Below are 576,716 nucleotides of genomic sequence, written 5' to 3'. Positions count from 1 at the left end.
ATAGGGACAGTCTGGTTTGGCCAATGTACATGGTAGAGGGACATTGCTGGCACATGATGGCATATATAACATTATTAGACATGCAGGTGAATGAGCCCCTGATGGTGTGGCTGATGGGGTTGGGTCCTCTGATGGTGTCACTAGAGTAGATATGGGGACAGAGTAGGCAACGAGGTTTGTTTCAAGGATTGCTTCCTGGGTTAGCGTTTCTGTGGTGTGATGCATAGTTCTTGGTGAGTATTTGCTTCAGGTTCGGGGACTGTCTGTAAGCGAGGACTGGTCTGTCTCCCAAGGTCTGTAAGAGTCTAAGTTTTCCAGAATAGGTTGTAGATTGTAGATAATGTGTTTGAGAGGTGTTAGCTGGGGGCTGTATGTGATGGCCAGTGGTGTTCTGTTATTTTCCTTGTTGGGCCTGTCCTGTAGTAGGCACCATGCTCTGTCAATCGGTTTCCTCACTTCCCCACGTGCGTACTGTAGTTGTAAGAATGCTTGATAAAGATCTTGTAGGTGTTTGTCTCTGTCTGAGGGATTGGAGCAAATTTGGTTGCATCTTAGGGCTTGGCTGTAGACGATGCATCGTGTGATGTGTCCTGGATGGAAGCTGGACACATGTAGGTAGGAATAGCGGTCAGTAGGTTTCTGGTATAGGGTGGTGTTTATGTGACCATCACTTATTTGCACTGTAGTGTCCAGGAAGTGGATCTCTTGTGTGGACTGGTCCAGGCTGAGGTTGATGTTGGGGTGGAAATTGTTGAAATCCAGGTGGAATTCTTCAAGGGCCTCCGGCCCGTGGGTCCATATGATGGTTCATATGATAGGTCCATAGATTAAAACCTGTATCCTTGAAGCCTCCTTGGCAAAAGGGACCCACTGTCAGGGTTCTAATTGTCAGGACACTATGATCTGGACTATGATCACTTCCTGGGCTGAAGGAGAGGAAACCTCCGCAGGCCTCTTTTCACTAACCATTACTGGACTGACAACTATGTTTTTGTCAATCCAGTTTCAGCCATCATGCACCAAGATCAATCTTCAAATAAACTCCCCACTCATTCCATAATGGGAGTGCAAAATAGAACACAGGACTAGGGTACATGCATGTGCACAGCCAACTCAATTACATTAAGTATCAGTTGCTGCATGATTTTCACCTATTTAGTTAGTGTTATCTTTCATTAACAGCAGGAGCTCTCAGTAAGTCGGATTGTTCCCGTTGCCTTTTTTGACATTCCTTTGTTTGAATGCCATAAAAGCTTTGTTGGGCACAAAGGGGAGAGAAGGCAGAACTACAAATGCTAATTATTGGAAATCTTTGGCTCAGTTAGACAGATTTTTCACTTGCCATTTATGTGATGCAAAGTCACTACCCATTAGTTAACGCTCATGGTTGTTTTTGTTTTTTTAATATATTTCTTACGGATACTCCCTACACGTGGGAAGAGGGAAAGCCGGCTCCCCTGAACAGCACGGCTAGAAGAATCACCAGAGTCATCCTGAAGAGAAGACTAAGGGCTGGCATGTCATTGGCTAAAATGAGAAGAGCCTGAGAAAACACATTTGAGATAACCTAAGAATCATCAAGCTTCACTTACATTGAGGTCTTATATGGCTCCATTTGCAAAATGGTACCAGACTCCTAGGGAAGCACATTCCCAGCTCACTAGAACCAAGGAAAGAAAGGATTGCCTCACTGTATCCCATTTACCTCCCATTGCCACCTCTAGCTAGGTTTTACTATAGAAAATATTTGTACTATTGTAGCACCTAGGAGCCCTAGTGATGGACCAGAGCCGAGCCCAGCCACATACACAGAACAGAAAGACACTTCTCATCCCAAAGCACCTACTGGTACCTTGGTCTGTTATTTTTTTCCAGTATATGTGACAGAAGGATTTGAAGACACCTTTCGACACCGAAGCCACATTAAACTCTGCTAAAAAGCTAATACTGTTGAAAAAAGGAAGAGTATCAGGATGTTGCTTCTTTAAAGCATCTCTTTTAAAATAAAGACACCAGCACACACCGTTATGCCTTTTTAGATCTGAGAGAAGGCTGAGAAGTGACTTAATCATGGTCTGCAAGTACCTACGGGTGAAAGATTTCTGATAGTAAATGGCTCTATCATATAAGGGCATAATGAGCTCAAATGCTTGGAAGCTAAGCTAGACAACTTCAGAATAGAAATAAGGAATAATTTTATTTTATTTTTTAAACGAGCGCCTGTTGGAAACATGGGAACAACTTACCAAGGGATGTGATGGATTCTCCATCACTTGAAGATCTTTAAACCAAGACTCTCATTCTAAAAGATATGCTCAGACAGAAAGGCTTGAGGAATAAGTGAGGTTCTCTGACCCCCTGTGCTACGCAGAAGGTCACAATGGATCATTACAATGGTCCCTTCTGGCTTTACAATTTGCTAATCGCTCAGAGATTTTTAATTTCATTGGAAGTTAACAGCCAATGAATACTTTCTATTTAAAAATGGGAGTTCTCTCCAATTAAGTGTTTACTGATACTAACATGACACCACAAGTAAGTGTTCCTATTAACATACAAAATAAAACTTTTCCAGATGAAATCTAACTTTCTCCCAAGTATGCCTTTTATTAGATTTCTGTAGAGGTCAGATAAGCTATTGGCACCAAGTATTTAAAAACCTAATGACAGTCAATGTATCATGCTCAAATAAAATCTACAGAGACTTCTTGCAAAATTATATAAATAAGTGTGAATGACAAAAGTTTATTAAACGTATTTTTAAAAAATTATATCTTTCTTAAATAAGGATTTCTCAGTAAGGATTTCATTGTAAAACAGTTTTGAAGCAATTCATAAGTTACTTTATTTAATAACAGGTTGCTCAATAAAAAAAAGTCATTTACTTATATACTGTAGTCTTCAAACCAGCCATATTTAAACAAAGTACACTGCATGTACTTATGGTATTGTCCATCACACACTAGTTAATGTCAATGCAGCATAGCTGGATAAAAATAGCTCCATTTTGTAGCTGTAAACATTTAGATTAAGTGGCAGGCAAGATGTTGTATCAGTTCTTAGATCTTTCCCGCCCCCCCAAAAGCTTGCCGTTTAGTGCACGTTTTATTCAGGACATAGTATTCCATATTTTTTTAAAAGTCTAGAAAAAAGTTTTACAAACAATACACTAAAACAATGCATGAGAAGATTTAGTCATGGCAATTTCACTGGAGCTTTATTGCCTCTATTGGTAATGAGAGGGATTTGTAAGAAATTACATTGAACTTACAGAGATATGCAGATGATGTTCTTTACTAAATATAATCTTGATCTTAAGTGTTTTATATCAGGGCACGTCTAATCTTGTACATTTTTAATGTATAAAAACATAGATTACAAATTTTAAGTGTTTAACCCTTTTTTTGACATTTGGCAAAATGAAACTGATCCATTAAGGGGAAATCATTATCAAATTGAGGACTTAAGCACTTATGAATTAAAGCAATCCAAGTAGGTAACTGTTTGAATTCTTTAAAAAAAACAAAACAAAACAAAACACACCCCACACGCATATATAAAGGAAGAACACATGGCCACATGTCTGAGCACTTTTCAATACAAAATATTTCCTGTAACCAGGCATTCATCCTTAGAATAACCACACCGTTAAAATCAAGCTTGTTTCCAACTAGAGTCATTTGTTTCGTTAAATTCTAAGATGCCATTACAGCATGAATAACCTTAACTTTTCTGCTACATAATTATCCAAAGCTTTATGTAAATGTATTTTTGTTTTATAATTACACAGTAATTATAAGTGTGTAGTACCAAACTGATGACAACACTATTTTGTTGAAAAGGTCTCGCATTCATAAGGAACATTCTTTAAAAACAGCATGGCATTATGCCACTAACCAATATCAGATTTTTGTGAAGGTCATATCTGTATTGGGATAAAAGCTAATTAGAGCTCATCTCAAAACACAGCATACTTGAACTAATCAATCTGAAACTGTACCAAAACCCTTAAGACAGAAAACAGCACGCATATATACCTTGTAAAGTTTTCATAATTCAAGTCCCCCATTGATATTTACACAAAATTGAAAAAGGAAATACTGAAAGCAGCAAAACAAAAATCACACACATTTTTGGCATAGCCAATTCCAGCAGCTGGAGTAGAAATTTGCAATGCATTTTGTAGAACTGTATTCTTGAAATAAATGCATGACCGGACTTTGTTAAAAGGGCACTGCTATGAGGGAAAGCCTGCCTTTTAGTCAACTTCAAAGCACACAGGGTAAAAGTTTTAGCAGTTTAATACTTAAATTCTTCCTAAAATCTTTTTAGCATCTGCATAAAAGTGTACTGCTGTTTTAGTGCAAGTTCCACTTACTAATTTCAACAGTAATTACGACCTTAACATGGGACTGGCTGGAGTATTCAAGTAAGTACCCTATTCCTAATAATTACTATAATTTTTTTTTTTTAAAGACATCCTCGTTTGACATTTTCTGGCTTGTTTTACAGAAGTTTTTATTTCAAGAAAACAATAACCTCTTCTTCATAAGTCAGCAACTGAAGAGTGAAAAAGCATTTTCAGGATGAAAGCAGTTCAAGGGCTCCTGTAATGTTAAAAAGCACACAACAAGATAAAATCCTGCTTTGAAGTGAAATCAGTTCTAATTTAGTTATGTGCAGTGAGACAAATTGAAGTAGTAGTGATCAACAAAATAACGTAAGGAAACAAAAGAAGCCAGGGTAGTATTTTGCATCTGATCTATGCTTGTTTTAGAAAGCTTTACTTTTAATATCTGTAATTGGCAACCACAATGACCTGTGAAAATCCCAACAAAGTAAGTAATTGAGAAAATGGGCTTTGTCCATAAAGGCAGTACCTATATGTTGTAAAAATGTAACTTAAATGGCCCATGATAATCACTTCAAAACTCAAATTCATATCAGATTTGCCACCCTCTTATAAAGCAGGTTCATTTGTTATTTCATACCGCAACCATCAAAACCCATGTCTGAATTTAAAATACTGTATTGTGTACAAAACATAAGACACAAATTCAGTATATTGTTCAAGTTTTAGATTTCCACACAAATGAAAACACCTTCCTGGACAGACAGACAAGCATTTCAAAACTGTAATGAAATCTGATTAGATAATAATCTAGAGACTATTAGATTCTGTTATGCACGTAGCGTGTCTCAATGAAGCTCACTGGAGGCTGACTATAATATTAAACCAGGAGTGCTATAAGTGCACAGTAGTTGTGTAGTACTTCAACTCTTTTCAAAGACAGTTGACATACAATAAAACCTTTCATATAGGCACCTAGATTTCCCAGTATCAACATTCTTGTTTTTGTTGGTTGTTTCTACAATTGTTTTAATCAGATACTCAAAACTCACTTAGACAATACCTGTAACTGCCATGAAAGAAAAAAAAAAAATCGGACCCAGTACACTTAAATATATCACTCTTATAGGAAGTGCTATCAGTATAGTCTTTGCAACTAGCCCAAAGTGTATATTTAAGGAGTTTAAAAAAAACAAAACAAAAAAAAAAACATTTGTGATGTTGATCTGTATAATGCAGATGCCAAACCACAGTTGTCTCATGAAGACAGCATTGTGCTTTATGCGAAACCAGAAATCTCAAAATAATCATCATAAAGCTTCTAAGACTTATGGGAAAGTAAACAAAGGTGGTCCACAAAAATATGATGAAATCCACTATGCTGGAATTATAACTGGCAAAAGTGGTTCAGACTAGAAGAGAAGCCCAAACCACCATTAGATGAATGAATGATATGGTCCAAGATGTATCCTTAAAGGTTTGTCTCAACCCTCAACCCTTATAGTGAGGATTGATCTTCAGTTCAGTCCAGCCAGCAGAAATTGACTGTGCAATTTTCCGTTGTATTTATTTGTACAGTCTATGTACATTCTAGAAGGGTCCTTTAGTGCTACACTGTCGTACTTTTTGTCCCAGCAATTTGAGGGCGTGCAAATTCCACAAAGTCATCAATAAGAACCGGCCATGCCCCTGAAAGCAAAGAACAAGCAAGAGCACATAAGAAATCAGATCAACAAATCCCCCTTCTCCCCCCCCCCCCCCAGCTTCCCCCCAACGTAGAGCTATACAGTTTAAAAAAACCTCTTTAAATCAAAATAGATTCTTCACATATTATCTTTCCTGTTTAAAGTTTTAAATGAATAATCCTCATTTGATTCTGTTTCTTGAGATTTAAGATCTGATTAATATTTTTTTCATCAACTGAGACCTCCCCCATGCCAACACACAATTTAAACATACCAAATTTTTCAGGTACCATGACATAACAATCATCTTTTTTTTTAAAACCGAGAAAAACTGGACAAAAACTCCTTTCAGAGCCAATCAACATGATAATTGGCCTGAGGGGGCGGAGAGTAGACAGCACAATCTCCACAGCACTCATCTCACCTGGCTGACCAAAATGGGAACCAAAACTCAAATCTGGGTCTCCAGAATGGCAGCAAGTGTGAAGGAATTCTAATAACCGTGACTGCACGCACCGCCCTAACAGCACAAGAGCAGCAAAATAATTAGCGCTCACAACAGGGTTCCACATTACTGTCATGTTCAGATGCTGACATCAGCATGCGTCACCACATTTCAAACAAAAAATTTGCTGCTACTGCAGATACCTTAGGTGGCCGGTCTTGAAGAAACCCTTGCAGATTAGAGGAATGTACCGGATGAAAATATGGTGCACTCAGTGATTATCCAATTCTAAATACTACCCCCTTCATAGGCCTTTCATTCTGTGTGCGTTCCCACCTTCATTTAAATAGAAGGTCGGAAATGCTGACAAATCATAACTGGTGGCTAAAGAACAAAAAAAACCTGTTCCTCTGCTGAGGAACAGCAGAAGCAGAGAAGCCATGCAAGGATATGGGGGGGGGGGGCACGAGGGGGAGGAAAAGAGAAGCACCATTAGTTGATTTGTTGGAGGAAGCAAGAACTGGGAAGGTAAATTTATTTTTATTTATGTGTGGTAGAGTTGGAGACAATTTGTTTTATGCGGGGAAGAGCTGATTTTGGGGGGGCAGGAGAGTGAAGATGTTAAAAATAAAAACAAAAAAGTAATCTCCTGGCTTTGGGGAAGGGGCAGCACAAGTATTTTTTATCTGTGCTAGTAGGCTTAGTCCTCATCAGCTACGTGGCAGAGAACTGCTTCGAACCCCAGGAAAAGTCACATACTGTTTCGCAGATGTTCTGTTTGCGAGTTATTAGACAGATTTGCTACCCCAGAGACACACTGCTAAATATCCACAAAAACACACACACACACAGAAACTGATGCAACAAAATGTAAATACTACCTTCCTCATCATAATTAGACATATCATCTGCTATCATTGTACTGAAGTCTAAAAGAAGGTTCCAGGTATCCTTAGGTATTGATCTTTTATGATGTTCCTATTTGGGGAAAAAAAATCTGAGTTTAAAAACCATGAACAAAATTAATTTTAAAGTCTGAATGAATATTCAATATTAAATCCCTGAGTATATGCAAGTCACCCTCAACTAAATTTTTTACAGTATTTGCCAAAACTTTCAACATCTATGCATCACAAAAGAATGCTCTGTCAAAATAAGTTATGTGATCTCTTCAAAGACTTTAATACACATGGATTCATCTTCCACAATAAAAAAAAACCAAAAACTTATTGCAGCCCAATTTATATTATATAATAAGGTTTAAACTTACCAATAAAAATTTGTTCCACAAGTCTAGGAATTTAAATCTTCCATTAAGTACTAAATTCCAGTAGGCTATAGCCATTTCTAAATCTGTAATATTAAAAATATGTTACTTCTATAGATATATTTGAAATATACATTTTCTCCAAGCCTGATTGGACTATAAACTAAACTAAACTAATGAAGGTGAAATAAAATTCACTCTCAATGCAAGAATACTCTTAGGTTCTTTCAAAAATGTTTTAAAAAGGTAATGAAAACTGAGGAAACTGGTGGGTTTGTTACAGATGAACTAACCCTCAGATTTAGGTATGACCCTGGGGCATACAAGACCTGAAAACGTATTTAAATTGTCCAGGTTAATAATTACTCTGCCCAAAGCATACAACAGATTTTTCAACTTCTTTTTACTGTAACTTAGCAACTCAGTCCCAACTTTGCTCTACACAAAAAGAGATACCATTGACTTCAATAAGAGTTCCACATCATTTGCTGGATTAGGCTCCTTTAATCATATTTAATCAAATGCAATTCCCATAACCTAGTTTGCTATAATTTTATTTTTAAAGCAACTTTGTTACAGGTTTTAGAGTTGCAAAATGGTCTTGTCAAATTTTCAAATCGATAAACAGATTTCCTTTAGGACAAGTATCCCAGGAAAGACTATGTGGTTGTCTTTACGATGGCCAATGTGGATTCCTGCCCGTTTTAAGTCTTTTTTCAGGGTAACTTTCAATCTCTCTCTATTTTGAGTGGGCCTGTATTTCTCAAAGCCAGGAACAAATCAGGACTACTGAAGTATGTGCATGTACCCCAAAACAACTTTATTTTATATCATCAATTAAGAGAGAATAAACTCTTCAAATGAACATTCAAAAATCTCAATACCACCCAGAGAGAGAATCACTGTCAGCCTAACTGGATCCACCTTCAAAGTGTCCGCATCCAGAAAGTCTTACATCTTCTGGAGTGTACCAATTTGTTTTGTCCATAATCAATCCATACTTTAAGAAGTAAAAAGCACAGGCACACTGTTAGATTACTCTTTCAGACAAACCAATGAATTTTTTAGAGTAATATTAAAGACATTAGATTAAATATGTTTTTCTGCCAATATGAGAACCTATGCTGGTCACATCTGAAAATTCTTACTGACTTATTTCCTGTGCTGAAAGTCTCTCCCCCTTTCCCAATAACTTTAACAGTGCTCCTCTAACAAGTCTAATAGAGCAATCCACCTCATCATAGCCCCTCCAGACAAATACAGAGTGAAATCTTGGCCCCACTGAAGTCAATGGGAGTTTTTCCAGTGACTTCATTTGGGTCAGGATTTCACACAAAAGATGTAAGTTGAAGGCTTCCGGAGGCAGATCAAAATTTTGATCTGATGTGTTTTACTGATGGACACGATATGCCATTATAGTTGAAAATACCAAGACTGCACTAAAACTTAAGAAATCTTATTAGGCTCTTAGCGGTCAGAAATTTGAGTCTATCCCCACTTACTGGAGGAAGTTTCAGATATTAAACTGATGCTACACTTAAATCTTAGTTAAAAAGCTACTGGTGCCTTTCCAAGAAATACACACTTTATGTTTGGCTGGTCACACTACTTGAGGGTAAGAAGTTAGAAAAAGTAAGTATTATGATTTATAAAACGTAGTAGGCATACCAGATAGGTAAAAGCTGTCAAATTCCACGCACATTCTAGTGCTCTACAAACAAACAGTAATAATGAGCTACGCATTTCAATTTGCCTCCACGAGAACCATATGTTATATTCCTGTGGCCAATCAAGGACCTTAAAACATAATTCTAATGGAACAAGCAGCTTTCATTATTCTTAAACCCAAAGCGGAAAAAAAGCACAACCAACCAAACTTTTCCTAAGATAAAGGTTAGGACATGCATAAGTAACTTCACGGGAAGGAAGACATTTTAGGAAAATAATGGAAAGGACAACTGTTTAAAAAAAAAAAAAAGAAGAAGAAAAAAAAAGTCAGGAAATTCAGATTTAGGAGTACATTTTTAAAACCCACAACAAAGAGTATGGAAACAGAGGTAAGGTCTCCCTAATAATCATCAACATCACAGAACAACAATACCAATGAACATTCCTATCTTCAGACTGTGTGCTTCATGTGTCAATTGTTGCATTCCCTGTTGTGATGGTGTAACAGATTAGTTCAGTGGTTCTCAAACTTTTTTCCCCCGCAGACCACTTGAAAATTGCTGAGGGTCTCGGCAGACCACTTAATGATCTTTCCAAATGTTGTTTGTACTGTTAGCTAACTATTGTAAAGTGCTTTGGATAAAAACTCGATATAAAAAACCCTTAATAATGAACATTTTTTTGTTCTACAAATAAAAGCACACAACAACTCATATTTTAGTATCAGTAGTCTTACCTTCCTAATGCAATGGATGTGCCCTCTTTCCCCCGCCCTGGCAGCCCCTGAGCTGGGGCTGGGAAGGAGGGGGTCTCTCCCTCTCTTCCCCAAAACAGCAGCCCCCAAGCTGGGGCTGGGAAGGAGGGGGGGTCGCTCCCTCGCCACAGCAGCCACAGAGCTAAGACTGGGAAGGATAGCCGTCTCTCCCCAGCAGCCACAACCCTGGAGCTGGGGCAAGTCACCTTTTTATCTGGCCATCGCAGCCCTGCACATCCCAAAGTGCTCCCACCCCCTCTTCTCACCGCCCCCTGCCACCTACCCCTTATGCCCCGCAAGGCCACCACCTCACCTTACATGTGTGTCTTCTCCAGGGTCCAGGCATCTACTTAGTGGAGCCACGGTTGTGTGGCTCGACTAATTAGGTGGGTGGCCCTTCATTCTCTTGTGTGCAGCTGCCCAGGCCCGCACCTTAGAGAGAACTATCTGTAGACCACCTGAATGGAGCTTGCAGACTACTGGTGGTCCACAGACCACAATATGAGAACCTCTGGATTAGTTTAAATGCTGCAGGAGTGTACAATCGAAGTGTCACCTATAGCACTCCAATAAGTAACTCCTTTCTTATGACCTTATTTTATCCCTGAAAGCAAAAAAAAATGTACAGGCTTTTACATCTCTTTATCAAAAGTGTCCACACTCAGGACAATTCACAGAAGTATACCGTGACCAGATGCAGAAGTGTCATATGTGAGACTGACTCCATATCTGAAGCTACAAACCACTTAACGGGGGTGTTTAAAAAAAAAACCAAAACACCCTACTTAAAGTCTTTTATCAAATATCTCTGTCTCGCATGCAAGTTATGACAAATATAAAGGCATGCAACACAAAAAGGAATAGGAGTTGAAAGCTCATGGAACTACTGTATTGAAGAACAAATTTAATCCTCGGGGCATCCATGTGAGGTATTCCCATTTTACAGATATGGAAACAGAGTTTACATGAGCTGCCTAGGAAGCATCTACACTCTGTGTCTCATTTTACCCATCTATAACCTGAGAATATGAAAGATTGAACATGTTGACAGGCACATGCATGTAGGTAATTATCCCCATATTACTGCACAGATGGGTAACTTACAGCATGAGGGGCAGAGGTGCACTAGTATATTAGACATGTGCCTAGAAATCAGATGTGGGTTCTCAGCCTAGAACATCAGCTTCCTGTGTAAAGTTGGACACATCAATTAACCACTCTGTGCTCGGGATTTTCTCATCTGTCATATAGAGATACTTGACATTTGCCTACCTCACAGGATGTTTTGAGGCACAATTAAACACAATAAAGTGCAAAGTATTAAGACCAGTAAATGGTACGAGTAGAACTAGAATTCTGCAACACCTTAATCCTGGCACTTCTATCAATCTACTTAACCATGTGTTTTGGATTTTTCAAAGGGGACAGCAATGAAGACCACCACTGGCTGATTTTTATACATCTGTACCAGCTTGGTGGTAGCATCTCAAATCATGTGTAAGTACAGGAACTCCTTAGGAACTTAAGTTGTTTAGGAGGCATGTAGACAGATTAAACATTTCCAGACGTGTACACATGCAGTGTCAGGAAACCTAGAAGCTGATAATGTAAACGAAAATAATGGCTACATAATTTTGCAATCTAATAACCCGGTATTTATTGGACAATACATTAAAACAAATTAGAAGTTTCTACAGGAAGCCATTTAAGTTGGATATTCCAAAAATAAAGTGTCCAAGAAGTGGAGTCCTTATTTAAGGAACCCCACAGGCTCCTTGCCCCAGCCTGCTCTGCGCTCTCCCAGTTCTTGTCTCCTCTGCATTTGAATCAGGCAGCTTCCTCCTCCATATTGTCTATCCCAATTGGAGGGCCTATCTCAACAAGAGCACAGGAGCGAGTCTCCCTGCTCTCAGTTCAGAGAGCACATCTGGACCAGCACAGCCCACAGCAGCTCAGGGCTGCAATTACAGGGAAAGTCCTGCTCAGCTCTTGGCAGCACATGTCCAGTGTGGATGGATTCCTTGGGAAATTAAGCTGCAAAAATATAGGAAGTCTCTACTGAGCATATAGAAACTAATTTTTTAAAAGCTTATAACTAAGGCTACATTTTAGTCACACGTATTTTTAGTAAAAAAGTCATGGACAGGTCGTGGGCAGCAAACAAAAATTCACAGCCCATGACTTGTACTATATATCCCTGACTAAATGCTGGGTGCTTGGGGGGGACGCGGCCCAGGACCCCTGCTGTTGCTGGGGGAAGGGGAGTTGGTGGCCTGGCTCCATGCGGCTCCCTGGAAGCAGCAACATGTCCCTCAGCTCCTAGGCAAAGGGATGGCCATAGGGGCTCCGCATGCTGCCCCCGCCCCAACCACCGGCTCCACACCTCCCATTGGCCAGGAACCGCGGCCAGTGGGAGCTGCAGGGGCAGCGCCTGCGGGCAGAGGCAGCATACAGAGCTGCCTGGCCTCTCCTCCGCCCAGGAACTGAGGGACGTCCCTGCTTCCAGGGAGCCCCCCTGAACACTGCCCGGAGCCCTGAGCCCCCTCCCACGCCCCAACCCCCTGCCCCAGCCCTGAGCCCCCTCCCACACACAAACTCCTGCTGCTGCTGAGGGGAGGGGTGGGGGGGGAGGGAGGCCCACAGTGGCCTGAGACTGCCGCAGCAACAGCCGGTGCAGCTGGCCCACTGCAGAAGTCCTGGAGGTCCCGGAAAGTCATAGAATCCATTAATTCCGTGACAGATTCATAGCTTTACTTATAAAGTAGTCAAATTTAGGCAGATTTTCACTGGGATGGCCAGAGGCATACTCCTGACACAAAGGACAACCACCCTTGCCAAATGTTGAGTCCCTGCTCCAAAGCACAGGGGCACTAAAGCTTTTCAAAGAAAAGGTCACCAAATTTTAAACACGGGGGAAACAATGTATTTTTTCCTAGCCCTGTTCTCAGAAACAATTGAATTGTTTTGGGCTGAAATTTTCCAAAAATATTCAGTCTGAGCCCCACCCCTACCATAAAACATTTTAGCCAACAGTTAACTTTGGCAAAGTTATAAGCAACTTACAGTAGTATCTTATACATGGGAAAATTAATACTAAGCAGTGCCACCAGCCCTGCCTATAGTAAGAGGATGAAAATGAACAATAAAGAGTTTTAGATTTTACTGGCATGAGCATTTAAAATGGTTGCAACACTCATGAATTTTGAAGCCACAAACAAATAATGCAAGTCAGTCCAAATAAGTGCAAATAATCAAACCTTTATACCACACTCCCATGTATTTTGTTTATGCCACTAATTTAACTAAAAGCTTTTAGAAATATTATATATTTGTGGCATAAACTGAATACATGAGGGGAGAGTTTTACTGGCACTCATTTGGAGTGACTTGCATAATACACATCATGCAACACCTCAGAAAAATTGTTGGAAATAAATTAGATGCAATCAACAGCTAATCTAGGTTCCATGACAAACAGCTAGCTCGAGCAGCAGTTTATCAAAACACTTCACAACATATTTTAAGTTTCCTAAAGGGATTCCACTAGATATGTATTTACCTTTAAGGAAGGTAAATTTGGAGGGCCAAACATATTGAAAGTGTCATTCAAGGACACGGAACCTATTAGAAAGCAATGTTTCAGACACTGAATTTCTATAGCAGCAATCAGTAACAGTTGATGGGTCTCTTCTATTCCTCCATACTACACACATTTATAGATTTTGTTTTAAGATAGTAAACTCCAATTTTTCTCCCAATGCATACAATCAAAGCAAAGAGATTCAAACCCCTTCCAGACATGTCTGCCATACCCTGGTTAGAAAACTAAAAGCTTTAGAAGCTTTAGAAGCATGTGTCTGTTCATGTATCACTTTACCTCTAGTAAACAGTTACCATGAAATCTTTTTAATGGGAGGATTATAACTCCCAATACAGTGAGCAGGAAAAGGGAAAACATGCTGAGACTGCATTTTAATCAAAAGGCTTTCCCCCATAGCCTGATCTTCAGAGCTATTTATTACATAGAGAACTACTGTAATACAAATAAATAATTACTACAGGTATTAACATACAAATCTAAAAGTTATATTTTTCTATATCTTCTTATGTCATTCTTAGAGGCTGGCCTCCCTGAAGAAGCTATAAGAAGGCTGAAGGAAAATGAAAAAAGATTATTTTTCTTGCTTAATCATTTTCACTGAGGTCTCAAAAACAAATTATCTATCGTTCCTGGGATGTTTAATTGATTGTTCTGTATATTCTCAGTACTATATGGAAATAAGCCAAAAAGAAAAGAAACTACAGAGGAAATCAGAGCTGTGGTTTAAGCACAAAACTGGAAGTCACGAACTCCTATGATACACCCCCAGCTCTGACATGTGTGTTCTGAAGCTTTGAGAAAAATCACTTGACTTCTATGGCTCCGTTTCAAAATTATTTATATAAGGCAATAACTATCTCACAAGGATGTTACGGAGTATTAACTAGTTAACATTTGAAAAGCTATTTGAAAACTGAAACTATTATATAAATACTAAACATCACCATGGTAATCAGAAGCTATTGTTATGGTTGAGGTTGCAAAACTATTTCCATATTATCTCTCTCACACACACTTATACTCTTCTGTAAATTCACTGTTAAGGTTGAAACTTTCCATGTACAACCCCAATTCTGCAAGGGACTCCACATGGCAGTAAGACTCAGCCTATACATCTATACAACCGTGTTACTTACATCAACAGGTCTGTGTGTAGTGAAAACCACTTACCCCACTCTAACTTAAAATACCCAGCCAGGCCTACTGAGAGTACAGGAGAAGTTTGAAGATTGACACAGAAAGTATCCTCATGGAGAACAGACATTGCTAATTTATTAATATTTGGTTTTGATCTAACGAAGATTGGTCCAGGTGCAAACTGCAGATTTTATCACATATACAGTAGAACGTAAACATAGTTTCACCATGCACAAATATAAAGTACTGTGCACATTCGTGGGTTCAAGAAACTTTCTCTGGTGAAATTAATAAAAGTTTGCAAGCAGCAAATAAAATAGCTACAGATTTTTCATTGCCCTAATTCCCCCATTAAATGAAAAAAAATTTTTTTTCCCATTGTTTAACATTAAACAGTTCAAATTAAAGAAAATCAAGAAATATGAGTTGCTTTTGGAACCTTAACTGCACTGTACATATGGCCTATTTCTATTCCAGACTTTCTGATTAAATGAGTAGCTACATTGCAATGGCATAAATGCATATAATAAAACATACAGGATGTCCATCCTGGCCCAGTTAATACTGCTGTTAGAATCTAGCTTTTGCATTCCCTTAACTATTCATGCAGAATCATAAAAGTATTTCATTTAATTATTAGTAACAAACTACACCTTTTTCCCCCCTCCAATGACTTTTTCCTAGTGAGTAGTTCTTCCCCTTCACTCGGACACTCAATGCAATGACTATCAAGGGGGAAGCAATGAAATAAAATTATAGAAATCATAATTTGTGTGTGTCATTGGGTTTTATATTCTGGAATTTGTCGTCATTTTGCAATCTTTCTCCAAAGAGAAAAACTATAGATCCAGCAGGCCCTGAATTGTGCTTAAGATCTTGACTGTAGATGCAATGAGATGAAAATCTAATCATGCCTGATATGTGGAAATTACTTGGCGATACCTGAATTGTAGTTTGTAAAGGGATTTACATGTTTTTTTGGTGGTATGAGAGACTTTGTGCAAGTCTGTACCTATATGCAAACACACACTTACAAGTGAAAGTTAGGCTTTATATTTTTTCTCCTATTGCTCATGGTTGCAAATTCTAAAAGTTTTAATTATATTTTTAGTATGAAATCATAATGTGTTAACTTTAATAGAAATTTTGCACATACTGTACTCTGAAGGGAAGAATGCACCCTCACATGTTAAATTGAAACATTCAGTTCATAAGGCCGCAGAAAATCTCTATGAATTTGAAAATCTGGCACTGACCTTCAACTTAGTCCTGATATTTATCTTTTACCACAGTGAAGTATATTTTTATCCCATGGCTAGTCTAACTGGATCATAATAATAGTTTCACTTACTACGGTAAGTATTAGAGACAGTTACTAGTAACTATATCAGAAGTGTTTACAATTAAGAATACATACCTAAACCTTTCTGTCCAGGATTCTTTGCAAAGTTGAAAGTAAACTGATAAAAATCCTTAAATCTTCCTGGCTCTTTTAATTCTTGTTCCATTTTAGGAATCTGGGCCTTTAGTTTTTCTATGCTGTCACATCTGTATTTTAAAAAGCAAGTTTTTCTGTGTATTATTCATTTTGTCAACATAACATGCTAAATTTATTTTTAAAACCTTATCTACTATGGACAATCCTTAGTTGCTTTAATACAGAAGGATTATGTAAACTAATTTCAGCAAGTCTGTAACTAGTCTATTTATGTAACAATTTCAGCTGCTTTTTTAAAAAAATGTTTCTTCACATTGGCATGTGAAGAAGCTGGTTGATAATCAGATATATATATATATATATATATATATATATATATATATATATATATATATATATATATATATAATCTAGAATAATTAAAGGTCTGTCACAATGTTCCTAGAAAACAAAAACTAGAGCTCTCATGTAGGGCAAATAAATTACATTCTTAGATAAACGGCCCTAAACATTTTGGCCTTTGGGCCAAATCCTTCTTTTACTCACTCGTTTTGTTGTAGCCAATGGGACTATTCGCATGTTTAAAGCGAGCAGCATTTTGCCCTTTATTTGGGTTTGCTTATAACTTCTGCCAAATTTATAGAAGATGTATTTCTATATTCATAGAAGGCAGATACTAGACAAATTTTGAGAAGACATAATTCAGTTCTGAATTGCTAAAAGCAGACATTTTTTTCTTTTCGTTCCAGCTTTCTCCAGTGTGTTACACTGCTAAATTTCTTTTACCTGTTGCATACTTACCCTAATTCTGTCATCCCATCCATAAATTCCAGCTTTGAGAACTCACACTGTGTTGCAGCTCTGAATTTCCATGCAATGATCAGTACGCTAATACTGGCTGGGTCAAGTGCTAGGTCATCACAAAATTGCTGTATACCATCTATGCCAATTTTATTTTCATCTTGAGGATCTTTGGAATACAATCATAAAGATTAAAAACAAACATTAAATCTTCCATGATTTTGAAGTAATTTCCTTCACACATGAACAAACAAACACAAACATGCACAAAATCACCTCTGGAATAAGCCACATTAAAAGAGGATATTTAACCACTTTTTAAAAATATATACTTCAGATTCAATTTGTAAGAAAACATTAAGGCTTGTGGCAGTTATTGGAATGAATGCTCTGTACAGTGAAATCTTCTCTCTGTATCCACTGAACGGATAGTGTTCTGCATTTTCATTAATTTTCACTGATAAATTACTACTTTTTTTAATTAAAGGAGTTCAGTTTTTACTGATTTACACCCATTTATTAATCCATTCAGTCTTTTTTCAGGTACTTATTTTTGTTAAACACAAAAGCTTTATATGATTGCTCTGTCCTTCAACTCTGAGACTGAAGCAGTTCCACAGTGTAAAAAAAACAGAACACACACACAGTGGAAGTTGAAAAAAATCAAGCAATGTTAATATAGCACCACGACTGGCTCACAAGGACCTGCGGCCCGCCTATTTCTTTATATCCATTTAGTGTGGCACTGACTTAAGCAATCAATCCTCCACAGAAAGATATATAATGCCCCCTATCCACCTGGATACCGCCTTTAGTGCCAATCTCCTTACAGGTTTGGATAAATGGGCCTGGGTTCTTCCAGATCCCCACATAGTCAGTCATGCCCTTGCTGTGGCTAGCTCCAAAATAGCTTTTTTCCCCTCCAGGGGGCTCCCGGGGACAGCATCTCACACCCTATTGGTCAGGCTAGCTCTTCTTCTCAGGCCTTCCTTTGTCAATCATTTCACTCTGCCCCTTCCTCTGAGCAGGCACATCTGCAATCCTTCCACAAACCAACAGGGCCTCCTTTTCTAAATAGTGTCTCTCCTCTCTCCCTCTTGGTTCCCTAGCAGACTCCGCGTCTGCCCTTAGTTCCCCCTTCCTACCAGGAACAGTGTGCCTCTCCCTGAACTACCAGCATACAGAACCACAGGAACCCAGACAAGCTCCTTGGGGATTACAGATAGGTAAGGTAAAAAGGTAAATATGGGGCAAAAATGCAAATCTATGCCTGAAAACCAACAAGAAAACCAATGCTTAGAAATGTTCAATAAAAGTAAAGACGGGAGCAAAGAGGATGCATTGCACTACAAGTACTGCAGCACTGAGGTCAGTGCTCGCACTGATAGACTAAAGGAGCATGTTGAAAGCAAGCGACACAAGAAGCTTAAAGAATAAAGTGAGCTTCGGGATAAACAGTTAATATCAGGAGCTTTCATCTGAGCTTTAATGAAAGAGAGGACATAGGATGATTGTGTCGATGAATTTGTGTGTGCTCTTTGTTTTGCCGGACAATCACTGTTAATAGCAGAGGGGCCTATTGGTGACTTTGCATGACAATACAGTCCAGCTGCAAAACCCCTTCCTAATGCAGACAACCTCACTTGTAAGTATCTGAAAGAACATGATGATGCTTTAGTATCTAAACTGTTTGAATGAATTGATGGAAACGGGGTGACTAGTCTGATTTTTTACAAGTCTCCTGATGCTTTGGATCACATGCTTCTTGGCCTTTTGGTTTTCATTTTTTTATTTCAGAGCAAATAAACTTGCATTGTTTTGTGCTGATGTGACATTCATCCCCTCTGCTGCCAGCTATTTTGTCAACATGTTTGAGATGTACCAACTAATTTGGGAAAATGTGGCCACAACTAACACAGATTCTACTTCCTACTTGGCTAAGTCTGCATGGGAGATTAAACTCAATCAGAAACAAGAGTTGCTATGTATTACCTGTCCTGCTCATCTGATTAATGTTGCATTGTCAGCAGCTACTGCTACAGAAGAAGTGAAAGACATTAAATCTTGCATCACTGGATTCGGGGCTGTTTTCAAGTACGTGAACAAGTTGAAGGATTTGTTTTATGCAGTGCGAGATGAGTGCGAAGCCGGCTGCCCATTATCTACCCTTGTTGTGCCACATTGGTGGATGAGCTTGTGTTTTGCTGCCTGTCATGTAACTAATGTGAGGACTGTGCTAATGTGTCTCCTAGAACATCTTGATTTTGTTGGCTCTAAAGCAGAAACTCTGAAGAGACTGGCAAATAACCCAAACAACCGCCAGATTCTGCACACAAAGTTTTCAGTAATGTTCATTGCTGAAAACTTGGAATCACTGTCACACAGAAAACATTGGAGTTTTCTCTGACTACTGCTAACACGTTTGCCAATACAGATGTTTACCAGATCCTGACAACTAAAATCTCATCTGAACTGAGCACAAAAGCTGCAGGAGACACATACGATGAGAAAACCCAGCTATTTCTGGAAATCCTTCCCATCCCAGAATACAAGAAATAAAATACATTCAAAATCTTCAACACAACACTCATCGAGAAATGGGAGACGACTGTGGTCCGTAATCTGAATCCTGAAGGGTTTGGTGCTCAAGATTCTTCTTGGAATGTCAGCCAGGTATTGCACCCCGTCCTCAAGGTGAATTTTGTAGCAGACTATAACCCTTATATCAAAAAGTGTTTCAACCATTTGCCACTAAAGATGAAATTTCAAATCTGAAAAGGGAATTTACTACTTACATGAACTTGCCTAACCCTGACAACATGAAACTCAGTGTGCTGGCTTTTTGGAACAATCAAGACACACTTCCTAACTTCAGCAAAGTGCCATGGTAAGCTTTGAGTGCACCCCCTGGATCTATTGAGGCAGAGCACTTATTTTCAAAGTTGGATTACCTCCAAGACAACAACAAGAGGCTCAACATGAGTGAGGATACTTTGAAGAAAATTATGCGAGCGTACACAAACCAGGATTTCTGGAAAAACTACTAGCTCAGAGAGACAAAATATACCTTTGTTTGTTTAAAAAAAAGTTTCAATTATACTGTAGTAAAATGTGTATGCTACAAGTTTTTTTGTTTTTCTTTTTCCCCTCCCTATTTTTAACCCAATTTCATCCCGGTTTTGATGTTGGAAAATAAACACTGAAAAATTCCCAGATTTTTTTTTTTTTTAAACAAATAAAAACTGAAAATGTGGAACACTAAGCATAGGCAAGAGCAGTGCAAGTGCCCTGTGGACGTGCGCGCTCACCTCTAGGGTGCCCACCTATTGCCCAGACACAGAGTTGCAGGGGACTTTGTCTCTTTCCCTCCCTCTGTTGGCTACTTTTCAGCTGCATTGATCACTCCCAACTCCTCCTTGGGGTATTTTGTGGCTTGACCCTCTGACCAAGCCAGGTTAAAGTCTAGACGTCTTCTGGAGTAGCAAGAATAAATCCAAATAAAGATTCAAATAAGTCTTCAAATTAACAGCCCCTCCACCCCCTTCAGGGTTCCTTACAGGTCCCTTGTTGTATCTGTCCTGTTAAGCCCTACTCCAGGGTATCTCTCCATCAGAGAGATCTGCCTTCTCTGGAGTCTCTCCAAAAAAAAAAAAAATGAGCTCCCTCAGTGTACTTGTATGGCTTAACTCTGCCTCCACTATCCAGGAGGCAATTAGTTACTCCCAAGATTCAAAGCATAACTAGTTGGATGCCTTCCCTTGCCTGGCTGGTGATGGGACTTAACCCCTATCACCTACCCACTCCCCGCCCCGAGGCAGTACCTGTCCAGGTATTCTGTCCGTGTTACTGTATTTGGCCTTGCAATCATTCCAGCTCTTCTTCCAAGTCATGCATCCAGATGAACAAAGTGTTTTGGTCATCTAGCACATCTTGATAACACTCCTTCCAGTATTCTTTATCTTGCACATGTATTTGCAAGGCTTCTTCAGCAGTGGCTAATCTACCTTGGAATTACTGGAACTGTATTCTTTCCATGCTGCTCCGGCATCCTGTATTGCCTGTGATGTGGCAGATCAGAGTCCATGACCAGGGCAGCTTCTCCCGTCTCCTCACTCAGAACATCCGATTCCCACAAATTTGCCCAATTTGATCTCTCCCTTGCATGGTCTTGCTCTTGACTCCCAGAGATTGAGGCCCCACTGTCACATGCTTCCATGATATACAGTACAGCTAGTTCTTTTCATATGCCAGTCTTGTCCAAACCAGTTCTCGCTCTTGTTTTACAGCCTTCTCTATTATTCTCTGTCATGATGCTTCCAGTTTGCCTCATAACTGTGTTGCCAGGGCTTGTAATTGACTTGATGTCTCCTCTCAGAGTCTTGATTTCTCCTCTCAGCTCCCCACAGCCCATCGACTCCTCACCCTTGCCGCTGGGCCGTGCAGCCCAATACCCTACATCTAGGTGACGGTCATATTACAGTCAACAGATCCAAGCAGTATTCTTTCGCGTAATAGGGCTGGGAGATTAAGCCAGTCTCTACCCTCAATTATGGACCAGGAGAGGTGGAAGGTTGGACATATGACCAGGGAAGAGTATAAAAATATTGCTCGGGCATGTAGGAATGAAATTAGGAGGGCCAAATCGCACCTGGAGCTGCAGCTAGCGAGAGATGTTAAGAGTAACGAGAAGGGTTTCTTCAGGTATGTTGGCAACAAGAAGAAAGCCAAGGAAAGTGTGGGCCCCTTAATGAATGAGGGAGGCAACCTAGTGACAGAGGATGTGGAAAAAGCTAATGTACTCAAAGCTTTTTTTGCCTCTGTCTTCACGAACAAGGTCAGCTCCCAGACTGCTGTGCTGGGCATCACAACATGGGGAACAGATGGCCAGCCCTCTGTGGAGAAAGAGGTGGTTAGGGACTATTTAGAAAAGCTGGACGTGCACAAGTCCGTGGAGCTGGACGAGTTGCATCCGAGAGTGCTAAAGGAACTGGCGGCTGTGATTGCAGAGCCATTGGCCATTATCTTTGAAAACTCGTGGCGAACGGGGGAAGTCCCAGATGACTGGAAGAAGGTTAATGTAGTGCCAATCTTTAAAAAAGGGAAGAAGGAGGATCCTGGGAACTACAGGCCAGTGAGCCTCACTTCAGTCCCCGGAAAAATCATGGAGCAGGTCCTCAAAGAATCAATCCTGAAGCACTTACATGAGAGGAAAGTGATCAGGAACACTCAGCATGGATTCACCAAGGGAAGGTCATGCCTGACTAATCTAATCGCCTTCTGTGATGAGATTACTGGTTCTGTGGATGAAGGGAAAGCAGTGGATGTATTGTATCTTGACTTTAGCAAAGCTTTTGACACTGTCTCCCACGGTATTCTTGTCAGCAAGTTAAAGAAGTATCGGCTGGATGAATGCACCATAAAGTAGGTAGAAAGTTGGCTAGATTTTCGGGTTCAACGGGTAGTGATCAATGGCTCCATGTCTAGTTGGCAGCCGGTGTCAAGTGGAGTGCCCCAGGGGTCGGTCCTGGGGCCGATTTTGTTCAATATCTTCATAAATGATCTGGAGGATGGTGTGGATTGCACTCTCAGCAAATTTGCGGATGATACTAAACTGGGAGGAGTGGTAGATACGCTGGAGGGCAGAGATACAGAGGGACCTAGACAAATTGGAGGATTGGGCCAAAAGAAATCTGATGAGGTTCAATAAGGATAAGTGCAGGGTCCTGCACTTAGGACGGAAGAACCCAATGCACAGCTACAGACTAGGGACCGAATGGCTAGGCAGCAGTTCTGCGGAAAAGGACCTGGGGTGACAGTGGACGAGAAGCTGGATATGAATCAGCAGTGTGCCCTTGTTGCCAAGAAGGTCAATGGCATTTTGGGATGTATAAGTAGGGGCATAGCGAGCAGATCAAGGGACGTGATCGTCCCCCTCTATTCGACATTGGTGAGGCCTCATCTGGAGTACTGTGTCCAGTTTTGGGCCCCACACTACAAGAAGGATGTGGATAAATTGGAGAGAGTCCAGCGAAGGGCAACAAAAATGATTAGGGGTCTGGAACACCTGACTTATGAGGAGAGGCTGAGGGAACTGGGATTGTTTAGTCTGCGGAAGAGAAGAATGAGGGGGGATTTGATAGCTGCTTTCAACTACCTGAGAGGTGGTTCCAGAGAGGATGGTTCTAGACTATTCTCAGTGGTGGAAGAGGACAGGACAAGGAGTAATGGTCTCAAGTTGCAGTGGCGGAGGTTTAGGTTGGATATTAGGAAAAACTTTTTCACTAGGAGGGTGGTGAAACGCTGGAATGTGTTACCTAGGGAGGTGGTGGAATCTCCTTCCTTAGAGGTTTTTAAGGTCAGGCATGACAAAGCCCTGGCTGGGATGATTTAATTGGGGATGGGTCCTGCTTTTGAGCAGGGGGTTGGACTAGATGACCTCCTGAGGTCCCTTCCAACCCTGATATTCTATGATTCTATGATCTTACAATGCTGACACTCAGCTTACTCCTCCAACCTTGTAGTTCTGTCTATCGTCAGGTAGACCCATGTCTTCCAGGTACACATGAAACTTTCACTGACAAACGCCCATCTATTCTCACTATGAGGAGACTATTCTTCTCTGTCTGCACCCAGACTCAATCAGTCCTCATTTCCTGTCCAGCCACTTCAGCAGTTACCTGGGAGGCTGAAGTGTGCCCCCTACTGAGGGAACATCTCAAGCCGCCTTCCGTATATCAGCCAGTTGGCCACACCAGAAACACAAAACTGGATTCTTCTGAGTGCTGCTACCTCCTCCAGTTTCTTAAGTACAGAATTGTCTACGAATTTCTCTCTCCATGCATCTCCCATGCCATCCTAGAGTCAGGGTTCTCTCACATGGCTTCCATCAGAACAGTCCCTTTGACATATGCCTTTTTTCAGATGGTTCAGCATTATCACCTACCACATAGGTCTCTGGACTCACCATGGCCTCATTAGCAGAAGTTGGCCGAAACTTTTGGAGTCAACTATGGGCCCCCGCAGACAAGATCCTTAGGAACTCTTCTACAAGTACAGGGTCCATCACTTTGTCTAATGAGTTTGTATCAGGATGCAACTAATGTGTTGCGTAAATATGCTGCCACTCTAGGGTGCACCCTCAGGGGAGAGGCTCTGTCCTAAACATGTTGTGGTACACTTCTGGGCCCAGACCCAGTTTATCCAGAATATCTTTTACTATTTTGTATGACTGTACCTGCTGTCAAACAAAGCTTAGTAGGCCGCCTGAGCTTCTCCTGAGAAGAATGGGGCTACCAAAGAGGGACTATCTGCTGCGGTCGCTACCCTCTCAAATGTGTGCAAAAATCCCTCCAGGTCAACATCTGGGCCCAACTTTGCCAGGCCTAGTACCAGTCTGGCAGAATTCTCTTCTCCCCAAACCATTCATGTCCCGGGGTCTGCTTTTCTAGGCATTGCAGGAAATGTTCTTGCTGAGCCTGACCAGCCTCTTGCTGTTGTTGCTGCCCTTATAGTAGGTACAACAAAAGAGCATGCATCTGCTCCTATTGGGTCGCCAGCATGCGGACTATATACTCCATTGTCCCGAAAAAGAAAAAGACTCTTCGTCTGTTCCTCTACACTTTGCCTTAAAAGGAAGTTGGTATCTCCTGCTTTTTTCAGATAGTGGGGTTCCAAATCCTTCTTCTGGAATCTCATGTAAACATGTGTCCTCACCTCTAGAGCACCCCCTCGTGTCCGGACATGGCATTGCAGGGAACTTTAGCTCTTGTACCCCCTCTCTGCTGGCTACTTGCTTGTCCATGATGAGCACTTCTGACACCCCCTTAGGGTATTCTGTGGCTTGAGTCTCTGGCTAAGTCAGGTAAAAATCTAGACCCCTTCTGGGGTAGTATAAAAAAGTCCGAATAAAGATTCAAACAAGACCTCAAATTAATAACCCTTCCACACCCTCAGGCTTCACTATAGTTTCCTGGTTGTATCCAGCCTGTTAAGCCCTAGTCCAAGACTTCTGTCAGAGATACTTGTCTCCTGTGTTCCCTGTAACCTCTGCGCTTGGGCGGCCACCCAGGAGAGATTTAAATGCTGCCCAGCTGATTAGCAGAGCGCACACAGCCGGCAGCATGTATTCAGGTGCTCCTCTTCCCATGCTGCTGTCCTGCAGCTGCTCCTGGGACCCTCCTGCTGGCTGTGCAAAGCGGGGAGTGGCTGTGGGTGCTGATGTCAGGTGTCCTCCCCCCAAACCTCTGTATCCCATCTCCGCAGAGTGGGGGCTGGGACACGGCCTGGTTCAGGACTCAGAGCTGCTGTGGTGAACGGTGAGTGACTGAGTGCCTTTCTTAAAGAGACAGTGCTGAGATGTCTCCAGCAGTGAGCTCACACAGTATGCGTGCATGTGTCTCTCTCTCACACACACACACACACACACACACACCCTCCTCCCCCCACTCCTGCCCCATGCCCATGCATCCCATCTCTGCAGAGCAGGGGAGGGAAGACAACAGGGCTCAGGACAGAGCAGGAGAGCCTTCAGCGAGTGTCTTAAAAAGACAGCACACAGCATCTCTCAGAAACTTCCCCAGCAGCCAGCACACACACACACACAGAGTCTATATCTCACTCACCTCCCAACACACACATATTATTGTTGTTGTTACTTCTTGGTACTTCTGGCAGTGCACATACATTCTCTGTAATTTTATTCTTTCAAAGTGTGTTATTTTAGTGTTTTGACTGGTCTATGCACAATTTTTATTTCTCTTACACTTAGATTTAATTCTTTGGCTAGTGAGTTCTAAAATGCTTAACCTGTCCTGGCTGGAGTAATTATCCCTATGGTAACTTTTAAAAAATATATATATTATATCTAGGTTTTTTGTTTCTACTGGTGGCGCACATCTGCACATACTTCAGTGCACATAAAAAAATTCATTCTGCACTTGGATGAAAAAAATTAGAGGGAACATTGCCTGTCTCCTCTTCAGTCTCTCCACAACTGAGCTCCCTCAGTCTACTAATACAACTTAGCTCAACCTCCTCTATCCGGGAGGCAATTAGTCACCCTCCAGGTTAATGTAGACAGGCTCTAACTCTAGGAAAATGAAGGTAGTTAACTCCTCAATGCATGCTCAAGTTCTTGACTAAGATTGCCAATGTGGGTGCCACTTCCAATGATGGATTTTGAGACAACCAAATTGGTTTCCCCATAAAACTACTAAACTTGACATCAATCAGCTATAATTTTGGCCATTCACCACTTGAGCTGAATTGGATATAGTAACCTCGAAGAAAAAGACTTTGTTGCCTCATTAACAACCCCAAATCATCCAGCCTCATGTCCTCTCTACCCCCACAGTTCATAAGAAGTCAGTAGCTGGACTAGAAGAGAGGTCCTCACATTTCAAAAGGAGGTGTATTACACAATGTTTATGCAAAGAGCACACATCTTAAAACTAATAGAAAATGTAAAGATGACTATGCAAATTATATTTTTTAAACTAAAACATGAAGTTTTTTTTTATTGCAGAATCTAATCTATTGCTGCAAACCCCCTCTGCCTTTGTTCGTTGTTCAGCCAAACATTCAACTGATGACATTTTCAAGTAGACCACAGTGGGTGTTACCATCTCTTTCCTGCCCTCTCTGTAGTGGTCTCATAAAACTACAGGGCTGCTTTTAAAGTGACTCCCCATCCTCACTCCACCTTTTTGATTGAGTGACCAATCTATATGCGATTTTATTTGGTCAAGGATTAAGTCTGGAGTAATATGTTACCCACAAAAGAACCAATCAATCTAAAGAAGCCTGGATATCAAGGGGTCACATGAGTAACACTACATGAAGTTCCAAGTTTAAGCCCCAATCTTGCAAAGACTTACACACATGCTTAAGTCAATAGTTCATGAAGTTAAGTATGTGTGTGTTTGCAGTACTGGGGCTTTACATAAATGGTATCTCTGCTTTTCTAGACTGGGCTTGTATTATTAGTTACACAAAAGTTAGTGTGTACAGATCAGTTTAAATTTAAGTAGAGTAGCCCAGTTATAAACATACGATGCATGTGGAATCTACAAATTAGCGGCTGCAAATAAAATAATCTATAAAGCATAATTGTTAGAACTCACTGCACTCACCTTTGTATCTGTTATATAGCTGTTCTAACTTCTTTCTGTCCAATGATCCTTTAACGCTCTCTCGTATATAAAGTTCAGGATTTTGGAAAAAATTGTCTGTTGCAACATCTAACTTCCAGTCATTTTGAGATAGACAACTCACTGCAGTCTTTTCACTAGATTGAGTGAAGATCATAAACTGACGAACTTTATCTTTCTGTGACGATTTCAACTTGTTCTAGGAAAGTTAGAAAAAAGACAATACTGAGACGAACACTGGTTACTGGAAAAAAGTACAAGTACCTCCAAATTCCATTAAACCTTCACAATATATTAAACTCTCCCTAACAAAAATTAAAACAGTCAGACTGCAACTTATGCTCTTTATACTTAATACATACCTTGTTTTTCTTACAATCGGTTATATGAAAAGATGCTTTTTTTAAAAAAAATTACACGTGGACATATTTTTTAGGCAAATTATAATATATACAACTGGACAGGTATAAATAGATACTTTCCTATAAAACATTGTGGCTGCTTTCCTACGAGTGCACATCAACAACACTGTGTGCCCGTAATCTTTACTTGAAGAAGTTAGCAGTGTCCTCAGTATTCTCAACCCCTTGTGGCTGCACAATGGAAGGGTACCTCGTACTCCATGTATACCATGTAATGGCAAAACTATCACGTATTCCATGTAATGGCAAAACTATCAACTAAATCATCACACAAACCATCCAGAAAATGTTAAAATTTACAATATCATCTCAATATGCAATAAGCTGTAGTGATGATGGCATAATACGTGCACATGCAGTTCCTATTTAAAAGGCTGATCTTTTAAAACCTATCTTGCCTAGAAGATATCAAGTTCTCTGCTTAAAGCAAGAGCAATTTTGAATGTTATGTGTGCCAAAGAAAGGTAACTGAAATGCATAAAATTTAAAGTCTCCTGTAATTTGGGAAACTCATATTCCTCATGCAAAAAACCCCCCACCAGATGTTGACAGACTAATCTGCAACTTTAATTCAGATAATACTAGCATTTAAAAATAGTGAAAGCTGAAAATTGAAAAATGAAACATCTTCAAACATTTATAGAGTGCTTTTTGTTTTCAAAGACCTTAACAATAACTATATAATCCCCACAACAGTTCCATGAAGTAGGTATTGTCTCTATTTTATAGAAGCAGAAACAGACTCAAAAAAAACTTAAGCAACTTGCCTAAACCAATACAGCGATACAGTTACAAAACTTAAAAAAGACCTGCAGCAGTGAATCTCAGAACCCAGGTCAAAATGGAGCTCATGGGGCTTGGGCTAAGGGGCTAAAAATAGCAGTACAGACATTTGGGCATGGGTTGGAGCCTGAATGTCTACACTTCTATTTTTAGCCATGCAACATAAGCCCTGCCAGCTTAAGTTGACACGGGCTCGGAGACTTGCTGTAGTGGTTTTGTTTTTTGGGTGTTTGGTTTTTTTTTTTACACTGTGTAGACATACCAGGGTCAGTGTGAAAGGTTTAAAAAGGTTTCAGAGTAGCAGCCGTGTTAGTGTGTATCTGCAAAACGAACAGGAGTACTTGTGGCACCTTAGAGACTAGCAAATTTATTAGAGCATAAGCTTTCGTGGGCTACAGCCCACTTCATCGGATGCAAAGAATGGAACATATAGTAAAATGATATATACAGACAGACACACACACACACAAACACGTACAGAGAAGGTGGAAGTTGCCATACAAACTGTAAGAGGCTAATTAATTAAGCTGAGCTATTATGAGCAGAAGAAAAAAAACTTTTGTAGTGATAATCAAGATGGCCCATTTAGACAGTTGACAAGAAGGTGTGAGGATACTTAACATAGGGAAATAGATTCAATGTGTGTCTTTTACTGAGAGGCCAAAGAGGTTGAAGTGTTCTCCTGCTAGTTTTTGAATGTTATGGATTCCTGATGTCAGATTTGTGTCCATTTATTCTTTTGCGTAGAGATTGTCCCGTTTGGCTAATGTACATGGCAGAGGGGCATTGCTGGCACAAGATGGCATATATCACATTGGTAGATGTGCAGGTGAACAAGCCCCTGATGGCGTGGCAAATGTGATTAGGTCCTATGATGGTGTCACTTGAATAAACATGTGGACAGAGTTGGCATCGGGCTTTGTTGCAAGGATAGGTTCCTGGGTTAGTGTTTTTGTTGTGTGGTTGCTGGTGAGTATTTGCTTCAGGTTGGGGGGCTGTCTGTAAGCGAAGACTGGTCTGTCTCCCAAGATCTGTGAGAGTGAGGGATCATTTTTCAGGATAGGTTGTACATCTTTGAGGATGCGCTGGAAAGGTTTTAGTTGGGGGCTGAAGTGCAGCTAGTGGCGTTCTGTTATTTTCTTTCTTGGGCCTGTCCTATAGTAGGTAACTTCTGGGTACTCTTCTGGCTCTGTCAATCTGTTTTTTCACTTCAGCAGGTGGGTATTGTAGTTTTAAGAATGCTTGATAGAGATCTTGTAGGTGTTTGTCTGAGGGACTGGAGTAAATGCGGTTGTATCTTAGAGCTTGGCTGTAGACAATGGATCGTGTTGTGCGTCCTGGATGGAAGCTGGAGGCATGTAGGTAAGTATAGAGGTCAGCAGGTTTCCAGTATAGGGTGGTGTTTATGTAACCATCGCTTATTAGCACAGTAGTGTCCAGGAAATGGACCACTTGTGTGGATTGGTCTAGGCTGAGGTTGATGGTGAAATGGAAATTGTTGAAATCACAGTGGAATTCCTCAAAGGCTTCTTTTCCATGGGTCCAGATGATGAAGATGTCATCAGTGTAGTGCAAGTAGAGTAGGGGCATTAGGGGATGAGAGCTAAAGAAGTGTTGTTCTAAGTCAGCCATAAAAGTGTTGGCATACTGTGGGGCCATGTGGGTACCCATAGCAGTGCTGCTGACTTGAACGTATATATTGTCCCCAAATGTGAAATAGTTGTGGGTGAGTACAAAGTCACAAAGGTCAGCCACCACGTTTGCTGTGACCTTATCAGAGATACTGTTCCCAATAGCTTGTAGTCCATCTTTGTGTGGAATGTTGGTGTAGAGGGCTTCTACATCCATAGTGGCTAGGATGGTGTTTTCTGGAAGATCACCGATGGATTGTAGTTTCCTCAGGGAGTCAGTGGTGTCTCGACGATAGCTAGGAGTGCTGGTAGCATAGGGCCTGAGGAGGGAGTCTACATAGCCAGACAATCCTGCTGTCAGGGTACCAATGCTTGAGATGATGTGGTGTCCAGGATTTCCAGGTTTATGGATCTTGGGTAGCAAACAGAATACCCCTGCTTGGGGTTCTAGGCATGTGTCTGCACAGATCTGTTCCTATGCTTTTTCAAGGATTTTCTTGAGCAGATAGTGTAGTTTCTTTTGGTAATCCTCAGTGGGATCAGAGGATAATGGCCTGTAGAATGTGGAGTTAGAGAGCTGCCTAGCAGCCTCTTGTTCATATTCCAACTTATTCATGACTATGACAGCACCTCCTTTGTCAGCTTTAACTTCGGTTTGAACAGAGACTGGGAGTGGCTGGATCATTGCATTTATTTCCCCATATTAAGTATCCTCACACTTTCTTGTCATCTATCTAAATGGGCCATCTTGATCATCACTACAGAAGTTTTTTTCTCCTGCTGATAATAGCTCATCTTAATTAATTAGCCTCTCACAGTTTGTATGGCAACTTCCACCTTCTCTGTATGTGTTTTTTATCTTCTTACTATATGTTTCATTCTATGCATCCGATGAAGTGGGCTGTAGCCCACAAAAGCTTATGCTCTAATAAATTTGTTGGTCTCTAAGGTGCCACAAGTACTCCTGTTCACTTTTTAAAAGTATTTTGAGAACCTGAGTTTCAAGAGACTTCTTTTAAAATGCTCAAGACAGAGGCTACGGAACCCTATAGCCTTTCCTGTATTTAACTAGAGACAGATAGAGTACTTGCTACCCCAATTCAGGTTAGCTAACATGCCTCTACCACAACTTGAAGGGAACATTCTAGTAACATGAAGTCAGTTAAACAAAAGTCTATCTGCTATCATTGTTGAAATAAAAAAAGACAATGAAAAGTGAAACAAATGAATAGACTGAATGTTCTAATAAATTCTATCAGCCTCTGGATAAGGAGAAAAGTACAAACTCAGATCTTTGCAGACCATTCCCTTTGATCAAAAATTTATGTGATGAGCATGATATAAGAACCTAGATAGATGTTTATGCATAACACTGACCATTCTGAAACAAATCTCTTGTGGACTGTTTGACACCCCTATTCTAGACAATTCACCTATTCGCCCCAATTCTTGACACCCCTATTCACCCCAATTCTTGACACCCCTATTCAAGTTTCATGTGGCGCCAAGAACCCTGTTCTTCAGCTTGCAACTTCCTCTGAAATGAAAGGCGATCTAGCCTAGAGGGAGCCACTAAGGAGGAAACTCATGCCTGACCACACAGATGCCTGTGCAAACTGCCACTGCTTGGGAGGAGCAGGAGGGCACAGGTAACACCACAAAGCCTGGCACAGAGAAGTTCTTTTTTAGCCTCGCCTTCCTTTTCTCTATCCATCTCTCTCAGACCTTAGCATTGGGCTCAGGGACATGGCATCTTCTCCACTTCACTCCCTAGTACCTCCTGCCTCCAAAGAACAGGATGAAGAAGAGGATTTCCTAAAAGAGGGTAGGAAAAGAGAGAAATTCCCCCAGAGGAAAGGGGGAAGAATGAAAAAAAGTCTTATTTATGAATTCTAAGTGAACACATTTTCTTTAAACACAGTATTTAACTTCACTAATGAGACACATTATGCAATTGCACAAGACTGCAAAATTTGCTTATCAGTGAATTTTTGCTCCTGCTCCCAACAAAAAATTAGTTTGACACCCCCGGTCTAGTTGGACAGAGTCTCTGACAGTGGCCAATACTATACTGCTTCAGAGAAAGATATAAAAGCTCCATAATACATTTAATTGGGCAATATTCTCTAATTATTCCTCTTCTCTGGCCCCTTGACATGATCAGCCTCACCAATCCTTATATAACAAAGCTGCTAAGATCAATTTGCCCATTCTGACCATGTCACTGCTCTCCCTTTGAATCCCTCCAACCGCTCTCTACTTTCAACCACATCAAATTCAAACTTCTTATCCTCACTAGGTTTTGACTTCCAAATATGGCCACAGTCTTGAAAGGCTTTGAAGGTGAGGACAATAGGAAGGCACACAAATTCTGGCAAGTTAAGCATAAAAGTATAAGAATGCAAACCAAGAAAGAAGTTGAGAAGTAACATGCTAAAGACGCAAAAGCTGACAGTAAGAATTTTTTTTAGTACTTAAGAAGTAGGAAGCTTTCCAAACAAGCAGTGGGGCCATTAGACAACTAAGGAAGCACTCAAGGAAAACAAGGACATTGCAGAGAAGCTAAATGAATTTTTTGCATTGGTCTTCACTGCAGAGGATGTGGGGGAGATATCCACATCAGACCTATTCTTTTAAGGCAACAAATCTGAAGTACACACATGAACAGGTTAGTAGAAGAGGTTTTAGAACAAATTGATAAATTAAACTGTAAAAGTTACCATGATCAGATGGTATTCACACAAGAGTTCTGAAGGAACTCAAATACGAAACTGAAGAACTACTAACTGTATCAGAGAGGTAGCCGTGTTAGTCTGGATCTGTAAAAGCGGCAGAGTCCTGTGGCACCTTATAAACTAATAGACATTGGAGCATGAGCTTTCGTGGGTGAATACATCCAATATGCCACAGGACTCTCTGCCACTTTTACTAACTGTAGTATAACATAACCGATCACTGAAACAAGCCTCTGTACCAGATGACTGGAAAGTAATTCCAATTTTTAAAAAGGGCTCCAAAGGTAACCCTGATAATTACAAGCCAGTGAGCTTAACTTCAGTACTGGGGAAATTGGTAGAAACTACAGTAAAAAGCAGAATCATCAGACACAGATGTACACAATTGTTGGGGGAAGAGTCAACATTGCTTTTGTAAAGGGAAGTCATGCCTCACCGATCTATTAACATTTTTTGAGGGTGCTAAACACATGTGGATAAGGGTAATCCAGTCAAGATAGCATACTTGGATTTTCCAAAAGCCTTTGATAAGGTCCCATACCAAAGACTTTTAAGGAAACTAAATAGTCATGGGATAACAAGGAAGGTCCTCTAATGGATCAGTAACCGGTTAAAATATAGGAAACGAAGGGTAAAAATAAATGGTCAGTTTTCATAATGAAGAGAGCTAAGCAGCAGGGGCCCCAAAGATCTGTACGGGACCTGTGCTGTTCAACATTCATTAATGATCTGGAGAAGGGAGTGAACAGTGAAGTGGCAAAGTTTCCAGGCAATACAAAGTTATTCAAGATAGTTAAATCCAAAGCTGACTGCAAAGAGTTAAAGGGGGATATTATAAAACTGGGTCACCAGGCAACAAAATGGCTGATGAAATTCAACATTGAGAAGTACAAAATAATGCACATTAAGAAAAAATAATCCAAACTACAATGGTAATTAGCCATTACCATTCAAGAAAGATCTTGGAATCATTGTGGATAGCTCTGGAAACTCCAGCTCAATGCGCAGCAGCAGTCAAAAAGGCTGGCAATAATATTTGCAAACTCATGGAAGATAGCAGAGGTCCTGGAAGACTGGAGAAGGGCTAACATAGTGCCCATCTTTGAAAAGGAGGAGCCAGGGAATTACAGACCAGTCAGCCTGACCTCGATATCTGGGAAGCTACTAGAGCAATGTATAAAACATCCAATTTACAAGTACCTGGAGCATGAAAGGGTAATCACAAGCAGCCAGCATGGATTTACTAAGGACAAATCATGCCAAACTAGCTTGATTTCCTTCTTTGACAAAGTATCTGGTTTGGTGGATATGAGGAATGCAGTGGACAGAATATACCTGGACTTCAGCAAGGCTTTTGATACAGTCCCATAGGATATTCTATTAAGTAAGCTGGAGAAATATGGGCTCTGCGGAACTACCATTAAGTGGATATACAATTGGTTAAACAAGTGCAATCAAAAAAGTAACTATTAATGGAATGACAGGTTTCAGAGTAACAGCCGTGTTAGTCTGTATTCGCAAAAAGAAAAGGAGTCCTTGTGGCACCTTAGAGACTAACCAATTTATTTGAGCATAAGCTTTCGTGAGCTACAGCTCACTTCATCGGATGCAGTGATGTGATGAAGTGAGCTGTTGCTCACGAAAGCTTATGCTCAAATAAATTGGTTAGTCTCTAAGGTGCCACAAGGACTCCTTTTCTTTTTATTAATGGAATGATGTCAGATTGGAGGGAGGTCTCGACTGGGGTTCCACAGGGACCTGTTCTGGGTCCAGTGTTATTTAGCATCTTTATTAAAGATCTGGATGTAAGAATAAAGAGCATACTAATCAAATCTGCAGATAGCACAAAGCTAGGGATGTTTGCCAATACTTTGGAGGCTAAAGCTAAAATTCAAAGGGATTTTGATAAATTGGAGAACTGGGCGACAGACAACAAAATGAAATTCAACAAAAACAAATGTAAGGTGCTACACGTAGGGAAGAAAAACTAAATGCAAAAATACAGCATGGGGGATAACTGGCTTGACAGCAGTGATGTTGGGAAGGATCTGTGAGTTGTGGTGCATCACAACCTCAACAAGAGTCAACAATGTGATGCTGTTGGGAAAAAAAAAATCAAATGCAATTTTAGGTTGCATTAACAACACAAATCATGGGAGGTGATAGTACCTCTCTACTCGGCCTCAGCTGGAGTACAGTCTCCAATTTTGAAAGGATGTAGAGAAACTGGAAAGGATCCAGACGCAAGGTGACAAAGATGATCAAAGGGATGGAATGCAAGCCATATGAACAAAGGCTGAAGGAGCTGGGTAAGTTTAGTTTGGAAAAGAGGAGATTAAGGGGGGACATGATAGCAGTCTTCAAATACTTGAAAGGCTGCCATAAAAAAAGATGGAGAAAAGTTGTTCTCTCTTGCCACAAGAGGGCAGGACAAGAGGCAATGAGTACAAACTACAGCATAGCAGATTTAGATTAAATATCAGGAAAAAATTCTTAACAATAGGACAATGAAACAGACTGCCTAGGGAGGCTGTGGAAGCTCCTTCACTGGAAGTTTTCAAAAAGAGGCTGGACAGCCATCTGTCTTGGACAGTTTAAATACGACAAATCCTGCATCTTGCCAGGGAGTTAGACTAGATGTCCCTTGCGGTCTCTTCTAACTCTATGGTTCTAAGATTAGGGCTGCTCATCTTAGAAAAGAGACAATTAAGGGAGATATGACAGAAGCCTATAAAATCAAAAATGCTGTGGAAAAAGTGAATAGAGAAGTGTTATTTAACTTTTCCCACAATACAAAAGGTCACCTGATTAAATTAACAGACAGCAGGTTTAATACAAACAAGAGAAAGTACTTTTTTTACACATAATTCAATTAACCTGTGGAATTCATTGCCATGGTATGCTGTGATGGCAAAAAGTATAACTAAGTTGGAAAAACTAGATAAGTTCATGTAGGATAGGTCCATCAATGGCTATTAGCCAAGATGGTCAGGGATGTAACCTCATGCTCAGGGTGACCCTAAATCTCTGACTTCCAGAAGCCAAGAGGGGAAGACAGGGGTGGATCTATCCAAAACTGTCCTGTGCTGTACGTGTCCCCCAAAGCTCTGGTACTGGCCACTGTCAGAGAAAGGATACTGGGCTAGATGGACCATTGGTCTGACCCTGTATGGCAGTTCTTATCTTCATCCTTTATCAACTCATTTCTTGTCATGTGACTCCGCTTCCCTCTCCTTCCTCCCCCACACTGAAACAAAGCACACAGATCATGTCTTCTTGCGTGTTTATATAGCTCTTTGAACGATAGAAACTTAGATCTTAGTTGTTGCTTTGGGGAACTATGGCAATACAAATAATTTTTTAAAAATAGTTCCCACAGCCACCAACTCACCATCACCCTCGTATATCGGACTTAAACATTTGCCAAACACATAATAGCTAGATCACTAAATAAAGATGGGGGCCCTGCTGTCCAAGATTAACATCCATGTGAGAAGTCAACACCCCTCCTTCCATGCTGCTTAGAAACGGAAACATGGACTTCTTTCCAGTACGCTGCCCCTGGAACTTCCCCAGAGGTTGTGTGTAGTCTCCAGCTATTTGGCATCTGATCAATTTGAAGAATCCCCACCCCAAATCCCTCTGGCTTCCAGAAGGTAGAGAGTATTTGTTCGATTACCATCTCCACCAAACCAATATTCTGGCCCATGTGTGATGGGAGTCTCTGCTATTCTACTCTTCCGAGTGTCACATTTTGGATGCCTACCTCTTCTTGTCAGTTTCACAACTACCCATAGGGGTCCCAATAGCAGCAATGAACACTCATAAAACTCCAGCCAGTTGTCAATCTGCAGTTTAGAAAAGCTCATAGCAACCGAGGCACTGGAACTTATTTAGAGGTTACATCTTTAACTATAATATTTGTATACCTTTATTAGGCCTCTTAAATTAGGGTCTAAAAAACTCACATAGATGCGATGCATAGGAATCTTTTCCAAGTAAGGAGCATCAACTTCTGCAGAATCTTGGCTTGCATTTTAGAAAAAGATCAGTTCTTATGTTAAGGATACATAAACTGCCTGTAAACCCTACAGAGTAATCTGCATGCAGGAGAGGCCCTTACACTCATATAGAACTCCAGTCAGTGACTTCACGTCAAACGCTGAATAACCTGAAGGCACTGTATGCAGACATTAGCGTCTGCAGGTATGATCACCTTTCAGCTCTGGGGTCCTGATTTGTGAAGTGTTCGTGTGCACATTAATGGGAGTATTCTTATGGTCATAAGAGCATTTCTTCACTTTTCTTTAGAATCAAAAGCATTCAGGGTTGTGCTACAGCCATCAAAAGAATGCATCAGACACTTGCAAATAACCATAAGTGTTCTTGTTTGTGTTTATTAATATATACAACTGGTAAAACATAAAAAGCAAAATCTGATCAAGGTGTATTTTATTCTTCATATTTGTTGAGAGCATAAAAACTGATCACAGAAGTATTTATTACCACAACAAGCTATGCATTTACTGAGGGATAATTTATGCATCTAATGCCATGGCATATGGGTGCATGGCAAATCAAAAACAAATGCAAAGTCCAAGTTGAAGGGTAGCACTACCAAAAATCAATCCCCACAGCATTTTCTGTATATAGTCATATCTTGCTAGTCAATAATAATAATCATATCCTGATAACCTCCTTCTCTTCTCAGGTGTTTGGGGAAAGGAAGATAAAAGGAAGAGAGCAAGGACACATTTTCTTTTCTTTTTTTTAAATTGTATTTTAAGCTGAAATAAGATCCACTCATTTTCAAGTCAGCAACACAAAAATTAAACATTCAAAAGGTCCAGCAACATAAACCACTCAAAGAAAGGGTGCGAACACCACTAGGGTTATCTTGAAGTTTGCTGACATTCCTTGATTTGTTTTACAAATTTAAGGTTATTTCAATTAATGTGTGTGTGTAATTGAATAATCTTTCATTGTAATTTATACAATTCTTACCTAGCTAACCAAGAGAATGTAATAGCTCTGAGAGTCACTGAGGTAATTCCGATTTAGGGCACGTCTTCACTAGCAACGTTAAAGCACTGCTGCGGCAGTGCTTTAATGGGGCTGTTTAGTCACGGCACAGCACTGGGAGAGAGCTCTCTCAGCGCTGTAAAAAAACCAAACAAACGAAACAACCAACCAACCAGCTGTAGCACTGTCTACAATGCCACATTACAGCACCGAAACTTGCAGCACTCAGGGTGGTGTTTTTTCACACCCCTGAGCGAGAAAGTTGCAGCGCTGTGAAGTGCCAATGTAGACAAGCCCTTAATCTGGCAGGCAGAGTAAGTGCTGAATTCAGGCCTTTTTCACTTCTGCCCTAAAAGCTGGTGCACAACAACATTATAATATTTGCACCCATAATTCTGGTCCAGCCTAGAAGCATCTATACAGCCCCTATATAGCTGCTTCCATAGGACACACTTCCACACCGCAAGAATGTGGTCAGAGAATCAAGGGCTACACACTAAATCACACAATGCTCTGACAGTAGCCCCTATTCCTGAACAATCTTAAGATAGTTCTGGTGAAAAGAAACTACATAAACATGAATCCAATGGACTCTTTGGAAAGCTGGGAAAGGACACAAAGTTGTATATCCTTTGGCCATCTCTTTTTAAAGATGCAGATGAAGTGGCCTGAATTGATCCTAAATGCAGTCGCTCAATCTACAAATGTTACTTTAGGAAAATGAGCTGGTTTTGAATTTGATGTGCAAACAAACTATTTTAAACACAAATATTCACCACATAGGTACCAAATAGCTGTATGAAACAATCATCTTACAACGTTCAGGGTGATATTAAACTATAAAATGATGCCATGAGCTGAAACAAGATAGTACAGAAGATAATGTCAAACACTAAGAATTTCAAGTTGTACAAGAATTTCCGTTTCTTGTTACTGCAAGAAGTTTGTCATAAGCAACTGTATATTTACCATTTTATCACAAGAGAAGTTTTTCTTAGAGAACATGTGCAGATACACAAGACAGTAAACAAAGTAAGTTGCTGAATAAAGATTATAAAATTAGTCTGTAGGCTTCAGTGCTGCAAATACTTAGGCATGTAATTAACTTTAGTATTGTGAACAGCCCATTGATTTAAAAACAAGCGCATGCGTAAGTGTTTGCAGAATCGAAGCCTTTGTACCCAAGTAGTATAACAAGAAATCCTAACCATTTCATAATGAGGATGTGTTTTCACTTTGAAGTTCATGGTGACATAAACAAACCATTGGAACTTAATTGTAGAATCAAACAAGTTGGAAAAGACGTATTTGTAGAGTGCCTAACACAACAAGGCCATGGTCCATGACTGAGGTGCCCAGGTATTACTAGAATACAAATTAATACAATAATAAACCTATTAGATTACCCAGTCCATCTGTGTCAATACAGCATTGTTCCATACAGAATGTTTTCTAGTCTTCTGTTCAGTGTAGTTTCAAAAGACCAAAGTAAATAGGCATCCGCCACTTCCCCCAGGAGACTATCCACAGCATAATACATCTCATTGCCCCTCTCTTGTATTTAAATTGTACGAATGCTTGATTAAATTACAATTTCTAATCATAAAGCCGGGTGTTGATATATGCATACACAGCCAACACATCTGATGTGTGGTTATATGGCATATCCAGGTTGTGTTGTGAGGCATGAGGCCTAAAGCCAAGTGCCTTCAAAGACCTAAGCAGTACAGGTATCTAGTTTAACTGTACTTCCTGAGGCCTTAACAAGATTCTTTTTATAAAATGAAAAGGAGTACCTGTGGCACCTTAGAGACTAACCAATTTATTTGAGCGTAAGCTTTCGTGAGCTACAGCTCACTTCATCGGACGTTACCTCAGCAGTGTTGTGCAACAATTAGCTAGTGCAGTGGCTTTCAACTGAGTGGCTGACGATGTCTGAAGGATCAGCAAAAGATTGTCATTACCACAAAACAGTAGTTTTCAACCTGTTGTCCGCAGACCCCTAGGGGTTCGTAGACTATGTCTAAGTTTTCAAAGGAGTCTGCACTTCCATTTTAAAAATTTTAAGGGTCCACAAATGAAAGTGGTTGAAAACCATTGACCAAGTGAGTTCCAAAAAGCATGTTGTTATACTAAGACTCGTGAACAACCTCACCACCCTTCAACAGTAAGATCTCTCTTAAAAAACCTGTTTCACACAAAAAGAAACTTCATCCAACTGCTCAGTATAAGGTTTCAATTTTTATTAAGGATTTCTAATGACAACAAAAAAGTGAAGTGCAAGAGGTCTAAATGCCACACCAACAATCTATGTCCTGGAATACCACAGGGTTTTACGCAAGTCTATGTCGGTGTGATTTTTTTTTTTTAAATGATAGTTATGCCAGTACAACCCCTAGTGTGGATGCAGTTATAGCACTGTAAAGGTGCCTTATACCTTTATAGCTTATTCCCCTTCCCACATATTTATAACAATAAATCTACGTCCTTACTAGGAGCAGTGTACCACTTTAACTATGCCAATATTGTTAAAGTGGTACAACTTTTGTGTGCAGATGAGGCCTTAGAAAAAAGTATGACACTAAAACATGTTCACTTGGGTACACAAAAATATGTGTGAGAGACAGTCAATATCAAGATACTCTCATATTTAAAAAAATAATAATAATTAAAACAGCACACTGTATACCAGAAATCATTAGCTATTACCAAATAAATCAGATTAAAAAGTGTGAATGGATAGAACGTCCTTCGTGATGCTGATGTGAAAGGGATCAATCCCCAATCTATGAAGTAAATGCCCACAAATTCTCCAGGAAGGCTCCAGTTTGATGAACCTCAAAAACCTCCATATCATCAGTGAAGTTGCTTTGCTACAATGGGCATTGAGCCCCAGGAAAGCATCCCCATTAGCTCCTCATGTATGCTGGGATCTGAATCCACCCAATCCAACAAGGACACAAAAAACTGAACCTCCCTAAAATGCCCATGAAGCTAGTAACCCCTGACCCTCTATACAAAGGGACCTGAATCCACCCCAAAAAGTACAGGGATTCCCCCCCACCCCACCCCACCCCCACCCCGGACTCCTTCCTAAGGAGCGGCCTGGAATACTCCCTACCAAACCCTCCCTGAGATGCTGGGTCCCAAAGTCCCCCCAGGAACTCACAGACCCCCTCCCCTAGCCCTGAGGTGCAGTTCCTGCTCCCTCCCCACAGAGCCCTAGTTACCGCTTCCCCGCAGCACTGAAGTGAAGGGTCCTGAGCCACCCTCCCCACAAAGGAGCCAGTGAGCCCAACAGCACCCTCCCCTGCATATGCCATTCCAGGGGACCAGTGTGCCCCCCCCCCACACACACCCCAGCTCCTGAGCTGAAGGGGGTCTGAGCCCCCCCCCCCACACACACCCCAGCTCCTGAGCTGAAGGGGGTCTGAGCCCCCCCCCCACACACACCCCAGCTCCTGAGCTGAAGGGGGTCTGAGCCCCCCCCCACACACACCCCAGCTCCTGAGCTGAAGGGGGTCTGAGCCCCCCCCCCACACACACACCCCAGCTCCTGAGCTGAAGGGGGTCTGAGCCCCCCCCCCACACACACACCCCAGCTCCTGAGCTGAAGGGGGTCTGAGCCCCCCCCCCACACACACACCCCAGCTCCTGAGCTGAAGGGGGTCTGAGCCCCCCCCCCACACACACACCCCAGCTCCTGAGCTGAAGGGGGTCTGAGCCCCCCCCCCCACACACACACCCCAGCTCCTGAGCTGAAGGGGGTCTGAGCCCCCCCCCCCCACACACACCCCAGCTCCTGAGCTGAAGGGGGTCTGAGCCCCCCCCCCACACACACCCCAGCTCCTGAGCTGAAGGGGGTCTGAGCCCCCCCCCCCCACACACACCCCAGCTCCTGAGCTGAAGGGGGTCTGAGCCCCCCCCCCACACACACACCCCAGCTCCTGAGCTGAAGGGGGTCTGAGCCCCCCCCCCCACACACACACCCCAGCTCCTGAGCTGAAGGGGGTCTGAGCCCCCCCCCCCCCACACACCCCAGCTCCTGAGCTGAAGGGGGTCTGAGCCCCCCCCCCCCCACACACCCCAGCTCCTGAGCTGAAGGGGGTCTGAGCCCCCCCCCCCCCACACACCCCAGCTCCTGAGCTGAAGGGGGTCTGAGCCCCCCTCCGCACACACACACACACCAGCTCCTGAGCTGAAGGGGGTCTGAGCCCCCCCCCGCACACACACACACACCAGCTCCTGAGCTGAAGGGGGTCTGAGCCCCCCCCCCGCACACACACACACACCAGCTCCTGAGCTGAAGGGGGTCTGAGCCCCCCCCCCGCACACACACACACACCAGCTCCTGAGCTGAAGGGGGTCTGAGCCCCCCCCCCCCACACACACACACACACCAGCTCCTGAGCTGAAGGGGGTCTGAGCCCCCCCCCCACACACACACACACACCAGCTCCTGAGCTGAAGGGGGTCTGAGCCCCCCCCCCCCCACACACACACACACCAGCTCCTGAGCTGAAGGGGGTCTGAGCCCCCCCCCGCACACACACACACACCAGCTCCTGAGCTGAAGGGGGTCTGAGCCCCCCCCCCGCACACACACACACACCAGCTCCTGAGCTGAAGGGGGTCTGAGCCCCCCCCCCCACACCAGCTCCTGAGCTGAAGGGGGTCTGAGCCCCCCCAGCTCCTGAGCTGAAGGGGGTCTGAGCGCCCCCGCCCCACCTCCCGCCTGAGCCGAGCCGAGGCCCCGCAGCGACCCCCAGCCTTCCTTGCTCTGTCCGGCCGGGCTGGAGGCTCCGCCTGTGCGGCGCTGCCCCCTGGTACTTTCTCCCCCCCTCCCCGGCGCCACCACGACTAGGCCCCGGCTCCCGCATAGCGGCGCTGCGCGGCGGCGGGTGCCCGGGGGCCGGCGCGCGGCCCGACCCAGGAGGCTGCCCCCGGCGCTCACCATGTTGGGGGCTGTGCAGGCCTCTCCCCTCCCGGCTCAGGCGGAGACTGAGGGCGGCGACGGCGGCTGCTTCCTCCGGAGGCGGCAGCGGCTCCTCCAGCTCCGAGTCCGGCTCCTCACGGGCCCTTCCGCCGCCTCCCGCTCATGCGCAGTGCGGCGGCCCGGCACCGGGTCCCCGACTCCCTGAGGCGCCCCCCGCTGCGTCTGCCCCGGGCGCTCCCCGCCCCTCAGGGGGACACCCCGGCTCCCAGCGTTGGGCACCGGCTGGCTGTTGGGGAGGGGCCCCCTGTCCCCTAGCAACCATTGGGCTGTAGGGGACTAGGAAGGGGGCGCCCCTGCCTCCCATCGAGATTATTGGGGTGCACAGGGTCGCCCCCAGTGCCACAGTTTCCATGGGGTGGGGAGGGAATAAGAGGGACACCTGCTGAACCCCCCCTGGTGGTTATTGGAGTGCAGGGCGAAAAGGGGAGCCTCCCCCAGTCCTCCTAACTCAGTTCTCAACCTTTCCAGACTGCTGGACCCCAGCGTGGAGTCTGATTTGTCTTGCGTACCCCCACCTCATTGAAACAACGTCTTCCTTCCCAAATCAGACATGACAACCCCACAGTGGTCCGGCGCACTCTTACTGAAACGTTGCTTCCTTTCTCCTTTGTACCAGACCATTCTAAAATAAAGTAGATCGGAATATAAATACTGTACTTACATTTCAGTGTGACGCAATGTTTTTCACTTGTGAGCCTTTTCTGAAGCCTGAGCCCCGGGGCGGCGGGGCTGAAGCATGTAACCTAGATTCTTGGGGTCCCCGGTGGCATGGGGTTCCAGGCAATTGCCCTGCTTGCCTCCCCCCTAATGCTGGCCCTGCACTTGTGACCCCCCCCCAACCTGTTCTGGGACCCCCCTCAAGGCTGCAAACCCCAGGTTGAGAAACACTGATCTAGATGAGATGAGTACCTCTTGGAAGACCTGTAAGGTATGGGTACCCCTGGTCGAGAAACACTGCTCTGAATCATAGAATCATCATAGGAGATTAAAGTTGGAAGACATCTCAGGAGGTCATCTTGTCCAACACCCTGCTCAAAGCAGGACCAACCCCAACTAAATAGTCCCAGCCAGGGCTTTGTCAAGCCGGGTGTTAAAAACCTGTAAGGATGGAGAGTCCACCACCTCCCTAGTTAACCCAGTCTAGCTCTTCACCACCCTCCTAGTGAAATAGTTTTTCCTAATACCCAACCTTGACCTCCTGATTGATTACTTGATTACTGGTGCTGGGAAATGGAAGATTAGTTATTATTGGGATGTAATGGGAACAGAGGGACCCTCTGAATACCCTAAAATGATTGTTGACTGCAGCAGAAAGGACATCCCCTAGAATGAGGGGGCTGGGTGACAAATATCTCTTGTCTCCCAGAATGGCTACTGTGGTGCAGGGAATAGATTAGGGTCACTTCATTCCTGGCATTGTACTGGGGTACAGTGGGAATGGGAGAGGAACATCTGTTAGGATACAAGGATAGGGAGGGACCCTCCAGGGAGCCTCTCCTCCCAGTAGTAGTGGTTACATGCACATGAGTTGAAGCGGACATCCACTTCTCCTTTGATGTGAACTTGGGGTACATATACTCAGAAACGCTAATCAAAGTCATGGCTGCCATTTCCCAGTTCTCGGAGCCATGGCTGCTTTATCCATCTGCACTTTCTGGCAAACCTAAGAGAATGAGGCTGTCATTTAACTGGTTCTGCAAAAACTTATTTTATTTTTAATAAATTATTAAAATAAAACATTTACAACTGTTGCTTGAGGACATGGGTGGGGGAAGTAACTGCAATCTCAGACATCCTTCCATTCACAAGAATATTTCTTAATATTTATTGAGGGCTGACAGTTTGCTTTGCTCTGTACAGAAGGAGAACCTGTCCCGAGGTGCTTACCATTTTTAATGCTTGAATTTACAGAGAGGTTAGTGGGAAATGTGATCAAATAAAAATGGCACCTTCTCTCCCAACATATGTATTCACTGTGTGTATTCAGAGTCAGAGCTCCTTACATTATTGACAGAAATAAGTTTGCACTACTTTATGCTACTGTTAGCTCTGCAGACTCAACATTCATAAAGAAGAATGAGCTGAATTATCTTGTAACGTTCTTATGATCAACAGAATTGTTAAATAAGTTTCAACAGCAGACTTTTTATTATTGGTGATAATGCATGACCCAGAAAGAAAGCAGATTGACTTTTGGATCTCAGGGTGAGTTTGCAAATCAGGCTGGACACATTTGCTCTGGAAACAGACAGAATGAAGATGGAACCCCATGTTACCATTTTTACGGTCACTTTTTAGCTTACACCTGAAGGGCACAGTGAGATTAGAGATCTGTTTTTCTGATCCCTGTCCTTCCCTCCAAACTATACAAATGCTAAACAGACAGAGACATTGGAATGAGCTGCTGAAGGGAGTTTGATAACCCAATATTGGGGAAAGGGTAACATCCCAGAGTTGGGAACTAAGTTAAAGAAATATAAAGGAAACCTGTAAGGATCATGTAGTTGGACACTACAATCTAAAATATTGCACAGAATATATAGGCTCTTACCAAACTCAAGAAAGTTTGTCTTTTGCTATCAATGTATCTTGAATATCCAGAGATGCTACATGTCCTTTGCACATATAGCATCCTCTCACAAAATAATTTAGGGGGACCTCTAGTGGAATCATTGGAGTTAAACTGATGTGGTGGAGAGGAGAATCAGACCCTACGGTGGGAAGTGTAGTGTTCTGGAACAGTACAATTGAGGGTCAGTTTGATATTACAAGTGGACATAGAGTTGAGCCTGAAGTCAGTTATCCTGGGAGACACTAGTTGCCTGGATACCTTGAAACCTTTTGAGAAGCTTGTTTGTGAGACCAGTAATTGCTGCTAAGAGACTAACTCTCTCATAATGCAAACAGCCCTGTACACAGCACAAGAGTAAAGTACATGTGAGCAGTAACTTGGAAGCTAACTTTGAAAAATTACTTCCTCACATTAGCTAATCACCATCATTATAAAGTCAGGTGGCAGCCCTTATGCAGTCTGGAGACATATAAATTAGGCTTCCTTGAGCATTACTGCAACAGGTAACATAATCTGACAGATGAGTTCTAACTGTGATGTGTCCTTTAGGACAGAGACAGGATTTGGGGTGATTGTTAGGCATTTTCTCCTCTTCCATTAGTGGGCTGTTGTTTCTCCTTGATGCCCATGACTCTTCTTTGTATTTAATAGTTCTTTGTTATTTTGTTTGTTTTTCTGTTTGTTTCCTCTTAATTAGTAGATTGGGGAAACAGAGGGGTAATCCTGAAGTTATGTAATACAAATATTCAAAAATATAGGGCTGTCAAGCGATTAAAAAAATTAATCATGATTAATGGCACTGTTAAACAATAATAGAATACCATTTATTTAAATATTTTTGGATGTTTTCTACATTTTCAAATATATCTATTTTTGATTACAAGTATTTGCACTGTAAAAAACCAAAATAAATAGTATTTTTCAATTCACCTCATACAAGTACTGTAGTGCAATCTCTTTATCATGAAAGTTGAACTTACAAATGTAGAATTATGTATAAGAAAAAACTGCATTCAAAAATAAAACAATATACAATTTTAGAGCCTGCAAGTCCACTCAGTCCTACTTCTTGTTCAGCCAATTGCTCAGACAAACAAGTTTGTTTACATTTGCAGGAGATAATGCTGCCCGCTTCTTGTTTACAATTGAAAGTGAGAACAGGCATTATCATGGCACTGTTGTAGCTGGCATTGCAAGATATTTATGTGCCAGATGCACTAAAGATTCATATATCCCTTCATGCTTCTACCACCTGTCTGTAAAGTGCTTTGTACACTTAATGTGCTGAACGAAAATAAATATAATTCTGTTAAGCAAAGGACATCACGAGATGGAAGGCCGATTAGACAGAGCATCTCTGGAAGACAGGTGTATAAGTTCAAAATGTATTGTCTAAATTGAATTGACTGTCTATTATACTGCTATATGGCTTCAAACAATACATCAAACGGATTCAGACGTGACACAGAACTATGCCATTTGCAAACAGGATGTGCACATCAGAGGTATACACAGTACGTAAATAGTGCATTGTGCAATCTGTCCACCATATACTCATAATGACCATTGCAATATTATGACTTCTCTTGCCTAAGATGCAGCTGACACTTCGACACTCATTGTTTACTACCTGACCCAGTCTTGTTTTTATCATTTTATATGAAAGCCAATTGAGGTTACACCAGAACCAGTTTAAGTGATTTTCAAATAAAAGTGAGTGTGGCTAGTGACAAATAGATAGCCCTGAATAGGGCATGGACCATCCGTGCTTCCCTACGTTGACTGACCTGGAATTTTTACTTCAAGGGGTGACAGGGTAGTTTGGAACATAGGAACGGTCATGCTAGATCAGCCCAGTGGTCCATCTAGCCCAGTTTCCTCTCTCTCACAGTGTCCACTCCCAGATGCTCCAGAGAAAAATGCATGAAGTCCCATAATGTACAATAACCTATCCTAGAAGCTTTTTCCTAACCCCCATCAGTTAGTGCATGGTTTATACCTTGAAGCATGAGAGTTCATAACCAGGTCCAGGGCCTAGTCAGTTCTTGATCTCTCTATTAAAGAAGCCAGTTAGTTGTGTGTGTGATGTGACTACCTGACCACTAGAAAGTGAATTGAAACTACCAGTTCATTTTATATAGGGCAAAGAGCCATAAGACCTAATGACTTTGTCACCCATCTTGCAGACACTTGCCACATGCTTAACTTTAACTTAACCTGAGAGCACAAGGCCCTATGGACTGTCCTCCAGAGAGAACGCTGTTCTGCAGCAGAGGCCTCAAGGTACCTGATTCCCCAATGTTCATAGAGAGACCCAGCTGGCCTGCTCCCCCAACCCCACTCCTACTCAACTGACATTGTTAGAGCGGCCCTTTTGGATCCCATAGCTGTTGTTTTAATGAAAACGTCTTGGAAGGTTATAGGACAAGTGAGGAGGAAGAAGACAGTCTGATTTCTCTGTTGGAGGAGTCTGTGTGATTTTACAAGGAGATTGGCTATAGCCCATATCTGAAGGTTGTAATTAGTACGTCACATACAAGGGTGTTCACTCTTTATTAGGTTCCTCATCATCTCTGCATGACATAAGAGCTTGGCATAATTTATTATAACCAGTTTGTGGCATTGTTCGGAAGCTAATATTATCAGTAGATTCCATATGACAGTGTCACTGGGAGAGAGCAAAACAGATCAGAATGAAGTAGTGACAGAAATCAGGTCAGTGAGTCTAAGGAGATGTTTGAAAGCCTCTTGTCATACAGCTAACTCCTCATCAATTTGAGGTGACTTTACAGAGGATGTGAATAAATCCAGTCTTTCTATGGCAATATTCTTAATACTTTTTAGCACTGGTTAGCCCCTCTGAAGTGAAAAATGTATCTGAAAATCAAGGCACTTCAAGTGGCTAGGTAAATTGCGAGGGGTTAAAGAATTTGCTATGACAGTGATAAATCCTCAGAGATGTTATCTGAAGTAAACAGATCTGAGCTTTTTCTACTTTAGTTCAGAATTCTTGTAAACAAACTGTATCTAAAGGAATGATCACAAATCTGGGAGCCAGAATTTCCTGAGGTATACTTCTGGCTCTGCCTTCCCACCTATGATTGTTTTCTGTGTACTATACATTTAAAATGTAGACAGTCTTTCTTCTGCTCTGCCAGGGGAGTAGGCTTGGGATGGGAGAGAATCTTATAGATTGAGAGACAGTCTGTTTTCCCTGTCACGGAAGTTTTAAACTTGTACTTTCTTTTGTTAAGTATCAGAGGGGTAGCTGTGTTAGTCTGGATCTGTAAAAGCGGCAAAGAGTCCTGTGGCACCTTATAGACTAACAGACATATTGGAGCATAAGCTTTCGTGGGTTAATACCCACTTCATCAGACGCATGTTTCTTTTGTTGTTTTCCTTACTCTAAAATAAATCACCCATACTAAAAGTGCATATTTTTCTCTTTGTGTATAGGAAATATAGCAATTTCATTGGGAGTAATAACTCTAGGCTGAAGATGTGTATTCAGGATTCTGTTAATCCTGTAAGAGTTGAGTAACACAGACACTCAGAGCAGCAGAGGGCCAGAATAGCTCCCAGCACATTCATCAGCTCCTGCCTGGGTGAAACAGAACCCACACCTGTTTTGGCAGGAAAATGACCAGAGAGTTAAGGTATGCCAAAATGGATACTTACACTCCTAAGCTATCCCCTCCAAAAAATGGGTCTTTATTTGCACTTATCTCCTTTAGCTGTGTGAATGTGCACACACATAATTTAACATTAAATAAGAACAGCATATACACAAAAACAAAAATACATTTAATTGATTTATTAATATATTTATAGTATCTAACAAAACATTCTCTTACATAAGTATACTCTTTTGTTTCTAGCAACAAAGGTTGATACAGACAGAGCACATCATTATTTATAGAAAGAAAAGGAGTACTTGTGGCACCTTAGAGACTAACGAATTTATTTGAGCATGAGCTTTCGTGAGCTACAGCTCACTGATGAAGTGAGCTGTAGCTCACGAAAGCTCATGCTCAAATAAATTCGTTAGTCTCTAAGGTGCCACAAGTACTCCTTTTCTTTCTGCGAATACAGACTAACACGGCTGTTACTCTGAAACCTATCATTATTTATATTTCTTAAACTTCCATAATGGGTGCCGTGCTCCACAAAACTAAAATATATGCTTTCTGTTCTAATGAGTTTACAATCTAGAACCCTGAATCTGCCACGCTTATCCTTTTTGAGTAGAACTTTATTATGAAAGTAATCCTATTGATTTCAGATAAAGTTGCAGATGACAAAGGTTAGTAGAGTGGTAAATAATGAGGAGGACAGGGCAGTTAGATACGGTGGTCTTGATTGCTTGGTAAGCTGGGCCTATTCAAACAAATGAGTTTTAATATAGCCAAATGCAAGACCATACATCTAGGAACAAAGAATGTAGGCCATAGCTACACAATGGGGGATTGTATCCTGGAAAGGATTTAGGAGTCATAGTGGACATGTAACTCAACATGAGCTCCCAGAGTAAGGTTTTGGCAAAAAGGGCTAATGCAATTCTTGGATGTATAAACAGCATAGTATTACTTGCGGCACCTTAACAAATTTAACAAAGACTAACAAATTTATTTGGGCATAAGCTTTCATGGGCTAAAACCCACTTCATCGGATGCATGCAGTGGAAAATACAGTAGGAAGATATATATACACAGGGAACATGAAAAAATGGGTGTTGCCATACCAACCATAAAGAGACTAATCAGTTAAGGTGGGCTCTTTATTAGCAGGAGAAAAAAAAACTTTTGTCATGGTAATCAGGATGGCCCATTTCAAACAGTTGACAAAAAGGTGTGAGTAACAGTAGGGGGAAATTAGCATGGGGAAATAGTTTTTAACTTTGTGTAATGACCCACCCACTCCCAGTCTTTATTCAAGCCTAATATAATGGTGTCCAGCTTGCAAATTAATTCCAGTTCTGCAGTTTCTCGTTGGAGTCTGGTTTTGAAGTTTTTTTGTTGGAGAATTGCGACTTTTAGGTCTGAAATTGAGTGACCAGGGAGGTTGAAGTGTTCTCCGATTGGTTTTTGAATGTTATAATTCTTGACGTCTGATTTGTGTCCATTTATTCTTTTGCATAGAGATTGTCCAGTTTGGCCAATGTACATGGCAGAGGGGCATTGCTAGCACATGATGGTATATGGGAGGCAGTGACCATGAGATGATTGAGTTCAGAATCCTGACAAAAGGAAGAAAGGAAAGCAGCAGAATACGGACCCTGGACTTCAGAAAAGCAGACTTTGACTCCCTCAGGGAACTGATGGGCAAGATCCCCTGGGAGAATAACATGAGGGGGAAAGGAGTCCAGGAGAGCTGGCTGTATTTTAAAGAATCCTTATTGAGGTTACAGGGACAAACCATCCCAATGTGTAGAAAAAATAGTAAATATGGCAGGCGAAACAGTGAAATCCTTGCTGATCTTAAATACAAAAAAGAAGCTTACAAGAAGTGGAAGATTGGACAAATGACCAGGGATGAGTATAAAAATATTGCTCGGGCATGCAGGAAATCAGGAAATTGCTCGGGCATGGAGTGAAATCAGGAAGGCCAAATCACACCTGGAGTTGCAGCTAGCAAGAGATGTTAAGAGTAACAAGAAGGGTTTCTTCAGGTATGTTAGCAACAAGAAGAAAGTCAAGGAAAGTGTGGGCCCCTTACTGAATGAGGGAAGCAACCTAGTGACAGAGGATATGGAAAAAGCAAATGTACTCAATGCTTTTTTTGCCTCTGTCTTCACAAACAAGGTCAGCTCCCAGACTACTGCACTGGGCAGCACAGCATGGGGAGGAGGTGACCAGCCCTCTGTGGAGAAAGAAGTGGTTCGGGACTATTTAGAAAAGCTGGACGTGCACAAGTCCATGGGGCCAGATGCATTGCATCCGAGAGTGCTAAAGGAGTTCGCGGATGTGATTACAGAACCATTGGCCATTATCTTTGAAAACTCATGGTGATCGGGGAAAGTCCTAGACGACTGGAAAAAGGCTAATGTAGTGCCCATCTTTAAAAAAGGGAAGGAGGAGGATCCTGGGAACTACAGGCCAGTCAGCCTCACCTCAGTCCCTGGAAAAATCATGGAGCAGGTCCTCAAGGAATCAATTCTGAAGCACTTAGAGGAGAGGAAAGTGATCAGGAACAGTCAGCATGGATTCACCAAGGGCAAGTCATGCCTGACTAATCTAATTGCCTTCTATGACAAGATAACTGGTTCTGTGGATGAAGGGAAAGCAGTGGATGTGTTGTTCCTTGACTTTAGCAAAGCTTTTGACACAGTCTCCCACAGTACTGTTGCCAGCAAGTTAAAGAAGTATGGGCTGGATGAAGGGACTATAAGGTGGATAGAAAGCTGGCTAGATTGTCGGGCTCAACGGGTAGTGATCAATGGCTCCAGGTCTAGCTGGCAGCTGGTATCAAGTGGAGTGCCCCAAGGGTCGGTCCTGGGGCCGGTTTTGTTCAATATCTTCATAAATGCTCTGGAGGATGGTGTGGATTGTACCCTCAGCAAGTTTGCAGATGACACTAAACTGGGAGGAGTGGTAGATAAACTGGAGGGTAGGGATAGGATACAGAGGGCCCTAGACAAATTGGAGGATTGGGCCAAAAGAAATCTGATGAGGTTCAACAAGGACAAGTGCAGAGTCCTGCACTTAGGACGGAAGAATCCCATGCACTGCTACAGACTGGGGACCGAATGGCTAGTTCTGCAGAAAAGGACCTAGGTGTTACAGTGGATGAGAAGCTGGATATGAGTCAACAGTGTGCCGGCCAATGGCATTTTGGGATGTATAAGTAGGGGCATTGCCAGCAGATCGAGGGACGTGATCGTTCCCCTCTATTTGACACTGGGGAGGCCTCATCTGGAGTACTGTGTCCAGTTTTGGGCCCCACACTACAAGAAGGATGTGGAAAAATTGGAAAGCGTCCAGCAGAGGGCAACAAAAATGATTAGGGGACTGGAACACATGACTGATGAGGAGAGGCTGAGGGAACTGGGGATGTTTAGTTTATGGAAGAGAAGAATGAGGGGGATTTGATAGCTGCTTTCAACTACCTGAAAGGGGGTTCCAAAGAGGATGGATCTAGACTGTTCTCAGTGGTAGCAGATGACAGAACAAGGAGTAATGGTCTCAAGTGGCAGTGGGGGAGATTTAGGTTGAATATTAGGAAAAACTTTTTTACTAGGAGGGTGGTGAAACACTAGAATGCGTTACCTAGGGAGGTGGTGGAATCTCCTTCCTTAGAAGTTTTTAAGGTCAGGCTTGACAAAGCCCTGGCTGGGGATGATTTAATTGGGGATCGGTCCTGCTTTGAGCAGGGGGTTGGACTAGATGACCTCCTGAGGTCCCTTCCAACCCTGATATTCTATGATCTATGATATATCACATTGGTAGATGTGCAGGTGAACGAGCCTCTTCAAAAACAGACTTCAACTGTGGTCAAAAGCTGAATCAAATTAACCATCAGAAAGGTCTTGGCCCTGGAAGTGCTGATAAAGAAATTAAGCAACATTCATGTGTTGGAGTGATCGTTTGATTTTTTTCCATTATACTATTTTGCCTATTATCTTTTTATCTTCAGCTTTTGGAAGTAGACTGTGTTCTGTATTCTCACAAGTATGTTTCTTAATGTTCAGGAACTCATTCTTGACATCAAACAATGTATAATTATCATTGTTCATATTCTGAATGGTCTGAGCTACTAATTCAAGAAGTGAAATTAATTCTGAGCTTCATATCCAAAAGACATCAAAAATGTCAGTGCGAATTACTCAGGGACAATGCCCAACCACCCCTTCTTCAATAGCAGCTCATTGAAGAGCCTTCTTGCATATTTGAAGCTCTTTGAGATATTTAATAAAAGATGCCCATCTACTATGACAAGGCATACTCAGTGTGGATGAAACTGACTGAGGTACTTAACTGACTCTGAAAAATGGCAGCTGGTATGTTTGTTTCTGAAAAACTTGACAATGCTTTTCACTTTTGACACATGTGATGAGAAAGTTGTCAGATCTTTAACATCACCGGTGAAAAGTCTCATTGTATGGACAGCAAGTCCATAACACAGGAGGTGTGGATGCTCATTTATCAACAAAGCCTAAGCAGCTTTCATATTAGCCGTGTTGTTGGTCACAACCGTAATAACTTTCCATGGAGCCAATTCATTGATTATATTTTCAAACTAGTCAGTTGTATATTGGGCTAGGTGGTGATGCTCAGTTGTGCACTGAAATGAGTAAAGCACTGGTTGTGGAGTTGTTACCATGACACTGACGACACCCTCATTGTGAATTTTTCTCCACCCATCACACACTAGAAGCATGTGAAAAGCTTCCACAATATGGACACCAACTTATTTTTCACATCGTCCACTTTGCCATTCAGAACTCTTCCTGCAAGCAGTTTCCTACTTAGTACTTAAACTGGATGCAACTTATGACAAAATTCTAGCATATAAGGATATGACTATATAACATGGTGTATGGCTGGCATAAATCCCTCTAGCAAACATATGATCAGGTTCATTATTCTGATCATGGGACATGCTATCCAAAAACCTAATACCAATATGATGAACATCTGAAGACTTTCCAGGAGTGGGAGTTTTCGGGGCTGATGCAGATGGAGTGGAAAAATTATGATTAGAAGATGAAGAAATGGAATTAGCTTCACTTTCATTGTCACTCATATCACTATCTTCATCAAGAGATTCTGTGCTTCATGATGCTGCTGCTGAAGATGAAGGAGAATGCACAGAAGAAAAAATTTGGTGCAGACCAGTTTTCCCTTTCTTGCTGTTTGACTCCAATAATCTATCTTTGACAACAGCTGGACACGTCACAAGAATCCAACACATGTTTCTTCATTCTATCTTCATGTGTCACATACTCACAAGAACAGAACTTGCACTTATCTTTTAACAGTTTTTCTATGTTCCTGGCTAGTAAAAATTTCCATACAAATGATTTTGGCTTTCCCTGACTCTGTATAATTTATTATGTCACTGTTATTAATATCTTACTGCTTCTGGAATGGTCTCTAGATTATGAAGTATCTCTTGTATTTCAATCAACCAGTAGCCATTCATTCACTTTTATTTCTAACTGCTGCTGTTCCAGAAGATTTCAGCCAATCATGTTTTTGGGTTTGCTGCCTCCTTCCTCCCAGGACCCTTTCAAACTCCCAGATCCCATGCAGAGTGAGGGCAGAGGTAGTCCCTCCTCCCTTCAGCAAACTCAGTGGACTCATAAGCAACACCAGGAGAAAGAACAGTGCAGGAAGGGAGAAGCCACAACAGAGATGTGATGTCACACACCCCTCATTAGCAGAGACATTTTCATATCATCATCAAGGTTTGGCTGGGGATATGTATTTGTGAGGGGCTATGAAGGGGGGTTTTGTACAGAAGGGGAGGCATGTTTATTAAGGGAGAGGCTTAATGGCTGTGCATCTTTTCTATTTGTACTGGGGAGAAAGTTTCTCCTCTCCCTCCCCAACTCCCTTCTGAGTTAATTTCTGTATGTTTATCTAGTCAGTTTAGATTGTAAACTCTTCAGAGCAGAGACTGTGGCTGGTATTTTGTAAACCACCATGTTCACTGATGACCTAGTATATAAATAGATATATACATACATAAAATGTTTGTTCTAGAAGATTCAAGCCATTCAAGATGCTCAGCTTTCAATTAGTTCATCTTTTCCCCCTGAAAGATGTCATTAGCATGTAGTAAAGTGAGTGATTGACACATTTAAGTAGGCTTACTAACAGATGGGACCATGAGGCAATCAAAAAGCTAGACTACTGTCTACATCAGGGTACTCTCTTGCTGGAATATTTGACAATATTTGACCATTGTGAAATAATAGGTGATCAGTTGACCTGCTTACCAAGTCTAAGCTGGTATTGCCCAAATCACTAAGGTTTGATAAAAGAAGTCCATTCTTTTCTCAGATACAGAAATGAAATCTCATTCATGCCAATGAAAACATCTACAAGAGGAAAATGATTATCCTGAAAAATAGACACAGCTATTGTAGTAACACTGCTACAAGAAGAGTAAACAAAAAAGCCTTACATTTGCTGCTGAGGAAAATTTTCAATTAATTTAAGAACATATGGTTGTATCTATTAGACGTGTTTTTTTTTAAATTTACTGTAACGTTTAAGAAGAGTTAAAATTCCATGAAAGACAGTAGAAAGATAAGGTGGGGGAGGTAATATCTTCTATTGGACCAACTTCTGTTGGTGAGAGAGACAAGCTTTTACACAATAAGCTCCAATAAAAGCTATTATTTCACCCACCTTGTGTCTCTAATATCCTGGGACTGACATGGCTACAACATTATATACATGAAAGATCGTAGTCAAATATAGTACAGAGGTAATCTAGAGTATAAACGTAGCCATAGTAGAGCATCTGAACTATTCAGTTTGGTTCTATATATTTATATTAGAATGCCATTCAAAGACACAAAAAGCAGCAGTAAATTTAGAGTTTCATGAAGTCCAAACAAGACTGCTCTCATCTGGAGATAAATCTACCATCAGATAACGACCTGAAGTAAAAAGTCCAAGAAGTGATGGAAATGAGTATACACTCCCACAAAATCATAAAAACAGCATCTAGATTCTACACCTATAGGCAGATGCAGGGCCGGGTCCAGGGTGCAGTGGTCAAGAGGCAAGGAGCGGGGTGAGGCCGTGGAAGGGAGGTTGGGGCAATGAGCAGGGGAGGCACCGCGGGTGGGGAGCCCAGGGAGGCAGCAGGGCCCAGGAGCAATGAATCATAGAATATCAGGGTTGGAAGGGACCTCAGGAGGTCATCTAGTCCAACCCCCTGCTCAAAGCAGGACCAATCCCCAACTAGATCATCCCAGCCAGGGCTTTGTCAAACCTGACAAAGGTCAAACCTAACCTTAAAAATATCTAAGGAAGGAGACTCCACCACCTCCCTAGGTAACGCATTCTAGTGTTTCACCACCCTCCTAGTGAAAAAGTTTTTCCTAATATCCAACCTAAACCTCCCCCACTGCAACTTGAGACCATTACTCCTTGTTCTGTCATCAGCTACCACTGAGAACAGTCTAGATCCATCCTCTTCGGAACCCCCTTTCAGGTAGTTGAAAGCAGCTATCAAATCCCCCCTCTTTCTTCTCTTTCACAGACTAAACAATCCCAGTTCCCTCAGCCTCTCCTCAAAAGTCATGCGTTCCAGTCCCCTAATCATTTTTGTTGCCCTCCGCTGGATGCTTTCCAATTTTTCCACATCCTTCTTGTAGTGTGGGGCCCAAAACTGGACACAGTACTCCAGATGAGGCCTCATCAATGTCGAATAGAGGGGAATGATCACGTCCCTCGATCTGCTGGCAATGCCCCTACTTATACATCCCAAAATGCCATTGGCCTTCTTGGCAACAAGGGCACACTGCTGACTCATATCCAGCTTCTCGTCTGCTGTAACCCCTAGGTCCTTTTCCGCAGAACTGCTGCCGAGCCATTCGGTCCCTAGACTGTAGCGGTGCATGGGGTTCTTCCATCCTAAGTGCAGGACTCTGCATTTGTCCTTGTTGAACCTCATCAGATTTCTTTTGGCCCAATCCTCTAATTTGTCTAGGGCCCTCTGTATCCTATCCCTACCCTCCAACGTATCTACCTCTCCTCCCAGTTTAGTGCCATCTGCAAATTTGCTGAGGGTACAATCCACACCATCCTCCAGATCATTTATGAAGATATTGAACAAAACCGGCCTGATGGCCGACCCTTGGGGCACTCCACTTGATACCGGCTGCCAACTAGCCATGGAGCCGTTGATCACTACCCCTTGAGCCCGACAATCTAGTCAGCTTTCTATCCACCTTATAGTCCCTTCATCCAGCCCATACTTCTTTAACTTGCTGGCAAGAATACTGAGAGAGACCATGTCAAAAGCTTTGCTAAAGTCAAGAAACAACACATCCACCGCTTTCCCCTCATCCACAGAGCCAGTTATCTCGTCATAGAAGGCAATTAGATTAGTCAGGCATGACTTGCCCTTGGTGAATCCATGCTGACTGTTCCTGATCACTTTCCTCTCCTCTAAGTGCTTCAGAATTGATTCCTTGAGGACCTGCTCCATGATATTTCCAGGGACTGAGGTGAGGCTGACTGGCCTGTAGTTCCCAGGATCCTCCTCCTTCCCTTTTTTAAAGATGGGCACTACATTAGTCTTTTTCCAGTCATCTGGAACTTCCCCGGATCGCCATGAGTTTTCAAAGATAATGGCCAATGGCTCTGCAATCACATCCGCCAACTCCTTTAGCACTCTTGGATGCAGCGCATCCGGACCCATGGACTTGTGCTTGTCCAGCCTTTCTAAATAGTCCCAAATCACTTCTTTCTCCATAGAGGGCTGGTCACCTCCTCCCCATGCTGTGCTGCCCAGTGCAGTAGTCTGGGAGCTGACCTTGTTTGTGAAGACAGAGGCAAAAAAAGCATTGAGTACATTCGCTTTTTCCACATCCTCTGTCACTAGGTTGCCTCCCTCATTCAGTAAGGGGCCCACACTTTCCTTGACTTTCTTCTTGTTGCTAACATACCTGAAGAAACCCTTCTTGTTACTCTTAACATCTCTTGCTAGCTGCAACTCCAGGTGTGATTTGGCCTTCCTGATTTCACTCCTGCATGCCCGAGCAATATTTTTATACTCATCCCTGGTCATTTGTCCAATCTTCCACTTCTTGTAAGCTTCTTTTTTGTGTTCAAGATCAGCAAGGATTTCACTGTTAAGCCAAGCTGGTCGCCTGCCATATTTACTATTCTTTCTACACATCGGGATGGTTTTTCCCTGTAACCTCAATAAGGATTCTTTAAAATACAGCCAGCTCTTCTGGACTGCTTTCCCCCTCATGTTATTCTCCCATGGGATCCTGCCCATCAGTTCCCGGAGGGAGTCAACGTCTGCTTTTCTGAAGTCCAGGGTCCGTATTCTGCTGCTCTCCTTTCTTCCCTGTGTCAGGATCCTGAACTCGACTATCTCATGGTCACTGCCTCCCAAGTTCCCATCCACTTTAGCTTCCCCTACTAATTCTTCCCGGCTTGTGAACAGCAGGTCAAGAAGAGCTCTGCCCCTAGTTGGTTCCTCCAGCACTTGCACCAGGAAATTGTCCCCTACCCTTTCCAAAAACTTCCTGGATTGCCTGTGCACCGCTGTATTGCTTTCCCAGCAGATATCAGGGTGACTGAAGTCTCCCATGAGAACCAGGGCCTGCGATCTAGTAACTTCTGTGAGTTGCCGGAAGAAAGCCTCGTCCACCTCATTCCCCTGGTCCGGTGGTCTATAGCAGATTCCTACCACGACATCACCCTTGTTGCTCACACTTCTAAATTTAATCCAGAGACACTCAGGTTTTTCTGCAGTTTCATACTTGAGCTCTGAGCAGTCAAACTGCTCCCTTACATACAGTGCAACTCCCCCACCTTTTCTACCCTGCCTGTCCTTCCTGAACAGTTTATAACCATCCATGACAGTACTCCAGTCATGTGAGTTATTCCACCAAGTCTCTGTTATTCCAATCACATCATAATTCCTTGACTGAATTCCCTTGAATTCCAAAGGCGAGCCCAAGGTGTCCATGGGCACCAAAATACAAGTTAGCCCAGCGTGCCATTTTTCCTAAGGGCCGGCCCTGGATAGATGGTCAAATCTAGCCACTTGTGAAATCTAACATGTTAAGGAATACAAACCAAACTGTTTAGATTCAAATATTTAAAGGACATACCAGAAATGGAAAGAGGTTATGACACACACACCTTCCTTCTGTTCCACAAATTGTTGGATATGTTGGGTGGTGGGTATTTTAGGTTATGCAGCATAAATAAACCAAGGCCTGATTGTCCTCTCACTTAGGGTCTGAGCCACAGCTCACTGCAACCAGTAGGTCTTTTTACTGATTTCAGTGGGCTTTGGATCTGACTAAAATGGAGTTATTTGGGATTTACACCATTGTATGTGAAATCACAAGTTCTTTGGGGGGGGGGGGGGGGAACACTGTCTTCTTGTTCTGGGTTTGTACAGGTTCCAACACAATGGAGTCCTGGTTAATGACTGGGGCTTGTAGGCACTACAATAACAGAAATAAACAAAATTAATAAGTTTGCCCTGAGACTTATTGAAGGCTGCATGTGTGTGGTGGGATAGTAGGGATGGGAAAAGAAGTTTGCAAAAGTTTGCCACTAGAGAGAGCACCACATTTGCCAGGAAAAATTTTAAAGAATGTAACTTACTCACAGAGGACATAAATAAATAAATAAATAAAAATAAAAATTAACCTTTAATGTGAGGGTTATCAAGTTCCAATATGGTGCATTCTGGAATGCTTTCAAAACTCTACATTCATGCAAAGTGTCATAGAATACAGGCTTGGTTTTGGACATTGGCTTGAGAGGATGACTTAAAGTCTAAGCATCAGGTTTCAAATGCTATACATAGATTCCTTGGTCCTACATGTTTAAATCCCAATAGGGCTATCTTAGATCTTCATCTTTCTTGATTACCGTGCACTTTACTTTGTGGGTGGGCCCTTTGGTCTCACATGCTTTGCATGAGCTCTGATGATCATCCGGCAATTTCTGGAAGAATGGGATTTTCCCCCATATCTTTGGCCAACCTTCCCCCTCCTTTCATATTGTCAAGCAGCAACCTGTTTTGGGGAGTAGGTCCATACAATATCACAAAGAATAGTACCCAGTTTTTTGGTATAATCATGGCAAATAGTAACCTACCTTTCCTGGATACGACACGGTAAAGGTACCGAGCCTGTAAAGAGTTAACACGTTCCACTGGTCACATGACTGCTTGGGGCAGTGTACAAAAGGAAAGAGAAAGCAAGGTCAAAGGAGGAGGATGTCCTCTCCACTCTTGGCTGGCTAAAGTGAGGAAATCCTCTGGAGTATATTGCCCGGTGTTCTTCGTTAATTTGCTTTTGTCTCTACAACAAAGGGGTGGCAATTAAGAATGCCCCATTATAAGACTGATTCTGATCCCCAAGAGTGGCCTCTCCAACACATCCTCCTGTCTTCAGAGGGTCAGGAAGAGGGAAGCAGTCGTCATCATCATCAGCCTCTCCCCACAAACACTCCCTGGAATTTTGCCTTTTAGCGCATACCACCTCCTGCTTTTCTTACTTCCCATGTGAGCAAGTCGGCTGTCATTTACAAATAAAGCAATTACATTTCAAAAGTAACTTTTGGCAAATACTGCTTATCTGGAAGACAGATTAAAGATAAATTCAACTATCATTATCACTTCAAAAACCCAGTTGGGCATGAGACATACAAATGTGCTCTAGTTAATTATTAAATGCTATAGTAAAAAAAATGGGGCATTCAATCAAAACACCGTTTAGTTTAGCGTAGATTTCTCATATAACAAACAGCGTTACCCTGAACACGTGTCCGAAAAAAGCACTGTATTTTTTTTTAAATAAAGCTTTTATTTCATAAAATATAAATAGTCCAAATAAAACTGAATATAGTGGTCTCCATTAAGCAATTATTCTTCATTGCTGCCTTAAAAAAACAAACAACAAAACAGAAGTGACACAAGCCAACATTAGTTCAGCTAAGCAACTGCATTCAACTTCATCATACTCAAGGACAAAACCTCTGTGGCATTCGACATTGCTTTGCAAATAGAACCCTTATTGCAGAAAGCTGTCCCAGTGTCATAAAAATGTCATCTAGCATCTGCCTGCATATCATGTGCACCCATCCATAATACACACACAATTTACTTTATACAAGCAGCTTAGACATCTATTAAGAACGTAACATATTTGAAAGCTACATGCTCAAACCTTATACGATTGCTATAAAATGCTCCAGCAAACATATTATGCAGAACTCTGTCTGTCTCTTTACAAAAAGTAACAGAATCACAGTAAAATAATTCTTGACAGTCAGAGTCTAGAGAAAAATAATCAACAGATACCAGTACAGCTGTAGTAAGTACATTGGTAGGTCTTCCCTGTAAAATGGACATGTTTTGCTTAGAGTATTAAACTTCATGCTTTTATAAAGGAAGATGAGACTCTGCTCAGGTACAACCCCCTCCTCCCCACTGTTGGTTGAGCTTTAAAAGTCCCTAACAAAAACACTCAGGGTTCACTTTTTAATACTCTTGATGCAGGGAGCTGGGATTTACTGGCAACTGGATGACTCTGACCATTACAGCCAAGGAGTTAATAAATCTAAAAAAGGGAATTTATAATTCACTTGCTTAGATTTTTCCCCTAAATAAAATGCAAAAGCTTAAACTCTACAAATAATGATGAAGCCTGCATCTAAAATTACAATTTTACCAGCATGCATGCAAAATAAGTACTTAGGCACTTATATAAACACATTTCTCTAACAATCTCAATGCGTTAAGTATCATTATCCCCATTATATATGAGGAAGTTGAGGCAAACATAGTTTACATGACTTACCCAAGGTCACACAGTGAATCACAGTGGGTGAAGTGGGAATAGAATCCAGCTTTCCTGCCTTCCACTCCCATGCCCTATTTGCTAGACCAGTGTGTTTTCTGCTACCGCCTTGTGTAGGAGTAGGCACTACGGGGCAAATTGTTAGCTGGTATAAAGTGACTGCTCCACTGAATGGAGCTATGACAATTTACACCAGCTGCGAATCTGTCCCTCTGTGTATATGCGAACATGTTGCCCCCTGCTGGCCAGCTGCAGCTTACCAAAGGTTTTTCTATAGCTGACAAGTACAGATCTTCGTTTAGCTCAGGTACAAGAATCTCATGTTTATAAAGCTAGATGGCCTGTCTTCCAGCCCTGTCTCTGCAGCTGGGTTTCTACTGCAAAGAGGTGGCAATTAAAGTTGCAACTATGTTCCCATAAGATTGATTTTGATCTTCATAACAGCAAGGAAAAATCCTCATGCTTTCAAATTTTTTAATGTCAGCTAGAATATTTTCTGAAAACGTTGATTAAGTATGGCTCATTTGTGACTTTTTTTTGCAAGTGTTTCTCTACCTGCCTAATTAAATCACATTACAGTACAACGTTGGAAATATGGGTAGATTTTTGACATTGGCTCATACAGGAGGCAGTTTTAAAGGGCAGAAATAATAAAATGTTTAAGAAATTGCCATCATTTGAAAACTAGATGAGATTCTCTGTCAATAAGAAAAGGAGTACTTGTGGCACCTTAGAGACTAACAAATTTATTTGAGCATAAGCTTTCGTGAGCTACAGCTCACTTCATCGGATGCATACTGTGGAAAGTTTAGAAGATCTTATTATATACACACAAAGCATGAAAAAATACCTCCTCCCACTCCACTCTCCTGCTGGTAATAGCTTATCTAAAGTGATCACTCTCCTTACAATAAGAAAAGGAGTACTTGTGGCACCTTAGAGACTAACCAGTTTATTTGAGCATGAGCTTTCGTGAGCTACAGCTCACTTCATCAGATACATACCGTGGAAACTGCAGCAGACTTTATATATACACAGAGAATATGAAACAATACCTCCTCCCACCCCACTGTCCTGCTGGTAATAGCTTATCTAAAGTAATCGTCAGGTTAGGCCATTTCCAGCACAAATCCAGGTTTTCTCACCCTCCACCCCCCCACACAAATTCACTCTCCTGCTGGTGATAGCCCATCCAAAGTGACAACTCTTTACACAATGTGCATGATAATGAAGTTAGGCCATTTCCTGCACAAATCCAGGTTCTCTCACTCCCTCACCCCCCTCCAAAAACCCACCCCCATACACACACAGACTCACTCTCCTGCTGGTAATAGCTCGTCCAAACTGACCACTCTCCAAGTTTAAATCCAAGTTAAACCAGAACATCTGGGGGGGGGGGGGGAGGAAAAAACAAGAGGAAATAGGCTACCTTGCATAATGACTTAGCCACTCCCAGTCTCTATTTAAGCCTAAATTAATAGTATCCAATTTGCAAATGAATTCCAATTCAGCAGTTTCTCGCTGGAGTCTGGATTTGAAGTTTTTTTGTTTTAAGATAGCGACCTTCATGTCTGTGATTGCGTGACCAGAGAGATTGAAGTGTTCTCCGACTGGTTTATGAATGTTATAATTCTTGACATCTGATTTGTGTCCATTTATTCTTTTACGTAGAGACTGTCCAGTTTGACCAATGTACATGGCAGAGGGGCATTGCTGGCACATGATGGCATAAATCACATTGGTGGATGTGCAGGTGAACGAGCCTCTGATAGTGTGGCTGATGTTATTAGGCCCTGTGATGGTGTCCCCTGAATAGATATGTGGGCACAATTGGCAACGGGCTTTGTTGCAAGGATAAGTTCCTGGGTTAGTGGTTCTGTTGTGTGGTATGTGGTTGTTGGTGAGTATTTGCTTCAGGTTGCGGGGCTGTCTGTAGGCAAGGACTGGCCTGTCTCCCAAGATTTGTGAGAGTGTTGGGTCATCCTTTAGGATAGGTTGTAGATCCTTAATAATGCGTTGGAGGGGTCCACCAATGTGATTTATGCCATCATGTGCCAGCAATGCCCCTCTGCCATGTACATTGGTCAAACTGGACAGTCTCTACGTAAAAGAATAAATGGACACAAATCAGATGTCAAGAATTATAACATTCATAAACCAGTCGGAGAACACTTCAATCTCTCTGGTCACGCAATCACAGACATGAAGGTCGCTATCTTAAAACAAAAAAACTTCAAATCCAGACTCCAGCGAGAAACTGCTGAATTGGAATTCATTTGCAAATTGGATACTATTAATTTAGGCTTAAATAGAGACTGGGAGTGGCTAAGTCATTATGCAAGGTAGCCTATTTCCTCTTGTTTTTTCCTCCCCCCCCCCCCCCCCAGATGTTCTGGTTTAACTTGGATTTAAACTTGGAGAGTGGTCAGTTTGGACGAGCTATTACCAGCAGGAGAGTGAGTCTGTGTGTGTATGGGGGTGGGTTTTTGGAGGGGGGTGAGGGAGTGAGAGAACCTGGATTTGTGCAGGAAATGGCCTAACTTCATTATCATGCACATTGTGTAAAGAGTTGTCACTTTGGATGGGCTATCACCAGCAGGAGAGTGAATTTGTGTGGGGGGGTGGAGGGTGAGAAAACCTGGATTTGTGCTGGAAATGGCCTAACCTGACGATTACTTTAGATAAGCTATTACCAGCAGGACAGTGGGGTGGGAGGAGGTATTGTTTCATATTCTCTGTGTATATATAAAGTCTGCTGCAGTTTCCACGGTATGTATCTGATGAAGTGAGCTGTAGCTCACGAAAGCTCATGCTCAAATAAACTGGTTAGTCTCTAAGGTGCCACAAGTACTCCTTTTCTTTTTGCGAATACAGACTAACACGGCTGTTACTCTGAAACCTCTCCTTACAATGTGTATGATAATCAAGTTGGGCCATTTCCAGCACAAATCCAGGTTTTCTCACCCCCCCCCACAAACTCACTCTCCTGCTGGTAATAGCTTATCTAAAGTGACCACTCTGTCAATGAAGCTTCTGGAGAAAAAAAAACATAGCAACAGAGAACATTTTTGCTGCTAGCTTCCAAGAATCAGACAGGGATAATTTTCAGAAGCAAGAGAAAACTGGATCTCATAAAAGACTTGTCCTTCATTCCCCACTCAAATGCCCCTTTGGTCTATGAAAAATGTGCACTTACCAATCCACCAAATGGAGTAACTGAGGAACGGAGAGCTTGAGTAAACTGTGCAAAGTGAATTAGTCAGACAGGAGAAGCTGGCTCAGAGAGTTTAAATGACTTGGTAAAGATTCATATAAGAGGTTTAAACGCAGAGACAGGAACAGAATCCTGGCGTACAAGGTGGAAGAAAGACCCATATCTTACTCACTAAACCACAAAGCCTCTTATAGAAATTACTTCAAATTTCTGTATCTAGAGTCCAATCCTATGGAATCCCATTTAAGGCACTGAAGACACCTAACTGGAAGTAAACAGGACTGCCTACACACCACCAGGCCAACATACAACTGTCTAAAAGTCTGTGTTCTAACGTTTTTCGTCTGCATTGTGGGCAGGTCAGCAGTCATAGAATCATATTAACAAACTCATCATGAGGTAGTGTAGTGGTTCTCAAACTTTTGTACTGGTGACCCCTTTCACACAGCAAGCCTATGAGTGCGATCCTCTTATACATTAAAAACACATTTTTATATTTAACACTATTATAAATGCTGGAAGCAAAGCAGGATTTGGGGATGGAGGCTGACAGCTCGCAATCCCCCATGTAATAACCTTGTGACCTCCTGAGGTGTCATGACCCCCAGTTTGAAGACTCCTGAGGTAATGGCTTGAGCCCACAATGACTTCAGAGAGGCTCCACACAGGTACAAAGACCATCTGCACAGAGCTTGTCAGGATTGAGCACCTTCAGATGAATGAGCCTGAGGACTAGCCAGGCTGATTAATGAGCTCAGCTGGATTGCGGTCAGACCACCTGATTGGCTGAAGAGAGCCAGCAGGCCTGCTTTTAGCTCACCAGCAGGTCACTGGTTGCTCAATGCTAGGCCTGCTGCTGTGATTGCTCAGGATCCAGCCTTGCTCCAGCTTACATCCCCTTCCTTTGTCCTGACTCCATCTCTGAGTCTGGCTCTGGTTCCTGACTCCTGATTCTGGCTCTGGTCCCTGGCTCCTGACTTTGACTCCAACCCTTGGCCCCCAGTTACAGTTCCTGCTCCCATAGTCCAGTTTTAAACAGGGAACCAGACGGCCAGCACCTGGACCCCTGAGAAATCTCTGCAGGATTAGAGCCATCACGTGTATGGTGATTCTCTAACACGGTTCTATAACAACTATATTGTCCTGTCCACAGTTCAAATCATGCCAGATAACCACAATGGGCACTTACACAGTATCCTGAAAGTTCATATGACAAAAAGCACTTCACATTGTATAAATCGTGAAAGGAATTTGAAAGGTTTTAATAATTAAAATGGGCATTTTTATTAATAAAGTGTCCTTTCCCTTTCCCTAAGCATTTGGGGTTCAGCATCAACAAGTTAAAAATAAATAGCCAGTATGTAGTATTCCCTCACTTATACGGCATTTGTGTATAAAAGAACCACACATTTTTCTTCATGAAAAAAATGTACACATGAAAGTAGCAATCAGTATTGTCATCAGTCTGACATTTCATATCTTTATAATGATCTTGGGAACAACACATTCTGGCAAACGAACAACATATAAGGTTTGCAGACAAACATGAAGAGATATGGGAAAAGTAATCTGAATTTTAAAATACATATTTTATTATGGCACAAACATTTTAATATTAAATACATGTACAGTCTTTCTGTATTACAATCTGAGCTTTCAAGATAAAATAATCCATCCTGAAAACAGATTCAGTTTTGATTAATATAGAAATAATATTTCTTTTCCCTTCTACAACACCTTTCATCAGAGATTTTCAAAGTATTTTACAATAATTATGGAAATTCAGTCTCCCTCACACACCCCACCCGAGTGACATAACTTAGCACGCTTATTCCCGTTTACAAATGGATAAACAAGAGGCACCAAGAGATAAAGTGTCCTAGCTAAGAGTATATGTGATGGGACCAATCCTGCATGCAAAACTCAGGCCATTTATGGGAGTTTTGCCTTAGTAAGGATGATATTATTATTATGCACCCATTTAAACTTGCCTATCACTGTCAGCTTTCAAATTGCCTTACAAGGAGTCTGAAATGTAGGAAAGTTTAAGGGGAAAAATATGGCAGCTCATAACGACAAAGTAGGCAAGAAGCAATACTTTGGAAGCTGGTCTCCAATCACTACAAAAACACCTGTAAATACCAATTTAAGGTCAGATCCTGCAGTCATTAATCGGGCAAATGTAGTGTAAAATTCCTATTGAGCAATTAAGGATTGCAGGTTCAGACCCTTAGCTGTTTAACTTTTATTACAATTCAGTAATGCTCCGTTTTTAGGGGAAGTGGATATAATCTGCAATGTAACTATGTCCATGGAATGCTGAACAAAATATAAAGACACCTTCTTCTTGGAGAAAACCAAGAAAGCAAAAAATAGCACCTTCCTTGGCGTTCATTTTGATTCCATGTCTTCATCCACAAACTCAACTAGTGGAGCATGTCTGCTGGCCTGAGAGCCTTCCTGGTAATTAACCTTCTTTATTATTCCTGCCTTTGGAGCCCTTATGGTATGCTGCATAAAAACAAGTGCATAGATAAATCATTAGAATATTTTAAAAATTTCTTTCTTGTTTTAACAACAACTCCATCTTAGTACAATCAACCATATAAATACTGAGCAGAGGTGAGATTAGATCAAATCAACATTTGCCACTTCTTTTGATACATTTCATTCTTTTAAAATGTTATTTTTGTTCTTGAAAGAACCTCATTTTCAAGTTACTTTGGTCTTTCCTCTTCAATATTTAACTGGAGAAGAAAACAAAACACTATTTGGGGTTACATTTTGAAGCACAGCTATTTCCATCTTGTTTTGCTTCATTGTTCCTTTCTAAAAATAAATTAGATATCTGTTAAAAGAACTCAATTTTAGTCCAACAATGTTAACCATTTAACAGGTCAGTTCCTTTGAAAGGACTCTGCTGATGTATTTAATATATTTTCGTTTGGTGGATAGGAAATGTTTTTATTTAAGAGATCTTAGGTTATCTTAAGATGTGATTACCAACTGCTTACACACCAAGTCCAAATTTGGTTCATATTATTATATCATGTTAATTTTCCATTGTATCTTTTGTTGCACTGATAGTTTCTAAATAGGATTAGTCTAATAATCCAAACAACAAATAATTTTTTATATCTTAGCAAGGATTCCTTTAAATTAACTTTTTATTTTTAAAAAAGAAAAGGAGTACTTGTGGCACCTTAGAGACTAACAAATTTATTTGAGCATAAGCTTTCGTGAGCTACAGCTCGCTTCACTGGAGGCATTCAGTTTTTTCCATTGAATGCATCCGATGAAGTGAGCTGTAGCTCACAAAAGCTTATGCTCAAATAAATTTGTTAGTCTCTAAGGTGCCACAAGTACTCCTTTTCTTTTTGCAAATACAGACTAACATGGCTGCTACTCTGAATCCTCTTTCTATTTTTGTAATTTACCTTTTTATTTTAAATAGGACCACAAAAATGTGGTAAATTGTCAATGAAAGACACAGAGAGCCACATATGTAACACAGATACCAATGTTACAACCACCTAGAGATACACAATCACCAAAATAAGTTTTAATAATTTTAAATATGAATTAATTTTCTCAGTATGCAGGATTTTACACAATGTTATCAAAATTTATAAATTATTTTAAACACTAGCTTAAATCTGTTACATTATTTAGTTCAGCTCCTATACACTGCACTGTAAAAATAAATCCAAACCCAACCAGCTCAAACTACAGAAACTGGGATAGTGCCGGCAATTTTAGCCAATGCCAAGAAATGTAACAAAACATGATAGAACATCCCACATACTGCTACATTTCATGTTGACTCTTACAAAGAATCTTTAGTCTACTCTCTGTAAAGCTTTATGTAAACAATAATCAACAGGATTACACACAAGAAAACGCTCAGTATATATTTAGAGAGAGAATCACTGCTTGCTGAATTTCAGCATAAAGCAACTGTAGGTAATAATATCATGTGTTTAAATCACGGTGAGAGAAAAAGTAAAACATCCAGATTATGAAAGACGGTTTTGTATTGAAAATAATGGATGATTGATTTCTGAGGCATTTAAAGAGCTAACAAAATTTACAAAAATTACAGCTAAAAATATTCTTTGATAATAATAGTAAACATAATTCTCTGAAATCCAGTCACATAATATATTAGTTTTTCAATATTTCAAGTGGTGTTGATGACGAAACAAGACTGAATTGTACAATATTCCAATAAACCAACCCTGGATTCATTTCAGGACCACTGGAGTTTGTTCGTTTTTCTTTTCAGTAATTAAACCCTTTTAATGTCACTCACCTCCATTTTCATAGCTATCATAATCATTAGTGGGTCTCCAGCTTGTACCTTGTCCCCTGCTTTCACAAATATCTACAAATTCAAAGCAAGCAAGGATTGAAAAATCATGTATGTCCATACAATCAAAATCACTTGGACAGGATTTCTACCTGGATATCTGGCTAGCAAAAGAGGTGAAAGTTTCCTTCAGAGAAAAGCTAGAGGAGAGCTGAATAATAAAGGCATCTTCTGGACTGATCCTTTTCAGTAGGCTTATCTGCCATGAGGGAATAGATCAGAGAGCCTCTAAGGTTTCAGCTGTAGGGACATGTAGCTAAAAAGCCATATTAAAAGGAAGAAATTTAATTAAAAATGGCAAGTTTAGCCAAATACTTAGAATTTTAAAAGCGTTCTTCCTGTGTTCGGTAGAAACAAGACCAGGAAGTCTAGAAAACATCTGTACAGGTGAACAAACCGAGGAATTTTCCCCAACTGGAAGGAGTCAGGGCAGCCTCAGGACTGACATGCTTCCCCTACCGCAGAACCTATTAGAATCTGGCTATGTAGGAGACGTTCAAAAAGGTTTCCTTTTCCCTCCCCATCCCACATTTGTAACAATCACCTTTTCAATTGTCCCAGTCATAGGTGCTACAGCACCTCCTTGAGTTCCTGTTGCACTCGCTCCAGATAAGTATTTAGGTATTGGAAGCCCAATTTGTGCACTGCCTTTCTACAGAAAAGTAAATAAATCAAGATTGAGTTAATGTCATAACACATTACAATTGGTACAAACCTTGATTTATGTTTATAGTGATAGAAGTTAATAAATTTGTTACTAAGTAATTAAGTAGTTTGTTTATTCATGTGGATTTCACATGACATTTATCACAAAGTAATTTTAATTTCCTTTAATGACTTTTACTGGAAAAAACGGACCAGCTTTACCATGGAAGCTGGGACATTTCTTCTTCATAAGTACTACTGCTAATGCAATGCAGAGAATGCCAAGGTAAATTGTCATGTTAATCTGAATTTATTTTTCAAGGCTAAATTGGAGTTCTCCTCCTCCAGCTCCATCTTGATTACTTTTATTTTTCATTATTTATTTTAAAAATTAAGTATATTAAAATTATAAATTAATGATAATTAATTATAGTTATAAATCTAGCAAGGATCTGAAGACTGTGGGTTGCTATAAAAATTTGAAATAGTGACACATCTCACCCCCTAAATTTAAGATCACCTGTCTAAGTCCACAACACTCCATTTCAGACTCCTGCTTACCCCCCTCAGCTGGGACTTTAAATCTCAGATGATGAAAAAGAAACTTTACCAGTGAGAAGAGGCAAATAGTGTTGTCCAAAATGACCAGCTTAGATTTACAAACACTCCCGTTTACTGTACATCTCAGGTAAGTCGAATCTCCCTCATTAGAAATGTCTCCAGAAACATGGAAAGCTTTATCTTTTATCTGAAAAACAGTTGTTCCTGTTAAAAGATGTTATAGGCACAGAGCCTAACTGTAATTTTGTAACCAATCAGTGGCACAATTACCTTAATGGGTTACAAGCAACATAGTTCAATTTGTGTCCGCAAAGGAGTTTTTCTCCCATTCTCAGTTTGTGCGGCTATACCTACTATGCTGCATAACTGGGTTTGTATCAGTGCATTGTGGAAAATGGGGGAAGCTATCTCCATTGGGTTTCAGCAGTGGAAAATGCCCAGTGCTTCAGTACTCAGGGCTAAGAAGAAAGAATGGCCAAACTGATTATACAGGCAGGATAAGGCCGTTCTGTCTGTATTGTATGACACAGTAAGCCTAAATGCTATTCTGTAGTCATAAAAAGGAGCATTTATAGTCATAGAAATTAAACGTTACAGTATTAGCAAATATCTAAACCCTGTTGCTGCTGATTGAATATAACACTGCATTCTCTCTTTAGAATAGTATTTCCAGGACAAAAATCATTGTTATAAATGGACATGATAGTAAACATTTGCATTCAGGTGTTAACATACATATTTAAATGTCCTTAGTCACACCAGTGTGATGTGGATAATATTCAGTTATATTCTACCATGTAGTTTTTTCCCTGTGTTTTGTTTTGATTTTTAAGGGTTTTCCTCACAGTAAGCACAGATTAATTTCTTCAGTAACTCTAGAGAACCTAAGCGCCCATGACCCTATTATCTCCCAGGTGACATAAAGGGACAAAGGCTTGCTTAACATATACATGGTTAATTTCTTGGGAAAAAAAGTTTCACAAGAAATTGCTAGAAAGAAATCCTAGTTTAGGAAGAATGATTTGTATACTGAATGAACTACCCTTGGGAAGGCATACAAGTTACTCTCCACAGTAAGTACCATTTGTCGTTGTCGTTCCCCCTTCTCCTGCCCATGCTGATGGGTGGCTCTGCCAAAGTTAGATAAGCAAGAAGACAAAAACGAAGGTTGCACTTGAAGGAGGAATACTGATAATGGAGGTTCTGAGGAGAACTTCTGGATTAGGGAAAGTTTCACAGACAAAACTTCCAAACAAATTTACGGAAGCACTGTAGAATCAGACTCTAAAATTGGATAATTTATGCCTAGAAGTCTTTGGTCATTAATGACAATCCAGCCAAGGTTGATAGTAACCCAAAGTAGTTACCATATGATGGCTGTTTGATATTCCACGTGAGTAAGATGATGGTCTCAGCCCAATTCCAAATGGACAGGTGTCCAGATTAAATAAACCTCCATTCCTATAGGAAATAACTAGCGCCACTGCTGGGAATCGCAGCAAAAAGGTTAGAGATTGGTTCAGTCTCCACAGCCTGTTCAGTCTGGTGCCCCTCCTCTTCCTAAGTGATCGTTCCACAACAGGGTTGAGACAGCATAGGGAATCTTACAGTACTTCTAGCATGCTATCCCTGTTCTGTACATAGAGGATTTCACTTTTCAGAGATGCTAATCCTGTACTTTTCCAGTATGCTAAAGATGAAAAATTGTATACATGAAAATATTTATTGGTTAACAATAGTTTCTCTCAGTCTTGTTCTTATGTTAATTGCATTAAAATTAACTTCTTGAGCCAAGAGATCACACTTGTTCAAGACCTAGATGTGCAGAGGTATTGGAAATGGACATAAAAATGAGTATCTACTGTTCTCATTCCATAGGTTTCACTTTCTTTAAATCCTTAACCTGGACTCAGCAATTTGCTGTTCTAATATTAGGTTATTAATTATTCAAGGAACATGGCTTAGCTGCCTCCATTTGTATTAAAGATGATGCTAGAGAACAGAAACAGTCTGTAAGATGTTCCACGAGCCTTGAGAATCTATCATGTCTAAAGAGTGAAAAAGAGAACACACGCTTGTTTCAGTGTTCGCTTGTGATAAAACCGTGTAAGAATGGCTTAAATTTTGCCTCAATTTACTGCCTTGATTTGTATGCCCCAAATCATGTCGTAGACCTGAGACCTGAACAACACTCCCCGTCCCCCCATACCCCTCCATATTAAACCAGCCTTGGGTAAAACTCAGGGAGTTCACCACTAAAATTGAAAAAAAAAACAACAAAAAAACAATGTTCTGCTGCTAATAAAGCACTCCCACCTCAGGAATGTCCCTAACGAGAGTTATAACCATCAAGGTTTCAAAGTAGACATACCCAGCACTGGAAATTAGGAAGGATACAGAAAGAGACTCAATAAACGGTAAAACAAGCTCTAACCAGTGTTTTTATGCTGTCTGCATAAACAGAGAAGGTCACAACTAAGTTACAATTTGGGCATGAAAGATACAAATGTAAAAAACTTGGGCAGCAAGGAGGACACGTAGGTGCCAGTATGTAATTGGTTAAATATTTTGTTATTTAGGAGTGTGGGATAATGTGGTAGGATTAGTAAATTTGAAGAAGGTACCGACTTTTACCTATATAATGTATATAAAGAACAATGCTCTTTGGGAACCATTTCTGGACAGCAGTTCAACATCAAGCTGCTGGAACTCTGACCTCTGCATGACCTGGAACTGGGAACCCCCAGATGAATGGATCCTGACTGGCTATCGGGTGAAATTTGCCTGTATATTGGGAATGGTGACCATTTGCGATTTGCTTGATATACGTAATCTGTGTGTGTTGCTAATAAATAGGTATTTAGAGCACAACTGTGCAAGGCTCTTTCACTGGGAAAAGCGTCCACAGACCCGTAGAGCCCTGAGCCCTGTGGGCAGGGGCAGGTACTTAAATTGACCAGGTTTCTTCCTGAGCCCCATGGGTAAGGATAAGTACCTTACACCCTGAGCCCTTGGAAGGGAAAGGGTGGGGGTGCCTAAATTGACTAGGTCACATCTCGAGCCCTCGGTAGAGTATAGGTGGTGTGCCCTAAAGAGAGCAGTAACAATGTGAACTCTTCTTAATTATGAGGGGTGGTGGTGAGGGAGGGGTAAAATGTTGGCATTTCAAAATACTCAACAATGAGAGAGTATTATCACGTGAATTCTTAAAATGTGTGGTCTTGAGATACAGAATCCACTAAATAACCCTTCTGTGCACCCTAAAATAAGGTTGACCGAGTGGCTACCCCACTATGATTATGAACTTGAAGACTATGTCATACAGCATATGCAAAAGGGCCAAATTAAGTTTGCACAAGCAACCTTAATAATGGCATTTCCTAACTTTTGAATGCTTTGCAACCTTAATAATGTTCTTTAACAGCACAGGAATGGTGAGACTCAGGAATCTTGGATTACATTCCAGACTCTAGAGATGATTTTGCTCTAGTGGGCACTGACTCTTCTGCCCCATTTTCTCTAATCTTTCCTTGTCCCACTTCCTTAACCCAGCTCCTTGTCCTATTCTCCTTGCCAACCCTGTCCCAGTCTCCAGTTATCATGTTTCTCATCGCAGTCCCAGTCTCCTTCGCTGAACGTCCTTCTCTGGGCTCCCTGTCCTACTCTCCTCTCCTCCAACCATTTTTGTCCAGCCATTCCTAGTTCCCCTCTGCCCCTCATCAAATCTGTCTCTCTCCTGCACCCTTCCAGTCTCACCCACTCATGTTCTCCACCCCCCACTGATTTGATTCCCAGGCCCAATCTCTCTGCCACTCTCCTCATCCAATCTCAGCGTCCACTCCCCAGATCCTTGTCCCAATCTCTTTTCCCAGCCAGTCCCAGTTTCAAAGATCATAAAGCCAGAAAGGACCATAGTGGTTATCTCGTCTGATCTCCCTGAATTAATTGCTATTTGAACTAGAGCATATTTTTTAGAAAAACATCCAATCTTGATTTTAAAATTTCCAGTGATGGAGAATGCATCACAACCTTTGGTAACTTGTTCCAATGGTTAATTATCCTCACTGTTAAAAATTTGAGTCTTATTTCTCATCTGAATTTGCCTAGCTTCAAGTTCCAGCCATTGGATCTCGTTATATATTTGTGTGATCGACTGAAGAGCCCTGTGACTGTGATCAAATCCTCCTTAATCTTCTCTTTGATAAACTAAATAGAGTGAGCTTCTTGAGCCTTTTACTGAGGCACGTTTTCTAAACCTTTATTTATTCTCATGGCTTCTCTCCCACCACGTCCCAGCTTCCTGTCAAAACTGTCTCCGCTTCCCTCTATCTTCCTCCCTCCCACCCCACTGGTTCTCAGTCAAAGTTTCCTTGCTCAGCCAGTCCCAATCTCCCTCTCGGCCCCCCTCTGATTTAAGCATACACCTACAGGCTCCCAGTACGCACTCCCCATTTCCCTTCCTTGCTCCTAGTCTCAGTCTCCTTCCTCAGCCAGTCCCAGTTTCCCTCTCCCATCCATCAGCCTCCAGTCGCAGTCTTCCCCGACCCCACAACACCAGGCTCCTTGTTCCCATTTTCTCTCCACCAGTTCAGCTCTTGCTCCCTGTGCATTCAAATGAGGCAGCTTCCTCCCGCACACTGCTTGGGCCCAGCAGAGGAGGTCACTGAAAGCACAGGACAGACAGGTTCCTTGCTTTCTATTCAGCTGCCTGGACCTGCCATTGCAGGGAAAATGCTACTCAGCCCTAGACAGAAACTTCAGGGAATTTAGTTGCGAAAACATAAGAAGTCTCTACTGAGCATGTGCTATCCAAAGGTTTTTCAAAGGTTTATAATTTGGCCAAATTCGTTTGGATTTTTGTTAGGATGGCAAAAGGTACATTCCTGACACAGGCCTCCCCTCCGCCACATATCAAGTCCCTGCTACAAAGCATGGGGGAGTGAGAGTATTCAAAGATAAGACTGACAGACAACGTGTTTTTCCTTAGCCTCATCCTCAGAAATCACAATCATTTTGGCTGAAACTTAAAAAAAAAAAAATATAAGCATGAGGCAGACACCCGACATGGAAAATTTCAGACCAAATATATAAGTTTGGCACAGTTAAAAGCAACTGAAAAAAGGATCTTATAATGAAAAGTGTTGGGCAACATTAATAATAGGTGATGCAGCCAGCCTATATCTAATAAGAGACATACAGTAAATTAATTTTACTCATCATTATGATGAGATCAGTTACTAAAGAGTATGAGAAAACAGAACTTTACCTGCATGTTATATGAACCGTCATGATTGTAATCTATAGTTACGTCCACATCTGTTTAATAAAGTATTTAAAAAAAAAACAAGATTTACTTGACTTAGAGAAAAATTAAACTTAAAAACAGAGTTCAGAGCATCTTTTTCAACATAAATATAAATTTCCAAATGAGAAGGCCAACCAAAACTGTTAGACTAGCTCAGCAAACCTTGTAGAAGGTTGTCCCGACATTTAGAGCAAAATTTTCAAAGCTGGGTGCCTAACCCCAGGTTCCTAAATCCATATTTAGATACCTGAATAAACTGACTAGCGTTTCAAAGGTGCTGACCATCCATAACCCAGTGAAGTCAGTGGGAGTTGCAGGTGCTTAAGTCCTATGAAAATTCGATCCTTTACTGAGGTGTCTAAATATGGATTTAGAATCCTAAATTTAGGGACACTTTTAAAAAAATCTGGCCAGTGTCTCCAGGACTCTGAGTGTGGAATTAACCATTATCTTTAAAAATGCTGACTGGAGTATGTGATCTTTATGGGTTTCCCCTCCCCAATCAATCTTAAATAAACTTTTTTCCTACATCTGTTTGCTCTTCCCTCTTCCAAATCTTTACAACTTTGTGTGTGCGTGCATGTTGAAATAAGCAGGTTACCCACAGCTAGTCACTTACTGTTTTCACCATCTAGGAGAGTCAGTTTTCTGGTGTAGGATATATTTATTCTTCTGCCACTGCTGGATGCAAACGGTGAGAATTTATCTAGAAGGCCAAGTACACAAACAGTTGATGCTGCATTTACTGTATTACAAATAAAGCACATAACAACGCTTAGCACTTACATAGTGTTTTATATCTTCAAATCACTTTATTAACATTTATTATTAATTATGATGATGATGTTGTTATTGTTATTAAATATTTATGTTGCACCAAAAGGCCTGAAGCAGGCTGGGGCTCCATTGTCAGTTACTGTACAAATATATAGTAAATGACAGTCCCTGGTCCAATTAGCTTACAATCTGTAAGATAAGACATAATAAATGGATGAGGGACAGAAGTAGACTTGAGGGTAGGAGGTGGTGATTTAACAAAAAATGGTGGCATAGCACACACTAGGTGCATGTGCAATTCTTAGTCAATCATCAAACAGCAATCACAATTTGCTACCTGTCTAGCCATTATCAGCCATTTTAATCCTCTAATGTGTAACTGTAAATATTCTTCTCTTCTTAGAGAGATGAAAACAGACTTCAGAAGTCACTTAAGTCAATGGAAGTCCTTCCATTGATTTCGGTGGGTGTTAGATAAGCTGTAAGTGACTTTAAAAATTCTCATGGTCACAATGGAAGAGCGAGGAATACAGTGCAGGAGTTCTTAGCTTCTAGTGCCATGCTCAATCCACTAAACCATTTTGCCTCTCCATATCCTGTCTGGGATCCAGTTAGTGTTTTAATCTGAAAATCCTAGGGTTGGGTGAAGAAACAGTATTGCTGGACATTGAAAAGACTCTGAGCTAGCCCTCCTCACTGGAGAGAAATCTGCAGAAATTTTGAAGATGACAGGAACGAAGTGGAAACAACACACAAATGCAAATGGAGAGTTGTGTGTTTCTATCTGAAATACATTAGAACATTCCCTTTTTACCTAGTGAAGAACACATGCATCACAATAGTGTTATATTTAACCTCTGTCACCTAAAGAAAGCTATCTCCTGCCCTTTCAGTGGATGGTAGTAACCAGATGTCAGGAGATTAAACCATGAAACAGTGCGGCAAAAAGCGAGTGCAAAATTAATGAAATGGACAAACGCTCCGATTTCTGTCTCATCCCCTCAAAGAAAAAATAAACTAAAGGAAAGGGAAAAAATGATCTTACCACCAGACTGAACTCTAAAAGCATCGGTTATCATTTTCTCTCTCAGTATGAGTCCCAGAGCAGCCTGACACAAAATTTCATTTGGGGTGGCCTGTTTGGCTGGAAACAGTTCATCATGGTATTGAGAAATGAAATTGGTGTGCACGTTTCCAGCCTCAAACTGTGGGTGTCCTGACAGGCTTAGTAAGAAATCAATATTGGTGCTTAGTCCTACAATCTGTCAAGAAAAAGAAAGACAAGGTGGGTGAGATAATATCTTTTGTTGGACCAACTTCTGTTGGTGAAAGAGACAAGCTTTCGAGCTCCATAAAGCTTTTCTTCAGGTCTGTAGAGCTTGAAAGCCTGTCTCTTTCTCCAACAGAAGTTGGTCCATTTAAAGATATTACCTCACTCACCTTGTGTGTCTCATATCCTCGGACCAACAGAGCTACAACAACACTGCGCAAAAAAACAAAACAAAAAAAAGCCTCCCCCCACCCCATTCCCAAATGAAAATGAAGAGCTGCTAGTGGACCTACAGCTGTCTGCTCCACTGATACCGAAAATGTCTTCTTAAAACGTTTCAGAGTAACAGCCGTGTTAGTCTGTATTCGCAAAAAGAAAAGGAGTCCTTGTGGCACCTTAGAGACTAACCAATTTATTTGAGCATAAGCTTTCGTGAGCTACAGCTCACTTCATCCGATGCATCCGATGAAGTGAGCTGTAGCTCACGAAAGCTTATGCTCAAATAAATTGGTTAGTCTCTAAGGTGCCACAAGTACTCCTTTTCTTAAAAAGTGACATCAGTGCAGTACAGCCCTGACAAGAGAAAGAGTAAACATTCCAACTGGTATATATCCCATTCTTTAAGAAACTATCACCTTGGAAGAACAAAGGTAGGATTTTCACTTTTGGCCTAATTCTTCCTTCACTGAAGTCAACAGGAGTTTAACCTCTCATGTTAATGGGAGCAGACCGAGGTCAGGGCTGAATGCTTTTGGAAACCCTACCTCAAGTGTTTAACAAGACACAGTCAACTTGAAATGCAGTCAATTAAAGAGTTAAAAATCTTTCAGGTGCTACACCTGCACCCGACTCCCACCATTTTTAAAATAATTATTAGATTCTCTCTCTTCTGTTGCTGTGCAAAAGACCCACACAAACAACAGAAGAAACTGATTAGTCAGGGGAAATTACTGAAGCTGATTTGTTACAATGTGCTGTCAAATGTATAGATTAGATGAACTTAGAAAACAAAACAAAAAACCAAACAAACTTAGAAAAATGTATTTCTCTGATCTCTGTCAGTTATAATAATCTTCTGTGTTACTTCTAACAATAGCAGACAAAACATTTTCAGATGCATGATTTTTAAGTTGATTGTGTCCCTTATCATTTTTATATCAGTCAATGTAAATAAACTACGCACTGCAACTGGCTTCACTTCAAGGCAAACCTTTTGCATTAGAAATGTTATCTGCATTCTTCACTCTGGTTTGTTTTGCTATGTTAAATAAGCAATAGTAAAATTTTAAATACTGAACAATCCTTTATAATTTAAGGAGTTACTACTAGACAAGGGCCTGAACTAGATGACAATAGCCAAACTTTTTGAATTTTGAAAATGTGCAGACTGGAGTTTAAAACACTACAGTTTGGGCTCACTTCTTCAATGGACCCAAACTGGAACATCATAAGAGCGGCCATACTGGGTCAGACCAAAGGTCCATCTAGCCCAGTATCTTGTCTTCCAACAATTGCCAATGCCAGAGGCCCCAGAGGGAATGAACAGAACAGGTAATCATCAAGTGATCCATCCCCTGTCGCTCATTCCCAGCTTCTGGCAAACAGAGGCTAAGAACACCATCCCTGCCCATCCTGGCTAATAGCCATTGATGGATCTATCCTCCATGAATTTATCTAGTTCTTCTTTGAACCCTGTTATAGTCTTGGCCTTGACAACATCCTCTGGCAAGGGGCTCCACAGGTTGACTGTGCGTTGTGTGAAAAAATACTTCCTTTTGTTTATTTTAAACTTGCTGCCTATTAATTTCATTTGGTGACTCCTAATTCTTGTGTTATGAGGAGGAGGAAATAACACTTCCTTATTTGCTTTCTCCACACTAGTCATGATTTTAGAGACCTCAATCATATCCCCCCTTAGTTGTCTCTTTTCCAAGCTGAAAAGTCCCAGTCTTATTAATCTCTCCTTATACCAGCCATTCCACACCCCTAATCATTTTTGTTGCCCTTTTCTGAACCTTTTCTGATTCCAATATATCTTTCTTGAGATGGGGCGACCACATCTGCATGCAGTATTCAAGATGTGGGTGTACTATGAATTTATATAGAGGCAATATGATATTTCTGTCTTATTATCTATGCCTTTCTTAATGATGCCCAACATTCTGTTCACTTTTTTGACTGCCACTGCACATTGAATGGATGTTTTCAGAGAATTATCCACAATGACTCCAAGATCTCTTTCTTGAGTGGTAACAGCTAATTTAGATCCCATCATTTTATATGTATAGCTGGGATTAGATTTTCCAATATGCATCACTTTGCATTTATCAACATTGAATTTCATCTGCCATTTTGTTGCCCAGTCACTCAGTTTTGAGAGATCCTTCTGTAGCTTTTCACAGTCTGCCTGGGACTTAACTATCTTGAGTAGTTTTGTATCATCTGCAAATTTTGCCACCTCACTGTTTACCCCTTTTCCCAGATCATTTATGAATATGTTAAATACGACTGGTCCCATTACAGACCCCTGGCGGACACCATTATTTACCTCTCTCCATTCTGAAAACTAACCATTTATTCCTACCATTTGTTTCCTATCTTTTAACCAGTTACCAATCCACGAGAGGACCTTCCCCCTTATACCATGACTGTTTATTTTGCTTAAGAGCTTTTGGTGAGGGACCTTGCAAAAGGCTTTCTGAAAATTTAAGTATACTCTATGCACTGAATCCCCCTTGTCTACATGCTTGTTGACCCCCACAGAGAATTCTAGTATATTGTTCAGACATGCTTTCCCTTTACAAAAAACATGTTGACTCTTCCCCGACAAATTATGTTTATCTCTGTGTCTGACAATTTTGTTCTTTACTATAGTTTCAACCAGTTGGCCTGGTACCGAAATCAAGCTTACCAGCCTGTAATTGCCAGGGTCACCTTTGTAGCCCTTTTTAAAAATTGCCATCACATTAGTTATCCTCCAATCATTTGGTACAGAAGCTGATTTAAATGATAGGTTACAGACTACAGTTAGTAGTCCTGCAGTTTTACATTTCAGTTCCTTCCGAACTCTTGGGTGAATACCATCTGGTCCTGGTGACTTCTTATTGTTTAATTTATCAATTTGTTCCAAAACCTCCTCTAATGACACCTCAGTCTGGGACAGTTCCTCAGATTTGTCATCTAAAAAGAATGGCTCAGGTTTGGGAATCTCCCTCTTATCCTCAGCCATGAAGAACGATGCAAAGAGGTCATTTAGTTTCTCTGCAATGGCATTATTGTCCTTGAGTGGACCTTTAGCATCTTGATTGTCCAGTGGCCCCACTGGTTGTTTAGCAGGCTTCCTGCTTCTGATGTACTTAAAAATTTTTTTGCTATTACTTTTTGTGTCTTTGGCTAGCTGGTCTTCAAAATTCTTTTTTGACCTTCCTAAGTATATTTTTACATGTCATTTGCCAGAGTTTATGTTCCATTCTATTTTCCTCACTAGGATTTAACTTCTACTTTTTAAAGGGTACCTTTTTGTCTCTCACTGCTTTTATTACTTTGTTGTTTAGTCATGGTGGCTCTTTTTTGGTTCTCCTACTATGTTTTTTAATTTGGGGTGTACATTTAAGCTGAGCATCTATTATGGTGTCTCTAAAAAGTTTCCATGCAGCTTCCAGGGATTTTACTTTTGATGCTGTACCTTTTCTGTTTAACTAACCTCCTCATTTTTGTGTAGTTCCCCTCTCTGAAATTAAATGCTAGAGTGTTGGGCCTCTGTGGTGTTTTCCCCACCACAGGGATGTTAAATTTAATTATATTATGGTCACTATTACCAAGCAGTCCAGCTATATTCACCTCTTGTATCTGATCCTGTGCTCCACTTAGGACTAAATCAAAAATTGCCTCTCTTCTTGTGGGTTCCAGGACTAGCTGTTCCAAGAAGCAGTCATTTAAGGTGTCGAGAAACTGTATCAACTGTATCTCCGTCCTGAGGTGACATGTACCCAGTCAATATGGGGATAGTTGAAATCCCCCATTATTGTTTGGTTCATTTAAGATTTTTACTTCATTTGATTCTATGCTTTATTTCACATATAGTGCCACACCCCCACCAGCATGACCTGTTCTGTCCTTCCAATATATTTTGTGCCCTGGTATTACTGTGTCCCATTGATTATCCTCATTCCACCAAGATTCGATCAGAACAAAGACACCACCAAATCTAAGGAAAGTTCAGATCCAAAACAGAACTTCACAGCTCAGGCCTGTCTTTGCTTACTACACTGATATAAATGGTGTAGCAAATTAGGAAAAATATAGCTATCAGTGTACAAAGTAATTAAGTAAAGAAATACATTGAAACAGAATTGGCTGTAGCTACGTTAAACCCTTTCAAAAACAGCCATTTTTGCTTCTGTAATAGCATTTTGCTACTATAGTAATAGGAGCAGTGTAAACAGCTTATGTAGAGACTTGGAATCATACTGGGGTTCCTTATATTATTAATTGTATTTCTGTCACAGCCAGGATCCCATTGTGCTAGGCACTGAACAAACACAGAACAAAAGGATACTTACATTGTACTGATGAAGGCTGTACCGCAACTTTCTCAGTGCTGCTTGGCGATCCTCAGCCCAAACAACTAACTTCGCAATCATTGGATCATAATGCACAGAAACCTCATCACCTAAAGTATAAATATATAGGAAATGATTTCTAAGGACACTGACACACACCTTCACATAGATATGTCTGATGCTATGCTTTATATGGTGATACTATCACTATAGTAGCAACATCCACTGACAGACCCAGTGGCCAGTGCTCTGCAATGGCCATGTAGGAGACAAGTTTGATTTATGGACCAGTCTCTCAATTCCAAGGGCAGCCTGAGTTTGAAATGTTACAGAGGTGTCACTATTCAACATCAACCTTCTTTGCTGAATTAAGGTATAGTATTGACAAACTTTGAAAGAAATCCAATCTGCCTATCCCGTAAGGGTAATAACTGGAGTGGGAAGATGATGATGAGATATTTAGGGATCCAATTGAGATATGGTGGAATCCTCAGGGAGAGGAATTCTGTACTGTTTTATAATTATGACAATATCCTCTGGTCTCAAGCTAAGCACAAGATTAAAAAAACGCAGCCAGAGGGAACTTGCTTGAGAGCACATTTGTAATGAGCTGTTCTTTTAAACAGACATTTTCAATTAATACTGTCTTCAAATTTTACCTTGTCTGACCCCGGTTTCTATCCTGGTAAAACTGTCAGGTGGTGGTGTAGACAAGTGGAGTAAAGGTCCAGCCCCTGGCATGAAGTTATTATTAGGATCTTCAGCATATATCCTGGCTTCAAATGCATGGCCACTGAGTTCAATTTCTTCCTGCATTAGGGGAATTTTCTCTCCTGCTGCAACCTGTAAGTAGTACAGTAATTTTCCATTCACCTGGGAGCAACCCGAACAGGTTGGATCAGAGCACTAGCACATGGATGCAGATATCTTGTGTGTACAGACACACAAACTTTTGATTGTAGCGAATAACAGATGGAAACTAAATAAGATATAAAGTTATACATATACAATCTGCACAAAGGCAAGGTACTGTTCACAACCATACAATAAGAACAACTGTCAACTTCATCGTAAGACAATAGGTCACGGAGCTACAAAAAACACCAAGTTAAGTGGTTTGGCTGTCCTGGCTCTTGAATAAACATGGCTGAGAAAGGATTGCAATACATGGATCATTTTTGCCTTGTTTCAGGCCTACGTTTTTTCCATGGCCAATATATCTTACACTTTGATGTATCAGTTGTCCAACCAAGGAATACAATGGCTGCAATATCAAGTAAGAAGAGACTTTTACATTGCAACCAACTTAAAAAACATTCATACACAAAACAATGTCGTTCACTAGCCATTTTCTGTATTTCCTATTTCAAATGTGTGTATTTGGATAACAATTTATTCCTGCAACTCAGCTGCTTGTTGATCCAGAGAGAACGTCATAATCCTATGTTTGTGATATCAGTCTATTGTCCAGGAATGAGAGCAATGCCACAAATTTTATATTGTTATCTGACAGCAGGATCAAAGAGAAGGAGAAGATGGACTGGGGAAGAAGGAGGACCCTTCTTCTGAACACAAATAACCTCACAACTGATGAGAAACAAGTGATGGGTGAATAGATTTATGTTTAATTCTGATAAATGTTGAAGTTATTCCCTCCTCTCTCTCCAGGAAGAAAGTCACAATTTAAAGGATTTTGAAAGACAATTATTTCCAAAGTTCTATAACTGTAAGATGATCTTACAACATTCCACAAAACTGAAGCACAATGAAAAATGCTTTTTCTTCCTCTTACTGCAATGGTTCAATTAAAAAAAAGCTGAGCCTATAAAGCACTGAACAATAAAAGCCTGCTCATCTGGAAAACAAGATTTTATTAGGGAGAAGAAAATCCTTCTAAGTGGCTGGAAAAATTTGCTAGTTGCCACCATTGCTAGAATCTAGTCAATCGTTCCCTTCGTTCATATACTCTACTCTGTACACAAGAAACCTTAAGGAAAGGTTTCACAGGAGGCGTTTCTAATTACACATGATTTTTAAACTAATCGGTCAACAGGGACCATGTTATTCCCTCAAAAGAAATCAGGATAGAAAGCTAGAAAAGTAAGGGAAAATACACTAGTTTCAGGGTAAATCCAGGAAACATTTTAAGGGTAAAATGCCATGGAGAAATCTGTAGCAGGGTCATAGTAACCAGCCAGCAAGGACAACCACAATCAGACCCCTCTCCCCACACTGGTCTCAAAAGCACACACAATTTCAACCCACAAGGGGGAAGTAAAAGCCTGACGATCCAAGTTGTAGGTATTTACTCCCCCTAAGAGGAGAACAGAGATTTGCGCCCTACTCTGCCTCCCACTATTGAACTCTGTGGAGAGGACTTTTTACTGTGAGGAGGACTGTGTGGGGATTCTACTGAAAGCCTTTCCACAATGCTCCTTTATTAAATGGGGAGGGAGGGAGGGAGGGTGCTGTGGAGCAACAGGAATCATTCCCAACCATGGAAGTGAGAGATCAGAATTCTGCACACAATAATGGCGAGCATTACCGCACTAGACCACTAGATAGACACCATCCATCCCTGCTACCCTTACAATTAAAATTAGTTATCCCTTACCCTAAGCTGCCACTCCACCAAGTCAGTCCCTGTGATCATCTCAGTAACTGGGTGCTCCACTTGCAGCCTGGTGTTCATCTCCATAAAGTAGAAATTATGTTGAGAGTCCATAATAAATTCCACGGTTCCTGAAGTATTTAATAAGCAGACATTTCACTGAGACAGGAAGGCTTTCTACTGGGTGGCCATCTAAAGACATTTATCAGAGTAACAGCCGTGTTAGTCTGTATTCGCAAAAAGAAAAGGAGTACTTGTGGCACCTTAGAGACTAACCAATTTATTTGAGCATGAGCTTTCGTGAGCTACAGCTCACTTCATCGGATGCATACTGTGGAAACTGCAGCAGACATTATATACACACAGAGATCATGAAACAATACCTCCTCCCACCCCACTCTCCTGCTGGTAATAGCTTATCTAAAGTGATCATCAAGTTGGGCCATTTCCAGCACAAATCCAGGTTTTCTCACCCTCCGCCCCCCCACACACAAACTCACTCTCCTGCAAAGTGACAACTCTCTTCACAATGAGTATGATAATGTGTATGAAATGGCCCACCTTGATTATCATACACATTGTGAAGAGAGTTGTCACTTTGGATGGGCTATTACCAGCAGGAGAGTGAGTTTGTGTGTGTGTGGGGGGGGGGGGGTGGAGGGTGAGAAAACCAGGATTTGTGCTGGAAATGGCCCAACTTGATGATCACTTTAGATTAGCTATTACCAGCAGGACAGTGGGGTGGGAGGAGGTATTGTTTCATGATCTCTGTGTGTATATAATGTCTGCTGCAGTTTCCACGGTATGCATCCGATGAAGTGAGCTGTAGCTCACGAAAGCTTATGCTCAAATAAATTGGTTAGTCTCTAAGGTGCCACAAGTCCTCCTTTTCTTTTTAAAGACATTTAGTGATTTGCAGCTGGACAAAAATGTTTTGACAAAACTGGAGAGGTGTGTTAATGTCTGGGCATCAGGTCTGAAACATCTAAATTGCCTGAAACCACTGGATCAAATCTCAGCACACTTTTATTATCCCAAGACATTCTGTGCTGGTGCACTGCTCCTCTTCTCTCCAGAAGCAGCTGCATTTCAGTGTTGTGTTTATGATATTTATAAAGTACTTCAGGACGAACTGTCCTATGCTAATTTAAAAGACTTCCCTTCCAAAGAATATCTTAAAAAGAATCAGAGGTGTTAATATTTTTCTAAACTGATTTTCATCTAGTAAATATACTAGAAAATACAGCTGTTTTCCATGGGATTATTTTTAGAGAAGGCCCAGAAGTTTGAACACTGACATTTTGTTGTTTGCAAGGTGAATGATAAAACACTTTGCCCACGTAATCTGATGTGCATTCATAATATTCACCTTCAAATATTAAACTATTTGGCTCACTTATTCACTTTCAGACTTCTTAGCTTTTCCTCTTTTGTAGTCCTATACCACTCTGGACAGGGGGTTCATACTAAGTTTTGCTATCTTGGAACTTATTTACTATGTGACAACTACATGAAAGTTAAAAAAAAAAAAGCTACAAGTGTGTATCATGCTCCAGAACAAGAAAATGTCATTTGACTTGAGGCTCAAGGCTCTATTAACTTAAGAGGCAAGCACGAGGAGGAAGTTAAACCTGACGTACCTGCTCCCACGTAGTTCACAGCTTTAGCTGCTTTGACAGCAGCTTCTCCAAGTTTTCTTCTCACTTCAGGCTCAATTTCTGGCTGTGAATGTAATGATAAAAAGAGATTACACATTACTGAGAGCCTCACAGATATCATGCCTACTGTATGCGCATACTATGCCATCTTTAAAAAACTGCAGTAAAATCCTGAACCATATTATATTTAAAATCTTTGCTTCCTGACCCAAGGAGCAATCAGCTTATGTCCTAAAACTTGAAGGTAGAAAATCTTTGATAAATTGACAGAAATAAATATAACATGCAAAATGTTGGACAATTATAGGTTAAGTGGGAGTTTTTCCCTTCTTCTGAAGCATCAAGTACCGGCCACTTCCCAAAGTAGGATACCAAGCTAGATGGCACAATGGTTTAATTCACTAGAGTAAAATCCTACGTTCTAACCTTTGGTTTTGTCTCTGGAGCTCAAAAACCAAATAAAATAAAATGCAAAAAGGTTCTGAGATTTATTTATTTAAGTAGCAGAATGGACACTGATGTAGAAAGCAGACAGATGTGTACAAAAATTCAAAATCGTATTACTTTATCAACTCCATTTAGGAACCCTGCACTTACCCCAGGAGCTTCTTCAATGATTTTCTGGTGTCTTCTCTGCACACTGCAATCTCTTTCAAACAAATAGACTGCATTGCCATGCTGGTCACCAAACACCTGGACTTCAACATGCCTGTTTCACAGTAACAAATGTTTCAATGCATTTTACTAAAGATCGCTAAGGCCTCAATTTTGCAATCCGTTTCACTGAGGCAGACACTTGCATAGCACGCCATTGACTTCAATAGGGTTCCATACAGCTATATGGGCCTGCCCTCTTGGATCCAGTTGCAGATCAGCATGATTCTGTTAACTGATTCAGTGAAACATATTATACCTCCTAAAGCCACAAGTTCAAATGAGATTTTGAACTTTATGATCATTGTATTGAAACTTCATGAGTTTGAGAAAAAAATATTTAGAGTCCACTACTTCTGTATTAGTTTTTGGTCAGTCTAATCTCCTGGTACCTTCAGCTGAAAGTATTTATATGTACCTATCTACTACGTGTTCAACAAGGTGTATGCCAAGAATACTACTGCTTTGCAATCTATAACACCTTGTATCTGTATATGTCAAAAGAGCTTTATGAAAGTTAATGAGCTCAGTTTACAGCATAAATGGAAATGAAGTATTATCATCCCCATTGTACAGACTGAGGCGAGAGATTAAGTGACTTGTCCGAGTACATAAAGGACATCTGAGGTAGATTATGGTTCTCTTTCTGACTCCTATTTCTGTGCCTTAAGCACTACTACACATTGTTTCCTTTAGACCTAAAAGAATGGTAATGTCAAAAGGCTGATGTACCAACTAGGCATGTCATTGCCATAACATATACAGTATATGATATCTAGGTCTCTCTCCACACCACCACCATTAGGATGCTGCAAATATGTCACCAAGACAGCCAGATTTGTTATAAATTATCATTCAAAGTCACTGTCATCCACTTCACACTTTGTAAAATTAATAATTCTGCCCTATTTTTATGCAAGTGCAGAAAGTGTGCAATACTGTATAAGACACAAATTATCCCATTTTGCATAAAAACGTTGTACTGTTTTTTAAAAATATTTTTAGTATTAAAAATATAATCCACTTCTCTCACCTTGGATTGTCTACAAATTTTTCTATCAGCACGGCATCATCATTGAAAGACTTCTTTGCTTCTCTCCTGGCTGATTCTAGTTGGTCCAGGAACTCCTTTTCTGACTGAGCAATTCTCATACCCTAAGATACAACATAAGGTTGTCTAAATATCTACTAAAGAACAAGTAAATCACAGTTAAAAAAAAATCTCCACCAGTGGGAAATCTGGCGAATGATTAAAAACAAAATTAAAATATGTGTTTACCAATAAAAGAATTCTATTCCTTCTTATGAATCAATAGAATTATTTACTAACTTCCAAGCAGTTAATCTTTGCAAATCCCACAGAAAATAAAAGTGTCACTAAAGCTATAACTGAAAGATAATGTTGTTGCCCTGGTGTAAAGTACAGAACTCAATTTGACTTTTGGATCTCATGCTGAGATTTCATAGCTGACAGAGAGAAAACACTATTTTTCTTAACAAAATATGTACATTTGTTATGGAAATCATTGAGAGAAACCTGGAGCTCCACCATGAAACTTTTATGCAGGTTCTTTTCGCGTTTCATCAGGGAGGTCATCAGGTAATAAATAATAGCTACACACTGAAGGTATCCAGGTAGTTCTAAGAATCTATTTATGCAACATTCACAAACTTAAAACCACCATTAAAAAAAATAATCACAACAGAGGCTGTCATTAAACAATGACTGACTCTCATACAACTTCACCTGTACAACACAATCGGCCAAATGTTTTGCTAGTGTATATTGCTGGAGCTCCATTTCAGTCAATGGAGCTGTACCAGTTTATACAAGCAATTTGGCCCGATTGACTGAATAAAAGGAAAGCACAATGAAAGAATTCACATTGCTATGCTGGACATTATTTTATTAACTTCAAATTAAAATAACTTGCTTCCAGTTACCTTACTGATAAGATTCCTTCTATAGAATTCAGTTACACAAAACAGAAGGTAGGCTGTAGTAGTGGTGGTACGTGTATTAGTAACATAACTTCAGTCAGGTAACACGAGTTTGCATGAGTTTTCCTTACCTTTCCTCCACCTCCACGAACTGCTTTAATCATTACTGGATACCCAATTCTCCGGGCATGTTCCTTTAGACATTCATCAGACTGATCTTCACCATGATAACCTTCAATGACAGGAACCCCAGCAGCAGACATTATAGCCTTGGAGGTGCTTCAAAAAAATATTTTTTTATATTTAAAATGGCAATGATAATAGCTGTTTCTTACAAGAGGCCTCTGATCTGTAAACACTGCACGCATGCTTAACTTTATGCACGTGACTACTTCCATTTACCTCAGTGGGACTACTCAGATAAATAAAGTTATGCTGGTGCATAAATGTCTTTCGGATAGGGACCCTAATTTGGTGTAGTTCAGCATGCACATAATTTTTTTTTATTCTTAGGAGCATAAGAGGAACAGGAATAGAAAATATTCACATAACACTAATTAAATCACACAGCACATTAATACACATTGTAAAATGAACCTCTATGCAGGTACCAAATTAATTCAGATAATGTGTTTTATACTTGATTAATAATGTTGATTTATTTGTCAAAGGGTTAGTGATTAAGCAGCCCTTAATTTCCATCATTCTATTTATATCTCATGCTCTGGCAAATTTTTCTTTGGCCCAAGAATGTGGCATAGGCTTCTCTTCCCATCAACACCATTCAAGAACAGCTACAAGTCACTGCAGAATCACAAGATGCTTCCTTCCACCACCATTGAGAGACTATGAGTAGAGCTCCCACAGTGCTTCCAACCCTTTTTGACCCAAAGTGTAAAGATCTGGGTATTGAACCTAGGTCCTTCTGTAGGAATATGCAAAGCACTAATCCTAGAGGATCCTAGACCAGCCTATGCATGTAATTATTAAAATCTTACTAACTGAAGAATCTTGATTGTTCCTATATTTATATTCATCCCAGAACTATGAAAAGTTTGAAGCATTGTACAATAGGTTATATAGAAAAATCAACAAAAATGTAAGGAGCAAAACAGCTAAGTAAAAAATCTTCATTAATAATGAAGACAAATTCACTAAACTGTAAGTTACACATTGAAATGAGTAAAAAATCAGAAACAGATACCTCTTAATACCCATATCTCTGATAGCAGATGAAGGAGGGCCTACGAAGATGATTCCCTCTTGTTTGCACAGCTCGGCAAACTCTGTGTTTTCTGAGAGGAAACCATACCCTGGATGAATAGCCTAAAACAGAAAGAAGGTTACCAGCCTACTTTACACCATGTAACCCATATCACCCTAAAACTACAGGTTTATATAGGAGGCTTTGTGGGGGGAGGGAGGGAAACATGGGATGGAACATACGATGGATAAAAAACATCAGTAACCAGGAATACAATTAAGAAAAACTGAAGGGTGGGTAGGTAGGTCAGTCGAGCAATTAAGTAATGGGTGATCAGTAATAATAACAAGACTAGCAATTAATGGTTAATTTGAAGGAAACTTTTTATGTTGCTTCGTTCCTCTGTGGCTTTGTGCATGCTGTCTATTTAGCACTTGATCCTGCAAACAGTTACATCCATGAGTATAGTTAGGCCAGGCAGAATTTGATTTTTTAAAAATTATTTTAATGGATAATATCAATGTTTATTTTTAAGCATGTTTTCCTGTTTTATCAATTTAAATGTTCACAGTTGCAAGAAATTATAGAGGGGTGTCATGCAATAGGGTGAGTCATACCACTTTTTAATGATCGTAGACGTTGATTTCAAAAAGTTGAAATTTATAACCATTAAAACAAATTGTCAACATGACATCAAAATAAATAAATATCAGTAAATAACAGCAAATATCCTTAAATCAAATTCTAATAGGTTCTCAAGCAGCATTTTTCTTACTTTGCCTATCTATAAATTTCAATTATTATTGACGGAAAAAAATTTTTTTTGTCAGTTTTTATGTGTTTGGTGAAATTGATGTTTACTGACATTTACCGATAAAAATCTGATCCCTCCAAGCCTAAGTATAGTTAGTCCTATGCAGAGTCCCCCTGATGTCAGTGGAACTCTGCTCAGAAGTAAATTTATCTGCAGGAATAATTAAATTGTGGGACCAAACCTTTAGATTATAATTTCAGCAATCTGGAACAGGGAGTGGTTTTATTACTTGGGCCCAATCCTGCAACTATTTCCATAGGAGAGTAATATTACTTATGTAAGTAGCCCCATTGAGTAAAGCAAACTAGGTATGTTTTGAGCTTCAAGTCCTATGTAAAGGGCCTACAACACTTTATGCTGCTTGGATAACATTTTCAAAAGTGCCTGATTGACCAAGGAGCCTAAGTCTCATTTTCAAAAACGACTTCAGGATTTAGGAGCCCAAGTCTTATTGATGTCACTTTTGAAAGTAAAACATCAGTATTTTTGAAGGTGTTACCTTATATAAATAAAATAATATCTCATGCATATAAGTTTTGATCAAAGCAGACAACCTTTAATTTAAAATGTCATTATTTTAACTATAAAAAGAAAGCATCTTAAACCTACATTGTGAGGTGAAAGATACAATAAACTGAGAACAGACACAAAGAGAATAATACTACAGCATGTGTTGTTTAGAACAAAACAACCTGCACCTTACATAAGAACGGCCATACTGGGTCAGAAAAAAGGTCCAACTAGCCCAGTATCCTGTCTGCCGACAGTGGCCAAGGCCAGGTGCTTCAGAGGGAATGAACAGAACAGGTAATCATCAGGTGATCCACCTCCTGTCACCCATTCCCAGCTTCTGGCAAACAGAGGCTAAGGACACCTTATGTGAATAAACATTTAGGGCACTTTCCTCAGCAATTTTATCTTTACTTTTTAACTCAAACCCAAAGATTAAATTAGAAATTGAATTTTCCCATGTACTCAGAGGAACCCTTTAACTGTTCTTAAAAGAAGAAATACAGTTTTTCATAGGGAAGCCACAGTATAAGGCAGGCCTAATCAAAGTGCATAATTTAGGAGGGCAGCATAGTTATATTTACCTGTGCTGTTGATATTTTGGCCACTCGTATTATTTTTTCCATAGCTAAGTAGCTCTGCTGAGAGGCAGCTGGACCAATGAAATATGCTTCATCTGCCTATTGTAAAAGAAATATACATTACTATCTATCTATCTATCTATATACATATCATTACAACTGAAAAACAAATTTAAACCTTAATTCGGGGGCCCATTTTATCATTTATAAAAATGCTAACAAACAACTTAAAACTGTTTGCTCTTCAGAAAGGAACTCAACTGGATGAACTTAATTTTGTCATTTTTTATACAAGTTGAGACAACTGGCCACTAACCTGGACCTTTCTTGATTTTAGAAAGCGAAATTCTCTGCTGTTTTTGTGATGTATTCAGAGGCCTGGAATAAAACTCAACATATTTTTCTTTGTGATTCACGCAGAATTTGAATCTAGGTCTTCAGAAGTGAAAATCTACTGCACTAGTCCACTGACACCTCTTTTGGTATTGATACCATTTAAGAAAACTCTTCCCCATACAATTTCATTTTCATTTAATAATTAAAGGCCTGATCCTGCAAACTTATGCATGCAAGTAACTTTATTCATCTAAGCAGCCTCATTTAAGTCAATGGAACTACTCATATGAATAAAATTAATTGTGTGCATAAGCGTTTGCAGGATTGGGCCTTACATTTTTAACTAGTATACTTCACCATTGCGACATGCATGGAATTCTTGTCTGCATCACTGTAAACTGCTACAGACTTCACACCCATCTTTCTGGCCGTCCGCATCACCCTGCATGCAATTTCTCCTCGGTTTGCAATGAGGACCTTCTCTATGTTTCTTCTTTCTATTTAATGTAGCAAAGTCAGGTTTTACACATATATGACCAATCTATACCTTTCCATGTTACATGATATGAAAATACTGTCACAGTTTAAATTATATTACAAACTTCTATTACAATCTTTAGTATATTATTTAAATACTTCATTGTTATTTTTTTTAAAAAATGACTGGCTATTACATGGATTTTGTACCTTTGTATCTAAAAGAGTCTCTGAGGAAAGAAAATTACAAACATAAATATGACTAAAGGCAAATGAAATTCCTTAAAATCTTCATGACATTTCCAGGTGCTTCTCATTAGATCTAATATATGGAGTATTTCTTGGGAAATTTACTCAATTGAGCACTTATAAAATAAACTCTGACTTTCTAATTTTGCCTATAACTGATGTTCTTGAGTTAATTTCAATGCTACTAATGTTATTAACATATTTACAGCATATATGGATAAAGAAAATAGCGTAATACCTGTTGTTGAAGCAAATTTCAGGCATCTTTGTCCCCAAATCAATTTTCTGCACAAAATAGCAAACAAATAGAATTATAATAAAGAAAAAACATTAAAGTAGGGTATAACTGCGCTATTTCTATTCTTGGGTGCAGCAAGGTTACTACTAATACAGTTTTGAATTTTTTGATCACTTAGTATTTATATAGTACTGTCAGCATATATGAAGTTGTATGCCAAACATAAAACAAGTCCCTCCTCAAATGAAGTTACATGCACAATAGATCACAATCCAATCAAAACAGAAACAGAGTGCTAAGAGGCATTAAGACTGGAATACTCTGAGGAATAGATTTTTTTAAAAGCTTTTAAAGGACAGTATGGTCAAAATGTGGTTAATAAACAGGAGGTGTTTCAAGGTACACAGCACCATGTTCAAGAATGTATGAAGTCCACAGAAAAACAGTTAGGTGGAAAGTGGTGGTAGACTCAAGAGAGATGTTGCCAAGAGTGAAGAAAGAAATACAAGCAGGATAGAGTTATGAGAACTTTGGATCAAATTCAGAAGTAGTTAGCAAGGCAAATTAGAGATATTTAGGTAGAGAATGTTATATGGGCAGAGAGACATTTTAAGTAGTACACTTAAGTGTTTTAATTAGCACATAAATTAAAATTTAGATTGGATCACTGGCAACAAAGTGAAAGAGACACACTTGGAACAGATTACTAGATCCTGGTGGTTCAACTTGGGCAGTGAGTTTAAGACATAACTTTGGTTAATAATCCATGCATTTGCTAAACCACACCAGCTAAGGGAAATGAACAAAATTTTGGCAATCCCCTCTGCATGTAATCAGAAACAGTGCAGAAAAGATATTCAGCCTCCAATCACAGACTCATAGAATCACAGACTTTAAGGTCAGACGGGACCATTATGATCATCGAGTCTGACCTCCTGCACAACGCAGGCCACAGAATCTCACCCACCCACTCCTGTAACAAACCCCTAATCTACGTCCCTAATCTATTGAAGTCCTCAACTCATGGTTTAAAGACTTCAAGGTGCAGAGAATCCTCCAGCAAGCGACCCGTGCCCCACGCTACAGAGGAAGGCGAAAAACCCCAAGGGCCTCTGCCAATCTGCCCTGAAGGAAAATTCCTTCCCAACCCCAAATATGGCGATCAGCTAAACCCTGAGTATGTGGGCAAGACTCACCAGCCAGACATTCAGAAAAGAATTCTCTGTAGTAACTCAGATTCCACCCCATCTAACATCCCATCACAGGCCAATGGGCATATTTACCGCTAATAGTCAAAGATCAGTTAATTGCCAAAATTAGGCTATCCCATCATATCATATGTCCTCCATAAATTTATCAAGCTTTGTCTTGAAGCCAGATATGTCTTTTGCCCCCTCTGCTCCCCTTGGAAGGCTGTTCCAGAACTCAACCCCTCTGATGGTTAGAAACCTTCATCTAATTTCAAGTTTAAAGTTCCTGATGGCCAGTTTATATCCATTTGATCTCGTGTCCACATTGGTACTGAGCTTAAATAATTCCTCTCCCTCCCTGGTATTTATCCCTCTGATATATTTATAGAGAGGAATCATATCTCCCCTCAGCCTTCTTTTGGTTAGGCTAAACAAGCCAAGCTCTTTGAGTCTCCTTTCCTAAGACAGGTTTTCCATTCCTCGGATCATCCTAGTAGCCCTTCTCTGTACCTGTTCCAGTTAGAGTTCATCCTTCTTAAACATGGAAGACCAGAACTGCATGCAATATTCCAGATGAGGTCTTACCAGTGCCTTGTATAACGGTACTAACATCTCCTTATCTCTACTGGAAATACCTCGCCTGACGCATCCCAAGACCGCATTAGCTTTTTTCATGGCCAAATCACATTGGCGGCTGTGATCAACCAATATTCTGAGGTCCTTCTCCTCCTCTGTTACTTCCAAGAAAGGCGTCCCCAGCTTATAACAAAAATTCTTGTTATTAATCCCTAAATGCATGACCTTTCACTTTTCACTGTTAAATTTCATCCTATTACTATTATTATTACTCCAGTTTACAAGGTTATCCAGATCTTCCTGTATGATAGTCCTTCTCTGAACTGGCAATACATCCCAGCTTTGTGTCATCTGCAAACTTTATTAGCACATTCCCACTTTTGTGCCAAGGTCAGTCATAAAAAGATTAAATAAGATTGGTCCCAAAACCGATCCCTGAGGAACTCCACTGGTAACCTCCCTCCAGCCTGACAGTTCACCTTTCAATGTGACCCGTTGTAGTCTCCCTTTTAAGCAGTTCCTTATCCACCTTTCAATTTTCATGTTGATTCCCATCTTTTCCAATTTACCTAATAATTCCCCATGTGGAACCATATCAAATGCCTTACTGAAACGGAGGTAAATTAGATCCACTGCATTTCCTTTATCTAAAAAATCTGTTACCTTCTCAAAGAAAGAAAAGGAGTACTTGTGGCACCTTAGAGACTAACAAATTTATCTGAGCATAAGCTTTTGTGAGCTACAGCTCACTTCATCGGATGCATGCAGTGGAAAATACAGTAGGGAGATTTTATATACACAGAGAACATGAAACAATTGGTGTTACCATACACACTGTAATGAGAGTGCTCAGGTAAGGTGAGCTATTACCAGCAGGAGGGCGGGGGGGAAACGAAAAAACCCCACCTTTTGTAGTGATAATCAAGGTGGGCCATTTCCAGCAGTTGACAAGTATGTGTGAGGAACAGTGCGGGGGGAATAAACATGGGGAAATAGTTTTACTTTGTTTAATGACACATCCACTCCCAGTCTTTATTCAAGCCTAATTTAATGGTGTCCAGTTTGCAAATTAATTCCAAATCAGCAGTCTCTTGTTGGAGTCTGTTTTTGAAGTTTTTTTGTTGTAGTATTGTGACTTTTAGGTCTATAATCGAGTGACCAGAGAGATTGAAGTGTTCTCCGACTGGTTTTTGAATGTTATAATTCTTGACGTCTGATTTGTGTCCATTTATTCTTTTACATAGAGACTGTTCAGTTTGGCCAATGTACATGGCAGAGGGACATTGCTGGCACATGATGGCATATATCACATTGGTAGATGTGCAGGTGAACGAGCCTCTGATAGCGTGGCTAATGTGATTAGGCCCTATGATGGTGTCCCCTGAATAAATATGTGGACACAGTTGGCAACGGGCTTTGTTGCAAGGACAGGTTCCTGGGTTAGTGTTTTTGTTGTGCGGTGTGTGGTTGCTGGTGAGTATTTGCTTCAGGTTGGGGGGCTGTCTGTAAGACAGGACTGGCCTGTCTCCCAAGATCTGTGAGAGTGATGGGTTGTCCTTCAGGATAGGTTGTAGATCCTTGATGATGCGTTGGAGAGGTTTTAGTTGGGGGCTGAAGGTCACGGCTAGTGGTCTTCTGTTATTTTCTTTGTTGGGCCCGTCCTGTAGCAGGTAACTTCTGGGTACTCTTCTGGCTCTGTCAATCCGTTTCTTCACTTCAGCAGATGGGTACTGTAGTTGTAAGAACGCTTGATAGAGCTCTCGTAGGTGTTTGTCTCTGTCTGAGGGGTTGGAGCAAATGCGTTTGTATCGTAGAGCTTGGCTGTAGACAATGGATCATGTGGTGTGGTCTGGATGAAAGCTGGAGGCATGTAGGTAAGTATAGCGGTCAGTAGGTTTCCGGTATAGGGCAGTGTTTATGTGACCATTGCTTATTAGCAACCTGGTCCAGGCTGAGGTTGATGGTGGGATGGAAATTGTTGAAATCACGGTGGAATTCCTTAAGGGCTTCTTTTCCATGGGTCCAGATGATGAAGATGTCATCAATGTAGTTCAAGTAGAGTAGGGGCATTAGGCGATGAGAACTGAGGAAGCGTTGTTCTAAGTCAGCCATAAAAATGTTGGCATACTGTGGGGCCATGCGGGTAACCATAGCGGTGCCGCTGATTTGAAGGTATACATTGTCCCCAAATGTGAAACAGTTATGGGTGAGGACAAAGTCATAAAGTTCACCTACCAGGTTTGCCGTGACATTATCGGGGATGCTGTTCCTGATGGCTTGTAGTCCATCTTTGTGTGGAATGTTGGTGTAAAGGGCTTCTACATCCACAGTGGCTAGAATGGTGTTTTCAGGAAGCTCACCGATGGATTGTAGTTTCCTCAGGAAGTCAGTGGTGTCTCGAAGATAGCTAGGAGTGCTGGTAGCGTAGGGCCTGAGGAGGGAGTCTTCATAGCCAGACAATCCTGCTGTCAGGGTGCCAGTGCTTGAGATGATGTGGTGTCCAGGATTTCCAGACTTATGGGTCTTGGGTAGCAGATAGAATACCCCTGCTCAGGGTTCTAGGGGTGTGTCTGTGTGGATTTGCTATTGTGCTTTTTTAGGGAGTTTCTTGAGCAGATGGTGTAGTTTCTTTTGGTAACCCTCAGTGGGATCAGAGGGTAATGGCTTGTAGAATGTGGTGTTGGAGAGCTGCCTAGCAGCCCCTTGTTCATATTCCGACCTATTCATGACGACGAGGGCACCTCCTTTGTCAGCCTTTTTGATTATGATGTCAGAGTTGTTTCTGAGGCTGTGGATGGCACTGTGTTCTGCATGGCTGAGGTTATGGGGCAAGTGATGCTGCTTGTCCACAATTTCACCCCGTGCATGTCGGCGGAAGCACCCTATGTAGAGGTCCAGTCTATTGTTTCGACATTCAGGAGGAGTCCACCCAGAATCCTTCTTTCTGTAGTGTTGGGAGGAAGGTCTCTGTGGGTTAGTATGCTGTTCAGAGATGTGTTGGAAATATTCCTTGAGTCGGAGACATCGAAAACAGGATTCTAGGTCACCACAGAACTGTATCATCATCGGGGGTGGAGGGGCAGAAGGAAAGGCCCTGAGATAGGACGGATTCTTCTGCTGGGCTAAGAGTATAGCTGGATAGATTAACAATATTGCTGGGTGGGTTAAGGGAACCACTGTTGTGGCCCCTTGTGACATGTAGTAGTTTAGATAGTTTAGTGTCCTTTTTCTTTTGTAGAGAAGCAAAGTGTGTGCTGTAAATGGCTTGTCTACTTTTTGTAAAGTCCAGCCACGAGGAAGTTTGTGTCGAAAGTTGTTTTTTTATGAGAGTATCCAGTTTTGAGAGCTCATTCTTAATCTTTCCCTGTTTGCTGTAGAGGATGTTGATCAGGTGGTTCCGCAGTTTCTTTGAGTGTGTGGCACAATCTGTCAGCATAGTCTGTGTGGTATGTAGATTGTAACCCATTGTTTCATGTTCTCTGTGTATATAAAATCTCCCTACTGTATTTTCCACTGCATGCATCCGATGAAGTGAGCTGTAGCTTACGAAAGCTTATGCTCAAATAAAATTGTTAGTCTCTAAGGTGCCACAGTACGCCCTTTCTTTTTGCGGATACAGACTAACACGGCTGCTACTCTGAAACTTCTCAAAGCAGATCAGGTTGGTTTGGCGTGATTTACCTTTTGTCCCAATTACCACTGATCTCAATATCCTTGACTACTTTCTCCTTCAAAATTTTTTCCAAGACCTTGCATACTACAGTGCTTTGTCAAACTAACAGGCCTGTAGTTATCCGGATCACTTTTTTTTCCCTTTCTTAAAAATAGTAACTATGTTAGCAATTCTCCAGTCATATGGTACAACCCCTGAGTTACAGATTCATTAAAAATTCTTGCTAATGGCGCTTGTAATTTCGTGTGCCAGTTCCTTTAATATTCTTGGATTAAGAGTATCTCGGCCCCTCAATTTAGTCCCGTTAAGCTGTTCGAGTTTGGCTTCTATCTTGGACATGGTAATATCTACCACCATATCCTCATTCCCATTTGTCATCCTACCATTATCCCTAAGATCCTCATTAAAGACTGAAGCAAAGCATTTGTTTAGATATTGGGCCATGCCTAGATTATCCTTAACCTCCACTCCATCCTCACTGTTTAGCAGTCCCACTTCTTCTTTCTTTGTTTTCTTATTTATATGACTACAGAACCTTTTACTATTGGTTTTAATTCCCTTTGCAAGGTCCAACTCTACTTGGCTTTTGGCCTTTCCCACTTTATCCCTACATGTTCTGACCTCAATAAGGTATCTTTCCTTGCTAATCCCTCCCATCTTCCACTCCTTGTAGGCTTTCTGCTTTTTCTTTATCACCTCTCTGAGATGCTTGCTCATCCAGCTTGGTCTACAACTCCTGCCTATGAATTTTTTCCCATTTCTTGGTATGCAGGCTTCTGATAGTTTCTGCAACTTTGACTTGACGTAATTCCAGGCCTCCTCCGCCTTTAGATCCACAAGTTCTTCAGTCCAATCCACTTAACTAATTTCCTTGATTTTTAAAGTTAGCCCTTTTGAAATCAAAAACCCTAGTCACAGATCTATTTTTATTCTTCCATTTAGTTTTAACTGAATTAGCTCATGATCACTCGAACCAAGGTTGTCCCCTACAACCATTTCTTCTATCTGGTCCTCACTACTCGCCAAAACCAAATCTAAAATGGCATCCCCTCTTGTTGGTTCAATGGTTGAGTCTGGATGAGATGGATAGAAACCATTGCTTAGAATATGTCTACACAGCAACTATACACCCGTGGCTGGCCCATGCCCAGACTCAGGCTCACAGAACTCAGGTTGTGGGCTATTTCATTGCTGTGTAGATGTCTGGGCTCAGGCCTGGGCTCTAGGACCTGGTGAGATGGGAGAGACCCAGAGCTCAGGCTCCAGCCTGAGCCTGGAAGTCTGTAAAGCAATGCAACAGTCCCGTAGCCCAAGCCCTAGTTGGCTGGCACAAGCCAGTCGCAGGTTTTTATTTGCTGTGTAGACATACCCTTAAGGAACCACTATGAAATACGTCTTAGTAATAACCCAAAAGAGATACAAAACTAATCACTGGGGGTGGGTTCTAAAACTAAGCTTGATGTTTTATGTTTTCCTTTATGTGACCTGTTAAACTGTACCTAGAGGATGAACTGTACTGAGTTTTTAACACAGGGTTTGGAAAAAATATCCTTGGTGAGGGGATTATTTGTCTTCACCGAAGAGAGCAAATATTAATGTTTTATTGAAATGTATCGTCTGTGGGCCTAATGGGCACATTACATACATTCAAAAAATAAAATACTTCTCTATATGAAACCCCCAATTTAATCAGTGTTCCATTTTATCAGCTGAAGAAAGTGAGAACGGAAAGACGCTAACAAGAACTCACTACACCACCGCCAACGTATGTGCTAGAACAACATGGTCACATGAACTGCCTTCAATTTTCTTCATGCACCTCCCTTTCCACAGTCAAACACACTTTTTAATGCAAAAGTCTGTTTTATTACCCTGTTATTCCCGTGTCCTGTGTACACGACAGTTGGAAGGCCTACATTCCAGTTCTAGGAGACATCTTCAGGCTAGCTTGGGTCAAACTAGGGCACTAAAAATAGAAGTTTCAGAGTAGCAGCCCTGTTAGTCTGCATTCGCAAAAAGAAAAGGAGTCCTTGTGGCACCTTAGAGACTAACACATTTATCTGAGCATAAGCTTTCGTGAGCTACAGCTCACTTGAAGTGTAGCCCTGCTGAAGGCAGCAGCAGGAGCTAGCCAGCCCGCCAATGGAGTCTGATGCCATCCAAGACCCTAGGTACGTACTCAGGGTGGCTGGTCCCTCCTGACCCTGCAGCTACGCTTCCATTTTCAGCCCACGAGTTTGATCAGAGCTGGCCTGGGTAGGTCTCCTCCAGGTGGAACTTACACCCGCGACTACTTGCCCCTGCAGCCCCGAGCACCACCGGGCCCTGGCTCTTTAATGGGTTTCTTGGGCGCGACCACATAACGCAGCCGCACAGACCTTCTCACTGACCGGGTCTGCGCCGCTGCCGGGGTCATGCCCGGGGGGCCCGACCCCACATCGATACCGGGGTCAGGGGGGCGCTGTAGGGCCAGGCCCTGGCCGCAGCCGCCGCGCGGCGCCCGCCACCTGTCCGGAGCGCTCGGCAAGCACCCAGCGGCGGGGAGGCCTCCCCCGAGGGGACGCGGACAGCTCTGGCCCGTTCAGCTCTGGCCCGGCGGGCTGGGGGCGGGCCGCCCACCTGCCTTGTGGGTCCCGAGCCACGGTTGGGGGAGAGCGAGGGCAAAGGGCAGCCCCCGGGCACCACGCTGCTCCGAGGGGCTCCGGGCCGGGGCCGGGGCCGAGACCCAGGGGCCATCCCCCGCGCCCCGCACTCACTGGTGCTGCAGCGCCCACAGGCACCGGCGGCCCCGCTCGGTCACCAGCACCGTGGCCGCCATGTCTGCGCGGGGACGGGAGCCGAGCGGGGTCAGACGAGAGCAGTTGGCACGCGGAGCGGGCGCGGGGGCGGGCCCGTGTCTGTCAGTGCCGGGGGCGGGGCGCACAGGGCCGCTGGCCAGTGGCTGAGCGTGGGGAGTGGGCGGGGCCTTCGAGTAGCTGGGGGCCAGGCCTGGGCAGGGAGAGCAGAGGGGGCCCCCTGGTTTCCAAGTCCCATGGAGCCTGAGGTGGCTCAGTTTGATGCATCCCAGAGCCATGCATTGCTCCCCAGGGGCCCAGCCCCCCCAGCTCCAGGCACCCCCAGGCTGGCAGCTGGAGTCGGAACGAGGGACTGAACTCCAGGGCTGGCCTTGATGGGTGGAAACCCAGCCAGCCCCAGTACCTGAGAGCCCAGAGAGCCGCTGACCCATGCTAAGGGCTGGGTTCCCCAAAGAGATCAGTGCTCCATTAGGAACCAAACTACGTGGGTGGTGGGAGCTGAGCCATTTGGAAAATCTGGCTGTGGGTGCTGAGCCCTGGAAACCTGCCCCTGCTCAGTCACCTTTTTCTGCAGAAAAGGACCTGGGGATAACAGGGGACAAGAAGCTGGATATGAGTCAGCAGTGTGCCCTTGTTGCCACGAAGACTAATGGCATATTGGGCTGCATTAGTAGGAGCACTGCCAGCAGATCGAAGGAAGTGATTTCCCCCCTCTGTTCGGCACTGGTGAGGTCACATCTGGAGTATTGCGTCCAGTTTTGGGTCCCCCCACTACAGAAAGGATGTGGACAAATTGGAGAGATTCCAGCGGAGGGCAACAAAAATGATTAGGGGGCTGGGGCACATTACTTATGAGGAGAGGCTGAGGGAAGTGGGCTTGTTTAGTCTGCAGAAGAGAAAAGTGAGGGGGGATTTGATAGCTGCTTTCAGCTACCTGAAGGGGGCTTCCAAAGAGGATGGAGTTAGGCTGTTCTCAGTGGTGGCAGATGACAGGACAAGGAGCAATGGTCTCAGGTTGCAGTGGGGAGGTCTTGGTTGGATATTAGGAAACACTATTTCACTAGGAGGGTGGTGAAGCACTGGAATGGGTTACTAGGGAGGTGGTGGAATCTCCATCCTTAGAGGTTTTTAACGCCTGGCTTGACAAAGCCCTGGCTGGGATGATTTAGTTGGGGTTGGTCCTGCTTTGAGCAGGGGATTGGACTAGATGACCTCCTGAGGTCTCTTTCAACCCTAATCGTCTATGATTCGAATGCTTTCAGATTTGGAGAGAGTTCAGACCCATTCTTGATCCAAATTGCAGCCCTGACCCCGTTTCTCTATTAAACACTAGATTTTCTGCAGCGAAAACTAGGCCTTGGTGCCAGGCTGTAAAGGATCTCTGTACCATTTGGCTCTTCTGAGTGCCATCAGACAGATCAGCATTAAATACTCTGCCACCTCTAAGGTAATTTTTTCCCACACCATAAAGAGCAAATTTGTTTTTCTCAGTTACTTGCTGTGGGTAATTCACCTGTAGTTTCCATGAGCATCTGAAATACATCCAAAATCTCTACCTTCCTAGTATTTATTTATATTGCAGTAGTGCTCAAAATACATTAGGTGCTCTCCAAACACAGAGGAAGATGGACCCTGACCCAAAGAGCATACCTGCCATTAACTAACTTCTGATTATTTTTAAACCAGACATAATGACACTAAAACACCTAGTTGTTCAGGTTTCTGCTGTAATAATTTGCATTGTGGGTGATCCAGGGAAGCTGCATCAGCTTTGGGAATTTTTATGGTCCCTCAGACAGGCCCCAAAAGGAGGACCAGAGCACTGGCTATTTAGCTGGGATTATTTAACCAATCTATCTGTCAAGGCTGTTAATTTGAGCATACATTTATTTTATTCTCTTTAAAACACAGTGCTTTGTACTACACTATATTGCCTTAGAAAATCCTAAAACAGATCTTTCAACATGTTTTTAATTTGCTTCTGAACACCAGAGGGCAGCATTTTATGAAGTTTACCATAAGTGGGTTTTATCCCATGAAAGTTTATGCCCAAATAAATTGGTTAGTCTCTAAGGTGCCACAAGGACTCCTCCTTGTTTTTTCCTGATATAGACTAACATGGTTACCACTCTGAAACAAGTTAAATATGTATTACAAAGCCCAAGTTATAGGTGAGTGAAGTACGGTATATATTTTTAATCATAAAAATAATGTTAATGGCAGGCTAGTTTATTTTGCATTTGTTTGCTGCATGGTTTACTTAATGCATCATCACAGCATGTGTTTAAGTTATAACAAAATCAAGTGAGACCAAGTATTATGGGGCATGGCTGCTCCATGACAACCCCAGCTGGCACTGCTTGCCTCAGTTTCCTTCCCTGAGGTTGATCTTCTCCGTTTTCCAGAAACTGGTTTGTGCTGCAGATGTGGCTTAGCCCTCTGGCCAAGGGATAAACTTCTAGGGAAGCAAAAGTCCATCTAAAGAGTCCCAGGCAAACAAAAATGGTTCCTCTGCCCTTCAGGGCTTTTCTTCAGCCTGCCTTCTGTGCCCTGTTCCCAGCCCCTGTTTGGCTACCTTGAAAGTCTTTTTCCCTGTTCTGGTATAGAACCCTGGATCCCCAGGCATAACTGACCTCCTGTAGACCCTGCCACGGAGCCTTCCATTGGAGGCTACCTACTCCCTGTAGTTCCACACCCAGACTGATCTTTCTCAGTTCTTTTATGAGGCCCAAATAAGAACATAAGAATGGCCATACTCGGTCAGACCAGTGGTCCATCCCACTTAGCATCCTGTCTTCCAACAGTGGCCGGTGCCAGATGCTTCAGATGGAGTGAACAGAACAGGGCAGTTTATCAAGTGAGCCACCCCTTTCTCATCTAGTCCCAACTTCTACCAGACAGAAGTTTAGGGACCGCTAGAGCATGGGGTTGTGTGCCTGACCATTTTGGCTAATAGCCATTGATGGACCTACCCTCCATGAACTTCTCATTCTTTTTTTAACCTAGTTATACTTTTGGCCTTCACAACATCCCCTGGCAATGAGTTCCACAGGTTGGCTGTGCATTGGGTGAAGAGGTACTTCCGTATGTTTGTTTTAAATGTGCTGCCTATTAATTTCACTGAGTGAGCCCCGCTTCTTGTGTTATGTGAAGGGGTAAACACTTTTTCCACGCCATTCAAAATTTTATAGGACTCTATCATATCTCCCCTCAGTCATCTCTTTCCCAAGTGAACAGTCCCAGTCTTTTTAATTTCTCCTCATATGGGAGTTGTTTCATACCCCTAATCATTTCTGTTGCCCTTCTCCGTACTTATTTCCATTTCTAATACATCTTTTTGAGATAGGGTGACCAGAATTGCATGCAGTATTCAAGGTGTAGGCACAGTGTGGATTTATAAGTGCAGTGGTTCCCAAACTTGGTTTGCGGCTTGTTCAGGGTAAGCCCCTGGTGGGCCACGAGATGCTTTGTTTACCTTGAACGTCCGCAGGTACAGCCGCTTGCAGTTCCCAGTGGCCGCAGTTCGCCATTCCCGGCCAATGGGAGCTGCAGGAAGCAGCGCGGACCAGGCCACCGCTTCCCGCAGCCCCCATTGGCCAGGAACGGCGAACTGCAGCCGCTGCGAGCAGCTGTACCTGTGGACGCTCCAGGTAAACAAAGCGTCTCGCGACCCGCCAGAGGCTTACCCTGAACAAGCCAGGAACCAAGTTTGGGAACCACTGATACAATGGATATTTTCTGTCTTATTATCTATCCCTTTCCTTATGATTCCTAACATTCTGTAAGCTTTTTTGACTGCCGCTGCACATTGAGCAGATGTTTTCAGAGAACTATCCATGATGATTCCAAGATCCCTTTCTGGAGTGGTAACAGCTAATTTAGACCCCCTCATTTTTTATGTATAGTTGGGATTATGTTTTCCTCTGTGCATTACTTTGCATTTATCAACATTCAATTTCATCTACCATTTTGTTGCCCAGTCAACCAGTTTTGTGAGATTCCTTTGTTACTCTTCACAGTCAACGTAACTCTGTTGAATAGTTTTGTATGATTCGCAAACTTTGCTACCCTTCTGTTTCCCCCCTTTTCAAGCTCATTTATGAATATGTTGAACAGAACTAGTCCCAGTACAGATCTTTGGGGGAACCCTGCTATTTTCCTCTCTCCACTGTGAAAACAGACTGTTTATTCCCATCCTTTGTTTCCTATATTTTAACCAGTAATTGAGCCATGAAAGAACCTTTCCTCTTATCCCATGACTCCTTCCTTCCTTAAGAGCAGCTGGTGTGGGACCTTGCCAAAGGCTTTCTGAAAGTCCAGGTACACTATATCCACTGGATCACCTTTGTTCTCGTGTTTGTTGGTAACCTCAATTCTAATAGAATTCTAATAGAGTGGTGAAGCATGATTTCCCTTTACAAAAGCCATGTGGACTCTTTCCCAACATATCGTGTTCATCTATATGTCTGATAATTCTGTTCTTTAATATAGTTTCAACCAATTTGCCTGGTACTGACGTTGGGCTTACCGGCCTGTAATTGAGACGATTGCTTCGGGAGCCGTTTACAATTGACACATCAGTTTGGGACAATTCCTCAGATTTATCATCTACAAAGAATGCCTCAGGTGTGGCAATCTCCCTCACAGCCTCTGCAGTGAAGACCAATGAAAAGCATTCATTTAGCGTCTCTGCAACAGTCCTAAGTGCTCCTTAAGCAACTTGATCATCCAATGGCCACAGTCATTGTTTGACAGGCTTCCTGCCTCTGATGTACTTTAAAAAAAATTCCTATTAGTTAGCGTGTCTTTTGCTAGTTGCTCTTCAAATTCGTTTTTGGCCTGCTTAATTATACTTTTATACCTGACTTGCCAGAGTTATGTTCCTTTCGCTTTTCCTCAGTAGGATTGGCCTTCCAATTTTTAAAGGATGGCTTTTTGTCTCTGTCTCTTTTACACTGTTGTTTCGCCATTGATGCTGTTTTTTTGGACCTCTTCCTGTTTTGTTTTTTTTATTTGCAGTATACATATGAGTTTGAGCCTTTGTTATGGTGTTTTTAGAAAGTTTCCATACAGCTGGCAAGAAATTCGCTCTTGTGATGTTTGTTCTTTTAATTTCCATTTAAAAGCATCCCCATTTTTGTGTTGTTCCCCTTTTAAAAGTTAAATGCTACTGTGGTCGGTCTCTTTGGTATTTCCCTCCCTACAAGGATGTTAAATGTAATTACATTATGGTCACTATTACTGAGCGGTTCAGCTATATTCACCTCTTGGACCAGCTCTTATGTGTCACTTAGGACTAAATCAAGAATTGTCTCTCCCTTGGTGGGTTCCAGGACTAGCACCTGGCACTGGCTACTGTCGGAAGACAGATTACTGGGCTAGATGGACCTTTGGTCTGACCCAGTATGGCTGTTCTTATGTTCTTATGCTCCAAGCAGAAGTCATTAATAGCTTAAAGTCTCAGTTAAGCTGTCACCTGACCCTCCTTAGTCCTGCCCCATGAGGCTGGAAGCAGCTAATTAATTATGGCACAGGTGTGGCTGGCCCCAGCTCCCCTTAAAGGAGGCAGTCTCCCTGAGACCCCAAGAAATTGTGCATGTACTGAAGTTGAAAGTGGAAAATAGTAAAATTACAGTACATTGTAAATAATTTTTAAACCCGCACAGTGTGCTTACCACTGTATATGACACAGATAAGGACATAGTTGCAGAACCAAGGGCTTTACAATCTAGATAGATTGGGAGAATTAAGAGGGGAAAAAAAGTCTGGCATATTTAGAGAGTTGGATAAGATTAAAGATAAGGAAAGTCCAAATACTAGTCCCCTCTTTCCACACTCACATTAATATGTGTAGACTGTGAGCAGCATAGTCCATTTGAACTTTGAATACATTTTCCTTAAGAAGGGGGAGAGATACTAAAACTTGTCATGTCATGACAGAGTGGACAGCATTAGAACTATTAAAATATTGGTCAGCCCCATATGCATTATACGTTAGAAATTAAAGGGAAATAGGAAAGTCCCTGCAAAGATGTGTGCCAAAACCACATTTCTGTGTCCCTGATCTGTATGGACTTTGATTTTTATGTTAAAAGCTTCCTGTTTTTCCACAACCTTATAGCGTTCTTTGTGAATGTCAGGAGAGTAAAATGCAACCTATTCATTTTTATTTTTATTTTTTAAATAAACAGTGAAGTTAGCATCTGAACAGATGAGACAAAAACATGTTTTAGAATGCGCAGGTGTGAGGATTAGGAAGTTACATGGGGTATGGTGAAGGAAGGGGCCAGTAGAGAAAGGGAAGTGTGGGCTCTTGGGTGTTTTGTGGCTGGCTGGGAAAGTACTGCTACCAACAAAGTTGTTCCTGTGGCTCAACATGCCTGCAGCAAAAGTACGTCGCTGCATCATTGACAATGATCTGCAGAGACTGCTGACCAGAGGAAGGCTGAGAGTAAGAAAGTGGGGACTCAAGAAATCCTTTATGTAATCTCTTTTGGCATAGACCATATTTCTTGTATATTAGCATAATGATTTTTTGTTATATGATTAAATACAAATCCATTCTTCAAGTATTCATCTGTGTGGATCCCACTGTATGTATGCATGCATGCCACGTGCATGAGATTGAAATCTTTGCACAGCTGTGTCCATTGGACCTGTCTCCCCTCCCCAACCGTGGGCTTAAACCATGCATCAGTACCCTGTCCCTGCCCATGGCAGCAAGAAAGAACCAGGCTGTGTCTGCTTGCTACCCTTCACACATTCACCAAACCTAGTTTTATCTAGCTAGGTAAAACACTAGATTCCCTCCCTCCCCTTCTCCCCCCCCGGCCACCTCTTTAGCAAAAAACCCCCAAACCCTTATTTTTCTCTCAGTACTCTGCACCAAAACCACTTACCTGACAGATGTGAAACATTTGGGCTTCAATCCTGTCTGTTTTTTGACAGCCTCATTCTTCTTACAGGTGATCATAACCCTTGTTTAGTTGCCTCAGCGAGAGCCATGTGCCTGACTGTTGCTCCATCTGCCATTTGTTCTCCTTAAAATAAGGAAAATCTAGAGACATCCGGCTAACATATTATTTGGAGCAACCTAAAAGGACTACTTCAGACTCAGAAGAACAGGCAGCAAACTCCCAGATGGGAGCTTCTACCTCTAAATCCCAGTTTGTCAGCATCCTCGGCTGCTGAGAAGTGACTCCAAAGACCAGGAGCGGTAAGAAGTTTGATCTGGCACCTACAGGCCATGAAGCAGCCACCAAAGACAGCTCAGCACTGATAGTTGCCCAAAGACAAGGTAGATCAGAGCACTAGATCATATATGGTTACTGGCACCAATCTTCCTTCCCTAAAAATGGGAAATTCGAGAGGCTTAAGAAGAACTATTCACCTTCACTTTCCTTCAGAGAACTGAGCACAAAGCCCTCTCTTACTACAGGGATAAGTACTACTAGTCCAACTTCTGGCTCAGCACTGAAGGGCCCGAAGAATATCCTGGGCCCTGCGTCCAGTACAGATTTGTCAACCCTGAAAATGGCAGTTTGGACACTCGGGCTGGCACCAACAATCAAGCACTAATGGTTCTGGCTGACTTATTGCTGTTGGAAGTTACCTCCCCTAGTACCTTCATCCAGCACTGACTCCAACAACTAAGTTTATAGTACTCACATTACCTCACAGATCGGTACTGCCATTAGAGGAGATCTATTCCTCCTCCCACTCTCCTGACCAAATCATCTCCCCTTATGGCCATGGCTCAGCAGTCTGTCTTGGGATGGCCTTGCCAGGCAATCTGAAGGCCTAGAGGTCAAATTACAGTCTACCATCCCCTAATGCTCCCCAGGTTCCCCTGGTCAGGCAGAGCTGCAGAGGAAAAGGGGTAGGGGCATCCCAGCCCAGGATCCTAGGGGAAAGGGGGAAAGGGAATCGCTAGCTGGTACAACTGCCCAGCTTCCCCTGTGCCACTTCCTCCCCAGCCCATTCTCCCCTGAGTTTGGGGCATAGTCATGGCACTCAGATTCCCTCTCAGCAGAGGATCAGCCTTCAGCCTCAATATTTAAAACAGTCAGTTGGGTCTTCCCAGCTCTCTTTCCAGTGTCCACTTGCTCCCCCTTAGAAGGGATGAAGAAAAAGGGGGTCAGGCATTGGCTGCCCAGTTGGGACTTACCCAGTCCAGGGTCTTCCCCTGTAAATTCCTCTGTCCTAGAGGCTTCAACTAGCCTATCCTTCCCACTCCTCCTGCTTGCCTCTCAGACTCTCCTTTTAAGTAGGCCCACCATTTGGAGCATGCTTTGCAGCTGCTGAGGGGCAGGGCCTTCTTGGCCCAGTACTGCCCCATTACTCTTTGAGTCTTAGTGAGGGGTCTATAAACCCCATCACAATGTAACACAGCACTCAACAGATACAACAAATTCACAAAACACACATATTTAAAATGGCTGAAAACAATCTTTATTACAGAAACTCCAACAGTAGAAAAGTACAGCACATACATGATTTTTATAACTAGGTAATTATGTTGGGACCCATTGATAATGGCAGGATAACAGTTAAGGAGATAAGTCAATTAGCTAATGGTGTCTATATTCTCAAGAAGTGCATTTAAATCTCCCACCCCTCTCCTTGCAGCTATTTGCAGCCAATTTTTATATTGGGCTTTATTTGCCCTTTGTGAAGGAAATAAAGCTTTGCATTATTATCTTATTGGCTTTTTGGCTAAGAACAAGTATGAGCTTGGTATAATATGTGATATGCCCTTTCTTGTTAGGTTGTATCTTGCATTTGCAGTAGGATGTAGTACATGATCTAGACTGTGATTTTTAGTTGGAGCCTAAGGGAGTTAGGGATTTTAGCAGGGTGGTTTTGTATTTAGTTTCTATGATCCAACATTGTGTGCGAGATGTTGGAGAAGAGGTGGACTTTGGCAAGGAACAACTATGGCAAGGAGAAGCGGGGCCACTCGGTTAGGTAGCATTGTCAGCACCGATGATCCGTTCAGATGAGAAAAAGCAAATAGTAGAAGAAACGGATGGGGTTAAGAGTGGTATTAGTGTGACAGCATGTCCAATATACAGAATATTATATGGTCAATTCTTAAAAATCTCACTGCATGTTACTCCTGTGCAACCTGTACTTTGTATGGAATGTTTCCTCAAACAATACATTTAGCAACAAAACCCTGCAACCAAGAGCCACTAAATCTGTAGATTTCCCCCCACTGAAGCTGGAAGCTCCTAAGAACAGCATATGAACAATTTCTCAGAAGATAAGCCACGCACCAAATATTAAGCTAAATTCTGGCAGGAAATGAGCATAAGTGCCTGCCAAAAAATTGCATGCAGCAGCTCAAACAGCAAGTTTGCTGCCTACTCTTACTTCCCATAACACTCAAGGCAACACTTCCTGACCAAGCTATTGCCCCTACTTACATCTCTACTGCCATTTGTTCGTGCTTCTTGAAAACATCTGTTCCTGGGATTGAGTAGATTGGGTGTTACTGATTGTCAGAGAATGGGTTCACATTGAGGGCCAGATCCTCAGCAACTGTAAAGCAGTGAAGGTCCATTGACTCCTCAGCTGGTGTAAAAATCACTGTATCTGCACTGGCTTTTTAGTTTGTATAAATGGCCATGGCGTCAATGGCTTCAATGACTCTTTGCTGATTTACACCAGCTATGGATCTGGCCCTATGGCTGCATTTGCATTGTACACTGCATCAGTGCCAGTTGGTACAAATCTATCATTTTACTCATTGCAAGGAAAAGGATTGCATTTAACTTTTTTTTTTAAATAAAAAAGACCCTTCCCCCCCCAACACGGAAAAAAAAACAAGATAAACATAAACTCAAACATTATTCGCCACTAACAGTTTGATTTATAACTCTAGTCCAAAGTATGCAATAGAATGTATTTATTTTGCATCATCCATAAAAATGGCACAGGGCACTGCACAATGAAACACAGTTAAATTATCAGTAATCAAGACTAGTTAAAGCAAGAGTAAATAGGTCTCTCTTCGACTGGGTATCAAATGTTAAAAGACTGAATAGTAACAGAGTTTCCCAGGCAAGGAACATAACAAGAAAATGCTCTGGTTCCCATTGATACAAGATTAAAAACAGGACAGACGAGGAAACCCAACATTTGAGATTCTAACAAATGGCTAGGAACATACAAGAAAGGAGATCAGTTAAGTATACTGGGCTGCAGCTATTCATGGCTTTAATTGTGAATAAAACAAACACATTTTATACATGAAAAGAAAAGGAGTACTTGTGGCACCTTAGAGACTAACCAATTTATTTGAGCATGAGCTTTCGTGAGCTACAGCTCACTTCATTGGATGCATACTGTGGAAACTGCAGAAGACATTATATACACAGAGACCATGAAACAATACCTCCTCCCACCCCACTCTCCTGCTGGTAATAGCTTATCTAAAGTGATCATCAAGTTGGGCCATTTCCAGCACAAATCCAGGTTTTCTCACCCTCCACCCTCCCCCCCCCCCCCCGCCACACACAAACTCACTCTCCTGCTGGTAATAGCCCATCCAAAGTGACCACTCTCTTTAAAATGTGTATGATAATCAAGGTGGGCCATTTCCAGGTTTTTGAAGGGGGGTGGGGGGGTGAGAAAACCTGGATTTGTGCTGGAAATGGCCCACCTTGATTATCATACACATTTTAAAGAGAGTGGTCACTTTGGATGGGCTATTACCAGCAGGAGAGTGAGTTTGTGTGGGGGGGGGGAGGGCGGAGGGTGAGAAAACCTGGATTTGTGCTGGAAATGGCCCAACTTGATGATCACTTTAGATAAGCTATTACCAGCAGGAGAGTGGGGTGGGAGGAGGTATTGTTTCATGGTCTCTGTGTATATAATGTCTTCTGCAGTTTCCACAGTATGCATCCGATGAAGTGAGCTGTAGCTCACGAAAGCTCATGCTCAGATAAATTGGTTAGTCTCTAAGGTGCCACAAGTACTCCTTTTCTTTTTGCGAATACAGACTAACACGGCTGTTACTCTGAAACCTGACATTTTATACATGCATAACTTTACAAGGACCCAGTCAGAAAGGTTTACAGCCTGATCCTGTGAGCTGCTGTGCTCCTTCAGCAGCCCTCAGGATTATGCCCTTAAAATGCCAGTAACATGCTGGGAGAGTAATGGTTACATTGCATGTTCTTTGTAAATTCAGTTTTCAAATTTATGCTCTTCCGTATAGTAACCCATTTCCTACGTATGATCCATAAACTGTGTTGTAAAAACAGCAGTTGAATTTAAATAGGCCACTGAAAATCCTCTTTCTGAACACAAGTGAACTGTATTAAACCTGTTCCCCTTCTTCTCAGTTGCAGGTAGCTCAATAAACTGACCAGGTACTTGATTTCATAACTAGATACACATACTCTGGCGTTTTACGTTGTTCTAACAGTGTTATTAGAAGGAAAATTATGGCAGACTTGAAATTCTAAAATCTTTTCATGAAATGATTCTCATTATTTATATGAAATTATTTTGATCCACTAGATTCTCTGGTACGCAGATGATTTACGCTTAAGGCAGACCGCATAGAGGATGAGTGCCAGGATGCTGGCGATAAAGATCACAAAGAAGCCAATCGCAGGAAAAATGATGTTGAAGTCAGCTGCACACTCCTCCACTAGAAGGGGAAAAAATATGTTAGGTAAAATTTAGTGATGCTGACACTGACTGAATCTGTCAGCCCTTCATGAAGTGATCTTTGAATACTGGAACATTAGAATCATTTGATCAGTTGTAGTCGTTTGAAAGGACCATATCTCTTCTGCTTATTACGCTACTTTACAGTGATATCCAAGTACCTCTCCTTTTGCTGACTGGTTTAAATTTAGTTTGATGCTTTTGTGGACTTAAAGGTGCTGCGAAATGGTCTTTCATTTTTACAGGCAAACGAGAGAACATTTCTGGTAATGAACAGTTACTTTCATAGACAGATTTTAAGGTCAGAATGAATCATGATGATCGTCTAGTCTGACCTCCTGCACAACACAGGCCAGCCCCACATCACAGCATCCATGTGGAGGGAATTTTTCTCCCTTAATGTGTAAGTGAGTAAGCAATTAATGGTTTAACTAAGCAGTAGTAAAATATCAAAACAACTTTTAAACTTTAAACAAAATGGGCCAGATAGTGATTTGAATTACCCTGGTGCAAATCCAGAGTGAGTCCACTGCAGTAAATGAAGTTACTCCAGATTTATGCTATTACTTAACTGATATAAAATTTTGGCCCAATGTTATCTATTTATTATTGCATTTTTTTCAAACTAAACTAAGTGATCAGGAATTCCTTATACAGCACGTTTTTCTAGACTCCCATCCTGCAGTCCTTATCCAGGTAAAACTCCCACTCGCAGCAGAACGTAGTTCATTACCGTTATTAATAGGGAGGGTTTTCACTGTTCTCTTATTTTATACTGCTCTCTCATTTTAAAATATTTTCATATTTAATTTCTCCTCACTTTGATCTGTTTTGTCACAATGGGTTAGGTTTTTTGGTTTTTGTATATTTGTCTTTTTAACTTTGTAAATCTTTTGTAAGATGAAGATTTAAATCAACCAAAACCCCTCACTTTAAAATCATCTCAAAATCAATTACTGTATATTTCTCTCAATCACAGGATTAGTAGGAAACAGAGACCAAAGCATTCCATACAGCATGCTTTAAAATTAAGCCAAATTATTTCCATGTGCAGATCCAGCACCTCAGTTTACAAGCATGAGATTCATCCTTGTGCAGAGGGCCTACACACCATTTAAGTCCCACAAGAACCTTCAAAATGTAGCTTAAGCGGGTCTTCATTTGTTCATAGACCTTTGTGGGCCTTCTGCAGTCGACACCATTTAATATTAAATATTCACCGATGGTGTGTTTTTAATAACCCGAGTGTCTTCCTATACTTAGAATAGGAGAAAGCACAGTATCATCATTACCTCAGCATGGCAATTGTTGAGTTTTATGGCAATCACTGTAACTATTCTGAATAGGAAGTGATTTTATTCAGGAGCTCCCAAGAGAAAACGTCTTAAATATTGGTCTCATTGGATCCCCGAGTCCACCTGAACTCACCCCTGCCTTAACCTACACATACACAGTAGAGTCTCATGACACTACCCCATGTTTTCTGCCCTTCTGTATTAGATCTCTCTATGCTGTATTGTGACATGGGGTTAATACTGACATGCTTTTTATAGCCACAGATGGCTCATTCTATCCCCCTGGAGCCGACATTTTAAAAGAAATCCACTGTCTTAGATATATTTCTTTTTCCTTTTTATGTTTTTTTAAAAAATGGAAATAAAGCTCCCAAGAAAAGAGAAAATTATCCAGCATTTAAAATCTGCCTCTGGAGTGTGCATCAAAGCAGCCCGATCTGTCTGTGAAAGTGCTACAGCACTAATATGTATCTCACATTGCCACAGCAGGACCTGTTTAGCCAATGGAATTAGTAGGAAAGAGCAGAGACTAATATAATACTAGCCCTAATGCTCATAGGGTGAGTGTGCACATTTTTGTGGAGGGGAGCAGAGGCAACCTGTCCAGCCATGATGATTCTTGTAATAGAATCACTGAATATCAGGGTTGGAAGGGGTCCTCAGGAGTGCATCTAGTCCAAGCCCCTGCTCAAAGCAGGACCAATCCCCCTTTTGCATACGTGGCTTCCCATAAGAGCATCACTGAGCACTGGTTCTACAGAATCTCCTGTGAATATAGACTTAGTCCTGTGAGAGAGTGTCTTACATGCCCAATAGTTGACCATCTCCTTAGACCCTAACAGCATATCCCTAAACTCATCCATTTATCATTTGTTCTGTCTTCTAAGCACCCACAATTTTGTTGGCTCTTTTTCAGGAACACAATAGATCTTAAGTGTTACCTCTTCAACATATTGCATGCTAGCTTTAAACACATGGCCTCATCTCATTTAAAAATATAGCTCTTTGACTATAGATTTGACAACTGGAAGCCAAGATTCCCAAGGCCTCTATACTTGCTACGCACATTTTGAAGTGTGTGGGCAATTCAGATGCGTTCATATCCTCTATTTGGCTTTCTTCTGGAAATTAGCCCGAAGGCAAGTACAATGACAAACAATCCCAGAATGCTCAGGCCCAATGCAATAGGGATTGTTCTCCTGTTTCTGTCAAGAGAGCATTCTTCCTCTGCAATCAAAGTTAGAATATAGAGTATGCATTAGATCAAAACAACACACTCCTAGAATATATGCCGATGTAGATACTTTCAAGAACATAGCTACCGGGGACAACCCAGAACTCTATGTCATTGCTGAACTCAGTAGGTTTTTCTTTATGGAGGGATCACATCTCACAAAAACATACTTGCCTACTTGGAAATAGCTATATTTTTTGTGGAGAATCTGTTCTGCTTTATCACATACACACACACAAAAAAAATCTGATACACATTTAGGGCTTGAACCTGTGGAGTACTCCATGCATACAGTGCCAGATTAAAAATAATGAGCAAGACTGGTATCTGACATGAAGGAGAACCTCTGCTGTGCAGCTTTCGGTTACTCCTGCCTAATAGTCTGCCTGGTGCAAAGGTTGCGGATCTCTCGAGACATCTAGATAGACTTACGTAGTGCTAGGGAGGAGCTGGTGGTCATGGTACATGTAGGTACCAATGACATAGGGAGGGATAGGAGAGAGGTCCTGAAGGCCTAATTTAGGCTGCTAGGTAAGAGATTGAAGTCCAGGACCTCCATGGTAGCATTCTCTGAAATGCTTCCTGTTCCACGTGCATGGCCAGTTAGACAGGCAGAACTGCAGGGTCTCGATGCGTGGATGAGACGATGGTGTATGGAGGAGGGGTTTAGATTCATTAGGAACTGGGGAAACTTTGGGGAAAGGGGGAGCCTATACAGGAAGGATGGGCTCCGCCTAAAGCAAAATGGAACCAGATTGCTGGCGCTTAACTTTAAAAAGGTCCTAGAGCAGTTTTTAAACTAAGGGCTGGGGGAAAGCCGACAGGTGCGGAGGAGCACATGGTTTGGACAGAGACATCCCTTAGGGAGGATCTATTAATGGAGATTCTCTATGTCCTAGAAGGAGGAGAGGATGGAAGATGATAAAATACAGGTAGGATCTGATGAGAAACAGTCAAATGAAAAAAAGTCCCATTCAATTACATCATGTAATGGCAGACAGCTAAAAAGTAGCAAGTTTTAAAAGTGCTTATATAGCAATGCTAGAAGTCTAAATAATAAGATGAATGAACTAGAGTGCCTCATATTAAATTAGGATATTGATATAATAGGCATCACAGAAACTTGGTAGAATGAGGATAATCAATGGGACACAGTAATACCAGGGTACAAAATATATTGGAAGGTCAGAACAGGTCGTGCTGGTGGGGGAGTGGCACTATATGTGAAAGAAAGCATAGAATCAAATGAAGTAAAAATCTTAAATGAACCAAACTGTACCATAGAATCTCTATGGATAGTAATTCCATGGTCTAATCATAAGAATATAGCAGGAGGAATACATACAGACCACCTGACCAGGATAGTGATAGTGACTGAAGTGCTCTGGGAGATTAGAGAAGCTATTAAAATAAAAAACTCAGTAACAATGGGGGATTTCAACTATCCCCATATTGACTAGGTACATGTCACTTCAGGACGGGATGCAGAGATACAGTTTCTCGACACCTTAAATGGCTGCTTATTGGAACAGCTAGTCCTGGAACCCACAAGAGGAGAGGCAGTTCTTGATTTAGTCCTAAGTGGAGCACAGGATCTGGTCCAAGAGGTGAGTATAGCTGGACCACTTGGTAATAGTGACCATAATATAATTAACTTTAACATCCCTGTGGCGGGGAAAACACCACAGCAGTCCAACACTGTAGCATTTAATTTCAGAAAGGGGAACTACACAAAGATGAGGAGGTTAGTTAAACAGAAATTAAAAGGTACAGCGCCAAAGGTGAAATCCCTGCAAGCTGCATGGAAACTTTTTAATAGAGGGTCAACTTAATAGAGTTAAGTATATAACTTAACTCACCGTAGAGGGTCAACTTAAATGTATACCCCAAATTAAAAAACATAGTAAGAAAACAAAAAAAAGTGCCACCGTGGCTAAACAACAAAGTAAAAGAAGCAGTGAGTGGCAAAAAGGCATCCTTTAAAAAGTGGAAGTTAAATCCTAGTGAGGAAAATAGAAAGGAGCATGAACTTTGGCAAATGAAGTGTAAAAATATAATTAGGAAGACCAAAAAAGAATTTGAAGAACAACTAGCCAAAGACTCAAAAAATAATAGCAAAATTTTTTTTAGTACATCAGAAGCAGGAAGCCTGCTAAACAGCCAGTGGGGCCACTGGACGATCGAGATGCTAAAGGAGCACTCAAGGACGGTAAGGCCATTGCGGAGAAACTCAATTAATTCTTTACATCGGTCTTCACAGCTGAGTATATGAGGGAGATTCCCAAACCTGAGCCATTCTTTTTAGGTGACAAATCTGAGGAACTGTCCCAGATTGAGGTGTCATTAGAGGAGGTTTTGGAACAAATTGATAAAATAAACAGTAATAAGTCACCAGGACCAGATGGTATTCACCCAAGAGTTCTGAAGGAACTGAAAAGTGAAACTGCGGAACTACTAACTTTACTCTGTAAACTATCATTTAAATCAGCTTCTGGACCAAATGAGTGGAGGATAGCTAATATGACACCAATTTTTAAAATGGGCCCCAGAGGTGATCCCGGCAATTACAGGGTGGAAAACTTGACTTCATACCAGGCAAACTTGTTGAAACTATAGTAAAGAACAAAATTGTCTGACACATGGATCTACATAATTTGTTGGGGAAGAGTCAAAATGTTTTTTGTAAAGGGAAAGCATACCTCAGCAATCTATGAGAATTCTTTGAGCGGGTCAACAAGCATGTGGACAAGGGGGATCCAGTGGATATAATGTATTTAAATTTTCAGAAAGCCTTTGAGAAGGTCCCTCACCAAAGGCTCTTAAGCAAAGTAAGCTGTCATGGAATAAGAGGGAAGGTCCTGTCATGGATTGGTAACTGGTTAAAAGATAGGAAACAAAGGGGAGGAATAAATGGTCAGTTTTCAGAATGGTAAATAGTGGTGTCCACCAGGTAAATAGTGGTGTCCACCAGGGGTCTGTACTGGGACCAGTCCTATTCAACATATTCCTAAATGATCTGGGAAAAGGGATAAACAGCGAGGTGGCAAAATGTGCAAATGACACAAAACTACTCAATAAGAAAAGGAGTACTTGTGGCACCTTAGAGACTAACCAATTTATTTGAGCATGAGCTTTCGTGAGCTACAGCTCACTTCATCAGATGCATATTATGCATCTGATGAAGTGAGCTGTAGCTCACGAAAGCTCATGCTCAAATAAATTGGTTAGTCTCTAAGGTGCCACAAGTACTCCTTTTCTTTTTGCAAATACAGACTAACACGGCTGTTACTCTGAAAACTACTCAATATAATTTAGTCCCAGGCAGATTGCAAAAAGCTACAGAAGGATCTCTCAAAACTGGGTGACTGGGCAACAAAATGGCAGATGAAATTCAATGTTGATAAATGCAAAGTAATGCACATTGAAAAACATAATGTCAACTATACATATAAACTAATGGGGTCTAAATTAGCTGTTACCACTCAAAAAAGAGATCTTGGAGTCATTGTGGATAGTTCTCTGAAAACATTTATTCAATGTGCAGTGGCAGTCAAAAAAGCGAGCAGAATGTTGGGCATCATTAAGAAAGGCATAGATAATAAGACAGAAATATCGTATTGCCTCTATATAAATTCATAGTACACCCACATCTTGAATACTGCGTGCAGATGAGGTCGCCCCCCTCTCAAAAAAGATATATTGGAATTGGAAAAGGTTCAGAAAAGGGCAACAAAAATGATTAGGGTATGGAACGGCTTCCATGTGAGGAGAGATCAATAAGACTGGGATTTTTCAGCTTGGAAAAGAGACAGCTAAGGCGGTATATGATAGTGGTCTATAAAATTATGACTGGTGTGGAGAAAGCAAATAAGGAAGTGCTATTTACTCCTTCTCATAACACAAGAATTAGGAGTCACCAAATGAAATTAATAGGCAGCAGGTTTAAAACAAACAAAAGGAAGTATTTCTTTACACAACGCACAGTCAACCTGTGGAACTCTTTGCCAGAAGATGTTGTGAAGGCCAAGACTATAACATTGTTCAAAAAAGAACTAGATAAATTCATGGAGGATAGGTCCATCAATGGCTATTAGCCAGGATGGACGGGATGGTATCCCTAGCCTCTGTTTGCCAGAAGCTGGGAATGAGCAACAGGGAATGGATCACTTGATGATTACCTGTTCTGTTCATTCCCTCTGGGTCATCTGGCAATTGGCCACTGTCAGAAGGCCTCTTATGTGATGCTTTGAGTACAGTAGTTTCCTCTGATCAATTAAATCCTTTACATATGATCACAAATCATCACAGCTCAGCAGCCAATCCAGTTTACACCCAAAATATGCTAGTGTCCAAGTAACTTTCTTCCACTGTGAATTATGCCTAGTACCTTGGGCACAGCAGGAAGGAAAGATGTTGACTGTCCTCCAAGAAAGATAAAAGTCTCTCCATGTCTATGACATACAATACTAAATCACAGAGTGTTAGTATAACTGTATGATTCTTTTTCCTGCTGTTAATCTTAACTTCAATTCTTTTTAACCTCCTGGTAATAGTGTCTGCATTGCTACAGGCTTTGGTGAGCTGTGGCTTGGTTTAATCTTCTCAGCAGAGGGGAATCTTTACACCAGCAACATGTAACTAATCTGGAGCATATGCTGGAGTATAAAATGACATCTATAATTCCAGAACTACCACACTGCTTATCCCCCCACTCCTGATCCAGTTCTTACCTGATCCTATTGGTGGACTAGCTCAGTGGTTTCATCTGGTGCTGGGTGCCACTTTTTTTAAAAGTAAGCCTTTGGTGAATTCAGGACTGTATTAAAGCTACGCAGCTGCTGTAATCTACATTCAAACTCTACACAAGTCTGCGGATGTCTGGATCAGGGATGTCGGTTTGGGGGCAGCTCTGGGTTGTGAGCACTGAGAACTATTTCCAGTATATGGAAGTGTGATTCAAAAGTAACTTTTAGGGGTTTCCAAACAAACCAGAACAGGCCAAACTCCTTCCTAATGTAACTCCATTGTGGCTTATACAAAATCATAAGTATCTTGAAACCCACTGTCACTCCTGCTGGTGTTTTCTTTCTTCCTTTTTTTTTTTTTTTTTTTAAAGATAAGCAAATCTGGTGCAATGGAAGTGAAACTGCACTGTCTCAGAGATGTGACGTAAGAAGGCAATTTGTGTGGCTGCTTTATAGAGCCAGCTTTCACTGGGGATTTTTCATGCATCATCTGCATATAGAACAGTATGTAACTTTCTCATAACTGTTTCTTAGCCATTGGGGGAATTCTTTTAACCAAAGCTACCTGCCTTCTGGCCTTTTGGCTAAGATCCAAACATCATTTTGGAGATGTCCTTGATTAGCAGGCTATCTCCTGTTATAGGGAGACAGACTATATGATCTAATAGGCCTTTTCCATGTGTTACCATACCAAAATCCCAGGTCTGAATAAACCTCTTTATTCTTTTGGGTAGTTCAGATCTGAATTTGGAGACCAACTATGATCCACATCAGCTCAGTTTTGTTGTATGGAAAAAACCTTTGTCAGAATGAGTTTACGTTAAAACAAATGCCAACTAAATCTTGCAAATTCAGCTTTAATTTTAAGAACTTTTAAAAATACGTTGGGGGGGGGGAAACGTGAAGAAGATGATGTCATAGGGAACTGCAGGGGGTCCATGGAGAACCCAGTATAGTAAATGTAGTGAAGGTCCTCCATAGTCTACAGAGCCAGGAAGCAGTAGTAGAGAAAAACACACAGTTTCCCACTGTATTACCTTCTATGCATAATGAGAAGTACTAGCCTGCCTGGAGGAGGAGGAGGAGGAGCTGAAATGCTGAACTAACAAAGGAAGAACAACAATTTCGTTTTAACAGAGTCAAAAGAGAAAATTAGACAGGGAAGGGGAATCAAGGAAATGATCTTTTGAAAGCAAGTAGAACATCAGAGTGCAAAGGAAGAGCTATGCGCCTTTTCTTTTAATGTGTGTAAATGGCAGGAGAAATGAGAAATCTGCTTGACTGCTTAGGTTTGGGTATGGTGCCATTATCATAGAATATTAGCACCTTATATGAATTAAAAGCAAAAGACAATAGTGATCATCCTTTCTCTTTCTTCTGAGTGGGTAGCACTAAGCTACTCGACTGGTTTGTGTTTGCATGTCTGTATACAAGAGGAGCTTGTTCAAGGAAAGCCAACTTGAAGAGATGAGCTTTGCATTTAGTGTTGAATATAGGCAGGCTGGTGGTCATTCTTGCTGGGCCTTTTCTGATAGTGAGTTCCATAGTCTCTAGGTCAAGACCTACTAAAAGTTCCATCTCCTGCATGCCACAGGTGTTCCCTACTGGATGGCAGTTTCATCATTCCACTGAAGTGGAGCTGTTGTGGGAAATCTTGGTTCTAAAGGGATAGATGTTCTCCAAGGTAGCTAGTCCCAGAGACAGCTTTGACAACAGAGACCTTGAAATGGACTCTGTATACAATGGGTAGGAGGACAGGAAGCCAATGCAATGGTTGTAAATACATTTCTAGTAGCATTGGGAAAGCAAGAGGAGGTGGGGTATAGAACAGTCTCTGAGAGACAGGTAGGGTCAAGGATGGTAAATTTTTAAGGATGAAGGGAAATAGAGCATGTTTATAGGCAGAGGGAAAGGAGCCAAAAGTCAAAGAGAGGCTTTCTGCTTCATGCCCTGGCCTGAAGTATGAGTGGGAGAGACCGATGATACCAACAGCTGGCAGGTGGAAGCACTGGGGAAGCAGTTTGCCTTGGAGAGCCATTACTTTACATTGATTTTCCACATATTTAACAGAGCCACCATATCTCCAGCCTGCCAGCCCACAGTGAGAAAAGCCTCCTGGCTACATTAATAACATTGAAATGCTATCCAGTTGCAAATCTTTAGCTCCTGGAGCCACAAAATAAGCCTGAATGAGCTAACTCTCTAACATACCTTTCCCAAACTGGTTACCAACAATGGCAAAGGCTTGGAGTTGGGTGTTAACAGTGAGCAGCTGGAAGTTGTCTGCCAGGTTCACCATCTGTTTGCTGAGACACTTAAATGAATTCCCCATCGTAGCTGTAAACAGCTGCTTGCTTGTAACATTATGCCATGAACCTGGAGGCCACAAAGAGAGAGAGAGAGACAAATTGGAAGAGACAATAACTCTATGGAACATTTCTGAGGATGAGTGGTGGCTGATTCTAAAGAGCCTTGGTTCCACAACGCTTTGGGAGGGCAGTAGCCACTTCTGTGGGTGCATATTGGAACAGTCTTTGTGTCACAATGTTTATCAGCCCCAAAGATGTTTTTTAATGGCTGCTTTAATGAGCAGACCTTGGAAAGATGAGAGTTTGGGATGGGTTTGGAAAAGCACACAACAATTCACATGCTTCTTCAAACCTTACCTGAAATTCTCTGTGAAAATTGGCACTGAGGGTAGCCCTAGATAGGCATGTCCTTTGGGCCTGCTCCTTCTTTCCCTTTTGGTGTTATTAATCAGAAGTAGCTCCATTAAAGTCAATGGAATTCTCATACGTGAGAAGAGAATCGAGCACATCAGCTCAGATCCTGAAAGGCATGTAGGCACCTAACTCCCATTTAAATAAATTCCTTTGAGGATCTGGGCCATAGTCTCCAGCGCTATCAGGACACCCCTGCTTGAATGATTACTTTAGTTTCATTCTTTTTCTGTTGGCCAGAGAATAACAAGCATGAATCACAAGACTAATGAATAACATGTGGGTCAAAACATATGTAAAATTAATAATAAGGAAAATATATAATGATGGCGCAGGATTCATCACTTTGACTAAATAGCATTCTCTCTAGAATTGTTTTCCACGAGTTAGCACCTCAGATGTCACTCATTTATGGTAAAGCTGTCAGCACCAGGCCTGTGTGAGAAAGAGAAAAACTTGGGTCTGTTGTGAAGATGGGTCAGAGACAAAATTACAGATCTTGACACCAAGAGTTATTAAAAAAGAGACTGGGTTAGGATCCAAATTTTACAATTGGTTCTTATATTTACACTGGGCCAAACCAACATGCCTGACATGACCACTCCTACACGTTGGGGTATTTGGAAGCTGTATCCAGATCTGAATTTCTGTGGTGTGTGTGCTTGTTTCTGGTTTATAAGTCACAACATTTCTGGTTTACAAGTGACAAAGTTTATAAGTCACAAAGTTTCTCTCTGGGTGCAGATACAAAACTTTCCCAAAGCTGAGTGGTATTTGGGTTTGGACCCTTCTCCAGTCTATATCAAGGACAGTTGAGAGGTATAGGAATGAGTTGGAGACACAAGTAGGAAAAAATAATTGTGATGAGTTAACTGCAACTTACTAACATCTTTTTGATTTTTAAACCATAAAAGTTTAGGTAGAGGCTAACTTGAAAGAGTGACTAAAATACAGTCACCTATCAGCAAAATCATGGCTCTTAAGCTAAGGCAGCCTAAATCCACCCTCAGATATGTAGACCCCAGATATGTAGAAAACTGAAAATAACTGATAAGAAAAAAATCGCAACAAAATTAAATCAAGAATGGTTTGGAAATGAAATTAACACTGCGAATATAAAATACACAAACACTTACCCACGGAGGGTATCTTTAAGCTGGCCTCAACTGTACTGATGTAATAGATTCTATCTTTCTGCAAAATAACAAATGAATATCATTAGCTGCCATTGCGCCTTAATGTTTGTGAAATATAATACACCGTATACTGCAGAACAGGGAAGACAAACCCAGCAAAATGGACTCACGGAGGATATGAGAAGAAATAGTTATTGTCTTGCTAAACAAAGCAGGTGTTTTGTGTTTTGTGGAATGTTAAATTCCATTGCCCTGTGGTGCTTCGAGATTATTATTAATTTTCCAGATGCTTTACAAAAGCAAAAAGTCACAGGGCCAGGTTATCATCTGGTGTAATTTCAGTTCTATTGATTTCAATGGAGCTGTGCTGATTTATAGTGATTGAGAGTCTGGCTAACAGTCCCGGCCCTGAAGAGTTTAGATTCAAATTTGACACAACCCATGAGGGTCATTAAAAATAAACCAAGGGTGAACAAGGAAAAACGGGCTAAGGTAGCAATGACGAGATCACACAATTATTCAAGATGGGAACATATCAAAAAAATCCTCCCATCAGATCCTGAGACTCAACTCCCTCAGCCATAGGGACTTTATTTTAACATTCTGGTGCCGAAGTCTGGTACAAGCACCCTGCCATATACACTGCAGCTAATGCTCAGTTCAGTTTAAGTGGATCATGTGGGTGTGATTTGCAGGTGTTGTATGTGAGTATAAGCCATATATTTTCATATGCAGTGTTGTTGTAACTGTGTTGGGCTCAGGATATTAGAGACAGGATAGGTGAGGTAATATTTTTTATTGGACCAACTTTCGTTGGTAAGAGAGACAAGCTTTAGAGCTTACACAGAGCTGGCCTGAAGAAGAGCTGTGTAAGCACCAAAGCTCGTCTCTCCCACCAACAGAAGTTGGTCCAATAAAAGATATTACCTCACTCACTTTGTGTCTACACATTCCCCTGTCATTTGTGGTAATCGCATGTAGGTGAGGGTTCAGCAAGTTTTTCTGTTACACAAGTTAATAGGCACACAATGAGACCTTTTATTTTTCTACCCAGGTTCTGCTTTTATACTTGGAGGGAGAATCTCCACACTGCTGTCTTTAGTTGAATTTATGTATGACTTACACAGAGCTAAATGGTGGCTTTAAATCAGTCTCACGGCAGCAACTCCTGGATTCAAGGTGCTTGGGACAGGAAGATGTCTGCAACAATTTGTGCATTTCCACTGTGAGTAGAGATCTCCTCTTTCCAGTTTGGGTTTTGCTTACCTTCCATTCAGTGTAACAACAATTTCAGATAGAAGCACATCGCAAAACAAGAGAGGAAACTGTAACAGGAATGTTCCTTTCTATAACTTCTGTAATTGCTCACACCTCCCACAAGGCCAGCTTGATTTCACAGGCTTGCAGCTTTGTGGAGTGGAAAACACCTGATATTGTGACAGCTGACTGTGGTATTTTCAGCTGACCATCCTGCATGGGTATTGCACTAAAGCCTGGTGGAGTGTGATTGATTGCTCTGCCCTGGAATCCTCACGGAAATGAGAGTTGTATCTTATGAGGCTATTCCCAAGGAGCAATATTTTAAATGATAGAAACACAAGTTTCAGGTTTAGAATTTGGACCTCCTCTTGCAGCCCTGCTGCGAGGCTGAATTACTAGTGGCTTCAGCTACAGCTCTGTATGGAAGGACTGGAGGGTTAGACTGCTGGATAATTGCCAGCTGGCAACTATTCTCCTCTTGTGCTTTTCCTTCTCGAAGTAAGGAGAGTCTTAAGGCTCACAGGTTTCACCAACAATAATAGAAAATGTGTGAAACTCCATAGTCAGAAAAAGAGGAAAAATTATACCATGGCTCTTTCTATAGCACTGAAGATTTCAAGCCCTTTACAAATGCCATTTACACCTCATAACACCTTTGTGAGGGAAATATTAGAATGCCTATTTTACAGATGGTTAAACCAAGGTATAAGAGGGCTAATGATTTGCACAAGATCACACAGCGAACCTAGGAATGTTGACTCCTAGTGTTCCACTCTAATCACTATACTCCAGTGAGAAGCAGTTGTCAGTGAAGTTCCTGACAGACAAGTGTCCATATCACAAATAAGTTGCCATCTCCATTAGCAACCTTGCATTCTGTCCAGACATGGGACCAATTCTACTCTGAGGAATAAAACATCTGTTCTTACTGAGCATATGGTTGGAACATTACAGGCCTTCCTGTTTTCAAACCCTGTGCAAGGACACCTGCATGTGGGTTCATAGAAGCAGCTACTCATTTATCTGTCATCACATTTCAGCACTGCAGACATGTGACTTGAGGGTTTAATTCTGCTCTCGGTTACACACTGATGCAAATCAGGAGTGACTGGAGCTATACAAGCATAAAATAGGGTGACCAAACAGCAAGTGTGAAAAATCGGGATGGGGTGGGGGGTAATAGGAGCCTATATAAGAAAAAGACCCAAAAATCAGGACTGTCCCAATAAAATCGGGACATCTGATCACCCTAGCATAAAACCAGTTTGCCTGTGACCAGAATCAGTCCTTGAGAGTCTGAAGGGTGACTGTACCAGACTGAAACTGTAGCAAACTGAGTTCTGAACAGCTCATATTTCAAAGCCCTGACACCCTTGTGAAAGCTTATCTTTAAGTGAAGGATAGATTGTGCAATGCTGTGCCATTAATCTCATTGTTCTGGGGGTGAGAGCATGCACTACTCCCAAGGTTTCATATCAGTATCCTTAGTGCTGCTGCTCCAGCTGACGCTTATATGTACTTGAATCACAGGACTTGGTCTAAGGATCCTTGCAGGGTAGGAATGCAGCTCTCTGAGTGCAAGGAGAACACATCCAAAACAAACACTTAAAATATTAACCGATCCTTTATTTTCAAACATTTACTTTGTATATTTTCCTTTGCCTCACATTTATTCCTCTTTCCTCTGCAGTTTTAGAAATCTGTCTCCAGTCAACCAAGGGAGAGGGTTATTCACCAGAATCTAATATCGTCACATTAGCCAAATATTAACAACTTTGGGCAAGACCCGTAGATGGTATAAACTGGCATTGCTCACTCCAATGTCTCCAACAGACCTATGCCAATTTACACCAGTTGAGGATCTGGCCCTTTGTCCAAAGGTGAATTGTGAATGTTGGATGATTAACCATTTGCATGTTCCCTAACACAGCTGTTGCTAACGAGGGCCTAGGATGATTTCCCTGACCAGTGTGGAGGACAGAGATATTCTGTCCTGGAAGACTGATTGAATCAAAATCAAAGTTTTGGTTTCACCCATTTAATAGGTAAGGTTCAGCTATGAAGCTCAGACCCAAACCCAAATGTTTCCAAAGTTCAGGTGTGTTCAGATTTGGGCCCCTCTTCGTGTAACAATCTTGTGGGTTTGTGAAATTAAATCACAGAGGCAGTTGATGATGTTTCAGTTTTATTACAGTCTCTTTTCCATTTTAAAGACCTTTTGTCGACTGCCTTGTCCATTGCATTCATAGTACAAACTTCTCTTTGTAGCACTTCTGGTGTCACGGCACAATCCCTGTTGGCCATCATAGAATCTATTCCCTCTGCACACCAAAACCCTAGGCATGGGTGTCCCATATAAACCAGAGTCCCTTGTCTCTTTAATTGAGGGCCCAGTGCCAGATTCCTGACATGCACACAGATGTATTTATTCAGAATAACATGGTCACTGACATGCCATACTGTATTCTACATAGATGTTTGGAATAGAGATGGCCCCAAACTAAACCCCGGACCCAAACACCTCTGAAGTTTGGTGGAAATCTGAATTTGCAAATGTCTCCTCTCTTTATAATGGGCCAAACCAAAAATTCATGTATAAAAAGCCCCATATTTTGAGCTGTGTGAAATCCACATCCAGGTTTTGAGTGATACCCTGTTGTAATATCAATACTTCGCCTTTCTCTAGTGCCTTCAACCAAAGGATCTCAGAGCACTTTACTGACAATAATTTATTGAGCATCAGAACACCCTGTGAAGTCTTTGCAGATGGAGAAAATGAGGAACAGGGAGATGAAATGACTTGCCCATGATCATGCAATGAGTCATTGAGTGTGCTGGCTATAGAACCGAGGAATTGAATCCCAATTCCCCAGCTCTGACATCTGCCTTGCTGTAAAAAATTAGAGTGCAACAATTACCTTTACAAAGGTGAAGCTTATAAAGCCTCCGTTAAAAGTTAAGTTCAGATTTGATTGCAGATTTCCACAGCTTCCAGATGTTTGTGTGATGCTGGGATCAATATTGAAGTATCCCTTCTTCTGCTGTGGAGACAAAAAAAATTCCAGTATAGCTCAGTTAGAGACAAAACAAACTAAAAAAAGAAATACACAGACACTTAAGAGCTTTCTGAAATCGAATCGATAAGTCTGGATCAGTAGCCTTGCGGTTGACTACGATGCAAGAGACCTTGGGCTGCATTATCCAGTCTGATCTCGTACTTCCAGGGACTTAGCACTGCAGATTGCTCTGCGTGTCCCTAACATCATTTCTGCAGACCTGAACTCTAATCTGATTTGGGTCCCTTTAAGGCTGAGAACACTTCAATCTAACCCTCTGTGGACCTTTCTCACATAATAAAACAATGCATTGCCATCTGGTAAGGAGATACCCTGGAGCAGAATAGGTCTGCAGGTTAGAAACAGGGTCCTTTAGTGGTGTGAGGTGCTATGCTTAGCTTTGGACCATAGTGAGTAACATATACTTTCACCTGCACTTAGCAGTCATCACATTTAAACAACATTTAGAATCAAAATGAAAAGGTTTACAATAGTAAGGATTAAAAACACAAAACAAGAAACCATTTGCTTTGGAAAGGATATAAATTCCAATGCTTCATGGTATAATCCAAACCTCTACCTAATGGAAATTAGGACAACCTTTTCCATATGGGCAGGTTATTCTGTAACCAACTAGTATGGGGTTTCTTGCATCTTCTTCTGAAGCATATGGCCCTGGTCACTGCCTGAACCGTTGGTCTGATCCTCCTGGCAATTCCTATGATTCTACAATATCAAAGAGCCCAAATCAAAGACTTCCATCTTCGAAACACTAATTGATAATTTCTCATCTCTCTTATGAGTCTCCAGTTTAAACATCTTTTTAAAACAACTCAGATTGTAACTCACTTACAATTCTGGGAAACAGGTACACTTCTTACACTGATGTCTAATTTTGCGGCATGTGATAATTGATGGGAATTGCTTTGAAGGAGGCAGGATAAACTCAAACTAATGAAGAAAGATTGGTACAAGCCTCAGATCATGTATCTCTTTAATGCTAATTAATATTGCATCTCACCGTCTTAGAATTTTGAACAATCAGCTCCAATCCCATTGATGCTTTAATGCAGTTCACACTTCCATTGGAAACATTGTAGGCTCCAGTAGTGGGTGATGATGTATTAGGTGCAAGGGTGGGCTCCACAATGGCTGTCGTAGCGGGTCTGGTTGTTTGATTCCCTGGATGAATGGTTGTCATGTTGGTTCTGGCTGTAGTTTTTGCTGCTGTATGAGTTGTTTGTTTAGTTGGCTGCGTGGTGGTCTTTACAGCTGTCTTCTTGGTTGTTGCTGTAGTTGTTACTGCTAGGGTTGTAGTTTGATTGGTTGGTGATGTGGGCTTTGCAGTTGTCTTCTTAGCTGCAGCTGTAGTTGCTACCCTTGAGTGGGTTGTTTGGTTGGTTGGCAGTATGGTTTTCTCAGTTCTCTGGATGGTTGTCTTGTTAGATGTTTGTCCTGTAGTTGTTACTCTTACATGGGTTGTAGTTTCATTGGTTGGCAGTGGGGGCTTTGCAGTTGTTTTCTTACCTGCTACTGTAGTTGTTAATATTAGATGGGTCACCTTGCTGGTCAGCTGGGTGCTGTTTTCTCTTGCTTGCGTTGTCATGTTAGGGGCCGATGCTGTTGTTACTGGATTATGGTGTGTTGTTTGGGTGGCAGTGACTACAGATGTTCTTTGGCTTAATGGGGTAGTTATAATATTACTTGTCCTGCTGGAGAAAAGTGTGGTGACTGCATGGCTGGAAGAAGTTATCTGATATGGGGAAACTGACTGAGCAGAAGTAGTTCTCTGTAGGAACAAAGTAGATTGTGGGGTTGATTTGAGCTCCATCTCGTAATTCCCCACATCAGCATGGCAGGATAAAAATGCTGCAAAGGAGTAAACAGGTCATTAGACTAGTAACCTTCATTGCTTATAACCTGTTGATATCTACAGTATCCCTCTGGTTTTGTAATAAGAAGTCTGATATATTTTGATTCCTCCTGTCACCCCATTTATAATGCAAGAAACAGAGCTGCCGTTCTGTAGAACAACTCCTGTTAAAGAATCCTTTTATAACAATACCCTAGTCTGTTATATTTTTGCTAACTGGAGAGTTATGCAGCTTGGCACATTGGGACATTTCATTCTGAAGCGTGACGCAATGGGGAGCAAATAAACACCATTAAAATAGTCACAGGACAAACTCTCAGAACCACAGGTTTGCTGGGTGCTAAAGATCTGGGATTTTGATCCTCGTTGCAGCCTTTTTCTAGGGAGGCGATGGGTTTAGCTGAATAAGTAATGTGAGGGGAAACAAGAAAAGAATAAAGGTATTTTTCAGGTAGGTCCGGTCTTTTTATCAAGGAAGAGGGAAGGAATCTGTAGAAGGTATGGATTTTCATAGCATTCATCTCATAACAATCTGTAGAAGGTACAGATTTTCATAGTAATCATCTCATAACATTTTGAAAGCTGCGGTTATTTGTGTAGTCCTATTAGTGTGGAGAGAATGAGGGAAGGGCATTTGCTCCATTGCACCAGCTGGTCCCTTTGGACCCACTGGAAAGGCAGTGGGGACCGGAAAACCCAGATTTAGTCGGTGCACTTGGTTGTTGCTATTGCTGGCTGCTCTGGGGGAAGGATCCTGAGGGTGTGGGACTTCCAGGGTCTGCCTCTGTCTGGAAGGTGGATGGGGAGGCCACTGAGGCTGGTGCCCCAGGCAGGTACCTCTTGTCCTGCTTCAACACAGAAATAACCTCCCCTCTGACTGTACAGCCCCATAGTTGTCACCTACCACCACACACTAGAATCCATATGGGGTATCATCAAACAACTGCAACCCATAGTCGATGGGGACCCATCCTGAAAAAAGTCTTTCCTGAACCTCCTTTTCTGGTCTTCAAACAACCCTCCAGCCTCTCCAAGCTCATCCTCAGAAGCAAGCTCCCCACAGACAAGGACCCACCAATGCAAAGTAGCACCAGACCCAGATGCAACAGACGCCAGAACAACAAATGCAAAACCTGCAGACATATCTCCACTGCTACAATGATCAACACCCTCCCACAGCACACCTTCCAAGATCCATGGATCTTATATATGCCTATCACAACATGTGGTGTGCCTCATCCAGTGCACTAAATGTCCCAATAACAACCTCGTGGGTGAAACTAGACAATCACTACACCCTCAAATGAACTCATGCAGGAAAATGATAAAAGACAAAAACACCATCTCACCTGTGGGTGAACACTTCTCACAAAGTGATCACTCTATAGCTGACCTATCAGTCCCCATCCTCAAAGGAAACCTGCATGACACGTTCAATTGACGAGCCTGGAAGTGTTAATTCATTACTCTGCTAGACACTGAAAATCATGAACTGAATAGAGACACTGGATTTATGGCTTATTACAACAACCTGTAACCCACTAACAACCCCCACAACCTGATCTCTCCCGCCCCCACCCTTACTTTCCTCCCTATGACTGGAGGGGTGTTAATGGGCCACATCACCTTGAATGGTCCCTTGAAATATGTACTAACTACTTATGCTAACCCATCTATAGTTAGCAGTACTGTAAGTAGCCTAACTACTTATTCTAAACCTTGTATTTAGCAGTGACACTTTGAATTAGGCCATGTCCATGCTAGCGAGTTTACAGCAGCACAGCTGTACCCATGCAGCTGCGCCACTGTAAGATCACTCGTGTAGCTGCTCTACGCTGACAGGAGAGAGCTCTCCTGTTGACATAATAAAACCACCTCCATGAGCAGCAGTAGCTATGTCAGTGGGAGGAGCGCTCCTGCCGACATAGTGCTGTGCACACTACCACCTATGCTGGCATAATTTATGTCACTCAGGGGGGTGGAATAGTCACACCCCAGGGAGACATACGTTTTGCCGACATAAGTGGTAGTGTAGATAAGGCCTTAGTTTCCCAGACCTGAGGAAGAGCTCTCTGAGGCTCGAAAGCATTTCTCTCTCACCAATGGAAGTTGGTGCAATAAAGCTATTACCTCACGCTCACCATTGTCTCACCAGTACCATAGGCAGCCTACAGTGTGCACTGCGAAGAGGGATTTTATTATCCCTAGATGGGGCATGCTGGCCAAGGACAACAGAAAAGGTTAATTTCATCAACATAGCACTCCACCTCTGATCAGGGCTCACTTTAGGAGGAGGATGACAGGATCAGACAGGACACCTTAATGGTCAGCCATGTAGCCGCCAGTGGTGGGGTCCAGCAGACAGACTATAGAAGCTTTGGTCCTGACAGACTGCCTCTCTATTCCCAATTTGGTCCCTTGCCATCTGCCTCTTCCCCCCCTTTTTTTTAACTGCTTAACAGACTGGGTCTGGGCAGGTCCAGCACAACTCCAGTGCAAAAGGTGAAATGTCTGTGAGAGACAAACTCCCGAGGAATGAGTGCAAACAATGTGTCTATACTGGGCAGCCTACGCTCAAAAAGGGAAGTGGTGCACTGGGAGATCCAAAGAGGGATCCCAAGGAAGGATCAGGCCTCTAAAGTAGCTCTCCTTCAAGAGAAACAAGGTTCAAAGTCTAATGTTATGTTGCTTTTTAGTAAATATCTAAAAATATTCAAAGGAGCAACAATTTTTCTCATGGGATGAGATTTCAGACTTTGTAACATTTACAGAAAGTTTATATTGTGCCTCTTGCAGAACCTATGAGTTTGCTACAATCTCACCACTTGTGCACCCACTCCATGCACACAAAAAAAGCTCTTCGGCTCCTAAATCTACACAAGCAATTTAAAAAAGTACATTCTGAAGTATGAAAGGGTTGTGAATATAACTCTGTGTGTGTGTGTAGGGGTGGGGGAAGAGGACAGGCACTGTAAAAACAAAGGCAAGTTAAGAAAAGTCATAAGTGTCCTGCTCAATTATATATTCCCTGAAGTGCAACAAATCCAGGAAGTAGGTGAAGTGTTTTCCCTTCTTGTTTAGGTGAAATTGCAGAACAGAAATCGCTTCCCCATTACTGGGAGAGCAGATACCCTTAGGTCCAAAATGATTCATGTTCCAGGCAAAGCATGTGGTCTATGAGTGAAGATCTTCACTAAGTTAGCTGAGAAGTTTATTTTAACTTAGTCCATCTGGAGGAGCCATATATAAGAATCTGCACCCAAATTATACAGAAGATGGGATATGAGATTCAGATTCTAGGTTAAATCAAGCCTAGAGGAAGGTTCAAATTAATTGGTGCTGGAATCTCATAAACTGTTCTTATGTTTGTTTGTTTGTTTGTTTGTTTGTTTGCCCAAAATGGCAGAACATCTGATCTTTCAAAATGTCCACCATCATAGGATATATCCAAACTGGATCCAGAAAATAAGACCTTTTTGGTTTTGGATCCAGTCTCGAACCAAAACAATTGGAGTGGATCCAGATATATGGGACTGATTCTGACCCCACTGCTACCCCCCAAAAAAAAATTGTGCAGAGGAGTGAGGGTTGTGAATTATATGCTCCAGATTAGCCTTGCCTCTAATCTTGACCTGTTTTCATTTCAGTGTTGAAAGGACTATATTTCACTTTAGTTCTAACTATTACTATAACCTGAAAATACAATTCAATGCAATAGAAGGGCCACATCTAGTTAGCATGACTGACATCTCAGATAATAAATATTTGTTATCAGTAGTGATCTAATTATGACAACATGCTTTTATAGTCATATTTGAACTTATCTTCCCAGTTCAGACTCTCCCGGACTTTAATTTATTGCTTTCACAGCAGTTGTATTATCCCCTTGCTTATGGTCATATTGACCATGGCCCATAGAGAGCAAATGCAGTTGCTTCGTTCTATCTACTGTGATGGGGCAAGGCAGTATGACTGCAGGAAAGTAGTGAGAAACATGTATGTTAGCCCCAAGCTAAACAAATCCCTGTTACCATGGGAACCAAATGGCAGTTGCTCCAGGTTAATCAAGACACCTGGGGCCAATTGAGATCCTTCTAGAAAGCAGCAGAGACAGCTAGGTTGATTGGGACACCTGAAGTCAATGAAGGGCTGCCTGGAACTAGTTAAAAGCCTCCCAGTTAGTCAGCTAGAGGCGTGTGTCAGGAGCTGTAGGAGGAAGCTATGCTGCTGGAGAAACTGGGCAGGACAAACCCTATCAGGCACAATGAAGGAGGCCCTGAGGTAAGGGTGAAGTGGAAGTGGGGGCTGCTGTGGGGAAGTGGCCTAGGGAATTGTACTCATCCTGTTTCAAAAAGTCAGCTACCAATAGCTGCTACTATTAGGGTTCCTGGGCTGGAACCCAGAGTAGAGGGCGGGCCCGGGCTCCTTCCCTGATTAATCACAGAGACTGTAAGACAACAGAGACTGTGTGAGGGAGGGTTGCTTCTTTCCACCTCCCTGGCTGTCCTGTGATGAAAATGGCTCAGTAGGCTGTGACCTTGCCTCTAGAGAGAGAACGGCTACGTGGAAGGTCACAGTGAGCCTCTGAGGCTAGCGTAATTCACCTGGAAGTGCAGGACCCACTGAGACAAGGTCAGAGCTTTGTCACAACTGGTGTCAGGGGTGAGATCAATTGTTCACAGCGTGGCGGAAGAAAGAGGTTAAAAAAAAGTGCACTGGGGTTTTGGGGTTTTTTTGTTTTTATCACAATGGAGGAGGTGGTGAGAGCTCTGGTACAAGCCATGGCAGCCCAGCAGGAGGGTTCAGGTGATGATCCAACAGGAGTCCATGCAGCTATGCAGGAAACCAACCAATTATTAGTGGGCCAGGCGACCCAAGATCTCACCCTCCTGCGAGAGGTAGTAAACCAGCTGAAGATCCTCACCACCCAGGCCCAGGAGTCCGATGAGATGCGAACCCTGAGGACCACTGGTTGTTTGCCAAAGATGACGACAGAAAATGATGTAGAGGCATATCTCCTCTCATTCAAAAGGATTGCTCAGCGTGAGGCGTGGCTCTAGGATCAGTGGGCCAACATTCTTGCCCCTTTTTGTGCGGAGAGGCCCAGAAGGCCTACTTTGATCTGCCTGCCAAGGACGCTACTGACTATCATCAGCTGAAGACAGAGATCCTAGCATGATTGGGGTGACAACAGCAGTACGGGCCCAGAGGTTCCATGAGTGGAAATACCAGGAGAACAAACCTCCGAGGTCCCAGCTATTTGATCTCATACACCTTGCGCAGAAGTGGTTAGAGCCCAAGGCGTGCAGCCAGAAGGAGATTTTGGAGACTTTGGTCATGGACCATTACATGTGGGGATTGTTGCCAGATCTCTGCAAATGGGTAGGCCAGAACGATCCGTCCACCTATGACGAAATGATCACACTGGTAGAAAGACAGATGACAGCCAGGGAATTGACCCAACTACCCAAGGAAGGCCCCTTACGAAGCAAGCACCAAACCCCAACCCTGGAAGATTGGGTGGCCAAACCTCTGGGGAGCTCTAGGTGGAAGAAGAGGGGGGATGAAAAACAGCTGGGAACCCAGAAGGAAGGGAATGGCCTGAATGGGGGAAACCCTGGAGCTAAACCCCCTAACCCACGTGAAAGGGGAGTGACTAGAAGCAATTAGAGATGTTATGCATGTGGGGAGTGGGGACACATAGCAGCACAGTGTCCCAGCACCGAGGAGCTTACACAATGTAACTTCGGGGATTGGGAAGTTCTGTGCTTTCTTATCTACCTCACAGGGGTCACATTAGCCCTGCATAACTACACCAGGCCTGTGAGAATAAATGGGGTGGAGACTACAGTGCCTGTGGACTCTGGGAGTGTTATCACCCTCATATCGGGTAAGCTGGTAAAAAGTAGCCAGCTGCTACAGGCCAAACGCATAGCAGTGACATGCATACATGAGGCCGTGAGCCATTACCCCACCATCCTGGTGGGGATGGAGATTCAGGGGAACCCCACAGTGGGTGTAGTTCCTAAACTCCCAAATTCTGTAGTCATTGGGAGGGACTATCCAGGGTTTGATAATTTACTTCCCCCGGAGAGGCTGGAGGGAGGAGGGGACCCTGAGGGCAGCAACTCATCGCTGGGGGAATGTCAACCTCCAATATTTTCTGAGATTTCTCAGGATCTGTTCCCAGCTCCCAGAAAGACCTGGAAGACCAAAAACGAGAGGAAGGCCGCGAAGGACTTGGGAACCTGGATCCTGACCCAGGGCCAGAAGAACTCCCTAGTAGGCAGATGGACACGGGCAGCAGAAAGCAAAACTTCCACCGCGGAAGGTGAGCCGGAGGCCGGCCCCAGCCGTGACGGCGGCGAGTCACTGGAAGGAGCAGGAGCCAGCCCCTGGGACCTTGGGAAGGTTAGACCCAGAAGAGAGACTTTTGGGCAGGCCCAGGTGGAGGACACCAGGTATGATAACACCAGGAGAGAGGTGGCCAAGATCGATGGGATACCTGTGGATGGGAAGGTCTGGGGGACCAGGACCTTACTTTATAGTGAAGAAAGATCTCCTGTACCGGGTTGTGCAAATGCAGGAGCAAGAGACACAGCAACTTCTAGCGCCACAAAAACATCAAAAAGCTATATTGAGCCTCTCCTACAGTCACCTTTTTGGAGGACACCTAGGGATAGAGAAAACCCAGGCACAGATCCTGCGGAGGGTCTCCTGGGCAGGAGTACATGAAGATGTCCAGTGGTACTGCACCTCCTGTCTGGAGTGTCAGCTGCATAGCCCTCACCCACATGTGAGGGCCCCTTTGATACCTCTTCCAATAATAGAGGTACCTTTTGAACAAATAGTCATGGATTTGGTAGGGCCCCTAGAGAAGACCGCTCAGGACCACCAACATGTACTTGTCCTGGACTATGTAACCCGGAAGCTTCCCCCTATGCAACACGGCTTCCAAGACAATAGCTAAGGAGCTAGTACAGATCTTTGCCTGGGTTGGACTACCCAAGAAGATCTTGACTGATCAAGGGACACCTTTTGTGTCCAAGCTGCTGAAAGATCTCTGTTCATTGCTTCACGTACAAGCCCTACAGACGTCTGTATACTACCCGCAAACCGATGGCCTTGTGGAAAGGTTCAATAGGACCCTCAAGGCCATGATCAGGAAAGTGGTGAGCCGGGATGGGAAAGATTGGGATACACTACTGCCTTACCTCATGTTCGCCATCTGGGAGGTTCCGCAGCCTCCACGGGCTTTTCTCCATTTGAACTACTATACGGGCGCCACCCCTGGGGCATATTGGATATAGCCAGAGAAGCCTGGGAAGAGGAGCCAAATCCCAGAAGGAACATAGTCGAGCATGAACTGCAGATGAGAGATCGTATAGCCTAAGTTACGCCCATTGTACGGGAACACTTGGAGAGAGCACAGGAGGCCCAACAAACCCATTACGATCACCAAGCAAAGGTTTGACAGTTCCGACCAGGTGATGGTACTGGTACCCACAGCAGATAGTAAACTTTTGGCCCAGTGGCAGGGACCCTACGAGGTGGTTGAAGCCGTGGGGGAAGTGAACTATAAGGTGTGGCAGCCAGGCCGCCGGAAACCAGAGCAAATTTACCACATCAATCTTCTAAAACCTTGGCACGACCGAGAGGCATGCTTAGTCACCCAGGAGGCCCTTCCCCAAGTGGATAACCTACACAAGCAAGTGAGGATATCACCCAACTTGATGCCTAACCAAAAGGTCCAGGCAGCTGACATGATCAACCACAACTGAAACATGTTCTCTACGAAACCAGAGGGGATGACCGAGACCTATCACCATATCTGCACGATCCCCAGAACCAAGGGAACACTGAGAACTTACTGAATCCCAGCAGCCAAAAGAGAAGAGATCAAGGCCAAAGTGAAGAAGATGTTAGAATTAGGGGTCATTGAAGAATCTCACAGCCAGTGGTCCAGTCCAATTGTACTAGTGCCCAAACCTGACGGTACCACAAGATTCTGTATTGACTTTCGCTGACTGAATGAAATATCCAAATTCGATGCATACCCCAGACCACGCATCGACAAACTGGTTGACCGACTGGATAGTGCCCGGTTCCTGACTACCCTGGATTTGACAAAAGAGTATTGGCAGATTCCCCTGACCAAAGAAGCTAAGGAGAAGATAGCATTCTCCACCCCGGAGGTGCTATTTGAGTACACTGTCCTCCCTTTCGGGCTACATGGGGCTCTGGCCACATTCCAGTGCCCCATGGATAAGCTGCTGCGCCCCCATATTAGTTACGCAGCTGCATACCTAGATGATGTCATCATCCATACACCAGACTGGGTAACCCACTTGGCGAAAGTTGAGGCAGTACTGCGCACCTTAAGGCAGGCTGGCCTCACTGCTAATCCTGCTAAATGCGCCATAGGGCTAGCAGAGGCTAAGTACCTGGGGTATATTGTAGGAAGGGGCATAGTGAAGCCCCAAATGAATAAGCTAGAGGCGATTCAAAACTGGCCCTGGCTGACCTAGAAGAAGCAGGTCTGCGCGTTCCTAGGCGTAGTAGAGTATTACCGACGTTTTATTCCCCACTTTGCCACTAGGGCAAGTCCCCAAACGGACCTGGTAAAGGCCCGAAGTCAAGAAATGGTGAAGTGGACTGACTCTGCAGAGGGGGCGTTCACAGACCTTCAGACAGCCCTCTGTAATGACCCCGTACTCATAGCTCCAGACTTTAACAAGGAATTTATTTTACAAACAGATGCTTCTGAGGTGGGGTTGGGGGCTGTTCTGTCACAAATGGTGGGAGAAGAGAAACACCCGATCCTCTACCTAAGCAGAAAGCTTCTCCCAAGAGAACAGAAATACTCAGTAGTTGAAAGAGAATGCCTTGCTGTCAAATGGGCCATGGAGACACTGCATTATTACCTCTTAGGCCGGCGATTTACTCTTGTGATGGACCATGCACCCCTCCAGTGGATGCAGCAGAATAAAGAAAAGAATGCAGGGGTCACCAGGTGGTTCTTATCCCTACAACCATTCCAGTTCTGCATATGGCACAGGCCTGGAAGCCACCACGGCAAGGCTGTTGGCCTGTCATGGGTATACTGCCTGGTGCCCCATGTTGCCCAACTCTATGGTGTTGAGCAGAGGGGAGGGATATGTGATGGGGCAAGGCCAGCTGACTATAGGAAAATAGTGAGAAACAGGTTTGTGAGCCCCAGGCAAAACAAATCCCTGTTACCATGGTAACCAAATGGCAGTTGCTCCAGGTTAATCAAGACACCTGGGGCCAATTAAGATCCTTCTAGAAAGCAGTGGAGACAGCTACGTTGATTGGGACACCTGATGCCAATCAAGGGCTGGCTGGAACTAATTAAAAGCCTCCCAGTTAGTCAGCTGGGGGGCATATCAGGAACTGTAGGAGGAAGCTGTGCTGCTGGAGAAACTGGGCAGGACAAACCCTATCAGGCACAATGAAGGAGGCCCTGAGATAAGGGTGAAGTAGAAGTTGAGGAAGTGGGGGCTGCTGTGGGGAAGCAGCCCAGGGAATTGTACTTGTCCTGTTTCAGAAAGTCAGCTACCAATAGCTGCTACTATTAGGGTTCCTGGGCTGGAGCCCAGAGTAGAGGGCGGGTCCGGGGTCCCCCCAGTTAATCACGGAGATTGTGAGACAACAGAAAGTGTGCGAGAGAGGGTTGCTTCTTCCCACCTCCCTGGTTGTCTTATGATGAAAATGGCTCAATTGGCTGTGACCCTTGCCTCTAGAGAGAGAAGGGCTACGTGGAGGGTCACAGTGAGCCTCTGAGGCTAGTGTAAATCCGCCTGGAACTGTGGGTCCCACTGAGACAAGGTCAGAGCTGTGCGGTTTGGTGCATTAGCCAACAAAAATAGAAAAGAGGAAGCTGCAAGTTAACTTGTTTTCTTTAAGGTTGTGAAATAGCCTTAAATTTAAATTAATGTAGATAGAGAAGATACAACAAGAGTTCAGTACTGCTCAGCTTTTGGTACACAAAACAATTTCAATACCCATTTTGATAATGTTTTCAATTTAAAATTCAGAGGAAAAAATTAAGAGGCAGGAAATGAAATCTTTCAAAATATGTTTTCCATCAAAATGTCATTTTTTATTAAAAATATTTCCTTTGAAAAATTTCAACCAGCTCCTCTAGTGAGGTTGGTAGGTTAGAAAAGCAAAAATGAAGCCATCACTTGATGGGTCTCCACATGGCCAGTCCTGGTCACTAACAAACCCCGAAATCTCTCCACCAGCCTAACGTCCATAACCAGTCCACAGTGGGGCAGGTTTTTTCGTGTCTCTCAGTCAGAGTGTTGCTACTCTTGCACATTCAGGTGGCTCGCTCCATCTTCTGAAAAGACGTTTGGACGAGCGAGCTTCATCCCAGAAAACATGTCCCATTGCTTGTTGGGATTGCTCTCCAGATGTGGGTTTCACAGCATTCTCTGGGCCTGTTCCAGTGCCCAATAAAGCTGACCAAGTGCCCTTGGAAGGTGGCATCCACTGGATGTCCATTGCAGAAGTAGAAAAGGTCAAGCATAGGGGTGCCCGCCCACCCCTTCTTTGAGCCCCAGCCTTCCTCTGAAATGGTTTTGTTATACCCCTTCTCCAGGACAAACCTGACTGATAGAGATGTTGCTATTAACCAGGGGGACTTACACCTGTTCTAGAATCCCTGTAACAGCTATTCTGGCACAAGAAGCCATTATGCAACGATGAATCAGGCCTATGTCTCTTTCCATTGCTCCATAACACTTCAGGACATCTGCACCTGTATTTCCCCTCAGTGATCCAGCAAGGTCACCCACTTTTAGGCTTCCAGCTTCCCCATTGCCTTTCTTGGGTGGAGTCCCTCGCTTTCTGACCAGGGTATCTTCCAGCAGCATAGTTCCCTGCCTTCACGGTGTTGTTCCCAGCACAGCCAGGCTGCCCAGGCAGGCCCGCTTGCTTTCTCTTCAGAGACAGTTAACAGGTGTAATTGCTACAGTTATAAGTTACCACACAGGTCTTTGTCCGCAAGCCAACTTAATTCTTAAGGTACAAAGCACTACAGAGAAAACACATTCAAAACAATAAAAGAACCCATACGCATGCTAATAAGCTCACCAGAGTTCACCCTATAGTGGACACTGGCAGGAGCAGTTCTTCAACCCCCCCCATGCTAGGGGTTTCCTTGTGGTTAAAAGTTCATCACAGCTCCAGCTCAGAACAAGCACACCCAGTCTTATGGGCCTCAGTAGGCCCAGTCCTTCCAACCCTTCTCGAAGGATTGGGGCCCTCCATGAACCAGGGGTCCTGTCCATTGGCTGGATCAGGAAGAAGGCCCTGAGCTTGTATAAAATCAGCCTATTTACATCTAAAACTCCTTTCTTGTTCTGTTGGTCTCTGGAGAATCCAGTTTGAACTACCCAGGTGTGTGTGGCTTCAGTGGGCTGATAATGGAAGAAGTACATTACCATCCCCCTTCTACTGGGAGTTACATGTAATGCCACAACACAGACACAACTGCATTTTTAATACGATGTACCCCAAAGGTAATAACCCTAATTCAATCAGGTGTAACTTAATTCAATATACAGCAGTTTATCTTAGTTCTATAAGACATATTCCGGATATTGTCCGTCTGTCACAGTCCCCATCTCATTTTTGTGTCAGAATGACTCAAAGCTATCTGTAAACTCGCTGCTGCTTCTTTAGACGCTCAGCACCCCAGCAGTTCATTTTTTGAAAACTTTTAACTTTTTTAAAGCCTCTCTTTCCACCTTGGCTGATGTAGGATTCAGTTCGTGAGCGTTGCAGACCCTGAGAACTGCATTTTTTTTTTTACCCTGCAGTCCTTTCCACTTTAATAGAGCTCAAGTGGTCTGACATCGAAGGAACAGGGCAGTTTTCGAAGTTCCTTTTCACTAATCCGGGTTTGAAATCTCCATTTTCATGCACTGATGGAAGAGAAGACAGCCACTGATTCAGGCTGCGATTGTCACTGCCACCAAAGGAATTTAGACACCCAATTTTCATGAATGGCAATGGAGAGTGTGTATCCGAAGTCCCTTGAAAATCTCAACCTTTGTTCCTTTAAGACAATATCCCATGTTTTTACAGCAATCTGAGCCCCTTCTACTCTCTTCTCCCCTACCCGTTCCCTCTGATCCCCCCTTCTTTTCCCTTATCTTTCTGTTTAAGATACCTCCTCCTAAGTAAACTCCTCCCACCAGCCCCCCTGCCAAAAGTGTGGGACTAACATGACATTTGTTTCCCTCACCCTGTGTCTGGCTGGTCTGTTTAAATTGTGAGATCTTTGGAGCAGGGACTGTTTGCTACTCTGTTTGTACAGTGCCTAGCACAATGAGGCCCTGATCTTGCTTGACCCTTAGGCCCTACCATAGTAAACCTGATTAATAATAATAATAGCTATAGGATGAGGCAATAAAGAAACTGGCCAATATATTTTTCTCTCATCCAAATCCCTTTGCCCAGCTTTACACTCAGCGACACTAACTGCTCAGTGGCCACTCAGGGTTTTCCCTTTTTATGCTGTACCCAATACATGGCTGCTTTTAAGTGATGGACTGGTAATAGGGACAAACGTAAGGCCTGATCCAGCATTTATTGCAGTCCATGGAACTATTCCCATTAGTTCCAGCTGGCTTTGGATCAAGGCCTTCAGGAAGTGGGAATCCACCTAATTTAGTTGTTTTATAAAGGGTCAGATCCAGTGGGAGCTTTTCAGGCCCCCAAACACTGGATCAGGCCCCCAGCCCTTGACTCCAGGCTTCCCTTCCCACAGCCACATACAGAGAAATTTTACTCTGCAGACTTTTCAAAAACTCATACAGAATTTCTAAAAGGGAGAATCTGAAATAGAAAAAGATCCTCGGAAGCAGCTTCCCACTGCTTAAAGGCAGCACAACATTATCAGTTCATTTCATTTCTCCCCGTCTCGTTCTGCTCTCCATTACAGTGACATAAATTCAGAGCAATTCCTGTGGACTCCAGCGGAACTATTCCAGATATACCCCAGGACACCAGAAAGCAGAATTTGCCCAGGTTGATTACTGAAGTTGCTGTTTGTACAATTGATCTGATGTTTCCCCTGCTGAGCGTATTGCTGTGGCTAATGCTGCTCTGGAAAAGATTTTTGACTGTATTCTTATAAGCTTCCTGCACATTAGGTGTGAATAATCCGTGCAGAACGACACGGCAGAGCCACCAAGCCATTATTCAAAGTCCAGATAGTTTCATCTATTTCCTCAACATATTTCTTAGTTAATGCGGGTATTAAGAGATGTCTTAATATTTTGGGCCAGATCCTCAACTGGTGTAAATCAGTGTAGCTCCACTGACTTCAGTGGAGTGGTGTAATTTACACTAGCTCAGGATCTAGCCCTTTGACTTTTATTTAGATTAATCCCATGTAACTGTTTTCCCCTCACTCCTGTCGTGTACCATATAGATTAATGTCTCTCCATTAACTGTGCATTAGCCATTTTAGGTGCCCAGCATGGTCTTTATCTAACTCTTGTAACTCTAATATTTTCCGTGAGCTCCATAGGTTTGTTTGGGGATCTCTTTAACTGAAATCATCTGCTTCTTATTAATGCATTTACCTTACCTACCATAAGCTCAGGATTACTTTCAACACAGAATGCAAGGAAAAATATCTAAAGCAAAAACTCAGAACGGTGGCTGCACCAAAGCTTAAGCTATAGCCATATTTACTAGCACATTTCTGAGCAATGGGAACATATTAATTGCATCATTATTTATAGAAGCAAATTTGTTCTCCATGTGTTAATCTGTTATTAAAAATAATGTTTTTAATGCAAAGAAACACAAACTTGCAATGTCCAGAGGTTGCATTTGATGTTATAAAGCACTAGGAAGGCTATAACTCACCACAGGCAACGTTTAGCAGCACCACCTCCAGAGCATGCCTGCCCATGGTGGAGGCAGGATCGAGGCTAGCTGCAGTTGTGGGGTAAGGTGCTGCTCTTCCTCTTTGTAGAGCTGAAAGGTAAGGAACAAATGCCTGCCCAAAAGGCAGATCAATTTCAAACTGTGCAGACACCACTAAGTCACATGAACAGAGAGAGGGGGTGGAGCAGGGAGGAGCCAGTGTCTTCTCAGTGTTAAGCCACCACAGAGGAAAAGGTTGATGATGGCTGGAAAGTGAAAACAGGAAGGACTGGTGTTTTAAGCAAGGTGTTTCATTCCCGCTCTGCAGCCCATCAAGTGGGTAGCAAGAGCTTACGCAGAGTGGCTTAATGTTGTCCCTAGGTTTCCAGCGTCTAGGTAGGGCTATTTGATGCTGTCTTTGAAGGCTGCAGTTTTAGTGATTGAAAATACTGAGCATTAAATGGGGAACAGAGAGAGAAAGTTACTTTGCCCCAGTGTGTGGTTAAAAAAAAAAATTGGGGAGGGGGAGGTAAATTCTTTATTTAAATTTAGTGCTGGGAGAGGTAGAGGTTTGCACACTTACAGTGCACTGAGTGGGGCAGGTGCAAGAAGCCAGGTCCATCCACCTCCACCCAGACACAGCCCAGCTAGAATGAGCAGAGGGGCGGGCAAAGCCTACGGGCTGGCTAGCAGTTCTTGAGCACTACGGGCAATGCTGACTAGCATAGCCAATCATGCTCCATGATCTCAGTGAGGTGTGACCACCTGGGCTGAACATGGCCAGCAGGGTCAAGAGCACGGCCAGGTCCCTCAACACATAGTAATGACATGTCGAGATGTACTAATACTTTATTCTGACAACCATTCCATGACTGGAAGTTAGCCTAGTATGCAAGCTGCAAGAATGAGGAGCAGACTGCTGGAGTTCTGCAGATAAGAGCACCCCATACCGGTGTGTGTCTGGATTTATTTCCACGGGACTCAACACATGCCATATGCTTGGAGTGGTGCATGCTGCACCTTTCATCAGCAGGATAAGGGGTACTATATATTGTGCTCTCCCAGCAATCCCCAAGGCATATGCCTGCATCTGCTCATTGTGCTTTCTAGAAGACCACCTGGTCTCTTGAGCCCCAAACCCTCCCACTAGCGCCCCAGAGAAGATAGGAGTCCCTCAGGAGCTAACCCTTTGCAAATACCATGAACCAGAAAGAACAGGACTGGAATTTACAGTAGTAGTCTCGATTCCAAAACAGTGCTGGTATGTTTCCCACGTCTCTGCCAGACCTGGGGATGGATCTTTCCCCTTCTCAGAAGAGGTGCCATTGCATAGAGCAAAATGTCAGGACTGTGAAAACGCAGCAAAGCAAAAATTGATTCATCCCCATACATGTGTGCAGCCTGTCACCTGAGGCTATTTATGTCCTAAAGGGCCCCCTGATCCTAGAAATGGTCAGAACAGAATGTGAAAGCAGAAGCTGCAAGAGAATTTCCAGGCACAAAGGGACTTGTTGACAATCAGCCAATCAATGGCTTAGCTGGGACTAGAACCCAGGCATCCTTTTGGCTTCTAGTCCTTTGCTCTAAGCAGGTGACAACACAATATCATTAGTGGCACACATTTTAATGAAGTGCACATTATAAATGACATTGCACTAAGAAATGCTTCTGCCACATTAGTAGCTGCTGCATTCAGGGCCTGGTTCACCTCTGCGTAACCTCCGTGGCGACTTCTGATTTACACCAGCATAACTCAGAGGAGAATCAGGTCCTCCGTATACAATAGGAGAATTTAACCATCAACATTTGCATAAGATGATATGCTAATTTCACCATCGATGTACTTATAAACTGCTACTGCCCTCTAGCAACACGGACCCCACCCCCCCAGTTCTGTTCAGGGACGCTGGAATAATACCTGTGCCCCCCATATAAATCTTTGCCAGGGAGGGCTTTAAAACTAAGCTATATTTCCAACTCCTACTGAGTTGTTAACAAGAGAGCTGCCACCCTCTACTGGACTATGGGCTGTATTACAGAGAACACATTCACTGAAAGAGGTTAACATTTATTTCTTGGTTGGTTTAATTTTTAAACAGGCTGTTTAATGCTCTCTCTCTCTCTCTCTTTCTCTTGTACACCTTATTTTTACTTATTTAGTTGCATTCAGATTTAATAAAACAACCCACCATGTAGTCTCTGGGCACATGATCAAAAGTTTCAAACAACAGAGCGTCACATCACTTGCTGACAAATATCAACCCAGGAAAACTCACCACAAAATACCTCTCAGTTCGTTCTTTACAACTGCCTCCCTCACCTCCACGCTGCACCCTCAGACAATCCTTTGAGGAGAGAGATGAGCTATACCTCGACTCTGAGGCCCTGTGGGACCAAAATGGAGGCAAATCCTAGACCAGAGGGACCATCACTGGAAAGTCTGTCTCCACACCTGCAACGTTCATGTGTATGGTCTGATGGCTCAGGCTCCTCGGCTGAGCTCAAGCATCAGGTTGGAGCACAGGGTGAAAGAGAGTCTCAGAGGTAGACAGGGCCCCAAACTGTACAGGTTTTATCAGTCTATTAACACTGTGGATCACACCCATGTGTAGATACGGAGCCAGGGCAGTTTTTGGAGAACAAGGGTAAAAGTGCTCCATACACAGCTATCACTGCACTCGTCCTTCGTACCTAGAGCAGTGCAAAGGCTTCTGGGAAGTGGGGAATAGGAAGGGGAAGCCACAAAACAGGCCCCGGTAAGGAAAAGGACAAGGAGGAAAATGGCGGAACAGAGGGAGAAATAGAAGAGAAAAATAGCCAGAAAATAGAGAGTGTGAGGGATATGGTGTTGCCTATGATAATTTATGACTTGTATATGTTGGTCTGGATTTTGCTGAATGTATATTTTGAGTGAATTCAATAGTAGGATTGCCAAGGAGTGCACCAGGAAGGGGGAAGGGAATCCAGATATATGCTGCACAGCAAACACTGGCGGGAGAATGCCAGAGCAAATCACTTTGGTGCTCTGGTGTGACCCCCTGCTAGGGTTGTCAGACAGGCTTCCTCAGGAAGGAGTCAGTACCTCTGAAGAGCGGAAATCAAAAGATTCAGGAAGGTGTAAAGAGACACAAACTCCCTTAAGGCCAGAGACATAGGTTTTTGAGACTAAGAACCCACAGCCGGTTGTGTGGGTTCTGGGGGAAGTTAGACCTACTGGGGTCCCCATCAGGAGGATGGTTAGACTCTTGGTAAGACAGACGTGTGTTGTTTTAAAATCCTTTTGCTCTTATGTTTTATTTTGTTCCTACTGTGAAGATTAAACAATACCTTGGTCTTGATTTGAGACGGCCGTCTGATCACTTTATGCTCCGCTGGCCAGCAACTCCCAAAGGGAAGAACCACGGGTACTAACGCAGTCAGACTGGCTGGGTAAGCAAGGAAGATAAACATGATACGGCAATCCTGGGCCCAGTCTAAAAAAGTGAGAGAATTGCTTGATTCCACCACAGGAGAGCAAAGCTATGAGGCCTGAGAAAGTGCACTCAAACAGACCAGAGGGGTCGCCATCTCTCAACTGTGACAGATAGTCACAGCTCTGCCTTGGGCACCTAGAAAGGGAAGACCCATCCAACCATCCAGCCCAAGGTGGGCTCTACCAGAAAGGGTGAGTGCGGAGGTTCCATGCCTCCCCACTGCTCGATACTGCGGCTGGACCCCTTTAACTTCTAGGTTCTTTTCTGCCCTGAGAATCCCTTGTTTTGTGGTGAATGAGTGGGAGATGGCTGACAAGCAAATCTCTTGGATAATCAGTATCTTCTTTCCTTTCAGTCACTGCAGCATTCAATCATTTCAACCTTCTCCAGAGCAGAAGAGACATTGCTTTCCCTCTCTCTAATTAGAAGGGTTAACTGAGCAAGGCGGCCGGGGGCAATTCAGACAAAGCTGGGGAGTGAAGCTGGCATCTCTCAGTAAAGGCAGATTGCTCACCGAATGGATGTTCCTTCACTCCAGTGTAATCAAGAGAGGGACCGAATCTTTCAGGGACTTCCAGACCATTTGCTGCCATAAGCCCCCAAGTAGTTCAGCGATAGCTACTGTAAGGACTCACAAGCACAACAAGAAGGATTCAGCTGAAAAAGCTGAGGGTTTATTTGAGGAATGCGGTTGAAGGAGGCAGAAAAGTGGAGAGAAAACTCTAGCAATGGGGGAGGGAGGGGAATCTTTGGAACTGAATGAGCCCCGTTTTCCTTTGACTTACACCAGAATAAAACAGGTAACTCTACTAGGTCCCTGTATCAGAGGGGTAGCCATGTTAGTCTGGATCTGTAAAAGTGGCAAAGAGTCCTGTGGCACCTTATAGACTAACAGACATATTGGAGCATAAGCTTTCATGGGTGAATATCCACTTCTTCAGATGTATGCCTAGGTCCCTGTGTGACCCTAGGCACCCCTATACTCACACCCTGCATGCTACAGGAATGGTTATTGTACAAAACACGCCTTATGAGGTATCATTTGAAAACTAATGACACACTGGTCAGTGACATCATTGTGAAACGTGTTTAACAAAGCGGTATGTGAAATTATGGTTACTCACTGATACAATGCTTTAAAGTCTTGACTAAAAGGTGCTTAACGCAGGTTCATCCAGGGGAGTTGGTAAACGAGTTTCCTCCAGATAAAGGAGAGAGGCCAATGCCTCAAACCAAGTGTGGCCCAAATTCAGTGGGCTATTCTTTTGTATTGGAGGTTGCAGCAGGAAGAGATAATTTACATAGAAGCACCCACTAGTGGCAGAGAAATCAACGTGAACCTTTATCTCCCAAACCTCATTGTTCCTTACTCAGCATGAACCGCCCGGAAAAATCTATTCTAAAGGCTCACCGAATTATAAAGAGAGGTGGAGCAAACCCCTAAGTGATCCTTCACTTAAGGAGACAAAGAAATCAAGCGATTTGATCTCTGTGCTAGGTCATCGCCAAGCTGGGCAATACAAAGCTGAAAAGGAGACTGTGGGTGAGAGAAACCATCTTGAACAAAGGCTAATTTGGTAGATTAAGTTTTAGACTTTTAGCTGCGTGTTTTCACTTCTGTTTGCTTGTAACCATCTCTACCTTTTATTTCTTTACCTTGGTATCACTGAATCCAGGCTTTTTTGTTAATAAACTTGATTTGCTTTCATTATAAATCATCAGTGCTGGGTCAGATCAGTGCTAAAGTGTGTACTTCTAGTAAGCTGATAGGTTGGCATGTTTTACTGACTCTGTAGAGGCAGCAGACCTAACACTTTGTCTGTGTGGATCCAGTGAGAGGGACTGGTCCCCATAGCAGGAAGATCTGAGGGCTGGAAGGGTACCAAGGTCGGCCTGCAAGGCATAACCAAGTTGGGCAAAGGCAGGGTGAGGCTTGTGGGCTGCTGGCAGGATGCTGGGGTCAGCGCTCTGGACCAAAGCTGCACAACCAGAGGATACCTGTGGTTACCAGTCAGAGAGTGACTTGACTGAACCCCTTACTGGTCTGGGTAAACCCCATAATGGAGTTACACTAGGTGTGAGATGAGAAAATTTTGGCTCATACAATCTGGGATGTGCTCTGAAATTTTGGCAAAACATATTCCAGGTTTAGTTTGCTTAATAAATTCTGACAGTTTGTGCATTTTACCTCCCTGTCCTTTTGCAGAGTTACCCCATGCAGTTGGCTCAGGCTGTGTAGATAGCTTGCAAAACACACAATTAAAGTCCAAATTATACACTGCAAATACATTGCTTAGGGCCCATTTATAAATGTGTTGGGGAACCCAGCTACAATATGGGTTTGTTCCATGATCTGGTTACAGTCTTAGCTTACATGAGTCTTAACCATGCTGTTGAACCCTAGGTAAAGCCTTGGACTTCTCTAAGTGTTTAACATGATTCAGGGACACGATTAAGGGAGATCTGTAAAGGAAAAATGGTTTCATATCTTTTGTGGCCAAATATGTGATGGTCATAACTAAGGCTAAATTCAACATAAGCATAAATTTTTCAGCTGTGTAGATGGGACCTTACTAAGCCCCTCTCATTTAAAATGAATGACAAGCTCATTTTTCTCCTTATATTGCACAGAAATACCAACTACACAGAGTGTTTTGTACTACAGTATTTATACTTTTTATAAAGACCAAACAAAGTGTGGTTTTACACAGTTCAGAATGGCCTATTTACAGAAATTCCAGATTCACACACTTGGTGGTTGTGGGTTATAAATTCATACATTCTGTCGTGACTGGGGTGTGGGGGGAAGGGGAGACAGGCAAGTTATCGAGAGAGTTCTGTGCTTTTTCCCTGTCTGATTATCTCTCATCAGTCATAATATACAAATACATCAGCATCAACATGGAAAATATGTAAGCATTACGAACCGTACCAATTCTCAGCTGGGCAGCAGAAATCTTAGTAGCAACTTTCCACTTCAGCTGCTGGTGGAACTACACAATCTGGCTGCTTTAAATACTTCCGATCATCTAACAGCAAATCAGACCCAAAGCACTTTTTTTTTTTTTAAAGGAAGCTCCTGATCTTTCTGCCACCCAAGCCTGTTTGAAATCTCAAAGGCTGGCTACTAAAATGGTTAAGCAAGCGGAACACCAATCACACAAATCTCGATTCCCGCCGGCAAGGAAAGCCACCGTTAGAACATGGTTGGGCAACTGTGTGTCAAGACTGTGGGCCCGCATCTCTACTCCATAAAACTAGTGGAGGCTGAGGCCTGGTTATTTTTATAGCATAGACTGGGCCTGAGACCTTGAGAGTGGAAGCCAGGGCTTAATTTATGCTAGGGCTTGCCAGGGCTGAGCACCTCTAGGTTCGACAGTTCATAGCCCTGGCACCTCTGGGCTTGCCGCATCAGTTATGAATATAAAAAAAAATTGATTGAGCCCCTAATTGCTTGAGCCCTGGCACCTCTTTCCTTTCAAATTAAGCACTGGTTGAAGCCTGTTAGCAACCACCATTTTTAAACATCCTGGCAGCTATCAAACCTTCTCCAAACAGTGTAAACATGTCATGAGACTGTGATTTAGGGCTCATCTACTCAACAAATTGTCGTCAGCTTAAACTTTGACTCCTCATAAAACAAAAGCATTTGAACTTTATTATAAAACCCCAGCAATACAGGACTCAGTCGAAGGTTGATACGACAATGTAAAAACCAGCCATCTCAGGGTACCCAGCTACAACACAGCAATGGCCAAAATGGATAAAATATGGTCTGAGCTTGTAAAGTGGATGGGACAGGACCAAACAAGAAGCCTTGGGCTCTTGGTAGCAAGGGTCACGGACACAGCTAAAACACTGTTGAAGGCTTGCTAGGCAGCAAGAGCATCAAGCATCTAAGCTGTATCTGTGGCCAGCTGCGTTCTAACCAGCCCCCAACCATGACTGAAACCTGAGTGCTGTATCCAATTCACACAGCCACATGGTAGTGAATGATTCTCTCCCTCTTCAGTATGTTCATGGTATCAGCGTGACCTACAGACCTTGGTCAAACCAGGACAAACTTTGTTTGAAAAAAAGTGTCAGAAATGTGCAGAAACTGTTATTAAAAAAAGGTGTGTGGGGGGGGGAAGTAGTTAAAATCCAAACTATAATTTTGCAGCTGTTGTTGCCATGGTGCACTGAAGGAAAAGAAAACCTGTCCCCGCACTAGTCCCAGGGTGCCCAAGTAGGACCCAAGCAGGATGTTATGCAAGTGCTCCTTGAACATAAAGGGGTGTATGTGTGGGGGGAGACAGCTATCAAATCTGTTGTTGCTTCACTCACTGCCCAAGAGGGCACAGGTGTCCAGCCTGGGTTCAGGGCCAGGGGTCCCCCCACCTTAGGTGCACCTGCTGGCACCCAGCTGCAGGGCTGAGTGAGGGGAGACTGTAAGCTGACACCTTCTGCACATAACAAAATGTCATCATCCCATTTTACGGATGGGGAAACAGAGGCACTGAGGGGTTAAGGGATTTGGCCCAAGTTAACACTGCAAGAGGCAGAGGCAGGAACAGAACCCAAAGGATTCCTGATTTCCTGTCCTCTAAAGATAGACCCCACTGGCTCCCACTCCTGGGAGACGGATATTTTATCAACAACAACAATAATGTCAAATCCTAGCCTTTCCTCTAGAGAGATTCCAAAGTGCAATGTTTGGCCTTTCCACATGTCAACAATAACAGTACAAATAAATCTGAGGTTTGGCAATTTCATTAGTGCAGTACTGCATACGCTACTGATAATAACAAGGATGTCTCAGTGAAGTTATCCTGTGGGGAAGAAAATGACTTCACTCTGAGAAAATTTCATTGTATTGGGGACTGGAGGGACTTGACTTTGCCTTCAAGTCGCTCACATGACTTCTGCAGGAGTTGTGTGTGTTTGTTCCTCAGGGCAATACTGGGCCTGAATGTCATTTAGTGTAAATGAGATCTATCCGCAGGACAACATGGGCCAAATCCTTATTTCAGTGCAGCAGCACTGACTTCAGTAAAAGAGGGAAGGCTCTGTCCCACTGAATCATGTTTCCTCTAGACACAAATCAGCAAAACAGAAAGCAGCACAAATCAAAGGAGTTAGGTATTTGGAGGTTGGATGAGCAACTTGGTGTTCTAAGCCAGCATTCATTCTGTTTGGTACCGCAGTCAAACTCATCATTAAACCAATATGCTCTCTAGAGCTCCAATTCAGCAAGGTATAATTAAGCCTGTGCCTTAATTTTATCTTTGCTGGGACTATTCACGTGCTTCAATGCTTTGCTGTATCATGGTAATTGCGCCATCAACCCCCCCAAAACCTCCACGATACAAAGAAAAACACTTGTGTCCCTGCAATGAAACCATAGTTTAAAGCATTATTAATTCATCGTCCTATTTTGCCCATGGTACAATTCATAATGAGTGCTTTGCTTTTGGTTTGGCCTTTTCTCCCTTTTCAGTGCTATGATAGCCTTTAATTTATACGGGGCATCACTAATCATGGTACAGAAAAGGTCTCGTTTAGTCAAAATCAATCACTAACTTTTGAGCTCTCTAGCATAATTTCTTTCTGTCTTTTTCTGTTTTCACAGTCCTAGGTCAATATTTACGTTTGCAAAACTTAAGGTACTAGCAGCTTTGTGGGATCTAAAACTCCCATTTTGCATCAAATTGCGGCCATGCAAATGCCATCGGACCTGCTCTGAAAGAGTTAATGATTTCTGTAGGAATTTTACGGATCTCCGTGATATCCTTATGCTGCAGAGATTTGGTACAGTCCTTAATAAAATGTCCTGGAAAGAAGCATATAACGATAACACTTTATCTATTCCTCCGAGCTTCTAAAGCCCACCTGCCCATTTGCAAATGCCGAAGTATAGTCTGATACCATATGGGGATGAACCGTACCTAGTCCAAAGTCCAGCACACAGAGAAAGTGTACAGCATGCAGTCTACTCGAATGTAGAACGTTAAATGGCATTCAACAGAATTATCAGCACCAAATGTGGAGGGATGTGATCCAAAACCCACAGACTGGGGGAAAGAATTTGTTTATACTGCAAAAAGACCTCAAAATGTCACAATAGTTGCCATATATTGGTTCCTGCCTCAGTCTGAATCGCCACCTCTTAGTCAAGTCTCCTCCAAAGATCTTGTAAACAGAAGGCTATTCACTGAGAGGAAGCAGTCACACCATCGCTGTGCTAAGCTTCATTGATTCGGGACTTGTATTTCCCCCACCACTACCCTGCAGTTTTCTGTTCCTGTTAATGATCAGTTAGAAATGACTGAACACATCATTTTCTATCCAGTGGAGTTAAGGGAGGCAGCGGAAGGCACAGCAGCAGAGCCAAATGAACAGAAACAATCCAGGACATTCCCATGGTGGAGCAGTAACTGGTGACCATGTTCTTCTGAAGTAACCCAACGTCCAAGCGATGTAGCCACAAGGTGAGTGCATAGTAACTTTTCACTTTGCTGTCGACCTAATTTAGGCCACATCCTATCCAATGATTCAATAAACAATGCGAGAAGCATTTTTTTCTGTTCAATACTGAAGATGATTTTGATGCCGTTTGAATTTTTAATGCTCCTTCAGTTTTCCCGCTCATGCCTTGGACCTAGCAGCTTTCCTGTCAATGTGGTTGGAATGAATTCTGAAGCTCAGAGCTTGTGGAAAAGGTGACTTGATCCAGCATCCACCAAAACAAACAAAGAAGAGAAAGGAGTCCTGAGGAAAACCTGTCCTGCAGTTCAACTCCCAGCCCTCTGTTCTGCCGTTAAGCTTCTGGCCAGCTCACTTTCCTTAATTTCAGTGTCTGCCAGGGCCATGCTGCATGTATCATTGTACACTTCTGAAAAACAAACACACACAGGTTGTCACTACAGGGATATCTCAAGGACTTGTAAGCTACAATATGGAGGTTTGCTATTAATAAGTATACAGCAGTAAAATAAAATTGAAAAAAACCTAATCTCAACCCTCATGCTTCATGGCACTAGCTGATCATCAGGTAGGGTCAGGAAGGAATTCCCTTGAACAACTGGTTAGGTACATCATGTGTTTTTGGTTTTCTTCTGGAGCATTGGTTATAAGTTAGTGTCAGTGGCAGGACATTGGTCTAGGTGGAACACTGATTCATTAGGTTCCAGCTTTAACTACCATGTGTTTCTCTTAAACTGCAGCAAGAAATTCTTGTTAATTTTCAAAAGTGCTTTCCTAAATCTTAGCAAATTGAAAAACAACAACAAAACCATCATTAGCTCTCACCTTCAGATCTCAAGTAAATGGATCATGACAGGTTCTGCTCTCAGTTACATTTTGTTTCCAATGCAAGATGTAACTGAAGGCAGATTTCAGCCCGATATTTATAAAGAGGGGCCAAAATTGTAATGTTAAACCGGATTTTCAGAGGGTGCTCAGATGCAACTCTCTATATCCAATCCCTGCCCTACGGTTTGGGTTTTGGGTCAGATCCGAAACTGGAAAAGGACTATTTCTAGTTCTGGTTTGACTGAAATCTCACCGGGACAGCCCTTCTTGAAAAAACGTTAGCCCAAGGTGGTGGAAATATTGTGAGAGCACCTGCTCCGCAACAACAGTTCATGAGATTTTGATGTCATCAAATCCAAACCTGAACCATAGCCCTGATCGTGGGTTTGAACCTTGAACTCCAACTGGGACTGAAATGCCACCTCTAGCCCTGCTCCAGTGAGACAGTTAGATTGAAGACATATTGTACTGTCATGTGTATGTTTGATCAGGTGCCAACGTGCCTTTTCATTAACAAAAACAGAAAATCAAAGAGCTTTTAAAACCCCATTAGAAACTCTTTATTACCTGCATTGTTCTTCCTAAGGATACTGTTACTATCGCCTTCTGCTGGCTGTAACACACTGGAAGGAACCCAATCGCTTTTCTCAGAAGCCAGCTTCTTTACTAACCTGGAAATTCAGAGTGAGCAGTCAATGCATTTCCCCACCTCCCTTCCCACTGGTACAGTTCTTCATGAAAATGCACGTTATAGGGGTAACTCCTCAGCTACGGCCAAAGAGCAGCAGGGGTGGGAGGTGTAGATTGCTAGGGTGGCGATGTAAAGCTCACCTTAGCCCTTCCCCAATTCTGGGGCGGCTGTGCACGGGGCCAGCAGCCTGAGGGTGTGACTGTGCTACAGGGTCTCTGAATCTGCTCACTGCAAAGACACACACTGTGTGGCAGGTTTCAGAGGAGCAGCCGTGTTAGTCTGTATTCGCAAAAAGACAAGGAGGACTTGTGGCACCTTAGAGCTAACCAATTTATTTGAGCATGAGCTTTCGTGAGCTACGGCTCGCTTCATCGGATGCATACCGTGGAAAATACAAAAGATGTTTTTATACACACAGACCATGAAAAAATGGTTCTCTCCCCTCACCCCACTCTCCTGCTGGTAATAGCTTATCTAAAGTGATCACGCTCCTTACAATGTGTATGATAATCAAGGTGGACCATTTCCAGCACAAATCCAGGTTTTCTCCCCCCCGCCCCCCACCACCCCACTCTCCTGTTGGTAATAGCTTATCTAAAGTGATCACTCTCCTTACAATGTGTATGATAATGAAGGTGGGCCATTTCCAGCACAAATCCAGGGTTTAACAAGAACGTCTGAGGAACAGTTGGGGGGCGGGGGGGGAGGAAGGAATAGGCAAGGGGAAATAGTGAAGCTCCAGATCTGGCCAATGTTTTTGAGATGGTGGGACAAATTCAGAGGCGTCTCCAGGAGGTGTCTAAGATGAGGTATCTGACAACTTTGTCTTCCCCTTCAGTCTGAATGTGACACTGACTAAGCCCCCCTTGGCTGTATTAACTCAGACTCACACCTGACTCCCAACATGAAACTTACTCCCACCCCATCACCTACACATCACCCCTGACTTTGGCCCCCTGAGTCTGGCTGTAAGGTAGCCTAACGGAGTCTAAATGAGTGTAACTCCCACATTCAAGGACTAGTCAAAGGAGAGTGTGGCAGGAAAGGGACCTACTAGGACAGGGCAAGAAGTCAATTATAGGGGGCCACGCTATGACTTACACCATATCCCAGCCTCTTGGCATGCAAGTTACACCCGTTTAGAATTCCCGACAGTCATTCATCCGTACGGAGGTAGAAGGAAGTCTTAAGGGCGTCCAAGTCTCAGGGAGCCTAGGGCTCTTTCTACACCGTGCGCTAGGGATGTGATTCCCAGCTTGCGTAGATGGTCTCGCGCGAAGCTCGGCACCCCACGTATGTGCCACGTACGTTCAGGCGGGTTGGTACTCAGGGCAGTAGCCTGTGCCATGGCCACACTGCTATTTTTAGTATCCTCGCTTGATGAGAGCTAAGGCGAGTACGTCTGGTGAGCTGGGAATCATGCCCGTAGCTCGCAGTGCAGAGGCAGCCTAAATGACTGCAAGGGAATCTAACTTATCCCACCTTTGACCAATGGACTTGCACTGATGTAAGTGAGAGCAGGATGCAGCCACTGGTATATTTTCCTCTGTTCCCAAGGGTGCGCCTCACCCCTGCCAGAGGCCCAACTATTTCCCATCCCCTCTGGTTTCTTGTCTCTCTCCACCCAAGCCTCATGTCCAGCCACTACTGGCCACAGGGGACTAGGTGGGACCGGCCAGGGTCACTGCACTTGAGTCACGCAGCATGACTGCGGAGCGATTGGAGGAGCCTCTCCTGTCACACTGGGGTGAATCAGAAAAGTTACTAGTAGATTAGTTTATTAAACTGTGGGGGTATTCGTAGTGACCCCTTTGTTAAAGCTGGGCTCTGATCCATAGAATCCAGAGCCAGAGGGGACCATTGCGATCATCCAGTCTGACCTTCAAACACAGGCCAGAGAACTTCCCCCAAGTAATTCCTAGAGCAGATCTTTTAGAAAAACATCGAACCCTGATTTAAAAATGGCGAGTGATGGAGAACCCACCACAACCCTTGGTAAGTTGTTACAGGGATTAATTACCCTTTCACTCTTGAAGCAGGACTAAAACCCCTCTGTTTCGTACTCTGGTGGTTGAATTTAGACTCCACATCTGACACAGTAACTTTTCAAATACATGTTAACCTCATCCTACCCTCAATACACAGCTGATCCAGAGAGGGGCTGAGCCCAGTGGACAGAAGAAATTCTTGACTTCAAGAGGAGCTGCAGGTGCTAGGCATACAATGGTCCCACTGGTATAAGTGTACAATGGTGCCAATGTATCTCCTTGGTGCAAATGGGTTATGTGAATGTATCACAGAGAGACTATATCCCTTGTACATAATAACCCATCTTTAGGCCATGTTAGACTCTGCCCCAGACCGTACAAGGTGGGGTTCTCTCTATTTTCTATAGGTTTCCTCCTGCTTTGGGTTTCGTTTCTGCAGATGTTTTCAGATCCTTCTAATTAGTTTTTCCACCTCTTACATGTGGTTACAGCTGTCCTAGCTGCAACTTTCTCTTTTGTACTTACCATTGTCCATTTTCTCCTTCCTGTACAAAATGCACTAAACCTCCATTTTCTAGAGTGAGAGACTCTGGAAAACAGGTTTCATAACTTCCTTCTACCCGTAAAAGATTGGACCCCTAAAACCAATGAAACAATACAGCATATAGTTACCATGAAGGGAGGAAACAAAAGAGAGAGACTTTCTGGTTAACATAATGAGCTAGGCTTTGCAGAGATTTATTCTTCTGGGAATGTCGTAGCTTTTTCATTCTTTTATTTTTGGTCAGCGCGTGAGGTTAGTGATATTCAGGTATCAGTGCAGGACTCACTGCCTATTCAAACTCCGCAATTAATAAATCAGCCATCATTCTGACAGTGGGTTTCTGTTTGATTTTATGGAGTCATCAGTTTGGGTGATCCAGATGTGTTTGAATTTACTTATTTTTAAAGGGAATGTGAAGTTCCCAGATGCTACAGAAAGAGGCGCTGTAGAAGAGCCCAAACGAATGAATGAACTTGTACTGCAGTTTGGGCTTCTTTTTCCATTCCTGTGTTTGCTTCTGCTCTCAGTGACGCTGGTGTATATCAGGAGTAAGGCCCATTGACGTCAGTGGACCAGTACAAAGATGGTATAAGTAAAAATGGAATCAGCACCCCTCACCCCTTTATTTATGGGGTTTATAGCGGGGCTGTGATGATTCATAGAATCATAGAAGTTTAGAGTTGGAAGATATCTTAGGAGGTCATCTAGTCCCACCCCCTGCTCAAAGCAGGACCAATCCCCAACTAAATCATCCCAGCCAGGGCTTTGTCAAGCTGGGCCTTAAAAGCCTCTAAAGATGGAGATTTCACCACCTCCCTAGGAAACCCATTCCAGTGCTTCACCACCCTCCTAATAAAACAGTTTTTTCCTAATATCCAACCTAGACCTCCCCCACTGCAACTTGAGACCATTACTCCTTGTGCTGTCATCTGGTATCACTGAAAACAGCCTAACTCCATCTTCTTTGGAACCCCCATTCAGGTAGTAGAAGGTTGCTATCAAATCCCCCCTCACTCTTCTCTTCTGCAGACTAAATAAGCCCAGTTCCCTCAGCCTCTCCTCATAAGTCATATGCCCCAGCCCCCTGATCATTTTCGTTGCCCTCTGCTGGACTCTCTCTAATTTGTCCACATCCTTTCTGTAGTGGGGGGACCCAAAACTGGACGCAATACTCCAGATGTGGCCTCACGAGTGCTGCCTATAGGATGAGACTGACAATATCTGAGCTTGGGTGTAATATTAATGACAACATATTGTTCCAGTCATTGGGATGATTTCTCACTTTGGAGAAAAGCAAAATAACGGTTGGTTTTAGACCCTTCTGAGTTTTGGGAACCAAAAAAGGTGTAGGGGTGAGGGGAAGGGACTATGTTATTTCCCCCTGTTTCTGTATCTAATATATTTAAACATAATTTAAATCAGGAGGTTAAAAGTGAGTGAGACTTTCTGTGATTCTGGCTGGCAAAACAACCTAGGGAAGAATTCAATGCCTCCCAAAGCAATGCCTGGGCATGTCAGTATGTTTACAGAGCTCTGGGGCTACCAGTACTGTGAAACATTAGAAGTGCCGGCTGGATGGGCATTCTGGGCACTGCTAAATCTTATACCTACATACAGTAGCCTAGCCTTAGATCTTACGGTTCTTGAAAACCTAAGATGGTCTAAAACCAACACCAGGAATGTGTGAACTGCCCTGAACTTCAGGGAAATCTGCACCCCGTTCCAGTTCTGAACTTTTGCCCCCATCCTAGAACCAAATCAAGCCCCCTAATTAAAACACCCCATAACTTCGGAAATGCATGGATCCAAACGCTGCAGTTTATGCCCATTCTAGGCTAGGCTTACAATGTGATGGGAGTGAAAAGAATTACATTGTTAGGATTGGCCTCTTCCTCCATGTCAGAAGAGTTGGAGAGTTCATCCGTGCTGGATGGGATGGCTTCGAAATCCTCAAAGGTGTCTAGCGAGGGCATCTGCCTGCTGGGCCAACCTTTGCAAAGGAAATGAAACAACAGGATTTAACTATAAGGCATTTGCTCTTAGAGGACCCAAACATTTAAATAGGCAGTTCATAGATTCCCTCCCCCCCTGCCCCTGCTATACTACATATGTATTTCACATTGCTAAATATCTTCAGTTTAAGAATCACAGAATGTAGGAGACAAGGAGCAGAGAATTATGGCAAATGGTGACTTTGCAAAGCCACTGTGGGTTTTTCAGTAGCCTTTCAGGTGGGCTGGGTCTGTTTCAGTTTTCAAGCTTCTAGCTCACCTCCCTGTATGTCTAGTATTTGAGGCCAAAGGCTTTTGAATAACAGTTCACCCAACCCCAGCCTTCAGCTGATCTTATGCCCAAACAGCTTCCAAAAACTGGCACGTATGCCAAAGGCAGAAGTTGTGAGGGAGGGGAAGGAGTTAGAACAACAGGGGGAACAGGGCTTTTGACACAGCACTGATACAGAGTTCAGGAGTCAAGAAGAGATGGTCTGATTTACATGCCTAATGTGAATAAATCTTTTTGACCGATCAGGGTAGTGGATATCTGATATCAGACAAAATCAACTGGTTCCTCTTGCTGTTATACATGGCAGTAAATAAACTGTAATGTCATAGGAGAGAGAAATGTGTAACAGCAACAAATCATGGTGCACACAGCCACTTGGAACCTCACAGCTTTGGTGAGGATTGGACTCAGCTCTTCCTGTGCAAGCCCTAATCGTTCAGGTTGTGACACAGCAGGGAGTGGGGAGTGTTGACCTGGGAATGTTGCAGGGGAGGTTTTCTGGAACTGTCTGCATTGGGGATGGGAGACTTTCCTTGAGGGAAGATACCTGAGCATGTAACATGAGAGCCCAGGAGGGGGGTTGGGGCCAGGTGACACCTTCTGCCCGGGAAACTGGACAAAGGCTGGAGCAGGAACCAGTGGGAGGCAGGTGAGACGGCTGGAGGGGGTTTCAGTTTGGAGCTGGCTGGGGAAATGGAGGGAGCCCCAGGGCTGGGATATAAGCTCCCTTACACCTTCCTCTCCCCTCCCCCCCCTTGACTGAGGGGTCCTGGTTGTACCTACAAGCTCTGGTTGGGACTGTGTTCCTATCGTCCAATAAACCTTCCATTTTACTGGCTGGCTGAGCATCACAGTGAATCGCAGGAAGTGGGGATGTAGGGCCCTGACTCCCCTACACTCCGTGACACAGGTAAAGGAGAATCTCTATTAGCAATACAGAGCCTGTGACACACAGCTGAGCCATTCTAATGCCTTCCGGCGCAACCCTCACAAATGGCAAGATGTTGCACCAGAAAAGTGAGCACTAATGTGGAATGCTCCAGCACTCTGCAATTTTTTTTTATTAATAAAAAAGGTGACTTGCTTTTCATTGCAAACTGTGGTGCAAAGGGAGAGAAGCTGCCACACAGAAGCACAATGCGTGGGTTTATACGTATCGAAGAAAAACGGCCAGCGTTCAGGCTAACATTCATGAGACTTACAGTAGGACCAAGTGAACAGATTCGCTGCCTCTCCCTCCCCCCCCACCTCAGCTTTTGCCCAAAACTTGAACCTGAACTGAATGACTCTTCCTTGAAACAGTTTCACCTTTCTCTCTGCTATTCATCTGCATGCACCCATGGAAGCAGAAGTGACCTGATCCTGTCAGAGGGGATTCTCTTGGGCTCCCTCCAACACTGTCACAGCAAGAAATACCAGGGATCTAATGTGAGAGGCAGATTTCCAGCCCAGACACAACCGTCTCGTCTTAGTGCCATCGGACACGCAACGGGGTGTCAAGGTGCCGTGTTATTTTATATCCCAAGAGGAATCCACCTTCCCTCCCCCAGGAAGCTCTTGGGATGTACATGCTGGAGTGGCAAATCTGCCACTCTGGGACAGGGTGTAATGTGCCCCCTGCTTGGCCAACTCTGAGGGCTGGTGCAGAGCAGTGGGCGGGGCCACGGACACCCCCTTTCAGACAGGTGTGGAGTATGTGCTTATTAAGAAGAAGCAGGGACACGACTCTTCACAAGGGCACTGGGCAGCCTCTGAATAGGTGCATGCTGGGGGAGAGGTGGAAGAACCCACGCAGGGGCGCAGCAGACATTTCCTTCATCTTACTAGATCCAAGAAGTGCAGATAGCTTGGATACGGATTCAAACTTTTTACAGCTTGCTCCTGTTGAACACAAATTAGTCCCATGGCAAAGACAAGATGCAAAGTCAGATGCTCTCACAATATACTTATGCACGACCCAGCCATGTATGCACACTCTAGAGCAAAGGTTGGTTTAAAACAATACAAACCCAGAACCACGTTTTTTTTATTTATGTGTTACTGAAAAAAATCCCCTTTCCCCCAAAATAGGTGGCAAATGGGGGGAGGAGGGAAAGGCGAAAGGAAGGTAAAGGAATGGGAGGGAACACCAGAGCGATATCTCAGTTTCCATCTGTTAGATATTAATCAAAGCGTCCTTAAAAGTTAGACCAAATCTTTTCACATTTGTCTGAAGTCTCTCTTCTTCCAGATGTTACTGGCTCTTTAGCTGCCAGGTCAGCCAAGGCGCTGTGCCAAGTTTCTAACCCTGGAGATAGTCTGTTCTTCCATCATTCTGAGCAATAACCACAGTTTGGCTAGAAGCACTGCTCTGGAGAGCCAAGCTTAGAGAGATATTTTAAAATGGGGAGTGGTCCGACTTAGAACAATTCAGGAAGGTACATCAGAGGCCTTGCTGACATGGGAAAGTTTTACTAGTTATTCCGATATAGTTACACCAATATAACCCCCAGGTGGATACTCTTCTTCCAATATAATAGTGGCTTTTTGGGTTTACCTTAAACCCCTTCCTGAGCTAAATAAACTAAACTGTTGATTTAAATTCACACATTTAGATTATAGCAAAAAAACCACAACATTCCTGGGCAGACTAGTGATGATCTCATGCCATTGTCATTCACAGCCAAGAGTCAAGATGTTCACTGTAATACTTAACGGCTTCCCAGCAATAAAGATTCCTACAACAACTCCATCACCTGGTCCATCCTTTTCTCTGCTAATTTTCATTGCAATGACAGGATTTCAGAGACGGCCCATGTTCAGTACGTTTTCATACGCTGCAGAGATGCTATAAAATAACACAGGCCAGATTCTGAACTTACCAGAGTTAATTAAAAATAGTTATTCTGAATCCACTAAATAAGATCAGAGTCCGGTCCATTATTTCTACATTCTGCAGTGACCTAGGCTTATGGTTACATTTCTTTCAAAGGAAATAATGTTTCCTTTAAAAAAAATGGAGAGAGAAAATAATGAGGACTTTGCTTAAGGTAAAGACTGTTTAACATAGTCATAAATATCCTCAGATTTACATGAAGCACTGTGAACATTTTAATTCTGTTTACCTGTCTGTGAAGCAGATCTAGGAACTGGTCTTGTGATGGAACTGGCATTACATTTAGTCTGGGCTAAGATGGTGTTCTCAAAAGCATCTGTGACAGGAAGTAGAAGTTTGTCACTTACTGAGATTCTTCTTAAAAGTGAATAACTGAACATGGACCCACTACCAAATGTATTCCTTTACTGCCGAAAAAAAAGCACGTTTGATCTCTTGAACGCAAACACTGCTGCAATCACATCGGCATTCCACTAAAACACAGATGCAATGTGAGATGTGCAGAGAGCAAACAGAACAAACCAAAGAGAAATGTGGATGTCATTTATTGACTGAAAAATAATTGTCAGGTGAATGGTGCAGTATTCCATTCCTCCAAAGTTTCCTTATTTTCCCCCGTAACATACTGTCCTTGCAGCATTTGCAATACTTCTGTAGCTCCTCGAGTTTGTTTTGGGTGGTTTTCAATGACCATGCAAATGACGACTAATAAAAACCATAAATTGTTCCTCCTGACCAAGAATGAATGAATAATTCCTAATCAATGCAAATTGGTTGGGGAGGTTTAGGGTTTTTCACAGCAAAATCAATCCCTTAATGTTACCAATTGTATCTCACTTGGATCTTTGAAAGCAGCAGCATCCACAAGTAAAGATGTGACAATGGTCATGGTTTCGTGTTAAGAGAGACGGGGTACGCTACTCAGTAGGGGATCAGGATGATCCTGCACTCAGGAGCTGGAGTCACCAGGGAGAAGAAAACTGAACAACCCCCTTTTCATCTGTGCCCTGAACCACAGCCCCCTGACTGTACACAGGACTGTTTCCTTCATCCTCTGAAGTCCAGCTTCCTCTGCTGGGGTTCATAAGGCAGCTGGCCCCGAATATCGGATTGGTTCCATCACTGACGAGCCACTCACCCCTTGCCTACACAGATTTCTGCAAAGCAGCACAGATGAAGGAAGCGTTCTGCAGTTTACCTCTCCTTGGATAGCCCTGGCTCATGAGTCCTCCCTATACCCTGACTCTATGACCTAGCTTTGTCACAGCCAGCCATTGACCATTAAAAGGGGACACTGTGCCATGCAAGCATGTGTTGTTCCAAGTACATGGTGGCGAATCCCACCCTGAATTGTGAACTGGTTAGCATCCTTTGTTCAATTCAGATCTGTCTCTCCCCAGTGGAAGAATATGCTGCAGGTAATAGTCTTAAACTCTGCTTGAATGAAATGAAACACTGCACCTTTAATGGACAAAAATGCCTGTGTCTAGCCTTCTCTCTATGCAGCATACATAAACCCCCTGCTACCATTACAAGTGTGATGTCTGGGGAGAGTGGAAAGGGACAGGGATGGCCAAACTAGAATTTGCAGGTCAAATGCAGCATAGGGATTATCGAATGCTGTCAGTGCCGCTCTCCTCTTCAATGTGACGGTGCAGCTCAGTGAGACTTTTTATTAAAACTAAGGCAGAATGTCATTGACCCCACTTAATGCCAATTAAGTGCCATTCCCTTGATACGGTGTCAGAAGGGTTCCCATCTGGGCAGCACTGCAGTTAATTTCTCCTACTTTGGATCAATGAGATGATGAAGGACCCAAATGGGATCCAGTTTCTGCTTCTGAATAACTCTCAGCCCCCACCAAGTCAGCTCTGACCCTTATAGAGAAGGCTCTGACCCTTATAGAGAAAGAAAACAGCCACAAAATCCAGATTTGGCACTGGGTCCAGATTCTGGAACTTCACTGCCTTCCCAAAGGGAGTTTGGACCTGGGGCTTTGATTCAGGCCCATCCCTAAATGAGATTCTTTAAACATAGCTCAACTAATGAGGTGACAAGCATAAACTGAGACACTAAACTCATAAATCATTGTGGATTTTAATGTAATCTACCACCAGTGATGAAGAGATATGGATGGTATCAATGAACTATGGAGAAGAATTACATGCACAATGCCAATACTTGTACCTTCAAACCCCAGAGGAGTTGGATCACTCTTTATTTCATGTCTCTTGACTTTAACTGCAGAACCCAGGGGACCTGTGTGAAGTTTGCAGATGCACAAGATTATAAATGTAGTTAGAAGTACAACTTTTTTCCCCATTATCTGTTTGTGAGAAACATGATCTGGAATTACTGGAACTGACCAGTGTAAAGAGCGTAGGATAATGCATTTACTAAACAAAACAAACAAAATCCAAAAAAACCAAAACAACCCACTAAGCAATTCTGGAAAAGGGGAAGAAAAACACTTTTGTGATATGCACTAAGAAAAAAACCCCTCTTGGAACTTTGATCATTTACAGTTTAAGTAAAATTGAGAAAAAAGTAACTGGCCCCAACTTTTATGGACTTTCATCTCCCGTTTGTCCAGCAGGCGGCACTAGGCCATTCAAATGTCTCAGGGAAGACACAGCTTTGAGAACCACCTCAGCAGGGCTCTGCCCTGGATCAGTGAATGTACCAGAGGCATACTCTTGAACAAGAGAGGATGCCATTGTATTCTGGGTTGCAGGGTGCCCCTTGCAAGTTGATTTACTGATAGTCATCCCGTGCCCTGCTTCACATCCCCAAGGTGAGATGATGTGATGGGGTTAGTCTGTTACCAGGGAGGATAAGAGAACAATGGCAAGTAGTGGCCCTTGAATGAGCAAATGAGAATCTTGACTGGCTCTGTACTTGGGTAAGGGCAAGGCAAAGTTTATGCTTTGGGCATGTCACCCAAAATCTTTCCTTAAAGTACCTGACAGCAATAAAATATGTAATTGAAAATCATTGACTCTGCCTTGCATCTCTTAAAATCATTCATAATCAGGTTTCATTTCTCACCTTCCGGCCAAGAAACCTGCCCACCAATCTTATTTTGATTAAAATCTCCATTATGATTTTTGGATTGGAAACTCTCACAATGCAATTGATACTTCATTATAATTTATACACATTTTCTTCAATAAGCCAGTCCACAAAACAATGCCAGGGATATGATGTTCCCTCTCTGCTCCTCTGTGCAGCTATGGCTTCCCATTTCCTCTCTTACCTAGTCACACTGTATATCACACCAGCCTACCCACAGCTAAAATGGCAATCAGGCATCTCTCTCCGGAGCCACAGTCCGAATGAGGATAACAGATGAAAAGCTCTTTCTCCACACCATGTCCATTACATCCAGAGCATCACTAACACAGGTTTCAGGAGCGCATCATCTCTTTGCTCAGGCAATGGCTTAGCTCATATTCTTCAATGCAACTCAAAGCCAACTGTGCTAAGAATAAGGGGCTTGATCCCATGTAGAGCTAAGCAAGTAAAATTTACTTGCTTAGCTCTAAATTTTACTAAATGAATTTAGCTACTTTTTCTGTTTGTGAATTGCCCACAAACAGCTTAAAGTTTGCTCCAGTTTCTTCGTTAGCTCTGAGTACTTTCTGCAAATAGCTCTTGGCCTATAAATTGTTCTGGAGTGCTGTATTGTGAAGACTGCCTGACGAATGCACACACAGATCTCATGGTGATATGCTTCAGTTTCCTCACTGTTGGATGAACATGACTCTTACAATCATGTGTCTTGTGCAAACCCTTGCATTTGTGAGCTCAGAACTGACCACTTCCATTCATATTTTCTATTATCCAAGTCTGCTGTTTCTATGAACATTCCTGCCAGGGAATGTGTCCGATAGACTAGTCACAGGAAGAAAACGCAAAACGGGTGCAGACTCAGGCAAAGCAAATTCAATTTCTGTGAATATTGGTGGGACTTGTTTGAGGTATATTCATCCAGATAGACCATGAAGCCGACAACAAAACTCCCATTGATTTCAATGGAAAGGGGATCAGGTTCCATATGCATGCAAATGTTTCAGATACATAGGCCCAGCTGGGCCTCTCTCTCTCTCTGCAGATGACATATTCTGGCCCTGATCACTCTCCCTCTGCAGCCCTCTGCATATATCAGACTTGAGCCTGATGTACAGACTTATCCCTTAAACATAAGTGTTTGGCAGTAGATGTATCACAGTCAGCGTGAAGGGGAACCAGGCTCGCCTAGCAGGCAGTATGACAGTACCTTTGGTCAGAGCAGAAGTGGTGACCGTGGTGCTGATGGAGGAGGCTAGGGAAAAGCGACGGGTAACTTCTCTCTCTTTAGATTCTGGATCTGGGAGAACAGAGAGATGCAGGGCAAGGCAGGGTTAGAGGTTAGTAAGCAGAGGAGGTTATACAGGTCCAAAGCAAAGCAGCAGCTGAAAAAGGGTAAGAAGGTCAGTTGCCAAGAAATGTACAATCTCGTAAGTGACATGCATAGAAAAATATATTTTTAAAACATTTACCGTTACACCACCCTTAAGGTATTGCAGGGGGGAACCAGCACCAATTAATATCTTAGCACCAAACTAGGGTGAGTACAATTGCAAACCACACAGAGATGAACAGGACAGTTAAAATGGCACAGTTTAATAGATGGGTTATGTGGATTTTTAGAAGAAAAATATTGGAACTGTTCTGCTATGACTGGTTTACTGGTGGCTGAAAAACACTGACAAATAAACACTTCTGGGCTAGGGCCCAGGTTCGGTAAGGTATTTAGGGACTCATTGATACTCAGCGGGTGTAAATCAGCGTGACTCCACTGAAGGCCAGGAAGTTTCATTGATTTACATCAGCTCAGGATCTGGAGCCCTGGATCTTTTCTTTCAAGGAGCGAAATTCAGTTCTGGAGAGAGGACACAACTTGCACAGATTTCGATGTGAGCTGTCTCCACCTCCTCCAGCTGACTTTGTCTTAAAGTATTTTGTAAAAGAGACCCGTGGACTAATTAACTGCCAGCTCCAGAAGGCAGGTGGCATTTCTAAACGTATTGAAAACCCGCAAACACTTGTTAAAGGCTTGATCCTGCGAACAAGTAGGCCTGGGAATAACTCCGATGACACTGACTTCAATGAGAAAATTTGCTCACTTCTGTGTGTTTCTGGATTGGGTCCTTGGGCCCTGATCCTCCAAACATGCAAGCACACAAGTAACTTGACTCAGATGAGTAGTTGCATCGATATCAATGGGCCACAACCCATATGAGTAAAGCAAAACATGTGCATAAAATCTTGATTCAGCAAAACATTAAAGGCATGTGATTTACTTTAATGGCACATGGCCTCAATGGGACTTAGCATTCGAACAGGGCTAAAATGTTCTGTTGGAACTTTTTTCCATGAAAGGTTTTGTGAAAAAATATCTATTTTCATCCAAAACCTGAATATGTGCTATTTTCGGATGTTTGTCAAAACCCCCAAAACACTCAAAGAAAAATTTAAATGAAAACAAAACTGTTTTATTTGAACTGAAATTTTCCATAGATTCTAAGGCAGGATCATGGCCTAAGTGTTCGCAGGATTGCAATTGTATTTCAGAGACCTTTTTGTTCCAGGATTCAGCAACTGAGAAAATCGGTCCCCCAGATCTTCTGAGGATCAAAAGGGAAGGAGTCCCTGGCTTTTCTGTTGCTATCCTACTCCTAGGACTAGAAGAACACTAGGGTTCAGTACACTTTATGGTGGTTTCCGACTTACAATGTTCTGAATATCTCAGTGTGCTCTACAGAACTACAGTACTGTAGAGATTTAGTAGTGATCTAAAAAAAAAAAAATCTTTCACTTTCCTTTCTTTTTGTATTTCCCCATTTCAGTGTCCAGACACTAGAGGTTTTTCTGTGCCCTCATTTATATTTGACAAACCTCACTTCTCACTGAGTCTTTCCCCTGGGACAGAAATTAGCATGGCTGGCGTAACAACTACAGCTTCTGTAGCACCTTTTCATGCCAAAACATCTTATGAGGGACACTAGCACAATCATAGAATCACAGAATATCAGGGTTGGAAGGGACCTCAGGAGGTCACCTAGTCCAACCATCTGCTCAGAGCAGAACCAATCCCCAACTAAATCATGCCAGCCAGGGCTTTGTCAAGCCTGACCTTAAAAACTTCTAAGGAAGGAGATTCCACCACCTTCCTAGGTAACGCATTCCAGTGCTTCACCACCCTCCTAGTGAAAAAGTTTTTCCTAATATACAACCTACACCTCCCCCACTGCAACTTGAGACCATTACTCCTTGTTCTGCTATCTGCTACCACTGAGAATTGTCTAGATCCATCCTCTTTGGAACCCACTTTCAGGTAGTTGAAAGCAGCTAACAAATCCCCCCTCATTCTTCTCTTCTGCAGACTAAACAATCCCAGTTCCCTCAGCCTTTCCTCATAAGTCATGTGTTCCAGTCCCCTAATCATTTTTGTTGCCCTCCGCTGGACACTTTCCAATTTTCCCACATCCTTCTTGTAGTGTGGGGCCCAAAACTGGACACAGTACTCCAGACGAGGCCTCACCAATGTCGAATAGAGGGGAACGATCACGTCCCTCGATCTGCTGGCAATGCCCCTACTTATACAGCTCAAAATGCTGTTAGCCTTCTTGGCAACAAGGGCACACTGCTGACTCATATCCAGCTTCTCGTCCACTGTAACCCCTAGGTCCTTTTCTGCAGAACTGCTGTCTAGCCATTCGGTCCCTAGTCTGTAGCGGTGCATGGGATTCTTCCATCCTAAGTGCAGGACTCTGCACTTGTCCTTGTTAAACCTCATCAGATTTCTTTTGGCCCAATTCTCTAATTTGTCTAGGTCCCTCTATATCCTATCCCTACCCTCCAGCGTATCTACCACTCCTCCCAGTTTAGTGTCATCTGCAAATTTGCTGAGGGTGCTGTCCACGTCATCTTCCAGATCATTTATGAAGATATTGAACAAAACCGGCCCCAGGACTGACCCTTGGGGCACTCCACTTGATACCGGCTGCCAACAATGGAGGACATCATAGCTGTTCAGTAAAAAGCTTAATGTAGCCTTAACTACTGTGGTGTTGCTACTGATGCCTCCGTAACATGATTGGAAAGTTTACGCTTCTGAGATTATTATATGAATTTACTTGTAAAAGCACAAACACACTGTTCTGTGTCGGGGCATACACCTTTCTACACCCACTTATAATCCTGAAGAAACACAACAGGCCAAGTTCTGCTGTCAGTTGCAACACATAATTATAATTGAATTACTCCAGATTTATGCTGCTGTAACTGAGAACAGAATTTGGCCCAGTATTTAGCGTGGCCAGATGCAATTAAAATTCCACTTTCTATTCATGGTCTTAGATCTTCTTTAGTATTTCCTTTTTTCAGGATACTGATGGTGACTTTTTTTCTCATCCAGACTCCAGCACCCCTGCAGATACATGCTAGATGCCTTTAAAAGATCAGGGAGATGTTTGACTTCAGGGGCAGTTCTGAGGGTGGCAGGAAAGCAGAACTGGGACCTAGAGAGGTCAATGCCAAGATACCTACTTGCTTTTAAATAGGACTTTTTCCTTCCATGAGCTATGCAACCTGGCGAGAGTTGTTCAGAAAAGGTGTCTGCACAGTAGCCACACTGCTTGTATTGCCCAGGTCAAATCCATTGAGCAACCCCAGTATAGCCTTGTCACTGTTATTGATTACACCCCCTCTTCTAATGTGTACTGTATCTTGATGAGTCATTCTTTATAGTACTAGCAGGAGCAAAAAAATCCCCGTCACTAAACAGCGAAATGACAGCGTCCTGCAGGATATTGCATATTGCAGTTACTACCATGGGCTTCGTCCATGCCAAGGGAGGATCAAATCTCGCTCCCCTGAGCGCACAGAACAGAACAACAAACTGAAATCAATAAACACATGCATGATGTAGTATGTTTTAGATGTGTCAAAAGAATCATGAGTCAGAACCAGATCCTGCAAGTCAACGATTTGAGGGTGCTTAGCATTTAAAAAGAGTGGACCCTAAATCAACAATAGTTTGAGTAATGCCCATGCTCCACAGGGATAGCACTGTAAGTATTTCAGTATTCTCCTTTGCCCGGAAAGAGAATAGAAGGAGAAGACAGATCCCACAAGGACTGAGATGATTGCAGACAGAAGAGGGAAAAAGGCCCAAACCAAAACCAAGGGTTCAAAAAGCCCCAAACTGAATTGCAGTCTGAACCTGAATCTGATTTTGACTTTTTCAAATGTTTCTGTAACTGACCAAACCAAATCTGAAAACTGCCATCCCCTGGAGTCAAAATCCAGAACTGGATTTTGCAGCTTAGACCCTCTCTCTTTAGTGCTGCCTTATCTTAGCCGAAAGGACTTTGGGGCTGCTTTGGTTTTTGGTGTGTTCTCCTCTGCTATGTCACTTTTTAAATGTAATGCTTCCACTTTGCCTCTTTCTATTCATTGACATTTTCCTCTCCTGATGCGTCCACTCTCCATTATCCTACACTGACCTTTGGCCTCGTGGTGCACTTGGAAAGAAAATATCACTTATCAGAACAGGAGAAAAGCAAAAAACATCAAACAGTCAGAGGTTCTGTGGCCTGCAATGTGCAGGAGATCAGACTAGACGATCATGATGGTCTCGTCTGATCTTTAAGTCTATGAGTCATTTCAGAAAACTGCTTGCAAATTTTATTGCCCGTTTTCACTGTCCAAATTACTTCCTCTTCTTCCTGCTGGCATAATGGCCCCAGAAGCGTGCAGCACTTTCCTTCCAGGGACCTTAAACACTTTCCAAACATTCATGAGTCAAGATTCACAATACCCCATTTCACAGATGAAGAAACGGAGGAACAGAGAGGTGAAGGAATAATTTCCAGATCTCCTGATTACCAGTCCCCTGACATAACCACTAGACCATGCTTTATTAACCACTGACCACAGTTTCTTACAGAGCCTAAGTGATCTCACAAATGAAAATTTAACACGTTACACCAGAAAGCAAAATTGCTGGGTGGCTGGGTGTTCCCCACTCAAGAAGCGGTGGAAAAAGTTATTGTTGGGTATGTGTGTGTGTGTGTGTGTGTGTTTGTTCTGTGATTTAATAGACTCTTTCACGATTAGGCTCCTGTGAGAGGCCTGAATGCAAAAATGAACGTTTCGCATCTCGTCAGTTACGCTTTCCATCACCACACTAAAGACACAAACTTTGTGGATACTGCCATGGGAGCAATTTTGTAAAAAAGGATTGACCAGAGGAGCACGTGCGTGCGTTTGGATGGGATGCAGCAGCACCTTAGGAGGTAGTGATGGATGGCACCACGGAATGGAGAGAACATCATGGGATTGTACACAGGAGACAGATGGCTGGAGACTGAATGCTGCATGGGGTGATTTTACCTTTAGGTGGAGCTCTGCGGTTGGAAAGACCTTGTAATGTGAATCGCTTTCTAGCAAGAGCTGAGCACTCAAGGTTAAGGCTGGTGGAAGCATCAGCTAGGAGAGAGAGGCAGAGGGAAAAGAAATAAGACAGGAAGGGTCACCCTTTCAGCTTATGGGAAAGGAAAGGGTAGAGCTGGATGACAAGGAAAAAAAAAAAAAAAACCTTTAGATTCAGTCCAAGCTTGTGATACAACTGAAGAGGTGACATGAAGCCAGGTAAATTAAACTAGCTGGGCCAAGCTGATCCCTGGTATAAATCAACTGAGTTGCACCAGGGATGATTTTGGCTTGCTGAGTTTCCATGGAGAGTAAAAACAAAAAACTGCGGAGGAATGTGGCTATTTGAAAAGGAAAATAAATACAGTTTAGCAGCAAGCTAATTAAACACATAACCTGGTGCCTTGTGCTGTGAAAAAGTGTCGCTGTGATTTTAATAGGCAGCAGCTCCTGGCTCCAGTGGGAAATAAGAGATGAGGCATTATCATGCAGGAAAAATATTGACAATGAGTATTTGTCACCTCAACCCACTAGGCCACTGCTGTGGTATTTCACTTGGAAGTCTAAATCGGTTACTCAGATGCTTCCTGTGATTTAAGCCTTACCTGCTGACATCTTTCCAACAGCCTCCATGCAATTCAGCTGGCATACAATGATGCACTGTATCACTTGATTAGCTGGGATATCTTCTCTGCATTCACATGCCAATAAAACTAACAAACCAATCCCCTACCTGAATAAACAGTCAAGCTCCCTGATAATTACATTTACTTGGAGAAGTCACAATCACCCACACATATTAGTAAAAGAAATGGACCTGAACCCAGGTCCCAGATCCAAACACAACTGCCAAACTTTGCATGTCTTCTATCTCTCTAATGGACATGTCACACAGGAAAGTCTATGGCAGAGCAAGGGCTATAAACCAGGTCTCCTCACTCCAGATCCTGTGTTTTGACCACTTGACCATACAGGCCCTCTGCCTTACACTGTCATTATCTCACTGCCAATTGATTTCACCAAGGAGAAGCAAAAGGAGACCTGAAGTACCAGGGAAACACAGAGAGACAATGCATCCAGATAATATCCAGACTGACAAGCAACAGACACACTGTGATTCCAAAGACAAGCACATCCCATCACTTCCTGGTTTGCAGACAAGCTGCTATACAAAGGGAACGATACATAAGTGTGTGTGTGTGTGTGTGTACTAGCATTTTGCAAGGAATATAAAAGGAATAGGTTCTAAAGATGCCAAGAACAGGGAAAATAAGGTTTTTGTACATTCCATCCTTTTAAAGCAAGGGACATTTGTTCATGGCATTTGGTCACTAAGGAGTCACAAGGAAAACGGTAAGATGTGTGTGTGTCTGGGGGTTTCACCCTAATTTTAAAGTGTTTATTAATGTGGGGAAAAGGAGAAAGAAATCAAATACTTAACTTCAAGTCATATCTCTGCACTAGGACATTTTGACCACAAGTTCCCATTGTTTCCCAATGTTCTATGTTGCTTAGAAGTTGGCCTTCAAGTTCTAAATGTTGTACCACCCTGAGTTGCCTCGAGACCGTCACTTTCTTCTGCAGCCATAGTGAGCTGCAATAGGCCAGGTTCCCATACTGAATGCATCCTCTTGACCAGCTGATTTCGGCACTTCTGCTTGCGGAAGGCATTTGGGCTACAATGTGTGTGTGTGTGTGTCTAGATGTAGGACTAGAGTTTTCAACAAGTCAGGTGCACAGATGTATGCCTAATTTGCAAATATCACAACCGCACATGCAAATCAGGTAACTGCCTGCAGAAACTACTATATTTATCTATTTGCATGCACAAGTATATGATGTTCGGATACAACTGCATGGACAAATTAAATGCCCATTGTACATATGCCTGATTTAAAAATCAGGTCTATGCATAACTCCTAGACTTGAAAGGGTCAGATTTTTATTGGTAAATGTTGACCAATGAAAAAAATATTTCCATTGATAATAATCAAGATTCACAATTAGGTAAAGTAAGAAAAATGCAGCTTGAGAACTTATTAGAGACTGTCATTAAATAATTATGGTCTGAACCCTGTTAGCTGACCGTCCCCGGCTAAATAATCAGCCAGTTATCTTCTGAAGTTTACTTTAGCTTACACTGCGATTTTAAAAAATAACCATGGACATAATTGACTAAGTTCCGACTGTAAGTTTTGTAAAACCTTGTTTTCAATGTTAAGCTTGATTCATCCCAACAGTCTGAAGAATCCAGAGCTGGGTGTACAGAGATATAAATATCAGCGCCATGGGATAACATTCCACAGTGCCGCGGAACCCCTACCTCTCTTTTGTCTAGTGCTGGGACTGGAGTTTCTGCTCCTCTCGTTAGATGTTTCCCGGTTTGATGGCTCAGATTTATTTTCATACATGCTTGATGACTTCCTGCTATATCTTTGGGCAAAAGAAACAAAACCATTATTAGGTTATCACACGGTGACTGAAGGCACCACTTTTATGTTAATGTCCTCCTCAGCGGGCTACCATGGTGTTGTAGCTATGGCATAACCAATAATTCCATCCCCTTGTTCCCCACACACATAACTTGAGCACTGACTCCAGCCTTTCGTGTTACATCCTGTTGGTGGGAAACATTAATCAGAGGTGGAGTGCGACTGGAACCTCAGATCAGAACCAGTTCAAATTTGGGGTGAGGGGTTGGTTTGGATAGAAATCCCTAGATCCAAACCCACCCCTATGCTTTTGGTGAGTCAGCTCCCAAACTAGAAGGGACCCATTTCTGGCTCAGATGTGGCCAGAATCATTCTTGACAGATTTTGGCACAAAATGGTGGAAAACTCAGGAAAGCAGCCAATCTTGTGAGATTTCCACCATTCTGGGCCAAAATTTCATCAAAAGCAGCTCAGGAGATTCTGGTGCCACTGACTGCAAGATCAGGTTCTGATTTGGCCTGTGAAGCCAAACCCTGAATACCAAGACCAAACCTAATCCAGATCTGGATCCAAATCACCCCTTCTCACCCTATTAACTTCTGCAAGCGACAGCAGAGTGGCAGGGGTGTCATGATTTTTTAAGAGTGTTTATTAGTAGCAGAATGAGAATTCTGCTGAAAGAACAGAGCATTTGGTTACAAGAGGGTCCCCTCTCTACCCTATGCTCCCTGCTAGGACACTTTCCCAACAGTGGCCAGTCCCAGCTGCTCTGGAGGATGGTGCAGTGGCCTTAAGAGTGCACAATTCTGGAATAACCTGCCCCTAGGAAAGTTTCTAAATGACCATGTCAGTTCAGTGTTGGCTTACGCTGTGATACATGAGGGGTTATACCACTTCTACACATGTCTTATCCCCCCAATGTAGCTGTGGATATTCTCATTATCCTCACTATGATTTTTGTAATCCTACTAAGGGCTTCACCCCAATGATGTCTAGCAACATCACATGCCATCTGCATGCCTCAACCTTCCTTTCCATAAAATGGGGATGATAATAATTACCCACCTTACAGGACCTTTGGGAAACATAGCACTTTCCAAATATCTGCGCTGTAGGACCCACAGAGAAGGCACAAAGTGTTATTTTATACCCCTATGCTTTTGAACTATTGGAGATAAAGTGAATTTATTTCCTAAACCGCAGAGCATTCTGAAAGCCACTTTTTTATTTAGAACATCTGACCTGCTTTCTATGGAATATCACCCAAGATTTATGAATCTCTTTGGACTAAATTTGAATCTGTTCTTGAAACTAGATGTAGGGGATTATTTTTAAAATCAACAAGGGAACAAATCCAAAACATACTGACATTTTTGCATTGTTCTCTTCTAACAGTTTCTCTCTTGTTATGCTGAGATAAGCTGTAAATGTGCAGCTGATATAGGAAGAGGCTACCTACTGGGTCCCCTCTGACAGTGGGAAAGAGATCAGCGAAAATTTTATTAAAGCGAATGTTCAAATTATATAATATACAGGTTGAGAAAAGAGTGTTTCTACATCTGGGTATAGTGTTTAGATTATCCACAAATACAAAGTTTGTTTTTAAAGTCATAAGATACATATAGTGAATAATCAGCAATAACCCAAATTTAGGTGAATGAATTTAAGAATGCAGTTTAGATATTGAGCATCCAAGTATTTGGGTACATTACTCATGAAAAAAGTTATAGAGAGAGGTTGGTGGCGGAAAGCAAAATATATCAATGAGTGAAGATTGTCCCTCAGTAATTGAGAATTTAGGATAGGTTGTTCATTTAGAAAAAACAGTCCACCAGGAAAGTATTTGAGTTACTTTCCCGACTGCGCTTACCACAGCACTTATGTCTCCAAACTTCATCTCCAGGAAAATAAAATAGTGTTTCAAAGGAGAGATGCTTGGTTTGTGTAGCCACCTGTCTTCATGTACAGTATATGTATACATGGATACATGACTAAATTGTTTGCAAATAAGCAGAAAATGAAAATAGTAATTCATTTATAGTTAAACATTTAAAGTTATGGCCCATTTAAGTTTCGTAAACTGAAATAGATATAAAAATACATAAAGGGATTGTTTCACCATCACTGAAATGTCATACCTCTTGGATGAAACACCTACTTAACAATGCACAAAAGCAGCACATAATTGTCCAGGGTAGGAACTGAAGCTGTGGGGTGAATTTAGATAAGCAGAATTTAAATGAGCAGAGTTGCAATTTAGCCAAGACACCAAGGTTAACACCATTCCTCTTGCAAAAAGTGCCCTGAGATCTTTAATTACCACAAGCATCCAGGATAGTAGTTTTGCAAGTCTTTGTCTTCTGAAAAAGTTGTTACAGCATTTGACTACAATCTTGAAGGTTGCAGGTTTGAGTCTCACATGATCTCATGCTGAAAGGCCACCTCCAATTCACTCAGAAGCTATAGGGCTACATCAGGTTAGGGAAGTCACAGGCAGGTGGATGCGATACTGGTCACGTCACTCCCTGTACTGGTAGCTGTGAAACTGATGTTCCTTTACTGTGTCAGGCCGATGAGCCGCTGCCTTGGGGAACTCTGACTTTGACTACTTCCTGCTGAACACTGAGTTTTCCTATGAGGTCTCTGCTCCAAATACTGACCCAGCCCAACCCGGCTTTATCTTGTGGAATCACAGCACAAAGTGGGTGTGGCTGCTTATGACTAGATGAAAGAAAGCATACTGCATAACAACACAGAGATGGCATCATCCAGTCAGACTTCTCTGATGTTGCAATGAAGGTTTACTGTATTACTGTAAAGAACATAACAGCTGTTACATTTTATGTGTGAGCAACCCAGGATGGGCTGTATTTCTATGGATGAAACAGTCTGATGAATAAATTAGTTTCTAGCCACAGGGGCACTGGTGATACAGGTTGCTCTTCCGACAATATTGTTGCTGAATTGGAATTAACCAGTGCATCTTTTCCAATTACAAGGTTGCTCAGGCTTGTCACAGTCATAGGGAGATCATCCTCTACATGGGAGCATGTCACAGGGTGTGTCTGTCCTCTGAATCCATGTCTCCTTACCTCTGGGTCCACCCAAGAAAATCCATGGAACCCCGACCATGCAGAATAGCTATTTATGGACATCGGCAGGCTCAGGGAAAGGTTCACTCCTTCTCTTCTGTTGGCTTAGGACATTTTGTACCCTAATTCCTGTGTCTTTAATCCCACTGAGCCACATAGTAGAGAGGATCATGGTCTCCTTGGTTAGGATAGCTGGTGGGACAGATTGTGTCAGTGTTCCTTCATAAAGGCCTCTCCTTTGCCCCACTGCCCATATTAGCAATCACCATGCACCATGCCTTGCACTGTTGTGACAGTTTGGACAAAAGGTGTTTTGTCCAACATCCTCTTTCCCTCGGTAGTCAAGACAGTAAGATCCTCATTTTTCCTTCTGTTTAATCTGCTGTAGGTTAAACTAACATATGCGGCCAGTGGTTCCTCGAGTTAATTAACCATTGGCTGTAGTATTATACCTAGTATTTCTGCTTTGGAAACTCACATTGCCATGTCATAGGGTTAAATATCTGGCTTGGTTTGATAAATTTTTCTGGTTGCATTTTACTTTCATTGGAATTGTTTTCTCTTTCTGTCCTCTGGACAATTTTACCCAGAGATCTTCACCCTCATTAAACCTCATTAACCTCATTAAAGTCCATGATCCTTTTCAATGGGTCAATTTCAATTGACCCTGCTGCTGATCAAATTCATGGGTGCCTGTGGTTCCTTTAGAAAAGCAAACTCCAGTCTGTTGAGTGCATTTTGCTTTGAGATTATGGGTTTGCACAAACGCAAAATCTTTGTCTGCATTTATGTGGGTTGAGGACAGTGAAGAAGACAATGCTATGCCTGGGAAGTAACACAGCACATTCGTAATTCATCTGCACCTAAAGTTACTGAGACTGGAAAAGGTAAAAGATATTCTGATATTAATGCTTGGCAGGTCACCATTCAGTCTGTGATTACCTGGTTGAGTTGGAGGAATTCATCGGTGCATGGTACACACTCTCCGTGATTCTTTGGTGTAGCTGGCTTGCTTCTGTTAGAGAAAGAAAAAAAATAGCTCCAAATTGCACTGATCATTTCCTTTTTGTGGACACATAAGAGAACATGGCAAAGAAGACTGGACTCAGGTGTTGAATTAATAATAACTAGAGAAGGATCCAAATCAGATCCCTGGATCCAAATACGCCTGAAATGTGCTGCTCAGGTGAAAATCTTCAAGTTAAAACACAGGACACAATATTTTGGGGGCATCACTAATGAGTTAGAGAATCAGTGAGATACTGCTTGTATCATGGCTTAAACCCAAGGAAATTTTGATAAAACAGGCAGCAAGGGTGGGTCTACCTCCGTGACACAGATAACCCACTATACTAGCCCTGTATGGCTCAGCCCAGATTCCCTGTAGTATGTCCTATGGAATATAAGTTTTCAGACCACCACTTGAACACCTCCTCTCCACTCATGTCTTCACAGCACTATTCAACATTTTTTAGGGGTCTGCAAATGAAAAAAGATTGAAAACCACTGTTCTAGAGGCTTCAATTATTTATAATTTCTGTCTCCCTCTGAATGCAGTAGAGTTGGAGTCACAGTAAGGAAGGCAGCCTGGTTTACAGATGGAGCAGGGAGGAATGTGAGAAAAAGGCACCCATCATATATATTTTAAAACCTCTCTATGCTATTTCTAAAAGACTCTTTTTCTGTAAGATACATGGCGCAAACAGAATGCATGTGCCACCAAGGCACTCACTTGGGATAACCTGCATCCCTCACTCTTGGCTTCACCACTCACGCATGAATCCACCCCAAACTCATACCAGTGAAACTTTTATAGCATACTGCATTCACACACCCCCTCTTTTAGAGTTTCTTTGCAAGCTACTTTTCACTGCTGAGTTCATCCATTTTCTTGGCCAATTTTTTTTTTTTTACCTGATTTTATCTCATTGCTGTGGCACGTTTAATGCAGGTTAAAGGACAGGTGCCGGAACTAGATGTACTGCTGCACCCCCTGGCTTGAGGTGGTTTCTGGCATATACAGGGTTTACAGTTTGGTTCAAGGGCTCTCAGCACCACCCCCACTCTACAAATTGTTTCAGCACTCCTGGGTTAAAAGCAACAGTTCCTAAGGAAGAATTATATAAGACCTCACTGTACAGTCTGCATTGCCCATAGAATCACAAAGCCTAACATATTAATGCTTCTTTATATCTCTCTCTCTCTCTCTCTCTTAGGTACTTAAATGGGCCATTACCACAATATTTGAGCACCTCACAATCTTTCCTGTATTCATCTTCACAACACCCTGAGAGATCAGGAAGTGCTACTACTCCCATTTTAGAGATGGGAAACAGGCCCAGAGAGATTAAGTCACTCACCCAAGGTGACACGGGAAGTCTGTGTTGAAGCAGGGAATTGAACTGGGATCGCCTTTATCTTAGACTAGCACCTTACCTATTGGACTATCCTCCCTCTCATTTTCATGTTTTATGAGCAAGGCAAAAGACTGATGCTCACTAGTTTAATAAGGGTCAAACTTCAGTCATGTGTTTCACTTACAAACAATTACGCTGATTTTCAACATATTGGGCCTACTCTTGCGGATTTCATTTGGCAGCACGTACCCGTTCAATAACCCATTTTAGCTGCCCCCTGTTGAATGTCAGATACAGAGTCAATGCAACATCATGAAGATCACACACTATGTCCTACCTCTGCATGCTTCCAGTTGTCCTGTCAGGACTTTTCTAATCTCAGAAATCCAGATGTTTTTCAACTCAACGGAAGATGCCTATAAACACAGGAAAGGTGCAAAGCAGATATAGTTCAATGACATTGGCAATCCTACTGCTGCTTTAACCTAAAATTTACTTTTAGCCCTTCCTTGTGAGAAAAGTCTATGACCAGAACTGGGACCAAAAAAGTGTAGGGCACTTTACAAAATGAAAAATTACATTGGATCTAAAAGTTCCCATCATTATTTTTCTATCTGGACTCCCGAGTCATTTTCCATCATTTTATTTTCTTTTTCATCCACACCAAAGTCATGACAAATTTCCTCAAAGATAAAGGTGATGTTAGAACTTCATGAGCAGCATGACAGGGCAGGCTCAGAATCACTGTTGTTCTAGTAATGTGAAAAGAAAAGGAGGACTAGTGGCACCTTAGAGACTAACCAATTTATTTGAGCATAAGCTTTCGTGAGCTACAGCTCCCTTCATTGGATGAAGTGAGTGAGCTGTAGCTCACGAAAGCTCATGCTCAAATAAATTGGCTAGTCTCTAAGGTGCCACAAGTACTCCTTTTCTTTTTGCAAATACAGACTGACACGGCTGCTACTCTGAAATCTAGTAATGTGCTTATTCTGAGAAAGGGAGTAACATTAAAATCACAATCTAGTTTCCTTCATATTCTCTCTGTCTCCACCACTAAAGGAAATTACAACGTTGTTAAAGGAAACATGGCTGGAAGGAAGCAAACTCCTTTAGAGAAACCATTGTCTTTACCTGAATGATATAGACCTCTTCTCGGCCATTATACCAGATCTCAAACTTCTTATTATCACCCTTTACATTTTCTGTGATGCCAACAGTACTCATCTGTTTCAAAATAAAAAAGGAAAACCAGGAACTTAATGTTAACTTACTTTTAAATTATATCCCCTCTGAAGGGCACTATAAAAAGGACCTGTCCTATTCTGGATACCTTTACAGAGTGCATAAAATATGTTCGAATTATTTTTTAATCAACATAAAATTCACCATTGCATCCTTTTGCATCATTGCATCATGCCCTGGCTGGGATGATTTAATTGGGGATCGGTCCTGCTTTGAGCAGGGGGTTGGACTAGACCTCCTGAGGTCCCTTCCAACCCTGACATTCTATGATTATATGATTCTTTTAACTGTCAGTATTTCTCACTAAGAGATTACAGAAAAGCACTCAGTAGCTGCACATTTGTTAAATTCAAATGTTGACCCTGTGAAGTGCTGATCACTGTGGTGCCCATCCAGCAAAGAACTTAAGCACGTGAATGGTCCCAGCGACTCCATCATCAAATGTAAGTGCTTTGCTGGATCAAGTCTTTGTAGATCACACCCCAGGGCTCTGTGAAATGATCTCTCTTCCTGTGTGCAGGCCTGTTAACTTCAGTGGTGTTCCATGCCAATGCAGGACTCAGCCCACACAAATCTTATTGGAGAACTGGGGCCTAAGATGCTTGTGGTAAGGACTTGAGTGCTGAGCACCCACAACTCCCTTAGCTTCCATGTTCAGCATCTCTATGGATTAAGCCCTAAGGCTGCAGCTTGGCAAATCATATCATGTAAGATCCTGGAGGGGGCTTTAGGACAAAACTGTAGTACTTTTGATAGTTTCCAAACACATGAGGACAAAAGACTAAAAATATCAACACAACAAAGCTAATGTCTATAATTTTATAAAACTCTTATATTGTATTTCTCATCTCCCAGATCACCAGGTTAGATACAGAGTCTGTATTACACACTGCACTAGTGCAGTCAGCTATATACTGTAGGTGTTTTCTACTAAAGGTTACCTCCGATATTCCTGTTTTTACACGTGTTCAGATTGTATTATTTGACAAGTCGAATGCAATGATAGAAAGCAAGGCCATATTTTAAAACATATACACAGGGGAACACAGCTAAAGTTGGGTGATGAAACTTAACTCTGCATTACCTGACTTCTGAGTGCTTGGTTGCTCAACCTTAACTAGACTGTTGTCTAGCAAGTAAAGGCCTACTTGGGTGCCCTCACTACTGTAGGACTGGGTGCTTGTTTTTAATAGTGTATATACAGCAAAGCTAACGGCTCTCCACCTCTGCCCCTCAGCATGGGGAGGGAAAATTCTTTATACGTAGGCTTGTAAGGATTCGATTTTTATCACTAAGTGTTAGTAAATATCGATTTCACTGGCCACATACAAACGGCTGAAAAAACATTTCCATGAACAATCATCAAAATTTACAGATAAGCCTTTGCCTGACAAACATTTGATTTAAGGATATTTACTTTTGTATATTTTGACATGTGATGGGGACAATTTGTGTTTTAATGGTTATAAAGCTTTAACTTTTTGAATCTCAATGTCTATTATCATGAAATAATTATTAGCTGCCCTCCCCCAATTTTGAGCAACTGAAACATTGAAATAGATAAAAATCTTTAAAAATGCTTAAAATGCACACTGATATGATCTGCCAAAATCATAAAAAATAAAAAGAGAATTCTGCCAAGTGTACTTATAGGGACCAGGCCCCTCCACCTACAGATCCAAAGAGCAGGAGCTCGCTCACATGCTATAACATACGCCAAATTGGAATTCTTATCCAATCTTAGATACAATACACACATACTCTATTACTTTTATGTTTTTGAACAGCTGATGCCTTCATAAACAGACATGATTAATGGCTGGTGTATTGCAACGTCACACACACTGAGCCAAATGTTGTCCCAGATGTTGCCAACTGAAGTCCAAAGGATCACACCATTGTACAGTACTTGATGGGAGAATTTGACCCCCAGTAGTGTAGCTAATGTTAATAAACAATGTCAGGATTCAGGCGTTGGCACATCACCCCAGGAGTCATTTCAAGAGTCATCAAGTTTTTTGGGATTCGTTTGTAGATATTTTTGTAACAGAATATAGGTTGGAGTTCACAAGCCCAGTCCTGCTCCATTGCTAAAATCCACATCCACATTCACATCCACTCCACATCAAAATCCAGTGCTAAAACTAGAGCATGACGGGGCCCTCTATCTAGAACAATGAGAGACGGACCCAAAACCTGCTTATCCCTGCTCCTCTCTATAGGACGTAGCCAATGCAGAACACTTGAGGCTTCACTCTGTACTGAGCTAACTAACTTGCCCTGGAATCTGGGGCCCTTTCTGCTACAGAAGTCATGGAGTTCAGATGAAAATTCAGATCCAGATTTCAAAAGCTTCCAGGGTTGTGGGTGATTCACCAAATCATTAAGAGAGGGGTCCATTAAAAAAATTCAGAGCCAGACCTGGTTTTGGATTTCGAAGACGCCTGAAGTTCCAGGTTCATTGGCCCATCTCCAACAGGTGTTTCACCCAATTAAAAATAAGACCATTCCCAGAGCTGCTGCCTTATTCAACTTGCCTCAATAGAAAAGGTCTTTCATACTTCTAATCTTGTCTTTAAAACGTCCACCTCCATGCTATTTTAAACTTGCTTCAATAGTGGATATATACCTCACCTCTCCTTCTGTACCATGCCCATTACCTTTAAAGAATTCTTAAAGCTGTATGAAGGAGACTTCTCATGGCCGTCTGTGTTTTCGTCCCGTTTCTTGCAGAAGAGCAGGATCTTTGTGTAGAGAAAGAGGTGTCTCTGCATCGGTTTGAACCTAGCCAAGTCCTTCACCTTGCTATGGCCCTTCTTGTGATCAGTCCAGATGTTGAAGGAGCCCTGCATCAGCAGCTTACCAAGCTCATGCACGTCTCCCTGTCGCACAAGAGTGGGGAAAAGAAGGGTTTTCACGTGGGTGACATTCAAACCAGAAAAACGTAGGGCAGACTCATTTTCCCCACTGTTTAAATCAAAGGATTGATGGGTGTGACTAGGGAACCAAAGGTGCCCATTGGGGGCCACAGCACTGGGCTATCTAGGACGCTTGGGATCAGCATGCAGCCAGGGCTAAGGAGTCAGCTGAGTGCTTCACTGACTAGCTCTACTCCCCAGCTATAATATCTGTGGCTCATAGTGGGGTTCACAAGCCCAATACTGGGCATAGGCATAAGGGACAGGAGCATCTTCCCTGCTTACAGGTGATCAGACTGACCACACCCCAACACAGCTGCCAGAACGGCCAGTCATGGAGACATGCACCCACAGCTGCGACCAATAAAGAAAACAAGCCCAGCTACACAGGAGGGAGAACAGAATGGGATAGCAGAGGGGGAAGGTTCCCAGGCCAGGTTGCCCGTAAGACACTGACACAGAGACAAAGGAGGCCTGCAAGCCCTGGAGTTTAAGGGCTGATAGACTCAATTTAGGTTAAGAATTTAAGGACTGGTCTAACTGTAGGTGCATTAAAGGGGAGCAGTCAGGAGAAAGCTGGGGCCCCTAGAGAGATTCCCCCAGGATCAGTTGACAGGCTCCCTCACTTATCCATTCCTCCTGCCATTTTCCATGCCCACAATATCTACGTCGCACCCCTCCCAGTTAAGACAATCAACTCCGGCCTCTCTGAGGGATTTCTTCAGCTCTGCCAGACTGGGGCTCCTGTCTGATGACCCAGAGGAGCTTTATGAGAGGGAGAAGCTGCCTCTATCAAAAACTGGCAACCTGGGCTTCAATGTCCCGCCCCTCCAGAGCAGCGTTAAGGGGCCTTAGGGCTTGTCTACACTACCCTGCAGTGTGGACCATCAGGGGACTGAACAGCAGCATGCCTTCAAGCGTTGCACAGTAACTCACCTGTTTGGATGCCGCAGGCGCAAACTAAAAGGTTCCTAGCTCGCGTTAATGTAACCCTGTTGGAAGAGAACTGTTCACGCGAACTAGGAACCTTTCAGTCCATGCCCACTGCAGCCACGAAGGGAAGTTACAGGGTACCGCTATGGTGTGCATTGCTATTCCTACCCATAGTCTGAACTGCGGGACAGTGTAGATGGATCATTAGTGTCCAGTAATTTAAGCATGAGCCTGCGCCGTGGGAGACCGCAGTCCAGTTCCTGCTCTGCCACAGACATCCAGGCTGACCTGGGTATGTCAGGTAGGGCCAGATGTGTAAAGGTTTTCACCTGCCTATCTGCATCTCTAGGCACCTACAGTCTGGCCCTTAGTCTCTCTGTGCCTCAGTTCCCCATCTATAGCATGGGGAATAAAAGCCCTGCCCCATCTCAGAGGGGTGTGCGAGGATAAATACATTAAAGATTGCGAGGTGCTCAGACACTATGGGGATGGGCACCAGACACATACCAGAGAGAGTGAGAATAAGCATCAGACCTTCTGCTTTAAGAGCCTGATCCAAAGCCCACTGATGTCAATGGGGGAGTATTTGTATCAACTGTAATTGAGTTTGGATCAGACCTTAAGAGCACAAGATATGTATAAAATATGTTCGTACTAAAGAGTGTGGGATAAAATGGGTGAAAGGACTGTCAAAGCTATGTGTTAATGGACATTAAGAAGCAGAGAAGGACCCAGTTATATCTGCAAACTATTTTATAAGAACAGGTTTCAGAGTAACAGCCGTGTTAGTCTGTATTCGCAAAAAGGAGTACTTGTGGCACCTTAGAGACTAACCAATTTATTTGAGCATAAGCTTTCATGAGCTACAGCTCCGATGAAGTGAGCTGTAGCTCACGAAAGCTCATGCTCAAATAAATTGGTTAGTCTCTAAGGTGCCACAAGTACTCCTTTTATTTTATAAGAAGTAATTTGTATCTGGTTTCAGAGGGGTAGCCGTGTTAGTCTGTATCAGCAAAAACAACAAGGAGTCCTTGTGGCACCTTCGAGATTAACAAATTTCGTGGCTAACACCCATGAAAGCTTATGACCAAATAAATTTGTTAGTCTCTAAGGTGCCACAAGGACTCCTTGTTGTTTTTTTTAAAATTTGTATCTGTGATACAGGATTATAGAACAAGCAATGATTACTTTGACAAGGATAAGTTTTGGCCCCAAACCTAAAACTTGTACAGGGAGCCAATTGCAGGATCGGGGCAATGGAGGTGCTTAATTTTTGGCAACACTGATCATGGGTGCCAAGAGAGAAGCGATATCTGAGACTTCTTGGGCCAATCCCACTGAGGGTTTCGAATATCAGGACAGGGACCTTGAACTCTGTGTCTTCAATGGGGAGCCAATGCAGAGAGGGGAGCACAGGGCAAAGTGTCCATGGGCACCTGCAATGTTCAGCAGATGGACTGTGCCCAACGGAGCTTGTTTGGGGTGCATGGTTTCATTCTGAAATGCAATTATTTTCTGATATTACAGGACATTGTGTCTCTTGTTTATGGAAGATTGGAGACATGTTTGAACTACCATTGCATCTCACTGCCACGCAGAGAGTATACTTAATCTGTAGGGTCAAGTTTTTATGCAAAGGCAATCCAGTAACAAGAAATGCTTTTGAACATTTCTGTGCTCCCAACCATCACCCCACAAGTAATCCTTCCATGATGGCTTCCTAATAGATGTTTAGATTCCAGCACCTTCTTACACCGGAGTTTTGCCCCTCAGCTCTGCACATGCAGATCACCAAAAAGTAGAATAACCTACACAAGTCAAGGGCTCAAACCTGTTGCTCTACTGGGATAATGCCACCCTCAAAAAGTATGTTACGCCAACTAGGCATGTCTACCACACCTGTGTGCTTGAAGAGTCCCATCCCAAACTGGGAAGCAGTTTGACTAGAGGTGGGAGGTGTTGGCCCTGCAGTTCTCACTAGTTATCATAGCCTACTATCTGAAAAGGGCGTATTGGGAATGAATTTATTGAGTGCAATTTATTCCATACCTTATCTCCAATAAATAAGCATGCATGAGCCATGCATGTTGTCAACACAGATCTTGTATGTCTACGTTGTGGCCATTGTGGTTGGCTACCTGTGAGATTTTATACACCATTTTTAGCTTGCTCAAGGAAGCGAATACAAGTATTCTAGCCCTCAGGGATAGCGTGTGGGTTTGGTGCAATTCCCTGCAAGAGTTTGGGGCAAATTCATAAAGTGGAGGTGTGAAAGAGGCGTTAGTTGAATTCACAGTGGTAAATCTGACATGAGATTCAGAGGCAAGAATATGCAAATTAGATTGTGTCCCCACAATTCATGTGTGTGGGGAGGTAATCTTTCCATTCACAGATTGCGCCAGTGTCAGGGAAGGGATGTCAGCTGCCTGTGTAGTAGCCCCCCATCCCAACCCTTCCACACTCTGCAGCATTTTATGGAGTAAAGAAAAATATTGTACATGTAAAGGTGGTAGAGGGGATTTCAGGAGACAGAATGTTAGTACCTAAATTTAAATTAGGCTAAGACAGTAGAAATGCCAATCCCCCTCTTTTCAGGCTGGACCAGAAGTACTGTGCAAACTGGAGAAGTAATCCGAAATGCTGTTCCCATGAGATTGCCAATCCAGTTTTGCAGACCCACGAGGTTCTGATAGATTGTATAAGCATCTGAACTTTTGGGTGCTCATCCAACCCAAACATGTGAACCTGGTGAGGTTCAGCCATTGCTCCTATGGTTTGGGGAGCCTTTCACAAGCCAATACCCTGAGACATGGGACATTGTAGGAGAATCTCCTCCCGCCTCGAAAAGTGAAGAGTAAAATACAAGAACTCAAGGAAATGCCTGTCTTTTACACCAACACAACTAAAGTCTTTGTTCTTTCAATAGTATATATAGTAGACAAATGCAGCAGATTCAACAGTGTCACAGTTCCAAGCAGGTGTCACTGCAGTCACCAAGAACTGCTGTAGGGATTTGAGAGGGTTGTAACTTCAAAAAGTTACAATGAAAAATAACCAACTCAGTTTGAGCAGCGGCCTCAGGTCAAATCTGGCCCCCAAATTAAGATTTTGTTAAAGGTTTTGCAAAAGCTGAAGCCAGTAGAGATGTGTCCAGTTTGTTTATTTTACTGCAATGGAAACAGCTTTTCACAAATCCAAAAATGTTCCCAGGCAGTGTTTGCATCCTGAACTTCCAGTAATGTGTTATTAAAGTGAGTGGGAGCTTTGCAATCAAGTCCATAGTGTATGAAAACCTGAAAGTGAAATTTACTATTCAAAAGTAAAACTGACTAGGTCAGTTGTCATTTTCTATTTCAGAGACATACAAAAAGTAAATAAACAGCATAAATGATAAAAAAATCATTTTACCATTCAATTTTAATAATCTAAGGTGTTATTAATAACATTGTTTAAGTATATATGGACAAGACCTTCTGCTCGAGTTAACTGGTATCTCCACTGAAGAGATGGCCTCAGAGTCCAGCCCTATATATTTAATTATTATATGAATGATGAACCTGATAGCGTCCCTTTAAATCCTAAAACAAAATTAGAATGATGGGAAAGATTTAAGTCCCCTTCTGTAGGCTGCTGTCACAGATTATATAGCTCTTCCAATGAAGATTCAAAAGTTATGTAATATATTTATTTGTCCAGTCAGAATAGGATTCAGTATTGAAACCCATTTTAAAATCACCCTTTCAGTTTGCAAAGCAAAGACACATGACAAAACATCAGATCTGCAGCTGGAGAAATGTTATAATTAACAAACTCATGCAGAGGTAGTTTTTCAATCAACAAATCTGAATACATTGGGGATCTCCAGTGCCAGTAATGTAAATATAAATTACCCTAGAAAACTTCAACTTACATACAGCAGGGGGAGGGGCAATTCCCATTTTGTTACTCATGTCAATGTTGTTTTTCAGCCCAAAGATGCATACTACAATACAGTAATTAGAAACTATTCCTATTCTAATTGCTCAACAATGAGCCCAGATCTGTTAATCAACTGATATTGGGTGAAATTCACCCATGCACAGGGCCACACAAGGCATCACTGAAGTCCTTCAGGCTTTGAGGGCTTATGTGGGACTTAAATAGTGCATGGGCTTTGTGCCGGTCCTTTGTACAGTGGGAGAATTTGACCCATTGGAAGAGACATTATTATATAGCATACGTGTTTGCTACTATTGTAACAAATCCATTGCAAGGTAGAACTTCACTATTGTTGCTTCACCTCCCACACCATGGCCAACTTAAAACTTCTTTGCAACCGCAGGCTTGGCACTCAGATCCTCCTGTTCCACAAGCATTTGCTCCACTACATAAGCTAAAGGAGCATCTCCATTAGGTGTTTATAGGACATTATCTATGACACACAGCTGGGCAGTTCTAATTCCATCCCGTAAAGAGCAGCATTGACCGTAGTGTTTTCTATGTACTAGCTAATTCATTACAATACCGTATCATCTAGCGCTCTTAGCTACCAGATACAGATATAATTGGTGATATATTATGAATCACAGAATCCTAGAAATTAGAAATTGTTAAAGGCATGTTCGGAACCTCGTCCATCCCGTTGCACAATGAAAGATTACTTTTCCGATCCAGACATTACAGCATATTTTCCAGTGTTTTGTCCCATTATAGATGACACTAATAGGCTTTCCACAACTTCCTTTTGGAGACTATTCCACAACTCAACACAGCTTCCTGTTTTTCCTGATATTCAGCCTAAATTTTACTTTAATGTCCATCCCATTATTCCTACTTTATAAATTGCTTGAACCAGACTAAATAAATTCTTCCTTAGTGTTTCCATCCTTCTGATATTTCTAAATGGTGGGGGCATCCCCATCAGTCCACACAGTTCTAACAATGCATTATTTAAAGTTGTTCTTTTAACAGTCATTCTTTTCTCCAGCGGTAATCACTGCTACCTCTTAATCAATGACTCATTTCTCTTTGTAAATTAGGGCCACATTCATCCCTGGTGTAACTCAGCTGACTTCAGTGCAGTTACCACTGATTTGCATGGCTACTATTGTTGTCATCAATATATTTGAGGCAATAGGGCCTCCAGCTACAAGTGTAGGCTTCTATTGCCCAATTTCTACACCAACCAGCTTTTCCTGGCCCATAGCCATCCCCTGCCCTGGGATTTTGGAGGGTCTGTACTGGGGTCACATACAGCTTTCAATCACTACCTTATTCTGGACCAGTCAAGTCTGCATCTTCCCATTTACAAGTGTCAGTGTCAAACCCATTGCTCAAAAGAGCTGCATCCTGCTGTCACATCCACCCACTCCCACCCCCTGCACACGTTGCTCAGTTGAAATTTGGTCATTTATGTTTGATCACGGCTACATCTCATCCTGTGTCTTTCTGTCAGAGACTTGTCACCTGGGCAGGCTCTGAGTTAGAGATCAGAAATCTGGACTCCTGCAACTTGCAATAGTGGTGCGTATGTCATGACTGGAGCTGGCAGGAACATCCACAACTAGGATACAAATAATAAATAATAATAATACCTCATATCCCGTGATGGCTATTTGATGCATGGAATCATTCACTGACTTGATGATATCAAGCATTGTGGCCAGCGCCTCTTCCAGTTCAGCGGTGCCTTCGGAATTCTTGCTGCATTTCAGCATTTCCTATTTAAACAATGAAGACAGCCATATCAAGGAACATCTCAAAAGTCCATATCCTTGATCAGAGAGCTATGACAAGACCACTTCACATGCTGAACACACAGAGGAGTGCAGTTATAGGAGTGGCAGGAGAGTCTCTTTAACGATCATTGGAAATAGACCTTTTAAGCTTTTGGACATTTGTAAGTTTCATGGATTCATTTATGACCAAACAGGGCCATTGTGATCATCTAATCTGATCTCCGGCTTTAACACAAATCATAGAATTTCACTAAGTGGTTCCTGCATCAAGCCTATAACTTCTGACTGAGCTAGAGCATTTCTTTTAGAGAGACACCCAGTCTTTATTTAAAGACTGCAGGCGATGGGGAATCCACCATATCCCTAGGTAGACTGTTCCAATTATTACCCTCACTGTGAAAAACATGCATCTAATCTTTAGTTTGAATTTGTCTAGTGTCAGCTTCCAGACACTGGATCTTGCCTTTGTCTGCTACATTAAGGAACTCTCTCTATTATCAGTAATCGCTTCCATCAATGTATTTGCAGACCATGACCAAATCATCTCTCAATCTTTTTCTTGATAAACTAAGGCCTGGTCTACACTAGGGGTGGGAGGGCAAGCTAAGTTGGTCTAAGTTACGTAACTTCAGCTACGAAAATAGCATAGCTGAAGTCGACGTACTTAGAGCTACTTACCACGGTGTCTTCACTGCAATAGGTCGACTGCTGCCACTCCCCCGTCGACTCCATCTACGCTTCTCACTCCGGTGGAGTACCGGAGTCGACGGGAGAGTGCTTGTCGGTTGATTTATCGTGTCTTCACTAGACGTGATAAATCGACCCCCAGTGGATCCATCACTCCGGAGGTAAGTGTAGACATGCCCTAAGTAGGTTGAGCTTCATTAGTCTCTAACTAGAAGGCTAGTTTTCCAGACACTGAATTTTTAGGAGGAGCAGGGAAGATGCAGAGAACTCTTCCAGCTCACTTAAACCCTACCTCCACCCCAACTATTGACCAACCCACATATGAAAATTTGAAATGTCTGTTTAAAGGATGATCACTTCAAAAGGACAACGTTAATCTCCAATCAAAAATGCATTAAAATTGTACTTTAAAAATGGGCTCATTCTCTGAGATAAGTGATCTCCCCTCTGTATGTCCCCAGCATGGGGAATGAGGGGCAAAGTCCTAGGCCTGCTGGGGAACAGGTGGCCAAAAATCAGGAAAATGAAATTTAATTAAAAGGCCAAAATGCACAGTCTCACCATGTATGGATCTTCTGCTTTGGACCCCAAATATCTAGAGTACACATTGCTCACTGGGTCCCATAGAAGCACCTCTCCTCACTCCTGTCTTTCATTCTCTAGTCACTGGTTATCCCTGAAGAGTTCTAAGGAAAGTTTGGGGCTTAATTCTCTTCTCACTTATTTACTACAGTTACATCTCTGTAAAAGCTGAGAGGAGAATCAGGCCTTTTGATTTTAAATTGACCCTTCTCCCATATCGACTCTTTGCTCTTGTACGTTGTGGAATCTGTAACTGTGAGACTGACATCATTGATTCCAGTTTTGCACCACTGCAACTCCATTGCAATTAATGGAGTTACTCCTGATTTACACTCATCTGAGATCAGAATCAGGCCCTCTCTGTCTTCCCTCAAAGTGCCTAAGAAAGAAAAAGTCGAATACATCGAGCATTTAAAAAGATTTTTTTTAAATTGGCAGGGTCAATACTGACTTGAAGCTCAAAGGTGCTGGAGGCTCTTAACTCCACTCAGGGTCCGCAGCAGCCACTCAGCAGCCCATAGGATTGAGCTGATAAAGCATAATTGTTGTATTTCATGTTGCTTGGGGGATTCACCTATTAACCTGTTGGGTTCCAGGAATATGTTTTTTGGTTAGCAAGTGATGAGACAAAAGTTTCAGTGACTCACCTTAGTTCTAGTGACCCACAACAAGCTCAGGCAGGTGATTGTCTGGTAACTATTCACTGGTCTTTATGAATGTATTTTCACTATGACATGAGCACTTGGTTGAGTAACTGTAGGCTTCATTTCAGAAGCACAAACAGCAAGGCTACACAATGGAATGTCACAATAGTTGTCTGCACTAAATATTATAACAGTAAACAAACAGCACTTCCAATGAGTTCATCCAACCTGCCAACTATAAAGTCAGCAAGAGTACAGTCCATGCTGTATCTACTAAAGCAAATGGGAATAAGGCTGAGAGCTGACATGCCACTGGGAAGTCCCCCTTCCAAAACCATTCCCTCATTGTTACTTCTGAAAATCCGCCCCCTCTCTGCTCATTTGTGTTTACTAAGTAGGAGACAGACGCCTTCACCACAGCTGTGTGAACCTTCACCCGGTTTAGTTACAAACCTAAAATTCAGGCCAGACTTGTGAACCTTTTGCCAAAACAGGGTCCAATTTCAGCCAAGCTGGGCCAAGTCTCAGGTGAGCAGAAGTCAAGTTGTGTGTAATATGGAGCTACCTTTTAGGTGGAAACCACACAACAGTCAGTTGTTTCACCTAGTTTTGATTCAAAAATTGGCAAAGATAAGCCACAGGTGCAAAGGCTTGAATTGGAATCCCCCTCTGTGGTTTTGGTTCAGGCTCATGTCTACTTTCCAAACTGGAGCAAAATGCAGCTGAAATTGTTCAAACCCAGAAACTCCAAGTGAAAAGGAAACTGAAGAAAGGGATTCACACAAATTCCAACAATTCCGACATCATATGGCGCTGCCTTTAAATACGTGGCTGTCCATGCCTCAGAGGGAAAGAGCAAGATGCACTTTGTGTTACCTGTTGTGGAATCCCTACTATTATGAGCAATCTCTACGACCATCATCTCCTTAGGAGGCTGCCATTTAAAACTAGCTAAACTGACTGAAACCAAATCGAGTTTTAAAAAAACCCCCGTGATCCAGGAGCTAAAAGCTGATCTGCCCATTGGTCACCAAGACTTGCTTCCTATGCATTGCCTCTTCCTTACTATCCATTTCTAATTGTGAAAGGTTCTCCGGAATCACCCTCCTGCCCTACTTCCCCACCCTCAGAGAAGCTCCTTTCCAAAGGGGCTTAGCATGCTGCTTCTATGGAGCACTCAGAATTCTTTTTGTGTTTAGCGTCCTTCCAAATATACTGTGAGGTGTGTACAGAACTGGTCTGACCTGATTTGATCCCAATGGCTGTGCCTGTTCTGTTTGAGAACTGTACCTCTTGATCTAATCTCACTTTTGCTTACTGGCACATTTCAAATTAAAAAGAGAGCACAGTTTCTTCTTCTTCTACTGGAGACCTTGAACATTTCTTTTAAATTCTCTCCCTCCCTTTTACTATTACAGTTCCTGGAAACACCTGAGTCAAATTTACTGCTGGAATAAGCAGGTACAACTCTATGAGAGTCAATGAAGTTGCACCACAGTGCAATCTGGCCCACTTACTGTACAGAGGGTTCTTCATTCTACGTATCCTAGGGTTTCCTAGATAGCCCATTACCTTGACAGTTAGATGCTGCACAGGTAAATGATTGGCCAGATATTCAGATGACATAAACTGGTATCACTTCATTGACTTCAATGGAGCTATGTCCGTTTGGACCAACTGAGACCCTGCTCTAGGTAGTATACGAAATTCCATAGTGGACTTCATAACATTAATTAGCATTTTTTGTAGTTAAAATGCTTCATAACATCAACCAATTAACCCTCAAAACACCCTGGTAAAGGAGGTGAGAAAATATTATCCCCATTTTAGAGATGAAGTGATGGAAACAGAAATTAAGACCAAAATTTTCAAAAGGGGACACTGGTCTTGGAGCTTCAACTTTGGACCTGAATTTCAAACGTGCTAAGTACCCACAACTTCAGCTGTTGTCAAATGCGAGCTGCGTATGTTTACCACGTCTGATAATTAGGGCCAATCTGCCCAAGTTGGGCCCTGAAAAAGGGAAAACACCCAAAACGACGTCCTTTTGGGAATTTTGGTTGGAGTAATTTATTCACAGAGAGGAAGTTCAGTAAGTGTGAAATCCTGACCGCACTGAAGTCAAAGGGAGTTTGACCCCTGATTAGAACACAGCTTGCTGTGAAGGCCTGCACTCAGGTGGCTAGACCTTACTTCTCTCCAATTAAAGGCTCCTGTAAACTCTAATTAAAGAACTAGATCATTTCTATTCTGTTGTGAAAAACTGAAAAATGACCTTATTGTTTATAGTGAAACAGTGCTGAATCCAGAACCGTGCTGCACTATGTACGCTCCAGTCTTCAGTGGTCTTCAGTGCCTGTTTTAGGGCATGATCCAATAAAGTACCTTTAACTGTCTCTGACTTTAGTGAGAGTTGACAGCATGTGGACCTCCCAAGATCAGGCTCTTATTTTGGTTCAACAAAGAGTCCTTACATTGACTATGCTTGTTCATCTACCTGGTCAACTTAACATTGCAAAAGTATTTATTTAAGCTGTCGCCTTTAAGTGGGCACTGCTGTGTAATTCCTTACCCAAAACAGACAACCAATAGGCGTGTTAAAGTGCAGCAACAATCAATTGCCTTGTCACAGAGAATGTCCTTTAGTTTTATTTACCTTTAAAAGCAACTGGTACTTTGTGATCCTCTGGACTGGCTTTAAGAGATAAGCATCGAGTGAGAGTTTATGGTCCAGTTTACGCTGGCATTCCTGTAAGAGACAAAAGAGGAGGAAATCATACTACAACTCTTAGAAATAGAACAGGGGTACAAAGCCTGGAACTAAGGTTTAAGATAATTTGAGATTGAATCTGTTGATTCAACAAGACATATATTCTGTTCCTCGCACACCAGATTTCACTAGCCAATTTACAAAGGGACTTTCCCAGCTGTTTTGTGTACAATACAAACATCTCTGAATGAGAGCCAAGGTCTGGATTCAGACTAGATGATGCTGAAATCCTGCAAGATCTTCTTGCGAGATTTCAATCAACCTGGTTCTGTGAAAAAGGTCCCTTCTGGTACTAGATCTGACCTGGAACCAAAACCGAAGAGACAGGTTCATGTCCAGGCATTCCATCTACCAGTCTATTGAGTCTCTGAGACACTATTAATTGACATGGATGCCAAGTGCCTCCCGGAATTATAAAATGTATACATAGATATATTTTCCTCTATAACTTTTTTTAATGTACATGTATACAGAAACTTTCTAAAGAGAGATGGATGGGAAAAGGAGTTCCAACAGATTTACATTGCCAGTCTGTAACTAAACTCTACCTGAAAGAAGAGGCTATCTCCACATTGTCTCCAGAGGGCTTCAGATCTTAGCTTGTTCTGACAGTATTTTTCATATACTTGGAGATCCTCTTTCTGCAACAAAAAGAAAAGCTTACATAACTCAGGAGGAAACAGTTCATTGAATGTTGATCATTAACCAGATCTCCTCTACATCTTCTATTCCAAATACATGAGATCGAACCAGTTCCTGGTAATAAGTCTCTATGGAAAAACCTATTATATAAACTATTTTTACTCTTTCAGACTTCATTACACTAGCAAGGTTAGTTTGGATGGATTGCTTGGGATAAGGAAGCTACAGCGTGGGGGATGGGCGCATGATTGGACATGATGGGTGCATGATTGGACAAATGACCAGGGAAGTGTATAAAAATATTGCTCGGACATGCAGGAGTGAAATCAGGAAGGCCAAATCACACCTGGAGTTGCAGCTAGCAAGAGATGTTAAGAGTAACAAGAAGGCTTTCTTCAGGTATCTTAGCAACAAGAAGAAAGTCAAGGAAAGTGTGGGCCCCTTACTGAATGAGGGAGGCAACCTAGTGACAGAGAATGTGGAAAAAGCTAATGTACTCAATGCTTTTTTTGCCTCTGTCTTCACGAACAAGGTCAGCTCCCAGACTACTGCACTGGGCAGCACAGCATGGGGAGGAGGTGACCAGCCCTCTGTGAAGAAAGAAGTGGTTCAGGACTATTTAGAAAAGCTGGACGAGCACAAGTCATAGAATCATAGAATATCAGGGTTGGAAGGGACCTCGGGAGGTCATCTAGTCCAACCCCCTGCTCAAAGCAGGACCAATCCCCAATTAAATCATCCCAGCCAGGGCTTTGTCAAGCCTGACCTTAAAAACTTCTAAGGAAGGAGATTCTACCACCTCCCTAGGTAACGCATTCCAGTGTTTCACCACCCTCCTAGTGAAAAAGTTTTTCCTAATATCCAACCTAAACCTCCCCCACTGCAACTTGAGACCATTACTCCTTGTCCTGTCCTCTTCTACCACTGAGAATAGTCTAGAACCATCCTCTCTGGAACCACCTCTCAGGTAGTTGAAAGCAGCTATCAAATCCCCCCTCATTCTTCTCTTCTGCAGACTAAACAATCCCAGTTCCCTCAGCCTCTCCTCATAAATCATGTGTTCCAGTCCTCTAATCATTTTTGTTGCCCTCCGCTGGACACTTTCCAATTTTCCCACATCCTTGTAGTGTGGGGCCCAAAACTGGACACAGTACTCCAGACGAGGCCTCACCAATGTCGAATAGAGGGGAACGATCATGTCCCTCGATCTGCTGGCAATGCCCCTACTTATACAGCTCAAAATGCTGTTAGCCTTCTTGGCAACAAGGGCACACTGCTGACTCATATCCAGCTTCTCGTCCACTGTCACCCCTAGGTCCTTTTCCACAGAATTGCTGCCTAGCCATTCGGCCCCTAGTCTGTAGCTGTGCATGGGGTTCTTCCGTCCTAAGTGCAGGACCCTGCACTTATCCTTATTGAACCTCATCAGATTTCTTTTGGCCCAATCCTCCAATTTGTCTAGGTCCCTCTGTATCCGATCCCTGCCCTCCAGCGTATCTACCACTCCTCCTAGTTTAGTATCATCCTCAAATTTGCTGAGAGTGCAATCCACACCATCCTCCATTTATGAAGATATTGAACAAAACCGGCCCCAGGACCGACCCCTGGGGCACTCCACTTGACACCGGCTGCCAACTAGACATGGAGCCATTGATCACTACCCGTTGAGCCCGACAATCTAGCCAACTTTCTACCCACCTCATAGTGCATTCATCCAGCCCATGCTTCTTTAACTTGCTGACAAGAATACTGTGGGAGACCGTGTCAAAAGCTTTGCTAAAGTCAAGAAACAATATATCCACTGCTTTCCCTTCATCCACAGAACCAGTAATCTCATCATAGAAGGCAATTAGATTAGTCAGGCATGACCTTCCCTTGGTGAATCCGTGCTGACTGTTCCTGATCACTTTCCTCTCATGTAAGTGCTTCAGGATTGATTCTTTGAGGACCTGCTCCATGATTTTTCTGGGGACTGAGGTGAGGCTGACTGGCCTGTAGTTCCCAGGATCCTCCTTCTTCCCTTTTTTAAAGATTGGCACTACATTAGCCTTCTTCCAGTCATCTGGGACTTCCCCCTTTCGCCATGAGTTTTCAAAGATAATGGCCAATGGCTCTGAAATCACAGCCGCCAATTCCTTTAGCACTCTCGGATGCAACTCATCCGGCCCCATGGACTTGTGCACGTCCAGCTTTTCTAAATAGTCCCTAACCACCTCTTTCTCCACAGAGGGCTGGCCATCTACTCCCCATGCTGTGATGCCCAGCGCAGCAGTCTGGAAGCTGACCCATGCCCTGACCCCACTCACTGGCAGCAGAGCAGGGCAGGAAGAGGCGGGGCGGAGCAGGGGCGGGAAGAAGAGAAGCGGGGGCAGGGACTTGGGGAAAGGGGTGGAGTGGGGGCGGGGCCGCAGGCGGAAGGGTTGGAGCGGGGCCCCAAGGCCAGAGGAAACTTTAATCCACAGCTCCACCTCTGTCTCTAACAGAAGCTTGGAGCCTGCAGAGCTCTGCATTATTATCGTGAGCATTGCAAGCACAGGACACACAATCCTGCAGTATTTGCAGGCTGCAAGAAACCCCAGATCAGTGGGGAACATGATGATTTCCTGGAGGGCAGATTACTGTGGGACACAGTGAGAACCACTATGAAGTTGTTAGTGGTGCTCACAGAGCAGCTGCAAATGGGCCACTTCTGGACCCAAGAACAAGCACTGACAGATGGGACCACATCATAACGCAGGCTTGGGATGATGAGCAGTGGCCAAGGAACTTTCAGATGGACAAGGCCACATTCCTGGATCTGTGTGCCAAGCTTGCTCCAGACAACCAGGGCAGGGACACCAAAATGAGAGCTGAACTGAGAGTGGAGAAGCAAGTGGTGATCACACCATGGACACCTGCAAAGCTGGATTGCTACCTGTCAGTGGGAAATCATTTTGGAGTTGGAAAATCCACTGAGGGGGCAATTGTCATGCAAGTGTGCAGGGCCATTAATCATCTGCTGCTCTGAAGGACTGTAATTCTCAGCAACATGCAGGACAGGGTGGATGGATTTGCAGCAATGGAGTTCCCAAACTGCAGTGGAGCAATAGATGGCATGCACATCCCTATTTTGGCACCAGCGTACCTTCCCACAGAGTACATCCAACAGAAAGGACTACTTTTCTATGGTTATGCAAGCATCACTGCTCTATGGGATGGTGGTGAGGTCTCCTCTTAGTATGGCACGTCACTTCTGATATGCCTGCCGCAGTTCCTTCACCTTCAAGCCGTACCGCCACTGATCCCTGTGACACCCCTTCTCCTGCATCTCCCGGGCAATCCGCTCGTAGATGTCCTCATTTCTATGGCTGGTCCGTAGCTGTGCTTGCAGAGCCTCACCTCTCCACAAGCCCAGGAGATTCAATATCTCCTGCCTACTCCAGGCCGGAGCGCGTCTGGAGTGTGCAACCGGCATGGCCGGCTGGGCAGTTGCACACAACCGTGGAGAGCTGCTAGGTGCTTGCCAAGATGGACAATCAGGAAAAGGTATTTCAAAAATTCACAGGGTTTTAAAGGTGGGGGGTCTTCTGGTCTCCCTGACCACTAGCCAGCGGAGTTCATAACTGTGACCATAGCAGTCAGTACAGGGCACTGTAGGACAACTGCTGGAGGACTGTTAGGGTCAACATAGGTCACTCATTGTCTACATCCATACTGCATTGACCTCAGAACATGGACCATAGCTCCATGCCGCTCAGGGAGGTGCTGTTACTATGTCAGTGTAATGGCGAGCCATGGTCCATTGATGGCCGACAAATTTAAGTGTAGACAATGCACAACTAAGTCAATGCAAGGCGGGTTCCATCAACCTCACTTTGTAGCATAGACAGAGGCAGAAGCAGGAGTAAAATGCAGGAATTCCTGGCTCTCTGTCCTGTACTTAGTCCACTAGACAATGTTGCCTCTTTGGGGTTGGCAAGGAATTTCTCTCCAAGGAATAGTTTTTGGCAGGGATGTTGTGGGATTGTCACCTTTTAAGCTGGGATCACCCATTAAGCTCAGATACAAAGGGGATGGGAGAGGACTGGGGAAGGCCAATGCCACCCTTCTCTACGTTTCTACGATTATGCAATTGCAACCAAAGCAATATTAGCGGTGCAATTTCAAAGTGAGGTGCAAACTTGCCTTTGCCTGAACAGGATTGTTTATGTATGTTGCCATGGAGGGAAAGTGGCAGTGGGGAGAGAACACAGAACTGAAAGGAATCAGAAAGGGTAATCAAGCGTGACTACTTGCCCTTTGCCTACAGAAAACAGATATGCTTCAGTGAGGGAGATGGTGATGGTCAATTCAAAAGCAGCAGCAGAGGGACAAACAAAACAAAACAAAACTGTGTTCAAACTGGAGAAAGAAGGGAAAGCAATCATTAACCTACCAGTCACTCAACCTGATGTAGCAGCCCTCTGTGTAAACATCATATACAGCGCTGCACAAATCAAGGGGACACCAGCTCAGACAAATGTTCTGTGTCCTTAAAACTAGCCTTTCATTATGGCAAGGACTGAGAGTCGCATAGTCAGAAATGGAATTCCACAGGGGAATAATCAGGGCTGGGCTATCGATTCAGAGCCAGATCTTGAGCATCTCAAAGTTCAGGAATGTTCAGCTCCAGGGTTTCCAACCCTAGATCTGCCTATATATTTACATCATGGTCACCACTGTTGTATCTATAAGCCTTTGCTCTTCTATGGTGCTTCCTATCCAAGGATTTCAACGCGCTTTACAAACATTCTTTAGATTTAGTGTGTTCAGGGCACATATGCACAACTCCAGTTAACTTTATTGGCAGCTGATGAGTGCCTGCATGTGAGGCAGGAATTTGGCCCTTAATGTATCACTCAAGGTGCCCTGAGGTTCAGCAGCTGACACAAACCTTTCAAACAGCTTCATTTTCTGTGCTTCCTCTCCCAGGTAAGATAACCAACTGCCTACTGCAACTGCTGGTTCCTCTTGCTAGGGTTGGTAATACTGTCAGGAAGGATGTAGTCACGCCAGGTTCTGGGCATCTCCTGCAAAGAGCTGAGATTCCCACTTGATCCGACTTCCCTCCATTCCCACCTGATCTTCCCAGGGTCAGGCTCTAAGGATTCACCTATACTATGTGTCTTTAACGAAGTAGTGGCATGGCTGGCTCTAAACACGTGTCCAAACATGGTTACCACGCAGCAGTAACAACAGCAGTTCATTATGTTTCACCCCTTCCAGAGGTTGTGGCTGGCACATGATTGCTGAATGGCTCAGACCCGTTTGTTTTGGGTTTTTCTGCAGTACAGACAGAGCCCTCACCATGTCTGTGGCTCGGGAATCCCTCCATCCTCCCAGCTCTCTTTACGGTAGGATATCTATCATATGATAAGCATACCCTTACACATTAGAGGAATCCCACTGACTTTAACAGCGTCCACTGTCCCATGTCCTATTGATACTGGTCTGTGGGATCAATCCTGCAAGGTGTTAAGCACTCTGGCCCTAATCCAGCAAAGCACTCCAGTACATGCTTAACTCTAAGCATTTGAGTATCCCCATCCCAGACTTAAAATTAAGCACATGTTGAAATGGTTTGATAGGTCAGGGTCAGAGTGATCAGCACCGGACAGGTGCATGTCTCTGGGGCATTCTATCCCAGGCTGGCCTACTGTGGGACCATAGGCAACAACTTCTCCTGGCGCCGGTGGGTGCTCGACACTCCCCGCTCCCGACCCTGCCCCGACTCCAACCCCTTCCCCAAAGTCCCCACCCCAACTCCGCCCCCTCCCTGCCCCTACTGGACTCCTTCCCCAAATCCCTGCCCTGGCCCCGCCTCCTCCCCTGAGCACGCAGCATTCCCGCTCCTCCCCACTCCCTTCCACAGCTTGTTACGCTGCAAAACAGCTGTTTTGAGATGGCAAGCGCTTTGAGGAGGAGCGGGGACACAGCACACTCAGGGGAGGAGATGGAGGTGAGGTGAGCTGGGGTGGGGAGCTTGGCTGCCGGTGGCCCACCAATTTTTCCCCGTGGGTGCTCCAGCCCCGGAGCATCCACTGAGTCGGCACCTATGTGTGGGACCACATTTTCCCAGAATGCATTGATGCAAATGCAGCCGGGCAGTGGCTGCACAAACACCTTTGTGACGGCAGAAAAGCAGTTGTGTGGACACAAACTCAGCCATGTTACTAGTGCCCCAAGTTACAAGGTGATCAAGCCTTTAACCAGTTACAAAATCAGGTTAAAAGCTGTCACGTGATCAGACCGGGCCACAGGGAGCATTCTTGAAAGAGTGCCCATCCAGTGACAGGTTTCAGAGTAACAGCCGTGTTACTCTGTATTCGCAAAAAGAAAAGGAGGACTTGTGGCACCTTAGAGATTAACCAATTTATTTGAGCATAAGCTTTCATGAGCTACAGCTCACTTCATCAGATGCTGTAGCTCACAAAAGCTTATGCTCAAATAAATTGGTTAGTCTCTAAGGTGCCACAGGTCCTCCTTTTCTTTTTGCCCATCCAATAAAACCCACAACAGGCTGTATTCTAATCATACGCTCACTGGGCTCGATCTGCTACTGTTTGACTCTTGCTGGAGCTCCACTTTTCCGAGCGGGGCTTCACCAGTGTAAAGCTGGAATAAGTCACCGGTGAATCAGCACGTGGTTTACTGGGCATGGATTATGAACAGTCTAAATAATCTGCAATCAACACTTTACGAACAGCACCTGTTGTGGTTTATTTGTCTGTAAAATGCCATAACAGTGTCATATAAGTATGATTTCAGGGGGAATAAAGAATGGTAGCTGGCACGTTGAACAAATCTAATGAACTCTTTACCTGATTGAAACCTCAGTTCTTTACATACACTAGCTACCCATAATTCGGGCCCTAGTCCTGCTCCCTTTGAAGGCATTGTGAGTTTTCCCATTGATTTCAGCACGTGCAGAATCAGACCTTATGTATTGTTTCACATATGGCAGGGGTCTCAAACACGCGGCCCGCGGGGTTATTTTCTGCGGCCCCGCCAGCTCCCCGCAGCATCCCCGTGCCCCCAGCATTTACGTAGAGGGGCTCTGGCCCGGCGCGCACCGCGGGCAGGACAGGCTCCCTTCCTGCCCTGCCCCTTCACCGCTCCGGGAAGAGGCCGGGACCTGGGGCAGGGGGTGTGGGGCACAGGGGTCTGTGTGTTGCCCTGGCCACTCTTCCAGGTACCTCCCCCGAAGCTCCCATTGGCTGTGGTTCCCCATTCCCGGCCAATGGGAGCTTCGGGGGAGGTACCTGAAGGAGTGGCCAGGACAACACACAGACCCCTGTGTGTCCCCCCGACCGCAGGCCCCAGCCGCTTCCCGGCGCAGCACGGCGTGGGGGCAGGGCAGGCAGGCAGGGAGGGAGGGAGCCTGCCCTGCTCCTGGTGCGCGCCGGGCCGGACCCGCCCCCCGAACCCCTCCTGCAGCCGAACCCCCTGCCCTGAGCCGCCTGCTGCACCGCACACCCCTCCTGCACCCTGACCCCCTGCCTTATGCCCCCTGCCGCACCCCTCCTGCAACCCAACCCCCTGCCCTGAGCCCCCTGCTGCACCCCTCACCCCGACCCTCTGCCCTGAGCCCCCTGCTGCACCCCGCACCCTCCTGCAACCCAACCTCCTGCCCTGAGCCCCCTGCTGCACCCCTCACCCCGACCCTCTGCCCTGAGCCCCCTGCTGCACCCCGCACCCTCCTGCAACCCAACCTCCTGCCCTGAGCCCCCTGCTGCACCCCGCACCCCAACCTCCTGCCCTGAGCCCCCTGCTGCACCCCGCACCCTGACCCCCTCCCCACCCTGCACCCCGACCCCCTGCCCTGAGCCCCCTGATGCACCTCACGCCCCTCCTGCACCCCAACCCCCTGCACCCTGGAGGCAGGCAGGGGGCATAGTTGGGGTGGGAATTTCAGGGAAGGGGTTGGAATGGGGGCAGGGAAGGGGTGGGAAGAGGCGGGGCCTCACGGAAGGGGTGGAGTGGGGGCGGTGGGGGTGGTGGTCAGTGGTGTGGCCCTCGGGCCAATGTACTAGTCCTCATGTGGCCCACTTGGTCATTTGAGTTTGAGACCCCTGCTGTAGCTCTTGAAAGTCCAGCTAGTCTAAAAGCAATGTCTAACACATGATGCTAATTTTCCCAATATAGCCCGGAGAACACTGGTCCCAGATAAGGGAACTGCTTTGAAAGGCAAAATCTTGTCATGGTTTTCAACCCCTTTTAGTTGGTCAAACCCTCTATTTTTAATAAACTAACATGTTTTAAGACCAGTGTGTCTTAATCACGTTAACTACTTTTTAGTTTCCATGGAGTAGAAGGCAGGCTGTTTTCCCTTACACATAATTCCTGATTACTGTGTAAGGCCATGCACGTCAGCCTTAAATATTCAGTAAACAGCAGTTAGTGGCTTGTTAAAGAAAAATTAACAGTCAGATGTCTTTAGGAACATCAATAATTCATCACACATGGTTTTGCCTGATAGACCCCAATAACAAAGGAAATGGAAAACCCAGCTGACAACGTTGTGACACAGAACTGGAGCGTGTCACAATCTTTTGTGGTTAATAGATGCCAGTCACTTTCACAAGCTTCCTGGTCTGAACACAGTACCCTGGTTTTGTGAGTTTGTCAGAGCAAGAAAGTGTTCAGGAGGAAACCGGCAAAGTAACTTTTTGGAATAACTGCACTGCAAGCACCACCAGCTTCTGACGTGTCAGTTACAACAATAAGGCTGTGCTAAATGATGCAGGACTTGGGAAAGCTGGCAGGGGAGCTGGAATTACAGGTGGTTACCCACAAGGAGCCATTTTCTTAACTTGCTCTTCACCTTAGCGTGTAAGTCAAGCAAAGGCAGACGTGGCTATATGAATGCTGGGCTACCCAGTGCAAAGAAACAGCACTGCCTGGTAATCTTGGACTTTCCAGTGAGTGGGGCTCACTCCACAGGCTTAAACAATCAGTTACCACCACAATACAAAAGTACAGGAGACCCCTGCTGATGGGTAGATTCCTTGTTTATTCAGGTGGAATATTGTGTACAGTTCTGGTCACCCGTGTTCAAGAAAGATGAATTCAAACTGGAACAGATGCAGAGAAAGGCTAGTGGGATGATCAAGGCAATGGAGAGCCTATGCGTATGTCTACTCTGCAATTACAAATCTGTGGCTGGTCCATGCCAGCTGATTCGGCTCACGGGGCTCAGGCTGTGGGGCTGTTTCATTGCAGTGTAGACTTCCAAGCTATGGCTGGAGGCCAGGCTCTAGGCCCCTGCATGGTGGCAGGATCCCAGAGCTTGGGGTGCAGCCTGAGCTGTAATGTCTACACTGTAATCAAACAGTAGCCCAAGCCCAAGCCCTGCGAGCCCGAGTCAGCTGGTATGGGCCAGCCACATGGTTTTAATAGCTGTGTAGACATAGCTTAAAAGAGGTTGGCTTGGTTAGCCTAGCAAAAGAAAGGCTGAGAAGGGCTATGACTGCTCTCTGTAAATACATCAGAGAGTTAAACAGCAGGGAGGGTGAAGAGCTATTTAAGTCATCATGAATACAATTAGAAGGAGGTTTCTAACCATCAGAGGAGAGAGGCTCTGGAATAGCTTCCCAAAAGGAGTAGTGGAAGCAAATAACCTAAATAGCTTGATAAATTTGTGAATGGGATTATAGGATGGGGTTGTCTCCGATAACAGGGGACTGGATTCTGTGACCCAAGAGGTCTCTTCCAGTCCTACATTCCTAAAGATTGCTGAATTCTGTGAACAAGTAAGAACCCAATCTCATGTAAATTAGTGGTAAAACTCCCATTGACTTCAAAGGGAGCAAGCCACAGACCTGATACAGTTCCACTGCCTCAGGGAGGAGGCAGGATTCCAGGGGTGGCCCTAGGGGGATGAGCTTCCTGTACCCTGTGGAGCTCAACATCTCTGAGCTTGACGGGATAGGGCCTGAGTGGAGCGAGAGGATCTGCTGCTGAGCCATTCTCTTACCTGTGGTGGGGCTGTGTTTGGCTATTGTGACCATGGAGTTGCCTGGGGCCAGTGTCAGGATCCCTTCCTGTCACCAAGGCAACCAAAAGGCTCCAATTTAAAAATCTACATTAATTAACAGCATCAATCTTTTCTAGACTTGGGCTCAATCCAGCAGCATTTAGTCATGTGAGTGTGCCTCATTCACACAAGCAGTTCCATGGATGCGAATGGGATCATTCAGGTGAGTGTGGGCCAAGCCACTTGTGTAAGCAAGTGCTGTAGGACCAGACCCTTGGTTTTATACAAACCCACTGTTTACTTACTCTTTTTAAAAAGCACCGACCAAGAAGCTCAGGGTTCTCAATGCAATTTTCCAGCTCCTTAAGGAAAATTCTGAGAGGGAGAGAGGAAAGGCATTTCCAAGAGATCAATACATTTACACGGTGGGGGGTATATGACACTCTTGAACCCCCATATTCACCACTGTGACATGATTAAGTGTTTTGTACAAAGTATGCCCTTGTGAGGTAAAGTCACAATTTGCTGAAACTCATTGTTCTGTCAACATAAGTATATCACCATTGTATATGAAGTTATAAGATTTTGCTATATGGTTGTTACTGAAATATGTTGTGTGTCTGGGAGACATCCACAGCTAGCTCTCCTGTGGCAACAAGGGAGGTGGCTCACACTCAGATGGGTGTTAAGCGACCATCACCAGCCATTGACCAGCCAGGAAATTGTAAACAAGAGATTTACAATTCAATAAGAGACAGTTGCTCAAGCGCTACACAATGGGGATTGCTTAAGTCTGTGACTCAGCAAGGTATCAGGACATGTGATGCTTGACTTCATGTTTGAGCCAGTATTTTTCTAGGCACATGAATTGAGTATAAAATAAGGGACAGTGGCATCATGAGCCCACCTTTCTCCTCCCCCACCTATTCTGAGGGCAACAAGAACGTTTGGAAGAAAAATCTGTGAACTGGGGAGATTTGTCCCAGGCTGAGCAGGGAATTCAGCCTGTGTATTAAGAACTGTGAACCGCTTACAACACCTAGTGGGGTGAAAAAAACTGCTTGATTCCAATCTTGCTTAGTCTGATAAAGTTTAGGATTTAGACTGTGATTTTATCTTTTATTTCTTATGTAACCAACTCTGTCCTCTACACCTCACACTTATAATCACTTAAAATCTACCTTTCTGTAGTTAATAAACTAATTTTAATGTTTCAACTTTACCAGTGAATTTGTCTAAAGTGCTTGGGGAATCTGCTCAGATTACAAAGGCTGGTGCATGTCCACTATCCTTTGCAGAAGTGGTGAACTAATTAATGAGCTTGCATTGTTCAAGAGAAGGTCTTGAGCAGTGTAAGATGGTACATTTCTGGGGTGTAAGGCTGGGGGGATTTGTTGGTGTCTCCCTGTGTATAGTTCATGAGTGACTTAAAGAGCATTCACGCAATTTAGCTGTATGTTGTTGGCTGACTGATCACAGTGCCTGAAGGGATTTTCTGCTTGTCACGAGCATAGCGTTGCAAGAGACAGCCCAGGCTGGAGAGTTAAGGGGGCACAACTGTCCCACAGTTCCAGGTTGTACCCAGGGCTCTGTCACAGGAGGCCCCATCTAAATCTAGAAATAGGTGCTGTGGTTCCCTCGCAAAGGAGATTGGTGAAAAACCATGAGGTCCCTGATCCAACTACTAGAGATATACATTATTGCGGGTGTGGCGGGGAGGGGTCCTTTGGAGAAATGGGGCCCTCTTCAGAGTTTCGTGTCTGAATCAGACAGTTGTTGGACCATGCTTTAATCTGCTAGTGATGGGGTTATGACCTGTCTGGGTCCCATAGCCATTGGGGGTCCAGTTCCAGTTGGGTGGCCCAACCTTCTGCTTCTCAGTTGGTTCTGAGGGGACGTAGGAGCAGATAGGTAGAGGGCAAAGGGGTGCAGAGCACATGCAGTTGAACTCAGTAATCCATCAGGGCCAAAATGCTGTATATGAAAGCAAGAGTGGGAGTTTAGGGCCAGATCCAAAGCCCACTGAAGTCAGTGGGAGTCTTTTCACTGACTTTGATAGACTGTAAATCAGGCCTTTAAGTGTGGGAAGAGACAAGGCTTAGGGGAAGGCTGAATGTCTCTTTCCTGCTTGAACCCCAGAAAGGGAAGAACTTTCATTTTAAAAACTAATGGAAAAAGCTGGAAAACATAAGGACTTTTATTGGCATAATTATTATACCTTGGAAAATGGGAGGGACTTTTCTTGTTTTGTTCATCCAGTCGTTACACCTTACACATACCTCCTCTATGCAAGGGAATTTTGAAATCCCTGCTGTTGTTAATGTCAGTTCTGCTGCACTGGGGTTAGCAACAGTAGGAAATTTTTAATACGTTTCCTCAATCTCCTGAAAGGACATTGAACATACTTTAATCTTGTCTATTAAATTAGTGTTTTCAGCACAAATTCAGCTGCACTGATTGCTGACAACAGATGTCAGCAACTGGTATACTTCCCAGTGTAGACAAGGATTTTGGAGGGGGCATCCATAGATGAACGTTTGACAGATGTAAACACCTAGCAAGGAGTGCAACAAATCAGATTACAGCTACTAGTAATGGGAAGACATAAAGACAGGAAAAATTAGGCTGAACATTAGGAAAAATTTCCTGACAGCAGAGGAAAATTAGAGTCTTATCTAATAAAAGGCTGCAGGATTTGGTTCCACAACATCTATTATGTTCCAAGGAAAGGGGTAAAAGACTTCTCACAAGGGACATTTAAAACTACTAAAGTTAGGACAAACCACATTACATGCACAACAGAGTACAAGCCTACACTGACAAGGAGATTAATTAGATGACCCCAGGGATTTTTTACATTGTGCATGATTCTACAGTAGGAGGTGCACACACAGGTAAGGTGAGGACTACATTTCTTGGCTGCTTATTTGTGGGGAAGATAAAGCATTGTATGTAATAGCTTATTCATGAAAGTGTAGATTACTAGACAGTAAGCACGTGCCTGTTGTGGAATTCATAGATTTCCGGGAGGTTGCCAAAAAGAACTTCCTTTTTGTTCTGAAGAGCCGACGGGATCAGGTGAATTAAGTCAGGATTGTCCATTTCTGAAGCATAGCCCTGTGGAGAGTGAAAAAACAATAGGCCAATTTTCACCAGGAAAAAGAAATACTGTGCTTGATCCACTGACACATTTAATATGGTGATACTGTCGCTAGGTACTGCTCATAATTGCACAGTCTGACTCAGATCCTGTTTGCTCTTTGTTTTCTAAGTACAGCAGAGGTCAAATTGAGCTGGTTCATGGTGGCTTCCCATACCAGCACTTCTCTGGTGGCCCATCAGTTCCTGTTGATTTTAAGTTTCCAGAGTCATGATGATACTGTTCCAACCCTGACCAGAGGCAGGGCTGAGTCTACAGACAGAATGAAACAGCAGTTCTGAGAGTATGTCTGTGCTTCGAGCTGGAGGTGTAATTTCCTCTTTGAGGAAACAAACCCAGGTTAGCTGTGATCAAGTTAGTACACTAAAAACGGAAGTTTAGCTGCAGCGGTGGGAGCAGCAGGAGGGGCTAGCCACCCAAATGTGATCCCATCCAAGATACCAGGTACGTACCTGGGCAGCTAGCCCCTCCTGCCATTGTGACTGCCATGGCTACACTTCTATTTTTAGTGTGCTAGCTCGATCAAAGCTAGCAAAGATATGTCTCCTTGAGCTGGAAAATACCTCCAGCTCGAAGTGTAGATAAAACCTAAAAGTCAAAAGTTGACCCTGCCCTGTGGGAAGGGAAGGCCTTAAGCATAACAGAGTCCTTATAGTTTTGCTGCACAGGGCTCTCCACACAGGAGGGTTATGTTTGTTGGGGTTTATTTGGATTTTTACAAACTATACAAGAAGAGCACTCTGGGAGCACTTGACAGGCTTTTAAAAATACACTACTAAACCAGTAAACAGACCCATCAATTCCCCCAGCTGAAATCAAATAAAGAAGTAACAAGATAGGGTATGTCTACACTACCTGCCGGATCGGCGGGCAGCGATTGAACCAACGGGGATCGATTTATCACGTCTAGTCTAGACGCTATAAATCGACCCCTGAGCGCTCTCCCGTTGACTCCCGTACTCCACCACCACGAGAGGCGCAGGCAGAGTTGACGGGGGGAGCGGCAGCAGTCAACTCACCACGGTGAAGACACCACGGTAAGTCAATCTAAGTACGTCGACTTCAGCTATGTTATTCACGTAGCTGAAGTTGCGTAACTTAGATTGATCCCCCCCACCTCCCAGTGTAGACCAGGGCATAGGTATGAAAGAAGTTAGTCAATCCCACACACAGTTCCCACACAGCCACCACCACCAGCCCTCCCCAACACCTATTTTCTTACAGACCCTGGAGAACAGGTGGGCCTTTCAGTGCACTCTGAAGGCCGCCAAACTCAGGCTGTTACAGACCTAAGGAAGACGTGAGTTCCAAAGGGGCAAGGGTCTGAGGCCCTAGTAGACAACAGCCAGCCAGCTGCCCTGCTGAGAAGTAGCCAGTACATAGATCTGCCACTGTACATGGATCACAGACCCAAGCCCCACACAGAGGGAGCACACAGGGGCTTTAATAATAGCTAGGGTCCATGACTTGTATTAGCACCAGAAGAACGGCTATATGCCTAGACACTGGATTGCGGGAAGGAGTTTTTTCCTCTCAGCCATACTTAGATCATCTGTGCAAAGCTCATTTACTTAAGTTTGGCGCAATGAAGTTTAGCATTTGGTCCTACGACAGGTGTGAATTACCCCCATTCATCTCAACGGAGATGGTTTTGTAAGAGAGATGCTCTAGTTCTCAAGGAATTATTCTGGGGAAGTTCTATGGCCCGTGTTATACATAGGCTTGTAAGGATTAGATTTTATCAGTAAATGTCAGTAAACATCAATTTCACTGTACACATAACAACAACAAATATTTCCCTTAATAATAATCGAAATTTACAAATATGCCAAGTAAGAAAAATGCTGCTTGAGAATTTATTAGTTAAAATCCAGTGATTTAGACTTTTGAATTGGGCTTGGTACAAACGTACTAGCAAATGAATAGTAAACAAAAAAGTACGATCTGTTGATTTAAGGAACATCCTTGGTATATTCTGACATGTGACATTGACAATTTGTGTTTCAATGGTTTATGAGACTCTAACTTTTTAAATCTCAGTGTCTACTGTCATTAAATAACTGCCTGAACCACCCATAATTTCATGCAACTGTGAACATTTAAATAGATAAAAATCTAAAAAAATGCTTAAAAATAAACACCAATATTATCCATCAAAATTATTTAAAAAAAGAAATCAAATTCATAGTATCATAGAATATCAGGGTTGGAAGGGACCTCAGGAGGTCATCTAGTCCAACCCCCTGCTCAAGGCAGGACCAATCCTCCAACTAAATCATCCCAGCCAGGGCTTTGTCAAGCCTGACCTTAAAAGCCTCTAAGTAAGGAGATTCTACCACCTCCTTAGGTAACCCATTTCAGTTCTTCACCACCCTCCTAATGAAAAAGTTTTTCCTAATATCCAACCTAAACCTCCCCCACTGCAACTTGAGACCATTACTCCTCGTTCTGTCGTCTGCTACCACTGAGAATAGTCTAGACCCATCCTCTTTGGAACCCCCTTTCAGGTAGTTGAAAGCAGCTATCAAATCCCCCCTCATTCTTCTCTTCCGCAGACTAAACAATCCCAGTTCCCTCAGCTTCTCCTCACAAGTCATGTGCTCCAGCCCCCTAATCATTTTTGTTGCCCTCCGCTGGACTCTTTCCAATTTTTCCACGTCCTTCTTGTGGTATGGGGCCCAAAACTGGACACAGTACTCTAGATGAGGCCTCACTAATGCCGAATAGAGGGGAATGATCCTATAAATCCTTTACATTTTTCCTATAAATTCTGCCAACCCTAATTATATGGAAGGTCAGAGCTGATAATCACAACGTTCTTTCTGGTGCTGGAATCCATAAAAAAAAACCCAGGATGTAGACTCTGAAGCCTGATCGTGATGTTTCCAAGTTAACATTGTTAACTATTTCACTGCTGATCCTTTTATGAGAAACATCCTGCTCCCCGGTTTTCGGGGCAGAACTTGAATAGGGCACCACACCTGCCCCCCTAACCTAACTCCTGAAGTAAAATACGTAGAATAGCCTTAATTCTTCACCTTCTTGGCTGAAGTGCCTTATAATGGAAAACCTGTGCCTTCTAAACAAGGAATGGGCATTGTGAGTGCTCGGCACCTCACACAGAGTGTCCTATAAAGGGTAAAAAAAATCACTGCAAAGAGCAAGCTTATTACTCATTCATTAATAACTCAGAAGATAAATACTGGAAGTTTGCACAGAAGCATTCACCTTACCTCTATTATACTTTGAAGTTCTTCTACATAAACCCGCTCTGTTTCTATAAGTTCATTTATTATGTGGCTAAAAGAAAAAGAGAGAAAGAGAGTTATAATAGTTACCAATATTGCAAAGCACAAAATATCTGTTCCTTTTATATCACCACCACAAAGCTATCCACAAATAATCTATGACACCAAGGGTTACCTTACTCTCGCTCTTCAACACAGATAAGCAGATAAGCTTAGAAGGGCCAAGTATCCCATTGGGTTGGTATATTTCTCCAACTCAGTTTTAATTTCTCCTCTGCTTAAAATGAATCTTGATTATTTCTGTCACTTTTAGATCTATCTGGGTCACCCTGAGGTCACTCTGGTGGGGAGGGGAGGAAAAGAGAATTCCTCTGATAATTTCAGCAATAACATGTTAATAGGAAATAAGACAGAAGACTTTGTCTTCTTAGGATAGGCTTATTTAATTTCTGTTTTGTTTCCATGTTATAAAATAAGAAGAGAAACTAATGATGTTTTCCCCCCAATGCACATGGAACCAATTACGTCAACATGAGTTTGTAATGTAGACATGGCCTCAATGGATAAAAGGCACTTGTGGTGTTAACTGAGAGGGAATTAGAGGAGGTCAGCACTTTATATACCCTACCCCCTCCCACCAACCATAGCTGACTTTGCCTAGTTTACCTTGCAGGAAAACAACAATGCTCTGTTTCCATTCTGTTTATTTCAGAGCGACCGCGAACATGCGTTAGATATCCTACTGTAAAAACACATCTCTTTTTTAATCAGTGAAGACATACCCTTTAGCCTGGAGTACCTTTGCTGCTGGCTGCCATTGGCATTTTACGTACTGTGTTGATTTGACCTTGTGTTGCCATCTCTGAGGTATTAAAAAAAAAATCAAAACAAAACAGGACAACTGGGATAATCCTGAGCCCACACAGCTGGACAGCTGGCACTCTGTACCAAGCAACCCTACAGATTTCCCAGGACAGCTACCTCAAAAAGGGGATGATCCTGGCACAGGTGGCAACCCTAATTTCACCTGCTCTGAAGAGGATTAGATCACAATGCTTGGAATGATGCTGGCCCATCTACACTAGGCCTCCCAACACTGAGGACATTAGTGGGGTTGAACCAGTGTTAGCAATACTGGGACCTTTTTTCCCAAATTTCACTAATATATAGTCAAGGTTTATAGTGGTTCGCACAAATAGTGCGAATAAGATACAAAACACACGGTGACTCTCACGTTACTCAGATTGTAAAGAAAGCATAACTGGATTTTTTTCCAGATAAACCCATATTGTCACAGTCAGGTCGTGGGCAGCCAGACCTAGTAGTCAGAGCCAGTGTCTGCGGTCACAAGACTGTAGTCAGCTGGGTCAGGATGCCAGGAGGCAGATACCAGCTTCCTCCTTTCCCCAGGGGTGCTCAACCCCGGCTCAGCTCCAGGCCCCACCCCTACTCCACCCCTTCCCCCAAGGCCCTACCCCCACCCTGCTTCTTCCCACCCCTACCCCTCCTCTTCCCACCCAGTTCCGTCCCCTCCCCTGAGCACACCCCATCCCTGCTCCTTCCCCTCCCCCCAGCGCCTCCTGCATGCCGTGGAACAGCTGATCGCTGGAGGCGGGAGGCGCTGGGAGGGAAGGGGAGGAATTGATCAGTGGGGCCACCGGTGGGTGGGAGGCACTGGGGGAGATGGGGGGATCTGGCTGCCGGTGGGTGCTAAGCACCCTGGAGCATCCATGGAGTCGGCGCCTAGGGACAAACTGTAGGCCAGAACCACAGCTCAGATGCCAGGAGTCACACCAGGAAATCAAGCAGTGGGAGCAAGAAGCACAAGGCACACAGTCCAGAACAGCGTGGAGCCCAGCTGTTCAGAGAGCTTCCTCTTTCTGCTGCTGGATTAAGTAGGGCCAGCACGCCAACCAACGTCTCCGGGACTCCACCAATAGGACTGCAGGGGCGGAGCCTCAGACGGGGGCTGAGCGTCATGGGTCCCAGGTAAGCAAGCATCAGCAGGCTGCCAGATGGAAGGTTGGAGCATGTCTGCTCCTGAACACCCAGGTTCGAGACCCAGAGGTCACGACACATATGAGTAACCAGTTCTATCTGAGCAACCCCATACATGTAATAGCTTCATTGCTGCCTCTAAGAGACCTGGACATGCTCAATATACCAGTTCCAGCCATGCTGAAGAGCCAGAGGGAAACTGGCATTTAAATAAGACAACTCATTACTCACACCTGATCAGATATGGAAATTGGAAATTATTAACATATCTTTTTACTTCTGCTTCAGTTCTGAAAGTGTTCAGCGTTTGTAGGTTTATTCCTGTTCTGATAGATTATGCGGGCAATGTTATGACCACTACGCTGCACTCCAATGCCACCTTTAATAATACAGCAATCTCATCCTCCATATGGTGGTCTCTTGATCATGTTTGTTTGCTATTACTGGTATTAATAAAAAGCTTCATTTAAAAAACCCAACACTGCAATGGAGTTCAGCAGAGTTCAATAACCAAAGACTGGGAATTGAGCCACTTGATCTTCTACACACAGTGTGGATCATCTGGCCCCAAATCCTGCAGTGCATGGGAAGTAATGGGCCACCTCTTCTACTCTTGTTCAGTGCCTATGATAGTGGCTGCAGGGCAAGTCTCAACTGGCTGCATGCTGGGGTTCAAATTCCATCCCTCCCTTATAAAGATATACTACAGAAGTGATACTCAGCTCTCAAAGGTCCAGGAGCAAAACTAGCAACAAACATTACCCAAAAGAGCCACAGTAGTGGGAATTCATTGTTTCATTTACTCTAGTACTATGTATTCATTTGTAAACACTATGACAGGGGAATATTTAGTTTATATATATATTATTCTCACAGCAAAAATGACTGACCAAGTATTATTATTTTATCAACTACAATTGGTTAACAACATAGTAAAAGCATCCTGATTGGTTAATAATTAAATCACACAGTGTTTTAATATCGTGTGCTGCAAAGAGCTGCAGGAGACGCATTAAAGAGCCACCAGCAGCTTGCGAGCCTCAGTCTGAGTATCACTGTATTACCATATTCTACCGTGATGGTATAAAATACCCCATTTTAGAACAGGGATACTTCTGTGTTCTGAGTGATTACTGTAGAATATGGGAGTAATGGTTTATAAAGGGTTCTTCAGGCCTGTGTAGCTTTTCCTGAGTGCACGCTCCTTTTGACTTGAGCCAGGCACTCTGTGCCAGGCTTCTCCTTTTAGTGCCAAGTTTTGCTTCAAGATATACACATAAACCTCCAGTGGACTTCACTTGGAGCTGCACACAGAGCTGAGTGTGGTATTTGGACCAAGAAGTGTTTTAAGAACATAGTGCGACTTGCTTTACTTACTAGTTGCAAAAAATAAAGCTGTTTCTGATTACTCTGCATCTTTCTTTTAGTGCAAGCAGCTACTGTCATTCACCTTGATGTTTTGCTAGCTTTTTAATGTTGCAAATGATAATAAAATTAGAAAGAAATAATGAAGACAGCATATGGATAGGTCTTGGAGACAACCATTAAAGACAAGTCCAAGCCACAGGCTAGTAAACCTAATTAATCTAAATGATAAGTCTCAGAGGACCAGTTAAAATTCAGCTAAGGTTACTAGTGGCTAAAAGCTGTTACCATCTGATGGCTGTTTGGTGGCCTATTTGAAAGGAGTTGGGTGGTCCCTGTTTAGTTCACACTGAATCAGCACCACATTTCGCACCCTGGCTAGCAGTCTCATCGGAGAAGCTAAGGATTAAATTGTCATGAAGACTGAACAAGTAATACGGCCTGGGAAGAAATGCACACACACATGATGTGCATGGATAAATGCATGTGCAAGCCCCATATTTGCATGAGCAAAATGGTGCTTGCGTATGCTAACTCCTATTAAAATGCACACTCACACAGTTTGTACACAACCGTGGGTTTTGCACATCCAACCACACACATGAATGTGTTTTTTGTGGGCACACTTTAGAGGCCAAGATCCAGGAACTGTTCTTTTACATTTGTGTACATCTAGAGTAACTTCATAAAGTCAGCAGAATTATGCCGTGTTTATTTTAGTGGTCTTTTGATAGCAGAATTTGAACGCAAGTTTTTGAAACATGTCCCCACAAATCAGATTTTTGAAATATCATTTCTGAATCAGTTTCTAAGACTAACTCATTTTAAAGAAACCTCCAATTCTCTCCACTTCTCTCTTTCACTCTCTCTTTTAGGGAAGGCCTAAAAACAGAATAAAAAGTCACTACATGCTAAATAGAAAATCAAGGGCCTGGGTCTGTGCAGCAGCATTGGGAGCTTCAGGGGTTTTATTTAATATTCACAATATAGATTTTTAAAGAACTGTTGCGTTGTGTAAAGATATCAGTACATAAATGTGTCATTTGGGAAGCTGGATAAGGTCATCACAGATGACCCTTATGTATTTGCATACTGCGTGCAGTGATGCTGATTTACCTGAAAACAGGGCGCAGATTTTCCATACATCGTTTGCCCTCTTACAGAGCAGGTTTTACCAGGTCTGAATCTGAAGCTGATGCAGACACTTAGCTTACAGGTGAATCTGAAAAGCAAATTATTGGTCTGCTGGTTTCCTAGTAACCTGCCGTGATAGACAAACAATAGTAGAGTGCCTTTCAAAGGCACAAATTAGAAGAGTCCAACCAGGAAAGGAAGCCTTTAAAACATGTTATTGTCTGACTATGTATAAATGGTTAAACAGAAGAGGATGGTTTGAAAAGCTTGACTCTTTTCTGGATCATAGTTTACGTAGAGATTGTCAGCTCTTTACTTCATTCTTTTGAATATTCACTGTATGAACCCAGATTTTTTTTACATTTACCTATTAATTTCCCTCTAATCTTGTTTGGAGCGTAATCTCCAGGCAGAGCATTTAAAGCTACAATTCTTCACACAACGAAAGAGATTCTGCAGGGATGTCTGGGATACGTCCATTAAAATTCCGGGGACCTCACAGAATCTGACAGACTTTTCTTTAATTAGATTTAATTTCATTATTTTTATTTAATTCTATAGGTGAAACATACATGCAGATTTATTACAAATAATAAATACTTTAATATTCACAGTGCTATACACAACCTATTTAACGAATCTTTATATCACCTCATAAGAGACGAGGTCGGTGAGGTAATGTTTTATCGGACCAATTTCTCCACTTTGGGAGAAGTGAAAGGATATTTTTTGGCTCGCTCCTGGCTGCCCAACTCCTCGGGCAGCTGCCTCTCCATGCTGCCCTACTTCGTGGGGAGACCAGAAACATAGATGACTGTCCTTTCTCCTTCAAAGACAGATAAAGTGAATACCATGTAGGTTACTCTATGTTATTCTATATGTGCTCTTCATGCACAGATATCAATAGGCATTCTCCATTAGAGGAGAGATTTTCCTCGTTCGCTCAGCCAAAATTTCCCACTCTCTCCACTGCAGAGCTGTATGGTCATCCCAGAAGTCGACATGTTTAAGTGGTTTTGTGGGCATTATATATAGTCCATGGGAGTCTCTCCATTGTCTTCAATGGGACTTTGTGATTGTCACACACACAGGTGTTGGTGGTAAGAGCTAGTGGTCGGAGCAGGAGTCCAGGCTAATGGTAAAAGCAGAACCAGAGAAGAGAACTAGAGCTGTAGTCAGGAGGCAAGCCAATGCTTGAAGCCATGACTCAGGAGCCAGAACAGAACCAAAGGACGGAACTGGAGGCGTGGTCAGAAGACAGAACCAGGAGTTAGGAATCAGGAGTTCAGAGACAGGCAGGGATTAGGGCTGGAGCAGAGCAGGCAAGGGGGGAGCAAGGGTGGACATGAAGCAGGTCTGGTTCAGCTGCGGGCATGGAACGCATTGAGCAGCCACTGTGCAGCTGTTGCTACAGGGCTTAAATGATGATCTCTTGACTCTTCTGATCAACCAGGGAGCACCTGCAGGTTTATTGGGCCCAGACAACCTCACTGGGTTGCTAGTCAACTGAGCCCAGAGGCAACTGAGTTCCTGAAAGTGATCAGCATTTCTTTATTTCATCTTCTTTATTTTTCCGTTACGGTCTTTCAGATCTTCGCTGTCTGGTCGGCTTAAACCTTCAATTAAATATATAATCTTCAATGATAAAGGCTTGATTATGTCCCTATGCAATAAGAACAGCCTTACTAAGTCAGACCCAATAGTCCATTTAGCCCAATATCCTGTCTCCAACAGTGGCCAGCACCAGAGCTTCAGAGGGCATGTATAGAACAGGGCAATATTTAGAGGGATTGCTCCGTCATCCCTTCTTGACTTCTGGCAGTCAAACAGTTAAGGTCACCCTGAGCATGATCCCTGATCGTCTTGGCTAATACCCACAGATGGACCTATCTTCCTGAACTTATCTAGTTCTTTTTTTAACCCACTTATACATTTGGCCATCATAACATCCCCTGGCAGTGAGTTCCACAGGTTAATTGTACGTTATGTAAAAAATACTTCCTCTTGTTTGTGTTAAACCTGCTGCCTATTTATTTCATTGGATGTCCCTGTTTTTTGTGTTTTGGGAAAAGGTAAATAACACTTCTCTATTCACATTTCCATACTATTCATGATTTTACAGACCTCTATCATATCCCTCATTAATGCCTCTTTTCTAAACTAGACAGTCCTCATCTTTTTAGTTTCTCCTCTTAGGGAAGCCATTTCATACTCTTGATCATCTTTGTTGCCCAGTTCCACTATATCCTTTTTAAGATGGAGCAACCAGAACTGGACACAGTACTCAATGGTGAGGGCCCACCATTGATTTGTAAAGAGGGCTTATGATATTTTCTGTTTTATTATCTATCTCTTTCCTAATTCTTCCTAGCATTCTGCTAATTTTTTTGCCTGCCGCTGCTCATTGAGCTGAAGTTTTCGGAGAACTCCCCATGATGATTCCAAGGTCTCTTTTTTGAGTGGTAACAGCTAATCTAGAACTCATCATTATATATGTGTAATTGGGATTAATTTTTTCCAATGTAAGAACTGCGTAGGGGACAGGCAACTCCGCACTGTTCCCTTTCACTTAACATTCTTCTGCTGTTTCTTCCATCGTAGTTTGGCCTTGTAAATAAATCCTATACTGATAATCCTCTCCGACTGCACAATTTAAGAGAGTTCATTCTTGGCCTTTTGAACTCACATTTAAGGTGCATCTGTTAGTCCTCATTAGCTGGGACAAAGAGGAGGGTGTCTGAATCATACCTCGGCACCTAGGGCATTCCCATGTTTTAAATTTAAGATAATCCAGTGAGCACACTCTCTGGTGTTGTAAACTGGAGAGTCCATAACAATTTCAGCCTACAAGATAAAGGCCATCCTCAAGCAGGTGTGTGGTGGGGAGGTGTCTGGGAAAGAAGTCTGTTACAACTGGGTATGCAGTGTGCACTCAGAGGTTTATTTAGGAGGAGTGGGTTACCAGTGAATAGCTCAGTCACCTTCACTATTCAGCTAACAAGGCAGGTCCACTGAAACCAGTCATGCATTTAGTGATCATTTGTTCTAGAGTTTATCATATAAATACATTGTTTTTCTTCATCAGAGCAGCGATAAACAGGATTAAATAGAGCTGATGCTTTCTCTCTTTTGCTATCCAAAGGCTCCATTGGTTGTCACCAGACTGGACTCAGAAGCTACATGCATTACCACCTGCTTATACAGGATTTGACACTGAAGGCACTAGTTACAGTACATATAAACAAGCTCTGGCATGGAACAATGTGAAGTCCCAAAAGGAGGATTTGGGAAATTCTTGTTGTTTATTCACAGGACAAATGAACCATTCAGTTTACTTGGTCAAGTTTATTGGTAGAGATGTCATCTGAGGACTTGAACCTTTACGGAGAAGGAGAGACATCATGTGCTTCAGCAGAGAGCTAGAGAATAATCTCATACCCAGGAATCCTTACTCTGTTAAATTCTCTGCATAGTGCATCCTAGTCCACTTTCGGAACTGGAGGATCAAAAAATCTGCCAATTGAACTTATCTCCACTGGGGTCAGGAATGCCCAAATTTTATTCCCAGCTCTGACACTGACTCCCTTTGCAACCTTGCACAAGTCTCTTAACTTCACTTTGTCTCGATTGCCCCATTGGCATTATCTGGTTGTGTTAGAGCTGCTTAGTCCTCAGCTCTCAAGAAGCAGATGGGTAGAGCATCAGCATGCCGGGCGAAGTCCATTGTGCAGTCGTAGATATGTGCAATTTGAAGATGAAAAGTGGGAGCACAGCTGGGCCAATGTTGAATGTTTAGCTTTAGCGTTAGGTTTTAAATGCTGAAAATGTCAGGATGCAGACATTGCCGGAACAGGGCATATAAGGCACACCATTTGAACTGGCCTTATCCATCATCTCTGAATTGTCCCCTCAGTTATGCAGGGAGTTTTTCATATGGAAGCATATATCAAGTAGACAAGCATGAACGACAATCCATTCAATATGTGCTTTACATAATAGGGCCGAGGAAAGCTTACTTCAGCACAATAGATATTTAAAGTCAATAAGTAGGACTTTTGATATAATTTCCCCCCTGACTTTAACTAATTAATTACTAAATGCTCAACTACCACAGTGGTGTATGTGGGTTAGATAGTCAGAAAATATTTTTATCACCACTATACAGATGGAAAAACTGAGGTAAAGAGGTTAACAGACCAAGATCACAGTGTCAGAATCAGGATTAGGACTTGGTAGTTCCTGGCTCCCCATCCTCTTTTCAGGTGATGTAGTTAATTTGGTTGCTTATTACCAACCTATTTGTTGGTTAAGTCAGCTAATTATGAGATATAAAACAGTTCCCTGTGGCCAGTTATTCTGAGAGCACTGTATGTGGGGCAACTTCTTATATGCAAAGGGATCCAGTCTCTTTGGAAAAGGCAAAGCACGGAGTGTAAAAAAAGTGGCACCTGTGGTGAGATTCAACTACAACCGAGATATATTTCTTCTCATTCGAGTTTCAGGTGCAGCCATGTGTATATCTGTCAATATAATGCTGCAGTTCATCAGGAACTGTCCGTACTGAATAGACATCATTCTTCAAAAAAATCTCTTTCTGTCACTTGGGAAGAGGAATAAGTCCCAGAGAAAGATCTTCAGAAATTCTCTTGGTATTGACACCTCCTCATCAATTATTGGGAGTGGACCACATCCACCCTAATTGAATTGGCTTTCAACATTGGTTCTCCACTTGTAAGTTAACTCCCTTCTCTTCATGTGGCATGTAATACAAGCCGGACTCACCCGGCAGCGCCTCCTGCTGGTTGTCCTTGGGAATTAGCTCGTCAGCCTCTGGAGCGCCCTCTGCCGTCTTGTGATCCACCTTACCGCTGGCCCCAGTCCCTCCCAGGACCCAGTGCCTCCTCCCACTGGGGTGCTGTCCCCTGGCAGTAAACCCCAACAATCCCTGAGGGTCTCCCCTCCCTGGGGAACCTCCACCCATTACCCCCACCTCGCCTCAGTCTTGGCTACTGCCAGTCATCGCTTAGCCCCGCTCCCCGGGGCAAACTGCAGTGTACCACTCTGCAGTGTACCACATCACAGGTGAGGGGGTTTAGACCTGCTGCTTCTGTCTACCCATGGGCTGCCCCCTTGCAACCACAGTACCTACTAGGTCCTAATCTAGGCCTCGTAGCCTGGGGGTTTCCAGAACAGAGCTCTCCTGCTCCCAAGGCCTTTCCCCCTCAGCCCTGATCCAGTCTCAGGTTCCTGCAGCCAGTCGCTTCCCTCTTTGAACACAGAGAGAGATTCTGGCTAAGCTTCAGTCTAGCAACCCCTTTATAGGCCCAGCTGTGGCCTCACTGGGGCATGGCCCAGCTGCGGCCATTTCCCCAGTCAGCCGAGTTTCTCTTGCCCTCAGCCCTGGCTCTCTCCCAGGGCTGGCTTTTAAGCCCCACAGGGCAGGAGCGAGTAACCACCCCACTACAGGCAATATATATTTATGCTTGTCTCTGTAATTTTCACTCCATGCATCTGAAGAAGTAGGTTTTTTACCCACGAAAACTTATGCCCAAATAAATCTGTTAGTCTTTAAGGTGTCACCGGACTCCTAGAAACTTTCTGTGTCTATAATTACAAGATACCAAAGTCAAAGTTCCACTTGAATGAATTTGTTAGTAGTCATGAAGATCTTTTACCCCTGTTTAGGGAGAAGATTATGTGGAACTGATCCATGACACAAGTATCTCTTGAATGTTGGACAGTGGACAGTCTTTTTGAACTAGGAAATGAACTATTAGCACGAGGAGAGAATGCCAAACGTCCCTCCTAAAAGCAACTATCTTGGTGGCAATTAATACTTGTAAACTGCTTTGAAAGTTGAAAGTGCTAATTTTATTGGCCTTGATTCTGCTCCCACTGAAGACAATAAGGGCAAGTCTCCACTACAAAATTAAGTCGACCTAAGTTATGTTGATGTACAGCCCCTGCGGTTTTACATGTTCACGCTACGCTCCTTGTGTCAGCAGTGCACACCGTCACCAGGAGCTCTTGCACCAATTTAACTGCCAGCATGAGGCACGGTGGGATGATTTCTGAAAGGCAGCCACAGTTTGTGTAAGCAATGCAGTGTCTACAACGACCTAACGACATCAACTTAAGTGCTCTACTTCTCGCGGCTTACATTGACCTAACTCTGTAGTGTAGACCAGGCCTATGATTTTTGCCATACTACTGCACATAAGAAAGAAATCCCTCTGTGAAAGCTTTGACCTCATTAAACTTAATTTGCATCTCAGGATTGGAAACAGGGAGTCAAACTGTTAAAAACTTTGGTTCAATTCCGGGTCGGGTTTATCAATATTTCTTAACTCTCCCGTTCAATTTCAGTTCAGACACTAAGTTGTTGGGTAACCAGTACATCCACTTTGAACCAGTTCAGATACATTTCCTGGAGATTAATGTCTCGTGCTCTTATGTTTGCATTATAACTCCTAGAAAAAGAATACAATGATAAAGATTTCTTTCATTGCAGAAAAATTATTCACTTTTTAAACAAGGTATTTGCACGCACTGCATCCTCCAGAATTCTGTCAGTCATATTTGCCTGCTAAGGTGATAAAATGAATTTCAGCCCAGAAAATGCCCTATCTACTCTGACTTGCATAGCAGGAACAAACACTCACCAGGAAGCAGGAGCAGAGAAAAGTCGAAGAGGGGAGGGAGGCGTTCTAGGAGGTTTCGGGCAGTCCTCCACCTGGGATTAAAAGACAGGAGAACTACTAATCCCAGAACCACTCTCTCCCCATCTTCTCATCTCATCCAGTGACTTCCTAGGAAGTGTAGTCTCTGCCCCTCTCTCTCCAGGATTGGAACACAGAGACACCCTGCCACAGCATCCCCAAAGGCCCCACCTTAGCGCCTCATTATCGAACCTCTTATTTTGAATCAGTTACCAGTTTTTGTATTTTTGGGTTCAGTTCCAGTTCGGGTTGAATACAACTGAGAGGTTTTCAGTTCTGGTTCAGTTCCAGTTCACTCAAAAAACCTCTCTGAACCAGTTTCAGGGTAAGGTTCGGGTTCAGTTCGACTCCCCAACTGGAAACCTGAGACCACTTTGTTTTGATCCTGTTAAGAGCTCTAGATGCTGAGATTTTTAACACTCCACTTGTTGATGATCCCCTGAGAGAAAGAATGAACATTCATTTTTTGGACCAAAGCTGGTGGATGTTGTCATGTTATGGAGTATTTCCAGTTAACCACTAAGTTACCACTTTAACCGTTTTTTTCCCTCCGGCCCAACTCCATGCCACCGGTAACATTCATTTTGGCTATTTCTGTTTCTGTTGCACGGGACTTCCTTCCTTTCAATCTTTTGTCTCCCACGCTTTCTTGTTCAGCTCTCAGTTCCAATAGCCGCTGTTGAAGCCTCTTTTCTTTAAAAGTCAAAATTTTGGTTTTTACCGTGAGTCAACAACATGACACTGTTGCAGAGAGGAAAAAAAGCAAACACCATTCGAGCGTGCATGAGCAGAAGTCTCGTAAGCAAGACACGAGAAATTATTCTTTCATCTACTCAGCACTGATAAGCCCTCAGCTGGAATACCATGTCCATTACTGGGCAGCACACTTAGGGAAAGATGTGGAGAAGCTGGAGAAAGTCCAGAGAAGCAAAAAAATGTAAGGTCTGGAAGACATGACCTATGAGGAAAGACCGAAAACATTGGGTTTGTTTAATCTGGAAAAGAGAAGACTGATACCAGACTTTAACCATGTAAAAGGCTGTAATAAAGAGGAGGGTGATAAATTGTTCTCCTTATCCACCAAGGACTGAACAACTAGTCCTGGGCTGAAATTGCAGCAAGGGAGGCTTAGGTTGGACATTAGAAAGAAAAAAAAAAACTTTCTCACTGAGAGGGTAGTTAAACTCTGGAACAAATTACCTAGGGAGGCCGTAGAATCTCAGTCTGTCAGTCACTAAAGGATTATAAAAACAGGTTAGGCAAACACCTGTCAGGGATGGTCTAAATAATATTTAGTCCTACCTCAGTGCAGGGGACTGGTCCCTTCCAGTCCAGCCTCGCTACGATTTGATTTGATTTTTTAAATCTTTAATGCTAAAGTACTTCCTTAGTACTAATGCCTATGGTTTCATTCTTGTTAATAAAAATAGATTTAATGGGGCATCTTCAGTCTTGCAAGCAGAGCTTCTCCTATTCAGCTGTTCCAACTGTTAAACCTATAAGGACTGGCCTCTTTCCATGAACTGTCAATATAAAAATCAAGCCTATATTTACCTTTTCAAAACCATTTCCTAAAAGCTGTTCATTTCTACTAGACAAGTGTGGAATGTCCATCTTTGTTGTCTGTTTCTGGCTTTACACTGGTAATGGAGACAGGTATGCTACATGATCAAATTTATTGACTTCCAGTGGTGAGTTACATTTGCTCTTTTCTAACCAACTAGTTGGCTATATTCCATTCTGAGGGGATTCCATACAGATACAGGAATCTGTGCCAGCAAATCCTGATGCAGAAACAAGGCCTGTGAATGGCATCAAGACAACTAGAAAATACGTCAGTGGGATTGCACACAGGTGCAGCCAACACCGGCTACAGATGGCAGATCTGCTTTGGCATCTGAGCAGGCCACTACAGAGGAAGCTGGTTTGAGAGTAAGTAGTGATTGTGTGATCAGAAACCAAGTGAGGCTTGGAGACAGCAGTTGGTAATTCATTGTGTTAGTTTGTAGCTATTTGAATTTTTTTTTAAAGGGAAGATGTCGGTGGATACTGATTCCTGCCATGTGACAGGGGTACCGGCCTTTGTAACCTGCCCCAATCAGGTGACAAAGTGGATTTGTCTTTTAACAGCACTCCTGTAAGACATGCTTTCATTACAAATAGTGGTGTTTTTCATAATGTAAAAAGGGCCATGGTGTGTATTCTTTAAACAGGATTCATTAAAGCCAGTCTATGCTGGCAAAAAGAAAAGGAGGACTTGTGGCACCTTAGAGACTAACAAATTTATTTGAGCATAAGCTTTCGTGAGCTACAGCTCACTTCACCGGAGGCATTCAGTGCAAAATACAGTGGGGAGATTTATATACATAGAGAACATGAAACAGTGGGTGTTACCATACACACTGTAACGAGAGTGATCACTTAAGGTGAGCTATTACCAGCAGGAGAGTGGGTGGGGGGGACCTTTTGTAGTGATAATAGAGGTGGGCCATTTCCAGCAGTTCACAAGAATGTCTGAGGAACAGTGTGGGGTGGGGGAGAATAAACATGGGGAAATAGTTTTACTTTGTGTAATGACCCATCCACTCCCAGTCTTTATTCAAGCCTAAATTAATTGTATCGAGTTTGCAAATTAATTCCAACAAAGCCCGTTGCCAACTGTGTTCACATATCTATTCAGGGGACACCATCATAGGGCCTATTCACATCAGCCACACTATCAGAGGCTCCTTCACCCGCACATCTACCAATGTGATATATGCCATCATGTGCCAGCAATGCCCCTCTGCCATGTACATTGGCCAAACTGGACAGTCTCTACGTAAAAGAATAAATGGACACAAATCAGACATCAAGAATTATAACATTCAAAAACCAGTCGGAGAACACTTCAATCTCTTTGGTCACTTGATTACAGACCTAAAAGTTGCAATTCTTCAACAAAAAAACTTCAAAAACAGACTCCAACAAGAGACTGCTGAATTGGAATTAATTTGCAAACTGGATACAATTAATTTAGGCTTGAATAAAGACTGGAAGTGGATGGGTCATTACACAAAGTAAAACTATTTCCCCATGTTTATTCCTCCCCCCCCCACCCCCCGCCACTGTTCCTCAGACATTCTTGTCAACTGCTGGAAATGGCCCACCTTGATTATCACTACAAAAGGCTTTTCCTCCCCCTCTCCCGCCGCTCTCCTGGTGGTAATAGCTCACCTTAAGTGATCTCTCTCATTACAGTGTGTATGGTAACACCCATGGTTCCATGTTCTCTATGTATATAAATCTCCCCACTGTATTTTCCACTGAATGCATCCGATGAAGTGAGCTGTAGCTCACGAAAGCTCATGCTCAAATAAATTTGTTAGTCTCTAAGGTGCCACAAGTCCTCCTTTTCTTTTTGCGAATACAGACTAACACGGCTGCTACTCTGAAACCAGTCTATGCTGGATGGTTTGTGCCGAACAGACTTTCCTGGCAACATTCTATAGAGGGATCCTCTTTTAATTCTCAGTTTGTACAGTGCCTAGCACAATGGGGTCCTGTCTATGACTATGGCAATAGAAATAACAATAATTGTTCCAAGAGGAAGCTAGTGTATATGCACACCCAGTGACACACATTGCTATCCAGCAAACCCAAACTGTGCCAGAAAAGTGACTTGTTAAGATTAATTTATGTTTGATTAAAGCATCACTAGTTGCTATTTGTGTAGGCAAAAGCTATATAAATAGCAACATTAAGTCTAAATGTCAGCTCAAACAAGTGAACGATCCCATCTATGGACACAGAAATGCTCAGCTTGAAGAGAGGGTGCTGAGAAATACTGGCGTCTATCCCAACTTCAAGATTTTATTTATGTCCTTGGATAAAATCAATTGATCCAAAGCACCCCCTGCTGCCTCTATCCCCACAGTCTGCCCCCTTCAGCCTTCTCCAGTCTGCCCATCCTTGTGCAAAGTTTCCCCTGCCTGTCCTATCTTGCACTGTATTCCCCCAGCCTGCTTCCTTTGTTACCCTTGGGCTCTTCACCCCCGCCAGTCAGTCCTTTGTACAACTAATTGTTTTCTCTTCCTGCTCCTGGCTTCCCATTCCAGACTGGCTGGGTGCCAGCCGGAGGAGCACTGAGAACAGAGGAGACAGTCTCCCTGTCCCCACTGCTGGCACCACCGCCGTGTCCCAGAGAGGAGAAGCAGTAATCGCAGGGTACCTGCAGCCCCGCCACGTGGGTGAGATCCCAGCAGGGCTGCAGGAATGAGTGATGGAATGGCTGACAAAGGCACAAGTGTCCTGCCCACTGCATGGTGCCTGTCAGCCCACCTTCCATGCCAGCATAAGGATCTATATTTGCAGATCCCTCTGCAGGACTGGGGCCTATAAATGCAGGATTGTTTTACGAAATAGTTCAGTGAATATGTAAGACACAGAAGACCTATAACATTCTAGAAATATGTGAAAAGATTTTTTTTAAAAAGATCAACCATTCAGTTCATCATTCTTCTTTTCTCATTGCTAAACTGCTTGACGGAAAACTATGCCGATGAACAAAAAACCATTTTAGAAGGCAGAAAACTGAATACCCAGACTTTCAAAAGTGTCTAGTGATGTTGGATGCATAAATTTCTGGCTACAGGCCCAGATTAAGGCATAAGTAGATGCCTAGAACCCCAGTCTCTGGGATCAAGTGTCTTCAGACTCAGCTTTCGTTAAAAAAGGAGAAAAAGGTACAAGTTTCTAGTGTTTACTGTTGCAAATAAACAAGCCACAATTGAAATGTGAATTGAACGTAACGTAGTGATGTTTCCTGAGTCTGAAGCCAGCCTGAATCAACAGTTCTGAGAAATACCCCATTCATCTTAATAGCTTCTTAACTGTGAAGCCTCCTACCCTGGGGGAAACCCCTGGCAACAGCATACTAGTGGAGGACTCCGTATGTGTATGTGTGTGAGAACCCTCACTGTCACGACCCTATCTTAACTCTGCTGTAGAAAGGTCAGAAAAAGCCCTGACAAACGAAGTCCTCTCCTAGGTTGCATGAATCCTCTCTCCTTCAAGACAGATCTCAGCCCACCTGAAGACAGGTAGAGGTAGTCCACGGTCTCATAAGACATAGCCCAGTGCTCTATGCCCCTAGAGTGCCAAAAAAAAACCCATAGAGGGGCAGGAATGTCCATAAACTTCAACGCATGGGTTTTTTCCCCAACTGGGAGGATCTCCTACTTGTTTCTTTTGGGGAGGGGATGAGAATACTTTGTGTCCTCCCTAGAAATAAAGATTTAATTGCAATTACGAGGCCTCCCTTTTGGGATACCCATGAAAGCCATATACCACCAACTCAGAGGTCCGAACCCTCCACCTAACTGTCTGGGCTGGCTGCTCCTCCCACTGCTGCCTGGCCTACTTAGGAACTGTGCAGTCCCTGCTGTCAGCTGCTCCTGAAATCCCACTCAGAGGGAGTTTTATTGTCCAACCCTTTCTGCCTTATGAAGTCCAAACCATATAGGATCTTCCATGGGATTAAAGTAGGGTGACCAGATGTCCTGTTTTTATAGGGACAGTCCGTTTTTTGGGACTTTTTCTTATATAGACACCTATTATCCCCCCACCCCCATCCCGTTTTTTCACCATTGCTATCTGGTCACCCTAGATTAAAGGCAAGGGTGGGATATGCCACAGAAGTGCAGTGTCCGCACACCCTTTGATGGAGCTGATCTGGCTTCCCTCTGAATATAGTAGCCCAGGGGACCCTTGGATCCTTTGTTAGTATCTTGTCCCACAGTGCTGAGTACATAGTTAAGGTTACAAGACCGTTTCTATTCTGAATCGTAATTCTGACTCTACATGAGGGACCAAAACCAACCTCCTGATTGGTCTGAAATTCCTCATACTTATGGTGGTATTGTGTTGGAGGTGATTTTTTTGTGGGTGCTTCCTTGTTGAAAATCTGAAGTGAATTCCCTGAGCCAGTTTTCAATGCAAGAGCTCTGGCTTTTGCAGGAAGTGTCTGGCAATTATCTGTCCACACTTAACCTGAACTTGTCACGGACGCTTCTGCCAGGTCACGCACAGTGAAGGTTTCCATTCCCTTGTAGTCATGGCAATGGTGTTATCGAGGGAAGTAGTGGGGGCAAAAGATCTATCTTGCTTTAAGATTAAACTCGATAAGTTTATGGAGGAGATGGTATGATGGGATAACATGGTTTTGGTAATTAAATATTCATGGTAAATAGGCCCAATGGCCTGTGATGGGTTTTAGATGGGGTAAGATCCAAGTTACCTGGGAAAGAATTTTCTGTAGTATCTGGCTGATGAATCTTGCCCATATGCTCAGGGTTTAGCTGATCGCCATATTTGGGGTCGGGAAGGAATTTTCCTCCAGGGCAGATTGGAAGAGGCCCTGGAGGTTTTTCGCCTTCCTCTGTAGCATGGGGCACGGGTCACTTGCTGGAGGATTCTCTGCTCCTTGAGGTCTTTAAACTACAATTTGAGGACTTCAATAGCACAGATATAGGTGTGAGGTTTTTTTTTGTAGGAGTGGTGGGTGAAATTCTGTGGCCTGCGTTGTGCAGGAGGTCAGACTAGATGATCATAATGGTCCCTTCTGACCTAAATATCTATGAATCTATGAATCTATGAATCCTATCTATCAATTAGCCTCAGTGAGGAGGAAAGCTGAGGGAGGCTGGTGGTTGAGGGGATTTCCTCAGATTAGGTCAGTCTAATGAACAACTGCTCCATTTAAGAAAAGGGAGTTTTGATAAAAGTGAAAGCTTGGGAGAGGAGGGGGGGTTAAACAAAACAAAAAAGCCTAAACATTTCAAATTGCTACAAAAGAATTAGCAAAAGAAAAACCATAAGCAGGTGACATGGGGTGTACAACAAACTACATGAGTAGAAAATAGTGTCGAACATAAGGGTTAAGGCTTTAATCACACTTATGACAGAAACTCAGGGCCAATTTCAAAAGGTCCTGGTTAAGATGACGTTGCTGGCACGTCAGTGAGGGGGTGTGAGTGTGAGAGGATCTAATTCTATTCTAGTTGATATCGGTTCCATGCCACTTTCATCAGATAGTATCTCACCACCTCCCCGTAGTGTATTAAATCAGTATTTCTCAATGACCGGTCCATGGTATCAAAAAAGTTGAGAAACATGCATTAAATGAGGTGACTAACTTCTGTAACATGTGGTTTGTTCTCTCTCCCATCCTGTCCCCAGGGGAAGAATTGTGTGCGCAGTGTAGGGCTTTGTTAGGGTTTTGTTTTGTGGGGTTTTTTTTTAAGTACATGCTGCTCTGTGTTTATGTTAAGCTATATCTACCTGGCGCAGCTTTCAGCGCTAACAGCTTGCCGAAAGGCACGCAGTGTAGCCACTCTTTGTTGGCAAGAGAAGGCTCTCCTGCCGACAAAATAAAACCATCCCCCAACGAGGGGCAGTAGCTTTGTTGGTGGGAGAGCGACAAAAGTTTTACCGATGAAAGTGCAGTGTAGCCATAGCTTTAGACAAGGAAGGTCGGAGAAGTGCACCTTCTACTTGGAACGAAAGGTGCTGAGGAGTGTGACCCTGAGAAAGCTTTGTCTCCTGCATAGATGAGTTTTATTATTATAGTAGACGGTTCCACTGTACATGAGGAGCAGCGTTGTCAATCACAGTCTTCATCCCAGAGCTTTAGGCAATCTTTTAGATACCCTGGGCCAAGGGCCAGTGAGTATCCTGAAGATAAGGACCAAATCCTTGAACTCAACTCAATAATCTCTAGGAGTCCAAAGGTATAATGTACATGCCACGAAGGGTGTAGCAGCAGGAAAAATAACTAATAATAGGAGGTGCAAAGTTGTTCATTGAAGTAGGCAGAGTGCTCACTTTACTTTAACTGATCCCTTCTTCTTGGCATGTAAATTACAGCAGCTTAGATACATAAGCGATGTCCACTTGCTGACATATAGTTTAGGCCACCTTTCACATCACCTGAATTTAGTCCTCAGAATTTAGCAGCAAGCTTAGCCCTGGTCTACACTACAGGGTTAGGTCGAATTTAGTCGCGTTAGGTTGATTTTATAATGAATGCGTCTACACAAGCAACCCTGTTCCGTCGACGTAAAGGGCTCTTAAAATCGACTTCTGTACTCCTCCCTGGTGAAGGGCGTAGCACTAAAATCAACCTTGCTGGGTTGAATTTGGGGTAGTATGGCTGAAAATCGATGTTACTGGCCCACAGGAGCTATCCCAGAGTGCTCCAATGTGACTGCTTTGGACATCATTTTCAACTCCGATGCACTAGCCCGGTACACAGGAAAAGCCCCAGGAACTTTTGAATTTCATTTCCTGTTTGGTCAGCATGGCGAGCTCAGCAGCACAGATGACCATGCAGTCCCCCCAGAATTGCAAACGAGCTCCAGCATGGAGCGAACAGGAGACACTGGATCTAATTGCTGTATGGGGAGAAGAATCTGTGCAGGCAGAACTCCGATCAAAAAGAAGAAATGCTAATATATACGCTAAAATCGCACAGGGCATGATGGACAGAGGCTACAACAGGGACACACAGCAGTGCCGCGTGAAAATCAAGGAGCTCAGGCAAGCCTACCAAAAGACAAAGGAGGCAAACAGTCGCTCTGGGTCAGAGCCCCATACATGCCACTTCTATGATTAGCTGCATGGCATTCCAGGGGGAGACCCTACCACTACCCCAACAATGTCTGTGGACACCTGCAAGGGGGAGTCTCATGCAACACGGAGGAGGATTTTGTGGACGAGGAAGAGGAGGAGAATGCGCAACAGGCAAGCGGTGAATCCGTTCTCCCCAGCAGCTAGGACCTTTTCATCACCCAGGAGCCAATTCCAAGGAGGGATCCCCGACCCTGAAGGTGGAGAAGGCACCTCCGATGAGTGCACATTTGTAACTACAGTACAGGTGTTAAAAGCAATAGTGTTTAATGTTTGATTTGCCCTGAAGATTTGGGATGCATTCGTGGCCAGTACAGCTTCTGGAAAAGTCTGTTAACATGTCTGGGGATGGAGCGGGAATCCTCCAGGGACATCTCTGTGAAGCTCTCCTGGAGGCACTCTGAAAGCCTTTGCAGAAGGTTTCTGGGGAGGGTTGCCTTATTTTGTCCTCCACGGTAGGACACTTTAACCATGCCAAGCCAGTAGCAAGTAGTCTGGAATCATTGCAGCCCAAAACATGGCAGCGAATGGTCCTGGGTGTTTTGGTCACATTCAAGCAACATTCGGTCTTTATCTTTCTGTGTTAGCCTCAGGAGAGTGATATCATTCATGGTCACCTGGTTGAAATAGAGGAATTTTTGTAAGGGAACAGTAAAAGGACCCTGTTCATGCTGGGCTGTTTGCACTTGGCTAAAAGGGATCATCCCATAGCCATGCAGCAGCGGAAAAGGTGACGGGATCATCCCAAATAGCCACGTGGAGGGGTGGGGGGGAGGTATGTGCTGCACATCCACCCGCAGACCACAGCCCCTCCTTTTAAATGACAAACCCAACTGGCATTGCTTGCTGTGGGAAAGAAGGACGCTGCAGTTTGAAAACATTCCCACGTTATGAAGGTGTTAGAAGCCAAACCCGCATACCCTTTTGCTTACCATGGCTTCCTGGAAACCGAATTCTGTTGCCCAGCCGTGTGTGATAGCAGCAGGCACTCAATATAAAAGGCAAAATGCGACCTTGTATCTAAAGCACATGTGCTGTCTGCTGTGAATTGCTTGATTCACTGTGAAAGAGTCTCCCTTTTGTTCTCAGAAATGTATCATCTTAAATTTTACTCTCTCTTTTTATCCCCCTGCAGGTGCAAATGTTTCTGTGCTCTCCCTGTCATCTCCATCCCTGAGGTTATCGCAGATTAGAAGGCGAAAAAAAATGCACTTGCGATGACATGTTTTCCCAGCTCATGCAGTCCTCCCGCACTAATAGGGCACAGGTGAATGCATGGAGGCATTCAGTGGCAGAGTCCAGGAAAGCATTAAGTGAGCACGATGAGAAGAGGCAGGATGCAATGCTGAGGCTAAAGGGGGAACAAACGGACATACTCAGGCATCTGGTGGAGCTGCAGGAAAGCCAACAAGAGCATAGACCGCCGCTGCATCCACTGTACAACCACCTGCCCTCTTCCCCAAGTTCCATATCCTCCTCACCCGGATGCCCAAGGACCCGGGGGGAGGCTCCAGGCACCCAGCCACTCCACTCCAGAGGATGGCCCAAGCAACAGAAGGCTGTCATTCAAACAGTTTTGATTAGTAGCGCGGCTACAATAAGCAATGTGCCCTTGTACTTCCCTCCTCCCCCACCCCACCCGACCCTACCCGGGCTACCTTATCAGTTATCTCCCTTTTTTTAATTAATAAAGAAAGAATGCACGGTTTCAAAACAATAGTGACTTTATTTCCTTTGCCAGCTGTGATCAAAGGGGGGAGGGTGGTTGGCTTACAGGGAATTAAAATGAACAAAGGGGGTGGGTTTGCATCAAGGAGAAACACACACAACTGTCACACCGTAGCCTGGCCAGTCATGAAACTGGTTTTCAAAGCCTCTTTGATGCACGGCGCGCATACCTGTGCTCTTCTAATCACCCTGGTGTCTGGATGTTCAAAATTGGCAGCCAAGCAATTTGCCTCAACCTCCCAGCCTGCCATAAATGTCTCCCCCTTACTCTCACAGACATTATGGAGCACACAGCAAGCAGCAATAACAATGGGAATGTTGGTTGCGCTGAGGTCTGACCTAGTCAGCAAACAGCGCCACCGAGCTTTTAAATGTCCAAAGGCACATTCTACCACCATTCTGCACTTGCTCAGCCTATAGTTGAACTGCTCCTTACTACTGTCCAGGGTGCCTGTGTATGGCTTCATGAGCCATGGGAGCAAGGGGTAGGCTGGGTCTCCAAAGATAACTATTGGCATTTCAACATCCCCAACAGTAATTTTATGGTTTGGAAAGTAAGTCCCTTCTTGCAGCTGCTCAAACAGCCTGGAGTTCCTAAAGATGTGAGCATCATACACCTTTCCTGGCCATCCCACGTTGATGTCAGTGAAACGTCCCTTGTGATCCACCAGTGCTTGCAGCACCATTGAGAAGTACCCCTTGCAGTATATATACTGGTTGGCAAGGTGGTCCAGTGCCAAGATAGGGATATGTGTTCCGTCTATCGCCCCACCACAGTCAGGGAAACCCATTGCAGCAAAGCCATCCACTATGACCTGCACATTTCCCAGAGTCACTACCCTTGATAGCAGAACGTCAGTGATTACATTGGCTACTTGAATCACAGCGGTCCCCACAGTAGATTTGCCCACTCCAAATTGATTCCCGACTGACCGGTAGCAGTCAGGCATTGCAAGCTTCCACAGGGCTATTGCCACTCACTTCTCAACTGTCAGGGCAGCTCTCATCTTTCAGGATGGGGGAAAGCAACTCACAGAGTTCCAGGAAAGTGGCCTTACGCATGCAAAAGTTTCACAGTCACGGGGAATCATCCCATACCTGCAACACTATGCAGTCCCACCAGTCTGTGCTTTTTTGCCAGGCCCAGAATTGGCGTTCCACTGTATCAACCAGCCCCTCTGCCGCCATGATGTCCCAATTGCCACATCCCGTGCTTTCAGGAACATCTGTGTCCATGTCCTCCTCACAATCGTCCTCGTGCTGCCGTCTCTTAGCCAGGTTCTGCACATACTGCAGTATAATGTGCGAGGTGTTTACAATGCTTGCAACAGCAGCGGTGAGCTGAGCGGGCTCCATGCTTGCCATGCTATGGCGTCCGCATGGGTAACCCAGGAAAAAAGGCACAAAATGATTGTCTGCAGTTGCTTTCATGGAGGGATGGAGGGAGGGAGAGAGGGAAGGGAGACTGACAACACGTACCCAAAACCACCCGCGACAATGTTTTTGCCCCATCAGGCATTGGGAGCTTAACCCAGAATTCCAATGGGCAGCGGAGACTGGGAACTGTGGGATAGCTACCCACAGTGCACCACTCCGTGAGTCAATGCTAACCACAGTAGTGAGGATGCACTCCACCGGCTTAGTGTGCTTAGTGGGAACATACACAATTGACAGTATAAAATCGACTTCTAAAAATCGACTTCTATAAAATCAACCTCATTTCATAGTGTAGACATACCCTTAGCTAAAGAGGAAAAGGCATCGTTTGTCAAGGCTGCAAAGGTATAAGAGGAGTGAAGATTTCTTAATCTTGGAAGATTACTTGAACCAAGCCACCTACTCTACAAAGTTAAGGTCCACCGTGCATCTGGAAGAATAAGAACACCGCAAAGGTCAGGAAGCCTGACTTATCAGGCTCAGAGGGAGTGACAGATTTAACACAAGACTTGCCTACATGTTTTAGGAGACATCTCCAACCGTTGCACTTCCAGCACTGCAGCTCAGGGGAGTAGCCGTGGAAGGACTCAGGCTGTCACTGGCATTTTTATCTTCTATTTAGATAGCATGAGATTAAAAATGCTGCTACACCATCTATGCTAGTTTACCAAACACTGCTGTCAGTAGTAGAGCCGCATCAGGGGGAGATTTCATAGTAATGTCTTGTGCAGACACAGATACTGTGCCTAAGCTATAGCCAGCAGAGAAAGGGTTGCTGCTGGGGGGCGGGGGGGTGTGTGTGTGTGTGTGTGTGTGTGTGTGTGTGTGTGTGTGTGTGTGTGTGTGTGTGTGTGTGTGTGTGTGTGTGTGTGTGTGTGTGTGTGTGTGTGTGTGTTTAAGCTTGAAAGCTTCTCTCTTTCACCAGCAGAGGCTGGCCCAATAAAATAATATTACCTCACCCACCTTGTCTCTCTAATATCCTGGGACCAACAACGGCTATTATACCACTGCATATTTATTGGAGAGATAGTTAAAACCTTAGTGAAATCTAGTGTGTGTCTGCTGGCTGGGTGAAGTACGCTTTACCGGAGAACAGTATTATAATTGACGCATGGCAAATAATGAACTGACGCCTAAGGGAGATGAGAAATATTTGATGTGTGAAATAAAGTTGATGAGTCTCTGAAAAGGAAATGCAGTGTTCTAACCGTTAGATGGCTCATCTCTTCCCAACCCAACCTGGTATGTCCCTGGTTATTGAGTAGCTCCTTAAATCAAGGAACTGAATTCAATAGTGAGGTTCATAATGATGCACTTTATTAATCATCGTGTGTGGATGGGACATTCCACTCCCCAGGCAGCATATCCCCTACATACTGGGTACTTGATGAGGTCTCAAATGCCTCTGACGTGTAAACCAAACATTTCAGGGACACAGATTAAAACAAACTTCTTTTACTGTGGTCCTAGTCTCTTGGTGTGACTTCCGCAAACAAACAGATTGTCTGATTCTCTGATTTTGCATGGCAGGCTGCATTCCACAGTGTGCAAGGACGGACCTAGCTACGGCACATTTGCACTAAAGATGGGCTGAGGAATTTCGGAAGTGTTTCAAAATAACTCTGTTGTCCAGTAGAAAACGGGTACCAGAGTTAACAGCAGAAGTGACAGCTTGTTCTGGATATCGTGATTGGGTAAGATGGTCTGAATAAGAAATATCAGGTATGGTGAGACCGTCAGTGTCATCCATTGTTCAGACTGCAAACTTTTTTGGGTAACAATTTTGTTGCCTTATAAGCATCTAGTACATTCTGGGTGCTACCACAATACCAATAAATAAATACTACTACTACCTCCCCTGTGAATGGAAATTCACCCTCACAACTACCCAGAACTACTTGAAAATGTCAGTAAGAACGTAGTCCCATTTTGTTATTGTATACCCATCTCTGTCTGACTCGAGATCTCTCAAACTTGCAACACATACTTCACTTCAAAGGTTTTCCTAACCCATTAGGCTGTAATTAGAGTTGGGAATGCTGGAGTCAATCTGCCTGACAAGCAATCTTATCTGAAAACAAAACAAAAAAATCTGTACCAAAGCTTGCAGGCTTAGGAGAGACTACGGAGAGCAGGCAATAATCTGAATACACTATATTCGGCTGTGGATTTCAAAGTCTCTCCTGCTGGCTGGACTTTGACAGAGTCTCATGAAAGAAGATAGATCTTCAGGTCAAACAACAAAGCACATAGTGCTCTTTTTACATTAGATCTAGATTCCAAGTCTTTATTCTCAACCAGCTGGATTTTCACAGGACGGGATGGTAGATATAAAAACAGTACTTTTAGGGCTCAACTCAGAAGCCTCTGTCTCCAACATTCAATCATCCCTTTCCCAAAGAAAAAATCACCTTAAATCTAACCAGATTCAAATCAGTATTATATTACAGTGTAAACCTCATTGCTCCAGATCCTCCTCCCAGATTTGCATACTGGGGGTGGGGGGGGGACCCCTACACAGGGACCTCACTTCTTCCAGGTAGAAGAGGGGGCTCAGCTATCTCTGGCTCAAGCCTAGCTTCTCTCTCCTATAATACAAAGTTCATAGTGTGATTAGGCCCTATGATGGTGTTCCCTGAATAGATATGTGGACACAGTTGGCAATGGGCTTTGTTCCAAGGATAGGTTCCTGGGTTAGTAGTTCTGTTGTGTGGTTGCTGGTGAGTATTTGCTTCAGGTTGGGGGGCTGTCTGTAAGCAAGGAGTGGCCTGTCTCCCAAGATCTGTGAGAGTGATGGATTGTCCTTCAGGATAGGTTGTAGATCCTTGATGATGCGTTGGAGAGGTTTTAGTTGGGGGCTGAAGGTGATGGCTAGTGGCGTTCTGTTATTTTCTTTGTTGGGCCTGTCCTGTAGTAGGTGACTTCTGGGTACTCTTCTGGCTCTGTCAATCTGTTTCTTCACTTCAGCAGGTGGGTATTGTAGTTGTAAGAATGCTTGATAGAGATCTTGTAGGTGTTTGTCTCTGTCTGAGGGGTTGAAGCAAATGCGGTTGTATCGTAGAGCGTGGCTGTAGACAATGGATCGTGTGGTGTGGTCTGGATGAAAGCTGGAGGAATGTAGGTAGGAATAGCAGTCAGTAGGTTTCCAGTATAGGGTGGTGTTTATGTGACCATCGCTTATTAGCACCGTAGTGTCCAGGAAGTGGATCTCTTGTGTGGACTGGTCCAGGCTGAGGTTGATGGTGGGATGGAAATTGTTGAAATCATGGTGGAATTCCTCAAGGGCTTCTTTTTCTTGTGTCCAGATGATGAAGATGTCATCAATGTAGTGCAAGTAGAGTAGGGGCATTAGGGGACGAGAGCTGAGGAAGCGTTGTTCTAAGTCATAAAAATGTTGGCATACTGTGGGGCCATGCGGGTACCCATAGCAGTGCCGCTAATTTGAAGGTATACATTGTCCCCAAATGTGAAATATAGAGGACTTTTGTACAAGGAAACTCTTTCTGGTGGACACCAGGAAGACTGGCATCCTCAGAGACAGTTAGTAGTTCCAACTAAGTACCGGGTCAAGCTCTTGAGCTTAGCCCAAGATCATCCTAGTGGCCATGCTGGGGTGAACAGGACCAAAGAGCGTTTGGGGAGGTCATTCCACTGGGAGGGAATGGACAAGGATGTTTCTACCTATGTCCGGTCTTGTGAGATATGCCAAAAAGTGGGAAAACCCTAAGACCAGGTCAAAGCCCCTCTCCAGCCACTCCCCATCATTGAAGTTCCATTTCAGCGAGTAGCTGTGGATATTCTGGGTCCTTTTCCGAAAAAGACACCCAGAGGAAAGCAGTACATACTGACTTTCATGGATTTTGCCACCCGATGGCCAGAAGCAGTAGCTCTAAGCAACACCAGGGCTAAAAGTGTGTGCCAGGCACTAGCAGACATTTTTGCCAGGGTAGGTTGGCCCTCCAACATCCTCACAGATGCAGGAACTAATTTCCTGGCAGGAACTATGGAAAGCCTTTGGGAAGCTCATGGGGTAAATCACTTGGTTGCCACTCCTTACCACCATCAAACAAATGGCATGGTGGAGAAGTTTAATGGAACTTTGGGGGCCATGATACGTAAATTCGTACATGAGCACTCCAATGATTGGGACCTACTGTTGCAGCAGTTGCTCTTTGCCTACAGAGCTGCACCAGATCCCAGTTTAGGGTTTTCACCATTTGAACTTGTATATGGCCGTGAGGTTAAGGGGCCATTACAGTTGGTGAAGCAGCAATGGGAGGGATTTACATCTTCTCCGGGAACTAACAGTCTGGACTTTGTAACCAACCTACAAAACACCCTCCGAACCTCTCTAGCCCTTGCTAAAGAAAACCTACAGGATGCTCAAAAAGAGCAAAAAGTCTGGTGTGATAAACATGCCAGAGAGTGTTCCTTCAAAGTAGGGGACCAGGTCATGGTCTTAAAGACGCTCCAGGCCCATAAAATGGAAGCGTTGTGGGAAGGGCCATTCATGGTCCAGGAGCACCTGGGAGCTGTTAATTATCTCATAGCATTCCCCACCTCAAACCGAAAGCCTAAGGTGTACCATATTAATTCTCTAAAGCCAGAGAATTAAAGGTTTGTCAGTTTATAGCCCAGGGAGGAGATGACGCTGAGTGGCCTGAAGGTGCCTACAACGAAGGGAAAAGTGCTGGTGGCGTGGAAGAGGTGAACCTCTCCATGACCCTTGGGCGTATGCAGCGACAGCAGATCAAGGAGCTGTGCACTAGCTATGCGCCGACGTTCTCAACCACCCCAGGACTGACTGAAAGGGCATACCACTCCATTGACACAGGTAATGCTCACCCAATTAAAGTCTAACCTTACCGGGTGTCTCCTCAAGCTAAAACTGCTGTAGAACAGGAGATCCAGGATATGTTACAAAGGGGTATAATCCACCCCTCTGGCAGTGCATGGGCATCTCCAGTGGTTCTAGTTCCCAAACCAGATGGGGAAATACGTTTTTGCATGGACTACCGTAAGCTAAATGCTGTAACTCGCCCAGACAACTATCCAATCCCACGCACAGACGAACTATTAGAGAAACTGGGATGGGCCCAGTTCATCTCTACCTTGGACTTAACCAAGGGGTACTGGCAGGTGCCGCTAGATGAATCCGCCAAGGAAAGGTCAGCCTTCAGCACACATGTCGGGCTGAATTAATTTAATTTACGCCCTTTCGGGCTGCGGAATGCATCCGCCACCTTCCAAAGACTTGTAGATGGTCTCCTAGCGGGATTAGGAGAATATGCAGTCGCCTACCTTGACGATGAGGCCATATTTTCGGATTCCTGGGCAGAACACCTGGAACATCTACAAAAAGTCTTTGAGCGCATAAGGGAGGCAGGACTAACTGTTAAGGCTAAGAAGTGTCAAATAGGCCTCAACAGAGTGACTTACCTTGGACACCAGGTGGGTCAAGGAACTATCAACCCCCTACAGGCCAAAGTGGATGCTATCCAAAAGTGGCCTGTCCCAAGGTCAAAGAAACAGGTTCAATCCTTCTTAGGCTTGGCCCGTTATTAAGGCGATTTGTACCACAATACAGCCAAATCGCCGTCCCACTGACAGACCTAACCAAAAAGAAACAGCCAAATGCCATTCAGTGGACCGAAGAGTGTCAGAAGGCCTTTAACCCGCTTAAAGCGACACTCATGTCTGACCCTGTACTAAGGGCCCCAGACTTTGACAAACCTTCCTAGTAACCACTGATGCGTCGAGCGTGGTGTGGGAGCGGTTTTAATGCAGGAAGGACCGGATCAAGAATTCCACCCTGTAGCGTTTCTGTCATAAATATAAAGGGAAGGGTAAACCCCTTTAAAATCCCTCCTGGCCAGAGGAAAACTCCTCTCACCTGTAAAGGGTTAAGAAGCTAAAGGTAACCTTGCTGGCACCTGACCAAAATGACCAATGAGGAGACAAGATACTTTCAAAAGCTGGGAGGAGAGAGAGAAACAAAGGGTCTGTGTGTCTGTCTATATGCTGTTTTTGTCGGGGATAGACCAGGAATGGAGTCTTAGAACTTTTAGTAAGTAATCTAGCTAGGTATGTGTTAGATTATGATTTCTTTAAATGGCTGAGAAAAGAATTGTGCTGAATAGAATAACTATTTCTGTCTGTGTATCTTTTTTGTAACTTAAGGTTTTGCCTAGAGGGATTCTCTATGTTTTGAATCTAATTACCCTGTAAGGTATCTACCATCCTGATTTTACAGGGGGGATTTCTTTACTTCTATTTACTCCTATTTCTACTAAAAGTCTTCTTGTAAGAAAACTGAATACTTTTTCATTGTTCTCAGATCCAAGGGTTTGGGTCTGTGGTCACCTATGCGAATTGGTGAGGCTTTTTATCCAACATGTCCCAGGAAAGGGGGGGTACAAGTGTTGGGAGGATTGTTCGTTGTTCTTAAGATCCAAGGGTCTGGGTCTGTAGTCACCTAGGCAAATTGGTGAGGCTTTTTACCAAACCTTGTCCAGGAAGTGGGGTACAAGGTTTTGGGAAGTATTTTGGGGGGAAAGATGTTTCCAAACAGCTCTTCCGCAGTAACCAGTAATTGTTTGGTGGTGGTAGCGGCCAATCCAAGGACAAAGGGTGGAATATTTTGTACCTTGGGGAAGTTTTTGACCTAAGCCGGTAAAGATAAGCTTAGGAGGTTTTCATGCAGGTCCCCACATCTGTATCCTAGCGTTCAGAGTGGGGAAGGAACCATGGCAGTTTCTCAGCAAGAAGCTGTCTGAGAGGGAAAGCAACTGGTCAGTCAGTGAAAAACAATGTTACGCCATTGTCTACACTCTGGAAAAGCTACGCCCATATGTTTGGGGACAGCATTTCCACCTGCAAACCGACCATGCTGCGCTACAGTGGCTTCATACCGCCACGGGAAATAACAAAAAAATTATTCAGTGGAGTTTAGCTCTCCAAGATTTTGATTTCAACATCCAACACATCTCAGGAGCTTCTAACAAAGTGGCTGATATACTCTCCCATGAAAGTTTCCCAGAATCAACTGGTTAAAATCATCCTTGAGATGTGGAAAATATTGTTAGTCTTTATATACTTGGTAGTATATTTAGAGGTGCATGTGTCTTATTAACTCTGTTTTTTCCAAGAGCTCCAGGAAGAAATCCCAGCCAGCGTTTCACCCTATCTATGATTTGGGGGGCATGTCATAAATATAAAAGGAAGGGTAAACACCTTTAAAATCCCTCCTGGCCAGAGGAAAAACCCTTTCACCTGTAAAGGGTGAAGAAGCTAGGATAACCTCACTGGCATCTGACCAAAATGACCAATGAGGAGACAAGATACTTTCAAAGCTGGAGGAGGGGAGAAACAAAGGGTCTGGGTGATGCTTTTGCCGGGGTCAGAACAGGAATGGAGTCTTAGAACTTAGCAAGTAATCTAGCTAGATATGTATTCAATTACGATTTCTTTAAATGGCTGAGAAAATAAGCTGCACTGAAGGGAATGTATATTCCTGTGTTTGTGTCTTTTTGTAATAAGGTTTTGCCTAGAGGGATTCTCTATGTTTTGAATCTAATTACCCTTTAAGGTATTTACCATCCTGATTTTACAGAGGTGATTCTTTTACTTTTTCTTCTATTAAAATTCTTCTTTTAAGAAACTGAATGCTTTTTTTCATTGTTCTTAAGATCCAAGGGTCTTGGGTCTGTGGTCACCTATGCAAATTGGTGAGGATTTTTATCAAACCTTCCCCAGAGAAAAGGGGTTAAGATTTGGGAGGATTTTGGGGGGAAAGACGTTTCCAAACGAACTCTTTCCTAATAATAATAATACTGGTGTTAGACATTTGGTGGTGGCAGTAAAAGTCCAAGGGCAAAGGGTAAAATAGTTTGTACCTTGGGGAAGTTTTAAGCTAAGCTGGTAAAAGTAAGCTTAGTCAGTTTTCATGCAGGTCCCCACATCTGTACCCTAGTGTTCAGTGATATATGCCATCATGTGCCAGCAATGCCCCTCTGCCATGTACATTGGTCATACTGGACAGTCTCTACGTAAAAGAATAAATGGACACAAATCAGACATCAAGAATTATAACATTCAAAAACCAGTCGGAGAACACTTCAATCTCTCTGGTCACTCGATTACAGACCTAAAAGTGGCAATTCTTCAACAAAAAAACTTCAAAAACAGACTCCAAGGAGAGACTGCTGAATTGGAATTAATTTGCAAACTGGATACAATTAACTTAGGCTTGAATAGAGACTGGGAGTGGATGGGTCATTACACAAAGTAAAACTATTTCCCCATGTTTATTCCCCCCCCACCCGCCACTGTTCCTCAGACGTTCTTGTCAACTGCTGGAAATGGCCCACCTTGATTATCACTACAAAAGGTTTTCTTCCCTCCCTCCCCCCCACTCCTGCTGGTAATAGCTCATCTTAAGTGATCACTCTCCTTACAGTGTGTATGGTAACACCCATTGTTCCATGTTCTCTATGTATATAAATCTCCCCACTGTATTTTCCACTGAATGCATCCGATGAAGTGAGCTGTAGCTCACAAAAGCTTATGCTCAAACAAATTTGTTAGTCTCTAAGGTGCCACAAGTCCTCCATATCTAGCTAGATTACTTACTAAGTTCTAAGACTCCATTCCTTTCCTGTTCCCGGCAAAAGCTTCACACAGACAGAGAGAGACCTTTGTTTCTCCCCCCTCCAGCTTTGAAAGTATCTTGTCTCCACATTGGTCATTTTGGTCAGATGCCAGTGAGGTTATCCTAGCTTCTTCACCCTTTACAGGTGAAAGGGTTTTTCCTCTGGCCAGGAGGGATTTTAAAGGTGTTTACCCTTCCCTTTATATTTATGACAGACCCATTAAAAAAAAAAAGGCTATACACAGAAGTGATTAATGTTGATGACTTCATACTAAGGCCCTGAGGGATGCTGCATGCCATATACCTGACTTGTCACTGAGAGTGTAAAAAGCGAACGATGAAAAGAGTGAGCTTTCTGAACTGCCTTTGACAGCACTTTGTGTATAGTCAGTTTCATTTTCCCTTGCATCATTTACTTATGCAGTTTATCCCCTTGCTGAAAATAATAAACATAAACAGGGGAATAGAAAACTCTTTATAAATGTTTTAAAAGAAATTAACAAAAAAAATCAGCACATAAACTACAAAGGTTGCTCTGTCAGGAACTGAAATTTTTAAAAATGAGTCATTTTTAAAATATTCCAGTTGACCTTGTCCCTTTCAATTTTTTAAAAGGAATCGAACCTGTAGACTAACCTAGTTTACCATTAGATGTTGGCATAGGTTCCAACAAGGGAGAACATTCTTAAAAAAAAAAAAATCTCTGGAGTCCTTTATCATTAAAAAAGGGGAAATTCGAGGGAATATAGAGGATCAGAGAGACAAATATGAAAATTTAAGCCACCCCAGCTCTAACCATTTCAAATTGGGAACTAAACTAAACTAAATATTAGTTTTGGGAAGTTGTTGCTTCATAATTGAGTCAGCAAGTTTGTCAAAATAGGTCAGTGAATTAGTTATGTGCCTTTTGTACAATGACATCAAAAACACTCTATTTTTTTTCATTTCAGTGTTGTCATATTGAGTACTTCCAGACCACTCCTCTGACCAACTCAGTTCCCCTGTCATAAATATCATATATGAACTGCAAAATACTACAGTAATGCAACGTTACAGTAATACAGTTGGACTAAGTCCAGAAATACACATATTTAGGTTTCTACATTAACTTGGTCACATTGCACACTTATAGTGCCAGAGCTTCAGGCCCATTAAATTACTTTGCCACCCTCATGGTGAAAAACCAATCTTAACAGGAGCTTTGCGAGCCAGTGGAGGATTTCCCCCTTTGTTAGGGATGTAGGACTGCTGCAGTGACTTTTACATTCTTCCCTCCCAGCCCTGGGTGTAGGGAGCCTTATTATGCAATGTTGTAGATGGGATTACAAGTAGCAATTAGAAATGAGTCACACTGTTTTCACAGTTGAAGATTCCAGCTTACTGTTTTAATTTATTCTCAGTTTACCTATTTAAATGGAAGCTGAAAATAGGACAAATTGGTGTCCCTGGCGAAACTACTGATCTGAAACTTTTCAGAAATCTATCATCAAGCAGTACCACTTTCTACAATGAAAGGAAACAGAAGAGGTGATAGACCAAACCTATGAATCTGCCCATTAAGGAAGAGAAATGAAAACGGAAAGAAAGACTTTTTAAAAATCTTAGATAACCAAACCTATGAACTCTGACAGAAATCACAAAAAGTAAATTGGTGGGGATAGAGGGATAGGAAAAGAGTATTTTAAATTATTTATAGATTTTTCTCTATTACTGTTATTTAAACATCACTTAGATAGCATGGTAAAATTACACAGCACTTTATAAACAAGTTCCCTGGCAGAGAGAGTTAGCCATTACAAAGAATCACATTTTGTATTGCTACAGGATCAGACAGAAGAAAAAAGTGTCTGGGAAGGAGAATACAAAGCCCTAGTAATATTAAGAAACACAGCAGAAGGAAAAAAAAAAAAACAAGTGAAAGGTCCTTTAAGCCTTTAAAGATTTCCCCAAATAAAATCCACCAAAGGAAAGCAACATAATTTAGCAGGCTGGAAAAGGAAATCTCACCCTGGTTCTGCCCCTACCTTGCTGTGTATCCTTGGCATGACAATTAACATTCCTAGTTGGCTCCATTTCCCTATTTGTAACATGAAAATATCACTTACTTCACAGACGTGTTGTTGAGATTGTAAAGGTATATGAGCACTAAGGATCATTATGATCAGAATGAAAATCTCTTATTAAGTTGCTGATGCTGTCAGGTGTTATTCACATTCAGTCAGGTATTATTCACATCATAGTCATGTGAAAGAAATAAAGGTAGGCTAATAAGCCTGTGCTCTTATATCTTGGCATTTAATAACACATCTCAAATTGCCACATCTATTTCCTTTTCAGAAGCACCTGGCACAGTTTTATAGAGACAGTTTAACTTCATACCGATGAGTTATTTCCCCTATGTATTTTTCCTTTGTGAGAAAATTTGGGTCAGATCTTGTAGTGCCTTTTTTAAAAACAAAAACCAGTCTTATGGCTTTATAAAAAAAATCACATCTGAAACATTTACATGTATTTTTCTTTCTTTAAACCAATTAATCCAAATCAATCATTTTCTGAGATTGATTTAATTTTGATCTACAAGAATTAAAAGCAATACCCTCAGGCCAATTTAAATTCAGTTTTTTGTAAAAACCAGAGGGTCAATTTCAAAAGTGCTTGGCACCTACTGTTAGCAGCAGCTGGCGCCTTTGAAAATGATGCCCAGGAAAGATCAACAGAAATATTTCCATGGGTTTTTAAAAATCAGTTTTAAAACAGTTTTTCTAAACACTCCTCTCCCTCTGAATTTGCAACCCAAACATTGCAGCACCATGCTGGTGCTAAAAAGCCAGAATAAGTTAAACTGGTTTCCTTGTCTAATAAGAGGAATGCGATAAACCAGCCCCACCAACGGCAAGTTAAGGAATCTGATTGTAAAAGTCTTACCATGTAAATGATCTAATGTATGGTCACTTACACAAGGAAAGCCAACGTTCCCATATGTTTTTAACCTTGAAAGGGAACATTTTATCTTTTAGAGTTCTTTCCTGCTTGCCAAAATTGCTAAAGAACATAAGGGCAGGGGCACAGGAATAATTGTGATAGTGGGGGGTGCTGAAAGCCATTTAACCAAACTATATATAATCGAAACCACTTCAAGCCAGGGTGTGTGGCAGCACCCCTGGTCCCAGCACCTATGTAAGGGGTGAAACAGCTTTACTCCCTCTCCTGAAAAGTACTTTAGGAAAGCACCTGGAGGACCAAGCAGGAGAATCCCAGCATTGCAAACACTGAGGGGTCTGTGAGAAGAGCAAAGGGATTTGTGTAACGTCACAGGAACCACAGCTCCATGCTACGACTGCGATATTTTGGAAGAAAGAGATACTGTCATCTAAATTCTTGCGGCTTGCTTTCTGGAGCAAGCTGATTGGCTAATGACCTCACTGATCGTATATGCTGGATCTCTGTGCGAAGCGAACGAGCCAGACTGGCTGTAGATGGTTAAGAGGGCAGGGAGCCCAGGATTTTTGCTGTTCGGTTTTCTTTCTATTTGATCGGGAAAGGAGATGGGGGGGAAAAGCTAATATCCAGCTTTGCTGATTGAAAGTAGCTGACTCCGTGTCGGGTAAGTGTCTTTCTCTCTATGAAGTTTGCTTGGTTTATGAAAGTGATCTTATTTTTAAAGTCCACGTAGAAAACATTCCGCCTTTGTTTCAAGCGATCACTGTTTGTTTTAAAACTCTGGTTTTCATTGAAAACCAATATCTGAAACTAACTTGAACGCATACTTTAAACTTTTACTTTTCTGGCGTTTTCATGTTCTGAGTCAAACCGTTTTACAGCTCGCTTGTTCCAAGTGTTTCCTTTTAAAACTCCTCTTGTTCTTAACTTCGCAGTGAATATCTGAGTTAAAAAAGGGTGCTCTCTCCACATTTTAAACTACTTCTTGCAGCGCGTTCTGCTCGAATGAATACAGTTTAGAGTGAATCTATTCGAACTTTATTTGGTATGGACTGCTAAAGGAGAGATGTAATATACTAGAAGTTAGCTAATCAGACCGGGCTGTTGCTCTTCATTGGTGATCATCTAAACACCCTTCTAAAACAAACAATTTTTCTATGGCCCCCTTGTGGATCTCCCCGCCCCGCCCCTTCCATGGAGGGAAAGCTTGCAGCTCGACAGAGAAACAAGCCATTCAAAGTGGCGGTGGAGTATGAAAATCCCTTGTTTCCTCCCTCCTGAATCCTTCTCAGCCTCCTAGCTCTTCTGATTATTTCTGCTGTTAAAAACTTCAGCGGCTGTTCCTACGTCTACCCAGTAAAACAAGCAAATCCGGCTCAGAGAGTTTCTTTGCGGCTAGGTAGATTGCAAAATACAACCTCCCATCTGAGCACGGCTGAAATCCTCCTAGTAAACAGGCAACAGTTTCTCTCGGAGAGAGATTCTCCTATCCAGAGACTGTTGTATTCCTTGAATCTTTAGAAACCTGTGTCTTTTTCCCGCTTGGAGGGGTGGACAAAGGAATCCTGCCTCTCAACTTTAGATCAAAGTAAAGCATTAAAGTGGCACTGCAATAAGGCAAAGGAAACTTTTTGTCCTTGCACGTGAACGGACACCTGATTTTGCAGCCTGAATACAGGTTTCCATTGTGCGTTGTGGATATATCTGTCCCCTAGCCGAGAGGGAGGGCTTTCCCACAGTAACTTCCTTTGTTTCTTCAGGAAAAAAGGAACTGTGCCCCTGGCTGGCCACGTGGTTGCAATTTGCTCTCTACCGCTCTCTACCGATGCCGAGCGCACACCCGGAGCTAGCTCGGCAGCCTTGGTCACCACATCCAATACTAACTTGATTGCAAAGTGTGCTCATCTTCCCAGGGATGAAACCGATGTAGTTCCTACAGAAGCTACTGTAAAAGCCTGTAGAACTCAAAGGAGTGATATATTTTTCTAGAGGGGTTTTCCTACCACCCCATATAATTCCAGAGCAGGGATACTGTTGAAAATTTTTTCAGACTTTCCCTCTAGAGTGGAGCAGACAAGGCTGAATGAAACTCAGCAGCAGCTCCCGCCAGAGTTGCGAGGACTGGGATTTTACGTGGAAATAGGTGGTGCCCCTTCATACGACCTCTAGATCTTGTTCACAACCTCTGGACAAGGCTTGGAGTTCGTGGCTTCAGATTAGGGGTGGGGGAATTTGTGTGTCACGTTTTGGGGGATGTGGATCAGAAAGTGTGGCGGGGCAGCACAGACTTCTGCTAGCCTTGAATTCTTGCAGCCCTCTTTGGTCTGGGCCAATAGAAAATGGTGGGAGTTGTGGAGCATCTTTCTTAAATCCTAATCTGCATTGGGTCTTTGTGGGTTGGAATTTGCAGGAAGGCTGCTTACAATTCCTTGGGGACTTGAACCAGTCAATGTTGTTTCATACAGCTTCCCCCCCTGCTCCATGAAATCCTGACTGAAATGGCTGACAGGCGCCCAGTGTGAGCAGGGCCCCGTGAAAGAAAGGGGTGCCCTAAGAAGCTGTGGAGGCTTTGCTTTTTTCTTGGGACTTGAAAGGAGTGCAGGCAGACTGTGGGACCTAAGAGTTTTTGGAGAGTCTAACCTCTAACTTCTATCCCCCTGGGATGGCCAAGAGTTAGGTTTCCTTGTAATCCTATGGCTAGTGGGCGAGGAAACTAGTCAATTTTAAACCCCCTAGGCCTGATTCTCTAAGGCGTTGCATTTCATGGCGTTAATTTACACCTGTGCAAAGTGGCTGTAAAAAAGCTACTATTTTTGAATTAGCCACACACAGCAGTGGAGGATTGGGACCAGTGAGCTTTCTGCCCCTAATGGGCTTTTCCCATGTACAAGAACACGTTAGTTTTGTGACTACAGTACCATTTATGTCAGTTGATGCAGTCCCTCCTAGCAGCAGTGTGTATAAGTGCCCAAATCCATTGCAATTGCTTGAGGGGGAGGGAGTTTCTTCTGTCCTATCATCTCTAATGTTTTGTATTTTTTTCCCCATCCTCACCAATCTTTTTTTTCTCATTGCAGTTGGAAAGGGTCATCCTAGAAAATGAAGGAGCAAACTTCTAAAATTCAAAATTATTTGCTCCTGTGAGCTTTTTTTTTAATATGCATAGAAATGCTAGCCCATACATGGGGGAACAAAGGGCAGCTAAAACCTCACTGATGTGACAAACCAGATGGATAGTATGGTTTCACAGTGAGCACAGAAAAACCTCAAAGTTCATGACTGGTGTCTGTCTGGAGACAAGTTTTCTGCCAGGTTGGACTGATTTCAGTGTGAAGTTTGGAGGTGTTTCTGCTATTAAAAAAAAAAATGTTAGTTACAAAGGCACTGTTGAAGACAACTAAAGTGAACAAAAATAAATAAATAAAACTCTGCACCCATAACTTTCAGTGGTTGTACCTACTGCTTAGTAAGGTAGAAAATCTAATTTTGAGCCTCTTTTAGTGGAACAGAGATGTGACTTAACTGTGCTGTCTTAAATTACTGTAGAAATGTTTGTTAGAAGCAAGATGTTTGGTGCCAAATGCTGGCCACTGTGGTAGTCAGGTCACACTATCTGAACCTGGCCAAACTGGACTAATGACTATGGGGGAAAAAAATCAGAACATTAATTACCCAAAGGCAGGGGAGGAGTATGTGGAAATTCCTGAATTTTAGTGTCTGAAATACTGTAAACAGTGGGCTACTGCATCTACATGCTTTGGTTGCTGTAGAAACAAAACAATAAAGTTCTTTACATATGAAAACAAGTGAGATCCATGCCCTAAAGAACTTGCAATCTAAATACTGATCCTAACTGAGAGCTTCATCTGGCACCTGTAAAAAACATAGAGTTTGATAACATTGAGCTTTTTCTTAAAACTTCTCACTGTTGCATTGTCCCTGGGGTGGCCAAAACTACTACTTCCATCGATGGTAATGCAGGTGGAACTAATGCACTTGAGCTGCAAAGAAAAGGTAAGTGTAGCAAGGCTTTGGTATCCCTGAGGCCTTGTGTACACTGCCACTTTGCAGCCCTGCAACTTTCTCCCTCACTGGGTGTGGAAAAATACCCGCTCCCCCTCGAGTGGGGCAAGTTTCAGCTCTGTAAAGTGGCAGCGTAGACCATGCCCCAGTGCTGGGAGCCGCTCCCCTTGTGGGGGTGGATTTTGTTTTTCAGTGCTGGGAGAGCTCTCTCCTAGTGCTGATACCGCGACTACACGGCCGTGGTAGCGATTTAACGTTACTAGCGAAAACATACCCAGAGTATCTTACTATCTACTTACATGGCCTACATAATTGTAGTATCTCTCCAGTAGCTAGGAGTAATCCTGTGGAGGACTCTTGAATGAGACCCCTCAAACTCAACTCTGTATTCAATGGGGAGTCGGTGCAGAAAATCTAGATTGGGTGTTGGAGATGTGTTCACTAAGCAAATGGGCTGCTGCATCTTGTACGATGTGTTTGGTTTTGCTCTGAGTTACTATAACAAAGTCTAGTGCTCACATGAGGACATAGATCACTGTGGCCACATCTGTGTCTGACAGGATGTGGGTGTAATTTTCTGGTTGCTGGCAGAAAGAAGTGAAAGTCAATGCTCAAATAGTGATGGAAGAATCCTAAAACAGCAGTTCCCAAACCTTGTCCTTGCATGACCTCATTTTCAGATGTATTGCTTCCTGCGATCCTATGCCACATGGAGGATGCTATTTTACTTTACAAAATGGCATCCTTTGCACAGCATGACCTTATGGTGCGTGCGAGGTCATGCTTACATGAAGATCACCATGGATAAAATGGCATCTTCCATACTCGGGATTGCCACAACCCCATCTGCTAAGGAAGTGACCCCATTTGGGGTTGCAACTCAGTGTGGGAACTGCCTTCCAAGAGCTGCAGATTGACCTAACAGGACACTTTCCCTCAAGTAGGGAATCTTTTAGAAAAGGCAGATTTTTTGTGACGCATTTCCCTCTTAACAGCATCACCTCAGTCTTCCCATCGTATCTACATTTTTAGACCTATTGTGTGGCATAACATTCGAGTGTGTTGTGGCATCTAGTCCTTGGGGCACGTATACTAGTCCAGTCTGTCAACTTTCCCAGGTCAGGCTTGGTTGGCTACTAGGTCCTTCAAAAACTGACTTCTTTACAAAAACTTGGACAAAACATGTTTGTTCTTGTGAAATTGTCAGGGATGCTAAAACATGCTCTGAAAACATTCTGGACTTGGAAGGTGGACCATGCATCCCTATCAGTCACCTTGTGCTCAGCAATAGCCCCCACGCCATCTTTAACACTAAGTCCTATTTTGCTAAGGCTGTGGTAGAGGGGGATGTCCCTTCACCAGTGGCATCTTTAACTTTCCCAGGGATGGCTGGGACATGGGCAGAAGAGATTTAGATCAAACTACTGCATTGCCTTAATTTTTTAAGACACTTACTCAATCTGGGACTTCAGTCTGAAAAACCTGTCTCCCCACGTGTTCTGTTCAGTTCCCAGATAGCCTCACCTGTGCAACATCTTGTGAAAACTATCATGAATTACCTTTTAAAAAAATGTAAGGTCCCTTGTTACTTGCGTTACTCCTCTTATTTGCTAAAGAACTGCCAATTATCCCACAGTTAATCAAGGGGAAGATTTTTTTTTTCTTCCAAAGTAAAAATTGTTGTCCACATCTGACAATGTTTTTACTAGCTGCCTGCACTGGTGCCTACATATTACAATGATGGGTGCAGTATTTATACTTCTACAAACTAGACTAAGGGAATATACAGCAACTAATTTGTCATCAGATTACTGATTCATATGGGAGTGACTAACTTCCCAATGCTGGTATAGCTGCCTTAGTGTTAAGACTTGTCACTTGGTCTCAAGTAAATTACATATACTTGAATACATCATTGTTTGATGTTAAATTTAATTTGCCAACCTGACTCTCTCATAATGCACATCTGTTCTTGTTTAATCCTCCTCCCCTTCCTGCTGCCTGTCTCCTTCATGCCTTTCCCTTCCCCCATTCTATATCCTTTGGCTCTCTCATCCTTGTCCCTTTCTCTCCTGCGGCTTATATTTAGTGCTCACTTCCCTGCTGCTTCTCTGCCAACTTCCCTTTTCCATTCAAATCCTTTTTTAATACATTTTCCACTAAACCTTCCCATAGTTATTCTCCCCCCCGCCCCATCCTAAAGCGGTGCCAGAATCAACTCTTCCTGTGTATTCTGTAGCTTATTGTCTGTCTGACTTGAATTCAGAACTGCCGGTTTGTTCAGCTCCATACAAACATGAAGGGAGCCATGGCTCTTACTCCAAAGAGCTCACAATCTGTCTCTAACTAATGCCTGTAGCCACAAAAATACTGTCTTCCTCTGTCCTTCACTAGCGCTCCAATTAGCAGCTCTCTAACGTAGTAATGGGAATCTAAATGCTGTGACAGAATAAGCCTGATTCAGAATGAAGTCCAGGAGGTTATTGATTTACACAGTTACGAGCTATTTCACTGTATTAGTGACGATCATGAAGTCTCCAAGAAACTCCCATTATTTGTGTATGTGTATAAGAATAGTGTGCATTTGTCTCTCCTTACCTCGTGCTAGGAAAGCTCTAAGGGCTTTTTGTAATTAGTTGAATTTCCTGAATTGAGCCTAACACATACTGTACAGCCAACTGCTTTATAGGGCACCACCAAGCAATAAACTGTTTGCTACCCATTAGAAATAATGGGAATACTGTGGCAAGCTGGAGATGATGAAAGTGCCAAAACAGGAATTGTAGAATGATGCCTTGAGACACTTTGCTGTCTTGGCTGCTCTGTCCTGGGCCTGTTCTGTTTTTTGTTCTTAGTATCGCACTCATCTACTTCTAGGTGGTACTGTCTTTGTTTGTTTGTTTTTAATAGTAAGTCTACCTGTCTTGCAGAAAGGACTGGGTGAAATGGGGAATTTTGCAGCAAATTGGGGCTGTATTAAGAGAATTCACCGCACCGAACCTGCAGATAGGCTGCTAGAAAGCCCCTGCAAATATGCTATTCCACTTTATAGGGTGGAATACTGTCTGCAACTCCTCCTTACCCCTTGTGAGGTAGGTGCAGTCTACTGGGTCACAAAACCTGTGACACCTGCCCCATGGAACGCTCTCCCTTCTGGCCAATTTGGGATAAGCACAGAGACTACTTTAAGTGTGGAGCCCTCTGCACAGCTACTCAACCTGTACCCCTTATAGGGAACTCAAGTGGTGTGGAGGGCCTTGTTTGAGCCTTTGTAGTTGTCTGAATGTCATTGACATGAGAAGCAAAGAAGTCTGAGGAATTGCTGAACTAAATGGGCCAACACACTTCTGCTGCTCTGCAGAGATTTGGCTGGTCACATGGTGTTGGCTCTCCTTGATACCAGCTGCCTCGCAAGTGTCTGGGCACTTCACTGCAGTAAAGAGCCTAGGGTCCTGTAGAAACAGCTGGAAATGGGGAGCCACCCTAGCTGCTACATAGGAGAAAACAAAATGGACTATGATTATGCCCTGTAGGTACCAGCCTCCAGTGTGGGAAGCGTATATGGGGTAGGCAGCAGAGAAGCATATATAAAAACGTGCAGAAAGAGGGAGATGAGATGACATCGGCAGTATAACCCCTTTTTAAGAAGGACACAGGGCTATTGTAAGAGCTAAATGCAGATTAGTAATATTTTCTATTCAAATAACTGCCATGGCTGATACAGGCACATATGTAATAGTCTGATCTTCTGTGTTGAGCTGTACATGGAAAGAGAGCTCAACCAACGGATTTTGTATTTTTTTGGTTTTTTCCCCAGCTGTTCATAATCCATTTCCCCCTTCTCTCTCCACTATTTCTTTCCCCCAAAAAACTGAGACTCCCCCGCCCCCCCCCCATGCTTTTCCTTCTGCAGCACTTGCTTTTAATGCTGTCTGCACTTATGCAATTCATGCTTCAGAGTAACAGCCGTGTTAGTCTGTATTCGCAAAAAGAAAAGGAGGACTTGTGGCACCTTAGAGACTAACCAATTTATTTGAGCATGAGCTTTCATGAGCTACAGCTCACTTCATCGGATGCTACTATAGATCCCACACGCACCTCCATTATACGTGTCCCAGTTCAAAGCAGCTGTACCTACATTTCCCCCTCAGTGGGGAATAATTCTCTTACTCCCTTCTGACCAGAGTATTTCCAGGCTACACGTTTCTCTGCCTTCCCTGTATTCTTTCCAGCAGACAGGCTGCCCAAGCACATGTGCCTGCTGTCTCTTCAGAGACTGGTAACAGAGTGATTGCCAATGTTAAAAGTACCACACCGGTTTTTCTATGCAAGCCTATTTTTTGCTTAAGGTAAAAGCACAACAGAGAAAACACTTTAAAATCAATGAAAGAACCTACATGCATGCTAATAAACTTGCCAGAGTTCACCCTAAGCCCTGGTCTACACTAGGACTTTAGGTCGAATTTAGCAGCGTTAAATCGATGTAAACCTGCACCTGTCCTCACGATGAAGCCCTTTATTTCGACTTAAAGGGCTCTTAAAATCGATTTCCTTACTCCACCCCTGACAAGTGCTTAAATCGGCCTTGCCGGGTAGAATTTGGGGTACTGTGGACACAGTTCGACGGTATTGGCCTCCGGGAGCTATCCCAGAGTGCTCCATTGTGACTGCTCTGGACAGTAGTCTCAACTCAAATGCACGATTGTTTGCCGTTGCTCTGACGCAGGGAGGGGCGACTGACAACACGGCTTACAGGGTTGGCTTACAGGGAGCTAAAATCAACAAAGGGGGTGGCTTTACATCAAGGAGTATTTCAGGCAGGACTTCATGGAGGGTTCCAATAAGAAATGGTGCACCTAAGTAATTGTTCTTATTGGAACAAGGAGGTTAGTCTGGCCTCTGATTGATACATGGCTAGATTTACCTCACTGCACCTTCTCTGTGAGTGACTGCAGTGTGACCTAGAGGAATGAGTCCCCTAGACGGGGGGCGGGGCGGAGGGTTGCAAATGAGTACAAAACAAATCTGGTCTGTTTCTTGTTTTGATACACTCCATCTATCTTTTACATCTTTGGCTGGCAGCAGACGGTGCAGAAGGACTGCATGCCATCCACATCTCATGGCTGCCCGGCAGAAGATGGTGCAATACGACTGCTATCCATCCTCATCTCCTGCCTGCTCACCATAAGATGGTTCAATAGGACTGACTGCAGGACTAAAGAGAATGACTTGATCAAGTCACTCCAAATTTAGTCCCTGCACCCATGTCTGCCCAGGCGCTCCTGATCGACCTCACACAGGCGACCAGGAGCACCTCAGACATGATGATGACGGCTACCAGTCCTATTGCACCGTCTGCTGCCACGAGGCAATGGGTTGCTGCTGCTGTGTAGCAATGCAGTACCGCGTCTGCCAGCACCCAGGAGACATATGATGACAATGAGCTGAGCGGGCTCCATGCTTGCCGTGGTATGGCGTCTGCACAGGTCACTCAGGAAAAATGGCGCAAAACGATTGTCTGCCCTTCCTTTCACAGAGGGAGGGAGGGAACGGGGGCCTGACGATATGCACCCAGAACCACCCGCGACAATGTTTTAGCCCCATCTGGCATTGGGATCTCAACCCAGAATCCCAATGGGCAGTGGAGACTGCAGGAACTGTGGGATAGCTACCCACAGTGCAACGCTCCAGAAGTTGACTCTAGCCTCGGTACTGTGGAAGCACTCTGCCGAGTTAATGCACTTAGAGCATTTTCTGTGGGGGGACACACACTCGAATATATTCAACCAATTTCTAAAAAAATGACTTCTATAAATTCGACCTAATTTCGTAGTGTAGACATACCCTAAGGTGTATTCTGGCAGGAGCAGTCAGTCAGCCCCTACTCTAGGGGTTTCCTTGCAGTTACAAGTTCATCACGATGTCAGCTCAGAGCAAGCACCCATCTTATGGGGCCTCAGGAGGCCCAGTCTTTCCAACCTATCCTAAGATTTGAGGTGCTCTGTGGACCAGGGATCTTATCTGTTGGATCAGGAAGAAGGCCATGAGCTTAATTAAAACCAGGCTATTTACCCAAAAATCCTTTCTTTGTCTTTGGTCCTTGGAATATCCAGTCTGAACTAGTGTATATGAAGCTGCTCCTTCGGAGAGATATGCGAAGGACTGATAAAAGAAGTACATTAGCATCCCCTTCCTACCAGAGAAGGTACCTACACAGCTGCATTTTTAATACACTGTACCCCAAAGGTATTGACCTAAATTCAATATAGTTTATCTCAGTTCCATAAGCTTTGTTCAGGATATTGTCAGTCTGTCCCAGGAGCGACCTATAAAATACAGCCTGCCTCATGGAGTGTTGTTAGGTTTCATGAGTCAGGGTTTGTAAAAACACTTGGAGATCCATGGACAAAAGGAGCTACAGGAGTGATTTGGTGCGTTATTTATGTCTGTAGTCAGCGATCACATACTGGTCTGCTTGTGGGTGACCACTTAATATAGGGCACATCTTAAAGTGGAATGCGTAGGGTGAGGCCAAATGAAAGAGGAAATGATGGGAGGAAAATTACGTATAGGTGGTGTCTGCCTATGACTACTGCAGATAGTTGGGTAGAATTAACCTTTTCTCAGTGGGCGGTACCATATGTTTGAGCTTGCAGTAAAGTCCTAATCTTGTGGTCACGCTGTAGTCAATATTATGACTGTTCTGAAGGATAAAGTTAAGACAGTTAGGCTTTGTACAGTCCTCCCAGAAAGAACTGAAGATACCGCAACAGGTGTAATCAACAATAAGAAGATACAGGTATAATCAAAAATAAGAAGGAATTTGAAGGGAATGAGAACAAGAACATAGTCTAGTTAATGTGCTTAGCTAGACAGAATTAAGAGTTAATCAACCCAATCTAAAATATAACATAAGATAAAGATCGGAAGGCCCTGCTGGCCATCTGCCTAGCTGGACTGTATACACAGTTGCAGATGTAGCAAAAAGAAAAGGAGTACTTGTGGCACCTTAGAGACTAACCAATTTATTTGAGCATAAGCTTTTGTGAGCTACAGCTCACTTCATGAGATGCACGTTTTGTTTTGTACTCACGAAAGCTTATGCTCAAATAAATTGGTTAGTCTAAGGTGCCACAAGTACTCCTTTTCTTTTTGCTACATCTGCAACTAACCAATTTATTTGAGCATAAGCTTTCGTGAGTACAAAACAAAACGTGCATCTCATGAAGTGAGCTGTAGCTCACAAAAGCTTATGCTCAAATAAATTGGTTAGTCTCTAAGGTGCCACAAGTACTCCTTTTCTTTTTGCGAATACAGACTAACACGGCTGTTACTCTGAAAGCTGTAGCAACTTGATTCTCACGCCAGCTTCCTTGTTTTGTGTTTCAAAGGAACAGCCTGTGTGTGTACTTCCTTTACGGTGCTCTGCCAAGAGTGAATCCACACCACCAGATACAGCTGCCTGTAACTTTGGTGTATGTTGTGTGATGTAACCATCAGAGAGTAGAGTGACATGCTCTAGGAAATTCAAGAGCCTGGAGCTCTTCTAGTTTTCACAGTTGGATTAAAACTTACTGGGGATCAGAGCTACCTAATTAAATATTAATTTTTTTTCAGTTTATTTTTTTTGACTAACATTTGAGCTATATAAAATTTATACTCTGACCTTCGATAGCTATTTAAAAACAAAGTCAACCAACAACCTGTTTGTTTTTGGTCATCTCCTTATGTCCCTAGAGAAAGACTTGCCCATTTTTCCAGTACACCTCCAGGTAGTTGTTTGCCACTTCTTGGAGAAACTCTCTGGGTTCTCATTGTTCAGTCTCCTGCAGATCACTGTGCCTGTATTCTACTCTGTTCAGGTCTGGTTTAGAATGTTCTGTATTAGTGGCACCCAGCCCACTGATCAAGTTCAGGAGCAAACATAGCTATGTAATGAAATAAACTGTCTGTATTTGCATTCTAATCGAGAAAATAAAGTAATGCCTAAGGATGTGGTACCTGTGCTAGCAGCAGAGACTCCTCCTATGCTGCTGTCTCTTCACATGAGATCTCGGGTGGTTTGGTGCTGTGCACCAGAATGCTGCTCTGTGCAGGATTGGGGGGGATTTATCCCCACAAAGGATAACTAACTACAAAGACAAACAAGCTTGCCCCCAACCTTCCCCTAGCTTATTTATTTGAATTGCTGAACCAGAGCTGGGTGGGGTGAGGGGGCCCATATGTGGATCAACACTGGTTCCGGTGCTGAACCAAAGCAGGTGACAAGGTGCTGGTAAACTTTATGTACATAAATCCCATCTGACTGCAGCAAAAAAGTTAAAGAAAACAAGATTCCATTGAAAGGCAGCTAAACCAGTCTCCATACTTCAGCTGGATCCATATTCAATTCTTAAATTCCTGGAAGCCTCCTCTCTACATTGGTGTTTTAGCATAGAAAAGGTCTATGGTTCACATTTAAAAAAAAAAAAAAAAAAAGCTGGTCTTATGGTTTACAGATCTATAGCCCATGGACTGGAATAGAAATCACTTAGGCACATTATTTCCATAAATCTAACAAATCTAGTTAGGGACAAAAACACGTTTAGATCATTAAGGACATCCTCAATTATGTTGCTGCCGCCAGCCTTTGTGCAAGTTTTGGGGTTGGGGAATGGTGGCCTTTTCTACGTTAGGGAACTTCATAGCTGCTATGAAGCTTGCTATTGCAGATAGGTTCCTACCATTCCACCTGCAAATTGTGCCTTTCTTTTTATTTCCATCTTCCTGTGGGCTTTGGGCCTGATTCTTTACCGCGATGTTTAGTCACTCCTACCTGTGTGACGTAGTTGTGAAATGCTCTCAAATATGAATTCTTCATGCAAACTGATCTGCTTGCGTGTGCAATAAGGTTCCACGCTAATAATGGTGTCTGGAACCAGCTGTGCCCAGATGTAAATGACTACATGGGGTGCAACGCAAAAGAGAATCAGTGTAATTCAGGCGTGTCATATTATACCTCTATCTGTAAAATGGAGATAACAATACTTGCTTAATTTATGAGGGTGATGCAACTTAATTTTTTAATTAATCACTAGCAAATTCTTTAAAACCACAAATATTTTATACATAAGATATGCAAAGATTGTAAAGTGATGTTGTCATCCGCTCTAGGACCAAAACCCAGCCTCTGAAATTTTAAAGTTGCCTTTTTTTGTTGGTTTTTATTTATGTAAACAAAATGAATCACTTACATCTCCCAAAATAACTAGAAAGGACAGTGTGAGTGTGGTCTCATCAACTTTGAAGTGCAAAAAAACCTTCCAAAACTTCACATCAGTAACTAGCACAAAAGTGGGCAAGGGGACTTAACTGAAAATATACTTCTCCTTTTTTCGCTTCCAATACAAATACTGAATTTTGCTTCTAACCTTTCCCCCAAATTTGTATGTTCAATCACCGAACCAAATTTTGTACTGATGCAGGCTCTCTTCTCCTTGACCCCACCTCATTAGCTTCAACCATGTCCCACTTGTGTTAAGATGGGGCATAACTACTTTGTTTCAATTTTTTTGAACCCAGAACTACATTTATCTCTAGGATAAAAAGACTTGTCATCACTAAAGTTGGAGTTATATTAGCTTATGTTAAGGTTGAATGTGGTCCTCTCGATAGATATTTGACTGCTTAATCCTGTTTTAAATATTTTTCCTGCTGGGAACCTGATCACCTTTTATGTGCAATGACATTCCACCCTGTTGAATAGATTCCTGTTGGTGCAAGTGCCGACTTATTTACTATGAAAATTTGAAGTGTGTATCTGTCTCTCTAAAGGTGACACACACAACTATGAAGCAGGAAAAACTGAACACTGTTTCTTTATGATGGGGATCTTTTTTCCCCTCTTTCATTAGAAATTCAGGTCCAGTCTAATATGGAAGACTCCATGCATGGCTTTTACACTAGTAAACTTAAATGTAACTTCAACAGCAGTGTAGGTGCATGCTGGTAACAAACGTCTATACCCTGTGCCTATTCATTACTGCTTCTACTGGTGGAGTTGCATGGGCTGCAGTAAGGTCTAATTGACGCAGTAGTTGCCAGCCAGTGGCCTATCCCCACCAGGACTCCCATTATTGTTCGTATAACCAAAACTGAATTGGTATTAGCTACCATGAGAAACTTATGAAAAACGTTATCTACCCTACATCCCTGCTGTGAAAGCAAATTCAGATTCCTAGTGTATACAAGACTGTACTAATTTCTTTGAAAGCTGTATGCTAGTGGTATTGGAATAAAAATATGAATGTTTAATTCTTCCACTCTTGTATTGCTAATTTTGTAAGAGTTTGCTCTGAGATTCCACTTGTATTTTATGGTAATACCTGGCAGATGACCTCCACGGTAGAAGGGAAAATCAGCAGTTTAGTCAAGTTGTAACAAACATGGCTGGTTTTTGGCTTTTCAGTTTTTCCTCTTTCTGTCTCGTGACAAACTTGACTCCCCTACTGCTATCTTGTTCTGCAATGGTTTGTCTCTTTACATTGCGTATATTTGAAATAACTTTTCTAAAAAATTGTACCATCCTCAGCATCAGTATGGCCTCCCACCCAGCAGCTTCCTGAGCTATGCAGAGTTCAGCTGTTCCTATTCCAAAGGAAACAGGAGGTGATGAACCAGGCTTGAAAATGAGCATAGGGTTTAAAAACTAGAACTAGGCCTCCTAGCTTTGTTTTGGAACACAGACCCTGTGGTAATTTTATATCTCCATTCAGCCTGCTTTGGTCTTGTAAGCAGACAAGGTAAAACTTTAGTACCTATTAAGTCCTTCTACCTAGCTCTTGGAAGAAAATATACATAGCTTTGAAGGAATGTGGTTGCAGGGAAAGCTGCTGCCAAGGCTAGCAGCTGGAACTCTAAATATGTTGTTGTTTCTGTTCTGAGGAGCAGATGCTTGTTTTAACTGACGACATCCTGGCTCAAAAAGGGAAGAAATGAAAACTTTTTTTTCTTCTCCCTAGTAGAGGATACTTAGGCTTGTCAAGCCTGGCCTGCCATCTTATCTTCAAATTAACATTTTTGTATGCAGTGTAGTTGTAGCCATGTCTGTTCCATGATATTCGACAGACATAGTGTGTGAGGTAAATCTTTTTATTGGACCAACTTCTGTTGGTGAGAGAGACCAGCTTTGGAGCTACACAGAGCTCTTCAGGTCCCAGACCTGAAGCACTGCAATATCTGAGTTTAAATACAAACAGTTCCCTTTTTTCTTTTTTTTTTTTGGGGGGGGAGGGGGAAAGAACTTAAAGTTGTAGAAATACTTAAAGCTGAAGTCTTGCCAAAATTGGAAAGCTTGCTTTCAGACTGTGTTTTTGTTAAATTAGTACAAACCCCTGTGTTGACGTTCTTCTTTAATTTTGAGTGGCTTACATCAGTTGGAGTGGTTTATTGACTGAAGCTAAACTAAAAATAAGCCTGCCTTAAACCAAAATAAGGCTGTCTACACAGCCTCTGTGCTAGTTTAGCTTCACTTTAACAATATAAGAACGTGGGTTTTTTTTTTTTTTTTTTTTAAAGTGTACAGAACACATTAAGGAGCACTTCAGAGACTGTAAGCAGGAAGCGTACCCCAGTCATGCTTCAAGACTAGTCTTTTTTGCCATTCAACAGGGATAGAGACTTACTAGACCTATTGTAAGGGACATTAGGGGGTTGGGGTTTTTGTTTTTGTTTTACAGTAAGGCACTTAATGTTTAAATGTTAGGCCATATTTTACTCAATACACATGCAAGGCATATGATTTATGGCTAAAGCAATGCCTTGCTGTGCCTCACTGCCACAGACCTGTAACGTAACCCCCCCGCCCCTCCCAACCAAAGAAACCCCACCCTCATTTACTGATAAGTCTGCAATGTTGCTTCAATATAGGCTACCAGGTTGCAGCTTAACATGGCTTGGTCTCCAGTCTTTATTGAGGACCAGTGACTGATGGGTTTTGAAGAACTGTTTAACTAGAACACTACAGTAGTATTTCTGGCTATTGAAACATTTGAAAAGGGACTTTACAGAGCCACATGCACAAAGCACCAAGTTGGTGGGGGGGAAAAAAGTAGGGAAAGGAAACAGCTGTTTATGTGTTTAGTTAGAGCATAAAAACATATGTGAAAATATTTTATGTGATTATCCACTCAAATTCATGGGTGTCTGTTCAAAAGCATCTAAGCCTGCATGTTTCAAATGCAACTCACTCAAGTTCTCCTAGGGAGAGGATATTTATCTTGCTTTGTTCAGAGATCAGGCATGTTAAATGCCAATGCTACATTCAAATAAAGCGACATAATATTCTTTTTAAGCAGGTAAAGAGTGTTGTCCTTACAGTTTGTGAAGCCTCAATCTGATGGTTCAGGAAGTGGTTCAAGGTGATAAGTTCTTCACCTACAGGCTATGCCAGGCGGAGAGAGAAATAGCTGTGCCAGTGAACGACTATGAACCAACAAAAGTGTAGGAGATAAAGTATTGCCTTGTACTGCATATGCTGAAGGCCAGTGTTGTGTTTGTGCTCAAAATTATTTATAGAGCTCCATGTTATTGGCACTTCACAGAAAAGGTCCCTGACCTGAATGACTCTGTGGTCTTACGATCTAAACCAGGTTACATGGGGATGCAACAAAAAGTTAGTGACAACAGAGCTTGTCTTGTTTCCACAATACGTGGTCAGTGTCTTTGCTTTATCTTTCTAATGCTTTCTTGAGGGGAGGATGGGCATTTTCTTGAAGCCTCCATGGAAACTTTGGGGGGTGGAGGTGTGTGTTGAGTGGGTGGGTATGTATATATTAGACTTCCTTTGAAGGAAAGGGCCTTGTGGAAGAAGGCTGTGTAGCAAGAAGGCTGAAGAGCACAAAGGGGTAAGGAAGTGAAGGAAACTCCAGTTTTTGGTTCTTGTGGAAATTATAGTTTGGCCATGTGGCATACTTGTTAATGGTCCCTCTCTCCTCTGCAGAACCCACAGTGTAGACACAACTAAGCTGACAGAGCTAATGTTGTTCAGGGAGGTGGTGTTACTGTGGGCTGGCCTATGCTAGAAAACAAGATTGACACCGCTACATCACTCAGGGGTATGCAAAATCCACACTCCTGAGCAACATAGCTGAATTGTCCTAAGTCCCTGCCTAGACAGAGCTAGGTCAACAGAAGAATTCTTCCATTGACCTAGCTACTGCCTCTTGAGGAGGTAGACTTACTACAGTGATGGCAGAAACCCCCCCCCCCCTTCACTGTAGTAACTGTCTACACTGAAGTGCAGCAAAGGCACAGCTGCAGTGCTTTAAATGTAGACCTAGCCTATACCCGCAGAAGAATTTCTCCTATCCACATAGGCAGCGTCTACACTAGGAGGCCACGCCACCATAGGCTCTCTAGTGTAGATGTTACAAAGTGTCAAGATGCATGACCAAAAAACTCTCTAGTTGCTTGGGCAAATCTTGGTATTTTTGTTTCTTTCAAATCAGGTAAGTGTACTTATGCATGCAGAGCCTACTTCTGGAGGCAAACCTTGCATATTGGATTTTGAAGATGGATTAAATTGTCTTTTCAAGCCAAACTTTCAAATACCATAATAGCATATGTGGTCCAATAACAGCAAATATACGGAGTTGAGTTTTCTCTTGAAGCCATCATTTAGCATCCCCTGGCACTCGAATGTTGTTAATGCAATACTGCACGTTGGTTGGTTGGTTATGTTTTTTAGGAAGCTTTTTTAAAAAAAAAAAAAATTCAAACCTCACTACATTCCACATACAGAAGGAATGGTAAATGAGTACTGAAACTAAACTGGAAAAGAAGAAGGGGGTGGCTTTTTTTTTTTTTTTGGGACACATCACCAGCTGTGTGCAGTGCATACTTTACAGGAAGATATAAAGTTATGATCCTACCTCAGTAAAACAGATGCACCAAAAGTAACACTAAGGGGATGTGGGAAGTAATGGGCCTTCAAGATCTTCATGGCTGATGTCAAATATACAGAGATCAAGGGGAGGGAGGACACATGGTTTAGTGGTAGGGTGACCAGATAGCAAGTGTGAAAAATCGAGATGGGGGTGGGGTGTAATAAGAGCCTATATAAGAAAAAGCTCCAAATATCGGGACTGTCCCTATAAAATTGGGACATCTGGTGACCCTACTTGATGGGGGGGGAAAGGAGGAGCTAAGAGGCAGAAAAAGAACAGAGGCAGGAGTGAACCAGGTTGGGCAAGATCTTGTAGACAAAAATGTGAACAGCAAAGGTAAGCTAATGAGGCCTTATCTTTATTGGGGGAGGAGAAAGTGTGTGCTTACCTCCTGTTACCCAGCTCCATGTAAAATCCTAGTGAAGCGTGCTCTTTGTAGCATTAGTTGGTCGAGATAAACACTAAGGGGGAGCCTAGGGTTCACCTCAAGCTGCTGCTAACAACTTGAGACCACTACAAACTAGGATTTTCCCATGTGTTAGCCCACACATGGTAACTATTGCTCCCTACTGAACACGTACTGAGAGGGGCTTGTAGGGAGCATGGGGTGGGGAGGATTTGAAGAGGGGCTTGTAGGGAGCATGGGGTGGGGAGGATGGAAGCATTCTAGACTGATTTTAAAAGGGAGCAAGGATTGACTAGAAAGCTGGCGAAGAAAGCACCGGAAGTTGTGTGAAAAATAATCAAAGCCTGCACAAATATCCCCTTCAGTGCTCGTAAGGAAGAGCAGACCGATCCGAGAGCTGACAGTAGTACAAATTCTACCTCTACTGACTCAGGTTAAACATGCAGTGATCTGTACAGTAGATGACCTGTGCAAAGCTTTTGCTTCAAAACATGCAGTATAAAATGGCATAAGTGGATACAAGGTGACAGACCAAACGTATGTGTGTGAGAGAGAGTGGGGTGGGGGGTGTAATTTATTGCTGGAATGCTCCAGGGAATAGGTGCATGCAAGGTTTCTGGATAGCGTAATTGTGTTTAAAAAGAGCTTTGAAGCTGAGGAAAAGAATAGCTTGGCAGCTACGTAGCTTAAACAGATAGATCGACAACACACTGTTTTTGTTTCCTTTAGAAGGTGATGTATCTATTTTTCATAACTTTCCACAGATAAAACTGCCTTAAACAGTTAGCTTGTTCAGATATGGAAAATCTGTGGCAGATCATCTAAACTTTGCAGCAGCATGCAAGAAAGTGAAACTCCTGTGTGTTTAGTGTCACTCTGCTTGTAATGCTGGCTGCCACAGAGCTGTATCTGCAATCCAGAAGGGACTATAAAGACTGCATGGCAAATACAATTGGAATAGAAAACACTGTCTCTAGGAACTTGAAGTGGTGGGGACTAAATCCTGCTCTCAACAACACCTGTGCAGTCCCCCGTTGCCTTCAGTTGGGATAATTAACAGAATTTGTCCCTTGATGATTTAAAGTGACCCTTGATTACTCCTGATCTTACGAATTTTCAGGGTGATACATTAAGTATAGATGTAGCTTACCTTAGTATCACTATAATGGCCATATGTTTATAGCAAATGTCCTACATTTTTATGTGTTTTATGCTTTGCTCTCGAGTGCTTTTGCAACTTTGGTTGTGTGGGGGGTGTAGTTTTATTTATTTTTTTGTTTTGTTTTTTTTCCCCCCAATCACCTTGGTTAAAGCAGGAATTCAGTGCTGAAGATGGAACAGAATAAAAGTATCTAGGACTTTGGGGTGAGGAAATGTGCTAACTAACCAAACGTATACAAAAATGACAGGGTGGGAGACCCAACAGAAAAATCTGAGGACCATGATCTGTGCCCAGACTCTCCTCCCATCTGTTAAGGAGGCTACTGGTTTATCTGAGTGCCAACCCAGGACTCTGCTGGGGCATGTGTGCTCTCTAATAGTCATACCAGCCTTTGGAAAGTAGGGTTGTGTTTTCAAGCTTTTCTCTGCAACCACAAGGGCTAGAAACTTTTTTTTTTTTTTTAAAATGACCGCTGAGACTCTCATGGTAACCACTTGACTCCATGAACTGGAATTTTAAGAAAAAATGCTAAATAAGAGACTTTGTTAGAGTTCTGAAAAACACCAGTGAAACCCATCTGCTGCTGCTTGGCACAGCTGTGAGAAAGAGGAGCGGAGACACTGGGGCTGTCTGCAGACTCCTTAGGTAGACTGCTCTTCATTGGCACATGACCTAGTAACATGTAGAGTTGCAAAGGTAAACTTGTACTATTAATTTTTAAATGAAAGCTTAAGTTCTAGAGAAGTACTGTATATAGTTTTCAGACTGGTAGCCGTGTTGGTCTATATCGCCAAAAACAACATACCCCTTCTGCCTACTGTATTTTCCACTCCATGCATCTGATGAAGTGGGTTTTAGCCCATGAAAGCTTATGCCCAAATTTGTTAGTCTCTAAGGTGCCACAAGGACGACTCGTTGTTTTTGTATATAGTTTGGATCCCAGCACTCGCCAGAGAAAGCATCTCATTCACCATGGGTGATCATATTTTCAGGCAATGAACCTATATTTGTATTTAGCATTTTTTTTAATTTTAAGAAGAACTATTTGCTCCAAATGCATGCTTAGGTCTAGCAAAACTTGCTCGCGCTTCAGAAAAGTCTTAAGGGGAGGCACTACAGTCAGCAGATTTAAACTGATAGATTATATTTGTGGTAAGGAAATATGCTCCTGCCCTGGAAGAGCTGACTCTGCCTATATTCCCCTGAGAACAGAAATATTCATCATTTTTTTTTCCCCCCTTCATATAAACACAGTCTCTTAAATTATCTGGAACAGGATGAAATGTGTTAACCTTTCACCCGTAGCAAATCTTGTGTAGACTTGACAAAGGAGAACATTGTTTTGACTTGATCGTACTTGGGTAGAAAATGGCTTTTTTGGAAAATGATGCAAGCTAGTCTATGACAAAATGGAGAGGGAGGGAGGGGAAGAAAAAAAAACAAAAACCACACCACAAACAAAATACACGCAACAACAACTTAATGGAGAATGGATAATTGAATATAATCTTTACCTCCTGGAATCTCACTGTCAATACAAATAAGGCAAAAGGTGCTTATAAAAGTTCATATCCAAATTGGATCCTCATCCTGCAAATATTTACTCCCAGGAGCAGTCCCACTGAAGTCATGGGGCTGTGTATGGCCTATATAAATACATGAGCTTTTAAGCGACCAGATGTCCATTTCAGGCTAATGTGACTTAGAGCTAAAATGTCAAACCTACATGTACCTAAAGTTAAGCTAGTAATGTCATATTTTGAGCTTCAGATACAAGTCTGAAAACTTTTTTGCTCTTGGATCCTAAACTTGCTATAATTTAAAAGTGAGTTCAGCTGGGAGCATAAGCGGGCTCTGCAGGCCCTGAACTGATAAATGCTAACTCATAAGATGAACATGGTTATAGGAAACTATCATTCTCTTCTGCTCTCTCTCCCATGCCTATGCATTTACTACATAGTTCATTTCTCTGCTGCCCATCCCACTTCTACCCAAAGTAGGTTTGCTTTGCACTGTGATCAATTGGTCTGACATCCTCAATGTTTAATGAGAGGTTTAGAGAACATACAACTGTAATTTTTACAGTGTAACTCACCTCACACTTGGTAAAGCAACCCCCCATCCTTTCATGTATTATACGTGCTCCTGTATATTCACTCCATGCATTCGATGAAGTGGGTTCTAGCCCATGAAAGCTTATGCCCAAATAAATTTTAGTCTCGAAGGTGCCACAAGGACTCCTCGTTGTTTTTGCGGATACAGACTTAACACGGCTACCACTCTGAAACATGTAATTTGATTGTGGAACAACAGCTTTTATCTTCTCTAAATTGCACAAATGTGCTACAGCCATTCAGAGAATACGTGCACTACTACAAACAATAGCTTCTGAAACCTTGCATTATTGTATAATGCCATAAATCAAAAGCAACTTAAGTGGGCCTGGCCACTTCTAGATGTATTTTAACAAATGATCTTATTCCATTATGAGGCAGCCAGAGCTACTTCAAGAACATGGTCAGCACCCTGGAGGGTGAGGAGGGGAAACAAATGCACTACCATAGGTGCTGGAACTAGGGCTGCTGCCGTACCCCCTGGCTTGAAGTGATTTCCGTTCTATACAAGGTTAACAGTTTTTGGTTCAATGGCTCTCAGCACCCCCACTATACAAATTGTTCCAGTTCCCTACAAATCCTAATCTGTATTTTAGAAATACTGCCCTGTGAGTTGATGATGGTGTTTGCATCACACTGTCCCCTGGGGTGGAATAGGAAGTTGACAATTCTATTGCTCTTATCATGCACAAAAGATCTCAATCCCTTAACACGTTAAAGGGATGTGGCCACTTACGTGCGTCTTGCTGTTTAGTTCTGAGAACAAAAGGAGCAGTATAGCCACCCGGGTTCTCTTATTGCACTTTTACGTGGGTATGCCTACTGTGCAATCAGAGGCCAGACTGCAGCTGAGGTAGGCCTAATCTAGCTAGCACTGCCCAAAAACACAACAAAACAGTGGGACACGGCAGCATAGACTTCAGCATGGACTACATGAGCATGCCTGGAATCCTGGTTACATACTTGCATTCCTAGTGTATGCCGCCATGTTGTGTCGTCTGCTGTTTTTACTGAGCTAGTTAAAGCTAGTGGGGGCTGTGCCTACCCAAACTGCCACTAGCAGTGTAGACCTACTCCCTGAGGACCTGTTGTAAAAGTCTGGTGGGCCAGTACCAGAATCCCTGCATAAATGTGTCAAGTGTACATTTAAATAGGGGCATGGCTTAAATCACTCCTGGAATACTTGCTGTTGGTATACTCTGCTCATAAAAGTGTATGTATGGGTTAGAACAAGCCAGGGAAGGAGGGAGAGGTGAATTCTGATCAAATGTCAAATCGCACAGGGAAGTATTTCTTCCAAATGGTCCTGCTAATTTTCTTCCAGACTGGCTATTCTCAGAAGACTTCCCCTCCCCACACGGGGGAGGGAGGGGAGCAGAAATGCCTAGAGTTCTGAACAGGAAGAACAGCACTGGTATGGGGGCTTGCTCAGTTAAAAGATGGTTTTCACAGAACCTTTAGCGTGGTGAGAAAGGAAGCTTGCAAAAGTCAGCCTACGCTCACAAGGACCCAGCATTGTCTTGGTCTTCTATGAAAGGTTCTGCTTTTTCACAGACTACTGGAAACAACTTCAGTGAAAAGTTAGAGACCATGTCATAAATATAAAGGGAAGGGTAACCACCTTTCTGTCCACTGTGTGAGAAAATCCCTCCTGGCCAGAAGCAAAACCCTTTCACCTGTAACCTCGCTGGCACCTGACCAAAATGACCAATGAAGAGACAAGATACTTTCAAAGCTTGGGGGTGGGGGGAGGAAACAAAGGGTCAGGCGGTGTGTGTGTGTGAGATGCTTTTGCCGGAAACAGATCAGGAATGCAGCTCAGAACTCCTGTAAAAAGTTAGTAAGTAATCTAGCTAGAAATGCATTAGATTTCTTTTGTTTAATGGCTGGTAAAATAGCTGTGCTGAATGGAATGTATATTCCTGCTTTTGTATCTTTTTGTAACTCAAGGTTTTGCCTAGAGGGATCTCTGTTTTGAATCTGATTACCCTGTAAGGTATTTACCATCCTGATTTTTAGAGGTGATTCTTTTACTTTTTCTTTAATTAAAAGTGTTCTTTTAAGAACCTGATTGCTTTCTCATTGTTCTTAAGATCCAAGGGTTTGGGTCTGTGTTTACCTGTACAATTTGGTGAGGATTTTTATCAAGCCTTCCCTAGGAAAGGGGGTGTAGGGCTTGGGGGGATATTTTGGGGAGAAGACGTCTCCAAGTGGGCTCTCTCTGTGTTCTTTGTTCTAACACGCTTGGTGGTGGCAGCATAGGGATCAAGGACAAGGCAAAGTTTGTACCTTGAGGAAGTTTTTAACCTAAGCTGGTAAGAATAAGCTTAAGGGGTCTTTTCATGCAGGTCCCCCACATCTGTACCCTAGAGTTCAGAGTGGGGAAGGAACCTTGACAGAGACCACTTGTGGTAAGCTCTCCCTGGAGCCTGCACCATCGAGTCCCATCCCCCCATTTCTCCTCCCCACCCCACCCCAGCAACCCAATCCCCTGCCACAGCCCTGATCTCCCTCTCGCTCTCCAAACCCCTTGATCCAAGCCCCTCATCCCCAGAGCCCACACCCCCAGCCAGAGACCTCACCCGCCCCAGTGCACCAACAGCCTGCCCCACCCTGATCCCCCTCTCGCCCTCCAAACCCATTGGTCCCAGCCCAGAGCACCCTCCTGGACCCCAATCCCCTCACCCCCTCACACATCTCTACCCCCAATTTTGTGAGCACTCATGGCCCGCCATACAATTTCCATGCCATGATGTAGCCCTCAAGCCAAAAAGTTTACCCACCCCTGCACTAGGCATTGCAAATCCTTTTCAGTGAAATAAACAGACTAACACTAAGAACAAATCTCTAACATCTACTGAAAGGTGCTACTCTTGTGTGGGACGGGGTGAAAGTACACTAGTCTGGTTATAGCTGCTAGTCCCCTGTTATCTTGAGTAATATTTTTATGAGCTGGGTGAAACATTAAGGGTTGGGGTTTTTTTTTTTTTTTAAAAAACCTCAATGAGACTGATTTGGTGTGAACTCACCTTCAGTTAACATAACTGTAAGCATAGGCCCCCACCTAAGACGCAAGATGTGTATGAACCAACCCAGGAATTTTTGGCTGTGTATTATTTTGGGCAGCTGTGTGTGTGCGGGGGGGGGGGGGGGAGAGGGAGATCACACAGAAACTGAGAACAGACAAGATCTTGAGACAGATGTATATCTCTGTCCAGCAGCAGCCTGTAAGCAGTGTGATCCTTTGAGTGTGGAGTTGGCTAAAGAGGCTTGGGGGCTGTAAGAAGAGAAGCCATTTCTTGGTTCCCTCTGCATTCAGAGACCCAGGACTTTTGTACCTTCCTTGTAAATAAGCAGGATTGCAAAAAGGAAAATACCAGATTACTTCCAGCTGCTCATGTTGCAAAGGGGCAACAATATAATACAAAGAAAGCTATACTCTCATGTGGTAGTAACAGTCCTACTTGAGAGAGAAAATATCGTTGTTCCTCTTTCAACCCTCAAGTCAACTTCCTTCCTAAGCAAAATATGAATTCTCCATCTTGGAGTCCTTTTTCTTTGAGCTTTGAATAGAAATTTAAAGAATTACAACCCATCCTTCATGGGGACGCCATCCTGAAAGAAATCTTTCCCGACCCACCTCTTCTGGCCTTTAAACAACCCCCCAACCTCACCAAGCTCATAAGGAAGCTCCCTGCAGACTAGACAGAACATGCCAACTCAAAGCAGCACCAGACCCTGCCACAACAACAGATGCAGAACTTGCAGATCTATCTCCACTGCTACAATGATCAATACCTCCCACAATAGTTTTCAAGATTCCTGGTTCCTATGCATGCCTATCAGAACACGTGGTCTACCTCTCCAGTGCATCAAATGCCCCACAACAATGAGGATGACACCAGACCATCACTATGCTTATGCATGAACTTTCCCAGAAAAATTATTAAAAAAACACCTTATGACCGATGGGCAAACACTTTTCACAAAGCAATCACTCTACATGTGTCCTTGTGCAGGATTCCTTTGTGAACAACACCTTCAAAAGAGGAGCCTGGGAACTTAAATTCATAACTCTGCTGGATGCTAAAAATCATGGACTCAACAGAGACACTGGTTTTATGGCTCGTTACAAAATTTGTAACTTAACTCCTCTGTAGTCATAGGACAAAGTAGGATTAATTGCCCACTTCTCTTTTAAGTAGTCTCCTGCAACATGTTATGTTTAACAATCTGTCCCACCTTTATTTAACTGTGACACTCTGATTACTTTTTCCAGACCTGAGGAGGAGCTCTGTGAAGCTTGACAGCTTGCTTCTTCTGCCAACAAAAGTTGGTCCAATGAAAGATATTACCTCACCCACCTTGTCTCTCTAATAGAAATCAGGTTTCTTCTTCCATGTTGCACACGTTAGTTTGTAGGGTAGATGATTCATGAGTGCTATACTATTGGAAAATTCTCTTTAAGAATACTGAAGCATATTTGGGAAGATGCATGGTCATTCTGGGGATAGGAAATGAAATGGACAATAAATGCTCTTCTCTGAAGCGGGACTGACTTAATGGTTTTAACTAATCCTTGCAAAGTGTACCCAGATACTGCAATAGAGCTCTATAAATTCCAATGCTAATCTACGTCATCTGCTAAATAAACTTTGCTAGTATCCCTTATTCAGTTTTTGCTAGCAGTGAAGGACTGCCCTGTATGTACGCTCTGATTTGATGGAGGAATTTTGTGTTAGAAAGGGGACCTTGTTAAACCCTAATAAAGGTAAATCTCTCGATGGATATACCCAAGATAATCTCTGATAGCAACAGTAATTCGACTCTGTGTAATCCAGTGAGGCAAAGTTGTATCTCTTACAGGTAGAACTAATGTGTTTGTATAACACACACAAAAGCAAAGGAGTGGGAGGGAAGAGAAGCAAACTCTGGAGGTGGGAGGGTATAACTCCTCCTCCTCTTTCTTTCTTTTTCAGAAGGTCTTTATTCTCTGTGCTTTAAATTCACTCATGCACTAGCAGTGTTCAGTGTACACATTTGTGTAGTACTGCATAGTATTAATGATTCTGCAACTAGCTCGGCTGCTGTAGCCTAGGAAGTTCATCATTGGAACCACCAAGTTCTAATTGCTCTTATGTGAATGCCTTGGTTCCTGCAGAATGGGTGTAAATGGAAGTATTAAAGAATTAAATATCCCTTTCATCAGCGAGAGAAGGGGGAGAGGAGGAGGAAGTGACTTTGCAATCAGTGTAGCAAAGGACAAGATGCGTTCAGCATTGTCAGCTACTTATGACTAAACCCTGACCTAAAGGGATTTAATTATAAAACTTACTGTAGTTTACTGTACACGGTAATCAAGAAATCAAGAAAATACTTAGTAAAAATATTGTTTGTATGCAATCTTGGCATTCCTAGGTGCTGTTTAGTGGTTCTGCAGTACCAAGCAGGTGGCTAATCTCTACAAGTATTTTCTCTCCTTCAAAACACGTTTTATGCCTTTTTACCACAAAATTATTTCCTTCTTAATTTCTTCCAAATATTGACTCACTTGGAAACATTTCCTGCTGAGGTAACTATTTTACTTGTCATGATTATGGTATTCTCAGTTATTACAATGATAGTTCTTTTGATTACACAGCAAATTTTGTAGCTCCTTTTCATCCCACTTCATCCTAGAGTCCAAACAAACAAAGTATAAAGTTTTTTATATCCTTTTTACCTTCACTTGACAATCAGCCATATAGGAATGGCCTCTCTTCCCTCCCTCCCTCCCCCCCCCCCCCCCCCCCGGAAATGAATGCAAACAAACCCCACTTATTATTGAAACTTCAGGGAAAACTGTAGTTACTGTAGGAAGAACACAGTTCGTCTACCTCAGGGGTGAGCAACCTGTGGCACATATGCCAAAGGCAGCACGCAAGCTGATTTTTAGTAGCACTCTGCTGCCAGCCGGGGTCTCAGCTGTCTGCCCTCCTCAGCCTGCTGCCTGCCTGGATGAACGGGGCCGGCGGCCAGGACCCTGGGCTGAGCGGCTGGGGCTGGCGGCCAGGACCCCGGGCTGAACAGCCTCTAGCATGTGAAACCTCTAAATTACAGTAAGTAAATGAAGACTTGGCACACCACTTCTCAAAGGTTGCCCACCCCTGGTCTACCTGGAGTTCAAGCAAGAAGATTTTGGTTTCGCACATCAGCCTGGGCATCTCCAGCAACAGAATTCTTCCTAGTCCTATATCCAATGCTGAAGAATGATGGTTCTCTAGTTCTAGAGGACAAAAGCAAATCTCTTGGTGCCTTTCATATCCTAAGCATTCTGAGACTTTCCACAAAGTAATAAGTTTAGCAGTAGCATAGTAAGATCTAACTCTGATCATTCTGGACAACTTAATTGGTTAACTCCTTTGATATTGGGGAAAACAATTCTAGAGCATGGTTCTGCCTTCTCCACAGATAAGGCCTACCAATGTAGGTAGGGAATTTGCAGGAGCATCTCAGATTGATCATGCTGCTTTTCATCTCACTAGAGAGCTTGTCACCAACTGTCTCCCTTAATTCAGAGGGATGGGAATTAATACAGTTTTCCCAGTAGTGAATCAGCTTGGTTTTATTTTCTGGATAGTGGGAGAGAAGTGAGACCAGCTCCAAAAGAACGTCTGTACTTGTATGTTACAGAAAGTCATGATACTGTTTTGGTCTCGTCAGGCACCTGGACCCAGAACAATAGTGGCTCAGAGGGTACTGTTACTATCCCTGAGAGGCTGTGAGTTTGATTTCTAAACTTGGTTTGCACCTGTAACTTTGCTGGAAGCGGCATCCCCATTGGATATAAGTACTGCCTCCCCTCCTATAGGCTTGGAGGTACTTCCCTTCCATCATGGCTTCTCTGGGGGCATGGATCAGCATTCACTAACAAGATGGCTACTCTGTTAATTAGCCAGAGGAGATGACTGGCTCCATAGTGTCCCCATATTGGCTAACATAGCTCAAGACCTGAACTCTGATCCACTACAGCACTGAGCTGCCCAACAATCTAAACTGAAGTTGATCTATTTTATAGCAAGAGTAGTCTTGAAAATTCTACTAGTGTGAGGACTAAACCTACCTCTCTTGTTCATAGAAAATACAAATGTGGGAGGGCCACCCATCTCCAAAAGGATTAAACTCAGTCCCTCCACAGTATACTTTCTGCCCTACTAGCTTCTTAGGAGCTAGGTTATGGGACTTCTAATAGGGTGCTGCCCCTGGGTTTTCATGTGGCTCTGGTTAGTAGGCATCTGCAGCTTGACCCGTTAGCTTTCTGAGAAGCTGTTTTGCCTCCTGACTATTGTGAGGGGGATGGGAGGGAGGGAGAAGCTTCTGCTATTCTACCATTTCCCTATCTACTTTTTGTGGGGTGGGTCCTCCACCTTCAGTTAATGTTAATGTTTAAATATGAAATTGACTTTGACAGTTCCTTGTTTGCAGGTGGTCTGTTTTACCATCTCTTTTCAGACCTAAATAGTGGTACTTTCAGGCTGCTTCTTTATAAACAGACACTAAACTGGCAAAATTGATATGCCAATGCAATTGGCTTAAAGGTTATTTGGGTCACTGTTTATGAAAACTTAAACTCTACTGGAAATGGCAACTTGAATTTCCCGTATTCACCAGAAGATCTTCTCACTGGTACATAAATGGTTTGAGCTATGGCTTAATTTTAGATTATTGCATAGTAAGTTAAAACTATTCTCAAGAAGTAAAATAACTATCTACTTAAGCTATTTAGGATTACATGCCACTTCCTCCCCCCTCTCCTCCTCCCCCCCCGCCCCCGGGGAAGAGGGATGTGGGGCAAAGGATTTTTACATTACAAAAATCTAATCCTGTCACTATGATAGTTGCAGTATATGTCAACAAGAAATTTACATTCAGCCTGCATATTAATAGGGTGAGAACAGTTGAGGGGGGAGATAGCTTTCTTACCAGCTGGCAAAATTTTGCACACTTTATCAGGGCAGAGAACAATTTTACAAATTACTTATTGCTACTTTACAGAAACCACTTCTTCCCTGCCTTCCCCCTCCCGCACCCCCCTTCTCCCCAACAAAAAAACACAACCAACCACCTCATTCCAGGGCTTAAATGCTTTGAGTATTTGCTGGATCCTCTCCCTGTGTGCTCCCCCTCCCCCACCCCCACCCCATGCTATAAAAACTCCAGGATGGTTTAAAATATTTAGTGGAGCTCTGCTCTGGACAGCTCCATCTGGATTTCAGTAACCCTCCAGCTTCTCATGTGCATTCTGCTTACCCACTGAAACAAGAGTAAGCCTTGCAATGGCATTCTGTTGTAGAGAGTTGCTGAGTTTTTAACTCAGTGGAGGTGCATTGTGTAACTTATGTATCCAAAATAAAAAGGGTTTAAACTGATGCTATAAAAAGTGCTGATTGCTTTAGTTATCAGACTGCTCATACAGCTGTTTTGTTGTGCAACACAGTCTGCAAGCCTTAGTTCTATCACCCCATGCTATCATTTAGCAACCTGGCCTTTCCATCAGAAACGAAGCCAGGGAATTATACCAAGTTTTGCTCTAGCTAAGAGGCAAGTGACTGTCTACACTGTGGTGTCTGTTTTGTCAGCTGAGGGCTTGAAAGCTTAGATGTAAAAAACTTGTGTACCAGGTAATGCACGCTTGCAGGAATAGAAATAATTAGCTCAGTTTTAAGAGGCTGCGTTTGTGATGTGATTTGGTTGGTGTGGAGTCTTTCCTCTTTGAGATTAATTTATTTAGAACTGGTAAATCTTAATGGAATGAACACACTCTTTGCTGGATGGCTAGGCAGATTGATTTATCTAATGCAGGGGTTCTCAGACTTTTGTACTGGTGACCCCTTTCACATAGCAAGCCTCTGAGTGCAACACACACACACCCATATATAAAAAAAGTGGTTTTTAATGTATAACACCATTATAAATGCTGGAGGCAAAGCTGGATTTGCAGTGGAGGCTGACAGCTCGTAGCCCCTTATTACATGGGGGGGGGGGCTACGAGCTGTAATAAAAAACCAACCCCTAGTGTGAGAACCCCTGATCTAGTGGTTAGCCTCTATTTGTTTGGTATCTGTGGTGAGGAACAAGAACTACATACAAAGAAAGCAGAGGCTGAGTAGGTTAGATGGTAGAGAGACAGTGTGTTATTTTTTTCTCTCTCTATTTAAAAAAAAAAAAAAAATCATTCAGCTGGGGAGGGAGAGCAGGCAAGCTTACTGTGCTTTAAAACCTTATTAAAGGAACAGCAGTGTTTGACACCAGTGGCAAGTACTAAATTGTTTTCAAAAACTTTTTATAGTTGAAGACTGGAGATGCATAAGCTCAAAAATGAACAAAAGCTACATCCACATGTAGAAAGGGGGTGCCTGATGAATCTTTAGGAGGCGGGTAGCGTGCTTGCAGAGGTAGCACCTCTCCAGCCCGGAACTCCACTATAACCAGCCAGTTCATGCCTCCAACCAGGTGTGTAGGGTGCCAGGTAGCGGAGATCCCCTTGGGGCAAGCCCTATCTGTGAGTAGGGCTGGCTTGGCAGGTTTAGGACCCCCCCCCCCCCCAAAAAAAAAGGAGGCCTAAGTCTTGAATGCCGTGATAGGGTTTGGATAATACCTGTAACATGCCTTGCACGTTTCAGATTACAAGCCTGCGCAGCCCTTGCCTCATTCTCCCATCAGCCCAAGAATTGCGTGCCCCCCCCCAAAAAAAAATTACACCCCTTCCTCTCACTTACTACAATGCCGGGTGTTGCCCCCGCCTTAGGGAGCGACAGGCAGGCGCCGCCCCCGCCCGGAGCTGGGGGCCAGACCCCTGCGGGAGCACGGGACACTTCACCCCTTGGTACTACCTGGGGGTGGGGGTGGGGTCACCTGGCACAGGCAGGGCCCCGGGGAGCCCTGCGCGGGGAAGGAGTGCACGCCCCCCCCCCCCCCGCCCCTCACAGGTGCGCTCCGGACCCCCCACTTCCCGGAAACGCTGTCCCCTGTGGTGCGGCAGGGGGGGCAACGGCACCGGAAACGCCCCCTCCCCGCCCGAAGCGCCCCTCCCCGCCCGAGCGGAGGTAACGGCGGGGCGGGGCCGTGGCCGAGCGCCCCGTCCCGCAGGGAACTGCAGCGCGAGCCGCCGCCTCAGCGGCGCCCCTTTCCCGCGCTCTGCCCGGCGCTGAGGGGAGGGGGGCTGCCCCGCCCCCATCACATAGTGGGAGAGGTGGGGGCAGGCTGCCCCGCCTCTCTGTGCCCCCCCCCCCCCCGCGCTTTTCCCTCAGCCCTGTGCGGGGCTGGGGATTGCCGGCCCAGGGGTGTTCCCAAACAGGCACCATGCCCCGTACCACCTCAGCCCTGGGGCTCCCTCCCAGCACCGGGGCCTGCAGTCGCCGCCCGCTGGACTCGTGCCCCCCCAGGGCTGGCTGGGACCCTGCCTGCCTTAGGCCCAAAAGCCGCTGCTGGGGCTGTGAACCCCTATAGGTCCTCAGTGGAGGCTGGGGGGGGGGGGGTAGACAAGGGTCAGGAGTGTTTTTAGCACCCTGCTCTGACCGAGATTTAACGCCCCCCCCCCACCGCCCCTCCCGTGTCTGAGTGGTAGCCTTGCTGTCTGTCCCTGTTTTAAACAAAACAAAACACAACCCCTGGCTTGATTCAGGCTGGATAAAGTAACCAGGCAGAAGCCTAAGGGCATGCTCTGCATGCAGATGGTAGCAAAGAACTCGGGTATTTTAAGGAGTTAACTGTCTAAAGACACCATCTGTATTCCAACATCTCACGCCCCCCCCCCCCCAACAATTGCTAGCCTAAAAGTCACATTTCTGTCTGAATCTTTTTTACCCTTCTATTGTTGAGAACTCTTGTAAAATTACTGTAAGTGAAAGATTAGAGAGGAAATCTTCCCATTCCCCACGTTCACTTTGTGCATTTGACCCTGCTTTTGACAGCAATTTTGCTGTTCCTCCCCCCCCCATGTAATCAAATCAGTTTTTCTTCTTTTTAAGAGACCCATGTAACCAACAGTGAGAAGCTACACAGGGATAGAGGTAAGAATGAGACTTGTAATAGAGACTGGAAGTGGGGGAATGTGATTTTTTTTTTTTCTCTTTTCCCCCATAAAAGTCTCTGGGAACTGATCAGCTTTCTAGGTAAGGATGGCTCTTTTTAGAAACCCTCCATGTGTATCATTTTTGCTTTCTCTGGCCTTTTCATTTTTATGACAGTTCAATGTATGTAGAGGGGTGGTTCTTCCTGCTCTAGATGTACACAAAGACTAAGTGGCTTTCCACTAATAACTTACTCCCAAAAAAGAACAATTGAATCTGCATATATAATTGCTTTTAGGTTAATATAGCTCCTTACTAAAACAGTTTTGTTTCTTTCCCCTTCCCACCTTTGATAGATCTCCACCTCTCTGAAGCAAAGGAGTATGTAAGAAAACATCAGCTTGGAAGTGTACAGTTTATTTCAGCTAAAGATGGTGCAGAGGAAAAAATCTGCTCTGCAGGTGTTGTCCTTTAAATGCGTCTGCATTCTTTCACTCCTAGCAAAATGGCTTTTAGATGACTTGTGAAATCTGTGCACATAGCTGACATTACAAGGATACTGTACAAAAGACAACATGCATTCCAATGGACATCTCTTGTGAAAGGGAGTTTCTATGCTTTCAAATGAAAAGAACACCACCCTAAATACACTGATCCTTAACTGGAACAAGTATTAAAGGGACTGCATCAGAATGTTTGTTAGTGCCAGGAAAGTCAGAAAATGCCAGTTTGTGCAGATACTTGCCACTTGCTTTGTATTGTCTCTCATGATTTTCTGGACACCACTTGATAATCATATTGTGAGCCACATGAAGTCCTATTCTTACAGATACCTCATAAATAGCTACAACTTTGTGAATAATAGCCTGTCCGTTAGCAGGGACAACTTGGACAGGGTAGCAAGATACCAATATTTGATCAACCACAAGGAGAAATGTCAACAGCAAGAGGTCCTCCTTCTATTGTTTGTAAAGACTTCTCCAGAAAACCGGCATCGGCGAGATGCAATTCGACAAACCTGGGGTAATGAGAAATATGTACATTCTCATCTTAACGCCAACATTAAAACTGTTTTTGCTTTAGGACGACCAACAGATCATATGCAGAGAGCACAGATGCAAAGAAAACTTCTAAAGGAAGACCAGAAGTATAATGATTTGATCCAACAAGACTTCTTGGATACTTTTCACAATCTTACCCTTAAGTTACTTTTGCAGTTTGGATGGGTGAATGCATACTGCCCACATGCCAAGTTCATTATGTCTGCAGATGATGATATTTTTATTCACATGCCAAATCTTGTTGCATATCTCCAAAGTCTAGTGGAAATTGGTATTCAAGATATCTGGATTGGGCGTGTCCATCGTGGAGCTCCTCCCGTGAGAGATAAGACTAGCAAATACTATGTTCCATATGAAATGTACCAGTGGCCTTCTTATCCTGACTACACAGCTGGAGCCGCATATGTAATATCAAGTGATGTAGCAGCTAAAGTATATGAGGCTTCACAGACCCTTAATACAAGTCTTTATATAGATGATGTTTTCATGGGTCTCTGTGCCAATAAAATGGGAATTGTACCACAATATCATGTATTCTTTTCTGGGGAAGGAAAGGCTCCATATCATCCCTGCATCTATAACAAAATGATAACCTCCCATGGACATGTGGAAGACCTTCATCACCTTTGGAAGCAGGCAACAGATCCAAAAGTCAAAAGCTTTTCCTCTAGATTTTTGGGTAGACTATATTGCAAAATAGTTAACATTATGCTTCTTTGCAAACTACACTATGAGGACACGTATCCCTGTTCAGCTGCATTTTCCTAATACTTGAATATCTGCATAGAGATTCACTGAGCCAAAATGGAGTGACAACTTTTAACTGTTTATCCAATATATACATAAGTAAACATGAAAAGAGGTAAGATTAAAATGTGAATAGATCCCAAATTATTCTGCTCAGGAACTTCATCAGAATAACTCTCTATTGCTGTGTTAGTTTCCACATACTGCACCCTGTATTTTTACACTCCTTTTCAAGGGATTTAAGTCTTGAATAGATATTAACTGATTTCATTTTTTTAGATATTGAAAAGCCTGTGAAAAGTAATTGAACTTGGGAGTACAGAATTTGTCAATAACCCTTGTTAATTGCATTCTTCCATTTGAAAAAGAGTATGTAAATTAAGGCACATCGTTTCAAGGCAATGACTTGCAGTTGATGCGCTACTTAAACATCCATAAATAGCCCTTTCCAAACAAAAGGAAATGATAGTTCTGGTACCATGAGTAGAAGAGTAGGATGGCAATTTAAAGTCTGAGTAAACTAGTCAAATGGTCACCATTTCTGTATACAGTTCAGCAAAATGACTCTTTAAAAATCAAAATAATCCACAAATGGTGCTAGAGGTGAAAGCTCGCTAAAACATTTTGTTCTCTTGAGGTTACGTAAATCCTGCACAACATTTGGGTGGGGGGAAATGGCATTCATACTGTCCTTCTAACTGGTGCTTTCAGGTAATACACGAGCTCTGTTTAGAACAGGCATTTACAGGAAGGTACATTAATAACTTCTGCAACACTATTTCAACTACAGCAACATTTTGAAAATTAAGTAACTTTTTTTTAAATCTGAAAACGCTTTCTGAAGTGGTATTTTTAAACACTCCAGTCAGTCATTGGTAAACTAAGAGCATGTGTATTGAGTATGGCCTTCCAGGTGTCTCTTTCAAAAAATACACTTCTGTCTCCCTAGTTAATTTTCAAGAGGGAAGACAAGTTAAACTTCTCCATTAAATAACTCAAGGGAAGTCTGTCATAACGTAGTTAGTTCAGATTATTCAAAAAGTTGAAGAAGCCAAATTTGTGCAAACATGAGCACTAACAGAAAGATGTGAGGAGCTGAAAGTAAGGGTAGACTGCACAAAGAAGGGATAGGGTGAAATATTGATTGTAACAGGTAAAGATGCAACATTTATTAAGAGAATTACAAAGAATCCACTAAATTGTCCTCTCTTAATCTAATTGGTTTCAAGAACAGATCTTTGTCTTATGGCCATGTGAAGAAGTCCGTGTCAAAATAGAAAATCTGTATCTTTCTCTTTAACCAAATCTATTGCATATGTTACTCTTGCCTCTTTAACATGAGCAAAAAGCTTAACCTTCAGTTTACAAAGGCTAGAAGTAGGTGCTATTAAAACCCTGCCCACCACCACCACTGTTTGTAACCTGATAGTTCATAACCATGTCCAAAACCTCTAAAACTGAGCTCTGGGAGAAGGACTCAATGCTCTTCTTATCAGTCTGGTTGTAACAATGTTTCCGTGTACTTTGTGGACAACTATTTGTTAGTAACTCTAGTAGCCAAAGCCACAGTAGCTGTTTGGATACTGATAGATGTAGATGCAAGTGGTGTTTGTCTCTTATTTTGAGAGCTGTTTGACATTGGTATGAGTTCCAATGTGAACAGGGTCATAAAATCACTTCACTTCAGAATGCTTGAATTCAAATCTTCATCCAGTGGCATAGCAGCAGAAATGCAAAACAAAGGCTGGAAATGATAATGAGTCTGTCACTTTTTAAGTGGAACTTTGCCATGTTCTAGGAGGTGGGCTCTTCAACTCCAAGAGAGGTGCTACTTGCTTTCTAAGAGAATATCCACACTAGCCTTTTTCCCCAAATTTCCCAGCACCGACAGACCAACAATGCTGTAGATGACCATGTGGGAGCACTAAAGTAGACCAGTCACCGTATTTAACTCTAGCTTTGCTCAGAGCAGGTCTAGATGATATGCTCACTTACAATGCAGGCAGCTGTGTGCACCTTCTTGTTTAAGCTAGTGCTCGCTCTATTGCCACCATCTGTAGGGCTGCATCAATGGTAGTACACAGGCATCTTGCGGGAGGGGGGAAAGGCTAGTGTCAACAAGATCCAGGAGAGAACTTCTGTCAGCTGGTTATTGGAGCATGATTGATATTTGCCTCTATGCAAGCTACTCTTACTCTTCCAACTGGGATAAGAGCTTGATATCTACTAGAATGAGTAATCATACAGATTAAGTGGTTCTCCAGAGTGAAGGGGTAAGGAAACCACTGGACTGACCATAGTTGGATCCAGGTGTTGACTATACAGAGAAACCTACAAAGCAAGACTTAGTCTATTACCACCAATGCAAAAGTGATGGCTGTAAAATGAGAAATTTATCCTATCCTGCTGGATAATGTTACATAATTCTTCAGCTCTAAAATGTTTACAGCAAAACAAATCCAGTTAATCCATGCTCGTAAGAGGTTGACTTATACTACTCAAAACTAGTTTTGCTTAACCAATGTTGAAGTTAAATGGCAAAATAACTAAAATATTACAAGTTATAGATCTAAATTCTTGAGAAATCTAAAAATACATTGCACTGTGGAAATACTTTTATAACTGGTGGAAATTTTTTTGATTGCACTAGCCACTTTGAATTGACAATAACCTGTGGCAGAAATGACCTGATAGAAATCCCAGCTAGTATAAAATAGTTTAAATGCAGTATGCTTTTAGAGTATACAATTAAGACCCCAATCCTGCAAGCAAATGTAGAGATTAACTTGACTCACGTGAGTAAAGTTAAGCATATACTTACATGTTTGCAAAATTGGGGCTTAAATTAGCATCTATAACTTGTAATTTTACTTTACTTTAAAACTTAATCTGCCATTGGGTGAAAAGATCAGTGTCCCTCTTGACCATTGAAATGCTTTTGTTTACAGCCGGTCTGTTTTGTTAGGAATATTCCTTATCTTAAAAAGGACTTTGTTTGTAATTTGGCTTTTTATTATGATGTTTTGCTGCATATTAAGAGAAAGTGTTTATAAATTTGAAGAAAATATGATGGCACTCCTTTCAAAGAATGGAGAAGCTAGAAAATTTCTTAACCTTTTGGCTCTAAACATTGACTTAAAATTTGTACTCCTTCATTTAGGTTTTTTTTGTTTTGAGAGAGAGGCATGTCAGTGCTCCAATGCAGGGCTTTCATGTTTTATTTTCACAATTAAAACATGCACCAGCCTGAATGGTCACTTCTTCTCAATTAGCAGTTTTGACATTGTTGCACAAAATGTTTAATGCTGAAATTGTTTTTACCTGTTTGTTTGGTTTGCATCAAGTTTCCTTTGATATTACTAATTTTTATACAAATATTTATTCTTGAAACTTTTTGCTCTATCACAAAAGACAATTGTTTTTGTAAAAATTTTCTGTTTAGAATAAACAGGTTTTGTGTAGTGTTTTGTTTTTAAGCTGGTAAACCTTTTTTGGCTTTCAGAATTGCCCTTCTTGTACCTGACATCCTCAGCTTCCGTGCTTTAAAACTGAATTCTGAATACACCGTTTAGTCCCTTCTTGAGAGAAGACCTGAACCCCACATTAGTATGTGCTGGGTTTTATTGTTGTTGTTTTTTGTCTTTTTTTCTCTGTTTAATGTGTTGGCCTTTTTAACTTCTCCTTTTGGCATGTCATCTCTGATGGAACACACACACATCTTTTTGCTCACCCCTGAGATCCCATGTTGCATTTACCTGTCTTCCACTGGAGGACTCTGTGGAAGACTCCCTTAATGATCCAGTGATTTGGACTTTGTGTTTCTTGTTAACTGACAAGTGGGATTGCTGTTCAGTTTACAATAAGTTCCCTCCCTAAGATCTGAAAGCTCCCCCAGCTTGCTTTCCAACATTAACTTTTTCTACAACTTTCTTTTATGGAACTCCTCAAATAGTTGCTTTATTTTAAACCCACACAGAGACCTTCAGTAAGAGAGGAACAAATGAATGTTCATATTTGGCAGATGACTGTTGTTCCTCCCAAATGGAAGTTTTAGGCGTCAGTGAGGTAGGTTCTTCAACTCCAGGAGCAGTGCTATTTGCATTCTAAGAGAATGTCTCTGTTAGCCTTATTGGGAACAGATAAAGTTAAAGATCCACATTACTGCTAACCTTCAAAAGTGGTATCCCTCTCAATACTAGGAACAAAATTAAGTTAGTTTTGAAAATTCTTTAAAATTGCTGTTTATAGAACTAGTTTAGAGTATCCACACTATTGCTTTGTTAAAAGTCTCTGCTGCTCTAACTTATTAAATCTATATTCAAGACTGCTACTTGTCTTCTAGAGGCTTGAAGATTTTAATATTAGTTTTAAGAGATGTCAATATTTTTAACTCACTACCTTTTTTAAAAAAAATCATTTTTATTTGATAAAACTCCCATTGACTTCTGTGGAAGTTAGGAGCCTAAATACCTTTTGAGGATCTGGGCCTGTGTCCTGAACCTTTTTGGGGGGAAAAAAGCTTTAAATTTTTTTCCCCCCAATCCACCTGTTGATGATAAGGATCTTTTTAGTTTTGACATGCATTTTAGTTTCTCCCTTGCTAATGGATTATATACTGGAAAACTGACATTGCATTTGACAGCATTTTGTATATAAATTAAACTAAATGAAAAGAAAATAATGTTTTTAACTTGAGGTGTTACAAGTAATAATAGTAAAGGCAAAATTCAGCCAGAAACATGGCTCTTCAAGTTGAACATCTCACATTCACCATAGATAACTTTGTCATACAACAGTCTTAAATCCATATTACTTGTGGATTGGGTTTGCAAATCTGAGGAGAGAAAATCATTGAGAAAATAATCTCTTCTACAGTTCTGACTCGCGCCCATCCCCAAGATAAGCATCTGACTAGGAGCTACGAACTTGGAAATGACATCAGTTAATATAGGTTCATTTCAAATAAACAAATCACCCTTACACCTTTTAAAATCTGCTGCCTTTATAATGGTATGGGCTTCAAGAACAGTGCATCTTCAGCACCTGCAATATTATGTATATGGAAATCTAGGCTTTATTTCCTACGCTCTACTGTAAAAACTTTTGTATTGAATAGTAGCATTTTTAACAGAAGTGACCGTGTGAGGTAGTAATAAAATGCCCACATACAGTAGAGAGGATTGAAAAATGCATATGGAATATAAACCTGACTGTCTCCAATAAAGTTTCAATTCAGCACACCCACTTAATGTTTCACAAGAAACATACTAAAATTACTTTTCAGATTAAATATTTACCTGTTTGTTTTTTTAAATCTCTCACAAATCTAGGTTAATTGCTATGAATTGCCATTAGACAATTTTGTATGAAGATCTAGAAGATATATGGACAATGAAGAGTCAAGGAACTACACCAAGAGGAAAACAGAGGGAAGGAGGGCTGGATCAGTTGAATTTTTTTTATCCTAGATTTAATGAAAGTAATTCTATTTCACATAGAACTATTTGTTTGTTTGTTTTTTACTGTCTCCGTGTGGTCTGTGTTCAGGATCATGCACTCAAACTTAATTCCAAGTTTATTTCACAAGTCTTCCTAAAATTTAGAGACCGCGAGCCATTACCATATGCACTTCAAAACAAAAAAAAAAAAAAAAAAAGGCCACATATCTTTAACGTTTCCTGGTCACACACAATCTTCTCTTACTAAGGAGTTATTTAAGCCCATGATACTTTAAGATATTTATATGTAAACTTCTTGATGATGAATATGCAAGCTCATTCTTAGTTAAGACCACAAGTGCCATTTTATATAAATAATAATCCTAACTTTAAATTTAACTGATAAATGCAAAATGAGCCTCCTTTATTTACAAAAATATACTCTCCCTCATACCTTGGTTTTGATGACTTTTCTTGGGCAGAATCCCAAATGTGTTTTAATATGGTGGGTGACTGACTGTCCTAATGGATGATAAATCTAGTCTTAGAGAAAACACGTACTTTTGAGAGATGTACTATCCCTGAATAAAAAAACCTGCCTTCTATTAAGGCAAAAGGAAAACATTACTTTCTGTCACTAACAAGACTCCTCTGCATCCTTACCTCCTCCTAGTGGAAAGATTCTCCTCACTTTCACTCATCACCAGGACTCTGCTGGACCCACCTTGACTGGCTTCGTGCATCACTTCAATCTGAATTAAAAATAAATTTTAAAAATTAAATGGTTGTAATTTGCTGACTGAAGGCTCGCCTTTCAGTTGCTTTTTAAAAAGCAAAAAAGGCAGAATTTGACACTATATATTTAAGTAAATCAATTGACAGCTTATATATTTAACAACTTTGACTTCAATAATTAATGTATGCGGGTTTTTTTTTTTAATTAAAGCTAACTTCTTACATTTTCTAGAACATTTTATAACCATATGTATTACCTGTTTTGGCTCTGAATTTTTCCATTTATCCTATTGTGAGGGAAAACTACTCTTGATACCAGAGACATTCTTGGCTTCTTATAAAGTTTTTATAATCTTCATTCTTAGCTCATAACATATGAGATCAATGTTGTTCTTATATCGGGAGCAACTCTTCATACTTATCTGCCTTGAATAGGAATATCACAAACTTAATTCAGCATTTTATGGTTGCTTAGCATGTTATTAGGCATGGTGGGGTTTTTGTCTTGCCTGAATGACGTTCCCGTTCTTTAACTGAATGCAGTTTAGTTTGTCTTCAGATTTCAAAATTTATATACAATGCAGTACAGTGAATTCCAAGGACTTATGGGGTTTCTTGTTCTTTTTGGAACGTTTAGAATCGTTTTGCCATTCTTTTGATGATGATGATATTATTTCAGAGGCTTCTAACACCTTGGATTTATAAAACAGGAAAGGGTGGATACTGAAATTACCCATGGTTAAGCATTGCACTGTCAATGATCTTTCAGTATTTAACACCATGAAGTAGCTTTTATACAGTGTAGATAAATATCAAAATACTTTTTACACAAAATAGCTTGGTAATTCTCTCATTGGCTTCAGTGGAAGCCTGGGGTTCTCTCTCCTTTTCTGGTTCTGAAGACATGGGCCAAAACTTGCTTACCTAAGTCTCAAAAGTTAATCCCCCTTAAACTGAGTGGGACTATTCCTCCTGTGAGCAGAATTTGCTCTTTCAGTAGTGTCTTCCATGAAATTCATTCTAGTAATTTAATCTCCATCCTTAGAGGTTTTTAAGGCCTGGCTTGACAAAAGTCCTGGCTGGGATGATTTATTTGGGGTTGGTCCTCCTTTGAGCAGAGGGTTGGACTAGATGGCCTCCTGACATCTCTTCCAACCCTAATCTTCTTTGATTTTTATGGTCCCTACCCTAAAGAGCTACCTTACTAATTAACTGAGATGAGAGAAAATAGGACAGCAGTTCAGGTAAGGGAGTGTTTGGGAAGACCACTAAAGGAAAAGTTTAGGAAGATGTGTATGTTAAGGAGCCACTCAGAGGGGGACCATGTACTTAGCAAACAAAAAGTGATGTCTTATGAATATAGAGGATCACAGGAGAGGGCATGAAGCTGAGGCGAGGGAAAGGACTGGAAAAAACAGATGGCTGTCCGCAGAGTAATAGTTAATTATACTTGTATATTGAGCTAGATTCAGGGAGAAGGAATCTTCCCTTTGCTTAGTATCCAGCTTTTTAAAATTATGTCTGGTCAGGAGTGGGAGAAAGCTCCTTGATGCAAATGAACTTACTACTAGTGCCTTTCACCTTTGAAAAAGTGAGGTCATAGTGGTGAGCCATACTTTTGCCTGCCAAGTAATGGTCTGGGGAAAAAGAAAACAAGAACTAATCCAGGGGTTGGCAACCTGCGGCATGCATGCCAAAGGTGGAACGCGAGCCGATTTTTTTTTTTTTTTTTTTTTAAACTGGCATGCTGCTGCCAGCCAGGGTCCCAGCTGCTGGCCCCGCTCAGCCTGCTGCCTGCCTGGGTGAACGGAACCCCAGGCCCGTAACAGGCTGAGCAGGGCCAGCGGGTGGGACCCCAGCTGGCAGGAGCTGGCGGACGGAACCCCTGGGCCGGCAGCGGGCTGAGCGGTGCTGGCGGCCGCGACCCTGGCTGGCAGGAGCTAGTGGAACCCCAGACCGACAGCGGGTGAGCCACTGACGGTCTGGGGTATTGTCTGCCGCCCAGCTCAGCCCGCTGACGGTCTGGGGTACCAGCCACCAGCCCCTTGCCAGCCAGGGTCCTGGCCATTGGCCCTGCTCAGCCTGCTGCCGGCCTGGGATACTGGCCCCGCTCACCTCGCTACTTGTCTGGGGTTTCAGCCGCCTGACCCCCCCTGCCAGCTGGGGTCTGGGCCTCCGCCCTGCTCAGCCCTCCTGCCGGCTTGGGGTACCGGTAGCTAGCCCAGGGCTCTGCTCCTGGCCTGGGCCCAGAGTTCTGCAGCCCTTATCAAAAATGACACTACAATTAGCTTAAAAACTTAAACTTTGTATATTACAGTAATCGTTAAATTATAATACTACATAGGTTTGATTAAACAAAGTAGTTGTACTTATGTGCCTGTGCTTAATTGGTGTTTTCGATCATTTACCTTCTAAAAAAAATCTCTCATGTCGTGCACCCCCAGGAGGGGCGTCATGCACCCCGAGGTTAAGAACCACTGCACTAAACTAATAAGATGTGCATTTTAATTTAATTTTAAATGAAGCTACTTAAACATTTTAAAAACCTTGTTTACTTTACATATAACGATAGTTTAGATATATAATATAAACTTAGAGAGACCTTCTAAAAACGTTAAAATGTATTACCAGCACACAAAACCTTACATTAGAGTGAATAAATGAAGACTTGGCACACCACTTCTGAAAGGCTGCTGACCCCTGAACTAATCCAACAACTAACACCCCATGAATGTGAGTCATGCCACTTCCTAGGAGCATTGCAACAATGCAGCTGCATGACTACTCTAGTAAGTGTCCAATAAGAAGCTGCAGTTTGTTGGTGTAGCAGGAAGGAAAGTTTTGAAATACTGTATATCTGGAAGGCAGATCAGAGGCAAGAATGGACTTAAGAAGAAAAAGTCAGTTAGAATGACATTCAGAAGTTAGTCATTTTCCTCTAGTTACAAAACAACGGCGTGCTAGTGTCACCTCTTGCCTCACTAACAAAACTATTTTTAGATTTCTCAGAGATGGATGTATATACAGTCCAAAGTACAAAGAAACATTGCCTGATATGGAGAAATGGGACAACTGTGATTAGACTCACCCTTTTAGGGGCCAGGCTCAAAACAAGATGAACACCACCAGCAGCCCCCTCTCCTGCTTTTCCACTGCCTTCTGAACCCTAGCTGTCCTTGTGATTTTCCTCCTCCCCTGACCCGCCTCCATACTTTTTAGGTAGAGTCCAACAGTTAATGGAGAAGTAGATCATCAAAGAAGGTAAACATTAAATTGAAAAGTCCTTACCTCCCAGTAGGCAGAGCTTTGTACAGGCAACTTTGGGCTAGTTGTGTATAGAGTGGGCTTATATTGACAATTTTGATTCTTTAATTGCCATGTAAAATCTGAAGTGAAGCCTAAGGATGTTGCTTGGCTGTATGATGTCTTAGGACAAAGTAAAGATAGACATGGACTAGTCCACGTAGCTTGTTGAATCCAGTACTAGCGGAATCTACAGCAGAAAGGAGCCACCTTTCTAATGCATTTGGAGGGATGGTGGTTTTTCTAGATTTTAGTTTGAACAGGCAAGTAAGAGATGCCTGCTGCTGGGTTCAATCAGGCTCTGACATTCTCTTAAGGATAAAGTGAGAAATTTTAGCTGAGTTATTTATTCAATGAGTACCCAAAAGTGTGCGAGATACAATACAGACAAACTAAATACCATCTCTGCTCCAAGCAGATTGCAATCTCAGAAGCAAAAGGACACTGAGGGAAGACCAAATATAGGAGAAGGGCACTATAGGGGAATGGGTCAGTGTTACAAAGCTATGATTAAGTGACTGGTGGTGCATATATCTTAATATTTTTTGTAAATTTGTAGATGGCTTTGCATTTTTTTGACCACCTTTTGCCATGCAGCAGCAGGTATTGGATTAGTTTGTTATTTTTGAAAAGTATTTAATGAGTAAATTTATCTCGGAGGGGGACTCCACTTGATATGTCTCATTGTTTAATTTTTATCTCTGGAAGGGGCCTGGATACCACCGTGATGAGTGCAATATGAGAACCTGACTAGAACAGAACACCAGTTTTACGGGGTTAATTTTACTAAGGTGACGTCAGAGTAAGATTCCCACTTTAGGCAAAAAGCTACAGTATGATACCTGAGAGCTAAGAGATACAAGGTGAGTGAGGTAATGTCTTTTACTGGACTAACTTCTGTTGATGAGAGAGACAAGCGTTTGAGCCACACACAGCCCTTCTTCAGGGCCCAGCACTGCTAAAACTACAGTACATACCTGTGAGCTAATGCATTGTAATATGGGAGGGGTATTCAAGATGCACATGCAGTACACATATAGCCAGATATATTTTTTTCCCTAAAGGAATTTCAGCTTTCACCAGAATGCTTACGCTCATAAAATCCAGTATGAAACTGATGTAGAACACATGGGAGTGGGTGGTAGGGTATTTTACCCTGTGTATTTTAAGAGTTTTTGTTGCACCATACAGTGAGATCACCTTGCATTCTGTCACAATAGAGACTGTTTCAAAAACAAAGATGCTCCTACCTTAATTCCGCCTTTAGTCTTCTTAACACTTTTCTTTTTTGATAATTCTACCTCAGAGATGGACTTTGGTGGACAGGGACTTTCTGCTGATCTCCTATTGGTAGCTGAGGGAATCAATAGAAACTAACATTAGAAAACTTGTGCTAGCATGCCTAAATCCTAGTTTCTATTGAAATCAATGGGAAAAGTTCCAATGACTTCCCCTGGGGACTAAGATCTGGGCAACAGCAAGTAGTTTTAGCTTCCAGCATTATGCATAGTATTGGGGGGAATAAATCAGAGCATTGTCTTAGGTGAGCTGTTAATAATTGTAAAAGCACAAGAATAAAAACACCTGACTTAACTATCTACACACAACAGGACTGCTAGTCAGTTCCAGTCACCAGAGAATTCCCAACTATTTTAAGAGTTATTTTTGGCATGGAAGTGGAGGGGAATCTTGTTCAACTGGGTACAGTAGAATTGGTCCCAAAAAGAAGACCTGAATACTTTAACAGGTTTTCAGTGCTTAGCAGTAAGACAATTTGTTTTCTTTTGCACTCAAAGTACAGTAACTCCTCGCTGAATGTTGTAGTTATGTTCCTGAAAAATGCGACTTCAAGCAAAATGATGTTATGTGAATATAATTTCCCCATAAATATTAATGGGGGGGTGGGGGGTAGGTTCCAGGGAAACTTTCACCAGACAAAAGATTATAGTGAGTGTGTGTGTGTGTGTGTACACACATACACAATATAAGTTTTAAACAAACAATTTAATACTGTACAGAGCAATGATTGTGAAGTTTGGTTGAGGTTGTGAAGTCAGAGGGTGGGATATTTCCTGGGAACTGCCTTACTGCTAAATGATGAACTAGTACTTGGCTGAGCCCTCAAGGGTTAACACATTACAAAGCAGCACAAATGGAGGGAGGGGAGACAGCATGGCAGACAGAAACACACACTGTGTGAGGAGAGAGAGAGATGCACATTGCCCCTTTAAGTATGCTGACCGCACTCTAAGCACATTGCCTTTTTAAGTAGATCAGCAAGTTGAGGCAGCAGCTGCTGCCAGCAAGCTCCCTCTGTCCTGAGCCCTGTCCAGTCTCGTCCCCCCTCGCTCTATGGAGATGGGGTAAGCAGGGGGGAGGGGGACACCCTGACATTAGCCCTCCTCTTTTCCTCCCATACAGCAAGTAGGAGGATCCCAGGAGCAGCTCCCAGGAAGCAGGGGGAGGGACAGCTGAACTGCCGGCAATTGATAGCCTGCTGGGCAGCTGACACCAGGGAACTTAGGGGGGCTGCTGGTCCACCCTGGTTCCAAGCCCCCACCAACTCGCTCCAACGGGCTGTTCTTTCTGCAAGCAGTGGACAAAGCAAGCAGCAGCCAAACAACATTATAAGGGAGCACTGCACAACTTTAAATGAGCATGTTCGCTAATTGATCAACAACGAAACAACGTTAATCGGGATGACTGTAAGTGAGGAGTTACCGTACATATGCACTACTGAATGACCGCAGTTACCACAGCTGCTATGTCAATCAAAATGTATTTCTTTTACCGTGCACTTGGAAAAAACACGGTTTAGTGGAGTGGAGATTGTGGTCTCTAAACACTGAGCATTTAGCAGTTTGACAAGAGACTCTGTTCATAGAATCATAGAATATCAGGGTTGGAAGGGACCTAGTCCAACCCCCTGCTCAAAGCAGGACCAATCCCCAATTAAATCATCCCAGCCAGGGCTTTGTCAAGCCTGACCTTAAAAACTTCTAAGGAAGGAGATTCTACCACCTCCCTAGGTAGCGCATTCCAGTGTTTCACCACCCTCCTAGTGAAAAAGCTTTTTCCTAATATCTAACCTAAACCTCCCTCACTGCAACTTGAGACCATTACTCCTTGTCCTGTTCTCTTCTACCACTGAGAATAGTCTAGAACCATCCTCTCTGGAACCACCTCTCAGGTAGTTGAAAGCAGCTATCAAATCCCCCCTCATTCTTCTCTTGTGCAGACTAAACAATCCCAGTTCCCTCAGCCTCTCCTCATAAGTCATGTGTTCCAGACCCCTAATCATTTTGTTGCTCTTCGCTGGACTCTCTCCAATTTATCCACATCCTTCTTGTAGTGTGGGGCCCAAAACTGGACACAGTACTCCAGATGAGGCCTCACCAATGTCAAATAGAACGATCACGTCCCTCGATCTGCTCGCTATGCCCCTACTTATACCCAAATGCCATTGGCCTTCTTGGCAACAAGGGCACACTGCTGACTCATATCCAGCTTCTCGTCCACTGTCACCCTTAGGTCCTTTTCCACAGAACTGCTGCCTAGCCATTCGGTCCCTCGTCTGTAGCTGTGCATTGGGTTCTTCTGTCCTAAGTGCAGGACCCTGCACTTATCCTTATTGAACCTCATCAGATTTCTTTTGGCCCAATCCTCCAATTTGTCTAGGTCCCTCTGTATCCTATCCCTGCCCTCCAGCGTATCTACCACTCCTCCCAGTTTAGTATCATCCGCAAATTTGCTGAGAGTGCAATCCACACCATCCTCCAGATCATTTATGAAGATATTGAACAAAACCGGCCCCAAGACCGAACCCTGGGGCACTCCACTTGACACCGGCTGCCAACTAGACCTGGAGCCATTGATCACTACCCGTTGAGCCCGACAATCTAGCCAACTTTCTACCCACCTTATAGTGCATTCATCCAGCCCATACTTCTTTAACTTGCTGACAAGAATACTGTGGGAGACAGTGTCAAAAACTTTGCTAAAGTCAAGAAACAATATATCCACTGCTTTCCCTTCATCCACAGAACCAGTAATCTCATCATAGAAGGCGATTAGATTAGTCAGGCATGACCTTCCCTTGGTGAATCCATGCTGACTGTTCCTGATCACTTTCCTCTCATGTAAGTGCTTCAAGATTGATTCTTTGAGGACCTGCTCCATGATTTTTCCGGGGACTGAGGTGAGGCTGACTGGCCTGTAGTTCCCAGGATCCTCCTTCTTCCCTTTTTTAAAGATTGGCACTACATTAACCTTCTTCCAGTCATCTGGGACTTCCCCCGTTCACCACGAGTTTTCAAAGATAATGGCCAATGGCTCTGCAATCACAGCCGTCAATTCCTTTAGCACTCTCTGATGCAACTCGTCCGGCCCCATGGACTTGTGCACGTCCAGCTTTTCTAAATAGTCCCTAACCACCTCTTTCTCCACAGAGGGCTGGCCATCTACTCCCCATGTTGTGATGCCCAGCGCAGCAATCTGGGAGCTGTCCTTGTTCGTGAAGACAGAGGCAAAAAAAGCATTGAGCACATTAGCTTTTTCCACATCCTCTGTCACTAGGTTGCCTCCCTCATTCAGTAAGGGGCCCACACTTTCCTTGGCTTTCTTCTTGTTGCCAACATACCTGAAGAAAGCCTTCTTGTTACTCTTGACATCTCTTGCTAGCTGCAGCTCCAGGTGCGATTTGGCCCTCCTGATTTCATTCCTACATGCCCGAGCAATATTTTTATACTCTTCCCTGGTCATATGTCCAACCTTCCACTTCTTGTAAGCTTCTCTTTTATGTTTAAGATCCGCTAGGATTTCACCATTAAGCCAAGCTGGTCGCCTGCCATATTTATTATTCTTTCGACTCATCGGGATGGTTTGTCCCTGTAACCTCAACAGGGATTCCTTGAAATACAGCCAGCTCTCCTGGACTCCTTTCCCCTTCATGTTAGTCCCCCAGGGGATCCTACCCCTCCGTTTCCTGAGGGAGTCGAAGTCTGCTTTCCTGAAGTCCAGGGTCCGTATTCTGCTGCTTACCTTTCTTCCCTGTGTCAGGATCCTGAACTCAACCAACTCATGGTCACTGCCTCCCAGATTCCTGTCCGCTTTTGCTTCCCCCACTAATTCTTCCCTGTTTGTGAGCAGCAGGTCAAGAAAAGCTCCCCCCCCTAGTTGGCTCGTCTAGCACTTGCACCAGGAAATTGTCCCCTACGCTTTCCAAAAACTTCCTGTTGTGTTAAGCTGCTTTAGTTTGGCTCACAGTGAGTGAAGCTGCCAATGAGCCAACTGATGCAAGGGGCAAATCATCAGCAGCCCTTGAACTGTCTCCCCTCTGGCTGCCATCCAAAAGACAACGTGTTAGAATGTGCTGAGGGAAGGAGATTCCCTAATACACATGACACCAGCATGCAATTATTCCTGTAGTTTAATAGTAATAAAATAAAACTAGACAAAGAAGTAACTGATTTGTCGCATAGCAAATGAAAGTACATTTAAAAATGTAAGGTAAATATTAGTCATGTTTATCCTTGATCAGCACATTGATAAAGGCATAGTTATATGTACTGTTAGAAATAAATCTGGATATCAGATGAAATGCTTCAAGCAGGTCTGTGTCAGGCGGCAAAGGCCAAACTTGCTCCTATTCTATTATGCAGCCCTTTTCTTGTTTGTTCTGGGGAAATTTCTAGTTAATTCACCTGAAGTCCATCAGAAAAAATAAAAGCCATTTTTTTTTTTGATGTATTCACTAATTTTGAGCGCCTCCATATGTGGGTTCTCAGAAATGAAACTAATTATGCATCATGCCTGTAGGCCTGGCTTGACATCCATACTTAAGCAGGAGGCCTAGTTTCTTGGACAACAGGATTAGGGAGGTACCTAGGTCAGCAGGCCAAAAATGGAATGTTTGTGCTAAGATAAGTAAAGGGGTCAGTAAGCTAAAAGACAGAATGCCTGAGCTAGCTAATATAAGAACACCTCCCAGGGAACCATTTACAGTACTAAGAAGATAACAATGGGCAAGAGAAGCTGGGGGCGTAAAGATGAGATAAAGAGTAAAGCCGAACATGCACAGCCTATGGACAGAGCATGATATACAGGGAGTGGTTCTTGCAAAGTAACCAAGCCAATCCCAAAACATACAATGCAATATATACAGAAACCCCCTTTCTTTGTATAACTTTGGATGTGGGGTCTATACCCTGTTCCCACCGCTACGTTTGAGGTTGATCAACTCAACATAGCTCTGATATATGCCAAATAAAGGAAACTGAATGATGAGACAGGAGTCTAACAGAGTTCTGGGGGAACCAAGTGGAAAAGGTCTTAGAGGCTACTTCAACAATGTTGAGAGATGTTATGGACCCACAGCTCTCACTGACACCTGCCCATCCTTCTTTGTGGAAGGCTCATGGCAGATAGCCCTGGATGGAGAGGGCACACCATAACGAAATCAGTAAAGAGAAGACCTGACGTCTTTCATTTTTCATAAATTTATAGAAGTCAGGATGACCCTACCCAATTATGCAGTCAGACAGAAGGATATTGTGTCTATCCTAGAAATGTATCAAAATAAGTGGAGTATTTTTTCTATCTGTATGTGCTGCCTTTCCCCTTACCCAACTGCATGGTCACTGCAATTAGCAACAAAACTTGAAATGGCCTCTCCCTTCACTTCTCTTTGCAACTCCTCACCCTGCATCCTGGCCCAAAGCATACAAAGAATTTCAAGTGTACTTCTCGCGAATTTAATTATTTACACATAAAGATCTGACAAATGTCCTGCATAGAACAATTGAAGCCATTACTATGACTACAAAACAACTGAGTTGTACAGGTCCCATGACTGAGTTGAAATCCAACCACTGAGTGCTGTTTGGTTCTCCAGTAGCTCCTTATTATGAGGTAGATGGGGGAATCTTATTTGGTTTTGAGTACCATTTCCAAAAGCTGCATTCTCCAGCCTTGGAGAAAGACTAGTATATGGAAACAGCTGCTCCCTTTGGAAGGTGGTATAATTTCACTTAGAAAATGGTATATTTTTTTTTTTTTTTGAGCAGGAGGAAAAATGATAAAGATTTAGTAGTAGTTAGTAAAAAAATTCCCCTCAATTTTGAAAAGACCTCCCAAAATTTTTCATTTTATTTGAAATTTTTTGTGAATACCTTCTCTCTTTTGCCCCTTCCTCTCCCCCCGCCTCCCCGCCAGTTTCAGGTGTTCCCCATCCCTTTTCTTTCACATTTATTCACTTTTCTTGCAGTTGAAAAGTGCAGAGAGAGAGTGTGTGTGTTTTGTTGAAATTAAACACATTTTGAAAAATTTTGTGGACAAATCAAATGTTTCAAAAAAACCAAAACTTTTGTGAGAAAATCCTAGGAGTTTTATCAACAATACATTTCGTGTCCCAAAAAAAGCTTGATGGGAAAACATTTCAACTAGCAGCTTGGCTAAAATAGTTTAGAACCCTGTTCGTGTTGAACTTTCCCCCTACCTGAACCAGTGGTTTAGTCATCTGGATTGCTCTGGAAGGCCTGCTCATTTTCTAAAGTTCTGTGTGCTAAACATGCAAGAGCAGGACTCAAACGAGAGGAAACAATGATATGAAACATAAGACCTTTGCCTAAAGCAGCACTGCTGGTAATATCAGCTACACTGATATTGGCTAATCATCACTCTGAAGGCTAGAGGATACTCCTGTAAAAGTCCAAGCTAATAACAAAATGCAATCAGCGAGGAGGAAGAAAAATCAATAATTCCTTTGATGTCTTGACCGTGACTTGAAGATTTGGATGGCTCCAGTTGATTCAGATACACATGCCTTGGATGAGTTCCTAAAAAGCCTCACCACAGCTTGGTCTCCGACCCAGCAAATCCTAGGGAATCAGTGTTTTAACTCAGTAGTTGCTTTACCAGTATAGTTTGTATTTCAGATGGTGGTTGTAGATAGAAATAAATAGAAGAAAGAAGTCCACACCAGAAGCTCAAAACCAGCCCCCTGAATTTCAGGGAGGGGTTTCAGATTAGATCTTGCATTCCATCCTCATGGGCAAATTTAATTTCCACAGACTGGGGATTTAGTAAATTTACTATTGTTTTTTCCATTCCAGTTTTAAGTGTCCCATGCATCTTAGACTGCATATAAAGAGAAGTCTCAAAAGGGGGAACAGTGGAAGCCTCTTGTTTGTGCTGATCCAGTGCATGGGAGTGAATTTCACCCAGGGCAAGGAGCTACCACCCACATCCTCAAAAGTCTTAAGGCACCTCACTCCTATTGAAATCAATAGGCACCTAAACACCTTTGAGGATCTGGGCCTAGATGCCCTAATACAGAAGGTCTTTTCTACCTCTAGCAAGGAGTACAGAATGAGGCCCCTCCTAAAAGTATCCTTCTGTAAGAAAAGAGACCCATCAGTTTCTCAGGGCTTGTCTACGTTACCTGCTGAATCAACGGGCAGTGATCAATCCAGCGGGGGTTGATTTATCGCGTCTAGTCTAGGTGCGATAAATCGAGCACTCTCTCTCGTAGACTCTGGTGCTTCACCAGGGCGAGAGGCGCAGGCAGAGTCGACGGGAGAGCACCAACCGTCTACTTACTGCAGTGAAGACACCATGGTAAGTAGATCTAAGTACATCGATCTCAGCTACATTATTCACATAGCTGAAGTTGTGTAAGTTAGATCAATTCTCCCCCCTTCCCCCCAAGCCTCAGTCATTGCCATATGCTATTGCCACAAAAATGAAAGCCTCTTTTCTTCCTCTCCTCTGTACAGAAATATTGTGGGCTGTAAGAAGCTGGTGGTTTCCCCCAGAGGCACTAATGGAATTCACATATTCCTACATCAGATAATCTCTCTTTTGTCCACCCCGCCTTCTCTTTCCTCTATTTTGCAGGATGTATTTGTTTTATCCTCACTCCAGATGTTATTCATTAGTGAATGAGTGTTCTGTATTAGTAAGTGTAAGGGGTGCCAAAAAGGATCCAATGAGCAGTCAGCTATATATAGATGAAATGTAGTTTGTTTAGGTTTTATTACTAAAATGACCAAAAGGGGTTCAGGTGTGCTTCCTCAAATGAACTCAGAGTTCAAAGCTGCCTGGAGTATGAGTCAACGTATTTGTCACTGGTGCATAATACAGATATAATATTGGACAGCACCCAGCTGATCCAATATTTTGTTTTATCCGCATTGTTCAATGTGCGGCCCTCGGTCTTATTTCTGGAACATTATTCAAACCCTCCTCTGAAGACAGAATTATTTATTTCCTCATGGGCTTTTCAATGGTGCTCCTCACTATAGAATATGAATGCTTCACAAACAGTGTATTTTCACATTATAGCTGTGAGGTGACGGGATGGTATTATCTTCATTTTACATATGGGGACCTGAGGCAAAGAGATCAAGCGTCCACTAATTTTGGGTGTCAAATGTGAGACGCCTAAGACCTAATTTTTTTCAGAGTACTTAGAATTATATCATACTCTATATGTTCAAAAGCACAGGCAACCTTAATGATGGGATTTCCTAATTTCTGAGTGCTTGACTTTGCAATATTGTAATGTTCTTCTAATGTAGTGTTTTGTGTGTAGGTTCTTAGGTTTTTAAAAAAGCAAACTGAAAAGAACAAAATAGTCTATCATATGGAATCATATTTACACCCACATAGGACCTTGGTTGCTTAAAACGTTTAGGCCCATTGCACATACTTTGTTAGTTCAAGTGGCAGAACAACCGATAGCAGTAGTAGGTTGTTGTCCTCTGTACGTTTCACCAAAGGAGGAGGATGACACACGTACTTTGTCAGCAAATATCTCTGAAACTCACTGGCAGGAAGGAATACAAATTTTAGGAGAATTCAACTTCCAATTCTAGCAAGTCTCTGCTGAATGGGTGTAAACTGAGATTTTTTTCAAAGGCTTATAACTTGTAGACGAATTTTGGACATTTTTTAAAAACAGGAAGAGCACAAAGCACTTCCCGAATGCCCGGGCAAGCCTCTTGCCTAATTTCAAGCCCTTGATCCAAAGTGCAGAGGTGCCTGAGCTTCTCAACTAAATGGTTGTAAAATTGTTTTAACCTGAGCAAACCAATATATCTTCCCTGAATCTCATTCAGGAAATGGCCAAACCCTTTTTGTTGAAACTTTCCAAAATAATTTAGCATGAGGCAGACACCCTGTAGGGAAAACTTCAGCCTAAATGTTCAAAATTTAACACCATTATAAGCAACTGAAAACAGGGTCTTATAACGGGAAGGATCGGGCAATATTAACTGTGGACAGCACTAACAGCTCCACCTATAATATTTTGTAGCTCAGTAGGTTCCTTCCCAAAGTGCTTTACAATTGGTGTGCCAGATTGATCACAACAGCTTGACCACACTAGCCCTATGCCAGTTTACATCAGCCGAGGATCTGGTCCTCTATTTACAGGAATTTCATCAAACACTGTAGTGCAGCCAGCAAAAATTTACCCAACATATCGGCATCTCAGAAATTGAGTTAACTGGAGCACAGAACGAACCCATTAATTTTCTTGTCAGGTTGCATCTCTTTCTTCCCAACATGCATGCGGGGATGAATTCTGCCCTCAGTAACTCCCGTGAACCCCTCAATGGAAGTTAACCTCAACGGGGAGTAAACCGAGCTAACCTCAGAGTAACATGTATCTTTATGTAGCATTAAAATAGAAAACTCAAAAAGATTTACAGGGAAATCTGTCTGAAGTGATCACCAAAAGGGCTGTTGCCTCCTTGAGGTTGGTCTATAAGTAAAGCGTGAGCAAATTTCCACAGGCAAACCTCTCCCTCAAGAACAAGAGGACCGGACATGTTTTTGTAGTGAACGTCATGTCCGTTCCACTCATTGTTTTTATTGTTTTATTAAGTAGGTACAAGGGTTTGGGCCAGCCCAATGCCCACGTATAGTTGGTAGATCAATTTGTGAAATGAGATGCTTCAGAATGAAAGAGGGTATGAATTTAAATATTAAGATTTTGTCCCTGATTCTGCAGTCCAGCGGAGGAATACTTGGTGCAAGTCCGGGGGGGGAGGGGAGGCAGTTTTGAGCCACCTGTCCATGCTCTACCCTCTCCTGAAGGCTGCCCTAAGCTATGCCTCCTGCCAACAGCCCCCAGAAGCTAGGAGTGTGTGCGTGTGTGTATGGGGGAAATGTCACAATAAAATTCCCGCGAACATTTCATGAATGACCCCCAGCACCACCACTTATGCCCTTTCTTTGAGCATTCTGCATTGGGTGAATTTCACCTTTTGTCCCTTTCCTTGGAGAATCAGATGGGGGAACATGGTCAGCATTTTGCTCTGGAAACAGGGACTATCTTTCCAGAGAGTTGGCAGGTGAGAAACATCTCTGGTTTTTTTTTCCCTGCACAGGGGAACTCAGATAATAGTCACCGTGTGGCCCTCCTGTGGTCTAGTTAGATATGCAGGTTATAGCACACGAGCCTTACTTTCAGGCCCCCAGCAGCTATTATTCACATCTTATTTATTCACCTGCCTCCTTATCTGCATAGAAATTATACCTATGAATGCAGTAGCTTCCTGTCGACATAATCTGCTTTGCCTGTGATCAGGAAGATTCAGGAACCTCAAACAATGATGAGTTACAATATCTGCCATAAACAGCACTGGCAGCCTCTCTTCCTTCTTCCCCAATGGGTGCTCAATAAATCCTTCCAGTACCAAGGCCCCATCCCTGCAATGTGATCCCATGAACCCTCATTGACTTGAGCTGAACTTCAGAGGTGCATGGGTCTGCCCACATAGATCAGATTGTTGGACTGTTAATTCAGAGAAAAACAGTCAGCTTAAAGAAAAAAGACCTACATTTGAAGTAGTGTGCCTGGTAGTACTGATCCTCTTAACATATAGAAAAGATGTTAGGGAAAGCCCAAGAGAGGACAGCTGGAAGAGACACAGGATATGAGGGAGATCCCACACCGGAGCCATTCTTTTTAGGTGACGAGTCTGAGGAACTGTCCCAGACTGAGGTGTCGATGGAGGAAGTTTTGGAACAGATTGATAAACAGTAATCAATCGCCAGGACCAGATGGGATTCACCCAAGAGTTCTGAAGCAACTCAAATATGAAATTGCAGAACTATTCATTGTGATATGTAACCTATTGCTTAAATCAGCCTCTGTACCAGATAACTGGAGGATACCTAATGTAATGCTGTTTTTTTTAAAAACGCTCCAGAGGTGACCCTGGCAATTATAGGCCACTAAGCCTAACTTCAGTACTAGGCAAATTGGATGAAACTATAGTAAAAACAGAATTATCAGACACACAGATGACCATGATATGTAGGGAGAAAGTCAACCTAGCTTTTGTGAAGGGAAATCATGACTCACCAATCTATTGGAATTCTTTGAGGGGGTCAACAAGCACGTGGACAAGGGGGATCCAGTGGATACAGTGTACTTTGACTTTCAGAAAGCCTTTGACATGGTCCTACCCCAAAGGCTCTTAAGCAAAGTAAGCAGTCATGGGATAAGCGGGAAGATGTTCTCATGGATCATTAACTGGTTAAAAGATAGGAACCAAAGGGTTGGAATAAATTGGCAGTTTTCACTGCGGAGAGAAATAAATAGTGGGGTCCTTCAGGGTTCTGTACTGGTACGAGTGCTGTTAAATATATTCATAAATGATCTGGAAAAGGGGGTAATCAGTAAGGTGACAAAATTTGCAGATGATACAAAATTATTCAAGATAGTTAAGTCCGAAACTGACTGCGAAGAGTTACAGGGGGATCTCATAACTCTGGGTGACCGGACAACAAAAAAAACAATGCTGATAAGTGCAAAGTAACTCATACTGGAAAACATAATCCCCAAAATGAGGAGGTCTAAATTAGCTATTATCACTCAAGAAAGAGATCTTGGAGTCATCAGGGATAGTTCTCTGAAAACATCTGCTCAATGTACAGTAGCAGTCAAAAAAGCTTACAATGTTATAAACTATTAGGAAAGGGATAGCTAATAAGACAGAAAATATCATAATGCCACTACATAAATCCATGGTATGCCCACACCTTGACTACTGCATGCAATTCTGGTTATGCCATCTCAAAAAAGTTGTTATAATTGGAAAAAATACAGAGAAGTGCCAACAAAAATCGTTAGGGGTCTAGACAACTTCTATACGAGGAGAGATTAAAAAGACTGGGACTGTTCATCTTAGAAAAAGACGACGGAGGGTGGATATGATAGAGGTCTATAAAATCGTGACTGGTGTGGAGAAAGTGAATAAGGAAGTGTTATTTACCCCTTCACATAACAAAAGAACCAGAGGTCACCCAATGAAATTAATAGGCAGCAGGCTTAAAACAAGAATAAAGAAGTACTTCTTCACACAATGCACAATCAACCCGTAGAGCTCATTGCTAGGGGATGTTGTGAAGGCCAAAAGTATAACTGGGTTCAAAAAAGAATTAGATAAATTCATGGAGGATAGGTCCATCAATGATTATTAGTCAAGATGGTCAGGGATGCAACCCCATGCTCTGGGTGTCTCTAAACCTCCAACTGTCAGAAGCTGGGAGTGGACAACAGGGGACAGATAACTTGATAATTGCCCTGTTCATTGCCTTTGAAACATCTGGCAGCATACTGGATACTGGGTTAGATGGACCATTGGTCTGACTCAGTATGGCCATTCTTATGTTCTTGTCTTCAAGGCAGTGTGGTCACAACTAAGGCTCAGGAGTCAAAACATCTCTGTTCTATTCTCAGTTCTACCACAGACTCACTGTGTAAACTTGAGTGAGTGATTTAACTTTTCTGTGCTCAAAGGAGTCAATGATACCTAACTAACAGGGATGTTGTAATGTTGGTGAAGTGCTCTGGGATTCTGAGATGAAAGTCAGTTCAGAAATCCAATGAATGACATTTTATACATTGAGCAACTGTTGGAGAAGACGGTACCATTTTAAAAACTAACTTTCTGGCCATGGTAGTTTAACTGTGTTATTTCCTTTTCCAAGCCCAGGAAATACTGCAGAAAGTCAAATACTGGTACATGGGCAAGTTTTATTTTTATAAATAAAAATAGTACTGGGTCAGGACTATTTAGAGACAGAGCATCAGTATTAATTATTTGCCTTACCAATAAATCATTGAATATCAATCTTTGGTTTGACCTGTCAGGCTGATCTGTTGAAACATTCTTAGGCTTTTGTCTACAATTACCGGGGGTTCAACGCACGGCGATTGATGCATCGGCAGTCGATTTAGTGGGTCTAGTAAATTGACTGCAGATCGCTTTCCTGTCGACTCCTGTACTCCACCTGGAAGTGCAAGGAGAGTCGATGGGAGAGCGTCTCCAGTTGCCATCACGTAGTGTGGACATCGTGATAAGTAGATCTAAGCAGTGGTGAGCTGGAGCCGGTTCGCTAGAAACGGTTGTTAAATTTAGAAGCCCTTTTAGAACCGGTTGTTCCATAAGGGACAACAGGTTCTAAAAGGGCTTCTAAATTTAACCGGCCAAAAGTGGTACCTTAGGTACCAACTCCATGGGTGCTCCAGCCCTGGAGCACCCAAGGGGAAAATTTGGTGGGTGCAGAGCACCCACCGGCAGCTCCCCGTCCCACTGCTGGCCCCAGCTCGCCTCCAGCCCCTCCCCTGAACGCACCACCCCACTCTGCTTCTCCACCTCCCCAGGCTTCCCGCGAATCAGCTGTTTGCGCCAGAAGCTGGGGCAGGCTGAGAAGCAGGCCGTGGCTTCCTGCTCAGGCCCAGGGAGGCGGAGGTGAGCTGGGGGGGGGGCAAGGAGGGCCGCCTGTGCCGCAGCAAGTAACCCTGGGGGGGGAGGGGGCTGGCCCAAAGGGGAACCGCTCCCCGCCACAGCTCACCTCCGCCACCTTCGGCCTGAGCGGGAAACCACGGCCTGCTTCTCAGCCCTCCCAGGCTTCCTGCCGAACAGCTGATTCGCTGGAAGCCGGGGGAGGGGGCGGAGAAGCAGTGTGGGGCGGTGGGTTCAGGGGAGGAGGCGGAGGTGAGGTGAGGTGAGCTGGGTGCATGGTACAGAGCGGCCGGTGGGTGCTCTGCACCCACCAAATTTTCCCCGTGGGTGCTCCAGACCTGGAGCAACCAGGGAGTCGGTGCCTAAGGCGCCACTTTTGATGTGATCACTGGGGGAGCGGCCGCTCCCCCGCTCCTCCCCCAGCTACGCTCTCCTGCCCCTAGGAGCCAGAGGGACCTGCTGGATGCTTCCTGGGAGCTGCCCCAGGTAAGCACCACCAGGACTCCCCATCTCGCCCCCCGGCAGGTCCCTCTGGCTCTTAGGGGTGGGGTGGGCACCCACTATGGTGGCCCACGAGACCCTCCTGCCCAGTTCTGGGGGCAGTCAGGGGAGAGGGGTGGATGGGGCAGGGGTCCTGGGGGGGCATCAAGGAACGCAGGGGGGTTGGATGGGGCAGGAGTCCTGGGGGGCGGGAGTGGGCAACGACCCCCTGGTGGGGTGAGGAGGGAACCCATTGTTAAGATTTTGGCAGCTCATCACTGGATCTAAGTACGTCGACTTCAGCTACGTTATTCACGTTGCTGAAGTTGCATAACTTTTAGATCGATATTCCCCAGTAGTGTAGACAAGGCCTTAGTAAGCTAATCATTAATACACACTGTATATTGCAATCTAGGTATTTAACTGGCTCTGATCACTGTAGTAAATGAGCATAATCATCTGAGTAGCACTACTCTGGTCCAGTATGAGGGAGGTGGTAGTGTGACTTTCAGGACCAGTGAACACTGTACATCTCCCCAGTATATCGCAGTTCTGGAAATATTTATAAATAACCTGGGCTTGTTGATCATTTGCAACAAGATGCACAGGGTTCAAAAGTCATCTGTATGTCATTCTGTCTAATCAGTTGTACTTTGAGCTCTAACATAAAATTCACAGAACCACATTCTAGAATCAGTTAGGCTTTCTGCGTAAAGAACTGATGGGATCGGATGGCCCTCATGAACAAAGGATCCAGATTATTTAAAGGGTTGTAATTTACACCGCCTGCAAAGCAAATATGTGCTTTGTTATCTATATTTATTTCCCTCTGCTTCACAGTACATCTGAAATAGTATAAAATTGTAGAGTTGTGTGTGCTCTGGAAATGACTATAAGGTGCTGATACGTAGGGAGTAAAATTGCACCTTGGTCTACACTACAGAGTTAGGTTGATAAGGCAGCTTACCCCAACCTAATTATGTCAGCGTACACACTACAGGCTGGCTCCGGCTGATGTAAGTGCCCTACTACAGCGACATAATAACTGCATCTCCACGAGAGGCGTAGGGCTTATGCTGATGGAGTTAGGGTGACACAGTGTTGTTGTAATCACTGCATTACTTACATTGGCTGTTGGCTCTCATTCTTGTCAATTGCATGGCTATATCCTAGAGCTAAATTCTCCCAGCAGGGAGCCCTGATACTGCCTGGAGGCTCCTGGCTCCCCGCTCCTACCACCTTCCCAGGATCTCAGCTCCCCGCTGCCAGAAGCCTGGCTGCCCCCCTCACGCCCAGGCTCTCGGCTCTCCGTCACAGCCAGGCTCCCAGTGGGAATCCTCAGTACAGCTGCCATGCTCCCCACAAGGAGAGGGGAGCCAGGAGCCTCCAGGCAGCAGCCCGTCTGCCAGCCGGGAGTGGGGAGCCTGGAAAGCAGCTGGGCTGGGAGCTAGAGGGCAGCTGGGCTCCAAGTGCCAGCCTAGCTGGGAGTGGGGAACCCAGGAGCAGCCAGGCTCTAGGTGGAGCTTCCCATCTGCCCTAGTTACAGCCCGGCTTTCTTGTCAATTTCAGGGCTCCAGCATGTAGCGGTGAAATTGACAAAAATGACAGCCAACAGCCAATGTAAGTAATGCAGTAGTCTACACGGACACTGCGTCACCCTAACTCCACCAACATAAACCCTACGCCTCTCGTGGAGGTGGAGTAGGGCACTTACATTGGTGGGAGCCAGTCTGTAACGTGTATGCTGCCATAATTAGATTGACATAAACTGCCTTACATCGACCTACCTCTGTAGTGTACACCAAGCCTTAATTTACACTTTTAAGGCTCTTTTCTAAAGACTTAGGGTATGTCTTCACTACCCGCCAGCTCAGGAGCCAGCGATCAATCCAGCGGGGGATCGATTTATCGTGTCTAGTCTAAACGCGATAAATCGATCCCCGAGTGCTCTCCCGTCGATTCCTGTACTCCACCACCACAAGAGGCACAGGTAGAGTCGACGGGGAAGCGGCAACAGTCGACTCACCGCTGTGAAGACACCACAGTACATCGATCTAAGTACATCGACTTCAGATACCTTATTCACGTTGCTGAAGTTGCGTAACTTAGATCGATCCCCTGCCCCTAGTGTAGACCAGGGCTAAGATTTCATTTTTATAATATAGTGAGGTTCCTCTTAAAAGGGCCCAAAGGGTGGCTCTGTTAAAAAGAGGGTCCTATGAGACACAAACTAAGTGATTTTGAGTTGACTTAAGCTATGCCTTCACTGCAAAAAAATTTTAAAAAATACCTTTGCTCTTTTTAATCGAGATAGCTAACTCGAGTCAGCTTCCTCACTGCAGATCCTAGTGGAGACAAGGCAGAGGTAGTTTTTATCTCAAGATAACTACCCCAGATGAGGAGTAGAGGATTATACAGAAGAAACAGGAGTAGAAAATACTCCATGTGAGCGATGCACAGGAGTTAAGGTTGTACCTTAACGTTTGCATTGTCTGACTCTGGGTTAGTGTGATTTTAAAGCTAAGAATTTACAATCAATTTTACAAGCAGAAATGCATGTGAATAATTTGCACACACTCAGTGAACAATTAGACATCTATGGTTACTTGGAAGGAAGAATAAAGAGTAGACGATGAGTCCTTCTGAGGGACAGACCATCCCTGGTGGGGGCTTAACTAAAAGAAAGAAACTTTCCAAGAATGCGGAGAGTGCCAGAGTGAGAATAATTTAAGACTGACTCACTGCTCTGTGCCCTTGGTAAGTGTCCCCATGTGAGCCAAAGTGGTGAGATAATTGATTAAGTAACAGGTGATGATCTTCATCTGAGCAGGGAAGGAAATAGACTTCTAGGGTGGAGGCTGGCACAACTGATTAAGAGAGCTTTAAACTAGGAATTTGGGGGAGATGGTTGGGAGATGTCCAGGTAATCTCCACGCCGGATTTTAGCATTGAGAGGGAAGAAAATGAAGTAAGAAAGGATACAGCCATGGGTAGGAGAATGTATATAAGGAGGAAGGGCAGTGTGGATACCAGTCGAATAGGTTATACTGGCTATAGAATGACCGTGCCTAATAGGGTACAGAATGTGAGCAAGGCCAAACAGCAAAAATTAAGATGTTTGTACACCCATGCGAGGAGCCTAGGTAACAAAATGGAGGAACTAGAGCTACAGATGCAGGAAGTGAAACCAGATATTATAGGGATAACAGAAACATGGTGGAATAGTAGTCATGACTGGACTACAGGTATCAAAGGGTATGTGCTGTTTAGGAAAGACAGAAATAAAGGTAAAGGTGGTGGAGGAGCATTGTATGTCAATGATGAGGTAGAATGTAAAGAAATAAGAAGCGATGGAATGGATAAGACAGAGTCCGTCTGGGCAAAAATTACACTGGGGAAGAAAACTATCAGAGCTTCCCCTGGGCTAGTGCTTGGGGTGTGCTATAGACCGCCAGGATCTCATTTGGATATGGATAGAGCCCTTTTTAATGTTTTTAATAAAGTAAATACTAATGGAAACTGCATGATCATGGGAGGCTTTAACTTCCCAGATATAGACTGGAGGACGAGTGCTAGTAATAATAATAGGGCTCAGATTTTCCTAGATGCGATAGCTGATAGATTCCTTCATCAAGTAGTTGCTGAACCGACTAGAGGGGATGCCATTTTAGACTTGGTTTTTGTGAGTAGTGAGGACCTCATAGAAGAAATGGTTGTAGGGGATAATCTTGGTTCAAGTGATCATAAGCTAATTCAGTTCAAACTGAACGGAAGGATTAACAAAAATAAATCTGCAACTAGGGTTTTTGATTTCAAAAGGGCTGACTTTCAAAAATTAAGGAAATTAGTTAGGGAAGTGGATTGGACTGAAGAATTTATGGATCTAGGCCTGGGATTACTTTAAATCAAAGCTGCAGAAGCTATCGGAAGCCTGCATCCCAAGAAAGGGGAAAAAATTCATAGGCAGGAGTTGTAGACCAAGCTGGATGAGCAAGCATCTCAGAGAGGTGATTAAGAAAAAGCAGAAAGCCTACAGGGAGTGGAAGATGGAAGGGATCAGCAAGGAAAGCTACCTTATTGAGGTCAGAACATGTAGGGATAAAGTGAGACAGGCTAAAAGTCAAGTAGAGTTGGACCTTGCAAAGAGAATTAAAACCAATAGTAAAAGGTTCTATAGCCATATAAATAAGAAAAAAACAAAGAAAGAAGAAGTGGGACCGCTAAACACTGAGGATGGAGTGGAGGTCAAGGATAATCTAGGCATAGCCCAATATCTAAACACACGCTTTGCCTCAGTCTTGAATAAGGCTAAAGAGGATCTTAGGGATAATGGTAGCATGACAAATGGGAATGATGATATGGAGGTAGATATTACCATATCTGAGGTCGAAGTGAAACTCAAACAGCTTAATGGGACTAAATCAGGGGGCCCAGATAATCTTCATCCAAGAATATTAAAGAAATTGGCACCCAAAATTGCAAGCCCATTAGCAAGAATTTTTAACGAATCTGTAAACTAGGGGTTGTACTGTACGATTGGAGAATTGCTAACATAGTTCCCATTTTTAAGAAAGGGAAAAAAAGTGATCTGGGTAACTACAGGCCTGTTAGTTTGACATCTGTAGTATGCAAGGTCTTGGAAAAATTTTGAAGGAGAAAGTAGTTAAGGACATTGAAGTCAATGGTAAATGGGAAAAAATACAACATGGTTTTACAAAAGGTAGATCGTGCCAAACCAACCTGATCTCCTTCTTTGAGAAAGTAACAGATTTTTTAGACAAAAGAAAGGAGTGGATCTAATTTACCTAGATTTCAGTAAGGCGTTTGATACGGTGCCACATGGGGAATTATTAGTTAAATTGGAAAAGATGGGGATCAATATGAAAATTGAAAGGTGGATAAGGAATTGGTTAAAGGGGAGACTACAACGGGTCCTACTAAAAGGTGAACTGTCAGGCTGGAGGAAGGTTACCGGTGGAGTTCCTCAGGGATCAGTTTTGGGACCAATCTTATTTAATCTTTTTATTACTGACCTCGGCACAAAAAGTGGGAGTGTGCTAATAAAGTTTGCGGATGATACAAAGCTGGGAGGTATTGCCAATTTAGAGAAGGACCGGGATATCATACAGGAGGATCTGGATGACCTTGTAAACTGGAGTAATAGTAACAGGATGAAATTTAATAGTGAGAAGTGTAAGTGTAAGGTAGCATTTAGGGATTAATAACAAGAATTTTAGTTATAAGCTGGGGACACATCAATTAGAAGTAACGGAGGAGAAGGACCTTGGAATATTGGTTGATCATAGGATTACTATGAGCCGTCAATGTGATATGGCCGTGAAAAAAGCTAATTCCAGTAGAGATAAGGAGGTTTTAGTACCATTATACAAGGCACTGGTGAGACCTCACCTGGAATACTGTATGCAGTTCTGGTCTCCCATGTTTAAGAAGGATGAATTCAAACTGGAACAGGTACAGAGAAGGGCTACTAGGATGATCCGAGGAATGGAAAACTTGTCTTAGGAAAGGAGACTCAAGGAGCTTGTCTTGTTTAACCTAACTAAAAGAAGGTTGAGGGGAGATACGATTGCTCTCTATTAATATATCAGAGGGATAAATACCAGAGAGGGAGAGGGAGAGGAATTATTTAAGCTCAGTACCAATGTGAACACAAGAACAAATGGATATAAACTGGTCATTGGGAAGTTTAGACTTGAAATGAGATGAAGGTTTCTAACCATCAGAAGAGTGAAGTTTTGGAATAGCCTTCCAAGGGAAGCAGTGGGGGCAAAAGATCTATCTGGCTTTAAGATTAAACTCGGTAAGTTTATGGAGGAGACGGTATGATGGGATAACATGGTTTTGGTAATTAATTGATCTTTAAATATTCATGGTAAATAGGCCTAATGGCCTGTGATGGGATGTTAGCCGGGGTGGGATCTGAGTTACGTAGGAAAGAATTTTCTGTAGTATCTGGCAGGTGAATCTTGCCCATATGCTCAGGGTTTAGCTGATCGCCATATTTGGGATCGGGAAGGAATTTTCCTCCAGGGCAGATTGGAAGAGGCCCTGGAGGTTTTTCGCCTTCCTCTGTAGCATGGGGCACGGGTCACTTGCTGGAGGATTCTCTGCTCCTTGAAGTCTTTAAACTACGATTTGAGGACTTCAATAGCACAGATATAGGTGTGAGGTTTTTTTTTGTAGGAGTGGTGGGTGAAATTCTGTGGCCTGCATTGTGCAGGAGGTCAGACTAGATGATCAGAATGGTCCCTTCTGACCTTAGTATCTATGACTCTATGAATCTAAGTGGACTCAGCTCGTCAGCTGAGGATGGTTAAAAGGGAGACAGGAAGAGATAAGAGAGGGGTAGGCTGATAGGGAAGCCCAGAGAAGCTCAGGATCTCAGGGAGATGAGAGCTCTCCCACCTTCTCCTCTGGGTCTGGAAGAAGGTAAAAGCCACAGGCTGTGGGGAACAAGCCCTTGTTTAGCATGTTGTAAATAAAACACATGGTGTTGAACTTACCACTGGAGCACGTGAGGATTGTGTGCCAACTGGAGTGCAGTGTGAGGTAGCCCTGCCCTCTGACAGGGCCTTGTAGGGAGACCAGATGTCCCAATTTTATAGGGACAGTCCTGATTTGGGGGTCTTTTTCTTATATAGGCTCCTATCACCCCCCATCCCCTGAACTGATTTTTCACATTTGCTGTCTGGTCACCCTAGGGAGTTGGAAGTTTTCTTGGTAGATCCGTAACCCGATTCGCCCTTACCTACCTCTGCATGTGCATGAATATTTCACATCTGATTCTGAAGCCTGGGCTCATGATGCGTGCACTGAATCTCAAGCGTAAGCTTTCATTTTGGTTATAGGACTGAACAGAACAGTGAGAACAGAACTGGTGTCTCCCCGAAAATCTTCTCTCTGAGGCTTACCTAATGGTGCCGGTCTGGTGCTCTTAGGTGATGCTCGCTTGGGAGAGGACTCAGGATGCGGGGCGACAGGTTGTACCGGCCGAGTCTGCTTGGCTGCCAGCTTCTTCAAACTCACTTGCCTCTTGTCAAACATTTCTTGCACGTCTTCTAATTTTTGTAGAACTTTTTGGGCATTGGCCTGTGGGCGGAACAGATGTGGAGCAGATGTCATTCACAGATAGACAGAACACTAGGATGGGATCCTTGCACCCCAACCTCAGAACAACAGCATTAGGCGGTAGCACACCCTGCATTCGGTCTTAGAATAGTGCAGCAGCTGCTCTCTGCAGGCACTGTACTCCCACTGAGCACCTCCCTCTACACACTCCCTGACACAGGCTTTGGGGGGCTACCCCAAAGGGACTCCTTGTGTGATTAAGGACTACTCGTATGAGGAAAGGCCATTGCCCCAAGTGTCCACATTTGTGAATAGTTTGCTATCATAGATCTCCTTTTGCATTTCCATCTGAACTGAAGCCATGAGAGAATATGTGAAGTGTGTACTTTGAAATTCACTGCTGGTTTGTAGGAAGTTTAAATGGGCAGTGTAAAAATTCAACAAGCGTTACCTTTATTTCAGGGGTTAGAATCATGTCAAACTGGTTGTAGAATTCCTTAGGGTTAGACAACTGGTGTTCCTTAGCGGTTCCCAGGAATTTCTCTATGTCACACAGCGCAGTTTCGGCTCCCTCTTGTGATTGGCACTTGTCCACAGCTTGAGACGCTAAGAGGTAGATTCCAGCTTCACACCATTGCCTGGCCTTTAGAAGAAAACAGAGCTATTAGGACTTTGCAATAATGGCACAGTCTGAGGCTTCAACGCTGCTGCTTCTTGCCCACTATTTGAACAGAAATAACACTCTTCAATACCACCAACATGCCCATGTTGGTACAACAGCGTCAAGGCTGTGAGCAGTTCTCAAGATGCACTGTGCATTAAAAACAAGGCGCCACAGTAAATTCTATGGGGCCAAATATGACCCAGGGTAACCCCACTGACTCAGCACTGTGCTTCAATGAAGTTGCATGCCAGCACAGAATTGGACTCACTGTATTGAATTTAAACAAAAGCAAGAAAGTCTAGTGTCTGTCATTCTATCATTAATCCACTTTGTTGTGCCTACTCACTGGAGGGGTCTCAGGACAGTTCCTTCAGCAATCCACCTTCACAACGGGCTAGGCAGAGGATAAATTGACACTCAACTCTGATTCCCTCCTTACCAGCTTTAAAATATTGCACTATTGATGATGACTTCATTTTAAAAAATAATTGAATGGCCTTCCATTTTTGTAAACAGCAGAACAACGTTAAAAAATAGATTCTTTTTCAGCTAGCTACCCCAAAACATGTCTGCGATACTGTCAACATAGCCAGATGTCTCCTGTCACAAAACCAACATCCTATCTTTACTGCTGCAAAAACACTAAGTTATTGTGCAAAAGAAAAGAAACTGCCCGGGGGCTTAAGTCGTGCACCAAGTTGCAAGCCAAATTGATTTTAAAGTGAAAGAGTCAAATGTTTGCATTATAAACTCGCTGTTTCAAGACAACAGCTAAACCTTCACAGGCTAACTGCACCGTTCCTTGAGACATCAGATTGTGTCCTGTAACTCTGAGTAGCTATACTGTACTCTGTGTTATTTGAAAAATACCCTGAAGCAATTAGACATACTCTTCTGTCCAATGAGTCACTGGCAGCTGAAACAACAAGGAGTCCGGTGGCACCTTAAAGACTAACAGATTAGTCTGTTAGTCTTTAAGGTGCCACCGAACTTCTTGTTGTTTTTGTAGATACAGACTAACACGGCTACCCCCTGATACTGGGAGTTGAGAAAGCAGGGCATGTGGGAAGATCCAACCCACAGCTTGTATGTAAAGTAGGACAGAGGATAGCTATTTTTTCTTGATAGTGATTTATGCTAATAGAGTAAATAGCTGATATAGTAGGTAGACTCTGCTGGCTGAGGGGTTTCCATTCACTTAGAACAAGTCATCCATGAAACAACAGATTGGATTTGACAAGCACAGTGTTTAATTGCCCGAAGCACTTCAGTTCCAAGGGATACTCCCACTCTGCAGGGCACATGCCTATGGCCGCACATGCAGTGAGGCCCCAGCGCCTTCTTGTGCTTGGCACTTTTCCAGGGTGCATCTTGGCTTGCCACCCACATGTGTAATTGGCTAAGGCATGGTAAGTGCACTGAGCAGGAGGCAGTGACTTGGATAAGTTCCCAGCTTTTCCTCCGGAATCTCTTTCTGGATGAAGCCTAGATCTTCTTTTTCTGCATTCCCAATCACCAATAGCAATTTGTCCCATTAATAATCAGTAAATAATTTGTACATATACCTTTCACTTGCAGGCCTCAAAGCCCTTTAGAAAGGCAGATAAGTACAGGACCCCAAAGTCACACAGGGGCAGACCTGAAAATAGAAGCCAGGTGTCCTGTCACCCAGCACTGTAGTCAGTTCATCTGACCACAGCTGTCCTCATCAAATGGAAACAGGATATCCTTAAGTATATTAACTGTGCCCTGTACCTGAGCCCAGATCTGCAAACAATCTCTACATTTACAGATCCATCCTGTGAGGTGCTGATCACATCCTGTGACATGCTGAGTACCCTCACCTCCCATCATATTATATATGTAAAGAGCAGCCCACCACAATTCACTGTTACACCCCACTGACTTCAATGAGGTTGTTGGCCCAATATAGGAACTAAGAATAATCTGCCCAGATAGTAAGGGTGTTACAGTATTTGCTTCAAATCTCCCTTGGCACTAGCACAAGATAGAGTAAATGGATTCATAAGGGAGGCCAGAGGGTTTCATTAGTGCCGTCTCACTTTGTTTAACATTCAGTTCAGATAAGTACCTATGAGTCCAGATAGATAACTGAATCATAGAATCATAGAATCATAGAATATCAGGGTTGGAAGGGACCCCTGAAGGTCATCTAGTCCAACCCCCTGCTTGAAGCAGGACCAATTCCCAGTTAAATCATCCCAGCCAGGGCTTTGTCAAGCCTGACCTTAAAAACTTCCAAGGAAGGAGATTCCACCACCTCCCTAGGCAACGCATTCCAGTGTTTCACCACCCTCTTAGTGAAAAAGTTTTTCCTAATATCCAATCTAAACCTCCCCCACTGCAACTTGAGACCATTACTCCTCGTTCTGTCATCTGCTACCATTGAGAACAGTCTAGAGCCATCCTCTTTGGAACCCCCTTTCAGGTAGTTGAAAGCAGCTATCAAATCCCCCCTCATTCTTCTCTTCTGCAGGCTAAACAATCCCAGCTCCCTCAGCCTCTCCTCATAAGTCATGTGTTCTAGACCCCTAATCATTTTTGTTGCCCTTCGCTGGACTCTCTCCAATTTATCCACATCCTTCTTGTAGTGTGGGGCCCAAAACTGGACACAGTACTCCAGATGAGGCCTCACCAATGTCGAATAGAGGGGGACGATCACGTCCCTCGATCTGCTCGCTATGCCCCTACGTATACATCCCAAAATGCCATTGGCCTTCTTGGCAACAAGGGCACACTGCTGACTCATATCCAGCTTCTCGTCCACTGTCACCCCTAGGTCCTTTTCCGCAGAACTGCTGCCTAGCCATTCGGTCCCTAGTCTGTAGCGGTGCATTGGATTCTTCCGTCCTAAGTGCAGGACCCTGCACTTATCCTTATTGAACCTCATCAGATTTCTTTTGGCCCAATCCTCCAATTTGTCTAGGTCCTTCTGTATCCTATCCCTCCCCTCCAGCGTATCTACCACTCCTCCCAGTTTAGTATCGTCCGCAAATTTGCTGAGAGTGCAATCCACACCATCCTCCAGATCATTTATGAAGATATTGAACAAAACCGGCCCCAGGACCGACCCCTGGGGCACTCCACTTGACACCGGCTGCCAACTAGACATGGAGCCATTGATCACTACCCGTTGAGCCCGACAATCTAGCCAGCTTTCTACCCACCCTATAGTGCATTCATCCAGCCCATACTTCCTTAACTTGCTGACAAGAATACTGTGGGAGACCGTGTCAAAAGCTTTGCTAAAGTCAAGAAACAATACATCCACTGCTTTCCCTTCATCCACAGAACCAGTAATCTCATCATAAAAGGTGATTAGATTAGTCAGGCATGACCTTCCCTTGGTGAATCCATGCTGGCTGTTCCTGATCACTTTCCTCTCATGCAAGTACTTCAAGATTGATTCTTTGAGGACGTGCTCCATGATTTTTCCAGGGACTGAGGTGAGGCTCACTGGCCTGTAGTTCCCAGGATCCTCCTTCTTCCCTTTTTTAAAGATTGGCACTACATTAGCCTTTTTCCAGTCATCCGGGACTTCCCCGGTTCGCCACGAGTTTTCAAAGATAATGGCCAATGGCTCTGCAATCACAGCCGCCAATTCCTTCAGCACTCTCGGATGCAACTCGTCCGGCCCCATGGACTTGTGCACGTCCAACTGAACCTTATCTGAACTCCCCAAACCTGTTGGGTCTGTAAAGCTGGGCTAGGAATCTCACAAATAGGTTTTCTGGTAATTCTTGCCTCAAATCCGGCTGAAAATACCACAAGACCAGTCACTTTCTCATGGCATTTGAGCATTTCTGCTTCCCATCCCAGCCAGGTCATGGAAGTGTAGAGAAGCTTGAAAACAGAAGAATGTAACAAGCAGTGAACTGATCATTGGCAAGCCCCAACTGAGGCTTGGTCCATGTTTTAGGTTTAGCTGACTTCTTATTTTACCTCAAGCCCTAGTTTTAACGCTCCTAACTGTATAATTCAGGGAAACCACTGTTCTCTTTTATGCTACCCATTCTCTCTCCCCTTTCTGAGGCGGATACCACGACTGGTTTCCCGCAGCTGTGACTAGTAGCTGATTGTGGGAAATGGTGAACATGCTTTTCTCTAACCCCAAATATGTGATCCCTTAACCCGTTATTTTTTCATGGAGCATTACTAGTGCTTTCCTATAGGAAGACTTGCTCACCTTGTCTAACTGCTTATGCAGCTCAAGGGACTTTCCCAAAATATCGTATTTCTTCTTGGTCTCATTGGTAAAGTCATCACAGATACGCCTGAGTTCAACACACTTTGGCCTAATGGAGTCGACTGCATAATGGTTGTTTTGGATGAGCTGGTCTCCATGCAGAGCTAGTGCCTGGGCCTTTTCCAAAGGTTCCTGCACAATTAACAAGAAGAAATGAAAAACCATCACACCCTAAAGGATGAGCCTAGTCTAGATGACTCCTCTATAATTTCTGATGAAGCCTAGAGCTGCAGGTTGGTTCATTAAATAATTTGCACATATACCTTTCACCTGCAGGCCTCAAAGCCCTTCACAAAGACAGATAAGTACAGGACCCTAAAATCACACAGGGGCAGAGCTGGAAATAGAAGCCAGGTGTCCTGTCATCCAGCAGAATCATTCTTTTGGCTGACACCTTGTATTGTTTCACACCTGCCTTGAAGACTGACTTCATGATCTGTGAGGCTGGCTTATTTCCGTTGCCTTGCAGATGTGTAGCTGACTCTGTAGGCTAAATCCAGAAGTCAGTCTAAGGGACTCTCAGTTGGTGTAATTTATGCCATAGGCACCGACTTTCTAATGTGCCAGGAGATGCTCCTTGGCCCCGCCCTGCCTTTTCCCACCTCCACTCCACCCTCTCCCCAAGCACACCCCACCCTCGCTCCTCCCCCCAGCACCCCCTGCACGCTACCAGAACAGCTGACTGCAGTGGGCGGGAGGCGCTGGGGCGAGGGGGAGGTGCTGATCGGCAGGGCCGCCAGCGGGCGGGTGGTGCTGGGGGGAGGGGGAGGTGCTGATGGGGGGGCTGCTAAACACCCACCATTTTTTTTTCCGTGGGTGCTCCAGCCCTGGAGCACCCACGGAGTCGGCGCCTATGATTTAGGTCTTCTTCTCCCTCCTCACTGTGTACATTACACCAATTCAGACTCAGTGGGCTATGCTCAGAGGTGATGTTTAAGAGGTGCAAATTGTACATCAGTATGTGTGGTATAATAAATTGCACATCGAGGAGAGTGGGAAGAAGGTGCAAGCTATGCCAGTTTGGACTCATTTACTTCCACGGCAGAACCGGGAAGAAAATCCAAGTCTACTGGATCTCAGCTGCACGCTTTAGACACAAATCATCTTGTGCTTTTGCAACTGTTCATGTGAATTTGATGTTATTTAACTGATTCATTTGTTTGATGTTTCCTAATGACGGCAAACCTACTGATCATCACAGCTGACTGATGGAGTTATAAAGCCAAAAGATCTGGAAAAGAAAGGTTGTTTAATGCATGCTGAATCCCTTGCTGGAAATAGCTGCTCAGACAATACTGACTTCTAGTAAAACAACATTGAAAGATGTCTAACTGGAGACTCTTTCAAACTTTGCTCACCCTGTGCGTTCAAGGTCCAAGAGATCAACCCGAACCAAGACCCCAGATCCAAACCTTCCTGAGCTTTATCAGTGTTTGAATTCCAAAAGCAGATTTTGCAAGTGGCCCCTATATTTATCATGGACCAAATCAAACTGCCAGATCTGAACACCGTAGGAGGTTGGAGTAGTCGACATCTGGATCCAAACTTTAAAAGGCTGAGCTCATGCCCATTTGTAAACATACCTACTCAATAGTATGTAACTGCAGTTTCTGGTGGTGTCGCACAGAACAGTAAGTGTGGTGTGTGGACAAAGTTCTACAAGTGACTAACAGTAGCAATCTACAATAACTGAAACAGGAAGTTCAGTAAAGTGCAAACCTGTCCTTTCTCTTCCAGTTGTTTCCGTTCCTTTAGGAGGTGCTCCACTCGAGTCACACTGTCTCCAATATCCATGAAACCAGCTTGCGCTTCCATCAGACTATCCAGTTCCAGTTTGACCTACAAGAAACACAAATAGCCTCATATTATAACATCCACAGCCTCCTAGGACTTTATGGTGGTCACTATGCTGCATGCCATGGGCACTCAGAACTTCATGGTGACAGCAGTGATAGAACTCAATCCTCCTGCTCCACAAGCACCAGCCCCTGTAAGGGAGAAAATTCATGAGTTGCTAGCAGGGCTGTTCTTAGGATTTATGGGGCCCTATCCAGTATTATTATTAAACTGGTGCCCCTCTGACCGACGGCAGCCCGGGCTCGCATGTGTATTTTAGATAAGGGTGGTCTTTTGAAGGATTTATTTAAAAAACTCTATGTCTGAAGATCCAAGCATTTAAGGCTAAAGATGAATACTCAGATTGTGCATCTAAAAATCTACGCAAGGAATTTTTAGAGATGTGATTTTATAATCTTCAGAAATCTTCACACTAATGAAATATTTTTAAAGCAAATTTTAAACTAAGGTCCTGTAGACTAACATGTTCTGAGTAAATATTACAGTAATGCACAACTGGTTTTGTCCGTAAATTCAGAAACTGAGGGCTTGTCTACACTGCGAAGTTGTCGACAAAACTTTTGTCTTTCACGGGTACTTAAAAAAGCCCCCCAGCAAAAGACAAAAGTTTTGCCGATGCAAGTGGCAGTGTGAACGCAGCTCTGTCAGCAGGAGCACTCTCCTGCTGACAAAGCTAACGCCGCTCGTGGGGCTGGAAGTATTTTGTTGGCAAAAGTGCCAACAAAGTACCGAAAAAAGTGTTGACACAACCTTGTCGCTAAAACCTGCGTGGTGTAGACAAGCCCTGACAGTATATACCTGGGGGTTGGCAAATGCCTGTTTAAATGGCTTCGTTACCACTTTAATGGCTCTTTAACAGTTTAAATGTTGTGCTAACAGGTCTGGTAGGCTAGAAGACTTTTTCACTTTAAAAACAAAACAAAACAGTAGGCGAACACTTCAACCTCTCTGGCCACTCAGTAAAAGACTTAAGGGTGGCAATTTTGCAACAGAAAAGCTTCAAAAACAGACTCCAAGGAGAAACTGCTGAGGTTGAATTAATATGCACACTAGATACCATTAACTTGGGTTTGAATAGAGACTGGGAGTGGCTGGGTCATTACACATATTGAATCTATTTCCCTATGTTAAGTATCCTCACACCTTCTTGTCAACTGTCTAAATGGGCCATCTTGATTACAAAAGTTTTTTTCTCCTGCTGATAATAGCTCATCTTAACTAATTAGCCTCTCACAGTTTGTATGGCAATTTCCAACTTATCTATATGTATATATATTCCTTCTTACTATATGTTCCATTTTATGCATCCGATGAAGTGAGCTGTAGCCCACGAAAGCTTATGCTCTAATAAATTTGTTAGGCTCTAAGGTGCCACAAGTACTCCTGTTCTTTTCACTTTTAAGTACTAGATCCCCTCCGGAGGAAGACTCACCAGACTGCAGCAGCCAGCTGTGGTGGGAGCCTGCAGGAAGGGTCAAATTAGAACAGGGATAGGAAGAGGCAGGACGGTGGACACTAAGACCCAGGGGTGCCTCAAATTTTCAGGTGCCCTGCGCAGCTGCCTATGCTTAAGGATGGCCCTGGTTGTTAGCAGTCCAGGGCCTATGATAAAAAGAAACTAAGCAATTCTTAGTCCTTCCAGTAGAGGATGGTGGGAGACACACTACCCAGTTGGCTGTGCAGCATTACCATGTTACTCAATCATTTAGTGAATACGTACGAGCACCCTATAAGGATGGAGCAGCTTCCCCTTGAGACTTGCTTAGTACTTGGCTTCTAATGGCTTAGCCAGATCAAAACGCTCTTTTGGATCTCCTGGTTGAGCTTCCTGCTCATTCCTTCCCCCCCCCCCAGCATTTTTTAATCAAAATACAATTTTGACAGAAGTTTTCTTGCCCGCTCTGTCCACACACACTCGGTCCAATCTGTGGCTGAAGGCCTCTGGTAACTGACGACGTCCACCCTGGACTATGGCCAACATTTGGCAGAGACGGATCGAGCCTAAAATCGATCGGGTATTTCAAAGGATTATTGGGGTCTTTAACGAACCTACTCCGATAATTTTCAGTGTGCTTATGTAGCAGGGGAGTTTGGCAGGCTTTTGCTGAACTGGGATCTGAAGCCCCTCTTTCAGTGCACCAGATTAATGAGTGGCTTGGATTCAATGGTAAAAGTCACATACGATGAACAGGCAAACATAGTCTACTCCCATCTGTACCCGCTAGAGATGCTTGCATCCTTCCTTGGATTGACTCTTCTTCCCATACTAGCATCTGTTTCTCAGACAGTCTTCCTCCCCACACATCTATCCCATCTGCCAAGGCATTCTTTTTGCTCCCTTGTCTGGGCTCTGGTCCTCCACCTAATACTGAGCCTTTGAGCTACTTTCTAAATGGAAAAGCTGCTCTACGCCATGGCAGAGGAGTGCAACCGGCTATGCACAACACAGTCCCCCTGCCATTCTGTTCTTGTTGCCTTACGGAGTCGGGGCCACTCAAATTTAAGGGCATGGAACCTAAGCATTCTGCATTAATCCACCTCTAGTTGTACAATTAAGGCCTTACTCAAAGCCTATTGAAGTCCATAGAAAGAATTCTATGGATTTCAATGGGCTTTGGATCAGCTCCTTATCAAACATCAATTCCTTCAAGATGCTAATACTTTGCATGAGGCTACCCAATAATTCTACCAAGAAGTGTATCGTTCTAATTCTTCCTTTCTTACTGTGGCTTACTGAGATACCATGTGACATTTGATAACTGGTTGGAGTTTCATTTTAGAATGTGTGGTTTCTATTTCATTATGAAGATGTCTTTTTTTGATGAACAATATACACTGATTAGAATAGCTATCTGGAAACGTGTGAGATGATTTACCAGAAAAGAAAGTCTATATTTAAGAAATAAGTAAAATACCTCTCTGAAATCATGTTCAAAGTGTCGGAGGTGCAGGCACTGTTCCAGTTTTAGGTGATGTTTGGACCAAAATTGATCAAAAGCCTTTTCTGTTTCATCCAACTGAGCCAATAACCTGTTAAGAAATTAATGGGAGAGTGAAAATCACTTGATATTTATGAGTGCGTTGTTGTTTAGTGAGCTAGTTATGCAGCGAAGGTGAAATTCAGCCAGGTGTTTAGGGATTACAGAAGGTGTCTTCAAAGCAGAGCAGACAGACAGGGAGAGGTTGGGAACTTTTCACCACACATATGAGGCAGAGCTGGGCTTCACGCTGATTCTGGAGAAGCAATGTGGAACGGAGTTTCGCAGTGGGCTAGAGGAGGAGGAGGAGACCGATGAGTCTGTGACTACATGGATTCAGTGGCCATAAACCCTTACAGAGGGGATGCACAGGGGCTGCAGTCCCCTCTTGCTGGGCTGGAGTAGCAACTGCAGAGCTGTTCCATGCACAGCGTGTGGGCTTGGGGGTGAATTCTCTCTCCCTCCTAGTTTCCACTTAGTTCTTCAACAAAGTTAATTTATTCCACCTTTGTGCAAAGTGTGTAAATTTCACTCATTCACTTAAAGAATGTTTAAAGTAGGCGCCTATAGCTTGTCATTCCAGACTCGTCCATCAAGTCCGATATCTTACCTGTGGCAGTGAACTATTCCTAGGGCAAGTACTATAGGTTAACACAGTTGGTCAGCTGTGCAATGCTGTAGGAGGGGAGCGGTGTGAAAAACTTCCTTCCCCTGATGCAATCAACTGATGCTCTACGCATGCAATTTTCCCCCTGTTTTAGCATGAAACTTTGACTAGTACTAATGTGCTCTGCTTATATATTATTGTTCTTTTGGCTTTTGCATCAAGTGCCTGTAATTTCCAAAGGTTGGTTGTTGACCACACTAACAACTTGAGAGGTGAGCAGAAGTCAATTGAAAATTCCCTAACCATCTTTTGCCCACAGCCCAGCATAAACCAGTTGTTTAAAGGTCACACTAAAGGAGACTTCAAACAATAGTCCCTGACACTGAGGTAGAACAGCTACAAACCAAGGTACAAAGAGCTTATACAGAGCAATTGGCAAGTCAGCAAGCAAGTCAGCAGGTGTTTTGACAGAAGCTTCAGTGGGAACCAAGATTTGTCCCTATGTATTTAATGTAACCGGAAGGATAAACTGAAAAGCAAGGAAACAAGTTCTATGCACTGTTCTACCCAGTCTCAGAAGGAATGCTGGATATATTTCCCATAGGCACAGTTTGACTCTGTTATGGCTCGCTCTCTCAGAACACAATCCCTTAGCTGCAGAAAAACCTAGGCATAACTGGCATTTCACAGCACTTGCTAGTTTCCAGTGCTATCCCAGACAACACTGCTTCACTCCAATTGAGACAAGCTGAAGTGTCTGCATGATGTTTAGTGCTTCACTTCCACTGCAGCATGGTGTGTATTACAAGCTGCCGCACAGTGACTGTCAGCTCCGTGACACTAAACCGAGTCCTTTGTGGGGAACAGGGAGGACATATCCATCTTGACTGAAGCTGTGGATGAGGCGCATTGCAGATTCTTCCATACCCCTTGTGATGTTGTATTGAAGGGAAGGTGACCATCTACACTAATATGGTCACTGCTGTTGCAAAATTGTGGTAAATCTTAGACAAAGTATGCCTTGTAAGGTATCACTGGAAAAGCTGTAATCTGCTAAGTATTATTATCCTGTTTAGATGTGTGTATCATCATTGTACGTGACGTTATGAAACTTTGCTGCGTGTTTGTAACTCAAACTTGTCGTGAGTCTGGGAAACACCCCCAGGTTAGCCCTTCAGAAACAACAAAAGGAGCTGCGAATGTGAGCCTCTGCATGTCGTTTCAGAGTCTACAGCCTCAGCAGTACATAGCACGCAAAAAGTGCAAACAAAATTTGCAATTCATATGAAGAACTGGTGGCCCAGCACGTACATCATGTAGTTGCTTAACTCTGTAACGCAGTCAGGATTTTCCAGGAGAGGGGTCAACATATAAAAGACAAGAACAAAAGGTGCCCTGCTAGATCTTTCCCCCCACATCTCTGGACTGATGAACTTTGACAAATTTTTGAACACAGCATTGAGGTCCCCCATACTATTTGGGCAAATCCAGAGATATAAAAATCTATCAGATATAACATCCCTGTTAGCATTTTGGATTTACAAGCTTGAATTCACCTGTAATGTAACTCACCCACTTTAAACCTCTGCTTAACTCTCATTTCTTTTCTTAGCTAATAAACTTGACTTAGTTACTGAAGTAATTGGCTGGCAGTGTTGTCTTTGGTGACATCCTGAGCATCTGGTGACCTGGGGTGAGTGACCGATCCTTTGGGATTGGAAGAACCTAATGTTTTGGTTTTAATAATCTGTCACCACAGAAGTCCAGTTTATCTGGGTGATAATATAGGATGGAGTGCCTAAGGGGACTGCCGGTGGCTTCCTGGTGAACTAGTATAGTAGTCCAGAAACACACGTTTGTTGCTGGCTTGTGTGGCAGAGCGCTGACCTTGTCCCTGTGGGTCCCGCGCTTTCAGGCAGTTTATGATAGCTTCAGAGGCTCACTGCAACCCTCCATGTAGCTCTTCTCTCTCTAGGGCCAGGGATGCAGTCTACTGAGCCATTTTCATCATAAGCCAGCAATGGAGGTTGGTGAGAGAACTCCCACAGTCTCTGTTACTTCTACGGCCTCATGCCAAAACAGTTTAGCCTCCTGTCCTGACAGGGGCCTGTCTTCCCCTCCCAGAAGGTGTTTCTGTAGTGGTGGGTTGGGGGGAACCCGGGCCCACCTTCTACTCCGGGTCCCGGCCCAGGGACCCTAATGGTAGCAGCTCTTGGCAGCCAACCTTTTACTGCCAGAGTTACTACATTTCCCTGGGCCACTTCCCCACAGCTCTCCTGCTTCTCCTTTCTTCACCCTTACCTTAGGGCTCCCTTACCAATGACTTGAGGGTGTCTTCATTAACCAGCCCTTCAGCCACACTTCCTCTCCCCTGGCTCCCCTCTGCCTGACTGGAGTGAGGCCTTTTATATTATCAGAGGGGCCTTAATTAGAGTCAGGTGGTCACATTAGCTTAATGGCCTCACCGGACTCTTTGCAGGTTAATTGGAGTCAGGTGTTCTCATTAGCGTGGAGCAGACCCTGCTCTGGTCAGTCAGGGAACAGAAAACGATTAATCCGGTGGCCAGTATATCTGCCTTCTGCTACTCTGCTGTACCCAACTGGCCTGGGTCTATCACACTTGGTTAAAGCTAATTATAGAATATACCACCAGTTTGGGAGCATCTGCCCAGTTTGGACAGTCTGACCGGAGATGGCTCTCTCAGCCGAGACCCGTTCCAGAAACCGGTGACATCCCTGTTTAAGGGGAGCTCCTCTATCCACTGAACACTCCCACCAACACACACATACACATTCTGTTTGAACATGTATGCAGGAATGCACCACTCCCACCTGGATTAGGAGAGTGTGCGTGTGGGTGGGAGGGAGGAGGAGAGAAAGACTGCACATCAAGTCTTGGGCCCTGTAGTCAATAACCTCACCAAGCAGGACAGAGGAGGCTCAAGGTTTCTTTGAACTGCCCTGTTAGTTTCACCAGTTAATGGCTCCTACCTAGACCTTCCTCACACCAAACATGCAGTAGCATATTTCTATAAACTCACTGTGAATTAATGATTAAAAAAACAATTACCTATAAAGAATTATTCAAATTATTCAAATTGAATTCAAATTCAAATTAGGATTCAAATCACATTTGCATGTTTCAGGTCAGTTAGCAACCTGGAGGATGTAATCCCAATTCACCAACCTTTCCACCGTCGCTACATTTTCGAGCTCGTCTGGACTGAGTTTGCTGGCGGAGCTCCGCGTGACTGGCTCTCTAATACACGTCAGTAGTGTGGCCCCCTGCTTCACAGCAAGTTTCAGCTCATCCTGGAGAGAGACAGGCAAACACACACACACACACACACACCAGTTCAAATAAGGTTTTACCAAATCCCAGGTTAAGTCGTTATTTTTCTCTCTCAAAGGAGAAGCACTGCCATTACCAGTGAAGGGTATTTTTGTAGGGACTGAACACTGGAACACAGCAGGGGTGCTTGACAAGAAGGCTGCATTTAGTGACCTGCCTAGAATCGAAGAGATGCAGCCTGACATGAGCAGTGACAACAATGATTTTGGTGTCTCTTGAGGGACAGAATAATTCTAGAATTTTCTGGGTTTGTGACTGGCCAAAATTCTCCTTCCGTCATAGAGTTTAAGGCCAGAAGGGACCACTACATCATCTCGTCTGCCCTCCTATATATCACAGGGCACTAACACCGCTCAGCACCCACACACTAACCCCAACCATCAGAATTAGACCGAAGTATTGCAGACCACGGAAGACTAGATTATTCTGTGCCATAGGCAGAGACTAGGTGGGATTTAGGTGCACCAGTGCTCAAGACCCCCACAATGGCTGGAAAATGATTAAATGAGATATACCCGGATAATCCTGGCAAGTGACCCATGCTGCAGAGAAAGGTGGAACCCCTCCCCGCCTCCCAAGATCACTGCCAATCTGTCCTGGGGGAAAATTCCTTCCTAACCTCACATATGGCAACCATCAGATTAGTTACGATTGCTAACCTTGCCCATCTATAATCTGTTGTTATCCCCAGTAATCAACAGGTGTTACCTTCCTTTACCCAAATTCTTTTGCCCATTTATAAACAGTTAAGTAGCTAAAAAATACCAAGAATGGACTCTCAGTAATTTTGGAAATCAAACCCTGGTCTCAATTTACCAAAAAAAGGGCCCTACCACAAGTGGGCCCACTTACAAAAATGTAATCTCTGTTAAAAATTTTCCACAAAATGCATAAAAGTATAACAGAGGTAAACCAGTTTATCATTTGGGTTCGGCCATTTCTGTTGTTTTGTTTAACATTTTCTCTTCCTTTCTTCAATAATAAAATAGGTATGGTTAATAAGTGCAGTTATTATGCTTGGCTTTGATCGTGGTGTTCCCCAAGGTAAGTGAAAAAACCCTACCACTAAAATAGAAGTCACAACGCAAAGTTGGCTGTAAAAAAGGAAACAATCAGTAAGAGCTGCCCTTCTGTTTCTAAACTAAATATTTTTAGTAATTCTGAAAATATAATTTCTTGGCATCCAACTGAAAACGACCCCTTTCGGACTTGTAGTTTAGACAGTTTACAGGGCCGGAAAATGTCACCATTGAGATGTCCCAGCACACAATGGAACTCTGCTGAACAGCATGGCAAGAAAATCCTCCAAATATTAATGATTAAACTTGTTGAACTGGAGATATTTATGATTCATTGGGAGGTGAACTATCTGCTACAATTACCTTTGGAAATAACCAAACAATCATCCATTTTCTGACATAGCTGTAAAACATATCTGAGAAGTTTTCAAAATAAATCACTTGTATAGTATGTACCTTCTAAAAATGAAACCTACATCTATCTCTGAGTTGTGAAGAATATGTATTAAGGTTCTAACAGCCAACAAGAATTCACTTTTATGTAGAAATCCATGACTACATCGAGTCTTCCTGACTAGTGATTTAAATCAAATCCACCCTGAGCACCGCCCTAACCTCACAGGGGGTCAGTGAGGATAAACACATTAAAGATTGTGAGGTGCTCAGGTACTGTGGTAATGGAGGGCAGATGAGTACCCAAGGTGGATGGTAAATAGAGGCACTAAGTGAGCAGTTGTTTAAAGTTTGTTTTGACCAGAGATTAAAAGGAGGTTGATTCGGCATCACCGGTGGCCTTGTGCAATTTGTGGCTGTGGCTTGGTTTGAATGATAGCATGCTCCTTTTGCGTGGGATGGCACGGTAAGGAACTAGAGCTCTGAAATGCATTTTAAAGTCTTGTGAGGATTTCCGTGAAATAGCCTTTGCTACTTTTGCATACGTTTTTGTCTCACAGGGCTTCATTCTCACTCTCGGGCTGCACAAAGGAAAGTCGCCTTCATTTTAAATCGTTGGAGGTGACAGAAGTTGTATTCAATGCTAACTGAACAGAGCAGGAGGGAGCTGATGCAATAGCTATTTGAGAACACTAGAGGGAGCTCAGGGAAGGAGTCCAGGAAGAGGGAATAGCAAGATGGCAGAGAGCTGCTTCATCTATTTTTGTGAATTAATAAAAATTCAATTTTGTATTAGTGCTTCCCTCCTTCAGACAAAATTTTAATAATAGATCTTCCTCCTCCGGTTATGTGTATGAATTAGTTTCGTTGACGCAATCTGCCTCCGCTTTCTGCGACAAAGCTCCTGAGACACTGAGTTACCTTACTTGGCATGCTCCCGTCTTTAATTATCCTCAGAATAAGGGTCTGATCCAAATCCCACTGAAATCAGTGGAAGTCCTTCCATTGACTTCACTGGGCTGTGAATCAGGCCCTGTGCTTTCACTGGGGTTGCCCCCTTTCTAATGGCTGGGGACTGGACCCTCGAGGCCCCACCCTTGCCCTGCCTCTTCCTCCAAGGCTCCACCCCCTTCTCCGCCTCTTCCCCCAAAGTCCCGCCCCGGCACACCGCGAGTCGCACAAGCAGCCTGGCCCTGGAGATGGCAGTGGCAGCTGCTGCGCAGCCTCCTTCTTTCTGCTTAGGGTTGCCACCTTTTCCACAGATTAAAAAAAAAAAACAGCCAAACATCAGGGCTTGTCCAATGGCACCCGGACACACCAGCCAAAACCCAGACTGTCCGGGTGAAAACCAGATGGGTGGCAACCTGAGCGTTCATCAGTCTATTCCATGCTAACTTCACGACTGATTTCAGAATGCTGAACTTCCAAGGCTGCCAAGAGGAAGGCAATGCAATTCAGCAGAGGGCCCTCACTTCAGTTCGCTCAAACAGCTATTTAGCATCCTTCTAGTACAGTTACCTCTGCCAGAGCCATCTCAACAGCACACTGACTAATTAAGGTCTGCTCCTGCTTCTGCAGAAATCAATGGCCAAGCTCCCACTGATTTCAGTGGAGCACCGCCTGGCCCTAGTACGCCACTGTTGTGTCCCAGAAAAAGGACAGAATAGATCCAAGTGAAAAAGAACGATATCCAGTCCCCTAATTTCAACCATTACTATTAACTAATTTCTGTCTGTTCAATGCTTTGAAAAGCTAAAGCACTGTCTAAATCTACATGCCATTATGAGCCCTTAAACAAACATGCAAGGGAAGGACAAAGAAAAACTGTGGAAAATATAGAGGAGTGAATTCGGTGGCAGGAGTGGTGTCAGGAAGAGAGACTCCTGTTAATCCTATTCTATCAGGAACACTGCTTTGAAGTCAGCTGCATCTGCCCAAGATCCTATCAGAATCTCCTGAAAGGTTTGGTACTGGCAGTCCAGTGGATGCAGCTGCAAAACCCAAAAGCACACAATGGACCTGTCCAACAGCTGAAAAATCCACTCAGAATGCAAGAGCTGAAATGCAGCGAGAGAATGATTCTGTTCAACTCCACGGAGAGAAAGGATCTCACTGAATTTTAAGGCAACCCGCAACCACACGTGTGGCCTGGAAGACAGGGATTTAGGTTCCCGAGAATTCCCACCAGCAAGTGGACTTCATGGCTTGCCGTAAGAGTGCAAAAACACGGTTTGCAATAACAGCCACACTCCTGTTGTTTTAACTTTTGTGCATTGATGCGCAGGGAGGGTGTTTCAACCCTTATCGATGCAACTCTGGCAACCATTCAGAAACATTCAAGTGCCATCCAATTCCCAATCAGCGTTGCCCAGCTAAACGTCAGGCTCAGCAGAGATGCAGCACAAACATTCACAGCTGCAACCTGCACTCGTCTGCGCTGAAAACTCTTGTTCAGTGTACAATAGAACAAGAATAATTAGTAATATTCTACACTTACGTATACATGTTTTAAATCTAAAGATCACGCACCCATTACAAAGCCTCTGGGTGCATTCACAGCTTAGATCCCCTCAACATGCAGAGGCTTCAAGGATCCCAAAGCACTTTACAAACTATGGATCAGATCATACCATGCGCTGAGAGTCATCATTGCACGCTGAAGTCAATGGGTGTTGAAGACACATGGGATTGTGTCCTTTATACACTTAGCCCCACTGATACGCAGCTACCTAGGGGATAGGACAGCAGCTGGTATACTTCATCTTAGAAGGGAGAAGGGATGTTTTGGGCCCAAGATACCAGGGAGAAAACCCTATTCTTAAAAAATCTACCATGGGATTTTTAGGGTATGTTTACACTGCAGTGTAAGCCCAGGAGTTGAACTCAGGCTCAAGCCTAGCCCCCCTGACATCCACCCATAAATCGCTCTAACACAAGGCTCAGACCCAGGGTCCCAGGACCCTACATGGGTGGAGGATCTGAGCCTCAGTCAAGCTGGAACCCTGGGTTCAAGTCCTATTGCTTTGCAGTGTAGACACAGCCCCCCCTGGACTCACGCTCTGGGAGTACACCAAAAGCATCCCACAATCCCACAGGTCGACCTTCTTTGTCCTCTGGACAGTCAAGTTTTCCCACACTGCACCACGAACTAAGGGCTAGAGCGGCCACATTTGGGGAGGAATTCTGGGATACGGGTGGTTGGACTCGGGCTGCATAACGTACTGTAGATGCTGGAACCCGAGGCTGGAACCCAGGGTTCAACAATTTCTAATCTGGGGTTACAAATGAGTGTAGCTGCTCAAGCCCTAGGTTAACAAACCCAAGGTCTGCTAATCTGAGTTCCAACAACGTTGGGCATATATTGTACTATAGACATACCCTTTGTATGAGTACACACAGCAAACAAGACCTTGTTTTTTAAGTTCTCTTCTGGAACACACACACTCTGAAGAAGGTAGGAGGGCTCAGATGACATTGCCAGGATGTGACTGTGTGTTTTGAGGGGCCTCATCTGTATCAGCCTTTTTGGGGGAACTCTCCGCCTCTGGCACTAACCCTGGTGTTAATAACAATGGCCGTGCTGGAGTAGAGAAGCACTAGTACTTTCTACCTCCACATCATCTACACCTGCTCTGAGCTGCCAGGTTTCCTGAAAGAAGCTAGCATAGCCAGGGAGCGTAGGTATTTCACACCCGAGCCTTAGACCACTCCGCCATAACGTGGTTAGTGAGATTGCTAATGCCAGGCCCTGCCGTCTGAAAGGAACGAGGCAAAACCGACTTTTAGAGCCAATCTACAGCACAAGGTAAAACTCATACCCACTCTGCCTCCAAACAACACAGGAAAAGCCAGTTCTCTACCAGGCAACCCCAAAAAGTCAGGACTCTTGTTCTAGCTCATCTATTGGCCGGCCTCTAGCATTAATTTAATGCCAGCTTCTGTAGCTTCCTAAAGTGCGTTAGGTAATTACTAGTTATGTGGCAAGTGGAAAAAAAAAATGACACTTTATTTTTCACTCCTCCCTGGAGCAAGCCAAGGCTGAATCAATGCAGAGAGCAAACCTGCTCTTGGGAAATCCTACATTGCACCAAGTGGCAAGGCTGTCACGCAGCATTACTCACCTTCAGCTTGTCGTGGTGCTGTGTGTGGGAAGAGAGGAGTTCCTCCGTGCACTGCACATCGTTGGGAAGCTCAGTCTCTGCCAGGTTCGTTCCAAAGGTCTGTAGCATCTGTGCTGTCGTTTTCACCGTCATGGCAAAGTTCTCAATGGCCTGGAAAGGCAGCAGCATTATACAGCATCACAAGCTGGTTATTTCACAGTTCAACAGTATTTCTTAGTGTATGGTACCATGCTTTGAAGCGGTGAATGTGACATACTGGTAAAGGGTGTCACGTCTCCCCCTAGTGCAGGGGTTCTCAAACTGTGGGTCTGGACCCCATTTTAATGGGGTTGCCAAGGCTAGTGTTGGCCATGGGCTGCAGCAAGTCTGTAGCCAAAGTGAAAGCTCCACCACTCAGGCCTGAAGCTAAAGCCAAAGGCCCACCACCCAGGCTAAGGTTACATGCCCCCCACCCAGGGCAGACGCCCTTGGGCTTCAGCTTTGGCCCCCCGGCCCATGGAGAAGCTCAGGCAGTGGGGCTCAGGTGGGCTCGGTCTTTGGTCCCCCCTCCTGGGATCGTGTAGTAATTTTTGTTGTCAGAAGGGGGTCACGGTGCAATGAAGTTTGAGAACCGCTGCTCTAGTGGATGGTCCACTATGGGATAACAGGTTAATACTGCTACTAGCTAATGGAGTTAGTCCTTTAGCTCAAGCTGTAGAGTTCGGTGCTGTGGTGCTGAAGATCCCAGGTGCAAGTCCTGCTGACAAGCCAGGCAGCGCATCATTATATGGGGTAGATCAACAATTACAATCACCTCCATTTCCCCGCTGGAGAAATTCCCAGAGCTAATGTGACTTGCCCAAAGCCACAGGGGGTCGGTGTGGGAGCCAAGATTAGAATTTAAAGAATCCTGGCTCACAGTCCTGTGTGAAGCTCACTGGAATATTCTGCAATGTTGAAAGCATTTATGTAAGGCCTTGTCTAGGCTGAGAGGACACTGAAGAACTCAGCAAAGCTTTTTCCAGTTAATGTTTTTATAGTCAGATTCCCACTGAGGGAGAATATCTGTCTACATCTCACGTATCAGGATGTACAAATCCAGAATGCCCATCTGTATTTGAAGCAATATTCCACAGTCATCCCCTTCCATTCCTTTGCCAGTATTGCAATGGTCCCCAAACTTTTCATGATCATGCCCCCCCCCCTTACCTCGTCCAGGCCCACCCACAGCTGGGACCGGAAGCGGGGCTGTGGCTCCTGGGCGAGGAGGGGCATGGACAGGGGCAACCGGGCTGAGGCTGGGGCTACAGCTGAGGGCGGATCTACAGCTGGGAGCAGAGCTGTGGCCAGGGGCAGGGCTGGGGCTGGGAACGGAAGCCATCACCGGGCCACGGTTGGGGGCCATGCCTGGGGGTGGGGTTGAGGCCCTGGCCGGGAGTGGAGCTGCAGATGAAGGCGGAGAGGGACTAGCTGATGCTCCCTCTCTACCTGCCCTTAGGGGCTAGCCTGGGCCCTGCAGCACGCCCCGAATGTTCCTCCATGCTCCCCTAGGGGAGCGTGTACCACAGTTTGGGGACCACTGCCATATCATTATTGAAAACTTAACACAACTTTGAGTATTGTTGCCTCTCCATCCCTTGAATGCTTCTACATAACTATTTCTCACAACCAAATTGAGACGGATCAATTTTTATTTTTTTATTTTTTTTTTTAAGATGAAAGTGAGAGTTATGAAGGCTATGGAAAGAAGCATGCAAACCCTTCAAACCACTCACTCCCATACTAGTTTTTCAGGGTGAAATACTTTGATCAAACTCATCTACTGTGACAAAAAGCTTTTTATCTTGCATCAAGTAGCTGCATGAGATTTTTTTCTTCATGTTACAAGAGCCCTGCCCTACTTTATTTAGGCACATGCAGAGATTGCATTCCTTATAGCTGCTAGCGATTGTTTTCTCTGTCCCAAATGTTTACACTTGGACCAAGCTAACTGCAACTGTGCTCAGGAAGTTGTCAAGGCCAGTTATGCAATGCATAGGTGGTGGTTGCTTGCTTGATTGCTGTGAGATTCCCGTTCTGGTGAAGGGTGAAATTCTAGATTAACAACTCTGCTAGCGGCATGCTATGTGCTCAGTGTAAAACAAATACTGGGAGACTGCTACAAACGGGGCAGAGAAAAATTTTAACCAATAAACCCTGCCCCCGCCAACACCCCCGACACAGTTTCTATACCACATACACACCCAGCTTAGCATCTTCTGTCCGTAATGCACAATGCAAACTTTCCTTTAGCTAATTTGTTTTTAAATTGAATGATGTTGCAATTTGTGACCGTTTGCAAAGCCCACAAATAATCCACGTTTCACCCTCTCCTGAAGGGAGAGCAACTTCTGGTCTTTCGTAAAGGTATCTCTTCAGCACAGTTGAGACTCGGGGCCTGTTTCACTTCTTACTTAGGGTGAAATCCTGGTCCCACTGGTAGGTTTCAGAGTAGCAGTCGTGTTAGTCTGTATTCGCAAAAAGAAAAGGAGTACTTGTGGCACTTAGAGACTAACCAATTTATGTGAACATAAGCTTTTGTGAGCTACAGCTCACTTCATCGGATGCATTCAGTGGAAAATACAGTGGGGAGATTTATATCCATAGAGAACATGAAACAATGGGTGTTACTATACACACTGTAACGAGAGTGATCACTTAAGATGAGCTATTACCAGCAGGAGAGCGGGGGGGTGGGGGGGGGAAACTGTTGTAGTGATAATCAAGGTGGGCCATTTCCAGCAGTTGACAAGAACGTCTGAGGAAAACTATTTCACCCCCCCCCCACCATTGTTCCTCAGATGTTCTTGTCAACTGCTGGAAATGGCCCACCTTGATTATCACTACAAAAAGTCCCCCCCACCCGCTCTTCTGCTGGTAATAGCTCACCTTAAGTGATCGCTCTCATTACAGTGTGTACGGTAACACCCACTATTTCATGTTCTCTGTGTATATAAATCTCCCCACTGTATTTTCCACTGAATGCATCCGATGAAGTGAGCTGTAGCTCACGAAAGCTTATGCTCAAATAAATTTGTTAGTCTCTAAGGTGCCACAAGTCCTCCTTGGTCCCACTGATGTCAGTGATAAAACTCCCATCGACGTCAATGGGGGCAGGAGGATCTCATTCTTACACTGGTGCATAGGTGGTGACACCAGGGCTATTAAATTGAGGGGTATTAAAAATAGTGGGTGCTGAGCACCCACCATCAGCCCTCCCGATTCAGCTCCTCCCCCTCCCACCCAGCGCCTCCTGCCCACTGTGGATCAGCTGTTCAGCGGTGTGCAAGAGGCGCTGTGGGGGAGGGGGCATAACAGGGCAGAGCAGAGGCAGGGCGGGGGATTGAGGGAAGGGGTGGAGTAGGGGCGGGGCCTGTGGTGGAGCGGGGGTCCAGCACCCCCCAGCAACTCATAAAGACGGCGCCTATGCACTGGTGTAAGGCAGGAGTGACTCCAATGAAGTCAGTGAAGATACAAAGGTTGGGTGCCAGGATAACAACTTGTCTACACAAGGAAGTTATTCCAGAATAACTAGGATATGAATTTAAAGCACAGAATAGCTATTGCAGAATAGCTATTCTGGTCAATTTCCCCACGCAGACAAACCCATAAGAGAATGGAAAATCAGTCTGTATGGCTAGAAAACAAGATCATCATGATCTCAAGGGGAGGGGGAAAAGCTCAGCTTCATAAGGGCAGTAAAATGCACACCATGATATTAAAGTCACATGGGAATTTAGCAAACCAAGTACCTTTTCTCAGTATGGAGGTGTGACACAGAGGTCCCCTGGTGGTTCACTACTCGGTCAGCAACTCTTTGCAGGCCTGACATGCTCACTACACCTAACACACCATTGTCATGATATTTATCCAAAAGGTGGCATCACTGGAAAACTCATAACTCAACGATTATTAACATTCTTATGTGATGTACGTATGGCAAATCCACAAAGGACTTGTTATGCTGGAAAGATGGGACCAAAATGTGCTTAAACCAACCATGTCCAGAAGAGTTGATAATCAGTTTTTCTCCAGAGGAAGGAAAGAGGCCAACACCTCAAGCCAGGTGTGGCCAAATTCAGTGGGCTATTCATTTGTGTGGGTTGCAGGAACAGATCATTTGCACTGTAAAAATCACCACTTTGGGGGAGTAGACAGCATGGAGTCTACACCAGACAGCGTGGGGACCTCACACAACAGGGAAAAGGAGCCTTGTCTTGGCTACCTTTTCACAGACTACAGTTCAAAGGTTTACTGGACTATAAAAAGAAAGGGGAGAGAAACCCACAGTTATCCATTACTGGGCAGATACAAGAGGCCAGAGCTCTTGAACATCTGAGAAAAGGAGATCCTTCAACCCAGGGGGTTGGAGTCTCTGGGAACTGAATATAGGTGAGAAAGCTGCTTAGGTAAAGACTATAACTGACTGAAATTAAGTTCCAGTCACAGAAGTGGGTTTTTTACCCATGAAAGTTTATGTCCAAATAAATCTGTTAGTCTTTAAGGTGCCACTGGACTCCTCGTTGTTTTTGTGATACAGACTAACACGGTTACCACCCTGATACTTAGTCACAGAAGTGTATTTTTGCTTTTGTTTGTAACCATTTCTCTCTTTATCCCTTGTACCTGAACTCACTTTTTTTAACTGAATAAACTGGTTTATGTTTTATCTAAACCAAGCAAGTGCTTTGACTGCACTGAAGTGATTATTAAAGCCAGTCAAGATAACAACCTGCAGTGTCTGTCTCTTTAAAGGAGAAGCAAATGTAATTGCTTCTGCACGTGTCCCAGGAGAGAGCTGGACACTGCAGGGAGACAGATTTGGAGAAATTCAGGACTGGGGGGAGTGTTGGAGTCACTCTTCAAACAGTAACTGGGCTGTGGAAGCCAGGGTGTGATCTGTATGCTTGTCTGCTGGCTGTTGGTGTCTAGGTTGTGAGCCACAGCTGCACAGCAGTGAAGGCCCCTAGAGCTGCAAGGCAAGCAGTGACACAATCCTTTACTGGTCTGGGCTGAGCCCCAGAATGTCACAGCAGGGGACATGAAAGTCCCATAAAAAAGCAAGAACCATGAACAGCTGAAAGTCACTCTGTGTGAGAAAATCATTCCCTTCGCTGTGTGGTTTGTCATAAGGAAGTAGCCAGAAATATTCTGAGACATTTCTTCTGAGAGTTTTAAGCCTGCGTTGGTGGTCAATTACAGAGTTTGGCCAAAACCAGCCACTCAGCTCAGAACACTTCCTGACATAGGGTTTAGTTCCACACATCCCCAAAGGTCCCAATCCTACAAGCAGATCTGCCCAGATGGACCTCGGCACTGCTCACAGCCCCAGTGAAATCAATCCCTTTCCAGATCAGGGCCCAACTTTGCATTTTGCTCCTTTCTGCATAAGAAGATGAATGAACACCTTGGGTCTTAACAGTCTGGAATTTGAGATAAGGTCTTTGCAGCTGCCATCCTTTCCAAGACAATAACTTATTCGTGTGTATGGATGATTAGCCATTGAAATACATTAATCAACCCAAGAGGGGGGATTAAACATCTAAGCAAGTAACAAGTTCTTTCAGGGTCAATAGAAGAGAAAAGTCTTTCTTTGTGCCTTCCAGTTCCAATTATTACTGCCATACTGTTCTTTGGTTATCGAAGAAATGAGACCCACTCTGTCATGCATTTTTACATAGTGAAGAAATGAAAACAAAGGAAAATATACTCCTGGGGGAATTCTGCGTCATTGCACATGCACAGAATTCATGGCCTCCACAAATTTCTTTGCTTCCCTGCAGAAAAATGACTTATGATGGGGAAGTAAAGGGAAGCTGCAAGAGCGGTCATGCGCCCCTCCCCAGCAGTGTAGGCAGGTTGGTTTGGGCACCCAGAGCAGCTCGTGGAGACATAAATCACCACCGGAGCTGGGGGGCTGGGCAGTCATGTATGTGAGAGAGAGAGAGAGAAAGAGAGACTCTGTCCGTCTTGCTCACTACTGCGGTATGCTTAGCGTGGAGGGGCAGGGCTTTGGGGTGTTTCTGAGGAGGTAGGTGTGGGCCAGGCTCTGTCCCCTCAGGCAGAGCAGAATGTAGCAGCCTGCCTGCTTAGTGAATTGTTCCCATTGTTCTTAGTGAATTCCCCCAGGAGTATAAAACAGGTGTAAAACATCTAAGGCTCCTTTACATTGTAAGAGTGGTGTAAAGGAGCCTTATTGTAAAGGACAGTATGGTCTTATAAATGCTTATGGTGCTTTAGCGATTAGAACTGGTCTACATTTTTGGACTGAAAATAATTCCTATCAAAATGTGCTCCATGAACTGTTTGCTACTGACCTCTCTGGAGATGGTCAGTAGCCAATATAAATTGTGAGTTTGAGTCCCCAGCCCTTGCTTGCTCTTCAGTTGCCGATGATGTAACACTGAGCATATGGCTGCATATATTTGTTGACTAATAACTAGAAGTAAAGAGGCAATACTAGCTACATTACTATTAGACAAAGGGGATTTGGGGATTTCCTCCAATGCTCCCCTCTCTCCATCCATTGTACTGTAGGTTTAAATAAATTACCAAAATAATTGAAAGCAGCGTGATTATATTGCATTATTTTAACAAATAAAATATGCAGAATTTTAAAATATTGTGCGCAGAATTTTTAATTTTTTTATTCTGAATTTTTAATTTTGGCACAGAATTCCCCCAGGAGTAAAAATAAAATCCAGTGGCTTCAGTGCTTTTTTCCTCACAAACACAGGAATATTTGATTCTCATTAAAGTGAGGTTCTTAGGCTCTGACTCAGCAAAGCACTTAAGTACATGCTTAACGTTAACCATGTGCTGCAGTCTCATTGCTTTGCTGCATAGAGATGCTGTATTGAATTGGGGTCCTACTACAGAGAAGCATTTGGATGTAAGCTTCACAGACCAGTCTTTCCAAGCCCCTACAAGATTTTGGGATGGTCTTTTCTCCCTCCATTGTGTAGTGGATTTGGGTGAGTAGATTCCATTAAGCTCTAATAAAAGTCACAGGCCTAACTTTAACTGGAGAATCATCCGTTAATATTTAAGTAGAAATCATCACCTGGAGACTTCAGGATGCAGAATGGAATGAATACAAGACACAATACTCACAGTTCGATGGTGTATCCATTGACTGTGGCCATATTCCAGGGTTCCCCCTAACTCCCGGGTTAGCTGACTTTTGTCAATATAGCCATGTAGATCAGAAACAGAATTTAACATGATGATCTGCAATGATGAATCCAAACACAATGTATTAATTAAGAGAGATAACACTGCAGTTTAGATCCTTCCTCCTAGGTTCCCTATTCAGCTTATATGTGTATGGCCAAATTCCATGCTGACTTCGACCCTGGGCAGTTTCAACAAAACCAATAATTTGTCATTATTTATAATATACATTTGCACTTTCATCTGAGCACCCCTGTGATATATAGATAAATATTATTTATTTTACAGACAGGGAAATCAAGGGACGGGGAGGTCATACAAGTATGCCAAGGGGTGTGCTGAGACTAGACCCCGAAGGTCTGATTCTCCTCTCATTTACACCAAATTTACACCACTGTAACTCCACTAAGTTCAGTGAAGTTACTCCTCATATATCCTGGTGTCATGAGTCCTGATTCTTATTTCCCTGCTCTAACCCTTACATGAGCTACCTTCCCAGCAAACCTGAAAAACTAGAACTGCATAATGAAAGAAAGGCAGATTTGTATTAAGCTTCAGATTCATGGATTTCATAGACTTCAAGGCCAGAAGGGACCACTGTGATCACCTAGTCTGACCTCCTATAAAACACAGCCCACAGAACTTCCCCCACAATAATTCCCATGACATATCTTTAAGAACATAGGCCATAAAGCGCAAACTTTACACTGGGTGCAGGCTGAGTTTCATACAGCAGGTTGAGAAAGACAGTTTCCTTTACCTTAGCCAATAAAGCATAATCAGCCACAGGTCAGAAACGCATTCAAATGCAAATGAAGGCTAATCAGTAGAGGCGGGCTTTGGCATGGAGAGAAGCACTTAAGAAAGGTAACAGATTAAGAACTGTGGAAACTGAAGTCCACAATGTGTCAATAAAGTTTCTCCTCCGTGTCCCTGTCCCAGCACGCTGCCACATGGACAGAGCATCTGGGCAGAGAGTAACTCAGTCTTCCTTCACATTTGATTCTTGGCTTCTCTGCTAATGTTGCTAACAGGACTCAAGGCCACTAGGAACTCAAGTAAGACCTTCTGGTTGTAGGCCTACAAACTGCCAGCAGCTAGCAAAGTCAGCCAGTCACTATGGTACCAGCCTGGGCCAAATTCAGACCATAGACTCCATAAAAGTCTCTGAAAAATCTCCATAACCCATTTCTAATCCTGTGAACCAACCAGTCCCCTGGCAATCCTTTATTTGACACTTTTACACCTATTGGTAGTTATGCCCTTAAAACCCTCAGATGATGGATAATGTTATTTGGATAAGCCAATTAGAATGGACTCATTCAGCAAATCCTCAGTCATTAATTTTGGCAGAGTGTTTATTTCAGGCCAGTGGACCTGACCACTCAGAGCAGAAAGGGAACTGGAACGTCAAAGACCATTTTTATTGCTACAGGCTGGAGGGAAACAGGTAGTGGGAGTGGCCACTGGGTATAAATGTCCCTTTCAGAAATTGATATGTTAGACTCCTATAGAACATTCCATCTAAGGATCTGAAAGTGGGTTACAAACGTTAATGGATCTGCACAATGGCCTTATGAGGTAGGTAGCTAGCTAGTAGGTATCATTATTACTCCTATTTTACAGAGAGATTAGGTGGCTGATTTTCAGGCATCCTGATTGCCCACAACTCCATCTGAAGTCAATGGGAGATGCTCAGCATCGCTGAAGGTCATGTCCTAAATGACTCACACTGTAAAGAACTGGGAATGGAACTCAAGTCTCCTGACTCCCAGCCCTCTGTGTTAACAAAGGAAGTATGACATAGGGATTAAAAAAGCACAGGAGTGGGAAACTGGAGTTCTGGGTTTTATCCCTGCCACTGATCTGCTGTGTGACCTTGGGCAAGTCACTTAACCCCTCTGTGCCTCTGTTTCCCAAGCTATACAGTGGAGATAACAAGAGCATGCTCAGGGCATGATCCTGAAATTGATTCACTGTGGATGGACGCTTGCACTTGTTTGGAGATAAATGCAGGATCATGGCCTCAGGAACTCTGTTAACTGGCACTTTATACATTCAATAGATTAGATTAGATTAGATTAGATTAGATGCTTCAAACAGGTTGTAAGGTTTTATTCACCAATCTTTCAGTGTTTTGGGATCCTCAGGCTCCTGGACCCTTGTCATAAATATAAAGGGATGGGTAAACACCTTTAAAATCCCTCCTGGCCAGAGGAAAAACCCTTTCACCTGTAAAGGGTTAAGAAGCTAGGATAAACTCGCTGGCACCTGACCAAAATGACCAATGAGGAGACAAGATATTTTCAAAGCAGGAGGGGGGCAGAAACAAAGGCTCTCTCTGTCTGTGTGATGCTTTTGCCAGGAACAGAAAAGGAATGGAGTCTTAGAACTTAGTAAAAAGAAAAGGAGTACTTGTGGCACCTTAGAGACTAACCAATTTATTTGAACATAAGCTTTCGTGAGCTACAGCTCACTTTATGCGTTAGATTCTGTTCTGTTTAAATGGCTGATAAAATAGCTGTGCTGAATGGAATGTATATTCCTGTTTTTGTGTCTTTTTGTAACTTAAGGTTTTGCCTAGAGGGATTCTCTATGTTTTGAATCTGATTACCCTGTAAGGTATTTACCATCCTGATTTTACAGAGGTGATTCTTTTACTTTTTTTCTTCAATTAAAATTCTTCTTTTAAGAACCTGATTGCTTTTTCATTGTTTTTAAGATCCAAGGGTTTGGGTCTGTGTTCACCTATGCAAATTGGTGAGGATTTATATCAAGCCTTCCCCAGAAAGGGGGTGCAGGGTTTGGGGAGGATACTGGGGGGAAAGATGTTTCCAAGCGGGCTCTTTCCCGGTTATATATCTGTTAAGACGCTTGGTGGTAGCAGCAAAATAAGTCCAAGGGCAAAAGGTAAAATAGTTTGTACCTTGGGGAAGTTTTAACCTAAGCTGGTAAAAATAAACTTAGCGGGGTTTCATGCAGGTCCCCACATCTAGAAGTCAGAGTGGGGAAGGAACCTTGACAACCCTGAACTCAAGGATCCTGCCATAGTCAACTTTGTGCATAGTGTGATGTCCTGGGATGTTTCACCCACCCAAATGAAACACATTAAAATGAAGCCACTGCATCCGATGAAGTGAGCTGTAGCTCATGAAAGCTTATGCTCAAATAAATTTGTTAGTCTCAAAGGTGCCATAAGTACTCCTTTTCTTTTTACATTAAAAAGAGTAAAGTCAAAAGAAAAGCTATGCACAGAATGTTCATCCAGAGCCTCCTTTGTGATGTTGCAAGTCAGGAGGCTCACAGAGACTAGCTCAGTTTGGATTAGCATCAGCCTGGAGCATGAAGTCTGCGAGCTGATTGGGAACTGCAAGTCACTTTAGAAATGTCAGTCTGAACGGCTTTGCTGCAGAGTTCCCCCCTCCAGACTCCCTGCGGACTTGGTGACAGAGATCTGCTGCTCCAGTCTTCTACTGACATCACCATGGAACACTGGCATGTACTTTGAACGCGTGGGAAGGGTTTTAAAAACCTGATACACTTGTCACACTGGGCCAACAGCAAAGCTGTTAATGTAGCCAGGCAGAGTGCCAGCCCAGAGCCAGGTAAATCATGCGGTAGTGGGTCCTTGAAACTACAAGAGCAGGAGTGGGTGATACCAGTCAGCTCTGTGTTCTTGGGGAACCAGGGCACAGTATCTAGCCTGTCTGACTCATGAAAGACACCCCTCCCCCAGCCTCTGCTTGAACCAAAACGGATCAGAGAAAAGACTTGCAGAGAGCAGTGAAGGGCAGTGGGAGACACACCTAGACCCCTCCTGACAAGGATGACAAGATTAAGACAACTCCTCTAGCCTCATCTGCATCGAAGATGGGACAGGGAGACATCTCCATTAGCATACAGAAAAGAGAACAGAGATTCCAAGGCAGGAACGGCACTGAACTCTGGGACCAGAAAAGCAGGGAAGCACTGCATCCTGGGGGATCTCTGCTCCAGATGGTAATGAACCTACGCCTGCACACACCCAGCTCAGCAGTTATCAGACCAATTCTAGTAATAAATCCTTGATTGATATCCAAAATACTGAAGCAGCCTAATTGCATTGTGAGCTCCCTGGAAGAAACACCACCCATAGCTAGGAGCGATCAGCCCTTTTTGTCTAATCTAAAAAAAAACCCTTGAGTCATCAGTTTACCCATAAACAGATCTAGTGTTCTCCCTTGAACCATTGTTGTTTCTGTACAAAAACCCCTATCTATGTTCAAGTAAGTGTTCTGATGCATGGATCCAACTCTGCATCAGTTCCACTGAGATTTCATCTTCTCCTGACTGATCGTGCTGGGGGATCTGCCTGTCTCCAGCACTCAGGACTCTGAGCTACCACCATCACCTGGGAATCCCGACCAGTTCAAGCTTCAGAGAATGGGTGAGATGCCATCTCTCTCTCTCTCTCTCTCTCTGTTTTCTTTTCTACCTCAGATATAACTTTCTAACCCTGACTTGTTTGATCAGGTATAGTTTTCTATATATGACTTTTGTAACCTTTAATAACGTAACTATTAAGTTGGTTTAGGCTCTCCTTGTGTGGTTATCACTATTATTCAATAAATAACTTTTATGGTTAAGCTGGTTGCTTCTCTCTCTCTCTCTCTCACTCACTCTCTCTGAACTTTCTCTTTTGTGTTTTTAGCTTCCCCATTTACTCTGCAGCAATGCTTCTTTTACCTAAGTTAAAGATCCCTGTAGCACCCACAAATACTGTGGGGTTTGCTCATCAAGTGGGTTACTACTAGTACCATGGTGACGTGAAAGTGGGGATAGGGACATGCTGAACCTGGGACATACAAGAGTGGCAGCTTGGAAGTGCAGCTCAACCCAGTCAGCTGAGTCCAGGGCATATAAGGGGGGCAGCTTGAAAGTGCTGATTGGCCTGGTCTGCTCAGACTTGCTCTGTTAATATGTGTGTGCGCGTGCGTTCATCTGGTTCTGGGGCTGGAGGAACCCAGCCCTGGGGAACCTAGGTCCTGCAGGGTAGCTCCATTGGGAGGGGACTTGCAGAAGGGAGAAGTAGAGCCCCACATCAAAACACAAGTGACACAAGCAATACATTAATAAAATTACAGAACACCCCCCCCCCAAAGAGTAACCCTAATAAATGAGCGGACCCCAAAGTAACGGGCAAATCTGGTAACATGGGAGCCATCCAGCATGCTAGGGATCCAGTCCTGTAATGCTCTAAACAACCCCAATTCCCATTGTCTTCAATCAGACAGCATGAAGAGGCCACCATGGCTGGTGTTGAGGAGACAGGAAAGGAGGAGCGTGTAGTAGCTTAGGTTAGAGATTACTGGGCCTGGATAAGATAATGAAGATGGGGTGGGAGGGGCATATTTCTGAGGCAAAACCATCAGTATTTAGTGCTGGGGTCTATGTGAACGGAGTCAAATTACACCAAGGTTGCAAAGCTCGGGAAGTGGGAAGTTTGTAGAATTGGCAGCTGCATGGACATAAATCACTGTCTCCTAATGGACTGAGTATGCTGTAAAGGCAAGTTCACTTTATTGAGCTTCAGTATTCAGCAGCCAGAACGAAGGGTCATTTAGCTGCACCTCTTGCCATGGAAGATCCTGGAGCTCCTTCCTGAATTCAGCTCAGTGTCCTGAACTGGCTCAGCTCAGATAAACCCCGGCATAATCCAATATTGCTACATTATGCCTGGGAAACAAGCCATGGTTCCCACCCAGTCAAATACTGGTTTAACTCGGCACACCAATTTTATTAAACATATTTGCATACTGTATGTTTGTACTGTTACGTTTTGCAGCATATTTTGTTTCAGCCTCTACTAGCGTCCCAGTCTAACCCTAACTCAGCTGCCTCTCTGCAGAGGAAATGCACCCCCTATGAGCTGCATGGTGAAACTACTGTTGCCAGCCCAATGTCTTTCTTTAATTTATACAGATCTCCAAACAGTTGAAAGGCGAAGGGACAAGTAGTGTGACCTGGTGGGTAGGGCAACTGGGTTCTTTTCCTGGATCCGACACCGATTCACTGTGCGATCGCAAGCAGGACACTTGGGAGGAAGTTGTTTAAAAAAGTCTCCACTAATTTTGGGCACCCAACCTGAGACTCCTTAGTCCTTATTTTCAAAGATGACGGACACACGTAGCTCCCCCCAGACTTCAGTCTGAACTGTGGGTGCTCAGCACTTCCGAAAATCAGGCCCCCCTCCCCCCGTTGTCCGAACCTGGGCACCCAAATCTAAAATCAATGAAAGTTGTAGAAAATGTAGGCCATAAGTGCTCTGTGTCTCAGTTTCTCCATCTGTAAACCAGCTACATCATCCTTATATTATGATACAAATAATAATGAGTAACTCCGTGCCCCATCCTGTGAGCACCCTGAACTCCCAGACGTCAAAGTTCTTAACTCTTGATTTCAACCACCACCCAGCATTTGAAGTGGAATCTTTATGTTTCTCTTAAAAGATTCAGTGAGTATGAAGGAGGCTGAACTGTTGGCAAATTCTAATTCTGTAGCAAACCCATCCCTGTCGGGGCAGGGACATCTGACGCAGCAGCTGCTGTGGAAATGTCTTGCAGCTAATTGAGGACAAGAGCACGTGTTCTGTGACTCTTGCAGGGTGTGATGGGAACACTTTTCATCTTTAAATTGACACTGGAATAAAAGATAGGTATTTGTATTGGTTTTAGGACTATAATTCACCAACACAAACCTGCACCGCTGCCGTCAGTGGGAGAAGGACCAGGCCAAAATATTTCAGTGAAAACTATGGCTCTAAGCTGCTGTCCACGTTGGAGTGGAGATGAGGGAAGCTTGCCCGCTAGACATCATTCCCATACGCTTTGTGATTGGCTGAGGTAGGCACCAGGTACCCACCCACACAGAGGGAATGCAGCATCCTCCACTCCATCCAGTTAGAGGATGCAGTGTGCGCTCTCTGTGGGAACCCTGCTCCGTTGGTCTGGACTGAGCCACTTTCAACCCACCCTTCCAAGTCCCATTTAGAAATCCTGGGACGGTGTTGGGGCTAGATTCCACCAGTCCTCATGTACCAGTAACCCACTAGTGCGTGTATGTTTGCAAGTCCCCTTCCTCTGTGCCCAATCCGTGGAGGATCTGAGTCTGTTACAGCCACCGTTACAAAGTCTCGGCTCATAAACTCAAGCTCTAGCAACTCTTGGTGTTAGCTCTGGAGGTCCCTGGTTCAATCCCCAGCGTGGTAGCCAGGATGGCAGCTGTCACACTTGCCCCTACACCTGAGCTACAAAGGGGAACAAAGACTATTTGTGCTATCTACCCCCACCCCTTTGCACATCTATACAGGGCATGGCACAGCCCAGCCCACAATGAACACACAAGAAAGGCTACGATTTAGTCACAGAAGTCACAGAATCCATGACTTCCAAAGACCTCCGGGACTTCAGCCCTAGCGGCTGGGAGCTGCAGGGTTCCGCACCCTTCCGCAGCAGCAGGGAGCTGTGAGGTACTCCCGCCACGTATGGCAGTGATGCCCCCACGATCCTAGCTGCTGCGGGCAGGGGGGATGTACCCCGGGGTTCCTGGCCCCCGCCAGCGGCATGGGGGACCCCCACAGCTCCCCACCTGCCGGCAGCAACACGGGGGACCCCCCAGAGCTCTCCCCCCTGTCACCGGTGGCGGCAGGGGATTCCCGCAGCTCCCCACCCGTCGCCGCCGGCAGCAAACGATCCCCACAGCTCCCTGTCCGTCGCCAGCAGGGGATCCCTGCAGCTCCCCACCTGCTGCCAGTGGCAGGGGGATTCCCACAGCTCCCTGCCCGCTGCCACGTGTCCCAGGGGGATTTCTACGGCTCCCAACGCCACTGCGGGAGGCAGAGGACCCTGCAGCTCCTAGCCACAGCTGGGGCGGGAGGGGCTGGAAGCTCCCAGCCCCATGGCATCTGCTCAGCCCCTTCCCCTTTTATCATGGATATTTTTAGTAAAAGTCAGGGACAAGTCACGGGCTTCCGTGAATTTTTCTTTATTACCCGTGACCTGTCCGTGACTTTTACTAAAAATATCCGTGACAAAATCTTAGCCTTACACATAAGCAATAACCGTTCTGCTCCTGCTCATAATGAGGTCAGTGGATGTTTGCCACTATGCAATCGGGCCCAAACACGGAGCTATCAGCCAGACCTAGCAATTAATGGGGACAAGGTGGGTTCTTTTGCCAATCAATTTAAATCAAAAGTCCCATGTAAAACAATTAAATAAAATCATGATGAAAGCTCCCTGTAAAATCATTATTACTTACTTAGTGGGTTCAGCAGTGTACAGAATATGAATGAAAACAATATGAAATAATAATAACTATCATACATTTCTATTTAAAAGAGACCCCCCCCCCCATCCAAAGGCAAATACACAATTAGGAACAAATCTGAAAGAAGCTCAGGCAAAATGGCTTAATATGTAAACCCCAGAGCTGGCACAGAATTGACTACGTGCATCACATTATACTACACTCCACACACCCCACCCCAACTATACACATTTAACATACAATGAAGGAGATGAATAAACATGGCTTGGGTTGCGGGGCGGGCTGAGAGCCCAAGAGTCATTATAAACAGATAGAATGGCATGCAAACACAACAGGGACTCTGACAAATTGATAGTGGATGAGAAAGCCTATGGGAAAGTACTGACTACAGGGGAAATATAATAACCCGTTGTGACGGGGTCCAGCTGGCCTTCACAGCGCCTTAAAGGAGACCCCCACACCCTGACTACACCCCGTCCCAGGAAACAGCAATGTGTCAGGAAAGGAGCAGCGAAGGTTGGTCCTTCAGGCTTGCCTAGAGAGGACTCGCTGAAGCAGGCACCTCGGAAACTACACAGAGAGGGTTGTCCATGGGCTAGTGACAGCCAATCAGTGCCAGCCGGCTCCGATAAAAGAAGCTGCAGGGCCATAGATAGCAGGACAGTCCCTGGCTGGGACCGGAGGAGCAGGGAAAGATGCTTCTCTCCAGTCAAAGGAGCCTGTGAATTAGCCAGGGTTATCTCTGGCTACACTTGCATAGCTGGGTTTGCAGGTAGAGAGGGAGCTGGGAACCGTGGCCCTGAGCTAAGAGTGAAGGATAAAGGGGCCAGGTGGGAAGAAGCCTAGGGAAGTAGAAGCAATGAACTGAATTGAGCAGTATGTAGCTGCTGGGTATAGGGTCCCTGAGCTGGAACCCAGAGTAGTGGGCAGGCCCAGGTTCCCACACCAGCAAAGTGGCATAAACCCAGAGAAGGGGGCGGGGAACAGGCCCAACCCACGCCCTGAGAAGGGAAAAGGGCTCATTTGGAAGCCCTAGCAAAGGCCTGAATTTCAAGGGCACACAGCCAGGGCTGAAGATCCTGGTGTGGGCAGATAGACTCTTGCTGAACTCTTTGCTACCCAAAAGGAGCTTATTTGACTTCATGACCTGGCCGGAGGGCTAAGCCACTGAAATGCGCCAGGGGGCACCAGGAGTGGGAAAAGGCCTGCAGTACTGCATGCAGCCACAAGGAGGCACCCCTTAACACCCTTCTAGGAAAAAAAAATATTCTACAGTATTCACCCCAAATCACCCAGTATCTGGACTATTTTTGTAGTATTTGCTTTTATAAAGGAGCACTTGTAAAACAGTACAAGAGTATTTATCAGGACAGGAGATTTTATAAGGATTTTAAGATGATGGACTGCTTTGCTGATGGTGCCATCAATATCTTTTACCTGACTTAATATACAAGGTCTCTGGCATTTATGATTTAATGGCAACAAAACCGAAACCCTGGGTCTGCTGTGAGAAGTGATTCCATAACAATGATATTGTGGCCTTCCAGGCTGATTCATTATCAAGGATTTCTGAATCAAATGTTCTCCATTTACAAGCGCACAGACAACGATTTGTTGTAGCTGGCAGCTCTGCAAACTCTGCCTGGGATCTGAGAGTCAGGCTGGTTTCTTTCCGTCTCACACATCGTGACCTGTAATAAAGGTTCTACAGGTCAAATCAGGCTCTGGGTGACACATGGGCAAACCAACTGAAGACAGTGAGGTTGCAAAAGTAAAACCTGCTGGGACGTACACAGATCTGTGGGTGATCCATGAGATGGAACAGAACCCAGCTTACTCCCTCTCAGCTGCATTAGCTCTGCAGAACTAAAAATTAATTCTCATCACTTGAGTGAGACGATGACTCTGAATTCACTCTGGGAGCAGCTCCATGAAGGAAAAGGGTGTTATTTCTACACAGTCACATTTCAGAGCAAGACTGCACTTTGATGTGAAGTCATGTCCATTTATCATCTTATGGCAGCTCCCATGGCTTCTCATGGTTAACTTATTGGTATTATTGTGACTGACGGTAGCAGAATCAACAAACACTATTTAAACAAACCAATGCAAAGGTTACAACTCATTTACCTTCCCCTCCCCAATATGTGAATCTATACCTGATGCAAAAAAAGGGAACAAAGAACCCATCTGATCAAGACAACGGGGTTAATTTGAAACACCCTTCCCACATCACGGCTTGTTTGATCTTGTCTGAGTTTCTTCTGGGGCTTTTAATAATTGACATACGCTCAGGCCTGCTTTTTGGTGCGTTGAGCCCTGATTGCCAGCGCAATTAAACTGTAACAACGGGGTTAAAAGAGAAGTTGGCTGACACTCAGCAACAGAAGACATAGAAACAAAGAGCACACAGGGACAAAAAGTGCATGCTTACCGGTACCTTCATTTTAAAGTCATCTCGATAGAGTTTAATGCCGATGTCAGCGATTGTCCTTTGAATAAAGCGGGAGGGCCGCAGGACAAACACCAGCTGCAGGTTCCCTGGAAATGCTCCCTGGAAAGAACATACAAGTGTTACAGAGCAAAGCAATTAAACCTCATGCCCACAAAGGAGCCCAGGGTCATTTTGGTTACCTTCTGACTCAGAAATTCCTCAGGAAGCAAGCAAAAGCGGGGGGACGTAATGATTCTGGAGCTGCCCAGACTGCATGGCTGTCATCTGTTCCGTTCACCATGCTCCTGGCCCATCGCCGACTGAAGTCAATGGAGTGACTTCCACTGGCTTCAGTGGGCTTTGGATCAAGCAGCACAACTAGATATGTCCAAATGGGCAGATAGTGGGGACACAACTCAAAATCTTCTGCATCAAAGAACACAGACCTTTGCAGGCCACTTGAACTAAAGGAGAATCTCCCTTAAGCTACGATAATATCAGGGCTTCTCTCCTCTTTAGGCTGCAGCCACTAGAGGGCGACATAGTCACACACATTTGAGCAGGGCTGGCATTCCATTTAGCACCACAGTGGTTCTCAATCTTTCTGGGCTTAGGGCCCATTTGGAAACCTAGATGGCCTGTTGCAACCCAGTAAATCGCTTTAGTACAAAAAAATCTGGCTTACTAAATATTTCTTACCGACAATACATAACACACACTAATGCAATAAGTACATGGTGAGTACCATAGTGGCTGCTCCGGTCCTGCTGGGCGTGACCTCCAGGGTCGCAGCACCACTCAGGTTTGGCCCAGCCCACCTGACCGGGGGCTAGCCAGGCCAAATCCGTGTGAGTTGCATAATGCCTTGGCCACTCAGCTGACACCCCCACACCCCTATCATCATGATTGAGGGGCAGCTGGTCCAAACCTCTGCCATCCTGTGCACCAGGTTGCAATGCCCAGAGCAGAGAGCCACGCCCAGCCATCACTCAGGATGGCACCACCGCTGTGGGGTAAGTGTGGGCAGGCTCTGCAAATCCTTCCCAGGGTCTCTGGACCTCACCTCACCCCCTCCCAGAGCCTCCCCCCCCATCAGGGACAGACTTGACACAAACCCAGGCTTCCCGTGCAACCCTTTGATACCTTCTGGTGACCCAGCTTTGGCCCACAGACAGAGAAACCTTGCAGTATAGATGGAGGGTGACATATGCACATTACAAGACCAGATTTACCCTTCATATCTTGAAAAGATTTTATTTATCCCCCAGAGTTTGTTCAGATAGGTACACAGCACCTTCCCCAGACATGTGGTGATGTTCATTTGCTATGACATTTGTCTGTGTCACATGGTCCTCCGGAGACCATGGGGGCAGCTGAACAGAGCAAGGAATGGAAAATATCTGTTCGAGATTCTGCATCCCCAGGAATTAACTTACATCAAACTCAGACACCCAGCTAGTCTAAACTCTAATTCTACAGGAGTTAGAATTCAGTATTGGACAGAAGCATGCCCAGTCAGTATACAGTGCATGTTATATAAAATACGTATATTCATCTGCTGCTCTTGTCAGTGCCAGCAACCACTTTCTTAAATCTGACCCTCTCAAGTGAAAGCAGAAGCAGCATTAAAGAGTTTCTACCAGATCTGCTGTCAAGAAAACATGAGCCATTAGAGACATCTCCAGTGGGCCCCTTTGCCATTCCCAGTACCACTCTATGTACCACAGGGACGATCTGTTACCTCTTTCATCTTGAGCAGCCCACTTTAAATCATTACAATTTGTCACACCGTCATCCCAGCGAATGGCCTCGCATTCTAATTTAGCAAGACACAAGGCGGCCGCATTCATTATTACAGGCTAATCCGCCTCTGCCGGTTAACGTGCGAGTTTGGCACAGATCTCCAGGGTGGGGAAGATGCTGCATGAACAGCTAAAAAGGCATGCAGGAGATCGTTCACTGTGCTGAAGGACCAGCGGAGAGTTCTAATTTCTGGAAGGGAAAAAGTAAACACAAACAACCGGGCACTTACTGCTATCCGTGTCAGGGATGCCTTTACTGCACTCCATTTGTCCCGTCGTCTGTCTATAACGATGATGAATCCAATACTGGCAGCCTCCAGACTGCAAAATAGATGAAACAGGGGTGCCGGGTTACATGGAGGTAGACCATGTAACAGTGCTTAGCACAACCCAGCCCCCTCCATGTCATAGTCCAAGCCCATGATTAAAACACAATGTACAGCAGAGAGCGTGAATAATCGGCAGATTTGCAAGTGCAGGCAAGCCAGCAAATTTCCTCTTTCCAGCACCAGGTTAGCAGCCTCCACAAAACATGAATATTTTATCCGTTATATCTCTTGGCTGCCTTGCTACTGGCTGCCAAAATTCTGTGATGTGAACAGTTTAGGATCACACATTGCTTTGTACTGGGACTGAAGCGGAAGGACAGATCTTCCTTGCTTTGCAGAAGAATTCAAGTTATTAGATACCTGTCCTCACTCTTAGGCATTTTACATCATTTTCCTAAGATGCTGATGACTGACAAGTGCACTTATCTCTCACAAGGAGTGGAATTTACCCTTCCCCTCAGGATGCCCAAATAATTAGGGGGACAAAGCGGGAGTTAAGGAGATTGGAGTCTCACGTCCACCCAACTCACATGCAGGCCATGGGGCTGCAAGCCACTCAATGGATGTTATGTCAGCATACAGGCTAGAATTGTGGCTACAGTCCCTACAAATGGGTGCTGAGCTACTAAATGCGTGGAATTGCAGATCTGCCTATTCAGGGCCAGCACGGAGCCCCCCTCTGTGAGGTGCAGGCTCACCCTGTATTCCTGGGGGGCTGCTACTCTCACCCTGCCAGCCAAGAGAGCTCCGGCATTCCTTGAGCAGTGTGGAGACTTTTCAGTGTGTGAGCGAGTTTACCCTGCAATGCATAGACAGCACTTCCCCCCTTGTCACAAGCCAACAGTCTTACTGAAGTGAGCTGTAGCTCACGAAAGCTCATGCTCAAATAAATTGGTTAGTCTCTAAGGTGCCACAAGTACTCCTTTTCTTTTTGCAAATACAGACTAACACGGCTGTTACTCTGAAACCAGTCTTACTGAAGAATCACGACAGATCTGGGGCACAAACCAGACAGGACCGAAACAAACGAGGCAGCCGCTTACAATCTGGTCAATAATGTGCTCCAAGGAATGGCTCAATATTAAAGGCGCCGCTCAGATTCCACCAGTCACACCCCCCCACACACTTAGAGTCAATTAATTTGTTTTACTGGGGAAAGGTGCCAGATAAATTTGTCCCAGAGACTGAAATCTTCTCGTCTAGTCCAAGACTGAGCGCAGCATGGGAGGCGGAAGTGAAAGTTTCCTCACACCAGCATGCCTCAGTTGTGTCCTGGAGAGATCATGACCTGGCGGGACCACTCATAGGTACCCGTGTTAACGATCGTGTTAGTGATTCGCGCTAGAGCTTATTACCCTGCTCCAAAGAGCATTTCAATCAAAGGGCCAAACGCTGCCTGGCCCTTGTACAAATGCAGGGCTCACCTGATTCCCCCATGCATGATCCATGCTCTGGAGAGCCCAAAGGCTGCTCCCACCCTGCTCTGCTGGCACTGTGTGGCTCCCTCAGGGAATCAGGGAGCGATGGGCAGGAGGCAGGTTACAGGGGCCAGTCTTGTGCGTGGTTTTATGATGGCCTGACTTATCACCACCCCACCTCCGTCACATAAGTCACCAAAGAGCCATCGGATGGTAATGATTTTGAACCACAACCTACCCAGTGCAGGATGCAAACCAGCAGTCTGGAAGCAAAAGTGCCATGCATAGTTATGATGCTGTATAAGTGATCATCGCTAGGATTAATACTAAACCCCAGGAAGGATCCCTGAGCGACCTCGTCCCCCAGATCAATTGCTTTTACTGCTATCCTCTGATGAGAATTAGGGTATTCAAAGGCCAGAAAACCTTTTTTTAAAAAATGGCAAGGTTTTCTTTTCTCTTTAAATAAGTCAATGAACAGTCTGAACATCTGTTAATGCAGAGGAAGGGAGCAGCTGAAGCAATTATTGAGGTACCTCTTGCCTCTCACATGCAATAAAAATACTTCCCAATTGTTTCTTGTCAGTAGCTCGCCAAGTCTTTCAAGAAAGACTCTGGTGTGCATTTGCTTTAGAGCAGAAGAGAAGCAGCGCTGACATTTTCTTTGTTGTTAAACTGTTACTGGAAGGCGTGTGGGGGAACTAACCCCAGATCTGCGCACTGATGCTGTTTGATCTTACCAAACCCTTCAGCCAACTGGGACTAGAAACCCCTGTAACAGTTTGTCAGTCAGTCCCGATACGTTTGGGCAAATCATCTATCAACTTCCAGCTGGAACGCGACGTACAGTGTCTATGCACGGGCACCCTGTCAGATCAGATGGAGAGGTGCAAGGATGTGTGGTTTGACCCAGTCTCTCCGCCACAATGATTGATGCTGCTGCACCACAGATGGAAAGCCAGGAAACTGGGTTATAGTACCAACATCTGGCAAGCTCTCTGGCTCGAGTGTATTGAAAGCCTCCACAGCGGAAAGGGAGAAGTTGGAGGTGAGCATGTGGGGAGTGACAAGGCCAACAAAAAAGTTTGGAAAGTTATAGTAACTTCAGGTGAGGGAAGGTTTCCAGGGATACGTCTGACACTACAGCAGGAGAAGAGGCCCCTTCAGCAGCACTGTTCATAGAATACCCTCATTAGCACAATTTCTGCTTGAATTAGAAACACTGTAACACACTTGACCTGTGGAAAGGCCTCTTCACATGATTTCAATTACTTCCTCCCTTGTGTGTTTAATGCACATTCATTTTTTCTCCTTTGCTTAGTGGCATGTGGAGAAACACTCACGTCACTGTGGAAAGGAAACAAATCCCCAAATAGGTTTCAGAGTAACAGCCGTGTTATTAGTCTGTCTTTGCAAAAAGAACAGGAGGACTTGTGGCACCTTAGAGACTAACCCATTTATTTGAGCATGAGCTTTTGTGAGCTCCGATGAAGTGAGCTGTAGCTCACGGAAGCTCATGCTCAAATAAATGGGTTAGTCTCTAAGGTGCCACAAGTCCTCCTTTTCTTTTTGCAAATCCCCAAATAATTGCTCAGTGCAACCCATCTAGGTGCTGCACAAAACATATGCAATTACTTATTGATCTCACACACACCTAGGGGCCAAAACTCTGATCTTTCATCTTAGAAAACCACAGACCTCTACTGGAACATGTGTAGGGAGATCTTCCTTAGCTTGCTGCAGTAGCTTGGTCCTTTATTATTCCTGCCACTCGAGGGCACCATCGCAGACTCACTGACATACACATAGCTAATATATGGAAGCTGCAAACTGAACAACTTGAAGTCCTTCTCTTTCATTATAAAGGGGCACTGAGAAGCCTTTTAGACGATAACAAATTTTAGCTGACCTGAGCTGGATTCAATCCACTGGCCAGCGATTAAGATATCTATAAATTGACCCTTATTGATCCATCCTAGATCCATTTAGTAGATCAGCAACGTGGTTTGTTAAAGATAAGCCAATATTCATTAACAGACATTTTAAATTCTTCTGAAAACAAACACCCAGGCTGAGACTAATCTGAAATGCAGATGTTCCTGGTGCTAAATGCTGTCAAAACACAATGCTCACCAAAACAACCCCGGCAGCCTCAGATATTCATTCATTTCAAACACTGATACGTACGGACTCAGTCTTCTAAGGAATGGAGCCTAGTTCTTTCTCCATCCGTTTTTGAAATGAAAATTGAAACGAGTAAATACAAGAAGGCTCTTGTGACGTTTAGGTATATGAGGAGGGATCAAAAAGATTGGGACTGCTCAATTTAGAAAAGAGATGACTCGGGGGAATATGGCAGAGCTTTGTAAAATCATGAAAGGTGTGGAGAAAGTGAATAGAATCATAGAAGATCAGGGTTGGAAGAGACCTCAGGAGGTCATCTAGTCCAACCCCCTGCTCAAAGCAGGACCAACCCCAACTAAATCATCCCAGCCAAGGCTTTGTCAAGCCAGGCCTTAAAAACCTCTAAAGAGGGAGATTCCACCACCTCCCTAGGTAACCCATTCCAGTGCTTCACCACCCTTCAATAAGGAAGTGTTATTTACCCCTTCACATAACACAAGAACCAGGAGTCACCCAATAAAATTAATAGGGAGCAGGTTTAAAATAAACAAAAGGAAGTGCTTCTGCACACACAATACAGTTAACCTGTGGAACTCATTGCCATGGGATGTTGTCAAGGCCAAAAGTCTAACTGGTTTCAAGTTCACGGAGCATGGGTCCATCAATGGCTATCAGCCAAGATGGTCAGTGACGCAACTCCATGTTCTGGGTTTTCCTAAACCTTCCCCTGCCAGAGGCTGGGACTGGACGACAGGGGATGGATCGCTCAATAATTGCCCTGTTCTGTTCATTCCCTCTGAAGCACCTGGTACTGGATACTGTCACAAGACAGGATACTGGGTTAGAGGGACCATTATGGCCCAGTATGCCTGTCCTTTGTTTACCAGAGCAGCTCAAATAACTAAAATGTTTATTTGTGAATAACTATGTAATTAAAACAATGCCATAACTCACAATCGGTATTATTTATAATGTATTATTCTAACCAGTATTGATATGTAGAATAGGTCTATTAATAAAACACTGAGTTTTTGGCATTTAAGTCAATGCAACTTGCGGTACTAAGAAATTAAGGATATTCTCCCCTCAATATGTACATTTTTAGAGGCCCCTAGAAAATCTAGCCCTGCAAAGTGCACGATATTCTTCTGCCTAGAAAGATGTGCTAAAGCCATGTACCAGGATGTTATTTCAGAGAAATCAAATGGCTCTATCCCAAAGAAACAGAGACAATATACCATTGCCATCAGCATCACATTCTGCCTTCCCAGTTTAGCTTCACTTAGCCGGCTTGCAATAGCTGTACATCCTTCAGGCACCAACAATTCTAACTTGACACACAGAGCCAATTTCATATCTGGGGTAACTCCACTGAAACGAGTGATTTACAACAAAATGTTTGAAAAGTGGACGTGTCTTTGTGGAAGTTACCAAAATGCTAATGTTGGAATAAAACAGTTTATTAAGCAGTCCTGCTTAGACTGACAGAAATGAGAGACAAAGCAGATAGCAATGAATGACACTTGCGATTGCCATATTTCTACAAGAAAGCTCGCAGGTCACACATACTGAATTGTGCCATTACCGAAATAGGAGCTGGTTTGGGAAATTCAGTAAAGGATTTCTATAAACGTGAGCGTAATTGTACTTTACACCCATTAGTGTAAATGAGAATCAGGCCACCCAGTGTTCTGTTTAGCTAGTGACTGTGATGTAGATCATTTGCCTCCATGTCCTGTTTACACTGTGTGAGAAGAAACAGGGGTGAAAATGGAGAAGACTGATAAGTTAGCATGATCCGGAAGAGGAAGGAAAGGCGGGAGGTGGGGAAGATTAGAAACCATATGCTGCAGGGAAAGCAGAGCAGAGTAAAACAGCATGGAGGAAAAATTGAGGCATCGTGTGCCTAGCTCAAGGTCATCACCGCAGACCCTTGCAAAGCAGTGACATGTGGTTAAGATGGCAGAAGCTACTGACAGGGATGCAGGCCGGTAACCTTGGTTACTACTGATGTATGAAAAGCAACGAGGGTCTGATAAGAGAGGTAAGGTTTGGATGTCGCTGGGGGGGGGGGGGAGCGGTGATTTAAAATGATACTTGACGAAGGCATGTGGGCCATAGCATAGAGTCAGACATGTGCTGTATAAACTTGCATTTAACCTAGGTGTTCAGGACGATATCACCTGTCTTCAGCAAGATGATATAATGATACTTGTATTTCTTAGGGTATGTCGACAATATATTTCTTATTTGTAGTAAGCCGGGGGCAGATTGAGAGTCTTAACTTAGGCAGGGAAATAGAGACAGTGTCACCAAACGATATCATTTCAATTTAGTACACACAAATAGAAACCTACGTCAGGTGTCAGTGGCACTTGGCATTGAGCGATGAGGGCAGGAAATCAGGAGTTTGAGGAAGAAAATGAGGCAAAATAATAGTATTTACATGGGCAGAACATCCAGTAAACAGATCCCCACTCTCAAAAAGGTGGTTAAGAAAAGCTCACACTGGACTTTCTTAATATCTCTACCTCCCATGTCATAGAAGTGCACTGGACAGACTGATTCATTTGAAAGAGAGATTTGAAGCATACAGTACATGACAGGTAATATGAAACTTGCCTCCAAAGTAAATGAGCACACGTTGAGCCCTGTGAAGCCTGGATTTCCGCTATCTAAGAGACTCCCCATCTCTCTGTGCAATATCCCAACACACAAGATCAGCAGAGGCACTCCTGCTGACAGTCCTGAGATTTGAACTCTGGTGAGCCCTCGGTTCTAGAAGACACTTCCCGTCAGGCTATGACTACATTGCAAAAAACACATTCCCCGTGGCAGCAAGTCTCAGGGTATGTCTACACTACGAAATTAGGTCGAATTTATAGAAGTCGGTTTTTTAGAAATCGTTTTTATATAGTCGAGTGTGTGTGTCCCCACAGAAAATGCTCTAAGTGCATTAAGTGCATTAACTCGGCGGAGTGCTTCCACAGTACCGAGGCTAGCGTCGACTTCCGGAGCGTTGCACTGTGGGTCGCTATCCCACAGTTCCCACAGTCTCTGCTGCCCATTGGAATTCTGGGTTGAGATCCCAATGCCTGATGGGGCTAAAACATTGTCGCGGGTGGTTCTGGATACATATCATCAGGACCCCGTTCCCTCCCTCCCTCCCTCTGTGAAAGCAGCAGCAGACAATCGTTTCGCGCCTTTTTCTTGAGTTACCTGTGCAGACACCATACCACAGCAAGCATGGAGCCCGCTCAGGTAACCGTCACCGTATGTCTCTTAGGTGCTGGCAGATGTGGTACTGCATTGCTACACAGCAGCAGCAACCCCTTGCCTTGTGGCAGCAGATGGTGAGGTAGGACTGGTAGCCGTCATCGTCATGTCCGAGGTGCTCCTGGCCACGTCGGCCAGGAGCACCTGGGCAGACATGGGTGCAGGGACTATATTAGAAGTGACTTGACCAGGTCATTCACTTTAGTCCTGCAGTCAGTCCTATTGAACCATCTTATGGTGAGCAGGCAGGCGATACGGATTGCTAGCAGTCCTACTGTACCATCTTCTGCCAGGCAGGCAAGAGATGAGGATGGCTAGCAGTCCTACTGCACCATCTTCTGACGAGCAGCCATGAGATGTGGATGGCATGCAGTCCTTCTGCACCGTCTGCTGCCAGCCAAAGATGTAAAAGATAGATGGAGTGTATCAAAACAAGAAACAGACCAGATTTGTTTTGTACTCATTTGCAACCCCCCACCCCGCCCCCCGTCTAGGGGACTCATTCCTCTAGATCACACTGCAGTCACCCACAGAGAAGGTGCAGAGAGGTAAATCTAGTCATGTATCAATCAGAGGCCAGATCAACCTGCTTGTTCCAATAAGAACAATTACTTAGGTGCACCATTTCTTATTGGAACCCTCCGTGAAGTCCTGCCTGAAATACTCATTGATGTAAAACCACCCCCTTTGTTGATTTTAGCTCCCTGAAGCCAACCCTGTAAGCCATGTCGTCAGTCACCCCTCCCTCCGTCAGAGCAACGGCAGACAATCGTTCCGCGCCTTTTTTCTGTGCGGATGCCATACCAAGGCAAGCATGGAGGCCGCTCAGCTCACTTTGGCAATTAGGAGCACATTAAACACCACACGCATTATCCAGCAGTATATGCAGCACCAGAACCTGGCAGAGCGATACCGGGCGAGGAGGCAACATCAGCGCGGTCATGTGAGTGATGAGGACATGGACACAGACTTCTCTCAAAGCACGGGCCCTGGCAATGTGGGCATCATGGTGCTAATGGGGCAGGTTCATGCTGTGGAACGCCGATTCTGGGCCCGGGAAACAAGCACAGACTTGTGGGACCACATAGTGTTGCAGATCAAGGACGATTCCCCGTGCCTGCGAAACTTTCGCATGCGTAAGGGCACTTTTGTGGAACTTTGCGACTTGCTTTCCCCTGTCCTGAAGCGCATGAATACCAAGATGAGAGCAGCCCTCACAGTTGAGAAGCGAGTGGCGATAGCCCTGTGGAAGCTTGCAATGCCAGACAGCTACCTGTCAGTCGGGAATCAATTTGGAGTGGGCAAATCTACTGTGGGGGCTGCTGTGATGCAAGTAGCCAACGCAATCAAAGATCTGCTGATATCAAGGGTAGTGACCCTGGGAAATGTGTAGGTCATAGTGGATGGCTTTGCTGCAATGGGATTCCCTAACTGTGGTGGGGCCATAGACGGAACCCATATCCCTATCTTGGCACCGGAGCACCAAGCCGTCGAGTACATAAACCGCAAGGGGTACTTTTCAATAGTGCTGCAAGCTCTGGTGGATCACAAGGGACGTTTCACCAACATCAACGTGGGATGGCCGGGAAAGGTACATGACGCTCGTATCTTTAGGAACTCTGGTCTGTTTCAAAAGCTGCAGGAAGGGACTTTATTCCCAGACCAGAAAATAACTGTTGGGGATGTTGAAATGCCTATAGTTATCCTTGGGAACCCAGCCTACCCCTTAATGCCATGGCTCATGAAGCCGTACACAGGCAGCCTGGACAGTAGTCAGGAGCTGTTCAACTACAGCCTGAGCAAGTGCAGAATGGTGGTAGAATGTGCATTTGGACATTTAAAGGTGCGCTGGCGCAGTTTACTGACTCACTTAGACCTCAGCGAAACCAATATTCCCACTGTTATTACTGCTTGCTGTGCACTCCACAATATCAGTGAGAGTAAGGGGGGGACATTTATGGCGGGGTGGGAGGTTGAGGCAAATCGCCTGGCTGCTGGTTACGCGCAGCCAGACACCAGGGCAGTTAGAAGAGCACAGGAGGGTGCGGTACGCATCAGAGAAGCTTTGAAAACCAGTTTCATGACTGGCCAGGCTATGGTGTGAAAGTTCTGTTTGTTTCTCCTTGATGAAACCCCCCGCCCCTTGGTTCACTCTACTTCCCTGTAAGCTAACCACCCTCCCCTCCTCCCTTTGATCACCGCTTGCAGAGGCAATAAAGTCATTGTTGCTTCACATTCATGCATTCTTTATTCATTCATCACACAAATAGGGGGATGACTACAAAGGTAGCCCAGGAGGGGTGGTGGAGGAGGGAAGGAAAATGAGACACAGCACTTTAAAAGTTTACAACTTTAAAATTTATTGAATGCCAGCCTTCTGTTTTTTGGGCAATCCTCTGTGGTGGAGTGGCTGGTCGGCCGGAGGCCCCCCACCACGTTCTTGGGCGTCTGGGTGAGGAGGCTATGGAACTTGGGGAGGAGGGTGGTTGGTTACACAGGGGCTGTAGTGGCAGTCTGTGCTCCAGCTGCCTTTGCTGCAGCTCAACCATACACTGGAGCATACTGGTTTGATCCTCCAGCAGCCTCAGCATTGAATCCTGCCTCCTCTCATCACGCTGCCACCACATTTGAGCTTCAGCCCTGTCTTCAGCCGCCACTTACTCTCTTCAGCCCGCCACTTACTCTCTTCAGCCCGCCACCTCTCCTCTCAGTCATTTTGTGCTTTCCTGCACTCTGACATTATTTGCCTCCACGCATTCGTCTGTGCTCTGTCAGTGTGGGAGGACAGCATGAGCTCGGAGAACATTTCATCACAAGTGCATTTTTTTTTCTTTCTAATCTTCACTAGCTTCTGGGAAGGAGAAGATCCTGTGATCATTGAAACACATGCAGCTGGTGGAGGAAAAAAAAGGGACAGTGGTATTTAAAAAGACACATTTTATAAAACAGTGGCTACATTGCTGTTAGCATTACATACATAGCACATGTGCTTTCGTTACAAGGTCGCATTTTGCCTCCCCCCACCGCGTGCCTATCCCCTCAACCCTCCCCGCTCCCCATGGCTAACAGCGGGGAACATTTCTGTTCAGCCACAGGCAAACAGCCCAGCAGGAACGGGCACCTCTGAGTGTCCCCTGAAGAAAAGCACCCTATTTCCACCAGGTGACCGTGAATTATATCTCACTCCCCTGAGGATAACACAGAGAGATAAAGAACGGATGTTGTTTGAACGCCAGCAAACATACAGTTCAATGCTTTGTTGTACAATGATTCCTGAGTACGTGTTACTGGCCTGGAGTGGTAAAGTGTCCTACCATGGAGGACGCAATAAGGCTGCCCTCCCCAGAAACCTTTTGCAAAGGCTTTGGGAGTACATCCAGGAGAGCCGCAAATGCCAGGGCAAAGTAATCCTTTCACATGCTTGCTTTTAAACCATGTATAGTATTTTAAAAGGTACACTCACCAGAGGTCCCTTCTCCGCCTGCCGGGTCCAGGAGGCAGCCTTGGGTGAGTTCGGCGGGTACTGGCTCCAGGTCCAGGGTGAGAAACAGTTCCTGGCTGTCGGGAAAACCGGTTTCTCCGCTTGCTTGCTGTGAACTATCTACAACCTCATCATCATCATCATCATCTTCGTCCCCAAAACCTGCTTCCGTGTTGCCTCCATCTCCATTGAAGGAGTCAAACAACACGGCTGGGGTAGTGGTGGCTGAACCCCCTAAAATGGCATGCAGCTCATCATAGAAGCAGCATGTTTGGGGCTCTGACCCGAAGCGGCCGTTCGCGTCTCTGGTTTTCTGGTTGGCTTGCCTCAGCTCCTTAAGTTTCATGTGGCACTGCTTCAGGTCCCTGTTGTGGCCTCTGTCCCTCATGCCCTGGGAGATTTTGACAAAGGTTTTGGCATTTCGAAAACTGGAACGGAGTTCTGATAGCACGGATTCCTCTCCCCATACAGCGATCAGATCCCATACCTCGCGTTCAGTCCATGCTGGAGCTCTTTTGCGATTCTGGGATTCCATCATGGTCACCTCTGCTGATGAGCTCTGCATGGTCACCTCTGCTGATGAGCTCTGCATGGTCACCTGAAGCTTGCCACGCTGGCCAAACAGGAAATGAGATTCAAAAGTTCGCGGTTCTTTTCCTGTCTACCTGGCCAGTGCATCTGAGTTGAGAGTGCTGTCCAGAGCGGTCACAATGGAGCACTCTGGGATAGCTCTCGGAGGCCAATACCGTCTAATAGTGTCCACAGTACCCCAAATTCGACCTGGCAAGGCCGATTTAAGCGCTAATCCACTTGTCAGGGGTGGAGTAAGGAAATCGATTTTAAGAGCCCTTTAAGTCGAAAAAAAGGGATTCATCGTGTGGACGGGTGCAGGTTTACATCGATTTAACGCTGCTAAATTCGACCTGAAGTCCTAGTGTAGACCAGGGCTCAGAGCCTGAGTCAACTGACTTCGGCTTGTGCTACAGAGCTAAAAATAGCAGTGTAGACTTCACACTGGAGCCTGGGCTCTGAGACTCAAGACCAGGGGTTTGTTTTTTCTTGTTTTGGGTTTGGTTTTTGGTGTTTTGAGGTGTAGACCTACCCTAAGAGTCCGAGAGTTGCCAGGTTTGAGGATCCATTAGAAAAGGTGCAAGGCTCATCTGTTCATTGAAGCATTTGGCTGATCTGGGCTAAAAGGGAATTCTGGGTATGGACTGAAGTGGTTAAGAAAGGACTTTCTACTGACGCTCTTTATTCCAGATAGTGGGTTGGGAGGCGGGTGTAACCCACGCCCATTCATTATGGCTCTCTGTCCCCCTCTAGTGGTGGTGGGGTCATACATAGAGTTTAAAGTGTCTGCTACAGCCTTTGCTAGGAAATGGGGGTGTCTCAGCTCAGGCCATAGCATCTCACACTTGGAAGTTCCAGGTTCACTTCCCACTGCTAACAACCCACCTGGGGCAAGGCATTACATGGGTGACAATGAATGATGTAAATGTGCCCAGAGGCTTGCAAGGTGAGCACATACTTATAAATAATTACACTGTGCCAGTACACACATACACACCCCCCTTTTGCATGTTCTATACACAGTAAGTGTTACAGAAGTACAGTAATGCATGGGGGGATTTAGAAAGTCATATAGGATTAGTTATGCCATCTCCCTGATTGGAAGGCGTATTTCATTGGGGGGAGGGATAGCCCAGTGGTTTGAGCATTGCCCTGCTAAACCTAGGATTGTGAGTTCAATCCCTGAGGGGGCCATTTGGGGCAAAAATTGGGCATTCGTCCTGCTTTGAGCAGGGGGTTGGACTAGATGACCTCCTGAGGTCCCTTCCAACCCTGATATTCTATGATTTTACTTTGGTGATCACAAATCTTTTCTGCCTGATTAACACAGAACTGCTACTGAATTCTGCAGGACACACAGAAACTGACTGTAGCGAAGCGACGACTCATCAGCACAGCACCTCCTGCTGATCATCTTGGGAATTAGCTCTTTTTCAGCCTCAGAATGCCCTCTGCTGGCCAGTGTCTCACCTGCCTCAGGCCCCGTGTCCCTGCCAGACCCCCAGTGCCCCTTTCCCCCACACTCTGGGTCTCCCCTCTGAGGGGAACCCCCAATCCTCTAAACCCAACTTGCCTCAGTGGCTACTGCCAGTCATCATTTAGTCCCCCATTCACTGGGGCAGACTGCAGTCTGTAATGGTCACTCATCACTGGCAAGGGGTTAGGACCAGCTGCCTTTGCCTATACCCAGGCTGCACCTTTGTGCCCCAGTACCTTTGTAGGCCTTCACCACGGCCTACAGCCTGGGGGTTTACCAGTCTGGAGCTCCCCAGCTCCTCTTACCCTTCCCCAGCACTGCTCTACTTCAGGTACTTTGCTCTCAGGCAGCTAGCCCTTCCCACCCCAGGGCTGGAGTGAGACTCTCCCAACTCCTGGCCCACAGCCCTCTTATCAGGGCCAGCTGGGGCCTGACTGAGCTGGCCACACATGTGGTCAGCTACTCACTCAGCTGCTCTCACTGCTTTTCCCAGCCACAGCCCTCTTATCAGGGCCAACTTTTATCTTGGAGTGGGGCAGCCGCCCCACTACGCTGACCTGCAAAGGCAGAACCTCCTCCTCTGCCTGGAATGGATACTGATCAATCTTTATCTTCTGCTCTGTGGCAATGAAGCATTTTATATGCTGAACATCTCGACAAGCAGAATGTATTTCTTTTCAAAATGCACCGTACACTATCTGGTGGAACCATATATAACCTTCCCCACAATCTAATAGCCTATACCCCTCTTCCTGGTCAAATTGTTTTCTACCTAGATGTCTCCCTTGACTTTGACAGCAAAATGAAAAACGATCTACTACCAATGCTATAACATTTACAGCAAGATTGTTCTAGTGTGTATAGCCACACTATTGTAGTATATTGTGTAAAGACCATACTATAGCCCTCTGCTACTCACTCTGTGCTGGGAAATAGGGAAAGACAGTTGCTGAGGGTGAATTAACAAACTGCAGCGTAGCAAGGCTTTGCAGTGCACCAGTCTCGCCCCTGGCAGTTCCCACCTTCTGTAATCTTGCCATAAAGCACACATGCAGAGTCAGAGCTCTGGTTCTTCCTCTGTTGTGTGTGAAGAAGAGGGCAGGGCCGCCTGGGGAAGCCTGCGCTGTACCTGTTGTGTGTGGGTGAAATTCACTCCTGTGCAGAAAACCTGCTCCAGGCCTATGCATGACTGAAGTGGGACTTAAGTCGTACATAAGCTGTGACCTGGTCTTTTGCACAAGGGTGAATTCCATGCTGGATGACTAGCGGCCCTGGTTCTGCAGGGCCACCAGACTGCAACCTCTCAGAAGTTCTAAAACGGTGAACACAAAGTAAAGCAGTGATCCACTCGGGAAGTGAAACTGCAGGGAGACAGCAGGCCTTTGTGCTTTGGCTCACCTGGGAATGCTGGTTAAATACGTCAGAACGTTCAGAAAATCCTCGTCGGGTATATCGCTGAACCCCGCACACTCTGGGAAAGTTATAATGGGTGCCCCGTCCTTCCCTCTGCCTCCTGCAAATAAGAGAAGTTTTCAAGAGGTTAGAAATGTCCTGAGAGCAGAGGATCAGCCAATGCACAGTGTGTCATGAAACGTTAGCATGTTCCTCACTGAGAAGAGGTGTGATCCTGTGGATAAGGCTCCAGACTGGGACACAGGAGATCTGGGGACAGATTCTCAGTTTGTATAAATCAATGTAGCTCCATTATGCCAATTTACACCAGCTTAGAATCTGGCCCATGGGGTCTGTTCCTGGCTCTGCCACTGAATGGTTATGTGACCTTGGTCAAGTCACTTCACGGCTTTGCCTCTGTCTCAAGTGATCATTTGTGAAGTTTTCAGGATTCACAGATACCTGCAGTCTTGGTTGGTGACTATAAGCTCCTTGGGGTCTCCCTGTGTATTTGTGAAGTACCTAGAATAATGGGATGTGGATGCTGAACCTGACTAGGGCCTCAGAATGCTAAATATTAAATAATATTTGAATAATAAAATTCCAGGAACAAACCAAGCTTTGGGGCTTTCATTCACAAAAATACTCAAAGAGGGGTGCTTTAAACTAATCAACAAGTTTTGCTTACTATCTATCCACCCCTTTATTAACTGCTCAATCAACACACACACACACCTACCCCTCCTTGTACAGGCCCAGGCCTGCCTGAGGAACCTCCAGGTCACACTTCATGCCTGGCTCCCGTCTCTAGGATGGGCTGATCCAAACCCAGGATCCAACCTCCCCCCAAACTTTAGGGAAGTCTGGGTGGAGATCTCAGCTTTGTGGCCCACGTCCATCTCTGGTTTTTCTGTTACATTACTCAGCTCAATGGGGAATTAAGCCACTAATATAGTGACGTACATAGCGTAGGATAGTAACTTAGCAATCAGGCTTGTCACTCTTCTGAAGGGCCTAGTGTCCACTGCACAAAGCATGAATCCCCAGGTCAGTCCCCAAACCCGGTTTCCGGATTAGCAGCTCTGCAGCTGTGCGGAGGATAAGGATTTAATCCAAAACCCATTAAAGTTAATGGGATTCTTTCAACTGACTTCAACTGGTGCGGAATAAGAGCTTAAGTGAAAGTACAGACAAACAGGATGGCAATAAGTAAGGGAGTGAGAACGTTCAGGGTTTTTACTGAAGGTGTCCCATCCTATAATTGCAGCTAAGGATCTTCAGTGAGTCCCTCCCCTCCCCCTGCCCATCTCGATAAAATCAGCTATTTCGTCCTGACTGCAAACCCAGTAAAGGGTTAAACCCTGCAGCACTCCTTCCTATCTCCCTGAGACAAGGAAAGATCTGCCTCAGCCGGGATTGTGCTCCACATCGCTCCTGCCTAAAGGTAAACGCTGTGGCCTTCTCCTTGGGGAGTTTCCAGGGAATTATCCCTTTGGGGCAGGGCTTGCCAAACCCCATGCATTCTGTGGAAGAGTCCCCATCATCCTCCCACAGCTCCTGCCTCCATGCTGCCCTACAGGCCCCCCTCTCTCCCCTACTTGGCAGTCTGGCCCCTAGAGGAGCCAAGCTGTCTTTAGCTGCAGTCACAGAGGGGAGCTGCAGCCAGCGGTTAATACATCGCCACCCAGAAACTGGCACGAGCAACAGAGGGCGGGAAGTTCTTTGCTCTTCCCCATCCTGCCTTGGCCCAGCCCGCAAAGTGCAGCAGGTTTTAGCTAGGGGATCAGTGCCCCCATGGGCAGCAGGAATCATAGGCTGGGGGAGGCTGTGCCTCCCCAAACTGCCAGGCGTGGCCCCACCCCCAGGGCGCCCCTCCTGCTTCCTGCCTGCTCTGAGCGTGGCAGTGAGGCTCCAGTCCCCCTGAGCAGTGGCCCCAGCTTGAGCTGGGACCATGCCACCTGCCCTCCCGCGCTGGGGGCTTGGGCCACATGCCCTCTCTGCGCTCCAGGGCTGGGGCCACGCCACCCGCCCTTCTAGCACTCCAGGGCAGGGGAGGCTAGCCTAGGGTGTGGGCCAGTAGCTGCAGGGGGAAGGGTCCCCTCCGGCAGTGGGAATGTGTGGAAGGGGCATGGCCTTGGGCTGAAGGGGCGGGGCTGGGGGCTAGCCTCCCCCAGCCTGCGGTTCACACGCTGCCCATGAGTGCCCCCTTCACGGCGGACAAGCTGTGGAGGGGTATCTGTGGGATGCTGGAGAAAGAGGAAGTTTGACCTCACTCCTCTGTTTGGGGAAGGAAGAGATCTGCCCTCAGGGTTGGGGAGGGCATCCTGGAAGTGGCCCATTTTACATCATGTTTAGTTTCAGAAAGAGCTCAGGCTATTTCTGTCTGCCATACTTGCCATTAGGTTGCCAGGTACATGCTCCTGCTCCATGTCCTTCTCACCTAGGCTGGCCCCACACTTTGGCTTGAAACTATGGGTTTCAAAGATCCTCAGCCAGCATAAACCAGCCTCATTCCATTGGCTTCCACGGAGATGCACTACACCAGTGGAGGATCTGGCCCTCTTTAAGACAATATTGAATGAGAAAGTGACTGAGTTTGAATGCACCCTCATTTGTCCCACCAGTGATCCCCATCCAGGCCAGCTTCTCAACACATTAACTGTTTCATTAACATAACACTGTGACGCTGGCAGACCAGGTGTCAGCTTATGACACAGCCCCAGGCCAATTCAGGTTTATCAGTACAGATCAAAGTGATTGTTAAATGTATAAGAGTGTATTTGGTGTTTAAACTTCATAAAAACTAGAGGGATGTTACATGCATTGTTTTCACTTATCTGTATCCCCTTTATAATGCAGTAGCAAACACTGACATTGTGTTAACCCTGTAACTAAATAACCCATAAACCAAGAAAGAAGCCTTCAGGAATGCAAATGAAGAACTTTAATAGAAAAGTGCTAATTTCAAAGCACAGGGTCATTGTGTGTGATCATCGGAGTTTAAAGATTAAAAACGCATTCCTCATTCTCTGTCATCAAAGGAAAAGCCTACGCGGGTAGAGATATTGTCATCTTTTTTCTGTGAGAAGAAGCTGGATTCAAGGAAAGATCCTGCATCTCGGGACTGTGTGGACTCTTACAGGGAAATATACCAAAGTGAGCTGTAGCTCACAAAAGCTTATGCTCTAATAAATTTGTTAGTCTCTAAGGTGCCACAAGTCCTCCTTTTCTAAATGCAAAGCAGATGATCATAATGGTCCCTTCTGACCTAAATATCTATGAATCTATGAATCCCCAGAGATAGTCTGGGTACCCTGAAAAGACTTTTGGGAAACTGGCAATTTATTAGATGACCATTTGGAATGACAAACTATGACTTACTGTGCATATATTTTACCTGCTTTAACCTTTCAAAAACTCTCATTTCCTTTTCTTAGCTAATAAACCTTTAGTTAATTACTAGAAAATTGGCTGCCAACGTTGTCTTTGGTGTAAGATCTAGAGTGCCAGTTGATCTGGGGTAAGTGACTGGTCTCTTGGGACTGGAAGCAACCTGAATGTGATGGGATTTTTGGTATAAGCGAAGCTTTATTATAAAGTCCAGTTTGTCTGACTGGCAAGATAGACTGGAGAGTCTAAGGGGACTGTCTGTGACTTCATGGTAAGACTGGCTCAGTGAAATCTAATTACAGAACACACCATCAGTTTGGGGTATCTGCCCTGTTTTCTGACAGTCTGGCCTGAGGTAGGCACTCACAGTCATAGCCACTCCAGAGAGCCTGACAAATGCTTCCTCTTGTCTCCCCAAGTCAGTCTCCGGGAGTTCTGCATAAAAGCAGTTTTTCAGTCTAGATGCTTGGTAAAGGGGTGGCTTTGTTAGGACATTCTCAAATGTTGACCTCTTTTTGCTCCCTTCTAATCCATAGGATCATTTTAGTTACAGATGGAAAAGACCACCTACTGTATTAACTCATCCAGTAGACGCTTCCTGCCAGGGGAGAATACAGTCCCACAGCTATTAAATTGGATCTCAGCCAGACAGCAAGCAAAAGTGATTATTATCAGTGCTGCACTGAACTTACTTATAGGCCACGGACTTCACATTAACCCTGGTTGATGGCAAACCTCAGTTCCCTGCTGGTTCCATCACACCCAATTTATCCGTAGGCAGCAGTGGGCTGGAATATGTCACCATCCACAATTAATCAGACTTTTCCCTGGGCAGATTGTTGCCGCAATCTGCACTGATCCAGATTCTGTTCATGGGCTTGCTTATGAGGCTGAAGCGCATCAAACCACTGGGTGTTTAGTTGCAGAGAGAATATATGGTGACATCTTGTGGGCAAGATGGGTAATGTCATAGGAAATCCAACACACTTCATAGGGTGACCAGGGGTCCCGTTTTCGACTGGAACGCCCGGTCGAAAAGGGACCCTGGCGGCTCCGGTCAGCACTGCCGACTGGGCCGTTAAAGGTCCAGTCTGCGGTGCAGCAGGGCTAAGGCAGGCTAATCCCTACCTGTCTGGGGGCACCGCACGGCACTCCGGAAGTGGCCAGCAGGTCTGGCTCCTAGGCAGGGGGCCTCAGGTGTCTGCACGCTGCCTCCATCCTGAGCACCAGCTCTGTACGCCCAATGGTCTGAGCACCCCCCTGCATCCCAAACCACTCATCCCCAGCCCCACCCCAAAGCCCGTACCCCCTCCTGCACCCTAAGCCCCAGCTCTGAGCCTCCCCAAACCCACAGCCCCCTCCTGCACCCCAGAGCCTGCACCCCCAGCCCAGAGCCCTCATCCCCCCTGCACCTCAACCCCCTAACCCAGCCTAGATCCCCCCCCACACACACACACACCCTGAACCCCTCATCCCTGGCCCTCCCCCCTCCCACACCCCGATCCCCTGCCTCAACCTGCAGCCCCCTCCCACATTCCGTATCCCTCAGCCCCACCCCCCAGCCTGGAGCCCCCTCCTGCACCCCAAACCCCTCATCCCTGGCCCCACCCCAGAGCCTGTACCCCCAGCTGGAGCCCTCACCCCCTCCCACACCCCAACTCCCTGCCCAGAGCCCCCTCCCGCACCCAGAACCCCTCATTTCTGGCCCCACTCCAGAACGCACACCCCATTTAGAGCACTCACCCCCTTCCACACCCCAACCCCCTGCCCCAGCCCAGCGAAAGTGAGTGAGGGTGGAGGAGAGCAAGCCACCGAAGGAGGGGGAATGTAGTGAGCAGAGGCAGGGCCTCAGGGAACGGGCGGGACTAGGGTGTTTGGTTTTGTGCCAATAGAAAGTTGGCAACCCTATTCATTGCTTCTCTAGGCCAAGCTCACTGCACATCTCAGGGGCTCTTGGCACCCCTCCATCAATCCCCTCCACAAGCTTTCTTGTTCCACCCTCCTCAGTCGATTTTATTTTAGCCCCACAGCTGCTCAAGGGTTCATCTACTCTTGAAAGGTATTTTGGATTAAAGTAGGATGTGAATTTAAAGTGCAATAGCTATTCTGGTTAATTTCCCATTGTAGACAAGCCCTAATCTGCACCTGCTCCAACAACCCCACCCCCCGAAGGAGTTTGGTCATCTGAGGATCAGTGCAGTGCATGGGCAATCAAGCCAACATCATCTTTTCCTCAGCCACATCTCCTCTGCCAGGGGCAGCAAGGCGGTGGGGAGATAGAGCCGACGTAGCAAGGTCTGTGCTACTAGAGGATTTCTTTACATAAGGGAAATCCAGTTAAACCAGCTTCAAAGTGTGTGCGCAAAGCAGAATTAATGAGGCCAAGGAATTTGGCCCATTGCCTGAAGAGGTCATCCATGCTTCTGAGATGGGGAAAAGTACATCATAAAGTTATCTTAGGAGACAGCCATGTAGCCTAGCAATCTGAGCAGAGGACTAAGAGCCAGGAATTCCTGGGTTCTGAAAAGGACTCTGAAACCAACGCTCTGTGATCACCTAGCATCTCTCTGCCTCGATCTCCTTTTCTCTGAAAAGGGGATGACACCACTTACTGGTGCATAGGAGTGTTTGGAGAATTCATGGATTAAGTAATATGTGGAGAAGAAGGAAAACTGAAATCTGCACTCGGATGCTTCCCTGCACTGAAACAAGTGAGACTGCTCAGGTGTAAGTGAGGACAGATTTGGGACCAGAAAATGCTAAGCATTATTATTATGCTGGAAAATTCAGAACATCAGGCATACGATGTGACAACTGGCAGTGGAAACACATGAGAAATGGTCTGCCTCAGCCTCACCCATATCTGAATCAGCAATAGCTTCTGGGGAGATGGATTACAAGGAAAAATCCTGCCGTCAGTTTATTTAACGAGCTAATGACAGGGGAGGGAAGCTCATTACACACAAGAAGAGCTTGCAAAGCGCCCTCTGTTTCTGGCAGACGATTTCCAGCCATCTCAAAATGCCGGGACTGTCAATTTCTTTTTTTAAATTACACTAGGCCTTGCTGCAGTGTTCGCTGCGTTCACATCTTTATGCTAATTTCTGCAGATTCTGAACGGGCCAACTGCAACCTTTCTAGGGAGCCATGGGGAGGGCTTATGTTAATGTGATTTGTCCTGAAGACAGGGGCACAACCAGAATTTTGCTAAGAAGTGGGCCCAGTTTACTAGACCAGCTGCCCCAAATTTGAGTGGCGTTGCAACACTGTGCCCCAGGTTGCAATGCCCCTCACTGAAACCGGGCCTGGCCACTCCTCTGTCCTGATGGGGTGGGGGTCCCCCCACTCAAATTTGAACAAGTAGCATTGCGTCCTGGCAGACAGAGTCACAACACTACACAAATTTGTTCCAGGCAGCCCTTTGTTGTCCAGTCAGGGGCCCAGGCACCCATGACTAAAGTCACTGGGAGGGCTGAGGACATGAATTAAAAACCAATGGGACCATCATGAGCCAGATCCTACTGTCCTTACTCAGGCAAAATTTCCACTGAAGATCTACTGGCATGAGGACTGAGTAAGTGCTGTGGAATTCGGCCCAAAGCAGGCTAAGTACATCCTATGGCTTGGTGCACAGCACCTCCCAGTACTTCATTCTAACATCACTTATACCGGGGTGAATCCAGAGTGACTCCACATGGTGTGAAATTCTGCCCTGCACTTCCAGGAAGTGCAGCGCAAAAGACGCAGACCAAGAGACGGGGAGCAAAGGTGGCCTGTAGCCGCTTTTGCTCCCTCTGGCTTCTGGGCTATTCTGGTGGCTGACATGGCCATCCAGCCCAAATTAGAGAGGCCCCCAGCTGCTCAGATCTATGACAGCAGATACAGAACCTGGGCCTGCCCCCACCACACCCCAACACTGACGCTTGTGAGATGGAACAGCTCAGGGTTGATTCCCGCTGGACCTGCACCTAAGGGACTGCTCTCCCTGTCCCTTATGAGACCTTTATGCTCTGTGCATTGCTGGAGTGAGGATTTTGTCCCAGACTGGACAAACAAAGGGCTATAGAGCGCAGCTGCGAAGCCGGGCGCCAACCGAGCGTCCACAGCTCTCTCACCCTTTGAATGAGTGCAGCCAGGAGTTAAAGTACTGGTGTGTAGGGCAGTGCACAGCTTCCCCCCCAGCCCCTCCTTAAAAGCTGACAGGAGCTCGGTCTCGTCTCCCAGGCTTGGACACCCTCAGAGCTCCCCATCCTGTTTGCATCTCTTAACAACTCGGTGCAGATTGTGCTGGCCTGTGCCCCCTTGGTACTGTGCCCAGCCCCTGCGCACCTGGGCAGAGCTGATGAAAACTGAGTCTCATGCACTGGTCAAAAGAATTAACCGCCCCAAGCTAAATAAATAAGCCAGAGCCAGCATCCAGGAGCTGAGCTGGGGCAGGGGGGAAGGTTGTTGGTGAGGAGAGCAAGGGGAGTATTCCTGAGTGGTTGGAGGCGAGGTTGAGAGGAGCAAGGGGGTGCACGGCAGACCAGGACAAGGCGGGAGGCTGTTCCCGGGATAGGGGGCAGCACAACTGAGGCAGGAAGCCAAGAAGGAGAAAGCGTCACGGGACTGAGAAGAGCAAAGGTGAAGAGCGCGGGCCACCGAGGTCAGCAGGGGCTGGGATGTGGGGCGTGCTCAGACCACTGGACCATCCCTTTCTCTGACATGCATATAACCAGCTTGTCCACAATCCAGCAGAGTGTCACTGGAACCCAGAGGAGGACTTCAAGAAGACAGCAGGGAGAATTAAGAAAAATCAGAGAATCAGCACCTCCACTTCTCAGCCCCCAGCTGAGAGGCACAACCCTAACCTGCTGCATTCCCTTCACTTAGGTTTCCTGGATTCTCTTGTATAGAGATTGCCAGGTCTGCTGAACTGTGCTGAATGTTTTCCCAGGCTTGAAGAAGAGCTCTGTGGACCTGGAAACAGCGTCTCTCTCACCAGCTGAAGTGGGTCCAATAAAAGACATTACCGCACCCACCTTGTCTCTCTGAACGATGTTCTTTGGTGCTCACCAAATGAGGACCAGGTTGAGGCTATTTCCATTTTTCTTAGCCATCATTAAGTCATCATTTGTGGATTGTAGTGTTTTCCATCTGTGATGGACAGGGCCCTGACCCCCAGTTTCACTCCCACATTGTAACATAGCCAAGAGATAGCCTTCAACAGACACACCAACTTTTTGTCTCTCTAGCTCATCACTTTAGCACCTCAATCATTGGTGAGGCTGCAAAACAGCTGGTTTTCAGACTTTAGTGTCAAACTAATGTGTCAAACAAAGCCTTTGCAACCAATTAATTCCACATAGCATGCATCTTTTTATTCAAGGGTTATTATTCAGTTTGTGTGTCAATTACAGGGACACTGTCAGCGTAAAAAAAAAATCCTGGATAGGATTCTCCCCTACAATGCATCTTGTGTCATTTACAACTGTGCAAACGGAGCGTAAAAAGGTGCCATCTGGACGTGGTAGCATTTTATACACTCACATTGCACTGGCATAAACAACTGTGCAAGGTGCAAATCAGTGGAAAAAACAGTATGTATAAAACACAAATGTCCCAGCTGGGTTACTAGACAAGAACAGGTTTCAGAGTAGCAGTCGTGTTAGTCTGTATTCGCAACAAGAAAAGGAATACTTGTGGCACCGTAGAGACTAACCAATTTATTTGAGCATAAGCTTTCGTGAGCTACAGCTCACTTTCCACTGAATGAATCCGATGAAGTGTTCATAGAAAATTCTGTGTCTGCCAGTGCACATTATGGGTGATTCCTTAAATTAAATTGTTCGGTGCCCAGACTCCTTCAAGCTTATGCTCAAATAAATTTGTTAGTTTCTAAGGTGCCACAAGTCCTCCTTTTCTTTAGACAAGAACAGAGACTGTTAAGTAACTAACTAATTTTTAAATCTAATTTGCAAACACTTCATATGCTCCTTGTTTGCTTCTTGCCTTTACAACTGGACTAGTCAGTTTCAGATTCTCATCCACTAGCACAATGTAGTGATGTTTGAGCTGCAAACAGGAAAGGGGAAGGTTTGTTTGTTCAAAACACTAGTTCTATTGGAAATTAATTAAAACATGCATAGGAACATTTGTATTGGTCTGAGATTTTGTTGAAGCGTATTCTTACAAAACCTAACTTTGGGGCTATAGGTGACCTGATTTTCAGATTCTGAATTCATATCACAGAATGGGCACTTTTCAATTTGGCAACTACAAGACTGCACAAGGCAACAAGAAAACAGCTATTTTAAAAAAAAAATCCCAACACTCAGCTCAAGCCCCTTTTCCCTTCACTCACCCAAAAGTCATAGACTAAAGATGAACAAGAAAGTAAACAAATTTGCTTTGCATTAGCCAGCTCTGTCTATTTTAAGACGTAATCCTTCTTCCATTGAAGTCGAATGGAGTGTTGCCATTGATTTCAATGGAAGCAGACTGGGCCCTTACCTAGGTTTGCTAAGAAAATGGAACTCTGCTAATACACTTCATGACACTTTCTCTAAGGAGCTTGTGATTTATTAACAGGCTCTGTTATTGTCAGAACTGACAGACTGGATTCTTTTCTGACAGTAATTACAGATAATTACAACATGTGAAACAGCAGATCAAACAGAAGGAGGGCAGCAACACTCTTTCTTTTAAACAGCATATTTGCACAGCACGTTATTAATCTTTCTGCATTTCAGGAACAGCATCTTACCAGTGGTCCTCCATTCTAATGCACACCTGCTTTCGCCTAAGAATAGCCAGCATTTTTGTACCACCAAACTTTCTGTAATCGGTCCTCCAAAATCAGTGAAGCAAATGCAGCACTCTCATAATCTATCACATAAAAGTGCAAAAAGTTTATCTGTGTTGTTCCTGCTGCAATCACATAATGAAAGTGTTGTTTTTGAAAGAAGGAAATCATAGCATCATAGAATGGAGGGTAGTGGCTTATAATCAGGAATCTAGCCATGTGAACTTGTGCTCCCATCAGATCTCACAAGCTAAGTGTGGTCGGGTCAAGCTCTGGGATAGGAGACCACCAAGGCATCACTACGTGGTGCACGAAGTGGCATAGGTGCTTCATTACGTGGCACTCTGCAGTCCTTTTCCATAACTGCTGAGTCCCAGCCAAGGTTTGTTACACTCTTCCTGGCACAGGCCATACAAACTTTGTTAGTCTGGCAGCCAGAGAGCACTACAGGGTCTGTTTCCGGTGGCTTCAGTAAATAGTCTCCCTTTCTTTCAGTACCGTTAAGGGTTTGTCTGAACGGTGCATTAGTCCATGCTGCAGAGGTGCAAATTCTAGTGCACACTAGCGTGTCGCACACGAACTGACATGACTCAGTGTTCCCTCATGCACATTAAAGCAGTCCTGTTTGAAATGGGCCTACATTAACATGCACTAGGGAACTCCGGGTCTACACCGGCCAGATACTGCACAACACCCTGGCATGCAGTAGAATTTACATCCCTCTAGTGCGGACTAACACATTGTACAGACAAGTCTTTGGTCCTGAATCTCCTGTGCCATGTAATCAACACAAAACCCTCGTTAGTCAATGGATAACTGCTCCCATCTGCTCAGAGCCCAGAAGAGAGCCAGGTCTCACGTGTGTGTGTGTTGGAGTTGTATAGGGACGGGAAAGACTGGAGTATATCCATATGAAGATAGCTCAGCAAAGGCACAGGGAGCAGCTGAATGTCACAGAGTCAGGGTCATAGCAGGTAACAGAAACTAGGAATGCTGGTCTCCCAGTCCTCTGCTCTAACCCCTGGACTTTCCTATTTGGATGCCCCTGTGTTTTAGATGCAATTGCTGAAGCCAAAGTAATGCATAGCCAAAAAGTTGACATTATACCATATATACGGTCAAGAACTCAGATTGAATAAACTTCAGCTGGCCTTCCGACACACTTCTATACTGCAGACCAAACACATCTTGTGTTGCCAAGACTGTGCAGAAGACCCCTGTAAGGAAATGGTCAGGACTTTTTTTGCAAGAAGTGCAAGACTTCAAGTACTAAAGGCTTTCCTTGGCTCTTCAACACTGACGCTAGGTTGATGGAAGAAATCTTCTGTCACCCTGAGCTAGCCCCTCCTGGGGAGGTGGATTATCCACACTGCCAGAAGAACCCTTTCCGTTGGCGTAGGTAGAGTCTACACCAGCGGTTCTCAACTCATGAGCCACTTGCAGCCCAATCAGCACACAGCGGTGACCCATGTGACCCTCAGGGCCATACAGGTAGTGTATATATACTGTATGGATGCAGCCCACATAATACATAGAGAGCTGCATATGCGGCCCACAGTGGTAAATAGATTGAGAACCACTGGTCTATACTGAAGCAATAGCTCTAGTATTTGAAGTGTAGACATACCCTGAGATGACAGAAGCCTGTGAAATATGATAGGCATACACGGAATGATAGCCCTAAAGTTTAATAATCAGTGGGCGGATGGGCTGGCTGGAATGAGAACGGAATTAGTTTGGGGGTGACGTTTGTATTTCAAGGTGCCACTTCCGACCACAATCAAAAGCAGAAGTCCTAAAATAGCCCAAGGAACGTTGTTCCTGCTGAACTGGACCTGCCTGTGTATGTTTGTGTTCATGTCCCCCCTAGTGGCTGCTCCTACAAAGGGATATATAAGGCTATAGCCTCACTGGTATAAATCACCATAGACCCTGTGACTTCAATCGAGATAGACCCATTCATATGAGCTGCGGATGTGACCCATAAGGCCGGAGACTACTACAGGTAATGGAGAGATTCTCTTTTAGCGTGAAAGACAGAAGTCTGCAATTTTGGGGTAGGTCTGAATTCTTTCCGTGCTGATGGCTATTCAGCCAAGGAATTGGTACACCAGAGCATTTGGAATCAGGAAATACTGTAAACCCCAGGAGATTTCCGGTTTGAAAGCAGCCGAACGTCAAAACTCTGAACCATTTGTGGTTCCCCTATCACCAATGAAAAGCAGCACGATGGTAGGAAAAAATGGATGGAAGTGCTCAAAACCCAGATGAGGTCACCTAAGTGAGAATTACTTTAACACCAGAATGGGGGGAAAAGAACTCTCAGACCGGTTTTCACTGGATGAGAACAATCTCTTGGCGAGATGAAAAGGAGGATTGCATTTACAGAGAGAAATGCACCTTTGAGAATCAGGCCACTTTTATCTAGGTGCCTACATGTGGATTTGAGAACCTGGCCCTGGGCATCCAGGTTTGAAAATGTTGGTGTAAGTGTCAAATCCTTGCAAAGAAAACCTACACGCTATGAACCAGGCATAATCTGATGTCTGTATGAATCTTCTGACAGTTCTGTAACAATGGCTTGGAGCAGTGTGAACTGCCTAATTTATCTCATTGGGGTGGCTGACTCTAGAATTTAATGAGGATAGTTGATAAGTGATCTGCAAATGGATGAGTTTCTGAGTTTTTGTTATGATCATGGAAGAAAACCTGGAAAACGGTCACCCATCCCCATGTTATTGTGTTTGTTGTGAACATTCACACGCTAATTGAAGAACTGGTGTGGTGGACCTTTAACAAAGGCATCCTTTCTCCAAAATGCTCAGTACTAGTTTGAGTTAGGTAGTGGTTAAACAAAAGATCTTCCATGACTTAAAAGAGTCTGGCTTAAAAATCCTTCCCACTTTCAGTTGCTCCCAAGAGCAAAGGAATGAAGTTGAATCTTAGAATTGATTTCTGCTGAAGGGGCAGAAAAAGGCATCGCTTGCTCTGACTGGTCTAGCTGGGTAAGAAATATTTGAAATGTATTCCGACACCGGCTGAGTACCTCCTCCACCACTCTTGGCCCTGCCCCAAAGGCTGTGGTGCAGCTAGGGTGACCAGGTGTCCGGTTTTTGACTGGAATGCCTGGTTGAAAAGGGACCTTGGTGGCTCCGCTCAGCACCACCGAGCGGGCCAGTAGAAGTCCAGTTGGCAGTGCTGCAGAGCTAAGGCAGGCTAGTCCCTATCTGTCCTAGCTCCGCGCTGCACCCCGGAAGCAGCCAGCAGCTCTGGCTTCTAGGTGGGGGGCCATGGGGCTCCACATGCTGCCCCCGCCCTCCGCACCAGCTCCACACTCCCATTGGCCGGGAACCGCCTAAGAGCCGGACCTGCTGGCTGCTTCCGGGGCGTGCAGTGCAGTGCCAGGACAGGCAGGCAGTCTGCCTTAGACCCGCTGCGCTGGTGACCAGGAGCTGCCTGAGGAAAGCCCGCCTCCCAATCCCGAGCCCCAACCCCCTACCCCAGAGCCCCGCCTGTAACCCAAACCCTTCATCCCCTGGCCCCATCCCAGAGCCTGCATCCCCAGCCCAGAGCCTGTGCCCCCTCCTGCACCCCATTCCCCTGACCCCCCAAACCTGGAGCCCCCTCCTACACCCCAAACTCCTCATCCCCAGCCTCACCCTAGAGCCTGCACCCCAAGATGGAGCCCTCACCCCCCCTGCACTCCAACCCCTTGCCCCAGCCCAGAGCCCCCCCCGCACACCTTGAACCCCTCTGCCCCAGCCCCCAGCCCCCTCCTGCACCCCAAACCCCTCATCTCCAGCCCCACCTCAGAACCTGCAACCCCAGCCGGAGCCCTCACTCCCTCCCGCATCCCAACCCCCTGGCCCCTGCCCCAGCCCAGTGAAAGTGAGTCACCGTGGGGAGAGCAAGCCACAGAGGGAGGGGGAATGTAGTGAACGGGGCAGGGCCTCGGGAAAGGAGCTGGGCTAGGGTGTTCAGTTTTGTGCGATTAGAAAGTTGGCCACCCTAGGTGCAGAGCAGAGCTGAGACCAGCTGAGGGCCCGCTGCATAGGAATGGCTTGTCAGACCCATTTCCTTGTAGGCTCAGAGCAGTCACTGATCCGTGGGCAGGAGCACCGTGGGACTGACCTGGGGGGACTAAGTTCACAGTTGCAGTTGCTGCGTCAGTGTTTGTCATCTGCTCTGACACTGCAATAGGAGACAATACGGAGCTTGGAGCAACTGAAATCGCCTTCGGGGTGTGGGGGTGAATGCAGGCACTTTTATGTGGGATAAGAGGGAAGGTCCTCTCATCAACCAGTAACTGGTTTGCCAGAAGCTGGGAATGGACAACAGAAGATGGATCTCTGATGGCCTGTTCTGTTCATTCCCTCTGGGGCACCTGGCATTGGCCACTGTTGGAAGACAGGATATTGGGCTAGAACAGGGGTGGGCAAACTACGGCCCAGGGTCTGCATCCGGCCCTTCAGACATTTTAATCTGGCCCTCAAACTCCTGCCAGAGAGCGGGGTCCCGGGCTTGCCCCGCTCCCCCTATGCCGTAGCTCCACACGGCTCCCAGAAGCAGCAGCATGTCCCCCCTAAAGCTCCTACGCGTAGGGGCAGTCAGGGGGATCTGCACACTGCCCCCACCCCAAGCACCACCCCCGCAGCTCCCGTTGGCCGCCCTCCGAACCCCTCGGTCCCACCCTCCTGCACCCCAGAGCCCATACCCCAGCTGGAGCCCTTACCCCCTCCTGCACCCCAACCCTCAATTTCATGAACATTCATGGCCCGCCATACAATGTCCATACCCAGCTGTGGCCCTTGGGCTAAAAAGTTTGCCCACCCCTGGGCTCGATGGACCATTGCTCTGACTCAGTATGGCTGTTCTTGTGGGTGTGTGTTGTGTAGTTTGTTAGGCACGATAGGGGGATGCCACAGTATTGGCAACACCAGAACGAGCGAGTGCAGAAGAGGAGCGAAGGAGCCAGTTCACTCTCCACGCTGTCCTTGGCCTGCCTGCGGACTGAAGATAGTTATCAATAGTGGTTGTCAGATGAACACTGGGAGTCAGACAGAAACCCTCTGAACCAGCCCGTCTCCCATGGAAATAAGATCGAATCGTCACTCAACGACACCATTTAAATCATGAGCAAAAGCCAAAGGCTGGAGTGAGGAGAATGGTTTAAAAAAGCCACTGTGGCTGAGTCACCACCAGACAGACCCAACTCCCCCGGCTCTCAGTCATGGCCAGGCTGCTTCTCACATCACCATGCAGTGCCGTATATTACACGCTGAAATAGGTCACTGTGGTGAGGGTTGGACCAAACAAGTTTATAGTTACAGAGCTGGGCTCGTGGATACCTGGCTTCCCTCTTCCCCAAAGCACAGACAAACTGACTGCTCCACAGCCCCGTAACACTGCCAGCTGGAGTGCAAGCACTCTGCCCTCTGCCCAATCCAGTCTGCTCTAGAGCCCGTCGGTCGCTGCTTGATGAACAGGGCTCTTCTTCAACCAGCAGGGTGTGTGTGTGTGTCTGTCTGTCTGCATGGCTCTGGTCCATCCTCAGGGTAGGGGGCTCTGTCCTCCGGGCAAGAGCCGACTGGGAGGGTGGCTTTTGCCCCTGCAAAGCTGCCTTTGGGCATGGAAAGACGGGGGCACAGGAAGTCCCTTAACTACAGGATTTGGGGTGGAGGTTCTGGGGACAGGTTACAGGGTCCTATGTTGCCGATGTTGCCCTGTGCAACAATTGCAGGTACTACACTTACCTGCTGGGGGAGCTCTTTGGCTCCTTTGCCAATTGACAGCTCCAGAGAGGTCAGCTGACTTCAGTGTTGGGAGGAAAGGATGGGGGGTGCTCTTGACTCACAGGCTCTCTTCCTGATTGTCACTCAAGCAGGGAAACCCAACCACCCATGCAGAGATGTACATGGAGCACTGCCACCTCCTGGCATCACTTTCCAGCAACCTCACCCCCATATAAGGCAGCAGAGGAGGTGCCTGGATCTCCACCTCTGTGGAGGAGATGGGGCTGAGCACAGAAGGGTAGCTGTATCTGTAGAGCGTGCCTGAGTCAAGGTTTGTCTCTATGGGACTTGCACACACCTACCTCCCCCCTGGAACATCTTGGGAAGTTACCCAGAAAGCTCCAGAGAGTCCTGGCTCTAAACAGCACTGAGATACAGCACTGTAACAGCAGGATAGGCTCAAATGATCTCGTTGCAATACATTAATCTCTCGTTAAACTCATCTACCCAGAAGAGTACAAAATTTCTGCAACTTGCAATTCCCACTTGTATCTTAGCTGTATTCCTCGTCACATGGTTTTAACTTACTGTAATTTAGTAATAATTATCCATGTTTCTGTCTGTAGATTATAAAAGAAGATTTTTTTAAAATCCTGTTAACTTCATTATCATTACCCACATTTTAGAAATGGGAAAACTGAGCCTCAAATACATTGAGTGACATATCCAAGGTAACATAGCAGCATCAGAACTCAAACCTAAGATTCCCGATTCCAAAACTCAGTCAAACCCACCTGACTTGCTAGACACATTGTTTAGGGCTGTCTGATCCAGCAAGGTGCTGAGTAGGGCTGGCTGGAAAACAAGAATTCCATTTTGTGAAAACTTCAAGGTTTTGGAATTTGTTTTTGTTCTGCATTGGAACAAAACCGAGATCTTTTGAAATGCTTCACGAAAAGAAAAAAGAAAACGGGGAGACACCCACCCAAAATAGCCTGTGGTTAAAGTATTCATCAAGTCTCCACTCCACCTGAGTCTCAGTGGCCCAACACATATTTCCCAAGTCCTTGCTCTCAATCAAGCAGAGCATAGCCCTGTTCATCAATCAAGCCAACCAGCTCTCATGCAGAGCACCCTCCGGTCCACTCCTCACTGGAATTGCTCAGCACCTTGCAGAACAGGGCCCTGAACTTTTCTGAGCCTCGGTTTGGTAAGCCAGAAGTGGAGGTGTTTCCCTATTATGTGTGAGAGGCAGTGCTAAATCATAAGAATGCTCATCATTTGCATTGATATGCACACCCTCAACAGGCCAATCTGCATGAACAGAGCTGTATGAACCCTACAAAGTGCAAGACCATTCGTTTGAATAAAAGACACAAACTTGCCATAATGCTATTTGTGACGCTTTCATTCGGTGTTTGAGGACATTCATAAAAGTGAATTTTTGTTTGGGGAAAGAGAAAGTACCTTAAATTTGAGGATCTAAAAGCACATTACAGTTATGAATGAGTGAAACCTCAAGCAGGGAAGCAAAATCGCTGTTTTATCAATGAGGAAACGGAGGCAGAGAAGTTAAGTGACCTGCCAAAGGTCATCCAGGCAGTCAGCGTCACAGACAATTCAAAAACCTATACCATAATTCTTAGTCCTCTGCTGTAGACAAAATATTGATGCTAAATTGTTGGTTACATACTAAGTGAACATTTAACGATCTACTAGCTCTCTTAGGAGTCACGTCCTTTTGGGGTTTCTGTAAAGTGTCATGCAAACCTGGGGAACAATAGAAGAAATGCGAAATAATCACAAATCATTTGAAAAGATGATAGCCTTATATTTCAAGTGAATCATTCCTAACACAAAACCAGTGGGGGGATGGACAAACCAAGCTCCCAAACAAACCAAATACACCATGTGAAACCTATATACACCTTTTGAAAATATAAATAAATGCTACGTTAGTTTCTTCCCTTTTAAATCTAATTGATATCTAATTGATTGGAAGTGGGAGGGCGGAGGGAGGACTGTTGCCTGAAAACCAAGAACTAGGAGGTGGTGTTTAATCAACTCCACATACTACCAAGGAGAAATATTAACCATTCTGTCCATGGACAACATTAAAAAGGTTGTTGCCACTGCAGTGCAGAGCTGGGAGGATGCGGAACAGCCAATGTGGTAAATCTCAGCAGGTTTCCAAAAGAATCCAAGAATACAATTTAAATTCAGTCCTTACCTGACAGGATGGCAAATTGCCTGTGGAGCTGCTCAATTATATCCACTGCGACCAGCGGCCTTATCTCCTGCTGCATGATTTCATCTGTACAAGTGAAAAGAGAAACCCTCACTGAGTTAACCAGACCCTTCACCCTCCATTAGAACCCAGCAAGACAAAGGATATACTCAGAGGTTAAGAGCCTGGCATAATCGTTGGCTCAAATGTTATCATATGACTCTTCACAGTGGAGAAGCTTATGATACAGAAAGTCCCATCTCCAGCCCAGTTACTTTATCTATTGTCCTGTGTTTGCAGAGCACGCGTTTCATAAAGTGATTCCAATAGATTTAGCAGAGCTTGTCACAAGTTTGCTCAAGACGACGGGCCTCTCTTTGCAACTTCATGTTTCATATTAAGCCACTGCATCTGGGCTCCCAGATAAAGCAGCATTTCAGTCCTTTGAAACAGTGATGGCTATTTTAGATACAGTACCATGTTCCACCCCCCCCCTTTCCTTTGCACGCCACAGAAGGGCTTTTTGAGTAACTGACCAGCCCCCTTCCCCCCACCCCGCTTCCTTTGCTGATGTTTTTTTTTCGCAACAAGAAAATACATTGCCCAAGGAGGAAATAAGGAACTATGGGGCTTTCTTCTCACCAAAACAAAGCCTGCTCTTTTGAAGTAAAGATTTAAAAGTAGCTAAAGATAGCAAGGGGCAGGGTGCATCAATCTGTGGATTCTAACTGGATGCATTTAGTGGTCAGGAACCACAATCTTACACTGAATGAGTTAGACTCTTTCCTCTCCAGAAGTGGGGCCTCACGGGCTTATTTCAGCTTGGCTCTGAAACGGTTCATTTACAGGGGGATAGATCGGCGTTTCTTAATGTTTGCCAGCCAGGTCCAATTGTACTAGGTGCTGTACAAACATATAGTAGGAGACAGTCCCGGCCCTGCAGAGTGTACAAGATAAATAGACAGAACAAAGGATGAAGAAAGGAAGCACAATATCCCCATTTTACAGATGGGGAATTGAGGTCCAGAGAGACTAAGTGACTCGCTCAAAATCACTTAGGGCCTGCATGGCAGAGCTCTGAAATAAGCCTATTTCTCCGACGTCTCAATCCACTGCTTTAACCACAAGTCCATCTTTCCTCTCAATATACAGGCATTAGAAAGTCAGAACTTCAAGTGCCACCTATAATCTGGGGCGAACTTGCCAATAGGGTCAGAGGGACCCATCTCAGCAGCTTTCCAAAAACGCTGGGATTACGGTGCTGGTCTTTAAACTGAGCAACATCAACTGGTAAAACATCCTGACTCCCCTCATTCTCTGCAAATATACGGCTCTGGCCTGGTTTCAGCAGATCAGTTTGAGCCCAGTGAATCCTGCCAAAGCTTTAAGACAGGCTAACCGGAGGGTGCTAGGGTCATTGCCCTCTTACAGAAAGATGAGTAAATATATGCAGAGAATGCGGAGTAGCTTCTGCTCCAGGCATCAAATGCAAAGGAAAAAAAAAAATCCATGCAACAGAACAGTCTCTCTCTAGGGACACGAGCCTGCACACCCTCGCCCACAGGAGCCAGGGTCTGGGCCTCCACAGAGTCGCATAAATTAGCCAAGGGGGCTATGATGTTAAATTAACCCCCCACTCAAGATCTCCAATTGGCACAATCATTTACAATGGCTGCTGAGTGCTGCTTACCCTCATTTCTGTGGTTACTTAGGTATTCTTCTCACTGACAGAGCAAAGAGTTAGAAAAGTACCAGGATTCAATCCTTCTGGCTGCAGGCAGACAGGAGGGTTACTATGATGATGCATCTCTCCTTAAAAATTACTTCCCAGAACAGTGTTTTGGGATAGATCCCATCATCATGGAAACACGCCAACTCACATGAAGCCTGATTCTCTGGAGCAGCGCTGGTAGCCAAATGGCGAGATGGAAGAAGAGGCTGCCTCCATGGACAGAAGCTTAGCACAGTGCCAGGGCTGACCTGGCAGATAAAGCTCATTTAACACTGCAGAGAATAAAGATTTGGTGCAACTTTTTTGAAATCTGATTAATTCCGAGGGAATGGAAACAGAGGTCACTCTCCTTTTCCCCCCGCACCCTGGGCCGCTCTTCCCCCTTTTCTCCCATTCTTTTCCTTTTTTGGTTCTTTCAGTCTTTTTTCCAAAAACAAGGGGAGATCAATATAATATAAATTACAGAAAAGTCGGGGGTGGGGGTCTTCTCAGAACAGCCGGGGTCACACTAGCAAGGGAGCAGAAAGTCAATCACAGGGAGAGGAGGGCTGGTGCAGGGAGGAAAACAATCAGTGTTTCCAAAAGGTGGTAGGATTGATATTAGCTGCCCTGTATTTATTCAAAGAACACAGCTTGGGCAGTGGCAATCTAAGCTTCCACACCAGGGAACCCTGCTAGTGGGCCACAACTCTACCAAGCAGGGATACCTTGAGAGTGGAGATCAGCCTCTCTGACTGGTCAGTGAATAGCCCCTCTGCTGAGGCTGGTAACAGAGTTGCAAAGACCCACTGGACTTCAAAAGGCGCAGGATGGGATCCTCCGACCTTGCAACGTCCTCCCAGGGCCCAGCGTTAGGGACAGATGCTATGTGGAATAACATGAAACTGAACTGTAGTGCTTATATAACTGGGCATGTGAGCCAGCAAGGGCACACACACACAGCTCTGCCAACTCTTGCTGCTGCAGTCTGATAGTTTCACAGGCCACATTTAGCCCTGGTGTAAGTGGGCACAACTCATGGCAGCCAATGGGTGTCTCACTCGCTGATGCCGAAGTTTTCTTTGGCCCCCATTAGTCCAAACCATCGTGGGAGGAGCTCAGCTTTATGAAATACTTCCCTTCAGATTTAGCAGCCACACCAGCTGTTAGACAAGATCATTATAGCTTGCAGGCATTGCCAGCTGGCTTTCCGGTTAACCTTAGCAAACAGGGCTCATCAGAATGTCAGTGACACAGGGGAGAGGTGTAAGGGTAGGAGAGAAGAGGGGACAAGTAAGAATTTACCAAAAAATGTATCAACATAATCATTAAAACATTGAGTACAAACCACGGTTTTAATCGATTTTGAAAAGTACGACAAACTAGCTCTTTGGGGCAGGGACTGTCCTTCAGTTCTGTGTTTTCACAACGCTAGTACAGGGGGCCAGGGACTAGAACTGGGGCCCCTAGACTCGGCCATAATACAATTAATATATAACAACTTTTGGAAAAACCTTCCTCCCCATCCCCCTCCATCCTTGGTCTTGAGGCTCCGCCTCCCGGCGGGATTTAAACCAAAGAAATCAATACATCTGGCATGAACGACAGCAGCTGAGGCCATGCATTATTGATGGATGTATTTCCATTTTGTTTACACAACCAATTAGCAAGGTTATCAACCCCTGCCACCGCTCTGGCCCTGGGCACTGTGGATGGCTGGAAGAAATCGGGAGACGATGCTAATGAATGGCTGTGGAACCAGCATCCACCAACAGAGTGGCTGGTTTGAGTGGGGCTCATGGGGCAGGTGAGGGGAGCGGTTTCATCTACTGCCTAGAGGCCTCACTCAAGATCAGGGCTGCAAACACATTATAAGACACAGTCCCTGTCCCAAAGATCTTACAATCTACACAGGCAAGAGAGACAGAGGGTAGGAAGGAAAACAGAGGGGTGAGGTGTCTTGCTCAAGGTCACACAGCTGGGAAGAGAACCCAGGTCTCTTCCTCCATCAGCTGGCAGGATCTTGCCTTTAGGATGCCGACTGAGGCACGCTGCACCATTGAATCACCACTGTGACCTGAGGCTGGCGTGATTCTGTGCCTCACATCCCCAGCTGGTATCGCAGCAAAGCAGTTTGTGGCTTTTCTTAAGCCTGGAGTCTAGTCATAGGGATAGCGCTGTGAAAGCCAGGACCGTCCTACTCAATTGGGGACGGGTGGGAACCGCCCTGGTACTGACGACAACCAGCTAAATTGGCACAGCCTCTGTGAGCAGAGACAGCAACGCAGGTTGACTCCACTGTATAACTGACGTGTTCACAGTTTGGCACCAGCTTATTTGGATTCATCCCCCGCCCCCCATACAGACAGCAAACACAGCCTTTGATCAAACTCACCCATTAGCTTTGTAGGGCACAGAGCAGCAGGGTTTACTTTCTCTCAATGACTACAAAGGGTGCTGCCCTGAACAGCCAGGCTAGACTCTCTCTTCTATCGAAACACGCCTCCCACATGGTTTGGGGTTTAAGACACTTTATAGCCCTGGCTCCAGAATGCCTTGTCACTGTCCAGTGAAAGGAAATTTCTCCCGCTCAACATTGCTGGAAAGCCTAGCCTGAGAGCCTCATTGTGAACTCCAGCTGAGATCTACCCAGTGTAGGAACCCAAGGAGCGGGGCCAGTCTCACCTGACATAAATTAGAGCCGACTGAGAACACGCTGACTGATGCTTGGCTGCCACGGCCCCACAGTAGACATTCCAGCAGCTGAGTACACCCCAAGTGCAGCAATGCTCTGCACATGCTGTCTGCCCCCCCCCCCACCTCTCCCCTCGGCCATAGTGCCTGAGCCGGGGCTACCATGGAGGGTGGTAGAGACTCATTAAACCAATACTGCACACCCTGGAGAATCCCTCCGCACTACCCATAGGGTGGCCAACTTTCTAATCTCACAAAACTGAACACCCTTGCCCCACCCCCTTCCCCGAGGCTCCATCCCTTCCCCTCACTCACTTGCTCATTTTCACCAGTAAAAGTAGAGTAACCAGTACAGTAACTGAGGCAGGGGGTTGGGAGGGAGTCAGGGCTCTGGGCTGGGGGGCTGGGCTCCAGGGTGGGGGCCAGAGATGAGGAGTTCACAGTGCAGGAGTGGGCTCCGAGCTGGGGCCAAGGGGTTTGGAGTGTGGGAGGGGGTTACGAGTTGGGGTGTGGGCTCCGGGAGGGAGTTTGTGTGCGGGAGGGCGCTCAGGGCTGGGATAGGGGGTTGAGGTGAAAGAGGGGGAGCGGGGTGCAGTCTCCAAGAGGCAGTTTGGGTGCTGGCTCTGGGAGACACTTACCTCAGGCGGCTCCCTGGATGCAGTGACATGTCCCTCAGCTCTGAGGTGGAGGCGCAGCCAGGTGGCTTTGCATGGCACATGCTGCCTCCCCCTGCAGGCGCTGCTCCCCCCAACGCCCATTGGCCAGCCAATGGGAGCTGCAGAGCCGGGGTTCTGTGTGGGGGCAGCACTCGGAGTCCCCCTGGCTGCACCTCCACCTAGGAGCTGAGGGATGTGTCACTGCTTCTGGGGAGCCGCACAGAGCCAGGTAGGGAGCCTGCCTTAGCCCGTTGTGCTGCCAACCAGACTTTTAATGGCCCAGTCAGCAGTACCGACCGGCGCCGCCAGGGTCCCTTTTCCACCAGGTGTTCCGGTCGAAAACTGAACACCTGGCAACCCTAACTACCCGGAAAGTCTCCAAGATCTGCTGACTTGTACAGTCCTTCTGTACTGCTGGAGCTGTGTAAAAACAGCACAGGGCAATGGAGAAGAGAGGCCTGAGTGTGCTGCAATCTATGGTTTGTGTTGTAGCGAAATGTGCTGGGATGAGACCGAATGACTCGTGTGTCCCTCCTTTCTCCGTGACCCTCACCATTACATCTCATGAAGCTCCCTCAGGAAACAGGCTTTTAACTAGATGATAACAGTCTCAGAGAGGCCAAGGGCTGCAAGGGCAGATAGCTGAACCTAACTCTGTCCCCCGCCAGGCAGGGATGAAACACAGAGGAGCACAGCAAAATGGCGGACACTTGCACGGCTGCTGCCCCTGCTGTAGCTGCTCTGTGGCTGACGAGCCGGCTCTGAAGACAGCACCCGCCACCAGAAGGAAAGTCACTCATGGTTGCTGCCCATTTACAACCATGCTACTTTAAAACCGGAGCAGCCTGAATCAGGAACAGCACCACCACAATTGAGTGTAGACGTTTGTAGCCACCAAAGAGTCCTTGCTAGAGCCCACAAGCCCCCGTTGTGCCCTGCGGGAGTCCCATAGCTTTGCAGCAATGGCATAGCTAGCCACGGCATTTGCTATCCCCTTCCAAGCCTACAAGTTCTGTTTAGTTTCTCCCCTCACCAAAACCAGTCAGCGCTTTGCATGGCGCAGAAATCTGATTTTCTTTTCGTGCCAGCAAACTCATCCACAGGGTTTTGTTTTAGATACAGAATTTGTCACAGTTATTGTGAGGGTCTGATCAGACCCATTCTTTGCTCCCGTTTTTACTAGAAGCCCCTTCCCAGCTTGCACTATGCTGTGCAAATTGAGAGTCACACTGCAACAGTATAAAAGTACTCCCGAATTCCTCAGTCCCTGCTCCAGAGACCCTCATCACTCCCTGATCCCCACAAATTAATGGCCCAAGGGCCTAATTTCCCCTGAAGAGCACCTTGTGTTGTCATTTACTCACGTACACAGTGGGCATAGGATGCCACTAGATCAGAGTTCTCCACTCACATGGATGGCAGAGCTTTGCACACACTTCACACAAACTAAGGCAGGGGAAACAGAGGCCCCACATGTTCAGAGATTGTTCTGGAACCCACCACCGTATCTTTTCACTGAGCCGCCAAAGCAGGCCAGCTGCTCTGAATTTATTTGATACTGTGGTAGCACCTAGAGGCCCTAGCCATGAAGGTCCCTGTATACTAGTCATGGTACAAATCTAGTGGGGGAAATTCCTTCCCCCATGAGCACATGTCCTAAGAAAAAACTAAATCTTTCTTTCGGTATGTTTCCGCCTCAAGATTTTTAGGGTGCCGGGGTTACAAAAGCAGCAAAAACAGCATGGTTTTAGAGTAACAGCCGTGTTAGTCTGTATTCGCAAAAAGAAAAAGGAGTACTTGTGGCACCTTAGAGACTAACCAATTTATTTGAGCATAAGCTTTCGTGAGCTACAGCTCACTTCATCGGATGCATACTGTGGAAACTGCAGAAGACATTATGTACACAGAGACCATGAAACAATACCTCCTCCCATCCCACTCTCCTGCTGGTAATAGCTTATCTAAAGTGATCACTCTCCTTACAATATGTATGATAATCAAGTTGGGCCATTTCCAGCACAAATCCAGGTTTTCTCACCCTCCACCCCCCACCCACCCCCCCAAACTCACTCTCCTGCTGGTAATAGCTCATCCAAACTGACCACTCTCCTTACAATGTGTATGATTATCAAGGTGGGCCATTTCCAGCATAAATCCAAGTTTAACCAGAATGTCTGGGGGGGGAGGGTTAGGAAAAAACAAGGGGAAATAGTCTACCTTGCATAATGACTTAGCCACTCCCAGTATCTATTTAAGCCTGAATTAATAGTATCCAATTTGCAAATGAATTCCAATTCAGCAGGTTCTCGCTGGAGTCTGGATTTGAAGTTTTTTTGTTGTAAGATAGCAACCTTCATGTCTGTAATCGAGTGACCAGAGAGATTGAAGTGTTCTCCGACTGGTTTTTGAATGTTATAATTCTTGACGTCTGATTTGTGTCCATTTATTCTTTTACGTAGAGACTGTCCAGTTTGACCAATGTACATGGCAATGCCCCTTTGTCCTTTGTCCATCATCACCAAAACCCACTTTGGCACCTCCAAATTTTGTGGGAATTTGGATCTAACTGAGGGACATCTCTAATGGCAACGTGACAGAATAAAACGCAAGAAATAAATAAAATCTTACAAACAAATAAAAACGAAAACCCTCTTCCACGCAGAATTTTGATCCCATAAAGAGGGAAGTGTCAGAGTCTCCACGAAGTCTTCTAGGAGCTTCACTATTGCTACTGATTTCATATGGAAGGCACACAGCTTGTCGACACTGTTGTGAAAATGGGGCATAGGTTTGGGCATTGTCTGTGGCAGAGTTAATCACAACTACTCACTTCCCATGAGTCTAGCTAGGCTTTGGTGGACGGATTAGACGAGCTAAAACATTACTCTCATTGCTAATACGACAGACTCTGCTACTGTTGCTCTAGGGTACTGGAGATTATAACAAACAAACAAGAGACTTGCCTTCATCGCATTGGCAAACATAAAATGCATGACTAATGCTAACCAGCCTTGGGCTGAGTGGTTTGGTGTCCCCTTTTATAGTTGCTTTTGAGTTTGTTTTTTAAAATATAATTTTTCTGGTTTTGATGCTCTTTTGCGCACCAACGGATTTTTGTGGGAAAGGACAAAATGAAGTCATAGAAACGAGGCTTGCTAGGACCTAGGTCTTGTCGATGCCACTGACTGGGCAGATTTTTCCTTACAGTCCATACAAGATTTCCTCTGTAGTCTAACCACTGTCCAACAAAGTATTTTTGGGAACAAAATACTGGAGAGCTGTGAAGTGAGGAATAGGAGTTGGCTGCTGGAAGGAGTCAGGGCTCTCACCTGGGAACTGACCAAGGAGGTCAGACAGAGAGAGACAAGGTCTTTACACAGAGTTCACTGCAGCTTGGCTGGACTCTGAGCTAACCAGAATGGATTTAGGAGAAATGAAGATTAAAACATAGTTTAAGGCTGTTTTCCAGTTAACTGATAAACCTGACTGTTTTGACAATGCTGCCTGAGCGTCACTACAAATACTTGGTGAGGTGCATTAATCCCTGAACAGTGGGCAAGTCTCTACCGGGAGGCTACCTCGGCTGGACTCACTGAACGGAGTTCACAGTGTGAAGCAGGGGTGTTGGAGCTGCAGACGTTTAGTCAAAGGAAGTAGTGAGGCCACGTGGCCTACCCTGAAGGGTGAGACCCCTTGGGGGTCTGGATCCTTGAAGGGGTTCCTCCAAGAGACAGTTCCAAATCTGGGGGCATTGCACAATACTGTGGATCTGTGACAACCACACCTACATTTATCTGGGAATCCAGCCCTTTGGCCCTATAGAAATGTAAGACTCGGTGGGTCTGATTCTCCTCTTACACCAACGTGAGAGCAGAGTTACTCCAGGAGAGCCACCAGGCTACACCAACATAAGACTGGCATAAAAGTCACAGCAGAATCAGACCCCATAAATTAGTTCTGCATACACACACACACACTTTTTCTTTCTGTGAAAAAAAGCAATTACCGTACTCCTCTGTCTGGCCCAGCTCCTCTTTTTAATCCTCTAGGGCAGAAGCTGCAGGGATACAAACTCATCTCGAAGGGGAAAACTGCTCAGTCATGCTTTATGATTCCTCACTCTAAGGGAAGTTAGTCAGACATGGTTCCTGGTGGTGCTTCCGGCCCTTTAATCATGGTGCTGCATTTCTGATTGGGATACTTGCACATCCTCACTCCTGGCAGGCCTGGAGCAGAGCCCACAAAAAACAGCTCTCACATGAGCTGCACCATCAACAGCTGATTACAAACATCATCTTGTCCCCCTTGCCACACCCTTCGCTGAGCAAAGCTGAATTAGTTTATATGCTAATGATAACGAATGGTTTCCAAATGAGCGTCCAAAAGGCGAGCTGCCAGAGTGAAAGACATGACTGTCTAGCAGAGTGACACAGCAGTGCCTCATTGCTTAATGAAAGACTCTGAGGCAACCAGCTGTAACAGGACACTGGGGTTTCTTTGTTTCTTAGTGTCTGGCCACTACAACTGCCCTGCCTGCTGTTGAGTATGCCAGGGAACTGCATCAACCCACCATTTCAAGCTGCTAATCTTGGACTCATGAGTTACAAATTTCCAGAGCAAAGTTCATCCCCTCCTTAATGAGGGTGGAAAGATGTATCTTGCATTTATATCATGTTATGTGGATGTGGGGGGAGGCAGACACCCTGGGAGTGAAAGAAAACCTTTGTCAAACTCAAGAAGGATGTCATCCTAATTCCCACTCAGCTCGTCCACGATCTGAGTAGAGATCAGCCTTCTGCTCTCGAGCCAGCACAAATCTATGATTCTAATCGGAGTGTAAAATTCAGATTGACACAGTGAAAAAAGAAAAAAAAAAACAAACAGGCAGGGATGTGCGCAGGATCAGAGATTTTGTCAGAAACAAACACGTGAACTGAAGGTTAATGTTGGACTTAAAAAAAACTGAAGTACAATTAAGATACAAGCCCTGAGTTTTCAAGGCTACTGAGCGCATACAGTTCCCAATTGACTTGGTCAGGAGCTGCAGGTGTCCAGTCTCTTTGGAAATAAACCAATAACCACACTCTATTTAGTTTGCAAAGAGGGACAGCTCAGTGGTTTGAGCATTGGCCTGCTAAACCCAGAGTTGTGAGTTCAATCCTTGAGGGGACCATTTAGGGATCTGGGGCAAAAATTGCGGATTGGTCCTGCTTTGAGCAGGGAGTTGGACTAGATGACCTCCTGAGGTCCCTTCCAACTCTGATAGTCTATGAAAATAAAATGAAACTTTTTTTAAATAAAAACCATCTGCTCAATTAATGAACAAAATTTTCCTTTGCCTTGTTTCAAAGGATTCAATCATCTGAAACATCATGGTTGAGATTTTCAAAGCAGTCTAGGGGATTTTAGGCATGTATCTCCCATTAATTGTAATAGAAGATATCGATCTAAACCCCATTTGATTTTGTAAATTTCAATCCATGTATTTTAAACAAGCCATTCCCCATCCCAAATCTATAAATGCACCTTGGATTAGTAAACCAGAAAGATTTGTTTTAGAGCCCTATTTGTGCTCTTTGTTTTAAAACTCTCTCAGACCATGAAAAAAAACAACAAGAGCAGTTCCATTTATTCTTCCATTGAATCACTGATGTCATTTTCTCTTATAGGTTCCCCACGCTGCAGTATTTGGGTTGCAAATGCTGCAAGGGAATATTTATTTTCGAACGAGCAACTTCCACTATGATTATTAAAAAAACAATTTCATGGGAGCATTGTAGGATTTGGATAGCGTAAAAGCTTCTATTTTCAAAATAATTCTGGGCCCCTTTCAAATCTCGGTTTTGTTGCCAGGGCAGAATGGACCAATCCCCCTGTGGGCTGTAATGCAGAAGGAAAACAGGTGTTAGGCTAGGAGGTTTAGAGGCCCGGTGCTGCAGTTTTTACTCAGACCAAATTCCTATTGACTTGAATGATGCATTGCAGATGCACTTATAGTCCCTTGGGAAGCAGAGGCAGCCAGAGGATAGTATGAATGGGATTTCTATTGTGGCACTCCCCATCATGGGACGGAACCAGTGCAGTCTTGCAGGTGGTGCCATACGTTGCCCATGAAACAGAAGGAAAGGGTTAAAAATAAAAAAGCTCTTCTGATTATTCAGAAAATTGTGTCCCAGAATGACTACGTGGGCAGGAGCTGAACTAATGCCCACGCGGATCTTTCATCACAAGGCAAATCCTCTCTGAAGTTTCTTCTCCCTGTAATGCTAAATCTGGACCAGCATTTCAATCATTCTGAGCAGCTAATGACTAACACAGAGCTTTGCCTCGGCTCCTCGTCGTGGGTGGATCTGCGAACGTTTCTTCCCAGCCAGAAGCTTTCAGTAGAGATTGTTCAAGTTACATTTGGTTTGTTTCACCATGTGGTCTGCCTTGCTGGCTTGGGAGCCTCGTGTTGTTCATTTTTAGCTCTAAATGACAGGGGCAGAGGTCGCTTTCATTTCTGACTTCTATGTGGCCGTTATGTTTTCACATGCTCAAAGAGCAGCCATAGCCTTCAGTCTGAGTGACTTGAAATGAGTGTGTCCAGTCTAACCTGTGACCAGAGACACACCCGACTCCTGAGCACTTAATAAAAAGATAGGTCATGCACTAGTTTTTTGCTTAAGTTCCTTGTGCTACATACCCTGGTCCACTCTGGCAAAGGGAGGATCAAGAGATCTACATGCTCAGCTCAACCCCGCAAAAGGAAACACAAAGGAGCAAGAGTGAGGTCTCTGTGAGGGAGAGCACTAGGTCGGTCTCCTCTGTCATCGGCGTTCCATCTGTTCTGCCTCACAAAATGGCAGCTGACAGCAGATGTCCAGGAATTTGATGGTGCAGTATACAGTAACTCCTCGCTTAACCTTGTAGTTATGTTCCTGAAAAATGCTACTTAAAGCGAAACCATGTTAAGCGAATCCAATTTTCCCATAAGAATTAATGTAAATAGGTGGGGTTAGGTTCCAGGGGAAAAATTTTCACCAGACAAAAGACTACATATATATAATTACACACACACACACACAAAGTTTTAATCAAACAAATACTGTACACAGCAGTGATGATTGTGAAGCTTGGTTGAAGTGGAGTCAGAGGGTGGAAGAGGGTGGGATATTTCCCAGGGAATGCCTTACTGGGAAATTATGAACTAGCACTCGGCTGAGCCCGCAAGGGTTAACCCATTGTTGTTACTGTAGCCTCACACTGTACAAGGCAGCACGAATGGAGGGAGGGGAGACAGCATGGCAGAGAGAGAGACAGAGGGCATGTCTACACTTATCTCCAGAACGATTGATCCAGCGGGGGTTAATTTATCGCGTCTAGTGAAGACACGATAAATTGACCACCGAGCGCTCTCCCGTCGACTCTGGTATTCCACCGGAGCCAGAAGCGAAGGTGGAATCGACGGGAGAGCATCAGCAGTCAACCTACTGCAGTGAAGACACCGCGGTGAGTAGCTCTAAGTACGTCAACTTCAGCTACGCTATTTTCGTAGCTGAAGTTGCATAACTTAGACCGACTTAGCTCGCGTCCCCCCATGTAGACCAGGCCAGAGAGACACACTGTGTGAGAGAGAGAGATGAGCATTGCCCCTTTAAGTATGCTGACCCCACTCTAAGTACATTGCCTTTTTAAGTAAATCAGCAAGTTGAGACAGCAGCTGCTACCAGCAAGCTCCCTCAGTCCTGAGCCCTGTCGTGTCCCCCACTGCTCTGTGGGAGATGGCCCGATGGGGTAAAGGAGAGGGGAGAAGGAGTAGGGAACAGGAGCGGGGGAAACCCTGACATTAGCACCTCTCTTCTCCCCGCCCTCTCACAGCAAGAAGGAGGCTCCTGGGAGCAGCTCCAAGGCAGAGGGCAGGAGCAGCACATGGCAGTGGGGGGAGGGACAGCTGAACTGCCAGCAATTGATAGCCGGCTGGGCGGCTGCCGCACAGGAAGCTTAGGGGAGCAGGGAGCTGATGGGGGGCTGACTGTCCAGCCTGGTTCCAAGCCCCCACCAGCTTGCTCCAACGGGCTGCTCTTCCTGCAACCAGTGGACAAAGTAGGCGGCTGCCAAACAATGTTATAAGGTAGGACTGCACAACTTTAAACAAACACGTTCCCTAATTGATCAACAATGTAACGACGAAACAAAGTTAACTGGGACAACTTTAAGGGAGGAGTTACTGTTCAGCAAATTATATCCGTTGGATGGTGTCCCTGGCCTCTGTTTGCCAGAAGCTGGGAATGGGCAATGGGGGATGGATCACTTGATGATTACCTGTTCTGTTCATTCCCTCTGGGGTACCTGGCACTGGCCACTGTCAGAAGACAGGATACTGGGCTAGATGGACCATTGGTCTGACTCCAGTGTGGCCGCTCTTATGTTCCACAGCTACAAACACCACACAAACTAGTGAGCATTGGATCCAAAGTCCATTGTGGCCTCTGGAAAGATTCCCTTTGATTTAAATGGGGTTTGGACCAGGTTCCCAGCTCCATTCCTTGATCCTCTTGCTAAAGTGCTTAAATTCTAACCCACTAGTCAATGCAGGGTGAAGAGAGGGCCTGCGGGGACTCTTGTCAAGCTGATGGAACTCAGTTTAGAGTGGAGTTGGAGCATTTGAACTCTACCTGGAGGGAGGCGGGCTGTCTAGCTGCCATATGACTTGGTCCTGTTAGCTGAGCAACTATGCTTTGAGATCTTGGATAAAATGTACTTCGGCGGTGCAAAGCATTGTCGTTAACGTCAGCTTCCAGGGAAGGCATTTGAATTCTTTCCAGGCACGAGGCCATCCAAGGTGAGAGGAACAGCGAGGAAAAAAACCTGTTGTCCCCAGAGTAATGAAGTCCTTGCATCCCATGCACACGAGCTAACGGACACGGAGGCTTGATATCAAAAGTTCAACTGTCCAGCAGCCATGTCAGCTAGGTAACTTGTCACAGCAAACTGCAGCCATGCATTTCGTTTTGATCAGGCCTGTTTCCCCTACTAACTGTGTGTTTGTGTTTCTACTGAGATGGGATGGAGCCACAAATTCTGGATCCAGACCCAAACTTTGCCCCCCCCCCGAGTTCAGGGGTGTTTGGATCATGACTCAAGCGTATGCTTAATTTTAAGCACAAATGTAGTTGCACTGAAGCCAAAGGAAACGCTCACGTGCTTAAAGTTAAGCGTATACTTAAACACTTGGCTAATACAAGTTCTGCAGATGTTGGGGACGGCCAGGAAGTTCAGATCTAGTACGAGATCCAGACCCAAAACTGTCCTGAAAGAGTGGGGCAGATCCAGAGTTCTAATTCAGGCTCCTCTATAATTTTAATAGATCAGGGAAATATTTATTCTTGGGTCATATGCCAATGTGATGCAGGTGAGCAGACTGAAAAGGCGGGCTGACTGACACGGACTTTGGCAAAGCAGATCATTACTGCTGCTACATACGCACAACACGGCTGCTAGAGTGCACTCGTCCAGGTTTGTTTTAATGCCGCATGCCAGTTGCAAGAAAACTTTGGCGCAGGCCTCTCTTTAGTGGGAAGGAAATGCTGGGGTCATTTTTTCCAGTCTAACCATCTCTAGTGAAATGGTCTGTCGATGTCTGGCTTTTTAAAGGAGAAAAATTTGAAAGCCCTCAGTAAATCAAACTCATTCCTCCGGGCTCAGGAGGCTGCTGGAAAAAAAGTGAAAATTAGTCAGATTCCTTTTTTGCTAGAGAGTTTGTGTCTTTAGGACTTGCAAAAATATTTAGCTTCTGAATTTGGGCCAGCATGCCATATGAACTTAAATATGCAGCTGGAGTCTTAGATTAGTCCTATAACAACACAATTCAGAAAAGATTTGCGATAGCGGTATACAAATTATTGCAGATTATGGAGGCAAATTAATTGTGTCCGTGTATGTATTCATTGTTCAAGTTTTAGGTTCTTTCAAACTCTTTGCTTTGTGATGCAGATGCTTCTAATCATGACCAAGAGTGGTGTAAAAAGATCATACAAGGCTGTATCTGTAAAGAATGCAGGAAACTTACATTATGCTTATTATGAACATCTTTATATTGTGAAGTACCCCAGAAAAGAAACCCACACCCATACCATTTCAATGTCTTTTGGCAAAATAAAATAGGAGTTAGTCTGAAATGGAGAATTCAGTCGGTTTCACAAAGTTCAAACAAACCTCTAACTAGCAGAAACTTTCCTAATTGCAAAGACATTAGAGACCAGGGTCTAGTCTCAGTTACACCGTCAGTGGATTTACTCCAGATTTAAAGCACTGTAACTGAGATCAGAATCTGGACCCTAGACAAACATACATTTCTTTATGGTTTTTAAACAAATTCTTTCCCCTGAGCCAGGTTTATTTTACCATCTTGCCTAAAATTCTAGCTACACAGCAATGCAGGATAGAGGGAACACTTTAAAAACTCCCTGCTCTGTAAACAGGATGCAACAAGAGGAGGCTTCATATTTCAACACCGGCTTCTTAAAGTCCATTGTGAATGACAAATAGTATCCGGCAGACTCCAAAGCTAGCAATAAATGCATAATGCCTATTACATTTGCTATATTACTTTGGCACGCCAGTCATTCAGGAGTAACAACAGACTGGACGGCAGGAGTCCTTGCACATCACTCCTGAACCTCACCAGCAGATTGTTTTGCAGATGGAATGAAATCTTTAGGGATCCCCAACCGCCAGATTAGCTCTTTATCTTCCCACAAAGCATCATGGTTTTATAACCATTTTTAAAAAAGGATTCCTGCACAAGGCAGCCTTCCAGCCGGCGAGCAGAGGGAATGATCTGCTGCTGCCTCTGAAATATTTCCTTGTTCCTGCCATTATATGACACAACGTTGAGCCCTAGCAGCAGCAGCCTGCAGTGCCTTTTATATATGCCTCAGTAACACGACACAGTAAGTGGGATCACACAAAGCCAACCTGTCTGCCTGAAGAGATCCAGCCGCCCTTCTTGGGATCTTCAGCTCCAAGCTGCCCCCACCATCTCAATTCTTAAGTCCGTTTAAAAGGCTGAAAAAGGGACACCTCCCCATTGGAGAATCTCACACACAACCATGCGCCTGCCTCATCTCACAGCTGGCTGGCTGGCTGCTTTGCAGTCTCTCTGTAGTAATGAGTTCACATTAGGCAGAGGAGAGAATCAGCCTCTGTGGAGGGCAGATCTGTCCTGGATTGTAACGGGACTGCTGGCTGCTTGGTGTACACTCAGAGAAGGAGATCACATAAAGTGCTTCCTAACCTAGTGACACAAACCGCCTGGGGGTTTGACCTACACAATACCCAATTGTTAACCCTCACGCCGCCGAGAGGCACAATTGGGCTTCTTATTCCCACCTGACTCAGAATTTGGATGTTTAGAGAGGCTGAAAGGCACTGAGCTACTACGGGGATGAGAAGTATAAATACCGACACAGAATAAACTGAGCCTTTACTCAACGGATTTAGTATAAACAATTTGATGGGGGCATCATTAACAAACAGACAAAAAAATTTCCTACAATGACCCCAAAATACCATGGATTTCAACAGTGCTATTACAGGGCGTGAGGCTGCAGCTGCAGTTACAGAGCAGTAGCTGATGTTCTAACTACATCACGGTAGTACTGCACTTTTATTATTTAAATAACGGCGTCCCTACACTACAAAATGAAGTCAACCTAACTTACATTGGCATATGGCCACCACAGAAATGACATGGCTTGTGCATGTCTACACTTTTCTCCTTGCGTCCGTGGTGCACGTTCTCAGCAGGAGCACGTGCACCAATTGAACCGTCACTGTGGGACGGCTTTTGAAAGCCAGCAACGGTCGACGTGAGCATGCAGCGTCTACACTGACACGGCGTCAACCTAATTACATCGACATTGACTCTAAGCCTCTCGTGGAGGTGGAGTTTTAAGTCAGTGTAGAGGGCGATTTACGTTGGTGGGAGTGAAAACTTAGTGTAGACACTTACAGAGTTAGGCAGACGTAAGTTGCCTTGCGTTGACCTAGCTCTGTAGTGTAGACCAGGGCTAAACATTTCAAAGCATCAGTTGAATTAACAATGTCCCTGATCCTACAGACATTTAACCCCATGCATAAGTTCACTTGTAAGTAAAATTATTCTGATGCTTAAGCAATGGCGTGATCAGGGCCAATGTATTGATACCGATCGACTGAATGACAATGTTATTACTTTAGGAGCAGTTTAATTGCCAGGGCTTTCGCTTTACAGACAGACACAAAGCTCTCGCTACCGTAGAGTTCCTTTGGATGAGGGGCACTATGTACTCTACATAACCCATAACGCAGCATGGCTCTTTGTCCCCCTCTGGTGCCTAAGACAGAGATTTGAGTCTGCGACTGCCTCCATGCTGTTGGAGTGGATTCTTTAGCTTAAATTGCAGAGAAGCCTGCTTTTAGATCCAGAATTCACAGGTTCAGTCCCCACAGGCAGACCCAGGCTGGGCGTCATTACAATACCACAGATAAATCATCATTAACTGGGTTTTATTATATGTTACTGATACAGTACTGGCGCCTAAGGGCCCCAATCATGAAGCAGAGCCCCACTGTTTATATGCAAATCAAAAAGATTGTCTCTGCCCCAAAGAGTCCACAGTCAAAGACAACAGGTCGATAAAGACCAATAAAGGGAGCACAAGAAAACAAGGCAAGACAAATGTTATGTTACTGCATTAATTTTCTTCCTAATTTTTTCCTTAAATAGTGTGCGAAAGACATGACATGAACACGTAGTGATATACCGGCTTCTGTCTATGTGAAATACTGCCCTCCACTGGTTGGTGAATTTATATCAAGCTTTTGCATATCAGCTTCAGACTAAAAGGGACCCATTGTTCCCTGGGTAAGAGGCTCTGTTAGAGCTACAGGTACTAAGGTCTAGTCCGAATGCTACTTGCATGTAGTTAATAGACTACAGTCAAGTCTATGTACCCAGTATGCAGTTCCAGTGGTTAGGGTGATCTATGTGAACCCCAAAATACTCACACAGAGGAGAAGTCTAAGGCCTGGTCAGTTAGTTAGTTGAAAAAAGGCAGCTTACGTCAACCTAATTACATCACTGTACACAGTACAGCTTTGTCCTGCCGATGTAAGTCCCATCCTACTACACCATCATAACTACACCTCCATGAGAGGCCCCTCACACTGCCCCTCTTCAGTCAGTGGAAGCGCTCCTAGTGAGAACACGAACCACCCAACATAGGTCAACTTAAGGCTATAGTCGAAACATGCCCTAAGTGTGTTAGGGGAAAACGCGTGATGAATGCTTTGTGTAGACCACTGCCCTCTATTGGACAGAACATATAACTTCTTCTGAAATGCTGTAGTCTCCTCCACTAGTAGGAGTTACTCACTCACTCTATGGAGCACGGAATAGTTACAAATTCTACGCCAGATGCCACCTATGAATTGCTATTTGTTGGCTAAAAAATGCATCAGATCATGGATCATTGCACACTCTAGCATTTTCCTGCCCCCCAGAGCCCAGCCTGTAATGACAGGCGTGGAGAGGAAATGACAGGTCGGGCCAAAGCATCAGAGGGTTAACCCCTATATTGCAAGTGAATTTAGTGGCTAATCTTTCAGAATGACTCCAGTAAACTGAAATGGCTTTGAATTTTGCAGACCATTAAATCCTTCAAAAAGGAACTAGAAACCTCAGCAAAGCAGCCCGCAAACAATTCCTGTTAATCCCAAAAATACTTGGAGACCAGTAAGAGTCACAAATCTAGATGATGAAATCAGAAGGTAAGTGTCACTAGACATTCATCCTTTGAATAATTTAATAAGGACCATTTCACCGTGCATCTCTGCCATTGGATGTTTGGATCCTAATGGGCCAGGTTCTCTGCTGATGTAAATCATCAGAGTTTGAGCAACTTCAAACAGAGCTACAGCAATTTACATCCTCCAACTCAGTGTATTTAAGAAGAACATTGCTTGTTCTTTAGTGGTTTGTTTCACAGATAAAAGATCCACAATACAAAAAACAAAAACAAAAAAAAACTCAGAACATTTTTTGTCAAAGGGCCAGATCAACTGGTGTAAATTACGCCAGCTCCATTGACAACAATGATTAACACCATCTGAGGATCTGGACCCAAATTTAAAACTCTTTAGTTTATTTTTGTGGGTATCCGTGTCACGACACACACACACACACAGTGCAAGCAATAAACAACAGAAAAGTAGCTACATTGTAAATGTCTAGGGTTACAGACACCAGTTTCAATCCCGATATTTTAACTATTATCATCTAGTTGTTTCTAGCAGATTCAGTTGCTTTATCACCCAGTTTTGCAGCAGTATCATTCTGGGTGTCAACAGTGTAGTGTACTGACTGTGCTTAGTGTGTGACCTGTGGCCAGGCACTGAGCCCCCCTGTTTACTCATGTGCCTCAACCCCCATGCAATGATGTTTCCACCATCTAAGCCAAGCCTCTTATTGTGAAACCATTACTGGAAATCTCCTTGCACATACAGGGTCAGCATAACCTTACCGTGCATGATCCCCATAGACCTGAGAAGATGCCACAGATTAGCCATCCCTCCTACCTCTGACCCAGTGCACACCTGTGACTTGCATGGGTTTGGGGCAAGAGGCCACAGAACAAGCCCTATGAAGCATTCTGCACCCCCCACCCCTGAGCGTGAGTCCTCCTGATCTGGGTCTCTACCACTCCTGGAGCTGAGGGGATGATAGAGCCCTTCATAATTAAGAGTGTAAACAGAGTTCTGGTAAGCAGAGTCTCGGGCACATATATATCCCTGTGCCTCAGAGACCCAACACAAGCCAAAGCAAAGGTGTATCATTCCAGCCTGAGAGCAGGACGCATCCAAACCAATGACTCAACAGTTCTCACAAATTAGCTGAACTCAGCAGCCTCCCTCCATTAAAACCAAATAAGCAGAAATAGACTTCTGAATAGGAATGAAAGGCCACTTCTGCAAGGGTTTTTTTGCTGAAATTTCTTGGCTAAAACTCTTCGTCAACATCTCTTTGCCTGCTGAAGGCTGTTTCGTATGCCCTTGAAAAAATCCAGTTATGAAGGGAATCAAAAAGTTCATGCAACTGACAGAACATACGGGCAGTCTAAATGTACCGGAGGTACTGCACTGCAATAGGTGGGCTTGCCCATTCATTTAGTTATGGTAACACCCACAATGCCCTAGATGCTTTCCAAACATTCAAGCGGGGATGGTCCCTGCTTGGACGTCACAGTCTCACCACAGCTAGCTCTGCAGACAGAGGTTGAGAGGGAAGAGGAACAATAGGCAATTCTTATATTGGTCAACTAGATTGACTCTAAGCAGCATGGCAGGAGCCGGTCCTTAAGGGGGACTTGGATGTGGGCAAGGTAGGGGACTTACAGATGAGTCGGGCAGTTGTACCATGCATATGGTGGCATGTGGAAGAGAGATAGAGGTGACTGCACAAGCAGCTAAATGGGCAGGCAAGGCTGAGAATGCTGGTGGGATGAAGGGGAGAGGGGAAAAACGTGAAGCTGGACTAAAGAGGTGGGCTTGGCACAGTACAGATGACACAAGACGACACTCTCTGATCTTGTATCATGCTCATCACCATGTTATCTGAGCACCTTACTCCAAAATTGCTTACAATGTACTTGCGCACACAGTATGGGCAAAGCTGGAATAGGGGTGCTAATATCCAGGGGCAGCGAATTCTACAGGTTAACAAAACATTAACAGTTGTTTCCTTCCAGCCATGTTGAAGGGGTTGCCTTTTAATTTAACTGAATTATTTTTTGTTCTTGTATTAAGGGATGAAAAGAAAACCAGAAGCACTCAAAGGCTTTTTCTGTATCTCACCCAGATTTACATTCATGGTTTCTCCTCTTACTCGTCTCCCTCCTACAGTCAGTAGTACTAATCTGTTGAATCTCTCCTCATATGGAAGTCAAGCCAAGCCTCCATCATTTTCATTGCCATTCTCTAGTCCTTGGTGAGCTATTGTTGAACAGCTGCTGTATTTCAACGCAGAGGTGGCTCCATTTCAGTGGTAGAAGAACCAATTGGTTCACACCTTACTTTGGGACCCTAGCACTTTTCATGATTTTTTTTATTATATTCATTTCTGCTCCCCTGGGATCTGATCAGAAACAAATTGAGATTTGCCATCTTATTGTAGCCTTTTAAATTAAAAATGTTGAACACACACAAATCAAGAAAAACAAGTAGTAACTTGAAAGGCAGGAAACTAGAAAGAGTCCATGACTAAATGCTCTGTGGCTTTAGACACATTTTGTGCTTACACAGCTGCTGCAGATTTCAATCTCCCTGTTAACACATCAAACAACCACCCTCCTCCAGTAATGAACATCCTCATGAAGGCACTGGGCAGCTGGGGATGAAAGGAGCCTCAATTAACCACTGAAAGAGGAGGAGGGTTTTCAAAAAGGACTCAATGAAACTCCAACAGCCTGGTCTCATTAAGATGGGATTTCCTCCTGGAGAGAGTGACTAGTCTTTCAGGCTCAGATCCACAGAGGGACTTCAGTATTGCTATGCCTAACTTTTAGATACCTAGGAAAAAAATTCACTGGAACAGCAATGCAATCCACAAAGCCTGAGTTAGGCTCCCTATAGAATGAATGAGGAGAGACAGACAGTCTTCCACAGCCAGCTGGCTAGTGAAGGAACTGTTTAAAATAGCCAATGGGAGATGCTGAGTAGAGGGGTGTGTCCTAAGCCCCACCCCTCTCTGAGTAATTCCAGGCTGGAGGGGGCCACCTATCTGTGCTTACAATCCACAACTGGGAACCCCTCTCCTGGAGTTGGGGATCTAAGTCATTTCTTGAGGGAATGAGTTAGGCAGGCAACTAACTCAGCACAAAACAGCCAGAGGAGGAGGTGGTGCCTGTGACACAAATGGCAATTTCCTGCAATGTCTTTGGGAGATCTCACTGTATTAGGTTTATGTAATTGTGTGGAGTTGGGCGACCACAGCTCTCCAGGAACTAAGAACAGTGTGGGGGGGGGGTGGTAATTAGGCAAATTCCCTGGGGTTGTAAAAAGCCTGGAGAGGTACATGTATACTTGTTCAAACTGGATTCTCCAGAGACCAGTGTGACAGAGGCCCACTAGTGGTTCACGACTATGTCTGCAACTCTTGTCAGGCCTGGCACACTCACTACACCTAACACACTTGTATTACATGCCACCTTTTGGGTGTGTATATAATGAGATCACTGGAGAACTAATGACTCACTGTTTATTAATATTCTTGCATGATATATGTATGAGGTGCGTACAAAGAGATGAATATATGCTAGAAATATGTTCCTAAAGTGTGATTAGCAAGCAATGCATAAGCACAGTCCACCCTAGACAAAGGAATGGGTATTTGCTTGTCTGGCCAGCCTGGTTGTCAGCCAGAGACAATGAAGGTATATTTACGTAAAAGGTGATCAAAATCTAGGAAGTGGGAGACAACCTCTTGGGGGGGTCTGAATCTCAAATCAATCAACTGACTATTACTGTATTATAAAAATGTATTGAGTAACATCTTTTATTAATGACAGGTTTCAGAGTAACAGCCGTGTTAGTCTGTATTCGCAAAAAGAAAAGGAGTACTTGTGGCACCTTAGAGACTAACCAATTTATTTGAGCATGAGCTTTCGTGAGCTACAGCTCACTTCATCGGATGCATACTGTGGAAACTGCAGCAGACTTTATATATACACAGAGAATATGAAACAATACCTCCTCTCATCCCACTGTCAGGAAATGGCCCAACTTGATTATTATGCACATTGTGTAAAGAGTTGTCACTTTGGATGGGCTATCACCAGCAGGAGAGTGAATTTGTGTGGGGGGGTGGAGGGTGAGAAAACCTGGCTTTGTGCTGGAAATGGCCTAACCTGATGATCACTTTAGATAAGCTATTACCAGCAGGACAGTGGGGTGAGAGGAGGTATTGTTTCATATTCTCTGTGTATATATAAAGTCTGCTGCAGTTTCCACGGTATGCATCCGATGAAGTGAGCTGTAGCTCACGAAAGCTCATGCTCAAATAAATTGGTTAGTCTCTAAGGTGCCACAAGTACTCCCTATCTTTTATTAAACAGCAAAACGGCAGCTCTGGGATTTTATTTCTGTGATATTCCAGCAACATCTCTCCCGATCAACTCTCATGTCTTCCTTCAGTTCTGATGAAGGATTTTGCTTAGTGTTGGGGAAGTGCTGACTAGCTATCCTGAGAAAGGATTGAGAAAATGTCACCAAAAAACCACTCAAAAGCAAGAGCGTGGGGGCGTTTTCTCTACCACCCTACAATGATGAGAAGAGCAGGAGGAAGCCAGCAGTGGTTCAGATACAGGACTTCTGGTTCCCACCCAGGTCACCCACAATTGTCCCACTAAAAACAAGATATAGGGAGCAAACCCACACACAACACCTAACCACCTGCCATCTTATTGACTTCAGTGGTATCTAGGCTTGCTCACTCCCTCTGCAAATCAGGCCAATAGCGTTGGGTACTGCATTCCAACACTTGCACTCTGTGGACAGGGATTGTCTTTTTGTTCTCTTTGTACAGCACCTAGCACCCTGCGGTCATGGCCCATGACTGGAGCACCTATGCACAATAAACAGAATAATGAATACAAAAGCTACAAGAGGATTCTGCAATCATGGTCCAAAACCCTCCTGCTTATCATGCTCTTAGTACAGTATTTAGGTTATTACTGTCATGCCCTAGCATACGTTGTTTAAGTCAACCTGCACACAACAACGGCACTTAACATTCTCAAAGTGCTAACTGAGCATTAACTAATTAGTCCTGGGTGCTAGGCAGGTCTGATTCCCATTTTACAGATAGAGTAACTGAGGCACAAAGTAGGAATGCAGGCAACTGAGGAATGCAGGCAGGTGTCAAACTCATGAGTTACAGATGCCCAAACCTGCACTCTGTCCTGATCGCATCATCATGGAAGCAGAGGCTTCTAAAGAGAGAAAATGTGTATGTGTTTTGAAATCTCTTGGCCTGTCCTTCACTTCTCCCATCAGCTCATTCCTTGGGCATCATGCTGTCTCTACATGACCTGTTTCTTTACAGAATACCCCCTCCAGCTCCTCTGTGGTGCATTCCCCTCACCTACTCCCCATCTCTGCAGAAACAGCAACCTTACCTGAAGGCAGACCAGCTCTTTATGGATGCTAAGGGCATGCAGATTCACGACCCTTTATCGTCACTGAACTCTGTGCAGCAGTTCCAGGGGGAAAAAAGCAAGTAACAGCTGCTCTTCCAGAGAACAATCTTTGCTGGGGGAAGCAGTGGCAGCAAAAAAGAATAATAGGCCATGGTGGCAGAAGCATAAATTCTTTGGGGGCCAGGCCAGGATCATCTTTTTGTGCTGTGTTTGTGCAGCACTTGCACAAAGGAGCCTTCGTGGTGGACCGGGAGTCCAAAGTGCTACCACAATAGAAATACATCAATACCAATGTTCTGCTTATTAGCACTGCAGTCTGATGCTAGCCACTTAGCACTTCTCATCAGAAGCTTTATGAAGGTGGGTAAGTTACATTAGCCCCACTTTTCAGATGGAGACACTGAGGCACAGAAAAGCCAAGTGACTCACTCAAGGTCAGAGCGGATGTCTCAGAGCTGGGAATAGAACACTCAGGCCCAATCATTACTTCATTGTTTGCTATCGTTCTAGTTTCTCAGCCTCATTCGGAAGGGGTCATAACGTTCAGTGCAGGGTGTTGTTGCTACTGTGATGTCTCTCCGGCCAACCTGATGAACTCTGAAACATGCAGCTGAAGACAACTTGACGCAAAACAGGCTCCTAAACAGCTGCTTGGTGTCAAGCCCTCAACACAGCTTCAGTGCAATGGGCCACACTGATCTTCATAAGTGCGGAGGGAGTGCCCAGTACATGAGGTCGCAGTGGAGATGCCATTTCTGTCCCATAGCAGATGGGACTGAAATGGTTAATGCAAACTGGCATGGGTTGAGTAAACGTAACACAACACACGTCTTTTTCTATTCGATTTTTGTGGGGAGGTTCGAGCCATAATGCTATGCCAGGTCATTTCTCGGAGCATAACCCAGGCTTGGAACGTGTTGCCCTGGGACCTGTAACCATGGTAAAAACTCTTAAAGCATCTTCCTTTACTTGTAGCAGGGGTGGCCAACCTGTGGCTCCAGAGCCGCATGCAGCTCTTCAGAAGTTAATATGGTGCCTATGCAAGGAGCCACAACTCCGGGGCTGGAGCTACAGGTGCCAGCTTTCCAGTGTGCCAGGGGGAGGGGTGCTCACTGCTCAACCCCGACTCTGCCACAGGCCCTGCCCCTACTTTCCCCCTTCCCCCCAGGTCCCGGCTCCTTCCTGCCCCCTTCCCTGAGCCTGCCATGCCCTCACTCCTCCCCCCAGAGCCTCCTGCATGCCGCAGGAGGCATGGGAAAGGAGGGGGAGGCGGTAATCAGCAGGGCTGCTGGCAGGCGGGGGGAAGCCAGGGCTGGATTACCCAATAGGCAGACTAAGCACGTGCTTAGGGCACCACCAAAGCAGAGGACACCAAAAAAAAAAATTTTTTTTTGGAAAAAATTTGATATTTCAAAAAAAAGCATCAAAGCAGTCATCATGGGAAAAAATCAGAACTTTGTTAGACTTCCTTATACTCCACTACACACTCTTCCCCCATTTTTCTGTTCTATTTTTATTATTTATCCCCACCAAAACCAGGGGGGCGTCCTACTAACATGGATTGAAATAATGCAAAGAAATCAAATTTATTGCAATAAATGACAGGATCTATGTTTTATTATTGACATATTCTTCTGAGTTATACGTACTTGACTCTTTTTTTCCCTTCTTATTTATTTTATATTACACACACACACACACACACACAGAGTGTACGTCGTGTAATTTTTTTTTTTAAGTTCAGATAACTGAGATAAGGGGCAGGATGAAATGTAATCAACTGAGTGGAGCACAAAAACGTAAACTGGCGGAAAAAAAGAAACAAAAAACTAGTGAAATTTTCCAAAATCTTCCAAAGCTGACATCATTTTTCAAAGCGAACATCTTCTCTCAGTAGCACAGATATCGTTCCAAAACCGCTAGGTGTTTCAGAGACTGACCCTTCTTCTATTGGTGAAACAAACACCATTCCAGAACATATGGATGTGTCAGAGACTGTAACTGATCATCCTACTCCTGGTGGTAAAACAGACATTGTTCTAGAAGGTGTGGATGTGTCAGAGACTGAACCTGCTCATGCTGTAAATAATAGGAGAAAAGATCCTGGTATGTGGGTTGATTTCAGTACCGACGATGTAGCTTACTGGATAGATCATGGACCAAATGACTGTCAACACCACACTGGGCCATTTGAGAAATCACGTCAGACTTTTACCAATGGCAAACAAACAAGATATTGTCCACAAAAAATATTTTTCGGCATGAAAGCAAATGGTGAGAAATACACTCGAGAACGGCTACTGTATTCACCATCAACAGGGTCTGTGTACTGTTTTGTTTGCAAACTTTTTGCATATAAACCTTCAACATCCCGGTTTGCTGCAGATGGATTTAGTGACTGGCGAAATACTGTTTTAATTGAACAACATGAAAATAGCACTACTCACAGAGATATAATGTTGATATATTTAAAATTGAAGACAGGGCTTTGGATTGACACAAAAATTGGAAGAACAAATTAAAGGGGAGCATGAATACTGGCAACATGTCTTGCAGCATGTTATAGCGGTTATTCAAACGTTAGCTGAACGTGGTCTGCCTTTCTGGGGATCAAATGACACATTTGGATCATTGCAGAATGGAAATTTTTTGGGATTGTTGGAGCTTGTGGCTCAGTTTGACCCATTTTTAGCAGGCCATATCTCAAAACATGGGAATGCTGGCAAAGGTAACCCATCATACCTATCCAAGACAATATGTGATGAACTCATTGGTCTAATGAATGACAAGGTTCGTTCAGCTATCGTGGATGAAATAAGTACTGCTGGGTACTTCAGTTTATCTGTCGACTCTACACCTGATCTTTCACATATTGATCAACTGAGTATTGTACTAAGGTATGTGTCTCCCACAGATGGAAAACCAGTTGAACAATTTATAATATTCCTCAATTTGAAAAGCCACACTGGTGAAGAAATGGCAAATCAAGTACTGCATTATCTGTGCCAAGTTTGCAAAATAGATTTCTCAAAGTGCAGAGGTCAATCTTATGACAACGCTGCCAGCATGTCAGGGCGTTATCAAGGAATGAAAAAGGAGCTTTTAGAACAGAATACGCCATATTCATACCACGTGCTGCACACTCTCTCCATCTTGTTGGCCACGGTACTGTTGATTGTTGTCCGGTGGCAGTAAGTTTTTTCTCAACAGTCCAGTTACTTTATACATTTTTCTCTGCCTCAACACACCGATGGGCAGTTCTTAAAACATATTTGGGCAATGATCGTGTGTTGAAATCTCTTTCTAATACTCGCTGGGACTGGGAGGCACATGCAGTGGCAACAGGTGCCATTCTGGAGTCCTACTCAAAGATTGTGGACGCATTAGAAAGTATAGCTGAAGACCAATCACAAAAGGGAGAAACTATATGAGAGGCAGAAAACATTGCAAAAAGATGCAAGAACCAGAGTTTGTATTCATGTTGACCATGTGGAATGAAATTTTACAACACAAGTCAAGCTCTCCAAGAAAAAGAATTGGATTTGAAAACATGTGCAGACCTCTGTCAATCATTAGCAGACCACTTACACACTTTGAGGAATGATTTTGAAAGATTTGAAGACATATCAAAAGATATCTTGCCTGATACTAACTACAAAGAAGCCCAGTCCCGCAAGCAAAACAGGAAAAACAAGCAAATGATAGCAGTGCAACAGAAACAGCACTGAATCCTAGAGACAAATTTCACATATCTACTTACTACGCTATAGTTGATACACTTGAAGCTCATATGAAGAGGAGAGGTGAAGTGTACAAAGTAGTATCAAGTAGATTTTCTTTTCTAAACGATAGGGACTTATCTGATGAACAATATTCACAAGGTTCCCAAAAGCTAGTTGACTCATACCCTGTTGACTTGAACATGAATCTCTGTACAGAAGTACAGCAGTTCCACTGTTATATGCACTCAAAGTTTAATGAAACAGGACAAATGAAATTCAGTCACATTGATCTTCCTGACACAATACTGAAAGACGGAATACAATGTGTATTTCCAAATGTAGAGATCGCACAATGTATTTTTCTAACATTGATGATTACTGACTGCTCCGCAGAACGCTCTTTTTCTCAGCTGAAAAGAATAAAAAACCCTCAGAGAACAACAATGTGTCAGGACGGACTTGATTCACTTTCCCTATCGTGTATGGAAGCGGTCATGCTTCGTTGAGTCAGCTTCAATGAACTTATCCAGAATTTTGCAATCAGAAAATCTAGAAAGAAGCTATTTTAATTTCAGCATACATTTAAGTTTTGTGTCATTTTGAAAAATAAAATTTTATTTTATGGTATAGTATTGTTTTTATTTTGAATTACATATGGGGGGGCACCATAATCTTTTCAGTGCTTAGGACCTCTAAAGGTCTTAATCCAGCCCTGGGGGGAGCTAATGGGGGGCTGCTGACGTATTACTGTGGCTCTTTGGCAATGTACATAGGTACATTCTGGCTCCTTCTCAGGCGCAAGTTCCCCCCCCCCCGACTTATAGGGAAGAAAAAGAATAGCAGAAAAGGACAGCACCAGTACAAGTCCAGGAGCTATAAGGAGATCAGAGGATAATCCTAAATGTGAAGACGCTGTCATTAATTAAGGAACTCTGAATAATCTAATGATGAACACAATGCCTCCAACTCCAATTTGTCTCTTCTACAAATGAACGGCCATTTTTGCCATGTTGCAAAGTGGACTCACAGGGGGGTCCAGCTCTACAGAGTAGGAATGGAAATGCCAGCGTTACAGGAAGATCAGCCAAACAATACAGCACATATGGCAGGCCCGGAACCCAAAATTGGTGCAGTCAAATAATAATGGGAACGATAAATGGAAGCAGATACAATGAACTGGCTTTTCAATTTCTAATCTTCAAGAGCAACGTCCTTTACAGTTCTATGGAAGAAGGGGCCTTGAACAGACCCAGTTTCACTGCAGAGAGCAGCTGCAAGCAGATTATCTGCTTTTGATCTATAACTGTTTCAACACAATATTCTGCACTTCCTGATTGCATGCCATATATTTTCAAATGCAACAAGTTTCCAAAGTTTGCACGCCAGCTGTGAAGTGTGGTGTTACCAACGCCTGTGATATTATTGTGAGTCTTGCAATATTTGGTGAATTTCTTTAAATACCCAGCTGCTGGAGTCAGGCAACTACAGGAGAATCTCAACTTTCATTTAAAAATGAAAAAGTTTCTCTTTCCCGTTTTGTGGAGAAAAAGCTTGAAAATGTGAACCCTAAAAGACTCAAAAACCAGGAAGCAAATTAAAAGAACCCCAAATCTATCTTTTTTTTTTTTAAAGTCTCAGGATTTTTAAGCCAATTTCATGATGTTTCAGGACCCGAGTCATGATTTTTGAACAACTGGGGTTGGCAATGCAGAATTTGAGAGGAGCTGGTAGAGTTCATTAGCACGTTTATAGGCAGGATGCAGCTACCAGCGCTTTCAGCTATTTTGTGCCTTTCATTGCATCAGGGGGGCTGGAACAATGTGTATAGTGGGGTCGCTGAGAGCCATTGAACCAAACTGTAAACCCTGTATGTGATGGAAGCCACTTCAAGCCAGGGGGTGCAGCAACACCCCCAGTTCCAGCACCTATGTATTCCATGCTCTCAAGCACTGTATTACGATGCTTATTAACATTGGTACATACCTCTGGTGAGACAGGAAAGTATTAGTCCCATTTTACAGATGGGGAAACGGAGACAAAGCAAATTTTAGTGACTTGCCCAAAAAACAGAGTTAAGCAAGTGGAGAGAAAGGGCTTCCTGCACACAAAAGCCCACATACCACTGGGTTTGTCCCAGATTTCAGATTGCAATACTGCAGTGTGACAGTGTTTCCTAGTGGTTAGAGCACAGCGCTGGGAATCAGGACATCTGGGATGAAACCCTAACTTCACTGAAGTCAGTGGGAGTTTTGTCATTGACTTCAACATGCCCAAGATTCCGCCCCTGGTTTCTACTCCCAGCACTGCCACTAAGAGTCTACATCACTTTGGGCAAGTTAACCAAGCTCTCTGCCTCAGTTTCCCCATCTGTAAAATGGGAACAATGCTGCTTACCCAGCTCACATGAGTGTTATGCAGCTTAAATAATAAAAGTGCTTTACAAGTTTTAATCCTCTGATAAAGTGCATTATAACTACAAATTACATTGTTAAAATCTGTGACTTCTATACCCTTGTAGCAATTGTAACTAGGCTGCATCAGGCTATTTCACAGGAAGCAAGTTCCAAAGCGGGCCAGACCTCAACTGAGAATGCTCTGCTACTAGTCCTGGACAACTGCTCTCCAAGAAGACACCCCTATGGATCTCAGCTGCCCTGATAGAATATAGGAGAGAAGCTCTGCTCCCTACAGATCTTCTCACTATAGTCTTTCAGCCTGTAGTTTCCAAGTCACAGTCCCCAGCACAAGGGGGCCCCAATCCTGATTGGGCCCCTGGGCACCACCATACTATTAACAGACAAATAGATACTAAACACCAACCAACCGGAAGAAGGTAGGTGAAGCTGTTTCTCCTTCCTTTCCATCTAACTGTTCTCTATGCCATTGTTTGGAGAGGATCCGAAGCCACCACCTTTGTGTCTGAAATTCCCTTAAGTGTGGAACTAGAGGAGAAGGCCCAATGGGTTGTTGAACTTTGGATCTAGACCCAAACCTTAAATTTTGGAGGCATTTGAAACCAGGTTGTTTGGTTGTCACCTAATACACTCACTGGTTTAAATCAGGCACACTAATTTAAAACAAGAACCACTTTATGTGACTTATACTCTTTTGATATCTGCTTCCAGCACATGGTGGCTGATGGGTATTTTTATATGAAAAATAAAACAGGAGAATAACCAGGGGCTTAGAATGGTCAGCATTTGCATTAGCAAAATGAGAAAAGGAACATAAAGAGCGCTGGTGGGTTAAGGTTTTCTTTACATTTTTTCCTCCCTGATCAGGCTCTTCCCACAATCTCTGTGGAGCGGAATGCTCTGCCACAATGATCAGCCATTGGACAGCTAACAATGTTGACATTTAAATTAGCATCATTCTGCTTTAGAGTTAACACACCATAGGAATTTCACAACTGCAAGGGCAAGAATTATTTTTAAAAACATAAAAACTTAAATTCTGCAGAAAGTAACAAGGACATTGGAAAAAGCTGGAGTGGTGCTCAGAACAGTGCCAAGTCTTCTGAAAAATAATAGATTCCCAGCTAAGCAACCACACCAAAATTTAACTCTTGGGTTCTAACAATTACTGACAAGGGACACTAAATAAGGATGTCTGTCATGTTTCCTTTAAGAAAAATCAAAAAGTACTGAGCACTTGAAACTACAAGTGTGAGCTGTGGGTACTCAGCACCTCTAATAAACAAGCCCTGGTATTAAAAAGCCAACAGCCCATTCACTTTTTTGCCACTTGATCCTACCCAAAAGCATTTTGGAACTAGCTTAAGTTCTGCCCTTGTACCATTTATATAGTCGGCCTGCATATATAGACTAAAAGTAAATTACTTTGCCTTGTACCTTAAATGTGCATTCTTTTCCTAGCAACACACATTGAGGGGGAGTGAAATGCTATCCCTAACTCACACAAGTCTGAATCATACAGAACATGGGAGCAAGGACAGTTTCGGCTAGATTCATTTCCGGCATAAGCCCATTGGGGTCAAAAGCATCACATTGCAGAAGGAAAGAAGAGGGCCAAATTCTAATTTAAGACCCAGTCTTGCACCCCCTTCACTCACAAACCTCCCGTTGATTTCAATGAGAGTTTTGCATGCACAGGCCATTCGCATGGAGTCCCTAATATATGGTTTATCATCTTATTTACATCTTGCAGGATGTCAAATATCTATTTATGTGGATTTCAAATACTTCGTATAACCTGCAAATGTTGGGTTAGGTGACAGTCTGTCACACTCTTACAAAATCTGCTGTTGAAGTCAGTTCAGGTAGAATAAAATCAGAATCTGGCCTGCTCTCTTAATTATTGACAACTAGCTCCTAGCATTAGGAGAAGATTAAAATGCCCTTTCAAGGATACTGGAGATTTCTTTGCAAATCTGATAACAATTTAACACGGACACAACCAAACAATGACGATCTCACTTTCAAAGAAATGGTACATACCTTTCCTCGCCATGCACTCAAGTTTAACGCACATCTTTAGGAAATCATAGTAGGATCTCATTTCTCCTTCCGTTATTCGGACAACAGTGAAGGGCAAGCTCCTGAGCACCTGTTGCCCGCATCGCTTACACCAAGAAGCCATTGACAGAGTCAAGAAGAATCTCGTGGCCAGAAATGTGCTCTGTTTCTCTGCCAGTATCCAGCTTTGCTCATAGGCTTTCAATCTTAGCTGGTGACTTATCCCACTTAAGTTCATTCAAGGTCATCGTAACACGAAAGCTCAGTGGCAACTGGCTGAGACTTTTATAGGCTTATTGACTGTGTTTGCTTCTCCCCCACTCACCTTCAATATCAATTTACTTTACTCTCTCATTTAAAAATAAAGAGGTGAACCTAGGCACAGCCCATGCCCTGAATGGCTTCCTTATTATTAATTTATAGTGATTACAAATTAGAATGGGAAGGCAGTAATGCAATTATAGTATTACAAGCATCTCTTAAATGAGTGTCAAACACTATCTCTAATAATTTTGCTTCAAGAGCATTTCTATTTACTAGTGTGCAACAAAACCGGAGATCACTAAAGTGGAAAAAAATTTTAAAACCTGCATTTACTTGTCACCGTTGACCCTGTTTTATTTGCTTTTACATTTAATTCAGCTTGGACAATGGAAACAGACAGCCCTGGAAAGTGGCTCGAATAATTTCAATTATGTATTTGTAGCATGGAGCAATTAGAGGCCCCAACCAAGCCCAGAGAGCCCTGTTTTAACAACACATCGTAAGAGACAGCCCCTGTCCTGAAGAGCTTACAATCTAAATGAACGTAGACTGGCAAAGAGGCAGGCGGGAGAAAGGAAGCATTATCGGGCTATAATCTCTGCTGGTGCAAATCGGTATAGCTCTGATCAAGAGTGAAAAATCAGGTCTGAATACGGACTCAGGAGCGTTGCTTTAGGCCTCTGTTTTTGAAGATCCCAGCGGTTTGCCACCAGTCCTCTCTAAGGCAATGCTGGGGGTGAAGGGGATGATGGGACTTGACTGAGGTACTTTGGCGTTGGTGGACCGTATAGAGGCAATGAGTCCTGAGGAGGGATTTGAACGTGAAGGTGGTCAGGGCCGACGCACCGGGATCGGAAGGTCACTCCATGGATGGGGGGCACCGTGGAAGGGGGCACAAAGATGGGAGCAGGATAGCGAGACTGGCACTGGGGATGAGGAGGCTGGGAGCATTGGGGAGCCTAATAAATAAGATCCAAGGAGTCAGCCAGAGCCCGGCAGCGCAGGGCCTCGAGAGCAAAGTTTAAATTTGACAGAGCGCCCAAAGGAGTTGGTGCGGTCTAACAATCGATGCACCAGGAGACCAGAAAGGAAATGGCTGCAGTAACTGAGGGTATGTCTAGACTGAAATTGTAATTTCCACCTGGGGGAGACGTACATGCGCTAGCTAGCTCTGATTGAGCTAACACACTAAAGACCGCAGTGTCGTCACTGAGGGGTGGCCGGTGGGACAGGCTAACTGCCCGAGTACATACTTGCAGCCTTGGACAGGATTGCACGCGGGGGGCTACCCTATTTTTAGTTCGATTAGAGCTAGCGCACGCATGTCTACACGAGCTGGAAACGACACCTTCAGCTGCCGGGCAGCCATACCTTGAGGGGAGAGATAACCAGCACATGGGCCGCGGTGGGGCACTGGTGGCTAGAACACACAACTAGGAGTAAGGAGATCTGTTCCCAATTCCTGGCGTGGGCAGAAAGCAAGTCACTTAACCACTCTGCATGTCTGCGTCCTACCCCCACCCCCTGTACAATGGGGATAATGCTTCACAGGGGCGTTGAGAGGCTTAGTTAATGTTCCACTTGGAGCATCTCACATGGAAGCTCCTAGGAGAGTGCAAAGTATTTAATAGATGGGAAACAGGCATGGAGAGGTACAGGGAGTTGCTCAGCATCACACCATACGACGGGGGAAGAGCTAGGAATAGAACCCAGAAATCTTGGCTCCTAGTCCCGTTTCAACCCCCGCACAGCATTGCCTCCCCCTCACAGCGCTCCAGCTGCCCTTCCACACACAGGGATAACATGCTGCGTAGTTTGTACACCCAGCTACTCTGCCTGCACACGCATGCTGCGCCTCTAAGATACCCCTCGATGCACATCTCTATCCCGGAGGGCAGGGTCCAGTACTCCGAGCCAAACTGCCCTCCCAGGTCTGCAATCCTCAGCTCAGTTATCCTGCTCTCCCCACCGAGGTCAGTGAGAGTGCACAGTCCCAAAGTGGGGTAACTCCATGCAGCTCTGCAGTGCATGGGAATGTGACTGCCAGCGCGGGGGAGGGGGTATGCAATAGCTGTAAATCCATGGAGCATATCAAACCACAGTGCACAGCAAACATTTTGAAAGATTTTAATCCTAAACCTTCCCCAGGAAATACTGATCCTTCCTGTTATTAATGCCCATCGCTGCTGATCCCCTGAGATATTACCATTGCTTCCCTTCCGCCCCCAGTTCCAAATAAAAATAGCCACAGGCTGATTGCATCTACTACGCATTTAGCAATGGGATTCATAAAGCAGCTGTGGCATCCTTGGGGGATGGAAAGGCTGCTATATTTCAATGGTTACCTGGGACGCGGCAGGCCTGGCTTCTATATTTTACAGACAGATCAACTTTGTTTTGTAAGCAGCTGAGCTGGATTCTCCAGCACAGGCAAGTGCCTCAAGGATAGAGCCAGTATCATCTACTGGTTAAAGCACAGCAGTGGGAGGCAGGACTCCTGGATTCTTTCCCCAGATTGGCTGCTGGCTTGCTGCGTGAACTTGGGCAAGTCACTTTCCCTCTCTGTGCCTCGGTTTCCCCATCTCTTAAAGGGCGCTAATTCTCACCTACCTCCCCAGGAATGCTTTGAGGCGGTTAATATTTGTAAAATGCTTCAAGATCCTCCAATCACAGGTGCAGAGTAAGCACTGTCCTAAGTGCTACTATACAGGACAGTTCTCCCCAAGACAGAGACTGAATCAGCTGGTCTAAATGCTTATTCAATAGTCTGTTGCCACCCCCCTCCAAGCAACCTCAGCCCTTCCAGTCCACAGCAATGGTGCACAGCACATCCTTCTAGTAGTAGAAGTTAGCTGAGCTGCTCCCCAAGACTGCCTGTGTTTCCAGAGACGTGAATAGTTTCACTGTTCAATACATCCAGCCCAAATGCTGCCCTTGTCTTTCACAGAGCACCTGGCTTACAGCATGTTGAGCTGTTCTCTTGGCCTCCAGGAGCAATGCCTTTCATCACAGCTCCCTGTTCTAACAGATTCTGTTTTACACTGCAGGATCCCCCAAGCACATCACAAGCCCTCACCCCCCGTGCCCAAACACTGATCCCCCTCCCGCCCTCCGAAACCCTCTGTCTCAGCCTGCAGCACCCTCCTACACCCCAAATCCCTCATACCCAGCCCCACCCCAGAGCCCGCATCTCCAGCAGGAGCCCTGAGCCTCCCTCCCCCACACCCTAGCCCCCTGCCCCCACCTGGAGCCCCCTCCCCCATCCTGAACTCCTCGTTTCTGACCCCAGAGCCCGCACCCCCAGCCAGAGCCTTCACCCCCTCCTGCACCCCCAACCTCAATTTCGTGCGCACTCATGCCCCGCCATACCATTTCCACACCCAGATGTGGCCCTCAGACCAAAAAGTTTGCCTGCCCCTGTTCTCACTGAAAGCACATTGCTCTTTGCATATGGACGAACATAGTAACTGAAATAGATAGTATAGCTACGTAGACAGATATGCATATATTTACTTGGATTCAGATCACTTTTAAAGATGCTACGAAATGGGCAGGACACCTACACTTAAATCCTTGAAAAACTAATGATGAGCATGCTTTCTGCTCCTGAACTGCTGAAATTACCTAGCAACAGCATAATCCAGATCCAGGCTGCTTTGGCTCTGAACAAAGAAGTAACCATCGGCAAGGAAGCCTTGTCAGTAAACTAAATATCTTGGGCTAGATCCTCAGATGGTGTCAATGGAAATCACTCCAATGATTTCAATGGAATTACACCAGTTTACAAGAGACTCCTCTTTAACTTGCATGAAATGACAGTTCTCGTTACAGCATTACATAGACTAGGGACCGAATGGCTAGGCAGCAGTTCTGCAGAGAAGGGCCTAGGGGTGACAGTGGACGAGAAGCTGGATATGAGTCAACAGTGTGCCCTTGTTGCCAAGAAGGCCAATGGCATTTTGGGGTGTATAAGTAGGGGCATTGCCAGCAGATCGAGGGACATGATCGTTCCCCTCTATTCGACATTGGTGAGGCCTCATCTGGAGTACTGTGTCCAGTTTTGGGCCCCACACTACAAGAAGGATCTGGATAAATTGGAGAGAGTCCAGCGAAGGGCAACAAAAATGATTAGGGGACTGGAAGACATGACTTATGAGGAGAGGCTGAGGGAACTGGGATTGTTTAGTCTACAGAAGAGAAGAGTGAGGGGGGATTTGATAGCTGCTTTTAACTACCTGAAAGGTGGATCCAAAGAGGATGGATCTAGACTGTTCTCAGTGATAGCAGATGACAGGACAAGGAGTAATGGTCTCAAGTTGCAGTGGGGGAGGTTTAGATTGGATATTAGGAAAAACTTTTTCACTAGGAGGGTGGTGAAACAGTGGAATGCGTTACCTAGGGAGGTGGTGGAATCCCCTTCCTTAGAAGTTTTTAAGGTCAGGCTTGACAAAGCCCTGACTGGGATGATTTAGTTGGGATTGGTCCTGCTCTGGGCAGGGGGTTGGACTAGATGGCCTCCAGAGATCCCTTCCAACTCTGTTATTCTATGATTCATTATATCAGAGATTGTATAATTACTGCACCAGCTAAGCTTCGGTGCATCTACACTGAAGGGGCTGCTGCACCAGTTTCACATGGTCCATTTTTAAGTCAGTTGAGTTAAGCACTTTTTAAGTACAGACAAGCCCCACATCTCCTCTCCAGAAATGGATCTCGCTTACATCCCTGTCCTGGTACCACAAGCTGAGTCGCCATGAGTTAGCTTAGTTGTCAAGCAACGAGTGTTTCAGGTCTCAACTGTATCCCCGTCGTCCTCGTGGATTACAACGGCTGTGAAAAGTTGAGCCTTGTGGGGTTTGGCAGCAGCAGCGGGGTCTGCAGTTGATTGGATCTGCCTTCTGCTGCACATATAAGTGAGGTGGCAAGACAACACTGTTAAGTGCTCCACGGTCAGAACTTATCCTTCCCCACGTTAATTAAAACAATCGAAGGGGAGGTCGGTTTTCAATTTCTCATCTCCAAATCAAGCCTTGCCAAAACCTGCATGGAAATGTACTAGCCTAGGAGCAACGCAGACTCCCCCACCCCTTACCAGAATTAGGATCGTGATAATTATGTACATCAACTAATGATATTTTCCTCGGGGACAAAGACAAAAACAACTCATTCCCTCCGCCCAGGCAAGTCTATAAACAAACAAATCTAAGCCCATTGTAGATATTAACAAAGGAGATTTATTTATATGGAAGCCAAGGAAATTCCTGTTCCATCCTTTTAAATAGTTCCCTGGCTCCAAGCAGTCCTATGTATTTTCCTCCATTTTCTATATGCAATAATTCTAACAGCAGATAAATACTGTTTGTTAGGAGAGGCTGTTCACCTCGAGCTGTAACTTGATCAGGGACTTCTTCTCTGATCTTCCCCACCCCAGGAATCTGTTAAATTATTGGTCATTTTAAAAGCCTGACATAGCCATGCCTTTTCACAGTACAAACAATACTTCTCACTAGTACAAAACCCTAAGAAAGATGGGGTAGATCAGGGCGGTCCGTTAAAAACCAAAACTCTCCCCTTTTTCGATTACATTCCATTGATTAATAGCTAGTACAAATGTAAAACAAACTTGGATCTTCTTTTTATTTAAAAGCAAACTGTAATTGTCACCCCGTGTTTTACAATCACCACAGCTGACAAAGGGAAGACTGGAAAGCTGCTGGCATTAGGACTTTTGGGCAGCACTGTTTGGGTCTCCCTGCTTTGCACTCCAGTGTATAACTGCTGGAATTGCTGCCTTCTACTCCAGCTCCATATGTTAGGCTCTGAAATCCCATTACATGGATTTGCTTAAAGAGATTATCACTGACAGGCAAAACATTTTTTGGTCAGCTGCAGTGATCGGAATATGGAACCCCATCAGAATTCTCCTTGCATGGGCTGCCGCAGGCTGGGGTGAGGGAGACTGAAGGCCGCCTAGCCAGAAAGAAAAGACCTAGAACGCTGAACGGCCGTATTTGTAAAATACACCACCAGCGGACTAACGAAGTGGCTGGAAGCCGGGAATTGAGTGGAATTCATGCCAGGTGAGCAGAGAGGTCACCGCAGCCTGCAGAGGGTTTATTTTGCTTGGGTTTCTTGACCTCTGTGTTTGAGTGCGTGTGGATGAGTGCGCACGGCAAATCTGCATGTCCTACTTGGCATCCACTAGCGAGATAAGCAACAGATGCCTAAGATTACCAGCCTTGTAGGTAGCACAAAGATAAAATGCCAATAGCTCGGGGGTTTAGTCTTGGCTGCAAAGTTATCACCCTTTTCTATTGGGGCAGAGTCTAGAGGATCCAATCGTGCCCCATTGTGCTAGGTGCGGTACACATTTAATGAAAAGAGGGCTCCCAAAGTGCTTAGGGGCTGAGTATAAGCTCGGAAACGACAAGTGGGTAAAAACAAACAGATGAGGATGGAGCACAGGGTAAGAGGGAGACTTACGACTAGCGAAGCAAGGAGGGGACACAACATACTAGCTCCATAAGCATGGTCATTGCTAACTACTCAAAATACCTTGATATGGCCCAGACTCCATTGCAGGGACTGGGAATTTTATTTTCGAACACTGACGGAGTCGCTAGAGACCCCAGGTCCTTGTCTGAGGAGCTGAAAGGAGCAGGATTGCACTTGGCCCTGGCGCACTTCCACTGACTCACTGGGTAGCCTTGCGCCTGTCACTTAGTCTCGCTGTACCTGTTTCCCCATGGGGAAAAAGGGGAGGATACTCACCCCATTAGATCACATATGGGGAAACAGACTAAGGACTAGCAAACAGATGTTCCTGGCTTCCAGTCCTGTGATCCAGTCACTGAGTCACAACATCTCCTGTGATCTAGAAATGTATGTGGCCACAGCTGTGCAGAATTTGCCCGGTTTAGCTCAGGAAACAGGGATTAGCCCTGGCTTCCAAGCTTAGTTTTGATTTTCAGGCTTAGGGAAAAAAAGAAAAAGGTTATCAAAAGCAAATCATGCACTGCCAACGTATGTGCAGCCCACACGGAGGGCTGAATATAGGCATGAGTCGCAGCTAGGTCTGGCCACTCAGATACTGACTGTACAAGTGCTAGGAGAAACTCATCTGTATTTGAGTCCCTGTGACTACCCCCTCCGCAGGACGATGTTTCTGACCTAGGGAGGTTTGAGGCAGGATTACAGTCTATATTACTGTAGCACTTATGAGCCCTAGTCCTCTTCAAGGGTCCTGTGATTTAGAGAAACTGGTAATACATGGAGATTTCTGCCTCTTCATTTCTGAAGTTCATTTCCTTCACTTTAAAGAGGGAAGATCTGAAGCACCTCGATATCTATCTATCTTAGGGACATATACGGCCCATATAAGCACAGCATTCAAGGGCCTCACCATCTTTAACATATGTCTGCCAACCACACCCCTGTGAAGTGGGGCAGTGCTCTATCCCCATTGTACAGATGGGAAACTAAGGCACCGAGAGGCTAAGTGACTTGCCCAGGGTCACACAGGAAGTATGTGGCAGAGGAGGGAATTGAATCCAGGTCGGCTGAGTCCCAAGCTAGCACCCTCACCCACTGCACCATCTTCCCTTCATTCCCTCTTCCCCGCTCCACCACTGTGGAGTGGCAGCAGTACTTAGGAGCTCATCACCTAGGAGCTCATCAGGACCATCACCATGCCTTTCCTCCCTCACTGTGCTCAGAAACCAGGTAGCCCCCAAGCTCCGTGCGCTTCTTGATGGGAGCACCCTTTTTTGTGGGGGAGGAAGATTCAAGAAATGATTAAGCAATGTTATGGATAAGAATAGCCATGGCAGGAGGAAATTGGAAGGGCTATTAATACTCATGCTTCAGGACACGCACTGGGGTCAGGAAGAAACATCCCCTCAAGGTGCAATCACAGTAGGTGCACCTGGGGTGTTTTATTACCATTTCTACAGTATCCACTATTGGTCATTGTATGAGCCAAGGCTCATCGCTAGATGGACCACTGACCTGCTCCTCTTGGGAGCATCAGCGTCACCATACGTGTCCAGTCTGCAATAAGGACCACACAATTCCCTTCAGTACTCAAAGAGAAAAGGAAACCCTCTAGCCATATGTAAACATCCAGCCTCCAGCTGACCCAACTCTGCTGCTGTCAGTAAGCAGGCATGCATCTTAGGTATCCCTTTTCTATACTATGCAACAAGTATGCGTCTCTTGGTAAAGAGAGAACTGTGGACAGAACAGATACAGAACCATGTATATCAAAGAGGAATAACTCCCCAAATCCAGAGAGTGTTCCCACCACAGGTCTTCGCTCCATACAGCTCTGGGACCCTCCCACCTCGTGGGATCCCAGAGCCTGGGCTCCAGCCTCTATGTCTACACTGCAGTTTTACAGCCTGAGCCCCTCCAGCCAGAGCCAGTTGACATGGACCAGCCAAGGGTGTTTAATTACAGTGTAGACATACCCTTGGGGTTAAACATTTTGTATCCCCCCCAAACAGCATCTGATCAGACTCGTCAGCAATGAATCTTTGGTTAAAAGGGATCTATCGGATGCTGCAACGAGTCAAAGGGCCAGATCCTCAGCTAGTGTAATATTGGTGTAGTTCCAATGATTTCATGCTGGTTTACACCAAGTGAGGATTTGGCCCACTGTGTTTTGCTACGACAAGAAACACCCCTCAGTCCATCAGAAGCTCCTAATGCAAATACTTTCTGCAAACCAGCAGCGATTAACTCAATAAATTCATTTGAGATACACCTATCTGTAGCACCCATCCATTGGAATACTGCATTCCTCCAGGATTTAAACACACTTTGTTGAACTCAAGTGAGTATTAAATAACCCTTTGTACTTCCATGGTGCGGCCCAGCCAAATGCTCGAGAGAGATGAACAGACAAAGACCCCTGTGAAGTAGGTAAACGTTCGCTCCTTTTTACAGATAGACTCTGACACAGAGGTGAAGGACAATGTTTTCAAAAGAGGCAACTGATTTGGGCTTCCCAGCTTTATGTAAGCGGGGGAATAGTCCTGCTATTGTGGGGAACTTTACTGGCTTCTGCACTACCCCGGTGAAGTGGGCTAGCAAAAGGATCTGAGTCCTCGCTCCCACTTCCTTTACCCAGTGGCCTCCCTGCCCTTGAGGACTCTCCTTCCGCTCTCCTGTCTGGCAGAGTCCTCGTAACCCCAACAAGGCTGGGCCCAGGATTCCTGGGGGGCTCGACCCCCAACCCTGCTGTGGTCACCTCAGACAGGGGCTAGGGTGTCCCCACTCCGGGGTACTCTCTCTGCACTGGGCACTTCTCTGACCCACTGACCATTACATACAAGTTAAAGCAAATGCAAGTTATTTAATCCACAATTAATTTTAAAAAGAATAAGGAAAAATGGTAAAGGTTAAAGGAAACACATCAACCCGCTCTGTGGCAGGGAACATCACAAACAGGGTCTCTGGAACGTCAGGGCAGTTCACAGTCTGTTCCTTGTAAGTCCCAGGCCTCCTTCTCAGGCTCTGGCTGTGCTGCAGGGATGCTGTGGGTTGGACACTTGCTCTGGTGGTGGCCACACGCTCTCAGGCACTAAGTAGTAGGACCCTTCTGCCCAGTGTCGCCCCCGCCCTGTCGGGGTTATGATCCAAGCCTGGCCTGCAGAGCCTCCTGGCTGAGGCGTCTCCCTGTGCTGGGCCTGCTGCCCACCTCGGTCCCCCTCGGTCTCCCCAGCTGCTCACCACACCCGGCTCCAGACTGCTCCAGCCCCGGCTCCACCACTCTGTCTCTGCACTGCTGCTGCTGCTCTGCCTCCAGCTCCCTGGGCTGCTTCTTTGGCCCCTCTGGCTTTGGTTGCTGCAGCTCTGCTCCCAGGGCAAGTCTGCTCTCTCTGGGCTGTGCCTCTGGCTTTGGGGCTGCAGCTCTGCTCCCAGGACAGGGTCTGCTCTCTCTGGGCAGCTTTTCTGGTCCCTCTGGATCTGACCCAGCTCTGCTGCCCAGCTCAGCTTGGGCTCCTGCTTTCTCCTTAGCTCGGCCTCACTCTGTCTGACCCAGGCAAATCCAGCTCACGCGGAGGACGGGACCTCCCTGGCCTCCTGACTCCCTGATTAGCCTGCCCGCCCTGTCATTCAGGCTGACCTGGAGCATTGGCCTCTCCCCATTATTCCTGGGGACTGTCAGTCTCAGGGTCCTGGTTTCCCATAGACCCTTCCCCTTTTAGTACTGGGTGCTAGCCAACCAAAACACCCCGGGTGACTGTTAGTAAGGGGGCAACAGACCCTCTTTAAAAAGCAGAAACAAGCCAAGCTCTAGCTCTGAGACACCTACATGACTCGTCTAGTATCCGAGCACCTCGCAAACCCCTGTGAAGTAGGGAAGCGAGACACAGACTAAATGACTTGCCCAAGGTTACACATGAAAGCTGCAGCAGAGCAGGGAACTGGACACTGGTCTCCCAAGTACCAGGCTATCATCCTAACTACTGGCCCATCCTTCCTCCCTAAATGATTTGTGAGGCCACACAGTGGGTCAGCTGCAGAACTCGGAGTGGAGCCCAGCTTGCGGGACTCCCAGACTGATGCTTTAACAACCCATAAGCGCCATCTTCCTCTATTCCCAGGGGTTGCTTGACCCCGCTCTCCGCCCCAGGCCCTGCCCCAACTCCACCCCTTCCCTCCAGCTCCCACCCCTGCCCCACCTCTTCCTGTGCCGCCTCTTCCCCCTCCCTCCCAGCGCCTCCTGCACACCACTGAACACTCAGTGGATTGGGAAGAAGCTGATGGGAATGGCTGCCAGCAAGCAAGAGGCGCTGGGGGGAGGTGCTGATCCGTGGGGCTGCCAGTGGGTGCTGAGCACATACTATTGTTTCCCCCCGGTGGGTGCTCCTGTCCCAGAGCATCCACAGAATCAGCGCCTATGTAACAACCAGATCATAAAATGCAGCCACTGAAGAGCTGCTAAAACGGTTTCTCTCATCACTGGATTTTGGTGTCTGACCATTTGATTGGCGGCTTGGGGACGCCGCACGCTTTGGATAATGACTAGGATCGCAATACTACTAACATTTTAAGCCTTGTTTGACCAATACAATGTTGTTCCTGTACTCAAAGCACTCCTGTGTGTAAAAATCCAGGGCCAGTTCAACCCCAGCACACATAGGTCCAAATTCCACTGAAGCCACTGGGAAATGCACCTGTGGCCACCAGTGTTGCATTTAGCCCTGTTCTCTCCACGCTCTTTCCTAGCTGGAATTATTCCCTGTGTAGAAGGGAGGTTGTGAGAATATTTAACAGCAGCATTTTAAAGGCAGGGACTACATCTAGGTCAGCAGTGTCTCTGTACTGCCCACAGCAAGGCTGTCTGAAGACTCAGCAACAGCTGCATTCAGCCAGCAGAGAAGAATTAAATACCCATGTCCCATGTTTCAGGGGGGCCATACTTGGTTACACTGTGTGCGACTCCTCTGGACACTGTTGGCCCAGCCAGGGAATCCATCCCCCATCCTATCTTCTATATGCTACACCAGTGGTATATAGGAACCATAAATAGCTGAAAGCAGCAACAAGAGAACTGCCCCAATACAAGTATAGTTGCAGGCAAGCCTAAATTCCCCCCCAACCCCATCCCACCACAGGGGATCCATCAAGGGATGAGCCAGAGCACAGCCATAGGGCACAACCCGACTGCAATTCTGGAATGCGCTGCAAGCCATTGGCAGCATTCAGGAGCCTACTGTAACTTAGAGCAGCCCTGGGAACTGCTCTAAATTACACAGGGGGCTGTTTCAAACCCTGAAGAACATTGCAATCAAGAGGGCAGAAAGGTGGCTTGTTCAGGGTGATCAGATAGTAAGTGTGAAAAATTGGGATGGGTGGGAGTAATAGTTGACCCTCATATCAGGACTTCTGGTCACGCTAGGCTTGTTCCTTTATGGTGCAGATATTTATGATGCAAAAGTGGAAGTCACCATCAGCTAACTCTGTGTCTCTCCGATTTAGTGACGTTTTAAAGGGACCCTGCAAATAGCTGCTTTACTTGCCACTGGAGCACCTCCTCGTGGCCACAGCTTGGGGATTAGCTCTGCCAGTCTGACACCTCTTCTTGCAGGCGCTGACTCAGTCTCTCTCTGGTCTTGACCGCTACCTTTCCGTGGCTTGGCCCTCCGGTCAGGTCACTGTAGTTTTCTCCATCCAAGGGTTTGTGTACTAACGTCTCTCTCTACCAGCTGTCCACCGCAGTCTTATAATTCACTGACCCTCAATGGTGCCACTTCCCCAGGGCTGGTAGGGGAACCTGAGCCCACCTTCTTCTCTGGGTTCCAGCCCAGGGACCCTGCAGCCAGTAGCTATGGTCTGCACTGGACCACACCTTATTGCTGTTTCCCTGGGCTGCTTCCCATATTGCCTTTATCAGGCTCCTTCTCTACCGTGCTCTGCATATACCCTTCCCTCAGAGAAAGTGACTGCAGCCCCTTTCTGCCCTCAGCTCCCTGGCTTTATACAAGCCCTGCCTGTTCCTGACCAGGCGAGCGTCATCCTTTAATTAGTCCTCATTACGTCCTGGCTCCTCCTCAAGGTACCGCCCAGGCAGTTAATTGGCCCAGCGAGTCATCTTAACCCAACAGGGACAGGTGTGGGGTGAACTCCCCATCACAGATCCCAATGGAGCTGCCTTAGCAAAGCTAAACTGTTTCTTTCAATTATCCACATTTACACCAGTCATGGCAGTTTTATGCATGGACCCTGTTTTGTCGGGATGGTTTATGTTGTGCACCCAAATGAGGTAATTTACCCACAGAGCCTTTTACCCCTTAAGTCACCAATTCGTGAACAGCCAAGGCCAATACTGGCTGCTTGCAGTTCGAATTCAGGAGCCTGTGAAGAGAATTAGTTGTCAATCTAGTTCCCACATCACAATGGCCAAGGGCTGAATGGCCATAGACACTCGGCTGCCACGTCGCACCCTAGATATGGGTCTTCCTGAGCCAAGGTGAGGAATGTGGCTTTTCTTAAATTAATTTAAGTCAAGAGCATCCAAACTGCAGTCTGCGTGACCCACACAATCCACCCGGCCTCCCTCTTCAGACAGCTGCTGCAGGGCAAAGACAGAGACAAAGCTAGTCAAGGGCGGGATTCTATTGCAGGTCAGCACAGACTAGCGATATTGGTTAATCCACCAGGGAAGCCACAAAGTCAAGCAAATTTAATTCGGCACAGGAGTAACTGGATGATAGTCTCTGGCTTGTGCTATACAGGGAAGTCAGACCAGAAGATCACAACAGGACCAAAGTGACAATGTCTATTAATACTATTATGTGATTTTTTTATTTTTATTTTTTTTAAGATGCAAATCAGACAACACCCTCACAACCCTGATAGCTGCCTTTGCGCTGCAATGCTTGAGCATCCCCTGATCTGCCCATGCTTCCTTCCATCCTCTATACAGAGCTACCCTGGCAGAGCCCGATAATGCTGAGGTAACAACTTTATAAAATTACTATTGTGTTCAGCCTGATTAAGAATAATTTAATTATTTAACATCTTGGCAAATAAAGCATAATTGTTGTTTGGCTCCCTGGGCTCTGTCATGTCACCTTCATGTTGTGTCACAAATAATTATGGCTCTTCCTAATTGAAATCTAAGTCAGTGGTTCTCAAACTAGGGCCGCTGCTTGTTCAAGGAAAGCCCCTGGCAGGGCGGGCCGGGCCAGGCCGGGCCGGTTTGTCTCCCTGGATCTTGCTCTCTGTCCAGGACCGATCAAGTCATCCCTGTAGCTCTCCTCAGGCTTTCTGAGAGGGAAAGTGCTCCTTAGTCTCATCTTTCTCCTGTGTCTTCTCCCTTCAGCTGACTTCCCTCAGCTCCTTATAAGACCCAGGTGCCTAATGGGTCCTTAGCTAACTCAACCTCATCTGGCCAGGATGAAATTAGTTAATCACCCCATAGGTGCAGAAAATGGCTTTTTTCCTCCCTCTTCTTTTTCTAGCAGATGATGTGGGTTCACCCCATCACAGGGGGTCAATAGGATCACACATGAATCAAATTTGTTTTATAGTTTTTTTTTCCCTTGGTTTTTTATATAAAAAAAGAACCTAGGAAGCCATGAGGAAAGTGGTATTAACAGAACCTTATTAAAGTTGCACAGTCAAAGGGCCTCAGGATCTTTTATATCGTTGCAAAACTTATCTGACCTTAGCTCTCAAAGTCTCCTCCAAAATACTGTGTACACAATAAACTGTACAGTGGGCCACCATTAAAAACCTCTACATTCATCCCTCCAGAGACCGGCAGTAATAACCTCCCTCACAAGCACTGCAAAGTGGCATTGGGAACCCAGTTTATCTACTGCAGAAGAACAAATGATGGAAATGAACCCCCCAGGATTTGAACCCACAGTTGGAGAGTTGCTACCCAGTCCACAAACCAGAATTTATGCCACTAAATTAATCCCTCTGCAAATGGGGGTGGGCATAGAATAGCTACAACGGGGTAGACTCCTTAAGGTGTGTGGGAGGCTTTAGATCCAGTTTTCTTAATGTTGGGAACATGAAATAGACTGCACAACAAGCTAGAATATATGTAAAGTCCCTGGGTTACACTTGCTGTTGGCTCAGTCAAAAAATTTTGCGCTGCTCTAATACTAATAAAGTGTGTTTCACAACTGACACTAGCATGACTGTAGTTTTTAAAATCACATCTCAAGCCTGTGGTTAAGGTTACCGAAACTTTGACAGACCAATCCATTTGCTGAGATGAATGCAGCTATCAGATTAGGATCTATTTCTTGTATTCACTATAAAACAAACTGAAGTTGCGCAAGTTTTCTTAAAAGGTGAATAAAAATTCAAAAACTCTGTATGGAATTTGGACTTGGTCTTTCCAAGATTAGGGCCCAGTACTGTAAGCTCTTCGTTTCTGGGATCAGGTCTTCCTACGTGTTTGTACAGTGCCCAGCTAGGTTGGGCCCTGATCCTGATGCTCCTGCAATACAACATCATCATCAAAAAATTAACAAAAAAGCCATTGCTAAAACCCTATTTGAATTGTGGGATGGTTGTCAAAAAATTGCAACTAAGTTATGGACACACCATGGAAAAACAAAATCACTGAAAAGTAATAATGGACCTTATTACCACAAATAATAAGGTCCATTATTACTTTTCTGCCATTTTCCACTGTCGGCCATGTGGGGCTGAAAGTGGGGGCACCCGCTTTCAAAATGGTGGTGGAAGCCTAAATATTGCGGTATCCACAATTTCTGCCATATTGTGAATTAAGTAGGGCCTTAGCCATTACTTTTATGTTGCCTATGCACAAAGAAGCAAGTTATACTCTTGCGCGCTCTCTAGTGGCTCAGTACTGTAAGCAGAGTCAGGATGAGCTCCACCCTGACATCTGGTGGTGAGGTGTGGCAAGTTGTGGAAAAGAACTTCAGGGGCCGATCTCGTTTGCATAGGCACACCCACCCCGCCTAGAATGAGGCCATAGCCACCCAAATGGTCACTTTGGCTGCTGTGGGATCCCCAGTGTCTCTGTTATTGGGGCAGGAGGAATAAATTGTTATTACCCTGATTATGGGAACTGTGCTTGGAACTGTACTTGGCCTTTTGTTATGATGGAGGGACTCACCATCAACTAAGTAGCACTCGTCATGGGTTCCAAAACTCTGTGAATTGAGAGAGACTGGGGACAAGTATTAATACTTGGTGGCATGGGCCCTTTGGTGAGGGCCTTACATGCTAATTGCACTTCCTCCTCTCTCCACTGTGGATTATCAGAGCTAATTTTGATTCTATTAGGAGTCTAGTTACAGGCTGCTGAGCTCACTTTGGGCTAATGGTGCACCAGCACTGAGGCTCCCCTACTACAAGCTGAATTCACCAAAGAGCTGAACTGACTAAGAGCTGAAATCACTAAGCATTGTGTTAAGTAGTGGGGGAGCTTGAAGATATACTGTGGAGCAGTTTGCGGGACGGCAGGAGCTGCTTGTGGGACGCGGCGTGGAGCAGTTCGTGGACTGGCTGGTGGAGCAGTTTGTGGCACGCGGACTGGTGGAGCGGAGCCCTATGGAGCTGTGGGGCAGTCAGCTTCGGATCATGGAAGGTGCCCCTTACTTCTCTCCCCCACCCCCCACCCGATCTCCACCCAGGTTGGGAGGTAAAGTTTCTCTCTGTTATTAAAAGGCTTTTAACACTCAGCCTCTGTGCTTGCGAGAGGGGAAATATTGCCTCTCGGAGGCACCCAGCGGGGGTGGTATATATTTGTCCCAGGTCACTGGGTGGGGGCTCGAGCCACTTTTGCATTGTGTTATTGGAATGGATCCCCTAGATATTGAACCCGGCCCTTGTTGCTACCAACTCTGACGGGCAGAAGGGTTACAGTAGCAACAGTGAAGTCCTATTCATCGAGCTGTACAGGTGTGTGTTGAAACCCTTGGTCATCTTGGCACACAGTGCAGAGACTTCAAAGAGTAGTCAAGGCAGAGCTAGGCTGGGCCCCACTTCAGTGGAAACAGGAAGCTGAGCTACAGCGTCCAGTGAATCAGTGGGAACTGCAGGTGTTCTGTGCCCCTGAATTCAGGCCAAGAGTGTGTGCGCGGGGTAGGAGGAGAAAATCCTGAATTTTGCCAGGTGGAGAAGTATAAAAATAATAAATTATATTGATATTTAATTCTGCTTTCAACCTACAAAGGAGGTCTTGCCCAGAACCAAAGGAGGGGTTGTGCTTTCTAGTGCTCCCATGTGTACGTGATTTATTTTGTAATAACCTTTCTGAATCAGTTTGTAGAAATAGCTCAGCAGAACCTCCAGCCAGGGAGCAGGCTGGAAAGCACAATACAAAGCACAATACAAAGCACAGGCTGGAAAGATGGGGAAATCTGGGGGGGTCAGCAGGTGAAAGCAGAGAATTTGGGGTGAATCTGGGACCTGTGACCAGAATAATTCATATGCCAAAGTATGATTGACTGACTTCCTTTGGCTTCTGCCTACAACATGCTCTGCTGCCAGACGGCATACTTAATCACTGCTTTCCTTCCCTGATGGTGCATACGAGAAGGGGAGAGGGACTAGTCCACATGCTCTAACTTGCTAAATGGACACCAAAAGAAGTTAATTGTTTGAGGCTGTTTGACTTCAGGCATTTTTTAAAATCCCACTAAGCATCTATCAGCACCTAAATACTTTTGTAAATCTGGCCCCAGAGCAATACCCACCTCCTACAAAGCATGCCATGGGATCTTTCATGTCCACACAGAGGAGACATGACACTGGGTTTTAATGAGTCAGCTGAAAGATTCCCCACACAGCGGGCACCCGCACAGCAGGATACTGTATTTATCTTCCTCGGAGAGATGATGGACTGAGTTAAACCTGTGATTCCAAACCTTGGGCCCAATTCTGATATGCTTTCCCGATCATTCAGGATCTTGTCTATACAGCTAAAAGAGGCAATTACTTATGTGGTTCTGTATTTAAGCATTATACCACCAGCTCAAGTCAATCTAAACTTTTATTACAGGGGAGGAACAACACTGATATCCCTATCTACCCCCTCACCCAAACCGAGAGGAGGCACTAAAAAAAAAAAAAAGATCTTTAAAAAAAAAAAATCAAAACCAAAAAGTCTCCCCCCAGCAGAGTTGTGAGGCCTGCCAGCGATTCCAGAAAGTCCACTGGTGCCACTGATTTTAGATGGCAGGCGCTCGGATACCACGGTGATGGGCAGCAATGTAAAAACCGTAGGGTAGGTCTACACTTCAAGCTGGAGTTGTGCTTCCCAGCTCAAGGAGACTTGCTCACCCAGTGTGCTAAAAACTGCAGAGCAGCCACAGCCAGGTGCGGGGTGGGATGGGCTAGCCGCCCGAAGGACCCACCTAGAGTTTCAGGCGGGATTGCACTTGGGAGGGGCTAGCCCCTCCCACCACTTGCGCTGCCATCTATTTTTAGCAGGCTAGCTTGATCAGAACAAGCATAGCTATGCCTCCTCAAGCAGGAAACTACACTTCCAGTTCCAAGTATAGCTGTACCCAGAGACAGACAGACAGGCAGTGTACAGGTCTTTAAACCCTCTCAAAAAGCAAAGTTCAAGTCTGTGCATCCTGGTGCTAAGTGATCGAACTCATAATAAGGATTAAAAACAGGATTTTTCCGGCCAACCCTGTTGTACTAAAGTTATGCTTCCTAGACGATACCTAGTCTGTAACACACCTGGCAGGAATTTAGCATCACATGGAGATTAGATCAATTTTTCTGTTTGAAATAACCTTTTCTCTGTACATTATAAGATCAATAGGACAGCTTCCCTGTGTGTCATCAGCTTTGTTGTTAGCTTTCATGCAGCAAACACCAATATTGATCAATTTAGAAATGGAGCCCTCAATTCCAAAGCGAAGTGTATTATGTAACTGCGAACTTCAGACTCAAAGGGGGTGGAATATTTTAAATCCTCCTTTGTTGTGATCTGGACGGTTATTGATTGGTTAAGAGGCAAACGCTTGAGGGAGTAATTATAACCACAGCGATCCCATGAGGATACTGACTCCAGACCAAATATACATTTTTAGTAATATTAAGGCTGTAACATAAGTAACTAGGTTTGGGAGAATTTGATTTTTTTTTTTAATTTCAACACATATCAATGTTTATTTTTAAGCATGTATATCTATTTACATGTTCACAGTTGTGCAAAACTGGGGCAGGGGAAATCAAACATTTAATGACGGTAGATGTGGAGATTCAAAAAGTTAAAGCTTTATAGCTATTAAAACACAAATTGTCACCATGATGTGTTAAAATACACCAAGTAAATATCCTTAAATCAGACTGGTAAGGAAAAAAATGCTGTCTGAGAACTTATGTGCCTAGCTGTAAGTTTCCATCATCAATGAAAATAGTTTTGTTTGTTTGTGTGTACAGTGAAATCAATGTTCATCAACATTTGCCAATAAAAATCTAACCTTTCCAAGCCTATAAATAATCAACAGCCAGCAAATCCAAGCTTCTGGTTAACCATCATGTCTCTGTCGCCCAGCCCTCCCTCTGCCTGTCTGCCTTTAGATTGACAGTGCTTTCATTTCTGTCTGGAAGGGGCCTAGCACATTGTGACCACTATAGAAACTTGTTTTTAATATTTATATCACTGCAGCACCTATCACTGCTGTGCTGGGCACTGTGCAAACAACAAGAACATGGCCCTGCCCCAAAGAACTTACAGTTTAAGGCAATAATAATAGTCACCATCCTAATACTATTGAAAGGGAAACCATCTTCTGTTTTTAATTTTTGTGTACTTACCATAGTTACAAGTAACATCTAATTCACTATAACAGAAAGGCATAAGATTGGGGGGTGGGGGGGAAGGGAAAGACAGTCTCTCTTTTTCAGTTTGCCTACTCCAGGCCTTTACAGCACCTGGTGCATAGTATGTTTCATTGTTTCCCAGTATAGCCAATTTCCTTGTTTGTGTGGGTCTTGTCAACAGCAGCAGGGGAAATCTTTTTTAAAAAAAAAAAACACCCTCCCCACAATGGGGAAACATGACTGTAAAACTCGAGAGGTGGGGCTCAGAGGCAGAGATAGAAGCTGCCTTTAACATTTTTAATTTTTAACTGACTAGATTTGAAAGTGCCATCATATCTTAACAAATGTCCTTGTTACAACAGTTTAATGAGAGTCCCAGTCACCTGGGTAGAGCCACATTTAAACGTATAAATAATTGCGTTTGTCAACACAATTTGCCCCGGGCCCCTCAGAATACTATAGTATTGCAACTTTTTTTAATGGAAGGGGCCCCTGAAATTGCTTTGCCCCAGGCCCCCTGAATCCTCTGGGCGACACTATTTTCAACTCACAAAGCACTATGTGAGCAAATTAACCCTCATGCCATCAGTGTCAAGTAGGCAAGGCTCCACCTGACAGATGAGAAGCGTGAAGGCGTTCACCGGCCCCAGGAGTAGCTCTTGGTGGCTAGGCATGGTGTAACGGCTCTGTCCCTGTCAGGCACCCTATGCCGACAGCTGCTCCAGTAGTCTCACCTCCCATGGACAGGTCACTGTTTAGCCCACCTCTTCTGGGGTAATAATAGCCACACTCATACTCTACCCTTCCCAGCACTGGCCCTCTGCCCGCTCTTCACCCACCCACTCCTGGGCTCAGCAGAGCTCCTCCTCATTCTGTCCCTGAGCTTCTGCCTGAGGGCCTGGCTCCTCCCAAGCCAGGGACCCTCCAAGCTTCTTCCCTGGAGTCTCTCTTCTCCCTGGCCTGCTTTAGGAGTCTCCCTTTAGGGTAGTGGTTCTCAACCAGGGGTCCAGGGCCCCTGGCGGGGGGGCCACCAAGAAGAACCAATGTTAGACTCACTGGGGCCCCGGGCAGAAAGCCAGAGTCCCACTGCATGGGGCTGAAGCCTGGGGCCCTGGGCCCTGCCTCCTCGGGCTGAATCAGAAGCCTGAGCAACTTTCCTTCACAGTGCCACCAGCTGCCCAGCTTGCTACCCCTTAACGCCAGCCCTGGCTTTTTAAATGCAGAAAACCGGTCCTTGTGGCACAGGTGGGCCGTGGAGTTTTTATAGCATGTTGTGGGGGCCCCTCTGACTGGGGCTTCTTCCACAGCCCAGCTTGCCGTCTCTCAGGATTTAAATTTCCTTTTCAACGCCTCCCACCTCAGGGCCTGCTGCCCGAGGGCGTTCCATCACAGAACCCAAAGACAGGGGGGTTACAAATCAAAATGTAGGCAAGTCATTTAGGTAGAAATATTCAAATGTGGGGGCTTCTAGTTAGGCATCTAAATTCAGCTTTAGGCAACGAGCGCAAGAGGCCTGACTTTCAAAGATGTAGGACGCTCAGAGTTCTACAATGGTATGGAGGGTCTTGATCTGGGACATCGTACACAGTTAGGGAATACTTGGAAAGACAGAGAGACCAAATATTGAATAATGCACAAATAGAAAGAAAAAGTGGAGTGAAGTCAGAATGGGAAGATCTAACAAAAACCAAGGGAGACAGCACATTACGTTATTAAACAGAAAACACATTGGTAATGTTACATTAAATACAGTGCTTGACAAACAGTACACTATTGCTTTATTCCTTTAAATGACAATGGATGTGGCTTTGCAGGGCGTGGCCTGGGGGGCACAAGTATCTTTCATCCTGGCTAGCAGATCTAATCCTTGGACTAGTAAACGTCAGGTAAGTTTCCCAAGCCCTGGTGTGTGCATGAATGGAAAGGAGAAAGAGACCGTAACATTTATTTTTGGTTGTTGTCATAATTGTATCAGTGTTCACACCTAGACTGGCTTTGGAGGAAAAGAGCCAATGCAGTCACCTATTGCACCACCTGTCCCACAGCACACTCTCAAGCAATAGCTAGTGTCCATAACCATCCGATCCTGGCCCCACTGAGGCCAATGGCAAGACTCCTAAAGACTTCAGTGGGGTGAGGACTTGTCCCTCCCTATCAATCTTTCACTTTGCCAGCAGTGTAATGAACACCCAGTCTGGGGCTGTCTTGCTGCTGGAAATCTGCATATAACAAGAACCATGGGGCCTGGTTCCCCAGCGTCGGTCAGGAGTAACCCCATTGAACTCAATGGAATTACATCAATGTAAACCTGACATTAAGTTAGAGGAGAATCAGATCCCATTTGTCCAGCTGGCAGCAGTTGCTACAGCATCTTGCACATCAGCATTGTATTTATGAATTGGCAAAGCAGACTGCTGCTCCTGTATGCAGGGCCAGCTGTAAAGAATTCATTGCCTGAGCCAACCTGGAAATTGTGTGGCCCAGCCACTTGCAATAAGCAGTAGCTAAACATTTTCCAGCCCCGAGTATCTTGTTTCCCTAGGCAACCACCTATGCTGCAGATATGTCAGAGCCAACCATGCTTATATGAAAATCTGTAACACAAGATTTAAATATGTGGATTGACATTCTGAAAGCCCTTTAATAATTATAAGTGCCCAGATATTATGGTGATGAGGGACATATTGGTAGGTGGATGGACAGATACGCTCTCATAGAGCCATTGGAGGTCTTTTCTGGGCACTGAGTCAGGCCCACAATAGCATTTTTCATCCACACATCTCAACACCACTTCACAAAGATGAATACAACACCCCTGCCCTGCATTTTAGCATTGGGGTAGCTGAAGAGCAGAGAGATTACAATCAACATTTGAAAAAGTGTCCACTGATTTTGGAAACCCAGCTTGAGAAACCATGCGACTGACTTCCAGAGCCACCAAGCACTCACAAATCCAGTGGAAATGGGATCGTAAGTGATTTATCCAAGGTCTCAATGCAAGTAAGTCAGTGGCAGATCTGCGAATATAACACAAGTCTCTGGACTCCCAAAGTGGCACATGCAGAGCACTGTCTCCCAAAGCTGTTTGGGGCTGTAGTTATGGGCCAGGCCAACTGTGTTCAAAATCCTAATGCCTGCCTTTGCCATGGGATAAAGGGCCCAATTTGGCTAGGTGCTGAGTGTCAACAACTCCCATTGACTTGGACAGGATGTAAGGACTCTCGGCACCCTCCAGGATCAGAGTCTAAGCTATGAAATGGTTATTGCCCAAACAATAAGTGATAAGATTCTATATTATTTGTAGTGCCTAGGACATCTAGTCATGGACCAGGGCCCCATTGTGCCAAGCTGGAAAAAGATTTCACAAGCCTGAGAAGAGGCAATGTATTGAGATTGTCCAGATAGAAGAAGGCTGGAGAAAAATGTATAATGGTTTTCAAAAAGCAAGAAGCAGCGAGATACTGTAAATCTCTACATGCTTTTGGGAGAACATTTTAAGCAGATAGTGTGTCAGCAGCAACGTTTTGGGTTTCCTCTGAGGTTCCCTCTGTGAGCTAATTGTCCATTCTGTGGTTGCACGATCCAGGTCAGGAATTGTGGTAGCCTTCAGCATCACAGTCTGGGTTAATAAACATGGGAGAGCCAGGAATGACTAGCAGGTCTCTGTTTAAGCTGCTGGATATGGTGAGCTATGCATTCATTGTAACAGAGTCCTGTGACTCCTATAATGCATTCCTGAGAGAGCACTATATATAAAAGGCCTGGAATTGTTGTGACTGACCCTATCGCAGAGGACCACTGCACATGGCTCCCTCTAGCCCTGAGGGCACAGCTCCATGTTCGCCATCAGAAGAGCAACATGGGGTGGTCCCTCTCACCAGGGACTAAAGGTGCTAGGCCTGATTCTCTTTTCAGTCACACAGGGTGTGGATCAGGAGTCAGGGTCTCAAAATTACTGGAAATATTCTAGTGTAAATGAGAGAAGAATCAGGCCTGTTGTCAGTTGGGTGCTCCCCAGGGCAGTCAGTTGTAATTTTAGAGAGGGGTGTTTTCAGGACCGCTCCAAAACAGACGTGTAAGAGGAGCTAGGCTGCTTTGGATTTTACAATGCCTCAGCTGGTCCTGTTGAGCAAAACGGATGATGCTGGTCACTTAGCATCCACATGCATTTTATATATGGGTAGCTTGGCCTCCCTCTTGACCATGTCAGCTGGGACCTGCAGTTTTGTACTGGCTGGGGAACATCCCGCTAATAGCTGCAATGGATAGAGGTGGAAAGCGACGGTTCTGTATATTAAGCTCTTGAGATAACCATAGTTGTCTGTATATATCTATATGGCACTTAACCTGTAATCCAGCTCTGCTATCTGTGCTGATGCTGCTGAGTAACACAATTTCCAGCTCTGCTTCATTTTGCTGCTGGAAAAATAGAGAAATTTCCCATTCCTGGGAACAAACAGAAACAATTCTGCCTCTCCAAGGGGGGCCATGTTCCTGAGGTCTGTCATCTTTATAACTGTGCAACGCTCCTTCCCGCTTTCATTCTCTTCCACCCTCTAGCATTCAGGAGATTTCTGTCACTGCGTGGGTGGAGAATCAGGATGCATGAAACACAGACAACAGGGCCCCAACACAGAGCAATTGATTGATCAGCAGATGATTTGGTTCTAGGCAGGTCATCCAAACCGTATCATCCACAAGGGTCAGAGTCTTGGGACAAAGGAGTTTCCACCAGTGCTCAATAAAAATCTGGTCCCTGCAGCTGTTGTCCAGGCCCAGCACTTCATTCTGTTTATTACATTGCAAGGAATATAGCAATAAAGGTCAGAGGCGGGATGTTAATCCCATCAGCCATGTGTTCTTTGGATCTTTCTTTACTAAAAGGGTGTCATATCTACAGTGTGACCAGATGTCCCAATTTTATAGGGACAGTCCTGATATTTGGGGCTTTGTCTTATATAGGTGCTTATTACCCCCCACCCCCATCCTGATTTTTCACACTTGCTGTCTGGTCACCCTACATATCTATTGCCTTCTGTAGGGCTGATGGGCAGCTAGATGCCAAGAGGTAAGGGAGACCAAGGGTGTGCTTCTGATCTTAGTTAGACCAGTGTAAATCCACCAAAAATCAGCAGAGGTACTCTGGATTTACACAGGTCTAACTGAGTTCAGAAGTTGGACATGGATCTCCAGTAATACCCAGGCTCAGTCGTTTCTCAAACATACGGCTCTTATTCTCCAATTAGCAGACATAACATATTCTGCACTCAGATAGCACATTGGATCAGAGGTACACACAGATCACACCACACTCTGTTCATTCCCCCACCAGGTAGGCCTTCCACAGCAGAACCCGGTATGGGATAGTGAAGGTTCCTCTCCCCTTATATGAGGCCAAGGAGTCTGTGTTTGCAACAAAATTCTGACTAATAAACCAGTTCCTGCTATCAGATCAAGCAGTATTCCCCTATCCGATCCCTGGCCATTATTTGCATGTTACTGTGGTCAGTGGTGTGGGTTCTGCTGTGCTAAGAAGTGGTATTTTTCCATCCATTCATTTTAAAGGGAGCTTTAAAAAAAAAACAACAAAAAACCCACAATGCCTCTTTCCCCCTCCTCTCCAGATACCTGCGCTTCATTTCCAGGTACGTCAGTTTCTTTGGACATAAGTCACATACAATAAAGAAAAGGAGTACTTGTGGCACCTTAGAGACTAACGAATTTATTTGAGCATGAGCTTTCGTGAGCTACAGCTCACTTCATCAGATGCATACCGTGGAAACTGCAGCAGACTCTATATATACACACAGAGAATATGAAACAATACCTCCTCCCACCCCACTGTCCTGCTGGTAATAGCTTAAACTGGTTTGTGCTGGAAATGGCTTTTAGATAAGCTATTACCAGCAGGACAGTGGGGTGGGAGGAGGTATTGTTTCATATTCTCTGTGTATATATAGAGTCTGCTGCAGTTTCCACGGTATGCATCTGATGAAGTGAGCTGTAGCTCACGAAAGCTCATGCTCAAATAAATTCGTTAGTCTCTAAGGTGCCACAAGTACTCCTTTTCTTTTTGCGAATACAGACTAACACGGCTGTTACTCTGAAACCATACAATAAAGAGTGATGCATCATAGCAGGAATGTTGATCCTTCTAGAACAGGGGTGGCCAACTCGAGCCTGAGAAGGAGCCAGAATTTACCACTGTACATTGCCAAAGAGCCACAGTAATACGTCAGCAGCCCCCCAGCAGCTCCCACCACCCGCTCCCAGTGTCTCCCACCCACCAGCAGCCCCGCCCCCTCCCTCCCTGCACCTCCTGATCGGCTGTTTAGTGGTGTGCAGGAGGCTCTGGGGGGGATGGGGGAGGAGTGGGGGCCCAGCAGGCTCAGGGGAGGGGGAGGGAAGGGGTGGAGTGGGGGCAGGGCCTGTGGCAGAGCCAAGGGTTGAGCAATGAGCACACACACACACACACGGCACATTGGAAAGTTGTCGGTGCCTAGACAAGGAGCTGCATATTAACCTCTGAAGACCTGCATGGGGCTCCAAAGCCACAGGTTGGCCACCCCTGTTCTAGAAGATGCATCGTTCTCTAGCACCATTTACTGTCTGTCTAGAGAGCGACATCACGGCATTGAACTCATATTCCCCTGCCCAGAATGAACGAGACCCAATGGTGCAGTGTTATCCGGTAGACAGAACCCGAAGCTGGGAGCCTGGAGAACTGGGTTCTGTTCTCAGTTCTGATAATGACTTTGAGCAAGTCAAGTCTTTCTGTACCTCCATTTCCCCAACTGTAAAGTGGGGATGATAGTGCTCCACCACCTTTTCTCCGCCACTGTGAGATATGAGAGCTAAATAATATTGTGTAACTTAAGCATTCACCTTTCTTTGGTCCCCTAGCTAAGGTCTGAAGAGAGGAATTCCTGCAGCCAAAACATTTAAGGCTGAAATCAGAGAGAGGGAGCTCATTAATTGCGGTCACAAGTGTTTTTATCAGTCATCAAAGGGCGCTGTGCAGCATGTCTCATTGTGGTTTGGATGCTGAGTCACCCATCAGGGCCTGTGTATCCAGGGCTAAGAGACTTCAAGCATGTCAGCAGAAAGGAAAGAAGAGGAGGAGACGAAGGTGTCAGCCATTAAAATACTCTTAGCTTACTTTCTACTTAGCAGGACTGCAGCTCCTTCCGCTGGCTCTACGCCCTCTGCCTACAGGGAGATGTCCTCTCAGGGGACTCCTTTGATGCAGACAGTATTGGAAGGCAAGGAAAGGGATTAAATAAGAGATGAGCTGAGAGATGGGAAAAGGCTCTCCACCTAATGAGCTGTCAGGCATTTTGATTGAGTGCTACATGGCATATTTACAGCAGGGCTGTTTCTTGAGCTTCCCTCAGACACAGAGTTTGGAACTGATTGGAGCACTGGCGCCATCTCCTTCTCAAACTCCCACTGGTTTTATTTACCATTGATACCCAGGCACAGGGATGCAGAATCATCACACCTACCCTCGCACCTACCAACCCCTCAGCAAGCCTTGAGTTCCATCTGTGCCACCCTCCAGCTCACACTAATGAGTGACATTCAGTGCCCATAGCTCCAGAGAATTTGCACAGGGTGGTCTCTCTCACCCCATCCATCCAGGACTCCCCTCCCCCCGCCCAGACACCAAAAGGTGAGAAAGGGAGGTGCCGGGGGCTAGATCATCAAGTGAGCCTGTTGGCCGCTGATTTGCTCCAATGCTTGTGACCCAAACTGCAGAGTTTGCTTCCCAGACTGAGCCCCTCAGTGTTTGCACAGCCCCTTTGCGTAAGCTGGGAGCTCCCGCTTTCTACAGCATGAAAGCGTGGGTTCCTGTTCATCTCCAACCGATGCTTAGCAACAGAGCAAGGCAGACAGTTCCTCTCCATTCTTATCTTTATGGATTTTTAGGTACATGATATATCAGTAAGCACGACCGTAAGACACTGAAACGGGCTGAGATGAAATCCTGAGCCTACAACCGTGAGTTGGAGGATTTGGCCAAGGTTCTGTCAACTGCCCCCCTCCCGCAGCTGAATATATATGTCCATCAGTTGTAACCCAAGTGTGCAACTTAGGGTATCAGGTTACAGCCCCATCGGCTTTTAGGTGGCCAAAGAGCAGCACCGACCAGGATCACCTTTTTGCACCTGTGTCTGGCCAAGTGCCTTCTTCTCCAATACCAATCTTGACTTCGCAATTCACATGTAGGTCACCTCCAAAACTATCATGGGACTGCACCATAAATCCATTTGGAGGTAGAAGCTAGTGCAATCTATGGGAGCTCATGGTACCTCACTAGAAGCACATTACACCAGTGCTCAAGGATTTGCATTGGTTTCTGGATAACATTAAGGTCTAATTCCCTAAATGGCCTGGAGACGTCTTACCTCACCTGTGCCACGCTGCTGCAGCAAAGATCAGCGTGAGTGACCGGGAGTAGGAAAGATGGAGCTGCCAGCCATGAGTTCTCAGTGTGGACCCCTTGGTTTCCGAATTAATTCTACCCAATCCTGCAATGCCTTGCACATAGGTGGACCCTCATGCTCACATGCAAAGCATTGCAGGATAAAAGTTGTCTTCTGATATAGCTCAAATCTGTTGACTTGCCAAAGCCCATCTGTGGGCGTTTGGAAGGGCTGAAACAGTTGTGTGTATCTGTACATGGCTCTGGTTTCACTTGCTGGGGATGGGAGCTTGTAATTGGCACTACACCTACTAAGTCTTACGTCTGTTGTTATAATTGTATTTATTTAAATTTATATGAATAAAAGACATGAAAAAGGTACCATATACTACATGAAGATGAGGTAATCTGGAACAAATATTAGCAAAAACATATATGAAGGAAAAAGGATTGGTAAAATACATAGACTTTACTAATGTGAGATAGGAATGGTCCAATATCAGAAGTGGAAAGGACCTTGAGAGGTCATCTAGTCCAGTCCCCTGCACTCATGGCAGCACTAAGTATTATCTAGACCAGCGTCTCTCAAACTGGGGTGTGTGGACCCCTGGAGGTCCCAGGGGGTCTGCGAGCCCCGCTGATCAACTCTTCCCCTTCCCTCCCAGCACCTCCTGCACACTAGAAGTCCCGTGGCGCAGCAGGGCTCAGGCAGGCTTCCTACCTGCCCTGGCTCCGTGCCGCTCCCAGAAGCAGCCAGCATGACCTTGTGGCCCTGGGGGCGGGGGCAACGTGTGGAGACCACATGGCCCCCCCACCTAGGAGCCACTGCCAGAGAGATGTGCACCCAAACTCCCTCCCTCCTGGAGCCCATACCCCTCACACACCCAAACTCCCTCCCAGAGCCCGCACCCAAACTCCCTGCCCCAGTCTGATGAAAGTGAGTGAGGGTGGGAGAGAGTGAACGACTGAGGGAGAGGGGATGGAGTGAGTAGGGCCTTGGAGAAGGGGCATGGCAAGGGCTGAGCTTCGGGGTCACCAAAAATTTTAAAATCAAAATGGGGGTCCTTGGGTTGCTAAATGTAAGCGAGGGAATAGTCCCGCTCTTGTGGGGTACTTTCCTGGTTTCTGCACTACCCCGGTGAAGTGGGCTAGCGAAAGGATCTGAGTCCTCGCTCCCACTTCCTTTACCCAGTGGCCTCCCTGCCCTTGAGGACTCTCCTGTCTGGCAGAGTCCTCGTAACCCCAACAAGGCTGGGCCCAGGATTCCTGGGGGGCTCGACCCCCAACCCTGCTGTGGTCACCTCGGACAGGGGCTAGGGTGTCCCCACTCCGGGGTACTCTCTCTGCACTGGGCACTTCTCTGACCCACTGACCATTACATACAAGTTAAAGCAAATGCAAGTTATTTAATCCACAATTAATTTTAAAAAGAATAAGGAAAAATGGGAAAGGTTAAAGGAAACACGTCAACCCGCTCTGTGGCAGGGAACATCACAAACAGCGTCTCTGGAATGTCAGGGCAGTTCACAGTCTGTTCCTTGTAAGTCCCAGGCCTCCTGCTCAGGCCCTGGCTGTGCTGCAGGGATGCTGTGGGTTGGACACTTGCTCTGGTGGTGGCCACACGCTCTCAGGCACTAAGTGGTAGGACCCTTCTGCCCTGTGTCGCCCCCGCCCTGTCGGGGTTATGATCCAAGCCTGGCCTGCAGAGCCTCTTGGCTGAGGCGTCTCCCTGTGCTGGGCCTGCTGCCCAGGGTCCCCCTCGGTCACCCCAGCAACTCACCGCACCCAGCTCCGGACTGCTCCAGCCCCAGCTCCACCACTCTGTCTCAGCACTGCTGCTGCTTCTCTGCCTCCAGCTCCCTGGGCTGCTTCTCTGGCCCCTCTGGCTCTGGTTGCTGCAGCTCTGCTCCCAGGACAGGTCTGCTCTGCAGGCTGCTTCTGTGACTCTGCTCCCAGCACTGACCTGCTTCCTGGCCTGCTTTGCTGGCCCCTCTGCCTCTGGTTGCTGCAGCTCTGCACCCAGGGCAAGTCTGCTCTCTCTGGGCTGTGCCTCTGGCTTTGAGGCTGCAGTTCTGCTCCCAGGACAGGGTCTGCTCTCTCTGGGCTGCTTTTCTGGTCCCTCTGGATCTGGCCCAGCTCTGCCCCCCAGCTCAGCTTGGGCCCCTGCTTTCTCCTTAGCTCAGCCCCACTCTGTCTGACCCAGGCAAATCCAGCTCACACGGACGATGGGACCTCCCTGGCCTCCTGACTAGCCTGCCCGCCCTGTCATTCAGGCTGACTTGGGGCATTGGCCTCTCCCCATTGTTCCTGGGGACTGTCAGTCTCAGGGTCCTGATTTCCCATAGACCCGTCCCCCTTTTTAGTACCGGGAGCTAGCAACTAAAACACCCCCACTGAATGTTAGTAAGGGGGCAACAGTCCCCTTACATAAAGTTTGAGATCTGCTGACAGGTGTTTGTCTAACCTGCTCTTAAAAATCTCCAATGATGGAGATTCCACAACCCTCTCTCGGCAATTTATTCCAGTGCTTAACTATATGCAGTCAAATTATTCTGTTACTGTATAATCTATACATCACTCTTTCATACAAAGCTGTTTCAACTAGTGATGTGTCCCACTGTTTTATGCTAGGCTGTACATCTGATTCCCAGAGACCAGTTCCACTCCTCTGTTGCTTTATAAAGAGTTAGTACCTTTTAAAATAGCGCTAGTTAATGGGCTGAAATATGCATATTAAGATTACCAGGTTACATGGCTGTAAAGAAACCCCAATGAGAGATCTGGGAAGAGTGCTTGTTTTTACCCGTCTCCTTGTGTTTTGAGTCAAGTCCTGCTGGGGAGAGGGGCCCTAAAGCCTAGCAGAAGGGAAGTCACTTCTGTGAATGATAAGCAGCATGCATTTGCGGTGCATCCAATTCCCTGTGCCTGCACCCCAGGCAGACTAGTTCCAGCTCTGAGGGGTGCAGAAGGCATGGAGAAGTGAAGGCTTCTAGGAAAGGCTTTCACTGCCATAGACTTCTCTAGTGGTATATCTGCCGCATTGCCAGAGATCCATGCCACCTTCCAGCTCTAGACCCTCGCTCCCTCCCCTACCCCAAGCCCTACAGGGCCTCAGCTGCATGGAGTTCCGACCAGTGGGCTACCAGGGAGGAGGGAAGTAGTCCTCCCACTTGGTCTGAATTCAGAGGGCCACATGGGGTACTGCCCCTCCAGCTCCAAAGCCCTCACCTGCATGTCCCACTCCTTGGTGGGTGTGTCTACACTGGAGCTAGAGGTGTAAATTTCAGCTCGAGGAGACATACCTGCACTAGCTCTGATCAAGCTAGAGTGCTGAAAACAGAACTGTAGCTGCAGCAATGCAAGCAGCAGGAGAGGCTAATGGCCTCGAGTACATCGTAGGGCAGGGGTGAGCAAACTTTTTAGGCCAAGGGCCACATCTGGGTGGGGAAATTGTATGCAGGGCCGGGGCTAGGGGTTGGGGTGCAGTGTGCAGTAACGGGCTCAGGGCAAGGGATTGGGGCAGATGAGGGGTGCCAGGTGTATGAGGGGGCTCAGGGCAGGGGGTTGGGGTGCAGGAGGGGTGCAGCAGGGTGCTCAGGGCAGGGGGTTGGGGTGCAGGGTGCAGCAGGGTGCTCAGGGCAGGGGGTTGGGGTGCAGGAGGGGTGTGAGGTGCAGGCAGGGGGCTCAGGGCAGGGAGTTGGGGGGCGGGGTGCAGGAGGAGTTCGGGCTTCAGCCCGGCACCGCTTACCTAAAGCGGCTCCAGGGTTGCAGTGGCATGCACCGGTGCCAGGGCAGGCTCCCTGCCTGCCTTCCCTGGCCCCACGCCGCACTGCTCCGAGAAGCGGCCGGAACCACATCCCTGCGCCGCCCCTGGGGGAGGGGGGGCATAGAGCTCCGCGCGCTGCCCTTGCCACGCTTCCTGGTACCTCCCCCGAAGCTCCCATTGGCCGCGGTTCCCCGTTCCCAGCTAACGGGGGGCAGTGGCTGGAGGCAAGGGCTATGCACGAAACCCTCTGGGTCCCCTTCCCCCCTGGGGCCCCAAGGATGTGGTGCTGGCCACTTCTGAGAGCGGCACGGGGCCTGCGGCACCAAGGGGGGCAATCCCGCGGACCGGATCCGAAGCCCTGAGGGCTAGTTTGCCCACCCCTGTCATAGGGTCTCAGACAGGACCATACCCAGGGCGGGCAGCCCCTCCTGCTGCTTGCACCACCATGGCTACACTTCTGTTTTTAACAGGCTAGCTTGATCAGAGGTAGATTCATAGAATCCAAGATCAGAAGAGATCACTGTGATCACCTAGTCTGACCTCCTGTATAACACAGGCCATAGAACTTCCCCAAAATAATTCCTAGAGCAGATCTTTTGGAAAAACATTCAGTTTTGATTTTAAAATGGTCAGTTAGAGAGAATCCATCATGACCCTTGGTAAATTGTTCCAGCGGTTAATTACTCTCACTGTTAAAAATGTTACCCCTTGTTTCCAATCTGAATTTATCTAGCTTCAATTTCCAGCCATTGGATTGTGTTATGCCTTTCTCTGCTGGACTGAAGAGCCCATTATTAAATATTTGTTCCCCATGTAGATACTTATAGCCTGTAATCAAGTCACTCCTTCTCTTTGTTAAGCTAAATAGACTCAAAAAGAGTTCAACCTATCACTCTAAGGCCTGTTTTCTAATTCTTTAATCATTCTTGTGGTTCTTCTCTGAACCCTTTCTACTTAATCAATATCCTTGAACTGTGGGCACCAGAACTGGACACAGTATGCCAGCCGCGGTCGCACCAGTGCCAAATACAGAGGTAAAATAACCTTTTTACTTCTGCTCAAGATTCCCCTGTTCATGCATCCCTGGATGGCATTAGCTCTTTTGGCCACAGCGTCACACCGGGAGCTCATGTTCGGCAAATTATCCACCATGAGCCCCAAATCTTTTTCAGAGTCCCTGCTTCCCTTCCCAGGATACAGTCCCCCATCCTTTAAGTATGGCCTACATTCTTTGTTCCTAGGTGTACACATTTACACGTAACCGTACTAAAATGCATCTCTCTAGTGCGGGTACGTGTCCTTGTGCTGCGATTTACACCTTCCAGCTCTCGTGTAGACATACCCTGTATTATTCACCGCCGATAAGAAGTTATAGGGAGAGTGGTCGAGACCCCTCTGGGTCTTCTTTACATCAAATGCCCACATCACCACCTCCAAGCTCTTGGAACCTGGCCCAAATCAGCACCTGGGGAGGCTGAGCCCAGGAGGGCAGGAAAGGGGAAGGGATTTGAGGAATTTATCTCCCACTGTCATCAGACTGTTAAGTCAATCACAGCCTTGAGGTCCATTTGGGCACCAGTAGCACGGAAGAATCCAAATAACCAGGCAACAAAAAAAAAAAAATCCCCTTCCACCTAGGACTGGCCAGAAGACTGTGCCCCGTCCTACCAGACACAGATCTGGCCACAGCGATCTACACATTTGTGACCTCCAGGTTCAATTACTGCAATTACTCGTTATATCGGGGAATGAAGCCACATGCCCTGGAAAAGCTTCAACTGGCTGCAAAATACAAGCCAGTGAGGGCACATGGCCCTAGTGCTCTGGTGTCTGTGACAGCTCCCCACTGAGCACAGAGTGTAATTCACGATCCTTCCTTACATTCATTCAGGTCTCTCTATTGGATTGGCCCTGGCTACCTGAGTGATCACCTCTCCTTATGCACCCACAACCTCCCTTACAGCCTACAAGCCCCCTGGAAAATGAAATCATGATCGACGAGAGGAAGGTGTCCAAGTATGGGAGGCAGAACTTACCGCAGGAGCTGGAACCAGTGTACTCAGCTCATTGACACAGGAGAGAAGACACTACGAGCATCACCAGGGCTAATTGCAGGACTCAGCTCTGCCATTTAGCTTTCCCTCAATAATTGCTTCGCACACCAACAAACACCCACTCATCCACGGAAACAAAAACAACCAGAAACTAATCAACTATTTCTGCTATTGCGGAAAAGGGGGGAGAGACAGAGTGCGTGCTGTTGCTAATACAATGTGAGGCCTACCGAAATAGGAACATAGGCCTTGCCAGACTGGATCAGACCCCAAGGTCCATCTAGTTCAGTATCCTGTCTCTGCCAGGGGCCATGCCAGATGCTTTAGAGGAAAACAGAGTATAATCTGCCCCCATTTGTTCTGTCTTTGTACAGCACCTAGCACAAGGGGGCCCGCGTCCATTGTCACCTTTGCTATATGTGGTCCCAATTATATGGTTAAAATAAGGAATGATGCATTTAGGGATGATCAGTCCCTATATGAGGGGAGTGGGTAAAATCCTCTCTAATGGTTCCTTGATGGCAGATAGGCAAGTCTAATCTAAAAAATCAGTGTGCTATCCTTTTTATAATCAATTATAACAACGCCCCATAATTAACATTAAATCATAGAATATCAGGGTTGGAAGGGACCTCAGGAGGTCATCTAGTCCAACCCCCTGCTCAAAGCAGGACCAATCCCCAACTAAATCATCCCAGCCAGGGCTTTGTCAAGCCTGACCTTAAAAACTTCTAAGGAAGGAGATTCCACCACCTCCCTAGGTAACACATTCCAGTGTTTCACCACCCTCCTAGTGAAAAAGTTTTTCCTAATATCCAACCTAAACCTCCCCCACTGCAACTTGAGACCATTACTCCTCGTTCTGTCATCTGCTACCACTGAGAATAGTCTAGAGCAATCCTCTTTGGAACCCCCTTTCAGGTAGTTGAAAGCAGCTATCAAATCCCCCCTCATTCTTCTCTTCCACAGACTAAACATCCCCAGTTCCCTCAGCCTCTCCTCATAAGTCATGTGTTCCAGTCCCCTAATCATTTTTGTTGCCTTCCGCTGGACGTTTTCTAATTATTCCACATCCTTCTTGTAGTGTGGAGCCCAAAACTGGACACAGTACTCCAGATGAGGCCTCACCAATGTGGAATAGAGGAGAACGATCATGTCCCTCGATCTGCTGGCAATGCCCCTACTTATACAGCCCAAAATGCCGTTGGTCTTCTTGGCAACAAGGGCACACTGCTGACTCATATCCAGCTTCTCGTCCACTGTCACCCCTAGGTCCTTTTCTGCAGAACTGCTGCCGAGCCATTCGGTCCCTAGTCTGTAGCGGTGCATGGGGTTCTTCCGTCCTAAGTGCAGGACTCTGCACTTGTCCTTGTTGAACCTCATCAGATTTCTTTTGGCCCAATCCTCTAATTTGTCTAGGGCCCTCTGTATCCTATCCCTGCCCTCCAGCGTATCTACCTCTCCTCCCAGTTTAGTGTCATCTGCAAACTTGCTGAGGGTGCAATCCACACCATCCTCCAGATCATTTATGAAGATATTGAACAAAACCGGCCCCAGGACCGAACCTTGGGGCACTCCACTTGATACCAGCTGCCAACTAGACATGGAGCCATTGATCACTACCCGCTGAGCCCGACAATCTAGCCAACTTTCTATCCACCTTATCGTCCATTCATCCAGCCCATACTTCTTTAACTTGCTGACAAGAATACTGTGGGAGACAGTGTCAAAAGCTTTGCTAAAGTCAAGAAACAATACATCCACTGCTTTTCCTTCATCCACAGAACCAGTAATCTCATCATAGAAGGCGATTAGATTAGTCAGGCATGACCTTCCCTTGGTGAATCCATGCTGACTGTTCCTGATCACTTTCCTCTCATGTAAGTGCTTCAGGATTGATTCTTTGAGGACCTGCTCCATGATTTTTCCGGGGACTGAGGTGAGGCTGTAGTTCCCAGGATCCTCCTTCTTCCCTTTTTTAAAGATTGGCACTACATTAGCCTTTTTCCAGTCATCTGGGACTTCCCCCGTTCGCCACGAGTTTTCAAAGATAATGGCCAATGGCTCTGCAATCACAGCCGCCAATTCCTTTAGCACTCTCGGATGCAACGCATCCGGCCCCATGGACTTGTGCTCATCCAGCTTTTCTCAATAGTCCTGAACCACTTCTTTCTCCACAGAGGGCTGGTCACCTCCTCCACATGCTGTGCTGCCCAGTGCAGTAGTCTGGGAGCTGACCTTGTTCGTGAAGACAGAGGCAAAAAAAAGCATTGAGTACATTCGCTTTTTCCACATCCTCTGTCACTAGGTTGCCTCCCTCATTCAGTAAGGGGCCCACACTTTCCTTGACTTTCTTCTTGTTGCTAACATACCTGAAGAAACCTTTCTTGTTACTCTTAACATCTCTTGCTAGCTGCAACTCCAGGTGTGATTTGGCCTTCCTGATTTCACTCCTGCATGCCCGAGCAATATTTTTATACTCTTCCCTGGTCATTTGTCCAATCTTCCACTTCTTGTAAGCTTCTTTTTTGTGTTTAAGATCAGCAAGGATTTCACTGTTAAGCCAAGCTGGTCGCCTGGCATATTTACTATTCTCTCTACACATCGGGATGGTTTGTCCCTGTAACCTCAATAAGGATTATTTAAAATACAGCCAGCTCTCCTGGACTCCTTTCCCCCTCATGTTATTCTCCCAGGGGATCCTGCCCATCAGTTCCCTGAGGGAGTCAAAGTCTGCTTTTCTGAAGTCCAGGGTCTGTATTCTGCTGCTCTCCTTTCTTCCCTGTGTCAGGATCCTGAACTCGACCATCTCATGGTCACTGCCTCCCAGGTTCCCATCCACTTTTGCTTCCCCTACTAATTCTTCCCGGTTTGTGAGCAGCAGGTCAAGAAGAGCTCTGCCCCTAGTTGGTTCCTCCAGCACTTGCACCAGGAAATTGTCCCCTATACTTTCCAAAAACTTCCTGGATTGTCTGTGCACCGCTATATTGCTCTCCCAGCAGATATCAGGGTGATCGAAGTCTCCCATAAGAACCAGAGCCTGCGATCTAGTAACTTCCGTTAGTTGCCGGAAGGAAGCCTCGTCCACCTTATCCCCCTGGTCCGGTGGTCTATAGCAGACTCCCACCACGACATCACTCTTGTTGCTCACGCTTCTAAACTTAATCCAGAGACACTCAGGTTTTTCTGCAGTTTCATACTTGAGCTCTGAGCACCCTTACATACAGTGCAACTCCCCCACCTTTTCTGCCCTGCTTGTCCTTCCTGAACAGTTTATATCCATCCATGACAGTACTCCAGTCCTGTGAGTTATCCCACCAAGTCTCGGTTATTCCAATCACATCATAATTCCTTGACTGTGCCAGGACTTCCAGCTCTCCCTGCTTGTTTCCCAGGCTTCTTGCATTTGTGTATAGGCACTTGAGATAATTCACTGATCGTCCCTCTTTCTCAGTATGAGGCAGGAGCCCTCCCCATTCGCGCGCTCCTGCTCATGCTTCCTCCCAGTATCCCACTTCCCCACTTACCTCAGGGCTTTGGTCTCCTTCCCCCAGTGAACCTAGTTTAAAGCCCTCCTCACTAGGTTAGTCAGCCTGCTTGCAAAGATGCTCTTCCCTCTCTTCGTTAGGTGGAGCCCGTCTCTGCCTAGCACTCCTCCTTCTTGGAACACCATCCCATGGTCAAAGAATCCAAAGCCTTCTCCAAATCCACCTTTTAAACCACAATTCAATGTTTTCTACTTTCTCATTGGCTATTTAACATTAATCATCATCTTCATTAGCAGCTGCGTAAATTCTACATCAATAACTATCAGTCTAGAAAGCATGTTCCACAACATTAACAAGTTATCTGAAACATTTGTAAAAACCAGTTTGGACCAAAACATGTTTACAACATGACCTGGGGTTGTGTGCGAACTAATCTCTCTAACTTGCCTCTGAGCAGTCTGATTTCACTCCTGTTTTACCATGTCTTGCTTGACTGTTGTCAAGCCTATTTTTAACCAATAGATTTTTGGGGCTACTTATAGTTCAACACATTTCTACAGAACATAAACAAGCAGTATCTTTATAGCCTACACCATGTTTGGGGTTCCTAAGAGCTACAGTAACACAAATCATAGCAATTAGATCCGGAGTGGTGGTTGTGAAGTTCTTGGCCTCAACGGCTTCCTATGGCCATGAGTTCTGCAGTCTAACCGCACACTGCGTGAAAAAACATTTACTTTTATTGGGTTTGAATCTGCCACCTTTTAATGTCATTAAATGTCTCCTTGTTCTTGTGTTAGGAAATGGAGACAACATGCTACAGAGTTACCGTTTCCAGTGGTTCTGGAAGCCGGTTAGCCTCTTTTCCCCCCCTACATTCCGAGTCAAAAGGACAATATAAGTCAGGCCCTACCAACAGTGCCAGGTTTACAATGGTGCCAGGCCCATGCTCAGAAGGGGCCCCGGCCTGCTCTGCTTGTACTGTGCCCTGAGACCCCGCCAGCCACTTGCTTCTCTCGGCCCGCTGGCGGAGGGCTCCTCTCTGCCCCCTGCCCCCACCCGCCAGTTTCTCTCTGCCCCCTGGCCGGACCCCAGTGCACCTCTGGCTCCGGGCAGTCTCTGCTTCCCACCACCTGTAGGGCCCTGCCTGTCTCCCCAGAGCTGAGCCACCTGGGACTGGTGCAGAAGCCTGGCCAGTCTTGGTCATTTATGGGGGGAAAGGGGGGAAGGCTTGGCTGGGCCCCTCCAGGCAAGTATGTCCTGAGGGAGCCTGCCCTCATCCTGAGGGGCTAGAGCGATTCCCCGCCCCGTGACCAACCCTCGCTGCACTGCCAGCTCAGCCCGGCAGACGCAGTTGCCTCTGAGCAGGGCTGGTGAGTGCAGCCAGTAGGCAGGGCACGGGGGAGAGGTCTCTGGAGGGCCTGGGCGGGTGCTGGGCTGTGAAGGGGCGGGGAGGATCTGTGTGTGTTGGGGCACTAGGGAGTGGGAGTTCTATGTGGGGGGTGCTGGCCAGCTGTGGTGGGGCTGTGTGCAGGGGGGTGCTGGGCAGGGATGGTGTTGTGCAGGGCACTGTGCATTTGTGGTAGGGTCGGGGGGGCGCTGGGCATAGCGGGTCCGGGGGCAGGCTCTGGCCATGGGGGGGGGGTTTCCGGTGTTGGGTGAGGGGGGGGATGTGTGCCATGGCATGGGCCTGCCCCCGAGGGGAAGAGGCATGCTGGAAGCACAGGACCAGGCAGGCTACTGTGTGTCTGGCAACTGCCAGTTTGTAAACAGTGCCCTCTCACAGGGCTGGGCAGAGCAGGGCTGCCCTCTCCATGCCATGCCCCATTGCCCCTGACTGGCCCCTCACTCCAGGGACCGACACACCACCCCTCCACCCCCACCCACCATGTTCCATTGCCCCCATGGGGGCCTACAAATATGTTTGGAGCCGGGCCCACAGAAGATTAATCCGTCCCTGCCTACCAAATTCAGGGTCCATTTTGGTCAATGTCACAGTCATAGGATTTTTAAACTCGTAAATTTCATGATTTCAGCTATTTGAACCTGAAATTTCATGGTGTTGTAATTGTAGGGGTCCTGACCCAAAAGGTTGGGGGGGGGGGGAAATCACAAGGTTATTTTGGGGGTGAGGGGGTGCAGAATTGCCATCCTTACTTTTGTGCTGCCGCCTGCAGCCACCTTCAGTCAGCAGCCACCACTCTCCGGCCGCCCAGCAGTATGCGTGACATGGTATGGTATTGTCACCCTTACTTCTGCCCTTCTGCTGGCCGACTGCTGCTGCTGGCCAGCGACCACTGCTCTCTGGCCTCTCAGCTCTGAGGGCAGCACAGAAGTATGAGAGACAATTCCATGACCCCCCTAAAATAACTTTGTGACCCCCCTGAAACTCCGTTTTGGGTCAGGACCCCCATTTTGAGAAACACTGGTCTGTATAGTATAGGGTAAAAGTATACAAAAGATCAAATTTCACAGGCGGAGACCAGATTTCATGGTCCGGGACATGTTTTTCATGGCCATGAATTTGGTAGGGCCCTACAACTAAGTATCTTGGGTAGGTATAGAGAAGAACCCAGAACACTATTCTGGATCCATAGTTTTTGACAGTTTCACATGTTCTTTATTTCAGAGAGAGACTCAACAAAATGTATAAAGTGCATTTGTTTGTTTGAAGTACAAGGTGTTATTTAAAGTCCCATGAATTTCTACATTTTGGGAAATACAAAACAAGCATCTGCAGATTTTATTAGCTACACTGGTTACGTTTACAAGCTTTGCTTACTGTTCAGTTTTTAAAAAGCCAGTGAATATCTTTTTAATAGCTCCCCTTCTGTCTTACAACGAGTTAATCTGATTGTGCAATTAAACAGGTCCACGAAGCAGAATAGGAGAAAACAAAGAGTGACTGATCTTGGAAGAAAAAACTCCACCACATTTTTGCAGATTTTGCAGGGAAAACCCCTGCAGATTTAGCAAACACTTCTTTGCAGATTTCTAAATCCCTCTTTATGGGCAATGGAACAAAGGACACGCCCTCTGTCTGCATCAGAGAGCAAGGTGAGGAAAACCAGTGCTTTCTGGCTGATGCAAAAAGGTCAGTCATCACTAGTTGCTCACCGGGTCTAGAACAGATCCAAATAAACGTACTTGAAATGAAATCCTAAATTGCATGAATGCTCTGAGGTAGTCTGAGACCAAAGGAATGATCCATGGACAGTGTGGTTTTCTTTGACTTGACATCAGTGGGGTTGCATTTGCACAGAAGTAACAAAGGGCGCAATCTGATACAGTAAGTTTAAGGAAGATTGCTTAAAAAGTTAACATGAAGAGTGCTGTACACAGGACACAGATTAGCAATGTTTACTATGCTCTGTGCAAAGCTGTGATATATATTAAGATAACTGGTAGTTTCACAGCACAAGACAGATATTGTGACACCAGCACGTGAAAAACGAAATCAATCTTGATCACAGTTCCATCTTGGATTATTATATTCCGCTGACCTAATTTCCTCCTGCACATTCAAATGGATGCAGTATCTTCCTTTACTTCCTGTCCTACACTGCGGCATTGCATGGCCTTGTGCTGCAGACACATTTCACCCAACTGCCCTATGGCGGGGATGGAACCCAGGTGACGGGAATTGACATCCTGTGGTGAATTCATAGGCCTGGGAGTCAGGGGATCTCAGTTCTGTTCCTGGCTCTGCCACTTGACTCTCAGGAGAACCTAGGATAAGTCATGTCGCCACTCTGAGCCTCAGTTCCCCATCTGTAAAATGGGTAACATTTACTTCACGGAGCCATGAGAGGTTACAATTAATATTTGTAAAGCACTCTGAGACTGCGGATGGAAGCTGTGATATAAGTGCAGGTCCTTTTTTTATTATTATTATTATTATTTCATGTATAGTTTACGTAGCAGGTTATACACATATTAAGGTTTTAGCTCAGTGCTTCCAAGACAAGAGACGCTAACAAACCAGCTCATTTTGACCTGGTCCTCATTTTCAGAGTCAACCTCACCTGAAATCAAAGGGTGCTGTGGACACTTAGCATCTCTGTAAACCAAGCCTCAATGGTACTGAGGGGTTTAATGCAAACGTAGGGTACGAGTTCAGTTGTTTCCTTCTTAAGCTGCTGACATCTGTCCTGGTGGCCCCGCCTCATTGCGGAAGTCATTTTAAAGAATAAAATCTTGTGACAAAGTGGGACACTTGGTGGGTGTGCCCATCTGCATACCAATGCCCAGAGAGCTCTTCCCACTCACAGCAGAGCTGGGAACAAGCTGCCAGGCGTGGGTGGGATTGTGGGGGCATGGAGGTTTATTCCTGTGGGTTTTGCAAGCTGGAAGAGTGAAAGAATTCCCACACAAACACACAGCCACTGTCAGCCCCAGACCCCAAGCGTGGGTTCTTCTCTCCATCATAACGAACAGCTTCTCACCCATCTACCCAAGGAACACAATCTTGCAAGGTGAGAAGTGTCACTCAAGGAAAGTGTGTAAATTATTTTTTTTTACTCTATATCTGTCCTTGAAACAATTTCTGCAGTGAGCTCTGGGGAACATTTCCCATGCTCTGTGGATCCGAAGGAGAAAATATACAAAGTGCACCAGTTCTAGGAACCTTAGGTCCCTTTTTGTTCTCATCCACACCAGTGTAAAGCAAGAGTAACTCCACTGAAATCAGAGAAAGCACACTAGTGCCAAAAAAAAAAAAAAAAAAGATCGGAATCAGGCATCTGTTGATCAGCACGGAGAAAAAGCTGCATTACAAGGTGCAGGTCACCAAAAGGATATGTGCAGAGGTAAACTAGTCACTGTGCCCTACATATTTGGACACTGATCCCGCAATGAGCTTTAATGTATTGACTCTGAGCAGGTGCCATCTGCGTGGAGCTCACAGAAGGATCAGGGCGTGTGTTTGGAAACACAGAGTCCCTGGAACCAACACTTAGATCCTCACAGACTTAAATCATCCTTTCAAGGCAGATAGAAGCCTCCTCCCACATGGAAATCAACTGAACTATCAGAGAAGAGTATGGTTCTGAAACAGCCTTCCAATAGGAGTTACGGGGGTAAAAAACCTAACTAGTTTTAAGATGGAGCTTGATAAATTCATGAATGGGATTACGGGATAGGATTTCCTGTGATAGCAGGGACAGGACTCGATGACATAGGAAATCCCTTCCAGTCCTGTTCTCTATGTTCCTAGTTTCATATGCATGTGACACTCCCCTGTGAGACATTTAAAAATGGAGGTCTTGCCTACTTTGCATGGACATTAAAGATCCCCTGGTACTTTTTGTAAGTAGAAGGAGCTAGCTCATATCCAAATTTCCTCTTCCGCCACTTCTCACTATTGTGCTGGTTGAGTGCTGTATTTCCATCCCAGAAGTAGCTGCATTGTACTGGGGTTGAGTGTCAATAAGCGTGAATAGTGCTTTGGGTCTCTTTGGGATGAAAGGTGCTACTGAAGTAGCAAATACTATTAAGTGTATTCATAATGGTAGCTGTCCTGCTCTTGCATGGGATGGGAAGTTATCAGAGCTTTGAGAGGTTCTCAGTGCACTGAGATTGCCTGCAACCACTGCCATAGAAGGACTTTTTGATTTAATAATCAGCTGTTGATTCTGCTAACATGACTCACAGTAGAATGTGGGATTCAGAAAAAACAGTGCATCAGCAGAGGGTTATGAAAAATGTTTTTTAAAAAAGATGGATTTTGTTTTTTAATCACTTCCATTTTTGTACAAATATATTTTGGTTCCCTTATTTTATATATACTTGCACACTCTATGGAAACATTCAGATCAGATTTCCATGCCCTGAATTATTCAGAAGCAGAGAATTTAGTTTTAGTACTCAGAGCAAGGTTTAGAAATCTGAGTTTTATTCTCCCACTAGCACTGACTTGCTGCATAATCTTGGGAAAACCACTGAATTTCTCTCACCTGGGTAATACAGATGTAATACACCCCCAGCTGTCAGGAGACATGTGAAGATTAATTAATGTTTGAGAAGGCTTTGGATGAAAAGTGCAAAGCATTAGTCTGATCACTAATGGTCAAAGCAGGTTCCTACATTTCTGAAGTTCCCAAATGGAGGCTGACATACCTCTAATTTACATATTAGCAAATCTTGGCATTCATCTTCAGGTATATCAAAGGTTCTACTTTTGCGAGGGGGGGGAAGAATTAAGTGATAATATAGCAGATGGGGGGTTTCAAGTGAGCCTAAAGAGACAGGAGGAGGGGAGGAAATCGATGAGTGCTTAAATCCCTTAAGCACCTTTGAAATCCCAGCTTTACAAAACAATATTTGCCTCAAAATGAATGCCAGAGTCTTTAATTTTATTTTTCTGATTGACACAAATTCAGACAATACATAATTAATCTTACAGTTACACAGTAGCTTTCACATGCATCTCTCTGTCTTCTTGGTCTAATTCCTGGTCCTGCAAACGCTTCTCCAAGGCCAAACCCTAGCACCCCCATCAAGCCACACTGAAGCCAGGCACAGAGGCCCATCCATGTTCCATGTGTGGAACATGTTACAGGACTGGGGCTTTAATTTTATATTATTTTAAAATTCTATATGTAAATTTGCCTAATGCAATAATCAGCACATACCCACCACCAACCATTTAGGTTCTACAGCTAAGATCAACAAACACACAAACATCTGAATCTAAAATGTTATTATACATTACTTGAAAGCCACGCTTTGAACCCACAGTATTTTAGCACAGATATTATACAAATTCAATATGCTTTCAGTGTCCTTTGTATTCACAATACATAATCCATTACAGAAATGGACAGCTATAGAAATATGCCTCCCTGCCTAGTCAGTTAAAAAAAATGTTCTCTTCACCTACTTTAAACAGTCACAATCAGCTTTTGCTCAATTGTATGCCTCAAGATAAAGGTGCAAAAAGCATACTCCACTGCCTTATTAACTTGATTATTTTCATCTGGTAAAACTCATGCTTTGAGACATTGCAGGTGAAGTAATTAATGGGCAGTTTCTTGCAGTTGTTTGCTCATCATTGTCAACACCTGGCTAGCAGGTTAAACCACCACCACCACCACCACCTCCTCCTAACTCAGTGTGCCCAGGTTAGTGCATCACAGGATTATTAATCCTTCAGAGATTAAGAAAAGAAAAACTACCAGGTGCCTGGGATCTAAAACAGCTCTCATCCACCTGCCCTATGGTCTTCCAGAACCCTTCAAACAGCACTGACAGTAAAAATACAGAATTACATTTTAACTGGCTGCAATTTTTAGTTTCCCAAGATAGTGCTGTGAAGACGAGCCAGATACATTTTATAGAGAGGCCCTAACCCAGCCCCTGCCCTTATAGCATTTCATCGGCAGGTATTACTACCCGTGTAGATTTAATGCAATTCAATTCACAATAAGCACATCTGCATTTTTTGAAAAGCCTAAAGAATTGCACAGTGGACAAATGCATTAACCAAAAGATTTTTTGAGGGCAAGCTTTTTGCAATTCGCCAATTGCGCCGAAATCCCTCGCAAGGTGTCACACAAAGCTGCTGCAAAAGGAAAAGGAGGACTTGTGGCACCTTAGAGACTAACCAATTTATTTGAGCATAAGCTTTCCGGAGCTACAGCTCACTTCATCGGATGCTTGCAGTGGAAAAGACAGTGGGGAGATTTATATACACGGAGAACATGAAACAATGGGTGTTACCATACACACTGAAACAAGCCTAAGGCACAGCAGACTTGCCTCCCAGCCTGTGGAGGAGGTGAAGAGAAGTGAGCCCAAAATCCATGCAAAAGGTAAGGGGAAGAAGAGAGATACCTTACCCACATGAGTGATGACTGTAGCCAGTCGCTGGGTTAGCTCCTGGTGTGACATCTCTTCTTCTTTTAACCAAAAAAGCATCTCACCGAAGCACTGCACAGCATTAAAAAAAAAAAAAAAAAATGCAACTGGAGTGGGAGGCTACACACACACACAAAGCAAGTACCACTCCCAGGGTAGGATTCTTCCAAGCTCCTTACATCTCCTGGGCACTGGCCATCTCCTGCAGTCTGCAACCCTGCATGCGTGGGGATAACCCCCTAACAAAGGTTCTTTTACATGAAAGGTAATAAAATAAAAAAGCAGAGTTGATTGCTTAGGGGTTTTATCCCCCCCCTTAAGAACGAGGCAAGGAATAAAGAGACAAATCAGCTGCCCGCTACCTGCCTCCAGGGAGGCTTGGGGATGTTAATGCTTTGAGTCAGGAAAAAATCCTGGAGCTATGGACTATTGTAAAGAGGAGTGGCGCTTGCAAAGGGAAATCACACCATTGCAGCCTGAGGTCAGCTCTCTCTTTACTCAGGAGTGGCTGGAAGGAGGCTGGTGCTTCTCTGCCCCCACCCTCCTCCACCTTTGGCAGTGAGAGATGTATGTCCATTTTAAGTCTTATGCTTGGTTGACCTTAAAGGATAAAGCACACACACACACACTGAGCATAGAGAGTTTGTTAAAATCCTCATCACGTCTCTTCTGGAAACATTGGACAAAGAGAGAGGTGCGGTGGGCTGTTTAAAACCTGAGATCACGCTATGGATCTGAATATTACTCAGTCCTTGGGTTTGGCAGGATTTTTAAAGGCACCTTCCCCATTGTAGAGAGTGAACAAAGCACCAGGTGAAGACAGGGGGCAGAAACTCAGCCCCTACCCCACCCTCCTGCAAGGTGATATTGATAAGCCCTGTGGCTTCGCTTTTCCTTCCAAAATCCTTCATTGATCCAAACCAGCCCAGTGTTATTCTCTGCACAGGGAATTTTCCCTGGGGAGTGGGAAGTTAATCTCAAAAGACCCTGGTTTTAAAAAAAGGAAAGAAGAAAGAAAGATGTGAAATACCAGTTTACAATGGAGAAGCCACTTCACATGCGAAATAAATATAAAACACCTAGGGAGCATTTACATTTGCTCTTCTGCTAGTGTAACGTTATCTCCCATCCTGGGACTTCCCTGCTGGTTTTGCCAGCATCTAGTGTTCCATATGTAGGTAGAGCCCTGCAGAGATACAAAATTTGTCTCTACATCTGATCTGCAGATATCTGCATTCATGGATATAAAGCGGATATCCGCAGATTTGCGGAGCTCTACCTGTGGGCATTGGTTGGTATAAATAAACCAAACTGGTGCCTACAGGGGGCCAGCATCTTAGATCCAGAAGCAGAGCTGAGACCACTAGATGGTGCAAGGGCAAAGCAGCTGTCTTGTGGTGGACAATAATGAGCCCCCTGAGAGTCTAGCTGCCCTTTAGAGCTGCAGTAATGGATAGAGAAGCCTTCAGCAGTTCCTGGCTATGGATCCCAGCTGCTAACCAAGAGGAGTGAAAAGGGGAAGCAATGGCCCAAAAGCCACAAAACATGATCACCCTGCTGCAGGCAATACAAAGTCTGTGCAGGGAAGTTAGAAATCCCTCCCCCCCAATCAGTACATTTTCCTCCTTCAAAGCCTACCTAGAGATCAATGTAAATTGAATTTTACTGGGAAAATGGGAAAGCTAAGTGCAAATTTATTAGCTATTTAAAGGTGGAAAAAATGGAATGCGTTTCCTAGAGATGGGTCCCACTCACAAGGTGTGGCTGCAGATCACATTCCAGATTTTCCCCAAACTCAGGGTTGTTTGGATCCAGGGTTTTTGTTTGGACACACCTCTTTGAAAGCTGCTAGAGCATGTAGGTAAAATGTGCCAATATCAGCTGCCACCTACCAGATCTCCCAACAGTCTTGGGTTTCGCAGCACTGTCCTGATTTGATCCCCAAAACCTCCTGTCCTGTCAAAGTAGCTCCTGTCCCCCAAGGCTGGCTGGGCTCGGCTCCCTGCTGTGGGCACTGCAACCATTACCTGGCCCCTGCTGGTGCACAGGGTCGCAGGGGGGAGGCAGTCAGGCCACATCTGATTAAGTGGTGTCACGACCTGGTGGGACAGGAGCTGCAGGAGTTCCTGATGCAACCTGAGCATAGGGTGAACTCTCTTGCTCTTCAGCTCCCTCTCTTTGGGCCTCTCAACCCCCAGGCATCCCACTCATGCTGGGAACAGGACCTGCTTTAGCCACTTTAAATATTGGGAGAAGGAAATACATCTATGTGAGCATACATGTCAGATTACAAAACAGTGCATGATTAATGTTTATTTGATGTATTCGTTTGCACAGCAGCTACAGTATTGCTAGGGGTTTAGCATACAGATAAGACGGCCCCATCTTTGCTAATGGAATTTCTGTAACTGTGGCAGAAATGGGGTGCTCTGTAATAATCTATGAGTAGTGTCTTGTTGATGTGGTTATTGGGATATTTGCTCTATGAATATGATGGGTTATTTTAATAGCAAGGTGTTGGAGAAACAAGCAGGGACCCAGACAATGGCTCAAGATGGCTACCCATTTGCCAACAAAATGCAGGAGCCATTTGCTTTCATGTCCTATCTCCAACCCCCTATGGAGCTCACCAAACAGGTTTGGGGTAGCAAGGTCCAAGCCCCAGAAACTGAGGAGAACAAAGGTCCTGATTCCTGACTAGTTTTAAAAGGACTCTCTCAAGCAGGGAGGAGACACAGTTGTCAAGGACCTGTTTGGGAGAACAAACTGACTGCCAAAGGCACCCACCAGGGTGTCTGAAGAAACCAGGCCTTCCTAGGCTCCCTTCACAATGTGGAAGGACTTAGGTAAGACAGGCTTGTGTGTAGACCATTCATTGGTTTAAAATCCTTTTACTTTTATGTTCTGCTTTGTTCCCACTGTTAAGATTAAACAATACTTGGTTTTGAGAGGGCTGTCTGGGCACTGTATTGTTCACTGGTCACAGCTCCCAAAGGGAAGAATAGCAGTAACTTACCCAGTGAGGCCTGATAGATAAGCATGGGTGGTCCACAAGGTACCGTAGACCAGGACCTGGTCTAAGAGTGGCAGCATCATAGGATTCCATGCCAGGAGTGGTAAAGGCACAGGGCCTGAAATCTGAGGGGCTGCATTGAGAGAGACCAGAGAGCAGTCAGAAGTGCAGCTAGCCTGGTATCGTGACAGTAGCAATCTCCATCCCTGGGTTGCTCAGGGGGATTGAACCCTTCAGCACCAAGAAACACTGACTCCCCTCCTATGAGATAAAAGTCTTCTCTGGAAGGGATGGTTTAGCAGTATCCATGATGATGATTTGTATTATAGTTGTGGGTAGAGGCCTGAGTGAGACTTGGGCACTCTTTTGCTAGGTGCTGTACAAACACACAGAGACAATCCCTGTACTGGCTAGCAATCCACAGGGGCAGGGTTTCTCCTCTACCCTATTATACCTTTAATGGAAACACTATATACAAATGTAAATTTCCTACAATTCAGGAAAACAGACTGAAGAGTGTAGGAAGAAAAAGATTAATATAGATTTTGCTCTTAGGTTATTGTTCAATGGGCCAGATTCCACACCTGTGGAAATCTGGAGTAATTCCTTTGAAGTAGATACTCTAGATTTATACCTGTGGAAATGAGATCAGAACCTGGCCTGTTTTGTTTATATCGTGGAACAGAATTTTATAACTTGGACAACTCGGCTGATAAAATGATGTCCAAGAGGCAAAAGAATTTGATTTCTTCATCCAATGATAGCCTGATCCATTAACAATGATCTATTAGCTCTAGAATTGAAACAGATGAGGCCAAAGCATTGTAACCAGTTTTAGTAAACAATGTACCAATAAATTACACTTTGCACACAAGAAAGATTTACAAACTCCTGTGGCCTCACCAGATAGATTTAAAAATGATTTTGAGCTGCAGGTCACTAGGGTTGCCAGTTTTGGTTGGACATATCCCTGAAGGTTTCATCACATGACATAATCTTAAATTAAAGTTTAATCTTTAATTCCTGGAGACTCCAGGACAATCCTGGAGGGTTGGCACCTCTATAGGTCAGCTGGGATTCTCATTATATTGGTGAAACATTTTAAATACCTCCATCAAGCGCTTAAGGAGAATGGACTCATTCAATTTATTCTAGTAAGGTCTTGCTTTCTAGCACCTAGCTGGCTACCAACATTTTAAAGGGACCTCTCTCTCACACACACATACATATCCGATGAAGTGAGCTGTAGCTCATGAAAGCTTATGCTCAAATAAATTTGTTAGTCTCTAACGTGCCACTAGTACTCCTTTTCTTTTTGCGATATCCTTACCTGTATCACTAATAACAATTTAGAGTATTGAAACTGGAAAAATTTTAAAAATCAAATTTATTTAGATTCATCCCTCTATCGGTTCCCCCTCCTTCACTGCATAAGGTCAAGTTCCTGTTGCCACTTTCAAAGCCCTATGTAACTATGTCCCTCTGTTAGTCGGCTCATCTGACCGTTTGTTGGCTTCTCATGCAAATACCCCCATATACATGGAATGCCTTTCCTGAACAAGGCCTCTACCCTCTCGGCATTCTAGTCCCTCCTGGAGATGTGTTATCCTCAGATGACCAAGCACGGCAAAATGGATAACAGAATAATGTATTAATTAACCACCTATATGTTGTACCTATTCCCTCAACCTCTATCCAAAGACTGTGAGCTCCTCAGGTCAGGGACTGGGACTTCTAGTCTGTTTGGGAAGCACCTGGCAGATTGTGGCCACTACAGGAACGGAATAATTTTGACCTGACCAGTTAGCCAATGTCCAGGGTCTTGCAGGTTGTTTCTGTTAGGCGGAGAAATTGATGATGAGTCAGGCATTTCTTTGATGCAATCCTATTTATTTACAAAGAATGCACACAAAGTCCTATTTCCATGAATGCAGTAAGAATCAACCAACAGGAGAAAGTTTCGTTACTCAATATTCCAAGCCTTTTTTGAGCCAGTACTCTACCCCAAAAGCTCTCTACTAGCTTTCTCTCAGGGTCATGCTACAAGTGCTTCTTTGGCTGTCTTTGGCTTTTTGATACCTCCTCTGTCTGCTTCTGTGTTGTTTCTGGCTGCTTCTCGTCACACACATACACAGCTCCACCAAACAATACCTAACTCTCTGCAATTGTACTGAGTCCTGTAGAACTGATCGATTAAATTGTCTTCACTTTATTAATATAACTTCATAAGTAAAATTTTATGAATGAAACTACATTCATTCATAAAACCAGGTACCCCAATAACTGGCCAATTGAGTTTCACTTTCAATCCAATTGCTGCTTAAATCACTGAAATTACACTGCTTCAACATTGTAACTTCTGTTCACTGTTTGCCATTCCTTACACTTGTCCATGTTGTAACCCATTTTAAAATGCTCACTTCATTTTTGCTAAACCCTGCTGTAATCTTACTAGTTTAGTTTAGATGTGTGAATGCGGTATGGATGGATGATGGAATTAACCTCCAGCCCCAGCCTGTCCTGATGAAATAAAGTGTAAACACCAATGGCTGAAGATGCAAACAACAGCCCTGACAAAGTAGGAGGAGTTCACCCTCAAAAGAAAAGAACAAAAGTACAATTGAAGAAACATCAAAGACAGGTCCTAGGCTGAAAGTCATGTCTGCAACCGACGGGTGATCAATCACACCGAACCCAGAGGCAGCATGACACAGCAAGACCTATAGACTCTGGATTCAAACTAAAGCCTACAAAAAGGATGGGTGAGATGGAAGACTTTGGAGGGGAACATTCTGCTGCCAGTATGGAAGGGCATCGGTGCATGCCCAACAGAGACCCAGTTCTTCCTTGTGCCTGGCCAGTTAGCCGCCACAAGCTACGAACCCAAGCCACGAACTCAAGCTACATTCAGGACCGGTAACTATCTAGAAGCTGCAGAACATTTGAGGGGTGTGTGTGTGTATAGGTATCAGATATTAGTTATTGGTCTTAAATAAAATTGTGTTATTATAATAAACATGACATCTTGTCTTGTCCCCTGAGACGATCCTGTGTAGTTTTGTCTATATAACAGTCCCCAGTGAAACCCCTCTGCCCACATAGCTCAGCTCCTGATCCACCTTGTGTGTGACCTGTATTTTAGGCAGTGGCTCTTCTGATTTCATCTATCTTATTCCAAAAGGAGTTTAACTACTTCTTACATATATCCCGAATGAAAGACAGCTATTACGCCCACCAGCTTACATGAGGTTTCATCAAACTGCCAGCATATCAATACTTTTCACCACTGTGTGTCCCATTCATTCACTGTTTGCTCTTCCCGCTGCTTGGCCATTGAAAAGTGACTGGTCAGTATCACTGTCTGGTCTCGTGAACTACCATATTGCTGAAAAATCCTGGTTTTCAGCACTGAAAACCTAAAATCTAAATAAACCTGTTTTCTATTAAAGTTTTTTTTTAATTCTATATAAACCTTTTTATTCACCTTCAGTTTTTCAAAACCCCCACCCTCATCTCTTTCCCTCTTTTTAGACAAAGCCTGAATTTTGGGCAAAACTATAGGACAGTGTCCCTTTAATTTTAAGGGCCAGGTTGAGTCCTAAAGGCACACCCATTGTACTGTTTATCTTAGGTACTCGTATAGCCCCCATAACCTGGATACCTCACTATCTTGAATGTGATTATCTTCACAGTGCCCATGTGAGGTAGGGACACGATATTATCCCCATTTGTAACTGAAGCACGGAGAGGCTGCGTGTCTTGCCCAAAGTCACCCAGGAAGTCTGTGGCAGAGCAGGGGACTTAACACCGGTCTCCCAAGTGTCAGCACCCAGACCATCCCTCCTCTCAGATGTAACAGGTGATAGCCCTAAAGAAGGTACCTATAGATTGTGACTGTCCTAAAGTCTCTTTTGTGCTGATTGGATTAGTGCTGCATCCACCACCTGAAGGTAAATGTGACTGAGACTCAGGAGGGAGACCAGACTTCCTGGCTTGGCCTCTCTTTGTAGAGATAAGGATTAAAAGACAAAGGCCAGAGACAGCTACAGTTTATGAGCCCCTCAGGAGACCAACCCAGGCGGTATAAAAAGAGGAAAAGGCAGGGAGGATAGCTGGGGCTGTCAGGAATGATTGGGTAAGTACAAGTGTTTGGAAGTTACTGGCATATCAGAAATGGCTGGAGAGCCAGGGTGGTGTGAAGGTTGCCTTCAGTTGTGTTTGGCTGTCTATTCAGGCACACAATCCACATCAATTCCTTGGTGCTCACTACCTCATTGTTTTACATGTCTTTGTAAATATGTATATGTGGTGTGGGATATAGGTTTGATTGGGATGAGTTTGGAATGGCTGCAATCTCAAGGGTTAAGGCCACACGTGACTGACTGATCATCCCTACTGAACACCAATGAAACTTTTATGCCACATCACACCATAATGTATTCTGTTTATGCCACATCTTAGAGAATTGTTTCAGAGTAACAGCTGTGTTAGTCTGTATTCGCAAAAAGAAAAGGAGTACTTGTGGCACCTTAGAGACTAACCAATTTATTTGAGCATAAGCTTTCGTGAGCTACAGCTCACTTCATCGGATGCATACTATGGAAAGTATAGAGATCTTTTTATACACACAAAGCATGAAAAAATGGGTGTTTACCACTACAAAAGGTTTTCTCTCCCCCCACCCCACTCTCCTGCTGGTAATAGCTTATCTAAAGTGATCACTCTCCTTACAATGTGTATGATAATCAAGTTGAGCCATTTAGAGAATTGAACACACATATATAGTGCCTTAGTGAACAAGTCCAGCACATTCTGGAAATTGACAAAATGATTAGAATTTAAAAATCATCTAACCTAGCTTTTCTATGCATCTGGGTGTTACAGTTATATGTAAGGCCTACCCTCTCTTGTGTGCTGATAGGACTAGATAAAAATGTTGTCTATATCACTGGAAATCGTAGGAGTCAGCTCTCGTCTTTAACTCTGGACCTTAAGATGTTCACAGGTCCAAGACAGAATGTAGCAAAAGTTATTTTCAATTCCTGATCCATAGCAAAGGGGGAAAGGGAACGGTTTGGGGTCAGGGTTCTGTTTATTTTTGTTATATAGGAATGTAGGAATTGCCATGTTGTATCAAACCTGAGGTTCATCTAGTCCATAAACTGGAATGTGTGAAGTGGCCCCATTGAGTAGAGTGGATGGTGTACAGCTAAAGAGATCATGCAGGTAGGTGCAAAATAAATGCAATTTCATATTGTTACAGAAATAAAACTCTTTGAATGTAGTAAATTCTTTATGTATCTTGGGCATTTTTAAGGTGCTTTTACCATAGTGTCAAAGTACCAAATATAATCCCCATACAGAGGGTATAAACAACACTATCTTTACTATTAGAAAGAAAAAAGAGAACAATGTTAACCAGCTCAATAGCACCAAGCAGCTTCAATTGTTACAAATATGAATATCTGTTGTTAGCAAGGCTGTGATCTGAATTTCAACTGATTTAATAGTGGATGTAGCTACTGTGCCAGATAACAGGAAACGATTTACACCTCTACCCCGATATAACACTGTCCTCGGAAGCCAAAAAAATCTTACCGCATTATAGGTGAAACCACATTATATCGAACTTGCTTTGATCCACCGGAGCGCGCAGCCCCACCACCTCGGAGCGCTGCTTTACCGCGTTATATCCGAATTCGTGTTATATCGGTTGCGTTATATCGGGGTAGAGGTGTATTTCAAATTGCCCAAACAAAATTCTAGCCTTTTTTCCTCAGTAGAATAACACACTTTCAGTTTAATGTCTTTCCTGCAGTGTCGTTTCTAATAACTGTTTTTAGTTGCCATAGAAACTGTTTCCAGGTCTACTTTCCTCCTTTGTACAGTTCCAATTCTGAATGATTACTCTTGTTGCCATCCAGGCCACTTGCTGTCTTGTGCCTTGTTTTCAGCAATGTCTTGGTGTGAGTAGTAAAACAATACATCTGCAATCAGCCTTAAAGCCAATTATAACAGCAACTGACTCTCTAGGTATAATATATCACAGCCTGTGAGCTAATCAATAAGTAACAGCTGCATTGTTCGATCAATATATGCACAGCTGAGATAAATGGAAGCATAAAATGTAGCCATCAATAGCACCAAAATGTGGGCATATGGAATGACTAACAAGCATGCTGGGATGCATTTTTGTCCTTAAAGGGGCACTGCCATATCAATTTACAAATTGTTTGTCTGGTAAGTTTTCCTCCTAATTTAGTTGTACTTTCAGATTACTAGAAATGATTTTTTTTTTAAATTGTCAGTTTGTTTTGTGCATTTGGTAGCATTTTGTGTATAATCTGTCAATGAGTTTTCACTGTTATCTATGTGGGTCTTTCACAGAGCAGCAGTATAGAAGAAATGTTTTAAAAATAAATGATTGTCAAATCACGCATAATCAGAGGCACACAAGTCCAGGCATAAGATCTAATATACATTTTAGCTCACTTTTTTTAAATGGACAGTATTTCAAGTTAATAGCGTCCTGTTGTAAAAAAGAGCATTTCATCCCCATTGTAGTTGCAGTCTTTGTTTACATTTTTTATTTTATATTTACAAGAGAGATCACCATTCTTAATCAAAATTAGAGTTGTTTTTTTCATAGGAAACTGTGCAAAAAATGACATTCCACTCATGGTAAATTTTGATAATCTGTTTATTACAAATGCTTGCATAGTGCCCATCAAAACAGGATCCCCGGTACAGGATGCAATGCACAATACTACTTTCTCCACAGCAGGCCCCCACTTTTGAAATGTGCTCCCAATGGAAAAACAATTAATCACAAGCCTAGCCTTACCCGTACATTACGGGAGGATGCACCACCATTCTGTGGCAAGATCCTAGTACCATGCAGAAGTGTCCCTTTGTGCCAAGGAGGCCTGGATGGCAATGTCATAGCATAATGCGGGTGTGAACCTGTGTGTTATGCTGCAGACCCACTGGGGCATGGCCCCATCATGGCAATGCCATCATGTTACAGCAAAGGCCCACTCCTGTGCAATGCCACCCAGCATCCCACTGAAAGGACATGCTCCTACTTGGGGCTGTAGTGGGCCCAGCTTCCCCTAGAAGGGCATTTTCTCTCCACATGCCATGATGAGGCCATGCCCCAGTGGGTCTGCAGCATGACACACAGGTTCAAGCCCACATTATGCTATGACATAATGAAAATATTCGAGAAACAAGGTGGGTGACGTAATATCTTTTATTGGATCAACATCTGTTGGTGAGAGAGACAAACTTTTGAGCCACAGAGAGCTCTTCTTCGGGTCTGGGAAAGGTACTCCCTGCATCACAGCTAAATGAATGGCGCAGCCGACTGTTTAGCGTAAGTAGTTGGCACGTATTCAAAGGGACCATGCGAGGCATGAACACCTCTGCAGTCATCGTGCCAAAAAAGGGGTAAGTGGGTTACCGATTGTTGTGATGTGCCACAAATCCAGAGTCTCTGCTCAGGGCATGATTTTTAGTGTCTAGCAGGTTTCAGAGTAGCAGCCGTGTTAGTCTGTATTCGCAAAAAGAAAAGGAGGACTTGTGGCACCTTAGAGACTAACCCATTTATTTGAGCATAAGCTACTGATGCTGGTGTCTCTCCCGAACAGCTCTCACCCACCTTCTCTCTCCCTCACCACGCTGCATATTTCCATTCCATCCCTTTTCCTCAGCGGCTCTCCAGGCGCTTCCCGCTCTTCAGTGTACCCCTGTACCCTCCCTACTGGCCGGGAGGCAGGGAAGCAGCGTGACCCCCACTGTACGCATGGGGCACAGAGGGGCTAGCGCCGCCGCCTTGCCCCCGGTCACACCCGGTGGAGGCGGGAAGTGAACCCTGTGGGTCTCCCACCTTTCCCCTTCCCCATGTTACGCCGTGCAGCCGCTCCCCAGTGCGCTCAGGCGGCAGGCACACGCCTGACAGGGCGCTAGAAACACGAAGGAGACCGAACCCCAACGCCCGCCACGCCATCTCCGCAGCGTCTCCTTTCAGGCAAAGACGCAACACCTCCCCCACCACCCCCGGGGCTGAGCCGCCATATTTAGTAAGCTTGGCTCTGCGCGCATGCGCACCGCAGGCGCCCCCGCTGCCCGCCGCCATGTTGGTTGAGGGCAATCAGGGGCAGGGCCTGAGGCCATCCAATCACGTGACGTGTCTGCGTCGCCCATAACCAATAACCCGGGGCGCCGATGGTGACTCCTCCCGGCAGTCTCGGGCCCGTCCTCCCAGGCGGAAGCGGAAGCGGCCCCGCCCCCACATTAAAAAAAAGAGCGGGTTGGCGGGAGTTGGCGGGCGGCTGTTGCTGAAGGGGTAGGTCCCGCTCCCGCGGGCCGGTTACTGGTGTGGGCGAGGGATGCCCGGGGGGGGGGCTGAGCTTAGTTTGTCGCGGCCGCCCTCCCTCCTGGGAGGGGACTCCGAGGGGCAGGGGTGGGCCAGGGGCATGTCCCCCCCCCGGGTGGTGGGGGTGCCCAGCCTTCCCCCGCCTTCAGCCTGTGCGCAGCCTCTTCCTCCCGCCCATCTCCTCAGGGCGGGGCTCGGGGGCGCTGCTCTGGGGGGTGGGGGGCTGCGTGTGGGGGGGGGGTGACACGAAGTGTGTGGGGCTCTCCCTGCAGGGTGGCAAGGCGCAGCAGCCATGCAGGCGTTTCTGAAAGGCCCGTCCGCCATCAGCACCAGAGCGCCGGCGTCCAAGGAGCGAGGCGCGGCTGCCGCCGCGGGAGGCAGCGGCGAGGGCAAGCGGCTCAAACCCATCCCTTGGGTGGAGAAATAGTAAGCGCCCTCCGGCGGGGGGCGGGAGTGGTGGGGGGGGGTCTGATCCGGAGCAGCTGCTGCGAGCGAAGGGTATCTAGACTGCAGCAGGGCCGTGAGTGATTTCTGCCTGGGGGGGGGGTGGAAGGGGCACCCGAAGTGTGCGTCGCAGAGTGTGTAGTCGCCCTAGAGCGGCTGTGTTGAGTATGGCGGAATGGAGCCATGAGGTAGCTGCACTTCTGGAGGGGGGAAGGACTGGAAAAAAACTGGGACTCTGGTCTTATTCTTCCACTGACATTCATGGGAAAATCTTCCTCCGTGTAGAACTTAAATGGTGCTCTCCCCCCACCCCACCCCCACTCCCCATCAGTGTTGCAAGTTGAAAATTGAGCCCAGGTCTCTGTGCCTCTCACATTTCCCTCAGAATGTAAATTACTAACTAGGTAGAATCCACCTTGCCTACCTGCAGGTGTATGTCTGTGCAGTGGTGATCGGGTAAAAGGTTTTCTCAGCGCCTTTGGTACACGGAGCAGTAAGGTGGGTTTTTTGTTTTTTGCATATGCACTCGTGTTACTCTGATTGTAACTGCATTTTATCAAGACACAAACCATTCAGTGTTTTCTAATAAGATTTTGGCACCAGCCTTTCAAGCAGCAAAGCTATTCTAGACTCTAAATTGTAGTTGTGCTTCGGAAAGTACTTCTGTTTACAGTATAGATAGACTGGCATCTTCCTGAGAAACTGGGTGACTTTAGCATTTTTGTGCAAGATATTACGCAGTTTAGAGGCATTGCACAAAATTGCCCAGTCACTCTGTTACAAAGCTTTTCATAATCTTTCTTCCTGCTCCCCCCCCCCCCGAAACCTATAAGGAAAACATTCTTTTTTGGGTGAAAGTGATATTGAGAATTTTTAGTAGATACTAAAATACACTTCACTGTGTTTTCATCTAGTCGTCCGAAGTGTGTGGATGAAGTTGCATTCCAAGAGGAAGTTGTTGCTGTGCTGAAAAAATCCTTAGAGGGAGCTGATGTGAGTACAACAAAGACATTTAATCAATCATAGCATGTTCAAGAAATTCTGATGGTTCTGTAGCAGCAGAGAACTAGCTTTATGTGCTGCTGACTTATGAGTTTCGTACTCAGGGTGGTTACCAATAGCGTGCTGTAAAATTGGGAGAGCGTATCTAGTGGGGTGACAGTCCCAGCCCCACCATGCGCAGGGGAGGTTGCACTCAGAGGCTTGCTGTGTGAAAGGGGTCACCAATACAAAAAGTTTGAGAACCACTGAAGTAGAGTATGCTTTTAAAATTTGAGGATATCACCAAGCTGGGAGGGGTTGCAAGCACTTTGGAGCATGGATTTAAAGTTCAAAATGACATTGACAAATTGAAGAATTGATCTGAATTAAACAAGGTGAAATTCAATAAAGACAAATGCAAAATACTTCACTTAAGAAGGAAAAATCAAATGCACAACTACAAAATGGGGAATATCTGACTAAGTGGTAGGACTGCTGAAATGGATCTGGGAATTATAGTGGACCACAAACTGAGTATGAATGTCAATGTGATGCAGCTGCATAAAAGGCTAATAGGATTCTGGGGTGTACTAACAGGATTGTTGTATGTAAGACACAGGAGGTAATTGTCCTGCTGTACTCAGCGCCGGTGAGGTGCCAGCTGGAAAGATGTGGATGAACTGGAAAGAGTCCAGAAGGAGAGCAACAAAAATGATAAAAGGTTTAGAAAAGCTGACCTATGAGGAAAGGTTAAAAAAATGGGCATATTTAGTCTTAAGAAAAGAAGACTGAGGGGGGACCTGATAAGTCTTCCAGTATCACAAAGAGGATTGTGATCAATGTTTTCCATGTCCAGTGAAGACAGGACAAGAAGTAATGGTCTTAACCTGCAGCAAGGGAGCTTTAGGTTAGATATTAAGAAAAAACTTTCTAATTATGATGGCTTCTTGAGGTCCTTTCCAGCCCTACATTTCTATGATTCTGTGTTTCTGACATTTCCAGCTTTCTAGCAATTCTAAAATCAGCATCTCTATTGTGTAACTTGGAAGCTTTACTGATTGGTGCTCTCCCCTCAGTTTCTGTTGTCATAATCCTACAAGATTGGAAGAACCACAGCTGCCTTGATGTTCTTACCTAGCTATAGTCTGTACTCTTGAACGTTAAACTTTGAAAATTTGCTGCAGAGGGAAAAACAGGGTTTTTTTTGTTTAAGTAAACTTTTATGAATGGACTTCTAATAATTTTTAATTTATTAGCCTTCCTTAGAAGCATTAAGTACAGTTTTACTAAAACCACTTAAATAGCAAAGGAAGCTTAAAGGTATTGACATCTTAGTGAAGTGTAGATATAAAATAAATTGTGAGAACAGAGAGCAGTTCTTGAGGGTGTTTCTTTTAAAAAACAAGTAGTTAAACAGAAGTAACTTGTAAGGTGCTGTGAAGAGTACTTTTAATTTGCATGTCTGTCGCATTGCTGGGGTTAGCTACAAAATGCTGTGATCTATATGAACAGTTGCCATTTTTCTTCTACCTGGTGTTTGAGGAAACAAGTAAAAGGAATATGAAAATGTAGCCAGCAGGGGGCTGTATGTCTGGGCTTTGGATCTGGGATAGTCTCCTCCTCCCCACACAGACAACCTTTTTCTGCCTCAGTGAAGTTCTAGATAAAGATCACTTAGAATTGAGAGGATAATTTCATTTTCATGATCCACTAATGATTCTGAACTGACTGACAGATATATTGGTTTGAAGTTGTCTTTTATGATGTGGACATATTCACTAGGAATTATACTGAATAAAATAAGTTTTCTGTATTTTTTTCAAAAAGGTTTTGAATGACTTTTCCCTTAGATGCTACTTGAATTGGCAATGTGGAGGGTGAAAGCTTTTATATCCCCTTTGTCTAGAATTCCATTCTTGGCCAATTTTATAAATATTTCTGAAATTATCAATTTAATCTGTCACACGTGACATCCTATTTTTTGAAAATAAATACATAAATTGTAAACTTTGTGCTGCTTAATTTGTTTTACAATTGTGTAAAACCAGTGTAATAGATTAAAAAAGTATGTTCTTTAATACATGCCAGTAACTCATACTGTCAGGTCAGTACAGCTAATGCTCTTAAAATCTAGTAGCAATTCTACCATATTTTAATAACATTACAATTGTATTGAGTATATTTAGGACCTATTAATGTCAGTGAGAAATGAAATGCTTTCACTACTTGTTATAATAGTGATACTGCAGTGCATAATGTTACTTAGGTGGTGGTTGGGCAGTTCTATTTTGAGCAAAGCTATTTAAATATTTTATGGCTCTTTGACCAGCTAGGTTTCTGGGATTATGATCCTAGTACATCAGTGTTGAAAGGCTGAAGTATAACTCCTATTTATAGTTATAGGTTTTATATTTTGTTGTAGTTACACTGCTCAAAACCAGTAAACCATTAGAGGGCAAAATCATTTAAGTAGCTTTAGTTTAAGAATTAACACAACTTGGCAGTTCACATAGCTAAAATAAGCAAAGATCTAACACTGCAATAAACGACTCTTCTGAATTATTTAAACCAAAGCCTGAGACTGCTGATGTTTGTTCCAGACTGGATCCCAGTGAATTTGGAGGTATGCCTCTCAAATGACTTTCCTGGCCACAAACGGCTGTTACTCTCTCCATCCCATGCTGCCAGTCAGTACTGCTATGTGGCGGATACCAAGAATAACTAGATCAGGAGTCCTTAAACTTAATGTGGACTATGTCTAAATAACAAAATGGTTTTGTAGGCCACTTCCCCTCCCATCTGCTGTCTCATAACATAATCTGTGGTAAAGTTGACTACTTCCCGGATATAAGGTGGTTTTTAGGTAATGCAAACTGGCGCCATGTGAATAGCCAGCACTTCATAGACCACCAGTGGTCCCTGAAGACATTTGGGAGCTAAGTCAGACCCTCCCAGCAACCTCAGTTTATAATGACATGCAGAGGGCTGAGCCTAACTAGTTGTAGTGTATGAACTTTGTTTCTGTCTTCAAGGACTTGAGTAGTTTCTTTGTCATCATTGCAGTGCCTGGCGTGGGTAAGAATAAATGTAAACCATAATAATCTGGCATGCTCAGTGCTCTAACTGGGTCTCTGGAGGCTGCATATTAGAAGGCTCATTGTAGAGCTGCCGTTTTAGTTTTCATCTCTTGTCCAGCTTTTGAGAATGTGCTGTGTGTCAAACTTTCTGAAACTGATTTAGGATTTGCATTATGATATGTAATTTGCCAGTAGCTGTAACTGTCCCATAATCCAGATAAGATGCCTACAGGTATCATAGCTTACTATTGGCAAGTGCTGAAACCTGCGTGGCTGGATCAGGTTACAGTTCTGCCAAAAATACTGCCACTACGTTATATAAAGGATTAGGATATACTTTGTAAGGCAGCAGTGTAAATGCTGGTGATAATTTTGATGTGAAACTGAAGCACAAACAGTCTAGAGTATGGATTTAGTGTATTTAAGTGGAATTAGTAAAACGTGGAATCTCATTAAAACTCTTACTAAAGCCTATTCACAGGACTAGCAGAGAGTGGATTAGTGATTTTTGGGTCAAATTACTGTGTATGTCTCCAACACAAAGGTCTGCAGTGTGTCTGACTGCCAATACAGTGCTCTTGTCTTCAGTCATTCACTTACGAGAACTAACACTCGCAATGTTTTCCCTTCTCAGTACAATTCTAAAACATTCTGGAGGATGTTGACAATTATGGTAGATGATCAAATATATAAAAAGGGTGTTTAGTCTTAAATTTGACCTAAACTTAAGCTGTTAAACACAATACATACTAAGTAATTATGTATAACCTTTGGATTCCGTCAAAGGCATAACTTCTAGACAGTGTCCCTTTTAGAGGAGACGAGGGTTTACATGTTTCACACTCAGTTTTATTTGTATATAAAAATTTACTTTCTCTTTAAAAAAGCGTCCCCTCCTAAAAAGTTTTAACATGATGACATCTGAATTCAACCTATAAATTCAGTTCAGTGTTTTTCATATACACTTAAGCACTTGAAGCTTTATATAAATATCTATATTTAAATACATGGTTTTACTGTATGCAAATCTATTATAACAACATAGAACGCTTGATATGTACTTTAATTATGGGACTATCTAATCTATGTTTTAACAATTAAACATTTTACTTCTGTGGAATAGATGTCTTTTTTACAAAGCATCTATCTTTTTTAAAAAAATGTATTTGCGACTATAAATATCAAGTCTGACTGAGAAGCTCAGCCCTTTTTTGTTTGTTATAGGTTGGAAGGGACTCTTGTGTCCTAGGGCAAAAAAAAAAATGCATAAGTGCATAAAACAAGCAGCGCATGTACATTCCAGGTAGAGCCATTGCAAACCTCCCCCATGCTGTCATAGCAGTGTGCCTCAATCCTGACCTGAAGACACTGTATCCAAGTACCCTCACTCAGGAGGGTATCACTTTTGATAGAACATGTGTTAGTATCATAAAATGCCAACTTGTTCACATATCCTTATCACTAATGGTTTGGCTTGTGTTCTTTTGACTGTTAGCTACAGTGCCTAATGACCTAGATGTTGAAAGCCTTTGTATTGCACAGGCATCCAGTCCCTTTTCTCTCGCTCTACTATTGAACTCCCAATAGAGCGTAAAGGGTGAAGTGAAATTTCTATACATTAAATATTTTGAATTAATAACTTGTGCTGTAAAACATCCCTTTTCTGCTACTACAGCTTCCCAATCTCTTGTTTTATGGCCCACCTGGAACTGGAAAGACTTCCACTATTTTGGCATTAGCCAGAGAACTCTATGGGTAAGTTGGAATCTAACTGTATTTACTAAGTGTTCCAAAAGCTTGCCATCCTGTGACCCTTTTAGTCATACCTGCTCCAATTTTTGTGGTGGTCTAGTCTATAAGAATCTAATATTGAGTTGAGCCTTCTCTTTGTTGCTTGTGTATTCCAAACTTGTATTTCTTGGTGATAACAGATTTCCCTCCCCACAATATTACATTTAACACTAAACCACTTAAGTAAAACATCTGATGCTATATTAAGGGAGAGAGCAGGGATGGGAGTTTTTGTGGTGATCCATTTCTGTCTGGAAATCCTCCTCACCTTTGAAAGATTTTCTGATATCTGTGTACTTGTCTGTTACGCCACTTTGTGTTCACACCAGGGTTTTTCTACTGCCTGATCATGTCATTGGACTCTGACTATGCTGTCTATTGATGAAGCCTCAGTCAGTGCTGTGATTCAAATCATGCAACCATGCCCCTTCAGCAATGGTGAACCTAGGTGGTTTCTTCATTTTGTTTTCTGATTTAACATTCTTATAAACCCTAGTGAAACTGAAGATCGATATTGTTTTTAATCTTTACACAAAGATAAACAAAAATCCTTAGTATTTGAACTTGTAGTGCATTTTATCTGTAGATCTCAATGCACTTAACAAAAATGGATAAATATCATTCTTGCCATTATACTGCTGGGGAAACTAAGGTGCAGGCTGTGGCTTCCCTGGGAGTCTAAGGTAGAAATAGAATCCAGGTCTACTGATTCCCAGTCACTGGACCACAGTTGTCTTCCCTTCCCTACCTACCTCGTAGGGTGTTGTGAAACTTTTATTGAGCTAAACTCTTAATGGGGAGACTATGGGAAGGATCTGAGAGTGGGGAAGAGGAGGAGGGCAATTGCTTTTGACCACTTTTTAAAAACTTGTGATATAGTAGATAATACAGCATGTTCTATTTTTCCTTAAATTCTGTGTGCATTGATTCCTTTTTTGTGGCTTTTGTGTGATTTTTTTTTTTGAAAGGGTTATAACTCAAGTTGCGGTGGGGGAGGTTTAGGTTGGATATTAGGAAAAACTTTTTCACTAGGGGGGTGGTGAAACACTGGAATGCGTTGCCTAGGGAGGTGGTGGAATCTCCTTCCTTAGAAGTTTTTAAGGTCAGGCTTGACAAAGCCCTGGCTGGGATGATTTAATTGGGGATGGGTCCTGCTTTTGAGCAGGGGGTTGGACTAGATGACCTCCTGAGGTCCCTTCCAACCCTGATATTCTATGATTCTAAAATAAGAGGCTTGGCTGACCTGCATTCAAATCTAATGCCACAGGAATCTTAGCTGGTTTGACTTCTTGTGTGAGTTACATAGCATCTTTTGTTCTTCTTTTTACTTATCCAAATTCTGTGGTGTAGGAGGAGAAAGAACTACCAATCTAAATTAACACTAGGAAGAAAACTCCTAATTAGTATTCAAACTCCTCTCTGAAGCATAATGACAGGTTTCAGAGTAACAGCCGTGTTAGTCTCTGTGTGTATATATTGTCTTCTGCAGTTTCCACGGTATGCATCCGATGAAGTGAGCTGTAGCTCACAAAAGCTCATGCTCAAATAAATTGGTTAGTCTCTAAGGTGCCACAAGTACTCCTTTTCTTTTTTCTCTCTGAAGCATAGACGTTTCAGGTTCTGCAACCTTACAACTGTTGATAGATCTTGGCTAAAATGGCCTGTTGTGACTGATGTCCTGTTTTAGCTGCACTTTCTGTATCAAATTAAGTCTTCTAGCAGCATAGCTCCTGGAAGCATGACAACTGCAGAGCACTGTTGGTGGCTGCAACAGAGGATTTTACAAGTTACTGTACAACTTGATTTACAGAATATTTGTGGAAATAGACATAGCACAGAAAAATCAAGTGTCCTTGACCTTGAATGCTCTCTCAATGTTTTTGCCTGGAGCAGTGGTGTGATTTCATGTTTCAATTTTTCCATAGTCTAGGGGACAAGGTACTTGGTATAAATAGGGCTTCTGTTTTCAGATTTTTGGGGTTTATTAGCAATTTGAGTTTTATGTAGATGTCCAAAAAGCACAGATCTCTTTGGGTCTCTTTATATATTCTGTAACGAACAACCTTTGTAATGATTCCTAGTGCACTTTAACGTAGTACTGTTTCAAACTCCATTATGTTAAAGCGCACTAGGGAACCTTTAGTGCGCACCAGCAAGGTCTACACAGACTGACTAATGCATAATACATTAGTGTGCTTTGGAAGTCACAACCCCAGTCCTCATTACTGCTGCATATAGATGAGACCTTAGACACAGATGATGGTTTCAGATGTTTTTTGGTGTTTACTGTGTAAACACAATTTCATATTTTATATTGGGGGAGTTTATTGGTGTTTGTTAAAACTGAAAATCAGAAGCCCTCTGTATAGTCTAGACTTTTACAGGACCAGAATTTTAATGAACTCTTAACATAGGCTCTGCCGTTAGCAGGATAGTTACTGTAAAGCAGCATTAATAATACTACAGATTAAAATCCTCACAAACCTGAATGGTTACTGGATAATTTATAGATTCTAATGCCAGAAGAGACCACTGTGATCATCTAGTCTGATGTCCTGTATAACACAGGCCATAGAACTTCTTCTCCAAAATAATTGTTAGAGCATTCGCTTTAGAAGAACATCTAATCTTGATTTAAAAATTGTCAGTGATGGAAAATCCACCACAACCTTTGGTAAATTGTTCCTGTGATTACTCTCCCCATTAAAAATGTATACCTTATTTCCAGTCTGAGTTTGTCTAGCTTCAACTTCCAGCCATTAGATTGTGTTATACCTTTCTTTGCTGGATTGAAGAGCCTATTATTAAATATTTGTTCCCCATGTAGATGCTTAGACTACAATCAAGTCACTTGCTTGTAATAAGGCATTACAAGTGTTAGAAGCTCATGTAACATGTTTTGAACTCTTCACAGACCTGAATTGTTCCGACAGAGAGTTCTTGAGTTAAATGCTTCTGATGAACGTGGAATACAAGTGATTCGAGAGAAAGTGAAGATGTTTGCTCAGCTAACTGTGTCTGGAAGTCGTTCAGAGTAAGCAAGAGATCAAAGCCAACTATCTGATGGATTGTATTTCTCAATGAAGGGTGTCATAGATTCATTTAGGTTAATTTTAATTGCAGAGTTAAGCTTTGAGTCAGTATGGAATCACTGAAGTTAGAGCAAAACTGCAGGCCAAAGGGTCTTCCCCTTCTCATCCATGTGCAACTTGCTGTAAAGTCACTGGGGAGAATTTGTATGGATACCGGATGCAATTCCAAAAAATCTAGTCTTACACTGAATTACCAAATCTACATGTGACAGCAAATGTTGAATGAGTGAATAGCTAGTGTAGGAACAAATTTCATAGCTTGTGATTTAAAAAAAAAAACCCACACCTCTATCTAGTGTCCATAACACAATGTGTATCATACAAAATCTTTATCAGTTGATAATTGGTTATGGAGATTCTGGGGCTAGGGAGAGGCCCATATGGATGAGGGAGCAGAAGAGTGATTAACTAGAGGTAACAGAAGCCCAAGACTAGCCGGAAGGAGAAATTGTCTCATCTCATGTACTGAGATAAACCTGCCATTGTAATTTCTAAATTTTAGAAGATCCTGCAGGGATTAAGGAAGCCTGCAAAAGAAGGAATTAATTGAAAGCATGAATAAGAATTTTAGCAGAGGAATCTTGCAGTGTTCTCAAGTGTAAGTCTTGGAGATAAGAAATGTGAAAATATTAATTGCCCTTCCCATAACTGCTAGTCCTTTGGCAAATGGTAGATAAGCAAAAGGTAATACATACCGCTTTACTTCTGCTCTTTTAATATTACCTATAGATAGTGGTAGTACTGTGCAACAAGCTTTGACTTTTAAATATTAATGCACATATACTTGAAAACAATGAACTCTGTTTTAATTGGATGATGGGCATTTATTTTTTTAGTGGTAAGGTTTGTCCTCCTTTTAAGATTGTGATCCTGGATGAAGCAGACTCTATGACTTCAGCAGCTCAGGCAGCCTTGAGACGCACTATGGAGAAAGAATCAAAAACAACACGTTTCTGCCTTATTTGTAATTACATCAGCAGGTTTGTGTGGTTTTCTTTGCCTTCCCAGGTTTTGTCTCTACTACTGCAAACTTTTCTATTTAACTTGTAGTTTGAGAGGAGTTAGCTCTCCAGCTGTGGAAATAAATAAAAGATCTAACAAATCTGAAGGGTTTGATCTGCAATTCATTTTTTATCACTAAGGTGTTACAATTTGAAACTCTATTTTGCTTTACTGCTCTAGTAATCTAAGCTGATAGATTCCTGAGGAGTTCTCTACACAGACTCATCAATATTTTTTCCTTCCTCCTTTCTTCTAGGATAATTGAACCTTTAACATCTCGATGCTCCAAATTCCGTTTCAAGCCCCTGACAGATAAAATCCAACAGCAGAGACTACTGGCTGTTTCCGAAAAGGAAAATGTGAAAGTTAGCAATGAGGTACTTTTATGGTCACTTATAGGTTCATTGCTTTATCGGGTCATAATTACATTGCAGTGAAAGGAGTAAATAGGCATTACGCATGCCCATTTTGCTTGGTTATAGCTATTACTAAACATAGTACATGAGCTAATTTTAGTATTATCCTAACTACACACATGGGGTAACGGTTTCAATGACCAAGGCCGGAGAAAAGTCTGTCAGAACAAGGATTAGAACAGTCTGAGTTTCTGGTTCTATGCTCAGTCCACTAAAGTGAAGCCATGTTACAACCTAGAATTGTCACAATATCAATATGAAGTTGTTTCCTTTAAATAGAAAATACAGGATGAATGCATATTGATGAATACATCCCAGGTTTCACTTATTCAAGCTTTGTGTTTCCCATGTGAATTTTTTTATACTAGCTAACATAGGTGACATCCAGAGAATTACTACTACTCCTATCTGACTTATAGCTCCACTATACTAGGTTTAGAAACATCCATAAACTTGCTTCAAAATGAAAACCCTCTGAATTCACTTAAATTAATGCAGAACTATAACTTTAGAATATAAAGAACAAATTACCTGGTATAATGAGCACTTTTTCCTCAACAGTAGTTTTCTGCTCAAGGTGACTCTACAGCCAGCTGATGTCATGCTTGTTACATCCTTGTATTGAAGCAAATGTTGGTTAAGGTGAACATGTCTGGAATAGATACTGGATTTGATTTGACTACTCTGGGGGAGTGTGTGCAGCAGGGAATGTGCTTCAACACATGCAAGTGAAGACTAAACCTTACTGTTGTGCCCATGAGTAACCATTAGGTATAATTTCTTTGCACTGAGTGGAAAATTCAGTCCCCTTGTGCGGCAGCTCCCTTATACTTGAGAGACAGGTTAGGGCATGGGAGGAGACTAGTCTGAGACATGTGTTAAGCATGATCCCTACCATGCAAATGAAGTGTTTAATTGTCCATTACCCTCTTTGCCCTTGCTTCAGCTACAAGACAGGAGTAACTTGCAGGGTGCTCAGCCCTCTATTCATTAATACAAGATCAGGTTTTCCTGATCATTGCTTTCTACTGTGAGCTTATTTTCACAGCATTCTGCTTACCTTACATGCAAAGTGCAGGATCGATCCTGCAGTGCATCCTTGTTACAGCTTCTAATATAAATGCAGTGTATGCACATACATCTCTGGTATTTATATGAAATGTTAAAGGTTGCTTTGTGACTTCCTGCATACTACTTTCTGTCTGCAGCCTTGGGCATCACGTGATATTTTTTTAAATCACTTTTGCCCACAAAGTGTACTCGATTTTTAACTAACAAAATATAATTTGTCATTTTTCTCACTATTCCTCAGGCAGTATCTTGTCTTGTTAAAGTGTCAGAAGGAGACTTAAGAAAAGCAATCACATTTCTTCAAAGTGCTACTCGATTAACAGGTGGGAAAGAGATCTCAGAGAAGGTTGTCACCGAAATTGCAGGGGTAGGCTATCATGATACATGATTTTGCTTAGTTTCTCCTGTGACATTGTGGTTATGGTCAGAAAAGTGACTATGTAAACATTTCATACTCTTACTGAATACATCCCTTCCCTAAATCTGTTCAGCCACTTCACGATTTCAGTAACTGATTTTTACTCCAATTTGTTCCTTATGTAAGATACTATACTTAATATTGAAAATTAATTTAATTCTTAGTCTACAGTTGTCAAATGACAAGTACCTGCATTTAGCAGTAAACTGAGCGATATTGTACAAACAGAAAAATTATTTTCACTTGGTAACACTCGTAAGTTTAGATTTTTACCGTTAAATTAAAACTGAATTTTTAAACACAAATTACTTTAATCAATTATGCACTTTATTTTTTGCACATCATTTAGGTTGGGCATTTGAACAGATAATTGCACTTTCAGGTTCTCATGCACTAGCACAGTGCTGCAAAGTTTGGTTTGGAAATACTGCAGGGGAATGGCTCAAAGAACCATTCTAGTTCTTGTTTAACTTACACAAGCTGACTGTGTCCCTGTAAGTACCTGTGTGGCTTTTTGTTTGTAGCAATTTAAGTTTTCTCTAGGATTACTAGCTAGGGAATGCTGACAGGAACAGTAGAAACTTGAGGGAAGACCAAATTACTAAAATTTCAGTATGAAAGGGTTGCTATGGCAAAATAACACTTATCTCCTCAAGCAAGAATAAGAGCAGAGAGGAGCTGAGAAGTGACTAGGATATTCATATTGGACACTTGGTATTTGTGTTATATGTGCTACCCTCCTAGCACAATTTCACTAGCCCTTCTGGAGCCATGCATTTTTGCCTTTTGAGAGGAAGGGAACAGAACTGCTTTCCAGGCATGTTTTTCAAGTCAAGTGTAAATAAATCTTTTTTTCCCTCCGGTCAACTTCATAGAAGATAATTAGTTTTTTGTATCTCCAGCTATGCAAAAATGGCTGAACTTGCACTTTCAAAATACCATCCAGTTGAAATTGAAGAACCTGAAAATCAAATATTGTAATGATAGGGAAAGACCCTCCAATTAATGTTTGTGCTCTTGTGAGCATAAAGCTTCAGTTTCAACATAATCTGCTAAAAATCGGAGGAACCTAATTTGCATCTAGGTAGTATATTTAAGATCTTGCTCCTATGTTACTGTTGCAGACTAGTGGTAGCCTTGGTACTGGAGACTTTCAAAGAAATTCCATGAGTGAAGAAAACAGTTTGCGGCTTCAGGCTGCAGGAATAATGTGTCCAAAGAAAAAGCTAATAGTGCTTTCTGAGTTAAATGACTTAATCTGTTGTAACAGTTCTCCTCTCTTCTGATTTGCTGATTGATCTAGTTGTTTCAGGCTAATTTTAATTGCTTGTTTTCACATATCCATGCTGCTTAATATGGTAGAAACTAATTTGGTGTTCCAAACCATAGGACCCTGGAAAAATATATCAAGACTGATCCATTTGTTAAAGTAGGTGCCCCACGTAGTCACACTAAAATAGCTTGGTATCATTCACAGTTCCTAATATCAAGAACAAAATACTAATATCAATGCATACTTCTCCCCATCTCATATGATCTTAATATCAAACCTATTTGTTTGCTCAACCTTTGCCTGGGAGAAGCTTGTGGGGGGTGGGGAAGCATGTTATCTGTGTAGGGACAGTTCTGGAAACTAGCTGTAGTGTTTGAGTCTATACTTACCTGTTCTGGTGGTGAACTGGGGTCATGGCATAGTCAGCAGTTAACTTTTAAACTCTTTAAGTTGTAAATGCACCCAGACACCTGGACAGTATGTGCATGCTTTGTATATGTCACTTCTGTTGTAGGTTGTCCCTAAGGAAACAATTGATGGACTACTATCTGCCTGTCAAAGTGGCTCTTTTGAAAAACTGGAAACTGTAGCAAAGGTAGAGTTGCTCGCATGTCTTCTCTCATTCTTTAGTATGAATTCAAAACAATTGAAGTGTGGGGTTTTGGTTTTAAAATGATATGCTGTTGGCTCTGAGCTAGCTGTAGTGGATAAACTTTAATAGCACTCCTGTTAGCAGGTTGAAATTGAAGACTATTTGCTGAGGCCAATTATGGTGCAAATGTAATACAAGCTTCCTGACCTTAATCAGTCAAGTGACCTAAGCCTTGATCTGAAGGAGAGCACTTCTTTAAGGTGACAAGAAATTTTTCCCTGCTAACTTGACCATGGACTTCTGAGTTAAACTGACAATATATGAAGGTGTCCTGCTCAGTTGTGGAGAATAAGAATTTTTGTGAGGCAAACTCAGCTCTTCTTGGATCTCCTGTGAGATCACTGTCTGCTGAAGACTGTGTTACCAAAATGGGTAATGGTTTGAAGTGTCCCGAGCCTTTGTTTCCCAGAAGCTGGGAACGGGCAATGGAATGGATCACTTGTTCTGTTCATTCCCTCTGATGCACCTGGTGTTGGCCACTGTCTGAAGACAGGATACTGGGCTAGATGGACCTTTGATCTGACCCAATATAGCTGTTCTTATGTCCAATCTATGATTTCAGCAAATTCATCTTCTACTGATCACCACCAACACTTTTTAGACCTCACTATTTCATTCATATTGTCTAGAAATAGTATTCAGTGTGTACCACAAGAAATGCTGGGTGTAAATGTCTAATCTGTGGAGAGTGCCTTCAGTTTTCATTTTCTCTATGGAACACTGTGGGTAAGCCTAGCTGGCAAACTGTAGTGGATACACTTCACTAGAAGAAAAAACAAACTATCTGTATATAGGTTAAGATTAAAAATATATGACCTAGCAGAGTTAGATTTTTTTAAAGTAAATTTTAGTTCCCCAGCACTTCGTTGGGGTAGAAGTCATGTTTAAAGGGGACCCAGTCACTAGGCAGTCCATGATCTGGAGAGGAGGAGGGTGTATCATAGGACTGGCAGTGGTATGAGGGGGGAGTCCCCTTTTCTCTCAGGAGGGGCAGTGTAGGTAAACCCACTGCACTCTTACCAGGGTCCTCTAGGGTGGTGTTGGCATGGCCTCCCACAACAGTGAGGCTTGGCATTAACAACCCTTAGAGATGCATGGAACAGTTTTTTTTCTTCTAGAGATATGGGAGCTAGTGCAAACATCACTGCACTGGTTAGGCACTGTTGATATTTTTCTAAGCTTCCTTTATCACCATAAGGTTTAGAACTTAGTTTGTAATGAAATTGGATTGACGTAATCATGTGACTCCAGGACATGGCACTCTAGGCATGGCCCTGTAATGCCTATGTCTTAATCAGGCCCTGATTTGATCTGTTGCAATATTTCAATGTGGTAGTACCATCCTCCAAATTCTAAATATTACAGATTTGTTTAAATATCTAGTACTTAAAGTATAGTTATTTATAACTTACCATATACAGCAAAACAAGACTGCCCCTCTCCTGTTTGATCCAGAAACTACTACTCCTACTTGCTTGGCTGCATGAAACACTGCTCAGCACCCTTTCTTGCCACCCTGTGACAATATTTATGTATTAGATATGGCACAGACAATAGCCTCCTTACTAAAAACAGTGCTTTTTATGAAGTTAAGAAATGTTAAGGAAGCTTTGCAAAACTCTACTTGCCCACGGCAAGTGATGTTATGTTGATTGAGTAAACTACAGGGTTTTTTATTAATATGAAATGAATAAACTCTTCTGTCTTGGTTGGTAAAGTTCATGACTATTTGACAGCTTGGTTTAAGGACCTTTTTCTTGAAAACTTGCACTTTATTGAATCAACAGGAGTTTATGTATCTCCCTAACAGAAGTCACAGCTTCAAAGTGGTCTTAATGACTTGATAGTGTCACTTTCAATATTACTCACCCCCACCCGCATGTCGATGACTATGATTACTACTACTTAAAAGCTTTAAATTCAGACTACTGCTACCTTGTTTCCATTCCTTCTTCCCTGTTACAGAATCTGATAAATGAAGGGTATGCTATTGCTCAGCTTATAAACCAGCTTCATGATGATATTGTTGAGAGAGAGGATCTCCCTGACCAGCAGAAATCTGTTATTGCAGAGAAGCTTGCTGTAAGTCTCCATTAACTTGACTTCATCTGTTAGTGCAGCAGTTAACTAGTACTGGTGCTTCCTACCCATGCTTCCTTCCCCCGCCCCTCCCCCAAAATACTTACCTCTGGCTTGATCCTGTGTGCACCACAGCTGTTTGGGTCTCATTCCCTATCATGTTCTACATGTATACCATTAGTCTGGAGCTTGCCAAATTGCATTAGGCTGAAAAGAAGTTGAGGTACTGGTTAATGTGGATGAATTCTTAATTTAGTCAAATGGGTACATTTCCCTAAAAAGCGTGGGGTGAGGCATTGGTGCATTTAGACGCATTGAGAGGATATAAATGTGCAAATTAAGTAGCCATCTCTAAAGGAATGTAAATGAACAGGAGACTTTCCTGTGTTATGGCAACTTGAGATCTTGTGCCCCTTCTTGACTATAAAAAGGCTAAACTACTTCTGATGAGGCAAATATTGAGCTAATCACTTCTTGAAATATATCTCTATAAATAGATAAATAAGAGATCAAGGTAAAGGATGTCTTTTAAACTTTGTTGATTTGGACCAAATGCCTCTTCCCTTGGGTTGATTAACTCCTGTGTCAGTTCCCTGGAAACTACATAAGTTGCGGCTTGCTCTCTTGCATAACAGGGAACCCTGCATGAGTTCATGGCCGCACAGCAGCCTGAGTGCCACGCAGGTGTTCAGGGAAGCTGCCCAGCCAGGACTTGCTGGGGGAGGAGCACCCCTCCCCAGACCCAAGCACCTACGCTGCAGCCTCAGAGCTGCTGTGGCGGGGAGAGGTGCCTCTCCCCACCAGCCCAGGTGCTGTTGTGGGGGGAGAGAGCTGGGGGAGCAGTCTCTCGCCACTGTAGCCCCAGGGCAGCTTGAACCCCAAACCCCTCATCCTGGGCCCCACCCCAGAGCCCATGCCCCCAGCTGGAGCCCTGCACCCCAACCCTCTGCCCAGCCCTGAGCCCCCCCACACTCCAAACCCCTCAGCCCCACCACATGAATTTTATGTGCACCAATATGGAGGTGATGTGACACATCACCTCCATATTGGTGCACATAACAAAACTCATTCCACATGTGTGTGGGGAAAAATTAGAGGGAACACTGGCTCAAAGTACTGTGTTCCCCTTGCTATGGTCGATGATGATGCAGCACCTGTGGAGGTGTGGGGACTGTAGCTCCCTGGTACTGTTGTTTGGAATCCCAGAATCTGAATTTGAGTTAACTTTTTAAAAAGCTTTTTGCTGTAAGAGGGAGGAAAAGTGCTGAGGTTCTTGACATCTTCCACCACAGATCTCAAACCTTTACAAATTAAAAGTTGTTTCTCAACACTACTGATAGAGATAGGCACCATCTTTCTACAGTTGAGGACAGATAGTGGGCACTCAGAACTGAGGCATAGAGACAAAGATGAGATGCCAAAGATCAGTCTGCAGAGCTGTAATTCAAACCCAGATTTCATAATTCCCAGTTGAATGTTCTAATTCAATCTCATTTCCTTATTCAGATACATTTATTTAAACAAACTTTGTGAACTAGAACTACAACTTCCTAAAATGGACTAAAGGTGTTGTTTGGACCAAAAAGGAAATGACAGATAAGCTGTTTAATCAATATGGCATATGTATGGAAGTGTGCTTGCTAAATTCAGTGAGGATTGTTACAGAACTGTTGTAAGTGCTAGCAGCTAACTCTTATCTTACGAGTAGTCACTGTTCATGGGCTGAAGTTGCAGGGTTCATGGAGAATCCCTTGAGTTCAGTTGCTTGTAGAGAAGGGGGAGACAGACATATACCAGGAATCCTAACTGTTGTTTCGCATATCCATCGCTCATCAATACAGAAACGTGTTCCCAATCACATTGATCCTGATCTGCATATCTGTTGTTTGCAGTACTGTAAATTGCAAACAATGGATATGCCAACCGATGTGAATCGGAACATGTTCCCCTATTGATGAGGGACTGATCTGCCACAGATATGGGTAGGCTGTGGCCCACCCACTTAACATCCAGGCCCACCCTCCTGGAATCCTAGCTCTGCTCCTGACCCAGCGCTTGCCCCACACCACCTGCCCAGTGCTGCAGATGGGGCTTGCCCAGCTCTGGTGCTCCAGCTGTGGAGCGGGGTCAGGGGCTTGCCCCACTCTGCTTGCCTGGACCTCCCGTGAGGGAGTGGGGTTGGGGCAAGGGGGCTTCCAAGCCCCCGACCCTGCTCCCTGGCTGGAGCAGAGCAAGTGCTGGGTGGGCATGCAGGGGTGCACATTTTACATGGCCCCCCCATTTTTCCAGGAGCCCCTGGCCCGAGTGTCTATCTCTCCCCTCCCCCCTGCCTGCTGGAGGGGGAGGAGAGGCTGCCAGATCGCTCCCCCATCATTGCCTGCCCACCTAAGTGTCCCCTCCTGCCTACCCCACTGCTGTACCAATGGGTCCCTGGTATACGTTGTTTCGGTATCCATGACCCTTTTCAAGAACACCAGCTACTGTATACTAATGTTAATAACAATGAAGCAGAGAACATGGAAACATTCCCAAGAAGATGCATGTAACTTCTGTCTGACCATTGTTGCCTACATGATGGGATGGTGCAGGAAACAGAGCCGCAGCTCCACTTCAAGCTACAAATCTTCACGAATCTCAGTAGAAATGTCAGTTCTCAGCAGGAAAACTTATCTGACTTTTTGCAATAGCTACTCCCTCTCCAACTTAATCAGTTTCAAAGCACTGAACCTCTTTCCAATTTAATGGGATTGTTTATAACTTGTGTCTCTATTTGCAGGAGGTAGACAAATGCTTGACCGATGGTGCAGACGAGTACTTGCAATTGATCAGTCTCTGTGCTGTTGTGATGCAGCAGCTAACTCAGAATGGCTAGTTCTTCAGGGAGAAATTGTGCCAGCTGAATTTCTCACTTCTGATCTTCTGAGTGATTTATTGATGTTGCTGTTCTCTCAAAACTGCAATCTGTACATCTATTTTTGTAGTTTTGTAATAATATTGACTGCCAAACAACTGAAAAAATCATTTTAGGAACCAAACACTTGCTATTTTGACATAATCACTGCTTCACACTTGTAGCTATACCCCATCATTCATAGGGCTTGAAAGACACAGCTGGATGAAGAATGAGCAAGGGCTGCATGCCACTAATTGAGTTCTAGTATGTGCTGTCCTCTCATAGTGGTGGGGGTCTTGGAAATTTAACTATCATAGCAGCTAAAGATGCAGTAGGGTGTTAATTACATCAGTCACTTCATTCTACTATGCAGACTCCTAAAATGTTACTTAAGCTGTTTGTCAACAGTGACAGGAACAAGTGTCTTAAATATGTCTAGTTTTAACCTGTACTAAGACAACTACCCCTTCTATTTTTTTTAAACAAATCTGTTGTGTATGGGTGTAAATCCTGCAACCTGAGGGGGAACAGATGCCCCTTAATAGTTGGAGACACCTACCCCTTGAAAACATAACTCTGTGGGGTGAAATTATACATTTTCTTGTATAAAATACTTTTAATATTAAAATCTCTAACCCTTATGAACTCCTTACATGCTTCTTTGTTACATATTTAACAGCCTTGAGACTACCTAAAAGTAGCTTATATAGATCAGTGGTTCTCAAACTTTCTTTTTGCAGACCACTTAATATTTCCAAATGTTTATACTGTTAGCTAACTCTTGTAAAGTGTTTTGGATAAAAGTGCTCTATAAAAGTTATACAAATAAAAGCACACAACTCACTTTAATAGCAGTAGTCTTACATTTCTAATGTGACATGCCCTCTCTCCCCTGCTGCAGAGCTGAGACTGGGAAGGAAGGAGGGTCTCCCCTTGGAGCTGGGGGAAGTTGCAGCCCTGCACATCCAAAATTCCCCCCACCCTCTTATTCTACCTACTCTCTTATTCCTTCCAAGGCCACCACTTCTTGTGTGGGTGGCTCCACTAATTAGGTGGCTTTTCATTCTATTGTGTGGTTGCTCAGGTGTGTACCTTAAAAGGAACTACCCCCAGGCCACCTGAATGGAGCTCATGGACACTGGTTGTCTATGGACCACAGTTTGAGTACTTCTGGTCTGTGAATACCCTTTTAAAAGAAATGAAAGCTTTTCCTTAAGTGCACTGGTGTGTATACTAAGTCTTTCAATGGTGTACAAAATTTATTCTGGAGTATGGGCTGGATATTTAAAAGTATGCAAGTACCTAAAGATGCAGCTAGGTGACTAGTAGGATTTTCAAAAACATTTGGCTCCTATAAAACCTCCCATCAGACTATTTTCAACATTAAGCAAAATTTTGTTGCTACACTACTTTTACATGTAGAATCCCTCCATATTTTGATTTCAGTAGCCAGTCAAATAGGCTTTTGTTTTAAGCTGCTACTTTACCTTAATTGTCTTATATACAGTGTTTTTAGCTGTTAGTCCCAGGATGGTTGAGACATAAGGGGGAGGAGGTAATATTTTCTTAGATGAACTTTTCTGGTGAGATGTGCTTGTGAGGTTATACAGAGCTCTTCAGCTAATCACTGCAAGTTCAATGTCCACATGCCTGAGTCTGCAGCATCTCACCTTGCTGTATACTCTTTCCCCTTCCCTGTACAGTTCTACAGCCAGAGGGCCTACATTAGTCCCTGCTTCTTTGAGCAGGTGGAGAGTAAGTTACACATTTACCCAGAAGCAGCCCATAGCTCTTTAAGGGGACTTGAGGCTGTAACAAACCCCAATTCCACAAAGGGCAACAGCTCTAGGTAATGCCAAACAACTTTGTGGTTTTCATAAAGTGTCACTAGCAATGCAGCAGCAAGGAATAAGATTCCCATATTGTGATTACAATCACCTTCTTGCTTACTGACTGCTCAAGTAGTCATTTGACTATATAGTGCAGTGGTAGAGCAAGTTAAGAGTAATAATGCTAGTTTTATTCAATATGCCTCTTAAAGAAACATTCAAAACAGGTTCTCAAACTCCACTGCAGTACCTTCTGACAAGATAGACCCCAGGAGTGGGGAACTGAAGTCTGAGCCCAGCTGCTCCCAGGCAAGGGGAGCTGCAATCCTGAGCCCTGCAGCTAAGGGCTGAAGTCCTCAGCCTTTTGCTCTAGGAACCTCATCACAATCTGGGGCCTACAGACCACATAAGGGGTTCATAAAGGTTGTCATTGCTGGAGACCCATGGTTTACAACATGGTGGCTACAGCCTAAGATTTCCAAAGGGGTATGTACCTCCATTTGCAATTTGGAGGTCCATAAATGAAAGATTTAAAACCACAAGCACTTGTCTGGACTAGGTTTTTTTAGTACCAGTTTTACATAGCTGCACACTTGCAAAGCCCTACACTTAACAGATGGCTCTATCACAAGATATTTAAATTTGAGATTAAAAGCCATACCTATGTAAGCTATTTTAGTGTGATGCACTCTAATAAGCATTTGCAGATGTACAAATTAACTGCATGAGGCAGAGAAGGAAAAGCTTAGGACTTACCCATAGGCAGTGGAGCTCTTCCCCAGTGGGAAAAAAAAACTAGTCTTTAGAATGTTTAGCTACTTATTAGCAAGTAATTTAAAGAAAAGAAAAAGCTTTAACCTGATTCTCAGGCTACTTATGGAGCCCTTTAGTAGCTGCAGAAAGGAAGGTTAGGGTAACCAGCATTGGTGATTATACTCAAATGCAAAACTTAGGCTAATCTTATTTCTCCTCCCAACACTAGAAATCTGATCAAAATGAGGATTACCTCCACTCAATGACAGACACTGTCAGTCAAAAACTTTTACACTTTGAAAGTGAATATAGAAGTATTTTATTTAACATTCAAACTTCATTAAGACATGTGCAATATGGCAATTTTACTGGGTTTAACCCAAACTAAGACAAATAGTATGATTGCTTGCTTGGGCTTAACAGGGTCCAGATCACACTTACCACTAATTAAATACTTTATTGAATAAATACATACCAAACAAAAACACATTTTAATACTCTTTATAAAAAAGTAGATATTTTAAAGGCCTTTCCAATTCAATCTAAAGTATAAGTAAAACATACAATAAAGGAAGGTATGCTAGTTTAACATAATTGGCTGATTTTATACAGCACTTATATCTTTTAGTCCATAAGTAAATTATCAAATGATAAAGAACATCTAATACAACCACTTCTACTGAACTAGGAAATAAATTTCTAATGAAGAAAAAATTTACAGACCCCATGACTTTCCACCCAACCCCAACAGTCTAACCCTAAAGTGGATAAAGCCAATGGCTTTCCCCACAAGAGCTCACGACAAAATGTCGTTTTGCTTATCAAAAATCTGTATTTCAGATCCGTTATGAGCATTGAGACAAGATTCAATATATCCCCAAAGAAAGAAGCACAATGCACGTTGTGAATCGCCTATTCAGCAACAGCGAGCACTGCATTCAAAAAGCTCTCATCCCAGGGATTAAATGAGATCAGCCACATTCATTGGCATCTCCTCCACTGTAGTATTGTAGAAAGTCTCAATATCCCGAAGAATTCTTTTGTCCTCTTCAGTAACAAAGTTTATAGCCACACCTTTCCTGCCAAAACGACCACCTCGTCCAATTCTGCACAGAACAGAAGACTTTTTTAAAATGTGTTTTTCTAAACGATACCCTCCTATAGGAATTTGAGAGACATTTTATGGCCAGTATTATATAGGACAACAGACTAGATTATCACAATGGTCCCTTCTGGCCTTATCTGCCAAAGGCCAGTTTATCCTTATTTACAGTACTAGATACTAAGTGGTATTTGGCTAAGAAAAATGAGCAGTTAGTGTCAACCTTAAGAAATATCCAACCTAGAGAGCAGTAGAGAAAGATTACTGTTGTGCTGCAAAATAATCTCAGTGTAGCTCTTCTTGATGTTGTGATATGAAGTGCAAAATCATTTCAACCCACCCACTCTTGCACCTTTGAAAATGGCTAGCAATGAGACTTACATCCAGCCACCCTCATCCATTTCCCAAGCATGGGCAGAGCTTGATCAGCCTAGCACAGGTAAAATGTTCAAGAATGCTAAAAAATATCAAAGTCAGCAACAGATGTACTCCAATTACATTCTGTAATGCAGAACAATAAATGTTCATATTTCATTGTGAAAACAAGTATTTTTAATTTAAGATGCTGTTTTCAGTGGGAAAACTTATCAGTTTGACAAGCCCAACCTAAACATCACTGCTTTTGTATACCAGTTTTAGGTAAGACACTGATTACACCACCACATTAGTTTGAGTGAGTTGACAGCCCACCACAGTTCTGCCTTCCTTCATGGAAAACTGGACAATGTGAAACACCTTTTCTGTAAAAGCTAAAATACACAAGAATGGCTCATGACAAAACTTAAAGTGAATAATCATGACAAAAGAAAACAAATATATAAATACCAACTCGCTCTTTATTCAAACAGTGTGCCGCTTACGAATCCACGTCCTAAATTAGGTCAACGCCGTTTCTGAGCACCATCTTGTGTCATCAACTGCTGCTATCGACTCCTGTATTGTTTTACATCAAGTAACAGAGTACAATTTACTTCATTTAAGGACAAAGCCACTAGAAGTATTTAACTAAAGCTAGGGAAACAAAACTGAAATTGCTACCAGAAAAAAAAACCACAGAAGAAAGAATCCCACTGTAGAGGAACCACCAAGAAATAAACAATGAAGGCACAAAACATAGCACAATTAGACCTCGGAAGTCAACATATTCTTACTATACCAGCTGAAGTTGCTAATATGGAAGCCTACTAGCTGAACAGCAGCAGCAACTCAGGAAAAATTAGCTATGGCCTAAAGCCATAAGATGTGGTGGACAATCTTTTCTAACTGCAGTGTTCATGCCAAGTCTAGTTCCTGATTTTTGGCAATATCCGAGACTCCACAAGATATACTGCAGGAGGTACTAATTCAGCAGCAGATGCCAATTGGACTACACCTCAGCAATGAATGTATCAGGTAACAATGCTAAGACGGACTAAGACATCTAAGTTTTCCCACTGCTTTGTTTCATTGACTAACCAAGAAGCTCTGCCCCTCCCCCATTTCAGAAATGTTGTGGAAACAGCTGTACCAGTCAGTGCTTAGCGTTCGATATTTTAGATAGGTTTGCCCTTCTTGGAATGGCTGGATACACACACTATTCCAGTTCTCTCCCCCGCCCCCCACCGAGTGGAATAAGAAAACCCAGAGCAGTGGGTGGGTTTGTCCAAGTTATGCAGATAGAAATATGTACAAAATAGGACGCAAGTTCTTGTGATTTAGTCTGAAGCAGTGAAAAATGGGAGAAACATTCAACGATGTAACACTGCAGCAACTAACCTGTGAATGTAGTTTTCACGATTGGTCGGCAGGTCATAATTTATAACCAACGAAACCTGTTGCACATCAATGCCACGAGCCTGGAAGCCAATACAGACTCTTTAATACAAGCCCACACATTTTAGAGAAAGAAATTTACTCCTTGTTTTGTTGACCACATTATAGTGATGAACTACAACTGTGTAGTAGCCCATAGTGGAGTGTAGTCTTTACTCTTCCAAGAGCTTAAGTGGTTTGGTTACAATAACCTTCACCAAGTCAAGAAGCTTTTGGCAGCAAGTGTGAACATGCTAAACTAAAACACTGGGGAGGTGCAGTATTAAGGTAATTGGATGTTGGGGGGCATGGATCAGCATTCACATCGCACTACCAATCAGTACCCAGCCCAAGCTGGGGAAGCTAATGATCCAACCAGTGGACTGAATTCGGTGATGAATTCTGGTCACATGCCACCTGAAGCACATTGCGCGTATGCTAAAAAGATTGGATAGTTACCAACAAGTCAGTAGTGATCAAGACACGGCTTGATCCTGATCTAAACTCTCTCATGATAACATCTCGTTCCTTCTGGTCCATGTCACCATGCTGGAGAAATCAAAAATGAGAACTTTTTACAATCTCAATATTCCAGAACAGAAAAAAAAAATCTGTTTTCTTATTTTAACGTGTATGAGACCAAGCGTCCCCATCTGCTATGGGATCAAGGCAGGCAGGGATAGTATGAAACATTTTGCTTTGAGCAGGGGGAACGACAATACAGCACTTCACAGCTACATTGTAACTTAACCTGCTTCTTGCTTTAGTTCTAGGCACCAAAAACTGGGGCTGTTTAGAGTTTCTGAATCCATCTATTTAAACGCTTCTTTAGTGGGAACGATTCTATCATTGCACAACTGAAGTGGAGATACATAAAGCAGTCCCTACAAGGTCACAAGCATGAGATGTCTTAGATAAAATGAAGAATCAACTCTCACCAGAGCAGAGACCGTGAAGTCCCTTGCATGCATTTTCTCTGTAAGCCAATCCACTTTTCTCCTTGTATTCAGGAAAATAACAGCCTGTGTAATGGTCAGTGTCTCATACAAGTCACAGAGAGTATCCAGCTTCCATTCCTAAATGAATTTGCACATATTTAGGAAAAAGTGCCAGGTAATTCAATTTGTATTATCTAACAAGTTCAGTTACTAAGAAAAATCTAAATATGGGAGGGCAAGAACTACAAAAAACCCCCATAAAATTAACATTTCAGTATCTAAGATTATGTAGCTACAACATGAAAAATAAGCATTACATGCATGTTTCCATGTAGATTATTGCACCAAATCTTAAGACATAGGACACTGGACATTAAGAAAGAGGTCCACCCAAGTCATTTTGGATCTAGTGCATATTTATTCTTCTTCTTATGTGTACTCTGCTAGCATTACTACAAAAACCAAGGCTCAGCCCTGGTTTCTGTAATTTTAGCACAGTGCTTGAACAAGAAGGTGGAAAGACAAGAGATCTTCTAAATACTTCCAGCCAAAGGAAATAAAGTTAGCACCTACCTCTCTTTCAACATTAATATAGAATTGTTTGATGCCCTCAAGGGTCAATTCTTCTTTCTTCACCAGAATACGTATAGGATCTCTCATGAACTTTTTGGTCACTTCCAAGACATCCATAGGCATTGTGGCTGACAGCAATACAACCTAAGAGATACAATTTTAGAAGTATTTTCTTACACTACAAATTGAGAAGAAAAACACCAATATTCAGGTACTGTACTAACCCTAATGAGACCAACACCACCAACATCCAAGAGAGCAGTTTGTGCAGTGAGCACTCAAAAGCAGAGAGACCACAGTTAAATATGATCATCAATTGATAAATATTGAAATTAATCTAACACTGGTAAGTGAAGACAGATTACAAGTACGAGACCAAGCGTCCCTGTCTACTGTGGGATCAAGGCAGACAGGAATAGTATGAAACAATTTATTTGAGCAGGGGGGAACGACAATACAGCACTTGACAGCTACATTGTAACTTATCCTGCATTTCTAACAAGCTATTCATTTTAGTTATAACTAAATTCTGATGTTACCTGAATATTTGTGCTTAACTTTTGAAAAATTTCATAGATTTGATCTTTAAATCCACGGCTCAACATTTCGTCTGCTTCATCCAAGACAAACATCTTGATCCATTTAGGTGCTAGGAGAAAGGGAGAAGAAGTGTTTCATAAACTATGCTAAGGACAACGTTTAGTGTATCTGAAATGGCTGTGAATCACTACCTCATCCTTGACAGGAGTGATCAGTATAAACTTTTATCATCATTTTTAAGTCAGTCCCGAAAGATGGTAAAACATCATTTCACTCTCCTTTAAGTTTCACACCCTGTAAGTTATGTATCCAATGTAAAGTTTCAAACATCCTTAACTTCTCCCCAAACTGGTGAACAGTAATATTTTAAATGGAATGTTCATGTATATATCTATTGCCTTTAATATGTATTTCTTCCACAATTATTTATTTACTTGGGAAGTTGAAACCCAGAAATTACAAAGCCTGCTTTCTGTATTGTCAGTTGAAACCATCAAGAAGCTTCCACCTGTGAACAGACTGGTTGCTGAAGAAATGAAACTAAATTCAGTACTTACAAAGATATCGTCTGTTTAACATATCAAACACCCGACCTGGAGTTCCAACCACAATATGTGGAGCCTCAGCCTGAAGCTTCTGCATCTCATTACGAACATTTGTGCCACCAATACAAGCATGGCAAGTTGCACCCATATAGTCTCCAAGAGCCAAAATTACCTTTTGTATCTAAAATAAAAATCCTTAAGTCAGTACTTCCAGTATGTTAACTGGTTTGTTTTTTTCTAAAGTTCCAAAACACTAATTCCTATAATTCACTGTTCAGTTCTAAACAAGGACCATGCACTTGTCTGGTATGGAAACTGGGTCAAAGTTACTGCTAATCTCCCCAAAATTTAAAATATTCACTAAAGAGCAAAGCCCACCAATGGCATCAACATAGTAATTTATTGGGTTGGACTTATTTAAGCTAGTTCTTTCTTCTTACCAACAGAAGAGTCAATCCCATTATCAATTGAATCCTAGATCTTTTCCTTAAGGTATCTTAAGGAATTTTCCTTTAGAGGCCAAACTGCAAAGCGCCAACAGAATTGAGAAAACTATCACTGGTGTTGTGCACTAGCAGAACAGCTTGCAAAGTTATGATATTTTGTCCTCAGGCATTCAGAGTACACAACTATGCAGTAAACTCAGTTTTATTAGGCAAGACTCAATCATCTTCAGTGTTAAGGCGAAATGATGTATAGCATCACCTGCAAAAATGCCCAATTCTGTTCCCAGTGAAGTCTCACTTTGCCACTGCCTTCACTGAGAGTAGAAATATGATTAGTAAACAATCTAAAGAGAGATCCACTAACCTAGGACTGATCTAGTACCACAACTTTTCCTAGATTCCAAACCCAAAATACCTTTGTAACAGTCAAAATACCAGAAGGTATCATCTTTGGGCAACTACCTCCAAGCACAGTTGACTAATCTTTGGTCTGAGGTAGTAAAAATATTCTCACTTAAGAGTGCTAAGCAAATTTTATATGGTATAAAACCAAATTGCAAGACATTTTAAAAGTTTGATATCTACACTTTCACTTATCACATCATTAAACCTTAAATCATTGGCTTCTTAGAGCCACTTTAACAGTACAGGATTCAATGTAGTCTGGACCTCCATTTTAAGCAGAATAAAGTACTGAACCTTTTGAGGGTGAAGTAAACATGCAACATAGCATGGGTCAGATAAATACACAAGACAATGAACTGATCACATGTGCACTGCAGTTTTCATGTTGCACAACTGCACAAAGTTGTTTTCAACAAGTGCATTTTGTTTCCACTCAGAACATATTGTTTTAATATCATATTTTTAAGATTTCACCATTTGCTGGGAGATGCCCTTTCAGAACTACACAGCATATTAGCTGTTACCTGCACCTTATCCCAGCATCACCTCCAAACAAGTCACATCTGAACTCCCTTCATGTGGGTAGGGAAAACCTAAAACAGAAGCTATTCCGTTTCCCCATTACACTCAAAGTGGCAAGGATTCTGAATGGATATTAGTTACAGACCCCTTTAAGAAGTCTGTTAACTGTCCTACACAGTTGTGAAACCTGAAACCTATGCAATGTGCAAGCAGCTTTTTTTTAACTACACTATCAATACCTGTTGAGCCAGTTCTCTGGTAGGGGCCAATACTAGTGCTTGGGTCTCCTTGAGATCAATCTCCAATTGCTGCAGGATGGAAATAGCAAATGTGGCTGTCTTGCCAGTACCTGACTGAGCTTGAGCAATCACATCATACCCTAAAAAAAGTAGGATATATATTTACTGCTCCCACACAAGTCATTCATATTTAGATTAATTCTATTCTTTTTTAAATAAGTGATCAGCAATTAAGAGCTCTCTCCATTTCAGGTCAGTCCCGAAAGATGATATACCATCATCTCACTTGTTCCAGCAAAGATTAAAAATGTGCTATCACCACACTTTAAAAATAACTACTTAGTACATACATTTAAAAAGATCTCTTTTCTAGTTAACTTGTGTTGTCACCATTAGCAGACAGATGCACCAGACTTTTGTGCTTGCCTACCTTTGATACATGGAATAATAGCTCTCTGTTGAATAGCTGAAGGCTTCTCAAAACCATAAGCATAAATACCCCTGAGAAGCGATTCTTTTAAATTCATATCATCAAAATTGTCAACAATTTCATTCCAATTACTCTGTAAGAAGGAAACAAAAGGAAGGTTATTACACAGATTACCTACCTCCATACTTGATTTGAGTCTAAAGGATATTATGCATTTGCTCACCTCAATGATACCATCAGGGTCCATTCCCTCTGGGCCGCCATGGTCTCTGTTGCCAAGAAAGAAAAAACAGACTGTTAATACTCTTTGCAACTAACAACTTGCATGTAGAACAGGACCTCAGTATCTTGAATATCATTAGCATGGCCCGCACCAAATTGGAACTTGAACCAGTGATGGATTGCTCTAGCAAATACTTCGGTATTTTCCCAGCATGAGAACTAGTCTCCCCTCCTCATTCGCATAAAAGCCATTACTCCAACTTTCTGTGCCAGGCTCAGTCACCAGTCACAACTCCTAAACTACAGAGTAAGCGCTCCAAAACGTCTCTACCGTGCGGCAGACCCCGGAGCAAACTACAGGCGGCAGCACAGCACGCTTCCCCGCAGCAATGCGGAGACAGCAGGCCTCCACATGCAGCACTTCCTCCGCCACAGGCACAGGGCGGAGACCACAGCTCCCAGCATGCCCCCGGCAGCAAAAAAAAGAAGAAAAAAAAGAAGGCTCAACATGCGTCGAGCTGTAGCCCCCACCGCGGAGAAAGCGGAAGAGCTGCCCCCTGTAGACCACCTCGTCCGCAGCGCCGGGAGTGAAGCGTTTTCCCCAGCTTCTATGCGGCGCGCCCCTCCTCCCTCAGCCAGGGAGAACAAACTCTCGCGAGAGCTCCCCCCCCCCCCGACATTGCGCATATCGGAGACGCTAAACAAGCGGAGGAACGCGCCCGGCGAGCGCCGCGCCCCTCCCGCTCTGCGTGAGAATGGACTCGCCCGAAGCCGGGCTCATGAAGGGCCGGAGTGAACCAACGGGGCGGGGACGCCGCGGTTAAAAGATGACGCGTCATGGCCGGCTCCTCTCGGAGCGAAATCATGCTGGCCCGCACGGGTGGTTGGGGGGAGGGGGTGGTCCCCGAAACGGACCAGCTGCGGGAAGCACTGGCCTACAAGGGAACAACTGGACTGAACCATCTGGGATGGTACTTCCCCCTAACGGCAAAGAACACACGCGCTTCCCCCGCCCCCGCGTTAGTCTCTCTGCCCTTTAAAATCGCCTCAAGAGGGTAAAAAAAGCCACGAAGGCCCCGACTAGTCCCCCAATACCTGCTATAATCCGTCGAGCCCCCTGACATGTTCCGGTCTCCAACCCCTACTGCTGTTCTGTCCTCAACTGAAAAGGCAGCGCCTCCGCCGCGCCTGGTTTATATAGCCATCCTGCCGCCGGGACTCACTCCGCCTTTCGCCGCGGAGGGATCTGTATATCCACGCAGTCCGAGCCACAAATATGCCCCGTTTAGGACTCGCCGGTGTCACGGATGTCCCCACTCAAACTGGGTATGCTGTTTCCCGTGGGGTTCGTAAGGCTGCAAAGGCCAGCAGAGCGGGGCGGAGATTGGAACTATTTTGTGTGCCGCGAAGGCGGAAGGATATTGCAGCAGTTGGAAAGTGACAGTGCCCTCGCTCCTTCCTTTTCCTGCTCGTGCCCCCACCACTCGCACCACGGGGTTTCCCTGGCCGGCCCCTGCTGCAGAGTGCGGGCAGAGACTCAGCTCGGGATGGCGCGGGGGGCTGGGTCGTCGGAGGGGGGGAAGCTCGGCAGGGAAGAGCGGGAGAGAAGGGCAGCTCGGCGACGGGCCAGAGGAGGGGAAAGGGTAGCTGAGGCCCGAGGAAGGGGCAGGGAAAGACAGGAGGGAAGCTGAGGGGATGGGAGAAAAGGGGGCATCAGGTGAGGATGGTTAAGGGATCAAAGCCTGAGCATCAGCTGTGAGGAAGGCAGGGTTATCACGTGGCAGGATTTTATCACCAGTTGGTGTCAAACCCAGGCTCCAGGAGTCATGGGATTATGTGAGACTCTTCGCGCGTGCCCATGCACGCAGGCACACACAGTAAGCTTCTAGCTCTTGTGTTGTGGGGACAAAGCTGGAAAACCGCCCTCTGAAAGTCTCCAGAACAAGACTGGCAGTAAAAGAACTGCAAATAGAGTCAAAAGAAAAAACCCTTTGGTGATTTTTAGATCAACCTTGTGATTTTGGGATTGTGGGGGGAGGTGATTCAGAGTTTTGAATGTCTGGAGTAGGCAATACTGGAGAGGGACCAGGGGAAGGAGAAGCTGTGGTGCTCTGGAGAAAGGGACGGGTGGGAGCAGCTCAGGGAACAGGTACCAGGGATGCAGGAGTGGGGTGGAATACGGGAGAAGATGGAACCTACGGGAGAAGATGGAACCTAGGGGAGACAGTTGCAGATAGGGAGATGTTGCTGGCTATATTGTTTGGCTAGATGGTGATTTCTACTGCCATACCTCTGTTTAATTCATGTGCTCAGATACTGTGGTGATGGGTGCTGTATAAAAACCCGAAAAGGTTAAATACATTAGCTTCAAACACTGTTTTACTGGTGGGCAGCATCGAGATTTATGTTTGGTTGATTGTTTTTGAGGTAGCAGAAACTGGTGACGGGATTGTAAAGGAGAGTTAAAACGTGGGTAATGTATTCTAGATCAGTTCTTCTCAACCAGGGGTCCGAGGCTTCCAGGGGGGCCGTGAGTAGGTTTCAGGGAGGCCGCCAAGTATGGCCAGCATTAGACTTGCTGTGGCCCAGGGTAGATATGTAAAGCCCCACCATATGGGCTGAAGTGTGGGCCCTAAGCCCTGCCACCTGGGGCTGAAGCCAAAGCCTGAGCAATATAGTTTCGCGTGGGCCCTGTGGTATGAGGCACCAGACAATTGCTCTGCTTCTATCCCCTAACTCCGGCCCTGGCTTTTGTACGCAGAAAACCAGTTATCGTGGCACAGGTGGGCCGTGGAGCTTTTATAGCATGTTGAGGGGGGCTCAGAAAGAAAAAGGTTGAGAGCCCCTGTTCTAGATGAAGGTTTATTTGGGGGATGTTTGTGTGGGAGTTAATCCTTGCTGTTGCTAGGATTGCTGCAGATTTGTTCGTATGTGATGGAAACGTTGTGACAGATTGCAATTGACAGTCTGACAATGTGAATACTAAATTGTGTCAGGAAATATTGTTTTGATTATACAAACTAAAATAAAACAAGGTAATACATTAAATAAATTTTTTTATTGTGCAAGCTAGATCAAGATGGTCAATGGTATTATGCTAGTTTAGGGGTTCTCAAACGGGGTCGCAATGTGGGGTGTCATGAGCTGTCAGCCTCCACCCCAAAGCCTGTTTCACCTCCAATATTTATAGAGTTAAATACAAAAAAAGTGTTTTTTAATTTATAAGGGGGGTCACGCTCCTAGGCTTGCTGTTTGAAAGGTGTCCCAACACAAAAGTTTGAGTATCATTGTGCTATTCAGGGGCTAGTTGTGCTAGTTCATGGGGAACCGTGGCCAATGGGAGCTTCAGGGGAGGGCAGGGCATGGAGCCCTCTGCCCCTCCCCTCCGGGGTCGCAGGGATGTGGTGCCAGCCGCTTCCGGGAGTGGCGCGGGGCCAGGGCAGGCAGGGAGCCTGCCTTAGCCCCGCTGCGTGCCTCTGCCATGCTGGAGCCGCTCCAGGTAAGTGGCACTGGGCCAGAGCCTGCTCCCTGAACTCCTCCTGCACCCCAACCCCCTGCCTCGAGCTCCCTCCTGCACCCCAATTCCTGCCCTGAGCCCCTGTTGCACCCCATACCCTTCCTGCACCTCAGCCCCCTGCTACACTCCTCACCCCTCCTGCACCCTAACACCCTGCCCTGAGCCCCTTCCTGCACCCCAACTGCTTGCCCTGAGCCCCTTCCCACACCTCACACTCCCTCCTGCACCCCAACCCCTGCCCCAGCCCTGCATTCATGGCCCTGCATGCAATTTCCCCACCCAGATGTTGCCCTCAGGCCCAAAAGTTTACCCACCCCTGTACTAGGTGCTTTCATGCCAATAAAAGAGGAAAAGTATTGCTGCATTTACTACACTTATCAGGTTTATTATAATTGTTTCATACTATTATTAGTGTATACAAATGATATAACATACTCATCCCATTTGTGTTCACTTGAGGAGGGAGAGGGCGGTTGAGTGTGGCAATTTGAGAATTTGTCTCTATAGTGAACACGTGCACAAATGCAGGTGAAGTTTTGAAAATCCAGCCTTCTCCCTCTCCAAATATTATTAAAACAAGACACTCCATTGCATGTGGAAGCATTTCTTTACGCAACACACAGTCAGCCTGTGGAACTCTTTGCCAGAGGATGTTGTGAAGGCCAAGACTATAAACATAAGTAAGTACTTCTTCATACAACGCACAGTCAACCTGCGGAGCTTGTCGCCAGGGGATGTTGTGAAAGCCAAAAGCACAACTGGGTTTAAAAAAAATAATTAGATAAGTTCGTGGAGGATAGGTCTATCAGTGGCTATTAGCCAGGCTGAGCAGGGGTGGAAAACCATGCTCTGAAGTGTCCCTAGCCTCTGTTTGCCAGAAGCTGGGAATGGACAAAAGGGGGTGATCACTTAATGATTATTAAGGCTATGTTTTAGTCACGGGTATTTTTAGTAAAAGTCATGGACAGGTCACCGGCTGTAAACAAAAATTCACGGGCCAGTGACCTGTTCATGACTTTTACTAAAAATACCCTCCCTGGCTAAAACTTGAGTGGGGGTTGCGGGTGCTCTGGGGAGGGCGGTTCAGGGTTGCTGCAGGTGCTGGGGGATGTGCCCCAGGACACCCGCTGGTTTTGGTGGCGGGGAGAGTTGGCGGGGCTGGCAGAGGCTTCCTATCCAACTCTGCCTCCCTGCAGCTCCTAGGTGGCGGAGGCAGGGGCCAGGGCAGGGGCTCTGCTGCTCCTGCCACGAGCGCTGGCTGCCGCAGTTCCCATTGGCTGGCAACTGCAGCCAATGGGAGCTGCGGGGGCGGGGCCTGTGGGCACAGGCAGTGCGTGACGTGGAGACCCCCCCCACCCCTCTGCCACCTAGGAGCTGCAGGGGGTCCATGCCAGTGGGAGCTAGGGAGCCCCCCACCCTGAGGTAAGTGCTTCCCAACCCCCTGCGTCTAGCCCTGAGCCCCCTCCCACACAACCAAACTGCTGCTGCTGGCCAGTCACTGCAAAAGTCACGGAGGTAACGGAAAGTCACGGAATCCATGACTTCTGTGACCAACTCGCAGCCTTAATGTTTACCTGTTCTTTTCATTCCCTCTGAAGCACTTGGCATTGGCCACTGTCAGAAGACACAATACTGGACTAGGTGGACCATTGATCTGATCCAGTATGGTCCTTCTCATGTGCTTCTGCCCCAGGGAGAGGATGAGAGAACAAACAATGCGACATACTGGAAGGTGCTCAGATACGATGGTGATGAGTGCACGAAAATACAGTGTTGCCCCTTTTTGACCTGAGGAGGTATTCAAAATTTGGGGTCCTGAGGATGTCCCAGTTGAGGGAGAAATTGATGAAGTCTCATATTTTCTTTGATGCAATCTTGTTTATTTACAAGTAGGGCTGTCGATTAATCGCAGTTAACTCATGCTATTAACTGAAAAAATTAATCGTGATTAATCGCAATGTTAAACAATAGAATACCAGTTGAAATTTATTAAATATTTTTGGATGTTTTTCAACATTTTCAAACATTGATTTCAGTCACAACACAGAATACAAAGTGCTCACTTTTTGTTATTATTTTCGATCACAAATATTTGCTCTGGAAAAATGATAAAAGAAATAGTATTTTTCAATTCATCTCATACAAGTACTGTAGTGCAATCTTTTTATTGTGAAAGTGCAACTTAAAAATGTAGATTTTTTTTGTTACATAACCGTACTCAAAAACAAAACTGTAAAACCGTAGAGCCTACAATTCACTCAGTCCTACTTCTTGTTCAGCTAATCACTAAGATAAACAAGTTAGTTTACATTTATGAGAGATAATGTTGCCTGCTTATGTACAATATCACCTGAAAGTTAGAACAGGCCTTTACATGGCACTTTTGTAACCGGCATTACAAGGTATTTACATGCCAGATATGCTAACCATATGTATGCCCCTTCATGCTTCGGCCATCATTCCAGAGGACATGCTTCCACGCTGATAACGCTCGTTAATAAAATAATGCATTAATTAAATTTGTGACTGAATTCCTTGGGGGGAGAATTGTATGTCTTCTACTTTGTTTTACCCGCATTCTGCCATATATTTCATGTTATAGCAGTCTCGGATGATGACCAAGCACATATTGTCCGTTTTAAGAACACTTTCATTGCAGATTTGACAAAGCGCAAAGAAGGTACCAATGTGAGATTTCTAAAGATAGCTACAGCACTTGACCCAAGGTTTAAGAATCTGAAGTGCCTTCCAAAATCTGAGAAGGATGAGGTGTGGCGCATGCTTTCAGAAGTCTTAAAAGAGCAACACTCTGATGCAGAAACTAGAGAACCCGAACCACCAAAAAAGAAAATCAACCTTTTGCTGGTGGCATCTGACTCAGATGATGAAAATGAACATGCATCGGTCCGCACAGCTTTGGACTGTTATCAAGCAGAACCTGTCATCGGCATGGACGTATGTCCTCTGGAATGGTTGTTGAAGCCTGAGGGGTCATAGGAATCTTTAGCACATCTGGCACGTAAATATCTTGCGACACGGACTACAACAGTGCCATGCGAACGCCTGTTCTCATTTTCAGGTGACATTGTAAACAAGCCGGCAGCATTATCTTCTGCAAACGTAAGCAAACTTGTTTGTCTGTGCGATTGACTGAACAAAAAGTAGGACTGAGTGGATTTGTAGGCTCTAAAGTTTTACATTGTTTTATTTTTTAACGCAGTTTTTTTTGTACATAATTCTACATTTGTAAGATCCACTTTCATGATAAAGAGATTGCACTACAGTACTTGTATTAGGTGAATTGAAAAATACTATTTCTCTTTTACAGTGCAAATATTTGTAATTAAGAATAAAGTGAGCACTGTACACTTTGTATTCTGTGTTGTAATTGAAATTAATACATTAAAAATGTAGAAAACACCCAAAAATATTTAAATAAACCATATTCCATTAACGTTTAACAGTGTGGGGCTGTTGTGTTAAGCAGGCTGCTGGGGTTAGAGTGCTGAATCAGGGTTACACAGCACACACACACTCAGGAAACTGCATGCTTGTCTGCTGGCAGTTGGTATCAGAGCTATAGCATCAGAGCATTTAAGGCACACAAGGTTACAGGACAGATGATGACAACCTCTCACTGGTCTCGGTTGAACCCTAAAGCATTCCACAGACACAATTAGATTTGTAGTTAGAGCTAATGGACTGTTAGAGAAAGCTAAAAAATGCTGAATATGCAATTTCTTTCAGTTTAATTAGACAAATCCAAATATACAGGCTGTACATTTATGATGTAAGGAAACCACAAAACTGTATATTTTAATGTTTATAATCAGGGCTTAAAAATCCATAGGCCCATGGTAAGTGAGAAGATTTCCCTGGCAGGTGGGAGGAGCAAGGAATTAAGTCATCATTTTCTGCAGAATTTAATTTGTAATTAAAAAATATATATATATATATATGTTTCCAGCTAATAATCAGAGCCTCTGTGTCTGCCTCTACCTCAGAGATTACTATGTCTTTAAACTTTCCAGGTAGCTAAACTTCTTTGAAAGCTCATGCATTGGCTATATTTGGAAAAATAGGTGTAAATAAGCAAAGTTATTAATTTTGAATATGGATAGTTATGGGTCCAGTTTTGCTCCCATTAGTGCACTGGACCCAATCCTCTTCCCATTGATGTCAAAAGGTGGTTTTTTGCTAATGATTTCAGGGAGAGCAGGATTTGGCAGAATGGCTCTAACATGCAGACCCACACACGTTAACTATTTAGATGACTTTTGATATGATTTGGTGATTATTTCTCATTTGAACTGAGCACCATTGGGCTCAACTGCCTTTTGGCACATTAGTGGGAATAGAGGGTCCCTGTAGACTGCAAGCAACCACAAGCATAAGATGCATGCTGCCATTGTTCTTGGCATGCATAACCCATGGAAGATATGGGTCTCAAGTTATTTTGCAGAAGCCCAGCTCTTTACAGCAAAATCCTAAAACTAAGGAGTTTGTGAGGGCTTCCAAAGAATGAAGACAGGCTTTCTCACTCCGTCACGTTGGATGGTCACTGCTATCCACAGATGTGTCCTGAGCTTTTTATGATGGGACTACAAAATTAGGTTTCTAAAACAAACTCTCAGTTCCCTTCTCAAAGGAATCCTCTTTATCAGAAAGATACATAGAAGGGAATCCAATCCCTCCTTCCAAAAAAGCCACTGTCTTCATTTTGCAAAATGAAAGTAGGAAGAGACTCTATTTCCATTACTTCCAAATTAATAAAAAAATAGGAGATTCTTAAGCCATTCTGCATCTCTGGCAGATAAACCACTATCTGGTCAAAGAAAGTTCAGGATTGTCAGTTTGGTAGCCATTATGTCTCTTCTAGAGAAAGGTAACTGACAATGCATTATGGAACTTGTGGACACGAAGAGTGTGTTTGAGCAGCGTCTCTAGTTCTCTAGGGGGAACAGCACAGCCAATTTCTCTTTTTTTCTGACATCTGATCTGAATATTTTAAAAAATGCTTGGCAGCAGTTATGGCTTGCCTGGGATTATACGTATTTATTCTTCTATTTGGATAAATAACTGGTCAGTTATCACATAGAAAGGTGCCAAAGGGTCAGTTTTTGTCACCAGAGTCTTAGACTCCCATTGGGATTTATTATTAACTCCGTAGAGTTCTTAACTATCCCTACTAGACAACTTTAAACATTAATAACCATTCTAGACCTCGCTCATCTCAAAGCCTCCTGCCTCGGGACAGGATGCAAGAACTCACCAGGCAAAAGAGCCACCAAGTAACAGTTTTGTCTGTGCTACCAATGTTAAGTCTCCTGGCCACAATTGTATTTGTAGTCACAGAGGATGTCTCCCCATCAGATAATCTTGGCGGACCTGAGATCACAGTGAAAATGGGCAATACAAGTTGCTATTTATTACCTCTGGATGACAGATGGACTAGGTGACTTGGCAGCAGTTTAGTATTGGACTTCCAGTCATTTACTTATTCAAGTTGAAGTAACTAACAAAGCATCTAAAGCAAGGAATGGAACTCAACATCTACGGAGGTTGGTTTCTTGAAGAACAACAACTGCGCATCAGTAGTCAGACTTCCAACTTGCCCCTGGAGAAGCCTCTCTGGTCTTTTTCCCTTTTGCCTTCTCAACCTTCTTTTGAGGCTGTTTCTCAGAGAAAAGGTACTTCCCACTTCCTTTCCTCTCCTCTCCTCTCCTCTCAGTCTTCTCTCCCTGGTTGGACTCACCCAGCACTTTATGGAGACAAACCCTGCTCTCCCTTATCTGGGCTTTATTTCTGTTTGGGCCTGGCCTACCCTCCAGGTGCACCCAGGACTGATTAATTGCTTTCTCACGCCCCTATTAACCCTTTTGCAACATGTGTGGGGAAAAAATCCATCACACAAACTCAATATAGTAGTTTGGCCAAATTCTCTGCTAGAGTAACCTTGGTGCAGTTTCATTGAAATCACAATGGAAACAAATTAAATAATAACAACTTACACATGAACTGCGCCTCTGCTTCTTCACTGTTGCAGTCCAACTTTAAGCCTCACTCCTATGGGATACACATTCAGCAATGATTTCAGTATATCACGAGCTACCTTTGTCTATAATCTATTCGGTCTATTTGAAGAAGTTCAGTGTCTTACAGCCCTGTCATTCTGTGTTGACAGGACTTTACACTTTTTGAAACCCCAACTTTTGTAGTTCCTTGCCCTTGCAGGGGCCTCAGGCATTGGTGACACCTCAGTCTCTCCCGTTCTATGCCTGTACACAACAGTTTAGTCTCCTGAAGACTGAAATACCCAAGTGTGAGGGAGTGGGAATTTTCTGTCATATTTTTATGAATCCTGGGTGTGCTTTTGTTTTCCCTATATGCTGCATTGTTACCCAGAGTTGGGAAAGGGACTGGGACTGTTTGCTCTCAGGGCAGGCTAAGAGACATGGATATGGATATCACCTGGTTGTGTGAGCATTAGTCCCCATTCAGGTTTCAGAGTGTAGCCCCTGAGAAGACAATGGCAAATACAGTCACCAGACCATTGATACCTAGCAACTAACGACCCAGGGTGATATGGATTTCCCTGCCTCACCACAGGCTTGAGAACAAAGGACTGGAGAGGTGTGAGGTAGGGAATAAGAGTTGGCTGCTGGAAGGAGTTTGGGCTCGCACCTGCAAACTGACCAAAGATGTCAGACTAAGAGATAGACAGTGCTTGAACAATGGGATTCACTACAGCTGGGCTGGGCTCTGGGCTAACCATGATGGTCTATGCCAGTGGTCCCCAACCTTTCTGTGGCCAAGAGCACGTTCATGCCTGCAGAAGAGTGGGCGGGCAGTGACGCTTCTCGGCAGCATTTCGGTGGCGACGCTTCTCCGCTGGAAGCGCTCAGCTGCGGCATTTCGGTGGCAGGTTCTCCAGCGGATGCACTCCTCTCCTCTTGGTTCCTTGGTGCCAGCCCTGACAGCGGGTGCACATAAATGCCCCAGCGGGTGCCATGGCGCTCGCAGGCATGGCATTGGGGACTGCTGGTCTATGCTTTAAACTTCATTTCTCTGTGCTAACCTAAGGACTTCTTTGCTGAGTTCCAGATGACTAAGAAACCCAACTGTTTTGACAATGCTGTTAGTGTTGCTGTAAGCGCTTGCTGAGGTGTATTAATCGCTGAAGCATGCACAAGTCTCTAACAAGAGCCTGTCTCAATTGGATTCACTGAACAGAGCTCATGGTGTGAAGCAGAAGTGCTGAAGAGGTCCAGTCTAAGGAGACAGTGAAGCTGCATGTCTTACCCTAGAGGAAGAATGAGATCCCTAGGGGGTCTGGCACATTGAAGGGGTTCCTTCCAGAGGATGTTCCAAAGCTGGAGGCGTAGTACTGGTCCTGTGGATCTGTGACACCAAGGCAACTGGTGAAATTTAATGGCCTCTGATATATAAAGCAGGTCAGACGAGATGATTTATTGGTCCTTTGTGGCCTTAAACTCTATGAAACTGAAATCCTTTGTTCAGTGGGGTCCTAAACAAGTTAATGAGAGCTCTTTGATTTCAGCTCATTGAGTAGTTATGCTTTAGACTTAATAGTTAACATCTTCAAATGCAACTAAGTGATTTAGGAGCCTTCCTAAGCAAAAGTCAATGGGATTTAGGCTCCTAAATCACATAGGTACTTTTGAAAATGTTACCTAATATCTATTCCAATTTATATTAGATATTTGGAATATTCCAAGAGCCTTTCTCAAGGCACTGGGCCTCACATTAACAGATCTGTCATTGTGCCAGCCTTCTTCCCACATCCACATCCCCAATCCAGTCAGGCTGTCCTGCCTTCATAGACTCATAGACTTTAAGGCCAAAAAGGACCATCATGATCATCTAGTCTGACCTCCTGCATGTTGCAGCCCACAGATCCTCACCCAGCCACTCCTGTAATAAACCCATAATCTCTGAGTGAGTTACTGAATTCCGCAAATCATAATATAAATACTTCAAGTTACAGAGAATCCACCATTTACTTTACTTAACACATGCAAGTGATCCATGCTCCATGCTGCAAAGGAAGGCAACCCACTTCCCGTGTCGCCCCCTCCCCCGGGTCTCTGCCAATCTGACCTGGGAGGAAAAATTCCTTCCGACCCTTTCCTTCCTTAAATAAGGAAAATATCTACAGTATGTCTGGAGTATGCTTTTGAAATGCTGTGTTTTAGTAAAATATATGTGATGTTCTGTAGACATGAGAGATACAGTTGTAATAATAGCTGGATGCCTTGAATCCTCTGTTTGATTTGGGGGTCAAATTCTACCCTTCAGATTCTCAGCAGAGAATAGAGGAAAAGAGTTGGGTGGTTCAGGCCCTGGACTGGGAGTTGGGAAATGTTGGCTCTATTCCCCAGTGTGCAACACACTTGTGTTGTGGCCCTAGGCAAATCATTTAGGGGTTGACAGTGCACTGTTGAGGTCAGTGGTTTTGTCATTGGTTTCAACTGGACCAGGACTGGCTCTTTGTATACACTTTAGTTTCCTCTTCTGTAAAGTGGGGATAGTAATAACTCCCTTACAGGGGTTTTGTGAGGGCAAATTAAATGTTTGTGAAGAATGTTGAGATCCTGAATTGGAAGGTGCTTTAGAGTGCAAAGTATAATTAGTTAATGGGAGTTGTGTGCATGTGTCTGAGGGCAGAGTTTGTCCTTTAGATTGCAATGCAAGAGGAAAGAAAGCTAGAAAAATTAAGCAAGTGACAGCTGCTGCTAACATCCTGAAAGAGTACTGCATTTACATTTATTCTGCAGGCCAAGTGGAACACTTCTGCTCTACAGTGGTACACTGTACTTCTTGTACATCTGTCAGAAGCAGTCTGCAAAAAATAAGAGTGGGGGCTGCCTCAAAAATTCTGAGAAAAGGTAAATTTGAACTTATTGATTAATTTCACCAAAATCTTGACATTGACCTGGTTTTGTTCTCAGTACAATTGAATCCTTCATGTAATATATTTATTCTCTTGGTTGTTCAATTTGGCATCCCCAGGTGATACCCAAAATTATAATTGCCAACTTAAATTAACTTGGGGGAGGGATAGCTCAGTGGTTTGAGCATTGGCCTGCTAACCCCAGGGTTGTGAGTTCAATCCTTGAGGGGGCCATTTAGGGATCTGGGGGGAGAAAATTAGGGATTAGTCTTGCTTTGAGTGGGGAGTTGGACTAGATGTCCTCCTGAGGTCCCTTCCAACCCTGATATTCTATGAACTTCAGTTTGTACCAAAGTAGTCACATTTACTGCTGCTTATCTAACAATTGCTACAGCCTGGGCCTGCTCACGATATTGATTCCTTTTAGTGTGGGGTCTTTTTTCCTTTGTTCTGCAGCCATGCAACTCTGTCCTACTAATGGTGAAATCTACTGATTGTTCATTGGTAATTAGAATTATAATAATTTACATGTTTCAGAGTAGCAGCCGTGTTAGTCTGTATTCGCAAAAAGAACAGGAGGACTTGTGGCACCTTAGAGACTAACCAATTTATTTGAGCACAAGACTCTATAGATACAAAATTGACGGCAACTATTGAGTGAAGAAATGAAATCTTGTTACATTTCTGTATATTATGAAGTTTAATGTCTTGTGTGACTTCTGGTTATAGTAGGTTATATACCCAATATTAATTATGAAATCAAATCTTTAAAATATGAAATCAAATCTTTAAAATATATAAAGTAATATATATTTACACCATAAAAGAATAAAAGTGTCCACTGAATGCATCCAATGAAGTGAGCTGTAGCTCACAAAAGCTTATGCTCAAATAAATTTGTTAGTCTCTAAGGTTCCACAAGTCCCCCTTTTTTTTTTGCCAATACAGACTAACACGGCTGCTACTCTGAAAAGTGTCTCACTAACTATGGTGCTATATAAGTAACAACGTAAGTGTGAGTGGTTAATCAGACTGCTGTCAGGCTGAAAGGAACAACTGGCTAGCTCTTTATCAGCTGGTAAAACACTGCATAGAAAAGTTCAGGGTTTAGATGTCTTTCCAGGCTTTTATTGTCAGAACATAAAAAAATTAGCTTTAAAACCGGCAGAAAAGAAATGACACAAGGTATTCATCTCTCTGGATTGCAAGCATTCTTTGCTTGTTTTGCCCTTCATGTGTCAGCCAAGTGTAGCAAAAGTTTCCAGCCTCTAGAAGGACAATTTCACTTCCCTCACTGAGTATACTGCAGAGTTTATACGACCTGTCACAATGAGTAAATGTTAACAACAAAGACAGATCACTGCATCATTAACTGTAAACAAACTGTATATTCAGAGCCAAAACATGCACCATTATCAGGGCTAACCTACATTTCTACAGGATCAAAGTTTTCTGTTGAGCCTTTATTTTTCTAACAAAATGTGAGGTAGTAGATAAAGCAGGTGACTGAAGATCAGAACTCCTGAATTCTATTCCAGGCACTGTTACAGACTCACTATGAGACTACAGGTGAGTAATTTCAACTCTCTGCACCTCAGTTTCACCTGGTTTATAAAATAGGAATAACAATCCTTTTCTGCTTCACAGGGATTTCTTAGATTGTGAGCAGTTCAGGACAGAAATCATGTTTTTATGTGTGTATTCTTACACTGTCTGGCCCAATGAAGCACCCCATTCTGAGTGGGGCCTTTAGGTACTACCACAATCTAAATATTAACAAATAACAATTAATAAGGGACGTTGTGAGGCTTAATTATCTGATGTTTATAAAAACTCTTTGAGATCTTTGAATGAAAGATGCTATCTAGGCTCTGTCTGTATTACATCTTTTTAACCGTTAGTGGCATAGGTGGTGGTAAACATGTCCACAGAACTAAAAAGCCTGTTTCTCCCAGGCTTTCAGTAGTTGTCTTCATGTAACTTTCTGGTGTAGGTTTATGTGGTGTTTTTTGAAGTGTAATTAGGGCTGCCAAGAGATGCCTTTGGGGACAATCCTCCTTTCCAGCTGTCCTCGCAGTAGGACTTTCTAGAGTGCTACTTGTGCCACACTGTGTTCATGGCCTTTGGGCACAGTGGTCCTGACTGTCCCCGAACAAATAGGTGTAAATGATTACATGAGGTGCAAGGCAGTGGAGAATCAGGCCCTCTATCTGTAGCTCAGGTACTATGTAATAGCTCCCCAGATTTTCCCAGAATGCACTGACAGATTCAGCAGTTTGGTAAGTGTAGATGCACGAACATAGTTGTCATAGAGTTGTGTTGTGAAAAAAGCTACTGTTTGGACACAACAGTGTTTGTTTGTTGTAAATGATTCAGATGACAGTTTCACAAACTAATTACCAAAATATAGCATAAGAGCACAGCATAAGTCAAATAATAAACTGCTCTGATGGCTCAGTTTTGGACCACACTCATCATCCAATAATGTGAAGCTTTTTGCTGAGAGTTTTAATATAGTCATATGCCAAATATTTCTTTGAAGCCAGGAAAACAAAACTGAAAAAAACCACGCAGTCTCTCAAACCTCATATGCTGCTATGCAGATTAGAGGGTATAGTCTCATAGCGTGCAGAACTTTTTGCACAAAATACTTGGAGTGGTGCAGCAAATTAGGGCGTTAGCAAGTAGTTAAAGTGGCAATCGTTAGCGCTAACCCCGGACATGCGCTTTAGCACAACATGTCCCAGTCGTCAGCAGTAACCAGTAGCCTTTGTTCCTTACACAGCAGGAACCAGAAATGACAATTCATATTGGACTATAGAAATGTATTAATTACTTTATCTCCTGTGTGTCACAATGCTTCCTTTAAAAGCCTCTAGTGATGTGTGTTTGAGTCTCATATAGTGATTTTTTTGCTATCATATTTGGCATTTATTTGCACCCCATTTTTGATTAATTTGTAAGTGGGGGAACCTGGGAAATGTCCCTTTCTAACCAATCTGTTTCCTGGCTGTAGATGTTCAGTAGCCTCCCAGTCAGGGAATATTTCATTTCTCTGCTAAGTAATGTTCTGTAGCTTGTATTATTATTTCCAAATATACTCTGATGCACAATTTACCTTGGTCTGAAACTGCAAGACCTTTGTGTGGCTTTACACCTTCTCTTCCTCCAGGAATTTCACAACTAAATCACTGATCTCATATAGGTGTCGTGGTGAATAAAGACTCATTCAATATATGCACACAATATTTAAAACTCTTTCAGGACCTCACTTGGACATGATATTTTATCTTTTGGCTATGGACCCAAAACTGATAGAATTTCTTTTTCGTAAATGTATGACTAAATCTGGGAAAGCTCAGTATGTAACACAGATGAAGATGGTTATAAATGGTTTATTCTAAATACATTAAAGGAATTTTCTGATTTCCTCTAATGCCTTTCATTAGTGAGAACAACATTTAGCTAGCTGGGAAACACATCTTGGCAATCCTAAAGAACAACTTCACTTGCAAAATGTACATTGAAATTGTATTTGCTAACATACTGTGCAAATGAATCATGCCTCTGTATGCTGACTGAAGGAACTGAAAGTGAGAGGTGCAAGGGATCACTGCCTCCAAGTTGCTGTTGCCATAGAACTGCTGCTGCTGCTCAAGAAAAAAACTGCAGCATGGATTTCCTCTGCCACTGAAGGTAAAAAGAGGGCACAGCAAAGACTGGGGGAGGGGTAGAGAGCAAGTCGGTGTCCTTGCTGTCTAAAAAAGGTAATTCAGTTTCAGTGTTTGTGAGGCAGAAATGCTGGTGCAAAAGAAAAAAAAAACTATTTTAACTGCTTAGGGTGGCAAGAGTGACAAGGAAGCACACCCTCCTGCTCTCTGGAGGAGACACTGCAAAGGAAGGAGGGAGAACTTAGAAGAGTTGCTACTTTATCATTTAGAAACTGTTTGCGGCTGCTTCTGAGATAATTACCATTTGACACTGCTGTACTATAAATATTATCCTAATGAGCAAAGGCAACTGTGAAAGATATTCAGTATGGTGGGTTGGCAACAAGAAAAAGTAATGCTAAATACCCAATATAATGTTGAACACATCAGTGCTGTGTGTATAAAGATGGTTTAATTGTTGTTTACTATTATGGCTATTAAATGTTCAGCACCCTGAGTGCCTCCCTAAGAAGGGTGGACGCAATTTATAATACAATTGTTATGATGGATCGGTGTCTGGAAATGCCCAAGATTAGATACATGTCACTGCTAAATATTGGTGAGTACTCAAAAACACTTTTGTCGGTTGTCGAGAGTCAAGAAGTGGCTTCAGACTTGCAGAGTGGAATTCCGCAAAGTGGTTGAGGCTTGCAGTGTAGAGTCCTCAATGAGCCTTTCATAAGCGGCTTTTGTTGAATTCTCCACATCTGCTTAGCCTCTCTGTCATATCTAGCAGTTCTTTGCTCTCCTCATCTCCCCTGGGCTCTCACTGGTTCTCCACTCCATCAGAGATCCATTGCAGGCAGATTTAGCCATATGCAACAGACCCTATATGATAGGAAGCCAGGTCTGTCCCTTGCTAAAGCCAGTGTATGTTGCCCTGGTGGCTTAATGGGGCTTAACGGGGCCTTAAAGATGGTAAAAGCAGACCTAATAGAATATTTCCAGTGTACCAATTCTCCAAGCCACCTTGAGTGTAGTGGCATGTGGCATACCAAAAGTGTGGCCAAGGCAGGAGGAATCAGATGATAATTTGCTGTTGTCTCAGGTCCTCTCCTTCTAGGACCTCCTTTTCTACCAGTCTGCGCCCGAGGACTGCCTTTAGCGCTGATCTCCTTCCCCTCAATCATCAATGGGACCTCCTGTTTCTGCTGGGGTCAGAGAGGGAGTGAGCAGAGCACTGTGCGTTCCAGCCATTCTGGCCTATAGATCAGTCAGTTGGCAGCTTTGGGAAGCTGCTGTAAGGGTATGTCTACACTGCAGCTGGGAGGTGTAATTCCCAGCTCAGTAGACATGCATGCGCTAGTTCTGCTTGAACTAAAAGATAGTAGCATGACTGCGGTAGCTCGGGCTAGCCACCCGAGTATGTACCCAGGGGGTCAAGTGGGATTAGTATGAGTTAGGTGCCCAAGTACAAGCCTGCCTGGGTGCTGCGTATGCACTCATTGCTTGCCTGTGCTGAAGCCCATGCTGCCATGCCTGTACTACTGCTCTTACTGATGCTAGCTAAATAAATTAAAACTAGCACGGGCATGCCTACCTGAGCTACAATCATACCTTCATTTGAAAGGCCCCTAGTGCCCGAACAAGATATTTTAGTTGAACGGTTTTATGATTGCTAAAGTGACCCAGTTTGTGTTATCCCTAGACACATTCTGTAACCCAGTTGTTTTATGAGGCAAGCACTAGGGTAGCAGATACTGTATGCATTTCTAGGAAATGGGGGCATATTCTAATATATCCTGTTTTTGTTTGTTTTAGCTAATACCCAACTAGTGGAGCTGCTGGTATGTGTGGGTGGAGGGGAATCCAGCTATAGAAGATTTGCTGCTCGCTGTGACATTTTACAAATAAATCTCTTTCATTGAAAGTGAGTGGCAAGAAATATATTTCTGCTGGCACGCAGGGATCAAAATAAGACAGACGAGTGTTCATCTCCATTTAAATTTCTTTGTATGTGTCTGACTATTTTTTTCAAGCTCGTGAGCTACAGAGTTTGGCTACATTAGCCAAATTGTTTGTTTAAATGTGTTATTGCTGTCACTGTTCTACTGATTATTGCTTGCACTCCTCCTTGAAGCCATTAGTAAACTTGAATCAACCCTGACAGTTGATCTTATAGTAATCTGAGCACCGCATTAAAAAAAGTCCTCTCTGGGGTAAAGGCAGATAGAAAGGTGTCCCTCTATCCCAGTCTCTTAGCCAGCTTTGTATGTTCACTGTCTACATTTTTTGCTTTGTATGTGTGGTTTCCATTCCAACATGGGGTAGTGTTTGATAGCTGAGTGGTTTCCTTCGGGCTCCAGAAGTAAGTGCATCTGGTAGAACATGTAGCATCGCTTGTTGAATCCTTTACAGCAACTTTTCACAAAAGAAAGTTGTTTTGGTTGTCAGTTCTTCGAGTCATGAGGCAAGTACACTTCTTTGGCACAGATCCTGTCTCTTCGAACGGTTCTGATATGCTGGGAGTCACTTTGAACCAAAGCTAGGCTTATATACAAAGTAAGCACTCTGCGCTTTTGAGGGCCCAGTAATTTAATACCCGTCTGTCAACTTGCAGGCTAGCTTCTAATTTAGAATGAAAACAGAGGTAGAATAATCAGTGCCAAGCCTCCATGACAGGCAGCAGATCTACAGTGTGGGGCAACTCATATCCATCTCCCCATAATTCATAAGGGTGGCCTTACTTTGAAGTTTGTGTCCAGTATTTCACTGAGCAGCAGACTGAGACCAGCACAGTAGCAGCATTAACATCAGTACTCATTGTGACAACGTGCCTTATCTAATTAGGAAAACCCTCACTTTTTCCTGCTTACAGCAGCCTTCCTCTTTTATTTTAGTATGCGGTAGAATCATCTTGTAGTGAAGTCAGTTTTTAATAGAACAACTTCCCTTTAAGCAAACATTCTGTGTACTGTAATTGAGATTGCAGGGGCTGATTCATCCTTGTACGGTTTTGCATGAGGAATAGAATTCAGGGTTTTATTGTATGTGGCCCACATGTGTAACCAGACTCTGGAATAAAAATATCAGATCTTTCAGTGTTTTGTAAGAGTAACTGAGAAACCTGAGCGCTAGTAACTGCAGGGCGGCCCCTGTCTATAGTGCAGTAGAGGTAAAATGTAATTGTGATTTGGCACCTTTTAATAGGGTGACCAGATGTCCTGATTTTGTAGGGACAGTCCCAATTTTTGGGTCGTCTTCTTATATAGGCTCCTATTACCCCCCTCCCCATCCCTATTTTTCACATTTGCTGTCTGGTCACCCTACCTTTTAAAAACCCACTTTGCACTCATGGCTGCGACTCCTGAATCAGGAGCTGGCATCCAGCTGAGTTTCTCATTCTTGAATGGATGACTGGAATACATGTTTGATTCTATGATTCCTCTTTGCGTGGAATCATGTGATGTTGTCCCTCTGATGTCATGATCCCTCCAATGCAATTACCAATCAGAGTATAGCTTCTCAGACTGAGGAGACAGTTCAACAGCCCTTACACTCAAAAGTCCCATCTCTGGATTTCTGTAGAAATCAGAATGTAAGCTTTCTGGTGCAGGGAGTATGTCTTAATTTTATAGTTATAAAATGATATGTACACTTACAGTGTGCAAAAGGAACAGGAGTACTTGTGGGGCTGCCCACAAAAGCTTATGCTCAAATAAATTCGTTAGTCTCTAAGGTGCCACAAGTCCTCCTGTTCTTTTTGCGGATACAGACTAACATGGCTGCTACTCTGAAACTTATAGTGTGGCATTTTGTACATAATAATTGGGCAAGGTTTCTTTGCGTGCTGAAAGAGATTCAGGAATAAAAAAAGGAGGTGCATAGATGTGGTGTGTTTATCTGCATAAACACATGCTGATAACACACTGGCACAGAGGACAGTCCTGAGTGCTAAGCTTCCTGGCTTTTTACCTGTAACCAGAAAGTCCTACTAAACAGGAAATTGTCAAATCAATTCAGAAAAACTGCCATCTACTGGCCAAGCTAGAGATGTACTTGCTCAGGCATTAGGTCTTCTCCTTTGTCATATATATATGTACAGTTTTACCAAGCATAACTCAATAATAATAGCTTGTAGTTCCATAGAGCCTATCACCACTTTAGTCAGAAATAGAGCTGATCAAAAATTTTCAGATGGAATGTTGTTCTGTTGGCAACTGCCATTTCCCCTCATTCAAAACTTTGCAAGGAATGTCAATTTTGACAATTTCATTTTGGGGCAAAAAAAATTGAAACAAAGTATTTTGATAATGATGAAACTTTTTTTTACATTTTTGGAATATAACATCCCTGTGCCCTTTTACTCCTATTTCACCCCCAACCCCAATTCTTACCCCTTTCTTCTCCCCTACTGCTATCCCCCCTTGCTCTTGCTAGTGACCCCACCCAACTCCTGCCCCTGTCTTCCCACTCTGCTTCTATTTTCCCCTGCCCGAATCCTGTCCCTGTTCTCTTTCCTCTGCTCCTGGCCCATCCTCATTCTCTGCCTATATTCCCCCACTCCTGTTCTGATCCCCCTCAGCTCCGACAGCCCTTCTTCTCCAGGCTCCGATTCTCTTTCCTCCCACCAAGCTCCTGCATCTCTCCCCGCACCCTGTATCTCTTCCACACACATCCCATCCCCCTGCACTCCAGTCAGGGTGCTTCCTCCTGGTCCTCTTCCTTGCTGCTTGGGGGTCAGTTGCAGGAAAATTGTGAACACAGGAGAGACATTCTCCCTGATAGCAGTTCTGGTGCTAGTTCCACAGTGGCCCTGGCAGCCAGGAGGCACAACTGTAGGGAAAGTCCATCTCAACTCATGAAAACCTGGGCTGGAGCATGAATAGTCCAGATGGAATCTTCAGAGAATTTCATTGCCAAATGCTAACAAACCTCTTCTGAGTATGTGCCATTTGCGATTTTTCAGAGGCTTATAACTTGGCCAAATTTGGTTGGATTTTCATGGGCATGGTAAAAGACACATTTTTGACACCAGCATGACCCGTCCCCCCCAATCCCTGTCAATTTTTAAGTCTTTGTTCCAAAGCACTAAGGTTCTAGAGCTTTCCAGCAAAACAGTAGTAATAGGTTGTTTTTTTTTTAAAACATGGGCAAAACAATGTATTTTTCCCTAACCTCGTTCTCCAAAATGGCTGAACCATTTTAGCTGAAACTTTCAAAATAAATAAAATAAAAAAAAATAGCTTTTGACAGACACCCAGCATGGAAAATATCAGCCTGAACAATTTACATTTGGAAGAGTTATAAGCAACAGAAAACAGTATTTTATAGTGGAAAGTGTCAGACAGCCTTAATTATAGACTTGTCCCCTCTAATTAGGGCCCTACCAAATTAACAGTCCATTTTGGTCAATTTCACGGTGATAGGATTTTAAAAATCGTAAATTTCATGATTTCAGATATTTAAAAATGAAATTTCACAGTATTGTAATTGTAGGGGTCCTGACCCAAGAAGGAGTTGTTGGGGTGGGAGGTCACAAGATTATTGTGGCGGGGGGAGGGGGGCGGGGGGGTTGCAGTACTGCTCCACTTACTTCTGCGCTGCTGGTGATGGTGGAGGTGCCTTCAGAGCTGGACAGCTGGAGAGCAGCAGCTGCTGGCTGGGAGCCCAGCTCTGAAGACACAGCCATTGCCAGCAGCAGCGCAGAAGTAAAGATGGCATGGTATGGTACTGCCACCCCTACTTCTCTGCTGCAACCTTCAGAGCTGGGCTCTTAGTCTGCAGCCACCGCTCTCCGGCTGCCCAGCTCTGAAGGCAGTGCAGAAGTAAGGGTGGCAATACTGTGACCCCCCTAAAATAACCGTGCCACTTCTCTGCAACTCCCTTTTGGGTCAGGACCCCCAATTTGAGAAATGCTAGTCTCCCCAGAGAAATCTGTACAATATAGGCTAAAAGCATATAAAAGATCAGATTTCATAGAGGGAGACCAGATTTCACAGTCCGTGATGTGTTTTTCATGGATGTGAATTTGGTAGGGCCCTACCTATATTACTGTTACCAGACCTAAAGTGTCTGAGCACCTTTGCTACATGAAAGTCTCTCAGTTGCAGTGGCAGTTCCATATAGAATAGTTAATATTTTCTATACCGAAAATAGTTATGTAGCTTTGAAAATTTATTCTAGTAGGAACCTGCATCAGTGAGAACTGGATTCTCTGAGCTGCCCTCTACCATCTCTTCCAAGAAGAGAACCTGCTAAGTGAAGTACTGGCGGAAATGTTAATTGGAGTAAAGAAATTAACAAGTCATACATTTTCCTTTTATTTTGTTATTTTGTATTCTCCAAAAATGTGTCAGTCCTGCAGAGATGAAAAATATGGTTTTAAACCTCTAAGGAAGGGATTCTCACCCTGTTTCATACTGTGCCTTCTTTTCAAGCTTCATTTGACAGGGTTTCCTCAGATGATTCCCAGAATTTTTTGAACCGGTTCCCACGATGTTTCAAACATGGTGTGATGGAATCTGTGCAGTGGTACCTAGTGTGTTTCTGACATCTGAGGTGAGGATGATGAGTTGCAAGTAACTGAATAAATCTACTTCAGCAGGAAACTAGAGAAAAGTGGCCTGACTTTCCTCTCACTTACACTTTTTCTATGCCAGTATAACTCATTGATTTCAATGGAGTTACTCCTGATCTACACCTTTGTAAGGGGAGAGTCAGGCACAGAGAATTGGCTCATGCTCTCAATTCCTCCAGAAAACTGCTGGTGACCCTCTTAAGTATCATAGCTAACAAGATGAGAACCACTGCTCTACAATTTTACACGTTTCTAAAGAAAATAATTTTTATGATTTTCTATTTGTTGCCTAAAAAAATGGACCATAAACTGTCTGAATTACAGTAGAGAATCCATGAGGTTAAAATCATCCAAGTCCTCGGGGGGTAGTGTGTATTTTTCTGTCTGTGGGTTCGTGTCTTCAGATAGATGAGGTAAAAGATCCTCATTTGTCAGTACTTTAGGTTTGTTAGTAGTAGTTGAGAGGTCTGTGATTGGTTTCCATGGCTTTCCAGGACACTTTGGGACAGATGGTTCTGGGAGATCTGGCAACCCACCAAATAAAGGAATATCAGGAATAATTCCAGGGCTGTCTGGTTCTGCAGGGAGATCAGGGATCTCAATAAAACCATCTGTTAGAGTACTAGGCAGCACATCTAGCTCTACCAGATCAGGCTTATGAGATTGTATTTCAGCTACTACAACTAGCAGCGTTTCCTTTTGGTTAGTGACCTTGTCATGGGATTCTTCAGAAGACTCTTCTGTTGAATGTTTACATTTGTCCTTTATCTTCTTTTGCTTATCCTTATGTTTTCCGTGCCCATGTCCATGTTTATCCTCATGTTCTGATCCACACCCAATATCATGTCTGCGCCTGTGTTCATCCTTATGCCCATGTCCACGCCTGTGTTCATGTTCTGGTCCATGTTCAATATCATGTCTGTGCCCATGTTCATCCTCATGTCCATGTCTATGATCATGTTCTGGTCCATGCCCAATATCATGTCTGTGCCCCTGTTTATGTGCTGGTTCATGCCTAATATCTTTTCCTGGCCCTTTGCCAGGGCCTTGTCCTTCTCTAGGTCCCTTTTCATTTTTAATTGGGGGTGTGTATTGAATAGTTTTAGCTTCCACAGCTAGAGATCGGAAAGGAGTAAAGCCTGGAGGCCTTCTCATCAGTAGATTCTAAAAAGGAACAGGAGATATTAGACGAATATATTGCAATAATATTATTATCTACACATAGTACACCATTTGGAACAATTCTGCTTGTGGTTGCAATGTAAGAGGTAGACATCTCTTGCCAAATTTTTTTTAAAATAGTGCTTAAAAAGAAGGTGGTGGGGGAGGGGGGTACTTTGTTGACTGCCTGCCTTACTTTCAAATATTTGAGAACTAGCAAATTGCAGATGATGTGTAAATGTGAGTCAATAAACAAAAATATGTTGTTAACAGATCTTGTGAACTAAGCTAGATAGTCATGTGTATTTATAAGGATGATAATAACAACACTTCATAGTGTTTTAGAAATTCTAGCTAAATAAAACACTTCACCCATCACTGAAATCCAGCCACCTTTATGATGGAATAGTACAGTATTCAACCATTGTTCAGGGAAGTTTATGGTGAAGCCAGTATAATATGATCTGCAGTGTAGACCTAGCTGGAGAGGACATCTGCAGTCAATACAGAACAAATACGATGACCCAAATTCCAGAAGTTTATTTTTATATCCTTTCTCTGAGACCACCATGCTCTGACACAGATACAGGGCTGGATAATGGTTGGATGGGGAGGAGGAGGAGTATCTGATGGAAATGTCTCCTGAAAACCAAATCTACAAATCCAGGCCCATCCTGCCAGGCAAAAGGGGATCTGGACTGATACCTGCTGCCCTACTAATGTGCAAAGATCAGCAGATATTGTGGAGATTTGTTTATGTCCCCAAAATGGTAATTCCTCCCTCCCCCCGCCCCCAGTTTGCAAACACAATCAACACTACAAAAAGAAGGATTCTGGGTTGACTCCTCCTGAAGGTCGAAACAACAGACTGGACTTCCACATAGAATGCTTCCGCCGACATGCACGGGCTGAAATTGTGGAAAAGCAGCATCACTTGCCCCATAACCTCAGCCGTGCAGAACACAATGCCATCCACAGCCTCAGAAACAACTCTGACATCATAATCAAAAAGGCACCACTGACTTCCTGAGGAAACTACAATCCATCAGTGATCTTCCTGAAAACACCATCCTGGCCACTATGGATGTAGAAGCCCTCTACACCAACATTCCACACAAAGATGGACTACAAGCCGTCAGGAACAGTATCCCTGATAATGTCACGGCTAACCTGGTGGCTGAACTTTGTGACTTTGTCCTCACCCATAACTATTTCACATTTGGGGACAATGTATACCTTCAAACCAACGGCACTGCTATGGGTACCCGCACGGCCCCACAGTATGCCAACATTTTTATGGCTGACTTAGAACAACGCTTCCTCAGCTCTCGTCCCCTAATGCCCATACTCTACTTGCGCTATATTGATGACATCTTCATCATCTGGACCCATGGAAAAGAAGCCCTTGAGGAATTCCACCATGATTTCAACAATTTCCATCCCACCATCAACCTCAGCCTGGACCAGTCCACACAAGAGATCCACTTCCTGGACACTACGGTGCTAATAAGCAATGGTCACATAAACACCACCCTATACCGGAAACCTACTGACCGCTATTCCTACCGACGTGCCTCCAGCTTTCACCCAGATCACACCACACGATCCATTGTCTACAGCCAAACTCTACAATACAACCGCATTTGCTCCAACCCCTCAGACAGAGACAAACACCTACAAGATCTCTATCAAGCATTCTTACAACTACAATACCCACCTGCTGAAGTGAAGAAACAGATTGACAGACCCAGAAGAGTACCCAGAAGTCACCTACTACAGGACAGGCCCAACAAAGAAAATAACAGAACACCATTAGCCATCACCTTCAGCCCCCAACTAAAACGTCTCCAATGCATCATCAAGGATCTACAACCTATCCTGAAGGATGACCCATCACTCTCTCAGATCTTGGGAGACAGGCCAGTCCTTGCTTACAGACAGCCCCCCCAACCTGAAGCAAATACTCACCAGCAACCACATACCACACAACAGAACCACTCACCCAGAAACCTATCCTTGCAACAAAGCCTGTTGCCAACTGTGTCCACATATCTATTCAAGGGACACCATCGTATGGCCTAATCACATCAGCCACACTATCAGAGGCTCGTTCACCTGCACATCTACCAATGTGATATATGCCATCATGTGCCAGCAATGCCCTTCTGCCATGTACATTGGTCAAACTGGACAGTCTCTACGTAAAAGAATAAATGGACACAAATCAGACGTCAAGAATTATAACATTCATAAAGCAGTCGGAGAACACTTCAGTCTCTCTGGTCACGCGATTACAGACCTAAAAGTCGCAATATTACAACAAAAAGACTTCAAAAACAGACTCCAAGGAGAGACTGCTGAATTGGAATTAATTTGCAAACTGGATACAATTAACTTAGGCTTGAATAGATTGGGAGTGGATGGGTCATTACACAAAGTAAAACTATTTCCCCATGTTTCTTCTGCCCCCCCCGCCCCCCATTCCTCAGACGTTCTTGTCAACTGCTGGAAATGGCCCACCTTGACTATCACTACAAAAGGTTTTCTCCCCCCTTCCCCCCCGCTCTCCTGCTATTAGTAGCTCATCTTAAGTGATCACTCTCCTTACAGTGTGTATAGTTACACCCATTGTTTCATGTTCTCTGTGTCTATAAATCTCCCCACTGTATTTTCCACTGAATCCATCCGATGAAGTGAGCTGTAGCTCATGAAAGCTTATGCTCAAATAAATTTGTTAGTCTCTAAGGTACTGCAAGTACTCCTTTTCTTTTTACAATCAACATAGACATCTATGGGGATTGATGGTGCTCAGCATCTCACAGAATTGAGCATGACTGATCCTGCAAAGAACCAATCATCAGGCAGGCAGAATAGTCTCTATACTCATGGTAATGTTGCTCTCTTATTCTGCACCCTCTGCAGTTTAGTGTATGTCTAAACTGCATCTGGAAGTGAGCTCCCCAATCCAGGACCGCAGACTTGTGTTAGGACTCCTGCTACTGCGTTGAAAATAATATCTGTGTAGACAGTGCTTTGAAATTGTGACTTGGGCTGCGAGGCTTGCTTCTAGATGCAATGTAAATGTATCCTTACTTAGCCCCGCATCTCATCTCAAGCATTGCATTAGCTCAGCCTAGGTCACTGAGGTCAGAGGGCGAGAGGAATGGTCACATTACTAAGATGATTAAAAGTGACCATTTCCCTTTCTTTAAAAATACAAGATATGAGCTAATCTGAGGATAAAAATATGAGCTAATCTGAGAACTGGATGTTCTGGGAGACAGATAAAGGGATATAAATATTTCCCCACTACAAATTTTGCATCTAGCGTTGTAAGTAATCTGAAATGAAATAATATATTTATTGAGAATTCGTACCTCCTCTTCGGTGCAGCTAACCTTGGGGCGTATTGTCTTTGTCCAGGGTATCACATGAACTTGTGCTGTGCATAGCAAAGGTTTCTGTCACCAAATAAACAAACAAATAAATAAAGCCAACATGGGCTCTTAAAACAAGAGTATGTCACAAACAGGAGAACAGACTGATGTATGAATAAGGCTATACAATTTTAGTGACCCTTTTAAAAACCTTATTATATTTGGAGCTTTATGTGAATATCTGTGGAATCCATCTGTCTTATCTGTTCAACTCATAACGCTAATTCTCAGCACTTTCATCTCCAAAGTACTTTACAAGCATTAGCTAGGTAATCCTCATAGCACCCGTACGGGTAGGTAAATGTTGATGTCATTATAGCTATTTAAGATGGGGAAATTGAGGTGCAGAGAGGTTAAGGTCAAACATTTCAAAAGTGGCCATTGTTACTGGGTGCCTCAGTGGAACTGACTTTACTGCCCCTTGCTGTAGTATTTTTCAACCCTCAGAAATGAGCTCTTCCAGGTGGGGTGGGGAAGGGGGGAGAGAGAGAGAGAGTGTGTGTGTGTGAGAGAGAGAGATCCACCCACCATCACTCTGCTACAAACAGTCTCATCAGCACCATCCTCCTGACCAGGCCCTCTTCCCCAACCTTAGGAGTGCTCTCTCCAGCAGCACTAACCCATTGTTCGACCCCAACTGGCATACCTTCCTTTGCCCCAAGTGTGCCAGCCCCTAGTCATAGGAGCACTCCACTCCAGCAACATCAGCCTGCCCACACCCCGGTAGTACCCTCCCCCACCTTTCTTTTTTGACTCCATAACCCATAAAATGGTCAAAAAATTATCCAATTAGCTTTGCATTAAGCAGACAGATTGTGCAGTTGGAGTGACTCCACCAAAGCAACTCTTTCTGCTGTCTTTGGCAGTATCTTGGGTCACACACAGAGCTCATGATAAAGGTAAAGATAATGCTAGGAGAGAAAACTCCCTCAGTTTATTGAGGAATGATTAGCATTTATTGATCTGGCTGTCTAGTGGTAGCAAAGGCCAACTGAAGTTGTCTAATAAAACCACCAAATCTGGGTTGCTGGTTTGGTGGGGGTTATTTTTGTTTTTGTGGGGGGTTTTTTACAGCATGATCATCTCTGGTGCAATTCAATTGGGTTAATTTGGAGCCATCCCTCTGACTTGATGGTCTGCAGCATCCCAATCACTTACGCTGTCTATTGTAGTCACACAATCTTCATTCAGCTTCTTGACATCTGTCTTTGAGCAGTTTGTCTTCCTAATTTTAAATGTTATATTATAATTTTTTCCAGCAACCACCTGAAAAATCAGTAAGAAGATTTTCCTCATTAAATGTGTTTTTATTACAAGAGGTTCACAGAAAAGGCAGTGCTCTAAAAACTTAACACCACTTGTAGGGAGCCAAATATAAGGGAAGGGAAGTTGGGTGAGTTAAAATGAAGAGTCTGCTAAATATAACCTCAGTGAAAACCAAACTATTTGCCAAACACATTAAAGAGCTAAACTGTAATGGTTCATTAATGTGCCTGGACAATTGATTTGTTGTTATTATGTAGTATTTTTTACCACACCCAAAAGGGTGGCAGGAACCTCACAGTAGAAACAACAGATATGGGGTGAAATTCTGGCTCCACTAAAGTCAGTGGGAGTTTGTAATTGATTTCAATGGGGCCAAGATTTCACCCACGTTTCCTTCCCTGAAACTATTTATATACTGATTTCACTCATGATATAACACGGGGGTTTCTAGACAATAGGGACAGATCAATAAGATAACGTGGATTGCTCTGCAAGGCTAGTGCATGCCATGGTGAGCTACAAGTGATATTATTTAACAAATCTGTTAGCTGGCTAATTTTTTGTTGGTTTCACAAAAGAAGTGGGCTGCGGGGCTGATCCAGTGCCCATTGTGGTAACTGACTTTCCATTGACTTCAGTGAGTGCTGGAACAGATCCATAAGGAAGCATGTCAGTGAGGAGAGAGTGGATAGAGGCCTTTCAGACCAGCTGAGGAAGGGTGAACCGTGTGTCTGGGGCAATGTGGAGGAGACACACAGACTTGTGAGGGAGAGCCAAACAATCAGGGCATTGAGGCTCGATATTTGTGGTGAAGTGGAGAAAATGAGGATTGTTTTGTTTTAATCATATACCATGTGTAAACTAGGGCTGTCAAGTGATTAAAAAAATTAATTGTGATTAATTGCACAATTAATTGTGCTGTTAATAATAGAATACCACTGATATAAATATTTTTGTATGTTTTCTACATTTTCAAATATATTGATTTCAATTACAACACAGAATACAAAGTGTACAGTGCTCACTTTATATTTATTTTTATTACAAATATTTGAACTGTAAAAAACAAAAGAAATAGTATTTTTCAATTCACCTAATACAAGTACTGAAGTGCAATCTCTTTATTGTGAAGGTTGAACTTACTGATGTAGAGTTATGTGCAAAAAAACCCCTGCATTCAAAAATAAAACAATGTAAAACTTTAGAGCAGGGGTGGGCAAACTACGGCCCCTGGGCCACATCTGGCCTGCCAGCCGATTTAATCAGGCCCTCGAGCTCCCCCTGGGGAGTGAGGTCTGGGGCTTGCCGCGCTCCAGCCAGGGAGCAGGGTTGCTCCGTGTGCACGTGCCGCGGATCTGCATGGCTCCCAGAAGCAGCGGCATGTCCCGCATCCAGCTCTTATGCGTAGAGGTAGCCAGAGGGCTCTGCACGCTGTCCCCACCCCAAGCGCCGTCCCTGCAGCTCCCATTGGCTGGGAACTGTGGCCAGTGGGAGCTGTAGGAGTGGCGTCTGCAGACGGGGCAGCACTGCAGAGCCGCCTTGCCGCAGCTCCATGTAGGAGCCAGATGGGAGACATGCTGCTGCTTCCAGGAGCTGCTTGAGGTAAGTGCCGTCTGGAGTCTGCACTCCTGAGCCCCTCCTGCGCCCCAACCCTCTGCCCCAGCGCTGATCCTGCTCTCACCCTCAGAACCACTCAGTCCCAGCACGGAGCACCCTCCTACACCCCAAACCCCTCATCGCCAGCTCCACCCAAGAGCCTGCACCCCCACCCGGAGCCTTCACCCCCCTCCGTGCCCCAATCTCCTGCCCCAGCCCAGAGCCTCCTCCCACATTCCAAACTCCTTGGTCCCAGCCTGGAGCACCTTCCTACATCCCAAACCTCTCATTCCCAGCCCCACCCGAGAGTCTGCACCTCCAGCTGGAGCCCTCATTCCCCTCCCCCCTGCACCGCACCCCAGCCCGGAGCCCCCTCCTGCACCCTGAACTCCTCATTTCTGGCCCCACCCCAGAGCCTTCATCCCCAGCCAGAGCCCTCAGCCCCTCCCGCACCCCAACCCCAATTTTGTGAGCATTTATGGCCCACCATACAATTTGCATACCCAGATGTGGCCCTTGGGCCAAAAAGTTTGCCCACCCCTGGTTTAGAGCCTACAAGTCCACGCAGTCCTACTTCAGCCAGTTGCTCAGACAACAAGTTTGTTTACATTTGCAGGAGATAATGCTGCCCGCTTTTTGTTTACATCATCTGAAAGTGAGAACAGGTGTTCACATGGCACTGTTGTAGCCAACGTAGCAAGATATTTACGTGCCAGATGCGTTAAAGATTCATGTGTCCCTTCATGCTTCAACGCAATCCCGAGACATACGCGTCCATACTGATGACAGGCTCCGCTCAAAAACCATCTAAAGTAGAGCAGACTGATGCATGTTCATTTTCATCATCTGAGTCAGATGCCACCAGCAGAAGGTTGATTTTCTTTTTTGGTGGTTCGGGTTCTGTAGTTTCCACATCTGAGCGTTGCTCTTTTAAGACGTCTGAAAGCTCCACACCTCATTCCGCTCAGATTTTGGACGACACTTCAGATTCTTAAACCTTGGGTCGAGTGCTGTAGCTATTTTTAGAAATCTCACACTGGTACCTTTTTTGCATTTTGTCAAATCTGCAGTGAAAGTGTTCTTAAAACGAACACATGTGCTAGGTCATCATCCGAGACTGCTATAAGATGAAATATGTGGCAGAATGCGGGTAAAACAGAACAGGAAACATACAATTCTCCCACAAGGAGTTCAGTCACAAATTGAATTAACACATTATTTTTTAACAAGTGTCATCAGCATGGACGCATGTCCTCTGGAATGGTGGCTGAAGCATGAAGAGGTATACGAATGTTTAGCGCATCTGGCACACAAATACCTTGCAACGCCGGCTACAAAAGTGCCATGCGAACGCCTGTTCTCACTTTCAGGTGACATTGTAAATAAGAAGCAGGCAGCATTATCTCCCGTAAATGTAAACAAACTTGTTTGTCTTAGCGATTGGCTGAACAAGAAGTAGAACTGAGTGGACTTGTAGGCTCTAACGTTTTACGTTGTTTTGTTTTTGAGTGCAGTTATGTAACAAAAAAACCCCACATTAGTAAGTTAAACTTTCATGATAAAGAGATTGCACTACAGTACTTGTGTGAAGGGAATTGAAAAACACTATTTCTTTTGTTTATCATTTTTACAGGACAAATATTTGTAATAAAAATAATATAAAGTGAGCACTGTACACTTTGTATTCTGTGTTGTAATAGAAATCAATATAGAAAAACATCCAAAAAATTTAATACATTTCAGTTGGCATTCTATTGTTTAACAGTGCAATTAATTGCAATTTTTTAATCATGATTAATTTTTTTGAGTTAATTGCATAAGTTAACTGCGATTAATCAACAGCCCTAGTTCCTGCAGCTCCCGTTGGCCGGGAATGGCAAACCTCAGCCACTGGGAGCTGCGGGCGGCCCTGCCCGCGGACGGTCAATGTAAACACTGTCTTGTGGCCCGCCAGCAGATTACCCTGATGGGACGTGTGCGGCCCATGGGCTGCAGGTTGCCCACCACCGCTCTGGAGCGTTACTGGGAATGTAAGTTAACAGATTCCCAAGGAAAACAGTGAAGGCTCCATTGTTTGGGATTTTAAAAACTACTGTAGGATAGACAACAGAGAATATATGGTATAGAATGATGGCCTGGAGGATGGACTGGATGATCTTACTCATAGGTCTTTTCTATTTCTGATGTCGTATGAAATGATGCCAAAAAGTTTGGTAAAGAAGAGGGGTGTAACCAGGGGTGAAAGTAAATTAAAGGACTTACCGGTACGCCGGAGTCCTGAGCAGGGGGCATGGCTTAAACCAGAATAGGCATGGCCTCAACCGGAAGAGGCAGGGCCTTAAATGCCCAGGCCCTTTAAATCTAGCTGTGGTAGTGTGGCTGGGAGCTCCGGGCCCTTTAAATCACCCCCAAGCTGCCAGCTGCAGAGGCAGCTGGGAACCCCGGGGCTCAGGGATGATTTAAAGGGCCCAGGGCTCCAGCTGCCACTACTGCAGCAGAGCCCCGGGCCCTTTAAATCACTGAGAACCCCTGGGGGCTCCCAGCTGCTACCGCTACCCGGGGCTCTGGCAGAGCTTTAAAGGGCCTGGGGTTCCACTGTGGTAGCGACTGCTGGAGTCCCGAGCCCTTTAAATCCCCGCCTGAGCCCTGCTGCCTGAGCCCTGGGGTAGCAGCAGCTGGGCTCCGTTGGGAATTTAAAGGGCTCCGGGGCTCCAGCCGTCGCTACCCCAGGGCTTGGGCAGCAGGGCTCAGGTGGGGATTTAAAGGGCTCGGGGCTCCAGCAGCCGCTACCGCCCCGGCCCTTTAAATCCCTGCCTGAGCCCCACTGCCACTACCCCAGGGCTTTAAATTGCCGTCTGGGAAAGCCGGTCCCGGTACGGCAAACCGGCTCTTGCCGGCTTACTTTCACCTCTGGGTGTAACAAACATCAGATTCCTTAATCGGAACCCCGCCCTATTGTTTTGGGTCCAGGTCAGACAAAAAAAAATATGTTGAAGGATTTTTGGGCGGGGGTGGGAGGGTTCCTTTTGGATGCATCCTAAGATGGCTGAAATTTGCAAGAACGGGCATTCAGATACCCTGGTGACCGAAGTGGTATAAACACTTGAGCAGATAGACCAGCTCCCAAGATTTCAAACCCAAATTCAAACCTTAACTCTGATTCAGCCTTGACCCCCGTCATCACCATATCCTTGGCCCATCTCTACGAAATATGGAGAGGTGGTTTTAAATAAAACTGAACATGAAAAGGAAAGAAGAATCCCAACCTGCACTGTGGCATATAATATTACTTCAGCTTTATAATAGAAGTCATCATTGCTCTCTGCGTTATACTTCTCCAGGGTAGCCCTCAGTGGTTCCTCCAATTCTGTACTGTTAGTTGGGATGGGCCTTGGACAGCCAGCACAAATGGAAATGTGAGGAGATACAGTTTCCGCAACTGAAAGAAACATCAGGTTTCAAGTAAATCTAAGGAACAAAAGATTCAGTGTGCATTGGGCTAGGGCGAACCATTGAGGGAGAAATTTATCTCTGCCAGGCATGGCTGTGTTTGAGTCTGCTAGGGTGGGACCTAAAATATTTTGGGGCTTGATTTGGTAGATGTTTGTGTTGTCAATCAATTATGTGTTCTGGAGAAAGCAGAATTTAGGCGCCAAGGGTCAGACAGTGCATTTGATCGTTACGCTGCTCCTCATGGAAATGAGAGTACAAATTGAGGGTGGCAAGTTTCTGTTAGAGGAGAAAGATCTCCACTTGTGTGATGGGCTGGACTAGAGGAAACAGGAGGCTCCTTTCATCCCTGAAATCTACGAGTGCACACTTTGCAGTGAGTGATTGTATTCTGAAGAATTACATAATCATTCCTTGAAGCAAAACAAGTCTATGAATGTGTGGGGAAGTAGCACACTGTACATGTAGTGACCCTGAACCCGCAGATCTAAAAATCTTGGAACGGTAACAATCTCTGTCCTAATAGAAGACTGGAAAGAAATGATAATAAACCACATGGTCTGGTCGGAGGTATGGTGCTGGGTAATAATTAATCAGGTGTAGGTGGGATAATTTACTCCTGGAAAAAAAACTAATTTTCCAAGTTACCAAATTTAAGAATTGAACGAAGGACAGTGGTGTAACATGAAATAAAAAAGACAACACTAGATGAATTCTTGAGTCTAGTTGACAGGCTCTGAGAGCACCAGCCAAAGTGGCTATGGCTCTTTGATTTAAGGAGGTGATGGACATACAGAATCAAGTTGTGAATGTGCAGTAATAATTTGTGCGTGTTAAAGGGGTTGTTCCTCTATGCCTCCCTCCCCCCGCCCATATATCTGTATCTTTGTGAAAATTCTTTAAATCAGTGGTTCTCAACCTTTCCAGACTACTGTACCCCTTGCAGGAGTCTGATTTGTCTTGCGTAGCCCAGTTTCACCTCACTTAAAAACAACTTGCTTACAAAATTGGATATAAAAATACAAGTGTCGCAGTACACAGTTACTGAAAAATTGCTTACTTTCTCATGTTTGCCATATAATTATAAAACAAATCGATTGGAGTATAAATATTGTACTTACATTTCAGTGTATAGTCTATAGAGCAGTATAAACCAGTCATTGTTTGTATGAAATTTTAGTTTGTGCTGACTTCAATAGTGCTTTTTATGTAGCTTATTGTAAAACTAGGCAAATATCTAGATCAGTGGTTTTCAGCCAGGGTACGGGGCCCCTGGGGGGGGCTGTGAGCAGGTTTCAGGGGGTCCACCAAGCAGGGCCAGAGTTAGACTCGCCGGGTCCCAGGGCAGAAAGCCAAAGCCCCATCCCATGGGGCTGAAGCCCGGGGCCCTGAGCCCCGCCACACAGGGCTGAAGCTGAAGCCTGAGCAATGTAGCTTTGTGGGGGCCCCTGTGGCATGGGGCCCCAGGCAGTTGCCCTGCTTGATATCCCTTGACGCCAGCCCTGGCTTTTATATGCAGAAAACCAGTTGTCGTGGCACAGGTGGGCCGTGGAGTTTTTACAGCCTGTTTGGGGGGGCCTCAGCAAGAAAAAGTTTGAGAGCCCCTGATCTAGATGAGATGATGGACTCACTAGAAGACCTCTGGGTACCCCCAGGGTACGTGTACCCCTGGTTGAGAACCACTGCTTTAAATGATGGCCATCTCTGCAGCTCAACTTCTATTTGGAGGGGTAGATCAGAGCTCCTGGGAAAATACAGTTCTTCTGGAAACACAATAGATGAAACTGCTTGCAGAAGATACTATGTGATATTGACTTCTCTTTAAAGGATATCTCCTGGTGGTGGTGGTGGAGAAGGAGGGAAGAAATAGGGGTGTGTGTTTTACCTGGAAATAAAGTTTAGAGGGATAAGTATACCCTCTGAGCTGCCTTGCTGATCTTCATGGTGGGTTTAACCTTGAGCTTAACCCTGCTGATCCCCATTCGGGGTCAGCAGCCCGCTTCACATGTCATAGACGAACGGCAGCATAAAGATCAGAGAAGAGAACTTTCCCCTGCATTTTAAATACTTGTAGGAAATGAGAAAATTATCTGTTAATATTCCATTGTGGGGGGGAAAGGCCTTATTGTTTTGCTGTGCCAGCAGAATACGTTTTCCCCTCCCATGATTTTTTTTCGTCCCTTGGCATTTTTATTGTTCATCAATTTTAAAACCATTAACATTTTTGAATTGACAGATGGTTGTCACATACCTGGAAACTTGCATTTCTGTGCAACATCCACAATTGTGTTAGTAAGATCCACATAGGCCTTGGCTTCACAGCGACCTACATGCTGGGTTGGGGGGAGAAAAAAAAGCTCTTTCTTTTCTCTTAGAAATACTTAACAAGGACATTTGTAAATGTCCTGATACCCTCCTTCACAGCAAACAATGCTGGGTCATGCAGAGAGAGATGAGAGGCCTACTTGTGTTGGCTTGTATACTGGTTGGTCTCCATTGTCTCCATTGAATTTTCTCCTCATCTACGCAGGACCCAGCCATTCAGAAGTACGGGTGTGAGTAACAACTACTGGAAATGTGCTGAAGCGTCTTGCTTATCCTGCTAATACCTACCAATGGGCAGCTATGGTGTGAATGAGATCAAAATCAGGTTCAGTGATTTCTGATCAGGAGAAAAGATGACCTTGGGAAAACCTCCTGAGAAAATGGGAAGAGCCCTTTATAGATAGATATTGAAAAAAGATTAATGGGACCAGTTTTGACTTGGCCCTGCAAGGTACTGAACAACTAACTCCCTTTGACTTCATTGGGAGGTTAGAATGCTTAGTACCTACAGAATCATACCCTTGGGGTATGTCTACACTGCAGTGTGAGCCCAGGGTTCGAGCTCAAGCCTTACCCCCTTCTGTCTGCACACAAACCGTACCAACCCAGGGCTCAGACTCAGGACCCTCCAGGCGTGGAAGGTCTGAGCCTGAGTCAAGCCAGGACCCAGGATTCAAGCCCTATTGCTTTGCCGTGTAGACGCAGCCCCACTTGACTCATGCCTATGGGGTTCTAGGAGCCTGGGCCAAGCCCTGGGTGAGTGCAATTTGTGGTCAGACAGAAGAGGAGTTAGGCTTGAGCCTGAGTTCGAATACTGGGCTTACACTGAAGTGTAGACGTACCCTGAGGGGCCAGTCTTTGTAATACTGCTATAAACAATTTCCAGGGCGCACACTAGTAAAACTTGCAGCATAAGATAGCAATTCAGAAGTACTGGTGTGAGTTACAACTACTGGAAATGTGCTGAAGGGACTTGCTTATCCTGCTAATACCTACCAATGGGCAGCTAAGTTCAGTGGTTCAGGTATTATATGGCTAAGGCCCAGTCTTACAAGGCATATGTGGGTCAATCTTACATGTCATTACTGGTAGCCCTCCTGAATACAAGTGACATAGGCAGATATCCCATTTGACAGATGGGGAAACCGAGGCTCAGACGGGTTAAGAGACTTGTTGAATGTTAAAGAGCAAGTCAATGTCAGAGCCAGAAATTGAATCCAGATAGTCTGACCCTGCCCCGCTATTCTTTCACTATGCAGTCATTTCTTATCCTTTCCATCCACACTTCTGAAATTGGGTAGCACTCTCAAGGTACCCATGAGCAACAGGAGAGGTATTCTTCAGAGGCACTTGTTCGTAACAACTAGTTTTTGGTGAAATATAAATGAGTTTTGGTAGGATGGTCTTTTCCATCCACAAGACAATTTTTGCCATCACTAGCAGCAGTTGGGGAGAAAAAGAATGAATGTTTCAACCATTCTCCTGAAAGATGTACCTGTAACCAAGGCAGCTGGTAACTTATGGCGCAGCGTAGCTGGAGTATGTGTATTTATTTATCATATCCTTAGAAGTTTTCCCATACAGACTGTGGTGCAGATAACAGTAATTTAGCAATTTGTTTTTCCTAAGAAATATCTGCCTGAAGCATTTTAATTTCCACATTACTGCTCTCCCAGTGCAGCTCCCTTGGCCAGGCTGCATAAGAGAATTTGCAAACGTTTCAGGGCATGGCCTTTTTAGGCTTTCATTCAGCAAAGGACTTAAACATGCGCTTAAATCCATTCCTAAGGAGCATGGCACTTAAGCACATGTTTAACTTTAAGCCTGTGGTTAAATTCCATTGGCTTTAAGGGTATGGCTACACTGCAATAAACACCCATGGCTGACCTGTGTCAGCTGACTTGAGCTTGCGGGGATCAGACTGCGGGGCTATAAAATTGCAGTGTAGACATTTGGGCTCAGGCTGGCGCCTGGGCTCCGGGACCCAGCCAGAACCTGGACAGTTGTGCTGCAATTTTATAGCCCTGCAGCCCAAGCTTCGTGAGCCCAAGTCAGCTGACATGGACCAGCCGCAGGTGTTTTATTGCAGTGTAGACATACCTTAAGCTAAGCAGGTGCTTAAATACTTTGCTGAATCAGAATCTTAGTAATTAATTACCAAGATAAGAAGCTGTTTTGATAAACTACGTGAATACCACTTACGCCTCCAACGATGGGTTTGCACTCTGGACTTAAATCCTGAAAATTATTCTTGGTGCAGTTAGTCTCCTTGACTTCATATTCAACTGCATAATTCCATCCAGCCACCACCTTGAACAAATATTTAGGAGATAATTCAATATGTATTTGAAAGAAAAACTATTAAATAAAATCACCAAATCAATAGCAAGGTGATGATGCTGATAATACTTTGCACATCTGTAATACCTTCCATCCAAGGGTTTCAAATTGCTCTGCAGTCATTAAGCCACAGAACAGGCCAGTGCAGCAGGAAATTATTATTCTCATTTTACAGAAGGGTAAACTGAGTCATAGGGGCTAGCTATGAAATTTGTAACCAGATCCAGGTTCAGATTCCAATCCCGTCCCCCGCCCACTTTACAGTGCAGGGTTTCTCACATCTTCCTTTGAAGTATCTGATACTGGCTACGGGACTAGAGGATACTGGTCTGATCTAGTATGGCAGTTCCTATGATCCTAGGTATAGCACATGGCATAACAATATCTGAATAATGCAACTTTGAGTTGTAGGTGTCATTTATTATAAGGGGTGCTGCAATTATTATTTACTAGGAATTGTCTGCCTTGGGCATTTTCTTCTTTTATCTTGTTCAGGATTTTAGTCACTTTTTTGTTTGTTAAATGGCAATTTACAATAATATCTGCTGTAAGGGTGCAGTTTACCTAATCCACCTGAATCCCAAGTACTCTGATGTTATGTAAGTGAAGTTCTGGAAAGTGGGAAGGCAAAGTCTATCCTCCAGCCTGGACGCAGGATGCAAGGATGCAGCTCACTGTTTGTGGCTACTGCTCCCACCCCATGGAACAGCAGAGTAGCCTTATCCGCTCTGCATCACAGCAGACATAATCCCATTCACTTCAGTGGATTTTGGATCAGGCCCCATATGCAGAAATGATAGGGATGCTAAATTAACATAAAAATACATAATATTCCTTCCCCAGTCCATCCCAATTAAATCCTTTAATTTATTCTAGTCTGACATGATGCCTGTTTAGAATGCGTAGGTGGTGTAGCAATCCCCTCTCCAGCTGCTCCAGTGCAGCCCCCCCCTTGGAGTAAGGAATGTGTAGACCCCTGTTTCTTGCAGCTAAGGTGACCAATGCCATTAAATAAAGGGTGGAAAATGGTTTCTTAATTCAATTGATTTGGTTCATGATATTTTGAGCAAGTTAAACAGTTGCTCAAACTGACTAGTGCAACACAAAAAGATAAATGCATACAAATATGCAAAGGAAAAGTATACCTAGATTGCGTTAAGTTATATAATACTTAAAATCAAATCAGAAACATATCTTAGAGCTGGGTCATACTGATGCCTAAGCTGAGTCCCTGGCACAGATATGTAACCCTTTCATGGAACACAAATTGACATGGAACTTTGGGGACTCGACCGTGCATTCCTTGTACACTCAAAATTCTCACTGAAGACCAAAATGCAAAATCCACTTCTCTCTCACAGGCAGAGTGTGGACTTTTTATTTTTCTGAATCACTTTCTTTCTTTAGTCTTGTCTAAACCACAAAATATACCAATTGCTGACAATATATGTGGGTGATGTGTACAGCTGTACCAGTGCTGAACACTGTTTAGTTGAAATTGGAGACAAGGACAAACTATGTTCAGTAGCAGTTCAGAAGCCATGGGTAAAACCACTGAAATCAGGCATTGAGCCTTTTGTGCCTCAGTGTCCCCATCTATAGAAGTTAAAAGTGTTATTTTAATATTACATATTTTACTATCGTAAAATGGAGCTAACTACAGGTAAATAGATATAAAGAACCAAAGTACCTTCTTTTATAAAATAAAGAAAAAAAATCTGATATACAAACCTGCCTGGTGGCTTTTATTATTTCACCAACTTCAAAAAGGGAGGATTGTTCACTCTGATTATTAAAGATCCGAATAGCATATCTCAAAATGGGTAACAATTGTAGGCTGTCCCCCGGTATGGGATGATAGCATCCAAGACACTGGACATGGGAAAGAATCACCTTTCCTTCAACTGAAAAAAACCAACCAACAAAAAATTCAGCTTTTTGCTTAGTAAAACAGCCTAAATTGTTTAGTTCCCAATTTTTTTGTGAACAAGAGAGAGAGTTTAAGGAAGAATCCTCATTCCTTTTGATTGGCAAAGAGCTTGAGCAGCAAAATACAGATCCAGATTTTAGCCCCCCAGTAAGGATATTCAGGGTGTTAAGAACCAGGCTTTTTGGCTCAGTTCAATATAGTTGTATGGGGCACCTTTGAAATCTGGATCCAGATCCGAGTTCAGATGCCAAACCCTTCACCCACCCAAATTCAGCAGTCTTTGGATCTAAAGTTTTGTTTCAGGCTCTTCTCTACTTCTAATGTGAAAATACAGCATGCAGCTTTGAAACTGTGCAAGAGAGGAAGTCATCCATCAGCCCCAGCCAGCAGCTGCAGTAAAGGGAGATTCCCCAGGAGATTGTGGTTTTTACCAGAGAGTTCTTAGTCAATGTGCAGCACCTTGTACTCCACACCACACTGCAATGGAAAACTTGACATTAAAATTTTAGCTGGCACCTTTTGAGGTGGGCCATCATGACTTGGATCTCCCCTACAGGTGCAGGTCCAGCTACTCTTCAGATGCATTGTCTGAATTGCCCCTGCATGGGCTGCTAAACACTGACCAGGTGGAATCAACTTTCAGGCACCACCAAGCTGGGCTGGATTTGAATAGGCGATCTGGAAGGAGGAGGCTCCAGATTCTGTTCCCTGCCACTGATCTTGTTAACCCCCTTTCCTGCCTTGTAAGCATGGGTTGGATTTTCATAAATTAATTTCATAGTTCAGTGCATAAATTAATTTCATAATTCAGTGACCTTGAGAATCAGCATGAGACAATATCAGATCTCTGTGGAATTTAAGTAAAATCTGTGGGCCAGATCCTCTCCTGGTGGGAACTATGCCAATTTACACCAGCCAAGGAACTGGCCCAATATCTCTATAAGGACAAGTTCCATTAGTGAAGGCTGAGCAATATATTACTCACTCATTAGAGACTGAACTGTGAAATCCTTCACCAGACTGACCCGATTGTTTACCTCTTCCTGTAGGGATCATTGGACAACATTTTACTCTCACCAGTGTAAATCTGCAGTAACTCCACTGTAAGTAATTTATCTACTCCGAGTTTACATCAGTGTAGATGACCTTATTTTCAGTGTGTGCAGTCACAAATCAGAATGCAGCAAAACATCCAGCACATCCTGTTCTAAAGTGATTGTGGCCTTACCCACAATTTTAGCTCTTTTCACAAGCAGTGAAGAACGTCTACACTTTTTGCAAAACTGCAGCTGTGCCTCTGATATATTCAATTCAAATGTAGATTTTCAGCTTTCAAAACAACAAAATCAAATGCATCCCTTCGTTGAGTTAACCACGGAACGCACATCCCACTTATTAACCTTCCTGGCAACTAGATGGCACCATTGCCCCACAAATGCATCTGAAACAAAATATGATTTAGTTGGTAGTAAAACATGGACACTGAAGAAAGGAGATCAGTTGTGATGCTTTCAATCATTGTAACTTGTTTCTAATACAGGAGTTTACTCATGGATGTAATGACCACGCACGGGAGGCTGTGCTGATTATAAGCAGACCATGTGGCACCAACTATTGTTAAGGTTGCCTAAATATGTCCATTCCCAAGGGCCTTTTTCAGATTATTGTAATCCTGTCAGACTTTTACTTTTGGGGTTGAATTTTTCCTCATTTTTTACTCAGAAGAGTCATTGGAGGGCCCGGGGGTGGGGAGGGGGAAGAGTAAATTTGAACAAAAACAGTTCAGCCATTTTTGAGTGTGAAGAAAGTGAAAAAGATACATTTTTGCTATATAGCAAAGCTTTTTGCTACCTTTATTTTAACCTCTGTTGTGCCTCAGGGAGTGGGGATAGAGACTTATAATTTGGGGGATATCCAGTCCACAGGTCACAGATGTACCTTGGTCCAGTGAAAATCAGTTTTGATTTGGCTGAAAAGTAAAGGATTAAAAAACATTCTTCATGCAGACTCTGGTCCTGAGCGGCAGGTATAAGAGGCCAGGGAGACTAAGCCTCACCAGATAGGATGTGGCGCACCTCCCTTTGGAGACGTGCTGCTGGCATGCCGACTTTGGAGCGCTGCTCCCGAAAGGGTGCCCCAGCCGTGGCCCTGTCCATGCTGCGCCCCAAGACCCCTCTCCCACATCCCGCTCTTCCCCTGTGGCCCCGACCACACTGTTCCTCTTCCTGTCCCTGCTCCACCTCTTTTCTGAGGTACCCACCACTTGTGCTTCTCCTTTGCTTCCCCCGCAGCCCACCCACCTGCCTCTTGTGCCTCTTCATCCCCTCCCCACGGCCCCACTGCCTGCTGCTCACACCTCTTCACCCCCAGAGGCAGAGAGGTGTGGGCAGGGGGACCCTCAGGGAGGAATGGAGCAGAGAGGTGAGAACAGCAGGTGTGTGGGGGAGGGTTTGGGGGAGGGGGCCAAGCATGAACAGGGCCTGGGGCGGAGTGGGGGCGGACATCAGGGTGGAGCAGGGGGCGGGACCACGCTCCGGGTACCGATGGGCCCCCCCATTTCTAGGGAGCTTCCGGCGCTCGGGCTCAGCCTCCCCAGATGCGGGAGTCATATGCCACCCATGACTCTGGTTTTCATTACATGATAAAAGGTATTTTTAATAGCAATCTTCCAGTGTTCCATTGGCACAGCACATGCTTGCATAAGAAAGTGGAGTGGAATTTCATTTTTAATGTGTATTAGCTTATGGAAAATAATTTGTGAGGTTATGAATGGAATGATGCAGACTCCTACTTTTAAAATTACCTGAGAAACGAGATAGGTGAGGTAATATCTTTTCTTGGAATAACTTCTGTTGGTGGAGAGCAGAGAATATGCTCTGAAGAGAAAATTCAGGATATACACCTTAATGCACTTAAGTGAGGTATAAAAGACTAGGGATGCTAATCCTCCCCAGACAGGATGTGGCGTGCCGTCCTTTGGAGGCATACTGCTGGCCTGCTGTCTTTGGAGCACACTTTGCCTCACTTTCACTAAACAAGGACACTCCGCCAGAGAAGTAGATTGCATCATGGAATGGGTCACCCAAATACTTAGGAGGACAGAAAAAAAACCGCCCACTAATTGCACACCTCCAGTTGTTACCTACCACCAGACACTAAAATCCATATGGATTATCATCAAACAATTACAACCCATACTTGATGGGGACTATATCCTAAAGAAATCTTTCCTGAGCCACTTCTTCTGGCCTTCAAACAACCCCCAGCCTCACCAAACTCATCATTAGAAGCAAGCTCCCCACAGACCAGGATACATCAACTCAAGGTAGCACCAGACCCTTCTAGAACAACAGATGGAAAACCTACAGACATATCTACACGGTTATTCTGGTCAGTACCCTCACAACACACCTTTCAAGATCCACGGGTCCTACATTTGCCTATCACAACATGTAGTGTATCTCATCCAGTGCATCAAATGCCCCAACAACATCTATGTGGATGAAACCAGACAATCACTATGCTCTTGAATGAACTCACACAGAAAAATGATAAAAGACAAAAACACCTTATCACCCATAGGCAAACATTTTTCACAGAGCAATCACTCCACAGCTGACCTATCAGTCCTCATCCTCAAAGGAAACATGCACAACACCTTCAAAAGGTGAGCCTGAGCATTTAAATTCATAACTGTGTTGGACACTAAAAAGCCTGGACTTAACAGAGACACTGGTTTTATGACTAGGGCCCTACCTAATTCACGGTCCATTTTGGTCAATTTCACGGTGATAGGATTTTAAAAATTGTGAATTTCATGTTTTCAGATATTTAAATTTGAAATTTGAGGGTGTGTAATTGTAAGGGTACTGATCCAAAAAGGAATTGTGTGGGGGGGGGGGGGAAGGGGGGGGGTTGCGATACTGCTATCCTTACTTCTGAGCTGCTGCTGGTGGCAGAGGTGCCTTCAGAGCTGGACAGCTGGAGAGTGACAGCTGCTGGCGAGGAGCCCAGCTCTGAAGGCAGATCCACCGCCAGCAGGAGCGCCCAAGTAAAGATGGCATGGTATGGTACTGCCAAACCTACTCCTGCACTGCTACCTTCAGAGCAGGGCCCTCGGTCAGCAGCTCTCCAGCTGCCCAGCTCTGAAGGCAGTGCAGAAGTAAGGGTGGCAATACCATGACCCCCCTAAAATAACCTTGCCACTCCCCTGCAATTCCCTTTTGGGTCAGGACCCCCAATTTGAGAAACGCTGGTCTCTCCAGATAAATCTGTATAGTATAGGCTAAAAGCACATAAAAGACCAGATTTCACGGAGGGAGATCAGATTTCACAGTCCGTGACATGTTTTTCATGGATGTGAATTTGGTAAGGCCCTACTTATGACCTATTACAACAATTTGTAATGCACCCTGTGGCTATTAACTTTCCATTGCCCTGTGACTGCAGAGGTGTTAATTGTTTGCTTCATTTTTAAGTGGTCTCCTAACAAATGTGTGAAACCCTTACGCTTAAAAAATCTGTCCCACCATGTGTTTAGTTTGGTCACTCTGGTTACCTTCTCTAGACCTGAGGAAGAGCTCTGTGACGCTCAAAAGCTTGTCCTGTCCACCAAGAGAAGTTGGTCCAATAAAAGATATTACATCACCCACCTTGTTTGTCTCATATCCTGGGACCAACACAGCTACAACAACACTGAAAACAGCAATTTAAAATGAGCTGGAAGTCTCAACAAAGTTCTTTTGTAAGTTGTAGTTGTTCTTTTTATTCAATACAACTATATAATGCCACTCTGAACAGTTACATACCTGGGATAATTTTGCATTCCTGTGTAACGTTACTGATTTGCTCAGTCTTGTCAACATAAACTTGAGCTGTACATTCGCCTGATTCCTACAAACATAGATGACATCATTTGTCTTTAAGCCACCTGATGCAGAAATCCAGTTAGCACCATATTTATTGCTGTGAAATACTCCTGTGGTAGTTTATTGCAATAATAAAACACAACTGGGAAGTCTAACCAACATTTAGTGGACAAAAGGAATACAAACTGATAGCATTTACACTTGTGCAATCCCATTGACAGCAACAAGGGTTGTACAGTTGTGAATAAAGGCATAACTTGACCTGCAGGACCTTAATTGCTGTGATAGCATCCAAGAAGGGATTGCCCAGCTTGACTGTCAGACACCAGGTTGGGTTTGTATGGCTTTCAGTTAGGAATAAATGAGAGGAGAACCAGGCTGCATCATTTTACTTGTAAACTGAGCACATTCCCTCTGCAACTCCACTGAGACGCAGTAAATATGGAACCCTGCAATACCATTTTCAGAGTCACTTATGGCAGAAGTGCACTCTATCCCCAAGAGTCTGGTATCTTGCTGGTTACATTGCTACTTCCATAGATGGAATTTTTAAAAAGAAGGCAGCCACTTACAGCTTCTGCAGATGCTCTGTAATCACAATCTTGCCAGAGTTTATCTCCCCCAACAGCACAAGAGCTCTCTCTTATTCGGTACATCACAAAGAACTGTTTGCCAGAGCCCGCCTGGAGAAAACAAAATGCAAGTCATCATTTGCATAGTGATAAAAGACAGCAAGTCATTGGAGGGGTTGAGGGTTTCCAAGGGCTTTCATACTGTACTGTGTATAGCACGGAGTGATAAAGCGTGCTTTAAATTAGCTAATGTCTCTGTTGAGCAGATCTCCAAAATCTTTCTGACTCAGTAATCAACATATCTAATTAAGTCATTTGTTCTAGTTAGCCATTTGCCTAGGTTGTTCCACATACTGTCTCTAGGATGAAAAAATAGTGCAAGAAAACAGTCATGTTTTCAACTCCTTTGTATCCTAGTATTTCAAGGGCATTTCGAGCCTAGTATTTCGAGCTCTCTGATTCAGCAAATATGAGCGGCTGCTTAGGTGGTCTGCAGCTCTACCATATTGGATTGTGCTTGTGTCAGCCTTTATTAATTATAGTTGGGGCTGGTCGGTAGAAGGATGGGATCCTTCTGAAGAAATCCTTGAGATACTGCTAATGTGGTGTTGGTAATTCAGTAGGAGGCATTTCCTCCTACCCTCCAAATTCAACAGTGAATCAATGCCCTCAGGTGGCATGAGAAGGCACTGCAATTCTTGAAGATGTTTCTTTTGGATGACCATTTGTAGTCACTAGGAATCCTGTGGCATTTAATAATAAAAGACGAGTTATTATATTAACTTCTGTTCTTGGCCAGATTTGAACATGGGGAACTACATTCAGCAGAATTAAACTCTCCCTGCAGTTTCAATTGGATATAGCAAGAAAATTATTGTCTTCATTATTCCACAGTTAACTGTTAAAGACTAGTTGATTTTAGTGGAATTATGATGGATTTACACTGGTGTAATAGAGAGCAGAATTTGGCCCAGTGTTCTTTCTCACTTCCTGTTGTGCGCAAAATAGCAGCTCCAGCACAGTGGTGCATGAAATAATTTCCACAGGCTGTAAAGCAGGATGAAAAAAACCATAATGGGCTGAATCTTCAGCTTGAGTCATTGACTTTAATGGAGCTATGCCAATTTATACCAGCTAAGGATCTAGCCCATAATGGGCCAAATTCTGCTCTCTGTTACATTGGTGTAAATCTGGAATAACTTTACTTCAGCGAGTAATGGATGTAAATGAGAGAAAGGGCTGGCTCCTTATGTTACGTTGTTTGCTATTTTATTTCATTATTATTGCCACCAGCTATGTCTTTAATTAGGGGAAGCTCAATCTTCCACTAGCCAGCCTTTACGTTTAATTATCTTATCAACAATTAATGTAAATGAACGTGTAATAATAAGCCATTTAATTGATGAGTGCAGCACTGCAGGACTGGTGATAAGTGAAATCTAGACTATATTTAGAAGAAGAATTAAGAACAGATCAAATCTTGTGGGCTTTGGCAATCCTCCCTCTTGCTCTTCTCTCCCCCCAACATAGATGGATCAGAAATTCAAAGCAACACGTCACTTTCACTTCAGATCTTCTGTAAAATTAAATCAGTGTGTCTAGCTAAGGAAAGGCAAAGAGTGACTGCAATAAACATGTATATATTAAAATTAAAATGTCCAGCATAGGCTGTTATGAATATTAACAATGTGCATTACCAGAAGACTAGAAAGGAATGGGGTGTCATTAAGGCTCTGATTCTGCAAGGATTTATGCATGTGCTTAACATTAAACATGTGAGTAGTCTAATTGAAGATGTTTGGACTAATGTGCTTAACATTAACAAATGCAGTGTTTGCATAATCGGGACTTTAGCACTTGATACTGTGTACTGGGAGTCTCTTCAAGTCCCTCCCCCCACCGTTCTCTAGCACGAACTGGCTCATAGCAAGTCTAGAAAACACAGGCAGTATTTTTGACTCTGTTTCCAGAAAAGACAATGTCATCTAGTGGTTAGCGTAAGGGGGTCTAGATGTCAGGAGATGTGGGTTCCAGTCCCACCTGTAACACTGGCTTACTGTATGACCTTAAGCAAGACACTTCACCTCTCCGAGCTCAGCTTCTTATCTGGGTAAAGTGCTTTGAGATCTTTGAGTGCTAAATATTCTTATTAATATATTGTTTCTGATTATCTACATTTTAAAATCCAGTGCAATAGAAAAATGTTAATGTTGTTCCCAAGTAAAGTAGTGCTTATCATTATGCTTATAGCAACATCATCATTGTGTGGCTCTTAGGAGTAAATACTTTTTTGTTAGACTTGTCACCATATATGATCAGGAGACTGGTTGATGTTTTAGGTAGATATGTGACTCAGGACTGGAGACCATCAAATAATATTCACAAATAAATCAAAATGTTTCTATCATTTATCAAATCAATTATTTGCAAATATATTTTCCACATTGCAACCAGCTCTTTTCAAGACAAGACCACATCAAGTTTCTTTTAATAATAAGTATGCTTCTGCTGTCAGCCTCAAATATTTCCCCATAACGGGTAAACGTTAGTATGCCCACTTAGTGACTCGGTAAGGTGACAACATTGGGTCAGTGGTATAGTTGTAGAAAGAAATCAGTTTTCCTGACTTAGTCCTGCAACCTACTGACCCCTTAGTACCGCAAGTGAAGGCACTTGAGAGACCCTGCCATATAGTGCAAACACACGGCCAGATTCTGATGCCATTTCTCATGTTGAGTATCCCCCTTGACTTCAGTGGAGCTACTTTACTCATAGATCCTTTATACTTTCTTCGACCTAATTACAAGAGTTTAAAGTTTTTTTCATAGGACCAGATTTTGAACCCTTTACTCACCTTGGTGAGCATTTCCTGGTAGGAGTAATCCCTCTGGCAGGAACGGCTTACTACTGTGAGTAAGGGCTCAGTATTATTAGGGAACAAGAGAACTATACAGAACCAGATTCTGCTACCCCTTTTCATGACAATTAGAAGTGGGTTTTTTACCCACGAAAGCTTATGCCCAAATAAATCGGTTAGTCTTTAAGGTGCCACCGGACTCCTTGTTGTTTTTGTGGATACAGATTAACACAGCTACTCCCTGATATTTAGTACCTTACTCTGCAACTAGTTCCTTTGATTTCATTGGGACATCATGCAGACCAAGGTGTGATTCCACATGAGGGAGATGGGCAGAATCTGGCCATAAGTAAATAAATAAATAAATAAATCCAAAGATGCTTTTTGCAAAGTTTACTTACTATTCTCTTGGCTTCCATCACCATGTACAGAGCAAACTGGTTGCCATCTGTTTTGTCTCCATTATATTTTCTCAGTGCTATGTCCACAGCTTCAAAGACATCAGGGTCATCACAGTCTGCATCCTGGGTTGGTAGAGGGCTGGCTCTGCTAGAGAAAAAACTGCAGCAGAGAACTAGCACAGTGGAAAGTTTCATAACTGGACAAAGCAGCCCCCTCTGAAATTGGGGGACTCTTCCAAATACAAATGCAAAAGGAACCCCCTGGTAGGGATTTAATAACCTCTTGTTTTTTTTCCAGAAGCAGTCGGCAAGTAAACAGAGTATGTGGGCAATGGGGGTTGGTGGCCTCTCATCATATCCTGTTTGTCTAGCAAACAACCCTTTGGGTTTATCCAAACAAACGTTGTGCAGTCACTTTAATGACACCAAGGTTGTCCACCTGCCATCAGGATAACAGGATAAGCCTCTGCACATTAGAGTCACAGGGTTAGATCCCCAGCATCAGCAGCACAGGGCCCTGAGCACAGGAAAAATCTCAGAACATTTGGTAGCCCTCTCGCTCCTGGATACTTTTTGACATAAAAACTCCCACTCTGAATGAATTATTATATAAGGCTTATAAAAACACCCAAAAAGGTCATGGCATGTCCCAGAGACAACAAGTGCTGGTTCTGGACAGTGGCACTGTGATCTTCAGGGATCTGTTTACTAATAAGGTGCAAGAGTTCTAGGAAGTCAGCCCATGTTTCAAAAATGACTCTGCACAAATGTGCATAACTGACTAATAACACTTAACATTTAAATTGTGCTTTACAATCATTGGCACTTGTCTTGCAGTTGGAACTACTAGTGCCGACCCTTGCAACCCTGTGGATCCTGTGTCTGGGCCATAAACAAATCAGTGCTCACAACTCCCTGGTGCCCTAGGTAAGCCTTATTAAGCATATGCTGAAAATGAGGCACAGAGAAGTGAAGTGACTTACTCAACCTAATGTTCTTTTAACTCAGTTTTTTTGTTGTAATTTCCAAGGTTTAAATAAAAGCAAACTGAAAAAAGAGAAAGTCCATCATGTAGCATCATAATTACATCCGCTTGGGTCATCCTCAGGACTGGAACCTTTAGTTCTATTGCACAGATCTGTCCCCCTTGAACTAACAGTAACTGATATCAATAGTACACCGTCATCTTCTCTGTAGACCAGCATGAGACGGGTTAAGACAAACATGGTGCCAGTGAGTTCATAGATATCTGGTGACTGCAGAGGAGTGATGAGACACAAGAATCTTGAATTACATTCCAGGCACTAAAAGGGACTATTCTCTAGAGGGCACAGACTCTTCTGCCTGTCCCCGCACAAGTGTGACCCCTTCTGTGCACTTCCCCCATCTCAGTCCTGTCTCTCCCCAACCCCTGGCTCCTTGTCCCAGTTTCATTCTCCTTGCCTATCTGGTCCCAATTGTCATTCGTTAGTCCCAGTCTCCTTGCTCAGATCTGTCCCTCCGGGCTCACTATCCAAGCCCTAATCTCCCCACAACTTCCATTCTGTTCCCTTCCTCACATCTCTTAAACCCCTACCCTGATCGGCCTCTTCCTGCCTCCACTCCACCTCTTCCCCCAAGGCCCACCCCTGCCCGCCTCTTCCTGCCCCCACTCCACCCCGTCCCACCTCTTTCTGCCCCATTCTACCCTGTCCCCGAGCACATCCCATCCCTGCTCCTTCCCCTCCCTCCCAATGCCTCCTGCATGCTGTAGAACAACTGATCCGTGGCAGGTGAGAGGCGCTGGGAGGAAGAGGGAGGAGTTCATCAGAGGGCCGCCAGTGGGTGGGAGGTGCTGGGGCGGGAGGGAGGGAAGCTTGGCTGCCAGTGGGTGCTAAGCACCCACTAATTTTTCCCACGGAGTCGGCGCCTATGAAAGACAGAGAGAGACTGGATGATGAAGTGCAGAGCTTTATGGGCATGAATTTGCAATAGGTGCATTCGTCATACGCGGTATACCATACATATGTATATAGAAGCATGTATTCTAATCTTCACTATGAAAAATTGTAGTTTAATATTCATTGTTAGGATATTTTCTTTCTCCATGTTACATCTTTGGGGCTATGTATAAATTGGTATAGCACCGCTGAAATCAATGGAACAAGACGAGTTTACACTGATTGAGGGCTTGGAATGATGAGCATTTCAATTAAAAGAAAAACGTTCACTGTGTAGATCTAGGTGGAAATAAAGGCAAAAGGTCTGGCAGATCATACATGGGTTTTCCTGGGCATGCTGTAGATTCTGAAGGGACTTGTGGAAAAGGCTGAATTGCTGGCTTCTCACTTCAACATTTGCAAAATGGATCATGGGGAGCTGGCGGATGGTCAGGGAAGTTTGCAGCAGGAGCTGGGAGCACATCATGCTGATTTAAAACTGGAATGTGATGGATGGATCCAACCTGTCTTTTACGGAAAGGATGAGGTGTTTGGGATGAAATGTGCTCTTCTAAGGAACTGCCCTCGTCTCCTCTTTCCTGGGAAGAATTGCTAGACCCCTGACGGTGTAGATGCATATGTCTATGGCTGTGTTTGCAACCATAAGGACGGGGAGGATAATGAGGAAGCCCATGCTGGTGTTCCTCTGGAGAGAAATTGTGATGATGCTGAGATCCTTCAGGGTGGACGACCCTATTTTCAGGAGGTGGTGGGCATCTATGGTAATGTCTCTTAGGATGTCCATGGTCAAAGCCGTGATGATGATGTGGTCTGCTAGGGGGTGGGGGAGGATAATGAGGACCTGATGGAGGAAGATGAGGAGGCCCATGCTGGTGTTCCTCTGGAGAGAAATTGTGATGATGCTCAGATCCTTCAGGGTGGACGACCCTATTTTCAGGAGGTGGTGGGCATCTATGGTAATGTCTCTTAGGATGTCCATGGTCAAAGCCGTGATGATGATGTGGTCTGCCAAGGGGTGGGGGAGGATAATGAGGACCTGATGGAGGAAGATGAGGAGGCCCATGCTGGTGTTCCTCTGAAGAGAAATTGTGATGATGCTGAGATCCTTCAGGGTGGACGACCCTATTTTCAGGAGGTGGTGGGCATCTATGGTAATGTCTCTTAGGATGTCCATGGCCAAAGCCATGATGATGATGTGGTCTGCTAGGGGGTGGGAGAGGATAATGAGGACCTGATGGAGGAAGATGAGGAGGCCCATGCTGGTGTTCCTCTGGAGAGAAATTGTGATGATGCTCAGATCCTTCAGGGTGGACGACCCTATTTTCAGGAGGTGGTGGGCATCTATGGTAATGTCTCTTAGGATGTCCATGGCCAAAGCTTTGGTGATGATGATGATGATGTCTGTGTGATGGCCCTACAGGGGGATGTCCTTGCCTAGAGAAGTGGTGGTGGTGATGATGTTCTCCGGAGTGGGGGTGATGGTGGAAAGGAGGTCCGTCACACTTTCCGTGACCAAACCAGTGTAAATAGTCATCAAAGATGTTTATATCACAAACACACACACACACAAAGAGAGAGAAAGCAATAAGAGGAGTTATTTACAAGGCTTTCACTAACACCTGTAAGTTTCAAACATAGGACCATAATAGAGGTGCAGAAGTGGAAATACCATAAGATGCCAAGTGACCAATCTGTATGACCTGGAGGCAACTAGAAATAACAAACAAGAAAGCAATGAAATTAAACAATCAATTAGCCAAAATTTTCATAAACAGCTTTTTGCAAAATAATTACAAAAACAAAATTAGCCAAATTTTACTTGTGCATGGTGGAAGGGCCATGCCTCCATATGTATTTATGCAGCACCTAGCACAAGGGACCCAGATCCTGATTGACACCTCTGAGTGCGATCAGAAAATAAGTAGCAATAATGAGAAGAAAAAGAAAAAAGGCAAAATTTATTCATTCATTTCTTCATTACAACTAGTTTGCTCTGCTCTGTTCCTGAAGATTTTATCTGTGGTACATCTCAATAATAAGCTACCAAATCGCTCCACATGCTAGGCCTGAGTCTCATTTACAATAAGACCCTTTACACCACTCTGGCAGGTAATGGTGTCTTACAGTGGATGTCAATGTAATTAGCAGTGTAAAGGTGCCTTGATGTTAATGAGAATCAGTCCCATTATTTCTATTTCTTTATCTTATTAGGTCTTCTACAGGCTGCTGTATCTCTTATGCTTATTTGGACTGAAAATCTTTTCCCTTATTACATATTTATTAAACAGTATGTGACAAATTCATGTTTGGGGTAACTCCAGTGAACTCAATAAGGACAAATGCAAAGTACTCCACTTAGGAAGGAACAATCAGTTCCTCACATACAAAATGGGAACTGACTGCCTAGGAAGGAGTACTAGGGAAGGGAATCTGGGGGTCATAGTGGACCACAAGCTAAATATGAGTCAACAGTGTAACACTCTTGCAAAAAAAGTAAATATACTTCTGGGATGTATTAGCAGGAGTATTGTAAGCAAGACACAAGAAGTAATTCTTCTGCTCTACTCCACAATGAGTAGGCCTCAACTGGAGTATTGCATCCAGTTCTAGGTGCCACATTTCAGGAGAGATGTGGACAAATTGGAGAAAGTCCAGAGAAGAACAACAGAAATGATTAAAGGTCTAGCAAACATGACCTGTGAGGGAAGATTGAAAAAAACTGGTTTTGTTTAGTCTAGAGAAGAGAAGACTGAGAGAGGACATGATAACAGTTTTCAAGTACGTAAAAGGTTACAAGAAGGGAGAAAAATTGTTGTCCTTAACCTCTGAGGGTAGGACAAGAAGCAATGGGTTTAAATTGTAGCAAGTACTGTTTAGGTTGGACATTAGGAAAAACTTCCTAACTGTCAGGGTGGTTAAGCCCTGGAATAAATTGCCTAGGGAGGTTGTGGAATCTCCATCACTGGCGATTTTTAAGAGCAGGTTAGATAAACATGTCAGGGATGGTCTAGATAATACTTAGTCCTGCCATGAGTTCAGGAAACTGGACTAGATGACCTCTCAAGATCCCTTTCAGTCCTATGATTCTATGATTCGGGTCTTTTAGCACTCAGGAAACAAGCTAATCCCTAAATGGTTGTCACCAGGAGGAGACTAATTTCCAGGTTGTGCATGTGTATATTCTAGCAATTGGTATAGCATGGAGTAAGGGAGTCTGTTGGGAGGCAGAGTCAGATTGGAACCCTTGCATGCAGTGAGTCATCATTGTCACTGCTGCTTGCTTTCTGGGAATCACACATTCCTGCCCCTTCACCATACTCTGCTTACCCCCATACTAGGTCTAACATCTGCACTCACGTCAGGAAACAGCAGGAGATAGGCAAAGCGCAGCATCTCCTGAGATCAGGCTTCTGGCATGGAGTCTGTGGCTGCTTCATGAAGGTAGCTCACTCAGCCAGAGGATAAATGCATGTAAGCTATAGGTTATCTGCCCATTTACTGGGGGTAACTTTCTGGCATTCACATGGGTGTTTGTGGGAAGTGTCTCATTATGAAGGTGAAGGAAACAGAAGTGATGGGTGGGTTCATTTTGTGGGGTAGAGAAGGGGGAAGACTATATTTTCTTCCTCGATAGCTCAGCGCAGCCTGCCTTGCATGAATATTCTTGTCGTAAGGGTTAATTATGATTTAATGTTTACTTTTTACATTTAGAATATAGACTTGTACTCCTGTCACCTACTTACAATGTACTATTGAGCTTTGCATTATATCAAAGATCAGGGTTGCACTGCACACCCCTTTCATGTCAGGTTACAGTATGTGATTTCAGTTTTCTGTTCATTATAACAAATTGTATATTGCAGTTGTCAGAAAAGATGTGATGGCATAGCTGGCCATGGGTGGGTCATTCCAGTTTAGATGGATCCCTCAGGTGTCATAGAGCCAGGGAAGGGGGCAGGACTGAGAGAAAGGGAGCATAGCCGGGCTTCCTTGTACGCTGGTGATCCTTGGCTGCCATGTAAATTCCTTGGAGCTGTTGGCACCAAGCATAATTTAGAGCAGCCCTCAGCCTGCTTAATTTATTCCAGGGGAGCGGCCTGGTACACAGGTGCCGTAGGGAAGAACACAGAAGTGGTGTACAACCACCCTTGCACTCTTCTCCCAAGTGCACTTGTCGACTGCAGCAGTCAGTCTGGGCCTATTCAGTATGCTTCTTTCCATGAAGCCTAAGGAGCGTGCATTTGAAAGTTGCCATGGACATTTCTGTAACGTTAAGATAATTGACTACATACCCAGGGACGGTAGATTTCACAGGATATCTCAAGTGAATCAGGATTTTGTGTGTCACTTGCAAATTTTCCCCTGCAGAATCCCACGCGCTGTGCAGGAAAAACAACATACATTTGGGTTCTTATGATGCTGAAGCCAGTGGAAGCTACTGGATTCTCGGCAGTTTGAAAATCAGGCCACTTATTTAGGTATCTACTTCTGGTCTTAGGAACCTAACTTTAAGCACCCATTTTGAAGATATTGGCCAATTATGTTTACCTATTAAATCATATCTAAAGTGGAAAGAATTATTGAGGCCAGATTGTTCCCTGTAATCATGGACATCCTCTCTGCATCACTCTATAAGGCCATTACTCCATTTCTGTGAAAACCTCCTCAAGACCTACGTCTAGGTTTATGTCCATTAGCCTGCTTACTCTGGTTCCCGGAGGGGGTAGTTGATCTATTTTTGAAAGGAAAAAAATTCTTTGAATGTATGATTTTATCCTCTCCCCTTCCGTTTGCTTATCCCTTGTCTCGTTAGATTGGACTAGGTTGACCCTTTGCTCAAAACCCTGAGTAATGGGCTGCATCTAGCCCCAGGACGGAATTGACTGCCCCTCACTCCCCCCTTGCTCCTGAGGAGAAGTAATTTACTGCAGATGTTTACAGAGAGCAACTTAATGTCCCACTCATGATAGCGACACTCTCTTGGCCAGTACATTTGATGGGGGGACAAGGTTCCCCCTACACACACCTCTCTGCCCGCTCCCTGTTCACTTGCTTGTGTATAGAGGAGTATGGAACTCTTCGAGCCTATTCTTTCCACATGGACTCATGACCCAGTCAGGCCAGGAGGGGCGTGTAAGAAACACTGGGACATACTGTGAGAATTTACCCTTGTCCCCACACTTTGCAACAATTCTTTTTCCATTGCTCTACTTACAGCATGTCTGCCGTGAAGAAATTCACATTCAGACACATTTGCATGTGGTGTGGATTTGGAGCAGCGGGTCTCTTTTATAGTAAATTCAACAAAGTATTCTGCACGAGGTGCAATCTGGAACAAACAGGCCGTATAAGCACCAAGTGAATAACCTAATGCATTTGAAATACGCTTTATCATTTTAAAAAGTAACATTAATTTCATTACTGTAGCTCAAATGTCACTCGCAGAACTCTTTGGGTAGCTATGCTGTTTTATGTTTTTGAACACGCACCCACGATGAGTAAGGAGTGCAGGATTTGATACTCTAGCATAATTTCCTCGCCAACACATTTTTTTGCATGAGCGTCTGCTTCTGTGTCTGCCACGTGCTGTCCACCATGTCTCCTGTCCCTTTCTTGATCAGGGCTTGTGTTTTCAGAAAGTAGAGCCACTAGATTCTTCACCCGAAGCACAATTTCTACTTGCTTAATAATCCAGAGGCCCACTGAATGGGAGTTCCTTGTATCCAGTGATGGAAGAATAGGATCTGGAAGTGCTGATATTAATTTAAGACCAGATTCTGCTGCTTCAGTGTTTAATTCACACTGAAATCAATGGCACTACTTACAGAGTAAGGTACTGCTCAGTATGAGTAAGGGGGCAGAATCTGGCCCTTGCTCCTGTTGAAATTTTAAAAACCCCCAAAACCTTCCGAGACTCTTATCTCCAAGACAGATTTTCCCATATTCAATTTCATCTGAAAAACAATATTATTTCACCTCTATATTTGGGAATTACCTCAGCTAAGGACTTGTCTACACATAAAAATGACACGGATTTAAATAAATTGGTTAAGAAATTGGTGCAAACCCATGAGTAAGGTGAGTGGGATTTGGGCTATAGTAGTGAAATTAACGTTATTTTTTGGGATACTCTGATTTCAAACTAAGTACCCTAAATCAATTTAACTTAAATTGGCCAAAAAAAAAAATTGATATAAAACGCTCAGTTGAAGTAATTATCCAAAATAAGTGTGTCCACACAAAGTGTTTGCAGTGATTTAACTAAACTGGATTCTACACAATGCTCAGACTGTAGGTAGACCAAGTCAAAGTCTAGGGTCAGAAGCTCATCCCCAACTCCAGCTGTTTTACACTGGGTGAAAGGGCTGGAGCAGCATGCAGGGATTCTAAAAGCCCCAATCTGGCCAAGGCAGGGACCCCCATAAAGCTAAGGGTAGGAGGAGAGGTGTGTCGGGGTGGGCCCACAGCACACAGCACTATGGAGATTCCAAGCAGCATTGTGGCCCAGAGGCAGCTGGGGATGGGTTGCTGTCACTTTAGGCTATCAGGGCTGCTTACGTTATTCCGAAGCTGTGGAGCAGCCCAGAAATAGGAAGATGCAGAGGTGACTTAAAGCCACTTTAGTTCCCCCTTCGTCTGGGCTGCTGCACCCCTTAGAATCTTGCATAATGACAGGTTTCAGAGTAGCAGCTGTGTTAGTCTGTATTGAGGTGAGCTGTAGCTCACGAAAGCTTATGCTCAAATAAATTTGTTAGTCTCTAAGATGCCACAAGTCCTCCTTTTCTCCTTAGAATCTGTGTCTTTTACTCTAAGGGCCTTCCCTGTATTGCAAACACTAAGGGGGGCAAGGGAATAAATGTATTTTGCTGACATTTTGGTTTTCTTATGGATGGAATATAAACACAAAGAGAAAAAGGTGGAAAACTTACAATTCCTGAAAAGCCATATGCAGAACTAAAGATCCTGCTGTCACTGAAGAGAGTTTTGTCCTTGACTTCAGTGACGGGAAGATGGGTTCTCAGGTTTATTTCACAGCATGGCAAACAATCCAGGTACTACAGAGCTGATCACTAATTGCCAGCTGTTCGCTCCAAGATAACAATGTACATGTTCATTATTCTCCAACAAGTTTTATATCTTAATTGCATATTTAAAAAAAAGATGTTTCATTAAACTATTACTATAAAACAGATTGTTGACAAAAATAAAAGTACACACACAAACTGAATCTGTAAAAGCGGCAAGTGCTCCAATACGTCTGTTAGTCTATAAGGTTCCACAGGACTCTTTGCCGCTTTCACACAACTGGAGACCTTTACACATCTGCGTAACTTTAGGCAGATGAGTACTCCCATTGTTTTCAGTGGCACAACTCACGTGCTGTAAATTAAGAACACGTGTAAATTGTTTGCAGAACTGGGGCTTAAAAACATAAAAGAGATGAGTTGCATTGAATGTTTACAAACAATAGGCTTGATCTTATGAGGTGCTGAGTGCCCTCAACTCTCTTTGTTGAGCACCTCACAGGATTTTGCCTTGTGTTAATTAGCGTGAAGATATGGTGCATTGTAGCTCTTTTTACTTTATTCACCTTGAAATACTGTGTGTGGTTACTACCTTCATTGTACCTCTCCAGGGCTCTCTCAGCATCCCCTCTGTGCTGCTCAGTGTCTTCTAAGGCTGTTGATCTTCCAGGCCAGTGTTCACACTTGTATAACTGTGAATGATCTGTGACAGTGGCATGGTTATCAACATGGTATTATGTTAACACTGTGTCATGGATGGTACTGTGTACGTTTTTAACATCAGCTCACAATGGGAAATTGAGCAGCTGAGGATTTTCTCTCAGGTGACCCACCCACCTTCTTCCCACATAGGAATTTATTTCTGCCGTTTGGGGGGACAAAATCAATTCAAATTTACTTATGCATTTTTTCTGTTCCACTTTAGCATCTTATCACCGCAAATAAGTCCCCTCCATGGGTCTGTCTACCTTTTCAGGTGGTCTCCATGAGCATGTTTTGCTTTTAAAGATTCAGGATTTACATAATACTATAATGCATTCTTAACGTTAATTTTACTTTTTTACTTTATACAAATGAATTGTGAACAGATGAACTAATCTGTCATATTTACCCTACGTTAGTAGCACACCTGTTTGTGCATCTCTACTGGGAATGTTTTATTACAAATCTGTTGATTCATTGAACTGGTTATTGTACCTGGACTCACTGTGCAGTTATAGCCATGCAGTATTTCTTTCTTCAACGGTCTGTTTATATACATGATAGTTTTACATTGTCCAAATACCTGGGAGGAAAAAAGAATAGTTATGGACTCTGTGTAATATTCCAGAATAAGGCATATGATAGAATTTAAGAGAGCATGTGGCTCTTTTGTTGATTTCATTGGAGTTATTCAGATGAAACTGAATGAAGAATTTGTCCCTCTTTTATATATAGTGTAAGCACATTTAAGAATCACAAGGCCCTTTAATCTGATTGCATCTGGAATTTGGTAGTTCAGATAAAATGGCACTCATTTCGAAAAGCGTTTTTGTTTTGCCCAACTGAAAAGGCTTTGCAAAATCAAAGCTGACATCAAAACCCAGCCTTCTCAGCCCATCTCTAACTGTTCTTGAGTGTAGAAGGTTTCTAGCCACCTGGAACAGTTGGAATTCCAGAAGCACACAGAGGTTGCAAAGCTCTTTCACAAAGAGTGGATATACCTATCTTCCCTGACATTAAAAAGGGCAGACGCCATCCCTACCATACGATCTTGATGCTTTCCCCCACCTACCGGCTTCACCTCTACCTTGTCTTGATTAAATTGCAGGCTTTTGGCTTCCATCCCAGATCACGACATATGGGTCTGATGTCAAGAAGATGCATTGCTGCATGTCATCTGCATACTGATGGCACCACAGATCAAGCCATAGCATGATGGGATCACAAAGACATTGAAAAGGAGGGGTGACAAAATGTAACCTCCCACTTCTGCCTAACGTACCAGCTATATGTGGGAAAATGCACTCCCAGTGCTGCCCTAGGTACTTGGTGCGACATCTTTGGATTATCAGGGTTCCTGAGCTGAACAAGTTACCAGCAGTGGAATATAAGAGTATAGCCCCATTTTGCCAGACTGGTTAACTGAAGCTGGATTTAGCTGATAGGGCCATATGACCTTTTCTCAGCCAGTTAACTTGTGTTTGACAGTCCAAAGATATAATAGGTATTATTCTACTATAGGCAGACATTAATGCTTGGTTTCCACAAAGATTTACAGTAGAATATGATAAGATTGCCCAGAGGTTCACATGGAGGAGGTGTTTGTGTTGAGACATGATTGACATATAGCTATGGAGAGATACTCTTACTTGCCGTTTCATTGTGCTGTGGGAGTTTACAGGCCTCCCAATGTCTCCTAGATAATAGAGAGCACTGGGTTTCCAGCACATCCAGAGTCAAATAAAGGACTGATGAATTCCCCTGGAAAAAAAGAGCAGACAAAGTACGTTTGTATGTGACAAGTTTGTTGTGAAGGAGGCAATCTAATTATTTTTTTATATTTGGATTACCCCTTATCCCTCAGTTGGTCTTCCCAGACTCCTTGTTATGGGCTTGCCTGGGCTGACAAGGATCCAGGGTATAGGTGAGTGAGAATGGGGGTTGTTGCATTTTATTCCTTTTGATTTTTAGCCAACAACACATTGTCCCTCGAACATAAATATCGCCATTCTTTACTGTATCTGGCCCATGCTACAGATACATCAGTTCTTGCTGAAGTCAGTAACCAGACCTCCCATCTGAGCAATATTTCCTACCCAGATTATCTGAGAAGGGCTGCTACAGAAGTGCAGTCACTCCTCCAAAATCAAGAACCTGGACTCTGCAATGCGTCTAATCTGTGCTGGCCTGGAGAAGTCTGGAATCGAGATTGAAACCACGTTCCTTGTGTGGTAGCCTGACGTGTTACTAGTTATTACTGGTCCACTGAAACAATCTGAAGTGAATCTTTAATGAAGAATTGCTGCAGTGTAACAGAATAACTCTTTATTATTGTGATGTCCACTAGTGCAGCGGAAGTTAAACTAACACTTTTACTTCTATAGTGCCTTCCATCCAAAAGTGTTAATGTACTTTGCAAACACCAGTTTAGCTTCACAGAACACCTGTGCAGAGGGCAAGTATTATTATCTCTTTTTTACAGATGTGAAAACTGAGGTTAGATAACTTGCGCAAGGTCAGAGTCTGTGATAATCAGGAACAGAACACAGATTTCTTAATTGTCAGTCCTGTACATGAATCACAAGCTCACTCTCCTTCTAAGGTTTGATTTGATTTTAATGTTTAGCCTATAAACCCCAATAATTAGAAGGTGCCAATGACGTTGGGAAAATGCAGGTGGGAAGATAAAGCCAAAGGGAGGGAAGCAGGGGAGACCATCAGGATCAGAAATATCTTACTCTTCCACATTGGGTTTATGGAATTCCATTGGATGAATGGCAAGAATTACTTGTATATGGACAAATCAGTCTTTTCTATAATATAATGTTCGGCAGTCTGAACCAGAAGGAACTCTCCAAAACTCAAACTCAAACCTGCTCTTAAAAATCTCCAATCATGGAGATTCCACATCCTTCCTAGGCAAACACCTGTCAGAGACGGTCTAATAATACTTAGCCCTGCCATGAGTGCAGGGGACTGGACTAGATGACCTCTCAAGGTCCCTTCCAATCCTATGATTCTATGACCCAGTAAATAATCTGGGGTTAGAGGCCCTGGGGTGGTTTCGGTTGGATCCTGCACCCAGCTGATGTTGGGTCCTGCCCGGCACTCACCCCACAGTGGGTGCTCCTGCAGTTGTTGTGCTGTGGGGCTGGCTGGGCTTGGCTTTGAAATATTCTGTCGACCCCAAGGGGTTGAGAAATCCTAGGCTAAACAGTATTGTTGAAATAATGGGTGTTGCACAGGGTAGAATTGTCAATGTGTGGGCTGCAAATAGAACAAAAGCAAAAGTACAGCGGCTAAAGGGACTAATTTTGCTGGCTCTTGTGGCAAGGGTTGTATAATGCAGTGCTATTAATATTGAGGAGCTCTCATGAGGACTGATGTTGGCTGGCTCTTAGGAGCCTTGATCCTAGTTAGCAGGTGACCTTTACGTCAAGAGAGGAACTGGGCCAGAGAGATAAGGGTAATGGCCTTTTTCCTCTAGGTAATCACTTCACTTCCAGCCCAGATTTGTGGTTATAAGTGATTATAACATCAGGACTGCATATAGAGATATAGATGATACATAGATAGAAAAGGGCAACAAAAACGATTAAGGGTATGGACCGGCTTCTGTATGAGGAGAGATTAATAAGACTGGGACTTTTCAGCTTGGAAAAGAGACGGCTAAGAGGAGATATGATTGAGGTCTATAAAATCATGACTGGTGTAGCGAAAGTAGATAAGGAAGTGTTGTTTACTACTTCTCATAACACAAGAACTAGGGTTCACCAAATGGAATTAATAGGCAGCAGGTTTAAAACAAATAAAAGGAAGTATTTCTTCACACAATGCAGTTAACCTGTGGAACTCCTTGCCAGGGGATGTTGTGAAGGCCAAGACCATAACAGGGTTCAAAAAAGAACTAGATAAATTAATGGAGGATAGGGGTGGCACCTTAAAGACTAACAAATATAATTGGGCATAAGCTTTCGTGGGTAAAAAACCCACTTCTTTCAGATGTATGGGTTTTTTACTCATGAAAGATTATGCCCAAATAAATTTGTTAGTCTTTAAGGTGCCACCGGACTCCTCGTTGTTTTTGTGGACACAGAATAACATGGCTACCCCCTGATACTTAGTACCTTACTCTTCATCTAGTTCTTTTGATTTCATTGGGACATCATGCAGACCAAGGTGTGATTCCACATGAGGGAAATGGGCAGAATCTGGCCATAAGTAAAAAAAAAAAAAAAGAAAATCCAAAGATGCGTTTTGCAAAGTTTACTTACTATTCTCTTGTCTTCCATCACCATGTACAGAGCAAACTGGTTGCCATCTGTTTTGTCTCCATTATTTTTTCTCAGTGCTCTGTCCACAGCTTCAAAGACATCAGGGTCATCACAGTCTGCATCCTGGGTTGGTAGAGGGCTGGCTCTGCTAGAGAAAAAACTGCAGCAGAGAACTAGCACAGTGGAAAGTTTCATAACTGGACAAAGCAGCCCCCTCTGAAATTGGGGGACTCTTCCAAATACAAATGCAAAAGGAACCCCCTGGTAGGGATTTAATAACCTCTTGTTTTTTTTCAGAAGCAGTCGGCAAATAAACAGAGTATGTGGGCAATGGGGGTTGGTGGCCTCTCATCATATCCTGTTTGTCTAGCAAACAACCCTTTGGGTTTATCCAAACAAACGTTGTGCAGTCACTTTAATGACACCAAGGTTGTCCACCTGCCATCAGGACAACAGGATAAGCCTCTGCACATTAGAGTCACAGGGTTAGATCCCCAGCATCAGCAGCACAGGGCCCTGAGCACAGGAGAAATCTCAGAACATTTGGTAGCCCTCTCGCTCCTGGTTACTTTTTGACATAAAAACTCCCACTCTGAATGAATTATTGTATAAGGCTTATAAAAACACCCCAAAAGGTCATGGCATGTCCCAGAGACAACAAGTGCTGGTTCTGGACAGTGGCACTGTGATCTTCAGGGATCTGTTTACTAATAAGGTGCAAGAGTTCTAGGAAGTCAGCCCACGTTTCAAAAATGACTCTGCACAAATGTGCATAACTGACTAATAACACTTAACATTTAAATTGTGCTTTACAATCATTGGCACTTGTCTTGCAGTTGGAACTGCTGTGCCGACCCTTGCAACCCTGTGGATCCTGTGTCTGGGCCATAAACAAATCAGTGCTCACAACTCCCTGGTGCCCTAGGTAAGCCTTATTAAGCATATGCTGAAAATGAGGCACAGAGAAGTGAAGTGACTTACTCAACCTAATGTTCTTTTAACTCAGTTTTTTTGTTGTAATTTCCGAGGTTTAAATAAAAGCAAACTGAAAAAAGAGAAAGTCCATCATGTAGCATCATAATTACATCCACTTGGGTCATCCTCAGGACTAGAACCTTTAGTTCTATTGCACAGACCTGTCCCCCTTGAACTAACAGTAACTGATAGCAATAGTACACCGTCATCTTCTCTGTAGACCAGCATGAGACGGGTTAAGAGAAACATGGTGCCAGTGGGTTCATAGATACCTGGTGACTGCAGAGGAGTGATGAGACACAAGAATCTTGAATTACATTCCAGGCACTAAAAGGGACTATTCTCTAGAGGGCACAGACTCTTCTGCCTGTCCCCGCACAAGTGTGACCCCTTCTGTGCACTTCCCCCATCTCAGTCCTGTCTCTCCCCAACCCCTGGCTCCTTGTCCCAGTTTCATTCTCCTTGCCTATCTGGTCCCAATTGTCATTCGTTAGTCCCAGTCTCCTTGCTCAGATCTGTCCCTCCGGGCTCACTATCCAAGCCCTAATCTCCCCACAACTTCCATTCTGTTCCCTTCCTCACATCTCTTAAACCCCTACCCTGATCGGCCTCTTCCTGCCTCCACTCCACCTCTTCCCCCAAGGCCCACCCCTGCCCGCCTCTTCCTGCCCCCACTCCACCCCGTCCCACCTCTTTCTGCCCCATTCTACCCTGTCCCCGAGCACATCCCATCCCTGCTCCTCCCCCTCCCTCCCAGTGCCTCCTGCATGCTGTAGAACAGCTGATCCGTGGCAGGTGAGAGGCGCTGGGAGGAAGAGGGAGGAGTTCATCAGAGGGCCGCCAGTGGGTGGGAGGTGCTGGGGCGGGAGGGAGGGAAGCTTGGCTGCCAGTGGGTGCTAAGCACCCACTAATTTTTCCCACGGAGTCGGCGCCTATGAAAGACAGAGAGAGACTGGATGATGAAGTGCAGAGCTTTATGGGCATGAATTTGCAATAGGTGCATTCGTCATACGCAGTATACCATACATATGTATATAGAAGCATGTATTCTAATCTTCACTATGAAAAATTGTAGTTTAATATTCATTGTTAGGATATTTTCTTTCTCCATGTTACATCTTTGGGGTTATGTATAAATTGGTATAGCACCGCTGAAATCAATGGAACAAGACGAGTTTACACTGATTGAGGGCTTGGAATGATGAGCATTTCAATTAAAAGAAAAACGTTCACTGTGTAGATCTAGGTGGAAATAAAGGCAAAAGGTCTGGCAGATCATACATGGGTTTTCCTGGGCATGCTGTAGATTCTGAAGGGACTTGTGGAAAAGGCTGAATTGCTGGCTTCTCACTTCAACATTTGCAAAATGGATCATGGGGAGCTGGCGGATGGTCAGGGAAGTTTGCAGCAGGAGCTGGGAGCACATCATGCTGATTTAAAACTGTAATGTGATGGATGGATCCAACTTGTCTTTTATGGAAAGGATGAGGTGTTTGGGATGAAATGTGCTCTTCTAAGGAACTGCCCTCGTCTCCTCTTTCCTGGGAAGAATTGCTAGACCCCTGACGGTGTAGATGCATATGTCTATGGCTGTGTTTGCAACCATAAGGAGGGGGAGGATAATGAGGAGGCCCATGCTGGTGTTCCTCTGGAGAGAAATTGTGATGATGCTGAGATCCTTCAGGGTGGACAACCCTATTTTCAGGAGGTGGTGGGCATCTATGGTAATGTCTTTTAGGATGTCCATGGTCAAAGCCGTGATGATGATGTGGTCTGCTAGGGGGTGGGGGAGGATAATGAGGACCTGATGGAGGAAGATGAGGAGGCCCATGCTGGTGTTCCTCTGAAGAGAAATTGTGATGATGCTCAGATCCTTCAGGGTGGACAACCCTATTTTCAGGAGGTGGTGGGCATCTATGGTAATGTCTCTTAGGATGTCCATGGCCAAAGCCATGATGATGATGTGGTCTGCTAGGGGGTGGGGGAGGATAATGAGGACCTGATGGAAGAAGATGAGGAGGCCCATGCTGGTGTTCCTCTGGAGAGAAGTTGTGATGATGCTGAGATCCTTCAGGGTGGATGACCCTATTTTCAGGAGGTGGTGGGCATCTATGGTAATGTCTCTTAGGATGTCCATGGCCAAAGCCGTGATGATGATGTGGTCTGCTAAGGGGTGGGGGAGGATAATGAGGACCTGATGGAGGAAGATGAGGAGGCCCATGCTGGTTTTCCTCTGAAGAGAAATTGTGATGATGCTTAGATCCTTCAGGGTGGACAACCCTATTTTCAGGAGGTGGTGGGCATCTATGGTAATGTCTCTTAGGATGTCCATGGTCAAAGCCGTGATGATGATGTGGTCTGCTGGGGGGTGGGGGAGGATAATGAGGACCTGATGGAGGAAGATGAGGAGGCCCATGCTGGTGTTCCTCTGAAGAGAAATTGTGATGATGCTCAGATCCTTCAGGGTGGACGACCCTATTTTCAGGAGGTGGTGGGCATCTATGGTAATGTCTCTTAGGATGTCCATGGCCAAAGCCATGATGATGATGTGGTCTGCTAGGGGGTGGGGGAGGATAATGAGGACCTGATGGAAGAAGATGAGGAGGCCCATGCTGGTGTTCCTCTGGAGAGAAGTTGTGATGATGCTCAGATCCTTCAGGGTGGATGACCCTATTTTCAGGAGGTGGTGGGCATCTATGATAATGTCTCTTAGGATGTCCATGGCCAAAGCTGTGGTGATGATGATGATGATGTCTGTGTGATGGCCCTACAGGGGGATGTCCTTGCCTAGAGAAGTGGTGGTGGTGATGATGTTCTCCGGAGTGGGGGTGATGGTGGAAAGGAGGTCCGTCACACTTTCGTGACCAAACCAGTGTAAATAGTCATCAAAGATGTTCATGTCACAAACACACACACACACAAAGAGAGAGAAAGCAATAGGAGGAGTTATTTACAAGGCTTTCACTAACACCTATAAGTTTCAAACATAGGACCATAATAGAGGTGCAGAAGAGGAAATACCATAAGATGCCTAGTGACCAATCTGTATTACCTGGAGGCAACTAGAAATAACAAACAACAAAGCAATGAAATTAAACAATCAATTAGCCAAAATTTTCATAAACAGCTTTTTGCAAAATAATTACAAAAACAAAATTAGCCAAATTTTACTTGTGCATGGCGGAAGGGCCATTCCTCCATATGTATTTATGCAGCACCTAGCACAAGGGACCCAGATCCTGATTGACACCTCTGAGTGCGATCAGAAAATAAGTAGCAATAATGAGAAGAAAAAGAAAAAAGGCAAAATTTATTCATTCATTTCTTCATTACAACTAGTTTGCTCTGCTCTATTCCTGAAGATTTTATCTGTGGTACATCTCAATAATAGGCTACCAAATCACTCCACATGCTAGGCCTGAGTCTCATTTACAATAAGACCCTTTACACCACTCTGGCAGGTAATGGTGTCTTACAGTGGATGTCAATGTAATTAGCAGTGTAAAGGTGCCTTGATGTTAATGAGAATCAGTCCCATTATTTCTATTTCTTTATCTTATTAGGTCTTCTACAGGCTGCTGTATCTCTTATGCTTATTTGGACTGAAAATCTTTTCCCTTATTACATATTTATTAAACAGTATGTGACAAATTCATGTTTGGGGTAACTCCAGTGAACTCAATAAGGACAAATGCAAAGTACTCCACTTAGGAAGGAACAATCAGTTCCTCACATATAAAATGGGAACTGACTGCCTAGGAAGGAGTACTACGGAAAGGGATCTGGGGGTCATAGTGGACCACAAGCTAAATATGAGTCAACAGTGTAACACTCTTGCAAAAAAAGTAAATATACTTCTGGTATGTATTAGCAGGAGTATTGTAAGCAAGACACAAGAAGTAATTCTTCTGCTCTACTCTACAATGAGTAGGCCTCAACTGGAGTATTGCATCCAGTTCTAGGTGCCACATTTCAGGAGAGATGTGGACAAATTGGAGAAAGTCCAGAGAAGAACAACAGAAATGATTAAAGGTCTAGCAAACATGACCTGTGAGGGAAGATTGAAAAAAACTGGTTTTGTTTAGTCTAGAGAAGAGAAGACTGAGAGAGGACATGATAACAGTTTTCAAGTACGTAAAAGGTTACAAGAAGGGAGAAAAATTATTGTCCTTAACCTCTGAGGGTAGGACAAGAAGCAATGGGTTTAAATTGTAGCAAGTACTGTTTAGGTTGGACATTAGGAAAAACTTCCTAACTGTCAGGGTGGTTAAGCCCTGGAATAAATTGCCTAGGGAGGTTGTGGAATCTCCATCACTGGCGATTTTTAAGAGCAGGTTAGATAAACATGTCAGGGATGGTCTAGATAATACTTAGTCCTGCCATGAGTTCAGGAAACTGGACTAGATGACCTCTCAAGATCCCTTTCAGTCCTATGATTCTATGATTCGGGTCTTTTAGCACTCAGGAAACAAGCTAATCCCTAAATGGTTGTCACCAGGAGGAGACTAATTTCCAGGTTGTGCATGTGTATATTCTAGCAATTGGTATAGCATGGAGTAAGGGAGTCTGTTGGGAGGCAGAGTCAGATTGGAACCCTTGCATGCAGTGAGTCATCATTGTCACTGCTGCTTGCTTTCTGGGAATCACACATTCCTGCCCCTTCACCATACTCTGCTTACCCCCATACTAGGTCTAACATCTGCACTCACGTTAGGAAACAGCAGGAGATAGGCAAAGCGCAGCACCTGCTGAGATCAGGCTTCTGGCATGGAGTCTGTGGCTGCTTCATGAAGGTAGCTCACTCAGCCAGAGGATAAATGCATGTAAGCTATAGGTTATCTGCCCATTTACTGGGGGTAACTTTCTGGCATTCACATGGGTGTTTGTGGGAAGTGTCTCGTTATGAAGGTAAAGGGAACAGAAGTGATGGGTGGGTTCATTTTGTGGGGTAGAGAAGGGGGAAGACTATATTTTCTTCCTCGATAGCTCAGCGCAGCCTGCCTTGCATGAATATTCTTGTCGTAAGGGTTAATTATGATTTAATGTTTACTTTTTACATTTAGAATATAGTCTTGTACTCCTGTCACCTACTTACAATGTACTATTGAGCTTTGCATTATATCAAAGATCAGGGTTGCACTGCACACCCCTTTCATGTCAGGTTACAGTATGTGATTTCAGTTTTCTGTTCATTATAACAAATTGTATATTGCAGTTGTCAGAAAAGATGTGATGGCATAGCTGGCCATGGGTGGGTCATTCCAGTTTAGATGGATCCCTCAGGTGTCATAGAGCCAGGGAAGGGGGCAGGACTGAGAGAAAGGGAGCATAGCCGGGCTTCCTTGTACGCTGGTGATCCTTGGCTGCCATGTAAATTCCTTGGAGCTGTTGGCACCAAGCATAATTTAGAGCAGCCCTCAGCCTGCTTAATTTATTCCAGGGGAGCGGCCTGGTACACAGGTGCCGTAGGGAAGAACACAGAAGTGGTGTACAACCACCCTTGCACTCTTCTCCCAAGTGCACTTGTCGACTGCAGCAGTCAGTCTGGGCCTATTCAGTATGCTTCTTTCCATGAAGCCTAAGGAGCGTGCATTTGAAAGTTGCCAGGGACATTTCTGTAACGTTAAGATAATTGACTACATACCCAGGGACGGTAGATTTCACAGGATATCTCAAGTGAATCAGGATTTTGTGTGTCACTTGCAAATTTTCCCCTGCAGAATCCCACGCGCTGTGCAGGAAAAACAACATACATTTGGGTTCTTATGATGCTGAAGCCAGTGGAAGCTACTGGATTCTCGGCAGTTTGAAAATCAGGCCACTTATTTAGGTATCTACTTCTGGTCTTAGGAACCTAACTTTAAGCACCCATTTTGAAGATATTGGCCAATTATGTTTACCTATTAAATCATATCTAAAGTGGAAAGAATTATTGAGGCCAGATTGTTCCCTGTAATCATGGACATCCTCTCTGCATCACTCTATAAGGCCATTACTCCATTTCTGTGAAAACCTCCTCAAGACCTACGTCTAGGTTTATGTCCATTAGCCTGCTTACTCTGGTTCCCGGAGGGGGTAGTTGATCTATTTTTGAAAGGAAAAAAATTCTTTGAATGTATGATTTTATCCTCTCCCCTTCCGTTTGCTTATCCCTTGTCTCGTTAGATTGGACTAGGTTGACCCTTTGCTCAAAACCCTGAGTAATGGGCTGCATCTAGCCCCAGGACGGAATTGACTGCCCCTCACTCCCCCCTTGCTCCTGAGGAGAAGTAATTTACTGCAGATGTTTACAGAGAGCAACTTAATGTCCCACTCATGATAGCGACACTCTCTTGGCCAGTACATTTGATGGGGGGACAAGGTTCCCCCTACACACACCTCTCTGCCCGCTCCCTGTTCACTTGCTTGTGTATAGAGGAGTATGGAACTCTTCGAGCCTATTCTTTCCACATGGACTCATGACCCAGTCAGGCCAGGAGGGGCGTGTAAGAAACACTGGGACATACTGTGAGAATTTACCCTTGTCCCCACACTTTGCAACAATTCTTTTTCCATTGCTCTACTTACAGCATGTCTGCCGTGAAGAAATTCACATTCAGACACATTTGCATGTGGTGTGGATTTGGAGCAGCGGGTCTCTTTTATAGTAAATTCAACAAAGTATTCTGCACGAGGTGCAATCTGGAACAAACAGGCCATATAAGCACCAAGTGAATAACCTAATGCATTTGAAATACGCTTTATCATTTTAAAAAGTAACATTAATTTCATTACTGTAGCTCAAATGTCACTCGCAGAACTCTTTGGGTAGCTATGCTGTTTTATGTTTTTGAACACGCACCCACGATGAGTAAGGAGTGCAGGATTTGATACTCTAGCATAATTTCCTCGCCAACACATTTTTTTGCATGAGCGTCTGCTTCTGTGTCTGCCACGTGCTGTCCACCATGTCTCCTGTCCCTTTCTTGATCAGGGCTTGTGTTTTCAGAAAGTAGAGCCACTAGATTCTTCACCCGAAGCACAATTTCTACTTGCTTAATAATCCAGAGGCCCACTGAATGGGAGTTCCTTGTATCCAGTGATGGAAGAATAGGATCTGGAAGTGCTGATATTAATTTAAGACCAGATTCTGCTGCTTCAGTGTTTAATTCACACTGAAATCAATGGCACTACTTACAGAGTAAGGTACTGCTCAGTATGAGTAAGGGGGCAGAATCTGGCCCTTGCTCCTGTTGAAATTTTAAAAACCCCCAAAACCTTCCGAGACTCTTATCTCCAAGACAGATTTTCCCATATTCAATTTCATCTGAAAAACAATATTATTTCACCTCTATATTTGGGAATTACCTCAGCTAAGGACTTGTCTACACATAAAAATGACACGGATTTAAATAAATTGGTTAAGAAATTGGTGCAAACCCATGAGTAAGGTGAGTGGGATTTGGGCTATAGTAGTGAAATTAACGTTATTTTTTGGGATACTCTGATTTCAAACTAAGTACCCTAAATCAATTTAACTTAAATTGGCCAAAAAAAAAAATTGATATAAAACGCTCAGTTGAAGTAATTATCCAAAATAAGTGTGTCCACACAAAGTGTTTGCAGTGATTTAACTAAACTGGATTCTACACAATGCTCAGACTGTAGGTAGACCAAGTCAAAGTCTAGGGTCAGAAGCTCATCCCCAACTCCAGCTGTTTTACACTGGGTGAAAGGGCTGGAGCAGCATGCAGGGATTCTAAAAGCCCCAATCTGGCCAAGGCAGGGACCCCCATAAAGCTAAGGGTAGGAGGAGAGGTGTGTCGGGGTGGGCCCACAGCACACAGCACTATGGAGATTCCAAGCAGCATTGTGGCCCAGAGGCAGCTGGGGATGGGTTGCTGTCACTTTAGGCTATCAGGGCTGCTTACGTTATTCCGAAGCTGTGGAGCAGCCCAGAAATAGGAAGATGCAGAGGTGACTTAAAGCCACTTTAGTTCCCCCTTCGTCTGGGCTGCTGCACCCCTTAGAATCTTGCATAATGACAGGTTTCAGAGTAGCAGCTGTGTTAGTCTGTATTGAGGTGAGCTGTAGCTCACGAAAGCTTATGCTCAAATAAATTTGTTAGTCTCTAAGATGCCACAAGTCCTCCTTTTCTC

General features: G+C 44.0%; 8 protein-coding genes and 5 non-coding genes across 20 annotated transcripts; 2 read left to right on the top strand and 11 right to left on the bottom strand.

Moving 5' to 3' along the window:
- Window positions 1–3,190: 3,190 nt before the first annotated feature.
- Window positions 3,191–43,036, bottom strand: DCUN1D1 (defective in cullin neddylation 1 domain containing 1). Its single transcript, XM_077826621.1, has 7 exons — window positions 42,843–43,036; window positions 27,278–27,494; window positions 17,148–17,316; window positions 16,326–16,456; window positions 7,752–7,834; window positions 7,363–7,459; window positions 3,191–6,040 (listed from the first exon to the last, which is right to left on the bottom strand). Exons 1-7 carry the CDS (start codon window positions 42,843–42,845, stop codon window positions 5,961–5,963), a joined length of 780 nt encoding a protein of 259 aa, XP_077682747.1. The 5' UTR covers window positions 42,846–43,036; the 3' UTR covers window positions 3,191–5,960.
- Window positions 43,037–66,759: 23,723 nt separating this feature from the next.
- On the bottom strand, window positions 66,760–102,245 carry MCCC1 (methylcrotonyl-CoA carboxylase subunit 1). Of its 3 annotated transcripts, XM_077826382.1 has the most exons (20): window positions 102,147–102,215; window positions 101,262–101,356; window positions 93,952–93,998; window positions 93,345–93,484; window positions 92,655–92,750; window positions 90,747–90,868; window positions 89,674–89,821; window positions 88,635–88,756; window positions 87,545–87,656; window positions 86,930–87,011; window positions 85,293–85,420; window positions 83,338–83,521; window positions 82,679–82,788; window positions 77,892–78,108; window positions 76,689–76,775; window positions 76,031–76,080; window positions 70,814–70,951; window positions 70,103–70,210; window positions 69,502–69,573; window positions 66,760–67,700 (listed from the first exon to the last, which is right to left on the bottom strand). In XM_077826382.1, the coding sequence occupies exons 4-20, from the start codon at window positions 93,423–93,425 to the stop codon at window positions 67,581–67,583; spliced, it is 1,977 nt and encodes a 658-aa protein (XP_077682508.1). In that variant the 5' UTR covers window positions 93,426–93,484; window positions 93,952–93,998; window positions 101,262–101,356; window positions 102,147–102,215; the 3' UTR covers window positions 66,760–67,580. The 3 variants fall into 3 exon arrangements, with proteins under 3 accessions (XP_077682508.1, XP_077682507.1, XP_077682509.1); XM_077826381.1 differs by lacking the exon at window positions 101,262–101,356 and having other exon boundaries at window positions 102,147–102,245; XM_077826383.1 differs by lacking the exons at window positions 93,345–93,484; window positions 93,952–93,998; window positions 101,262–101,356; window positions 102,147–102,215 and adding an exon at window positions 92,968–93,311.
- A 10,908-nt stretch (window positions 102,246–113,153) lies between these two features.
- LAMP3 (lysosomal associated membrane protein 3) lies at window positions 113,154–145,200 on the bottom strand. Of its 3 annotated transcripts, none has more exons than XM_077826354.1 (7): window positions 145,098–145,200; window positions 130,335–131,182; window positions 129,176–129,298; window positions 124,998–125,055; window positions 123,353–123,517; window positions 116,229–116,389; window positions 113,154–113,847 (listed from the first exon to the last, which is right to left on the bottom strand). In XM_077826354.1, exons 1-6 carry the CDS (start codon window positions 145,141–145,143, stop codon window positions 116,250–116,252), a joined length of 1,380 nt encoding a protein of 459 aa, XP_077682480.1. In that variant the 5' UTR covers window positions 145,144–145,200; the 3' UTR covers window positions 113,154–113,847; window positions 116,229–116,249. The 3 variants fall into 3 exon arrangements, with proteins under 3 accessions (XP_077682480.1, XP_077682481.1, XP_077682482.1); XM_077826355.1 differs by having other exon boundaries at window positions 129,176–129,295; XM_077826356.1 differs by lacking the exon at window positions 145,098–145,200 and adding an exon at window positions 138,401–138,415.
- Window positions 145,201–155,343: 10,143 nt separating this feature from the next.
- MCF2L2 (MCF.2 cell line derived transforming sequence-like 2) lies at window positions 155,344–464,057 on the bottom strand. The gene is made up of 34 exons (XM_077826650.1): window positions 463,866–464,057; window positions 386,272–386,355; window positions 368,142–368,256; window positions 354,299–354,389; window positions 352,267–352,386; window positions 341,466–341,582; window positions 334,335–334,484; window positions 328,637–328,761; window positions 324,780–324,894; window positions 321,727–321,846; window positions 319,948–320,139; window positions 315,528–315,719; window positions 314,920–315,097; window positions 293,996–294,099; window positions 289,371–289,459; window positions 214,128–214,194; window positions 210,736–210,851; window positions 208,040–208,109; window positions 197,647–197,739; window positions 196,985–197,077; window positions 192,272–192,397; window positions 185,508–185,729; window positions 182,737–182,829; window positions 181,943–182,021; window positions 180,191–180,263; window positions 176,048–176,157; window positions 173,686–173,781; window positions 168,524–168,613; window positions 166,432–166,503; window positions 164,474–164,560; window positions 160,958–161,076; window positions 159,068–159,180; window positions 156,431–156,534; window positions 155,344–155,444 (listed from the first exon to the last, which is right to left on the bottom strand). Exons 1-34 carry the CDS (start codon window positions 463,942–463,944, stop codon window positions 155,344–155,346), a joined length of 3,795 nt encoding a protein of 1,264 aa, XP_077682776.1. The 5' UTR covers window positions 463,945–464,057.
- On the top strand, window positions 249,320–283,797 carry B3GNT5 (UDP-GlcNAc:betaGal beta-1,3-N-acetylglucosaminyltransferase 5). 2 transcript variants are annotated; one of them, XM_077826651.1, is made up of 2 exons: window positions 249,320–249,444; window positions 281,818–283,797. In XM_077826651.1, the coding sequence occupies exon 2, from the start codon at window positions 282,154–282,156 to the stop codon at window positions 283,288–283,290; it is 1,137 nt and encodes a 378-aa protein (XP_077682777.1). In that variant the 5' UTR covers window positions 249,320–249,444; window positions 281,818–282,153; the 3' UTR covers window positions 283,291–283,797. The 2 variants fall into 2 exon arrangements, with proteins under 2 accessions (XP_077682777.1, XP_077682778.1); XM_077826652.1 differs by lacking the exon at window positions 249,320–249,444 and adding an exon at window positions 281,288–281,461.
- An 11,159-nt stretch (window positions 464,058–475,216) lies between the features above and the next one.
- On the top strand, window positions 475,217–495,104 carry RFC4 (replication factor C subunit 4). The gene is made up of 11 exons (XM_077826607.1): window positions 475,217–475,244; window positions 475,547–475,700; window positions 476,633–476,711; window positions 481,452–481,531; window positions 484,482–484,601; window positions 485,496–485,639; window positions 485,918–486,038; window positions 487,390–487,515; window positions 489,354–489,434; window positions 491,457–491,573; window positions 494,347–495,104. The coding sequence occupies exons 2-11, from the start codon at window positions 475,567–475,569 to the stop codon at window positions 494,440–494,442; spliced, it is 1,098 nt and encodes a 365-aa protein (XP_077682733.1). The 5' UTR covers window positions 475,217–475,244; window positions 475,547–475,566; the 3' UTR covers window positions 494,443–495,104.
- Window positions 495,105–497,348: 2,244 nt separating this feature from the next.
- On the bottom strand, window positions 497,349–506,041 carry EIF4A2 (eukaryotic translation initiation factor 4A2). 3 transcript variants are annotated; one of them, XR_013347128.1, is made up of 12 exons: window positions 505,894–506,041; window positions 504,800–504,845; window positions 504,577–504,709; window positions 504,147–504,286; window positions 502,547–502,715; window positions 501,989–502,098; window positions 501,450–501,593; window positions 500,877–501,014; window positions 500,398–500,487; window positions 499,903–499,982; window positions 498,973–499,080; window positions 498,015–498,151 (listed from the first exon to the last, which is right to left on the bottom strand). XR_013347128.1 is itself a non-coding variant. In XM_077826605.1 (11 exons), the coding sequence occupies exons 1-11, from the start codon at window positions 505,920–505,922 to the stop codon at window positions 498,007–498,009; spliced, it is 1,224 nt and encodes a 407-aa protein (XP_077682731.1). In that variant the 5' UTR covers window positions 505,923–506,040; the 3' UTR covers window positions 497,349–498,006. The 3 variants fall into 3 exon arrangements, 2 of the variants coding, with proteins under 2 accessions (XP_077682731.1, XP_077682732.1); XM_077826605.1 differs by lacking the exon at window positions 498,973–499,080 and having other exon boundaries at window positions 497,349–498,151; window positions 505,894–506,040; XM_077826606.1 differs by lacking the exons at window positions 498,973–499,080; window positions 502,547–502,715; window positions 504,147–504,286 and having other exon boundaries at window positions 497,349–498,151.
- LOC144270699 (small nucleolar RNA SNORA63) lies at window positions 500,568–500,695 on the bottom strand. Its single transcript, XR_013347205.1, has one exon. It is a non-coding gene; the product is annotated as a small nucleolar RNA SNORA63 (small nucleolar RNA).
- Window positions 501,211–501,391, bottom strand: LOC144270719 (small nucleolar RNA SNORA81). Its single transcript, XR_013347225.1, has one exon. It is a non-coding gene; the product is annotated as a small nucleolar RNA SNORA81 (small nucleolar RNA).
- Window positions 501,815–501,942, bottom strand: LOC144270700 (small nucleolar RNA SNORA63). The gene has a single exon (XR_013347206.1). It is a non-coding gene; the product is annotated as a small nucleolar RNA SNORA63 (small nucleolar RNA).
- LOC144270723 (small nucleolar RNA SNORD2) lies at window positions 502,195–502,265 on the bottom strand. Its single transcript, XR_013347229.1, has one exon. It is a non-coding gene; the product is annotated as a small nucleolar RNA SNORD2 (small nucleolar RNA).
- LOC144270721 (small nucleolar RNA SNORD2) lies at window positions 504,364–504,434 on the bottom strand. Its single transcript, XR_013347227.1, has one exon. It is a non-coding gene; the product is annotated as a small nucleolar RNA SNORD2 (small nucleolar RNA).
- A 21,186-nt stretch (window positions 506,042–527,227) lies between the features above and the next one.
- On the bottom strand, window positions 527,228–553,857 carry KNG1 (kininogen 1). Its single transcript, XM_077826858.1, has 10 exons — window positions 553,663–553,857; window positions 550,405–550,515; window positions 549,773–549,857; window positions 544,766–544,938; window positions 542,897–543,004; window positions 540,621–540,702; window positions 538,186–538,358; window positions 533,216–533,323; window positions 531,998–532,081; window positions 527,228–528,623 (listed from the first exon to the last, which is right to left on the bottom strand). Exons 1-10 carry the CDS (start codon window positions 553,855–553,857, stop codon window positions 527,778–527,780), a joined length of 1,965 nt encoding a protein of 654 aa, XP_077682984.1. The 3' UTR covers window positions 527,228–527,777.
- Between the last annotated feature and the right edge of the window lie 22,859 nt (window positions 553,858–576,716).

Source organism: Eretmochelys imbricata, chromosome 9 (assembly GCF_965152235.1).
Source record: "Eretmochelys imbricata isolate rEreImb1 chromosome 9, rEreImb1.hap1, whole genome shotgun sequence".
NCBI lineage: Eukaryota > Metazoa > Chordata > Testudines > Cheloniidae > Eretmochelys > Eretmochelys imbricata.
The sequence above is the reverse complement of the archived record's forward strand: the minus strand, read 5'-3'. Positions and strand labels throughout refer to the sequence as shown.

Bases quoted from the DNA above. Each gene is read 5' to 3' on its own strand.
- DCUN1D1 (XM_077826621.1), bottom strand. The intron at 17,317-27,277 runs GTGAGTGCAGTG...TGTATTCCAAAG, and splicing joins GCTATATAACAGATACAAAG to ATCCTCAAGATGAAAATAAA. The intron at 7,460-7,751 runs GTAAGTTTAAAC...TTCCCCAAATAG, and splicing joins TGTGGAACAAATTTTTATTG to GAACATCATAAAAGATCAAT.
- MCCC1 (XM_077826381.1), bottom strand. From the start codon at position 102,208: ATGGCGGCCACGGTGCTGGTGACCGAGCGGGGCCGCCGGTGCCTGTGG. The intron at 87,012-87,544 runs GTAAGTGCAGGG...TTACATTCACAG, and splicing joins TCATTGAAGAAGCTCCTGGG to CCAGAAATTGAGCCTGAAGT. The intron at 76,081-76,688 runs GTAAGTGACTAG...TTTATTAAACAG, and splicing joins TCTCCTAGATGGTGAAAACA to ATGTGGACGTAACTATAGAT.
- LAMP3 (XM_077826354.1), bottom strand. From the start codon at position 145,143: ATGGGCAGGCATGCTCTGGAGGTGGTGCTGCTAAACGTTGCCTGTG. The intron at 129,299-130,334 runs GTGAGATGCAAT...TTGTCTCCACAG, and splicing joins TTGTTCAAAATTCTAAGACG to CAGAAGAAGGGATACTTCAA. The intron at 125,056-129,175 runs GTAATTGTTGCA...GTTATTTTGCAG, and splicing joins TAAGCTTCACCTTTGTAAAG to AAAGATAGAATCTATTACAT.
- B3GNT5 (XM_077826651.1), top strand. From the start codon at position 282,154: ATGTTTGTTAGTGCCAGGAAAGTCAGAAAATGCCAGTTTGTGCAGATA.
- MCF2L2 (XM_077826650.1), bottom strand. From the start codon at position 463,944: ATGCTTTTTTGGTTAAAAGAAGAAGAGATGTCACACCAGGAGCTAACC. The intron at 197,078-197,646 runs GTAGAGTTTAGT...TGTCTCTTACAG, and splicing joins GAGATAGCCTCTTCTTTCAG to GAATGCCAGCGTAAACTGGA. The intron at 192,398-196,984 runs GTAAATAAAACT...TTGTTTAAATAG, and splicing joins AGTACCAGTTGCTTTTAAAG to GAAATGCTGAAATGCAGCAA.
- RFC4 (XM_077826607.1), top strand. From the start codon at position 475,567: ATGCAGGCGTTTCTGAAAGGCCCGTCCGCCATCAGCACCAGAGCGCCG. The intron at 481,532-484,481 runs GTAAGTTGGAAT...AACTCTTCACAG, and splicing joins TTAGCCAGAGAACTCTATGG to ACCTGAATTGTTCCGACAGA. The intron at 486,039-487,389 runs GTACTTTTATGG...ACTATTCCTCAG, and splicing joins ATGTGAAAGTTAGCAATGAG to GCAGTATCTTGTCTTGTTAA.
- EIF4A2 (XM_077826605.1), bottom strand. From the start codon at position 505,922: ATGTCAGGGGGCTCGACGGATTATAGCAG. The intron at 502,099-502,546 runs GTAAGTACTGAA...CCTTTCTCCTAG, and splicing joins GTTAAACAGACGATATCTTT to CACCTAAATGGATCAAGATG. The intron at 501,015-501,449 runs GTAGGTGCTAAC...AAATTCATTTAG, and splicing joins ATATTAATGTTGAAAGAGAG to GAATGGAAGCTGGATACTCT.
- KNG1 (XM_077826858.1), bottom strand. From the start codon at position 553,857: ATGAAACTTTCCACTGTGCTAGTTCTCTGCTGCAGTTTTTTCTCTAGC. The intron at 550,516-553,662 runs GTAAGTAAACTT...TGTTTTCTCCAG, and splicing joins TGATGGAAGCCAAGAGAATA to GCGGGCTCTGGCAAACAGTT. The intron at 544,939-549,772 runs GTATGTAACTGT...GGTTTTTTTCAG, and splicing joins GGAATGCAAAATTATCCCAG to TTGAAGGAAAGGTGATTCTT.